Below are 576716 nucleotides of genomic sequence, written 5' to 3'. Positions count from 1 at the left end.
AATACAATATGAAATATTTCAAGTACAGAGCAGAATTCAACAGGAGATGATATCACATAATAGGATTTATAAAATCCAATCCAACAGGTGGTGCACTGCAAATGTTAATGCTGAATATGCTGCTGTCTGCGTTGGTTACTTAGATTTCAACTCATTTTAGACGGGTAGCACGGCTACTAAATAATAAATAGACAGGCAGGAATAGAAAACAACCACAAGAGAAAAGCACAATAATCCTGACAAGCTCTGCTGCGCACACCAAAGCACATGAGGGCAAGTGGATACACACTCCAGACGACATTCACTTTACTGCCATTTCTTGGTTAAGTATTCATGGATAATTGTTGAGTAGGTGTTTTTTATCCTTATTGATGTTTTTATGGAGTGGTGGCTCTGAGGCTAGGGATCTGCACTGGCAATCGGAAGGTTGCTGGTTTGAATCCCGTAAAATGCCAATAGGGACTCTGCTCTGTTGGGTCCTTGAGCAAGGCCCTTAACCTGCAATTGCTGAACGCTTAGAGTAGTGAGAAAAGCGCTATATAAATGCAAAGTATTATTATTATTATGGTAATGCCTGATTAGTTCATAATTATTTAATAAAATAAATCTTCAAATAGAATCTCTGATGTGCAATTTCTTTCCAAATTCACACTTGTCCACTCCCAAGCAAGTCTCAGGCAATGCTGAAAGCTCTTGTAACAGATGTGTGCCACCTCCGTCCTCTCCTTTCTTAGCTCTCATGGCATCCTGACTGGCAGCTGGGGGGCCTCTTAACCTCTAAGCCAGTTGTCATCCATATTTGCAGCCTTAGTGGGCTCCTAATAGTGCTTGCTACTGGTTGAAGGTACTCTTGGTGGCAGCTAAAGTGTTGGGGCGCCATGTGACCTGAGCGGCCAGGCAGAGGAAAATGCAATGTGACAGCCATGCCAGCCTCTGGCTCTGCGGAAGGGAGGGCAGCCCTGTAGAGGGGAGAGTCGGTTATGTAAGGGTCCACATGAGTGCACTGTCATGCAAGCACACACCCACCCAAATAAGATCAAAACACACACTCACACATGGACACAGTAAGGAAGGGGCTTTCATGCAGACACAGGCAGAGACACGCAGGTGCACCATGCACATTCACACACACACACACACACACACACACACACACACACACACACACAAACACGCACACACACACACACAAACACACACAAATGATATTCATATAAATGTACAGACAAACTGCAGACACACATCTTCAGAGACACTCAGACGTGCCATGCTCATTCACACACACACACTCATACACATAACCTGATACTTCAAAGTATTTAAACACAAGTAAATGAGCGCACACCCAAACACACGTGATTCTCAGGATTCCATATACTAGGAGTCCCAAAGCACAAAAGTTCCAAAAGCCCTTTGTGACTGTGTGGGTCCTGCTCACCCGTATTCCCTCTTCCAGTTTTGGGAGCCTCTTGAACCCGACACCATCAATAACGTAACCAAATGAGCTGACAGATTGGAACAAACCATACACTAAGCAACGGGATGGTGCAAAGTGCAAAAGTGCTTTTATTAAACAACCAAAAACAAGTCAAAACAGTTTATGTCCATAAAGAAAGTGCAGTGCCTCCATTATTCCATAAATAAATAATCCATAAAAACAATGAAAATTCAAAAGTGTGAACCTAGGCTAAAAACAAGTCTAAAAACCACCAGCAAAAGTCATTGGGACAAATGAGCCGAGCACAACTCTTTCCATGTCCCCCCAGCTCACCGATGGCCCGCTCAACTGGCGGAGACTTCAGCAGTCATGGTCCTCTTACTCCCGACCCCTGTCTTGGTCGCTTCCATCAGTGTCTGCCAGACCGCTCGGGGTCGGTTGTCTTCCCGTCATCCTTCACGCCCAGAAAGTTGTCCCTCGGATCCCTGGAGAGGACACCACATCGATCGCACCCACTCCTCAGCACAATCAGTCGCTGGACCTCTGACCGTGCTGCCTTTTCTCTCTCTCTCTCTCTCTCGTCCTCTTTCACTGGCCCAATGCCGCAGTCTTCTTCTGCAAGTCTCTCTTTCTCTCTCTTTTGTTTAACATGTTTTCTTTTCTTTTTATATTCCTCTCCCTCGCTCACTCACTCGCACACTGGCTTTTACAGCCTCCTGCCTTCTTCTCTCCTTAACCTCCATCATTGTTTCTTCCCTCACAATCTCCTGTGCTGGCCTGTACTTATGTGGCTCCATGGGCACAGCATCTCGATCAGGCACTGTAGGAAGCTGATGAAGCAGTTGAGAACGATCGCACCTTCACGTGCAGGAGCGTCTCGCTCCAACTACCTCATCATCTCACGACAGTTGTGCGAGCACGCCCATGGAGACTGACATGACCAAATTGATTATTTATTAAAATTTAGCCATTCGTTTGGAGTCGTGGACCCGCTATATCACACCCTTCCATAAATTTCCACTAGAGGAGGATATCAACATCAATACCAGTAATAAGGGCAAGCACCGAATCTTTATTAAATAAAAAGGTTTATCTCACAAAAGGCTCTGTGAATATATGAAGCACCGTAGAGCACATTAGCCAAAAGGAGCTACCAGTAAGGGCAATTCAGTGTGAACAAGTCCCAAAAAATAAATCCAAGGTCAAAAACAGAGCAAACAGATCGAAAATCCAGAAATTAACAAAAAGCACAAGAATTCACCAACACCAGCACACTGTAACAGTGAACTAGCAGGAACTGTGGGAGACCCTCCAGATTTGTAGGATGAAGGGCAGTCCCTGGCAGTGATTGGCAGGTCACTCCACCCCTTGGTGGACAACCCACAAAACACTTGGAACATAATGACATTTAAAAACAATGGTGGACGTTCAACCAAATAGCATATACATATAAGACAAATAACGATTGATAATTAACAAAAACAACACAACACATAGATACATATCACTGTACAAGACAAGGGCACATTTATTTACTACGTATGGATTGTGTGCTCTCCTTAATTTCTTGTGTTTGTGAATGGGACATCACAGTGGGCGGGGTCATCACGACTGAAAGCCCACCTTCAGCCTATCAGCTCCTTTAGTAACTCATTGATTGTTATCAGAGTGTGAAAGTGTTGCTGGGCGGCACGGTGGCGCAGTGGGTAGCGCTGCTGCCTCGCAGTTGGGAGATCTGTGGACCTGGGTTCGCTTCCCGGGTCCTCCCTGCGTGGAGTTTGCATGTTCTCCCCGTGTCTGCATGGGTTTCCTCCGGGTGCTCCGGTTTCCTCCCACAGTCCAAAGACATGCAGGTTAGGTGGATTGGCGATTTTAAATTGGCCCTAGTGTGTGTTTGTGTGTGTCCTGCGGTGGGTTGGCACCCTGCCCGGGATTGGTTCCTGCCTTGTGCCCTGTGTTGGCTGGGATTGGCTCCAGCAGGCCCCTGTGTTCGGATTCAGCGGGTTGGAAAATGGATGGATGGATGGAAAGTGTTGCTTTTCTTTATTAATTCTAGATTCTGGATTTCTTGGTTCTGTTGTAGGAATTACCGTTTACTGGTCTTGCTTGCTTTGGGTTGCCTTTTTCCGCAAATCCTACATGTCCTATTTGTCTTTTTGTGCTTTTTTGAATTTTTTATTTTATTTTATTTTTTATGGTTTATCACTCTTGAGGGGCATTTTTGATATTTTGGGACATTTAGGCCATTTCCTCTTTTGGGAGCCTAACTAGGCTGAAGCCTGTCTGTAGAGTTGGGTGGTCAGGCTGCCTTGGGGTGAGCCCACTTCTGGACAGGCCAGCACAGGCACAATATGACTTGCATTTTGTTTACCATGAGGCTTACTTAAGTCCTCCATTACTATTTAAACAGACACGTGTGTGTGTGTACATGTTGCTGTGTTATGTACTGTTCAATGAACAAGTTGGGAGTTGTATTTGATATAAATTGCCCAGAACCTTTAGTTAAAAGATTCAAAGTTAAATGCAATGAAATGAATTTGGCAAGAAAATAAAATAATGAAAAATTCACAAGACTGGGAAGGTTGTAGCAGAGAAGTAGAGCAGAAGAGAAGGAGACAACAGACTGACTGTTGGGTGGAATTGCAGAATGTCTTGACGTACAGAAGTGCATTTAAAGTATACAAGAGGCAACTGGCAGAAATTGTTGGCTGGCAATTCAGTAAGGTGAGATGTAACAGAATAAAATATAGGAGAGTGTGTTTCAGGAGATCGAAATGCCAGAACAGTCGTAAAATGAAAGAGAAAAGGTCATTATTTTATAAAAACCGTTAAAGACATAATTAATTGCTCCAATAGTGAAATAGATACTGTATGTTGTGCACTGAAACACGTTCACCTTTAATTGAAACCCATAAAGAGCATATTGAATTATATATACAATTCATAATGAATGATATAAAATACTTACTGAAATATATGCACTCTATAAAAAAATTATATACTGTATACTTGAAAAATACTAAACTCATTCTCTAAGTCAAAGTTATTTCCTCACAATCATGGTATATATTAATTTGCGACATGAAGTTGCATATTAAACTGAAGCATATTTTTAAAAGTTTAAAAAATACCAAGCCTGTTTTGCATTTTATCATGGAACGTATATGTACTGTGGTCCTACTAAGAAAAAAATGATACTGAGTATTGATTTGCACTTTGAGATTACACACAATCTGCACAGCAGCAAATCCATGGTGGTTTTGGGGGAGGAGAGAAAGTGAGCAAGCTATTTCTGATCTGTCCTTATCATCCCCACAATTGTAAGTGACAACACAACAACAGGCTTCATAGCCATATCTCCTTGCAGTATTGGAAATTAAGGTTAAAGCTATCATATTTAATAACATACAACCTTAATATAAGATTATAAAATGACAACAAAAGTTCAGAAGAAAAGTCTCTATAGCCAAACAGTGAAATTTGTGAGCTGGAATGTTAAAGGTCTCAATCACGAATTAAAAGAGGAAAAAAGTATTCTCTCACCTAACAGGTCTAAATATTTTTACAGGAGACTCTCTTAATCAGCAAGGATCAGTTTCAGTTGCAAATCCATGTTGTTTAAAGAAGGAAAAAAAAAAACAAACCATGGTGGTGAGATTTGGTCTTTTTCAAAGACTCTACACTTTACATCACCATTTGTCTTCCTCTGTGGCACCTTTAAGGGTCAAGGAAGCAGATTCACTTCGGAATAGTCATTGAGAAGTGCTGATATTGTTAAGATTGAATGTTGATTCCCAAGTGTGAATTGCTGTCTCTGTTCTGTAGACAACCAGTCAATAATTAGTGAAAAAAGTCACATAATTGCTTGTATTCTTACACTACTATATATGGAAGCTTATTTTGCTATTTCGCAAAGATAGCGCCTGCTGCCTCCGGATAAGAAAAGCATGTGTGTGCTTTGGTGAGAAAGTACACAGCAGGCAATCAAGTGACGAGAACTGAATAGACGTTGGAGGCAGCCATCCATCCATCCATCCATCCATCCATCCATCCATCCATCCATCCATCCATCTGTCCTCCTTATCTGCTTATCCCAGGCAGCGTCGGGTGGCAGCAGGTGCTTAGTGCCGGTAGGAGTATCACCAGGACAGGGTCCCAGTCACATCACAGGGCAAACACACATAAATAACACCACAAAAGGGCCGGTGCAGAGGTTATGTATTACAAATACATGGCACCAATGTGTATGAGCCAAAACATTATTACTACCTGACTAGTATATGCAGTTGTTCATTTGATTTATTGCCTGCCATGCCTTCCCAAATCATCTGAAGAAAATCAGTCTGTGTTACTCAGAATATTCCTTTCAGGTGGCAGAATCTAGAGGCTCTAAAGTAACTTTAAAAGAAAACTTATTAAACAATTACTTAAATAAGCAAGCTATATCACTGACAAAACCCAATAACAAGATGGAGCCTCTGATCACAAGGAGACCACATTGAGGTCTCATCTATCTTACCAAAAAGTGACCTGATTAATTAAAATATTAACTTTAGTTATTCAGCTAAACTGTTTGCTTTATTTCTGTGCCCTCACTTTTGTAAGTTATTTATTATCATTATCCCGTGGCTTACAAGCTATTTATGACTCACGATGGCTCTGAAATTGTCATTTTTCCATTTTATGCCTCTTTTATCCTGTATGACTGATTGTGACATTGTGACAAATGTCATATAAGACATCGGGTCACAATAATCCCAGAATGTGAAACTATACCGAAGCAATGAAAAGTACCCTAAGTCATGTCATCTTCTTATCTGACAAAGTAAATGCAAACATTCTACACTGAAACATATGCAACATAACATATACAGGCACTAAAAGAAAACATATCTTTTACAAACTGAAGGGTATGAACTCAACTTTGAAATACATACGCTCTATTTTATAATTAAACCCCTATACACTGTTGAAAACACATATTTTATATCAAAATCGAACTCTCTGCATTTACGCTGGTGAGCCAAAACATTATGAGCACTCCCATGTGAACAGAATGACGCCAACCACCTCAGAGAATGTTAAGATCCGGAGTATATTAGACTGTTAGGTACTTATAGTCAATGTGCTGAACGCAGAAGGTATGGGCAGGTGTAAAGACTGCAGTGACTTTGATAAGAGTCAGATTGTTATGGTCAGATGAATGGGTCAGAACATTGCCAAAATAGTAAGGTTTATGGAGTGCTCATAGTCTGCTGTGGTCAGTGGCGTAGTGTAGTGGGGGCGGCAGGGGCGGCCCACCCCGGGCGGCACTTTTAGGGGGCGGCAAAATTTCACAATAAATAATAATAATATCTTGTAAAAATCTGAACCATACCTAAATAAGGGGGCGGCGGAATTTTCCTCCGCCCCGGGCGGCTGACACCCATGCTACGCCACTGGCTGTGGTGAGTACCTACCAACAGTGGTTCAAGAAAGGGAAACCCATGAACCACTGATAGGGCATTGGGCAGCTCAGACATATGGATGGAAGAAGTCTATGAAAGCTATTCTGTCTGGTGCATAACAATAGAAGAGCTACTGTGGCTCAAATCACAGATGATTGGAAAGATGGTTACATGACTAATGAGTCATAACCCATAATCGTACCATACTGGTAATGGGGCTGGGTAACAGGAGTGGCTGTACTAACTCCTGCCCACCATGGCATGCAAGTATCAAGTTGGACTTTGACTTAATGGACGAAGATCATCTGGTCCAAGGAATTCCATTTTTTGTTGCATCATGTGGAAAGCTTGGTATGAGGGCATCGTTTACCTGAAGGGTGCACTGTAGGAAGAAGACAAGCCGATGGAGAAAGTATGATGTTTAGGGCAGTGTTCTGCTGGGGAAGCCTGGTTCTGTACATTCACATAGACGTTAAATAGATATGTACCTAAACATCATTGCAGATCTTGTTGGTGTTATGAGGTGGAATCTAATACATGGTGAAAGGGGTGTGAAGCTTCCAAAAGTCTTCAATGGACAGGCCAGGCCTGGAAATTGATGAAGAGTTTAAGGTGTTCCACTGGCTTCCAAATCTACCAGATCTCAATCCAATTGTACAATGTGTTGGAACAAGAAGTCTGGCCGCGGCAGCTTCACCTCGCAACTTATCTACTCTCTATATATAAAATCCTAAGCCTAAAAGTGCAATGATTTTGTGCAATGATTTTATGTGACATTTTAATGTCACGTTTTTTGTCACAATTTAAATCTGGCTTATTTTAAAATCTACATATATATGTTTGGTATCATTATTTTCAGAATTTATGAAACTTTAATGTGATGTTAGATTTTCAGATTCTTATTCCGTTTTTAAATTATAAACTAAAAAATATCAAGAACTCACATCTCGAGAGACAAGACTTTGTGACAAGAGATTTAACAATGCCCAGCTACGGAAATAACAGACAAAGAGTAGGACAGCTGCTGTACAGGCTTTTAAATGTTCGAAGTGCCGCACGAGATGCAGATCATATGGTATAGCAGCAATCCAGCAGCTGATCGAGCAAAGAGGAGGTAAAAAAAACTATTTATTTCCCATTGTATCACCGTTTAAGAGGGGGTTTCGGAGGAGCGACCGCGTCTCCTTGGGGTGCGTTCAGCCCCCCTCTTCACAACGTGAGTGGCAGAGAAGTGAAGTGGTTGGCACGTAGCACAGGCCGGAGGGTTGGCGAGTGAAGCGAGCAGGGGGCGAACCCCCTAGTAGGAGATAAAAGATCACAGGACCACAGGACACACTTAGAGTTCTTATTGAGTCCACAACTCGGCAGACTGGAGCTGTTTTGGTGGCACACAAAGGAGCAACAGCATAACAGGCAGGAGATGATAATGTTTTGACTCATCAGTTTACATATATGTGTATGTATTATGTATTTGAAATCTATAACCTTTGTACTGAAACATATGCATAGTATGTTGAAAAGTATAACATCTGTAATAAAAATCATATTCTGTGTGGTCAAACACTTTCACTCTGTACAGAAATGATCTCACTCTTCATTGAAATGTATAGGTTATATATTTAAATGTTTTAACTATAATTTGAAATACATACTATATACTGTCTAATAATAATAATAATTCTTTACATTTATATAGCAGTTGTCTCACTACTCAACATGCTTTACACAGTGAGTAGGGAGCCACTTTATCCACCACTAATGTGCAGTACCCACCAGGATGATGCGATGGCAGCCATTTTGCGGCAGCACACTAACAACACGTTCGCTGTTAGGTGGTGAAGGGCTGAGAGATAGTTAGCCGATTATAGACAGGGGATGATTAGGTGGCCAGAATGTCCAGGCCAATAAGGGTAATTTAACCAGAACACTGGGAAACACTCTGTTCTTTTCGAAGGATGCCCAAGAGTCTTTTATAACCACAGAGAGTTGATTTTACGTCTCATCCGAAGGACGGTGCCTTAGTGTTCCCATCCGCTGGTGCATTGGGATCCATGTTCAGACAATCGAGTAAGTGCCCCCTGCTGGCCTCACCACACCTCTTGCAGCAGTGTGCCAAGCTTTTTCTGGTTAGTCTCCCATCCAGGCACTGGCCAGGCTCATACTTAATATATGGAGTACTGTACAATATATTAAAACACATATTTATATTAAATATATATAAACTACATTGTAATGTACAGTATCCATTACATACTGAAATACATATTCAAACATAATATACTTTGAAATGCATTCATTTTATAATGAAATGCCTATGTATTTTATATTGACAAGCATTTAAAGTACATTGAAATGCATATTCTGTATACTGAAACATACGAGGGGGAGTCAAGTTAGAAAATGGGATTTATCAGAAAATGGAACAGACCTTAACAAACCTGATAACGCCATTTCTCAATGTAGTGTCCACCCTTCTCAATGCACCTGCACAATGCGCCACCTGCCTGGAAGTGCCTGGATTCCAGCAGGATAAAAGATTTTTTCTCGTCCTCGCAACCACTCGTGCACCGCTTTCTTCACGTCGTCATCTGTCTTGAATCGATGACCAACCAGATGTTTTTTTTTTTTAGTGGTTCAAAAAGGTGGAAATCACATGGTGCCAAATCTGGTGAATAAGGAGGATGTGGCAATACCTCAAACTTCAGTTTCTCCAGACAAGCCTTGGTGTTCTTAGCAGCGTGTCGGTGGGTGGGCAGGCATTGATTGGCAGCAAAAGGACTCTTTGAGACAGCAGTCCTCTCCGCTTGGATCGAATAGCAGGCTTTACATTTGGTCTTCCGCAAGTCACAGCAACTTACACTATTGACTGTAGTACCCCTTGGCATGTAGTGTCCTACAATAATAACTCGGGTGTACGAGTGGTTGTGAGGATGAGACAAAACGTTTTATTCTGCTGGAATCCAGGCACTTCCAGGCAGGTGGCATAAGTGCATTGAGAAGGGTGGAGACGACATTGAGAAATGACATGATCAGTTTTGTGAAGGTTTGTTCCATTTTCTTTTCTTTTTTTTTTTTTAATATTTTTATTTTATTAATTTTCATTGTAATCATTCCATACAAACAGATCAATTTATAACCCAACAAATTTGAAGACAAATCAAACCCCACCCCTGAGAAGGAGAGCTTAGCTAAAGGAAAATTGCTTTAAGCTTTTTAATAAGGCAACATTAGACAAAAGAAGGGGAGAAGTAAATATCTATGTAAATAAGAGATGGAGAAGGGAGTTAAATGCAATAATAGTTAATTCTCTTATTCTAAAATAATATTAATTAAATCCTGCCATGTTTTGAAAAAATTTTGTACAGATCCTCTAACTGAAAATTTGATTTTTTCCAATTTCAAATAATATAAAACATCGGTTTCCCACTGACTTATAAGAGGAGAATTAGGATTCTTCCAATTTAACAAAATAAGTCTGCGTGCCAAGAGTGTAGTGAATGCAATCACCGTTTGCTTGTCCTTCTCCAATTCAAGTCCATCTGGAAGGACACCAAACACAGCTGTTAATGGGTTAGGAGGGATTGTGACCCCAAGGCTGTCTGAGAGGCACTTAAAAATTTTTGTCCAAAATGATGTTAGTTTGGTGCAGGCCCAGAACATGTGACCCAGTGAGGCAGGAGCTTGGTTGCAGCGTTCGCAGGTTGGATCCTGCCCTGGAAACATTTTGGACAGTTTTAAGCGAGACAGATGAGCTCGATATATAATTTTTAGTTGAATAATTCTATGCTTTGCGCATATAGAACTCGAGTGAATTCTCTGCTTTGCTACCTTCCACTCCTTTTCTGATATATTGATTAAGAGATCTTCTTCCCAATGTCCTCTTGGATCTTTGAAAGGTAGGGACTCTAATAAGATTTTATATATTGCAGAAATAGTGTTTGTTTCCTCGGAATTGAGCAGTATTTTTTCCAGCATTGTGGAGGGTGCAAGGTGGGGGAAATCGGGCAATTTCTGTTTAACAAAATTTCTAATTTGAAGATAGTAAAAGAAATGTGTAGCTGGGAGGTTAAATTTTGAACGTAATTGTTCAAAAGATGTAAATATGTTGTCTATATAAAGATCTCTGAGCATTTTAATCCCAAAACTTTTCCAGGTATTAAAAACTGGATATACTTGCGAAGGTTGAAAGAGGTGGTTCTCTTGCAGAGGTGCCACTGATAAAAGATTTTCCATCTTAAAATGCTTCCTAATTTGGTTCCATATTCTGAGTGAGTAAAGCACAATTGGGTTATTAGTATATTTGCGATAACTTTCATTTATTGGACAGCAGAGCAGGGAATATAAAGAAGTACTACAGGATTTTACTTCTATTGCGGACCAAGCCTGTGTATGTTCATTTATTTGTGTCCAGGTTTTTATGGCTTGTATGTTTGCTGCCCAGTAATAAAACTGAAAATTAGGTAAAGCCATGCCACCTTCTGCCTGAGGTCTTTGTAGGGTCGCTCTTCGGATACGTGGGTGTTTTGAGTTCCAAATGAATGACGTTATTATTGAATCTAACTGTTTAAAAAACAATTTATTGATATATATTGAAATGTTTTGAAATAAAAAGAGAAGTTTGTTCCATTTTCTAATAAATCCCATTTTCTAACTTTAGCTTGACTCCCCCTCGTATAACCCTACTAGATACTGAAAGCACACACATGTCACCTTCATGCTCTTCCAAGGTACTGTATGTGTTACTATGCCAGGGCAGGCGGGGGTACTGTTGCTAACTGTCTTGTCTCTTCCCTCCGCCACTCAGAGAAGATGCCCAATGCGAGTGTTTGACATGCCCCCGATGTCCAGAGAAGGCCCCACCCTCTGACACTGTAGGTATTGCGGGAATGAGAACGGAGCTCACAAACTGAAACTCACTAAGGAGGAAGTCAATTCAGACATTACAAGTGGCTAACAAGCCTGAATTCTTCAGTTTTTGGGGTGCCATCATGCATTTATTTTGGTTTACCCCAAAATTAAACAGGGTGGTCCGTCTGGCTCTCCCAACTATCCTTTGGGGATCGCTCTGAGCTGTTTGGGCCACGACATGCATGTTGAAATGCATACATTTGTTGTCGGAATGCGTAGACTACATAGTGAAGTGGGTACTTTCTACACTGATGCCCACACGCTGTGCCCTGCAGTGCTCACACTTGAGTGTTTTGCTTTCGCTGCCCTCTTCCCTTGATTCCTGGCTATGCTTCACCCATCAACAAAAGTCACCTCTTGATTTCAGATTCATTATTATTTTCTTTTTTTTTTATTTTGCCTTATGGTGGTCATGCAATCAGTCAATCCACCCCAAACCCCCGCCCCCCCATGGCTCGCAGAAGGGCTTGTTGCCCTCCATAACTCGTAATCTTCACTTGTCTTTTTTCGAGATCTTCCAACACTACTTGGCTGCGCTCTCCCGAACTGCTCTGAGTTCTCATAATATACAGGAATTATAAATAACCACCAAAGCAGCAACGCTCAGTAATAATCTTCTAACTTCACACCACCCCGTGCACTGAGCTCGTTCACAACTGAGTCTGGGCGGCCCTTGCTATTTTGGAGACGTTTGCACAGACAGGTAAAATAAAATAAAGCTGCCAGAAATATTCAGTTTAGAAAGGCTAGATTTGGATCTCACATTCATTTACATTTGAATTCACTTTTTCGGTTATTTATTCAAATTAAAGCACACTGGGTGCCTTTGTCACATGACCTCATTTTTCTTTGTCTTCACTGAGGCTCCTATTAGGGACGTTTGAGAGACGTTTCCACAAAGTCGAGCACAAATGGCAACCTGAATGTGTTTATATCACCTAAGGACCCCCAGAGATGACAAACCCGCCGTGTCATTTAACAGCTAAAAAAAAACGAAAGCCTCCCTCTTTATGGGGAGAAGCGCTACAACTGTCTCACAGTCTTGGAAAACTGCGCTTGTCTTATCAGCACATCTGGAGATAAAGCAGATGAGAACAGAAAAATTAATTTCATATCATCATTTTATCTTACAAACAGCAGCACATTTTCATTTTGTCAGCAGTGTTCTTCTCACGGCGGTTAAAAAAGGCCCAATAAATTCAAAAAAGCTGTCAGCAGCTTGTCATTAACTTGTCTCTCTTGCTCTCATAGCCAATTCGCCTGATGGAAACATAGCTGCTTTATTAATCTTTGTTTCTTTTTCTAGCTGTTATTGAAAATGTATAACTGATTACCTAATTCCTCCTTGGAAAGAGAAATCAGATTTTTCTGGGGTCACCTATGGCTTGGGACTGAGTCTTACTGATATGTCCCCATTGCTTCATCCCCATCCTCATTGAATAAAGAGAACTTGCAGGTGAAAAAGACTTGCATTTCTGAAAGGCCACAAAGGATGATTACTTCTTAAAGGACATTAGCGCAGGTTGTGCTTCTGATCAGAAGTATCCGTGGCAGAGCGATGGGCACTGAGCAGGCTCCTGCCAATCATGGAGAATCCACTGCATCCACTGAACAGGATCATCTCCAGACAGAGGAGCAGCTTCAGTGACAGATTGCTGTCACCATCCTGCTCCACTGACAGACTGAGGAGATCGTTCCTCCCCCAAATTATGTGACTCTTCAATTCCACTCGGGGGCGTAAACGTTAACATTATATAAAGTTATTGTCTGTTATACCTGCATTTTTATCACTCTTTAATTTAATATTGTTTTTTATCAATATGCTGCTGCTGGAGTATGTGAATTTCCCCTTGGGATTAATAAAGTATCTATCTATCTATCTATCTATCTATCTATCTATCTATCTATCTATCTATCTATCTATCTATCTATCTATCTATCTATCTATCTATCTATCTATCTATTGTGACAGATTAAGGTCTCCGTGACCCCTTGAACCCTCAGACTACACGTCAGACACCAGGTAAAAGTCCAAATATGAATATTTATTATAATAATAAAGTGCACAAAGCACCCTCCTCTCCACAATACTCAAGAATAAATCAATAATAACAATACAATAATCCTCCACACTCCCAGACGCGTTGCCACCCTTCCACCCAGCTCAGCTCAGTGTCTGGGCTTTCCCACGGTCCTTTTATACACCCTGACCCGGAGGTGTTCCTGTCCAACAGTCCACAGTTCCTTTTTCCTTCCGGGTCAGGGTAAACAGTCCTTTTCTTCAACCCGGGAGCATGTCGCTCCTTCCTGTCACGTGACCGTGACGTACTCCCGGGTTAGAGGGCACATAAGAGTCCACGAGCCCCCCTACAGCGACTCCCGGTGGCCCCCAAGGTATCCAGCAGGGTTGTGTATAAAAACTACATAGTCCATGAGGCCCTGCTGGAACTCGGGGCACGTCCTAGGATGCCATAATGGAAGGATGGACTAAATAGGGGTAACACTCAACCACGGCACCTTATGATTCCCATCCTGATTGGGATGCCCAATGTTTACAGGAACCAGCAAGACAGGACGGCAGGGAGCATTGAATCCCCCACTTTAATAGGTGGCAGTGTCCCTCATATAGAATCCCAGTTTGGACACCTGCAGCATTGCATGGGAGTTGGAGTCCAGAGGTGCAGCCCTAAAGGTCCCTGGCAGACAACAGAGGGCATTGCCGGGTAAGGACCTCCCTGGCATTCTTATGATCTGGAACTGTTTCCAACTGGCCATGTCACATCACCTGAAGTGCTCCCGGGTCCAGCATAAAAGGAGCGAGGAGTCGGAGCTGACAGGCAAAACTCGACTGGAGGAGTAGCAGTGTGGAGAGAGGAAGAGATAAAAGAAGACACCTGATATAAGTATTATACAAAGGTATGTATGTAATAAAAACCTTTTGTTTTGAACCTGGGTCTGTTTTGTGTGTTCGTGTTTGGGGTCTAGGGCTCAGCTACACCCACTCGCTTTCACTGCACGTACCGTAACATGCACATTTTGTGGAGACTAAAAACTACTGTACCAGAAGAAAGACCTGTACATATATACATGAGGAAATATTGAAAGCTGCACGTAGTCATCAGCTCGAAGACTGGATTCATGAGCCACTGTGCCGGAAAATAATAATAATAATAATAATAATAAAATGAGCATAATACTCCAAACAATGCTTAGCCTCATTCCAGGATGCTATCCTGGCTCAGGGTAGAAACCAACCCTGTGGTTTGTGACACCCCGTGTGATGGGAATGTGGACACCAAACTACACATTGGGTGTCCTTGTAGTTGCGGGACCAAACTGGACAGCAGGAGATATTTAAGACACAGAGTCACAGACAAAAATATTGGGGTTTAACCCAAAGGTGCCGTTAATTTATAAGTGCAGGGACAAAACGGTGTCATGCTGGCTTTGAAACACAGTCCAATGGCAATGACGCACAAAAATCAAAAAAGAAAAAAAAATGGGGAAGGTAATTACAGCGAAATGCAAGGCCCCCAAAGTATATACACTAGGAAAGACAGTCTTTGATATACTATACAAAAAAAAGACACAAAGTGCACCAAAACCCAATCGATATAAAGAGCTCCACCAAACCTTCACTATTACCAGGAAATATCTATAATAAAGCAAAAAGAAAAATATAGAAAAATAGGCACAAACCGTTAGCAACTATTGCACTCAGAAATACTCTGCAATGTTACTACCTCACTCTGCTCGATCAAAAGGCAGAAAGAAAGACGACCTCTGGAGGTGACCTTTTATCCTGGGGAACGCTACTTTCATCTGACCCTGCTTCACGCCGCTGCCTTTCTCCAATCACAGCTGACGTGGGCGTGTTTCAATTGCGCGCTATGACACACCCCTCTATTAAATTATTCGGCAGCCTCTCGTGCTCAGAAATGGACACCCGATTCATTCACCAAACTGATTATAGTTAAGTTTTTCTTTCATTTTAACTCGCGATTCCTTCACTGAAGCAATGCCTACCTTCCATTAATCTAACACCCATTCTTCTTGTTCTGCAGCGGCGGGCGGCTATGAAGGTGCTCGCGTTTTTTGAGCGGCCAGACGTGAAGTCTGTGTATGGCCAGCCGCTGACGTCACACAGCGCGGTCCCGCCGGAGCTAAATTAAAATGCGCACGCTCGCGCTTCAAACATTTTAAGAAGTATGTGCATTTACTTCACTGATTGTCAGTCGTTCCACACTGCTCTTAAAACTGTTTTCTTTGAACTGGTAATGCCTGGCAGACGCATTACCACATTGTCCCTCGCGCGACTCTCATTCACAAACTTAACTAAACCCTATAATTAAACTTGCACGTGTTTGGGGCTGGAAAAGGAAACTGGAGTACCTGTCGAAAAAACCCATTCAGGCACACAAACTTTAAATAAGTATGAAAATCATACTGAAGATGCTGGATCCATGAGACAGAAGAGTTAACCACTGTGATACCAAAAATAATATTAGCAATAATGATGATGATGATGATGATGGTGTTGTCCAGTGGTTTGTACAACTTTACAGTGATAAGGTTGACATCTCAATGCAGATAATATCCATGTGGATTTTGCATGTACTCTCTGTGCCTGTTTGGGTCATCTGGCTGCTCCAGTTTCCTCCAAAATCTCAAAAGATATGACTTGCTGCCTGGGTAGGCTCCAGACCCCTGTGACCTCACATTGGAATAGAGTTTGTAAAAGAAAACCAGAGGGAGAAAATAATAACTCCTTTCCTACAGAACATAATTATTTATGTTTAGATAAATTCTGGTGGACACTATTTAGCCACCCCTATAGTAGAAGAACTCATCTGAGTGATGGTCTGCAGTCTTTTCCCCACAGGAGTTCAACTCATATGTTATCTGTAATTGTTATATTCAATTAGTCCGTCTATCGATTGGTTTTCAGAATTTCCAGATTCCCTTGGGTGGGTGGGGGTGCCAGAAAGTAATACATCAACATCAAGTACTGGCCCACAATAGGAGTTGGATTTTTGCAGCTGATCTTTGTTTTATGTAATAATAATCTTTAAGCTTTCATCTCAAAGTGAGCGGGCAGTGACTTGAAGGCTTTTGTGAGTATTGCACTTGGATAACTGGACCAGAATCCGCTTCAGGAGACAGGAGTTGGAACCAAGTGAGGCATCGGGCTGTCAGACAGGCTAAGTGCATGCTGGATGGATGGAGCATTAAATAAAAAGTGCCCTCTACTGGTCATAATGAGTAACGTGGTATAGGACTAGTCAAATCTTAAAGGAATACTTCACCACAAAGTAGTATTTTTTTTTATATATATATGTATGTTACCTCCAACTGTAGTTTGCAGTGATGGCTGAGAAAAAAAAATCTCATATATTTGTGTAGAATTGAGACAACAGTGTTTCTGAAATAAAAGAGATCAATGGTAACCAACACTGGACAACAGCAAACAATAGTTCAGTAAAATATGGGCATCTGGGACATTGTGAGCATACGCCTGGACAACTTGGCCTGTGGATTATGACATAAGATTTTTGTTGTTGCCTTGCATTGATCACCATTGATATATATACTAACAGAAAGCTTTTTGTCTTCATTTTGCATCAAAACATGAGATTGAAAAGTTTTCTTGGTCATCGTTGTAAACTGTATGGGGTGAAAGTGCCATAGGGGATGGATGGGCATCCCAACCAAGAAAGAGGAAGGTTCCTTACCTAGACGGGAGGCCCTAGGTCAGGAATATGAATGATGCTTTCACACAGGTTACCATTGGTGGTGGTAAACCATGTGGATAAGAGACAAGCCAGGATTCTCAAAATGATAAAGTCTGAGAAGGATCCTTTAGAGCAGGGGTGGGCAAAGTCAGTCCTGGAGGACCGCAGTGGCTGTGGGTTTTTGTTCCAACCCAGTTGTTTAATTAGAAAATAATCCTTGTCAGTAATTTCATTTCATGACTTGTTAGTGCTTTAACTCTGTGTGCTGCTACAGCAGCCCGTGTTAATATTGTTATTAAACTGTTTGGTACATTCCTACCTCCACCCCCATTTAATTAATACATTTGGTATGTCCCTACCTCCCTTTTTGCTATTGGTGCTGCTTTTGTTTTTACTTTAGTTCCCACCATATTGTATTTAGGTTAAGGAAATTATCGTCCTTTTACCTTCAAGTTATCAATGGTTTTACGTCCTAATACTTGTATTACTTCTGACAAGAAATCTACATTAAAGTATATAGATTCTCAGCCTTGACTTCTTGGTGAGTAAACTATCTGTCCAAGTTCACTACAACCAGTGGGGCGACGCACACTGCGTACAGATTGGGTCTTGGGAGAGAAGCCTTGCTAATACGGCGTTCGGGGACAGAATACTCTGCCATGTCAGCTCATTCTCATATCTTAGATTTTTTTTCCCTTTCTAAGGATATCATCCAAATGATTTGAAGTCCAAAACGGATGAGCAATTCACAGTTCTTCAATTTTTTCTCTTCACTTTCTTTCCAAGTATTTTATTAAACACAATAGTGAATGATAAATGCACACAGGTGCAAATGGAAACAAGCTAAATGGAGAAATGCTGGTTTATTTTGTCATTTGCATCTTATTGCTAATGAGAAGCAATTAAAAACTGAGAATACAACTGTTTAAGACTAAAATAAGCTCTTAGCGAGCGAGACAACTAAATTGAAGCAGAAATGTTACTTGAGCAATAAGTGCTTCATACCAAGCAATTGGGATGAAATAAAAAACATGTAGCCACTGCGCCCCTCCAGGAAAGACTTTGCCCACCCCTGACCTAGGTGAATGAATGACCATTCAGACCAAGAAAGTTTCCTTACCTAGATGTGAGGCCCCAGGTTGATGTACAACCATCCAGACCAAGAAGCGGAATGTTCCTTACCCTGAACGAGATGCCTCAGGTGGATGGACAGGCATCCCGGCCAGATGTGTTTTCAGTCCCTTTTCAGGACGGGATAAAATGGAAGGACAGGGAAGGGCCATCTCTGGGGGCTGTTCATTTCCTCAATGTGCTATGTGGCCGCTTACCTCCCATTCATACTCTTCTTGGGACATGTAGTCTCAGAGAGCGACCCTGTTGGGGTGTGTGGGAGCCACCAGAGGGAGCTCTAAGAAAGGTGCACACCTCGAAGGATGTTCTGCCTGATCCGGAAGTGTTGTCTTTGGACATTGGAAGCACTCCCGGGTCCTGAGATAAAAGGAGCCATTCGGCCACATCCAGGTGAGTCAGAGTCAGGAAGGGGTGGACAAAGGTTCTCTTGAGGATTGATTGAGGAAGAAAGTCTGCTGAAGGAGTACTGAAACCTGAAGAAGGTGTTGAATTTAATAAAATCACTCTTAGTGAAGCCTTGTGACTCTGTGACTGCACATGTGTTCTGGGTTTGAGGAGCTGCAGTGCCCTCTAGTGTCCACAGGGGTAAGTAGTATATAAAAATATAATATTTAATTATTATAAATATTAAATTCATGTATGTGCATGGCTTTGAATTCAGCAGCAGCATTATGCTAAACTGCAAATGATATACAGAGAAATTCAAAATATTTTTCAAAAAACAATACAATTTCTCAGTTTCAACTTTTGATATGTCGTCTCCATACTATTTAAATTTAGGGTTAATATGATGTGCAAGTTCTCTTATTCCATTTTTATTTATATTTTACACAGCGTCCCAACTTTTTTGGAAACGGGTGTTGTAGAGAATGAAGAATTTAATAATGTGGGAAACTTGCAAGACGGAGTCCCAAAAGTACAATAACCTGAGTTGAAAGAACAGGTGGTGAGATGATAATATTAGAATTTGAAATTTACAACCACAGTACGGCTTCAAAAATTGGTTTAGAGAGCCTGTATGTCCCACAAACTAGAACTCTGTGAGGCCCCAGGTGGGCATTTCTAATTCCTAATTCTGTTCACAGTTGGTTCACGTAAGCAAGGGGCATGTTTAGATCTGAGGACCCCTCACTCTTTCTTGTCACTGGCATGATTAAACCATTTGCACATGTTTCCCTGGTCTTTGATCGCAATGTTGGAAAGATGCCATTCACTCGAGCCTGGCACGGCTGCCATTGCTAATATAAAATAAGCAACTCGCAACTCATAGCTCTTTCCCTAGGCAGCTGCTTTCTCTGCCAGTTTTAAAAATTGGATCCTGGCTTCCTCCTTCTATTTCATCTCCCAATCCAGAGGATTATACAACAAAATAAAAATGATGGCGTTGAACTGCACATATACTCAGCTGGAGGAGTGAGTGGTCCTGAAAGAAACATCCTGAGTGCGGTGCCATGCCAGGCCAGCTGACTCTAACTGCACATCTGCCCTTGATGTCTTCTTGGATGAGTATTCTGTTCTTCTGTATGGATGAAAGTTCTATTTCTTGCTTGTAACATTGCAGGGTTATTTTATTTGTTTTGAAAGGTGCTATCAAAAGGATTGAAAAATTTGAAAATAATCTAAACTTGTTTGTCTGTGATACACAATGTGATCCTACAGCTAAGGTGGTGGCCTTTAAACCCCTCTGACTCAGGTTGGCCCTGAGCGAGTCATTTTACCTGCTCCAAGTATAAAATACAAGCTGTGTAAGCCCATGTTGTAAAAAGCCTGGGGTCCTAGAAACTATTGAAATCGTCAGAAAAAAAATTGAAATGTAGAGATGTCAGGTAATTGAAAGGAACTACTTTGGGCATCTCTCTCCTAGGAGGATTCGTTTTGCCGATGTGCTGACCTCGCTTGTGTTATTAGCGATAGGAGGAAAAGTAAAAGGGATACCGTTTGTTGACGTGCTGGCCTCGCTTGTGTATCCCCAGAGGCAGAGTCCTTACCCCGACTCCATCTATCACTTCCAGGCCCGACAGACACACCCACTTCCACGTGTAGACGTTTATATATAAGAAATGTTAAAAGCAATGTAAACAGTTGTTATCATATGTGCTCAGTTTAGATGCTCCATAGAAAGATGATGTATAAAATAAAGTTTGTTTTGTTAATTTGTTACCTTATAATTTCAAGAATCCAACAGGGAAAGGGGTTTCGGATCTCCCAGAAATCATGCAGATCTCAGGAGCTTGATGGAAATAAGCATCACTCACTCATCACAACTCATTTGGGCACGTGGAGTGGGCTCGGCACAGCAGGGAAGAAACCACCTTTGTTATAAACTTACATCTTTTAATAAGTACTAAGGCTTGTTTTCTGTTTATCATCAGTTAGACAGGGTGGCCCATGAAAAAGTGTCCCTCCTCCACTGAGACGACTCCCGTCTTGTCTGTCGCCCAATAGGTGGCTGAGGTCGTGTCACCTGCCTTGTTGAGATATATTAACACGCAAGGAGATCACTTTCAGCATCTTCTGTAAATGTGAGTACCAGATTTGTTCATTTTTCTCTTCACCACGTAGTGTAGTCGTCTTGGTGGAGGTGGGCCACTTTTTTGTAGGCCACCCTGTATAAGATCGGTGCCCACTGCAGGGCTGGTGCTTTTCTTTCACTACATATAGCGATAAACGAGACAGGGATTTTTTTGGTTTGCATACAGTTTTGTGAAGCCGGTGCTAAAACTCATTTCATGGGCGATTTCGCAATTGCCAAACACGAAACTCACTAAAGAGAGTTTTTTCAGAGTTTTTTGGGGTAGAAAACTGGGAATATTGCTCCCTGAAGACTCCCAGTTTACTAATGTTCTTTCCACAGTTGCACAATGCAGGTCATCACAGTTTTTGGGCTCTAACGTATGCCATTTACTTGTATATTTTACTACAGTTACTTCCTATCAGGATACCGCTCTAACATGCTAGGGGGGACCCAAAAATAACAAGAACTTTTTTTCTGGAGGCTGGAGGGGCGTTAGTTCCAACATTTGCCGGCTAGGTGCATGTACTAGACTGTCCTCTGCATCATTTGGCCAAGTGGCATCCTTGGTGACAGGTCTGTAATGTGTCTCAAGAGTGATTCATAGACATCAAAAAAGGTTTGGGGCCGCCACCCGTATATCATGCCCTGGCTGCAATTGGGTAACTTGGTTGTGTTGGTCACAGGTCAGAGTCCAATACAGAACTGATTTAGGATTGTCACAATGGCAGCTTTAAAGGCCGAAACCAGAAGTGATGTCATCGGGCCTGGAAATGACGTCATCATGGAGACCAGAACTGGAAGTGACGTCATCATGGGCGCCTGAACCAGAAGTGACGTCTTCAGGACCGAAAATGTCATCATCGAGGGTGCCAGAAATGAAAGTGATGTCATCATGGGGGCTGGAACCGGGTGAGATTTCCCATGAATGGTCTGCAGATAAACGAGAAAGAAAGTCAATATATCTTGCCACCCCCTGGTCTGGTGGGAACTATCATTAGATAGATAGATAGATAGATAGATAGATAGATAGATAGATAGATAGATAGATAGATAGATAGATAGATAGATAGATAGATAGATAGATAGATAGATAGATAGATAGATAGATAGATAGATAGATAGATACTTTATTAATCCCAAGGGGAAATTCACATTATTCAGGCCCATTAGTTGCCTACCATGAGCACGTGAGTGACAAAGGTCAGCATAATTATTTTCCTTTTTTTTTACTGCCTTTGTCGATTTTGTGATGGAAAACTTGATAGAATAACATGTTTGCATCAAGTTCTGTTTCCTCTTGGGGTAAACAGCAGCAGCAGCTGTCACAATGCTTCAAGAGGCTTTCAAAGAAGAAGCTTTGAGCCAGGCTAGGGTTTTTACCTTAAAGTGCTCAAGCGATTGCGTGATGCTGAGCGGAGAAAATGACTCGAATTGCGGCAATCAGGCGAGTGGCTTCTGTATCACGACAACACTCCCGCCCACACAGCATTGAGTGTGCAACAGTTTGTCATGAAAAACGGGATGATAGTGGTTTCCTCCCCTCCACCTCAAATGAACCTCGCACCCTGTGATTTTTTATTATTTCCAAGAATGAAGAGGGACCTTAAAGTAAAGCATTTTCAGGATATAGAGGAGGTCAATTATTATTATTATTATTATTAAGAAGCAAATGACGGAGACACTGAAGGCTATCACTTTGCAAGAGTTTCAGAACAGTTTTGAACAATGGAAAAAGCGGTGGGACAAGCGTATTGTGTCTTAAGGTGATTAAATTTTGGAAATGTTCAGAGAAATACACAATATTTTTTTTAAAATTCTTGTTTTTTTGGTTCCCCCTTGTATGGCTCGACATTCCAAAGGGACTAGCACTTGAGCTTGTGTAAGTTGTAGGATCTTGGCTTCCCCAGTCACGACGTAAAATCGACAGAAAATAGTGTCTTACCTTATCTGGCACCATAAGTGAGTAGGTAAGGTGTGACCCTGCTCGCAGCGCCAAGCTGTCAAACATACTGTAAATTCACAGAGCCCTTCACAGGATGGAAGAAGAAGCCTTTATCTCACATGTGTGGAGCCATGCAGTGCAGGGAAGGCAATGACAGAATGACTTCAGCTGTTGATTACACTTCTAAAATACTACGCTAATTGTAGACGTATGTGATTAGTTTTCATGTCTTTGCTTGTTAAAGATAAACAGGTCCCTAAGGCCAGAATGTGTTTGTTCCCTGCTCAAGCCAAAATTAGATCTTCTAACTTTGTACATACCAGCAGATGAGGGTTCATAAGCTGCATGCACTATGGAGCTTCTGGTTTCATTTTTGTCTGTAGGATTATGATCACCAAGATTGTTATCATAATTGGCAAAGTGGGCATCCTCTTACCAGTACAAACATAACATTTCTACACAAGACTGGTAATAAATCCATTTTTTTAACCTTGGGATCGTTATTTAAGCAGGTATTTTCAGAATTAATACATGAAAATGTTTCCAGACAGGAAATTAAATGCCAATTAAATGCCAATCTAATGGAGCCTGAGAAGTTCTGCTAGGAAGAATAGGATAAAATGTCTAAGTCCATTTGTGCAAAGCTTATAGAGACTTACCTAGACTCTATCAAATTAATGGAACAACTCTGATGTTATATTATTTAGATAATGGGCACACATGCTTTGTTTCCCAAATGAGCACCCTATTTATTATTTTTGTATTCATTTTTGTAATATTGAAGATAGATAGATAGATAGACAGACAGACAGACAGACAGACAGACAGACAGACAGACAGAAGACTCAAAGTTGTAATTGTTGCCAAAGAGGCTTCAGCAAATACTTTTATGAATGAGAGGTTTCAGTTTTTGGTTTTGAAAAAATTTTCCAATCTTTTATACACGTGTTCACTTTGTCATTATGGATTATTAAGTGTAGACTCATGGAAAAAATTACAAATGTATCCATTTAACATTAAATCTACAAAACAAAGTATGCAGAACAGGAAGAGGTCAGAATACCTTTTGAAGGCACTGAAGATAAACAAAGTAAGGAACATCATAACAGTGTGAAATATATTATTATCCATGAAAACAAAGTGAGAACAGCTTGATAAACAGGACTCAAACTAATGAATGTGAAAGAAAGAAAGAAAGAAAGAAAGAAAGAAAGAAAGAAAGAAAGAAAGAAAGAAAGAAAGAAAGAAAGAAAGAAAGAAAGAAAGAAAGAAAGAAAGAAAGAAAGAAAGAAAGAGGGTGGCGGGGCTACATAATAATAAGTATTTGTTTTTTGTCTGTGCTGAGTGCATTTTGTTTTCATCGTCCCGTTTACTGTCTGTTATATGTGCATCAGTAAATGTTGTTGCCGTAAGTGAAGAGGGGAAGGATGATGGAGGGAGACCACAACCCAAGATGGAAATCACCTGTTGGATTCACCAGTTACATCTGGGACATTTTTGCATTTATACGAGAGGAGAGAAAGGCAAGAGAGAGGCGGAGAGAGAGAGAGAGGAAGGAAAAGAATCATTTTACGCATATTTCATCTTAATTTCAAACATCGTACTAGTCCATTACTTGCTTCTTTAGGATCTGGATTATTAACACAACAGCCAGCAGCGAGAAACCCCGGGGTTTGGTCTTTTGCCAACCACTGCTGAGGACACTTACGGTGAGGTCGTTTTTTTTGTATTGTCGGGAGGAAGCAAGATTTCACACCAGCCAATTTCCAACGTTTGCCAGATTTTATTAGCTTTTGGACTCATCTATCGTTTTCATTTCAAACACTGTTTATCATTTCATCTGTGTTCATGTTTGTTCATTTAGTGTTTAGCAGCAAGGAAGGGTTCTTTGTAAATATTTGTATATTCTTGTCTTATATAATAATTAGTCACTGGTGTCATTGGCATAGTGGTGTTTTATGCACACATACATATATTATTGAATATACGTCTGTCCTCATGTATATTTATATTTATCATTTACAATATATCCATGTTTGATTTTACATATCTGTTTACTGTTTTCTGGTTATTTTGTCGTCTCAGGAAAAATAAGACAGTCTGTAAGGAGTACGGCTTGTTACTATTTCAAAGAGCCTCAGGTTATCCAAGGAATAGTCTTGGTAGTGTAGTGGCCGGTCTGGGTAAGTGGTCGGCCATTGTAAAAGAAAGAGAAAGAAATTACAGCTTATAGTACAGGCAGAAACAAATCTGCTCTGCAAGTGCTGTGGACTAATTTTCTTGTTTTCTTGAAATGAGTATCATAAGAAGCCTGTGATCAGCAGAGCCCAGCATTCATTTATTTATCTACTGTTGCGCTCCAGGGACCACCGCCTGGGTCTTTCAAGGCCTTTTTACCACCTGCTTTAGATGTTACAGCATAACCTCTGGTGAGACTCCATTTCATCTGTCTTTTAAATATGTTTCTAGTTTATCCTGCCGATTATAATAAAATTAAAATCTATCTATCTATCTATCTATCTATCTATCTATCTATCTATCTATCTATCTATCTATCTATCTATCTATCTATCTATCTATCTATCTATCTATCTATCTATCTATCTGTCTGTCTGTCTGTCTGTCTGTCTGTCTGTCTGTCTGTCTGTCTGTCTGTCTGTCTGTCTGTCAGTCTTCAATATTACAAAAATGAACACAAAAATAATAAATAGGGTGCTCATTTGGGAAACAAAGCATGTGTGCCCATTATCTAAATAATATAACATCAGAGTTGTTCCATTAATTGTCTTCACCCCTTGAACTGTCTTGTTTGCCTTAACGCATTTTTCTCGCATTTTCAAAGCCCGCCAGCCCCCCTCTGAAGTCACTTGCGCATTTAAAAATATCTGCAGCGCCTGGAGCCTGAAAAGCTTCCGAAGTGATTAGATCTTACAAAGAAGAAAAAAACAGGGTCAGGATTGCCAGCCCAGCATGGACTTTGGATAATGTCATCTCAAGGAAGTGTTTTGGACCAACTTCATGCACGTTGACAATGCAGAGACACTTGGTCAAAGCATCCACTTACATTGGTTGCTTGCCAGTCCTCTAGTTTGCTTAACTGAGGTCATATTCTGATGAGTCCATAACCTTTCCTAGCAGTACTGGGCTTAAAGTGGTAACCAAAGCAGGGATAGTAATACACTTCACCTTGGGATAACTGGAAGGTGAAACTCTGTGTGACAGGTGATCCATGGTGTTGTGCAGATTTTTAAATAAATAATTGGGTCCCAAGAGTGTGCAGGCTCAGAACAGGTGTGGGTGTGTACATGACGGCGCTGCTCCAGGGTTAGGTGCGGTGCTTGGCTGATCGCGCATTCATGTGCAAAGGTGAGTGGATCAGTCAGGTGCCTCATTCTTACCTCGGAGAGGGCATAGGGTCACATCTGCGCCCAATCAGCTGGTATAAAGGAGCCTGTATGGTAGAAGAAAAAAAAACAGAAAAAAGGATAGAAAGAGTGGAGAAGGAATGAAAAGGAGGAAATGGAGGTTAAAGCAAAAGGAGGAAAGAGAGAGTGAGAGGCAGGATTGGGAGAGCCCATGTTATAGAGGAATAGAGGCAGGTGGTGATAAGAGCCCAAGGCTGAAGAAGGGGCACTCCTATTGAGCAATACTCAGGAGTAAGAGCGGCCCGTGATGCTGTGTCTCATTTCACAAGTTTATTAACTATATGGAAATCTATGAAATTAGTATAAATTTTGGTAGGTCCATGTCAGCCATCTGGACCATTTCCACGCAAAATGAAAGACCTACCACTGTTATCTTTTTTGTTGAAAGTAGAGTAAATTATTATGCAGGCTGAGAGGGGGGTTCCCAAACTTTTTTCATATGACTGTATTATTTTCATGTGGTGATACACACATGCCCTGTCACGTGATGTGGAGCGACGACCCAATGGTGGGAAAGAAAGCCCTTCACTTCAACCCTGGTGGCAAAAGACAGCATGGAAGACCGATCAGAAGCGATCATTTTAATGACGACATGAAACAAGCCGATGCCACACCTGAAGACGCCTTGGACAGAAAGAAGTGGAGAACGATAGGCCGAAAAGTGGACTCTGTGTCAACGCGGGATAAACGCTAGGAAGAAGAATTCCCATGTGGTGATCTAAATTTCATAAATTCATTAAAAATGTCTTTATTTCATTGTTAGCTTGTAGAAGACTTAATTATTTCCAAAACATTGAGGAGCTGAAACACATCCTACGTTAAACTGTTCATAGTTTTGTCAATAGCATCTAATTTTGGCTTAGGCATTATAACACCAGGGCATTTTTTTATTTTTATTTAGCTTCTAATTTCTGATTCTTGTCTGGATTTCCTACATTTGGCCCCTGCTAAGATTATAAAGGATTGTTACCGGTTTACTGCTTGCTTGATTTGTTTGTTTTAGGTTCTTGCTTTATGTCAAATCCTGTTTTTTCTCTTTGGTTTTGGATTGTCTTTTTATGATCTATTTTTGAAATTCTTTATAGGCAAACATTTTTAAATATTCAAGGAACTTTGTTTGTTTTCGTTGGCCATTGGGTTTTATGTTTTTTTTCTTCTCTCCCTTTATACATTGTGGACGTCTGATCTTCTTTTGTACTTTAGCAGCTTTAGTCCCATTTCTGGGCCTGTGCAGGCCGGAAGCCTGCTTTTGGGGTGGGGATGAGGCCTGTTTCTGTGGCCCAGACTCGTATTATGGCTGGTCTGATTTTTGGTGTGGTCCTTTATAATGCCTGCTTTTCCTTTTGTATATCTTTGTGGAGGATACTAAAACAAGTAAAACTCCATAAATTACAGAACTATGAGAAGGAGCAGCTGTTCTCTTCTGGGCTGCTGAGGTTCTCACTTCAGTCTTGACCGTAATCCTTCCTTGAGTGTTAAATGTTAACTTTTGCAGCATTACTCACAGTTTGGTACCAGAGATAACGTTGACATTGACAACACACTGATGAAAACATACGCATGTAGAATTTGGTGTAAATGGCTACCTAACGACCAACTCAGATCAATGCCAATGCTACACCACCTCTCATGCCAATCTCATGTTTTCAAGGTCTTTCACTAAGGGCTGTAAGGCCAATTTATGACTACCACAGGCCCAAGGGTGTTGAAGCTAAAAATCCCTTTCCATGCCTTACTTCACTATTCTTATCGAAGCACCCCCACTAAACACACACGTATACTTAATATTATGAACATCACGTACTTTAATAAAAAATCAGGTACGAGGATTGAAGTAAAAAAAAAAATCCAAAACTTTAATTCATTGTAAACTTCATTTCTTTACTTTAGTATGTTTGCATACAATGCACAAAGCACCTATTGCGATAGTCATCTCTGTCTATTCATCTCTGAAGTAACTCGGCCCCCCGTGGACCGATTTAGTTGAAAAGCAGCAGGCTTATTCTTCCAGGAAATTTGTCAAGATAGTTCAATTTATGTTCAGATATCTCGAACAAACGGTGCTGAACAAAGGTTTGAAATTTCAGAATCTCCCATTGAAAAACATTGGTGAATCTGTGAGCTTAAAACGAAGCAACGGTCTGTGAAACTTCAGCTTGGAATGAGTTTACTGCTTCAGCTTCGATTTCAGGTTGCTTGAACTTGTATATGTTGTATATTTTCCTCTTTTACTCGTTCGATGGCCACTCAGATGCCCTGTGCAAGTCAGTCAGATGCCAGGAAGAGAGCGCCCGTGCAAACAGCTCACATGGCGGCACCTTCTCCAGCTGCTTTAGGTAAGTTAACTAAGAAAGTACAAAAAAAAGTCATTTCTCTGGAAATAAATGGAAGGGGAAAACAATTATGTACATTTGTATGACTGAATTGATTGAATAATATTATCTGCAGATTATTATTGCAAGGAGCTGATGTTATCAACTTGTAGCTAAATGGTGTTTGAACTAATTAATTACACAGCTGCCCTCACTGATAAAGACATACGACGGGTTTAGGAAAGGAATTGCAGTTGATCTGCGGGCTGAAGATCGGAGCTGCTGGGCAGACAACAAGGACCACACTGGCTACTAATAACAAGGACAGGGCAGGATTACATAGTGGTATAATGTACAACAGACTCAGCGTACATTACGGTTTATCCGTTTTAATAAATAGGCAGCAAACAGAAAAAAGTTTAGTGATGGCCACCCTGTATGCTTGAAATTTAGGCAGTCAAAAAAATGAAAATACATATTTACAGACTCAAGTTTACAACAGAACTGACTAACAGGATGAAACTGGTCTATAAATATGGTGGAAAAGAGGAAGAGGCAGAGTCTGGGAAACCTAAGGTCCTAATGCTAAGGTCCTTTTTGAGCAACAACCACTAGGTGAGCACCCAATTCTCCCTGTTCATGATGGACAGCCATTTAGCACTTAACTGAAATAAGGACCATGACGGAAAAGGAATGACTGTTAAAACTGACATTTGGACATTTGCACTCAAAAGGTTCTCACCTTTGCTGTAGTTCAACAAAGTCAAAAGGACAACACTGCCAGAAAATCTCTACGATTTGTTATAGCTCTTTATGTTATAATGGACGGACGGGCGTCCCAGCAGAGATCTTCCCTTACCTAGCCACGAGGCCAAGATAATGAATTGTAGAGAAGAGAAGAGCACCAGTACTGATGTCACAGCAATGGACTCTTTCCCATTTGGGAGACCACATACAAAAAAAAACATTGAGAGACTGCCTCTCACATGCAGTTCATTCCTCCACACACTGGGCGGCAGCAATCCCTAATGTAGAACCCCAGTATGGACACTCACAGGGCATCATGGGAGTTGTGATCCATTAAGAATGCCCTGTTGGACACCACGGAGGCCACCGGGTGTGGTGGGGGGCTGTCAGGAAGTGAAGGCTCAGGTTCTCCCTGACACAGAAGTGCACTGTGGAGACACGGAAGTACTTCTGGATTGAAGCCTAAAAGGAAGCACTCCATATCACCCTGGAGAAGAGATGGACAATGCTCATCTGGAAGGAGTGGAAGAGAGAAAGAGGGAAAAAAAAGGAGTGTGTTGTGAGGCAGAGCGGTGGCTCTGAGGCTAGGGATCTGCACCGCCAATTGCTAGGTTGCGGGTTCGAATCCTGTAAACGCTAGAAATGACTCTACTCTGCTGGGTCCTTGAGCAAAGCCCATCCATCCATCCATTATCCAACCCACTATATCCTAACTACAGGGTCATGGGGGTCTGCTGGAGCCAATCCCAGCCAACACAGGGCGCAAGGCAGGAAACAAACCCTGGGCAGGGCGCCAGCCCACCGCAGTGAGCAAGGCCCTTAACCTGCATTTGCTCTGTCCTGGGTATGACACTCCAGCCACCATAAAATACCTCACACTGTTCAGTGTGGTGCTGAGGTGTCACCTGCTGCACTCAGGTCCCAATCTGGGTGGCTCATGGTGTGGCGGGTGTAATCAGCGCATCCTCCCAACCTTCTCCTCCATGTGTGAAAAGAAGCCTGTTAAAGGCACACTGCTCAACAGATACTTGTTTTGAATCTGGGGTTTGGGACTTGATGGCACCCCCTAGTGATCACAATGTAAATGAGTGACATTCTGTAAGTATTCTATTTCATCATTGGGTTACTTTTGATATAACTTTATTATTTATAGCTGAATCACTAATCTGACCTTGAAAGGATAACACCGAACCTTTGAAATGCAAGGGGCTGCACAGCATCCATAGTTCAACATCATCTTAAACTTTCTTTCTTTCTTTCTTTCTTTCTTTCTTTCTTTCTTTCTTTCTTTCTTTCTTTCTTTCTTTCTTTCTTTCTTTCTTTCTTTCTTTCTTTCTTTCTTTCTTTCTTTCTTTCTTTCTAATTGTCTACATTTACACATTTTATTGCAGTCCTGTGTTATTTTGCCTGTGGCTTTATTGCCCTAAATTGTGGAGCTTCCACCTGCCAGTCTTTGGCGCACAGCAGTGGCAAACATCTCCACCGCTCCCCATCTGCAATCTCTTTTTCATGCTTTCATCTGAAGCGAATACCATGAGGCTAAATGGGGTACTAAGGAAGAATTACGTCCCAATTCTTTTCAAAACAAAGGTCGGAATGGCATATTTTATTTTTCTTTTAAATCTGCCTCCCTAAGGAGGGGGTAAATCACAGACGGTTCTAATGGACAACAGCAATTTTCTGATGCACCATTTATTGTGGGAGAAAGTCTTAAGGCCCAGCGTGTGCTTTTAACACCTTATGAAGCAATGAGAAATCAAACAGGGCTTTGGAAGTGAAACATTTGAACAGATTCCTCTCTTTTCTTTCCATTCAGTATTTTTTTCTGTTTGCAATTCCCCTCTGCCCTCCTAGATTCATTTTCAGGGTGACGGAGGCCAATGGATAAAACAGAACTGACAGCCCAGTGGGTTGCTAATATGAAATGCCTCCGTAAAGCAAAGTAGAAGGATCACATTATTGTCCCTTGCTGATTAAGGATTAAACCGAGCCGCATCGCTCTTCTTGCTCTATACACAGTAACATGATCCTTGCATGAATTTTCTGAAATTATTTACGCTATAATGGAGTCAAAGGAAGACGCGATCTAATCTGGTAGGCCTTGGGTGAGAAGCAGTAACCAACACAGGACGAGATGCCTTTCGAGGTGCTGAGTCGGGTTAGAAATGACAAACAATGAAACACATATTTTTTATTGTGTGAGAGAAAAACAGTAAAACATTTTGCTGTTACAGTGCCCTCCATAATGTTTGGGAGAAAGACAAATTTGTCTTTGATTTGCTCCTCTGCTCCACAGTTTAAAATGACAAACCAAACAATTCAGACGTTACTAAAGTGCACATTACAGACTTTCATTTTTAGGAGATTTGCATACGTTTTGGTCACATCGTGTGAAAATGACAACACTTTTTCTTCATTCCCCCATTTTAGAGCATCAAAATGTTTAGGGCATAGCGATGGCTGACATATTAAAGCTGCCATGTTCCTTGCACGCAATGACTGCTTGAAGTCTCAGATTCATTGGTGCTGAGGGCTTCTCTGGTGATGCTTTGCCAAGCCTCTAATGCAGACATCTTCAGCTCCTGCTTATTTCGGAGGGCTTGTTCCCTTATGTTTCCTTTTCAGCATATGGAAGACCTGCTCAGTTGGATTGAAATCGGGTGACTGGCTTGGCCATTCAAGAATTTTATGTCTTTTACCATTGAAAACTCCTGTGTTGCATCAGCAGTATGTTTGGTTCATTATCTAGTTGTAGGATGAAGTGCCGTCCAATGAGTTTGGAGTCATTTGCTGGAACTTGAGCAGATCAGATCATGCCAGTGCCGTCAGCAGTTCCATCATTAATGGAGAGAAGTGTGCCAGGGCCTGTGGCAGCCAACCTTTAACTCTCACACCACCATGTTTAACAGATAGTCTGCTTTGGATCTCGGGCAGTTCCTTTTCATCTCCACACTTTGCTGATCAGGTTCACCTTTGTCTCGTTTGTCCACAAGACCCTTTTTCCAGAATTCTATAGGCTCTTTCAAGTACTTTTATGCAAACCATAATCTGGCCATCCTGTTTTGAGGCTGACTAGTGGTTTGCACCTTGCAGTGTGGCCTCTGTATTTCTGTTCATGAAGTCTTCTGCTGATAGTCATCTCTGACACACATACATCGGCCTCCTGAAGACTGTTTCTGGTCTGTCAGACAGGCGTTTGGGGCTTTTTCTTTATCATAGTGAGGATTCTTCTATCATGAGCAGCAGAGGTCTACCTTGGCCTACCAGTCCCTTTGCGATTACGGAGCTCACCAACGTCTTCTTTCTTCTTCATGATGCCTCAGACTGTTGATTTAGGTCATTCTAAGGCTTAACTGATGTCTGTACTGTTTTTACTTTTGTGTTTCAGCCTCATAATTCATTATTTGACTTTCATTGGCACAGCTCTTGTCTTCACGTTGAACAATGGCAACTACAGACTCCAAAGGATAGAAGCAAGCCGAGGTATCTTATGAAGTCATGAAACACACCTGAGGAATCACAAACACCTGTGTTTATAATAATAATAATATTAGTAATAATTCTTTAAATTTATATAGTGCTTTTCTCACTACCCTAAGTGTTTTACATAGTGAGTGGGGAGCAACTTCAACCACCACCAATGTACCGCTTCCACCTAGATGATGCAACGGCAGCCATTTTGCACCAGAAAGCTCACTACACATCAGCTGTTAGGTGGTGAAGGTATGAAAGAGAGAGCCAGTTAAACACAGAGGACGATTAGGGGGCCAGAATGATTAGGCTGTGGTTGGCAGTTAACCCAGGACATCAGGATATACCCAGGTGGTGAAGGTATGAAAGAGAGAGCCAGTTAAACACAGAGGACGATTAGGGGGCCAGAATGATTAGGCTGTGGTTGGCAGTTAACCCAGGACATCAGGATATACCCTACTATTTACGAAGGATGCCCAGGGATCTTTAATGACCACGGAGAGTCAGAACTTCTGAAGGAATGCACAATTTTTACCGTACGGTGTCCCTGTCACTGCACTTTGGGCACTGGGATCTACTTTCATGTAACAGGGTAAGTGCCCACTGCTGGACTCACCAACACCAACACTAGCAGCAGCCCAAGCTATTTCTAGCTGGTGTCCCATCCAAGTACTGGCCATGCCCGAATGTGCTTAGCTTCAGGTGGATGACCCGTTCTGAAGTACAGGTGGTATGGCTGCTGGCATTAAATGCCACCTTGATATCCCAGCCAGACACAGATGTCAGTGTTGGGGTATCCCAGTACAACCCAAAGAAGGTTGTAGTAATAAAGACCCCAGTCTTTGCCATGGCATCTTAGAACCCAATAATGAGCAAATAATGAGTCCTTTATCAAAGTACTGTCACACACGTGCGCTTAGGAGGCAATCAAAAGGCCCAGAGGTGAGTGAATGGTTATCAGATGGGGGGTTATATGATGGTATTAATGCCTCTCTTTCTGACCTTACAGAAATAAAGAAGACAAATAATGAAACAAATACCCTCACAGAATGTATTTCAAAACCAACAATACTTCCGGCTCCAGTTTACCACATCCCTTCCGGTCCCCCAGTGATGACGTCACCACCGACCATCGTTGATGACGTCACTTCCTGCTTTAATCATTTCCTGTAGCCATTTTTATTAATTTGTACTATATAAAGGACGGCAGAAACAAGCACTGTCGTCGAATGTCTAATATAATTTATCATCTTGACCAGCAAAAATTATTACAAGGGGCTAATCCCCAAACCTTTATGCTTTGTTTGTGAGCTTAATTTCATCACAGTACCTAGGCTTAAAAAGATTAATCTTTAATTAATGAAGGTAATTGAATTTTAATTAATGGTAGAATAATTAAATAAAAGAACGTCAAAGAGAAATTCAAGTGAATATATCAAACAAAGCTGTAAGCAATCCCTGAAAAAACAGAAAAAAGCTTTTAATGACAAATATTTAAAGAATAACAAATTGCAAAAAGAACAAGCAAAGTACAACCTGATAGTCTAAACAGATGGTAAGAAAAAGTCCAAAGAAGTGGGGAAGAAACAGTAAAGAAGAAGAAAGGGCAAATTCCTAAACTGTAAATTAAACTCTGACAGTTAAACAAGCTCAAACTCTCTCAAACATTTAAACAAGGACTAGATTGTTTCTAGCTGGAGAGTTGGCAACATTATCAAACCAAGAAGATGAAAAGGGCAGTTACAGGAAAAGGAAGGCTTGAGCAGGCCATGAGACAATACAGACCCTCATCCACTATGTGAGGCGAATTTGAATTACCTGATATGAGGGCCACCTAAGAACAGGGCCGGCTCTACCATTTAGAAAAACTAGATGGTCATCTAAGGTGGCAAAATCTGGGGGATCCAAGGGATTTCCCGTTACTGATCTGCAGTGGAAAGAGAGAAAGGGTTAGTGCACCTCGCCACCCCCTGGTCTGGCGTGGAATTATCCTCATTCAAGCCCTGTAGCTGCCTCCCATTCACATGTGTGTGACATAGGAAAAAAAGAAAATTTGGCAGAATGAAAAAATATTTTGATGGGGGGATTTTAATTTTTGTTTTTTTTTGTATGGGTCACCTTAGGGGCTCTGTAGTGAATATAATAAACAGAATGTGTGGAACAGAATTCTTTTAAAGAGAGTTTAATGTTTGCCAACCTTTTTGAAGTTCAGAACATTCATGCCATATTCTTGGTTTTTTTTTCTGTTACTGACGGCCCTTTTCCATCTCCACTGAGATGGACCGATGGGTGAAATGCGCCTCGTTCTGTTCCTCAGTGAACCCATGAAGCATGAAATCAAAGATTTAAATCGTCAAATCCCTTGGCTTTCACCCCTTTGCTCTCAAAGCTGGAGTGTTTGTTTTCTCACTGGACTGTAAGAGAGTTTTAATTCTTGATTCTTCATTTTTAGTTACACATGCGTGTATTTATTTTACTGACGTCGCTTCACCGGTCCGTCACACCGGCTAGAAATAGCAGGTACACGGTGCTGGTACTTTGGAGGGCAAAACCTGTGAAATTCTCTTTTAGTCTTTGAGAGCCTTTTTTTTATTTAAGGAGAGAAATGCACACAGCACAGTTAAAAGTTAACCTTTCTGGAACGTTTGTCAGTTCAGATCACCTCAGCCCTAACATGGCACCATTCTCAGTAGCCCTGCTATTTGTGTTTCATTGTATCACAATTGTGTCCTCTTCACTCCATTTACATTCCAGCTACAGTGCGTTTCCTCAGTTTGCCAGGCCGGGACTCAGATTTGGTTCAACATCCTGTGAGAAAGGCAACCGTTTTAGCCAGTCGATGCAAAAGTTTACTGTCATATGTATGTAGTACAATTAATTCGTACTTAGATGTTTCTTCAGAACCAGTTGACAAAATATAAGAAAAATAAATTAGGAGATTAAAAGTATAAACAAATGTGTAAAACACAAACTATATACACACACACATATATAATACATATATATAAATATAAAACTTGATTACAAGTCATAGCTGGCTGCAAAACTGCAAACAAAAGATAGCACTGGTGTGCACAAATCAGAGTCCAAAACAGAACTGAGGGAATAGGGAAAGGTGGAGGCTTTTTAAATGGGTAGACAGGAAGTGAGGTCAAAAGGGTTGGGCTCATAAGGGTCTTCAGACATTGGCTCGAGCCCAGACGTGACATCAAAGGGGCTGGAGCCAGGCCAGGTCTTCCTCCATAGGCACAGACCTGGAAGTGACGTCAACAGGGCCAGGTGGAATCTCTCAAGAATGGTCTGCAGGGTAGGGAGAAAAAAAATCACATTCGGTTTGATTCGGAATTGCCCTTACTTAAGCCCTTTAGCTGCCTCCCATGCACACGTGTGTGACAATATATATATATATATATATATATATATATATATATATATATATATATATATATATATATATATATATATATCTATTATAAAAAAAAATCCGGGGAGGGTAAGACTAGGGAGACATGACGTGATCTTCACGTGAATATCACGGAAGACACTTAAAAGACCCGCGAGACAAAAGAGATTGGCTACAGAGCGTCTCGCGGGGACCTTAAACATGAGACTTTGTGCCAAGAGATTGACTCAGGACCGTCTCGCGAGGATGTAGAACATGAGATTTTTGCAAGACACACCCTAATTATAGCTAATATCAAATAAGACCACCAGCAGCAAAACATTCAGTCGTTTAAAGGATTTGAGCACACACAGATCCAGGGCTCTCCAGGGCAGAGTAGCACACAGCACACATTATTTATAGCAAGGAGACACTTTTCTCACTCCTAGGATCAAAGCACAACAGAACAGCCACATAGACAATGACAGTCCTTTTCACCTCCACTCCTCCTCACAAGCTTCGTTCTTCTTCTTCCCGACTCTGGCTATTGAGAAGTGATGGCTGGCCCCTTTTTATAGGACACCTGGAAGGACTTCAGGTGTCCAACGACCTTCTTCTGGCAACACTTCTGGGTGTGCTGGAAGAGCTACCAAACAGGGCCGAGTAAATGTCCTGGCACCCCCTGGCAGTGGTCACAGGCCCTAGCAGGGTTGAGCTTCCATGCTCCAAACCCGTGGCCCCACTGCAAGTCAAGGTGGCTGCCCTCTATAGGTCTGGGGGAGATAATGTTCTGAAAATACTCTCTTCCAGGGTCCTTCCATTGTAGCGGCGTCCCCGCCGTCTGCCAAAATATATATTTATATATATATTGTTACACAATAAAGAGGCAAAAACCCAGAAAAAAAGTTGGGAAAGCTTCCCCATATAATGTCCGGCATGAAGAGCAGTCAAAAAAGGCTGCTGAATTGGTCAAAATTTGAAAAAAACAACATGGCAGAGAAAATGGGGTTATTTAAGCAATGGCGGCAGGAAGGAAGTTGAGGGCAGAAAGGAAGTGATGTCATCAAGGTCGGACCGGAAGCGACGTCATCATAGATGGACCAAAAGTGGCATAATCATGGCTGGCCAGAAAGTGATGTCATCAAAGGTGGACCGGAAGTGGCATCATCATGGCGGGTTGGAAATGATGTCTTTATGAAGAGTCGGAAGAGATGGGATCAGATGGGACTGGGGTGAAAAAGAATGATTAGTCTTCTGTTGGTCTGTTAAAAGAGGAAAAAGGCATTAGTGCTCTGTTCTAATCCCTTATCTTTTATTCTTTCACACTCACTTTTACCCTTTGTCTGCCCCCCAATTGCACATGTGTGACAATATATATACAGTATATGGAGGCAAAGGTCTGTGATATGGTTTGTAGCTGGAAATCCAGAATGGGAGAAGATGAGTCACGTATCTTAAAATTAGATTTTTATTCCTAAGCATCCGGAAAGACGTTATTTTGTTGCTCCTTTATTTGCAAGTCTATTTTTTCTTGTTGTTTACAACAATATATGGGCATGGCTTGCCCAATCCTTTTTACTTGTCTTTTCTTTTTCTTACACAGGTAAAATAGCTGTCCATCCAGCTTTTTGTAATACTGCCTAATCCTGGGAAGAAGGAAGGGAGAGCCACTGAAAAGCAGGAACCACCAGTTTACAGTACATGGAGCGAGTCCATCACCAGGCACACTCACACATGTCAATCCATTATTGGGCAAAGTGGTCTCAAGATATAGTCCTACATCAATAAAACATGGGTGGAGAATAAACACAGACACGGGAAAGCATGAAAACTCGACGTCGCCACAAACTTTGACACGACAGGGGGCAAGTTTAGATCAGTAAGATGCTAACCTAATGCCACCCACTGCAGACAATAGTAAGGCTCTGGGAGAAGACTGGCATAAAAATCCAATAATAAGGAATATAGCAAGAATATGAAGCTAGGAATTGCATGTAAATGTGAATCATGAATGTATTTAAATGTGATATATCTAAACGTGTAAAGAAAAATGAAGATCCTGCTTCTACACTTTGTACACACATGAAAATGGCAATTTAATAATTAAACTTCTATTAATTCACAGAGTATTTCTGAAAATGTGTCATTTTAATGAGTGCTGGCCAAAATACTTAGAACAGTAATTAGGGATATTAAGGCTTCTGAACAAAAGCACACTGACAAAAGTAAATCAGTAGAATTAAGGAGGACATTAAAGTCAGTAAGCGCCAGCAGAGCAGGACACAAGGGGCAGACACGACTGACTAAATTAGATATTCGAGAGGACTGACTGGGAAATGAGCAGATAAGGTAAAAATGAAAAAATATAAACATATTATGGGACAAAGTAAATAAGAGATTAAAGAAAACATTTAGAATGTATAGACACAAGGCAGATGCATTGAAGAGAACTGATTTTTTATTTCATTATTTCTGTAAACGGGTGCCAAAGGGTGCAGTGATCCCATCTGCTATTTCTCGGCTGTGGTGTCCAGGATGGGTCATGGAGTTTGTGCTTTCTCTCTGCGTCAGTGTGACTTTTTCTCTGAGAATTTTGATTATTTATTGCATCCCTAAGTCTGGCGAGCTCTAAAAAGCCCATTATGTAACTGTAAACCTGAGTGACTCTGACTGGCAGCCAGATGTCCTGCACCCAACGTTATGGAGCTTTTACTTCTTGAGATCCTAGAACTGGGTTATGTGTGGGTTTGTGAAATGAATACAATTTCTCAATAAAAATAACAATGAAATTCTGAACATTTAATAAAGAGTAATAGTAATGAGTGGAAAATACTCAAGAAGCCAAGTACCTGTTGTCAAGTGATAACCATAAGAATTAACCTTGTTAAAAAATGTAATACAACGTATGGGGTCTTCAGAAAGTTTATGGACCTTCCCACTTTTTACACATTTTTGCTGTTGCAGCCTGGTGCTAAAATCATTTAAATTCATTTATTCCCTTACCAAACAATGCTCAATAGCCCAAAATGAAAACAGAATTTTAGGAATTGTTGCAAATTTATTAAAACTTGAAAAACAAAAAAACCCTGAAACTTCACACTGACACAGGTATTCGGACCCTTTGCTTATGATGCTGATATTTGGCTCAGGTGGATCCCATTCTGCTGATCATCATTGAGACATTTCTACACCTTGTTTGCAGTCCACTTGTGCTCAATTCAATGAACTGATACACGATTAGGAAAGATCTGCTTAGAGGAGCAAAAATAAGCCATGAGGTCAAAAGAATTTACATTTATTTATTTGGCCAACACCTTTATCCAAAGCAATTTAAGAAACAATTGGTTACATGTTCTTTCTTTTTCCAATTATGGAATAGGTAGGTGAAGTGACTTGCTCAGGGTCATCCAGTGTCAGGATTTGAACCCACAATCTCAGGGTTTGAAAGCCAAAGCCTTAACCACCCCACCCCATTGGAACTGCCCTCGGAGCACCGAGACTGGATTGTGTGTTTGAGGCACAAATCTGCAGAAGGACATAAAACACATTACTGCAGCATTGACGGTTTCCAGTAGTAAAGTGACCTCCATAATTCTTAAATGAAATAAGTTTTTGGAGCAACCATGACTCTTCCTAGAGCTGACTGCCTGACCAAACTGAACAATTGGGGATAGAAGGGTCCTCGGTAAGAGGGGGTGACCAAGTTTGTGATGATCACTCTGGGTGAGCTCCTGAGAACATGTCTAGTGATGGGAGAACCTTCCAAACAGGACAATCTTCACTGCAACATTCCTCTAATGTTGGATTTATAGCACAGTGGATGGAAAACACGTGACAGTTCATCTTCTTCTTCTTCTTCTTTTGGCTGCTTCCATTAGAGGTTGCCACAGTGGATCATCCTTTTCCATATCTTCCTGTCCTCTGCATCTTGTTCTGTTACACCCATCACCTGCATGTCCCCTCTCACCACATCCATAAACCTTCTCTTAGGCCTTCCTCTTCTCCTCTTGCCTGGCAGCTCTATCCTTAGCATCCTTCTCCCAATATACCCAGCATCTCTCCTCTGCACATGTCCAAACCAACGCAATCTTGCCTCTCTGACTTTGTCTCCCAACCGTCCCACCTGAGCTGCCCCTCCAATGTCCTCATTTCTAATCCTGTCCATCCTCGTCACACCCAACGCAAATCTTAACATCTTTATCTCTGCAACCTCCAGCTCTGTCTCCTGCTTTCCTGGTCAGTGCCACCGTCTCCAACCATATACAGTAACATAGGGATTATTCTGCCAGAGAAAGCAGAGATATATTAGAATAATAAATAAAAATGGATGGGAAATGAAGGGAAAAACAGTTGAAGTGGAAAGTCAAAAAAACATGAAAGAAGTCGATGGCCTAGGTTTATTGACACCAACACACATGTGTTATAATATGCTTGTTATAATATTAAGTTTAATAATTAATTGTGCTATTCCTGTATTTTTGAAGGTGGGGTTTGAGTCCTTTCCTGTCTTGTTTGGAGACCAGAAAGAGCCTGCACGTGGAGCAACCAGTATATAAGGATGGACCTACGGCCAATACACTTTGAAAGCTAACTGACGGAAGATTATGTCCTCCGTCTGGAAAATCCTTTCAGTGTGGCGACGAAAAGATGGCAGACTGTGTAGATCAAGACCCCCACATGCTTGATAGAGTCTGTCATAATCTTCCCGTCTGCAATACCGCGTTAAACCGTCAGTAAAGTAAGCTAAAGTATATCCTTTTCACGCATGTAATTATTTTGTGTATCGCCGTAATCACTATGGGAGGGATATCGCCTTGTATGTCATAGTTTCTATATTTGTTGGTTACTTAACATGCGAAGAACACATTTCCAGAGAGCTAATGCCTCTTAAGGAAACAACATGATAGTTCTAAGTATCCACAATCTTGGACAAAGTGTTATCCATGACACTGACATGATACAGACGCATTGTTAATGCCATCACTTCCAACCCCATGACAACGTTCCATAGTGCCACCTATAAGAATGAAAAATCAAAAAGGAGATCTCCTTAATATCTTTTTGATTCCTCCTAGACCAACAACGAGATCAGAAAAAAATAAAGTGAAGACGTGTTCTTATGTCTCATGTTTTCTCATATTTTTTTCTGTCGTGACTAAATACCCAATTATTCTCATGAGTTGTCTCCTCTTTCGGTTTCAGAAGAGATCTCGGCAAAGCCATAAAACGGTGTTATACTATGTGTTTTTTTTTATTTAATGTCACCGTTCTCTGTGCCCACTGTTATGGATTCATTCATACAGGCAGACCAAGTATGGTACACAGGGGCACAGCATCAGCATTTAGAATTGCAGAGCAAAGTACAGGACTAGAGAGCCACAGAAAACTGGAGGATTGAATAGGTCAGCCTAAAGACAGACTAGTGTATATTTCTGTCTATCCTGTCAGCACTGAAACCTTTCCTTGTTGGGAGAATGGGAACTGTATGGTGGGCATTGTGCTATTCCTGTATTTTTTGAAGGTGGGGCTGGAATCCTTCCTGTCCTTGTTTGGAACCAGAGAAACGCACCCTGCACATGGAACGAATGAATATAAGGATGGGACACCTATGGCCAACACTTTGAAGCTTCCGGTGGGAAGAGTATGTCTTCCGTCCTGAGGGCCGAGCAGAAGATTATGTCTTCTGTCTGGCTAAAATCCTTTCAGTGTGGCAACGAAAAATGACGGACTGCACTGATCAAGAGTCCCCACGGCTTGATATGTCTGTCATAAGCTTCCCGTTTGTAATGCCGCGTGAAACCGTCAATAAAGAGCTAGAATTATCCTAACTTGTCGTGTAAGCTTGTAACTGTCATTTTGCATGCTGGGTGGGATAAAACCTTTTATTTAAATTCAGGTTATAAAACGCCACAATTGAAAAGAACACATTTCCAGAGAGCTAATGCCTCATACGGAAACAAACGGCCTCAGACTTTCAAAGGAGTGTCTAGACATGTTTTTACAATTTGAAAGTATTTGTTTTTGTGTGCTCAGTAATATCTGGTGAAATGTATGGACAGTTGTTTGTGGTAATAAAACACTTTTACTATGATTATAAAACTGTAGTCCCTGCCTCGGAATAACACGATTAGTTGCTCTCATTTATATTGCAGTGTTCCAATTAAAGAACACTCATGCTGGCAAGAAAAGTGTGGCATAGTGGTTAAGACTTTGGACTTCAAAACCTGAGTCTGTGTGTTTGAAATCCCACTTCTGACACCATGTGACTCTGTGCAACTGCCTGTGCTCTGATCAGCAAAACAAAAGAAATGTAACCAGTCAGATCTTGGATAAAGGCGTCAGTCCAAAAATAAGTAAAAGACGAAAGTCTTGAAAGAGGCTAAAACAAGACTAGAAAGAGATCTCACAAAATAGTACATGCTTTTCAAGCTAAATTCTCACTTTTTGCCTCCTTTTATCTTAGTTGAATCTCATGTCTCCTTTTTGTCTAAATCTATTTCTACTAAGGAAATTTAAGAGGAAACATCTGTGGTAACGTTAAATGAAACATAAATGAGAATCACTTTTAAGTGTTATGAGCATCAAAGTTCGACCTTGGAGCAGCACATTTTTCCTATGGGTCACTAAAAAACAAAAGGGAGTTGGAGAAAATCTTAATCTAATGTGAAATAAACAGCAAAATATGGAAGTTTATCAAGAACATAATGCGATTTTTTTTAATCTTCTAGGAATCAAAAAACCCCCAAATAAAAATGTGTCGAACACAAAAAAAAAAATATATATAAAAGAAAAGCTACTTATAATACGGATAATTTGAGAGTGAAAACTACAAGAGGCTTCCAAGTATTTTGAACTTTTACTTCCAGATGTTTTTAAAATTATTTTTACTCATTAAAGGTTTATGATTTGCCATATCCAATGACCTCCCTTCTGGGGCTCAGTGAAGTTAAATGATGTATTTTTTCTCCATTTTACTTTAAAATAAAAAGTTTCTTGCCTTGAATGACTGGTTACTTCTAAATAAGAAAAAAAATAACCCTTTTTTTAATTAGTTGAATGTTCCAAGCATTTCAAATCCAATTCTATCCCGCTCCCAGCCAGAAATACTAATATTCCTGCTCCTCTGCACCAGAAAACCCGAGTGCACTTAATGTCTTTAAGTCCGGATAGTTTGCCTGCCCTAACAGAAAATGAGCTAATTGCTGTAAATCTGTCCATTGCTTTTCAAGTTCTGCAAAACAAGAAGTGGAAGCTACTGCAAAAATACAAAAGAAGGAAAGTCTTTTTTTTATCTTTGAGCACCTAAGGGATAGGGAATACAAATGAAGACGTTGAGTAATAATCAAGGGAGGATCAGACTTGGCACTCAGCGGTGAAGCAGGACGATGGCAGCATTAAGCTGCGGGTTTGGGGACTGGGAGACTAGAAAGGGTTGAGGGAAAGGTGAATGGGGCAAAGTATGGAGATATCCTTAAAGAGCATCTGCAGCTGATTAGCTAAAACATGACATACCTCGTCTTTATGCTGGTTTTGATATGTCTGTAGCACTAGGGTGTTGTACCGTGTTAGCCATTAAGGATGTAGTGAGAAGTCAAGCAAAATGACACCTTTTATTGGCTAACTAGAAGATTACAATATGCAAGTGTTTTGAGGCAACTCAGGCCCCTTCTTCAGGGAAAGATGTAATCAAGATGTATAACTATTAATCCTTTACTTAACAAAGACTTTTTTTCATTATATACTCGCGGATAAGTTCTCCCACGCATAAGTCGGGACTTGATTTTACAGTATAATTTCCAGTATTTTAAAATGTCGGTCATATAAGTCAAATGCGGAAAACTCACGCTATTGGTCCAAGGGATTATGACATGCTAATGCCCACCCACCTCAGAGAGTAACCACGGAGCACACGGCCTTTTTATTCTGTGTTGATGCGTCAATGCGCTGTATCAGCTTGTGCTCCTAACTTCTCTCTCCCTCTCTATTTTACTCGAATACCCCAACTATTCCGAAGCAACTTTTGCACTGATTTGTGTTTTTTGTATCTCACACCCTTATACACCTTTATCATAAGAGCATCCCTTATTTATGATGGAGCGTTCGATCAGAAGAAAATATGAAGCTGGCTTTAAATGAAAAGTCTTTGAAGTGGTGAAAGAAATTTGTAACTGCGCTGCTGCAACAAAATTTGGTAAGTCTGAGAAACTGATGGGAGATTGGAGAAGGCAAAAATATATAAAAAAAATAAATAAATAAGTGTTGCATTTTTGAACGGGAGTACAAGTCGGGGTCTGATTTTATGATCAATTTTTTGTGCTTCAAAACCCGACTTATACGTGAGTACATATGGTAGATGTTAAACCATTAGGTGGCTGGTTCAAAATCTGACAGTGATGCTGATTCAGTCACTTAACTTCCTGTACTTTGATTGTAGTACTAGGGTGTTGTACCGTGTTAGCCATTATGGATGTAGTGACAAGTCAAGCAAAATGACACCTTTAATTGGCTAACTAGAAAGATTACAATATGCAAGTGTTTTGAGGCAACTCAGGCTTCTTCTTCAGGCAAGCTTGCGTATTGTAATCTTTCTAGTTAGCCAATAAAAGGTGTCATTTTGCTTGACTTCTCACTACTGTTTTTGATTGAATTGAGTCAAACTAAACTTACAAATCCTTCCTTTTTGTTCCTATTAGCATTTTCCTAACTTTTTTTGGAATTGGGGATGTATGAGAAGCAAGATTCTCTGGACTAATGAAACCAAGATCAGTGTCATGGTCTGGAGGAAACCAGGCAATGAACCTCACTTGCACAAAACCATTCCAATGGAGAAGAATGGGACTGGGAGACTAGTCAGGGTGTAAGGGAAAGCTGAATGAGGCAAAGTACGGAGATATTATTAATGAACGTTTGTGGCTAATTAGGTAAAACATGACATACAATACAATACAATACAATACAATACAATACAATACAATACAATACAATACAATACAGTTTATTTTTGTATAGCCCAAAATCACACAGGAAGTGCCGCAATGGGCTTTAACAGGCCTGCCTCTTGACAGCCCCCAAGCCTTGACTCTCTAAGAAGACAAGGAAAAACTCCCAAAAAAACCTTGTAGGGAAAAATAGAAGAAACCTTGGGAAAGGCAATTCAAAGAGAGACCCCTTTCCAGGTAGGCTGGGCGTGCTGGGCGGACATACCTCATCATTATACTGTTTTTGATATTTCTGTATTGCTAGGGTGTTAGCCATTATGGATGTAGTGAGAAATCAAGCAAAATGACTCCTTTCTTGGCTAACTAAAAAGATTACAATATGCAAGTGTTTCGAGGCAACTCAGACCCCTTCTTCAGGCAAGATGTAATACAAAAACTGGAGTTCCCTGTGTTTATTTACACACTAGGACAGATAAAACTTAGTTTAAATAGAGACAAGAGTTTTATGGCCAGATGTGAGGACTGTTTACATCACTCGGACTGGCACAGACATCCTGACTACAGATCCACATCGTATGTAAAAAGTCATCAGAAACTTCAAAAGACTTTGTTGGACAGTTATCTTATCTAAAGATCTTGACCATACATGTTTCTCCTCTCTTGCTAAATGAATCTTAGCCTGGAGAGGTCTATTCATTTTTTACATTTAAGATGTCTCACTTAAAGGTTTTCAAATGCTGTACCTGTCCTAGTGTGTATATAAACACAGAGAATTCCAGTTTCTGTATTACATCTTGCCTGAAGAAGGGGCCTGAGTTTCCTCAAAAACTTGCACACAGTGGAACCTCGGTTTTGCAAGTAACTTGGTTTACTAGTATATTGCAAGACGAGCTAAAATTTTTAATAAATTTTGACTTGATAAACGAGCGAGGTCTTGCAATGCGAGTAGTATGTATACGCTTTGTCTGCTGAGCGTCATGTGATCACAACTGAGCTGATGGTATTCTCTCTCTCTCGCTGCGGGATTGTGGGCAATCATCTCCTATTCTCCGTCTGAGTCGGCATGCCGCACTCATATAGTCAACATCCGTACGAGTGTATACTGTTCACTACAGTATTGTGACTGTGTGTGTGTGTGCATGCACGCGCATGTGTTTTTTTGTGCGAGTCCCCGTCTTGCACCCAAAAACACAGTACTTTAGCGACACCAGCTTTATTCAGCTTGAAACAGCAACAGCGCAGTTATTTATTGTAGCGGGATCTGACACCCTCGTATACACAGACACAGCAGTCAGGCAGGGCCGTGGCCAAATAATACTGTGCCCAGCGCATTTATAATGTTCCTTGCATCACCCATCGACGGCAGGCGCTTATAGCATGTCCGTGATCTTTTCGGATTCACTTTTACGGCGAACTGCTACAGTGCTGGGAGACTGCAATTGCTTTGGGATGCTTTTCCACGTGTCGTCCCGTTGGGTGGAATCCCACAAGAGTTTAGAAACTCACTCACACCAGCCACGATTCTTTTCAAAGGTAAAGTGCAGGTTAATTTGTTTTATGTATTTTTACTTTATATTTTGTATTAATCATTTTTATATGAATAGTTTTGGGCTTGCGGAACGAATCATCTGAGTTTCCATTATTTCTTATGGGGAAATTCACTTTGATATACGAGTGCATTGGACTACGAACACGTTTCCGGAACAAATTATGCTCGCAAACCGAGGTTCCACTGTATTGTAATCTTTTAGTTAGCTAATAAAAGGTGTCATTTTGCTTGATTTCTCAGTATTGTTTTATAATTGAACTGAGTCAAACTAAACTTACAAATCCCTCCTTTTTGTTCCTATTAGCATTTTCCATACCGTCTTAACTTTTTTGGAATTGAAATTGTATGAGAAGCAAAATTAGCATCATGATCTGGAGGAAACCAGGCAATGATTATCACCTGCACAAAACCATTCCAATGGTGAAGAATGGTGGACTGGGAGACTAGACAGGGTGTAAAGGAAAGCTGAATAGAGCAAAAGACAGAGATATCCTTAATGAAAGCCTACTCCACAGCACTCTGGACCTCAGACTGGGCTGAAGGTTCAACAGGGCAGAAACCGAAGACGACACAGGAGTGGCTTAAGGACAAATAAGGGAATGTTCTTGAGTTGCCCAGGTGGAGAACCAATTTGAACTAAACCAAACATCTCTGGAGAGACCTGAACACTAGCTGTCCGCTCATGATAACCTTCCAACCTGACAGAACTTGTGAAGATCTGCCGAGACAAATGGAGAAAAAACAATTCCCAAATCCAAATGGATCCGGACAGACCCAAGACGACTCCAGGCTGTAATGGCCATTAAGGGGTTCTGACTAAATGTGATATTTCAGTTTTTTATTTTTAAGAAATGTGCAAAAATGTCTAAAGTCCCATTTTCTCTTTGTCATTCTCGAGTATTGAGTGTTGTTTGATGAGCAAAAAATAAAATGAATTTAAAAGATTTTAACACAAGGCTGCAAAATGTGAGAAAAGAGAAGGGGTCTGAATTCTTTCTGTGCCTAATTTTCTGCCACAGTTCCTTTATTGTCAGATTCCTTGGTGTCACAAACTGGACAAAAAGACACAAAAAAGTTTGGGGCAGCCACTGGTGTATTGGTTGAATAGCGGTAGTACAGGTTAGAGTCCACAACAGAACTGATTTGCTGGCACAAAGATGGCGGCTTTAAAGCAGCGCGGAGGAAGTGACATCGTCACTGTGGCCGGAAACCGGAAGTTGAATCATTGAGCCCAGGACCAGAAGTGATGCCATCATTGAGGGCGGAACCGGAATGTGATGTTATTGGGATTGGAAGTGACATCATCAGTAGGGGCAGAAACTGGAAAGTGATGTTATTGGGCCCAGGACCGGAAGTGACATCATCAGGACCAGGTGGAATTTCCCGTAACTGTTCTGCAGAGAAGTGAGAGAAAGGGTTAGTGCACTCAGCCAATCCCCTGGTCTGGCATGGAATTCCTTTCATTCAGGCCCTTTAGCTGCCTCCCAGCTTAGCTGACATTGGATTAACTGAGAAATTTCTACAAAGTTCTCAATAAATGGATGACCTACCAGACCAACGTAGGGTTGGTTTTTTTTGAGCGCTCAATGTTATTCTTTCTTTAATCCTAGTTAAAGTTCAGACCTGAAGCAAAAAATAGTCACAATAACAAAAAGCTAAATTTAGAACACAACGGCCGAGCCTCAAATACCTTGGTGTCAGCGTGATTAAAATCAAATTGTTAATTTCATTTGTTTCTTTTTTTCACTATTTCTGATGCACTTGAGGCCACGATGATGCAGACTACGGGGTTAAAAATAAACAGCCATCAAGCAACCAACTTAATTAGAGCCACTTACACACTTAATTAAATGTGTTTTGCTGGTTTGTGTGTGTGTGCAGGCAGGCACATGCGAGTCGCAGTGTTTTGGTGCCAGATCCATTCAAAGCCAATCCAGACAGTAATCCTGTGTGCCTGGACAACTCGGGTTTTTGTGTCCCAGCAAAAGCTTATTTTTGTATTTTGTGTGAATATTAAGTACAGTATCAATTATACATTAACATTTAAAAAGAAGAAAACAAAATGTACAAAGCTCCATTTCAGGAACTGTCACCATGGCAACTAATTTGGCCTAATATGTACAGGCCCTGAAGGGGCCCTGCTGGATCCTTAAACTTTTTGAATACTGCTGTTGATAAGCAATTGAGAAATGAATCGTTGGGATGCCCTTTAATACCCACAAGAGTCAACAAGAGTAATCTAATAAATTATCTTTTGAACATGTAATTGTGACTTTGAACTGGAATAAGCAGATTTGAGAATTTTATGCTATTTTATTATGTTATAATATAGGATGTCACAAATATCAACATCAAGAAGGTTTGGGGCAGCCACCCATATATTATGTCCTGGCTGCAAAAGGTAGAAAATAAATCACATATCTTTACAGATCCACAATTGAACTGATGATGTGGAGGTAAGATGGCGGCTTTAAAGGTCAGTGGAGGAAAGGATGTAATCAGGACCAGAACTAAAAGTAATGTCGTCGGGACCGAAAGTGGCGTTATCGGCAGCACCGGAAACGAAAGTAATGTCTTCGGGACTGGAAGTGAGGTCATCGATAGCGCCGGAAACCAGAAAGTGACATCAACTGAGGTGCCGGAACCGGAAGTGATGTCATCAGGACTGGAAGTGAAGACACTGATAGCGCCGGAACGGGAAAGTAATGTCATCAAAGGCGTCGGAACTGGGCAGGATTTCCCAAGAATTGTCTGCAAGGGATTAAGAGAGACAGTTAGTGCACCTCACCGCCCCCTGGTCTGGCATGGAATTACTATTATTCAGGCCCTTTATCTGTCTCCTGTCTCTGACAAGGGTGACACAGTGGTGAAATAGTTAGCACTGCTACTTCATCTCTCCAGCATTTTGGGTTAGAGTCCCACACTCAGTTGTCTTTGAGGAGTTTACACAATTTTTCCATATCTGTATGGATTTCCTCCATGTTTAGTTAACTGGTAATTCCAAATTGGTGCTCTGTGACTGTGGGCATCAGTGAACCCTCTGATAGACTTGTGCCCTTTCCTGACGTGTATCATCCATCCAGTGCCGGTGCTACGTTAATTTGCACCCTATGCCAAACTTATTGTTTGGTAGCTAACCTGTGTGGTTGGGTTGCCCCCAGCCTTATGACCTGCACCCTAGGCAAATGTCTAATTCGCCTTAATGGTGATGCTGGCCCTGCCTCCATCTCCTCACAATGTTAAAATGTATTAAGCAGGTTTCAGAATGTTAAATTCTGTCATATAAGAATGGAATAACGATTACTTTTGTATCAAAACTTCATACACATTGGATCAGTGGTCTGCTGCACAGCTCCACAGTTCTATGTAAAGATAATCCTATCTTTAGCATGTTCTTGTAGAGTTTGTAAGTTCCTCCCATGTCTGAACATTAGAATAATCTAGACGAGAACAAGCCATTCAGTCCAACAAAGCTCGCCAGTCCTATTGACTTTATTGTTCAAAAATAACATCAAGTTGAATTTTGTAGATCTCCAAAGTTCCACTGTCTACCACAATACATGGCAACTTATTCAATGTGTCTACGGTTCTCTGTGTGCCATTTTCCACTCCTTCGGAATTCACCCAGTGTGTAGTGACGTCCTAAAAATATACTGTATGTCAAGGGTTTATTTGTCTAATAACCTTCTTAAGAACTTGGGGATAACCTGATTCTGGTGATTTGTATCAGCCTATTTATTCTAAGCCTCTACAATTTCCAAATCCCCCACTACCTCCATAGTAGTCCCTGTTACAGCTGGGAGGTTATTGACTTCCTCACATGTGAAGACATCAGAAAAGTGCAAGTGTAGACCATCTGCTATTTCACTGTCAATATTTTTTAATTCTCATTTACTATTCCTGATGGACTTCATAAGCTTTAACTTTATTTGCCTCTAATGTCACAAAAAAGGTTCAAGTTAGTTTAACTGATGATGGTACATTGACCCAGAGAGTGCTGGTGTGCATGTGAGAGTGTTCTGAGAAAGAAAATAAACCCAGCTCAGGAAGCGTTAATACCTTTTGCCCAATACTGTCAGGATAGATCTTGACCCCCATGACCCTGAAATATAAGTGGGTTGATAATCATCGATGGATAAATGCACAATATTGAGCTCCAATGTGCTGGTGAAGCTGCTACCACATTCCTCACTCCTGAAGTGATACAGGTTATAATTTCTTTTATGGATTCCCAATATCATTGTGTGAGATTGGAAATGAATTGTCAAAAACAGTTACAATGACAACTAGTTTCCTCTTCCATTATTGTGGCATCCTCAGTACCACTATTTCTGGGAAGTCTTCTAATATTCGGGCAGCCTCCTGTCCAGGATTTTGTAAAAGGAATGCTGCCACCCAAAACTCCATCCTTCCTACTTCACTTTTATAGGATAGAATAGAACAGAATTGTGAGCTTTGTAGATCTTCATCTACTTTAACACCTCATCCAAGGGCAATTGTTCCTCTGTCACCTGGAGAGAAAACCATGGATCTTGTTCACACATGATAGAAAAATGGAATATGAGACTGACAAGTAGATTGGGACAGTTGCAGCTGTTCAGTGGGTGCTGACTCTAAAGACAAAATTCTGGGTTTACCAGTTGATTTACATCCCTGCCCTCACCTATGGTCAAGTGCTGTGGGTAATGAACAAAAGAATGAGATTGCAAGGTCAAGCAACAGAAATGAGGTTTCTTCTTAGGATGGATGGGCTGACACTCCATGAAGGGGTGAGAAGCTCAGTGATTTGAAGGAGTCTCAGAGTAGACTTTGGTGCTGCTCTTCCAGATTGACAGGAGCCAGTTGAAATGGTTTTGGGAGTCACTACAGGCATATCCCACTGGGCAGAGACCCTGTGGCAGACCTAGGACACGCTAGAGGGGTTATTTCTCTTGGATGGCTTGAGAGACTCTGGGAAGAGTTGGAATCTGTAGCTGGGGACAGAAAGTCTGGGCTGACCTGCTTGGCCTGCAGCCACCATGACCCTCACAAGGAAAAGAACTTTGAGCATAAATGAGCTTGTGATATGAGCTTTGTGAGTATAAATAATATACGGTTGGTAGGTACATGTAATACCAAGTAATAATAATAATTCTTGACATTTATATGGTGCTTTTCTCACTACTCAAAGCGCTCTCCTCACAGGGAGGACCCAGGATGCAAAACCCATGAGCTCTTTAGTGCGAGGCAGCAATGCTACCACTGCGTCACAAGTACACACAATAATCCAACTGCCCCTCTGGACCAATTTAAACAGATCCCACCATATTTAGCAAGTGGAGTGCCTAATGCACTGTCCCGTTTCACACAAATACAAGAATTACCTCTGTTCTCACTTCAGAACCTTCCTTCCTCTTCACAATACCCCATAGATTTTCTATGGGGTTAAGGTCAGGCAAGTTTGCTGGCCAATCAAGAACAGGGATACCATGGTCCTTAACTCTTAATTTCCGGTTGCTGCTCTGTAGCAGACCTCTCAGTGCATCTCTCCGTGTTTTGTACCTGTTTTTTTGTTCTAAAATCGTGTAAAATTGTTTTCTTTTTATTTTCTTTTTCTTTTTACTAGTCTGCAAGTAGTTATTTCTATGAAATGCTTAACAACATTTGCGAAAGTTTCTTATTTTTGATTGTTATCGCCTTTGGAATCCAACGGGACACTAACGCACTACCTGCGCAGGAAATCCCAGGTGTGTGGCCGGCGCTGTTCATTTACAGCCGGGATGCGTTGCTATCTATGAGACCAGCTACCGGTTACTCCCCGTGTACTATACCGGACGAATTAAAATCTTTGAAATCCAGAAAGCGAGGAAAAAGAGGTGGACTACGTGTATGTCTGAGACGGAGAAGTTTTAAAACACCTTTGCCAACCATCATCATGAGCAATGCACAGTCCTTGCAAAATAAACTGGATGAGCTGAGAGCATCTGCGCGATACCTCCACGAGTACCGTGAAAGCTGTCTGATGTGCTTTACGGAGATCTGGTTTAAGAATACAGACTCGGATACAGCAGTCGAAGTAGATGGATTTGTTTGCGTACGGCAAGACAGAAATCCAGCTTCTGGTAAGCAGATGGGTGGTGGAGTCTGCCTTTACATTAACAAAAGGTGGTGCAGGAATATCACTGAAAAAGAGCGCATCTGCACGCCAAATATTGAATTACTCACCGTCGGACTTCGCCCATACTATCTACCACGGGAGTTTAATCAGTTATTTGTGACAGTCGTTTACATTCCGCCGCATGCTGATGTGGGAGCTGCAGCTGAATCAATTCTTGAAACTGCTCTTAAACTAGAAACCAAATCACCTGGTTCTTTTAAGCTTGTGATAGGTGATTTTAATTTATGCAGTCTGGAGTCAGTATTACCAAATTATCATCAATATGTGAATATTAACACTAGAGGGGATAAAACTCTGGACAAGTGCTATGGAAATGTCCCTAATGCCTACATATCGCATCACAGAGCAGCCCTGGGTGCGTCTGATCACGTCGTTGTTCATCTTCTCCCGAAGTACAAACAGAAACTGAAACAAGAAAGACCAGCCATACGAACAACACAAAACTGGTGCAAGGAAAGTGTAGAGGAACTGCAGGAATGCTTCTCCAGTACAAATTGGGATCTGCTGACATCCTCACAGTCACTGAATGAGGCCACCTATACTGTCAGCGAATATATTCAATTCTGTGAGTCTATGATCATTAAGAAAAAATCTGTCAAGGTGTACCCAAACAGTAAGCCATGGATCACTAAAGAGGTTAAAGCATTACTATTGCAAAAGCAACATGCACTTCAAGAAAATAAGTTAGAAGATAAGCGAATTTTACAGCAAAGGATTAACAGGTTAATTAAACAAAATAAAAAGATGTATGGGGAAAAAATCAAGAGGTGGTTCAATGATAACAATCCAAAGCAGGTCTGGAAGGGACTAAAAACAATTACAGGACTGGGCCCTAAAATGAATGTGGATTTTCCAGCTGACAAAGACCACAAGCTTTTAGCTGATGAACTGAATAACTTTTATGCCAGATTTGAAAAAAGTGATTTCAGCACCCAAAATACAGAAATAAAGGAGATGCTTTATAAAAACACCAGGTATTCTGCTGTGATTGGGTTCAGTTTAACTGAAGTGGAAAAAGGCTTGCGGAAGGCCAAAACAAACAGTGTAGTGGGACCAGACGGCATATCAGGTCGGCTCTTAAAGTCTTGCTCTAAGCAGATCTCCCCAGTTTTTCATTTGCTTTTTAACTGGTCTCTGACCTGTGGTATTGTACCAAATCTGTGGAAACAATCAATCATCACCCCTGTATCTAAGGTTTCTAGGCCAAGCTGTTTAAATGATTACAGACCAGTGGCACTTACATCTATTCCAATGAAATGCTTTGAACACTTGGTGAAAAACATTTTAATGACAGAGACAAAGTCTTTTCAAGACAACAATCAATTTGCTTATTGTGCAAGCAGAAGTGTGGAAGATGCTCTGCTTGTTATCTTACATCAAATCTATACCTTTCTTGATCAGCCTGGTTCATATGTCAGAGCACTATTTTTGGATTTTTATTCAGCGTTCAATACTATACAGCCTCATATACTGATTGGGAAATTAAACAGTATGAATGTAAACCCATTTATCACACTATGGATTCAGAACTTTCTTTTAAATCGTTCACAGACAGTTAAAGTTCAGGACACTTTTTCAATAGCCATTCATTCAAACACAGGAAGTCCACAGGGGTGTGTCTTATCACCATTACTGTTTACTCTGTACACAAGTGACCTGAGACAGAACAATGACCACTGCTCCATTATTAAGTATGCGGATGACACCATGATCATAGGATGCATATCTGGGGAGGATGAAAGCCACTATCTAAATCAAGTGGACTGTATGGTAAAATGGTGCAATAAAAACTCTCTCACTCTGAATGTAAAAAAGACCAAAGAAATGATATTTGATTTTAAGAGACAGAAATCTGTATGTTCACCTATTGTAGTTCTGGGAGAGGAGGTAGAAATAGTGAATGAATATAAATACTTAGGAACTTACCTAGATAACAATCTTAACTGGAATACAAATACAAAAAAATTATTTTCTAAGTGCAACCAGCGCTTATTTCTCCTCCATAAACTCAAACTATTTAAAGTAGACAAGGACCTCATGTTGTCCTTCTATCGCAGTATGATCCAGTCCGTGATCACTTTCAGTTTCATTGCCTGGTTTAATAGTCTGACAAACCAAAACTCAAAAAAGCTCCAGCAGATTACAAAGTATGCAGCTAAAGTTATTGGGGCTAATGTAGATGATTTGACTAGTGTGTGTCAGAGGGCAACGTTAAAGAAACTGGAAATCATCTCAACTGATGACAGACATCCATTACATGTAGAACTAAACTTCAGTAAATCAGGAAGGATAGTTGCTTTGAAAACCAACACAAATCGCTCCAGAAACTCCTTTCTTCCTAGTGCCATACGACTTTTCAATAAGAAATGTCGGAGATAATGTTTAAGGTTTTGATATATATCCTGTTACCTTTTTTTTTTTTTTTTTGGTATAGATATGTTTTATCTAACTGCCTTACCTTAACCTTTCTTATTTCTATTTGTCTGTTTTATTTCATTCTGTCTGTTACTTGTTATTAGATGCAACTGAGAAGGCAAATTTCATGTTTTCCTGTGTAAACATGACTAAATAAAGAAACCTAACCTAACCTAACCTAACCTAACCTAACCTAACCTAACCAGGTACTGGTAGCTTTAGCACTGTGTGCAGGTGCCCGGTCCTGTTGGAAAATGAAATCTGCATCTCCATAAAGTTCGTCAGCAGCAGGAAGCATGAAGTGCTCTAAAACTTCCTGGTAGAGAGCTGCGTTGACCTTAGACCTCAGAAAACACAATGGACCAACATCAGCAGATGACATGGCACCCCAAACCATCACTGACTGTGGAAACTTTACACTGGACCTCACGCAATGTGGATTCTGTGCCTCTCCTCTCTTCCTCCAGACTCTGGGACCTTGATTTCCAAAGGAAATGCAAAATTTACATTCATCATAGAACATAACTTTGGACCACTCAGCAGCAGTCCAAAGGCGAGACGCTTCTGACGCTGTCTCTTGTTCAAGAGTGGCTTGACACAAGGAATACGACAGCTGAAACCCAAGTCTTGCATACGTCTGTGCGTGGTGGTTCTTGAAGCATTGACTCCAGCTGCAGTCCACTCTTTGTGAATCTCCCCCACATTTTTGAATGGGTTTTGTTTCACAATCCTCTCCAGGGTGTGGTTATCCCTATTGCTTGTCCACTTTTTTCTACCACATCTTGTCCTTCCCTTCGCCTCTCTATTAATGTGCTTGGACACAGAGCTCTGTGAACAGCCAGCCTCTTTAGCAATGACCTTTTGTGTCTTGTCCTCCTTGTGCAAGGTGTCAATGGTCGTCTTCTGGACAACTGTCAAGTCAGCAGTCTTCCCCATGATTGTGTAGCCTACAGAACTCGACTGAGAGACCATTTAAAGGCTTTTGCAGGTGTTTGGAGTTAATTAGCTGATTAGAGTGTGGCACCAGGTGTCTTCAATATTGAACCTTTTCACAATATTCTAATTTTCTGAGATACTGAATTTGGGACTTTCATTAGTTGTCAGTTATAATCATCAACATTAAAAGAAATAAACATTTGAAATACATCAGTCTGTGTGTAATGAATGAATCTAATATACAAGTTTCACTTTTTGAATGGAATTACTGAAATAAATCAACTTTGTCATGATATTCTAATTTTATGACCAGCATCTGTATACTTAGAGAATAGGTGTGAAATTACAAGACCATGTGACCCTTTACTGCCATCTCTACCCTGTGTCCTTCCCTTATTGTGGTATCCTTAGTACCATTCTTTCTGGGAAGCCTTGTAATATTCAGACAGGTCCTGACCAGGATTTTGTAATATGCTACAACCCTGAATTCCATACTTCCTACGTCACTATAATATAATATAATATAATATAATATAATATAATATAATATAATATAATATAATATAATATAATATATATTGTCTGTATGTGTGTGTCCAGTCTCTCCATGCAATCTGATTGGTCAGTTTGACTTTAACAGAGTAAGTGCCGGGTAACAGACATTGAGGCAGACAAGGAGTAAAGGCATAGGAGGCACGCTGAGAGTCACTGTAAGAGATGGGAAGTATTTCCAAGAATGTGAATGATACTTTCACAGAGGTTACCATTGGTGGATGTAAAAAATGTGGATAAGTTGCCAGCCAGGCCTCTCAAAATGATAAAGTCTGAGAAGGAGGTTTTAGGTCAGGGGTGGGCTAAGTCAGTCTTGGAGGGCTGCAGTGGCTGTTTTTGTTCCAACATATTTGCTTAATTAGAAAACAATTGTTGCCAATAATTTAATTTCATGGCTTGTTAGTGCTTTAACTCTGCAGTGTCAAGTCTTTATAAGGATAACATCCAAATGATTTGAAATCTAAAATGGATGAGTAATTCTCAGTCCTTCACTTTTTTCTCTTCGCTTTTCTTCCAAGTATTTAATTAATTCAAACAGTGCACGATAAATACACACAGGTGTAAATGGAAACAAGCTAAACAGAGAACTGCTGGTTTCTTTTGTCATTTGCATCTTTTTGCTAATAAGGAGCAATTAAAAACCGAGAATACAGCTGTTTAAGACTTAAATAAGCAATAAGAGTTCAAAATCTTAATGAGCGAGACAACGAAGATGATGCAGAAGTGTTACTTTAGCAATAAGTGCTTCGTATTAAGCAACTGGGTTGGAACAAAAACCCACAGCCACTGCGGCCCTCCAGAAACGACTTTGCCCACCCCTGCTTTAAAGGAATGCGATCAAGAAACAAAGTGCCGAGAAATAATGGTCGAGACACATGAAGAGACCGAAGAAAGGTGTAGGAGGAATATTGAGGGTTCACATACAGGCACAGAGGTTGAGACACATGAGGACACAAAGAAGAAGCATTGGAGGAACGCTGAGAGTACACGTAAGTAATCGCACATCAAATATTTTTTAATTTATTCTGTTACCTGTCTTTGACAGGTAGCATGGATAATATAATATAATATAATATAATATAATATAATATAATATAATATAATATAATATAATATAATATAATATAATATAATATAATATAATATAGAATGTACAAACTTTGCACATTGAGGCTATTTGTAATATAATTATGAAGACCAAGCTGCTTTTTTTTTAAAAGGTTTTACACTATCCAAGAAACACAAGATTGCACTGTTAATCAACCATTGGGTAAAACTTAATCCAGCTTTAAAAGCCAGAAAATATGCTTTTTAAATTCAGACCAGATAACAGCATTATTTGGATTCTTATTATTTTCTCCTTCTAGTCCACAATTCAATTTTATTTTCATTATTCAGGAATTCATATCAGCTGGCCCATGAATGTAATAACTAAATCAGCTCGTTTCTTGGATCCCTACATCCCTGACCCTTCTCTCCCATATTATTCCATAGGCGTCGAGGTATCAGCCTTATCACACTTGAGCAGTGAGATTAATGGCTATCAGCCAATCACAGGCACTCCACTGGTCTCAGTCATTGCACATGTCAAGATATCCACTTCATTGCATGTATTGTCAGTGACTCATTTTTTACGCTGATTAAGTTATAAATCTGTGCACTAAATCACACTGGCAGTACTGGCAGTAATACCTGCCCGGTAAGGTCAAGTGTGCTGCATGGCACAGAAATGAAACACTGTGGCCATGAAATGAGCAAAACACCCTATGTGAGGATGCAGTGTATTAGTCATTCAGTCAATCAGGGTCTCTATAGCATATTGCCATTTATTTTGATTGGCAAACTCATCAAGTGCAATGTTAAAAAAAAGAAAGAGCAATAAATAAATAAATAAATAAACAAACTGAATAAATATAAGTGATGAAGGAAGAGCTGAATGCAAAAGTTCAAGACATTTATGGGCTGCAGGAAATCATTCATCAGACTCCAGCGGCACACACAGAGTGCATTAAAAGTGAAGAAAAAAGAAAACAATATCTCAGACATCTTTTCACGGGACCTGAATGAGAAAACCAAAATCAACAGAACACTAAACTTGAACTATTTTATTTTGTTTAAATTTAATTTATTTATGAATGCATTTGATTTTATTCAATTCAATCAAGGATCTAAAATATACTGTACATTTAAAAAATACAAAAATTCAAAAGTCAAAAAATCGAAAACAAAAGGGCCACAGAACTGAAAATAACTAATGAAATTAATCACAAGCCAAAGTTTATAATCCAAAACTCAAATCCTAAATAATCAAATTGAATTTGCAAACCCCTAAATGATCAAAGACCTCAGGACTTGCGATACAAAGGGAAATCACAAAAAAAGGGCAAAGCAAACAGCGGCTAACAGGTAGCAATGAGCAAAACAGGAAGTTTTTTGAAACTCACATTAAATTTTGCTTTGCTTGTGATTAACGAAACTCACTAAAATTATTTTTTTTAGAGATTTTAGTATTTGTTTTAGAGTGGAATACCAGTAATATTCATCGCTAAAGCCTTGGTAACAGTTCTGTGTTTACTTGCACTCTTTTCCACAGATGCTTAATGCTTATAATCTGTCATGCTCCAATAAAACCAATTCTGCTCATGCCTCTCGTTATCATCACCACAGAGGTGCGCAGCACATTTTAAAATAAACTCACATTATGTGTATTTTCCACACGAAGACACACCAAAATACCCCAGCATGCACATAACAAAGACTTTCCCACAGAAAAATCTCCCTACTCAGGAAAAGTTTCTCAGCATAGAAGGGCAGGAGATCTTCAACCCCACCCACCATTATTGTTACCTAGTGTTGTGGTGTGAAATTTTGTATATAAGATAATAAACATTTTGTATGTCTTTATTTGTAACTTAGACAAGGGAATGTAAAATTAGTGTTATATCATTGATTAGAACAGCAATGTTTTGATGTTTAAGAGCCACACCCCTCTTTTCGGACCGAGACTTTGTAATTTTATGATAGGGTTGGTAGAAGTGCCTAAAACCAGTCTGGCAAGTGATTCTCTGCAGGACTCTCTCAATCAACCCCCACAGGAAAGCCAGACTACCGAGCTGATCAACATCAGCTCAATAAATGGTTTTGGGGGCAGGTGTGAAAGGTACTGTACGCCCCCACTGGTCTGAAGTATGGCTGTTTGGGATTGGTTTGAATCAGAGGCTATTCTGTAGCACGGCATTCTGTAGTGTAAGGATTTGGACAAAGAATGCATACATTTGGTTCCTTTACCCCTCCCTCTCTCATCGTCATGATGAAGGAGCATCTCACACACCATGAACTGAAAAGAAGATCACACTGAGAAGCACAACTTGGCAGCCATATTGAGATAGGCATGAGGCGTGTCCTGTAATATATTACAGTGGGAAAAGGATCTCTCACTCAATATTTCAGAAAAGGAGTGGAAAGTAGCAATGCAGAGAATCCACTTGAGCTCCATATGCGTAAAGCATAAAATTATTCAACTCAAAATTATATATCGAGCACATCTGTCTCCCTTAAAATTGTCCAAAATGTTTCCAGGGCAAGATCCAACCTGCGAACGTTGCAATCAAGTTCTAGCCTCACTGGGCCACATGTTCTGGACCTGCACCAATTTAACATCATTCTGGACCAAAATCTTTAAATGCCTATCAGACAGTCTTGGTGTCACAATCCCTCCTAATCCACTAATAGCTGTGTTTGGTGGGCTCCCAGAGGGGCTTAAAGTGGAGAAGGACAAACAAACTGTGATTGCCTTTACTTCACTATTGGCACACAGACTTATCTTGGTAAACTGGAAGAATCCTAACTCTCCTATTCTAAGTCAGTGGGTAACTGATGTTATATATTATTTGAAACTAGAAAAAATCAAATTCTCACTTAGAGGATCTGTGCAGAACTTTTTCAGAACCTGGCAGGATCTAATTAATAACATTTTAGAATAAGCTTTTAAAGCACTGGGGATTTCTCCATTTATCATTATTCACTTATTAATTTATCTATTTACTTATTTTTACTAGCATTAAGTTTTATTCTGCTGGCTTAGCTCTCTTTCTCAGGGGTGGGGGTTGATTTGTTTTCGATCTTATGTTTGTAAAAATTGATTTATTTGTATGGAATGATGTGTGGTTTTAATAAAATCAATAAAATAAAATTAAAAAGCCATAAAATGAGGACTTAACTAGAGACATTTTAAGTAACTAACAAGTCTGTGTGTCGCCTGAAACTACACATCGCCATTTATCAGGTTGTATGGTTGCCAATATTCAAATGTACTTTGCATATTGTTATTACTTTATGAATATTTTCAGTAATACATTATTCAAGTTGTAACTTAACTCCTGCTTGTCTTTTACTCTGTGTAACTACCTGAGGTTATAGATGTACTGTAGAAGGGAAGTTGGGGAGAAGTTCTAAACTACAATACCATTTAAACAGTAATAAGTCTATGGGATTTGAGGCATTCTGACAAAGGATACACATTAAAGAATACAAAAGAGGAAAGTCAAGTAAAACAGAACTCTACCAAGACAAAACACCTAGCAACTGTCCTTTCCTGTTACTTGATTTCTGCAGAAGTGGGGGAGTTTATGCACACTCCAAGTGTCGTTGAGCTTGAAGCTTCTTTTCTGTCTCTGATGCATCTTTAGGATTGTACTCGCCAATGTTGTCATCGTAATTTGGAAAAGCTTGGGAATCACGACCAAAACACATCTGACAGATGAACCAAACAGCTATGCATGACTGGAAAAGAGAGCTCTTTAATTAAACACTAAGTGGCAGGCAGACGAATGTGGAATTAGAGATAGATAGATAGATAGATAGATAGATAGATAGATAGATAGATAGATAGATAGATAGATAGATAGATAGATAGATAGATAGATAGATAGATAGATAGATAGATAGATAGATAGATAGATAGATAGATAGATAGATACTTTATTAAAGGCTTCCAGACAGGACTTAACATCTTTCTTCTTGTGTCCTTGGCATGAATTTCACTGAAAGCAAAATGGAATTTGTTTCATGAATTCTTTTGTGAAGCAAAAATTTTAGTTTCACACAAATCTTTTTGCTCATCACAACCAAGGACTAATGCCAAAGCAAAGAGGCTGTGACAATAGTAGTCTTCAAATAGGCTTCAGGTTACTGCAGCCCTGATTTCCATAGACCACAATTTGCCAGACTCTCATAACTCCTCCAAAATGTGGTGGGCATTACCACAGGACATCCCCATGTTGTTTATTCAGTCTTCTTCAGACCATCCTCCATGAATAAAAGCCTGATCATTTGGCGCATGCCAATGAGCCTCCATCTTTTAAGGGTGAGGTTACTCTGTCCTTGATAAAACTTTTTTTAAGGGTTGATTGAACCGCATTTAGTCTGGTCCCTCTCACATGGGGAAAAGAGATCTGAGCTGAAAGACAAAGCTTTTGATTTACTGATTAGCTTTGGGTAGTGACTGAAAGAACCAGATCATGGATTCAAGCAGCAGAAATGAGCTTCCTTTGCAGAGTTTCTGGGCTCATCCTTAGAGGTAGGGTGAAGAACGTAGACTTTCAGCAGGAGATCAAAGTAGAGCCGCTGCTCCTCCACATCAAGAAAAGCCAATTGAGGCAGTTCAGGCATCTGATTAGAGTTTAACCTGGATGCCTCCCTGGGAAGGTGTTTCAGGCACACTCCTGGTTGTTATATAGCATTTTATGGTTCTTTACCGGGTTGTGTGGTTCCTTATAGAATTGTTACTTGACAAAGCACCATTTCCTTCTGAGAAAGGTTCTTGGCATATGTGCTTTGACAATCTTCCTAGTATGTAGAAGACACCTGAAATATTTAATGTACGGTAGGCTATCTAGCAGGACACTAACAGGTTAAGAAAACCTGAAGTAAGCTGAACGTATGCTGCAAGGGTCCTATTAAAATCATGACCCGCTGGCATTTCACAAATCTGTTGCCGTTTATTCTTGGATATTTACTGTATGGTCCCTGTTATGATCTAAATAAATAAAGACTCTTTCTGGAACCTTCATGTCTTCTGGGAACCAAAAATGGTTCCCCTATGGCATCACTCTGAAGAACCACTCTGGTACCTTTGTTTTTCTCCAATGGAGGCAGAGCCATGACATACTGGAGAGCATCTCATGTCCACCAGAGGAGATCGCAGGGAAAAGAGACATCTGGGCATCTTTGTTCACGCTGTTGATTATACCACCCAGACTCCAATTATGGAAAAAAATGGATGGATGGATGGATGGATGGAGAAGGAGCATCAGGGTATTTTATATAGAGCTCCACACATGTCCCTGAAAAAGTCTTGTAATAAACCAAAAAGAGAATTTCCACAACGAAAAAGAGTCGGGGACCGACCCCGTCCATTGTCCAATGGACAAATGATAACGAAAAATTCAAAAATGGTAATCAAAATACGTTTACAGTACATGAAATCAAGTTTTACAAATGGTGGCTTTTTATACACAATGAAAATGGTGGATAGAAAAGAGATGGCAGGAAATGATGTCAGAACAGGCAGACGGATACGACGTCATCAAAAGGGACCGGAAGTGATGTAGTGGGGAAGTGACATCATCTTTGGGAGACCAGAAGTGTCGTCATCAGAGCTGACGTTTCGGCAGCCATCTTGGAAACCAGAAGTAAGGTAGGTGTTTTAATTTTCTTCTTTTTGTCTGAAGAAGGAGAGAGAGAGGTGTTAATACCGCAGATTAACCCTTCATCTCGCGATATTTCACTCACCTCCGGGTTTGGTGACTGCATCCTAATCACACGTATGTGACAGTGTCTATCATGAGGTGAGAACAAATTTGATGAGTAGTTACAGTACGTTAACTTTGTTCTGCATGTATGCTAGATTGCTCTGTCCACAAATGTGATTCTCCCATCTTCACCCCGGTGCTCCATTTCAGTATATCCTGGACAGACAGCACACTGAACTCATTTATTATTATTATTATTATGTCTCAAAACCCTATCCATATCCTCAATAACCTTTCCACCCTGAGGTCTCCATTTGCATACTATACTACTCCACTCCTGCCAAACGAGGTCCGGCCTCTCTCGTTCATCTCCGCCATATCACAATGACATTCCAGGAACCAAATTACAAGTCTGCCTAATCTGTCCTTCTTAAAGAAAACATGTCCTCCTCCTATTCCGCCTTCACTTTCGACCTAATTTGTATGAAAGCCAACGCAGCAAGCCTGTCTTTCACGTTATTTATGCGCGTCTGTTTTCAGACCTTCATTATAGTATAATGAGGCTCCAAGAAATGTGTCTTTGTGCTTACTTTATATTTTCCATTTCCGTGCAACAGTACTTACTCTGCTTGAAATTTTGCTTGGAAAAGTACAGCCCTTAAGTTCGTCTTGATGGATTGATTGAGGGTCTTTTTTTTGTGAGCCCGTGTTCGTAAACGCTCTGATTAGTCACCTCATTGGAAATCTGTCATGGCTACCCTGGTGCGGCGTTCCACTCGGTATTGTAAATTTTAATTGCTGTGCTGTATTTCCTTTTTGTCTGCATCCCTGCTGAAACTTAATAGTATTTCATGCAGGAAATCTCATTGTATGATAACACATCATAAAATTCTCTTTATTATTATTTTTATTATTACATGACAGATATGCACATTTCATGAAGTGTTGCTCAAATACAACTAATGCATCCTTTCAGCTTTTCACATGCCTGTTGGCTCTCTGTATTTATTAATGCTGGGTGTTATAATTCATTTGTCATTAGATTTGAATATCTAAAGGCAGTCAAATTTCCCTTCAGCTAATGTTGTCACCGCTGATGTTTTCAAACTGTCATCAAGCTTTGCTTTGTGAGTTATAAAATAAAAAAAAAATATGATATTAAAATATGGCCTGCTGCAGTTTGCTCCAATTCAAGGGGCACAGGACTGGAATGAATTTAGAGCATTTGCACTATCAGGAATGTCTAAGTTAGCCATACTGAGGGTCAAAAATTACACAGAACGCATTGAGAGTTCAGCTTTTCAAGTTCATGTAATTCTTCCTGAGGATCTGTCCTGGACAGCAAATACTCTGGCAGTGGTCAAAATGTCCCAGCAGTGACTGCATTTCCTGAGATTCCCCCGGAAAGTGGAAATGAAGGGGACGCTGCTGTTGACCTTCTACCACTCGACCATCGAAAGTGTTTTAGCACACTGTACTTCAACATGGTGTACAGCGGTTGACAGGAAAGCTCTCCAGAGGGTAATATCTACGGCAGAGAAGATCGTCGGCTGTTCTCTGCCCACCCTGGATGTTCTCTCCAGTGCCCACTGCCCTTCCATCCTGGCCAATCAGTGTTCACACTACTGCCCTCCGCATTCAAAGTAGAACCAAAAGATTTGCAGATAGTGTTTGTCCCTGAGCCATCAGAACTTTAAATTTTAAAAAATGATAGAACTGTTAGATTTTTTCCCAGTATGTATGACAATTACTTTATTGGATGATAATTTTCACCCCTTATTTATTTATGTAGGGTATTTATTTGTCATAGGATCTGAGTCTTTCATATTATTTGTCTCTCGTTGTTTGTTGTAGCTCAGGGTAGTACAATGATAATAAAGGCTTTCTGTTCTATTCTGTCATCAGAATGGCTCAATTCATTTACAAATTATTCCAGAATTTTCATTGACGTGTCAGGCAGTGTGGCATGTCACCCTCTTTTCACTTGTTCTTGTTGGGCCAGCTTCCATTCTAAGCATACGTTAGTAGATGCAATGCACTGCGCTGGGCAAATAAGCACGAGTAGACAATGGAGATGCATTTTAATGCCAGATGTAAATGTAAATTATATATGAAGAAGAAGAAGAAAAGATTTTATTGCCACTGTGTAACATACAATGAAATTTCAATGTGCACATCCCTTAAAAGTGCACCATATACATAATAAAAAAATACAACTGGAAATTTGTTAAAACAGTAAAAACACATAATGAGATAAAATTATATTAAAATAAATTATAAATTTTATTGCATTTTAAAGGAAATCAATTATGCATGTAAAATGTGCATTGCGCAGTGTGATTCCCAGCAGGTCTTCGAATCACACATGGCTGTGTTGGGGTTGATCCAACCACACATGTTCTTGAACCACACTGTCTGGGCTTCCTTTGTTCTGTAGCGACTCCCAGAGGACAGGAGGGTAAACAAATAGAAGCCACAGTAAAAAGGTTCCTTTAATCATACAGAAGATGTGGTAAATGTTTTCCAGAATGGAGAGGTGGGTACAAATGGTTTTCTGGGCTGCTTTAATAAGAGACTTCAGCTGTCCTGCTGCCATACCAGACAGTGCTGAGCACACTTTCTGTTGCACAGAAGCAGAGCAACACTAACAATGTCTTTGATATAGTGTATATGTCTTTTTGATTATGGGATGGGATACATATAACACTACTATTATTTGTGATGCACCATCTGTTAGTAAGACAAATTCAATGCATTTCATTACTACCAATGCTTGAGATGCACCATCTGTTGACAGGACAAATGCAATGCATTTTATTACTAAAAATGTTTGTGATGAACCATCTGTTAGAAAGAAAAATGCAGTGCATAGGTCTTTGTTATAGGCCATTTGTTATGGGATACATAAAAGACGTGTTAATATTTGTGATGCGCTATCTGTTGATAAGACAAATGCAATGCGTTTTATTGGAAAAAATATTTGTGACTCACCAACTATTGGAAAGAAAAATGCAGTGCATAGGTCTCTGTACTGATGGCATCACTTCCGATATCGAAAACCCACCTAAAGGCAACATCACTTCCTGTTCTGGATTCCTTGATTCCACTATTTTTACTGTTCCAGCCAGACTCATTGTGTTAGTTCAGTTCTGTTTTTGACTCCTACCTGTAAAGATGAGTTTCTTTTTCTTTTAAATACCATTTGTTCAAATACATGGGGTGGCCATCCCCAAACCTTTTTATTGTCTATTGCCTTATATTTGACCATATTTCTATATATATATATATATTGTCACGCACGAGCGCATGGGGAGCAGCTTAAGGACCAGACACGCAACGCGACAAGTTGTGCCAGGGGACAATGGCGGGGTACTAACCTCTCTCTCTCTGTTACCATAGAAAAGACAAAATGCCACCGCCATAATCCTTCCTAGACAGCTCCAAGAAACACAGCACTTCCATGTCCCTTTCTCTCCTCTGGTCCCCCTCTGATGATGTCAACCACCCATCCAACACCACGTCTTCCCAGCATTCCATGCTTTTAATTTCCGGACCATCTCCTTAAATTGTCTGTCTACCCACCCTTTCATGTCTGATGATTTCTCTGAAATATTGACCTTGTTTTGTTACAGTATACGGGGCCACAAACTCCAAACCTTTATGACTTTGTATTTGTCGTTATTACAATATATATTGTGGACTATGGCCGGCCATTCATCCCAGCCAATAACCCCACCCCGCCAAATGGAGCCCTTCCGGCAGCATGGAGGTGCCCCGAATTCCAGCAGGGCATCATGGATATTGGAGTTTTGCTTCACAGCCCTGCTGGATACCATGGGGGCCGCATGAGGAGGCTGCAGGGAGGCTCAAAGACTTGTATTTGCCCTATAACCTAGAAGTACGTCCTGGTCACAGGGACAGAGGAAATGACGTGCTTCCGGGATGAAAAGAAGAGCTTTTGAACTGACCCGGAAGTGCTAGGAAGTCACATGGACTGAGGGTTCAGCAGCAGTTCCGGGTCAAGGACTATAAAGGACTCTGGGAAATCCCAGACAAAGGAGCTGAGTTGGGAGGCAGGGTGACTAAGCGTCTGGGAGTTGAGGATTGTGATTTTGGTTATTGTTTGTTTGAGTATTGTGAAGTGGAGTGTGCTTTGTGCACTGTGTTATTATAATAAAATAATAATTTGGACTTTTATCTGGTGTCTGGCGTCTGATCTGAGGGTTCAAGGGAGCGAGAGCGCCCCCTATCTGTCATATACGTATATACACTAGGGAGTTCCCCACTGCTCGCTTTGTTCGCCAATCCCCCGGCCTGCGCTATGCACCAGCCACTTCACATCTCTGCCGCTGGCGTTGTGAAGAGGGGGGCTGAACTCACCCCGAGGAGACGCGGTCGCTCCTCCGAAACCCCCTCTTAAACGGTAATACAATGGGAAACAAATACAGTTTTTTTTTACCTTCTCTTTGCTCGATCAGCTGCTGGCTTGCTGCTGCTGCTGTGCCACGTGATCTTCATCTTGCGTGGTGTTTCAAACATTTAAAAGCCTGTACAGCATCTACTCCTTGTCTTTTATTTCCAGCCCTGGGTGTGGTTAAATCTCTTTGCACAAAATCTCGTCTTGCGGGATTTAAAAATGGAATAAGAATCTGAAAATCTAACAACATCACATTAAAGTTCTATAAATTCTGAAAAGAATGATACCAAACATATATTTAGGTTTTAAAATAAGCCGATTTAAAGTGTGACATAAAATCCTTGCACAAAATCTTTGCACTTTTAGAATTAGGATTTTATATATAGAGAGAGTAGATTTATATATATAGCGTGGTCCATATCTAATTATGCAATTTTCATTATGCTATAACTTATTACGTTTACAGTAATCCCTCACCTATCGCGGGGGGCTCTAGAACGTAAAATCCGCGAAGTAGCGACCTATATTTATTTTATTATTTATACATATTTTAAGGCTTTATAAACCCTTCCCATACTCTTATAAACCTTTCTCACTCTCTTATTAACCTTTCCCACGCTCTTATAAACACTTCCTATGCTCTTAAACACTTTCTACATTCTTAAACACCTCAGACCAACACTGCACACTGCACGCAGCGATCAGACATCAATGTGTCTGCACTCGCTTTGTGAAGGGGGGCAGATGAACTCATGCTGAGCAGAAATGGACTTTGTGCTGCTTCTGCCAAAATGCCTGCTTGTCGCTCTGCGCGTTCGGGAGGAGGAGTGTGTGTGTGTGTGTGTGTGGGTGTGTGAGAGCTGAACGCACCTTCGCTCAAACCCCCCCTCCCCGGAGGCGCAGTACGCTCCTGCCACTTCGCATTGTCAAGGGGGTGGGGAGCTGAATGAACGCTAAGGAGAAGTGGACTTTGTGCTGGCTTTGTGCTGCTTGTCGCTCTGCGTGTCAATAATTTTAAAGCCTTGTATTTTCCTGTCTCACTGTCTTGTCTTGCGTGAAGTTAAAATGTTTTATAATAGTGAGATGTTACTCATATCCTTAGCCCGACATCCACATATCATATGTGTTAACAAAGTGTGTTTTATAAGTTTACATGTGTTTGAAGCATGTGGGATGGGTATTTTAAGGCTTAAACTATAAAAATGTTTATTTATATGGTCTTTCTATATCGCAGATTTTCTCCTGTTGCTGATGGGTCTGGAACATAACTTCCGCGATAGGCGGGCAATCACTTGTATTTAAAAACCCGCGAAGTCGTGAATCCGCGAAAAGTGAACCGCGAAGTAGCGAGGGATTACTGTATTACATAGAGATTTCACTTAAAATTCTTTTTGTTGCCAATAGATGGCAGCACCTGCCCTGCATTTCAAAATGGCAGGGAGATGGTTGTCAGTCGAACAGTTGCATAATTAGATCTGGACCACCCTGTATATACACAGTATATATATATATATATTCATTGCATTCGTAGTCTGTGTCACAATCTGATTGTATGGGTGATTACCTACCAGGTAACGCTTGTTGTTGGCCAGCAAGTCGGCTAACATCTGCCACGATGCCCTCAGTTGTGAGAAGCAAATCATAGAATGGTTGAAATAGTTTACTGTCAAATAATGCAAAGAGTACGCGACACGTGTTTTGCCCTAATTCTGGGTTTATCAGGCATACACACTCACTGCACCCCCTCTCGGGGAATTGAACCTCGGACGTCAGCGCTAGAGGCGAAGCCCCTAATGCTGCGCCACCGCGTGTGGTTCATTTATTTGACACCATGTAGATCGGGGTAATTACATTCATTGATGAACCACACGCTGTGGCGCAGCATTAGGGGCTTCGCCTCTAGCGCTGACGTCCGAGGTTCAATTCCCCGAGAGGGGGTGCAGTGAGTGTGTATGCCTGATAAACCCAGAATTAGGGCAAAACACGTGTCGCGTACTCTTTGCATTATTTGACAGTAAACTATTTCAACCATATATATATATATATATATATATATATATATATATATATATATATATATATATATATATACAGTATATAATATATATAGTCACGCACATGCACATGGGGGACAGTTTCCAGGCTCAAATAGTGTTATTCGTCAGCCAGACTAGCGGTTGGCGCTCTCACCTGATCCTCTATAAAAGCAGGTCACTTATTAGGAGAAGGGTTAGAATGAAAACCCTCCAGGACCAGAGTTGGGGACCCCAGTATAAAAAACATTATTGAAAAAAATGATGCCATGATGATTTCAATAAAGTAAAGTGATAGAAAGCTTGGGTTAAAAAAATATCTGAACAACAAAATGAAAAAAAATGTTTTCTTATGAATTACAAACCTTCCATCTAGAGTTTTAATTTTTCTGTTTTTTTTTTTTTTCTTTATTCTTTTTTACTGGTACCACTGATAGAAGCAGAGTGCATTTCCTCACCCCTGGAGACATAAACAGACAAGTGAAAGCATCTTTAATAAACAGCATGGGTCCAGTCAGAGAGAAGCAGCGGCTCTGCAATCTGACAGTTGACAAAAAATGAATGTGAAAGGTCACATTGTGTTTCGTTGGCCTCCTGGATGAGGTGGCATACCAGGGAGATTCAGTGCAGGGACAAAGAGTGCAGCTTGGGTGAAAAGGAAGAAAACATTTGTCACCGTGGCTGCCTATAAGGAATATGGTGCAAAAAACATTTTCCAAGTGCACAGCTTTAATGTCGTACTTTCACAACTGGCTCAGGGGTGACATTGTCAGTTACAGCTGTGACGTGGGGTTGACTTCTTTGTCATTTATAGCTCACAGCCTGGATGGAGGGCAGTCTGCCAGTCACTTCACAGGTGACCTGCTTTATGAATCTAAAAGTGATATTTAGGTCCTGATATGTCAATCCGCTATCTCTGGATGGATCAAGGAGCAACCGTTTTCAAGTTAATGAACCAGCCATCACTCCCCAGAGTCTTAGGTTTTTGGAGGGTAGCACACCCAGAGTGATGTATTTTTTTTTTCATTCAGATATCAGAATGTTATCAGCCCCTTAGTGGATGAGTTTATTTTAGCACCTGATTGGTGAGCACGTCGAAAAACGTCGATCTAATGCCACACGGGTCTCAAGAGGGCTGGCTGTCTCCTTTCACAGGTGACATTCGGCAGCAGCACTAAATGTTCAAGTCGGCTTGGCCTCAAGCAACACTTGACCCCGTAAAAGGTTAAACAAAAAAACTAAGATGAGTGACACCCATCTACCCGAGTCCACCGGGGAAACAGCCTGCTGCCGAAAGTTTGCATTTGCAATTTCTAGTGTTTGTAATCATCCAGCCAGAATGCACAGCCCAGTGCCCCCCCTCCCCCTGGGAGATTGACCAGGGAGTAGACAGAACTAGAATGGCTCTGAGGTATCTGAAGAAAGCCACTTCACAAACAGAATCAGGCCAGTACCTCACGATGACATTTTCAAAATTCAGCTCTATGGCGAAAGCAAACATAGAATTCTGCATGTTGCCCTAAGGTGAAATAAAAGCACAATATCTTAGTTTCATCTTCTTTGAACTCTTTTAACCCCCTGACCTGAGATTTCAGAAGTCTACAGTTTGCCAGCTTGCAGCATGATCCTGTCAGTGTGGGACCCTCATTCAGTAGACAGGCTCTGCGTGACTAAAGTGGGCAGCTTTATCAGTCTGCATCTCAGCTAGAGAAAGTGGTCCCTTGCTATCCTCGTACCCGAGGTATCCGTCCTAAATGTTATCCATGGTTAGTTGCAAGGCAGGAATAACTCCATTACATGGCACACATCCACACTGGGACAAATTAGAGATGCCGGTTAACTTAATATGCCGATCTTTAGGATGTAGGAGGAAAACTGGAGAAGCAGCACATGAGAAGAACGTGCAAATTCTACACAGTGGTGTTCGGCCATTTTTTGTGTTGGCAGACTAGATTTGATTAACTTTATTATTCCCCTGGAGAAATTCAAATGCATACAACAGCAGAAACATAAAACACAAGGATACGGACTCATGGGACAGATGATACAGCCAATCAACTGATACGTAAATCTATATCTATATCTCTATACTGTATATATAAAATCCAACATCTGTCTGTCTGTATGTCTGTCTGCTTTACATGAGAGAACTACTTAACGGATTTAGATTGGGTTTTTACTATAATTTGCTTGAACATTCCAGTTGATTTTGTGACTTCTCTCATTGCGCTAAGTATCATAGTTCACTTGCGGTACCAGTTTATTTGTGTGAATCTGAGAGAGATGCTGTGGGCCAAGGGGAGTGGGGCGATGCCCTCCTCACTCACATGCCAGCTCTGGGCATGTTTCTTACCTCTGCTTAGCTAGCAAACGAGAGAACTACTTAACGGATTTAGATTGGGTTTTTACTATAATTTGCTTGAACATTCCAGTTGATTTTGCAACTTCTCTCATTGCGCTAAGTATCATAGTTCGCCTGCAGTACCAATTTATTTGTGTGAATCTGAGAGAGATGCTGCGGGCCAAGGGGAGTGGGGCAGTGCCCTCCTCACTCACGTGCCACCTCTGTGGCGTGTTTCTTACCTCTGCTTAGCTAGCAAACAAGAGAACTACTTAATGGATTTAGATCAGGTTTTTTTCTAGAATTTGCTTGAACCTTCTGGTTGATTTTGCGACTTCTCTCATCATGCTAAGAATCATAGTTCGCTTGCAGGAGCGATATATTCACGCTAATCTGAGACAGAGGCTGTGGGCTGAGGGGAGGGAGAAGCGTGACATCAGGAGTGGGGAGCTGGGCAGGGCCCTCCTCACTGTCCTGTTTCACTACTACGCAGGTGGAGCTGTGGGGGACGGCTAGTATATATATAAAATCCAACGTCTGTCTGTCTGTCTCTCTATCCGCTTTACACGAGAGAACTACCTAACGGATTTAGATCGGGTTTTTACTATAATTTGCTTGAACATCCCAGTTGATTTTGCAACTTCTCTCATTGCACTAAGTGTCATAGTTCGCCTGCAGTACCAATTTATTTGTGTGAATCTGAGAGAGATGCTGCGGGCCAAGGGGAGTGGGGCAGTGCCCTCCTCACTCACGTGCCACCTCTGTGGCGTGTTTCTTACCTCTGTTAAGCTAGCAAACGAGAGAACTACTTAATGGATTTAGATCAGGTTTTTTTTGTATTATTTTCTTGAACTTTCCAGCTGATTTTGTGACTTCTCTCATCACGTTAAGAATCATAGATCACGTGCAGGAGTGATATATTTGCGCTAATCTGAGACAGAGGCTGCGGGCCAAGAGGAGAGGGAAGAGTGACGTTAGGAGTGAGGAGCCGGGCAGGGCCCTCCTCACTGTCCTGTTTCACTACTACACGAGTGGAGCTGTGGGGGGCGGCTAGTATATATATAAAATCCAACGTCTGTCTGTCTGTCTCTCTGTCCGCTTTACACGAGAGAACTACTTAACGGATTTAGATTGGGGTTTTTACTATAATTTGCTTGAACATCCCAGTTGATTTTGCGACTTCTCTCATTGCGCTAAGTATCATAGTTCGCCTGCAGTACCAATTTATTTGTGTGAATCTGAGAGAGATGCTGCGGGCCAAAGGGAGTGGGGCAGTGCCCTCCTCACTCACGTGCCACCTCTGTGGCGTGTTTCTTACCTCTGTTTAGCTAGCAAACGAGAGAACTACTTAACGGATTTAGATCAGGTTTTTTTCTGTTATTTTCTTGAACTTTCCGGTTGATTTTGTGACTTCTCTCATCACGTTAAGAATCATAGATCACGTGCAGGAGCGATATATTTGCACTAATCTGAGACAGAGGCTGCGGGCCAAGAGGAGAGGGAAGAGTGACGTCAGGAGTGAGGAGCCGAGCAGGGCCCTCCTCACTGTCCTGTTTCACTACTACGCGGGTGGAGCTGCGGTGGATGACTAATATATATAAAAAATCCAGTGTTTGTCTGTCTGTTCATATGTCTATCCACTTTTCACGAGAGAGCTACTTAATGGATTTAGGTCTGTTTTTTTTCTATAATTTGTTTGAACATTCTGGTTGATTTTGCGACTTCCCTCATTGTAGTAAGTTAAATATGTCACTGTGCTCTGCGCAAATATATCTTATAAATTTGCCTCTTTCTACTCGCATGCACAGTTGACACAGAGCCAGATTTAGCACAGGGGTTCACCATATAAGAACTGCTAGGCAAGCCTTATAAGACAAGACAGACAGACAGAACTGGGAACCAGGCAGTCAGACTGAGGACTGTGGAAAAGTCAGCATGAAATTGTATCCTCTTTTGCCTTGTTTGGAATGGCATGATTCACCTAAGTGGGGCCTGCACATGAAGAGTATAAAGCCTTTGAACATTGCCCGGCACACCTTTCGAGCCGACAGATGGATGGAAGATAACGTCATCCAATAATGAAAATCCTTCCACTGCCTGGCGAAAATGGCAAACTCTACACATTGGGCCCCCACTCCCGAATTGGGTTCTTGCCATTGGCTTCCTTCGTTTGTTATGCAGCGTAAGTTGTCATTAAAGAAAGCTACGTTATTTCTCCTATGTGATTTCTTACCGCCATATCACTAAGGGAGGGGTATCACCTTTTTAAATTAAATCTATATAGATTTGGGTTATGTAACACGCCCCAATAACAAAAGAACTCATTCCAACAAAGGAGCTAACGCCCCCTGCTGGATACACTAATCCCACTGAGTATCATAGTTTGATTGTAGAACCGATTTATTGGTGCAAATCTGAGAGAGAGGCTGTGGGCCGAGGGAAGGGGGGCGGGACCATCCTCATTCACTCGCCAGCCTCCATTCGAGTCGCTCTACCTCTCGCCACATGTTGGAGTGTACCTTGCCTCCACTTAGCTAGCGATATCTGTTTATTCAGCAGACATTATCATCTAGAGAGGAGTAATGCTTGACTTTTTTGAGAGAGAGATCAGAGCTACGTGTGTTTTAGAGGGTAGCTGCTGATGGGCAGAGATATCATGGCCATGTGCTCTTCTCCCCACACAGGGGACACTCTCCTGTCAGAACTGAACACAATCAGATACAGTGAAGATGTTTGACGTTGGAGCGTACCTACCTTCCGCTTGGCCAGAATTAAATTTTTTTTTACAATTTTTATTGATTTTTAAAATTTGTCCTGCTTCACATGTGGGCTTCACATGTGGGTGGAGCCACGGGGGACAGCTAGTAAATAAATAAAAATAAATAAATAAGTAAATAAATGCATATGGGCGGCACGGTGGCGCAGTGGGTAGCGCTGCTGCCTCGCAGTTGGGAGATCTGGGGACCTGGGTTCGTTTCCCGGGTCCTCCCTGCGTGGAGTTTGCATGTTCTCGTCGTGTCTGTGTGGGTTTTCTCCGGGCGCTCCGGTTTCCATGCAGGTTAGGTGGATTGGCGATTCTAAATTGGCCCTAGTGTGTGCTTGGTGTGTGGGTGTGTTTGTGTGTGTCCTGTGGTGGGTTGGCACCCTGCCCAGGATTGGTTCCCTGCCTTGTGCCCTGTGTTGGCTGGGATTGGCTCCAGCAGACCCCCGTGACCCTGTGTTCGGATTCAGCGGGTTGGAAAATGGATGGATGGATGGATAAATGCATATTGTTCAGATATTTCAAATGATTTTAACAAGTACATTGGGGGAAACACTGAATTGCCCGATAGCAGTGGGCAGAAAAGACCCCAAGAGGTGCTTCTTGTGCTTAAAAGAGCTCCAAGACAGCGCCTCCTAGAGGGGATTTTCACAATGGCATCCAATTTTGCCACCATCCTATTTTCCATAACACCTTCCGATGTGTCCAGGATTCGCCCTGTGATTGAGCAGGCAGACTTTCTTGATAAGTTTCTTCAGGCATTGGGCTTTATTTTGAGCTCAAGTTATTTCCCCAGTAGAGTACCACACTGGCTACTATGGACTGGAAGAACATTTTCAGCTGCTTGCTGCACACATCATAGGAACGGAGTCTCCTTAGGAAGTCCAGTCTGCTAAGTCCCTCCTTGTTCAGCGCCACTGTGTTGTCAGACCAGGTACTTGTAGTTCTGCTCCCCTTTCCATATCGTCCCTCTTAATGGTGATGGGTTTTAGAGGCTCCTTGGCACACCTGGAAGTCCACCACCAGCTATTTTGTCTTGCTGAGGTTGAGCTACTGGTTGTTATCTCTGCACCACAAGACAACGTCCTGCACGACTTTCCTATACTCTGACTCATCGCCATTATTAACGCAGCCTATGATGGATGAGTCATCAGAACATTTCTGTAAACGAGAAGGGTTGGTATTGTGCTGGAAGTCTGCTGTGTAGAGTGGTGAACAGAAAGGGAGACAGGACAGATCCCTGAGGTGCTCCAGTACTACACACCAGCATTTGTGACACACAGTCTCTCAGATTCATAAACTTCTGTCTGTTGGTCAGGTAGTCCATGACCCAGAAGATTCTGGGGACATCAAGATTAGCCTTGAGCTTTATCCCCAGATGATGAGGGTGTTCAAAACACTGGAATATTCAAAGAACATCATCCTGAATGTGATACCAGCTTTGTCCAAGGCTCTGTGGAGCATGGAGATGAGAGCATCCTTCACACCTACATGTGTCTGATAGGCAAACTGCGGATGACCCAGATGTTCTGAGACCAGCGGTCAGGGCTGATTTAGGACCAGCCTCTCAAAGGTCTTTATGATGTATGAAGTAAGCAGTGCTAGACATCTTCAAAGTTTGAAGGGAAGTAAGCTTGATGTGTTTCTCATTTTCGGTTTCTAGAATCACCTGTTCCTTTAGATTTGCTTAACAGATACTTCTATCCAAAGCAACTTACAAAGGAGGTCAATATAATCGAGTAAACATCTGTATTGGGGCCTGTTTAGGAACAAGCGTTACAGGAAAAGGTCACATGTGAGAAGCTCAGAACAAAATACAAGCGAGGCAAGTGGTTACACAAATTGAATAGACAGAAATTCACCAAACGAGGGAGTGTCAAACGCTTCTTAAACAATGGTTTGTGGGCAGCTGGTTCCACCAGCTAGGAGCTACACATGATGAGAGTCTGGATTGACTTTGGGTGCCACACAGAGGTGACATCATCAAACACCTGTTATCAGCAGACATGGGTGGTTGAGAAGGAGCACAGGTCCTCACAAATGTCTCCCTACAGTGGAACCTCAGGTCACGACCATTATTCGTTCCAAAACTCTGGTCGCAACCCGATTTGGTTGTGACCCGAAGTAATTTCCCCCATAGGATTATATGTAAATACAATTAATCCATTCCGGACCGTATGAGCTGTATGTAAATATATATACTCTCTCTCATGCTCTCTCTCTCTCTCTTGATCGCTCTCTCTCTCTCGCTTGCTCATGCTCTCTCTTTCTCTCTCTCTCACTCTCGCTCTGTCTCTCTCTCTCGCTCTCTCTCTCGCTCGCGCTCTCGGGCTCTCTCTCTCTTGCTCGCTCACGCTCTCTCTCACTCTCTCTCTCTCGCTTTCTCTCTCTCTCGCTCGCTCGCTCTCTCTCTCTCTCGCTCGCACTCTAGGGCTCTCTCTCTCTCTTTCTCTCTCTCTCTCTCTCTCTCTCTCGTTCTCTCTCTCACTCGCAGTCTTGGTCTCTCTCTCTCTCACTTTCTCTCTCTCTCGCTCATGCTCTCTCTCTCACTCTCTCTCTTGCTTTCTCTCTCTCTCGCTCGCGCTCTCTCTCTCTTGCTTGCTCATGCTCTCTCTCTCTCTCTCTCTTGCTCGCTCGTGCTCTCTCTCTCTCTCTCTCGCTCACTCGCTTGTGCTCTCTCTCTCTCTCTCGCTTGCTGTACAGGGAATGCACAGGTAGAGAATGAACACGTGCGGAAATCATCGGCACGTACGAACCAGAAGGGAAACTGGCTTTTTCGTCACCCGAGTGTGTGGTTGTGAATAGATGCAAAAGTTTGGCGAACTTTTTGATCGTAACCCGATTTATACGTGTTGCGAGATGTTTGTGACTCGAGGTTCCACTGTATATATATATATATATATATATATATATACTACCTGTCAACCGTGGCTCTACCCACGTAGTAGTGAAACAGGACAAACTTTACACTGGTCTACAAATTATATTTTTTGTTTGCTTCTGGGAACTTCAGAGTATCTTTTTATTATGCTTTTATACTGATTTCATATATGAAATCGGAATTAAGCTAGCACGTCAGGTTTTTGAAATACACATCATTGACATTTTGACCCTTTTGAATATCAATATAATTTATCAACACGATACCTGGTGTTTGGACTGTGTCCCACCAAAATTGTTTTGATGTGTTTATTCTGAAAACAAACCAGAAGACGATACCAGAGACACGTTAAAGTATATTTATGTCAGTTTACCTTAATATAAAAGTGAGGTCAGCGTGCCCAAAAATGTTGGAGGCACTCGCTTTTACGCTTGTACTGCATATCCGTCTCTCTTTGCAAGAACCAACAGTCGTCGCCTATCGTGCTCAGAGTGAATTTTCCCCGATATCAGTTTTCCATCACCTTTATATCTTGATGAAATCTTTCCCCAAGGTCATCTCTGACATCGCTTAGATTTGGTGGAAAAAAGTTGAGATGAGAATGTAAAAACTGCGTCTTCAGTGACATTCTGGCTCCCGTAAGCTGATATACTTTCAGCATATTCTCCACAAGCTCAGTATAATTCTCTGCTCTGTGACTGTCAAGAAAATTCTGGAAAACCTGCACGAACGAGGGTGCGGATTCAGTGGGCTTCAGTTTCCGTTTGAACTCCTTGTCAAGCATCAATTCACGGATTTTAGGGCCAACAAAAATATCTTCCTTCATTTTGGCTTCACTTTTCTTGAGACCAAACTTATTTCTTAAATGCTGAAATGCATCGCCTTTACTGTCCAGTCACCCAAATTGTCCGAGACCTGGAACATCAGAACTAAAAAACAGGACGTGCTGCTGGACGAAAACGGTTTTCAGATTTGGAGTCAGCAAGTGAAATTTGTTAAAGTACAAGTGAAATAATCCCAGTAGCAAAATGCTTGTTGACCTGTGAAATCAAAGCACAAAAATAAAAAAAAAATTAATCATTTGTATTGATAAGAATTTCTTTTGATAGCTTTCATATCCAAGGGCCTATAGATATACAATATTTTTGGTTTTGCTATCAGGGGCGAGAATGTAGCTGTGATCCCTTTGCCAAAAATGTTAAAAGTTGGTAAGGTATCTCTGGCCAAGCGGAAGGTAGGTACGATCTAACGTCAAACGTTACTCTTTAACAATCTATAGATGATAATGTCTGCTGAACAAACAGGTATCGCTAGCTAAGCGGATGCAAAGTACGCTCCAACATGTGGCGAGAGGTAGAGCGACTCGAACAGAGGCTGGCGCGTGAGTGAGGAGGGCCCTGTCCGGCTCTCTAACTGCTGAGATCCAGTATCTCCCTCCCCTTGGATTCACGTGAATAAATCGCTGCCACAACCAAACTATAATACTTAGCGTGATGAGAGAAGCTGCAAAAACCACCAAAATGTTCAAGCAAATTATAGAAAAAAACAGATCTAAATCCGTTAAGTGGTTCTCTCGACATTGGATTTTATATATACTAGTAAGCCCGCGATTCACCAGCGAATCGCATATCCAAGAATGGCAATCAGTTTCTGTTCCGTCCGATATCTGGATGGATGACATATCATGGAGGGTGGGTGCGTCTGGGGACATGTCATTTAATTACATACGCATATCTGTAGTAAAGCGGTCTCGTTTTGTGGAGACGTGATTCCGTTGCCTTTGCTGACACCGACCGCTGGCAGAGTGGAGCACAGCAAGTTCAGCCCTGCGCCTTGCGTCCATATCCGGTTTACGCCGTGTAGTTTGGACGTCTGGGGATTCCGTACTGTAATACTGTAATGTGATTCACATATGCGCTGAATCCTCTCGTTTTTGTTTTCTCCATCATGGAGGGTGGGTGCGTCTGGGGAAATGTCATTTAATTACACACGCATATCTGTAGTAAAGCTGTCTCGTTTTGTGGAGACGTGATTCCGTTGCCTTCGCTGACACCGACCGCTGGCAGAGTGGAGCACAGCAAGTTCAGCCCTGCGCCTTGCGTCCATATCCGGTTTACGCCATGTAGTTTGGACGTCTGGGGATTCCGTACTGTAATACTGTAATGTGATTCACATATGCGCTGAATCCTCTCGTTTTTGTTTTCTCTATCATGGAGGGTGGGTGCGTCTGGGGACATGTCATTTAATTACATACGCACATCTGTAGTAAAGCGGTCTCGTTTTGTGGAGACGTGATTCCGTTGCCTTTGCTGACACCGACCGCTGGCAGAGTGGAGCACAGCAAGTTCAGCCCTGCGCCCTGCGTCCATATCCGGTTTACGCCGTGTGATGCGCTGCAGTGCGGCAGTGCGTGTGCGCCTCGATGTGCCCAGCGTCCAGCGCCCTGTGTCCATATCCGGTTTACAACCTTCAGTTAGTAAGATGGATAGAGTGCCTGCTCCGTGACTACTCAGTGGGCAAGCATCAAGGATTTAAAGTTAATATGTGCTGGGATGGAGCTACCAGGTAAGAGGGAAAGATGAAGGCCTAAAAGGAGGTTTATGGAAATGGTGAGAGAGGACATGTGGGTGGTGGGCATAACAGAGCAAGAGGCAAAGGACAGGAAGCTATGGATAAAGATGATCTGCTGTGGAGACCCCTAATGGAAGCAGCCATAAAAAAGAAGACGTGCAGCTACAGGGAGCCGGTGTAGTGATCTGTAAAGAGGTGTGACATGTGCCTGCCTTGACTGGTTGAACATCAGAAGAGTACATCAGGAAGGGAAGCTGTAGCTTTGGAAATAATTTGATTTAAATCCAGACTGAAAGCGCTGGGCATTTGTCATTCCTTAAGGGATTTCTGAGCATTCGTCTTGAGCCTCTTTTGTTTTGGTAATCTCCATTTGCTTTACATATCATCAGCTGATCTATACTGAAATCTCCTTCTTTGCTTTTAAAGATGATTAAGACGAAAAGCCCTTCAGTAAATAAAGATGGATTCACTGTTACCTAAATTCTGCAAGCCTTCCCCTTTGACGGGAAGGTGGCAGACATTGGAGATTTCCAATCACGTCACGAGTCCAAATCCTTGCTCACTTACATTTCAGCACATCCTGCACAAACGTTTCCTGTCCTGCCACAATAAAACTAGCAAAAGCTGGTGAGCTGCAATGTTTGGTAAATCGCAGCAGTCATTCCAGGGGTTTTTTATGTCATCTGTCAAGCCAACCTGTCATCTTTGGGAATGTTTGAGCTCAGGGTCATCAAAGTTACTCCATCATTCTTAATCGGCGTCAATCCACTGTGCTACTAACACAGTATGGACTTGTCTTTCTTTTTTTCTTTTCCTTTTGCTGTTTCTTGATGTTCAGTGACAGCTTCAGAAAAGCAGTAACAAAAAAAAAAAAAATTGACCTAAGCTCTAGACGTGACATTGAAATCCAGGATTTCTGTTCAGGGTTTGAAAAGGTTTGCCCACACAGTGCCCTAGTAAACTGTGTGAATATGTCAATAAATAGAATATTATTGCTTCTCTAGACTGTTGTTTCCCTCAGGCGACTGCCACAACTAATCTAGAGCTAGTGACATTGCTTGGCGTGGGTCCACAGTCTGCCCTTCTTTGTGCTCGGTTTGAAACAACCAGGATTGGTGGGTGGAGCCTGAGAGAGGACAACGAATAACAGAGTGGCATGGGGAAGGGGGCGGGGTGAGACAGAGAGGGAGGGGTGGAGAAAATGGTAAATGAGAAGGAGGGAGGGAGAGAGAGGGGCAGAGACAGGCAGCATCAGTGAAAGAAAGAAAGAAAGAAAGAAAGAAAGAAAGAAAGAAAGAAAGAAAGAAAGAAAGAAAGAAAGAAAGAAAGAAAGAAAGAAAGAAAGAAAGATCAGAGCATTTAGTACAGGCAGAAACAAATCTGCTCTCCAAGTGCTGTGGACTTCAGCTAATTTTCTTGTTTTCTTGAAATGAGTATCATAAGAAGCTTGTGATCAGCAGAGCGCACTGTTTAAGGGGGTACTGCAGTTTGATGGTGGTGACACATGACATTTAGTTTTTAAACAGACAACGGGTTTAGAAAGACACAACAGGAGAGGCGACCTGAGGGAAGGGCAATCAGAAAAGGAAGAGACAGAGGCTTTCCCATTCAAGTGTTACTCCATTTTCAAACCTCTAAATATTTATGATTAACTTGACAATAAACATTTTTGCACCCTGCAGTGGGTTTGCACCCTGCCCGAGGTTTATTTCCTGCCTTGCACCCTGTGCTGGCTGGGATTGGCTCCAGCAGACCCCAGTGACCCTGTAGTTAGGATATAGCAGGTTGGATAATGGATGGATAATGGATGGATGGATAATCATTTTTGTTAGGGTTTCTTTGTATTGTTCTAGACCTGAAATAATTTTTCTTAACATCAGGAAGAAATCTAGAAGGAGATGCCAATTCATCATGGGATGTCAATGCACAGATTCTGTGCCCTATTAGCCTAATTATCCATACCATGGACACTTCAGAAGAGGCCATCCACCTCAAGCTAAGCATGTTCAGGCCCAACCATAAATGTTTCAGTGGCTGCTGGAAGAGATAGATACTACAAATGTTTCTGATGCACCATCTGTTGAAATGACAAATTCAATGCATTTCATTACTACAAATGTTTGTGACATACTGTCAGTTGGAATGACAATTGCAATACATTTTATTACTACAGATGTTTGTGAGACACCATCTGCTGGAATGACAAATGAAATGCATTGTAGTACTACAAATGTTTGTGATACCCCATCTGTTAGAAAGACAAATGCAATGCGATTTATTACTACAAATGTTTGTGGCATACTGTCAGTTGGAATGACAAATGCAATACATTTTGTTACTACAGATGTTTGTGAGACACCATCTGCTGGAATGACAAATGAAATGCATTGTAGTACTACAAATGTTTGTGATGCCCCATCTGTTGGAAAGACAAACGCAATGCGATTTATTACTACAAATGTTTGTGAAGTGCCATCTGTTGGAAGGACAAATCCAATGCATTTTATTACTACAGATGTTTGTGAAATGCCATCTGTTGGAATGACAAATGCAATGCATTTTATTACTACAAATGTTTGTGAGGCACCATTTTTTTTGGAATAGCAAATGAAATGCATTTTATTACTACAAATGTATGTGAGGCCCTGCCTGCTTGAATGACAAATGCACCACAGCTTATTACTACTAATTTTTGTGAGGTACGATCTGTTAGAATAACAAATGCTATGTATTTTATTACTGCAAATGCTTGTGAGGTGCCATCTGTTGGAAGGACAGAGAAAGATCAATCAGATGGACACACAGGCACTTGTCCTTTGATTAAGGTGAATTTTTAAAATATTCTTAGTCTGTTCCTGGGACCAGTGCTAACTGGCATATACCAGGGCACAGTCAAGTACAAACCTCTATTTCCTCATACACACACAAATCAAGCCATCCTGTATAAGTATCCATTATTGTTACTGTGGTAAATAAGGTGAAAGGCTATTTCCATGCTGAAAAGGAAAGAAGGTTAAAGACACAAGGTGTACAGTATGTTCTGTACTGTGCACTATGAATGCTTAGGCAACGTTTTGTTTTATTACCCCTGTCAAGACAATTCTTTCAAATAACATTTTTAAAAAGACAAGCATGAAAAGACAAGGAATGAAAGAAAACCAGAAAGGGAAATGGTGGGGAGAGAATGTAAGGCTGTCAGAAGTGAGCAATGTACGATCTTGGGGAGCAAAATTTGTGTGCTATCATGGAACAAAAATAAAACTTTCATATCCTTTTTTAATGACAGATAAATCACTGAGGCGGAATGTCGAGGGGGTGCATACTGTATGTGCTTTTGATCACTCATAAAAAAAATAATAATCTGACTGAGTCTATGGATGTAAACAAGACAGTGACAGAGAAAAAAAATGAAGTAAAGCTGCAAGAGGTGGGCCAAGTAAAGGTGATGTGACAGGAGCACGCTCATGCTGGCATGTGTTTGTGTGAGCAAAGAGAGAGATGCCAGAAGAAAAGATTGGAGATGGGGAGGGGGGTAATGCAGTAAATAAACAATAAAGGAGGGGCACATTGATGTAACTGAAAAAAGAGGCTTCGAAGAAGTGAGAAGAGAAGAGTATAAGCAAAATGAAAAGAAGAAGAAAAGGGGAACTGAGTATAAGATTACAAAAGAATGGAACACAAAAGGGGGGAAAAGGGTATGTGGGCAGACAACAGTAACTGCTGGTGTTATCCTGCCTACTACACTATCAAACAATTTGTACTTAGACTATATCGCTAACAGCTTAACTGGCTGGTCTTGAGCCCACCAGACAGTTTCAGACATCATCACTGCCTGGATGCTAACTTCAGATTTTCTCATTTGGTCAATATCCTGCTAGGTTTCTGTTTTGACCGCATATTAAGAACCTCTTTGGAGCTCAGATAACCAGTTTCAACCAGTTCCCAAAATTACACGGGTTCTATGAAGAACTGCAGAACTTAGTAGAGTGCCATGAAGGAATTAATTTTAAGAACGTTGGAAAATAAAGCTAAATGGCATTAGGAACGACACTAAATATGTGCTAATACTTTAAAACAGAATCCTAGCTAAAACATAATGCAAGAAATAGCTTCTGTGACTGAAAAAAAACATACTGATAGATACGCTTTTTACAAAATGAAATAAAGGAATTGTGTAAAAAAAATGTAAAACAGGTACAATTCATAACAGCGATAAAAAACCCTGCTTGATGTTTCACAGTTTATTCACGACAATAAAGTCACAAGTATGAACGACCAATCAGTCCAAATTTGCATAACATTTTTTTATAATTAATGATATTCCACAGTGCTGTAACATAAGACCTGTCTTCTTATGAACTGAGTCTGTGCAAGTTAGGTGATTTGTTGAGGGGTTCTCTGTAGGACAGGATGGGATTTAAGCGTATGGAAATAACATTCTCAGACAAATTTAATCATGCTTGCGGTTGTATGGAGTATTGGGTGGAAGACACTGCACCAGGCAGGATCAACACCATCTAAAGGATAGTGTGGCACTGATCCATGTCGATACACATCTGGTCTTTATGGGTGGGACATAAAGCAGAGAAAAAAAACATAAAACTGAGTTTTGTTGCCTGTAAATGAAACATAAACCATATATATTGTAAAGAGAAATACAAAAGAGGGAGAACATAAAGGCCTGGGGACTTGCCCGTACCCCATTTAATATAAATAAAATAGCTGAGTGAAGGAAAATAAAGTCATTAGTCCAATAATTGCAGACTTTCTGTGTCTCTGTTCAGGCCTGCCGAGATGCCATCTTTTACAACTTCGCAGCTGGGAGTCTTTGGGATGAGAGAGGAAAACCTGAAAGCCTGAAGACATGAAGGGTGCGTAGACTTGTCGCAGACGTAGACAACCATAGATGATTTCTGTCCATTCAATCACCTATCCTAAACATTCTCATCCTCTTCAGGATTACAGGATCTGGCAGCAATGGGCACAAGAAAAAAAGAGAGAAACGACGTTGAGCACGGTGCTAGTCCAGCATAGCTTTAAATAGACATTTTAATTCCAATCAGTCATTAAAATTGTTGATTACAGTCCTCCAAAACTGCCAGCAGCCTCATTATGCATTAGTTGGCCTACTTCCTGGGATTTTGATGCCCTTCTTTGCAAGTTCCCAGCTGGAAGTATTTGAGAAAAGAGAGGAAAACCAGATTACCTGCAGAAACACCTACTCATCCCCTTGAGGATTATGGGAGTGGATGACTCATCTGACAACAATGGACACAAGAAAAAGGAGAGGACCGACGTTGAATGTGGTTGCCAGTCCATTGTACAGCTGCCAACAGACAACTGAACTCCTACCAGTCATTACATTGCTGATTACAATCCTCCAAGACTGCCAGTAGCCTCATTATGCATTAGTTGGCCCACTTCCTGCGACTCTGATGACCACTGATACAGCAACATCCATTGAAGGGAATCAAAGCTAACAGACCACATTTGTGATAATAGTTTATCATCCCAGGAGTGGCTTTCCTGCCAAAAATCAGAGCAAGAGCAAAACATACAGGAATCTGGAAAGTCTCCAGCTACCTGAAAAGCACCATTGAGGGATTTGAATGTCTTGCTTGTGCTGGAGGAAGTCGGTGTGCTCAGTTCTACCAGTGAGAAAGTGATGTAAAATAACGTACTTACTAAAATGAGCAGTCATATGGCTAACTTTCTGTGAAGAACGTTCACTAGACACATATTCAAAACTTGTTTTCAACCTGAAATCTGTAATCAAATGTGGAGGCGATAAGTTCATAATGGATAACACGTTTCTGCACACGAGGACTTGCTGCACATTGAAGAAAGACAAATTCAGCTTTGTATCAGGGGGGTCTACAGGATCAAGACCAACATTATCTATTTGGCAGATGCCTATATCTAAAGTGACTTGCTCAGGATCACATGATGTCAGTAGGGGGATCTGAACCCAGAACCTCAGGGTTTCAAGTCCAAAGACTTAACCAGTACACCACACGGCCCACTGGAACTGCAACCTAAGGGACAGTGACTGGTGGTCCTTTTCTAAGGATGGTTCTGAGATGGACAGAACACTCGAGTCTAAAGAGTTAAAAAGCAGAGAAATATTAAAGCAAAATGAGAAACGAGTATGTCACACTTCTTGGTGATCGACCCACTCTTTTAAAAAATTAACAGTTGTTTAATGGACAGTTTAACATCTGTGGCAGAGTGAAGGGCGCTCAGCAGGCTCCTATCAATTATGGAGAATCCACTGCATCCACTTAATAGTATCATCTCCAGACAGAAGAGCAGCTTCAGCGACAGACTGCTGTCACTGTCCTGCTCCACTGACAGATTGAGGAGATCGTTCCTCCCCCAAACTATGTGACTCTTTAATTCCATCCGGGGGGGTAAAGCGTTAACATTTAACATTATACATAGTTATTGTCTGTTTTTTCACCTGCATTATTATCATTCTTTAATTTAATATTATTTATTGTATCAGTATGCTGCTGCTGAAGAATGTGAATTTCCCATTGGGATTAATAAAGTATCTATCTATCTATCTATCTATCTATCTATCTATCTATCTATCTATCTATCTATCTATCTATCTATCTATCTATCTATCTATCTATCTATCTATCTATCTATCTATCTATCTATCTATCTATCTATCTAATGGCACTTTATGGGTCTTTACTGGGTTGTGTGGTTCTTCATAGAGCCTTTGCTTAACCAAGCAACATTTTATTCTGGGAAGGGTTCTTTGCAAATGGCGTTAGTTATTTATGCTTTGAAAAACTTCCTAATATGTTGAAAACTAAAATGTTTTGGCCCCATTCACAAGGACGTCTGAACTGGATGTTTTTCTGCCGTCTTTAGTGTCAGGTGAGCGCAGATTGAATGCCTAGCAATTTTCAACTCATTGCAGTGAATCAGATCATCCACACGGGCTTTCAGTCAGATGCGCATTTGGATGGTATCAAAAAAAAATGTTGCATGGAGTGCTTTCTTGTGGTCAATTTCTCCCAAAATCCCGATGAGTGCGAAGAAAACATCTGTGTTGCATTTACATGGCATTCATTTAACGTTCTGGAGAACTGGTTATGTCCCATGATACATATACACACACACAAGTCAAGTCAAGTTGGAGAGCGCCCACCACACAATGAAACAGCTCAGGATCTCGGTTGGCAATCTCCCAGGCCGACACGCGGTCCAGTCCCACCCTATGGAAATGACCTATCTGCCACAGCCAGGTGTTACATGGGCGTCCCCTTGACCTGGTCCAGCCACTCGGGTCCCCAACAATGAGGATCCTATGAGTTGGATCACCCTCTGGGAATCGCGCCATATGGCCGTAACTGACACTACCTGACAATGCAGGTAATGTGCCTCATTCGGGACTCCGTGAGCAACCGCTGTTCATTCGACACAAAGTCAAACCGAGGATTCTCCGGAGAGACACAGTACTGAAGGAGTCCAGTCTTTGTCCCAGGTCACTGGATAGCATCCATGACTTGCAACCATATAGCAAGACAGGAAGCACCAGGACTCTATAGACTTGGACCTTCGTCCTTTTGCATAGATAGTAGGAGCGCCACACACCCCTTTCTAGCGACCTCATGACCCCCCATGCTCTCCCAATCTGTCTACTGACTTCATAGGAAGAGTCACTATAATAATAATAATACTTTGCATTTATATAGCGCTTTTCTCACTACTCAAAGCGCTTAGCAATTGCAGGTTAAGGGCCTTGCTCAAGGGCCCAACAGAGCTTGTCACTGCCAAGGTAAGTAAAGCTCTCAACAAGGTCGACACTCTCTTCCCAGACAGACACACAGGTGATGGCTGTGCCGAAGAGGTCATTAAAGGCCTGGCTCTTGGTTTTTATCAGGATACTCGCAAGCCCAGACACTCAAGACTCCTCACTCATTCTCTTGAGAGCCCCAATCAGATCCTCCATTGACCCCGCAAAGATCAGAGCATCGTCGGTAAAGTCAAGATCAGAGAATCTCTCTTCACCAACCAATGCTCCAGAGCCGCTGGACCCCACGACCCTGCCCAACACATTATCCACAAATAATAATAAGAATGGAGAATTCAAAACAGTTTGTAGGTTTGTGCTAATGACGTAATTTTAACTACCAATTATTAATGCCAGGGGGCGAGTGCATATGCAAGTTCTGTTTATATATTTGCTTGCTTCAATGTGACAAGAACCCAAAGTCAGAGAGGACAGGTTGACAGACGAGATTAGACAGGAGTCCCCATGGACTATGATGTTTTGCTGATGACATTGTGATCTGTAGCGATAGTAGGGAGCAGGTTAAGGAGACCTTGAGAGGTGGAGATATGCTCTAGAGAGGAGAGGAATGAAGGTCAGTAAGAACAAGACAGAATACATGTGTGTGAATGACATGGAGGTCAGTGGAATGGTGAGGATGCAGAGAGTAGAGTTGATGAAGATGGATGAGTTTAAATACTTGGGATCAACAGTACAGAGTAATGGGGATTGTGGAAGAGAGATGAAAAAGAGAGTGCAGGCAGGGTGGAGTGGGGTGGAGAAGAGTGTCAGGAGTGATTTGTGACAGACGGATATCAGCAGAATGAAAGGGAAGGTCTACAGGACGGTAGTGAGACCAGCTATGTTATATGGGTTGGAGACAGTGGCACTGACCAGAAAGCTGGAGACAGAGCTGGAGGGTAGCAGAGTTAAGATGCTAAGATTTGCGAGGATGGACAGGATTAGAAATGAGGACATTAGAGGGTCAGCTCAGGGTTGGACGGCTTGGAGACAAAGTCAGAGAGGCGAGATTGTTTTGGCTTTGGACATGTGCAGAGGAGAGATGCTGAGTATATTGGGAGATGGTAGGGATGGAGCTGCCAGGCAAGAAGGAAAGAGGAAGACCTAAGAGAAGGTTTATGGATGTGGTGAGAGGGGACATACAGGTGATGGGGGTAACATAGCAAGATGATGAGGACAGGAAAAGAAGGAAAAAGATGATCCGCTGAGGCCACCCCTAACGGAAGCAGCCGAAAGAAGAAGAAGTTGTCAAGTAGCGACTCCTCGGGTCTAACACTGACTCGTATATAATATGGTGTTGTACCTGATGCAGAAGGCAATCAAAAACTTGAAACCGACCTCCGACAGGATTTGTAGAACTTAGGGCGGAAATTGTCACATATTTCTTCATAGACGTGCAGTCAGAGGGCGAACCCAGTCGAGGCGGTGATGTTTTCTCTGTCTACATTTTTAACACCAGGTGATCAATCTTCCAGTCTGTTAAAGTCAACTGATCCATATTTCATGAATACATCGAAGGATGAACCTCAAACCCCACAGGTTAAAAGCACTCTGGACTGCCCGATAACTATCCCCCATAGGTAAACACACGAAACTACAATCTGGGCTGCAGGTTAGCATTTACCAGGCAAATGAACGAAAATGCAACGTCGTATTAAAGTCAATTAATAGCCACAACAAAACGCAACTTAAGCACAAAGAGCGCATTCATTTAACAAGATCTGAACGCCGGTGTGAACAGGGCCATAATGTCTGGTAGACGACCTGGCAGGACGCTAAGTTAAGTACACCCGACCTTATCCTGTCTTACCATATGCAGGAAGAGTCCTTTTAAAACAACAAGTATTTCATAAACCTGTTACCATATGTTCATAGCGGTTTACTGTAAGGAGCAGGTTGCGGATCTAAATTAATGAAGTTTCTTTCTGGAACCTTCATGCGGATGGGTCTCTTCTCTGTAGATCCACTCTGGCACCGTAATTTTTTAACGGTGCACTTCGATTGGACTGAGCATTCCCTGAACCTTTCGAATTACTTCAGAATTAATCAGGTAAGAGTCAGCCATGGAGAGAATGAGAAAGGAATCATTATAGCCATTATTAATTCTTACAAAAGAACAAAAAGGAAAAGAAAATCTAAATAGAAGACAAACAGGATGGTGAAAAAAAGAGCGATGTGCGAGAAATAAACTTAGAATCCAAGCGAAGAAGAAGCAGACAGAAAAGACAAAAGTGGCACGGTGTGTTAATGAAAAGGGCAGATGGGAGCGAGCAACAGAGGAGGACGGGGAAAAAAACGGATATAAAGTGATGAACAGTAGGAATGGGAGACAAAGAGGGAGTGAGCGAGAAACGGAGAGAGAGAGAGAGAGTGACAGAGAGAGGCAAAAAGAGCAGGAGAGAAAGACGGAGCCGGCGATGCGGGGGGTGGAGGGGGGCTGGAGATGATGCTTCTCGGGATTGTGCGCGCAGCTCCGTTCACAGGCACAGTCACTCGCTGGAGAGGAGACGCTGTGGACAGAAGAAAAACAAAAAGAAAGAGAGACTCCAAAAGAGAGTCAGCTAGTGATGGGCGGAGTGAAGCCTCATGAAGCATCAACACGTTTGAAGCAATTGTGTCGGAAATCGTATCGAAGCTTCGAAGCATTTGACACTCACCTCTCTAGGGACACCTCTTGGCCATTTTCATTAATGTTACACAAACTTATGATCCACTTCAATGATGTCTGTTACAACTTTTATTGCTTTTATTTTTTCGCAGCTACAGACTGACAACGAAGAGAAGGGTTCGTCAGCAGCTTCTAGTGTCTGATGTCTAAATAATATAAATATAACTAACGACAACAGGCAGAATGCACTATACGATAGCAAGAGTTAAACAAAATACGACACCTCACTCATGGATTCCCGGCTCTTTCAATTAGTATGTACTTAGGACTGTATCATTATAATCGCTCCTGTTATTAGTATTATAATTAACCCTCATCTTTCTTGAGATCACATTTAATAGCCTTAAATGTTTTCTTTGGTCTGACTTAATTAAAACAGAGTAGACAGAAAATAAAGGTTTATCCCTGTACTTTGCCATGATATAGGTAAGCACATTTGAGAAAGAAAAGGTGAAATCCTTAAATCACAGATGTTATTATTCGATCAAGTATTAAAATATTTCATTTATTAATACTTTACAATATTTTTTTGGAGCTCAAAAGTAACAAGTTCGCTATGAAGAAAAGACGCTGTCAGTGGCTCAATTAACTAAGGTGGTTGCTTTTCAAATTCTGAGCGTAAGTACTAGCCCGAGTTCGATCCGAATTAAAGACTCATCATAATCTATACTAATAAAAGGCAAAGCCCTCACTGACTGACTCATCACTAATTTTCCAACTTCCCGTGTAGGTAGAAGGCTGAATTTTGGCGATAATGGTCAAACGTGTAATGGTCATAACTGGAACCTGTTTTTTGTCCATATACTCTAATGGAGGAGGCGGAGTCACGTATCGCGTCATCACGCCTCCTACGTAATCACGTGAACTAAAAACAAGGAAGAGATTTACAGCACGAGTCAAACGCGGGAACGAAGGTAAATGACGTTAATTTTTGAGTGTCTTTTAATACTGTGTAAGCATACATATTAACACGTGCAATTAAACGTGTGCATTTACGGGGTGATTTCTCAGGCTTAAAAGTTCGCCTTTTATTAAAGAGGTAAATGCAAACTGTTTTCATTCTGAAGGGCACAACCACATTAGATTTCATGCTCAAGAGTTAACTCAGCACACAGCTTGGTCATATTACAACCGGTTAATTTTCCTCAGTTTAAAAAGGTTTACTTTTCTACTTAATAAAATTTTTAAAGCAGTACTTCGCCGCTGCGAAGCGCGGGTATTTTGATATATATCAAAATATATCGCGTCATCACACCTCCCACGTAAGCACGTGAACTGACCCGCTACCGTTTGCAATGCCATATTCGCGAGATACAAGTTTAATGAGAAGACACGAGGTATACACGACAGTTTGGATCACTTTGTAATAGAGTTAGAATTGCTGTAGCGAGAAACTTTTAACTGCCGGGTCATTAAATAAACCCGTGGACATCGCAACATCACACAAGACAGCGGCTCACGTGAAGTGACTGAACGCAGCAGGAGTGATCATTTCGATGAATCAAACCTGTTCAAAAAACACATTACACAATTGATAAGGTACGAAAACAATATGAAACCGATTGTGGATTTGCGTACAGCCACTGAAACTTTGTGACGGCACAAGACTTCAGGTCACGTGTCTGCAAAAGAACGTCATTGAGGCAACTATTTTTACTGGCGGTGGCTCAGGGGAGAGAGTTTTTATTCCTCGCATCCCCGTTATACCCTCTGATCTCCCATTTCAATTCAAACGCCTCCAATTTCCACTAAGGCTGTGCTTCGCAATGACAATTAATAAGTCTCAGGGACAGACCCTACAAAAGGTTGGCATTGATTTGAGGCAAGACTGATTTTCACATAGCAAACTGTACGTTGCATGCTCAAGAGTAAGCTCAGCACACAGCTTGGTCATATTACAACCAGAGGGGCGAACTGACACAGTGATATACAAAGAGATCCTTAACAAATAATTATTGATTAATTTTCCCTCAGTTTAAAAAGGTTTACTTTTCTTCTTAATAAAAATATTAAAGCAGTACTTTGCCGCTGTGAAGCGCGGGTATTTTGATATATATCAAAATATATCGCGTCATCATGCCTCCCACGTAAGCACGTGAACTGACCCGCTGCCGTTTGCAATGCCATATTCACGAGATACAAGTTTAATGAGAAGACACTTTTAACTGCCGGGTTTTAGCTAACATTTAATAAACCCGTGGACATCGCAACATCACACAAGAGAGCGGATCACGTGAAGTGACTGAACGCAGCAGGAGTGATCACTTCGATGAATCAAACCTGTTCAAAAAACAAATAACACAATTGATAAGGTACGAACAGAATATGAAACCGATTGTGGATTTGCGTACAGCCACTGAAACTTTGTGACGGCACGAGACTTCAAGTCACGTGTCTGCAAAACAACCTCATTGAGGCAACTATTTTTACTGGCGGTGGCTCAGGGGAGAGAGTTTTTATTCCTCGCATCCCCGTTATACCCTCTGATCTTCCATTTCAATTCAAACACCTACAATTTCCACTAAGGCTCTGCTTCGCAATGACAATTAATAAGTCTCAGGGACAGACCCTACAAAAGGTTGGCATTGATTTGAGGCAAGACTGCTTTTCACATGGCCAACTGTACGTTGCATGCTCAACAGTAAGCTACCACACAGCTTGGTCATATTACAAGCAGAGGGGTGAACTGACAACGTGCTATACAAAGAGATCCTTAACAAATAATTATTGATACATTTTCCCTCGGTTTAAAAAGGTTTACTTTTCTTCTTAATAAAAATTTTAAAGCAGTACTTCGCCGCTGCGAAGCGCGGGTATTTTGATATATATATATATATATATATATATATATATATATATATATATATATATATATATATATATATATATATATATATATATGTGTAGATATATATATATATATGTATATATATATATATATATATATAAATATGTATATATATATATATATATATATATATATATATGTAGATATGTATATATATGTATATATATATATGTGTATATATATATATATGTAGATATATAAATATACTGTATATATGTATATATATGTGTCTGTGTGTGTATATATGTATGTGTGTATATATATATATGTATGTGCATATGTATATATGTATATGTGTGTGTGTATGTATGTGTATATATATGTTGACATATGTATATATATATATATATATATATGTATATATATGTGGATGTGTATGTGTGTATATATGTATCTTTGTGTATATGTAGATATGTGTATATGTAGATATGTATATATATGTATATATGTGTATGTATATATGTTTATGTGTGTGTGTGTATGTGTGTGTATATTATATATATATATGACAGCAACACTCATAACAATGACAACACAATTACATATACAGTATATATATGTAGATATGTATATATATATGTGTAAATGTATGCATGTATGTATGTCTAGATATATATATATATATATATGTAGATATGTATATATATGTGTATATATATGTAGATATGTGTATATATGTAGATATGTAAATACAGTATATATGCAGATATGTAAATATATATGTATATATATGTGTCTGTGTGTATATATATTATATATATATGCGTGCATGTATGTATGTATGTATATATATATGTATGTGTATATGTATATATGTATATGTGTGTGTATGTACTGTATGTGTGTATATATATATGTTGATATGTGTATATATATATATGTATATATATATGTGGATGTGTATCTATAATAATAAAAGGCAAAGCCCTCACTGACTGACTGACTGACTCACTGACTCACTCATCACTAATTCTCCAACTTCCCGTGTAGGTGGAAGGCTGAAATTTGGCAGGCTCATTCCTTACAGCTTACTTACAAAAGTTAGGCAGGTTTCATTTCGAAATTCAAAGCGTAATGGTCATAACTGGAACATATTTTTTGTCCATACACTGTAATGGAGGAGGCGGAGTCACGTATCGCGTCATCACGCCTCCTACGTAATCACGTGAACTAAAAACAAGGAAGAGATTTACAGCACGAGTCACACGCGGGAACGAAGGTAAATGACGTTAATTTTTGAGTGTCTTTTAATACTGTGTAAGCATACATATTAACACATGTGCAATTAAACGTGTGCATTTACGGGGTGATTTCTCAGGCTTAAAAGCTCACCTTTTATCAAACGCGGGAACAAAGGTAACTGACGTTGTTCACTGTCTTTTAATACTGTGTAACCATACATATTAACACATGTGCAATTAAACGTGTGCATTTACGGGCTGATTTCTCAGGCTTAAAAGCTCGCCTTTTACTAAAAAGGTAAATGCAAAACTATTTTCAATCAGTTTATTGAAACGCTCCCGTTAAGGATTGCAATAACATATTCGCGAGATAAAAGAACGAAGTAGGGGGAAATGGAGGAAGAGCCGCGAACAGCTAAGAGCAAAAAATTAATTAAACAATTGAGAACGGAGCGAGTTAAGCATACAAGCATGTTCATAAGGGAAAGAAAGCACGGTGTAAAACGTAAGTTTAAATTAAGTTTATAGAAACGCTCCCGCTGCGGATTGCAATAACATATTCACGAGATAAAAGTTTAATGAGAACACACGAGGTATAAACGAACCACACGCCGTGGCGCAACGTTAGGGGCAACAGTTTCAACCATTCTATGATCTGCTTCTCGCAACTGAAAGACGGCACATGGCGGATGTTAGCCGACTTGCTGACTGCAACGTTAGGGGCTTCAACTATGGCGCTGACGCCACATCTCAGTGCCAACACTTTGCAGACTGTACTTAAAAGACACGCCCCTCCTCACTGGACAGTTAAAAACACCAATCAAACTAACGATGACATCAAGTATTACCCAATCCAAAGTAGGAAAGGAGGCATCTTCATAAAATGCGTGTGGGATGATTTGCATGAGACGCTGCTTTAAAAAAAAATTATAAAAAAAAATACGGGATAAATCCCGTCCAGTATTGATTCAAAACGGGACGCGCAATTTCATTCTCAAACGCGGCACGATTCCGTATTTTAAAGGACAGGTGGCAACCCTACAGTGCCAGGTAACCACCCATACAATCACATTGTGATTCAGACTAGGAATGCAATGAATGTAATTACCCCGATCTACATACAAGGCGAAAGTCTTGCAACATTCAAAGATGATGGTTTGGGATAATTAGTACTTATTAAGTACACCATGGAACATAAAAGAGCTTATGAAGCCTTGATCCGAAAAAAGCAAGATCTCAGAGATCGTAAAAAAAAAAAAAGGAGGTAATGTCGTTTTACTCGCTGTAGATTTTAGTCAAACATTACCAGTTATTCCACGAGGGAGACCAGCAGATGAACTCAACGCGTGTTTAAAATCCATGCTTCTCCCACGGTCGGTTATATGTCGCGTGTTCTCGGGTGGGTACACCAAAAAATGTATACATTTAAGCATGTAATGGGCAAAGAAAAAATTAGGTATACCCGAAGGCACTGCAGTAGTACTCAATGTAACTTTACTTCTTAAATGTTAATGTTTTACTGTTTAATAATTTATACGCTTCTTATATATTGTTCAAATTCTTTTATCAAAATACCAGTGACAGCGCAATGCACGATAACATGGAGTGAATACACCATACGCATCTGCCCACGGCCGCCCTGGTGTGCGCAGATAGGAGTTGATTCTAAAATAAAATAAACATAAAAAGAGTAATACATTCATCACCCATAAAGCGGATAGCAGACGTGACGTATTATATGTGTACCACATTTCAAGTCAATAGGTGAAACGGTTTGCAAGCTACAGGTGATTTAAAATCCTGGACAGACCAACGAAAAGACACGGTAGCAAATTATAGAAGAACATTTTACTGTTTAATAATTTATATTTATATGAAATGTGCTTCTTATATATTACTTCATATTCTCATATGATAATGATGTTAATGTTGTTTATATTGATTTCTATGTTATTGTAAGTGCATCTATGTGTGTATATGTATGTATGTATGTATGTATGTGTGTATATATATATATATATATATATATATATATATATATATAAAAAATATATATATAAAAAATATATGTGTATATGTATATATAATATATCTCTATATGTGTGTATATGTGTGTGTATATGTGTATATGTATATATATATGACAGCAACACTCATAACAATGACAACACAATTACATTGACAATCATGTTACGTTATTTTTAAAATGTTTCCTTTACTTTTTCATAACCTCTTTAACACACTACTTCTCCGCTGCGAAGCGCGGGTATTTTGCTAGTATGTATATATATATGTAGATATGTATATATGTATATGTATATGTATATTTATGTTTATGTGTGTGTATATTATATATATATAAGACAGCAACACTCATAACAATAACAACACAATTACATTGACAATCATGTTACGTTATTTTTAAAATGTTTCCTTTTCTTTTTCATAACCTCTTTAACACACTACTTCTCCGCTGCGAAGCGCGGGTATTTTGCTAGTTAATAATAATTAAAAAAATAATCTCGAGTGAAATCTTTATAACCAATTTGAACTAAATAATTTTGAGAGATACTGTGGAAGGATCGCATAAGAGATCTGTTCGGGAATCATCCCCACTTAGAATCACCATCAAAATGCGATGACTAATTGCGTAAGACAGCTCAAGTATTTACATTAATTCATCGTCTATTGATTGCCATTTGACGTCCATGAACCCCTCCATTGAATACGGTGATAACAAACCCACTGTGGTAGATCAGGTTGAATTTGCTCTGCTGCACCAAACATTCAAAGGTGTCAATCCGGAGCTCATCAGAGAGGCTGAGAGACACGGCGCAGATCAGTCACCGGCACACAGACACACACGGGACACTCCAAGGTGAGCAGTGCATGTATCAAGTGAGCATTGCACATATCAAGGTTGGCATTACAGATCCTCTTGAGTGCTGAGGCAACAACAAAGAGCAGCGGGATAAACACATCTGGACCTGCTGCAGAAAAAGCATTTGCTTTTAACAGCAGCATCCCTCCCTCGTGAACACATCTTCAAGGTCCGGACAGGCGATCAGTAAAACGTTGTCTTAGTCACAGCACAGTGCAATAATAAAGCATTTCCTAAAACATATAGTTGTCCAGTCTGTATCATTCCTAAGCAATCTTCCAGTTATAGAGGCACAATCCCAGTTACTAACACATTTACCGTGTAGCCCCCCCACCCCCAACACTCAAAATAAGAACACATTCCACCATATTAATTTAATATTTAAAAATTTATACTGCTAAACCCGCCATCAACAACTACAATAACAGTTGAAATCGTCACTCAAATATTTTTTTTTGTTATAGACATAAAACAAGATGCCCATTTCTATTTGATATATCTTTACTAGTGTTCTCGCCTTGCTCGCTCTCGGTCCACGGTGGAATTTGCTGTTAAATGGAAAAAAAAAGAATAAAGAAAAACAGACTCTTTTGGGTCACAATTCAAAATGGGTGGATGTGGGACCCGAACCCACGCAAGCCTTATTATGGAGCGGCAACGCTACCGCTGCACCACTACTGTTTTCAGCAGGGTGGGGGTATATAATGTATGTATGTATGTATGTATGTATGTATGTATGTATGTATGTATGTATGTATGTATGTATGTATGTATGTATGTATGTATGTATGTATGTATGTAATGAAGACAAAAACAATTATATATAGATGTGTTGCATGAAAACGTTGCATGAGGCGAAGAATGGATATTTATGAGAGTATTATAGTGAGAGATGTGTTGTCACCCGTATTACTAAAGCTCTTCTTTGGAGCATTATGCATTCTACAAGTCGGCATTTGTATGATATATAATTTATAATTTTATTTTTTGCCACAAAGTATTATCAGGCACAATCATTTAACATGTTAGGATCATCCACAAACATTCATTTCAATGGGAATTCTGTCGAGTTTTTGAACTCTGTTGATGCCATATGTACTTCAAACAGGAGCTCGATGAATAATGATTCGAAGCACTAAGCAGACATGCACACTGGAATCGTCATGCTTGGTTAGAAGCACTGAGCAGACATGCGTACTGAGATTGCATCATGACGGGTATCCGAAGCCTCAGTCATGCGTAGTGCTGAGATTGCATCATGACGAGCTTCAAACGGGCTTCGAAGCCTCAGACATGCGTAGTCCTGAGCTCATGATGGGGCTTGAAGCCTCAGACATGCGTAGTACTGAGATTGGATCATGATAGGGCTTCGAAGCCTCAAGCAGACATGGTCACTGGTTACTGAATCTTTGTGAAGCCTCAGCACACTCAAAGGCATTGACCTCTATATTTTGAGACTCTCTCTGACAAACTCTCTAGTTATATTTTGTAATTCGTATTGACATTACACACTTCAGTTGATATAGTTAAACTACAATTCACGTAGTTGCTGAGAAGTAATTATTGTTCTTGTGGATTGCTGTGATTTCCTTTGTCTGATACATAGTGTCAAAGATATATTGTCATATATCAACTTTATATATTTAAAAATATTAGGTAAATCATGCAACCTTTTTATGGAACGCTTAATTTTTTTCAAAACCGCACGTCATATAGTATGCATCTATAAATATAATTTTTTCATCTTCATTAGGAAAATACAACAATGATACTCTCGTGTCAATTAAACCAATTTAACGTGGATATGTCAAACAACATATTTCCACATCCACCACAGTAAGAACAGTAGTAGTAGTTCAGTTGTGCGGAGCTCGTTAATTATCCCGATTAGGTGGCTCAATGGTATTGCAACTGTCTCTCGGTAAAAACACCAGCGGTTCGCGTCGTTGATCCTCCTCTTGTGAAAGGTTTTTTTTTTCCAGTTCTTCCATTTAATAATATTTTCAGCTTGGACGGATAGCGAGCTAATCGAGCTGTTGAGGGAAGGTTGGGACACCATAGTTAATTGAACTGACTATAGCAGACTTGTCATCTTCTTAAAATGACTTTATTGATTTGATATTGACAATTAATCATAAGGTCAAAAACCAAGGAGGATATGAGTTTGCATGGACTGTGCTGTTTCTTTTTTTCGTGACATCGCGTCAGTAGAGAGTGCGTGACGTTAACAATGCATTCTGTCCTAAATGACAGCGCACACGCTTTTTGATATTTCCTAAAGGCCAATGTGTCTCAGTTTGCTCATTAATATATTTTAACAGTGTATTTTAGTGAGAATGTTTATAAACATATTACCCATGTTCATTTCCCATGTAGATATGTAACGTTTGGTGAGAATAAATAAAAAGTAATAACACATATAATAGTTATGTTGCATTGTTTATGATGAACAAAATTCATAGTTTATCTGAAATGTTCTACTTATACAGTCGATTTATTCCACTTTTGAAGGTGTACACTGTCGGTATTCTCCATTGCATTTGTCCCCGAGTGTAAGGTGTGCCAGTGCAACTGAAGGGTGGCAGACGAGCTCACGTACTGGATGACAAGGCACATCCTCACCCTGATGCCGAGGCTCTTGTCATGAATATTCCCATCTTGTGCTTTTTCTCGTTTTTGCCAGTTTACTATTATTATTGGACACGTATATAGAGGAAATGTGCTTTTTTGAAAGTTTGGCTCCAGATGTGCTTATCCAGCTGCTCCTTCTTGTCAGTATTTTATGTTCACCTCTGGATGAATTCGCAAAGTTTCTTTACAACTTTTTGGTCTCATTAACGCAGAAATCCCGAGGCTTTCCTAAAATTGCAGAAGACACTGTTGATGGCGCTGATTCTGTTTTAAAGACAATTGTAAATTGGTTTTGCATGCACATGCTTTTACTCACATTGCTTTTTGGAAATCAATAATACAAATCAGCTACAGATCTGGGAATTACTGAATAGTAAAAATGTTTAATGAGGAGTGTCTTGCGCATATACTGGTGTAATGACCACGTCGGCTTTAGTGAAGCGTTTCTTAGCCTTTATGCTCATTAATTTGTTACAGATTCTAGGTGAACACGATTCCACACCAAGGAAAAGGGTGCCCCATGTAAATCGTTCATAATGTCTCCAAATGTTAACTTTCAGACAAGTACTACTTAACTGTTCTATGGAAAATACTTATTTTAACATACGTGAGCCCCAATTAGGATTTGATCTCGGGTTAGCGCACCTTATCGCTGTAGCAAGAACAGCTGCTTTTAGCACTTTAGCAGACCAGTGAGTGACCAAATTGACTGCTGACTGTGCAGATATCAATGCCATCATTACGCTAGCGTGACTCAAAATCACGTGATGGGCGCATTTAAAACAAGCCTCGACACAGTGTCGAAACCTGAGTATCGAGCGTCCCATCACTAGACTTAGCAACTGTAACCGCACCGACCCCTGAGGCGAGTCAGCCCACTCCGGAGCGCACTTCTTCTCACTTGAATACTGAGTGCGCCTCCTGCACGGGTGGCGTGAAGCGGACCCAGAAATCAACCAGCCAAGTCGGGCGGCTGCTGCTTGGACCGGGCGCCTTCCCGACGTCTCCTTTGAAAGCGTTCTCTTCACTTTTTGTCGTTGGCCTTTTGCAACTACCGGCGGGCAGAGAGAAGAAGCTGCGCATTTAAGTCTCTTTGATATTCTTTTTTTTTTCTCTTGAGCTTCGGCTGCGGGCTGTTAAGAGACAGCGGGGACTGAGAGCTCGTCTCGCCGATGACTATTTTGGCACTTGTTAGTTCTTTTTTTCGGTCTTTGGAGGCTTTTTATTTTTATTTGTATTTATTTATTTTTTTGAGCTGCGCATTGAAGCAAGAAAGCCAAGAGCGCGCACATGCTGCCGTGCGCTTAAACGGCGTGATTTAGAATGTTTGCGGTCTTTTGTCACAGTGGAGCAGCTCACTTGATTTGGCGTTAGCTTTTTAGCAGCCACACCCCCTATTCGTTGTTGGGGAGAAGGTAAATGAGGTCTGAGCAACTGATTTCAATTGCTTTCCATTAAAAGATGACATTTTCCTAAATCTTTTTACTCCTCAAGAGCGGATCATTTTGGTTGCAATTTACATTATATTAAAAAAAAAAAAGACTTGTAATTTCAATACATATATTTATTTATGCACATCAACTTCCATCAGTGACAGATGACTCGACCTCCAGTTTATAAAGTCCATCCAATCAGCCAGTTAACTAACAGCCGCTGAGGAAGCGCTGCCGTTCACTCGTCCACATTGTGTTCCTGAATGGCCAGAGAGATGGATTACTTTGTGACCAGCAAGATCCTGAGCTACGTCCTGTGGGTCAGCCTGTTCTCTTTATGGACGCTGGTCACTTTAGTGCAGAATTCCAAGAACGCAGAGATGGATCCTGACATACCAGTTAACCAAACACAGGTTCCAACAGAAGCAACCATACCCACCCAAGAAACTGACCTCTTGGACCCACCGATGGGTGGCCAATGCAGAGGCTACTATGATGTTGGTGGCCGGTGGGACCCCCCCTTTAAATGTAATTCAGGAGAGTATTTATACTGCTGTGGCACATGCGGCTACAGGTTCTGCTGTATGCATCGACACAATCAACTGGACCAGAAGGCCTGTTCCAACTATGACACTCCAAACTGGGCCAACACGGGCAAACCCCCAGCCCCTATAAATGAAATTCACAATGACCCAGACAGAGACCGGACGAATATGATTGTGTATGTTCTCTGCAGGGTGGTGGCAATTATGGTCCTAGTGGGGATTTTCACCAAGCTTGGGTTGGAGAAGTCTCAAGGCCCACAGACTGATATGACCTCTTCAAGGTAGGACTGTCAACTTCCTCCTCTGTTTTTGGGTGGGGCGTCCTAACTAACTGACTGTGGATTTGATCAAACGGTTTCTTGCCATGTCTCTGTTTTAGGATGGCTGGCAGTCTTTTTGTTATAAAAGTGGCAATTTCACAGCTAGAATCACTTGAGACAGCTGAATGGAAACTAGTGATGCTTTTGCGTGTTTTGTTTCCGAATTCTGGAATGCAAAGTATCTGAAATTCAAATGAGGCTGAAGGAGAGGATAGATAATATTAAAATGAAATTGATTTAAAATAGAAATAGAAACCCCTTTTGTAGCCAACTGTATATTGTCACTGCATGGTGTGACTCTATCGGACGATGAAGCTCTGTGCTTATTTCTACAGTCTCCAAGGCAATTTTGTGAAAACCTAAAATGTCACAACCTCTGCAGGGTTTAGAAGTTCTTTGTAGCGGCATGAATTTTCACCTTCTCATATTCCAAATATCTGCCCTGGTGACTCTAAACTGGCTTGGATTGACTGAGCGATGACTGGCATCCCGTTCAGAACTTCTCATTGCTTTGTGCCCCGTGCTGCCAGTTTAGGCTCTGCAACCCTTTGTTGGTGAAGACAGGATTACACAATGGGTGAATAAATGGAGAATAACTGGCAGCATCGGGCATAAGGTGGGAACCAGTCCATAACAGGGAACACTCGCTGACATCTCACCTCACACCCTCATGCCATGGCAGTTTAAAGGGTTCAGTGGGCATGTCACTGAGTGCCTAGAAAAGAACATTTAGACCCCGAGAGAAGGAAAAAGACCACCCCCTCCCTATTGTGAGTAAATAACCACTGCACCATTGTGCTGTCATGAGAAAATGAAAAGACAACTGATGGGTGGAGTGACAATTAAATACAGTAATGTCAATTGCGGAGTCAAAAATCTAAATAGAGCACTTTTGTTTTTTGTCCCCCTGATAAATGGATGTTGCATTATTAGGATAGTAGAAAAAAAACCTCAACCCTACTACAGCATATGAGTCGCTTTCATTCAAGCCAAGATAAGTTTATTGTCCTGCATGTGTACTCGGTGCAACAAAATACTGACTTGCATATGTCTTTAAAACAGTTACAAACAATCAAGTAAATAAAATAATGTGTATATAGCATGTAATATAATATTGTGTGTGTATGTAATATGTATGTATACTGGGTCTGTGTGTGAAAATATATATATAACATATATACCTTCGCCAGTCTCCTCACTCACTCACTCACTCACGTCTGTCTGAAGCCGAATGCGTAGTCGCCTTCTGCGCAGCTGCCCGAAAAACCTTACGAGATCGACATCGTGGCAGGCGGTGGATTTACGGCCGCAAAAATTCAAAGAGAAAGGCGACTTCGATTAAAGCTCTAGAGGCCTGAAAGGCGATTTCGACTACAGCTCCAGGCCTAATTACGCATTCATTCAGTACACCTATATCAGGTTTGTGGTGCTTATACTTACTACTATTCCACTCGTGCCCGTTTCATCTTGCGTTGTCGAAACGGGCTCTTTGTGTCATTTCTATATAATACATAAACTAGACAAACAGTATACATGCAGTACATACTTTTATACTGTGTGTAAAATATATATATATCCTAAATTTCTCTGGAACACCTGGAGTAACCCCCCATAATATATATACTTAGTTCTACAACATTCAACTATAATATATAGTGGTGAGCAAAAGTAGGTTTACAGTCGTTCGTATGGAAAAAGAGATGCAGGTTATGATTATTACAATAGCTTTATTAACTCAAATGAATGTCACATTGGCACCGTGCACTTAAGTACAATCTCGTAAGTGCTCAAGTTTCCAGCCTCACGTACTTACAATTATAAACCTATTTTTGGCCACCCCTCAATGTGTTGGACATGGGTTCAAAGGTTCGGGTACCAGCCTGGCAATTATCCCCTTTCAACAAAATAATGAACGCAAAATTAAAATGAACAGAAATGATAGTTTGTCATTTTTATCTCGGTTCTTCTTATATATGGCCTCCTCTTGTTGTGCATTTGAGTCCCAAAATGAACGCCCAGCTTTGGCCGGAGGACTGAATGCATAGGAAACATCCCAGAAAGGGGAGGAGCTTCACTCAGAGGTGGGGGTGTGGTCAGTGGTCAGCTGTGGCCTGCTCTTCAGAGCCGCACATGTCTTTTGTAGCAGCGTCCCCTCTGGCCCCAAGGTGGAATTGCTTACCTTGGCAGAGCCCTAAGGTTGTCCCCTAAGCATTTGTGTGCAACAAAATATATATTTTTTTTCGTGTGTGTATCCGTACAACCTTCGGGCAAGAAGCCCTGCAATGTATTGGATGATGGGAAACTTCGGCAATCCGTGAAGCACACGGCTATGAAAAACTTTTCTTCCTCCATAGTTGTATCAGGCAGAACATATTCATAATAAATAAAAAGTTACGACCGGTACACCCCACCACATCGCTGCCATCCACCCAACAAATTGTGCTATACTGTATATTGCCTTTGATTCTTGTAAGTCTACGCATCATCCTCTGAGGAAGGCTCCTGGTAGGGGCTGAAAGCTCAGGAATTAAAACTACTTTATGATACGTGATTCATATTCACCTTTTGTGGATCTCCAGCTGCTAATATGCAAACTGTATCACAGACCTTCGCTTCCATATATATAATAGGTGGTTCCTCCTTGCTCACCTAAACCACCCCCCCCCCCCCCCGGCTTGCACTACTTCACATCTCTGCCACTTGCGTTGTGAAAAGGGGGGCTGAATGCCCCCCAATGAGATGCGGTCGCTCCTTCGAAACCCCCTCTTAAACGGTGATACAATGGGAAACAAACAGTTTTGGTTTTTTTTTGTACCTCCTCTTTGCTCGATCAGCTGCTTGTGCTGTGTGATCTGCATCTCGTGTGGCACTTTGAACATTTAAAAGCCTGTACAGCAGCTGTCCTACTCTTTGTCTTTTATTTCTGGCACCGGGCGTGGTTAAATCTCTTGGCGCACAGTCTCGTCTCGTGGGATGTGAGTTCTTGAAATTTTTGAGTTTATAATTTAAAAATGGAATAAGAATCTGAAAATCTAACAACATCACATTAAAGTTCGATAAATTCTGAAAAGAATGATACCAAACGTATATATGTAGGTTTTAAGATAAGCCCAATTTAAAGTGTGACAAAAAAGTCATATGAACAGTCACATAAAATCGTTGCACTTTTAGGCTAAAGATTTTATATATAGAGAGAGAGTAGATATGTATATTAGCTGTGTAGGCCCGTTCTGTAAAAAGCCCAGGGTCCTAGAAACTGTTAAAATTGTCAGAAAAAAGTACTCTGGGCATCTCTCTCCAAGGACGTTTCATTTTGCCGACGTGCTCGCCACGCTTGTGCATTAGCAGCGGGAGGAAAAGTAAAAGGGATACCGTTTTTTCCGATGTTAGCGGCTAAGCGACTTTGTGTCGTTCCTCCTGAGGTTTCATTTTGCTGACATGCTGGCCTCGCTTGTGTTATTAGCGGCTCAGCGAGTTTCTGTTTCCTTGGAGGCGGAGTCCTCACCCCGACTCCACCTCTCACTCCCGGGACAGACAGACAGACAGACACACCCACTTCCACGCGTAGACATTTATATTCAAGATAAAAAGAGAGGGCTGCACAGTGCCTTGCAAGAAGGGGACTGGTGCTCAAGTCCTCTTCATGGTGTTTGCATGTTCTCCTCCTGTTCACATGGGTTTCTCCAGGTTTGGTGGACTGGCGATGCTAAATTTCCCCGTGTGTTTGTGTGTACACCCTGCAATTGGCCATTGCCACTTTCCTGCCTTGTACTTGATGCTGGCTGGGATAGGTTCCAGCTTCCTCATGTCCTTGGATGGATATTTATACACACTGCTTGTTATATTACAGTATTTGTTCTTCTGATTGACTGTTCATAAACCTTACGACTTGTGGGAATACACCGTCACTAAATCTGCTGGTGTGAAAGCCCCAAGTGGTGCTGTAAGCTTTGCCAGACAGGAGGGGAGTGAAAAGCAGCAGTTCAGGATGGCTGTTTTTCCTTTCTACTTCAACGGATGTCTTATGTGCCCTGAACAGAAGGCAGTTCGAGTCCCAGTAATATTCTGTGCCGTCTTCATCACTCCTCTTTGGTGCTTTGCTTTCTTGAGCTGAGTAGGTGCCATACCAGGATGAAATGCAGTGAGGATGGACTCCATTGTGCCCCTGTAAGAAGTTTTTAAGAAGAGATGAAGAAATGTGAGCTGTCTTCAGGAATCTGAGGAGGCAGAGGCGTTAGTAATCTGCCTTGGCTACAGCCAAAATGTGTTGTGCCCACTTCAGTTCATCAGTGATTGTTAATACAAGGAAGTTAAAGCTCATTGCTTTTTTCCACAGCTTCCTCTCCAATGTAGATGGCAATGTGGTTTGCTTTCTCATTCCTGAAGTCTATCAACAGCTCCTTGGTGTTGCCAGCATTAAGGATGCGATTGTTGCTGTTCCACCATTGAGTATAAGCAGGTACATCTCTTCTGTGTAAGCTGTCCCATCATTGATGGTGGATAGACCAGTGATGGTGCTGTCATCATGGACTGTAGTGATGGAGTTAGAGATGTGATTGGCTGCAGGGTCAGAGGCGAACACGGAGGACAGAAGCCTGTGGAGCGCCTGTTCATTCTTCAGTTTGCATAATCTCATTTAGTGTCAGGGCAGAAACCTAGCCGGGCAGCATGATGGGGGGAAAAACGATGATGGAGCTCAGGGCACGAGTACGCAGGCGCACTCGCTTTAGAATAGTAATCGCGGAGAAAGTTTGGGGCACACACTGGCAGACCGTGCCAACTGCACACTGAAAGCGAATAATGACATGAACCCATCATATGCGACAGTGATTAAACAAAGAATTGGTATTTTATGGTCCAAAAGCTTCACAACTCGCAATCGTAAATATCCATAAAATGTATTAATCTGCTAAACAAAAAGGTTAGAGAAACGTAAAGCAGCCATTAAATCGATTCCGTGGCCGAATTTACATTTAAAATGATTGGTACAAGAAATAATGGGTCGGGCTTTAGTGTCTTTGGCTTTATAAAGTAAGTAACCAGTGGACTCGGCGACATGAAGACGGGTGAGCGCAGGTCAGCGGTCGGAGTCTGCGCGTCCGTAATTAACGATCGCTCGGCGGGTCGCCCATGAATCTCGCGTCCTCTCCGCCTTCAGCCTGCGAGATGACAAATGTGCAAGAGGCGCAAACGGCCGCGTGGAGACAAGCCGAGAGAAACCTGCATCTGTGGCATTAACCTCTCTGTCATTTTGCAAGCAAGTAGGAGGACATGTTTGCTTTAATTAATGCTTATTAGTAACCTTTTTAAAAATCCGCAAATAGGCATCGAGAAGAAACCGAATGCTAAAAGTTCAAAAGTGGCTGCCCGGCAAATCGGAGAACGAAGTGATATTACAAATAACGTCAAGAAAGAACATTTTAGGTTAAGCTTTGAAAATAAATTGTTTTCAAAATGTGTGTATTGCACACAGCGCTCTCAATATTCACCTTTACAAACACAGGCTCCTAATTTTCTAGGTGGCAGCAGCCAGTGCAAGGCCGACATATTTTCATTTATTTTAATCCTTGACTAAGTTTAAAGAGGTCGTAACAACAGTCGACGGATCAATTCTGCAAAATTTGGCCTTGTGTAGTTTATCTCACGTATTGATCATTTATAGTTAAATTCACCAGTAAAGCGTAAAATTCTAAAGAAGCCCCAAAGCGGCTCTGTTTTTGTACACAATAAGCCCATTGGTGTATTTGTATGATGAGTTAAGGTTAAGAAAACAGATATTTATGTGGTTTTAAATGCTGCCATCTTCATTACCTCTTTATAATAATAATAATAATAATAATACAGTAAAACCTCCTCCATCGCGGGGGTTGCGTTCCAGAGCCACCCGCGAAATAAGAAAATCCGTGAAGTAGAAACCATATGTTTATATGGTTATTTTTATATTGTCATGCTTGGGTCACAGATTTGCGCAGAAACACAGGAGGTTGTAGAGAGACAGGAACGTTATTCAAACACTGCAAACAAACATTTGTCTCTTTTTTTCAAAAGTTTAAACTGTGCTCCATGACAAAGCAGAGATGACAGTTCCGTCTCACAATTAAAAGAATGCAAACATATCTTCCTCTTCAAAGGAGTGCGTGTCAGGAGCAGTGACTGTCACAGAGATAGAGAAAAGCAAACAAATCAATAGGGCTGTTTGGCTTTTAAGTATGCGAAGCACCGCGGCACAAAGCTGTTGAAGGCGGCAGCTCACACCCCCTCCGTCAGGAGCGGACAAAGAGAGAGACAGAGTTTGTATTTCAATCAAAAATCAATACGTGCCCTTCGAGCTTTTTAGTATGCGAAGCACCGTGCAGCATGTCGTTTCAGGAAGCAGCTGCACAAAAGATAGCAACGTGAAGATAATCTTTCAGCATTTTTAGAGGAGCGTCCGTATCGTCTAGGTGTGCGAACAGCCCCCCTGCTCAATCTCCCTACGTCAGGATCAGAGAAAGTCGGCGCAAGAGAGAGAGAAAAGTAAACTGGGTAGCTTCTCAGCCATCTGTCAATAGCGTCCCTTGTATGAAATCAACTGGGCAAACCAACTGAGGAAGCATGTACCAGAAATTAAAAGACCCATTGTCCTCAGAAATCCGCGAACCAGCAAAAAATCCGCGATATATATTTAAATATGCTTACATATAAAATCCGCGATGGAGTGAAGCCGCGAAGCGCGATATAACGAGGGATTACTGTAATTCATTACATTTATATAGGACTTTTCTCAGTACTAAATGAATTTGTCTGCACTCCTGAGTCTAGAATTTGTTCTTTTTGTGTGTGATTGGATTCTATAACTGCAGTTAACTTCTTGCTGGGCTGAAATTCCGCACAAGCACAACTTCTTTGTATTTTCCAGTTTACTATGGTTTCACAGTCCCCCATTAATAAACTGCACTCTTAACAATAATGGTTCATTAGATTACATCATCTTTATTAATCCCATGGGGAAAATTCAAATGCGTATAGCAGCAGAAACATAAGACAAGGATACGGACTCGCCGGACAGAAAATACAGCCAATCGATTGATAAGTAAATAAACTTAACAAGTACATCAGGTGGAAGCACTGAATTGCCTGATAGCAATGGGCAGAAAAGACCCCCAAAGGTGCTTCTTAGCACACTGTGGTGGAGTGAGCCTGTGACTAAAAACTGCTCCAAGAGAGAGCGCCCCCTGGTGGGGATGGAGGGGACTTTTCATGATGGTGTCCAATTTTGCCTTTTTTCCACAAGAACCAGGGTTCACTCTGTGATGGCGCAGGCTTTCTTGATAAGTTTGTTCAGACATTGTACTTCTTTTGAGCTCTGGAGACTGCAGTGTGGAGAACCACACTCGCTACTATGGATTGGTAGAACATTTCCAATAGCTTGTTGCACACATCAAAAGACAAGAGCCTCCTGTGCAAGTCCAGTCTGCTCTGGTCCTTCTCCAGAGCCACTGTATTGTTAGACCAGTCCAGTTTGTTTATGTTTATGTGAAACCCCCAGATACTGGTAGCTCTGCACCACTTCCACGTCCTCCCCATGGATGGCTTCTTGGCACGCTAGAAGTCCACCACCAGTTCTTTTGTCTCGCTGATGTTGAGCTGCAGGTTGTTGTTCCTGCACCACACAATGTCCTCCACGACTTTCCTGTACTCTGACTCATCTCCATTATTAATGCAGCCTATGATGGATGAATCATCTGAAAATTCCTGTAGACGTCAAGCGCTGGTGCTGTACCTGAAGTCTGTTGTGTAGAGTGGTGAACAGGAAGAGAGATTGAAGAGATCCCTGAGGTGCTCCAGTGTTACACACCACCATGTCTGACACACAGTCTTTCAGCCTCACAAACTGCCTCCAGTTGGTCAGGTAGTCCAAGATCCAGGTGACCGTGGTGGCATCAATATTCAAAGCCTTGAGCTTTATCCCCAGTTGATGAGGCAGAATGGAGTTAAATGCACTGGAAAGTCAAAGAACATCATCCTGACTGTGCTACAGACCTTGTCCAAGTAGGAGTAGACTCTATGGAGCATGGAGATGAGAGCCTCCTCCACACCTACACGTCTCTGATAGACGGTTAATGGCTCTTTTCTGGGTTGTGTGGTTCCTCATAGAGCCATTGGTTGACCAAACATCATTTAATTGGAAGGGCTCTTTGCTTTTGAAGTTGGTTCTTTAATATTGAAAATCTTCCTGGTATGTGGAAGAAAATGAAATCTTTAATGTCTGGTAAACTGCAGGTCGCTAACAGATTACGAAGACCTGGACTTCGCTTGTGTTATTGTATGTAGCAAGAGTCCATTTAAATCGTGACCCACTGCTGTTTCACACATTCGCTACCACCGATTCATGGTCATTCACTGTACGGAGCTTATTACGGATCTAATAAATAAGAGGTTCTTTCTGGAACCTTCACATGGATAGGTCTTTTGCAGACCAAAAATGGTTCCCCTATGGCATTGCTCAGCAGGACCACCCTGGCACTTTCATTTGAAGGTTCAGTGTGGATGGCTTTTGAATAATTGAATCTCCTAATAGGGCCTGTAAGCTGGGCCAAGTGACAGTTGTTTTGTGTTGTGCCATCTACTGAACCCCAGTTCACGACGAAACTCCATGAATGCTGTATGTTAAGTTGGGTTAACTGTACTATACATGTAAAATTTCATGAACATCTGCTCAGCTTTTAAAAAGAGAGGTGCCAGAGCAATCCTACAGATTGATACCATAGGAGAACCATATTTGGTTTCCATCCATATGAAGGTTCCAGAAAAGAAAAAGCCTTCATTTACTGAGATCCGTAACACGTTCGATAATAACCTTGAATAGATAACAGAATTATGAAATGCCAGTGGGCTCCTGATTTTTAAATCTATTTGGACCATATACAAAAACGCAAGAGAAGTTCTGGTATTCTTGTCCTGCTAAGTAGCCTACTGGACATTTAAATGTTTTGTCCACATATTAGGAACCTTCTTAAAGCCTAAGGATCCAACGTTAAATGTGAAGAACTCTTCCTAGAATGAAATGGTCCTTTGTCAAGGAACCACATCACCCAATAAAGTGCCATTAAAGAGCCGTTACTTTTATAATTCGTTACAACTCCCCAGTGAAATTCTTGAAACTACATGAAGCCTACTGTATATTTTAGATCACATAAACAGACAGTCAGTCAGTCATTGTCCAACCCGCTATATCCTAACACAGGGTCACGGGGGTCTACTGGGGCCAATCCCAACCAGCACAGGGCGCAAGGCAGGAACAAACCTCGGGCAGGGCGCCTGCCGACCACAGGGCACACACACACCAAGCACACACTAGGGACAATTTGGGATCGCCAATGCACCTAACCTCCATGTCCTTGGACTGTGGGAGGAAATCCATGCAGGCACAGGGAGAACATGCAAACTCCACGCAGGGAGGACCTGGGAAGTTCTACCACTGTGCAACCGTGCCGCCCTCACATAAACAATAATGCAAAATTTCAAGAAATTACACATAGTATTTTTATTTATTTTTTTATATTTATTTTACTAAAATCAAAAACACATTCCATACATGTAAGTCAAGTTTAACAAAACTGGCTTGAAACAAATCGACCCTCACCCATGAGAATTTATTTTTATGGATAATTCGAAATAACATTCCATACAGTCAAGTCAAATTTACCAAATCAAAGCAAAATTCGACCTCCCACCCAAGAGAAAGAGAGAGGAGCCAACATCCGCAGATACTCTATAAAAGGAGCAGGAAAAGATGGGTATCCTTTTCCCCGAAATGGGAGCTTATTCTAAAATGTTTTTGATTAAATCCTGCCATATTTTGAAAAAGTTTTGAACAGATCCTCTAAACGAGAATTTGATTTTTTTTTTTTTCCAATTTCAAGTGGTATAGAACACCAATTACCCACTGAATTAAGAGTGGTGGGGTGAGATTCTTCCAGTTGAACAAGAGAAGTCTATGTGTTATTAGATTGGTAAAGGAAATTACAGTTTGTTTTGTTCTTGTCTATTTTAAGCCCATCTGGGAGTCTACCAAACACAGTGTGGACCACCAGAACTCGTACAGTCTTCTTAACCCGACACAGACGGGCAGACATGAGTTTGCCACACAACACACCTACTCCCCACAGGGCAAAGTACAACACAGTCCCTTTTCCTTCTTTTTCTTCTTCTCCTCCTTCTGTTGTTTCTTAGCTGCCTCCACTCCTCTCCCAGAAAGCTTTGTCTTCCTTCCTCCCGACAATTGAATCACTCCCAGGTGTGCTGAAGATCCACTATAGGGTTCTGCAACTGCCCCTGGCGTCCCCCACGGAACCCAACAGGGCTGCGTCAAACTCCCAACGGAGTGCAATTGCAGACCGCAGTACCTATGAGGTCAATATTGTCTGCAGTTTGTCGTCCAAGAAATGCACCACAGATGCCGTGTTTGCTTTGAGGATGTTGATGGGGAAGTTTAGAGAAGGCCAGAAGGAGTTGCATTGCGTCTTTGTCGACCTGGAGAAAGCATATGACAGGGTGCCTCGAGGGGAGTTGTGGTATTGTTTGAGGAAGTCGGGAGTGGCAGAGAAGTACATAAGAGTTGTACAGGATATGTATGAGGGAAGTGTGACAGTGGTGAGGACTGCGGTAGGAGTGACGGATGCATTCAAGGTGGAGGTAGGATTACATCAGGGATCAGCTCTGAGTCCTTTCTTATTTGCAATGGTGATGGACAGGTCAACAGACGAGATTAGACAGGAGTCCCCATGTACTATGATGTTTGCTGATGACATTGTGATCTGTAGCAAGAGTAGGGAGCAGGTTAAGGAGACCTTGAGAGGTGGACATATGCTGTACAGAGGAGAGGAATGAAGGTCAGTAGAAAAGAGACAGAATACAGGTGTTAAATGAGAGGGAGGTCAGTAGAATGGTGAGGATGCAAGGAGTAGAGTTGGTGAAGGTGGATGAGTTTAAATACTTGTGATCAACAGTACAGAGTAATGGGGATTATGGAAAAGAGGTGGAAAAGAGAGTGCAGGCAGGGTGGAATGGGTGGAGAAGAATGTCAGGAGTAATTTGTGACAGACGGATATCAGTAAGAGTGAAAGGGAAGGTCTACAGGATGGTAGTGAGACCAGCTATGTTATATGGGTTGGAGACAGTGGCACTGCCCAGAAAGCAGGAGACTGAGCTGGAGGTAGCAGAGTTAAAGATGCTAAGATTTGCGAGGATGGACAGGATTAGAAATGAGGACATTAGAGGGTCAGCTCAGGTTGGACGGCTTGGAGACAAAGTCAGAGAGGCGAGATTGTTTTGGCTTGGACATGTGCAGAGGAGAGATGCTGAGTATATTGGCAGATGGTAGGGATGGAGCTGCCAGGCAAGAAGGAAAGAGGAAGACCTAAGAGAAGGTTTATGGATGTGGTGGGAGGGGACATACAGGTGATGGGGGTAACAGAGCAAGATGATGAGGACAGGAAGAGATGGAAGAAGATGATCTGCTGAGGCAACTCCTAACGGAAGCAGCCAAAAGAAGAAGTTGACAAATAGCGACTCCTCGGGTCTAATACTGACTCACATATAATACGGTGTTGTACCTGCTGCAGCAGGCAATCAAAACTCGAAACTGACTTCCGACAGGATTTGTAGAACTTAGGCGGAAATTGTCACATATTTCTTCATAGACGTGCAGTCAGAGGGCGAACCCAGTAGAGACGGTGATGTTTTCTCTGTCTACATTTTTAACACCAGGTGGTCAGTACGGTGGCTCTGAGGGGCAAAACCCAAAAACAAATTCAACAACAAACCAAATGAAAAAACAAAATAAAAAAAAAACAATGAAATTAATTAATATACAGTATGAAAACATGAAGTTAACATTAAAAAGTGAGGGCATAAACTTAGCAAATAGTGAGAGCGTGAAATTAACCAAAAGAGAGCGTGAAATGAACAAAAACGACAGCATGAAATCAACATTAAGAAGCTGCAGCATGAAATCAACAAAAACTGAAAACGAAAGTGAACTTCACAACGGAAACAGCATTTTGAAAACGGAAATGTCCACACCGGAAATGAGATTTTTCAGAACGAAATCTGTGCGTGCTTAGTTGGAAGAGAAATCTGTGCAACGGACTAATCTTCAACTGATCACATTTAAAGGTGAAATGCAGAATATGCTGTATTTTTAAACGTATATATTATACTGTATACATGCAGTGTGGCGACTGCAAGGGTCTGTAAACAGATTTCATACGAAATGACATATATATATAATATGAACATATACTGGTTGTTCTTGTTAAATATATGCCCTTCACAACTACAGTTTCCGTGACTTCCGATAATTACAAAAACGAAAACGTTTCTTTTGGGAAACTGAGCAAAAAGTTTAACATCTTCTTCACAAACTTTTAAAATAAAAATGTCAAACTTGAACTACGTAGATAACTGCGGCTATTCCCTATTGTGTCGGCTTCTTCTTACTCTTCGTGAAGTGTTATTAATAGGATATATTCTTTTCGAGTGCGAAAACGCGCATGGATTTCTTTCTCTTTATTTGGTTGTGGGTCCCATTTTGTGGGTCGAGTGTGCAAACACATGTGGTATTGCAAACACGGGAGGTATGGACGATGCGGTAGGTGGCTTTGGGTCCCCTACGAGGTCAGAGCACGAAGTGTCCGTTGTCATCCATCAACTGAAACAGAGAAGTCCTGCTATTGGGTTTGCCATTCATTTTACTGTTTTGTTACAAATGCTTTACTTCTTCCTGTAACAAACATTCTCATTCTCCAAAGGCAGACAATGTTTTGTCCCTACTGTGGTAGTCAGCTGGGCACGGGCGCGGCGCCAGCATTTTGTTCCACCTGTGGGCGATCACTTGCCTTTCTGCCGTCAGGTGACCAATCGTCCGCGGCGCTGGGAGGACCACCAACAGGTAACATGTCTCTTGCATTTAAGTATATGTAATTTTTTCGCTACAGTACTTTGTGCGCCCTAAAGTGAATAACCCTTTTGAAAATGTTTAGGACATCAGCATCCTGCAAAATTCTCCAACACTGACGGAGTTTTTTCGTTTCAAAGAAATAAAAAACAAAGAAAGATCCATTAATTTTACCACTAAAAGAAAGTCTCAGAAGGATGCAGTAAGTTGTGTACAGGTACGTCTGAATATTTTAAATATTACACGCGTGAAATATATTTTTTAAAAATCTGTTCAATTACCAATTAAAGGTATCGTTATTTACGTGTGTCTTACTCATGTATTTTTTATGAAACATATGAATGAATGTATAAATGAACATAAATGCGTTTTTTTTTTTTAATCCTTTTTGTAATTTCTCAGTTCTAATCCAGTTTATGCAAAACTACTTTCTTTTTATTTACTATGTTGTTTCATTATTTCTTTTTTCTGTATATAGATTAATGTAGGAATTATGAGGGAGTGTGGAGGAATGTTAAAAAAAGAAAGAGGCAGGACATTACCGCTTCGAATTTCTTCAAGAAGTTCCAAAAATGAACTTTTGCATGCCGCTGAAACAAAACTTTGCACATTCAACAATGATTTACCACCAGGCCCATATGTGCTTTTGTATGCTGATGGGAGTCTTGTTAATAAAACACCAGCATCTGCAAATAATTTTATACTGCAAGACTACAAAAATGATATTGGCAAACAATTTAACAGAATAACATTCTTCATCTGCCCAGAGGCTGAATAAAATAAATTAGGTAGGTTCAGAATCACTTAATATTTAAGTATTTGTGTGTATTTAATTACAAATCACAGAAGCAAAGGATTCATTTTTAAAAGTTAATTGTTCTGTAAATAGTAATAAAAATAACTTATACAGTTTGATGGGTTGATCAATTCCTACTTATGCAAAACTTGTGACAACCTGTTTAAAAATGTAAAAAATTTGCATTTTTCATAGTTTTTTTAAGGATGTATTTAAGTATGTTTATTACTTAAATGATTTATCAAAAAAGAAAATATAGTGTTTTTTTAGTGATTTATTTGAAAATATATGCATGATGAATTTGAGCATCTTGTACATTATTATTGAGTATATATACTGTGGCACCCGGACGGGGCTCATGCCTGGCCGGGATGCCCAGGAGGACTGGAGGAGGGCTTGTGCCTCCTGCAGACCACGAGGGGGCGACCGCCCTGGTTGCTTTGGGGGCCACTGGTACAGGGCTTAGAAGCTCAACCCTGTAGGGGCCCGTGGTCACCGCCAGGGGGCGTCCCTGTGCCTGATGGACCCTGGACCCCAGCACTTCTGCCACACCAGGAAGTGCGGGGGGGGGAAGAAGAGAGGGAACACCCGGAGTGCTTCCGGGGAGACAGCCGGCACTTCTGCCACACTGGGGTGTGTCGGGTGGAAGATTGCCAGTGCACACCTGGAGCACATCCGGGTAGGGATAAAAGGGGCCGCCTCCCTTCATTCAAGGCTGGAGTCGGGTGGAAGAGGACGAGGTCTGGAAGGAGAGAGAAGGAGGTGGTCTGAAGGAAAGGCGTTGTGGTATTGGCCTGGACTTTGGGGGAGTCTGTGGGTTGTGTGGCACAATAACTTTGTAAATAGTGTAAATAAACGTGTGTTGGGTGACAACACGATGTCTGTCTGTCTGTCTGTGTCCGGGGCTGTTCCCCACAATACTCAACTGTTTAGGATACAATTCTGCATTTTTAGTTGGTGGTTAACTTTTAATCATTTAACTAATATTTTTGCAGAAAATGACAGTAGTGATCTTGAAGAAGTGACTATTCATCCAAAACATAAAATAGAAGAGGACTTTCTCGATGATACCGTGGTACACAATTAATTAATTAATAGGTTTAGCTGTGGTGATTATAAATGAATAAACCTTTCATAGTGAAATGTAGTGTAAGTAGCACTTAAAGTAAAACAGTTGTCATAATGTTTCGCCCAAATGTTCTGTATAAACAACTAACTAGCAAGTGTATTGTGTAGAAACCCAGTTGCTGTTTATTTTGTAATTAATTCACTTTTATCTTCCAGCTTTTTGTCCACAGCTCCCAGAGGGAAAAAAATGAAAATCTAACCGCAAGGAGAAAAGATGTGGTAAATCTGAAATATTTATTCATGCTTATCTTATGTTTACAGTTTAATATTTTTTATCTTTGATTACTTTATACTAATAGTTGATAAACTTTACTGATACATATACTAATCTACCTTACTGCTTCATGGTGACACTAATATGTTTTTGCAGCAATCTTGTTCTAGTAAAGAGGAATTTAATAACCTTTTGCACTAAAGATAAAAAAGCTGGAATTTTTTAATTGTGTCTGTCCACACCAGGATTAGAGGGGATGGACTAGATTGGGATTAGATTGTATTTCATTTATTGCTGATTAGATCTGGTGTTCAAATAAAAGAAGAGTCTTTGTGATTAATTTGGATAATGTTTGAGAAAGGCCTGGAGTTTTCAAGAAAGATGGTTTTCATCCTGACTAGAGAGGATCTTTTAATTTATCTCAAAATATGACAGCAAAACTACCTGGCTGTGTCCTGGGTTGAACTCTGATCAGTCAGCCTTCTTATCATCACAGACCGTTGTCTATCCCACTTGTAACTATTCTGTAGCTGTTGCCTAAAATTCCTGCTATGGAGCATTTTAAAATTAGCTACTTTAGCAAAATCTAAATGAATTAATACTCAGATTATAAACAGCATAATTAGACCAAAAGTTATAAAGAGATTCTCCACTAGGAGGAACTGCATTAGTAACAATTTCAGTTAAAACAAAAAATAATAACAGTAGTTTAAAACCATGTTTGCAGTTTAAAATGCTGGTTGCTACAAATTCTCACTGACTGAATAGTTGTTTTCATCTCCTCTGTTGTTAACTGGCCACAGTTCAACAATTCATCAAGGAACAGATAGTGCTGAGCTCTGTTTATGTTAATAAGTTCCAAACCACTTTTGTGTTTTTATGTACTCATTTTATAATTAGAAAAATTGTAATTGCATTTTACCTGAAAACTTGACACAGAGCTCAGTGTCTGCATTTAGTTAAAAGTGCTGTACACAAATGAGAATTCAATTCAAATACAGTATAAGTAAATTACTGTAACTCTGTGCCTGTTGTGTTTGTTACTTTAAACTGTTTGATTTTCAGTTTCTGTTTTAATAGATGTCTTTGATTAATCCTGTATCAAATGAAAAGCAAAATATGGCAAGCACATCATCAAAGGAAGTTTCCACAAGCTGCACTAGTGTTCGTACGGGTGTACACTGCTACAGGTATTATCAACAATGCTACCTATATAATTTCCGTTGAATATGTTGCTGAACCTAATTTTCAGTTTTATTACTGGGCAGCAAACATACAAGCCATAAAAACCTGGACACAAATAAATGCACATACACAGGCTTGGTCTGCAATAGAAGTAAAATCCTGTAGTACTTCTTTATATTCCCTGCTCTGCTCTCCAATAAATGAAAGTTATCGCAAATATACTAATAACCCAATTGTGCTTTACTCACTCAGAATATGGAACCAAATTAGGAAGCATTTTAAGATGGAAAATCTTTTATCAGTGGCACCTCTGCAAGGGAACCACCTCTTTCAACCTTCGCAAGTATATCCAGTTTTTAATACCTGGAAAAGTTTTGGGATTAAAATGCTCAGAGATCTTTATATAGACAACATATTTACATCTTTTGAACAATTACGTTCAAAATTTAACCTCCCAGCTACACATTTTTTACTATCTTCAAATTAGAAATTTTGTTAAACAGAAATTGCCCGATTTCCCCCACCTTGCACCCTCCACAATGCTGGAAAAAATACTGCTCAATTCCGAGGAATCAAACACTATTTCCGTAATATATAAAATCTTATTAGAGTCCCTACCTTTCAAAGATCCAAGAGGACATTGGGAAGAAGATCTCTTAATCAATATATCAGAAAAGGAGTGGAAGGTAGCAAAGCAGAGAATTCACTCGAGTTCTATATGCGCAAAGCATAGAATTATTCAACTAAAAATTATATATCGAGCTCATCTGTCTCGCTTAAAACTGTCCAAAATGTTTCCAGGCCAGGATCCGACCTGCGAGCGCTGCAACCAAGCTCCTGCCTCACTGGGTCACATGTTCTGGGCCTGCACCAAATTAACTTCATTTTGGACAAAAATTTTTAAGTGCCTCTCAGACAGCCTTAGTATCACAATCCCTCCTAACCCACTAACAGCTGTGTTTGGTGTCCTTCCAGATGGACTTGAATTGGAGAAGGACAAGCAAACGGTGATTGCATTCACTACACTCTTGGCACGCAGACTTATTTTGTTAAATTGGAAGAATCCTAATTCTCCTCTTATAAGTCAGTGGGAAACCGATGTTTTATATTATTTGAAATTGGAAAAAATCAAATTTTCAGTTAGAGGATCTGTACAAAATTTTTTCAAAACTTGGCAGGATTTAATCAATATTATTTTAGAATAAGAGAATTAACTATTATTGCATTTAACTCCCTTCTCCATCTCTTATTTATATAGATATTTACTTCTCCCCTTCTTTTGTCTAATGTTGCCTTATTAAAAAGCTTAAAGAAATTTTCCTTTAGCTAAGCTCTCCTTCTCAGGGGTGGGGTTTGATTTGTTTTCAAATTTGTTGGGTTATAAATTGATCTGTTTGTATGGAATGATTACAATGAAAATTAATAAAATAAAAATATTAGAAAAAAAAAAAAGAATATGTTGCTGAACAAAGTGTTTTATAGTATCTCAGTTGTTATCAATTTTCCATGTATTAATAGACACAAATTAAAACTTTTTTTTTCTTTTCATTATTTAGCATGAATACCACTTAAAGTACATTTGCAAACCAAGCAATTTACAATTAGTAATGTCTTTAATGCATGCCTTAGGACACAAATCATCTTCAAATGTAACGTTCAAATAAGAGGATACTCTTACAAATGTAATATATATGTAAATAATCATATATTCATATTGATTTTAGATGAGAACAGGCCATTCAGCTCAACAAAGCTCGCAAAGTCCTATCCACTTAACTCTTCTAAAAACGCATCAAGTCGAGTTTTGAAAGTCTCTATAAAGTCCAACTGTTTACCACACTACTTGGTAGCTTATTCCAAGTGTCTGTGATTCTCTTTGTAAAGGAAAACTTCCTAATGTTTGTGTGAAATTTACCCTTAAGTTTCCAACTGTGTCCCTGTGTTCTTGATAAACTCATTTTAAAATAAAAGTCTTGATCCACTGTACTAATTCCCTTCATAATTTTAAACACTTCACTCAGGTCTCCTCTTAATCTTCTTTTGTTTAAACTGTAAAGGCTCAGCTCTTTTAATCTTTCCTCATAACTCACCCCCTGTAGCCCTAGAATCAGCCTCGTCACTCTTCTCTGGACTTTTTCTAGTGCTGCTATGTCCTTTTTTTGAATTTTATTAGTTTATGTAATAGTGTCGTACATTAGCCAGATTGTTACTTATGGGCAAAGTGATAATAAATGTATTTAAAATTTCTTACAATATAAAAATATACAATAAGATAGGAAGAACAACATAGTAAATGGATTTCATGGGGGGAATGGTCCTGCTTGTCTATAGGCAAAACTTTGAAATTCATCACTTTTACTATTGATCCTTATAGCTCAATATGTAATTGCTTTCTTATTTTTTCCAAGAACATATACAGAGGTTTATGCTCCAATTCTAGTTGAAAGTGACACTAGTAGCTCATTAGAAGATGGATTTGCTCACAATGTTGATTGGTAAGTTTCTGTGGTAACACTTTCTCTTCCCGTCTGAATAAATGTAGTTAATATGGTAATTATTATTTAATAATGATTTAATATCTGTTTCATTTATATCATGTGTTCTTTAGAACAACTCATGGTTGTCTTTTGAATTAATGTGTCTGTTTTATAGTCTGTCAGCAATGATTAAAATCTTGTTGTATACCCTACAGATAGTGACTATTGCTTTTTTGACATAATTGTTCCTCAGTAGTTGACCTATACTGGTTATTTGTAAAAAGTAAATTTTCTTTCTCCTATTTTTATTTTTACATACAGTTTTAATGACAAAATAGTTAGTGTGGAAGACATCCTGGAAAATTTAGCCACGCAGATTAAGTCTGAAAAAGTCTCACGGTTCAATATAAACAGAGCCGACATTTGGGATGGAGCTCTACATGGTTTTAAGTGTTCGTCCTTTGATCCAGCACACACCATTTTAGTGAAATTCAGTGATAATCCTGGCTACATGGAGAGTGGCATTGACACAGGAATACCCAAACGAGAATTTTTAGAACTCCTAATGCAACATCTTAAAAACAGAACAGTATTTGAAGGAAGGGAAACTGAAAAATACTTGACCTGTGACAGTGCTGGTGAGTATTATGAGCTGTCACATCCTGTAGTGGACTTACATCTTGTACGTGTATGATTTCTTGTCATTTGCCCAGTGTAGCTATTATATAATGTGCATTAACTATGGCTGAAATAAGTTAATTTAAGCAATGGATAGTTGAATGAATGTGGTGACTGGTTTGGCACTTTGTTTTTGTTTTAGCATTTGATAATGATGAATATTTCATCATATTTCATCATTTCATTATTTAGGGAGAAAAAAAAATCCAACCCTACATGGCCCTGTGTGAAAAAGTAATTGCCCCCTGAACCTAATAACTGGTTGGGCCACCCTTAGCAGCAATAACTGCAATCAAGCGTTTGCGATAACTTGCAATGAGTCTGTTACAGCGCTCTGGAGGAATTTTGGCCCACTCATCTTTGCAAAATTGTTGTAATTCAGCTTTATTTGAGGGTTTTCTAGCATGAACCGCCTTTTTAAGGTCATGCCATAGCATCTCAATTGGATTCAGGTCAGGACTTTGACTAGGCCACTCCAAAGTCTTCATTTTGTTTTTCTTCAGCCATTCAGAGGTGGATTTGCTGGTGTGTTTTGGGTCATTGTCCTGTTGCAGCACCCAAGATCGCTTCAGCTTGAGTTGACGAACAGATGGCCGGACATTCTCCTTCAGGATTTTTTGGTAGACAGTAGAATTCATGGTTCCATCTATCACAGCAAGCCTTCCAGGTCCTGAAGCAGCAAAACAACCCCAGACCATCACACTACCACCACCATATTTTACTGTTGGTATGATGTTCTTTTTCTGAAATGCTGTGTTCCTTTTACGCCAGATGTAACGGGACATTTGCCTTCCAAAAAGTTCAACTTTTGACTCATCAGTCCACAAGGTATTTTCCCAAAAGTCTTGGCAATCATTGAGATGTTTCTTAGCAAAATTGAGACGAGCCCTAATGTTCTTTTTGCTTAACAGTGGTTTGCGTCTTGGACATCTGCCATGCAGGCCGTTTTTGCCCAGTCTCTTTCTTATGGTGGAGTCGTGAACACTGACCTTTAATTGAGGCAAGCGAGGCCTGCAGTTCTTTAAACGTTGTCCTGGGGTCTTTTGTGACCTCTCGGATGAGTCGTCTCTGCGCTCTTGGGGTAATTTTGGTTGGCCGGCCACTCCTGGGAAGGTTCACCACTGTTCCATGTTTTTGCCATTTGTGGATAATGGCTCTCACTGTGGTTCGCTGGAGTCCCAAAGCTTTAGAAATGGCTTTATAACCTTTACCAGACTGATAGATCTCAATTACTTCTGTTCTCATTTGTTCCTGAATTTCTTTGGATCTTGGCATGATGTCTAGCTTTTGAGGTGCTTTTGGTCTACTTCTCTGTGTCAGGCAGCTCCTATTTAAGTGATTTCTTGATTGAAACAGGTGTGGCAGTAATCAGGCCTGGGGGTGGCTACGGAAATTGAACTCAGGTGTGATACACCACAGTTAGGTTATTTTTTAACAAGGGGGCAATTACTTTTTCGCACAGGGCCATGTAGATTTGGATTTTTTTTCTCCCATAAATAATAAAAACCATCATTTAAAAACTGCATTTTGTGTTTACTTGTGTTATATTTGACTAATGGTTAAATGTGTTTGATGATCAGAAACATTTTGTGTGACAAACTTGCAAAAGAATAAGAAATCAGGAAGGGGGCAAATAGTTTTTCACACCACTGTATATAAGTACATATTATTTGTAATGTATTTTGATTTTAATACAATAAATCAAAGTGTTATGTAATACATGAGACCCTTTTTAGTTTGAAATGCTCTGTGTATATGTAACTGATGTGTTCCTTTAGGCTACCATACTTAGATGTGTGTCTCCTTGACCGCAAGGTAGTTAATGCTGTGGGGTAATCCAGGGAATAAATAGGATCTCCTTTGCATCTTTGTTGTCATCAGTGTAATTGAAGATAGATATTGTAATAGTATTGTACTGTTTTAAATGTTTTAGAACCATGGACATATCAAATATTTGATGTCCTTTGGTAGTGGCTATTACTAAATTACTTTTATAATGCCTCCAGTTTCTACAAAGTATTTAGATTTAAAAAAACATTTGTGTACAGATAACCATACATAATATGTGTAAAAACATAAACAACTAAACAAACAAAATATGCTTCTATAAATCTGAGTGTTTAATTTAAAAAGTTGGTTTAACATCCCTTGGGTTCCTTTTTGGGCAAATGCTATACATTTGTTTGCAAACTTTTGAATCAATATTCTTTTCATATTTTAAAAATGCATTATTTTGTTTGTGACTGAATGCTACTAATGTTACATTTTATTATAACTTTGAAATGAATTAGATCAAGTCATCGTCCTCAGTGGAATGTCTTTGGAGTACAGTGGAGGTGCATGCTACAATGCTTAGGATAGCGGGATGTCTTTGTCATGTTATCAGGGAGCTTTCTGATAAAGACAAAATTGTGGAAGATTACGTGAAGTGGTATTTTTTCACCAGAAATGCTGCTTGTATTCAAAGGTATGTTGTAATAAGTGCTTTAATTATAAATACTAAAAGTTACCAAGATGAGGAAATAGCATTTACATTAAACTAGAAGTGAACAAATGACACACTAGAGGGATTATGCCTCTTGACCAGCATGGAAGTGTCTCAGAATTCCCCAGGAGGATTTGGCAAAAGATATTGAAGATTCACATTTGTCCAGCTGAGCATGTTGCCACCATGATTTTCATCAGAGTAAATGTAATGAAAGGGAAATTAAGTAGTAGTTAATAGCTAATCCAAATTTTCATGTATTGCTGAGGAATTGGGCACATACGATATACCATATCACTTTAGTCATATATAAACTAGCAGCAGCAAAGAATATAGGGTAATGGTGAATATATCCTGTCATTTTCTCACCTGGTTAATTCAGACGAGGGTTACGGAAGGGCTTAAGCCTATCCCAGCTAGAATAGGACAATAAGCAGGAACAAACTGTTGACAGGGTGCCAATCCATTGCTGGGCAATCTCACACACACATACACCAACCACATCAAACACACACTAGAGCCAATTTAGTGTCACCAGTTACCTAACCTATTTGTCTTTGGACAGTGGGAAGAAACCAGAGCACCACCCAGATGGGGAGAGCATGCAAACTCCATCCAGGGAGGACCCAGGACACAAACCTAGTTCTCCTTACTACGAGTGTACCAGCTCTTCCACTGCCCCAACATGTCACCCTTAAATGGTGACTATTTCTTAGTCATTTGTATAGTGCTGGCATTCTTTTGAAGAAATAAAAATCAGTACTACTAACATATTAATTTGCACTATAATGTATTATTTCTGAACATGGGGAAATGTAAAGAAAAAAAATAGTAAACCCTGTTTTAGCAGCAAACATAGCAAAGCTAGAGGGAAGTCCAAATGCTTGTTTTGTCATCCGTGTGTGTGTGTGTGTGTGTGTGCGCGCTAGAAAGACTTGTTGTTTACATTGCAGCAGTGTATTTACATTGTAGATCTGTATGTTCATAGCAATTACTTCTGTTGACATGTCAAAGATTTTGGAAACAATATCTCATTGTGAGTGCTCCTCAGAAATGTACAAATCAGCAAATGGCAAATGTGACACATTATAATTTCTGTGAGAAATGCCCCAAAACCAAGAAATGTTAGCGTCTGTACTCCTGCGGTTCTAGCAAACAGTGCCGCAGATCTTATTGAAACATATCCTCAGACGTTGACATCACAACAATTTTCACAACATACAGGTGTGTGTTGATGGTCATATTAGTATGTGGTCCATGTTTTTGGGCAACATTTTTATGCTTCACCGAGTTCACAATGTGACATGGATAACATTCTCAAACCTGTCTAATCCCATTCATATTAGGGAGGAGTGGGTTGATGATGGGCAGCACGGTGGCGCAGTGGTAGCGCTGCTGCCTCGCAGTTAGGAGACCTGGGTTCGCTTCCCGGGTCCTCCCTGCGTGGAGTTTGCATGTTCTCCCCGTGTCTGCGTGGGTTTCCTCCGAGTGCTCCGGTTTCCTCCCACAGTCCAAAGACATGCAGGTTAGCTGGATTGGTGATTCTAAATTGGCCCTAGTGTGTGCTTGGTGTGTGGATGTGTTTGTGTGTGTCCTGCGGTGGGTTGGCACCCTGCCCGGGATTGGTTCCAGCCTTGTGCCCTGTGTTGGCTGGGATTGGCTCCAGCAGACCCCCGTGACCCTGTGTTCGGATTCAGCGGGTTGGAAAATGGATGGATGGATGGATGGTCTATATTGTCAACTCATTCTCTCGGTAAATGCATTTTATTTATTGTTTTCTAATGACACTCACCTTGTAATATTCAGAATATGAAATAAGTGCTGTATATAAAAATAATAACCTAATCTTATTTGTATATGTTATTTGCAGGTTCAAAGAAGGACTGGCCACACTAAATGTTCTTGAAGCAATGAAACAAAATCCATCAGGATTCATGAAATACTTCTGTTTTTCTGAGAAAAAAATAACTTCTGAAATTATGCAGAATCTTTTTAAAGCTGAGTTTAGCCAGTCTGATATCAACAGAAGACAAGAGGAAGTGAGGATAGCTGCATACTGGGCAGACTACTTGTTAGATATTGAAGGTCTGAATTCAAGTATTGGAGAAAATATTTGTTTAGTATACTTCATGAAATATGTAAAATTGTGTATATAGTACATGTAGATTTTCACCTTACACAATTTATGAAAAAAACGACACTGAATGTAAACGCAGCAGGAGACACACAAGCTTCTGGCCACAGGATGAGAGTTTGTATTTTGTGTGCCCACAAGTTTAGAATACAAATTGGTGTTCACATAATTTATTTCTGATAAACACACAACTAAGATAAACCAATTTCTGCTTTAACTTTTACACTTCATAGGCCTTTTTAGCTGGCTAGCAATTTATGCATTTACTGTATTAATTAATGAATTTATGCCTGTTTAAATTAGTTGTTTATTTCACCAGCATTAAACTAAAGTTGTCACATCTCTTAACCAACAAAGAAATAAGGGTGTGGATCTATTAGGGTGGTTCCAATTTATTAATGTTTAAAGATTACTTTTACTGTGTGTTTTTAGATTGATTAGATGTTATTGTAAGATTGTTTACAAAGCTTTATATACAGTACAATATGACACCTAAACATACGTTTGGGCTGCTATGCCACGTGATCGGGAATGGGACCAGCAAGAATAATTATACAATGCAACAAAGCTGCTGACATTGGGGTTGCACAGTATAGTGTTACTGAATCTGAAGATATTAATCCAGATCTTAAGGAAAGAGAAAAGAAAAACAGTTTGGTCAAAACACATGCATATAAAAATAGTTATGATTATTTGTACAATTCATCTTTGTGTATTTAGTAATAAAATTAAATGTGATGCACATCATGCATTATGCTATGCACAAAATGTATACTACTGCTTGAAACTGCTTGAAGTAATAACATCAAATGACAACAGTGCTACAGATTCATTCTGGGTTTCATACATCAAAGTTTTAAACTTTAATAACACATTCTGATAAAATGATTACATATTTAAGGGGCACAAACATGTTCTATGAATTATCTGCCTGCTGTTTAGAGATATCATCTCAATGTGTTAAATAGTGTGGGTGATCAATATGTAACAATCAGTGTGGGCCAGTACTTTGTTCAATGATGTGGTGCTAATATGTTTAAGTTTGGACTTAATGATAAAGAGGGCAATGTGAACGAGTTACTTAATATGTGAAACAATTGATATTAACATGTTCTTATATTTTCTTAGGTAAAACATCATTTGCTGAACCATCTTTGGAAGATATCCTCATGTTCTCAGCTGGTGTTTCCTCAATCCCACCAATCGGCTTCCATCCAAAGCCAACAGTTAATTTCTTGCATAATGAGTCACCATAGCCCATTGCTCAAACATGCACCAATTCTTTAAGCATCCCCATACATAAAACGTATGATAAATTCAAGTATTATATGAATTTTGGTATTTTAAACTCACCTGGATTTGGGCAACACTAAATTCTGATAGAATTAATCATCATATTTTTACCAGCCCTGAACTTGCTCTTTCATTACATTTTTCCACAAAAATTATATTATTAGCTATGTCAGTTGTTATTTTTTGAAAGTTTTTAGCTGATTTTACATTTTAAAGTTGCTTGAGTTCATTTTGCAAACATGGACATTTTTTCTTTATTACCGAATTACCAGGATCTTCCATCAATCATTTATCACGTAATTTCATTTTGGTCAGTTGTGCACAGTTAATTTTGTTTGCAATTATGTTATTAATAATGTTAATTTTTCAGAGAAAGTTGCTAAGTTTTATGTTTATATTTTGTGTAAATAGAAATTTTACAATGTAATACTTCTAATAGCTTTTTTTATATTTCATGTTTAATGTTTTAAACCATACTTTAACAAGGTTCAAGTCAAACCATTTCAAATGTTGCTTCAAAGAGATGTACCATTTGAAGTGCTCTTGTTGTTATTAAACAAAAATTTGTAAACTTAATGTTCATTTCAAATAAAATATGATGGTTGACTTCAATTTCCAGTTCAATCATAATTATTTTGGTAATCGACTTTTGAACAGAAACAGTCTATCCTGTTTAACCTTTCCTGACACTTAATAAAGTTCAAGAAGCAAAAACATTTAATTGTTTAACTACTGTCAACCTTTAATTGTACATCAGTAAGAAAAAGAAAACACACTATTTCACTACATCTTACACTATTCAAACTGCCAAGGTACTTATAGTTCACAATCCTGTTTTAAGGATTTTATGACATTATTTAACACTATTGTAGCTGAACCTCTCCAAAACAATGTATCCATTGCAAACTTGGACAATTGTACAGCCTCTGATCTGACTTTCTGCGGAGCAGGGTAGACATGTAAAAGAGTCCCTGCTTAGAAACACGGGATTGCCTCAGGGACATTTTCTCTCTCCAGTCATTTGCTCTTTGTACAACTCTTTGTAAAACTTGTAAGGTGTGATGATTGTCATTCTATATGCCAGACTGCAGAAGGCCACAAGGAGCCATGAGAAAATATTAAATCTTTTGGGTAGCAGGGAGGATAGTATACCTAAAAGCAGAACGATACAAACACGTCACTTTAAACTACAACCCCAAATCAGAAAAAGTTGGGACAGTGTGGAAAATGTGAATAAAAAAAGAAAAAAGCAAGTTCTAAATTCTCCTCAAATTTTATTTCATTGCAGACAGTATGAACACAAAATAATTCATGTTTTTTTTTTTGTCAACATCATTTGATTTGTAAATAAATATCCATTCTTGCCATTCAGGCTTGTAACACATTTCAAAAAAAGTTGGGACAGTACAGCATTTACCACTTTGTACAGTTCCCCTGTCTTTTAACAACACTTAAAAGACGTTTAGGCATTGAAGAAATCAAGTGACTAAGTGTTGCAGGTGTTAGTTTGTCCCATTCTTCCTGCAAACAACGTTTTAGGTGCGCAACAGTATGGGGTCTTCGTTGACGCATTTTTCGTTTCAAAATGCGCCAAACATTCTCTATTTGGAGACAAATCAGGGCTGCAGGCAGGCCAGTCAAGCATCCGCACCCTCTTCTTATGGGTTCTATTCAATAAGGGCGTGCACAAAAAGACGACCTTCAAAAGGGCGACCTCAATTGAGCGCCGAATAAATGCGCGCGCAAATAAAGGAGCGCTTCAAAAGGATGACCTTCGGAGCGAATTAAATTAATTATCCTTGATTATGCTAATAGACCGCATCTCGAATATCTACGTGGCATTGCACATAATCTACAGCTTCAAGTGTAACTTGCTTTCACCTTTTTATACATTCAGTCATTGCCTTAATCTAATTTTCTGTAATTTTGAAAACAAGGAAATATAGAGAGCTTTAGAAATAGTTCGTTAGAAGTCATGCATTAATTAATTGGATGTTTTAATATTCTTGCTTTCACCTTTTTATACGTTCAATCATTGCCTTTATCTAATAAATTTTCTGTAATTTTGTTGCGTTTGCCTTTATTCGCTGCGCCCAATTGACGTCACCCTTTTGAAGCGCTCCTTTATTTACGCGCGCCTTTATTCGGCGCTCAATTGACGTCACCCTTTTGAAGCTCGCCTTTATTTACGCGCGCCTTTATTCGGCGCTCAGTTGAGGTCGCCCTTTTGAAGATCGCTTTTATTTATGTGCGGTTTTATTCGCCGCACCCAATTGAGGTCGCCCTTTTGAAGGTCGCCTTTATGTGCGCGCCCTTATTGACGGATACCTCTTCTTACGCAGCCATGCCTTTGTTATGCGAGCAGTATGTGGTTTGGCATTGTCTTACTGAAATAAGCATGGGCGTCCCTGGAAAAGACGTCATCTTGAAGGCAGCATTTGTTCCTCCAAAACTGAGATATACATCTCAGCATTGATGGTGCCATCGCAGAAGTGCAAGTTACCTTTGCCGAAGGCACTGACACAACTCCATACCATGACAGACCCTGGCTTTTGGACTTGTATCTGGTAACAGTCTGGATGGTACTTTTCCTCTTTGGTCCGCAGCACACGGCGTCCATTTCTTCCAAAAAAGATGTGAAAAACCGATTCGTCTGACCACAATACACGTTTCCACTGCACAATAGACCATCCCAGATGCCTCCGAGCCCAGAGAAGTCGACGGCACTTCTGGACACTATTTATGTAGGGCTTCCTTTTGGCACAGTACAGTTTTAGCTGGCATTTCCTAATGTAACTACGTACTGTAGTGCTTGAGAGTGACTTCCTGAAGTAGTCCTGAGCCCACGCAGTTATATCATTTATTGATGAATGATGGTTTTTAATGCAGTGCCGTCTGAGGGCTCGGAGATCGCGGCCATTCAGTTTAGGCTTGCGCCCTTGGCCTTTGCGCACGGTAATTTCTCCAGATTCCCTGATTCTTTTCACTATGTTATGCACTGTAGAGGGAGAAATGCCTAAATCTCTTCCTATCTGTCTTTGAGAAATGTTTTTCTTCATCATTTCAAAGATTTTTGCCCGCACTTGGTGGCAAACTGGCGATCCTCTGCCCATCTTTGCTCCTAAAGGAGTAGGCCTTTCCTCGATGCTGCTTTTGTACCGAATCATGATTGCAATCACCTGTTAACATCACCAGTTTCAAATCACATCATTATTTAGTTATTATACCTCATTACTACCCCTTAATTGCCCCCATCCCAACTTTTTTTGGAATGTGTCGCAAGCCTGAATGGCAAGAATGGATGTTTATTTACAAATCAAATGATGTTGACAAAAAAAATCCATGAATTATCTTGTGTTCATACTGTCTGCAATGAAATAAAATTTGAGGAGAATTTATAACGTGCTTTTTTCATTTTTTTATTCACATTTTCCACACTGTCCCAACTTTTTCTGATTTGGGGTTGTAGAAACCATTGTTATATTTGCATTCTTTCCCGATTAGTCAAAACCTCACAGGTGGCGCAGTGGTAGTGTAAGGAGACTGTGGAAGATTGTGGGTTCGCTTCCCGGTTCCTCCCTGTGTGGATAGCGCTTTGAGTACTGAGAAAAGCGCTATATAAATGTAATGAATTATTATTATTATTACCTGTTGTTGCCCCCCAGCCTTCTACTGCTTTCCACCAGCTTTTACTTAAGACCTATAGAGAAAAAAGTGAAAATGAAATTCTACAAGTTATGTTTTTATCATGTGTTTATTGTATATTGTAACTATATTGTCACTATTGGTGCATCTACTGTCGAAAGATTAAATGTTTATCACTGATGTCTTTTTACTGTTATATTTGTAGCTGGAACACAGACAGATTCATAGCAACTACATTTCATGGTTGTGAAGGTTAATTCAAATCAATTCAATTAGTGTTTCAATTTGCAAGTCCTGAGGTGGTTTCTGGTACATGCTTGATGGTGCTGGAATAACTAATTTAAATTATGCAAGATCAAAAAATGCACTCAGGAAAGTGAATACCCAAAATATAGTTATTTAAATATAAAGTGTTACTATATTAGCTAAAATAAGTGAGAAGTACTAGTACTTTGCGACATACAAGAAAAAACAAACCACATTGATACATACTACAAAATATTCAGATATTACAAATTTCTTTTAGCCTCAAAAATAATTCTACAGCAGATGTCCATGTGTGTGGAATTTGTAAATTGTACTGCTGCTTTATGAGATCTAAATATTCCTGTATGGTTTCATCTCCACAATTGCAAATTTCCTTGCATTGTGTTGCCAGTTGATGAAGCTTCTCTTCTGAAACAACGTATCCGAAGTTTCTTGATTGGAATCTAGACAATAAGTAATATGTTTAAAAGAAAAAAAAAAAACATATATTCAGAAGTCTATACAATTAATTGAGTTCTGTGTAGTCGAAACTTGAACATTCTTAAAATGAATCCTACAATTTTAAAATCTGTCTCTCTACCCGTACAAACTTAGCTCTTTACTTTTACCGATGATTAAAAACAAAGAAAACTTAGTCCTGGCAAGACATTTTTTTTATATTTTCGAATTATTCTAAATGGAATGAAAACTGTTGCTTTACATAAAGCCATTTATTCATACCTATGTGGTAGGCTAAAAATCTCATTGGGAATTCCAGAAGGACAAACTGACATCCTCGAGGGTCTAATTCTATGTTGGGTCCAGAGATCTTTAAATTCATTCAAATCCTTTTGCGTCAATTCAAGAAAAGCAAAGCGCAGCAAACATTTATGCTGATGGCTACCATTGAAATGGCCAGAATCTTTCCAATCCACCAGGACTTCCATCCAGAACTGTGACCTGAATGAAATAAAATGCAAGAGCTACTTAAATATAGCTTTGGATGCAATTTTTAATTGCGTTCTATAAATGGTTTTGTTTACTGGTGTAATTAAGCTTTCAGTGAAGGGCAATCAGTAAAATATATCACTGAAAAGGTTATGGACTGGAAAACTGCACGCAGTTACACATTTAATATAAATTAACTATCTGATGTAGGGGCAAGCTGTTTTTTAACATTATTTCTAAACATTTTGCAGTTAGTAAGTTACGACTACACTTACTATACCAAAATATATACATAAATATTCTTACCGTTGCTTTCTGAAATGTGCCCACAGGATTCTATTCTCTGTTTCATTACAGAAGTACCATAAACATGGCTAGCTGCACCAGCGAAGTGCTCATGTCCTTGAGAGCGCAACGTGCACTGCATTGCTGCTATCAAGGTGTTTTCTGTTCCGCAATCCGTCCTCAGTCTCATTGGTACAATCCCAAATTTTGCTACACAAAGCACATAATTTGTTGCAGTTACTGCTGGGTTATTATTCGTTGGTCAGCATGAAAGCCATAAAATCATTCTTGAAAAGCCATCGATGCACCCGCTTACCGCTATGCCGTAAGGCTTTAATTTATCATATCCATCTACATGCCAAACGTAGTTTGGACCCAGTGAGTGGTACACTCTTCAAACAAATCTCCTTGTCCTCCTAGCTGAAGTTGCAGACGGATTCATTTCAGACAACAAATTCATGACATCACGTCGCCTCACGCACAGTTTATATTTCTGCAGTAACACTTGATGCATCAATCTATATCCAAGAAGCTGACCCGGCCCTTGTATCTCGATCTCCATGGCCAAACGCACTTGACTTATATTGGAGTAATTCCTACGTTTTGATAATCCCAGTTCTTTCAGGTGCATTTTCAAACTTCTTAAACACATACTTATTCCATGATAAATGTTCAAAAAATCTTGAATGACCTCATATTTGTATCCTGCATAGAAGTACTGCGTAATCCAATCGGTGACCAAAAGTGTGTGTTCATTCCCACGGACTAAAATAAAAATAAATTACATTTACGGCTTATGCGTCAGTTTGTCACTTACCATATTTTGTATGATCATGTCATGCTAATTGCAGGGTAAGAGAAAACAGTAAAATGCAAGAGACATGTTACCTGTTGGTGGTCCTCCCAGCGCCACGGACGATTGGTCACCTGACGGCAGAAAGGCAAGTGATCGCCCACAGGTGGAATAAAATGCTGGCGCTGCGCCCGTGCCCAGCTGACTGCCACAGTAGGGACAAAACATTGTCTGCCTTTGGAGAATGAGAATGTTTGTTACAGGAAGAAGTAAAGCATTTGTAACAAAACAGTAAAATGAATGGCAAACCCAATAGCAGGACTTCTCTGTTTCAGTTGATGGATGACAACGGACACTTTGTGATGTGACCTCGTTGGGGACCCAAAGCCACCTACCGCATCGTCCATACCTCCCGTGTTTGCAATACCACGTGTTTGCACACTCGACCCACAACCAAATAAAGAGAAAGAAATCCATGCGCGTTTTCGCATTCGAAACTTTATGATAAGAAAATATCCTATTAATAACACTTCGCGAAGAGTAAGAAGAAGCCGACATGACAAGGAGTAGCCGCAGTTATCTAGTTCAAGTTTGACATTTTTATTTTAAAAGTTTGTGAAACATTTTCGTTTTTTTAATTACCATGAAGTCACAAAGTAGTAGTTGTGAAGGGCATTTATTTAACAAGAACAACCAGTATATGTTCGTCGTTTCGTATGAAATCTGGGCAGTTATTACAACCAACCATGAACACCCTTCGCTGAAGTGGACTTTCCCGCACTTAACACGTTGAATGCTCAGGAGATAAACGTTTACAGACCCTTGCAGTCGCCACACTGCACGTATACAGTATAATATATACGTTTAAAAATACAGCATATTCTGCATTTCACCTTTAAATGTCATCAGTTGAAGATTAGTCCGTTGCACAAATTTCGTTCTGAAAATCCCATTTCCGGTGTGGACATTTCCGTTTTCAAAATGCTGTTTCCGTTGTAAAGTTCACTTCCGTTTTCAGTTTTTGTTGATTATATGCTGCAGCTTCTTAATGTTAATTTCATGCTGTCGTTTTTGTGTATTTCACGTTCTTTCTTTTGGTTAATTTCATGCTCTCATTATTTGCTAAGTTTATTGTTAACTTCATGTTTTCATACTGTATATTAATTAATTTCATTGTGTTTTTTTTATTTTGTTTTTTCATTTGGTTTGTTGTTGAATTTGTTTGTGTTTTGCCCATCAGAGCCACCGTAGGGGGGGGTCAGTCTTCCAGTCTATTAAAGTCAACTGATCCATCCATCCATTTTCCAACCCGCTGAATCCGAACACTGGGTCACGGGGGTCTGCTGGAGCCAATTCCAGCCAACACAGGGCACAAGGCAGGAACCAATCCCGGGCAGGGTGCCAACCCACCGCAGGACACACACAAACACACCTCAAGCACACACTAGGGCCAATTTAGAATCGCCAATCCACCTAACCTGCATGTCTTTGGAATGTGGGAGGAAACCCACGCAGACACGGGGAGAACATGCAAACTCCACGTAGGGAGGACCCAGGAATCGAACCCAACTGCGAGGCAGCAGCGCTACCCACTGCGCCACCGTGCCGCCCAACTGATCCATATTTCATGAATACATCGAAGGATGAACCTTAAACCCCACAGGTTAAAAGCACTCTGGACTGCCCGATAACTATTCCCCATAGGTAAACACACGAAACTACAATCTGGGCTGCAGGTTGGCATTTACCAGGCAAATGAACGAAAATGCAACGTTGTATTAAAGTCAATTAATAGCCACAACAAAACGCAACTTAAGCATCCAGAGCGCATTCATTTAACAAGATCTGAACGCCGGTGTGAACAGGGCCATAATGTCTGGTAGGCGACCTGGCAGGACGCTAAGTTAAGTAAACCCGACCTTATCCTGTCTTACCATATGCAGCAAGAGTCCTTTTAAAATCACAAGTATTTCATAAACCTGTTACCATATGTTCATAGCGGTTTACTGTAAGGAGCAGGTTGCGGATCTAAATTAATGAAGTTTCTTTCTGGAACCTTCATGCGGATGGGTCTCTTCTCTGTAGATCCACTCTGGCACCGTATTTTTTTAACGGTGCACTTCGATTGGACTGAGCATTCCCTGAACCTTTCGAATCACTTCAGAATTAATCAGGTAAGAATCAGCCGTGGAGAGAATGAGAAAATAGCTATAATGATTCCTAAGTCTTACAAAAGAAAAAAAAAGGAAAATAAAATCTAAATAGAAGGCAAACAGGATGGTGAAAAAAGAGCGATGTGCGAGAAATAAACTTAGAATCCAAGAGAAGAAGAAGAAGCGGACAGAAAAGACAAAAGTGGCACGGTGTGTTAATGAAAAGGGCAGATGGGAGCGAGCAACAGAGGAGGACGGGGAATAAACGGATATAAAGTGATGAACAGTAGGAATGGGAGACAAAGAGGGAGTGAGCGAGAAACGGAGAGAGAGAGAGAGAGAGAGAGTGACAGAGAGAGGCAAAAAGAGGAGGAGAGAAAGACGGAGCCGGCGGGGCGATGCGGGGGGCGGAGGGGGGCTGGAGATGATGCTTCCCGGGATTGTGCGCGCAGCTCCGTTCACAGGCACAGTCACTCGCTGGAGAGGAGACGCTGTGGACAGAAGCAACAACAAAAAGAAAGAGAGACCCCAAAAGAGAGTCAGCAACTCTAACTCTAACCGCACCGACCCCGGAGCGCACTTCTTCTCACTTGAATACTGAGTGCGCCTCCTGCACGGGTGGCGTGAAGCGGACCCAGAAATCAACCAGCCAAGTCGGGGGGCTGCTACTTGGACCGGGCGACTTCCCGACGTCTCCTTTGAAAGCGTTCTCTTCACTTTTTGTTGTTGGCCTTTTGCAACTAACGGCGGGCAGAGAGAAGAAGCTGCGCATTTAAGCCTCTTTGATATTCTTTTTTTTTCTTAAGCTTCGGCTGCGAGCTGTTAAGAGACAGCGGGGACTGAGAGCTCGTCTCGCCGATGACTATTTTGGCACTTGTTAGTTCTTTTTTTTCGGTCTTTGGAGGCTTTTTATTTTTATTTGTATTTATTTATTTTTTTGAGCTGCGCATCGAAGCAAGAAAGCCAAGAGCGCGCACATGCTGCCGTGCGCTTAAACGGCGTGATTTAGAATGTTTGCGGTCTTTTGTCACAGTGGAGCAGCTCACTTGATTTGGCGTTAGCTTTTTAGCAGCCACACCCCCTATTCGTTGTTGGGGAGAAGGTAAATGAGGTCTGAGCAACTGATTTCATTTGCTTTCCATTAAAAGATGACATTTTCCTAAAACTTTTTACTCCTCAAGAGCGGATCATTTTGGTTGCAATTTACATTATATTTTTAAAAAAAGACTTTTAATTTCAACACATTTATTTATGCACATCAGCTTATAAAGTCCATCCAATCAGCCAGTTAACTAACAGCCGCTGAGGAAGCGCCGCCGTCCACTCGTCCACATTGTGTTCCTGAATGGCCAGAGAGATGGATTACTTTGTGAGCAGCAAGATCCTGAGCTACGTCCTGTGGGTCAGCCTGTTCTCTTTATGGACGCTGGTCACTTTAGTGCAGAATTCCAAGAACGCAGAGATGGATCCTGACATACCAGTTAACCAAACACAGGTTCCAACAGAAGCAACCATACCCACCCCAGAAACTGACCTCTTGGACCCACCGATGGGTAGCCGATGCAGAGGCTACTATGATGTCATGGGCCAGTGGGACCCCCCTTTTAACTGTAGTGTAGGGGTGTATTTATACTGCTGTGGCACATGCGGCTACAGGTTCTGCTGTCAGTTTCGACACGATCGACTGAACCAGAAGGCCTGCTCCAACTATGATACTCCAAACTGGGCCAACACGGGCAAACCCCCAGCCCCTATAAATGAAATTCACAATGACCCAGACAGAGACCGGACGAATATGATTGTGTATGTTATCTGCGGGGTGGTGGCAATTATGGTCCTAGTGGGGATTTTCACCAAGCTTGGGTTGGAGAAGTCTCAAGGCCCACAGACTGATATGACCTCTTCAAGGTAGGACTGTCAACTTCCTCCTCTGTTTTTGGGTGGGGCGTCCTAACTAACTGACTGTGGATTTGATCAAACGGTTTCTTGCTATGTCTCTGTTTTAGGATGGCTGGCAGTCTTTTTGTTATAAAAGTGGCAATTTCACAGCTAGAATCACTTGAGACAGCTGAATGGAAACTAGTGATGCTTTTGCGTGTTTTGTTTCCGAATTTTGGAATGCAAAGCATCTGAAATGCAAACTTGGCTAAAGGAGAGGATAGATAATATTAAAATGAAATTGATTTAAAATAGAAATAGAAACCCCTTTTGTAGCCAACTGTATATTGTCACTGCATGGTGTGACTCTATCGGACGATGAAGCTCTGTGCTTATTTCTAAAGCCTCAAAGGCAATTTTGTGAAAACCTAAAGTGTCATAACCTCTGCAGGGTTTAGAAGTTCTCTTTGTTGCTGCACGAATTTTTACCTTCTCATATTCCAAATATCAGCCCTGGTGACTCTAAACTGGCTTGGATTGACTGAGCGATGACTGGCATCCCGTTCACAACTTCTCATTGCTTTGTGCCCCGTGCTGCCAGTTTAGCCTCTGCAACCCTTTGTTGGTGAGGACAGGATTACACAATGGGTGAATAAATGGAGAATAACTGGCAGCATCAGGCGTAAGGTGGGAACCAGTCCATAACAGGGAACACTCGCTGACATCCCACCTCACACCCTCATGCCATGCCAGTTTAAAGGGTTCAGTGGGCATGTCACTGAGTGCCTAGAAAAGAACATTTAGACCCCGAGAGAAGGAAAAAGACCACCCCCTCCCTATTGTGAGTAAATAACCACTGCACCATTGTGCTGTCATGAGAAAATGAAAAGACAATTGATGGGTGGAGTGAATTAATTACATTACTGTATTAAATTAAATACAGTAATGTCAATTATGGAGTCAAAATTCCAAATAGAGCACTTTTGTTTTTGTCCCCCTGAAAAATGGATGTTGCATTATTAAGATAGTAGAAAAAAACCTCAACCCTACTACAGCATATGAGTCGCTTTTATTCAAGCCAAGATAAGTTTATTGTCCTGCATGTGTACTCGGTGCAACGAAATACTGACTTGCATATGTCTTTAAAACAGTTACAAAAAATCAATAAGTAAATTAAATAATGTGTATATAGCATGTAATATATAATATTGTGTGTGTATGTAATATGTATGTATACTAGGTGTGTGTGTGAATATACAAAAATATGTATAGTGTGTGTATATATAATATATATGCGTGTGTAAAAGTATTGGTATACTCTAAGTGCTCCAGTTTCTTCACACATTCCAAAGAAATTTAGGATAGGTATAAAATATGTATATATACATATAATATACCTACATACAGTACATAGACACAAACAGTATACATGCAGTACATACTTTATTTTTTTATACTGAGTGTGTATACAGTATATATAAAAGCATCTCCAATCCATCTATCCTAAATTTCCCTGGAACACCTGGAGTAACCCCCCATAAAATATATACTCACAGTTCTACAACATTCAACTTTAATATATAGTGGTGAGCAAAAGTAGGTTTACAGATGTTCGTATGGAAAAAGAGATGCAGGTTATGATTATTACAATAGCTTTATTAACTCAAATGAATGTCACATTGGCACCGTGCACTTAAGTACAATGTCGTAAGTGCTCAAGTTCCCAGCCTCACGTACTTACAACTATAAACCTACTTTTGGCCACCCCTCATTGTGTTGGACATGGGTTCAAAGGTTCGGGTACCAGCCTGGCAATTATCCCCTTTCAACAAAATAATGAACGCAAAATCAAAATGAACAGAAACGATAGTTTGTCATTTTTATCTCGGTTCTTCTTATATATGGCCTCATCTTGTTGTGCATTTGAGTCTCAAAATGAACGCCCAGCTTTGGCCGGAGGACTGAATGCATAGGAAACATCCCAGAAAGGGGAGGAGCTTCACTCAGAGGTGGGGGTGTGGTCAGTGGTCATCTGTGGCCTGCTAAGCATTTGTGTGCAACAAAATCCAGTATATATTTTTTTTTCTAATGTGTGTGTGTGTGTGTATATATATATATATATATATATATATATATATATATATATATATATATAAGTGGGTTCCTCCTTGCTTGCTTTGCTCGCCAACCCCCCTCGGCTTGCACTACTTCACATCTCTGCCACTCGCGTTGTGAAAAGGGGGACTGAATGCCCCCCAAGGAGATGCGGTTGCTCCTCTGAAACCCCCTCTTAAACGGTGATACAATGGGAAGCAAATAGTTTTATTTTTTTTTGTACCTCCTCTTTGCTCGATCAGCTGCTTGTGCTGTGTGATCTGCATCTCGCGTGGCACTTTGAACATTTAAAAGCCTGTACAGCAGCTGTTCTACTCTTTGTCTTTTATTTCCTCCCCCGGGCGTGGTTAAATCTCTTGGCACAAAGTCTCGTCTCACAGGATGTGAGTTCTTGAAATTTTTTAGTTTATAATTTAAAAATGGACAAAAAAGTCACATTAAAAAGTCACATAAAATTGTTGCACTTTTAGGCTAAGGATTTTATATGCAATATATAGAGAGAGAGTAGATATGTATATTAGCTGTGTAAGCCCGTGCTGTAAAAAGCCCAGGGTCCTAGAAACTGTTAAAATTGTCAGAAAAAAGTACTCTGGGCATCTCTCTCCTAGGACGTTTCATTGTGCCGTCATGGTCGCCTCGTTTGTGCATTAGCAGCGGGAGGAAAAGTAAAAGGGATACCGTTTTTTCCGATGTTAGCGGCTAAGCGACTTTGTGTCGTTCCTCTGAGGTTTCATTTTGCTGACATGCTGGCCTCGCTTGTGTTATTAGCGGCTCAGCGAGTTTGTGTTTCCTTGGAGGCGGAGCCCTCACCCTGACTCCACCTCTCACTCCCGGGACAGACAGACAGACACACCCACTTCCATTTATCCATCCATCCATTTTCCAACCCTGCTGAGTCCGAACACAGGGTCAAGGGGGTCTGCTGGAGCCAATCCCAGCCAACACAGGGCACAAGGCAGGAACCAATCCCGGGCAGGGTGCCAACCCACCGCAGGACACACACAAACACACCCACACACCAAGCACACACTAGGGCCAACTTAGAATCGCCAATCCACCTAACCTGCATGTCTTTGGACTGTGGGAGGAAACCGGAGCGCCCGGAGGAAACCCAGGCAGACACGGGGAGAACATGCAAACTCCATGCAGGGTGGACCCAGGAAGCGAACCCAGGTCCCCAGGTCTCCCAACTGCGAGGCAGCAGCACTACCCACTGCACCACTGTGCTGCCCACTTCCATTTATATTCAAGATAAAAAGAGAGGGCTGCACAGTGCCTTGCAAGAAGGGGACTGGTGCTCAAGTCCTCTGTGTGGTGTTTGCATGTTCTCCTCCTGTTCACATGGGTTTCTCCAGGTTTGGTGGACTGGCGATGCTACATTTCCCGTGTGTGTGTGTGTACACCCTGCAATTGGCCATTGCCACTTTCCTGCCTTGTACTTGGTGCTGGCTGGGATAGGCTCCAGCTTCCTCATGTCCTTGGATGGATATTTATACACACTGCTTGTTATATTACAGTATTTGTTCTTCTGATTGACTGTTCATAAACCTTATGACTTGTGGGAATACACCGTCACTAAATCTGCTGGTGTGAAAGCCCCAAGTGGTGCTGTAAGCTTTGCCAGACAGGAGGGGAGTGAAAAGCAGCAGTTCAGGATGGCTGTTTTTCCTTTCTACTTCAACAAATGTCTTATGTGCCCTAAACAGAAGGCAATTCGAGTCCCAGTAATATTCTGTGCCGTCTTCATCACTCCTCTTTGGTGCTTTGCTTTCTTGAGCCGAGCAGGTGCCATACCAGGATGAAATGCAGTGAGGATGGACTCCATTGTGCCCCTGTAGAAGTTTTTAAGAAGAGATGAAGAAATGTGAGCTGTCTTCAGGAATCTGAGGAGGCAGAGGCGTTAGTAATCTGCCTTGGCTACAGCCAAAATGTGTTGTGCCCACTTCAGTTCATCAGTGATTGTTAATACAAGGAACTTAAAGCTCATTGCTTTTTTCCACAGCTTCCTCTCCAATGTAGATGGCAATGTGGTTTGCTTTCTCATTCCTGAAGTCTATCAACAGCTCCTTGGTGTTGCCAGCATTAAGTATGCGATTGTTGCTGTTCCACCATTGAGAATAAGCAGGTACATCTCTTCTGTGTAAGCTGTCCCATCATTGATGGTGGCTAGACCAGTGATGGTGCTGTCATCATGGAGTGTAGTGATGGAGTTAGAGATGTGATTGGCTGCAGGGTCAGAGGCGAACACGGAGGACAGAAGCCTGTGGAGCGCCTGTTCATTCTTCAGTTTGCATAATCTCATTTAGTGTCAGGGCAGAAACCTAGCCGGGCAGCATGATGGGGGGAAAAACGATGATGGAGCTCAGGGCACGAGTACGCAGGCGCACTCGCTTTAGAATAGTAATCGCGGAGAAAGTTCGGGGCACACACTGGCAGACCGTGCCAACTGCACACTGAAAGCGAATAATGACATGAACCCATCACATGCGACAGTGATTAAACAAAGAATTGGTATTTTATGGTCCAAAAGCTTCACAACACGCAATCGTAAATATCCATAAAATGTATTAATCTGCTAAACAAAAAGGTTAGAGAAACGTAAAGCAGCCATTAAATCGATTCCGTGGCCGAATTTACATTTAAAATGATTGGTACAAGAAATAATGGGTCGGGCTTTAGTGTCTTTGGCTTTATAAAGTAAGTAACCAGCGGACTCGGCGACTTGAAGACGGGTGAGCGCAGGTCAGTGGTCGGAGTCTGCGCGTCCGTAATTAACGATCGCTCGGCGGGTCGCCCACGAATGTCGCGTCCTCTCCGCCTTCAGCCTGCGAGATGACAAATGTGCAAGAGGCGCAAACGGCCGCGTGGAGACAAGCCGAGAGAAACCTGCATCTGTGGCATTAACCGCTCGGTCATTTTGCAAGCAAGTAGGAGGACATGTTTGCTTTAATTAATGCTTATTAGTAACCTTTTTAAAAATCCGCAAATAGGCATCGAGAAGAAACCGAATGCTAAAAGTTCAAAAGTGGCTGCCCGGTAAATCGGAGAACGAAGTGATATTACAAATAACGTCAAGAAAGAACATTTTAGGTTAAGCTTTGAAAATAAATTATTTTCAAAATGTGTGTATTGCACACAGCGCTCTCAATATTCACCTTTACAAACACAGACTCCTAATTTTCAAGGCATGGCTGGCATTTTTATTTATTGTAATCCTTGACTGAGTTTAAAGAGGTCGTAACAACACTCGACGGATCCATTCTGCAAAATCTGGCCTTGTGTAGTTTATCTCACATATTGATAATTTATAGTTAAATTCACCAGTAAAGCATAAAATTCCAAAGAAGCCCCAAAGCGGCTCTGTTTTTGTACACAATAAGCCTGTGGGTGTATTTGTATGATGAGTTAAGGTTAAGAAAACAGATATTTATGTGGTTTTAAATGCTGTCATCTTCATTACCTCTTTATGAATTGGTCTGCTCTCCTGAGTCTAGAATTTGTTCTTTTTGTGTGTGATTGGATTCTATAACTGCAGTTAACTTCTTGCTGGGCCGAAATTCCGCACAAGCACAGCTTCTTTGTATTTTCCAGTTTACTGTGGTTTTACAGTCCCTCATTAATAAACTGCACTCTTAACAATAATGGTTCATTAGATTAGATCAACTTTATTAATCCCATGGGGAAAATTCAAATGCATATAGTAGCAGAAACATAAAAGACAAGGATATGTACTCGCCAGACAGATATTACAGCCAATCGATTGATAAGTAAATAAATAAACTTAACAAGTACATCAGGTGGAAGCAGTGAATTGCCTGATAGCAGTGGGCAGAAAAGACCCCCAAAGGCGCTTCTTAGCACATTGTGGTGGAGTGAGCCTGTGACTAAAAACTGCTCCAAGAGAGAGCGCCTCCTGGTGGGTATGGAAGGGACTTTTCATGATGGTGTCCAATTTTGCCTTTTTTTCCACAAGAATCAGGGTTCACTCTGTGATGGCGCAGGCTTTCTTGATAAGTTTGTTCAGACATTGTGCTTCTTTTGAGCTCAGGTTGCCTCCTTAGGAGACTGCAGTGTGGAGAACCACACTGGCTACTATGGACTGGTAGAACATTTTAAGCAGTTTGTTGCACACATCAAAAGACCTGAGTGTAATGTGCAAGTCCAGTCTGCTCTTGTCCTTCTTCTCCAGTGCCACTGTGTTGTCAGACCAGTCCAGTTTGATGTTTATGTGAACCCCCAGATACTGGTAGCTCTGCACCACTTTCATATCCTCACCATGGATGGCTTCTTGGCATGCTAGAAGTCCACCACCAGTTTCTTTTGTCTCGCTGATGTTGAGCTGTTGGTTGTTGTCCCTGCACCACACAATGTCCTCCACGACTTTCCTGTACTCTGACTCATCTCCATTATTAACGCAGCCTATGATGAACGAGTCATCTGAAAATTTCTGTAGACGTCAAGTGCTGGTGCTGTACCGGAAGTCTGTTGTGTAGAGTGGTGAACAGGAAGATAGATTGAACAGATCCCTGAGGTGCTCCAGTGTTACACACCACCATGTTTGACACACAGTCCTTCAACCTCACAAACTGCCTCCATTTGGTCAGGTAGTCCAAGATCCAAGTGACAGTGGTGGCATCAATATTCAAAGCCTTGAGCTTTATCCCCAGTTAATGAGGCAGAATGGAGTTAAAAGCACTGGAAAGTCAAAGAACATCATCCTGACTGGGGTACAGGCCTTGTCCAAGTAGGAGTAGACTGTGTGGAGCATGGAGATGAGAGCCTCCTCCATGCCTACACGTCTCTTTTCTGGTTTGTGTTATTCCTCATAGAGCCATTGGTTGACCAAACATCATTGAATTCTAGGAAGGGCTCTTTGCTTTTGAAGTTGGTTCTTTAAGATTGAAAATCTTCCTTGTATGTGGAAGAAAATGAAATCTTTAATGTCTGGTAGACTGCAAGCTGCTAACAGATTAAGAAGACCTGGGGCCTCATGTATAAATGGTGCGTACGCACAGAAATGTTGCGTACGAACGTTTCCACACTCAAATCGCAATGTATAAAACCTAAACTTGACGTAAAGCCACGCACATTTCCACGGTAACTCATACCTTGATGTACGCAATTTCTCCACTCAGTTTTTCAGACTGGCGGCACCCAGCGTCAAAGCAGTGCTACTGTTCCTGCGTGGTCACCCTTTCTTTCTTAGCTCCACATTCCTGACGCGGCTTTATAAATACACTGAAACTAACTGCATATTGTTTATTAGTGTAATGGATCTGATTGTAATTAACCTGCAGCAATATAATGGTCCAGGGAATAGCCATAGTATTCCAAATACCATAACTGCTTTAACGTTGTTACTCTCACTGCATCTTCTTTCAGCTGCTCCCGTTAAGGGTTGCCACAGCAGATCATCTTTTTCCATATTACTCTCACTGCACCACTCAGAGTATTTATATTACTGTATCTGAGTGGGAAATCACAGCAGCAGCTAATCGAAAAGAGAATTATCTGTACACAGCATGAAGCAGACACTGCCTGAGCCACGGCAAAATGCTTCAGAGACTTCCCAGTACGGACTTCGCGGTTTAGAAAAAGTTTCATCCCAAGAACTATAAACGCACTCATTCAGTCCATCAAGTGCTCCTTGTAGAACTGTTTGGACTTATAAGTACAATCACCTCACTGTAAACTTGCACTACAGTTATAATATTGCACAACCTGCGCCACTTTATGAAGCGCGTATTTACATATGATGACGATATCATTTTTAAGATGAAATGCAGCAAAATATGTTGATTATATTATACAGATAAAACTTTAACTTCATTTTAAATAATCTTTATTGTTAATAATTAAACATGTGAGGACACGGTGCCGCAGCGCTAGCTAGTTCACGGATAGCTCCTGCCTTGCGCTGAGTTATTGCTGGTGCTGACGCGACACTGGAAGGATAGACGGATATAATAATTAAACATGTACTACGAAGATATTTCAATGTTCCTTAAAAGTTTTGAAGAATCGGCGTTTTAAGCTTACAGATGGCTTCACGTCTATTACAGAGCTGATTGTATGGTGATTGGGTTTTTGGAGAAAGAAAAGTAAGGACAGGGATTGGAGGTTAGTACGTTTGAAAGAGACAGTACTGCTGTGATAAATTATTTCATTGAAGGTTGCGCATGGCGCTGCAAGCCTCTTGCGTGAGACATGAACAAGCACTGCGCCACCGTGTTACCATGTTTAATAACATGCTTTCATTCCTATCATCATGAAAAAGATATCACGTATACATCTCAGTAGTTTAATTAGTCAGAGAGCTGTAATATCACGAATGTAATGGAGTATGTGTCCCGTCGGAGAAAGAGAAAGCCCGTTTAAGAAGCAGATAGTGATTCACACATGTAGAGCACATAGAAGATCAAATACAGAACAAAACATTTAATGTGCCACTTTAGTTACAATGGGATTTGAGAAACTAGTAAATTAAACGATTTTAAGATGAAGCTTATGATGTTCTACTTTAATGGCAAAATAAACTACGTGATTAAAGTGGAAATTTCGAGATTAAAGTTGACATTTCGTTCTTTTTTCCCCCTGTGTGCCTATTTTTTTTGTCTGTACCCTAATAAGCTTTCATATGACACTCAGACGGTGGGCTACGACTCGCCTTTTCACGGCGACTTTGATATGTGATTTCTTTTTTATTTCGGGCACTGTGCGACTTTGTGAATTTGAGCCTTCGAGTTTCTCCGACACTCTGTCACTCGATCAACTTCCTTTTGTTGATTATACCACTGTTTAAACCAACAAATAGTACGTTTTTCCTTTGCCTCCACTTGGTATTCGCTGAAATTCTTATATTTCCCCCAGTGCTTTTCCCATTGTCTTTTCACAGAAGGCTATTTATATTGATTTGCATATTCAAAGAGGCGTAATTCTGGGAGGAGTTGAGGCGGGACAGAAGGCGCGTGCACGTGCGCTGATCGGGATTTATGTAGTGGAAGAATGTGAAAGTTTTCGTGCGCACAGATTCCTGCATCTGGATTTTTCTGTGCATACGCACATTCCCGCTTTTGTGCTTACGCCATGTTATAGTGTGAGTTCTACACACGGCGTTATACATGAGGCCCCAGGACTACACCTGTGTTATTGTATGTAGCAAGAGTCCATTTAAATTGTGACCCACTGCTGTTTCACAAATTCACTACCACCGATTCATGGTCATTCACTGTATGGAGCTTATTATGGATCTAATAAATAAGAGGTTCTTTCTGGAACCTTCACATGGATGGGTCTTTTGCAAACCAAAAATGGTTCCCTTATGGCATTGCTCAGCAGGACCACCCTGGCACTTTCATTTGAAGGTTCAGTGTGGATGGCTTTTAAATAATCGAATCTCTCATAGGGTCTGTAAGCTGGGCCAAGTGACAGTTGTTTTTTGTTGTGCCTTATACTGAACCCCAGTTCACGACGAAATTCCATGAATGCTGTATGTTAAGTTGGGTTTACTGTACTATACATGTAAAATTTCATGAACATCTGTTCAGCTTTTAAAAAGAGAGGTGCCAGAGCGGTCCTTCAGATCGATACCATAGGAGAACCATATTTGGTTCCCATCTATATGAAGGTTCCAGAAAAAAAAAGCCTTCATTTACTGAGATCCGTAACACGTTCAGTAATAACCTTGAATAGATAACAGATTTATGAAATACCAGTGGGCTCCTGATTTTTAAATCTATTTGGACCATATACAGTAATGCAAGAGAAGTTCTGGTATTCTTGTCCTGCTAAGTAGCCTACTAGACCTTTTAAATGTTTTGTCCACATATTAGGAACCTTCTTAAAGCCTAAGGAACCAACGTCAAATGTGAAGAACTCTTCCCAGAATGAAATGGTCCTTTGTCAAGGAACCACATCACCCAATAAAGTGCCATTAAAGAGCCATTACTTTTATAATTCGTTACAACTCCCCAGTGAAATTCTTGAAACTCCATGAAGCCTACTGTATATTTTAGATCACATAAACAGACAGTCAGTCAGTCATTATCCAACCCGCTATATCCTAACACAGGGTCACGGGGGTCTACTGGAGCCAATCCCAACCAGCACAGGGCGCAAGGCAGGAACAAACCCCGGGCAGGGTGCCAGCCGACCACAGGGCACACACACACCAAGCACACACTAGGGACAATTTAGGATAGCCAATGCACCTAACCTGCATGTCTTTGGACTGTGGGAGGAAACCGGAGCACCCGGAGGAAACCCACGCAGACACAGGGAGAACATGCAAACTCCACGCAGGGAGGACCCGGGAAGTTCTACCACTCTGCCACCGTGCCGCCCTCACATGAACAATAATGCAAAATTTCAAGAAATTACACATAGCCTTTTTTATTTTTATTTTTTTATATTTATTTTATTAAAATCAAAAAAACATTCCATACATGTAAGTCAAGTTTAACAAAACTGGTTTGAAACAAATCGACCCCCACCCATGAGAATTATTTATTTTTATTGATTATAATTCGAAATAGATAACATTCCATACAGTCAAGTCAAATTTACCAAATCAAAGCAAAACTCGACCCCTCCACCCAAGAGAAAGAAAGAGGAGCCAACATCCGCAGATACTCTATAAAAGGAGCAGGAAAAGATGGGTATCCATCTATTCCAAGCCTATTCTAAAGTGTTATTGATTAGATCCTGCCATATTCTGAAAATGTTTTGAACAGATCCTCTAAACGAGAATTTGATTTTTTTCCCAATTTCAAGTGGTATAGAACACCAATTACCTGCTGAATTAAGAGTGGTGGGGTGGGATGGGATTCTTCCAGTTGAGCAAGAGAAGTCTGTGTGTTATTAGATTGGTTACAGTTTGTTTTGTCCTTCTCTACTTTAAGCCCATCTGGGAGTCTACCAAACACAGTGTGGACCACCAGAGCGCTTACAGTCGCCTTAACCCGACACAGACAGGCAGACACGAGTTTGCCACACAACACACCTTTTACTTACAATTGGTGTGCATTTCATCCTACTCCGCACAGCACAGTACATAAAGCACCACACAAGACTCACAGGGCAAAGTACAACACAGTCCCTTTTCCTTCTTTTTCTTCTTCTGTTTCTTAGCCACCTGCACTCCTCTCCCAGAAAGCTTTGTCTTCCTTCCTCCCGACTCGGGCTCCCCAAATGAATCACTCCCAGGTGTACTGAAGATCCACTATAGGGTTCTGCAACTGCCCCTGGCGGCCCCCACGGAACCCAACAGGACTGCATCAAACTCCCAACAGAGTGCAATTGCAGACCGCAGTACCTATGAGGTCAATATTGTCCACAATTTGTTGTCCAAGAAAGAGCACCACAGATACCATGTTTGCTTGAGGATGTTGATGGAGAAGTTTAGAGAAGGCCAGAAAGAGTAGCATTGCGTCTTTGTGGACCTGGAGAAAGAATATGACAGGGTGCCTCGAGAGGAGCTGTGGCATTGTATGAGGAAGTCGGGAGTGGCAGAGAAGTACATAAGAGTTGTACAGGATATGTACGAGGGAAGTGTGACTGTGGTGAGGTCTGCAGTGGGAGTGACAGATGCACTCAAGGTGGAGGTGGGATTACATCAGGGATCGTCTCTGAGCCCTTTCTTATTTGCAGTGGTGATGGACAGGTTGACAGACGAGATTAGACAGGAGTCCTTGTGGACTATGATGTTTGCTGATGACATTGTGATCTGTAGCGATAGTAGGGAGCAGGTTAAGGTGACCTTGAGAGGTGGAGCTCTAGAGGGGAGAGGAATGAAGGTCGGTAGGAACAAGACAAAATACATGTGTGTAAATGAGAGGGAGGTCAGTGGAATGGTGAGGATGCAAGGAGTAGAGCTGGCGAAGGTGGATGAGTTTAAATATTTGGGATCAACAGTACAGAGTAATTGGGAATGTGGAAGAGAAGAGAAAAAGAGAGTGCAGGCAGGGTGGAATGGGTGGAGAAGAGTGTCACGAGTAATTTGTGACAGACGGGTATCAGTAAGAGTGAAAGGGAAGGTCTACAGGATGGTAGTGAGACCAGCTATGTTATATGGGTTGGAGACGGTGACACTGAGCAGAAAGCAGGAGACAGAGCTGGAGGTGGTAGAGTTAAAGATGCTAAGATTTACATTGGGTGTGACGAGGACGGATAGGATTAGAAATTAGTACATTAGGGGGTCAGCTCAAGTTGGACGGTTGGGAGATAAAATCAGAGAGGCAAGATTGTGTTGGTTTGGACATGTGCAGAGGAGAGATGCTGAGTATAATGGGAGAAGGATGCTAAGGATAGAGCTGCCAGGGAAGAGGAAAAGAGGAAGACCTAAGAGGAGGTTTATGGAGAGGACATGCAGGTGGTGGGTGTAATAGAACAAGATGCAGAGGACAGAAAGATATGGAAAAAGATGGCCCGCTGTGGCAACCCCTAATGGGAGCAGCTGAAAGAAGAAGTACCTATGAGGTCAATCATGTAATGCCCCAACATCGCGAAATGACCTCAACGTCAGTCACGTAACACCCATCACATTAGACTATGATTAACTTTAGGGTCCTGTTACACTATAGTCAAGATTAGGGTGGTTGGAGGGTTATCTTAGTCAAAGGGCATTTGTTTTGTGACTGACGTTGTGGGAATTACTTGATTTAGGTCATAGGTATTGCAAGCTGTAGCTAGACCCTTCTCCAGACTCCAGCTGTTGGCATGCCCTGTGGGAATCTGTGGTACCATGGCCACCCAAGGGGACTTCCCTCTAGCATCCCAGGGGAGGCATTGCCTCACCAACGCATTCTCCCCCGGTTCTTCCAGCCAGGTGGTGTCCCTGCTGGTTAATGGCCGAGGTCGCCTATCACACTAGCCGTTAATGGATTAGGAGTGATTGTGGCCCCAAGGCTGTCTGAGAGGCATGCCAATATTTTTATCCAAAATGTTAATTTGGTGCACATCTTGAACATGTGGCCCAGTGAGACTGGAGCTGAATTGCCAACATTCACAAGTTGAATCTTGCTCTGGACACTGTGGGAATGTCTGTGGGTCCAAAAGATGAAACACTCCCCAAAAAAAAAAACCAATAATCCAAAAGTCTAAACCAGAGAGAGCCATCCTATCTTTTATGTAAAGCCGGCACCATATTACATGACTTCTAGCTGTACGGGATGTCAAACTTGGTGACTTCAGTTGCTGATCTCGTCACTTGAGGATGTTGGATTACATGCTTACCATTCACTGGGAATGACAAATTTCACGACTTGATGGTGACCTTCCACACATTTTCAAAATGTTGTGCGTTTGCGTCTTTTTTGACAGCCTGTAATGTGCTGGGTCTGTATGAATGTTTTCCAGGTATGGTCAGTACAGAGGCAGTTTCAGACTTATTTTTTATTTTTCCATTCTGTTGTGGTCAGATGACTCTTATCTGGACAAGCAGGGTAGAAGGGTGAGGATCTTGTTTTTTTGGCTTCTCTGGTGCATTTGACACCATACAGCAGAAACTGGTGGGGAAGAACCACTGGTCAGCGAGTCCTCATGCTAACAAAGACTCTGGGCCTGGGGATAAAATGATCGAATGTATTAGAAGAGTGTTAGGAGTAATCTGTGACAGACGGGTATCAGCAAGCGTGAAAGGAAAGGTCTACAGGACGGTAGTGAGACCAGCTATGTTATATGGGTTGGAGACGGTGGCACTGACCAGAAAGCAGGAGACAGAGCTGGAGGTATCAGAGTTAAAGATGCTAAGATTTGCATTGGGTGTGACGAGGACGGACATGATTAGAAATGAGGACATTAGAGGATCAGCTCAGGGTAGACGGTTGGGAGACAAAGTCAGAAAGGTGAGATTGCGTTGGTTTGGACATGTGCCGAGGAGAGATGCTGAGTATATGGAGTGAATGTTGCTTCACCACCTTAGGCCACAGGTCCACCATGCCCTAGACCCCCTGCAGTTCGCATACCAGAAGAAGGTGGGAGCGGAGGATGCTATCATCTACATGCTACACTGATCCCTCTCCCAATTGGACAGAGGCAGTGGTGCAGTAAGAATTATGTTTCTGGACTTCTCTAGCGCCTTCAACATCGTCCAACCTTAGGGACAAGCTGACAGAGATGGGAGTAGATTCATACCTGGTGGTATGGATCGTGGACTATCTTACAGACAGACCTTAGTATGTGCGTCTCAGGAACTGCAGGTCTGACATTGTGGTCAGCAGCACAGGAGTGCCACAGGGGACTGTGCTTTCTCCGGTCCTGTTCAGCCTATATACAGTACATCAGACTTTCAATACAGCTCGGAGTCCTGCCACATGCAAAAGTTCGCTGACAACACTGCTATCATGAGCTGCAGGAGGAGGAGTGTAGGAACCTAATCAAGAACTTTGTTAAATGGTGCGACTCAAACCACCTACAACTGAACACCTGCAAAATCAAGGAGCTGGTGGTGGATTTTAGGAGAACCAGGCCCCTCATGGAGCCCGTGATCATCAGAGGTGACTGTGTGCAGAGATTGCAGACCTATAAATACCTGGGAGTGCAACTGGATGATAAACTGGACTGGACTGCCAATACTGATGCTCTGTGCAAGAGAGGATAGAGCCGACTATACTCCCTTAGAAGGCTGGCGTTTTTCAACATCTGCAATAAGATGCTGCAGATGTTCTATCAGATGGTTGTGGAGAGCACCCTCTTCTACGCGGTGGTGTGCTCGGGAAGCAGCATAAAGAAGAGGGATGCCTCACGCCTGGACAAACTGGTGAGGAAGGCAGGCTGTATTGTAGGCATGGAGCTGGACAGTTTGACATCTGTAGCAGAGCGACGGGCACTGAGCAGGCTCCTGTCAATCATGGAGAAGCCACTGAACAGGATCATCTCCAGACAGAGGAGCAGCTTCAGCGACAGACTGCTGTCACCATCCTGCTCCAATGACAGACTCATGAGATTGTTCCTCCTCCACACTGTGCAACTCTTCAATTCCACCCGGGGGGGGGGGTAAACATTAACATTATACAAAGTTATTGTCTGTTATACCTGTTATGTTATACCTGCCTCACACTCTCCACCTTGCACTTTTTAACTTGCACTGTGTTTTTATCACTCTTAATTAATATTGTTCTTATCAGTATGCTGCTGCTGGAGTATGTGAATTTCCCCTTGGGGATTAATAACATTTATTTATCCATCCATTCATCTTGGGAGAAGGATGCTAAGGATAGAGAGGAAAGCCTAAGCGAAGGTTTATGAATGTGGTGAGAGAGGACATGCTGGTGATGGGTGTAACAGTACAAGATGCAGAGGACAGAAAGATATGGAAGAAGATGATCTGCTGTGGCAACCCCTAATGGGAGCAGCCAAAAAAAGATGATTAGAAGATTAGAAGAGGGTCACACCAAAGCCATTCCACAATGTGAAACATTTTCACAAACCACAAAACTGAATGTGAAACAAATTTTAGTGGTAACTTTGTAAACCATATGCCAATTGAAAGTCTGCTGTTTCATTCATCAATAGATGCAAGTCTGTTTTTATTTGTTCACTTCACATTGGTTTAATTTGCTAGTATGCATTACTGCACATCTAAGGAGTCATCCTGACTTGTTCTGGAAATATGCCAGCACAAACCATTCCAGAATTTTCAGCCCTACACTCATGTTTTTCTCCATGTTTAATCCGAATAACTCTGCAGTGCACTGTGAAGTTCAGTTAAATATAAAAGGTTAATGTTAGACGAATGCCAGACAGATGCAGGCACAGAAGTGGAAGCTCACACAGCGTAGCCCTGTGGCACTGGTGCTTCTACAGACAAAGCTGAGCTGCAGAATTTCAGTGTGGCTGGCAACGTGAAGCAGGTTAGAAAGCACATCTGGACAAGCCAACTGGAAAAGAGGTCTGACTGAATATCCAGATAAATAATTAAAATAAGAGGTTACATGGGTGTACCCTGTGAATATGAAAAATGAGAACAATGCACTGGACAACAATTATTATCGTAAAATTCACAAGGCTTTAGATGGCCAGACGGCTTTTACAAAGGCACTAAGGCTACGCCTGCAATTTTGATTCGAATACTCAGATTTTTTTTTTTAATTTTATAATTTTTATTTGAAGGTAGCATTCCTTAGAATCGTGTCGAATTTAACAAGCCATAATTCAAACCCCGCCAAGGAGAAAGAGAGGAGAGACAACAACAAAGAAAGGAGAGTGTCCTTTTCCCTAATAGAATAAGCATTTACTGTTTAAGATTTGATTAATAACATCTTGCCATATGTTAAAGTTTTGAACAGATCCTGTAAGTGAGAATTAAATTTTTTCCCATTTCAAATCATATGGAACATCGGTTACTCACTGACTTATAAGAGATGGGCTGGGGTTCTTCCAGTTGAGGAAGAGAAGTCTACGTGCTAATATTGAGGTAAAGGCAATGACAGTTTGTTTGTCTTTCTTTACATTAAGCCCGTCTGTGAGCCCACCAAACACAGCTGTTAATGGGTTATGAGGGATTGTGACACCAAGGCTGTCTGATAGGCATTTAAAGATGTTTGACCAGAATGATGTTAATTTAGTGCAGGCACGAAACATGTGGCCCAGTGAGGCTGCTGCTAGACTGCGATGTTCACAGGTTGAATCTTGGCCTGGATACATTTTGGACAATTTTAAATGAGATAAATGTGATTGATAAGAGATTTTAAATTGAATGCTTTGAGTATATGTTGCTAGAGTGCATTCTGTGCATGGCTGCCTTTCCACTCCATTTCAGAAATGTTAAGTGAACGATCCTTTCCCCAGTGTATCCTGGGATCTTTAAAAAGAGGAGACTTTAAAATGTTTGTATATATTATTGAGATGCTGTCTGAGTCTTCAAGATTGATCAGTATTGCTTCCTGAATAGAAATAGGTGGGAGGTGAGGACAATTGGGCGCATTCCTTTTATCAAAGTTTCTGATTTGAAAGTAGAGGAAAAATTGTTTTGCTGGGAAGTTACATTTGAAGCATAACTGTTCATAAGATGCAAAGACATTATCTTTATACAGTTCTCTAAGTGTTTTAACCCCAGATGTTTTCCAAACATTAAATGCTGTGTAGGTTTGGGTTAAAAAAGGTAATTATCATGTAGAGGTGCGACAAATAAGAGCTTCTGTCTTAAAGTGCTTCCTTCATTGGTTCCATATTCTGAGTGATTGATGGACAATTTGATTACTATAGTGATGATAATTCATATTTACTGCAGCACAAAGTAGAGCATATAAAGAATTAAAGCAAGATTTTGTTTCTGTTGCAGACCAGGCTTGTGTACATTAATCAAATTTTGTCGATGTTCAGGGGCCTCATGTATAAACAGTGCATATGTACAAAAATGTTGCATACTCCCAGTTCCACGCTCAAATCGCGACGTATAAAACCTAAACTTGGCGTAAAACCACGCACATTTTCACGCCAACTAAATGTTTGGCATACGAAAGTTCTCTGCTTGGTTTTGCAAATTGGCAGCACCCAGCGTCAAAGCAGTGCTTTTGTTCCAGTGAGGTTTCCCTTTCTTTTTTAGATCCACATCCCTGACACGGCTTTATCAAATACACTGAAATTAACCGCAGATTGTTTATTAGTTTAAGGCATCTGATTGTAATTAACCTGTAACAATGTAATGGTCCACGGAATGGGCAAACTATTCCAAATACCTAAGCTGCTTTAGCGTTGTTCCTCTCAATGCACCACTCAGAGTATTTATCCCACTGTATCTGAGTATGGAATCACAGCTCTACAGCAGCTGATCGGAAAGAGAATTATCGGTATACAGCATCAAGCACACGCTGCATCAGCCATACACACTGTCTATTGAACTGCTCTCACACGGCAAACGCTTCAGAGCCTTTCCTGTATGGACCTCGCAGTTCAGAAACAGTTTCATCCCAAGAAGGATAAACGCACTCAATCAGTCCATCAAGTGCTCCTTGTAGAACTGTTTGTACTTATAAGTACAATCACCTCACTGTAAACTTGCGATACAGTTAAAATATTGCACAACATGAGCCACTTTATAAAGTGCGTAATTACATATGATTACGATATCATTTTTAAGATGAAATGCAGCAAAATATGTTTATTACATTATACAGATAAAATGTTAACATCATCTAAATAATCTATACTGTTAATAATTAAACATGTGAGGACACGGTGGAGCAGCGCTAGCTAGTTGAGGGATTGTTCCTGCCTCACGCTGTATTCTTGCTGGGGCTGGAGAGACACTGGAAGGATAGATGGAAAGAATAATTAAACATGTACTACGAAGCTATTTCAATGTTCCTTAAAAGTTTTGAAGAATCGGTGTTCTAAGCTTACAGATGGCTTAACATCTATTACAGAGCTGATTGTGTGCCGATTTGTTACTTTTAGAAAGAAAAGGAAGAACAGGAATTGGGGGTTAGTATGTTTGAAAGAGACAGTACTGCTGCAATAAATTATTTAATTGAAGGTCGCACACTGCGCAGAAAGCATCTTGTGGGAGGCAGGAACAATCTCTGGACAGGGCGCCAGCTCGTCACTATCACTGTACCACAGTGTTCCCATGTTTAATAACATGCTTTAACTCTTACCATCATGAAAATGATATCAAGTATACATCTCAGTACAGTGGAACCTCGGCTCACGAACGTCTCGGTACATGTACAAATCGGTTTATGTCCAAAATGTTCGCCAAACTTTTGCCTCGGTTCACGGCCACAGCGAACAAGCCAGGTTCCCTTTCAGTTTGTACATGTTCAGTCTCTCTCTGTGCATTTCCTGTGCAGCGAGCAAGAGAGAGAGAGCGAGAGAACGCGTCACACACAAATACACACACACACACAAACACACAGGCAGCGCGAGAGAGAGACAGACGCACGCTCACACAGGCAGCACGAGAGAGAGAGCTGCACACACACAGGAGCGCGCTAGAGAGACACACACACACAGGCGCTCCAGGCTCGCAAAAGAGAGACACACGCACGCACACACACACACACACAAAGAGGTGCGAGCGAGAGAGAGCGTGAGGGACGCATAAGGTAGAGAAGGCTTGTTTTTGTTTTCAGTTCTGTTTACAGCGATCGGTTCGTAGCCTGTATTGTTGCAATGTTACTTTTCTTGGTGGTTTATTAAATTACGGATTTTTCAAATGTTCATTTTTTCCCCTGTGCTTAAAAAAGTGTTTTTAGCGAGCGGTTCCTAGCACTATAGCGCGAACTATTGCAGTGTTAGTTTTCTCTGTTGTTCAAGGTTTTCTCAGTGTTATTCAATGTTTTTACATTTAGTTAGTGCATTCTATGGTATAATTAACTATATTTGTGCTTAAAAATTAAAAAATATATACATTTGCATACAGTTCGTACAGTCTGGAACGGATTAATTGTATTTACATACAATCCTATGGGGGAAATTGCTTCGGTTCACAACCAAATCGGTTTACGACCAGAGTTTTGGAATGAATTATGGTCATGAACCCAGGTTCCACTTTATTTTAATTATTCATAGAGCTGTAATATCATGAATGTAATGGATTCTGTGTCCTGTCGGAAGAAGAGAAAGCCCATTTAAGAATCACATAGTGGTTCACACACATAGAGCACATAGAAGAACAAATACAAAACAAAGCATATAATGTGCTACTTTACTTACGATGATATTTGAGAAACTAGTAAATTAAACAATTTTAAGATGACGTTTATGATATTCTACTTTAATGACAAAATAAACTACGTGATTAAAGTGGAAATTTTGAGATTAAAGTTGATATTTCGAGCTTTTTTCCCCACTGTGTCCCTATTTTTTTTTTCTTTTCTCTGTACTCTAATAAACTTTCATATGACACTCAGATGGTGGGCTACGACTCGCCTTTCACGGCGATCTTCTGACGACTTCTTTTTTTATTTCGGACACTATGCTACTTTGTGAACTTGAGCTTTCGAGTTTCTCCGACACTCTGTTACTTGATCAACTTCCTTTTGTTGATTATATCACTGCTTAAACCAACAAATAGTATGTTTTTCCTTGCTACACTTGGGTATTCGCTGAAATTCTTCTATTTTCCCCCGTGCTTTTGTCATTGTCTTTTCACAGAACGCTGAGCTTAAGGGCTATTTATATTGATTTGCACATTCAAAGAGGCGTAATTCTGGGAGGAGTTGGGGTGGGACAGCAGGCATGTGCATGTGCATTACTTTTCACGCTGACCGGGATTTATGGAGCGGAAGAATGTGGAAGCTGGTGTTCGCAGGGATTTATGCATCTGTATTTTTTTGTGCATACGCACATTTCCACTTTTGTCCGTATGCCATATTTTAGTGTGAATTCTACGCACAGCATTATGCATGATGCCCCTGGTCTTTATAGCTTGCATACTTTCTGCCTTTTAATAAAATCAAAAGTTAGGTAGTGCCATGCCACATTCTGCTTTAGATCTTTGTAGAGTCATCCTTTGGGTGCATGGATGTTTTAAATTCCAAATAAACAAGGTTGTAATTGAATCTAATTTGTTAAAAAAATATTTTTTAATGTATGTGGGGATTCTCTGAAAGAGAAATAGAAGCTTGGGAAGGATGTTCATCTTGACAGTATTGATTCTCCCTGCTAATGTGAGATTAAGGGTAGACCATCTGTTCACATCTTGTTTATTTTTCTCCATGCAGATAGTAAAAGTTTGTTGAAAAAGATCTTTATACTTGTAATGTTTACCCCTAGGTATTTGAAGTGATATGCTAAAATAAATTAGAAGGTGTCCAGTCTAATATTGTGTGCTAGAGAGTGAACTGGAAGACACAGATTTTTATTCTAATTAATTTTGAGTTCACCTATCTTTTGAAAATCTGCTAGTGCATTGAGTACTGCTGGTACGGAAGTTTGTAGGTCTGACATATACAGTACCAAACATATAGTGATATTCTCTGCTGAAGTTCTTCTCTGGTAATCCCCTTTATCTCTGGTTGATTTAGAAAATGAATGGCCAATGGCTCAATACTGATAGGGGCCATCCTCGTTAGGTACCATGTTCTAGTCTGAAGAAGTTTGAAATAATGTTGTTAATACTAACAGAGGTTTCTGGACTGGGATAGAGTAGTTTGATCCATGCACAAATATTTGGGCCAGACCCCAAATTTGTGTAATGTGATTAATAGGTAGTCCCATTCAACCATGCCAAATGCCTTTTCAGCATCCAAAGATAATAAAATCTGTGGTGTGTTATATTTTATCGGTGAGCAGATTACATTAAACAAATGTCAAAGATTAGAAGATAGGTATCCACCTTTAATAAATCCAGTTTGGTCTTGTGATATTACAGATGGAAGCACTTTCTCAATCCTTCTAGCTAGAGCTTTAGAGAGTATCTTAATGTCATTATTCAGAAGTGACATTGGTCTACTCTATATGAAGGGTCCCCATTTGTGGTTCTGCAGGACCACAGTGGCTGCAGGTTTTTATTCTAATCCTTTTCTTAATTAGTGACCTGTTTTTGCAGCTAATTGGCTTCTTTTGAATTAATTTTAATTGACATGCTCTTGAAGACTCTGACCCCTTAATTGTTTCTTTTTCCTTAATTAGCTGTCAAACAATAATGAGATACAAAATGAGCCAAAACAGGACCAGCAAACTGTGACCATCATACAATATCTCAAAATAAAGAAAGAAGAAGGTCTCTGGAATGTTGATCTTCTCAGGTCCACAAAACATTTTACCAGTCCTCTTAGAAAAGAGAAAATCATCAATTTTGGAAATGTCTGCTATTGCACAATGAGAGCAGCAAAAAGCCATGGAATTAAAGAACAGGTTTAATTAACGACAAGACTCTGCGCCTAATTAATCAAATGGTGGGAGTGAAATTGGTTGGAGTTTCAGGCCCTGTGTTAGTTGGTCTTCTGTTGGCTCACTCACCTCACATTTAATATCTGATTGGGTGCCATTTAAGGAATGAAATGAAGAAGTTTAGGGGAACAAATCTTAAAAAAATTAGTTAACTTCTTTTGAATTAAATTTTAATTAATTAGCAACAAAAACAGGTCACTCATTAAGAAAAGGTTTAGAATGAAAACCTGCAGCCACTGTGGTCCTCCAGGACCGGAATTGAGGACCCTGGCCTATATAATGCACGTTGTAATAATTCATTATTCTTCTTTGGAAAGCTGGTAATTAATGTTTGTCAAAAAGTTTGAGGTAGAATTTTATTGTCTCTGGCTTCTATAAATGTTGCTAATTGTAGTAAAGCTAACTTATTTTAATTATTTTTTTTATAAAATTTCCCTGGGTATCTATCAGGGCCTGCTGCTTTCACACTTTCAAGTGAGTTTATAGTGTCTAGTAATTATGAGAGAGTCAGAGGTGTGTCCAGTTCATCTGCACTAAGAATATCTAGCTGTGGTATTTGTAATGCATCAAAAATTCATTAATTTGTGTCTCATCTTTAAACTGAGTAGAATATAAGGACTTACAATACTCACTAAACATGGTCAATTATTTTTGTCTTCATCTGAGTTGGTAATTTCTGTTATTGCATTGTGAACATCCTGCTTGTAAATTTGTTGAGCTAAAATCTTATTAGGCTTCTCTCCGTGTTCATAGTAATGATGTCATGATTTAAAGATGAGCTATTCCGTTCTTTAGTTGTCAGGAGGTTAAATTCTGATTGCAGAACCTGTCTTTTCCTATAAAGTGCCTCATATGGAGACCTGGTATATTCTTGATCTATTCTGGTAATTTCATTGATTAGCTCTGACGTTTTCTTGGTTTCCAATTTATTTTTTGTGGGAAAGATGTGAAATAATCTGTCCTCTTAAAAAAGCATTCAGAGTTTCCCAGAGTGTTCCTGCAGAGACCTCTGAGGATGCGTTTGTTTCTAAAAAAATAATCAATTTGCTCAGAAATGAATTCTGTACAGTTCTCATCTGCTAATGACAGGGGGTTAAGACGCCAGCTACGAGTTCAGTGTGTAGGGCTCAGGGTTTCATGCTCCATGATCAGACTGGTGTGTTTGGAGATAACAATAGTGTCATACTAGCAAGAATTGATAGTGGGCAAAAAATTATTTTCAATTAAAAATAATCAATTCTTGAGTAGTGGCGGCACAGTGGTAGAGCTGCTGCCTTGCAGTAAGGAGACCTGAGTTCACTTCCCGGGTCCTTCCTGCGTGGAATTTGCATGTTCTCCCCGTGTCTGCGTGGGTTTCCTCCGGGTGCTCCGGTTTCCTCCCACGGTCCTAAGACATGCAGGTTAGGTGTATTGGCGATCCTAAATTGTCCCTGGTGTGTGTGCGAGTGCCCTGTGGTGGGCTGGCACCCTGCCTAGGAATTTGTTCCTGCCTTGCGCCCTGTGTTGGCTGGGATTGGCTCCAGCAGACCCCCGTGACACTGTGATAGGATATAGCGGGTTGGACAATGGATGGATGGAATTCTTGAGTAACTGTGATATACTGGTGAGAAGAAGAAATATGCTGTTGAGTTAGAATTTAAAAATCTCCATTGTTCTGGTAAGTTGTGATCCATTACGAACTGTTTATTTTTGCAGTGTTAGATGTTATCACCACTATAGTTGAAGACCTATCGATGTGTAGATTTAAAACACAAAGTCTCCAGCCATTATAATTTTATGAGTGTTCACATTAGGAATAGATGTAAATACATTTATCCTCCACATTAGGTACATAGATATTTATCAAAATTACTTTAGATAGCCATATATTTCTGAAAATGGCAGCTCAATATCAAAATGTGAATGGATGAAAACAGAGAGTTTTGAAAAGGCAGACTCTAATTGCCCTCTGATTGCATCATTCTTAGTAGATGGCTCTTCCATTTCACATTCCTTAACTAGTCACTGTTCATAGAAAGGGGCCATATTCCACTGCAGTGCACATAGAGGAGATGCTTTCAATGGTGCTTGTTATGTCGCTTACTGGTATGCATCCAAATTGATCTTTGCACAGTTCGAATGCTGGATACGTGCACCAACAAATATGCAATAAATTCCATGGCTGGTGGTGTAACCACCCCTTCAAAAGGGACACTTCCATTTCCTCGTTCCACTGATGCACAGATGCCTACCATATATGTCACATGCATTTTTGGTCATTTTAGTTTGGGAAGAGGTACATTTGTACATGATGAGAAATGCAATTCTAGGTTGGGGATCAGTTTCATTTAAAAATGTCATTTTTTTAAATAAAAACATAGTAGTGTGGATGAAGCCTCCCCAATGCCAGTGCAACACCAGCCTCTCCATGCTTTTTATTTCCCCTGCACCTCCCATCATGTGACTGCTGTGTAATTAGTGTTGCATAGTAACAGACTTGGAAGGGAGGGGCCAGAAGAAAGGAGAAGCAAGCTGTGGAGGTGGGTGGAGTCAACACTTTTAATGTAGAGCAGAGCACCTTTGGCATATCCTGGACATGTTGATCTAAGACTTGTATTAAAGTCACAGCAGAAGGCACTTTAGCGCTTCATAATTTGTCCTCTTCATGCTGTAGAATTCCAATAATCATGGCATATGTTACTCAAGCAGAGCAAGCATATCTTCTTAAGGTCAGTGGACAAAAGTCAATCGAATTTCTGCAGAAATGTTTAAGTGGAAAAAGAATATATACATTGCTGCGTTGTCACTATTGCCTTTTGTTAATGGGACTGCTATCATTCTTTTCTATGTTTTAGATAAACCAAATTGTTAAATGTTGCTTCAAATTGAATCCCAATCTTTTTTGAATTAGTCAATTAACTTTAAACCAGCACAAAGTAATGTGTGTGCTAGAATAAAATTATTCATTAATATATCACTGTGTTTTATGCATTACGTGGTTATGCAGGCATATTTAATTTTTTTTACTGTGTTTACATTGATTTACTGTATTTACATTGATTTAGCTTGCATTTATACACATAAAATTATTTAGGGTGAATTAGAAATATTACACTTTGAGTGTGAAGGAAAACCTGTTGGAAATAAGAACAATCTGAGACAAGCATTCAGCACGATAAAGCTGAAGGTGAAGCAATAAGTATTTTATATAACTTATAAGTTGCGAGAATGTTGTTGTTATAGAGAAAAAGTGAGAATTTTTGTAAAGGGATTAAACGTCCAACATCCGTGCCAAAGTATAATGTCCAGTGTACATCCAGTGTACACAAAAGAGTGGCAATTTCCAATGGACAGCGGAAATGGGAAGCTCAGAGAAAGAGAGATGTTCAGGGCTGGAATGTCCAATGAATGAAGGCAACAAGACGCACAAAGAAAGAGGGATGCAAAGGTTAGTGTGTCTGGTGAATAGAGGATCATAAATGCACAACATGATTGAAACACAGCAACTTACCTGTATATGTAAAATGCTAAGATTTGTACACCTGTCATGTTATTTCTTGCAAGCTACTGTGGCTAGAACCTTGATCTTGGTATTGATCAAAAGCTTATGAGGTGACACATTCTGGAAAATTTAAAAATCTGAGATAGTATTGAGCTCGGAAAACCGGCCTGCAATTGTAGATTTCTTATGTCAAAGTGATCAAAAAATTAAATGAGCATCAAGTGAGGGGTACAGAATACAAGAATGACTAATATTTGAACAAGATGAAAAAGTATGTAAGTAGATGCGCTGAACAGAGGCCTCACGCTAGGCAGACCATCCTGAAACTGAAAAGGCAGGCTTGTAGCCTGCACAGGCACAAAAATAGGGCAAAGGCCTTTAAGAGCTCAAAAGTGAGATATGATCACAATAATGAAGAGAGGAAAACTGTAAAAATCTCTAGTCAAAGGAGAAAACCGTGTTGCTTTTACATATTTATTAAAGAAAATACCAAAATGTTTCACAAATAGCAGGAGCAAATATGAGTTTGCCAAAATGGCTAACCTAAAAGCAAACAAATTCAAAAATGACAAACCAAAAACCATACCTTTTTAATTTGAGACCCAAAGGTCAAAACCAGAGCATTGAGCCTTGCCTGAAAAGGATGCCAAGGTTTAAAAGGATGACCAGGAGAGGCAACATAATTCAAGCAAAGAAATAAAACTACAATAGCATCCCTGTGATTCAACTAAGCCAAATCATTAATTACAGCAAAAGTACAGAGCCTGAAAGTCGGAATAGCAAACATAATCCAAGCAGAAAGATTGGTTTTCTATTTCAATATCCACAATCTTGACGTGTCTGGTGTAATGCTTTTTACATAATCGTGTTAATCAATTGTATTTTCGGAGACACACTCTTTAGCTACTGATACCAGCTGCACAAACAAAATGGTGAGGAATAATCCTCAGTGCTGAAGTTGTTGTAACATTCTAAAACTTTGGCTTAAGTCCTGATAGGGCCAGAAACCCACTTGTGTAATTAGGTGGTCCTGCCTCCATAGGCTGTACTTGCTGGAGGCAATTAACACTAAGTATAAACAAAATAGCAAATAAAATCAAAATATCCATCCATCCATTTTCCAACCCACTGAATCTGAACACAGGGTCACGGGGGTCTGCTGGAGCCAATCCCAGCCAACACAGGGCACAAGGCAGGAACCAATCCCGGGCAGGGTGCCAACCTACTGCAGAAGAGCAAAATATAATTAATAATATAAATTGTAAACTTACTTTTGGATAACAACAGAAGGACTACATAGACCAAAAAAATTTAAGTCAAAACATAACACAATCTTTATTTAATGACCATTTTAGTGTTTTGTAATTTTGCCCCTTGTTCATTCTTAGTTTACGTTTTATTGGAATATTGATAATTATCCCATAGTCTCTTTTCCCACTAGCATTTAATAAAAGCTTTCAGCTGCGGCTTGAAAAGTTCAATTTAAAGTCAGCATTTGCCTCGGCTCATTGCTGAGGCTTTAGCTTCCTTAGCCGCGCTCTTTGGCTCCAATTTCCTACTTTCCTCTGGTTCCTTTTTGTCACTTTTTTGTGTCTTTTGACCGTTTTTCCTTTGATTCACTGATTTTGGCTTGTGACTTTTTTGTGTTTTAGGGGTTTTCTCTTGATTTTGATAATTTTTGCTTTCTTTATTTTGAATTACATATTTAGTTTATTTTGTACTCTTTGAAAATGTAGTCAATTTAGTCTGGGAATTTGACTATTTTTGAATTTTGTATCTTTAGAGATTTTTTTTTTCTTCAATTTTGTTGGACTCTTTTTAACTGCATTTTATAAACTTACCTCCTTAACATTGCATTTTTACTAAAAAAAAAATGTAAAAGGCATTGCATTTTTTGCCTTGAAAAAAATGACATTTTTATTAAATCTCGTCTTTCTACTGCAAAATGTGCAAAACACTAAAAGTACAAAGTCAAAAGAGTAGAAAAAATAACTATGACACAAATAATAATAATGATGAATAATAATATGAACAGAACACTGCACATGTGTGAGTGATGTGAGAGTCACTTTTGGATTCCCAGAATCCCTTTTGGTTTCACTGACTGTTTCAAGACCAGTCTACATGTGTTTTGTGGACTTGGAAAAGGCATTCGACCGTGTCCCTCGGGGAATCCTGTGGGGGGTACTCCGAGAGTATGGGGTACCGGACCCCCTGATAAGAGCTGTTCGGTCCCTGTACGATCGGTGCCAGAGCCTAATCCGCATTGCCGGCAGTAAGTCGAACCCGTTTCCAGTGAGACTTGGAGACTCCGCCAGGGCTGCCCTTTGTCACCGATTCTGTTCATAACTTTTATGGACAGAATTTCTAGGTGCAGCCAGGGTGTTGAGGGGGTCCGGTTTGGTGGGCTCAGGATTGGGTCACTGCTTTATTGCAGATGATGTTGTCCTGTTTGCTTCATCAGGCCGTGATCTTCAGCTCTCTCTGGATCGGTTCGCAGCCGAGTGTGAAGCGGCTGGGATGAGAATCAGCACCTCAAATCCGAGACCATGGTCCTCAGCCGGAAAGGGTGGAGTGCCCTCTCAGGGGTGGTAGTGAGATCCTGCCCCAAGTGGAGGAGTTCAAGTTATCTCGGGGTCTTGTTCACGAGTGAGGGAAGAATGGGGCGTGAGATGGACAGGCGGATTGGTGCGGCATCCACAGTAATGCGGGCGCTGCATCGGTCTGTCGTGGTGGAAAAGGAGCTGAGCCGCAAGGCGAAGCTCTCAATTTACCAGTCGATCTATGTTCCTACCCTCACCTATGGTCCTGAGCTATGGATAGTGACCGAAAGAACGAGATCGCGAATACAAGCGGCTGAAATGAGTTTCCTCCGCAGGGTGTCTGGGCTTTCCCTTAAAGATAGGGTGAGAAGCTCAGTCATCCGGGAGGGGCTCAGAGTAGAGCCGCTGCTCCTCCGCATCGAGAGGAGTCAGATGAGGTGGCTCGGGCATCTGATCAGGATGCCTCCTGGACGCCTCCCTGGTGAGGTGTTCCGGGCACGTCCAACCGGGAGGAGGCCCCGGGGAAGACCCAGGACACGCTGGAGGGACTATGTATCTCGACTGGACTGGGAACGCCTTGGGATTCTCCCGGAAGAGCTAGAAGAAGTGGCCGGGGAAGGGGAAGTCTGGGCATCTCTGCTCAAGCTGCTGCCCCCGCGACTCGACCTCGGATAAGCGGGAGACAATGGATGGATGGATGGATGACTGTTTCAATTTCACTGCCTGAAGACTCGTCACTGATGAGAGGCGTTTCTTTTGAGATGCCATTATGAGGCTATGAGTAGACGCATCTACACCGTTGCCCGATAAATTCTTGGCACTTTTACAGCCCGAGTAATCCTTGGGGCTTATTCGAGACACATCTACACCGTTGCCCGAGTGACAATCGGGGTTAACACTTTTAGCACTGTTTTTACAACCCGAGTGTCGCTCCTGTCTAATGCTAAGGAGGTTCATATAGTTTTGATTTGGGTAAGTAAGTAAGTTTTGACCTTTTCCATTAAGATTGAATCACAACACAAACCCTTCAAATTCTGCCAAGGAAGGATCGGAAGAAAACTTATTAATCAAGGGACCTGAGGAGTTGAGGGCAAAAGGACAAGCAAGATTTGTAAGTGGGACATTAAATACACACTATTATCAATATAAAATTATCAAAAAGATGTACAGATGTTGTTTTTCCAGGAACACTCATTAAATAAATGCACACTATTTTGTTTGTATATCTCCCCAAACGTGCATGAATAGGAATTGTTTATCATGACCTTTATGCCCACAACCCCATACTGTCACCACTTACAGGCAAATGGTGGTGCCAACAATAATGGTGTCAAAGAAAAGAGGCTAAACAAATTCAAATTTTGAACAATACTTTCCAGAAGTGAACTAAAGTAAAATTCAGGATCTTTGGTTTATAAAGTATTATGTATACATATTCAGAAAACAGCCAAAAAGCCATTTGCAGACAAGCTGCCCCTTCATGAGCCTGTAGTACCAGAGACTCTTGTTCTGATGATGTGCTGCCTCCCCACTGCCTTAACAGTTGTTTATTTCCAGATGTTAACCAGCAGTTAATGCTTTCATATATTTTGTTTCCTAATGTTCAGGTATTTGATGCTTTTATTTCCTTTTTTGAGTGGTGTGTGTTCTTGTAAATGCAATTTTCAGGACTCCTTTGCTGTCATAAATTACACAGAGGTGAAAATAATGCTTCTCTCCATAAACACGTGTTATTCATTTTTGGACTTGATGGTGATTGTCATCAAATATCTCTTCATACACCCATTCTGAAAGTTACTTAATCCAGTTTAGATTTATGGGGTTATATACAGTATGTTCCTTAGAAAATCAAAACAATGGAACAAATTAAAGGCACCATATACTGATATGAATACATGCTGGAACAACCCACTCATCCAATTTAGGGTCACTGAAGGTCTGGAGCCTATTTCGACAGCATTGGGAGCTGGCTTGAAAAAAGAACAAAACTGGAGTTCAGTCCATTACAGGGCACAAGGTGCTACCCACAACTACTTCTTTCTGTTCATCTTTTCTCACTCTTATGTATGGTCAATGTGCCTAATCATCCCTCTCCTTAAAACTTGGTCCTGCAACTCCTCCCTAGTCAGACCATTTTCTTTCGAATCTTCCATTACTCTGTCCATCGACCCCTGCCTCAGATCTCCCTTCTCTTCCACTATATTTCCATTTCCATCACTTGTTTGCCCGCATATGCATTGCCCATTGTCCACTCACCACATGTTCATAACACTTCAACCTACTTTCCTGTACTTTCTTAGATATCTCTCCTATTTTTTGCTGTCCCTCCAACCGTCTGTCCACAGCAATGGGTCGATTTAGAGTCATCAGTTAAACCAGACATCTTTGGGTATATCGAAGGAAAGCCCAAAGTACCTAAAGGAAAAAATTCCAGGGAAATCGAGAGAGAAACTCGACAATGATGAAAAATGGGAGTATGTGTTGAAGATGAGACACTGGATCCATGAGGTAACAGCGGCACTTATCATTGTGCTACCGTGCCCCCCTTTTAACAATCTAATTAATTAAATAAGAACCCCCAGGAGGAGTCTGTTAGCATCATGTAAAAATAATAAATGGAGTACATATGTGCATTTGTAGTAATTCTGGTTTTAAGGAATATCTATCATTCCATAGCTTGGGGGGCTGGAGGGGCTTACCAAAAATAAATGAAGGCAGGAAGGAGCTTTTGATAAATAACACGGTGTGCCCACAGGAGTGCTTCTAGAAGGTTTCGGCTGATAAATGGTTCACTTATTCCATGTTATTCATATGATCACTGGCTCAGGCCTTGTGTGCTGAACATCTTTATGTGAGGCCGTGTGTTTATAGCTCATTAAATGGTGAATCTGTCCATCTAATGACGATTCGGCTCTTGGTCACTTTGAGGTGATGATAGCAATTAAATATGTTTATATGCTACAAAATGGGACCAAAAGCCTATCATTGACATAGCAGTTTAGACATAAGAATTCTGTTCCGGCCAAACAAGCTTTGTCTTATTTCAAATTAATGGGCATGGTGAGTTTTGGAAGTTTGCTCTTGAGCTCCAACTAACAAAATGTGCAAAAATCAAAGCCATACCACTCCAAAATTAGAAAAGAATGTGCCTGAAAATCTCTTGTATTTGAATTGCCTGGATCCCAGTTCTTTCCATGCTGTGAGGTTTATTATCACTCCATTGAATCAAATCTTCACTGTTCATTAGGCCCACACAAGTGGGACAGCAGGAGCCCACTGAGCCTACTGGAAGGCTTAGGAGGTTAATTATCAGTAATTTAATAAGCAATAATGGAGCTCATGAGCATTAACATCAAGAGCGTCAACTGCTGAGACGTACACACATACTGCACAAGTGTCTATGAATACCACCATTATCAAAATGAAACACACAAAATAAAGAGTTCCGTTTTTGTGCAACTATACATTTATGCAATATGGCTGGTTTAGAAGAGTGGTTAAGTTTAGGGCTAGTCCATGCAGTTATGCTTTGTAACACATCACATACTTTAATAACGATTCTTTACAAATACACATAGTACAAGTATTTATATTCGTTTAACAGTTGGGGATGCAGGCACATTAAGAAACTTTCCTCTTGCAGTGAACGAGAAGCAGGGATTAATTCTGAAGCCTTGTGGTGTAAAACCAAATGCTAAACTGCAGAAAGAGGATTCAATTAAACATACAACTTGTCGCCACTCTACCTGGAAACTTCTGTCTTCCTTACCTGAAAAATCTTGGAATATAGTCGCATCTTGTCTGTGATCTAGTGACACAGTTTTGTAGAAACAAAAGTATTGGACAGCACAAAAAAGAATGCGCACAACTAATGCAAATGTTTAAAAACCGCACTTTACGGTACATCGGCTCCTTGGAGCAGCGCATATTAAGTTCAGATCCTTCATGTTTGCCAACATAGTAGTCCACGGGTCAGAATCTCTATATAAGCTGCTCAAAAAAATGAAAGGAACACTTTGAAAACACATCAGATCTCAATGGGGAAAAAAATCCTGCTGGATATCTCTACTGATATGGACTGATATGGTAATGTGTTAGGAATGAAAGGATGCCACACTGTTTGATGGAAATGAAAATCATCAAACTACAGTGGGCTGAATTCAAAGACACCCCGAAAATCAAAGTGAAAAAATGATGCATTCATTTTGCTGAAATCTCATTGCAGCAACTCCAAATTGTACTCAGTAGTTTGTATGGCCCCCTTGTGCTTGTATGCATGTTTCTAATGAGATGACGGATGGTTTCCTGGGGGATCTCCTCCCAGATCTGGACCTGGGCATCACTGAGCTCCTGCACAGTCTGAGGTGCAACCTAACGGCATCAGATGGACCGAAACATAATGTCCCACCCAGAGGTGTTCTATTGGATTGCGGTCAGGTGAGTGAGTGTGGGGGCCAGTCAATGGTATCAATTCCTTCATCCTCCAGGAACTGCCTGCATATTCTTGCCACATGAGGACCAGGCATTGTCATGCACCAGGAGGAACCCAGGACCCACTGCACCAGCATAGGGTCTGACAATGGGTCCAAGGATTTCATCCCAATACCTAATGGCAGTCAGGGTGCCATTGTCTAGCCTGTAGAGTCTGTACGTCCCTCCATGGATATGCCTCCCCAGACTATCACTGACCCCCCACCAAACAATGTTACAGTCAGCATATCATTCTCCATGGGTTCTCCGGACCCTTTCACGTCTGTCACAAGTGCTCAGGGCGAACCTGCTCTCATCTATGAAAAGCACAGGATACCAGTGGTGGACCTGCCAATTCTGGTATTCTATAGCAAATGCCAATCGAGCTCCATAGATAGATAGATACTTTATTAATCCCAATGGGAAATTCACACGGGGCCCACTAGAGGGCGTTGGACCCTCAGGCCACCCTCATGAAGTCTGTTTGATTGCTTGGTCAGAGACATTCACACCAGTGGCCTGCTGGAGGTCATTTTGTAGGCTCTAGCAGTGCTCATTCTGTTCCTCCTTGCCCAAAGGAGCAGATACCGGTGGGTCCTGCTGATGGGTTAAGGACCTTTTACGAGGGCCCCTGTCCAATTCTCTTCAAGTAACTGTCTGTCTCCTGGAATCTCCTCCATGCACTTGCGACTGTGCTAGGAGACACAGCAAACCTTCTGGCAATGGCACATATTGATGTGCCATCCTGGAGAAGTTGGACTGCCTGTGCAACCTCTGTCGGGTCCAGGTATCGTCTCATGCTACCAGTATTGACACCGACCATAGCCAAATGTAAAATGAGTGAGAAAACTAATGAGGAGGGAAAAATGTCAGTGGCCTCCACCTGTTAAACCATTCATTCCTGTTTTGGGCGTCGTCTCATTGTTGCCCTTCTCTTGTTAATTTCATTATCACCAAAGCAGCTGAAACTGATTAACAACAATTAACAACAACTGCTACTTAACTGACCAGATCAATAGCCTACAGGTTTCATTGACTTGATGCTATACTCAGATTAAAAAGTGGTCCTTTAATTTTTTTGAGCAGTATTTATATATATGGAGACACTTGTGAGGTCATGTGCTCCTTCTCACCCACTCAGGTCTGCTGTTGAAAGGCGTCTGCTAACGCCATCTCTGTGGGGTATCAAATCTCCGTCTGGACTCTCTTTATGTGTAGCTTCTAGCTGGTGGAAACGAGCTGCCCACCTCCAGTCAAAATGCTGACTCCATCAATGTGTTTAAGAAGTATTTGAAAACTCTTGTTTGGTGAGTTTCTGTCTGACTGATATTCGCTCTTAGGAGTTTTATAACGTAGTAAGTGTAATTCACTTGTGTTTTGTTTGGAGATCTTCACTTGTGATGATCAATTTTGTAACCTTCTTCATCTTTCCTGAAGAAGGGGCCTGAGTTGCCTCGAAAGCTTGCATATTGTAATCTTTTTTAGTTAGCCAATAAACGGTGTCATTTTGCTTGGCTTTTCTCTACATTCATAATGGCTAACACGGTACAACACCCTGTAACCTTGTCCTGTAACACTCATACCTAAACAGCCCCCAGATTGATGTTTAACTCCATCATGTTGACCTCTTTTGTAAGTCACTTTGGATGAATGTGTCTGCTAAGCAAATAAAAGTAATTTAACTAACCATGCTTTAATGAGGAGAAATTAATGGCTTCCATTTGAGCACTCGCTTTACTATTACGTAGCCTAATGCCTACTTCTTACTGCCTACATTAATAACAAGCATATTGTGAGTTTAAAATTCAGCAGCAGGATAGACTTTAGTAATTCATCTTATAAGAACAATGCCATATCGTATTACAGGATCTCCTTCAGGGATGGTAGCCTTCTTCTGCCCTAGTCTTCACAACCCTTGGGGACTCCAGATTCCTCTGTTTCCACTTTTAAATCTTCATAACTAGGAGTTGATTTACATGACATGAAACTTGCAGCTTATGTGAGTCAAAGAAGATAGGCCTCCTTTCAGTGTTCTTCAGGGACAAAATGATTGTCACTTTATGCTAATTTTGTTCCTCTTTGAACATTTTTCGAACAATGTTTAATATTAAACTTGAGGACCGTATTGAATCTGCTTTATAGAAGTCATTCCAAGGATTGTTTGAGCTGACAAAACCAACCCCTTTAGCTACACTACCATCTGATAATTTATTCTCAGCTTCAGGAAGGATTCAAGCATAAATATTATTAGCATGCCAATGTAGTAAAAAGTACAAACATTTTTTCATATAATTTATTTAGTTTACCTCTACGACCGTCATGGTTTGTTCTGCCTAGTCAATCCACCGTGATCAACCCTAGTGAGTACTGTCAATGTGTCGCTAATGAGGGATCACTTGGGGCGATGCTTCCACTGTCTTGCTGTAGTGGCATCTCTCAGAAATGGCAGAGGCAAAACGTCAACGCAAGACCCTGGAATGCGGAGCCTCCAGTTCTCTGCTACCCAATTGCAGATATGGCCACTTAGTTTGTGAAATAACATTCCTGTCACAGTCTCTCACACTGGCTGCTGTTATCTTCTTTTTCTTTCAGCTGCTCCCGTTAGGGGTCACCACAGTGGATCATCTTCTTCCATATCTTCCTGTCCTCATCATCTTGTTCTGTCACACCCATCACCTGCATGTCCTCTCTCACCACATCCATAAACCTTTTCTTGGGCCTTCCTCTGTTCCTCTTGCCTGGCACCTCTATCTTTAACATCCTTTTCCCAATATACTCAGCATCTCTCCTCTGCACATGTCCAAATCAACATAATCTCGCCTCTCTGCCTTTGATTCCCAACCGTCCAACTTGAACTGACCCTTTACTGTACTCATTTCTAATCCTGTCCATCCTTGTCACACCCAATGCGAATCTTAGAGCTGGAGGTGGCAGAGTTAAAGATGCTATCTCCAGCTTTCTGGTCAGTGCCACTGTCTCCAACCCATATAACATAGCTGGTCTCACTACCGTCCTGTAGACCTTCCCTTTCACTCTTGCTGATATCCGTCTGTCACAAATTACTCCTGACACTCTTCTCCACCCATTCCACCCTGCCTGCACACTCTCTTTTTCACCTCTCTTCCACAATCTCCATTACTCTCTACTGTTGATCCCAAATATTTAAACTCATCCACCTTCACCAACTCTACTCCCTCCATCCTTACCATTCCACTGACCTTCTTCTCATTCACACACTTGTATTCTGTCTTGGTGGTCCTACTGACCTTCATTCCTCTCCTCTCTAGAGCATATCTCCACCTCTCCAGGATCTCCTCCGCCTGCTCCCTACTATCACTACAGATCACAATATCATCAGCAAACATCATAGTCCACAGGAACTCCTGTCTAATCTTGTCAGCCAACCTGTCCATCACCATTGCAAATAAGAAAGGGATCCCAGCCGACTCCTGATGTAATCCCACCTCCACGTTGAATGCATCCATCACTCCTACCGCAGACCTCACCACCGTCACACTTCCCTCGTACATATCCTGTACAACTCTTACATACTTCTTTACCACTCCCGACTTCCTCATACAGTACCACAGCTCCACTTGAGGCACCCTGTCATATGCTTTCTTCAGGTCCACAAAGACACAATGCAACTCCTTCTGGCCTTCTCTATACTTCTCCATGAACACCCTCAGAGCAAACATCACATCTGTGGTGCTCTTTCTTGGTATGAAACCATCCTGCTGCTCACTAATCATCACCTCCCTTCTTAACCTAGCTTCCACTACTCTTTCCCATAACTTTGTGCTGTGGCTCATCAATTTTATCCCCCTGTAGTTACTGCAGTCCTGCACATCCCCCTTATTCTTAAATATCGGCACCAGTACACTTCTTCTCCACTCATCAGGGATCCTCTCACTTTCCAAGATCCCATTAAACAATCTGGTTAAAAACTCCACTGCCATCTCTCCTAAACACCTCCATACTTCCACAGGTATGTCATCTGGACTAATAGCTTTACCATTTTTCATCCTCTTCATAGCTGTCCTTACTTCCTCCTTGCTAATCCATTGCTCTTCCTGATTCACAATCTCCCCATCATCTAACCTTCTGTCTCTCTCATTCTCTTCAATCATCAACCTCTCAAAGTACTCTTTCCATCTACTCAACACACTCTCCTCGCTTGTGAGTACGTTTCTATCTTTATCCTTTATCACCCTAACCTGCTGCACAACTTTCCCAGCTCGGTCCCTCTGTGTAGCCAATCGGTACAGGTCCTTTTCTCCCTCCTTAGTGTTATAACATCCCTTTAAACTCTGTAGCCTTAGTTTTATTGAATGTATCCCACTACTGCCACCATTGTGTTTAACAAGCAGGATATAATAAAGCTGTTAGCATCTTTCACAATACAGGGAAAGCCAGAAATAGTAAGAGTGTAGCAATTACAGTGGATTCAGAAAGTATTCATATCCCTTCAATTACTGCACACTTCATTGTGTTGTAGATTTTGTTTTAAAAGGATGAATTTCCATTTTATGCCAATCAGTCTACACGTAATAACCCATACCGACAAAGTGAAGGTTTGCAAATATATTAAAAATCAACTGAAGTCTCTCATTTATACAAGTATTCGGTCCTTAATTCATTACTTGGTAGAAGCCCCAGCTTTGAGTCTACTTGAGTAAGTCTCTACTGGATTTCCACATCTGAATTTGGGCAGTTTATCCCATTCTTCCTGGCAGATCTTCTAAGCGCTATTAGACTGGATGGGATCTGTAAACTGCCACCTTCTGGTCTCTCCTCAGATGTACTATAGGGTTTAAGTCTGGGCCTTGGCAGGGCCACTCATGGACACTCACAGACTTGTCCTGAAGCCACTCCAGTGTTATTTTGGCTGGCTATATGCTTACATACTAAGAGGTGAACCATTTCTCCGGCCTGAGTCTGGGGTTGAGTGTGATCTGGAGCAGGTCTTCTTTGAGGACCTCTTTGTATTTGGCTGCATTCATCCTTCCCTCAGTTCTGACCAGTCTCCCTTGCCTTGCTGCTGAAAACCAACGCCAAAGTATTAAGCTGCCACCACCATGCTTCACTGTGAAAATGATATTAGGCAGGTGGCCTTTGCCAGACAAAGTGTTTGGATTTCTGCCCAAAGAGTTCAGTTTTTGTCTCCGCAGACCAGAGGACACTCCAAGCAGGCTGTCATATGATTTTTCACACAAGTGAGGTTTCCATAAAGAAGCGGCCTTAGGCGTGTGCGGGGCCTCAGGCTGACCAACCCCACACGGGGCCGGTTACGTCAAATGCTGTTACTGGTATGTGTGGATTTTATAAACTTGTGCACAAATTTAATAAAAATAACATATATTGGATTTTCTCATTACAGTATTTAGCTAATTTTTTGCTAGATAACACGTGAACTTTATCAAAATATAACTGGAGAATATAACTCGAAAAATCTGCTCAAACGGGACACGTGGACCTCAAAAGTGGGGCCTCTATAGGCTGGGGGCCTGAGGTGGTCGCCCCACTTGCCACTCCCAAATGGCCCTCTTGCTTCCATTGAGCCACTCTACCGTAAACGCTTGTTTAATGGAGTACTGCTGAGATGGCCATGCTTCTGACAGGTTCAGCAGAGGACTTCTGAAGCCCTGTTACAGTGACAGTTGGGTTTTTGGTCCCTTTCCTGTACATGGCCCTTCTTGCCCGGCTACTTAGTTTGGGTAGATATCCAACTCTAGGCGGAACCCTGGTGGTTCCAAACTTTGTATATTTTACAGTTTTTGAGGTCACTGTGCCCCTTTACAATGATTTCACCACAATTTAAATACAGAGGTCAATAGAGAGTCCCTTGGACTTCATCACTTGGTTTTTGTCCTAACACGCAGTGTCAATTGTAGGACCTTCTGATTTGCAAGTGTGTGTCTTTCCAAGTGACGTCAATTCATTTTACCACAGGCGGACTCGAGTCAAGTTCTGAACACATGCCAAGGATAATTAAAGTAAACGGGATGCACCCGACCACCATTTGGAGAGTCACAGCAGAGGGTCTGAATACTTATTGGAATGAGAGATTTCAATTGTTGATTTTGAATACATTTGCAAAACGTTTGGAAAATGAGTTATTGAGTTTAGATTGATGGACAAAATAGCAAATGTATCCATTTAAAATCAAATCTACAACCCAATAAAGTGAGCAAGAAGTGAAGGGGTCTGAATACTTTCTGAACCCACTATAAATACGATCAAAGATGAGGTACTCAAGACAATATGAACAAATATGGAAACCCAATAAAGAACAAATGTAATGACTGCCCGAATAGAGAGTCCTGCCAGAAAGGAACAAAAGGAAACAAACAATACATTGAAAAGTAAATTAAAAGTAATCCATAAAAAGTGATTATAAATAAACAAAAAAACACAAAAGAAAATCACACAATTATGATAAACATGTTATTTAAATCACATTGCATGTTCCAAAGCTCTAATCTTCATTTTCATTTTAAAATAAAAAGACACTCTTGAAAAATGCACTAAAGAGAGACGATAAATAAGAAAACTTCCCTCAGGTCAGTATTCACAATCCCATCCTTTAATCACTGCTCATAATCCCTCTGCAGCTTTTGTTTGTCTCTTTTTACACAACTTTATGAGAGAGAAACCCTGAAAATTGTTAAAGAGCAAACAACTCCAGTTCTAAAGAAGGTAGGCGCCTCTTCTCCTAAAGACGACAGACTAGAGGCCCACATGTCCAACATCGTGACGACCTTTTGAGATTCTAGACCTGGACTACAATAAGAGAGGCCAGAGTTCACTAATTCATTCCTAGAGACACTGCTCCTGTAATTTGGATAGTGAGAACCTTTACCTGATCTACAACTCTGTGATGATCAGTGGGCTTTTCTGCTGGAAACATCACTTCAACAGAGGCCCGTGAAATCAATAAGTTAATTAGAAAGGTGAGCTCAGTTATGGGACGCACTCTTGACCCTTTTGGAGGTCGTAACAAAGAAGAGCGTTAAAACAAAACCAAGTGCCATTATGAACAATGCTGCACATCCTCTCTCTTGCACACTAGCCCTGAGGACTTTTATCCAACGTAAGTGTGTCAAGAAACACTTCTGGGCCTCGTTCATACCTACAGCAATACACTTTCATAAAGCCTCGATGTGACTGCTCCCTTATCATTAGCCAAGCCAGAAATTTTTATGGTTGTGTTTTGAGGAGAGAGAGCTCTGTCTGTCTGTCTGTCTGTCTGTCTGTCTGTCTGTCTGTCTGTCTGTCTGTCTGTCTGTCTGTCAGTCATATGGTGCCTTTCATTTCTATCTATCTATCTATCTATCTATCTATCTATCTATCTATCTATCTATCTATCTATCTATCTATCTATCTATCTATCTATCTATCTATCTATCTATCTATCTATCTATCTTGTTTGAATTAAACTGAAGATGAGGTCTCTATCTTGCAGGCTAGGAAAATTGGAAAAAACTCCTTCATCCACTCACCTTCTATCCATTTACCAAATTTATTAATCCAGATCTGGGGAAACAACCCTGGATGGGGGGGCATAAGATCATCCCAAATATGGGAGATGATCATCTGATTTCCTTGATACTGCAGGTACTAGGTCAGAGTCGGTCCTCATTCCAATACAGTTGAACTACTTGGCTTCACAGTTAGCCATTGGCATCATAAAACAGGGACTGTATGGACAGTGGCACATGTGTTGGCATCCTTTCGTAACTGTCTAAAATAAAAATAAATCTGTTATTCTTCTAGCTCAGAGGATTTTGAAAATGTTTTAGTGAATGATAAAGGAACTTTTCTCTTTCTTCTTTCCAATGGGAATTGTGCCTGGCTTTTTATTTGAACCTTGGCTTATGATGTTAGTTGCTTATTGTTTGAAATTAAATGACTGCCCAGGAATGTGTTAACTTTGCTGTAGTTCCAGGTATAGCAGAAACTGGAAGCCATGAGATTGTCAATGAGACACACAAGCACACACATTAATATAAATGTACTTTATAGCGGGCAATCCATCCAACAAGTAGTCTGTGGGATGTGGGAACATAATTAAAGTGGCAGAAGAAAAACAAAACAGACATGTGAGAATATACAAAAAAACTATGCATGTAATGTATGTAACTACATATGTAATGATCTGATTGTGATTTGAACCAAGCGTAATGTAGGTGTGAGAGAGGGGTGTGCAAACAACCAAATGTCTGTCTGTCTGTCTGTAATAAAAATAATACATTTTATTTATATAGCGCCTTCCCCATGCTCAAGGCACTTCAGAGTTTAAGAAAGAACAGCAGGGTATACAGTACATAGCATTGTACTAAACCAGATAAGTAAATAAAGAAGATTATGACAGTAAATTCATCTAAGATCTATCTATCTGTCTATCTACAGTATCTAAATTCTGCCAGCTACACTATTCCGTCTGTCTGTCTATAAATCTAATCCTGCCAACTACACGATTCTATCTATCTATCTATCTATCTATCTATCTATCTATCTATCTATCTATCTATCTATCTATCTATCTATCTATCTATCTATCTATCTATCTATCTATCTATCTATCTAAAAAAATAGCACCAACACCTATTTATGAATTTTATGGTGTCTTTTCTGTCTGTCTGTGTTGAGCCTTCAGTAAAAGGGCACCATATGAGACGGACCTGTATGATAGATCTGAAAGGCACCACATAACATATATGGCTACAAATGGAGATGTAAAAGATGAGAAGAATCTAGCTTGCGCCTTAAATAATGAAAGAAAGGCACTTTATAAGATCTATGTATATTGTGATTTTATAGTATGTCTATCTAGCTATCTAATCCTGCCAACTATACTAAAACTAGCATCTGTCTTTCAAGAGCAATACATTGTCCATCTTGTAGGCATGTAACATAGTTTAACTTGCTCTCCTGATTGAATAGACCATGCATCTTTACAAGGAAACTCAATGTTTCCATTCTTCTCCAGGTCACCCCTGTAAATGTCCACTGCAATGTGATGGTTTCTTTAAATCCCAAATGCTGCGTCCTGTGTCTGCGGAATTCAGAAAATAGATTTCTGTGTGTATTCATCACAGTTACCAAGTTTTGCTCCCTGTGTCTTCATTATTATATACGTACATTAATGTAGCATCACTTCCAACCAAGTTATTTCATGCTGCCTACATTTTAAAAAGCACAGATCGTTGTTGATATTTCAGCTGACAGTTAGCTTGGTGGTTGCTGCTCTGCAGGTTAAGAGTTTGCACATCTTCTCCGTGTCTTGTGAGAGTGTTTTCTCTTTGTTTCATCCTACATTCTAAAGACATGTCCGTCAGTTTTAATTTGCGAGTGAGCAGGTATTTACGTGGACTGACGGCTGGATCCTGCCCTGTGCCAATTGCTGGGGGAATGCAGTGCTTCTCATTGACCCTGAACTTGCCTAGCAGGTTAGAAAATGAATGGAGCTCATCTGTGTACTTGACATCTTAAAAATAGAGTCTCCTTTTAAATTCTCCAGTACTTTGTCTTAGTCAACTATTTTATTGTTGTCTTCATCCATTTTTTTGCATGCTTGTCGGTGTGTTGTGTTCAGATTAGCAAATGGCAGTGGTGTACAGAGATGTGCTTGGGAGACAGACCAAGGCAGAGAGAGTCTTAAAATAAAAAAAGGACTTTGACAGCAAGCAGTAGAAATCCCACTGACCTAGTTTCACACATCAAATACCGGACCACCTTCTCTGAAGCATACAAGTCATCTCTTTTGTATAGCACAGTGAATGTGGATGCCTGCAGATGTACCACACCACACAAGGAGAGATGTCGGCCATGATTGTCCTTTCAGGGATGTCGCTGGTTTTACTAGTCAAGTCAAAGCGAACATTATTGACATCTCAACTATATACAAGTATACAGATAGACGAAATTGCGAAGCTCAGGGTCCACAGTGTAACAACATGAAGTGCAAATAAAAAATTAAAATTGAATTAAATTAAAATTAGAATTAAATTTAAATCAAAACACAAACAAGACAAGACATTGTGCAAAGATAAGACAAAGAAGTAGCAGCAATATTGACATGTAGTAAGCAACATGAACATTGATGCAATGTATGGTGTTATGCAATCTAGATACATAAATATAGTCAATAAATATGTAATATAATAGACATAGATAATACAGAAATGATCAGTGTATGATAATAGTTGTGTAAGACGTGTAAACAATGACAGGTCAGAATGTTTCACAGCAGAAGGATATCAAAGAATAGTCAAAGTGCAGTGTGCAAAATCCTTAAAGGTCAGTATGAGATTTTCAGTTCTTCTCTCCATGCACACTCGTCTCTGTAGGAAAGTGGCTGGCATGTATAAAAGTTCTGTTTTTAGAGGTGGTTGAGGCCATGTGGAAGATACCAGGGGGCAACATGATGTTAAGGAGTCTGACAGCTTGGGGGTAAAAACTATCCTGCAGCCTGGCAGATCTGGCTTTGATGCTGCAGGATCTTCTCTTGGATGGCAGAAGTGTGAAAAGTCCATGTGAGGGGTGTAAGGGGTCCTGCACAATGCTGCAGGCCTTGTGGACACTGAGTTTGTAAAATATGTCCTGTAGTGAAGGGAGAGGCACTCCAATACTGTAATGTTCGTCTGCTGTCTTCACTATCCTTTGCCGGCGCTTGTGGTCGAATATGATGCAGTTGCCATACCAGACAGTGATGCATCTGGTCAGAACACTCTGAATGGTGCCTCTGTAGAACATGGTGAGGATGGAAGGGGGAAGACTTGCTCGCTTTAGCCGCCTCAGGAAGTGTAGTCTCTGCTGGGCTTTCTTGATTTGTGATGAGGTGTTATGTTATGAGAGTGTCTGCACTGCAAAGTGAACATCATAGCTCATCAGTTCCATATAAATAATGTCAAGTTACAGTTTGAAGTTCTCCACAACCTTGATTTTGTCACAGGAGGACACTAATCAAGTTCTGGACGCACCTCAAGGAGAATTGAATGCAAAAAGGTTTGCACCTGAGCACAAGTTGGAATGCTACAGCAAAGGATCTGAATACTTAAATGGTTGAGAGATTTCAGTTTTTAATTTGCAAACCTCTCTGAAAACATGTTTTCACTTTGTCATTATGAGTTATTAAGTTTAGATTATATCCAAGCAGTGTGTTAGTGGTTAAAGCTTTGGACTTCAAACCCTGAGGCTGTGGGTTTGGCCAGTAGTGGACGCTACTGCTACGCAAGCAGTGTACTGTTCATACTTGCGCACGTACTTTATGTAAATCTGGAAGATTCCATCAAGTGTCAGTGTGAGATATCATCATGGTGAGAACAGGTTCGGCCTCGCAGTGTTGTGAATTGCCTGAAACGCCCATTAACTTCCGAGGACACCTTGACACAATATCTCTGAAAAGAATGGGTGTTTAATGATGAAATCCATCAATCCAGGAATGTGCCAATTCCAGCAAGCATTGGGCACGAGGCAGAAACAATCCCTGGACAGGGCATCAGCTCATTGCAAGGTGAACACAAGCACACACAAACAGTACATACACTGCCGTCATTTTAGCGTCACCAAATCCCCAAACCTGCATATCTTTGGAAGGAAACCAGAGCCCACTGTGGAAACCCACCAGGAAAACACGCAAACTGCAGGCAGGGAACACCAGCGACGTGACTCCCTGCGAGGCAGCAACATTACCGCTCCGCCACCGTGCCTGTACAACATGTGTAATTATTATCAGTATTCCTTATTTTAACGAAGTTAACTACTTATCTGTCAAATGTAATATACATACTTTAATGCATTTCATTATGAAAGTAATATCAAGTATAAGTCTAAGGATTCTAATGTGCAGATAGTTTGAATATCATAAATGTAATGTGTTCTGTGTGGTGATTGCTGCTGTCAGTTCAGTTGAAGCCCCAGAAGCTCGTAGTGATTAACAACTGGGTCGGTTTTAAAATGACGTTTACGACAGTCTACTTTAATGACAAAATAAACTATGAGGTTAAAGTGGACATTTCGAAATTTAAGCCAAAATTTCCACTTGAATTAGAAAATAGACCTTTTCACTGTATCCTTAATTTTTTTCTATGTGGCTCAAATATGCTGCTGTACATTCTGATGCTGTTGTGAAGGTGCAAAAAAAAAAAAAAAAGAGCGGCACAGAAGATGGTACATGAGAACTTTAAAATGTATCATGTCATTATGATGGGGAATATGCGATGCTTCAATATAAACGCACCACAAATGCATTTGTATGTCAATATTTTGCTTCAGGACATTGAACCATTCATCAAACATCGAAGCACACACTTCGATCCTATAGGATCCCCATACCGGCTTTCTGTCACATGTAGATAGTAGACGGAGACTTGGACGTCACGTTCTGACTTTATCACACTGCATCAACCCCCAAGAGTTTTTGCTGGTACAGCAACTTGCATTCGCACCCCATTAATTTCTGAGGATGTGCTCAAAGTACACATCAGCGCATGGCAGCCATGATGCATGCGCATGCACGTTCTGACTGTGAAGTATAAACCGGCCCTTCAAATCCCACAGTGACCATAAGCAAGTCACTTCACGTGCCCGAGCTCCAGTTGGAACAACAAAAAGAAATGGAACCTATTATATCATAAATGATGTAAGTCCCCTTGGATGAAGGTGTCAACCAAAATAAGGAAATGTAATGTTTAGATTGATGGGCAAAATATATCTATTTGAAGTTAAATCTACAATACAATGAAGTGTGTGGAAAAGTGAATAGATGAAAGACATGGGCTGATATTTACTGTTTTGCGCTCTGCTTGAAATGCATTTCAGTGCAAGCAGAGGATCACTTTACTAGAACAGAAGACCTCCAATTAAGGTCCAAACGGTATGAACTCCCCTCAGAAACAAAGAAGCCAACTGTTTCACTTTTCCCCTCTTGTCTGTTGCTTCATATATGGCGGCTGACACTACAGTGTCTGTGTTTCTTCAGAGCCCAACACTTATTTTTCTCTCCCAGGTTGAGAGGTTCCCACCAGGATCAGCCTCTCATCAGACCTGACAGGATCAAGACGGAAGCTCAGGATATCCTTCTTTGAAGCCTTGGGCTGCACAAGCGATCAAGAAAGAAGAGAATCCACATCAATAAACTAAAACAGCAGGCCTATGACATGGACCACAGACGTTCAATGAAAAGTTATCCTGCTCATCTTCGTTCAGTCCGCACGCACAATCTCACGGTCACATATGTGAATCCATACTGGCTGGGCCAGCTCTCTCTCTCTCTTTCTCTCTTTTTCCAGCCTCAGGATTTCAGAAACATAATTACAGCAGCCGCGAGTGCCGCTGCTGTGCTTGGCAGATGAGTATCACACATTAGTTTCTTCTTAAGTATGTGACAAGTACATCCCAGTGCAGTAAATCCTCTCTTTATTAGGCCTTTGGACGCGTTCCCTTTAATTTGTCACAAGTACATGAATATATATCCTGTATACACTGCCTCTCTTAATCGCGCAAGAGCTTCTGACCTACATCAGCCTGCGTCTGTAAATTAAAGAAGCAGCACTTAGTTTCACACACCAATGCATCCAAAAAACTAACATGCCAAGTTATTTGAGCAGCAATATTAGCAAGAGTACGAACCGTGAACATAAGTTAGCATGTGCTTTCTGGACACCCTAATTTAGCAGAACTATGCATTTTGAAGGGCCCGCAAATGACCATATATTTGTTTCTGCTAATCAAAAATGTGGTGCGGCACAAAGGTTAACACTACTCTCTTAAACGTCTGGCATCTTTGCTTCTTCACACAAATAGAACCATTTGCACCAAAGAAGAACAGCGAGCAGTGATCCGTTTTTTATAGACCGAAGGTGTATTGGGGTCAAAATCATAAGAAGGCTTTCTTCACAATATGCCAAGAGTGTTTTCCCAGGGTGGAGTGTTTATGAATGCATTGAGAAGTTCAAAAGTTGTCAGACAAGTTTTAAGTACGAGGAAGGAGCAGGACATCCATCCACATCCACTAATAGCATCAACATTGAGCAAGTATGTAGCACGGTTGTCACAAACCGACCAGGATTCTGCCACTGGCACACCTTCTGCCTGTAAAATGTGGATCACTGCTCACTGCTTTTCTTTGGTGCAAATGAAACGTGGAGTAGCAAAACTGATTGATTGAGGTCAAAACTTGACCATTGAGACCAGAAACACTCCATGCCTCCACGTGTGCATCGGGGAAAGCTGTATAGTCAACCCAAGGAAAATTATCACAAAAGGTTGGGTCATTTTTGGCATGTATATAAAATCAAGTGTAGAATTGGGAATAGCATGTTATAAAATGCCCAAATCATGACCCAATCACACTGTAGTTCAGTTACCGGTGTGTAAGCTTGTATTTTTTTTTTCATTTAATAAAATATAAAGAATGGCACATAAGCAAGTTTAGGAAATATACCATACTATGAAAGGTTCCCATGGCGCCTTCATCTTTGGCAAACTGGGCCATACTGAGCTCCAACTAAAGAAAGCTGGCCAATCCTGAACCGGTGGGATCAACTCTAAAGGGGCTGAAATAAGCAGGATTCAGTCGGCACCTGTGCACCCTCCATGTAATCATCAGACAGTCGGCTCAATTAGGCCATGCAGCAGTTAAAGCTTCCCAGAGTCTTGTAATACCTGCATCATTTTTTGACTTTCTAGCTCGCCACGCTCTGTCACATTAACTTAGCGTTGCAGGGCCAGCTCTGCCTAATACTTGCTCATAGTTAGTAAGCGTCACTCTCAAGTGATAGCACTCGTTCACAAAGACCGCTGTCGTTAGGAATTACTTCACATGTACAGTATGAAACCCCATGCCAACTACACTGTTATGTCTGTCTGTGTATCAATCCAATCCTGCCAACTACACTATTCAGTCTGTCTGTCTATCAATCCAATCCTGCCAACTACACTGTTATGTCTGTCTATCAATCCAATCCTGCCAACTACACGATTCAGTCTGTCTGTCTATCAATCTAATCCTGTCAACTACATGATTCTATCTATCTATCTATCGATCTATCGATCTATCGATCTATCTATCGATCTATCGATCTATCTATCTATCTACAGTATCTAAATTCTGCCAACTACACTATTCAGTCTGTATGTCTGTCAGTTCAATCCTGCCAACTACACTATTCTGTCTGTATGTCTATCAATCCAATCCTGCCAGCTACACTATTATGTCTGTCTGTTTATCAATCCAATCCTGCCAACTACACTATTCTGTCTGTATGTCTATCAATCCAATCCTGCCAACTACACTATTCTGTCTGTATGTCTATCAATCCAATCCTGCCAACTACACTATTCTGTCTGTCTGTCTATCAATCTAATCCTGCCAAGTACACGATTCAGTCAGTCTGTCTGTCTGTCTATCAATCCAATCCTGCCAACTACACGATTCAGTCTGTCTATCAATCTAATCCTGTCAACTACACGATTCAGTCTGTCTGTCTATCAATCCAATCCTGCCAACTACACTATTCTGTCTGTCTGTCTATCAATCTAATCCTGTCAACTACATGATTCTATCTATCTATCTATCTATCTATCTATCTATCTATCTATCTATCTATCTATCTATCTATCTATCTATCTATCTATCTATCTATCTATCTATCTATCGAACCTGTATGTCCTTTATCTCTCTTGTTTATCCCAGTTCTATAACTCTGGAATACAATTCAGTTGAAAGCATTATTTATCAAAAGTAGGTAAATGCAAAAAAGCATCTAATGTTGAGTTAACTCCACAGAGACCACCCCAGCTTTGGCCCCTAACGCTTTTCAGAGTCCGATGCCAGCTCATCTCGAAGTGACAGCAGCTTTACCATCCCAAAGCAGAGCCTGATTCTGTCAAATACCGTGAGATCAATTTCACCACCTAATTTTGTTGTAATAATAGCAGAGCTATACGCCTTTGTGGTTTTTATTATGTTGAGCAGCTTTTATCCAGTTTGCAAAGACAAAAAATACTGCCTTCCTGACTGATCTGACAGGCAGCTTTTTCAACCTGAAGCAATCAGGTGTCAGAGGTATGCAGTTTAATGACGGTTCCTGTCAGTCCTTAATGTTTGCCGCTTTAATGTCACAAAATGCAGTTCTGTGTTGTGTCTAGCTAAAAGGCTGATCTTCAAGTAACCTTCGATGAAAGATGGCCAGTGTTACTGGATCTCATACCAGCTTTGAATGGGATTGTGTCAAAATTGTTATAAAGCTTTTATTTTGAAAATCCTGGAATCCAATCCTGCCAGATCTTTTGAGCTTTGGATCTGAACCTGTCAGGTCCTGGAGCCCATGGTGTCTGAGCCCGTCAGACTTTCTAAGTGTCACATCATTTCCAGCTGGAAGTCAAATTCTGACAACTTGGAGAAATCACTTAACCAAAATGCCTGGGCATGTTAGATGTTGTACAGACAGCATTTTAACAATTTATTTGAATTTGTAAAAGTTCTGATGGCTCAGCATTCTAATTTGCCTGCGTTTGACTGGATTGGGGAGCTCATGACAAAGTGGAGATTTCTGACACTAACATATTTGGAAAGATGTTACAGCATCATGAGCATAGCATTACAATTTTACTCATCCCCAGATCTATCAATCCAAGTTCTTGTAGTGCAGTGCTGTGAACAACAAGCACATACCACTGGGTGGCTAGAAGAAACCAAACATGGATGGGACATTGGTCCACTGTAAGATACATTCACACACGTTTCATGTTTCGGCTGCTCCCATTTTAGGGTCGCCACAGTGGATCATCTGTCTCCATCTATCTCTGTCTTTCACATCATTTTCCACCACACCGCCTGACTTCATGTCCTAACTAACCACATCCATAAACCTCTCCTTTGGCCTCTTTGCCTGCTGGTTCCATCCTCGAATGTTTTTTTCCTGATGTACCCTTCATCTCTTTTTCGCACGTGCCCATACTATCTCTCACGTGGTCTCCAAACTGTCGTACCTGTGTTGTCCCTCTAATATACTCATTCCTAATTCTGTCTACCCTCGTTACTCCGAGCAAAAATCATAGCATCTTCACCTCTGCCGCTTCTAGCTCTGCCTCCTCTCTGTTCGTCAGTGCCACCGTCTCCAAACCATTCAGCATAGCCGGTCTCACTACCGTTTTTATAGACCTTCTCTTTTAATCTTGAAGGTAATTCTTCTATCACCAATCACTCTTCTGCCATTCTTCTCCACCCAGTCCACCCTGCCTGCACTCTCTTCTTCACTTGTGTGTCGCTGTCTCCTTTGCTTTGGACTGTTGAACCCAAGTAGCTTAAATTTGGCCACCATCTTGCCTCTTTGGATTATGGCAGGAAACTGTGGTCATCAGAGCGAATAGAGGAAGATCAGGCCACTCCACAGAGATGCCACTTCAGCCTGAAATCAAACTGGCATTCAGTAAGGAATCAAGACCCCCCCATATTCATAACCCTGATTAAATTCAGAGTTTGCAGTAAGATGTTTGCGGAGTGGACGTCACAGCTTTATGTCTGTAGTGGACTAGGTTTGAGTTGCACCGTCTATGTGGAGTTTGGATAGTTCTTCAGATACTCTGACTATCCTTCTTTAACCCAAACCTGTGCCCTGTATTGTTAGCGTATGAGGGTAGGCGAGTGCCAGGGTAGCCTTTCTCTTTTCACAATTCTGCAATTGCAGGAGTAAACAAGTATGATAAATGATGGCTGAACACCAGGTGGCGCTGCACACACAAATCCCATTGTTATTCATTCTTTCGGTGCTGCCACAGAGACAAGGCAAAGGACCTTTCTGTTGCTGCATTCCCATGAAGACTTTAAAGAAGTGATGGCTGAACAAGCTGAAAGTGACAGGTCATTGCGTTAAGCAATGACCATCGAGCGTAGAGAAGTGTGAGGCATTACAATCGCTCTACTGGAGAAATGGAAAAATCGTGAAGTGCTACTATGGGACACTCCACAGACACGGTAAGCTTAATGTGGGAAAGGTGGCTCGAGATGTCACATCCCCTTCGTAGCCCGTCGTCTGGTTATGTAATGCCACTTACGACAGTCTGACAAGTGATTTAATTGATTAGCACCGCTCTACTGCTAAATTCCCCCGTAACACACACAAAGAATCATAAATACATTTTGTGCCAGCAGCATAATAATGTGAGAACAGCTGAATCCTTCAGAGTCATCTTATTATTTTTTAATGTATCAAATAGCTGGGAGGTCAAAAAAACAGCAGTGTGCCGAATATTACAAAGGAGAAAAAAGAAGAGCGCCCGGGCTTCTGCCGAGATGTGGGAAAGCATTGATAGGGAACAATAAGGCAACATTTAAGAATGTGGCTCCTGAAGCAAATGCCTCTCTGTATTATGAAGGGCGAAACGAGTAATAATCCTTTCGTTTTTCTGATAGATCAGAGACAACATCCAAAGGAAAATGATTAGATTAGGTGAAGTGCAGATGGAACACTAGCCAGCTACAGCGGGACGATTGAGTCAACATGAAGAAACTCTTTGAGTCTGACAAGCAAGACTACCTGGAGAAGGGCTTACGGAGGGTCATAGGAACTATAAGCGTTTATGCTGTCTCTGAGGTGGCTTTTTAACAAGTTAGAAGCGAGGGGAGAAGAATGGATTAGAGGACAATGGAAGGGCAATAAGTTTTACACTGTTATTCAATCAGGAGTTGATTGTGTAAGGGAAAGTTGGATTGTGATATGTGAGGTTCGTTGCTTTATCTAGGCATATACACACATACTGTACATCAAGAGTTATACCAAACTGAAACAAGAGTCTGGCTAAGGCAAGAGCAAGAATTTTAATCAAATGTCAGAAAATTCTCTTTGATTGTACTCTGTCTTTTGAATCCCATATCAGTAATTTTTTTTGCATGCCTGTGACCCTCCCTCACACTAAACAGCACCGCCACCCTTACTCTTGCATTGGTCACTTCCCGCTTGACTATTGTAATTCTTTTTATTGATTTTTAAAAAAAACAACAAAAAAAAAAACAAATAACATTCCATACAAATAACTCAAGTTTAACAAAAAAAGTTTTGAAACAAATCAACCCCAACCCCTGAAAAAGTGAGCTAGGCCAGCAGAGTAAAACTTAAAGCTAGTAAAAATAAGTAAAAATATAAATGGAGTAAAAGAGGGGAGAGAACCTGCTTCCTCAATTTAAATGCTTATTCTGTAGTACGAGGGTGTTGTACCATGTTAGCCATTATGAATGTAGTGAAAAGTCAAGCAAAATGACACCTTTTATTGGCTAACTAAAAAGATTACAATACGTATGCTAGCTTTCGAGGCAATTCAGACTACAGCGGATCAGCTTCTTCCATATCTTTCTGTCCTCTGTATCTTGTTCTGTTACACCCATCACCTGCATGTCCTCTCTCACCACATCCATATCCTGTCAAGGCTCGTGGCCACCGCCAGGGAGCGCCCGGATGGATTCGGAGCCATGGACTGCAGCACTTCTGCCACACCAGGAAGTGCTGCCGGAACAGGAACCAGGAATACCCGGAGTGCTTCTGGGTGCCCATGTAGCACTTCCGCCACACCAAGAAGTGCTGCAAGAAAGTTATCAACGAGCACCTGGAGCACATCCAGGTACAACATAAAAGGGGACGCCTCACTCCATTCGAGGAGTCGGGAGGCAGAGGACGGCAGAAAAATAGAGAAAAGGAAAAGAAAGGACTGTGAGCAATAGTGCTGGTGATTTGTGCACTGTGTGTGTGTGCTGTATTGAAGAAAGAAAATTAAATGTGTGTGTTTTGGGACTTCTGTGTGTCCTGTGTCTGTCTGTGATCCGGGCATCTCCCACCATGCGTATGTGTATGTGTACATGCATGTTTTTGTTGGTTTTATGATTTTTGTTATCTGTATGGTGTCCTTGAGTGCTTAGAAAGGCGCCTTGAAATAAAATGTATTATTGTTATTATTATTAAAGTAACAGAGTGGTATACTATGGTTGCATTGCAGAGATTAAACCATAGATTATGCAGTACTTACAAATGCACTTTTTCTGAGTAAATTGATGTAAAGAATATCAGTGATGTAGACCAGAAGTTCACCATGGTCTGGCTCCTCAGAATCAGCCTCACCACTGTCCGCCAAGCCCCAAACTCAACAGGTTCATATCCACGTAGACCCAAAAATGAAGCAAAGGCTTTTACAAAGCAATTATCAAAAACATTGACGTAAAGGAAAGATGAAGGTCATTAAAAACCTCCAACCCTAAAAAAAGAAGTTCTACTAATGTTTAATTATTTATTGAAAGGATTCAAATAGAGTTCAAAAAAGAATCCAAAGACATAACTCGAGACAATACCTTCATTACTATGAAAGATTATTTGTGCCAAAATGGACTGCAATCCAATATGTTAACTACATGCACGTTTTATCGAGTAGTAATTAAAAACACATCAACCAAATTATTGATTTCGACTACATTATACAATTTTTCTGTCAGCATGTCCATAGATTATGTGTCATAACTAAAAGCAAAATAAACGTATTGCATTTCGCTTAGCGGCTTTTCTGAGTTTATTGCATTTTGATTGAAGACCATGCATCAACCATGCCAAAACTTAATGTAATCTAATGAAAATAATTATAATTCTTTATATACTGCTTTTCTTATTACTCAAAGTGCTTTACATAATGATTGGAGAGCCACTTCAACCACCACTAATGTCAACCTTGATGATGAGACGTCAGCCATTTTTGCAGCAGTAGGCTTACCAAACATTAGCTGTTAGGTGGTGAAGTTGGGAGAGAATGAGACTATTAGAGACCAGGGATGATTAGGGGGCCAGAATGACTAGACCATGGAGGACATCGGGACACACCCTACTCTTTACGAAGGATTCCCACAGATCTTTTACGACCAGAACCTTGATTTTAATTGTCATCCGAAGGACAGCTCCATATTTAGAGGACAGTGTCCCCATCACTACACTGGGGCATTGGGATCCACATTCAGTCCTCAGAGTAAGCACCTATTACTGGCCTCACCAACACCTCTTCTAGCAGCAACCAAAGCTTTTCCTAGATGGTCTCCCATCCAACTATTGGCTAGACCCAAACATGCTTAACTTCAGGTGGATGTCCTCTTCTGAAGTGCATGTGGTATGGCTGCTATCCCATCAAATGACCAATCAGCATCAAAAGGTGGGGCAAGACGCGTCAACACTAGACTATATTCCACAAGATGTGAAGTATATGCACTCTGCAAGCTCTTTGGAGCTTCAGGTTTCATTTCTGTCTCCAATGCATCTTTAGGATTGCCATTACCAAGATTTTCATCATAATTAGCAAAGTGGCAATTGTATTACCGGGGAATAGCCTTATTTAAATCCTAAATGACAGGCAGACACATGCTGAAGTACAGCATGTAAATGTTCCCAAACAGAACAAAACATCTTTCTGTTTGTACCGATGACAGAAATTTCGCCACAAGTAAAAGGCAAATTTTTTTTTTCGTGGATTTCTTGTCAGTATTACTTTAGATTAGGAGTCCCAAATGACACTGTCCTTACCATGTAATTACCTGTTGTGAACACTAGAGGGTACTGTCGCTCCTCAACCCCAACACACAGACACAACAAGCTTGTTTATTTAATTAACTCTTCCCAGTGCTTTTCCCAGCACTACAGCCACAAGTAAATAAGCAATACAGCCCACAGAATTCTTTTTCTCTCTCTCTCACTTTCTTCCTCCTTCGCTCTGCCTAACAAGCTTTGTCCACCATCCACTTGACTCTGGCTCCCTGATTCAGTTTAAGGCGGTCCTTTTTATATTGGCCAACCTGGAAGTACTTCTGCCCTTCTGCTAATGTGGCCTTCCAAACGTGCTATATAAATAAATGTTGTTTCCATCACTTCTGGGTTTAGCAAAAACCTTGTCTCACATAAGTCCTCCACAGCACCCCTGGTGGCATCCATGGCACCCAACAGGGCTGAGATAAAGAACTCCAGGTCCCATATTGCCTTGTGGGAATCCGGGGTATCGCTGTATTTCTGGGTTAGCTGCCATCTAGCGTCTCAGCGGAAGCAGTGTCTTAAAGAAGCTGCCGAGTTGGGCTGGGAGCCGTCAATTACACTTTGTAATTACAGAGTAACTAGGTGTTTATTACCTTGCATTTACTGTGTAACACAATGTAACGCTATGGTTAAGCACTTAATTGTAATTGTTATTCCGCAATTTATATACATACGTACATATAAAAAATTGTGGAATAATAATTACAATTAAGTATTTAATTATAGCATTGCATTGCACAGTAAATACAAGGTAATGACACCTAGTTACTCTGCAGTTATACAGGTAATTAATTGCATGGTAATTACAGTGTAATTAGAGACACCTAATCTAAAGTGATACCGATTGGCCTTTACTAGCTACCATACTTTAGTGTTTTTACCCCAAAAATGAAAAGATGTTAGCATAGCTGAGCATAACTGTTCTCTCCTCTCCCTTCTGTCTTCCTCCTGCTCCATGCCTTGCTTGTTTCTGAGTCCATTTTTGTTTCTCCTCTTCCCATCCCTTTGTCCTTCTGTCCCTCTCTGTTGCTCAACAACACTGGCACCCTGCTTGTATAGACATTTCCCAACATCACTCCTGATTTCTTAACTCCTGGTAGTTTATGGCACAGCTCTGAGGGTCTTCCAATAGATATGTAGAGTGCCTGTCTGTCTCTCTGTGCTCACCTTTCCATTTTTTAGCAATTATTGGTGTGTCTTATATGTGGAGGAAGACTAAAAGAGTAAACTTTGACACATAATCAATGTTCCGTACCAACCTTACTCATCGAGCCATCACAATGTTCCATGTAAAACATAAACTGTAACTGGTCGTCATTTCCCATTGGGATTAATAAAGTATCTATCTATCTATCTATCTATCTATCTATCTATCTATCTATCTATCTATCTATCTATCTATCTATCTATCTATCTATCTATCTATCTATCTATCTATCTATCTATCTATCTATCTATCTATCTATCTATCTATCTATCTATCTATCTATCTATCTATTAGGAACATGGGAGCTCAGCAGTCAATGCTGTTATTGCTCTTTCCCTGATAATCGTTATAATCCCAATTAAGTAGCCTCAGTGCCGGGGCAATAACTTCCATTTCTCATACCTTTGCTGCACTGCGGACTTTAAGGTCATATAACAGTGGATAACTGTGTAATTCTAGCATGCTGTTTAATTTTGTTTTGGGAGATAAGAACCCTCTGCTGCTCCACATGGGGGATACAAGATGTAAATCCTATGCAGGGAATTCAGAAAGTATTCAGACCCTTTCACTTATTTCACATTTTGTTATGGTGCAGCCTTGTTCTAAAATCATTTAAATTCTTTGTTTCCCTCATCAAGCAACACCCAATACCCCAGAATGGCAAGGCAAAAATGGGACTTTAGAATTTTTTTGCAAATTTGTTAGAAATAAAAACCTGAAATATCCTATTGACACAAGTATTCAGACCCTTGACTCAGTACTTTTGTTGACGCCACTTTACCAGCTTTTTCAGCTTGGAGTGTTCTTGGGGATGACGTGACAAGCTTCACACTGTTTGGCTGCCTTGTGCTAAAATTGTCTTTATTCCTCTTTTCCTCTCCTCCGGCGACACTCAATCCACAAGAATGACAAAGTGAAAACAAGGGAATTTTTGTAAATTGATTACAAACAAAAAAATGAAACGTCACATTCAGAGCCTTCATTTCATTGTGGCTGCGATTCCAGCCTGGAGTCTTCTTGAGTTGGATGTTATAAGCTGCATACAGCTTGATTTGGGGATTTTCTGACATTCTTCTCTGCAGTAGCTTTCAGGTTCTGTCAGGTTGGATGGAGACCGTAAGTGGACAGCTGTCTTCGGATCTCCCCAGAGATGTTGTCTGGGCTCTGGCTGGGACACTCCAGGACATTCACAGAGTTGGTCCCCAAACCATTTTTATTAAACTACTAGCTGTCCCTCACGGCTCTGCCCACGTAGTAGTGGAACAGAACAAGCTTTAAAAATCAATTAAGAAAAAAAAGTAATAATCTGAATTTGATAAGAATTTATCTTGATAGCTTTCGTATCCGAGGGCCTCTTGATATACAATATTTTTGGTTTTGCTATTGGGGAGAGAATGTATCTGTGATCGCTTTGCCAAAAATGTAAAAAAACTGGCAAGGTATCTCTGGCCAAGCAGAAGGTAGGTACGCTCCATTGTCAAACATTGCCACTGTATGTGATCGCGTTCAGCTCTGACAGGAGAGCATCCCCCGCGTGGGGAGAAGGGCACATGGCCGTGATATCTCTGCAAATGAGCAGGTACCCTCTAAAACTCATGTAGCTCTGATCACTCTCTTAAAAACATCAAACAATCTCTAGATTATAATGTCTGCTGAACAAACAGGCATTGCTAGCTAAGTGGATTCAAGATATGCTCCATCATGTGGCGAGAAGTAGAGCAAATTGAACGAAGGCTGGCATGTGAGTGAGGAGGACCATGTCTGGCTCCCTAACTGCTGAGGTCCCGTCTTCCCCTTTTCTCAGCCCACAGCCTATCTCTCGGATTTGTGCAATAAATCGGTGCCGCAACCAAACTATAATACTTAGCGTGATGAGAGAAGTTGCAAAATCAACCGGAATGTTCAGGCAAATTGTAGAAAATATCTAAATCCGTTAAGTAGTTCTCTCGTGAAAAGCGGACAGACAGACAGACAGTATATATATATATATACAGTAAGAAATGTGAATGCAGTATATTAAAGATGGCTTAGTGTTAAGAATCTCGAAAGTTCCTAAACACAACCAGCCAGTAGCAAGGACAAGCTCAGGATCTTTATGCAATAAAAGATTTTGTTTTTCTTCTTAAATTGTCATGTGGCACAAAGAAGCTCTCAGAAACAGAAAAGGCAAAGGAGTTGCCTAAGCAATGAAAGGGAATTCAATAGCAAACAACGTCCTAATGCAGAATCCAGTAGGGCAAAGTCAAAAACAGAAAAATCCCAAAAGCACAAGAATAAGCGCAAGGGAACTCACCACATTACGAGCGCATTCAGAATGAACCGCAGAGGACTGTGGGTTGCCCCCCCCCCCCCCCCTTATAGGGCTGAGGGCATTCCCTTGCGTTGATGGGCAGGTTGCCCCGCCTCTTAGTGAACCACCCACAAAACACAAAAAATGTAACACAGGCACTGGGAATAAAGCAAATAATTAACAAAAGTAACATAAATAACTCAAAAATGAACAAAAGGGACTGAAACAAGGATGTGAACCTCAGCCAGAGGAGGAGTCCTAGCTGAAATACAACACTTAACAATGCTGAAGAAGGCTAGTGGGAGCAACAGTACAAGGAGAAAGAAAAAGAAAGAAAGAAAAAGAGAAAGATATGTATGAACAAACTAATCTTGGACAAAAGGAGATTGGAGAACATGGGTAATGAGACAACTCTATGATGGATAAATATGGACACATGTATATACTGTATATATTTTTTGTATCTCCACATGCATATAAATTAAGATGATCGAGCTTTTGTCTTGACTTAGTAATGCAAAACAGCCTCTGACATTAGCTAAGATAAGCCACCAAAAAATGCCCTGTGACATCAGTTTCTTCCTCACATTTCTGCGCCCTCCTTAGACTTTTACAAGCAGAGGCTTGTTAAATCTGATTAAGAAATATAAGACGTGAAGGACAGGAATCTGTTCCTTGGCTATGGTGGGGGTGGGGGAGGGGGGGTACAGTTATTTAAAATGCAATGGGGGATTAGGAGCACAAAAGCTTTCAACACTACATAACTTCATTTTCCCTCGGCGCCAGTGATAAAAGGGTCATGGAAATCCACCTGACATTTATCGTTTTCGCTTTTCATTTTGTCACAGAATAAAAACCGGTGCAAAAGACTTTCAAAGGCTGGGAGGTGTGAAGTGTTACAGCACTTGGGGAGAGCCTTTTAGCCGCTTTATGGCTTAAGTGTGCACTTACTGTGATTATTGCATTATTGAGGAACATAAGCTTAAAGGGTGACTATCAGAGGTGGCATGAAATTATAACGTCTATTTATTTTATCCTGCCTACTACACTAAAGTTAATATCTGTCATATCCTGCCTACTATACTAATATCTATCTATCTATCTATCTATCTTGTATAGAAGCTGCAGTTTTGAATGGCAAAAAGATTGAAAAGGGGCCCAAATACCACCAGCCAGACAGACCTCCATATGTCTGAACCCCAAACTAGGCCTCCTCCCTGGCAGCTTTGAATTTTTCACTGGACTTTCCTAACGTGATTAGTGTTTAGGTGACACCAGTCAATGCCTAATTGATTGTCAGGAAGACATTCTGGCAGCAGGTCAATACAGCGTTTTAATGAGTTGAAATGTGATTAATGTTTAGATGAATTTCAAGAGACGGGCTTTGGTTTCTGACCTACAGTCATATAAGCCTAATAGCTGAAGTACCTGGCATTGTCAGGGTGTGTCTGCCTAATGGCTTAATGCAGGAAAGGACATATTTATATGGTTTTTAAACATTGACCCTTTTGTCATTGCTGGTTGAAATGCTAGCGACCCATCTGTCATTGACACTACCTCTGTATCAAATTTCCACTCTCATGAGTCAAGAATTTATTTTGTGTATGACTGGATTCCATAATTGTGTTAACTCCTTGTTGGGTTGGACTCTTTGTATTTCCTGGTTTAATGTGGTTCCAAACATTGCGAAGGCCCAAGTTGGTTGCAGCTGCTGTCACCTCCTTGAACGTAGGTTCGTTTTCTCATGAATGGTGAATGAATAAACAGAAGAGCAGATTATGATTTTATTTATATAGATAAAGAGCATGGAACTCGTAAAAGATTTAACTTAATGCTGATGATTCCTCAAGGAAGTGGACTGCTTTACTTGCCTCGGTAGCATTGTGGTGGCAGATGGTGGGTCCGACCAAGACACCCTGTGTCAGATTAGGAAGGCGATGGCTGTTAGGTGCTACTTGGGGCCTATCTGGAAATCCAAAAGCATCATCCTACCAACTGAAATTCTCCTTCTGAATTTGATTGTAATTTTCTACCATTATCTATGCCAGGGAAACGTGGAAAGTGATTGCAGCCATTGTGAAACGCCTGAACGTGTTCCAGAGATGTTGCCTCTGATGGATCCTTTGTATCTCATGACGTGTCAGCATCAGAAATAAAATGAAGTATATTGTAGAACCGCCACTCGCCCTCTAGCTGATATTGTCATTTTGTTGGACCACATTCTCTGAATGCCCCCCAGAATGCCTACCAAAAGTGGCCATTATGTGGGTGTCAGTGCATGGGAAATGGAAGCAAGGGCAATTTGAGGCAAACCTGGTGGCACACCTTTCTCAAAGACCTTCATGCACTCAACTTGGCATGGAATGAAACTGAGGACACTGCAGCAGGCCACACTCAATGACGATTGCTTGACACCCAATGCGCCACCCGGCACAAGAGGAACTAACTTTAAGTACGGTAAATAAATAAGTAATGCTGATGTGAGCTGGGATGGGTAGGCATCCCTTCCACGTCTGGGCAATGCCCTTTTCTGCCCATATAGTTCAGACTGGCTATGAATATGAAGGGTAGATGGGCTGAGCTCCTGTCGACGTTTCCTTGACTATTGAGAATACCAACTTATGAAGATATGGAATATGGCTTGTTTAGATTTTCATAACTCATTTTAGTTTACTTGCTCTTTAAGTCATTCATTGTATAAATTAATTCTAAGACTATGACGTGTTCAGTATTTACAAAATGACTGGTTTAGTGTTGTCAAGTTAGACTTGCTGCAGCTGTGAATTGGACAAAGTGGGTATAAATATTAGATGGCCTCTTTTTTAAACTGATGAATAAGTAGAAGTGCACTTTATAAGAATGAACTAATATTAAATTGAATTGTAAGAGTGAATGCGTGGATGTGTGTGTAGATTGGCACCCATCCCAAATTCAATCTCATTTAGAGTTGGAAGGTTGGAAATACATATGTGACCCACTCACCCCTGATGGCAGGATAGAAAGATGGACAACAGACTCTGGGGAAATGGCTCATACAGTACAAGGCTTGTGAAGGAGCCTCCTTCAGGTGAACATCCACCAGTTAGCCTTTGTGTTTTGGACTGAGCCGAGATGGCACAGTGGTTAAGGTAGTTGCGTCCAGGTAACTGGACTTATTTCAAGTTTCCTCTGTGTAGAGCTTGCAGACTATTTGTGTTCCTCCCTCAGATGTGCCTTCTGGTAGCTTTGAAATGGTCTCCTGTGAATATTTGTGAATTGGCTTCCCATTACCTTCTATGAAGGAACGAATCCATCTGTGGTTTCTATTGCGCCATAAACTGCAGCCATCATCATGGTGAGCCTTACTAGGCACAGCATATAAAACACAAATAATGAATACACAGCACATCAATACACCTCAGACTATAAATATAATACCAGGTCATGTCAATTACAGAAATTCTCAGATGATTGTGTATTTATAGGGTTTATTAATAAGAGGGATGGAGACGGAGGAGAGGAGTCAGGTGGTGAAGTTTGAGAATTGTCTGCACCATAACAGCAGCAAAACCAAGGAACTGATTGAGGACTTTCTCTGCACCAAAGAGCCTTTACACCCGGTAACTATTCAAGGAGGGGATGAAGAGGTGCTGCAGTCCTACAAGTAGCTGGAGGTCCACATCATTGACAGGCTGGACTGATCTCGTAACAGAGAAGAAGCGTATAAGAAGGGGCAAAGCTGACTCTTTTTCTCTTATGTATCTGCACTTCTTATATGTGGGTAGTGACCTCCTTTACATCTTCCTACAACTCTGTGAAGGCCAGTTCAATTTTCTATGCTCAGCCGGAGACATCACTTCAGAAGAGGCCCACTGAATTAACAAGCTAATTTTTATGGCAGATTCAGTTATGGGAAGGCACACTAGAAACCCTGGAGGTAGTAGTGGAGGAGAGAATGAAGACACAACTGAGTGCCATTATGAACGAAGCTGCACATCCCCTCTGTGGCACAACAACACTGAGGACTTTTGGTCCATTAGTTTTTCATGCAGGAATGTGTCTAGAAATGCGATTGGAGCTCCATTGTAAAAACTGGAGTACGCCTGCAAAATGCCTCACTCTGACTGGGACTGCTATCTTTATCTTTAGCCAAGTGAGAAGTTTTCATTTCTTTTTAATTTTAATTTCCCCTTGGGGACAAATACAGTACTATCTATTTGTCAGTCTGTCCTACCAACTCTATCTATCTATCTATCTATCTATCTATCTATCTATCTATCTATCTATCTATCTATCTATCTATCTATCTATCTATCTATCTATCTATTGTGACAGATAGGGGGCGCTCTCGCTCCCTTGAACCCTTGGACACCACGCCAGACACCAGGTAAAAGTCCAATAATAATATTTATTTGGACAAATACGTGCACAAAGCACCCTCCTCTCCACAATACTCATAAACAATAATAAATCACTATAATAAACAATCCTCCACACTCCCAGACGTGTTGCCACCCTTCCACCCAGCTCAGCTCAATGTCTGTGATCTCCCATAGATCTTTTATAGTCCTTGACCCGGAAGTGTTTCACTCTCTCTGTCCATGTGACTAGGAACACTTCCGGGTCAGATGAAACTCTTCTTCTTCATCTCGGAAGTACGTCATTCCTCCTGTCGCTGTGACTAAGACGTACTTCCGGGTTATAGGGCACATAAGAGTCTCTGGGCCTCCCTGCAGCGTCCTCTGTTGGCCCCCAAGGTATCCAGCAGGGCTGTAAAGGAAAACTCCACTGTCCATGATTCCCTGCTGGTATTCGGGGCACCTCCATGCTGCAGGGAGAGCTCCACCTGGGGGTATTGGCCGGGATAAAAGGCCGGCCATGTCCCACACTATCTATCTATCTATCTATCTATCTATCTATCTATCTATCTATCTATCTATCTATCTATCTATCTATCTATCTATCTATCTATCTATCTCTTGTATTGAAGCTGCAGTTTTAAATGGCAAAAAGATTGAAAGGGGCCCAAATACCACCAACCAGACAGCCCTCTGTATGTCTGAACCCAAAACTAGGCCTCCTCCCTGGCAGCCTTGCTCCAAACTCAAAATGTAGGCTTCAGGCCTGCACAGGTCCAAAATAGGGGCCATCTTTCTTATTTCAGATCTTGTTTTTTTGTTTTTATTCTCTCTCCATCTTCTGGTACATTTTCATTTAATGTGTCCCTATTTGTTGCGCCTTCACCATCTCTCCTGCCAACTATACTAAAATTAAAATCTATATATCTAACCTGCAGTACTGACAAATATCAGGAAGAGCCCGAAAGTATACCTGATACGTTTTTTAGAGCTAGTGTAAAAGGAGCTACACAAATAATTGGCCAAAAAACTGCTGGAACGGCTCACTAGGTCACAATATTACAACTGAAAAGCAATCAAATGATGGCACAGCAGCACTTGAGAGGTGTTATATTTTAGTGAAAGAGCATATTGCTGGCATTCAGTAGTGCCACAGGAAGCCATTTGTGAATTTTAGAGGCCAATAGAGATAAAAGAAAAGGCACAAAATGCAAAACATAAAAGCATTGGATCCATTCCATCCCGACAGAAGCCTAAAATCCCTTATCCTGTAGCATGGTGCAGGCCCACGTGTTCATGGCATCACTATACTACAGAAAGTTCATTTAAAAAAAAAAAATGGCTTGGTCGCCCCTGGCTGTGTGAGGAAATCCCTATAGAGACGCACTCGAGTAGCTCTTCATTAGCGGCGTCTTTGATTTTCCTCGGGTCCGTGAAGGCAGTCACTCACTGAATTATCCAGTGCTATAACGGGCACACATTCTGCAGCTTATTCAAAGCGACAAGTGGACAGAGCGAAATTAAATCACAGTCCGCATTTGGAGACATGCCTCCCTTTTTGTTTTCCATGCATGTCTTGTAAGATTGTGAAATGATGAAATTGTGCTACAAAATAACGACTTCACATATCCACAGTGAACCAAGAAGGGGGGGGATGGCGGCTCTCTGCTGGCTGGTGAGGAGTCTTCTCAATAGGATCCATAGGTGCTTCCCCCCACTTTGATTTCATCCTTCCATGTTCTCTTTTATTTGTATTTGTTTCAAAACTATGCACTATAGAATAGTTTTATATTATGACACTCAAGCATAAGTTTCAATAAAGCAAAATCAGAAAAGCAGTTGATCCCATATGTCACAGAAACAATTACGTTTTGTAATCATACATCACATTTTAAGCCAGAACCTCCCAAAAAAACAGGGAGATAATAGTGCATAAAAAATGAAGGCCCACTGTGTTGATTAAAACATTAGAACACGGGTGTCAAACTCCGGTCCTGGAAGGCCGCAGTGGCTGCAGGTTTTCATTCTAACCATCTTCTTAATTAGTGACCAGTTTTTGCTGCTAATTAACTTCTTTTTCTTTAGTTTTAATTTACTTGACTCATGCCCCTTAGTTGTCTCTTTTTCCTTAATTAGCAGCCAAAGAATAATGAGACACGAAACGAGCCGCCACATGAGCAGCCCACCTGAAAATATAGAAAAGTGATGGCCTCAGTAAGGTTGATCTCTCAGATCACCAAAACATTTTATCAGTGTTCTTAGGAAAAAACAGAAACTCAACAGTTATGGAAATGTCTGCTGTGGCAGAATGAGAGCAGCAACAAGTCATGGAATTAAATAATGGGTTTAATTAACGGCAAGAATCGGCTTCTCATTAAAAAATTAGTTGGAGTGAAATTGGTTGGAGTTTGAAGCCCCAGTGTAGCTAGTCATCTGTTGGCTTGTTTCACATCTCATTTCTGTCAAGATAGATCCTGAGCTAAATAGTGCATGCCTAATCATCACTGGCATATTGCGAACAACGTGCTTTATACAGGCTGGCTGGGATTGCACCTCCCCATATACGATGAGAAACCAGTTCAAGAGTAGTAAGGTTCAAGCAGCTGATGGACTATAGACACCCACTCCACCATCACCACCAGGAAGTAAATCGCCGACTACCTTCTCGTCGGAGGTTCACCACAGTGGAATCACTCGATACAAAGCAGTCCACAACACATAGGCTCGAGAGGTCGTGAGCCCTCCCAATGAAGCTCTTCCTACACCTCAAGAGCCATCTACCCAATGGAACATCCCTCACTAGGAAAGACTGGGTCATGCTTAATTGAGCTACAGTTAGGTCCATAAATATTTGGACAGAGACAACTTTTTTTTAATTTTGGTTCTGTACATTACCACAATGAATTTTAAATGAAACAACTCAAATGCAGTTGAAGTGCAGACTTTCAGCTTTAATTCAGTGGGGTGAACAAAACGATTGCATAAAAATGTGAGGCAACTAAAGCATTTTTTTGTAACACAATCCGTTCATTTCAGGGGCTCAAAAGTAATTGGACAAATTAAATAACTGGAAATCAAATGTTCATTTCTAATACTTGATTGAAAACCCTTTGCTGGCAATGACAGCCTGAAGTCTTGAACTCATGGACATCACCAGATGCTGGGTTTCCTCCTTTTTAATGCTCTGCCAGGCCTTTACTGCAGCGGCTTTCAGTTGCTGTTTGTTTGTGGGCCTTTCTGTCTGAAGTTTAGTCTTCAACAAGTGAAATGCCTGCTCAATTGGGTTAAGATCAGGTGACTGACTTGGCCATTCAAGAATTTTCCACTTCTTTGCTTTAATAAACTCCTGGGTTGCTTTGGCTGTATGTTTTGGGTCATTGTCCATCTGTATCATGAAACGGCGCCCAATCAATTTGACTGCATTGAGCTGGATTTGAGCAGACAGTATGTCTCTGAACACCTCAGAATTCATTCGGCTGCTTCTGTCCTGTGTCACATCATCAATAAACACTAGTGTCCCAGTGCCACTCGCAGCCATGCACGCTCAAGCCATCACACTGCCTCCACCATGTTTTACAGATGATGTGATATGCTTTGGATAATGAGCTGTTCCACGCCTTCTCCATACTTTTTTCTTGCCATCATTCTGGTAAAGGTTGATCTTGGTTTCATCTGTCCAAAGAATGTTTTTCCAGAACTGTGTTGGCTTTTTTTAGATGTTCTTTAGCAAAGTCCAATCTAACCTTTCTATTGAGGCTTATGAGTGGCTTGCACCTTGCAGTGCACCCTCTGTATTTACTTTCATGCAGTCTTCTCTTTATGGTAGACTTGGATATCGATACGCCTACCCCCTGTTGTTCACTTGGTTGGCTGTTGTGAAGGGGTTTCTCTTCACCATGGAAATGATTCTGCGATCATCCACCACTGTTGTCTTCCGTGGACGTCCAGGTCTTTTTGCGTGGCTGAGTTCACCAGTGCTTGCTTTCTTTCTCAGGATGTACCAAACTGTAGATTTTGCCACTGGTAATATTGTAGCAATTTCTCGGATGGGTTTTTTCTTTTTTCGCAGCTTAAGGATGGCTTCTTTCACCTGCATGGAGAGCTCCTTTGACCACATGTTGTCTGTTCACAGCAAAATCTTCCACATGCAAGCACCACACCTCAAATCATCTCCAGGCCTTTTATCTGCTTAATTGATAATGACATAACGACGGACTTGCCCACACCTGCCCATGAAATAGCCTTTGAGTCAATTGTCCAATTACTTTTGAGCCCCTGAAATAAAGGGATTGTGTTAAAAAAATGCTTTAGTTGCCTCACATTTTTATGTAATCGTTTTGTTCACCCCACTGAATTAAAGCTGAAAGTCTGCACTTCAACTGCATTTGAGTTGTTTCATTTAAATTTCATTGTGGTAATGTACAGAACCAAAATTAGAAAAAAAGTAGTCTCTGTCCAAATATTTATGGACCTAAGTGTAGGTCAAAGGTGGGCAAAACAAAGGACAATCTATTTAGATGGGGCCTCATAACAAGTTCTGAATGTCCCTGTGGTGAGCCCACTCAAACAATGGACCACATTCTCCGTGAATGTTCCCAAGGCCCTACATGCACCGATGAAGATCTTAAGGATGCTAATGATGCTGCTTTTACCTGGCAGTGACGTGATAAGATACAATGATACGTTAATGCTAACATTTGTATGACATGGACTCTTTAAGTTTCCAGCCATGCCCCCATGTTCTAGTTGAAAACTTTATTGTAATGTAAAGGCTGGGATCTGCTGCATCATGGAGCACACCCAGCACTCACAAACATATTACCACATTTCCAGATCGACATAATCCAAATCAGGTTGGCAGAAATCTGTAGCCATGCCTGGCAGGATTGGCCACAAGGCTGGAAACCACCCAGGAGAGGACATTAGTCTAATTTTATTCAATTTCAATTTCAATTTATTCTTATGAAGCACTTGTATGCCTAATGTGCTGAGCAGCTGCAACCCATCCATCTTAACGGTGCCCATTTTGTTCAGCGTCGAGGGTCAGTAATCATCATTGGATGAGATGCCATTTTATGAAGAGGCACATTCACTTACACAGCCTCCGTTTTGAGTTGTTGATTGGCCTAACACTTGTCTTTGGCACATGGGAAGAAAACCACAAAACTCTCAGAGAATAGCCATGAAGACACAGAGAGAAGGAGAAATGAGTGCCCGGGTTGGCGTTTGGAGGCAGCACTGCTTTCTATTTTTTCTTTAATGCGTAGTTCCATCATTTGCCATGTTTTTAAAAAGCAGTTAATATGCTAGACATTTGAAACAGATGCGGTATGGTACAAACAAAATCATTCTTGAAAATAAGAAAAGAGTTGAGAAACCTCTTAATATGACACGATTTGTCTCAGTGTGATTACAAATCCAAAGAAGGTGGTGTGCAGTTAATCCGAGTCTCTCTGCCTTGGAAGTAAAGTTAGAAAGCATAATCAAGGAGACGGACACCTTTTGCATTAACGCGTGTTCCCAGTGTGATAAGCACCTCTGGATTTACAACCTCGGCTTTGTATGTCAGAGTACACACGCTACTCTTTAATCACTTGTTTCATATTCATGTACTTTAGAGTGAGCTCTCCAGCAGAGCGGCCTCAAGTGACACACACAGTCTGAAAAAAATGTGAAAAGAGGGAAGCTGCCAGAAGATGATGATGTGGTGTGCAAAATCTGTAAACTTTTGGTCTATATTTTAATTATATTTTTCTCAAGACTAAACAACAGATGAACTTAAATACTTGCATGGACAGTTAACATCAAAAGCAATCTGTTTTCCTGAATCACAGTACCATGTGTTTGATCCGAGCAGGAATTCAGGAGACCCCTCAAGCTGTATTGATGATTTTATCACCTGTGAAGGTAAAGAGCACCAGGACTAAATTGGTGTACAGCTTGGCAAAGGACGACATGCTATGGTTCAAGCTGTATCCGATTACTTTACAACCTGTGACCAGCAGGAGATGCCATGGGACTGGAAATATCAGCTTGAGACAGGAGATTGTTAAAACATTAGAAACTTTATTGCTTGAAAAAAGGGATGTAGCTCAAACTGACAAAAGAGTTTGAGCAAATTCATTCACCAGATTGACAGCCATCCAATCAGGTGCATGTAGCAGTCACATCTTGCGAAACCCCCCGGTAGACAGAAGGAGAAGAAGAGAACAGAGCAACGTCAGAAGAGGACGCCAGCAACGTGCGGCTGTTTCCATCTGATCGTCAGCAAAGCATCTCATGAACAACTTCGAGTGCTAGATCACAAGTCTCCTGCGACATTTTTTACTTTTCGTAAGCTTTTCCTAAAGACTATATCCACACTTTACTATCCATCTTATTTTCTATTATTCTTTGTTCTATTTGGTATTATTGTTCATGTAATAAATACCATGCTGCTTTTAGATTTCTATGCTTTGTCTTCATGTCTCGAGTGATTGAAGTAATAAGGTAGATTTCTTTGAGCACCTGGTGCAGCCAGAAGTTTGCCATACGCTCCGTGCTGCGAGGTTTATTGAGGCTGAGGGTGAGAGCTGCCACCCAATAGTAGGGAACAGCACATAAAGTAAGGCATTCTTGGTTGATAAATGGCCTCTGTTGAGCCTTTGTATGTTTGAATATATATTCCTATAGACTAAAGTAATATTTACATCTGAGATATATTTTAAACATTGTATGTTGTTTGTGCCAACAATAAGCAAGTCTCTTGGAGTGACAGGCTGTGTTACTTCTAAGGCACTTGTGTGGTTTAAAGTGCTAGAGATTAACCAGCTGTGTGTGTGTCATTCATGGGATACTGTTGAGTTTCTGTGTGTATGTGTATAGCTATGCATGTGTTTGTTAATCTTAAGGTGCGACAATAGATCAACCCAGTAACGAACCTGATGAGTACACTTACTCATAGAAAAAGGTTAAGTAGCAGGAGATAATATGATAACACAGATGATCAGAAGGGTTACAGGAACAATTTGGAAGAGGCAGTTGTGGAATGAAGAAGAATTCATCAAAAATAGCTGAGCGTTAAGATGGGTTTACTCATCAATGAATCAAAGTACTGTGGTGGGCTGGCGCTCTGCCCGGGATTTGTTCCGGCCTTGTTCCCTGTGCTGGCTGGGATTGGCTCCAGCAGATCCCCGTGACCCTGTGTTAGGATAGAGCGGGTTGGATAATGACTGACTGACTGAATAAAAGTAGACCGGGCATCCATATATCTGTAAGACTGACATGGGGATGGACTGTGATGGAGGAGGAATAATTATGTGTACTGTGCTTCACGTATCTTGTGTGTGTGTTGATTAGACACATAACAATAGTGAGAAAACAATGCATTACAAAAACATACAAGTCGTACTTCTTATAGCAATTGCTCTATTATAGGACTCGTTGAGCTGCTTGACTTGCCACATGACTGTCTAAAATCGGTAACAGTTTGAGGTCAGCAAAGACCAAAGGTGTAATAGCACAAGGTTTCATCATGTAAGACCGTTGTTATAGGAAGAACTGAGAAGAAGGGTAGGATTTGGGCCATAGTGGTCAATGCCACCATTTCAAAGGGGTCCACCCCTATTCTTCTATACCCCATTAGCCCAGAAATGCCATAGCAAAGTGTGAAAAAGATATAGTTACCAGAACAAATCAATGGTCTGGGTTATACCCCTGCAGCCATTACAGCCAGAATCCCAGTCAGAAAAACCACCCAGTTCACAGTGTAATTCAAGAAGACCTTCCACCTGAGCACCAGGCACAGCGCACGTGTAGCCTTTGATGAGAAGCAGTGCTATGCATCCAGGTCTTTATATGCTGTAATCCACTGAACAAAAAAAAATGAAGGAACACTTAAATCACGCATAAGATCTCCATGAACAAAATATTCACATGGAAATCTTCACTGAGTAATACTGTGTAATTCATTGAGAATGAACAGTCAATGGAAACCAAAATCACAAACCCATTGAGGGCTGATTCAACATCACATCAAAATTCAAAGTCAAAAATTGAAATCACAGGCTGATCCAACTTGCGAGAATTTCAACACAGCGACTTCTAATATGACTTAGTAGTGTGTGTGTGGCCCCCACATGCCTAGTATGCACTCCTGACAACATCTGGTCATGCTCCTGATGAGACTACAGATGGTATCCTGGGGGATCTCCTCCCATACCTGGTTCAAGGCATCAGTGAGCTCCTGGACAGTCTGTGGTGCTACTTGGTGGTTTCAGATACATAAATCCAGACTTTCTCAGTTGGATTCAGGTCTGGGGAACACGTGGGCCAGTCAATGGCATCAATGTCTTCATCATCCAGGAACTGCCTACACAATCTTGCCACATGAGGCTGGGGCGTTGTCTTACACCAAGATAAACCTAGGGCCCAATGACTTAATTGTTTTAGGTATCAATTTTAACATTATGAGAAGGTATATGTGAATGGTTAAAATTAAGTGGAGGATAGGGTCTCTATCTAGCTGGTGTGGGATACGGCCCTGACGCAGACACCGATGGTTCGAACACCAACACACATTTATTCATATTTTACACAGTGAAACAGCACACAACCCAGTACTCCCGTATTCTCAACCCCAAAGTCCAGGCCTCTCACAATGCCTCTCTTCAGGTCCGCCTCCACTCCTCTCCTCCTGAGCTCTGTCTTTCTTCCTCCCGACTCCAGCCATCGAATGGAGAGAGGCGGCCTCTTTTATATCCACCCAGACATGCTCCAGGTGCCTCCCAATGAGCGCCTGCCGGCACTCCCTGGTGTGGCAGAAGTGCTGAGGGCCAGGGCTCCTCAGGCATTTGGGGGCCCCCTGGTGGTGACCACAGGCCCCTATAAGGTTGAGCTTCCAAGCTCCTTTCCCGTGGTCCCCATAGCCACCAGGGCGGTCGCCCCCTCGTGGTCTGGAGGAGGTGTAATCCCTCCTCCAGTCCTTCCGGGCGTCCCTGCTGAGTACCGCCCCCAGCCGCTCGCCACACTGGTCAGGAAAGTTGGTCAAAACATCCACCATCAACCCATTTACTGAGCAGGTTAATACAAGTTCTGAGGTTCTGGTTAACCAACTCTGGATGGAGCATAAATTCATCACAAACCACACCATGCATCAGGTCCATCTGGTTTCCTTGAGATTGCAGGAATTACACCAAAGTCCTTCCTCCAAGACAGTCATTTCCATTTGAAGTTAATCATAAAGCAAGGACTGTTTGGAAAGTGGCACGCCAGTTCACATCCTTTCATAACAGTCAAACAAAAAAATTTGGACGTGAGCATCATCAGGCTTTGCGCCCTAGGAACCAAGTTACCTGAAGTATTCTCTAACATTTCAGTAATTTATTTAATGCTCTGATGCTGATCTTTACAATCATAAAATAGGTTATTAAGATAGCAATTGACGAGAAGAATTCCTAATTAATTGCAGAACTACAGGATTTGAGGGTTCCTCTAGAGTGCCTCTTTCTCTTGAACAATGCTGACCTTTATGATCATAAAATAGGCAATTACGATAGCAATTGATGAGAAAAATTAATAATTAATTGCTGACTTGGGGTATTTGAGGGTTCTTCTAGAGTGCCTCTTTCTTTTGCACAATGCTGATCTGATGCTGATCTTTATGATCATAAAATAGGCAATTACGATAGCAATTGACAAGAAGAATTAATAATTAATTGCAGAATTACAGGATTTGAGAGTTCCTCTAGAGTGCCTCTTTCTCTTGCACATTGCTGATCTTTATGATCATAAAATAGGTAATTACGATAGCAATTGACGAGATTAATTCATAATTAATTGTGGAATTACGGGATTTAAGAGTTTCTCTAGAGTGCCTCTTTCTCTTGCATGATACAGATCTGATGCTAATCTTTATGATCATAAAATAGGTAATTACAATAGCAATTGATGAGAAGAATTAATAATTAATTGCAAAATTATGGGATTTGAGGGTTCCTCTAGAGTCCCTCTTTCTCTTGCACATTGTCATCACATAATAGGCTTAAGTTTTGAGTATGGTATTCTTCCGTCCGGCCATTTTAGCTCTAGACCATTCTCAAGTGATACATGCACCAACACACAGACACACACTAATCATCAAGATATCGATGTTTTCAGTAACATGGAACCCTAAAACGCTGAGATCCGTCAAAAACTGGGGTTCGAAACTTTTGATGAATCTAAAGCTTTTGCTCCTTCCCCATTGATGATAGGTTATGCTGGGGGAGGGCGCAAAGCAAAAAAAAACTAAATGTCTACCTAGGAAATGTTGGAGGATTTTGAAAATATTTTAGCAAATTGTTTATTTTTAAATTTGCAAAAATTTCTAAAATCCCACTTTCCCTTTGTAATTCTGGGGTATTTCCATTTACTTGATAAAGGGGAAAATAATGAATTGAAATGATTTTAGTACAACACTGCAATATAATAAAATGTGAATAAAGTGAGGGGTCTGAATTCTGTCTACGTATATCAGTATATAGTAATCCCTCCTCCATCACGGGGGTTGCATTCCAGAACCCCCTGCGAAAGGTGAAAATCTGCAAAGTAGAAACCATATATATTTTAAGCCCTTATAAACTCTCCCACACTATTATAAACATTTCCCGCACAATTATACAGCATAAACCCTTTGTATTCTCTTAGATGTTAGGTAAGATTCGTTGAAATTATGTATGTAAACACAGTTTACATACAGTAAAACCTAAATATTATTTTAAAGATATCGAGCGTCTCCAATATCACATATGTTACAGCCATTACGACAGACAGGCCACCAGCAATAAATACGTACAATGCAAGAAAAATTGTATACAGTAAACACTAAACTATGTACATGTAATAAGTACTGTACGTAGATAATTAATTATGGTTACTCACCAACAATGACACGACGACTTGTCCGATAATGATGAGTTTAATTTTACTGCACAACAAAGGATAGCGTTACAGCTCTTCTAAAGGAGCCTCTTCAGGCGACTTTGTAGCACCGCCGTTGTTCTTCTTCCAGCACTCTTCAATCCAAATCCCTAAAGCAGATTCCATCCAGACTACTGCCTTACAACGTCCACTTGCAACTCATTTTGCGCCCTGGTTAAAAGACACTGCGGCCGTAGATCTTATATGCTTTTCCTCCTTTTTAAATAAAAAGAATCGTGGACTCATTTATGCTGTAATGGTGTCCTGCAGCGGTGTAGCTGTTTCCTTCCTTCAACATATCCAAAACTTTTACCTTTTCTGCAATCATTTGCATCTTCTGTTGACGCTTGGACACGGCCCCTGAAGCAGTAGCAGGAGCACGTTAATGCTGAATGAGTGAGATGAGACTTCCTGGTTAATGCAGCACTTCATCGCTGAGCCAATCAGCAGCACAATGGAACTTAACTGTGTGCTCTGATTAGGTAGCTTCTCAGCCATCTGCCAATAGCATCCCTTGTATGAAATCAACTGGGCAAACCAACTGAGGAAGCAAGTACCAGAAGTTAAAAGACCCATTGTCCGCAGAAACCCGCGAAGCAGCGAAAAATCCGCGTTATATATTTAGATATGCTTACATATAAAATCCGCGATAGAGTGAAGCTGCGAAAGTCGAACCGCGATATAGCGAGGGATTACTGAATTAGCCGTCCCCCTCGGCTTCGCCCACATAGAAGTGAAACAGGACTGTGAGGAGGGCCGTGGCTGACTCCCCACTCCTGACGTCGCACTTCCTCCTTCCCTCGGCTGGCAGCCTCTGTCTCAGATTAGAGCGAATATATCGCTCCTGCAAGTGAACTATGATTCTTAGTAACAAAATCAACCGGAATATTCAAGCAGATTCTAGAAAAAAGCCAGATCTGAACGCGTTAAGTAGTTCTCTCGTTCGCCAGCTAAGCAGATGTAAGATACGCCTCAAGGTTGGCGCATGAGTGAGGAAGGACCCACCCCCCTGCTCTCGGCCCGCCGTGTCTCTCTCAGATTTGCGGAAATAAATCACAGTAATTATAGGCAAAAGCCCGATCTAAATCCGTTATGTAGTTCTCCTGTTTGCTAGCTAAGTGGAGGTAAGGTATATCCCCTGAAGCTGGAGCGTAAGTGAGGAGGGCCCTGCCCTCCTTTCCCCTGGCCCGCTGCGTCTGTCTCAGATTTACACAAATAAATTGGTACTTCAAGCCAACTATGATACTTAACACAATGAGAGAATTCGCAAATTATAGACAAAAACCCAATCTCAATCCGTTAAGTAGTTCCCTTGTGCAAAGCAGACAGGCAGACGTTGGATTTTATATATATACTAGTCATTTAGCCCGTTACAATAACGGGCGCTAGAACAGTAGTGCATAAATATTAGTAGGAACAGTCTTTATTAAATGGCAAGGGACCTTGACCTCATTCTTTTTGTTGGTCGTATTTTTCTTTCTTTCAGCCTTTCTTTTGTTGATGTTTGCTTGCTGAGCTGACCGTTCTTCGTGGGCTGCCGCCGTGTATTGTGTGTCTTTAATTTTCTGTGACAGTAATACTGTCTTGTACGGCTCTATTCAATAAGGGCGCGCACAAAAAGGCGAGCTTCAAAAGGGCGACCTCAATTGAGCGTGGCGAATAAAGGCGTTTGTAGTTAATTTAGTTCAAATGGCTCTGGAATATGTGAAGAGCAACAATGGTGCAGATCTTTATTTACGCGCGCCTTTATTCGCTGCGCCCAATTGAGGTCGCCCTTTTGAGGCTCGCCTTTTTGTGCACGCCCTTATTGAAGGATGCCTGTGCGCGCCCTTTTTGAAGGATACCATCTTGTACGTCCGCTGGCTTGTATGTCCGTAATATACCTTTAATTTTCTCTGGCGGTAATACAGGCGTGCGCGTCGGTAATATGCCTTTAATCTCCTCTGACAGTAATACTGGCTTGTATGTGGCTGTAATATGCGTCACTGTATTGTGTAACTTTAATTTCCTCTCTCAGTAATACTGGTTTGTATTTCCATAAAACGCCTCTAACTTTCTCTGACAGTAATATCGCGCATCGCACCATGCCCCGCGCATGCGCACTTCATCAGAAGACACCCACACATGGACACCTGGACGCACATAGGGATTTTATATATATAGATATAGAGATATAGGATGTGGGAAAACACCATATAATAAATAGAGCACAAATTTAATATAAACAGTAAATCTATTTAAATTACTCCAAAATAAAAAATATATATATATTTCAACAGCAAATGGAGTGTGCTTTTCAGTTGGGATTGACTGACAAGTCAAAACTGGTCCCAAGTAAGTGAGACTGTGGGTGTACTTTGGTGGGCTTTATACTGGAATGGCACCCCATCTTGTCTCTTGAGGTGCTGGGTCACCCACCGTGACCCTAAATTGGATTAAACGACTCTGAAAATGTTGTGATTTTAATTAAAACAGCATTTATATTGTACTGAGTGTGTTACTTTGACAGTCAAATATGCCTTTTAAATTGGCACTGACAGCATAAAATAATATAAAAAAAAAAAACAAAAGCGCCACAGTCCCGGAAAGATAAAATACCCAGTAGGCAGGTGTTAGACTTCATGATGTGCCCACAGGGAAAACGAATCCTCAAGTGCTTATGCATTTAAGCCGTTTTCTTTTTAGGATTACAATTAAATGAATTGCCGGTAATGATAAAACATGTGTGATTAATGTAGGAAGCATGAACCAAATAATGACGATCAACATAATAGTAACCTAAATAAATCAAAAATAAATTCAGCAATATTAATAGCTCTGCTGATATTAACACCCTAACTCCGCTGTTATTTTTATCCCGGTCTGTGCGAGGGTGCCGTGTTGTGCATGTGTTACAGCAAAGCCGACCGGTATCGTGATCATTCATTTGAATCTGACCTGATTATTATTACAGCATCTGGAGCTCAGAGGCAGCACACTTCTCTGAGCTGAAATGGTGAGCAGGCCTGGTTGTCTTTGTTATTATTAATGTTCATTTTGGTAATTTTGTTAGAAATCAAACAATAATTATAAACTCCAGTATTAATACACCAACATGTACAACATAAGAAATGTGACAAACGAGAGGAGACCATTCAGTCCATCGTGCGCGCTTGTTTAGCTAAGAGCTAAGCTGTCTTAATGTCTCATCCAGATACTTCTTAAAGGTCCTCAGGGTTTCTGCTTCACCTCCATGTCTTGCTAGTTTGCTCCAGTGTCCCACAAATCTGTGCATACAGACGTGCTTCCTGGCTTCAGTCTTAAATGCACTTCCCTATAATCTCCACCGCTGCCCTCGAGTGGGGTCCAGCGGCTGTGGGGCATCTGTTGGTGAAGAGAGATTCACTGATCTTGACTTTGCTGATGATGCCGTGATCTTCGTGGAGTAAATGGGGCTCTCGAAGGACTGAGCGAGGAGTCTGAGTGTCTGGGCTTGCGAGTGGCCTGATAAAAACCAAAGATCCAGGCCTTTAATGACCTCTTGGGCACAACCATCATCAGTGTGTCTGTCTGCGGAGAGAGTGTCGACCTCATCAAGAGGTTTACTTACCTCGGCAGTGACTTCAGTCTTCCTATGAAGTCAGTAGACGGATTGGTAGAGCATGGGGGGGGGGGGTCATGAGGTCTCTGGAAATCTATGCAAAAGGACGAAGGTCCAAGTCTTTAGAGTCCTGGTGCTCCGTCTTTTGCTATATAATTTGTGAGAGATGGATGCTATCCAGTGATCCAAGATGAAGACTGGACTCCTTTGGTCCTGTGTCTCTTTGGAAAGTCCTTGGATACCGCTGGTTTGACTTTGTGTTGCTCATGGAGTCTCGAATGAGGTAAATTACCTGCATTGTGAGGGAGCATCAGTTACGGCACTACGGCCATGTGGCGCATTTCCCCGAGGATGATCCAACTCATAGGATCCTCATTGTTGACCAGGCCAAGGGGTCACCCACATAACACCTGGCTGTGCCAGATACAGGGTCATTTCTGGAGGGTGGGACTGGACCGCATGTCTGCCTGAGGGGTGGCCAACTGGGATCCTGGGCTGTTTCATTCTGTGGTGGATGTGGCAACACGCTGTACCAGTGCATGCTCTCTTACCTGACCTGACCTGATGTCCTCGAGTATGTGATTCACCATTTAGCTGAAAGAATGTTGCTGGATCTTCTTTATCAATGCCTGGATGAGGTCCCCAAGCAGTCTGCTCTTCTTGAGACCAAACAGGTTTAATTCCCTGAGTCTGTCACAGTAGTACATGTCCTTCAGTCCTGGGATGCACCTGGTTGATCTCCTCTGCACAGCTTCAAGTGCTGCTATGTCTTTCTTGTGGTGTGGTGACCAGAACTCTAGATGAGGTATCACAAGTGCTTTATATAGTTTGAGCATATTGTCTTTTGATTTAAATTTCTACAGTTTTTATGATATAATCTTAACTTTTAGGTTCTGTTTAAGTACTGTTGAAATGTGTCTGCTACTCATTTACTCTTAAACACGTGTTTAGGTCTTCATAACACAGACATCAGTAGATGGGTCATTCATCTCAGTGCTGTGTGGCATATTGACCTGCTGGTAAGATGACTTGTCAATATGAAGGATTCACAGGCCTTACACTAAATGTGGAATATTAAGAGAAATGTGTCCCAGTTGAGCCACCTCAGACCACCCCAAAGTGACGTTTTGTTAGTAGACCACATCGCAGAGAGGAACACTTTACTGATGAATAATTATTATTAATTATGAAGAACCAAAGAAGTGTCTGTTGAGGTCTTGTTACTTAAGAGTAAATGAGTAATAGACACATTTTTGCAGGACCTAAACTAAAGTATTACCGCCTTTTTCGCTGCTTCTGTACATTGTTTAGTCTCTGTTGGGACATCTTGTAGTTCATGATCGAGGGGGCCCAGTAGCAAGTGAGGAGGCAGGCAAGACTTTCATTACAGAAAGGGTTCAGTCTTTATTAAAGTGCAAACCATCTAAAATATAATAAAACTCTACACTCTGCGTGTGTTGAGTGTAATTCATTTGGAGCAATCGAAAATGTGAGTGTGAGACCAATGAGGATAAGGAGTAAAGGTGTGGGAGGAACCCTGAGAGTCGCCTTTAAAACACGAGAAGTATAAAAGCGGACAGGAGGCGAGCAAAGTGGCTTCTGAGAAGCAGGTTTTATGGAGACGAGTTCAACCGCTGGAGCGCCGGTTCAGATACACGTGGATACCGAGGACGAACGCTGAAGATACATGTAGGGCAAGAGAGACAATCACGATGTCTGAATTGATTGATTTGTAATTTTAAAGTGTGGATTAGAGGGGCAAATCAAGGAAAATCATTGTCTTTGTCCCAAACGGCACAGAGGGCACTGTAGATGAATTGAGGGCTGGAATGACAGATTACACCCACCGTCACCAAAGCCAGGACCACGACTGATGAAGTAAAGTCCCTCACGTCACTGGATTGGATGTCCATGCTGTTCATCTAATCCTAGTGGATGTTAGACAGGCAGGCAGGCAGGCAACCAGACAGTGTGAATGTTTTAATATTAGCCTTTAAATGGCAACCTCATGTGTAAAAAAACGAGTTCAGTTTTTTTTTATTATTTTATTGAATTTATTAAAAGCAAGTAACACTCCATACAAGCAAATCAAACTTGAAAAATTTAATTCAGTTCAACCCTCAACCAAGAGTAAAACTTTAAGAATAGAAAAGAGGGGAGAGAAACCTGTTTCCCCCGCCAATATAAACTTATTCTAAAAAGTTATTAATTAGATCCTGCCAGGTTTAAAAAAAAAAGTTTTGTACAGATCCTCTAAAAGAGAATCTGATTTTTTCCAATTTCAAATAATATATAACATCAGTTACCCACTGACTTAACAGAGGTGAGTTAGGATTCTTCCAGTTGAGCAAGACAAGCCTACGTGCTAATAGTGAAGTAAAGGCAATCACAGTTTGTTTGTCCTTCTAAACTTTAAGCCTATCTGGGAGCCCACCAAACACAGCTGTCAGTGGGTTACGAGGGATTGGGACACCGAGGCTGGCATTTCAAGATTTTTGGTCCAGAATGATGTTAATTTGCTGCACACCTAAAGTGTGGCCCCCTGAGGCTGGAGCTCGATTGCAGGTTAGATCTTACCCTGGACACATTTTGGACAATTTCAGACGAGACAGATGCACTCGAAAGAAGATTTTAAGTTGAATAATTGTATGCTTTGCGAATATGGAGCTTGAGTGTACTGTATTCTGTGCATGGCTGACTTCCACTCCTTTTCGGAGATATTAAGTGAAAGACCCTTTCCTCAATGCACCCTGGGATCTTTGAAAGGAGGAGACTTTAAAATGTTTTTATATATTATTGAGATGCTGAGTTCCGGTTTTGAGTTTACTAATTCTTATATTACTTAGAAACAGCCACCAGCAAAAAAACATTGTGAGTGCTCTCCCCTTGACTTTCTCGTCTATCACTTCATTAGCACCTGGGCATGTGGGAAGCAGCCTCAGCCAAGGCATAGTGGCACCCACTCGTGCACACGTAGCACATCCAAATCCTCCCTGATCAGCAATGTTTATCATTTTATGTTGGGATCGAGCTGTGCTACCCATCTAAGATAGATTGAAATTTAATTAATCAATGTAGACTTCAGCATTAACATCTGTAATGCACCGTCTACTGGAATGCATTTTGTAATACATATAGTAATAAAATGCAGTGCATTTGTCATTCCAACAGATGGAGCATCACAAACATTTATAGTAATAAAATGCGTTGCATGTGTCATTCTGATAGATGGCACTAATGCATTATTAAAAATCGGGAGTAGTCTCCATCCCTCCATTATCCAACCCGCTATATCCTAACTACAGGGTCACAGGGGTCTGCTGGAGCCAATCCTAGCCAACACAGGGCACATGGCAGGAAACAAACCCCGGGCAGGGTGCCAGCCCACCGCAGGGGAGTGGTCTCCTCTAGACTTTCTCGTATATTCAGATATAGGGATGGATATTTGAGGAGTAAACCGCAAGACAAAGGTTATATTTTTATATTATGCACACTTAAGAACCATCAAATCAAATTAATAATATATTGAACAATTATTATAAAAGTAAAGATGAATAAATTTGACTCTGAAGTTGCATGAATCAAATGTTAATGGAAATAGCCCAAAAGTTGATAGAAATCTACGTTTTGTACCTAATACTTGAAAGCAAAATTTGGTTGACCAAAGTGAAAGCGTACTCAAGTTATTGTGTTTTCATACACACTGACACAGACATAACTCCAAAAAATTCTAAAACATTGAGATTCATCAAAATCTCGAAATCGAATTTTTGGACAAATGCAATGCTTTCCCTACGAGAAAGTAAATTGGACTCCAGGAGGTCTAAAACGTTAAGATTCATCAAAATCTTGACATCGAATCTTCGGACGATTCCGTCCCTATACTTCGAATACGAGAAAGTAAAATACCTAAAACCCGCCTGCCCTCATTTTGTCCGTTTCTCAAAACTCCCACCTGGCTTTGGGGCTTTTCAGGTCTTTCTGCCGGCTCCTTGTGTCGGCCACTGAGTCCATTTTATTTTGATGCTTGGAACACAAATGCAGAACTATCGAGATTTAGGCATTTTATTTATTAATATATCTAAAAAGACTTAAAGACTGGGACTATAGTGCCTTGGTGGAACTGCTAAATATGTTCAAACATAAAAGGGAGCCTTTTTTTCTGGAAAGAAAAGCTCTAAGAAGTGCCTATAAAAGATGCCGTGGAGTATTAATAACTAAATAACTTGTCTGTAGTAAATCTAAATGAGAAGATGGCGAACACCAGAGTTAAATAGATTAAGTGCACATCGGTGGGGGATCGCATGACAGGCCAGCCCACCCTCATTGTTCATTTCTCAGATTCTTTAAAGGATCAGAGATGATGCGGCGTCTTGGGTTTGTCTGATCTTTCCTTGTGTTTGGTTTCTGTTTATAACATTTCATTTTTAAAGTGGCAGATTGCCTTTCTCAAAGCGGCCCCTAATGATTACTTTCTGTTTTTAAACCTTTATGTGTATACTTGCTTACTGAAAAGAAAAAAAAGAAAAAACACGCAGAAGAAAAGCTGTGAAGTTACACAACACCTACCGTCAGCCATCCCAAATTAATACGCAAAGAACCTTCTGAATCACCTCACAGGGCCAAGGAGCTCTGCGTCATCCTACCAGCTCAGCCGCTCTCCTTGTTGTGTGCCCACACATTTAGAAATGCACTTTTTTTTCCTCTGATTTTATGCTCTTGCAAATACTGATTTGCATTTTGTTAATTAACAAAGCTTTAGCTTCCCGTTGAAAGAAACCAAATTGCAGAAAACATTACATAAAGCAAAAGAGGTGAAGCCCAACAAGAGTTTATAATGTGACCTGATGCCGTTGTCTGAAACAACCCGTGATGTCACTTTACAAAGTCCTGTTGAGATCTGAAGTTGACAAGGACACATTAGAGCTTGTTCTACATGACATGGACATGAAGACACATCAGAGGAGACAAGCGGAATAAGAAAACACATTGTGTAGGAAAGGCGGTGCATAACGGATAGGCAGGAAAGGCGCTATATATTATATGGTCAAAGTAAATGTTTGACCGGTACAGGTGTAAATGGAATGTCCTACTAAATGGATATGCAATGCATTCTATAATGGGAACAAAAACCACTACATGATAGAGCAAAAGGTAAAGTATGCGGACCATTTCCCTTTCTGCACCCTTTACTGTTTTGTAGATTTAATTTTAAATGGATACATTTGCCATTTTTGCCCCTCAATCTTCACATAATAACCCATAATGACAAAGTAAATACATGTTTTCAAAAAAGGTTTGCCAATTAATTAATAATCAAAAAATGAAATCTCTCATTCATAGAAGTATTCAGATCCTTAATTCAGTGCATTGTAGAAGCCCCTTTAGCGGCAATTCCACCTTCAAGTCTTCTTGTTAACTCTCTACGATCTTTGTGCACCTGAATTTGGGCAATTTATACCATTCTTCCTAGCAGATCCTCTCCGGCTTCATTAGACGGGTAATTTGGAAAAATTCTGCCTTCAAGTCTCTCCGCACGAGCTCTCTGGGCTTTGGCTGAGCTAGTTAGAGACTTGTCCTGAAGCCACTGCACCGTGGTCTTGGCTGTATGCTTTGATTCATTGTCATGAGGAAAGTCAAACCCAGGCCCTCAGTCAGAGGTCGTGTGCTCTGGGAAGCTTCAAGGACACCCCTGTATTTGGCTGCATTCATGCTGACCAGTCTCCCTGTTCCTGCTGCTGAGGAGCAAACCCATAGTATGGCGATGTCACCAACAACCTTCACCACAGAGATGGTATTAGACATAACTGATACGTACAAGATAAAGACACTCTGTAATATACAGATAAGTAACTGCTGAGCTGAAAATGGCCACCTCTATTGTGTAATGTTTTATCTATCTATCTATCTATCTATCTATCTATCTATCTATCTATCTATCTATCTATCTATCTATCTATCTATCTATCTATCTATCTATCTATCTATCTATCTATCTATCTATCTATCTATCTATCTATCGTAAATGAACAGGCAAGACCACGAAAAAGGTTTATGGGGCCACCCTGTGTACTGTCAAAAATAACATCACTTCAAGAGAGGACCACCGAATCAACAAGCTAAATAAAAGGGCAAGCAGAGTTATAGGACACACTCCAGACCCCCTGGAGGCCGTAGTGAAGGAGAGAATTAAAACAAAACTAAGTACCATTATGAACAATACTGCACATCCTCTCTCTGACACAGCAACACTGGAGACTTTCAATCAACAAATCATTCAGCAGAAGTGGGTCAGGAAATGTGACTGGGGGGCTCCTTTATACCAACAACAATACACCCATATAGCGCCTCACTGGGACTGGGACAGCCAAATGAGAACTTTTCTTTCTTTTCATTCTCCTTTTTCTCTTTCTCTGTTTATTTACTTATTTATCTACCTATTTATGTGTTTGGATTTTTACAGAAGATCTTTAAATAAATAAAGTTCTCCCTGGGGACAAATAAACTTTCTTTCTTTCTTTCTTTCTTTCTTTCTTTCTTTCTTTCTTTCTTTCTTTCTTTCTTTCTTTCTTTCTTTCTTTCTTTGCAAAAATTAATATCTTCCTATTTTACTGCTATTACTACTACTATATATAACTAAGAAACATTTTGTATAGTAGATGCTACATGATCCATCTATTGTATAGTGTCTTTCCTATCTTTCTGTTATATAATTCCCTTATATCTATATAGAGATTAACAAGGAAAGTGATGGTTATATATTAGGAAAATAAAGTAGCAACAAGACCTATTTATGCATTTTATGGTGTCTTTTATTTCTGTCTGTCTGTGTTGCGCCTTCAGTAAAAAGGCACCATATGACATTGATGTGTACAATCGATGTGAAAGGCACCACATAATATATATGGATACAAATGAAGATGTAAAAGATGAGACGAATCTATTTATCTTGAGTCTCAAATAATGAAAGGCACTTTATGAGATCTATCTATCTATCTATCTATCTATTGTAAATGAAGAGGCGAGACCATGAAAAAGGTTTGTGAGGCCACCCTGTGTATTATCAAAAATAAGGAGGAAAAAAATAGAAACACGATGCAGAAATTGATAAATCGAAAAATACAGAGAGTAATCTCTCAGAACTGAGTCTAACATTAACTGTTGATATCTAGATGCATGACATTTATATTAGGGCTCAGACAGGAAGAGGCGGAACCGATTGGGTGGAAATGACAATCAGGCATAGTAGTTAATGGGAGGAGCTTTGGGAGGAGCTGGAAATGAGGTGGAAGGAACTGGAAGTGACATTTCAGGGAGTCTTCTTTTCTGAGGATCTGCAGATGAAGAAGAAGGGGCATTATTGTACCTCGCCAACCCCTCGCTGGACACACACTGCAAAAAATCAGTGTGAAAAAATGAGAAAAAATAAATAAAAAACAAGAAAAAGGTATTAGAATTAAGCAAAATTATCTGCCAATATAGTGAGAAAGTGTAACTTGTTAAATTTTCTAAAAATGAGATTATATATCTTACACATACAAATCTACTCAAAATAAAAATAAAAAAAACAAGATCTATTATTTCTTTTCAAGATTGTCTCGCTTGTTAAGATTTCATTTTTTGCAGTGCACACCCTTGCTGAGTTAAGCTCTTTGACTGCCTCGCAAACGCGTGAGTGTGACACTATCTATAATAAAGTGCTTTTCTATGGATTTAAATAAATACATACTGTATGTGTGTGTGTTTGTGCATATAATAAGCTGCATATCTATCTATCTATCTATCTATCTATCTATCTATCTATCTATCTATCTATCTATCTATCTATCTATCTATCTATCTATCTATCTATCTATCTATCTATCATGCAGTGTGTTTCTCATCTCTCTAACTTATAGATACATCAGAAATGTCCTGTAGATTTGTAACATGATTGATCTCACTGTTTGCTATGTACAGATAAGTCCTGCATGACAGATTGTCATAAAATGTGCTGCGTGATCTGTCTGCTGTGTAGTTCCATTCCTTTCTATGTAGTTTCTATTAAGCATTATAATACTATTTGAGAGGTAGATTTTTAAGGTACAGAGATTAACATGAAAGGACATCTATTATAGATAAGCAGGAAAGCAGCATGTAATCGACAGACAGACACAAAGATAAAAGGATGGCAGAGTTGGAGGAGCGTTGCCTCACAATGTTTAATTTGCAACTTTCCAAGCAGATTGCTTTGGGGGAATATATGGATTATTAAACAGCAAATCTGTCTTTTTTGGATGGAGGCTTTTTGTAGCATATGTCATTCTGAAGACACTGCAATGTGAATTAATAATGCTTGCGAGTAGCACAGCTATTTTGAACACAATAGGAAAACAAAGAAACATTCACACTTGCACACACAAAGACGGCTGCTGTCTGTTTCATGTCTAACACTATCAACACAAGCTACAGAGGTGCAAAATGAATTCACACTATGATGGCTGAAGATTCTCTTTGTTCCTTGTTATTTTGTATTTTCTGGACTTCAGAATCCGTTGCCTGTTTCCATGCAAGCTGCCTTCATTCAGGAATGAGATCGCCTCCAAGGGCAGGATTAGCTTCATCAGGTGTTAAGTGAGCTCGCTGCCAGATTACAGCTCAGCACGAAGAGTGAGGCTGGCGATACCAGATGAGAGGCCGTTCCAAGGCCAGATTTTAGCCTTGAGTGTAAACTAAACAGATGAGCGCGGATTAAAAAAGACGTATGAAATATTAAGCTGTCAGAGCATACCTGCTCTGCTGCTGAGCGTCGACTATATTTCATGAAAGAGAAGTCAGACGGTTGTTCCTTCTGCCTGTGAGTTTTTCGGTGCCTCCTGGACCTTCAATGGTGTGTTCGGACTTCTGTCTCTCACCCTTCTAGTTAGGATGCTCTCCTCTTGCTCTTGTACGTAATCTTTCAGGGTGATGAATTTAATTGAAATGGATAACAGGCACCAGTATAATGAGACAGCACAGGGGTTAGCACTGCCGGGTTCAAGTTTCAGCCTGGTCAGTGGCCATGTTGAGTTTGCCTGTGACTTTCTTCTGCTCAATCCAGCTACCTCTTCCATCCATAACACATACTATAGATATGGTGACCAAGTAGTATGGTAGGCAGTACAGTTTTAGCGACACTCAAAACTGGACTTGATGTCATTTTGGAGAATTTAGGTGACTAGGGTTGATGAGTTTTGTTGGCCAGATCTCGTCAAATTGTTCTTATACTGAGTGGACCGTCATGTCCAGATTGGTGCAGTACAATGTAAGAAACGTTTAAGAACCACTGTCCTAAGCCACTCATGTGTTGTCTTCACTTTTGTGTCCTTTTGGAATGTGACTGTTCAGACCATTCGGAGGTCCAGCATGCTCTGGAGCAGAATATCTCTTCACTTTACTCCATTTCAGCTGTCTAGTCATCCAGTCCCTAACACCACAACGTGATACCGCCACCAATATGCTTCACTGTTGGAATGGTATTGTGCAGCTGATGAGTGGCATCCGTTTAACTCCTAACATGACACAGAATTGGGGCCAGACAGTTCAAACTTGGCTTCATCAGACCAGAGAATCTTGTTTGAGCTCCGTCGGAAAGTCCTTTAGGTGCCATTTTGCAGGGATACTGGTGTCATCTGGCCACTCTTTAGCTCCAATTAGAGGAGTGTTGCAGTGGCAGTTCCATTTCTGGAAGTTTATTCCATCTCTATACAGGTCCTTCAGCCAGAGTGACCACTGGTTCTCCTCTTACTCCAGGGTCCTTCCCCCTAATTACTCAGTTTGTCTGGAAAGAGTCATGGGTGCTCCAAACAACTTTTGGAGGCCACTGTGCTCCTGAGAACCTTTGCAAGTTTGCACAATTTCGCAGAAACATTAGGAAGTTTTTCTTTACACAAAGAATGATAGACACTTGGAATTAGCTATCGAGTAGTGTGGTAGACAGTAAGACTTTAGGGACTTTCAAACTCGACTTGATGTTTTTTTGGAAGAATTAAGTGGATAGGACTGGCGAGCTTTGTTGGGCTGAATGGCCTGTTCTTGTCTAGAGTGTTCTAATGTTCTAATCCTGAAGGACGTTTTTTGTAGCCTTCCCCAGATCTGTGCCTCCACACAATTCTGTCTCTAATGTCTGCAGGTAATTCCGTCAACCTCACAACCCAGTTTTGCTTCTTAGATACTTTATTAATCCCAAGGGGAAATTCACATACTCCAGCAGCAGCATACTGATAAAGAACAATATTAAAGAGTGATAACAATGCAGGTATACAGACAGACAATAACTTTGTATAATGTTAACGTTTACCCCCCAAATGGTGGAATTGAAGAGTTGCATAGTTTGGGGGTGGAACGATCTCCTCAGTCTGTCAGTGGAGCAGGAAAGTGACAGCAGTCTGTCACTGAAGCTGCTCCTCTGTCTGGAGATGACACTGTTTAGTGAATGCAGTGGATTCTCCATGATTGACAGGAGCCTGCTCAGTGCCCGTCGCTCTGCCACAGATGTCAAACTGTCCAGCTCCATGCCTACAATAGAGCCTGCCTTCCTCACCAGTTTGTCCAGGCGTGAGGTGTCTCTCTTCTTTATGCTGCCTCCCCAGCACACCACCGTGTAGAAGAGGGCGCTCACCACAACCGTCTGGTAGAACATCTGCAGCATCTTATTGCAGATGTTGAAGGATGCCAGCTTTCTAAGGAAGTATAGTTGGCTCTGTCCTTTCTTACACAGAGCATCAGTATTAGCAGTCCAGTCCAATTTATCATCCAGCTGCACTCCCAGGTATTTATAGGTCTGCACCCTCTGCACACAGTCACCTCTGATGATCACGGGGTCCATGAGGGGCCTGGTTCTCCTAAAATCCACCACCAGCTCTTTGGTTTTGCTGGTGTTCAGGTGTAGGTGGTTTGAGTCGCACCATTTAACAAAGTCCTTGATTAGGTTCCTGTACTCCTCCTCCTGCCCACTCCTGATGCAGCCCACGATAGCAGTGTCGTCAGCGAACTTTTGCACGTGGCAGGATTCCGAGTTGTATTGGAAGTCCGATGTATATAGGCTGAACAGGACCGGAGAAAGTACAGTCCCCTGCGGCGCTCCTGTGTTGCTGACCACAATGTCAAACCTGCAGTTCCTGAGACGCACATACTGAGGTCTGTCTTTAAGATAGTCCACGATCCATGCCACCAGGTATGAATCTACTCCCATCTCTGTCAGCTTGACCCTAAGGAGCAGAGGTTGGATGGTGTTGAAGGCACTAGAGAAGTCCAGAAACATAATTCTTACAGCACACATTCTTGTGTGTCTTCGTGACCCTCAATCACCATCGATCTTCGTCCGGGGTGGGAGGTTCCCTTTAGACATTTGGCGTCGACTGTCATCCGTGTCTATCCCCTTTCCTTTGCCAGCTTCTCGGAAGGCATTCTGCAGTCCTTTCTAATTCAATAGGATTGTAAATACGACTCAGCAGAACCCAAGTTCAACAACAAAATGGGTCGTGACAAATAACTTACAAAACACTAGGGATCAATTCTGTGAATATCCTTAAGTATCCCAGCCAGAACTCAGACGTGAACCCATCTGAACATCTCTGGGGAGACGTGAAGGTAGCTGTCCACCGATGGTCTCTGTCCAATCTGACAGAGCTTGAGAGGATAAGCAGAAATTCCCCAAATCCTGGTGTGTGAAGCTTGTGATGTCCAACCCAAGAAGAGTCTGAATATTTGTGTCGATGTGATGTTTCATTTTGTTTGTTTATAAAATGTTACAAAAATCCCCTTGTTTTCAGTTTGTTATTCTTGTGGATAGAGTGTTTCTCGATAAGATGAATGCAAGTGATTTTAGCACAAGGTGGCCAAATAGTGAAGGCCTGGATATTTTCTGAAGGTGCTGTGTGTGCAGTGATGGACAGTTAATGTCAGAAGCTCCAAACGAAACAGACAGACCTAAAAGGCGCTATACAAAACACAGATAGGTAAGGAGTGGCTAAAGTTAGAAGCTTGTTAAATAAAACGGATAATGTTAAAGATACTGATAGGAAACTTGACATTACATGCATTTAATCGATTTTGCAGATATCAGTCCCTTTATTGCATGGAGAGGTTAATCGCACAAAATAAAACATGAGGAAGCCTACAAGAAGATATAGGAAGTGACATGACTCGTTTATAAATTTCTTATAATTTGATACTAATTGTATACTAATTTTAATAACTGGACCTCATTTCCAACTGCCTGAATTAGCCCCCGGCAAACCAAGCAAGATCATAAAACCTTAATGTAAATAAAAAGCAAAGCTGTGTTTCAGTTACACAAAAAGTAGGTCTCCCCGAGTTGGGGGGGGGGGGGATGCTTTTCGAGTCCTAGTTGGTATAAAGAACCCCAGACAGAGGTCGTGCATTAGCTCTCATTTCCATAACTCATTGTTTCATGCGCCCATTGTCAGGACCAGCATTTTTTTGTTCTCATTCCCAGTCCTGGGGCATTTCACTCGATTTGCAGTCACGTATGGTCATGAAGCCTAACCCCCCAAGTCACTGTATCCTTATTTTAAGTCTTTCACCCTATGATATGTTATTTATTGGGTTTTTGCCTTCATTGTAGGAAATGTGTTGTTAAAAAGCAGCAGGTCAGACTCATTAACAGATCTTAGTAAGTGTGACCTGGAGGTTTACTTATCATAATGGTTCGGAAACATTTTTCGATTTATTTTCTGCAGTATATTCTATCTTGATGAGATACGTGTGGGCACTTACATCATTGTAAGTGGTTTTTTTTTTTATATCTGTATACTGTCATGTGAAAAAGTGAGTACATCCCATGGAAATGGTTGACTTTTTCGCCATATTTGAGCAGGCAAACGGTAGATCTTCATACAAAAAGCACCAACAGAGAAAGGTGATGTACTTTAACAAAAACACAAGGAAAACTGTCCATTTCAATCATCCATCCATCCATCCATTTTCCAACCCGCTGAATCCGAACACAGGGTCACGGGGGTCTGCTGGAGCCAATCCCAGCCAACACAGGGCACAAGGCAGGAAACAATCCTGGGCAGGGTGCCAACCCACCGCAGGACACACACAAACACACCCACACACCAAGCACACACTAGGGCCAATTTAGAATCGCCAATCCACCTAACCTGCATGTCTTTGGACTGTGGGAGGAAACCGGAGCGCCCGGAGGAAACCCACGCAGACACGGGGAGAACATGCAAACTCCACGCAGGGAGGACCCGGGAAGCGAACCCGGGTCCCCAGGTCCCCCAACTGCGAGGCAGCAGCGCTACCCACTGCGCCACCGTGCCGCCCCATTTCAATCATTTATTCAACAAAAATATCAATAGATGTAATGGTGTACTAGGGCAAAAGTAGAGCCACCCTTAGCCTCAGAAGCTGGAATTGCCCCCTTTAGCTGAAATGATTTCCTCCTCAGCTCCACATTTTAAAAATGATTAAAGTGCCATTGCAGACTTTCAGTTAAGGAGATTTGCAGACATTTCAGTCCCACCGTATAGAATTGACAACACCTTTTCTACATGGGGGACCTCCCCATTTCAGGACACCATAATGTTTGGGACACAGCAACGACAGGTCAATTAAGGCCGTCATATCCCTGGCATGAAATGACAGCTTGAAGTCTGCGATCCATCAACATCACCAGGTTCTGAGGATCATCTGTGTCAAGCCTCTGATGCAGCCATCTTCAGCTCGTGCTTGTTCCAGGGGATTCTCCCGTTACGTTTTCTCTTCAGCATATGGAAGGCCTGCTCAGTTAGATTTAAATCGGGTGACTGGCCTGGCTATTGAAGAATTTTCCATTTTTTAGCTTTGAAAAGCTCCTGTGTTGTCACAGCAGTCTGTTTGGATCATTATCTTGTTGTAGAATGAAGTGCCGTCCAGTGAGTTTGAGACATTTACTGGAATCTGAGCAGATAAATTCTGAGCTCTGTGGAAAATTCTTATCATGTGACTGTCGTCAGTCATCAATGAAGAGAAGTGTGCCAGGACCTGTGGCAGCCATACATGCCCAAGCCATGACAAACCCACCCATCCATCATGTTTAACAGATGAGGGGGTCCCCTTTGCATCTCGGGCAGCTCTGTTTCGTCTCCATACTTTGCTCTCACCATCACTCTGGTCAGAGTAATCTTTGTCTCGTCCGTCCACAAGACCCTTTTTTGCAGAATTCAGCAGACTCTTTGAAGTCCTTTTTCACAAACTGTAATCTGCCCATCCTGTTTTTGTGGTTTGCACCCTGCAGTGTGTCCTCTGTATTTCTGTTCATGAAGTCTTCTGCAGATAGTCATCTCTGACACACACACAACGGCCCCCTCAAGACTGTTTCTGGTCTGTTGGTCAGGCGTTTGGGGCTTTTTCTTTACCACAGTGAGGATTCTTCTGTCATCAGCAGTGGAGGGTCTTCCTTGGCCTACCAGTCCCTTTGTGATTACTGAGCTCACCAGTGTGTTCTCTCTACTTGATGATATTCCAGACAGTTGATTTAGGCGATTCTAAGGTTTTAGTGATGTCTCTAGTGGTCTTATTCTTGTTTTTCAGCCACATAATTACTACTTTGACTTTTATTGGTACAGCTCTGGTCCTCATGTTGAACATTGACAACTACGGACTCCAAAGGGTAGAAGCAAGCCGAGGTATCTGATGAAGCAATGAAACCCCCTTAAGGAATCACAAACACCGGTGACATCAATTGTCCAGAACATTATGGTGCTCTGAAATGGGGGACCCTGTAGAAAAAGTGATGTCATGTCTACATGGTGTGACCAAAATATATGCAAATCCCCTTAAATGAAAGTCTGCAATGGCATTTTAATCACGGTGTCTGAATTGTTTGATTTGTAATTTTAAACTGTGGAGCAGAGGGGGAAATCAAAGACAAATGTCTTTGCCCCAAACATTATGGAAGGCACTGTACATACTGTAGATGCTAAGTACCCTGTACATGAGCATCGAGGATTTGAAATTAAAATGTGCTGATACAAGGACCTGAAAGGAGCCGTGACATGCGTCCGTCTCTGCTGGCTGAAAAACCTGATTTTTGGTGACAGATGCTGGCATTTCTTGTAGCAGAGAGCACCAGCAGTCCAGATATGACCCGACCAAAGGAGTGACCAGGAGTTGTGCTGCACACTCCATCAGATCCAATCTGGTCCTGTGGATGTTGTAAAGAGAGAATCTGCAAGACCAAGAGACAGTTACAACATGAGGGACAGCTGGTCATCCTTCACCACCTCAAGGCTGCACTCAGACTTGGCAGTAAGTGGAGGGCTCAGTGGATTATCTGATGTCCCCAGCTGCATTCTTTATATTTTATAATTCAAATGTAATGTGGATATAAAATTAAACAATAACTGCTGCTGCTGTTTTTTCGCCTCTTATCACAAGATAGACAAGGATAAATTCATTCTCCACTTCAGATAATTACCTGCAGTCCTTATATTATCTGACAGCTCCACTACATGTTTCTCTCAAATGTGTTTCTGTTTGATTGACTTGGTAGAAAGCATAAAACAAAGCAGCGGAGGATTCTGAGCAAGTCCACGGGTGACGGAGAAGTCGATCAAACACATAAGCCTGCCACTCAGTGCTAACAGCTATTTGCTTTGTTCTGAAGTAAGCACAGACGTGTTACTTCACTCAATATCAGATTCAAATGTTTCCTCTGCTCTCTCTCTTTTTTTTTTACCTACAAGACTTTTTTAATAGAAATTGAGCAACAAGAAAAGAACAAGAGAGAAAGCAAGCAGTTTTTGAACTGTTTCAAAATTAAAAAAAAAAAAAGAAAGATAAAAAAAATAAAAGGTAACCAAACCAGCCCCGTAAATGAGCTCAAGATGAGTCAAGAAAATGGGGGGAAATCTAAATAGAGGGGTGCAATGCACACGGGGTGGTGCTGCAAAGCAAGGACATCGCTGAGAGACGATTCACAATTAAGAAACAAGAGGAGACGTTTGGCTGCTGACCAGAAGAATCGCAGACTAAACGAAAAACATTTCTAGAATACAGAGGTGAAAGAGTCTAAGGATGTCCATGAGTACATGTGATAGGGTGTGGCCAGATGTAGGCGGAGCTGGATGCCATATAAGGAAGGTATAATGCAAAGGTTAGAGTTCCATTTATTCAGTTTGCTAGTAATATTCGTTATTTATTCAATTCATTAGTAATGTTTATTATTTATTCGATTTGCTAGTAATATTTATTATTTATTCAATTTTCTGGTAACATTTGTTATTTAATTCACTAGTAAAATTAATTATTTATTCAATTCACTAGTAATATCCATGATTCAATTTGCTAGTAATATTCATTATTTATGCAATTCACTAGTAATATCCATCCATCCATTTTCTAACCCGCTGAATCCGAACACAGGGTCACGGGGGTCTGCTGGAGCCAATCCCAGCCAACACAGGGCACAAGGCAGGAAACAATCCCGGGCAGGGTGCCAACCCACCGCAGGACACACACAAAACACACCCACACACCAAGCACACACTAGGGCCAATTTAGAATCGCCAATCCACCTAACCTGCATTTCTTTGGACTGTGGGAGGAAACCAGAGCACCCGGAGGAAACCCACGCAGACACGGGGAGAACATGCAAACTCCACGCAGGGAGGACCCGGGAAGCGAACCCAGGTCTCCTAACTGCGAGGCAGCAGCGCTACCACTGCACCACCGTGCCACCCATCCATTATTCAATTTGCTAGTAGTATTTATTTATTCAATTCGCTAGTAATATTCATTATCTATTCAATTCTCTAGTAATATTAATGATTCAATTTGCTTGTAATATGTTATTTTTTCAATTTTCTAGTAATATTCATTATTTATTCGATTTGCTAATAATATCCATTATTCAGTTCGCTAAAAACATTCGTTATTTATTCAATTCGCTAGTAATATCCATTGTTCAGTTTGCTAGTAATATTTGTTATTTCTTCCATTTACTAGTACAGTAGATACTCGCGTATTAGTCGAAAAATTTATGCCTTAAAATTCATTCAAAAAAACAGGGTCGACTTATCCGTGGGGCAACACAACTGTCCATAGAATTTGGGTAATGACATTGTACACTCAACGCTTCACGGTGTTAAGTCACCGGTCATCTGCCGTTTCCCATGGTCTTTGAAATAATTATAAGCCAGCAATACTATTGCTAATTAGCTAGTTTTTTTCTAATTTCATTAAATAATTCTTTAAACTGTGAAATACTTGAATTTGAGCATTAGCTTTTGCAGGTTTTGGATAACAAACATACCATTAGCTGCCATGTGCAACCAGATTTGGAATCAAAAGAACCAAGGCAACGCACGCTATCAATGCGATGCAAGCGCAGCCCGTGATTCAAAAAATTTCTCTGCCTACCTGTTTGTCTCGTCTGACAGTAGCTGAAAAGCAGCATCAGGAGAGAGCAGCCTAAAGTTGTCCAGCAGCGGGTGATCTGTCGTGTCCAACAGCAAGCCATGCTGTCTTGTGAAGTCCGGTAGCCAGTAAGGCTTCCACGGATTAATGTCTGGGTATTCCTCCCACGCGAACCTTGCCGTAGCTGCATCGGCTGCGCGAATGCGTTCAGCTGGCAGCTGATCAGCTGGCGCGGCATCGGCTGGTGTCTGATCAGCTGATGCCGGCTTCTCACTATCTTGCTCGATTCCTGATCACTGTCAATAAAATCCGATTCTGAAAAATCACAGTCTGACTCAGCGATAATGTGCAAAACATCGTCTGCTGAGTGTTTTCTTTTCTGCACTCGCTTCGCTCCCTTGTGACATATCGACGCCATCTTGCCTTTGTTTACATTTCGCAACTCACACACACGCAAGGATTAGTTGCTGAGTCAACGAGTCTAGCATTCGACCAAGCACAGAGGGAATGCCTGTGACGTGACAGTGAGTTTTGTCGCCATTAACAGCTGATTGTCGCCCTCTATCTCTGATAGCTGTCAAGTTTTACCCTCGACATATACGTGGGTCATAACAAATTTCGTAATTTTCAGCTTAAACAATACACTTGACTTAACTGCGAGATCGACTAATACGCGAGTATCTACGGTAATATTCATTATTCAGTTCACTAGTAATATTCATTATTTATGCGATTCGCTAGTAACCTCCATTATTCAATTTGCTTGTAATATTTATTATTTATTCAATTTGCTAGTAATATTCGTTATCTATTCAATTCACTAGTAATATTAAATGATTCAATTTGCTAGTAATATCTGTCATTTTTTCAATTTTCTAGTAATATCCAGTATTCAGTTCGCTAGAAACATTTGTTATTTATTCAATTCGCTAGTAATCATTATCAACTCACTAGTAATATTTCTTATTTATTCAATTCGCTAGTAATATTCTTTATTTGTTCACCTTGGTAGTGTTAATGTTGTAAATTTGTTCATCGCCATAATATAAATGTTATGATTCTAGAACACATGATATCAAAACAGACAAGGCTTTGAAAAGTATCCACAAATACAGGTTAGAATCCTCACCAGCCTGCCCAAAAATAGGTCTCACCCCAGGCAACCCTAACCCCAGGAAACCGAGAGGCTTCTGCCTACAAGGCCCCAAAGTAAGGAGAACTGAAAAAAGAATTAGTAATGTCAAGAAAGTAAAAAAAAAATCAATAAACATGCTTCACAACAGGGAGAACTATATAACTCTGGTTTGAAGAAACAAATCCCACCAGGAATCTTTATAAATGAAAATATTTATTGACAAGGAAAAAAAAGCTGCAAAAGGCAGACAAATCCCAAAACACTATCCAGAAATCAAAAACCAAGAACAGAAGCAAAGATAATAATGATAAAATGGCATGAATCTGGAGCACCCAGGGCGCATGGCAGGGGCATAGTGCCAGTCCAACTGCAGGGCACACACACCAGGACCAATTTAGCGTCGCCAGTTCACTGAGCCTGCATGTCTTTGGACTGTGGGAGGGCACTCACACAGACATGGAGAGCAACAACAAATTCCAGGCAGGAATACCCGAGATCTGAACCTGGGTCTTCTTACTGAGAGGCAGCAGCGCTGAGGCTAGGGATCTGCACTGGCAATCGGAAGGTTGCCAGTTGAAATCCCGTAAATGCCAGTAGGGACTCTGCTCTGTTGGGCCCTTGAGCAAGGCCCTTAACCTGCAATTGCTGAGCGCTTTGAGTAGTGAGAAAAGTGCTATATAAATGCAAAGAATTATTATTATAATTACCCACTGCATCACCAGGCTGCCTCCAGGAGAGTAACTATTTAGGCAAAAGAGGAATGTGAATAGAAAGATCAGACGTCCAGCTCTGTATTAGTTCATTTTCTCAACCGGCTTGATCCAATTCAGGATCACAGTGTGCAGGTCCTATAGGGTCTCGTGGGTTGAGGTGGGCCTGCCTACCCAATGAGAAATCAGAAAAATAATTTTGAGTTTTGATTTAGGTGCCTGTTTCCTCCCACAGTCCAAAGACATGCAGGTTAGGTGGATTGGTGATTCTAAATTGGCCCTAGTGTGTGCTTGGTGTGTGAGTGTGTTTGTGTGTGTCCTGCGGTGGGTTGGCACCCTGCCCGGGATTGGTTCCCTGCCTTGTGCCTTGTGTTGGCTGGGATTGGCTCCAGCAGACCCCCGTGACCCTGTGTTTGGATTCAGCGGGTTGGAAAATGGATGGATGGATTTAGGTGCCTTCATTACATATCTAAATGCCCACCTTGGGATGGCATCCTTGTAACACCATTGCACAATTTTGGGTATCGTTCAGCCATCCGCGACACTACAGGGCACATGAAATGGGGAATTGAAGATTTGCTGGTCACCCCTTTTTCACTTAATGAATTTGCACAAAGGAATGAAAATCTCGGTGGCACCTTGGCACAGTTAGCACTGCATCTTCACGTTTAAATTAAGCAAGTTATGTTAATGGATTCCATAGCAGTGTGTGTTGCTAATTAAGCCAAACTCTCTGCTCTGTTAATTAACCAAACCTGTCGGCACGAGATGCATCTAAAAGTAGACTTTAAGCTCTCTCAGTAGACCATTAAAGCTCCCTAGACTGGTGGACACATATTTATCTACATTTTTATTTTTTCTTAATTTAAGGTGACTTAAACATCCCAGGAGTGTGATCAGGTACGAATGTGTTCAGCATGCAATGGAGCCCTGCGGGCACAGTGTGCCAGTGTCAGCTAAGAGGGCTCAGCTCAAATCAGTCAAGCGTAAGTGAGGACAGAAACATTTGACTAACTGCATCCATGAATATTAAGGCAATCACTTCAAGTAATGAGGCCATTGCACCCCAAGCAGAAAAGTGTTAATGTGTATTTAATTTTACACTCTGAGAAGCCTTCCCAATTACTTGAAAAGTGACACGGAAGGAAAGCTTGGCAAGTCGGGAAAGCCAGCGCACAGCCAAAGAGTGCCGCGCTCCTGATACCTGATTAGCACATGCAGACGAAAATAGACTCGCAAGTGAAAATTAGAAAGAGGAACCGACACTGCAAAGTCTCACAATTCAGCCCGAATTAATTTTCCCTTCTATTTTCTTTTGGCTCCAATCCTGAAATAATTTTCATGTACTGTATGTGTCGTTATGCGTTTTGAATATTTACTCAGCACATGGCGATTGACAACTATGGAAATGAAAAGTTATTGAAGAAGAGAAATAACCTCTAAAAAGAGAAGAATTCCATTCATTCATATCCCACCGCCGGGTCGTGGGGGCAACAGTCATAGCAGTGAGGCCCACACGTTTATTTTTCCAGGCCACACTTGTCAGCTAATATTGTGGGATCCCAAGGCGTTGAGGCCAGCTGGGAGATGTAATCCTCCCAGTGAGCCCTGGGTCTTCCCCGGGGTCTCCTCCCTGCTGGTCGTGCCCATAAAATCTCCACAGGGAGGCATTCCTGTCAGATGCCTGGAACATCTCAGTTGGCTCTCCTCAATGCGGAGGGTCAGTGGCTCTACTCCGAGCCTCTCCTGACTTCTCTCTAAGGGAGAGCCCAGTCAGCCTGAAGAGAAAGCTCTTTTTGTCCACTCGCACCCGCAATCTCATTCTTTAAGTCATCACCCCAATGCTCATGACTGTAGGTGAGGGTGGGGATGTAAATTGACTGGTAAATCGAGAGCTTTGTCTTCTGACTCAGCTCCTTCTTCACCACTACAGACTGGCACAGTGACCATATAACTGCACTCACTGCCCCCTATCCTCACCATGTCAATCTCACCCTGCCTTTTCCCCTCACTCGTGAACAACACCCCAAAGTACTTAAACTCTTTCATTTGAGGCAGAAACTGACCACCAACTCTGAGAGGACATTCCACTTTTTTCCTACTAAGGACCATGACCTCATATTTGGAGGTGCTGATCCACACAGGGCCGGATGGGCATAGGGGCCCACAGTGTTACTGATGTCTATGTATTTTTCTGTTTAGTGTCACAAGAATGACAAAGAGACATTGGAAAGGTTTGGGGCAGCCACCCGTATAATATTTCCCGGCTGCAAAATCTGTCAAAAAGAACAGATATATACACACGACTGAGTCCAAAACAGAACTGACTTGCTGCCTTAAAATGGCGACCTTTAAATGCAAGTAGAGGAAGTGATGTCATCAGGGCCAGAACCGGCAGTGACGTCATTGGTTGCCCTGGAACTGGGCGGGACTTCCCGAGAATGGTCTGCAAGGAATTGAGAGAGAGAATCGGTGCACTTCGCCACCCTCTGGTCAGGCGTGGAATTACTTTTATTCAAGCCTTTTAGTTGTCTCCTAATCGCGCGTGTGTGACATTAGCTATCAAAACAAGGGCCACTGCACACTATGTTGCTCGAGGCCTATGATGCTATTAAGATGGCCTTACCTGCCGCCTCATACTCGGCGCATGCTGGAGATCACAGCCTGACAAAGCCAACAGGACCACGTCAGGTACAAAAAAAAAAACAGTGGAGCAATTCTAAGGCCACAAAACTGGACAAAGAAGAATTTAGCTCATGCAAAGCATTTTATGAAAGCAACTGACAGGAGGTTCATGGAAACTGTAAAGTTTGCATGAAAAGCTGCTGTCAAAGAATAGACAAAGAGCCACAAAAAGGCTTGGGGCAGCCTCCTGTATGCTTGAACCCGGCTGCAAAATGGTAAACTGATTGAGCAGTTGTGTACAGAACTGACTCGGCTGAAGCAAAGAGGGCGGTTTGAAGGGAAGGCTGAGGAAGCGACGTCATCGGGCCCAGGACTGGAAGTGATGCCATAACAGACAAGGCTTTAATTAACAGTCTGCTTCTAATGTGTGATGGACGTTGTAGCGGGGCCACATAGTTAGTGTTGTAAATGTCAGTTCTGAGTGCGTCTTGTTTCATTGTCCCGTTTGCTGTTTGTATGTGTATCAGTTAATGCCGTCCCCGAAAAGGAAAACCTGGAAAACACCTGTTCACGATTAATCAATTACTGCCATCACAGGACTATTTAAGCCAGCAGGAGGACAGGAGAGGAGAGGAGAGTAGAGAAGGAGATTTTTCACATTCACGACCACGAGCCATCTGTACCTGTTATATTCCACATTGCGCATTTCCATCCAGTTTGTTTTTCTATTCGCCGGACTTGCTTCAAGAACCTCATCACGAGAGACCCCGGGGTCGGAATTAATCATCCACCACGCACCGAGGATTCACGGTGAGGCTGCTCCATTTTGTCCGGGGAAAATCAAACGACTCATTTTTCGCTAATTCAGTCAACCGCATTCATAACCGGACTCAAGTTCACATTTATTTCCGTATATCATTCAATTTTTGTTATTCGTGTTTATATGTTACAGGGGCAAGGGAGGGTTTTTGTTATATTTATATTTGGTGCTGTCTTGTTGTTGCTGGGGTGAAGGGATATTTATATTTATATCTGTTTTCTATTTTTTGCATGTCTTGTTGTTTCATTAAATACAATTAATCAGTTTAATTTTACATCCTGCTTTTGTGTACTTAAACTTTTCCCCACAATCGACGGTGTAAATATAATTGGTTAGAAGTACAGCTTGATAGTTAGATTCAGTCTCAGTAAATTATCCAGGCCACAGGTCTTGGAGGTGTAGCTGCCGGCTGGGTAAAGGGGTCGGCCGTTACAACGTGTATGGGAAAAGTGTAACCTTAAAATAAATGGCTGCTGGCTGAGTCAGTTGGAGCATCGCTGTATGTTGTAAAGTTGACCTGATCAAAGCTTGATGCCAGGATTTGCACTGCCATCCTCTTTGTTTTGCTTATTCATTGGAAGAGAAAGCTGCTGTATTTCCATGAACCCACTGTGAGAGAAAGTGGCATGGTGCTGGGGCACCTAGCATTGCTGCCTTTTAACATTGTATTGTGGAAATTTGCCTTAATATAGCGCCCGACGTGTACAGCCATACCTGCACGTGGGCAGCCACCTCAAGCAAAGAGACTCACAAATTCGGTACAGGCAGACCAAATGGTCAAGCTACATCTGTGCCAATCACCAATGCAGGTGCCCACTTGCCATGCTGCTTTTTATTGGAGGCACCCCCCCTCAGCTGCTAACCCCATTGGGAGTATGGCAATCCCACATACCTGGTGCTGTTATCACTATACCTTGAATATATCATTGTGGGGATTTCTATTTTTGTTGTCTTGGTTAGCCTATGCCACAGTTTCGGTTAACTATATTATTTATAAGTGTTAGGCATATCTGCTTTATAGCGCCCCACATGTACCACCTTACCTGCACTTGGACAGCCGTCTCAAGCAAAGAGACCAACTGGCTCAGAAAAGGCAGACCAAACAGTTAAGCTACACCTGTGCCAATAACCAGGGCAGGTGCCCGCACGCCATGCTGCTTTTTATTGGAGCCTGAAAACATTGTCACTTTGTCACCATGGGTTATTGAGTGTAGGCTGATGGGTAAAAATGGCAATTTCATCTATTCAAAATTAAAATCTACAACACAATAAAGTGTACAGAAAGTGAAGGGGTCCGAATACTTTCTGAATACTCTGTGATTCCACGCCAAATGCAAAGTCTCTCTTTCTCTCTCTCTCTCAACATCTTATTCCTCAAATTAAATTCAAAATTCTGCAGGAGCAGACAATGCCCAGGGTATTCTTCTTCCTGCCCATTCTGGTTTATTTTTATTAGTTTTGCGTAAACAGCACTCGGTGATTGTGCAGCTTTGTCTGCATTGTCACATGGGCCTGAGGGTTTTAATTTTGTTTCAAATAGGCTGGCGACAGCACTTGGTTTGTAAACACTTGATGAATGCCAGGAGAAGATTAGGCTGCTAAAATTATCTCACTATAAATACATCCCGAGTGCGTAGAAAAAGAGTTATTTATTTATTTAAATAAGAGTCACTTGTTTGGTGGCTGGTCTGGAGGCGGGGGTGATATTCACCTTGGCTTTGAAGGGCTCTGTGATCTCCACAGTCCAAGAACAACAGCGACTCAACACAGAAGAGGCTACGTCAGATTGAAACACTCAGCTTTTTGGCCTCCATATTCTTGGATATTGTGTGTGTGTGTGTGTGTGTGTCTTCTCTTCTCACAAGCTTGCAGAGCCACTCCACGACTTTATGACTCTGCCGACCTTAACAGGCAGCTTACCTTTGTGTGCTTTATTCTTCAGTCTTCATGAGGTGCAACCTGATCATTAAAATTAGGAATAAATGGTCTGTAATAACCTGCCAGCCCTAAGAAAGCACCGACCTGCTTCTGTGTTTCCAGATCAGGATATGCAAATCTCTTATCAATCTTTGGTTTAATTAGCCATTCACCCATGGAATAACCAAGGTAGTGGGCTTCTGACATACCGATTTTAGAGTTTTTGAGTTTAGCAGTTAAACTGTTTAATACCACCAGGAGGTGTGTCTCCCAATCATTACTGAAAATAATAACCATCCAGACACATGCTGAAATGTTCAGAATGAGGGAGTAACAATTGATCCAATATATGTTGTAATCTGAGAGGCACCCCATAAAGCCCAAATGGAAGCTTTACAGATTTGAACAGACCATCCTGAGTGACGACCCTTATATACTGTACAGTAGTATCCCATATTGAGATACATGATGCTTGACCCAGCTTTTCTAACAATTTATCAACAAAAGGTATTTGGTTACCATAAGATTTTGAAATTCTATAGAACCATATAGATCTGTCTGGTTGTGGGACCAATACAATCGGGCTACACCATTCTCTCTTACTTTCCTGAATTACATCTAATTGGAGCGTTTGTGTCACTTCTTCCCATACCATTTCTCTTCAAACATAAGGAATTGTACATTGGTGCATTTCATACACAGCAGAATTTTATTTAATTCAGTTCATGAATTGCAGGCCACAGAAGAACTTTACCTCATCTGTGTTCGGCAAACTTCCAAAGAATTCCTTCACTGATTCTTGACTGATTGTCAGCTGGGTTTACGAGCGAGTCGTAGGTGAAGTGGACATTCAGCAAAACTCCTCCCTGTTCCACCCAGTGTGATGTCCAGGCCAACCCATCAGTGGGTACTATGCATGTCTGTGGTTGTGATGTCTATCTAGTCACCCAAAGCAAGCATATAACAATTACACATGGTCCATATGGACCACTGTAGCTAAAACCAGCCATCAGAGCAGTCACTCAGGCTGCCTGGGACTGAAACTTATCCAGTGCTCACAGCTTTTTGCCTTTCTTGTGTGCTGTGAATCACAACACCAGGTTGGTGTATGAAAGAGCAGAAACAACAGTCTCCATGGTTTCCACAGCTACACAAACCAGTGACTACACAGAAAAACAGAAGCATTTTTTTCCACTTCCACTTATAGAATATTACTCAGAAGAGGTTTTTTTTCCATTTCCACTAATGGAGTATTACCCAGTTTTTCAACACCTACGAGAAAATAGCAGAAGAAAAAACTTGCATTATGAGTCAGCAACATAAAAATGGCAAAAAGAGTGAGCAGGCCTCAAATTAAATAAAAGCCAATTCTCAACTTCAGACAGCCTATCTCCAAACTCAAATAGCAGGCTTTTTGGGCCTGCGCAAAGTAAAAATGGGGTTTAGGCTTTTAAAGTTCGAAATACTCAGAGTCATTGGGGGAGGAGGAAGGCTATAAACCTCTGACTTATAGAGCAAAAGGAAAGTTCCATTATATATAAAAAAAATTTTTTATTAAATAATCAGAAAGGAAGCACAAAAAGGTAAGGCAGGAGGCAAAAGAGTGAAAATAAAGCAGAAAGGGTTTGCCCAGGAAAAGGCAAACTAAAGCAAACAAGTTAATTACATAACAACAGTGCAAAAAAATAACCGTAAACCAGAAACCCAAATAGTACTTACAATTCTGAGCCACAATTTATGACACTCATTGGGACCAGAATAAAATAGACAGAGGGCGGTCCTTCATCAGTGACATCACAGTGGACCCGCCTCTTGGGGTTCCACACACATAGCACATGGGATCTGCATATACACAGAATAAGTAAACAGCACTCAGTCAACAAAAATCATGCAATTACATCAATTAAAAAATGAGAAAACCACTGTAATAACTAACATAAAATAAAAAAAGTCTGAATTCGTGTAAGTGGTCCTAATTTGGGGTTTTAATAAGAAATGTAATGATTTATTTCATAAGGTAGAGGTACATAATAAACAAAAGTTGCATCAAGTATTTAAAACATTAAAATGTTTAAAGTCTAAATATTCTTGATTGTGATAGAAATTTGTCATTTTTCACCCTCTGGTCCATAGAGCGCTAGATCACTAGTACAGCATCAAAAATCAAAAACAACATCACCTTCATATTACTGACCTTGAAGTAGTCTGAAATGATACCCCACATGCTTATGTTTGCAATTTGTCATTTTTAACCTTCTGAGAGTGGATGTTAGAAGGCTAGGACCACTGCTAAGGATCAAATATCAGAAATATCTTCTTTGCGATCAGCAACTTTGAAATATGTCATGGAGTGTAGAATGTCATTTGAGACTGTGTTACCAATTCCTTTTTTTCCAGATTATTGTGAAAAGAAGTACCATATATACTTATGTATAAGTTGGGTCTTGAAACCTGAAAAATCGATCATAAAATCAGACCCCGACTTAAACGCCCGTTCAAAAATACGACACTTATTTACATCTTTTTGCCTCCTCCAATCTCGCATCAGTTTCTTAGACACATCGAATTTTGTTGCAGCAGCGCAGTTACCGATTTCTTTCACCACTTCAATGATGTTTAATTTAAAACCAGCTTCATATTTTCTTCTGATCGATGCTCCATCGTAGATAAGGGATGCTCTTACGATAAAGGTGTATGAAGGCATAAGATACAAAACCACAAATCAGTGCAAACATTTCTTCGGAATAGGTTGGGTATTACCGTGTGGTCACGTAGGCACAATACATAGAGAAAAAAAAGGCCGTGTGCTCCGTGGTTACTCTCCCAGGTGGGTGTTAGCATATCATAATCACTTGGACCAATAGCGTGATATTTCCACATTCGACTTGTACGACTGACATTATGGTAAAAATCAGGCCCCGACTTATCCGAGGTAGAACTTAAACACAAGTATATACGGTAAGTTTGACCCCTCGTATCCCATTGGGGTCGGCTGATGTGGCCTGTACAACTTCAAGTCCTTCTGATCAGTTTTCCTGAAGATAGAGGAGTACTCTTTATCATAAGGGTGTAATCTTCTTCACAAAATGTGTTCCAAAGATGACCTAAAAATTGGGGCTTTATGGGTCCAGAGGACCAAAAATAGGGGAGGGGGACCCTAAAAATGTCAATGTTTTCCATAAGCAGCCATTAAGACGAGTCAAATGGTTTAGCATATGTGGAGTTTTCCTCGTACCGGTGAGTCAGGAGGTGCTGGACAAAAAATACCTGAAGTGATTCATAAGAAATTATTACAAATATAATATTTGAAGAACAAGAAAAGTTATTGTGTTCAGGGATCTGACTGTGGCTAAAAATAACAACACAAAAGAGGGGCTTCTCAAATACCCCTGAGTCACCAATATAGAAAGTCAATGGTGGACAGTCCATTTAGTGGCTTTTGATTATGTAGCCAGCATTTTTATATTGTAAAGAAAAAACGGCACCCATGGTATCTTAACAGAATCAATCCCGCTAAGCGCTGCCTGTTTTCTTGAGGTTTCCTGGTTGCTCAAAATGATGATGTGACTTAACACCACCACTGAGCAGCTCCTTAAACTACGGATGCCGAGAGAGGACGTGCAATATCGTTGTTTTTTAAAATTGTTTCCTCGAGATAACGGAATAATTTTATCGAGATGTCGATAAAACAAAAGATCTTGTTTTCTCAAAATTATGAAATGATTGTATCTAACGTTTAATGTTTAGCTTATTGAAGTCACGTCCTGTTTGAAATGGCAGAAGAGCAGAACTATATTGATCAGCGTGCCACATTTTTGTTCAATCAAGGGCTGACTCAGGCTGAAATAGTTTAGAAAATAATAACGTTAGTGTCCGTCAATTAAGAAGACGGTTAGCAACGCTTCAGCTGTATAGATGTTGCAATCTAAGCGAGCCTGATGCCGGGAGCAAAGGTTAAAATTCGTTTTCTCGAGATTGCGATAAAATTATTTCGTTATCTCAAGAAAACAAATTTTCATTTTCTCGACATGTCGATAAACTATTCTGTTATCTCAAGGATACAATTTAAAAAAATAACGATATTTCACGTCCTCTCTCGGCTTCCATATTAAACAACTCTTTTGAGTAGTGACATGATCTTCAAGGTGTGCTTGGAGTAATTTAGATCTAAACTGTTTATTATTGGGTGGAAATCATCTGGTGCTGTATATACAGGTACATCATTCAGTGCAGCAGCAGTGACAAGAAAGTGTGAAGTGAAAGACAGTATGGGGAATTAGAAAGATGTCTGAAGTGTAAATGGATGGGGCACAGCACTGTCCCCTCATCCCAAAAAAGACTTTAAGGAACTGATTTAGTACAGCTCACATTTGCTAATCCCATAACACAAAATAACCTCCTACCTGGCCTATAGTGAAGGGCAACACAAACAAATGGCAAGTACACAACAATCTGACTAGAATTTCCTTGGACATCCTCACACATTGGCCTCACCCCAGGCAGTCAGATCCCAAACCTGAAAAGCAGGGTTCATGGGCACAGAGGCTTTAACAGTTGAACAAAAATACTTGTAATCTTCCCAAATATACAAAAATGCCCTTCAAGGGAAGGGGTAACCAAAAACCTCTGGCATGATCAGACAGAAGCAAATGAAATATCTGCGGTGGGTTGCCACCCTGCCCGGGATTGGTTCCTGCCTCGTGCCCTGTATTGGCTGGGATTGGCTCCAGCAGTTCCCCCGTGGCCCTGTGTTCGGATTCAGCGGGTTGGACAATGGATGGATGAAAAAATTAAATATTGGAGAAATACAGTAAATAGAAAGAAGAAAAAGGCCTGAATGCGCTGCCTAAAATGGCACCTCTAAGCAAACCCAGCCAGCCTGTAATCCAACTGACTGAATGCCCAAGACCAGCAAAAACGAACGACAAAAAAAAGAGAAATCCATACAGACAGCACTTACGATAACGACCTTTACACCACCACAATCAATGAGCCTCCGAGGGACTCACTGTCCAGTCTGACATGTAAACGTGGTCCCTCAGCAGTGACGTAAGGGTGGCTCAGAGTGGTCCATCAGCAGTGACAGAATGGCAGCTCAGCAGTATTGTAATGATGACCTGCCTATTTGTAATTCCACCCATAGACAATGTGGAACACAGACCAACAAAAATAATAGGTAAATATAATTTAAATAAGCAAAACAATGACAACAAAATCACACACCAAAAATCATGTTAAAAAGTAATAATTAAAAAACAACAGAAATAAAAGTAAAGAGGAAGCTCTACTTATGCCAGGGAGTAAACCTTGGATTACCTTCTCTGGTAACATGATCCCCCTTTATAAAGAAGATGACTACTGCTTCACCGTCTCCACTTTTTCTGTAGACCCCTCTTTTCAATGCCCCCTCTTTTAGCTCCCTGAGGTTGTTAGGACCTGTCGATTGACCCCCCCCCCCCCCAACACACCCCACTTTGCTGTAAGAGCTCAAGTGGAAACACCTGGTGAAGGACCTGACGTGGTCTATCAGTTGCTTCTCCTTGACCAGGAAAACACAGCAGGGACTTCACCTTTCACGCCTTACCCTCACCACATTCTACAGGGGCACCATTGAAAGTGTCCTGACCAGTTGTGTTGCTGTCTGGTATGGAAACTGTGAAGCATCTCATCGCAGGTCCATATAGCAGATAGTGTGCACCATGGAGATCACCATCAGGACTTCTCCGGAAGTCCATAAGTCCTCCAGCATTATGGGGGATCCCTCTCACCCTTCCCATAATCTTTTTTTTTTCCCCTGCTTGTGTCTGACAGAAGGTAACTGAGTCTGTGGAACAGCATTACCAGACTGAACAGCTTCATCCTGCAGGGAGCCAGGGTCCCGAACACCTTGTTACCCCGGTCTGTCCCTGTGTGTGCCCCCTTATCATCGGCTCTACTGTCCTATTCTGCAGTCCTTGTTCACTGTGCATCTCCTATCATCACTGACTGCTGTTTGTCAATTTGTTCTACAATCACTTATGTAAAAGTACCGTCCTCCTGGATTGTTTGTATTTTCATATCTATTGTCTAAATACTGCACCATGGACCTCAAAACATTATTTTAGACTATAATTTAATGTACCAAGGTATGTGTATTGAAGGTAAGACAATAAAGCCCACTTCCTGACTTGATTTTAAATGTACAACTGACAGGTCCGGCACGGCTAACTGCATCCACAATGTTCTCAGTTTGCAGCCTCAGTGTGCACTGGCTGGTGACCGCTATTTACATTTAGGTTTTAGGATTGCGCAGGTGCTGGTACTGAAAAGTACAAAAAAAACCTCAATTTTAAAACTAAACGGTTTCCAGCATTTCAGTATTTTCAGAAGCAGAACTTCTGTAACTGTTAGTTTTCAAAGTTCTTGTGCTCAGCTCTTCATTTTTCTGCTCTCAAAAGGGAAGTGCTGTCTGTATTGACACAGAGTGTGGCGCAACACGGAGTGAGATGGTGGGGTGGGGGTTACCTGTTATTGGCTTCTGTACCATATTGGTGAGGGGTGACTTTGATACAAAAGTCAAAATGTTAGTACCTATGCGACACTATTATATTTATACTAGTTATGCTCCAGGACAGGCTAAATTCCAAGTAATCAACGTAGACCTCAGCGTTAACTTTTGCAGTGCACCATCTATTGGAAATTATTTTGTAATTAATGTAGTAATAAAATTCATCACATTTGTTATTTCAACAGATGAAGCATCACAAATATTTGCAGTAATAAAATGCATTACTACAAATGTTTCTGATGTACCATCTGTTGGAATGCATATTTCTCTGTTTTATGCCATTTGGTATGGGATTTGTAAAAGCAGTGTTAATGTTTGTTTTGCACCATCTGTTAGACCGACTAATGCATTACATTTTATTATTACAAATGGTTGGGATGCCCCATCTGTTGGAATGCATGTCTCTGTCATTTTTGCCATTTGGCATAAGATTTGTAAAAGCAGTGTTAATGTATGTGATGCACCATCTTTTGGAATTCAAAGGTCTCTGTTATGTGCCATTTAGCACAGGATTTGTAAAAGCAGTGTTAATGTTTCTGATGGGCAGCATGGTGGCGCAGTGGTAGTGCTGCTGCCTCGCAGTTAGGAGAGCCGGGTTCGCTTCCCGGGTCCTTCCTGTGTGGAGTTTGCATGTTCTCCCCGTGTCTGCGTGGGTTTTCTCCGGGCGCTCCGGTTTCCTCCCACAGTCCAAAGACATGCAGTTTAGGTGGATTGGCGATTCTACATTGGCCCTAGTGTGTGCTTGGTGTGTGGGTGTGTTTGTGTGTGTCCTGCGGTAGGTTGGCACCCTGCCCGGGATTGGTTCCTGCCTTGTGCCCTGTGTTGGCTGGGATTGGCTCCAGCAGACCCCCGTGATCCTGTGTTCGGATTCAGTGGGTTGGAAAATGGATGGATGGATGTTTCTGATGCTCCATCTGTTGGAGTGATACATGCATTGCATTTTATTATTCAAATGTTTGGGATGCCCCATCTGTTGAAATGCACATGCCTGTGTTATTTGCCATTTGGTACGGGATTTGTGAAAGCAGTGTTAATGTTTGTGATGCACCATCTGTTGGAATGCACATGTCTCTGTTATATGCCATTTGGTATAGGATTTGTAAAAGCAGTGTTAATGTTTATGATGCACCCTCTGTTGGAATGACTACTGCATTGCATGTTATATTACAAATGGTTGAGATGCCCCATCTGTTGGAATGCACAGGTTTCTGTTATATGCCATTTGGTACGGGATTTGTGAAAGCAGTGTTAATGTTTGTGATGTACCATCTGTTGGAATGCACATGTCTCTGTTATATGCCATTTGGCATAAGATTTGTAAAAGCAGTGTTAATTTTTGTGATGCTCCATCTGTTGGAACGACTAATGCATTGCATGTTATTATTACAAATGGTTGGGATGCCCCATCTGTTGGAATGCACATATATCTGTTATATGCCATTTGGTATGGGATTTGTAAAAGCAGTGTTAATGTTTGTGATGCTCCATCTGTTGGAATGATACATGCATTGCATTTTATTATTACAAATGTTTGGGATGTCTGTTCGATTGGAATGCATATGTCTCTTCTATATACCATTTGGTATGGGATTTGTTGAAGCAGTGTTAATGTTTGTGATGCGCCATCTGTTGAGATGACACATGCAATGCATTTCATTATTATAAATGTGATGCAAATGGACACACAGGCAATTGTCCTTTTATTTTTATATTATTATTTTATTTTTATTCACCTTGAGAAAAAAAAGCCCTGGAACAACCAGCCCCCAAACCTTTTTGATGGTCCTTTGTTCTCCAGCATCCTTAAATCCAGAGACCCTATTACAGAGTCTGACTTTGTGAATCACTCCCTTGAGAGTGCACGGTTTGGTGTCCGTATACCACCAGACATTGAGGTGGACAGACAGGCCAGTCCCAAAGCGTAGAAATCCTCTTGACGTTGTGTCCACAAATGTACTGTTTGGGTGGTGAGCATTTTGTGATTTCCAATGGTGGTCTTTGAAAATGAGCATAGCTGTGTGGAATCATGACGGACTACAACTTTTTTAATTTAAAATTGTTTGTGGCAGAGCGGCTTGGCTTTTAAAATGACTTTGCCTTAATTAGGTCTGCATAACATCCTTAAATCCAGAACCTAAAATGCATCCCAGAAATGAGTAGCTATTTATACAGGATTGTTCTTCACTGAATGTTTTCTGCTTAAGCTTTAGACTTTTATTGGGGTCATTAGTAACTGAATATTTTATGCTTTATGATATTCTCCAGCGTTGAATAGCTTGGGCAGTGCAGGGCGTCCCCTTTTAGCGTACAGACACCGCTATGGCCTGGGGGCTGATGGGTTGGTGTTGCAGAACTGAAAGATTTTTCAGAGCTTTCTGCATCCGCTTTCTCAGTTTATAGTTTGCTAAATTTGTATTAGCATCAAGTTTGAACCTAAAGCCAGGAGTGCCAGCTGTGTAGTCGCAAATCCTATTACAGTATAATTACAGATTCAGAAGATGTATTGTAATTGTATGTGCTTTTCTGAGGGAAATGGACATTACACTATTAATATGTTAACAAATGTACTAACGACTGTTATGTTTCAGTCAGGGTGGTCCCCCGACTGGGCTACAAATGTCCATACTTGTTACTATCCATCCATTTTCCAACCTGCTGAATCCAAACACAGGGTCACGGGGGTCTGCTGGAGCCAATCCCAGCCAATACAGGGCACAAGGCAGGGACCAGTCCTGGGCAGGGTGCCAACCCACCGCAGGACACACACAAACACACCCACACACCAAGCCCAATTTAGAATCGCCAATCCACCTAACCTGCATGTCTTTGGACTGTGGGAGGAAACCCACGCAGACACGGAGAGAACATGTAAACTCCACGCAGGGAGGACCCGGGAAGCAAACCCAGGTCCCCAGGTCTCCCAACTGCGAGGCAGCATTGCTACCCACTGCGCCACCGTGCCGCCCTACTTATGTGTCTGTCAATTATTTTGTGGGTGGTTCCTCAAGAGGCGGGGCCACCTGCCTATCACCACAAGGCACCGCCCTCATCCTTGAGATAGGATATTCCACAGTACCTTGCAGTTCATCTGAATATGCTTGTGGTGTGGCGAGTTCTTCTATTTTGTGAATATTTTCTCCTGCTTTTGTGATTCTCATCTTGGATTTCGTTTTGGTCAGGCAGTTCTTTTTGCCTTTTGTGCTCCACGCAGCCCTTCGTTATCCCAGAGCACCTTTGTACTAACAAATCAGTTATTTGTAAAGATTATACGTGGCCCTCTGTTTTATTCACCAGGGTTTTTTGATGGTGTTTCCCCCTCTAGTGAGCATTTTAGAAAATGTTCAGGACTTACACACTTTAGGAGTTTTGAGCAACATAATACTACTGGAGATGCACACTGGTGTATCTCTCGCCCTTCGAAATGCTCGTTAACTCAGATGGATTTGATAGCAGGTATTTAGCTTTCCAGAGCTGAAAAAGTACGCCGTGCTTTTCTCTCTCGTCCATGGTGCCACCGCTGCCAAACAGACACGGCACAAGACGCGGCTTCTTTATGTCCCGCTGTTCTCTCGGTCCTTTTTTATAAAAATTTCTTCCTCTCATGCTGAGATAGATCAGAGAAGTGGTCCATATAACAAGCCAGATTCAAAATTCCCAAAAGTCAAGTAGTTCTTTTGTCGATGCTAACCACCAACCAAAAATTACAATCCAAAAACATGAAGCAGAAGGTCAAAAAGCCAGTAAGTACAGAAAGAAAAGTAAGAGCACAACAGAAAGAGATCTCGGAGAAAGTGACGATTAAAATACTGTGAAGAAAACACAGAAACACAGTGTAAGGGTTGGGGAATCCGTCCCCGTATACTGTAAGTTTGAGCAAGAACTTGTTCAGTACAACGGTCAGGTTTGCAATTAACGGCTGACAAAGAATGGCGGATATGCAGAGCAATTAATGTGACTTGAAACGGAAGTAAGACTGGAGGAAGGGTGACGTGGATGATCTGTTGGTGGAGGTGACGTCATCAGGGTGAGCCAGGAACACCCTCGGATGTCGGGAGGATGTTTTCGGAACGAATCCAACTTGTCGTAGTTTTTTTGTTCCTCATCTTTCCTTGCAAAATAAGTAGAGAAGCGTTAATACGCTGCCCCAGTTCCCCGTCTTGCCATTTTTCGTGGCTCGTTGGGTCCTTTAGCTGCCCCCTAATCGCTCGCTCGTGTGTGACAATACAAGTCATAACGTCAGCTCTGATAGAGACCCTTGGGAGAATTGCCACAGCAACAGGAAGGGTTGAATGAAGAATATGGCGACACAAACGCAAAAACAAAATGGTGTTGCGGAATAAGAAAAAAGGGATATAAAAAAATAGAATTCAGAAGTGAATTTTAGAGAGAAATAAAAAAATCTGGAAAAGATATAGCTCACGTCTCTAAAAGACTCCAGGAAGGGAATAATAAATTAACAAAAATTATAAATCATGACACTCCTGTTTGTATCGGCTGCACTGCATTCTGGGTAATACTCCTAAAGGGCTCATTAGAACATTCTAGACAAGAGCAGGCCATTCAGCCCAACAAAGCTCGCCAGTCCTCTCCACTTAATTCTTCTAGAATAACATCAAGTCGAGTTTTGAAAGTCCCTCAAGTCTTACTGTCTATCGCACTACTTGGTCGCTTATTCCAAGTGTCTATTGTTCTTTGTGTAAAGAAAAACTTCCTAATGTTTGTGTGAAATTTACTCTTAAGTTTCCAACTGTGTCTACGTGTTCTTGATGAACTCATTTTAAAGTCACAGTCTCAATCCACTGCACTAATTCCCTTCATCATTTTAAACACTTCAGTCAGGTCACCTCTTAATCTTCTTTGTCTTAAACTGTAAAGGCTCAGCTCTTTTAATCTTCCCTTACAATTCATCCCCTGTAGCCCTGAATCAGCCTAGTCGCTCCTCTCTGGACCTTCTCTAGTGCTGCTGTGTCCTTTTTGTAGTCTGGAGACCAAACCTGCACACAGGACTCCAGATGAGGCCTCACCAGAGTGTTATAAAGCTTGAGCAGAACCTCCTGTGGCTTGTACTGCACACATCAAGGCGCTATATAACCTGACATTCTGTTAGCCTTCTTAATGGCTTCTGAACACTGTCGGGAAGTCGATAGCTTAGAGTCCACTATGACACCTAAATATTACTCATAAGGTGTATTCAAACTTAACATTTTACTCCCTTTGTGTAATACTTTACATTTACTGACATTAAATTTCATCTGCCACAAATCTGCCCAAGCCCCTCATATTATTATTATTATTATTATTATTATTATTATTTATTAATAATAATAATACAGGTTACACATAACTTCATACAAAATTAACTTACCTTTAAGACATGGAAGCACCGACAAAAAAAAAGACTTTTTCAAAATTCCTTCTGTATGCACATTTTGTGTTTAAATGCGTTTGCAAATCCCATCTGCCCCTTTCCGGCTCGGGGACCATTTGGAGTTTTTCTGGATGATCCACGACATTCTGGTCAACCACCAGAAACTCAATGAGAGGAGACTTAAGTTCACCGGGTGTCACAGAGAAAGACACCTTGTAGCCTGAGCATATTAAAAAATAATGTGTCATTTTTGGCAATGATGCAGGCCACCCATCAGCCTTTGCTTTATCGTTCTTGTGCTTCATTTGTTGGCCGCCCTACGAAGGGGAATTACACGGCTGAGGTGACAACCTCAGACAGGACAGTGACGCCAATGTCCTGACTTTTTATAATGAATCAGATATTGGTCTTTACAAAATGCCAAGGAGAAGATGATAAAAATTTCATATATTAGGTCAGATTTGCTATAATTTGCAGCAATTAATATCAACATCCAGCACGTCAGGTTCCTACAGTCAAGTGGCCTAAACAAGTCACCTTAATTAAATTGTGCTCTTTCTGAAGGTTAATCTGCCAGAAACAATTAAAAAAACGAGCGGCGTTTTGTGAGTAGCACACCTGCTATGGCTGCTGGTTTTGCTTTACAAAAATCTGTAAAGTCAGCCGAGCAAGAGGGACGAGTCCTCGCTGTTCTGTCGGTCGGGTGTGCGTGTTCAGCCGCCGAGGTGTAGGAGTTAGCCGTTCACCTTCAGAGGGCTCCGTGACTTCGACGGACGTTAAAGAGTTTACGCTGAATGTCACAAACTTGTTTTCGTAAATATGCTTGATGATATCTATCTGTTCATCTATCATATGGTGCCTATCTATCTATCTATCTATCTATCTATCTATCTATCTATCTATCTATCTATCTATCTATCTATCTATCTATCTATCTATCTATCTATCTATCTATCTATCTTATCTGGCCTAATACTTTAAAATGAATCTCTCTGTCTTATCCCTCCTACTATGCTAAAATGAATCTCTCTATATATATCTATCTATCTTATCCTGCCTACTATACTAAAATGAATATCTACTGTATATATGTGTTGTAACAGCAACAGCAATTAAGCAATTGTGTTGGAACAAAAACCTGCAGCCACTGCGGCCCTCCAGGAATGACTTTGCCCACCCCTGTGTTAAAGAAATGCTTTAGTTGCCTCACATTTTTATGTAATCGTTTTGTTCACCCCACTGAATTAAAGCTGAAAGTCTGCACTTCAACTGCATCCGAGTTGTTTCATTTAAAATTCATTGTGGTAATGTACAGAACCAAAATTAGAAAAAACGTTGTCTCTGTCCAAATATTTATGGACCTAACTCTATCTATCTATCTATCTATCTATCTATCTATCTATCTATTTATCTATCTATCTATCTATCTATCTATCTATCTATCTATCTATCTATCTATCTATCTATCTATCTATCTATCTATCTATCCTAATACATTAAAATGAATCTCTCTGTCTTATCCTTCCTACTATGCTAAAATGAATCTCTCTCTATATATCTATCTATCTTATCCTGCCTACTACACTAAAATGAATATCTACAGTATATATGTGTTGTAACAGTTGGGGCCGCTTGTGCTCCCTTGAACCCTCAGGTACCACGCCAAACACCAGGTAAAAGTCCAAGACTTTTTATTTTTATAATAATAATGTGCAGTAAGCACCCTCCACTCCACACTACACATTCATCCATCCATCCATTTTCAAACCTGCTGAATCCGAACACAGGGTCACGGGGGTCTGCTGGAGCAAATCCCAGCCAACACAGAGCACAAGGCAGGAACCAATCCCGGGTAGGGTGCCCAAGCACACACTAGGGCCAATTTAGAATCGCCAATCCACCTAACCTGCATGTCTTTGGACTGTGGGAGGAAACCGGAGCGCCTGGAGGAAACCCATGCAGACACGGGGAGAACATGCAAACTCCACGCAGGGAGGACCCGGGAAGCGAACCCGGGTCTCCTAACTGCGAGGCAACAGCGCTACCACTGCGCCACCGTGCTGCCCACATTCAATACTACACATTCAATAATCAATAATCAAATACAATAACCACTCCTCCTCTCCCAGACACTTAGCCACCCTTCCTCCCAGCTCAGCTCAGTGTCTGGGCTTTCCCACAGTCCTTTTATACCCCCTGACCCGGAAGTGGTTCCTGTCCAACAATCCACAAGTCCTCATTACTTCCTGGTCAGAGTAAAAGTCCTTTTCTTCAACCCGGAAGCACGTTGTTCCTTCTGGTCATGTGATCATGACACACTTCCGGGTTATAGGGCATGAAGCAGTCTGAAAGCCTTCCTACAGCGGCTCCCAGTGGTCTCCATGGTATCCAGCAGGGCTGTGTATACAAACTACAAGGTTCATAAGGCCCTGCTGGAATTCGGGGAACCTCCATGCTGTTGGGAGGGCTCCACCTGGCAGCCTGGAGGTGTGGGCCGGAATATTTAGCCGGCCATCCATCACAGTATCTGTCTCTCTGTCTAAATCTTTGCAAGTATTAAGACCACAACTTCTAGGACTGTGTTCCATAGCAGCCATCACTGCATCATGATGATGGCAACACAAAATGGCAGTGCCGCATGATAAACAAATTGGCAAATTTCCAGTAACTGAAAACAAATTCCATTAAGAAAATAAATGCAAAATTTGTATTATTCAGCACCTCAGAAAACCCAAAATGGGAACTAACAATTTAGAAAAAAAATGCTAAAAATGATACATAATTATAACAGCCTGTCCCTGATATTCCCATGAGATAGATAGATAGATAGATAGATAGATAGATAGATAGATAGATAGATAGATAGATAGATAGATAGATAGATAAAAATTAGATGCAGTAACCAAAATCCCTATCTATCTATCTATCTATCTATCTATCTATCTATCTATCTATCTATCTATCTATCTATCTATCTATCTATCTATCTATCTATCTATCTATCTATCTATCTATCTATCTATCTATCTATCATGTAGCTCATTCCCCAAGCAAGATAAGGAATTTAGCATTTCAACAGAGCTCTCTCAGCCCATCCTCCTTAAATAACCATCCATCATTTTTATGAGGCTGCCAGCCTTCTGTTAAATGCCCTGCCTTGAAGAATGGCGTATGCTAATGAGTTCCCAACCTTAGGCCTTTCTGCATTGTCATTGGCAGCACCACCCTGTCACACTGCCAATGGACTGACGGTCCATCATGGGTTGGTTCCTGCCATGTTGCCGGTTCTGAGGAGCCCCTCATGACCCTGAATTGTCCCGTATGGATTCAGACGTGGATCCCAAATACTGGAGTCTGTTTCTCCGAATCTAAGCAGCGTTCAAGTTCTTCCAGGGTGGCAATGTACCGTGTGAAGAGCCTCCACTCGTCATTTACTTTTAAGGCTTACGTCTCATTAAATACTCGGTGAGATCTGCAAGCTCAAGCACAGCCTGCACATTTATTACTCCACTGACATTTTTTGGGGGGATTATAACAACTCCATTTGTTCTGTAAAAGTAAAGAGTTTCCGATGCTGTCAGAAATTGTTGATAATCAGAGGGGGCCTCAATTTTTCACAAGTTATTCCTTCTGGCTATAATTGCTTGCGTGCTTAAACAACTCTTTTCTGGTCACCCCCTTCACTTTGGTTGCATCCCGGTGCCGTCCTAAACAGAAGGCGGACAGGCAGTCAGTCACTTCCATATCTCCTGTTGTTTGTGTCTGAATTCCTCAATTATCATCAACTACATGAGGCTCTCCTCTGTGTTTCTATGCAGGACGCTCACGGATCTCCTCAAGCAGCCTGGTGCAGGACCGGGTGACCACATCCGAGTGGACGGGACAGGGGGGAGCATACAGGTGCCCATTGGAGGAAATGGCCTCTCCACCAGGACGCTGAGAAGTGGAACAGGTAAGCAGATTGTTGACAGTCTCTGAATCCGAACTGGTAGTGGTGAAGACGCTCCCTAGAGTGTCATCTGATTTTTGATCCCCACAGCTTTATAGTTGAGGTTAAAGGAAGAAAAAAAAAAAGTATAAAGAAGGGCCGTGTTTTTACTCCATTCACCACTAAGTGGCGCTGCATGCAGTAATTGAAATGATTTAGCTTGCCAGTATTTTATACTTTACGTAAAATCCATCAATGAACTGCTTGTGAAAGCCGTCTGTTGTTGACGTTCACTTTTGCTCGACTGGTGGACAGGGCCGGATTTTCCTATAGGCTAACTAGGCTTCAGCTTAGGGCCTCAAGATCAAGAGGGGCCTACATTCAAATTGTTAGCAAAATTTTATTATCATGTAATTTACAAACTTAAAAATGGAAGGTGAAAGGGCCTCATAAGTGGAATAGCCTAGGGCCTCTTTTTATATAAATCCGGCCCTGCTGGTGGAGCTTATTGAGGATGAAACAATTCCCATATGGGACACCAGCTCATCTCGAGGACATTCACTAGCAGTGAGGGGCGACAAACTGACCGAGTACAAGAAGCTGGAGCCAAGTGTAGGCCAAGGAGCAGTGGAGCTCTCACTGTCGAATGAACACACCTGCTTAACTCTCATTCAGGGGTGTGTGTCGGGGGTCTTGGTGCTCATTACGGTGTGATTCTTGATGGTGTAGTGAAGTGGCAATAATTGCATGCAGCTTAGCGCAATATCCTTCCTTGTTGTATTATCTATCTCCTTTCATTTTTAGTACCATATTATTATCATTAATTAATAGTCTGAATATAATTATAAAATATGGTTTCCATATATTTAAATTGAATATTTGAGCTTTTTCATGTCTGCAACAGTCTATCAGATGCGTGCGGAATTCATTTTGTAACATCGCACACCATACGAAGTCCATTAAACCTGCTCACAAGGTGGTCTACGTTAGCACACAACTTTGTTCCCGTTCTCCGACTCCCAGAAGACCACCGCAACCGCACTTAGTCTTAGTCCCGGTCCACAGCTCTGAGTCGCACTGTAAAGCACTAAACCCAAAAGTTAGTCGTGTTACCGTAAATACGAACCACGACCAGACAAACGGCGCTCACAGCACACTGCAGCTGACCCCTTGGGTCCTGACTTTTTGATTCAATAGTTTACATTTTATTTATTATTTGTATTAATATAATTATTATTAATAATAGTACTAATTATGATTTATTGATTAATTAATTATAATATTATTATTATTAAAAACAAGCCGTCCCCCGCGGCTCTGCCCACATAGTAGTGAAACAGGACAAACTTTAAAAAATCAATAAACAAGCAAACAGGTATGGCTAGCTAGCTAAGCGCAGGCAAAGGTACCCACGAAAACACAGAGGTTAGGCCGACTCGAACGAAGGCTGGCGTGGGAGTGAGGATGGCTCCGCCCAGCTCCTGAGGTCCCGCCTCCCCCTCCCCTCGGCCCGCAGCCTCTCTCTCGGATGAGTGTGAATAAACTACTCCTCCAAGTGAACCTCAGCGCGACGAGAGAAGTCACAAAATCAACCGGAATGTTTAAGCAAATTATAGAAAAAAACATGTAAATCTGTTAAGCAGTTCTCTCGTGAAAGCGGACATACAGACAGACAGACACTGGATTTTATATATATAGTATATATATATACTATGGGGCTCTGGTTAACTGGATATACAATTTAAAGAGATTGTTATTTTCATGGGAATTGTTACATTTGCATTATTTTCACTTTTACTTTAAAACTTCAGTGAAAACAATATTTTTCAATTAACTTTTTGTCAATATTGCATTGAATTTTGATTCCGTGTTTGGACTTACATTGTGACAACTCAACGAATAACTGCCCGTGAGTGAAAATCGTTTCTTTCTCTCTAATAAATAAACCGACGTTTTCGAATGTTTGTCCCTGTGATTTGTTAATTGTCATAGCAAAATCTATTCTAACAGGACACTGTAAACGTTTTAATACAAATGGCATATTAAGATCTCCTTTGGTGTCTAATGTTATCTGTGGAAGATGTACTACATTACCTTTCATGTCGCCTGTTAAAATTTTACATGTCAGAATTGTTCAACCAATTTTTTAATACAACTAATCTTGTCCTACTGCATAGCCCACCACTCAGACATAAATTACGCAATAACATTACGACACATCCTTCTTTCAACAGTAATTCGGCCGGTGGAAAACCGGACGGTGTTTACGATTGTAGATATTCTACAGGATATTGTAAGTTGATGTTTTCATCTTCCGCACCATCACCACCAACTGTTTCAGCATAGTCTACTGATACGCATTTAACCAATTTGGCGTGTAACTGATCGACAATTTTCGTGTTAATTCGTTTGACTTCATTGTTTCTCAAAACCAAATTTAGATGAATGGGTGATTCTAAACTGGATCTTCGTAAGTATGTGTGTGTGTTCATAAGTAAGCCCTTTAATGGATTGGTGTCTGTCCAGGTTAAGTGCCAGAATGCACCTGATGACCATGGTCTTGTTTTTAAAAAGTTGTAAAGTAGGGCTTGACTTGAAAGAATCTCATGAGAAAAGTCTCCGTCTCGCGGGACTTCCTTCCAAAAAGTCTCTTCAAAAAGTCATATCTCGTCGCAGGATTAGTCTTGTCTCATCCCAAGATTTTTTTATTATAATAGAGAGAAATATATATATATACATAATCACATGCGTTACCTGGTAGGTAACCATTCATACAATCAGGTCGGGACTCAGACTACGAATGCTATGAATGTAATTACTCCGATCTACAGGCTGTGAAATAAACAAACTACACGCCGTGGCGCAGCGTAAAGGGACTTCGTCTCTGACGCTGACGTCCGAGGTTCAATCACTGCGAGGGGATGCAGTGGAGTGTGCATCTGATAGCCAAGACTCGGCCAACTCTCTGGCACTTTTAGTACTGGCCTTAAATTTTACTTTTACGTTGTCCCAGTTGAATGTGTGTCCTGTCGATTTAGTATGTGCATATATCAAAGATAGTGCGTCCTTTCTTCTGACGGCGTTGCGATGTTCCTGTACACGTGTTGAAATTCTTTTTGACGTTTGTCCTATGTATACCGCTGAGCAAGAATTGCATGGAATACTATAAACTGCGTTTCGTGTTTCGGCTGTCGGTTTCTTGTTTTAAGCATTAAACAGGACCATGCGCAGATTGTTCGTGGGTTTATGTGCTATTCTGATGCCCCACTTGGTCAGGGTGCGTGCCGTGCCTTCTGACACATTATGGTGATACGGGAGTGAATGCCAGATGGGGTGGGGGTTCTATATATATATATATATATATATATATATATATATATATATATATATATATATATTGTGAAAGATAGAGGCACTGTCGTCCCCTTGAACCCTCAGATCAGACGTCAGACACCAGATAAAAATCCAATTATTATTTATTTTATAATAATAATGTGCACCAAGCACTCTCCACTCCACAATACTCATATAATTAATAACCAATACAATAAACCAATCAATAATTAATCCTCCACTCCCAGACGCGTTGCCACCCTTCCACCCAGCTCAGCTCGACGTCTGGGATTTCCCATAGTCCTTTTATCGTCCTTGACCCGGAAGTGTTTCGCCCTCTCTGTCCACGTGACTAGGAACATTTCCGGGTCATATAAAAACTCTTCTTCACCCCGGAGGCAGGTCGTTTCTTCCTGCACCTCCGGGTTATAGGGCACGTAGGAGTCCGACAGCCTCCCTACAGCGACTCCTGGTGGCCCCTATGGTATCCAGCAGGGCTGTGCATATAAACTACAAAGTCCATGAGGCCCTGCTGGAATTCGGGGAACGTCCACGCTGTCGGGAGAACTCCACCTGGCGGCCTGGGAGTGAGGGCCGGAATATTTAGCCGGCCATCCACCACTATATATATATATCCATCCATCCATTTTCCAACACAGGGTCACGGGGGTCTGTTGGAGCCAATCCCAGCCAACACAGGGCACAAGGCAGGAAACAATCCTAGGCAGGGTGCCAACCCACCACAGGACACACACAAACACACCCACACACCAAGCACACACTAGGGCCAATTTAGACTCGCCAATCCACCTAACCTGCATGTCTTTGGACTGTGGGAGGAAACCGGAGCGCCCGGAGGAAACCCACGCAGACACGGGGAGAACATGCAAACTCCACGCAGGGAGGACCCGGGAATCGAACCCAGGTCCCCAGATCACCCAACTGCGAGGCAGCAGCGCTACCCACTGCGCCACCGTGCCGCCCATATATATATATATATACTGCGTTGGGTTAGCACCCTGCCCGAGATTGGTTCCAGCGGACCCCCGTGACCCTGTGTTCGGATTCAGCGGGTTGGACAATGGATGTATGTATGAGAGAGAGATTCATTTTAGCATAGTAAGCAGGAAAAGAGAGAGAAAATTTCATTTTAGTGTAGTAAACAGGATAACATAAGATAGATAGAGAGAAAGAGAGAGAAAGTGTTACATGTCAACTTCTTAATCTGCCGACAGATGGCGCTTCAGTAAATGTTCCGAGCTTCAACTGGTTGATAACATACATACAAGACCGCAAGGTTGTTACAGTCTGCTTTATATATAAAATAATAATAAAAATATTCTTCTTCTTCTTATTATTATTATTATCTTTGTGGTGAAACCATAGTGTTAGTTTTAGTAAACTACAAAGTGTCATCATAACTTCCAAGTAAACTACCAAGCGTCGCCATGAATACCACTTTACAGCTCAGTCTGCTCTAAAACCGTGACGCCGTTTATCGTCAAACAGGAACTTCTACTCCTCGCTGCATGTTAAGAGTAGGACTCTTCATAACTACTTCTCGTGTCCTATTTTGGATTCTGACAAATTCTTCTCCAAGTGTAGTTCCTAGGAGTAATTATTAGACGCTTGAGAAATTCTGGCCCTCTTTTCACGTTGTGATTGAAGAGTCTTCTTCTGTTGATCATTGTCAAAAAAGGCAAATGAATCCAACATGATTTATTGTTTAACAATAAAATATGAAAAGTTCCAATGGGGTGAATACTTTTTTTTTTATCAGCACTGTATTTCTTAATCGTCATTTCATTTGAGCACAAGCAGCTTTTCATACTCGGAGAGTTTATGTCACACGGCGCCTTGCTGATCCAGAGTGTCCAAAGAAAAGACGACAAACCAATCGAGTCTGCTCCACCTTGCCCTACTAATGGGGTCGTGATCAGTTTGTGCCCACTTTCTTACCGCTTTGGCCCTGCTAGAGTCTGTCAGTCCATTAGGTGACATAGGGGATGACCTGAGGGGCGCCGTTTATGAAGGTTAAGGGGCACTCGCTCTGGACAATGAAGGGGAACCCACCTCCCTGATCACTAAACTCTAATGATACTGATGCGGCGTTCCATTTCAAGAATTTCCAAGTTCCTACCCGAAATTTTCAACTGGAATGTTCCGTCACGTCAGATTTCCAACTCGGAAACTCAGGGCGGGCCTGTCAAGTCTGAGTTTGTTCGACTTCAGATCATGATGTCAATCCAAAATGGCGACGTACAACACAAATTTAGTGAAAGCTACAGTATTATATTGTTTATTAGCACTCCAGGTCTATCTGTATCTTGTTAAATCAGTCGTACACACAGTGCTGTCCAACTGCTATCTGTGGACGTGTTACTACAGTGTTTGGATGTAATGTGTTGTTATCATTTGCTATTTATTCCAAAGGAGCAAACACACCAAAGGTTTTCTTGGACACATTCATATTGGTTTTCTGCAGACCTCCAGAGCTCCACTTCTTTGAGGAGGTTGTCGCTTTATACATTGATTACACTATAGCTAAGATTAGGATTATTGGTAATCGGACTCAAACCAAGTAAACCTGCAATCCAATTGGTTTTTCCAGCGGAGGTACGGAAGTCTGCGGCTGGACCTACCTCCCGCGATCATCTTGGGTGTGACGTCACTCACAACTCCGACATCAGAGGTAAACGGAACGCAGCATCGCTGGGCGCCGTTCATAAAGGTAGAAGTGCGCATGCTCCTTACACTAAGGGGCGCGCGGTCCTTTAAAGTCCGAGGTATTTACAGCAAGGGGAGCGGGGCGTGCGCTCTGGACACCACACAGGTCTAATAATGCCGAATACCCGCTACGGACAAAGAGGGGCGTCGACCCTCAACCCTGAATGGGCCCTGCCACAAACATCCATAGGCCAGTGCTGTCAGACGGGTGCCAGGTCCCTATAACTCTAAATTGCATTACGTGGTGTAAAAAATGAAAACGGGTGGATAAATAAATAATGAATAAAGAGAGAACGTCATTATTTACGACATGGCGTGCTTCAAGTTAAGAACGCATTCACAACGTGAGCAGGGAATTCTGAAGCCGACAGCACGGCGAGGATTGATGGGTCCATAAAGGCTCTTGGTTTTATTTTCAGAGTAGGGGGGGGTATGGTAGCAGAGGACCCGCCTCCCCTGCGAAGATCTGAGTGATCGCAGAACCGAGCGGAGCGCATCACTAAATATCCTGCTGAGAATCGCCCCCTCAAGGGATCCCAAAGTACTTTTGTGAAGATTCGTCTTATCAGTCAGCTTCAAGGAGCCCCTGGGGTGGGTTGGGTGTATTTAGGGAAGGTGTCTGATGGGGTTGTGCGGAGGGAATTAGGTCACCTGGAACATTCTAGGAGGGCACGGGATCTGCGATTACAAGACACTTAATAATACGATTTTTTTAAAAATGGAAAGCTGCAAGTTAAAGAGCACAAAAACAAGTGTGTCAGATTTTGAGATTTGGATCGCTGGTCTACTCGCACTTTCTTTGCACTCTCTGCTCGCTGCAGCCTTTTGATGTTTGATTTCTTACCGCTTTGGCCCCAATAATCAGTAAGGAGAAGGGAATGCGTAACATAAGGTAGAGTAGCGCAACAGAAGACCCTGGCATCTGCTCGGCTGTCATGTTAGAGACCGGCATAGCCGACTGATTTAACATCATGAAATGTCAAGCATGAGAGCGCGAGGTGTGTGTGCGCGCGCGCGCGAGAGAGAGAGAGAGAGAGACACTGGACTGTGTGTGTGCGTGTGTAATTGCGCGTGCGCGCGCGGGAGAGACTGGCGTCTGTGTGATTGCCTGCCGCTCAGTGCCACTTGGAGGGAGAACGGGCCACCAAAGCGGGCACAGCCTGATCGCAAGCCTCTTAGCGGCGCAGGGTGGGGCAGACACTCTGGATTGGCACATCGTCGTGTAGGGAAATGAAATAAATAAAATGCAAATTATGAAATACGGTTTACGAATTTTTTTGTTGTTCTACAACATTGAATCACTTTGAATTCAATTTGGCTTTTTTGATGTCGAGGAACAGAAAAAGACTCTTTAAAGGAGCTCTACAAAGTGCTAATTACAAATATACAACAGAAAATAACTGATCACGTGTGTGCTCACCTCCTATAATATGACACCTTAAATCATCACTGATGCACAGCTAATTTTGTAAGTCACGGAATTGCGCACTGAAAAACAAACGTTTCAGGTCAAAAAAATAATTAGAAACAAGCATTTGGAGTTCTGTCAACTTTCGTTTAAGTTAAGTAGATTCAACACTCTTTTAAATGTAAACGCAAAACGATTTTTATTTACAAGTACTTAATAATTAGCTGAACAACCCCAAGTTTTAAACTTCTATCCATCATCCAACCCGCTATATCCTAACTAAACTTTCCGACTCAAAAAAACAAGTGGTCCCGTAGTATTTTTTCTCAATATTTAAACTATTCCATCTATTTTCTTAACCCACTTATCCAGTACAGGGTCGTGGAGAAGCTGGAGCCCAACCTAGTAATCATCGGACACAAGGCAGGAATAAAACCTACTTCGCGTGTTTGTCACGCGTCTTCCGAAATACTCAAAAGTCAAACCAAGATAAGAATGTGTCCTGCCTTTAGAATTGGACATCAGAAGTGTTTACGAAACGTCATACACGCGCGTACGCACCCACGCACGCGCAGTTAGGCGCTCACGTTCTGAATGCATGACGTCACGACTTCATGACACCCCGAGCTGCAAACTGTAACTCGTGATCAGGAGCGGACTGACTCTCAGAATCGGCCGGGGCAACATTCAGCGAGTGAGATGATGAGGTCGACCCGCTGGGCCCATTGTTCATTGTGATTTTCTTAAAATTTGTGATGAGTAGGCGCCTCGCTACTTGCTATGAGCCTGTGATAGGAACTCTACCTAAACTGCTGGCAAACTTAATCTGTACACAGTTGTTTAGACGCAACTTAAAATTTGACGACATGCTTACAAATAAAATTTAATGAAAAATAAAAAAATAGTAACACAGCTTACACGTTATTAGGGGACATGTCAATGTCATGTGCAAGTACCCTAGTAGGCTAATAGCTGCTCATTTACAATGGAATAAATGATAACCGAGGTTGGAATGAAAACTTCACATGACTGAAATGTTCCATTAACTTAACGATAAACTATAAATGTTCCGTCCTAATATGAAAAAATTCTATCCTATACTTTATAACTTTATTTAATCATACTAATAATCACAGCTGAAAACCATTAATTATCGCTCACGCCGACGACCAGAGAACAATAAAATGCATAATACATAATCTAAACTAATTAGTACCAAAGAATTTAAATACTAGATATGAGATCAAATAAATTGCAATAATGTACAGTATATGCTAACTGAAATGTAGCGGTATTGAACCAGAAATCGGCAAAAGGCAATTTTGACCAAATTTCTCGCTGCAACGTTGTGTGCTGACAACTAAAACTACTTGATGACGTAATACGGCATGTTATATAGGACTATAGAAATCGCAGTACCGGACAGATAATGTTTAGTAGTTTAGAAAATTAATTTTAATGTCAAACAGTAACCAGTACATAAAATTTAGTTCATAAAACGGCCGGCCCATGACCAGACCAGAGTCCGCGGCCCACCGGCCATTGCCCTAATGGCCAGTCCGCCCCTGCTCGTGATGACGTTTTGTACATTTCTGATACTAATGCTGTGGCTGCACCAGAAAGATGAGGATGATAATAATCAAAAAAGTAAAAAAGAAGGAATACGTAACGTAGCTGCGTTCTATCTATCTATCTATCTATCTATCTATCTATCTATCTATCTATCTATCTATCTATCTATCTATCTATCTATCTATCTATCTATCTATCTATCTATCTATCTATCTATCTATAACGTAGCTGCGTTCTTTCTATGTTCTCAAAATCAAACAGCTACTGAGTTGGCAGGGCAGGATCAACACAATGCACACTGGGGCATTGGGGACCCGCAGACAAACCACGGTGATGCGCCCCCTGCTGGCCTCACCAACACCTCTTCCAGCAGCTTCTCCCAGATGGTCTCCAGACATGTTTAGGTTCAGGTGGATTGCAGGTGGGATGGCTGCTGCGGTGGTACGCACTTTGTTTGTATTCACGTACCTTCCACGGCAAACGGCGCTTTCTAAGACCAGGACTGAGCCTGCACTGGTGTGTGCGTTCTGCGTGATGACTTGTGTGACTGTGCTGTCACGTTGTGTGTGTGCGTGCCTCTGTGGTTTGGTTTTGGACCTGAGCGTGTTATGTGTGTGTGTGTGTGTCCACCAGTGTGCGCAGTGCTGTTGTGACCTGTCAAGTCTGATACGTACACTCATGTCTGGCATTTTAATGCTTTGTATTTACAGAATTGATGTGTTTGCATCCATTCATTCATCTTCTGACCCCACTGATTCCAGTCCAGGACCAGTGGGCAGCTCTAATGTTAAGAGTTAGGCAGGAGCCCACTGGCCCACTGCTGGCATGTTTGTGTGTGTGTGTGCCCACGTCCCGTTTGTGTGTTCATTTCTCATATTTTAAGCATCTATCTCTGTGCATGCCTTCATTGCTCCTTGGATTATCTGTGATGTTTCCAACAAATAAAGTGTATGTGTGTGTATGTGTGTGCAGTTCAACCCACTACACCCCGAAAGACACAACAAGCAGGAAAGCGAAAGCCTGACAGCGGCCTGGGGGCACACAACTGTCCGCCTGCCTCTCAGTGGACTGATGACCTTGTTTCAATCATCATGGTGCCAAGAGATAAAGGACAATGATATCCTGCTTGAGAGCAGCGCCCCGGCTTTCATCTTTACGTTTATGAATTCAGGGTGGGCAGGCAGGCCGTCTTCAGATCGTCGAGAGTGAAGTGTGACGTGCAATGAAACAAATGGCTGACATCAACCTGGTGATCACTGAACATAAGTGGCTGATAAATGAAGTGTAAGAGGGAGTGTTCAGTGGAAGGAAGGTGAGCGGGCTGATCGACTTATCACACTGGAAAAGTGCTACGTGAGAGTAAGATAAGAGTGAAAGGCGCTATATGAGAGAGATTGATAGTCATGTCCTATGGCTGTCAGTACCATGCCTTGGTAGAGAGGTAGGTACAAAAGACATTGACTAAGAAGCTCTAGATGGATCGATAGAAAAGGCGCTATATAAGGTCAACAAACTAATAAATAAGAATCAAAGGCATAGAATAAGAAACTGTAGAAAAGTAGATATGAAAGGAACTCTATAAGGTGGAAAATTATATAAATAGATACGAAGTGAACGGCCCATCTCCCGGGGTCTCCTCCATGCTATTGAGACTGTGCTGGGAGACGCAGCTAATGGATGTGCCAACCTGGACTACCTGTGCAACCTGAATGGGCTGCAGGTAACCTCTCATGGCACCAGTAGTGACAAGGACACCAGCAAAACACAAAACTAGAGAAGACTCAGTAGGGAAGGATAAGGAGAGAGCAACTGTCTGTGGCCACCATTCCCTTTTTCGGGGGTGTCGTGATGTTGTCACTCCACTGCAACTGTTGTCATGTTCATTTCCACCAAAGCAGGTGACGCTGATTCACAATTGCTTCTGTTTCCTAACTGGATAGACCGATATCACTGAAGCTAAACTGACTTGGTGTTAGACTGTCATGATTAAGTGTTCCCTTCAATTTTTTGAGCAGTGTACATGAGGGGCTCTATATAAGATGGGTAGGTAGATGAGCAGGAATGGAAGTCATTCTATAAGATACTTTAGATAGATATACTGATGTGAAAGGCGGATAGATGAATAGGAATGAAAAGCATTCTACAAGATATTATAAATAGACATGAACAGAATAGATAAGTATGTATGAGAGTGATTGTATAAAATATTGTGAAGAGATATGAAAGGCACAATATAAGGCGGACAGCTATATACTGCCCTACATATACAAATATTATCTATCTATCTATCCTGCCAACTACACTATACTATCTATCTATCTATCTATCTATCTATCTATCTATCTATCTATCTATCTATCTATCTATCTATCTATCTATCTATCTATCTATCTATCTATCTATCTATCTATCTATCTTGCCAACTACACTATACTATCTATCTATCTATCTATCTATCCTGCCAACTACACTATACTATCTATCTATCTATCCTGCCAACTACACTATACTATCTATCTATCTATCTATCTATCTATCTATCTATCTATCTATCTATCTATCTATCTATCTATTGTATGAAGGACAACTGTATAAGATATTGTAGATTAAAAACCAAAGAACAAGATCCTGTAAATAGATATGAAAGGCACTATATAAGCCCGATGCATGTATCCTCTCGCCGTCATTATTAAATATTTGACAGATCGCTACCATAGATGTGTAAGGCACAGGCAGGTAAACGAGGAGATGCTACACATAGATGGATGCATTGGGAAGGCAGCATACAATTGATAGTTTGTTAAGACTGATGCATGGCTAGAATGACAGAGTTTGTGTGTGTGTCTAATGACAGACAGACAGATGGACAGGAAGGGGTGTAGTCACATATTTGCCACCCGGGATTGTTCACATCTGGAGGATAAGCCGCCTTCTCCACCAGTCCAGCCAATGGGCTGCCACACAGCACTTCACAAGGAGGTCACCCTGACCTAAAGCGCCAAGCGTGTTGTCACATCTCATCCGTCGCCCTCCTCTGCTTTTAAACGCGGCTGGGCTGCCATTTCTCTCCCTGAAGGGGAGGACACATAAGCAGGGCTGTCCCAAGCTGCTTTGAAGTGTGGCTCCCTGGGAAAAATATGAAAATACTTTTTGACAGCATCCCATTAAATATTCCAGGATCAGTGAGATTTATTTTAGTGCTGTCTGTTTTTAATCACACACTCCCCACACACACCTAAAAATGAATTAATGTTTCATTAAATAATACTCATCTTACTCCCCTTTTCAGTTACATGGTTATATGGCATGTGTTAATGTGCCTGAGAGTGATGACCAACGTCCCTGGTATGTAAGGGTGGGCAGAACTCTCCACCCCTCTGTGATCATATGAGGGGCAAAGCCGAGGCACAGGGGGCTACATGTGTCATGTCACTGTAATACTCGGACACAAAGTCAAAACGTTTACATTTCTAAACCTCAGGCACACCTGACGTCATGCCAGGCTTCATGCCCACTGCACACTGTAAATCTCACCAAGTGCTCCTTTCATCCTCATGGATCCCAGGGCATGTCATGATGAATTGTACCAGACCTCTAGTAACAAGTCATTAATGCCTGCCATCCTGGAATTAGTGACTCAGCCATTTGGAAAACTCTGAGGCTGTGCCACAAGGCTGCCAGAGTGGGGAGCTGTGGGGGCAAAAGGCCATCCTCCCAAAACCCAAAACTGCCTAAAGAAGCCGAAGGGGGGGGGGGGGGGGGGGGGGGTTAAAAAAAAAAAAATCCGAAAAACAGTCTTTGTCACCTTCACTGAATGACTGTCAAGACTTCAGAAATCATTGGAGGGAATGGTGGAGAGTAACACTGGAGATTCAGCCATGCCAAGTGACCATAAATAATGAGAGTCAGAGAGAGAAAGGAGCTTCGCACTTGAAGTGCTTTTTGGTAACTCCATGCAATCCATGATGATATGCGGGGAGGGGTTGCTAATATTAATATTTAATTTTGCACCATTTTCTGAATTGGTAAACAGAAGTATGTCGACGGCTGACTAGAACATAAGAAGTAAGTGAGGAAAGGTGACGTGTGTGTGCCATCTTCAAATCTGACAGCTTGTCATGCCTGCAGTGAACCCAACCTGCCAGTAGGTGGCACAAGACAGGAATCTGGCCTGGATACCATTCTTGTACCGGGCCAGTTTAGTGTCAGTGACGTAGCTAGGGGCGGGTGGTCCACATTTTTGGGGGCGACATTATTGGACAAAAGGCTCAGTACAATTCGTGTGTAAGCAGCAGGGTTCGGAAAAATATCACTCATAAATAAAAAAAGTGAAATTCTCTGATGTTTATCCACAAATACATCAAAAATCATTTTCAGACTGACCTTCTGTAACGGCATCCGACACGGCAGTTGAAATTTATGAGGCACTAAGAAAAATAAACATAAACATTACACCGATAATTTCTAGGAAGATAAACAACTAATTTACAATTTATAATTTCATTTTGCTCTGTGCAGAAAACATCCCCACTTATCACTGGTACACGACACTGGTTCAGGTTATCGCAGCGTAATTATATTAAACTAATAATTAGAACACGGCTTATCAATGCGTCTATACGATATTCTTGTCTAGTTGATGCTTATAAATAATCACATGTGAAAAATTATTGCTGTTTCTCTATATATGAATAAATCTATGCAAAATGTATCTTAATTTTTCTCTATGCATCATTTTAATTTTCTATTTAAATAGGTTAACATATTCAGATATGTTGGAGGGCGGCAAATTGAAGCACCGTCCCACCCTGAGCGGCACAAACTCGAGCTACGCCACTGTTTAATGTCCCCAACCAGGGGTACAAACATGAGGAAAATATGCCAACTCCACACAGTCCTTGGATTTGAACCCAGGGCACTGCACCAGTGTGGTGCCCAAAGTGTTGCAATGATCCAGTAATTGTACTCGATTAACGATGCCGAGGACAGCACGCTGACATGGTGGTTGGTGTGCTTCATACACAGAATTAACATCCTGGCTTCAAATCTCCACTCCCAGTCATCATTTGGTTGGAGTTTGTTGGATCTTATATAAAAATATGGAGAAACTCGAACACAGTGGGTAGCATTGCTGCCTGACAGATGAAAACTCAGGGTTCAAATCCTGTCCTTGTTTCTGTGTGTGGAGCTTGAACCTCGTGTTAGTGAGTGGTTTTCAATATCCAACACGAATGCATCTGCTGTTTATCACCTAGCAAATGAAGGAAACAGCAGATTAATTACGTAAAAACATAACAGCTTCCCGATCTCATATAGACAAAAGATTACATTTGGGCAACGTTATAGAGTGATAGGATCGTTATTATAGCTGCCCATTTTTAATACCGTAGGGCCGTGTGGTGCTTGCCGTGAGTTTTTTGCTCATTTATTGCTGTCCTTAGGTTGGCTGGCTTTAGACACATTACTTGGAGATCATATGACTTAGACGGACTTGCTGTTTTCATAGGCTCCCCTGTGACTGGCGCGGAAGCTGCTCATTTGAATATGGAATGCCACCTCCCACCGCAGCTGACAGTCCGATCTGCCACTGTCATTGCATGGCCCTCCCTTCAAGGGGCCAGCTGTCCCACTGACCTCTTTTGACTCGTTTCAACATCACACAAACTCTTTGACTGTGGTGTTGGAAGCTAAAGCGTAGTTGGCAGGATAGTGTTATGAGCTGAATTACTTTTCATTTTTTGTGAACTTATTTTGCTTTTTTTTGGGGGGGGGGGGGTTGATAAATGCAGAATTATTTTTTGTTGTTCAATAATTCAGTTGAAAAGTAATTAATGACATTATAAATATTTCACTTTTTTATTTGCCCCCATCTTTGATAGTGTTTACTGCCACCTTTTTGATAATGTTCAAATAGTGTTGCTAAGCAATTGACCGAATGTGCGTGGCACGTGATGTCACCGAACAATCAACATAAAGGTCACCCTGGCCATTTCCAGGCCATCCATGTTTGCTGATGAATCCCTACGTGTTAGCAGGTGCTTTTTCTATTTACGATGTCTCGTTTAAAGGAATTAGGACTTTGATTTTGAAAGATGAGTTAGCATGTGGTTTATTTGTTTTGACAAAAACTTTAGGACTGAGTTTTTGGTTTAGATGTTGGCTTGAATAACGACTATGTGTTATCTTCTGGTCACTTACTCAAGACAGTGCAAATCATTTGTAGCCTCTTATATTCCCAGTTTTAATCTTCTTCTTTTGCCTGCTCCCATTAGCGGTCACCACAGCAGATCATCTTCTTCCAGATCTTTCTGTCCTCTGCATCTTGCTCTGTTACACCCATCACTTGCATGTCCTCTCTCACCACATCCATAAACCTTCGCTTAGGCCTTCCTCTTTTCCTCTGTCCTGGCAGCTCTATCCTTAGCATCCTTCTCCCAATATACCCAGCATCTCTCCTCTGCACATGTCCAAACCAACGCAATCTCGCCTCTCTGACTTTGTCTCCCAACCATCCAACTTGAGCTGACCCTCTAATGTCCTCATTTCTAATTCTGTCCATCCTCGTCACACCCAGTACAAATCTTAACATCTTTAACTCTGCCACCTCCAGCTCTGTCTCCTGCTTACTGATCAGTGCTGCTGTCTCCAACCCATATAACATAGCTGGTCTCACTACCGTCCTGTAGACCTTCCCTTTCACTCTTGCTGATATTCGCCTGTCACTAATCACTCCTGACACTCTTCTCCACCCATTCCACCCTGCCTGCACTCTCTTCTTCACTTCTCTTCTACAGTCCCCATTACTCTGTACTGTTGATCCCCAGTATTTAAACTCGTCCACCTTCGCCAACTCTACTCCCCTCATCCTCACCACTCCACTGACCTCCCTCTCATTCACACACATGTATTCTGTCTTGGTGGTCCTATTGACCTTCATTCCTTTCCTCTCTAGAGCATATCTCCACCTCTCCAGGGTCTCCTCAACCTGCTACCTACTATTACTACAGATCACAATGTCATCAGCAAACATCATAGTCCACAGGAACTCCTGTCTAATCTCGTCTGTCAACCTGTCCATCACCATTGGAAAGGGCTCAGAGCTGATCCCTGATGTAATCCCACCTCCACATTGAATGCATCTGTCACTCCTACCACAGACCTCACCACAGTCACATGTCGCTCGTACATATCCTGTACAACTCTTGCGTACTTCTCTGCCACTCCCGACTTCTTCATACAATACCATAACTCCTTTCGAGGCCCCCTGTCATATGCTTTCTCCAGGTCCACAATGTCACAATGCAACTCCTTCTGGCCTGCTCTCAACTTCTCCATCAACACCCTCAGAGCAAACATCGCATCTGTGGTGCTCTTTCTTGGCATTAAACCATACTGCTGCTCACTAATCATCACCTCACTTCCTAACCGAGCTTCCACTACTCTTTCCCATAACTTCATGCTGTGGCTCATTAATTTTATTCCTCTGTAGTTACTGCAGTCCTGCACATCCCCCTTATTCTTAAATATTGGCACCAGTACACTTCTTCTCCACTCCTCAGTCATCATCTCAATTTCCAAGATTCCATTAAACAATCTGGTTTAAAAACTCCACTGCCATCTCTCCTAAACACCTCCATGCTTCCACAGGTGTGTCATCTGGACCAACTGCCTTTCCATTCTTCATTCTCTTCATCGCTGTCCTTACTTCCTCCTTGCTAATCCGTTGCACTTCCTGATTCACTATCTCCACATCATCCAACCTCCTCTCTCTCTCCTTCTCTTCATTCATCAGCCTCTCAAAGTACTCTTTCCATCTGCTCAACACACTCTCCTCGCTTGTGAGTACGTTTCCATCTTTATCCTTTATCACCCTAACCTGCTGCACATCTTTCCCAGCTCGGTCCCTCTGTCTAGCCCACTGGTCCTTTTCTCCCTCCTTAGTGTCCAACCTCTCATATAACTCATCATACGCCTTTTCTTTAGCCTTCGCCACCTCTCTCTTCACCTTGCGCCTTATCTCCTTGTACTCTTGTCTACTTTTTGCATCTCTCTGACTATCCCATTTCTTCTTTACCATCCTCTTCCTCTGTATATTCTCCTGTACTTCCCCATTCCAACAGCAGGTTTCCTTTTCCTCCTTCCTCTTTCCAGATGTCATGCCAAGCACCCTTCCTGCTGTCACCCTTACTACATCTGCTGTAGTTTTCCAGCTGTCTGGTAACTCTTCACTACCACCCAGTCCCTGTCTTACCTCCTCCCTAAACTCAACCTTGCAGTCTTCCTTTTTCAACTTCCACCATTTGATCCTTGGCTCTGCCCTCACTCTCTTCCTCTTCTTGATCTCCAACGTCATCCTACAGACCACCATCCTATGCTGCTTAACTACACTTTCCCCTGCCACCACTTTTCAGTCTTCAATCTCCTTCAGATTCTGCATAGGATGTAATCTATGTGTGTGCATCTTCCTCCACTCTTGTACATCACCCTATGTTCCTCCCTGTATATTCTCAATTTTATTTTTAAAAAAAAGTCTACGTTTTAGTGATCAGGAGAATTTGTGGAGATATCGATATGCGTCAGTGTTGGCTCACTGTTTATCATTACTGCCTCACAGATCCAGCATCCTGGGTTCATTTCCCATGTTCAGTAGTTGTTTGTGTCATGTTTGCACATTTTCTGTAGGTCTGCTTGCAATTTCCTTGACCACATCATTAAATACAAGCAGGTTTGACCGATTGGCGATTCAAGACTTGCCCTGCTTGAGTGTGAGTGTGCCTGGTTATCGACTGATGCCCTGTCCAGGGAAGAGTCTTGCCTTGCATCCGGTGATACATGAGATAAGATCTCAGTGACCCTGAATTAGATTAACTTAAATGTCCCAAGTAAATGGTCTATGTAAGTATCCCACTTCTGCCACCATTTGCAAAATGCCTTCCTGATATTAGTTTTATGTCAAGTTTTTAGAGCTGCTACAATTTTCAGTTTATGTATGAGCAACTACTGCAGAGTTTTTTTGAAGGTCACCTCAGGTATTTTCAGGTCGTCCAAGTTTGCAGATAAATTGTAGTGTTGATAGGTGCTTTTGCAATTTAGGATCTCCAGTGTAAATGAATTAGGGCTTTGATTTCTCCCAATGGGTCATCATGCAGGTTATTGGTTTGGACAAAAGATTTAGGATTGATTTTTTTTTTTAGTCAGTGTTACGCGTATTTGGAGATCTTGAAGGTGAGTCTGAATGGGACAACCATTCACAACTGGGGTGGTTTAAGATTTACCTGCACATCTATGGGGGAAACACAAATGGGTCACTGGAAGAAAGCCTACAGAGATACAGGGATGGCATGTCAACTCTGTCCTGGGACCTGCAACACCATTGCTATTCAATGTGCAACCATGCTGCCTATTGACAGCAACTTTAACCAGTTGTGGCATCATGGAGGGGCTGGAGTGCACCCCATTAGCCAAAATCAAATGAATAGATAGTCGGCATGCCATCCCTGTATCTCTGTAGATAGATAGATAGATAGATAGATATAGATAGATAGATACTTTATTAATCCCAATGGGAAATTCACATTCTTCAGCAGCAGCATACTGATACAATAAATAATATTAAATTAAAGAATGATAACAATGCAGGTGAAAAACAGAAAAAACAGACAATAACTATGTATAATGTTGAATGTTAACGTTTACCCCTCTGGGTGGAATTAAAGAGTCGCATAGTTTGGGGGAGAAACGATCTCCTCAATCTGTCAGTGGAGCAGGACAGTGACAGCAGTCTGTCGCTGAAGCTGCTCTTCTGTCTGGAGATGATACTATTAAGTGGATGCAGTGGATTCTCCATAATTGATAGGAGCCTGCTGAGCGCCCTTCGCTCTGCCACAGATGTTAAACTGTCCAGCTCCATGCCAACAATAGAGCCTGCCTTCCTCACCAGTTTGTCCAGACGTGAGGCGTCTTTCCTCTTAATGCTGCCTCCCCAGCACACCACTGCGTAGAAGAGGGCGCTCGCCACAACTGTCTGATAGAACATCTGCAGCATCTTATTGCAGATGTTGAAGGACGCCAGCCTTCTAAGGTAGTATAACCGGCTCTGTCCTTTCTTGCACAGCGCATCAGTATTGGCAGTCCAGTCTAATTTATCATCCAGCTGCACTCCCAGATATTTATAGGTCTGCACCATCTGCACACAGTCACCTTTGATGATCACTGGGTCTATGAGGGGTCTGGGCCTCCTAAAATCCACCACCAGCTCTTTGGTTTTGCTGGTGTTCAGGTGTAGGTGGTTTGAGTCGCACCATTTAACAAAGTCATTGATTAGGTCCCTATACTCCTTCTCCAGCCCATTCCTGATGCAGCCCACGATAGCAGTGTCATCAGCGAACTTTTGCACATGGCAGGACTCCGAGTTGTATTGGAAGTCCGATGTATATAGGCTGAACAGGACCGGAGAAAGTACAGTCCCCTGTGGCGCTCCTGTGTTGCTGACCACAATGTCAGACGTGCAGTTCTCAAGACGCACATACTGAGGTCTGTCTTTAAGATAGTCCACGATCCATGCCACTAGGTATGAATCTAATCCCATCTCTGTCAGCTTGTCCCTAAGGAGCAGAGGTTGGATTGTGTTGAAGGCGCTAGAGAAGTCTAGAAACATAATTCTTACAGCACCACTACCTCTGTCCAAGTGAGAGAGGGATCGGTGTAGCATATAGATGATGGCATCCTCTGCTCCCACCTTCTCCTGATATGCAAACTGCAGAGGGTCAAGGACGTGTTGAACCTGTGGCCTAAGGTGGTGAAGCAGCAGCCTCTCCATGGTCTTCATCACATGTGATGTCAGAGCAACAGGCCGAAAGTCATTCAGCTCACTAGGACGTGATACCTTTGGGATTGGGGTGATACAAGATGTTTTCCAAAGCCTCGGGACTTTCCCCTGTTCCAGGCTCAGGTTGAAGATGCGCTGTAGAGGGCCCCCCAGCTCCCGTGCACAGACCTTCAGCAGTCGTGGCGATACTCCATCTGGACCCGCTGCTTTGCTGGCACGAAGTCTCCTCAGCTCTCTGCTCACTTGCCCTGTTGTAATTATGGGTGGGGATGTCTTTCCTATGCTGGTATCAGCAGAAGGATGTGTGGAGAGTGCAATACTCCGAGGTGAGAGTGAGAGTGGGTTAGGGTGGTCAAACCTGTTAAAGAAGTTGTTCATTTGGTTTGCTCTCTTCACGTCTCTCTCAATGGTGGTACCCCGCTTCGAGCTGCAGCCAGTGATGATCTTCATCCCATCCCACACTTCCTTCATGCTGTCATTCTGCAACTTCTGCTCCAGCTTTCTCCTGTACTGGTCCTTCGCCGCCCTAAGCTGGACTCGGAGTTCCTTCTGCACACGCTTGAGCTCATGCTGATCACCGTTTTTAAAAGCCCTTTTCTTCTGGTTCAAAAGGCCCTTGATATCACTTGTAATCCATGGCTTGTTGTTAGCATAGCAGCGTACAGTTCTTACTGGAACTACAATGTCCATACAGAAGTTGATGTAGTCAGTAGTGCAGTCAACAACTTCCTCAATGTTCTCATTATGAGATCCCTGCAGGATATCCCAGTCTGTAGTTCCAAAAAGTTCTCTCAGAGTATTCTCAGCCTCCGGGGTCCACTTCCTGAATGATCGTGTGGTTACAGGTAGGACTCTCACTTTTGGTTTATAGTGAGGCTGAAGCAGAACCAGGTTATGATCTGCTTTCCCAAGCGCAGGCAGATGCGGATGTAAATTTAAGCCACTCCAGTTGTGGGTGGTTGTCCCATTCAGGATCAGCTCCTGCTCCTTATACGGGACTAAGTGAGTTCAAGATCTCTAAATGAGCCTTAAGGGCCGATTTATACTTCATGGTCAGAACTCGTATGTATACACATCATGGCTGCCACGCCTTCCCAGCATTCATTTGATGCGTCCTCTGAGCAGGTCCTCAGAAATTAACATGACGCGTGTGCGGGTTGCAGTACCAGCAAAAAGTTGGGGGGCGCAGTGTGATAAAAGTTGGAACGTGATGTCAGTGATGTTTACTATCAACATGTGACAGAAAGTCTCTTTGAGGATCCTCCGTGATCGATATGCACACTTCTATGTTTGATGAATGGTTCGATGTGGTGAAGCAATATGCTGACATACAAATGCATTCGTGGTGCTTTTATATTTAGGTGTTGCATATTCCCCATCATAATGACACAATACATTTTAAAAGTCTCACATACCATCTGTGCCATAATTTTGCACCTTCACAACAGCATCAGAATGTATGGCAGCGTATTTGGGCCACAGAGAAAAAAATGAAGAACACAGTGAAAAGGCCTATTTTGTGGTTTAAATTGGAAATTTCGGCTTTAATCTCAAAATATCGACTTTAACCTCATAGTTTACTTTAATATTAAAGCAGACCGTCGTAAACGTCATCTTAAAACCGACCCAGTTGTTAATCGCTATGCGCTTCTGGGGCTTCCTCCTGACCTGACCGCAGCAATCGCCACATAGAACACGTTACATTTCTGATATTCCAGCTCTCTACACATTTAGAATCCTTAGATTTATACTTGATATCACTTTCATGATGAAATGCATTAAAGTATGTATGTTACATTTTACAAAAAAGTCGTCAACCTTATTTAAATAATGAATACTGTTAATAATTACACATGTTGATGGATTTAATCATTAAACATCCCTCCTTTTCAGAGATTTTGTGGCAAGGTGTCCTCGGAATTTAATGGATGTTTCAGGCAATTCACAACACCGTGAAGCCGAACTTCTTCTCACCGTGAGGATATCTCACACTGCCACCTGGTGGAATCTTCCAGAATTGCGTAAAAGTGTAAACAGCACACCGCTTGCATAGCAGTAGTGTCCACAGGCGCAAGTGTCGCGTCGGCCTAACACCGACTTATCTAAAAAGTTTAAAGATCAGGAAACAATACGTTTTTACCGGGTGCTGCCACCATCATTTATTTTTATTACGACATGATGTTTAATATTTAAAATACCGCATTCCCACAGCTACACTTTCTAATGTTAGTTAGCAAAATTTATTGCTGCAAGCTTATTACCATTAAATTCTTTTCTGATGTAATGTTTAGTAATTAAGGAACAGCAGGTAGCAGTAAAAATATGAAAAAATATTTTCCTTCATGCCACTTCTTATCCTCTTATTCTTAAAAGCTGAAAGTGAATGTACAGAATGAGAAATTAGCTATCTTATTATTATTACAGCCATAATAGACTGTAAATCAATCTTCGATGATACTGCTATGACCCCAAGACCCTCGAGGCAGTTTTCCCGAGCCAGATGTGGCGCTGCTGTGCTAACAGGTGCGGAGGTTGTGGAGCGTGCGGTGCTGACGTGACTCGCCCCCGAGCTGCTCGGCTGATTGCCGCAGTGATTGAATGGGGGGATCTGTTTGATTTCACTGGATGTTTTAGATAACACGATGTTACCCGCTTACTCCAAGTCAGGATTGTGGGGACCGAGACCATCCTGGCATAATCCAGGCTTATGGCTTTGATGCCAGCCTTTCGCGCAACCCGGAGGGAGCAATATAAATGAATTACTGTTGTAAACCTTAATAAAGTGTAACTACTGGGAGGATTTCAGTCCTAGGTCTGGTCCCTGGATATTTAGACAGTTTGCTTGGGGTCAAGGTAAAGACAATAAAGAAAATGAAAAACAAAAATTAAAAATAAGTGTGCTTCCACTGCAGTGACAGTTCATAAAGTCAACAGCAGAAGATGCACATTGACTCTGATTAGAAATGTAATCCCATAAGGTGAACTCATGGCGGCACTCTGGCAGCACTGGTTACGTCCACAACAGCTCACCCTTGACTGGACCTCCCTGAGTCACACAGTCTGTTTGGGGGGTGGCAGGGAGGCACACAACTGTCACCAAGCAGCGACCAGCTAACAGGCAGCATCTGCTGGCCTTGTGTGTTTCTGCCCCCCGGGAACGAAGCACTCTGCTCACTTACCATCACTCTCATCCAGGCCATGCGTTTAGCTATTTATTTAATTGAGCTGTGGCTTGTGTCACTCGTCCACGTGTCCACTCTGACGTAAGGGGCCTCTCTACAGGCTTTGCGCGGGTGTCACTGCCTGAGCTCATTGTCTGGCATGTTAATGGCCTAACAGCACTGTCTGCATCTCAGCCTAGGGTGTCCCCAAATGGGACTGCCGTCAGAGTCGAAGACAGAGCTTTCCGAAGAGCTGCATCACATGTGCTTGAAGGGCGTTTGAAAACTTAACATGAATGGACTGACTGACAAATGAGCACATAAATATTATATATAATGTGGGAAAGAAACGATTGTTACAAGTGTAAGGCTGCAGAACATAAAGTGAACTGAGAAGCTGAGGAAGAAAACAATTAGGGAGCATCACGGTCTGTTTACAGGAAAAAGAAAGAAAGAAAGAAAGAAAGAAAGAAAGAAAGAAAGAAAGAAAGAAAGAAAGAAAGAAAGAAAGAAATCGGATTTGTCTTCCCAGACTGGAAATGCAAGTGTAGTTGGCAGGATAGTGTTATAAGCTGAATCCATTTTACCTTTTTTAACATCTTGGGGGGGGTTTCAACTTCTGTAGAATTAATTTTTCATTAACATTTTAAAGACATTATAATTATTTTATGTAAATTTACCCTTGGGATTAATAAAGTATCTATCTATCTATCTATCTATCTATCTATCTATCTATCTATCTATCTATCTATCTATCTATCTATCTATCTATCTATCTATCTATCTTCTATATTTGATGCCATCTTTGTTTTTATTTATCGCCACCATTTTGATCCTGTTGATGCCGTGTTTCTGAGCAATGGGCCAATAGAACATGGCATGGAATGTCATTGAACTGCGACTATAAGATCACCCGGGCATTTCTAGGTCATCAAAATCTCTACTTGTTTGCACGTACATTTTCAATTTAGGATCTCCAGTTTAAAGTTTAAAGGAATTAGGGCTTTGATTTTGTGAGTTTTGGTTTGTACTTCGGCTTGAATAGCGACTATGGGTCACCTTCTGGTCACTTACCTTTTAAAATTGCGCTCCTGCTTTGAAGCGACACAGAAAATTTCTATCATGTGTGGAAACTGGCCTGGACACAGACAGGTAGACATTGTTGCAAAGCACCACACACGTTTATTTACAGTAATATCTACAATAAAGTGAAGCACACAACCCAATACTCCCCCCAAAGTCCAGGCCTCACATGATGCCTCTCTCTCTTCAGGTCCGTCTCCACTCCTCTCCTCTGAGCTCTGTCCTTCTACTCTCCCAGCTCCAGCCATCAAATGGAAGGAGGCGGCCCCTTTTATCTTCACCCAGACGTGCTCCAGGTGCCTCCCAATGATCTTCTGCCAGCACGCCCTGGTGTGGCAGAAGTGCCAGTCGTGCACCCGGAAGCAGTCCGGGTGTCCCTGGTCTTTGTCCCCCCAGCACTTCTGGCTGTGGTGGAAGTGCTGAGGACCAGGGCTCTCCTGGCATCTGGGTGCCCCCTGGCAGTGTGGAAATCTCCAGCTGAGATGCACACAGGCACAGTGGCACACTTTTTATTATCTTATCCTTGCCCAAATCTCCAACAGCACTATTGCTCAGTCCCTTCTTTCTTCTGTCTCCATTTCTTCTCTACCTCTTCTTCTGCCGCCTTCACTCCTCCGCACAAGCTCTGTCCTCCACCTCCCAACTCCGGCTCTTTGAATGGAGTGAGGCGGCCTCTTTTATAACGCAGCCAGTGCTGCAGTCCAGGGCTCCAGAATTGTCCTGGCGCCCCCTGGCAGTGGCCATGGGCCCCAATAAGGTTGAGCTTCCAAGCTCCAATCCCATGGAGGCAGAAGTGCTGAGAACCAGGGCTCTCCTGGCATCTGGGCGCCCCCTACCAGTGACCACAGGCCCCTACAGGATTGAGCTTCTAAGCTCTGTTCCCGTGGTCCCCAAAGCCACCAGGGTGGTTGCCCCCTCGCGGTCTGGAGGTGGTGTAAGGCCTCTTCCGGTCCTTCTGGGTGTCCTGGCTGGGTACCACCCCCAGCTGCTGGCCACACATGTTATCCTCCAAGTTTTAATTGAAAAATGTCTAACTATTAACAATCTGGAGAATTTGTGGCGTGTTTAACGCTACCTCCTCACAGATCCGGGTTCATATCCTGTGTCCACTTGTTGTCTGCGTCGTGTTTCAGTTTGGTGCTACTTGCCATTTTAGCTAAGTCTTTTTCCTAAATGTGCCTTTTTGTTGTTCTTTTGTTTACATACATTCATTCTTTTTTTATAAAGATTCCTTATAAATCGATAAATATAAAAGCCAAATACCACTGACTCACTCATCACGAAATCTCCCGAACCCTGAGGACTTGGGACTTGAAATTTGGAATGTAGGTTACCCTTGGCACATAGGCACTCACTAAGAAACGGTTTGAAAAACTTCGTGGTCCAAGCACGAAATTTCTTATAGTTTTTTAGACCCGTTTGTATATCTGTCTGCTTTTCACGAGAGAACTACATAAAGGATTTAGATCGGGTTTTTTTCTATAATTTGCTTGAACATTCCGTTGATTTTGCGACTTTCTCACCGTGCTAAGTATCATAGTTCTCTTGTGGTAACGATTTATTTGAGCGAGTCCAAGAGTGTTTGCCTAGGGGCGTAACCTTAACTCCGCCTAGTTAGCGAACGAGAGAACTACGTAACAGATTTAGATCATTTTTTGTTCTATAATTTGCTTGAACATTCCAGTTGATTTTGAGACGTTCTCATTGCGCTAAGAATCATAGTTCACTTGCGGTGCCAATTTATTAGCGCCAATCCGTGAAAGACACATCGGGCCACGGGAGAGGGGGACAGGACCCTCCTCACTCACGCGTCTGCCTCGAGGTGTAACCTTAACTCCGCTTAGTTAGCGAACAAGAGAACTACGTAACGGATTTAGATCGGGTTTTTTTCTATAATTTGCTTGAACATTCCGTTGATTTTGCGACTTTCTCACCGTGCTAAGTATCATAGTTCTCTTGTGGTAACGATTTATTTGAGCGAGTCCAAGAGTGTTTGCCTAGGGACGTAACCTTAACTCCGCCTAGTTAGCGAACGAGAGAACTACGTAACAGATTTAGATCATTTTTTGTTCTATAATTTGCTTGAACATTCCAGTTGATTTTGCGACGTTCTCATTGCGCTAAGAATCATAGTTCACTTGCGGTGCCAATTTATTAGCGCCAATCCGTGAAAGACACATCGGGCCGCGGGAGAGGGGGACAGGACCCTCCTCACTCACGTGTCTGCCTCGGGGTGTAACCTTAACTCCGCTTAGTTAGCGAACAAGAGAACTATGTAACGGATTTAGATCGGGTTTTTTTCTATAATTTGCTTGAACATTCCGTTGATTTTGCGACTTTCTCACTGTGCTAAGTATCATAGTTCTCTTGTGGTAACGATTTATTTGAGCGAGTCCAAGAGTGTTTGCCTAGGGACGTAACCTTAACTCCGCCTAGTTAGCGAACGAGAGAACTACATAACAGATTTAGATAATTTTTTGTTCTATAATTTGCTTGAACATTCCAGTTGATTTTGCGACGTTCTCATTGCGCTAAGAATCATAGTTCACTTGCGGTGCCAATTTATTAGCGCCAATCCGTGAAAGACACATCGGGCCGCGGGAGAGGGGGACAGGACCCTCCTCACTCACGCGTCTGCCTCGGGGTGTAACCTTAACTCCGCTTAGTTAGTGAACAAGAGAACTACGTAATGGATTTAGATCGGGTTTTTTTTCTATAATTTGCTTGAACATTCCGTTAATTTTGCGACTTTCTCACCGTGCTAAGTATCATAGTTCTCTTGTGGTAACGATTTATTTGAGCGAGTCCAAGAGTGTTTGCCTAGGGGCGTAACCTTAACTCCGCTTAGTTAGCAAACAAGAGAACTACGTAACAGATTTAGATCATTTTTTGTTCTATAATTTGCTTGAACATTCCAGTTGATTTTGCGACTTCTCTCATTGCGTTAAGAATCATAGTTCGCTTGCAGGAGCGATATATTCGCACTAATCCGACACAGAGGCTGCGGGCCGAGGGGACTGGGAAGAGTGACGTCAGGTGTAGAGAGCTGGGCGGGACCCTCCTCACTGTCTTGTTTCACTAATACGCGGGCGAAGCCACGGGGGATGCCTAGTAGTCTATATAATAATCCCCCTTTTCCCACCATCTGAAAACTCCTTATTGAAATTGGCAACATATAAGATTTCTTCATAGATACCATTTTTGATTTATTGATGGTTTGGCTCACAGAGTCCCAAATGAGGAACATGACCTGCATTGTGAGGGAGCATCAGTTATGGCACTACGGCCATGTGGCGCATTTCCCCGAGGGTGATCCTAATTGCTGTGGACCCGAGTGGCCGGACCAGGCCAAGGGGACGCCCACATAACAGATAGAGGGTAATTTCCGGAGGGTGGGACTGGACTGCGTGTCTGCCTGGGGGGTTTCGTCGTGTGGTGGGTGCAACAATGCTCCATACCAGTGCATGCTCCCCAACTTGAACCTGAACCTGATGATTGAACTTAGTCTTTTGGTCTTGTTTATTAGATTATTTATTTTTTAATCTTATTAGAAAGAAAAATACGAAAGAGTCTGCCCTCATTTCTTTATTCTGCATCAGATGCGTACTTTCATGTCCAATAATTGTCCACAAAACAAATTCCTTGTGCCGCCTTCATTAGTGCAGCGGAGGGCCCCTTGCTGTTTGTCGCTTCAGTTTAGATAACAAACGACCTCCGCCAGTGCGGTTTAGGCTAACTTGTTATCCCAGACCACTGCAACATCACAGCTTCGCTCCACCAGGAAGACACAAAAGGTCACAGGCAGCTCATAAAGTAAATCTCATCCTGAATGTGGAAGCCATTCATTTCAGCTCCAAGTGTCTGATTGTATTTACATACAGAAAGGGAACCCTTGGCCTGCAGCCTGGTCTAATTAATCCCCCAAACAAAACGAGCACCCCTGGTAGTGGAGGGGGTGGGAGGCTGGGAGGATGAACATGAGATTCACCTCAGCAGTCACCAAATATTTATTCACAATGGCAGACAGGCTTTTTTATGAATGTCGGTCAGCAGCACGAGGTCTTTGCCAATGCAGTGAGTGTCATAGTAAGCTGAGCAGTTCACTCTGATAATGCCAAACCGGGTAGCCCCTTGCAGGATTCTGGTCAGAACTTGCGACCTTTGGACACGAAAAAGTAAGTACACCCCATGGAAACTGTTGACTTTTTCAATATACTTGAACAGGCAAACATGAGATCTTCATGCAGAGTGCCTACAGGTAAGGGTGAAGTCCTTGAATGAAAACACAAGGTGAATCGGCCTTTTCAATCATTTATTTAACAAAAACATCAATAGACGTAATGGTCTATTCAGGAAAAAGTAAGTCCACCCGTGGCCTCAGAAGCTGGAATTGCCCCCTGTGGAAATGTCCAGCTGAGACGCACACAGGCACAGTGGCACACAAGTCCAAAAACACACTTTTTATTTTATTTTCCTTGCCCAAATCCCCAACAGCACTATTGCTCAGTCCCTTCTTTCTTCTGTCTCCATTTCTTCTCTGCCTCTTCTTCTGCAGTCTTCACTCCTCCACAGAAGCTCTGTCCTCCACCTCCCAATTCCGGCTCTTTGAATGGAGTGAGGTGTCCTCTTTTATAATGCAGCCAGATGTACTCCAGGTGCCCCTTGATGATCCTCCGGAAGCACTTCTTGGTGTGGCAAAACCGTCCATGGCTCTGGAATCGTCCTGACGCCCCCTGGCGGTGGCCATGGGTCCCAATAAAGTTGAGCTTCCAAGCTCCAATCCCGTAGCCCCGTTACAAACCAGTGGGGCTGCCCTCTCGTGTCCTGGGGGAGGTATCGTCTCTCCCGGTCCTTCCATCCTCCCAGCGTCCTGGCTGGGCACACCACACCCTCTTTAACAGAAATACAGTAACTTCTTGTAGGTGTTTTCCATAACTGCCCACCAATCTCTCTTATTCACTCGGTGACACTTTTGACTGCTCCTCCATATAAAATTCCTTCAGTCGCAAGATGTCTGTGGATTTTCTTGCATGTCCTTCCAGTTTCAAATCTCACCAAAATCTCTTCAATGGGATTCAGATCATCAGGGGGTTTGACTAGGAAAGTCCGTAACCCTCCATTTCTTCTTTTTGAACTGGTGGAATTGTTAGTGTGCTTCAGATTATCATTGTGTCGGCGGACAGATGGCCTCACATTCTCCTCAAAGACATTTTGATACGATGTAGAATTCCTTGTTAAGCTGAAGCCTATAAGTTGCCCAGGGCCAGAGGCAGAAAAGCAACCCCAAACCAAATCATTCCCATCACCGCTGTGCTTCACAGCTGGTATGAAGTTCAAGTCAAGTCAAGTCAAGTCAAGTAGAGCTTTATTGTCATCCTAACAATATACTTACAGTACACAGTGGGACGAAATATCGTCCTCCAGAGTGAAAAGGTGCAGTACACAAGATATATATAACTAAAAAACATATACAGTATTAAGTAGTATTATGTAATCCAGAGAGTGTGTGGAGTAAAGAGTCCAGTGTGGAGGAGGGCAGCATGGTGTTCAGGAGCCGGAGTGCTTGGGGAAAGAAACTATTGCACAATCTCGCAGACCTGCTCCTGATGCTGCAGAGTCATCTTCCAGATGGAAGAGGAGTAAACAATTGGTGGGAGGGGTGGTGGGGGTCAGCCATGATGCTAGTGGCTTTATGAAGGCAGCGTGAGGTGTAGATCTCCTGCAGACTGGGTAGAGAGCTGCCAATGATGCACTCAGCAGTCCGCACAATCCTCTGAAGGGCTTTGCGGTTGGAGGCATGGCAGTTTCCATACCAGACTGTAATACAGCTGGTCAGGACGCTCTCTATGGTGCCTCTGTAGAAGGTGGTAAGTATGGGTTTAGGGAGGTGCACCTTCTTCAGTCGCGCAGAAAGTAAAGACGCTACTGGGCTCTTTTTGTAAGATAGTTGGTGTTTTTGGTCCAGGACAGGTCCTCTGTGATATGAACACTGAGGAACTTGGTGCTCTTCACTCTCTCTACTGTGACGCCATCAATGCTGAGTGGGAGATGGACAGCCTTTGTCTTCCTGAAGTCAACAATCAACTCTTTTGTCTTTTCAACATTAAGAGACAGATTATTGTCTTTACACCAAAGTGCCAACCGTTCCACCTCTTCTCTGTACGCCGCATCATCGTCGTTCTCAATGAGTCCCACTACTGTAGTGTCATCGGCGAACTTGATAATGTGGTTTGTGTCAGAGTTGGAGGTGCAATCATGGGTCAACAGCGTGAAGAGTAGCGGGCTCAGCACACAACCCTGGGGGGCACCTGTGCTCAGTGTGATGGTGTTAGATCTTATATTCCCAATCTGTACTGTTTGAGGTCTTTCAGTGAGAAAGTCCAGAATCCAGTTGCAGGTGGAGGTGTTGAGTCCGAGCAGATCCAGCTTACTGATCAGCTGCCTGGGAATGATAGTATTGAATGCTGAGCTGAAATCAATGAACAGCATTCTTACATGTGCATTGTGGTGATCCAGATGTGACAGGATCAGGTGGAATGCCATTGAAATTGCATCGTCAGTTGATCGATTTGATTGATATGCAAACTGTAGAGGGTCCAGTTTCGGGGGCAGCTGATTCTTTATGTGACTCAAAACTAACCGCTCAAAGCACTTCATAATGATTGGAGTGAGTGCCACTGGGCGGTAGTCATTGAGTTCCGAGGCTGTAGCTGTTTTTGGGACAGGTCTGATGGTGGTGTTTTTAAAACATTGTGGCACAACAGCTTGGCTCAGGGAGATGTTGAAGATGTCCACTAGGATATCAGTCAGCTGGTCAGCACAAGCTCTGAGCACACGTCCAGGTATGTTATCTGGTCCAGCAGCTTTGTGTGGGTTGACCCTGATGAGAGTCCTTCTCACACTAGCTGCAGACAGGGACAGAACTTGATTGTCTGACGAGGGGATGGTCTTCCATGCTGGTTTATTGTTCTGTGTCTCAAACCTGGCATAGAAGGTGTTAAGAGCGTCTGGAAGAGAGGTGTCGTTAACACACATATGCGGTGGGGCCTTATAATCCGTGATGGTTTGGATGCCCTGCCACATTCAACGAGAATCTCTTGAGCAGGCGAAGTGATCACTAATTTTCACTAAAGTTCATCTCCTGAAATGCTGTCTACAGTTTGCGCCAAACATTTCTTCTCTTACTGTGGCCTAACCTCTCTATCCTGGATTGTTCCAGAAGGCCTGGTCATTACCTAGATGTCCAATGGCCAGCTGTAGTCTTTTTGGACAGCAAAGGCCTTTCCCTGGCACACCTCACTGCACTCTCATTCTGACTGTAGATGCACATACCTTGACAACAACTTTTGCAAGAGTTACCTGCAGATCCCATAATTTAATTTTAGGGCTCTTTAGATGAGACTGCTGTGGGTATCAAATGGTTGGCTCTTGGCCTGAATTTGCTGGGCTGACAAGTTCTGGGCACAATAACAGTCATTTGAAATCTACACACTTGTAGGTGATTTTCCTTACAGTGTAATAATTGATTTCAGATAATTTGGTGATCTTTTAAAATCCTTTGCTGGACTCCTAGGCATCCAAAACCTCTGAGGGCCTTGGAGAGCTCTCTTGATCTTGGCATGATGACACCACACACGTCAACAGCAAGGAGAACACCAGACCCTCGATATCTGTGGGTTAAATAAGATGGGGGTCCACCTGCGTACTCCCTAAGGAGTTTCTAATAATTGCCACCTCATCTGGGACTCGGGATTCTAATTTGAGGGATTTGAAGTGGTGATGTATGGAAGGGTGTATTTACTTAATCCACATGACAGATCTGCATTTTAGTTAATTTAGATTATGAGAATGAATACACCATGTCAGTTTTATGTGTTATTTGTTCAAGTAGATTGCATTAAGATCTAAGTTTGCCTGTTTCGAATATATTGAAAAAGTCAATAATAACCACAGGGGGTACTTACTTTTTCACATGACTCTAGCGTACAGGGGGCTCTGGAATTCCCTGCTAAGCTTGGAGTCACCGTATGCTGTCTGAGGTCCAGTGGGTCTGATTGGTAGAGAAATGGGATAGACAGTGAGAGAAGACAAAAAGAGAGCCTGGAGAACTCAAAAGACACAGACAGAAGGAAAATGTCTGCACACGCGCACACACACACACACACACACACACACACACTCACACACAGAGGCAATTCTGTCAGGGTATCCAGTGGCCTGATTTATCAAGGTCAATCGAGCGACCTCCCAGCAGTTAGTGAGGCCCCTGTATTGACCGGCACTGGAGTGTTAATTAGGAGTACAAATAACCACTAATTGTGCTGCTGTTGCTTAGCTGTGACATCTGGGGCATTCGGATGAGGCTGCTTAAAATGGACACACGAAGACAAAGCAAACACAAAAATGAGATCAAAAGATGGGGGTGCTGCAATGGTCTCGAAAATAAACTGAAAAATGGTGTCAACAGTCCGGACAAACACCTCTCTGATGGTGGCAGCATGGGGATCATTCAGATATACACAGAGGTCCAAACTAATACCTGTGGCTGTCTCTAAGCAGCTGTGTAGAAAATGTAAAGCTTTGTAAAGGTTTCACTTCTAATGCCTTAAACCAGCTTATTAATGTGGAGATGACGCTGGCCAACTCGGAATAAGCTCTGGAATCAAAAAAAAGTATAAGTTGAAGGTGCAGTGCATTGATGAGAGCAAAACTGACTTAAACACAACAGGCGAAGGCTTATGGGGAGAGAAACGTTTAGAATTTAGAATATATATATACATATATATATATACACATACACACACACAGATATATATATACAGTATATATATAGATATATATATATATAGACATATCTTCTTATATAATACACTAATGTGGCTGTTCGTTTGTCTGTCCAGGATTTTACATCACCTGTAGCTCGCAAACCGTTTCACCGATTGACCTGAAATTTGGTACACATATACCACGTGACGTCTACTATCCGCTTTCGGGGTGATGATTTTTATTACTCTTTTTATTTTTATTTTATTGTAGAATCAACTCTCAGCAGCGTGCAGCAGGGTGGCCGTGCGACGCATGCGTACAGGCGCCGTTCTCATCCTTACCACCTTCGCCGTCACTTCTCCTACCTCTTCATATCTTAAATCATTCTTGAGGCAGATTGAAGTCTTAAGTGCCAGCTTAAGTGAAAAATTAAAGAAAACGTACTAAGTAATTGCAACACAAAAACAAATTAATCAGTTTTAACGCGAAACGATGCCGATGGAAGAAGCAGGCCGCTAGGGTGGAGAAAAGAAGAGCTGCTCAGGAAGGAACAAGCGCATCAACCTCTAAAGAAACGAATGGTAAACGTACAGAGAAAGAGGAGGAAAGCTATAAATGCTCAAGTCAAGTGTATTCACTGCATGTTATCGTGCAGTGCGCCGTTACTGGTATATACAGTATATATATATATATATATATATATATAGACATATAGATGTACTAGCCATCCCATGTGGCTTCGCCTGCATATCAGTGAAACAGGACAGTGAGGAGGTTCCCACACAGCTCTCTACTCCTGACGTCACTCTTCCCTGTCCCCCCTCCCCTCAGCATCTGTCTCGGATTAGTGCGAATATATCGCTTTTGTTAGCGAACTATGATTCTTAACGCAATCAGAGAAGTCGCAAAATCAACTGGAATGTTCAAGCAAATTATAGAAAAAAAAAAACAGATCTAAATCCGTTAAGTAGTTCTCTCGTTCACTAACTAAGTGGAGTTAAGGTTATGCCCCTGAGGCTGACGCGTGAGTGAGGAGGGCCCCGCCCCCGTCCCCGCAGCCCAGTGAGTCTTTCTCAGATTTGCGCTAATAAATCGGTACCGCAAGCGAACTATGATACTTAGCGCGATTAGAAAGTCGCAAAATCAACAGAATGTTCAAATTAAGTATAGAAAAAAAAAAACGTTAAATAGTTCTCTCGTGAAAAACGGACAGACATAAAGCAGGCAGACATACAGACAGAACACGCTTGAACCACGAAATTTTTAAAACCATTTCTTAGCGACCACCTATGGGTGATTTGAGTCACTGGTGTTTGGCTTTTATATACTGTATATATATATATATATATATATATATATATATATATATATATATATATAGATACTGTATATATATATATATATATATATATATATATATATATATATATATAGATATATATATATATATATATATATAGATATACTGTATATATAGATATTTATAGATATATACAGTATACATATATATATATACACAAATATATTCTTTTGTTTTATTCTTCCATAGCTATTCCCATTTTTATATGGCTAAACTTTCTGCTCATTAGTATTATTATTATTTAGTGCCATTTTTGGTATGACTATTTTGGCGGGACCATATCAGAATTTTTCTTTATGTCTACATCGCATCTCTCTTTTCCTTCATATGTGCTGCTCTTTTGCTCCTGACTAGGGAGACATGGATGTAGAATGTATTCATTCACTTTATTATGTGGCAGAAATTTGATTGTATTTATTTAAAGAGCTTCTGTACAAAGCCATGTTTCCCCCTTTGGACAATTAAAGCTTGTTTTTTTGTTTGCTCTATCTATCTATCTATCTATCTATCTATCTATCTATCTATCTATCTATCTATCTATCTATCTATCTATCTATCTATCCTATCCTGCTTACTATACTAAAATTAAGAGAAAAATTAACATCCTCATATTCATAAACTCCCAATGGGACTCAAAATATTATTACAGAAGACATAAAGGTTAAGAAAACCCATTGTGTGTCCGGATAAGGAGTGCCTCCTTTCAAAAGTGTAAACTGTGATGAAAGAGTAATTCTAAATGACCAATAATATTAAAAGAGACAGCATAAAATGATAACCTTCTTAAACTTAGGAAGTGGCCACCATTCTGATGCAAACTCAGTTATATGAAGCTGGACGTTCATATTGTGTCCAAGTGAGGGTTCTGCATGGATTATTATGTTGGTTTTCTTCCTCTTTATTTTCATCTATTTTTATAACATATTTGCCAATTAAATTGTTCATTCTGGGATATGAAAGTTAACCTTTTGACTATGTCTTAATGGATGCCATCACACTGCTTGAAACGATCCATCATGTCAACGTTGGTCTGCTTATCCCGTTCTGGGGCACCTTAGCTTAAGTTTTGTGAGGCAGGTGAGAATGGCAAATTCTTTTTAAGGTTTGGAATTTTTCAAATTTAGAATTAAGCTTCTTCTCCAATAATCTTCTTCTGCCTGCTTTGTGACCCTCACGGACATTTTTCACCACTGAATGTTCTAGAAACGGCACAAATCTGCTTTCTCCAATCTCAGCCCAGCAACCATGTGAACCCAAGAAAAAAAAAAAAACAAAAACCCCACCAACATTCTCTTTAACACGCTGAGCCTGATCTGCCATGAATGTCCTCTGCCTTCAGCCCAGATTAGAAGTCTCCGTGTCACACGGCGCCTCTTGCAGGCCTGCGAGCCCACTGGAGTAGAATTGAATCTAATGGCTTGGAATGCGAGAGCCGTCTGGGCTCATTGGCTAGCGAGCTGGTTGGAGTTGCCTCAGCCTAATTGTTGCGCAAGGTGAACTTTGTAGAATGAGAAGTGGGATTTGGGGGATAGGGATTTCACGCTTCATGCTTCGGAATGTTAACCTGCTCCTGCCCTCCTGTCTTCTCACTGATTCTGGGCATTATAGTTGTGCCCACCCCTCCCATATCACAGTCCATATTGCCATTGCAAGGTTTTTGCTGGCGTGCTAAACGTTAATGTTTTAATCCCATTTATATATATATGTGCCACCATACAACGATAGATGGGTTATGCCCGCAGGTGACCCTGAACTGGATTAGATGCAAGGTCCTAGAATGTATGAGGGACGTTCAAAAAGTTTCCACACTGTTTTTTAACTCTCTTTATTAAGAATTTCAAAAACAAATGACATCACTTTTCTACATCGTCCCCTTCGTTTGCGATGTAATTTTCTCAGCGTTGTACCAACTTTTTAATGCCCAATTACTGCTTCTACCGCCTTCACTGTTTCCAACAAAAATAAAAAAAGTGCGGAAACTTTTTGAATGTCCCTCATAATATGGCTAAATTTCAGTTATAACATTTTTCACAAATCTAGCTTTAAAGTAATCATTTTTTAGACTTTTAGTGTTTGTTACTGCAGCTTCTTTGTCACAGGCATGCTGTCCATGCTGAATTTACCAATACGTTCTTATTTGTCAGGTATATGTAAAGACAGCTGAAGTCGAGAATAGCGAGATTCTCCCCAGCAATTTTACATGACCATCCTATACTTTAGTTCTTTCACTTTTTTAGGTGTGTGTGCACAATGCCAGAAAACTGCCAGGTTGCATACAGAAAATGTTTGGGAGGCTGGCGCAGACCCCAATGCACTCACCAATCATTAACTTCCTTGGGGTTAACCCTGAGCGTCGCGCTAGCTCAGAATTCTATGTAAATACGGTTAAATCCGAGTCGGGCTCAGCGTGACGTGTAACGACCTGCTTTACAGTGTTAAGCCCAAATAACTCTCAGGACATCACTCTGCTGCCATCTAGTGGATGAAGAAATATCGTGCTGCAAAAGAAATCGTGAAAATTGCTATGCATTCTGCCACTTTATGGTAACTCATCAATATTCATCAGAGGGGTGGAGCCTTCAACCCAAAACACAATGGCAAATGAGAATCTGCAAAGCCAGTTTTAGAAGACACTAAAAGAGAACCGTGGCTTGAATTGAGCGAAGGTGATGATGATGTGAATCGGTGAAACTGAAACCTGCTCAGTAGATTCCAACCTGCCAAGTGTCAGCGGTTTGACTGTGTGGTGCTGGCTTCATACTAATGCTGACAATCTTACACGTCCTCATTATTCATTTACGACAGGGGTTCTTAACTGGGGTTGGGGTATGGGAACCAAATACTGGGGGTATGGGACTCGATCTCTGGGTACTGGTATTTATTTTATTTAATGTATTAATTTATACTTGGGTAGTACGTGAATGGAACGTGATAGAATCTTCGAGAACATGCGACATTTCCTTTCAAATGCTTGTATTTAATTTTACACGTGTGTATTTACTACAACTTTAATTTTAAATTTAATACGTTTTACTTTTAATATTTAAATGTATATTTACTGAACAAGCGTGTATTTACTCATTTATTGGCAATGTACATATCTCGAATACTCTAGAAGCACGTTTTGCATTGTATATAAAGGTGGCGACTGCGTGCCAACATTCATTCTGGCAACTAATATAAGGAGTGGTGATGATTATTTCGACAGTCAAGTAAAGGGGGTATGGGACCATATTGGACAATCCATTGGGGGTTTGGAGTCATCAAAAGGTTAAGAACCCCTGGTTTACGAGTAACCCTTGCCTAAAGATGTCTGTTGATTATGATTATCTGGACTTTTTACGATTTGTTGATACTCTGGTGGAGAAAATTGTTGTTCAAACAAACCGCTATGCTGAGTAGTGTCGTAAAAGTCACAGTGAAACCATTTGCTTGTGGCAGTTGGTCGCTGTAGACAACATGTGGGTGTTTTTTAAGTTTCCTGATATGCCAGGTCACAGTGGGTAAACCAGTCTGGACGTGGTACTGGTTCACAAACCAGTTGTTGCAGACATCAATTTTCATCAAAGTTTACGAGTAAGCGTAATTTGTCTTGCTCACTACAAAATACGTGCAGTTCACTAATAACGATATTTAAGATGAAGCCAATCACCCAGCGCTAAAACTGTACAAACTGCGGGATTGTATCAAACGAGCTTCAAAAATATGCAGAAGGTGTATCTTACCAATCGTGACATAAGTCTCATGGGTTACAAGAGAAGGCTATCATGGATACGGTACATCACATTCAAATAAATACGATTCAGTAATGAGTTCTACATGCTGTGCGAAGCTAGTTCTGGGTACATCTGGCACCCAATAGTTTACACCAGTAGAGGGAGCAAGTGGGGATGGCAAGTCCAGTACAGCATCGCTACATCATTTTTCCTGTTACTGGTAGACACTCTGCTTGACCAAGGTTACTGTATAACTTTGGACAGTTTCTACACTTCACCTCAACTGCTTGAAATTTTACTATAAAAGGAAAACCGATGTATATGGCACTGTATGACTGAACTGATGTGATATGCCTGGTGAGTCTGGTCGCGTGAACGAATCGTCATGGCAGCAAAAAGTTAAAATGATGGTCATCAAATGGCAGTAATAAAAGGATAAATGTCTCTGTATCTATGCTTTTGTGTAGTTGCCAAGCCTCTCGCATTCCAGCAGATAGTGAGTGCAGCACAAACATCTGTAGTAATAAAAAGCGTAGCATTTTTCATTCCAACAGATGGTGCATCACATACATTTGTAATAATGCATTTTATACTACAAATGTTTGTTATGCACCATCTGCTGGAATGACAAATGGAATACATTTTATTACTGCATGCACAGTACTATAAAGTACATTCCAACAGATGGTGCATTGCAAATGTTAATACGGAGGTCTATATTGATTGCTTAAATTTCAATCCATTTGTCATTTCAACAGATGGTACATCACAAACATTTTTACTTTCACGTATACGAAGCATAGGGAAAGTACTGTAATCATCCAAAAATTCAATTTTGATGAATAACATTTTTGGAATTATGTCTGTGTGTGTGTGTGTGTAAGCATGATAACTTGAGTACGCTTTCACTTAGGTTAACCAAATTTTGCATACAAGTATTTGGTACAAAATGTAGATTTCTATCAACTTTTGAGCTATTTCCGCTAACCAGAAGTGGCACTTTTTTTTATTCATGCAGCTGCAGAGTCCGATTTATTCAACTTCCATCCATCCATCCATCATCCAACCCACTATATCCTAACTACAGGGTCACGGGGTTCTGCTGGAGCACAGGGTGCAAGGCAGGAAACAAACCCCAGGCAGGGCGCCAGCCCACTGCAGGGCACACACACCCACACACCAAGCACACACTAGGGACAATTTAGGACCACCAATGCACCTAACCTGCATGTCTTTGGACTGTGGGAGGAAACCGGAGCACCCGGAGGAGACCCACACAGACATGGGGAGAACATGCAAACTCCATGCAGGGAGGACCCAGGAAGCGAACCCAGGTCTCCTAACTGCGAGGCAGCAGTGCTACCCACTGCACCACCGTGCCGCCCTTATTCAACTTTACTTTTATAATAATTGTTCAATATATATAATGTATTAGTGCCATCTATTGGAATGATAAATGCAATGCATTTTATTACTATAAATGTTTGTGATGCACCATCTGTTGGAATGACAAATGCACTGCATTTTATCGCTATATGTATTACAAAATACATTCCAATAGACAGTGCATTACAAATGTTAATGCTGAAGTCTAGATTGATTAATTAAATTTCAATCCATCTTAAGTGGGTAGCACAGCTCGATCCCCACATAAAATGATAAACATTGCTGATCAGGGGGATTTGGAGGCACTACATGTGCACAGGTGGGTGCCACTATGCTTTGGCTGAGTCTGCTACCCTCATGCCCAGGTGCTAATCAAGTGATGAATGAAGGTGATTACTAAAGAGATTTTTTTTTGGTGAAGTTAATCTATTTATTAATTATCACAATGACATTAAAATGTCTCAGTGCCACACCTACAGAATGTCAGCCATGCCTTGCTGCTAGGATGATATCAACCTACTGTATAGCAATATGACATGGTGGGCTCTGAGTTACTGTAGGATTGCTTCAAGTGCAGTGTTCATTTTATAACACAAAACTTTAACTAAATCTTCTTCACCAAAGACACATACTCACTTTGCACAAACAGCAGTACCAGGAAGCGCACTTCTAAGCCATGACAAGATGTTACATCTCTAATACCTGTCAGCACTGCACGGGTGCCTCAGGAAAAAAGGTGAATCAAGACATTAAATATACAGTAACACTCAGAAATGGAGTTAGTGCCCAACAGCCATATAAGAAACATTGCTCACCCTCTATGAACCTTTCTTTATAGGAGCCGCTATTCCTGAATTCCTCTCATGACACTCCTTCAACTTTCCTCTCTTTGGCCTCTCTGTCCTTCTTTTGACGACTTTTCAGTGGTTCACCCTTTGTGACATTTTGACAAGTCTCTCAACTTCTTGTTCACCCTTCCCTTTTTAGATTTAGAAAGTCGAGTTTGTACAAAGTAATGAGAAGCCACTGCAAATTGATGCCACCTGGTGGAAGCTGTCATTGCCAATGTGGTCACCTGCCCTACAAATCAAGGGCCAAGCAGAAAAGATTCTGTTTGTGATGTCTTCTTGGTATTCCTACATTACTAAGAGACTGAAGACTCTGGAAGGAGGCTGAGCCCTTCGATCACCTGTAGCACACAACAGTGACAGTTATCCTCGGGACATTCAAAGGAGGACAAGTCATCACTTGCATCCCCTTATCCTTGGACCACACATACATGTACATGTCAGTATACTGCGGCAGCTGTACTTTCTTTCTTCCCTGAATCAGAGACGTACCTTAAGGCCGTCATACTGAAGTTACTGATTACACCTACAGAATGTGGTCAACACATAAGAGAGATTAGGCCCCCTAGTGGATATGTCTGTGTAGAACCTGTAGATGCCACACAGGCTGGACTGGCATCCCGGCCAGGAAAGGGAGCAGACCTGGAAGGAAGGACCAGAAAGGGTGGACGGACAGCCCATTAAAAAGAGAAGATGTTGATGGAGGTTTTTATTCCCACACCATGCTAGATGGCAGCAGCCCCAGAGGTCAGTGCACAGTAGAAAACCAGTAGGGCATGTCGGGGGTTTGGTGGCAACTGGGCGACAGTCAACTCGGAGAAAAGACAATTTGGCAAAAGACAACTTGGCGAAAAGACAATTCGGCGAAAGACAATTTGGTAAAGAAACAACTTGGAGAAATACAACTAGGCGACATCCTTTACCAGTTAGGTAATAGTTGGGTTCAAAGAGATTTTTTAATGATATTTAAATGACAATGTGATTTAAAATGTTGAAAATAAATTTATATAATTTGACAAACGAACTTTATTTTACAGATGGAACAAACTCTATCTTACATTATCTTCTGCAACCAAAATTTATGTAAATTGTATTGATTGTAATCGTATGATAACGTTATTTAGAATACAAAAGGTGACCTGTGAGATCGGCTTAAGGGATATCTTTACTCTCAACGTGTTGGGACTCTCATAAAGCAGGTGATTCTGTGGATTTTCCGGCGTCCTACATTGTCATTTAAATATCATTAAAAAAATCTCTTTGAACCTAACTATTACCTAACTGGTAAAGGATGTTGCCGAGTTGTCTTTTCACTAAATTGTCTTTTCGCCGAGTTGTTTTATCGCAAAAATTGTCTTTCGCTGAGTTGTCTATCACCCAGTTGTCTTTTCATTGAGTTGTTTTTTCGCCGAATTGTCTTTTCGCCAGGTTGTCTTTCGCCAAGTTGTCTTTTCGCTGAGTTGTCTGTCGCCCAGTTGTCTGTTGTCCAGATGTCTTTTCATTGAGTTGTTTTTTTTCCAAATTGTCTTTTCGCCAGGTTGTCTTTCGCCGAATTGTCTTTTCACCAAGTTGTCTTTCGCCAAATTGTCTTTTCACCGAGTTGTCTGTCGCCCAGTTGTCTGTCGTCCAGATGTCTTTTCATTGAGTTGTTTTTTTCTCCAAATTGTCTTTTCGCCAGGTTGTCTTTCGCAGAATTGTCTTTTCGCCAAGTTGTCTTTCGCCAAATTGTCTTTTCGCCGAGTTGTCTGTCGCCCAGTTGTCTGTTGTCCAGATGTCTTTTCATTGAGTTGTTTTTTCTCCAAATTGTCTTTTCGCCAGGTTGTCTTTCGCCGAATTGTCTTTTCGCCAAGTTGTCCTTCGCCAAATTGTCTTTTCGCTGAGTTGTCTGTCGCCCAGTTGTCTGTTGTCCAGATGTCTTTTCATTGAGTTGTTTTTTTTCCAAATTGTCTTTTCGCCAGGTTGTCTTTCGCCGAATTGTCTTTTCGCCAAGTTGTCTTTCGCCAAATTGTCTTTTCGCCAAGTTGTCTGTTGTCCAGATGTCTTTTCATCGAGTTGTTTTTTCACCGAATTGTCATTTCGTCAGGTTGTCTTTTCGCCGAATTGTCTTTTCACCGAATTGTCTTTTCGCCAGGTTGTCTTTCGTTGAGTTGTCTGTCGCCCAGTTGTCTTTTGCCAAATTGTCTTTTCACTGAGTTGTCTGTCACCTAGTTGCCCCTGAACGCATGCTGGGATATGTCACTGGGTGCCACGAGAGGGCGCTGTAGGGAGACAAACTCCCTATTATGGACTTCCATGCGAACTGGTAGTGCTTCCATAGGGCAGTTGCCCTGCCACCAGAAGTACTCCCGGGTGTGTAATAAAAGGGACCACACTCCCTTATTCAGGCGAGTCGGAGCTGGGAGGTGGTGGAGCAACACTTGAGTGGAGGAGGGCAGTGTGGTAGGGAGACCTGTGTTTGTGCTTGTGTCACATTTGGAGATATTTAAAATAAAAACCTTTGATTATTTGAACCCGGGACTGTACAAGTGTGTTTGTGTTGGGGTTTGGGGCTCGCTGACACCCTGGGATTATCACAAACCATTCACTTTAATACTGCTTTCAGTAAAACAACATCTCCGTCTCAATTCTTTTAGAACTTGTCTTTCTGTTCCCTGTAAATCTACTCTTGTAGCTCTAGTAAGACCAGCTGGGCACACAGAATAAAAAGTAGATCTTTTTACGCAGTATCATAAAATCACCTAAATATCCACAAATACATACGAATCCATCCATTTATTTAAGTCTTTTAACTCAATACAGGATCAAAGAGCCAGAGCCTAACCCTGGAGACATGAGTCCCAAGCAGTGATGCACAAAACATTCTGCGAGGAATCGGATTTGAAGCAGAAGTCCGTTTTTCATTTTGCACCAAAAATTGCTAAATTTCTGCCATTCCAACAAGAATAAATGGTGTTTATTTCCCGTTTGGAAGCCTCTTCATGCATTAATTTCAAATGTACCTGTCTGACATTTAGAATTTTAAAACAGATCTCTGGTGGAGAAACATTTTACCATTTTAAAAAAATAAAATCTCAAAAATCCATTAACATTTTTGATGCTGTTGGCTGTTGCCCGGCATTGGTCTCAGAAGATGCTCATTTTGTCTGAAGCTTTGTTTTCTCTGATCTGCAGGAAAGCATAATACTAAAAATTATTTTCAGGCATTATTACAAACTAAGTAACATATAAAAAGGATCATTTTTGGAAGGAGTGTACCTTTAAGGGGGGGGGGCAGCACGGTGGCACAGTGGTAACAACTGCCTCGCAGTTAGGAGACCTGGGCTCACTTCCCGGGTCCTCCGTGGAGTTTGCATGTTCTCTCCGTGTCTGCGTGGGTTTCCTCCCACAGTCCAAAGACATGCAGGTTAGGTGCATTGGTGATCCTAAATTATCCCTAGTGTGTGCTTGGTGTGTGTGTGTCCTGCGATGGGCTAGCACTCTGCCCAGGGTTTGTTTCCTGCCTTGCACCCTGTGCTCCAGCAGACCCTCGTGACCCTATAGTTAGGATTTAGCGGGTTGGACAATGGATGGATGGATGGATGGATGGATGGATGGATGGACAATGACTGACTGTTCCTTTAAGGCAGTTTTCATTTACAAGAAGCAAGAGCGTATCCCAGCAGTACCAGTACAAGACAAGAACCAGACAGGGTAGGATGCTAATCCAGCACAAGGCATGGGTGCTCATTTATATGGGGTCTGTGAAGAGAAACCAGTCCATTTCAATGTGATTTTAGGGAAGAAATTGTTTCAATAAACACTAGTGGCACAGTCCTTAGCTCTACTGCCTCACAACCTCCATGACTTCAGTTCAGTTTCCAGGTTCCTCACTGTCTGTGTGGAGTTTGCTCAGGTCCTCTCCTCAGGTCTCACAAACACATACATGATGTCTAAACTGGACCAGTCTTGGTGTGCACATCTCAAGAGGGATTTGTGCTCTCCAGCTCATCCATAACTCTGTAATTCAAATACAAGATTAGAAAATGGATGGATTTTACAAAGTTATGTGAGACGATTCATGCGGTTTAATTCAGGCCGGTGAGGACCAAAGTCTTACCTGCCATAGTGTAAGCCCTTCCTGGTGTTTTGGTCACCTTGGAATCTCTTTACTTCTTGCATTCCCCAGTCTAAAACTCTTCAAGCTCAAGAGGACCCTTCCACACCTTCACAGGACAGCCCACCTGAAGAGCTTCTGCTGCCTTTCCTACTTGAAGATGTTTCCTTAGCTTCTGAGGGCTAATCTTTCCTGCCTGAGGTCCTTCTTCTCGATACCCCAATTAACTATTAAAGCACCACCTGCTTTCTAAAGTCTATTCCCATCATCTCCATTCACTCTCCTACAATGCACCTCTGTTCAAAGAACCCAGGGTCAGGTCACGTCAAGTCAGGTCAGGCTGGGGAGCATGAACTGGTACAGCACGTTGCCGCATGCACCACGCGATGAAACAGCTCGGGATCCTGATTGGCAACCCCCTAGGGTCCGGTCCTTGAGGACCACCGTGGCTGCAGGTTTTCAATCTAACCCTTTTTCTTAATGAGTGACCTGTTTTTGCTGCTAATTAAATTCTTTTGAACTAATTTTAGTTGACTTGTTCTTAAAGACTCAGACCCCTTAATCGTTTCTTTTTCCTTAATTAGCAGCCAAACAATAATGAGATACAAAATGAGTCAAAACAACTGGTGTCCATCATACAATATCTGAAAATAAACAAAGATGAAGGTCTCAAGAATGCTGATTTGCTCAAGTCCCCAAACATTTTACTAGTGTGCTCTTAGAAAAGAAAAAATCAACAGCTTCAGAATGTCTGCTATTGAACTATGAGAGCAGCAACAAGCCATGGAATTAAAGAACGGGTTTAATTAACGACAAGAATTGGCGCCTGATTGAGCAACTGGTTGGAGTTTGAGGCCCTGACTTAGTTGGTCTTCTGTTGGCTCACTCACTTCACATTTCACTTCTGTTTGGGTGCCATTTAAGGAAAGAAATGAAGCAGAGGAGCGATGAAGAAATTCAGGGAAACATTTCTTAAAAACGAAGTCAATTAAAATTAATTCAAAAGAAGTTAATTAGCAGCACAAACAGGGCACAAAAGGGTTAAAATGAAAACCTGCAGCCACAGTGGTCCTCCAGGACCGGAGTTGGCCACCCCTGCCCCAGGCAGACACGCGGTCCAGTCCCACTCTCTACAAATGACCCTCTATCTGCCGCAGCCAGGTGTTACGTGAGTGTCTCCTTGGCCTGGTCCAGTCACTCAGGTCCTCAACAATGACGACCCTGGGAGCAGGACCACCCATGGGGAATCGAGCCACATGGCCGTAGTACCGTAACTGACGCTCCCTCCCAATGCAGGTATTGTGCCTCAGTGTGCAGTTTCTTTAATCCTCTAAATGCAGAAGTGACATTTTTAAACTTGAACCTGTGGTATATTCTCACCCACCACTCAGTCCCCCTCAGATTAAGCCCCACATTCTGCTCTCTCATGGTATTTATGTTCAAACATATTGCTTAGTGCAAATTTAGCTTTTTAGAAAATGAAGTAGAAATACTGCACTGCTCCACAAGTTCAGATTTTGCTGTTCTGTTTTCTCTTTCTTAAATAAACCCTTAAAACGTTACACACGTGGCCACAAAGTGAAGGAGGCTGGAAATGTGGTCTTGTGTGAAAAAGATCAAAGTGGAGAAAGTTTAAAACCCAATCCTGGAATAATGTGTGCCAGGGATGGGGGGCACACACACACACACACACACACACTAACACTGACCCAGTTTAGACTACAGCAGCACACACATATGTGGGAGAAAAGCCATGTGGAAAATCTGCAAACTCCACACCATCAGTGGAACTGACTGAGGTCCAATCTGTCATTGTGCAGCCTCATTTCATTCTGCCTCGTAAAGTGTTTTGTGATAGTGCTTACTATGAAAGGTGCTGTTTAAAGAGGTTTTTATTTTAGGGGTAAACATCACAAGTAAACATAAAAGTCTTTATCAACAAATTCTTGCTGCCTGTATGGAAAAAATTAAGCAAGACTTGCATAGATGGTCAACCCTTCATCTCACTCTAGCTGGAAGAATTAACATTGTTAAGATGAATATCCTTCCTAAGCATCTCTTTTTATTTCAAAACATTCCAATATACATCAATAAATCATTCTTTAAGCAATTAGATTCAACAATAACCTCATTTATTTGGAACTTAAAACACTCACGTATCCAAAGTGCGACCCTACAAAGACCTAAAGGCAGAAGGTGGCATGGCTCTACCTAACTTTCAGTTTTATTACTGGGCAGCAAACATATAAGCAATAAAAACCTGGACACAAATAGATGAACAATAGGGGGCTCTGCCCCCTGCTCGCCACGCTCGCCAACTCCTGCTGTTGGGTAATTATGCTATATCTCATACATACATCACGCTATTTATAGTGTGAAGGTGTAGATGACGCACATAGGAAGCAAAGAATAAACTGCATGGCACAGTGTAAAGATTTATCGGAAAATTTGTTTATACACAACATTAGTAGTAAAGATGGTGTCTTGTCCTTGAATGAGTTTTCTTTGGCATGGATCATTTATAACCTTAACTTTAACGTCAGATGAATGTCGAACTCGTGAGAAGGTCACATAAAGTTGTCCATGTCCAAAAACGGGCTCAGAGAGGTAGATGCCAACCTTGTCCATGGTTTGTCCTTGTGATTTGTTGATGGTCATGGCAAATATAGGTTTAATGGGGAACTGTCGCCATTTAAGTGTAAAAGGTAATTCTAGGTCAGAACTTGTAAGGTCAATTCTAGGAATCAGAACAGTATTGTCAGCATGTGATCCTGTAAGTACTTTTGCTTCAATAACATTGTGTGTCATGGTGTTGATGACTAAACGTGTACCATTGCATAAACTTTGTTTAGTGTTAAGGTTTCTTAATAGCATGATTATTGTTCTGATTGTGTTGTGGTAATCCGGCTGGGTTAATAGTGTTCAAATATTCTAAGGGGAAATTAAGATGGTCATTGTTGTCATCAGAGTCAACTTTGTCAGAGCTTAGAAAGAGCCGCTCCTCTCCAGGAAGTAATGCAATGACTTGGTTATTTATGTGATCAACATTAATATTTTTTGGACATAATATAGTGCGTTGTGTTAAAAGGGGTATTTGGTCTAATGAGATTGTTTATCCAAATATCTCCGTAACTAAGTCCTCGCAGATAAAGGCTTGAGGAATTGTAATAATATCTGGGTGAAGTCCATCTGTATTGGTGAGTGTCCCATCTCCCTGTTGTAATAACCAATTGTTATATTCTGGATCTGGACATCGCATGTTTTGTACCAACTGTATCTTTTGAAAGCAATGCCAATTGTCAGCGTAACATTTTTTCTTCCGCGGTTTCAGAAGCGCGTTGTAGGCGCCGACGTTTATTGTTTTTTTTCATGCGGGTTCGTGTTTGTGGTCCCGTTACTCGAGCCGTCTAGTTTTGTACCCGTGATCGTGAATTTATGACTTGTTTGTTCTTTATCGTTAGTAATATGGATAAGTAATAAGGAGGATCGCACTCACTGTTAATATGTGGACTGTTCGTTTCTTCGTATTATTACCCATCAGGTGTCGCGCCTGTATATGTATTGTAGTCCAGTCTCTTGTTGTTTATGTATGACGTCGTTTGTCGGTGTGCGTTTTTTTAGAAGTGCGTGGAATGTGATGTATAGTCTGTACGTTGATTTCAGATGCGAGTTGTAGGCGAATGCTTCTATCGTAGTATCTGCCCTTTTCCGAAACACAAATCGCTTTCTGTAATATGTTGGGTTTGATGTGTGACCCTTTGAGGACTCCGTAGTCTGTTCCGTTTAACTGTGCTGTGGGGGTGTGAGTTCTCTCTTTCAGTACTATCTCGGGTGTGATTTGTGAAGTTTTGTGGACTCCTTAGACTGTCCCGTTTCACTGTTAGGCGGGGATACTCTGATTCAAATATGTTGTGTTGTCCGTATGTGTGGGGTTTTTGTATGATCTCGAGTGTTCGCTTTTGGTTGCTCTTTTGAGCCTCAATCTCGGGCTTGATGGGTGACCGTGTGTGGAGTCCGTAGTCTGTCCCGTTTCACTTTGGGGCGTGTGTCTGACTCCTCTTTTTTGTGTGATATGGGCGCGTTGCCTCATTTCTTATTTCTGTTAGTGAAGGTGTGCTTTGTGTCTCATTTCTTATTTATGTTAGTGTGTGAAATCCGTAGTCTGTCCCGTTTCGTGTGCTATGGGCTTTGTGTGGCGCTTGCGTCTGACTCCTTGTTTTTATTGCTAGGGGCGCGTTGCCTCATGTTTTACTTCTGTTAGTGGAGGGGGGCTTTGTGTGTCGTGGGTCTGAATCCTCGTTTTTGTGTGCGTACCGTTTTGTGTACTATGTGGCGCTTGCGTGTGACTCCTTTGTTTTTGGTGTGCTGGGGGCGCGTTGCCTCATTTCTTATTTCTGTTAGTGGAGGGGGGCTTTGTGTGTTGTGGGTCTGAATCCTCTTTTTTGTGTGCGTCCCGTTTCGTGTGCTATGGGCTTCGTGTGGCGCCTGCGTCCGACTGCTTTTTTTTGAGTGCTATGGGCACGGCGCCTCATTTCTTATTTTCCGTTGGTTGGAGGGGGGCTTTGTGTGGCGCCTGTGCACTACGTCTTTTGCGTCCATGGCCCATGTCCCTGCGTCCATATCCGGTTTACCATTCTCGTTTAGTAATATGGATACACAGGCCTGGTCCGCAATAGAAATAAAATCCTGCAGTACTTCTTTATATTCCCTGCTTTGTGCCCCAATAAATGCAAGTTATCGCCAATATAATAATAACCTAATTGTGCTTCACTCACTCAGAATATGGAACCAATGTAGAAAGCATTTTAAGATGGAGAATCTTTTATCTGTGGCACCTCTGCAAGAGAACCACCTCTTTCAACCCTCGCAAACATACGCAGTTTTTAATATCTGGAAAACATTTGGGATTAAATTACTTAAAGATCTTTATATAGACAACATCTTTGCATCCTATGAACATTTACATTCCAAATTTAACTTTCCAGCTACACATTTCTTTCACTATCTTCAAATTAGAAAATTTGTTAAACAGAACCTGCCTGATTTTCCCCACCTCCCACCTTCCTCTATGCTGGAAAAAATATGTCTCACTCTCGAGGACTCAGACAGCATTTCTGCAATATATAAAATTATTTTACAGTCCCTCCCTTTCAAAGATCCAAGAGGACAATGGGAAAAAGATCTCTTAATCAATATATCAGAAAAGGAGTGGAAGGTAGCAATGCAGAGAATTCACTCGAGCTCCATATGCACAAAACATACAATTATTCAACTCAAAATTATATATCGAGCACATCTGTCTCGCTTGAAATTGTCCAAAATGTTTCCAGGGCAAAATCCAACCTGCGAACGCTGCAATCGAGCTCCAGCCTCACTGGGCCACATGTTTTAGGCCTGCACCAAATTAACATCATTCTGGACAAAAATTTCTAAATGCTTCTTAGACAGTCTTGGTGTCACAATCCCTCCTAACCCACTAACAGCTGTGTGTGGTGGGCTAACAGAGGGGCTTAAAGTGGAGAAGGACAAACAAACTGTGATTGCCTTCACTTCACTTCACTTCAGTGACTAGGAAGGCCACTGAAGAACTCTGAACTCACTGTCATGTTCATGAAACCAGTTTGAGATGACTTTTTGCTTTGTGACATATGGTGCGTTATCATAAGTAGCCATTAGAAGATAAATTGTGGCCATGGAGGGATGCACATGGTCAAAAACAATACTCAAATAGGTCATGGCATTCAAGTGAGGACTGATTGGTACCGCCAGGCCCAAAGTGCGCCAAGAAAATATTCCCCACACCATTACAACACTACCACCAGCCTGGACTGTTAACACAAGGCAGGTTGGGTGTATGGATTCATGTTGTTGGTGCCAAATTCTGACCCGACCATTTGTGTGCCTCAGCAGAAATTGAGATTCATCAGACCAGGCTAAGTCTTCAATTGTCCACTTTTGGTGAATCTGTGCCTATTGTAGCTTCAGCTTTCCATTCTTGGCCGTCAAGAGTGGAACTCAACATGGTCTTCTGCTGTTGTAGCCCATCCTCCTCAAGGTTCAATGTATTGTCCATTCTGAGATTCTTTTCTGCTCACCATTGCTGTACAGAGTGATTATCTGAGTTACAGTAGCCTTTCTCCTCTGACTTCTCATCCTTGAGGTGTTTCCATCCACAGAACTGCCACTAATTGGCCATTTTTTTGTTTCTGGGTAAACTGGAGAAGCAGTTGTGCATGAAAATCCCAGGAGATCAGCAGTTACAGAAATACTCAAACCAACCCGTATGGCGTCGCTGAAATCACTTTGATCACATTAACGTGAACATTAATCGAAGCTCCTGACCTGCATCGGCCTGATTTTATGCATGGTACTGCTGCCACTTGATTGGTTGATTAGATATTGCATGAATAAGCAGGCGTATGGGTGTTCCTAATGATTTGCTAAGAAAGTGAGCACTTAATTACACCCGAACCAGCCAAAGCTTACCACTGTCTCCTGTGATGGAGATTAACCTCAGCATTTTGTCATCTGAATGGTTGTGGCTCCGTATATCCAAATCATTTTGTATGACTAACTTCTAGTGTATGGGCAGGGTGATCTCTTGTACGTTTCAACATGAAACTGTGCGTGTTTCTCGTTTAGATGACTAATAGGTCAGGGTGGTGTTCTCTATTCATGCACCCCATCTAAAGCAGCAGCACAGTCATGCGTCTAATGGGTTCACTTTATAGTGCCTACCCAACAGGCCGGCCCTCCTTTGAAGACAACTAAAACAGCAAATATGTCACAGTTGCATTTTAGACAGATCCAACAAAAACGTCCTCCCACAAATTTGACTGAATAAGACAAAAAAAAATAAAAAACCAAACAAATGAAATTGCAGAGGTGGCACACTGTGACTCACTCCCCTCTCTGCTGAGTAATCCATGGGGCAATGCAAAAAGAAGACCAGAAACGCATTAAAGCAAAATTATATTTTTAAAAATAAGGACTTTTTTTGGGGGGGGCTGTCAAAACAAGACAAAAAAATAAAAATACTCCCCTGAGCCACACTTGTTTCTGTTAGCTGCATCCTAACTTGAAAGCTGCAACAAATCCTGTGCGTGTAGAAAGTGGTGATGGTGTGGACTCCAGGGAGCAGCAGCCTCTGAGGCCTGTGGACATGTTAAGGGCCTGTCTGACTTGTTTAATTCATTCATCTCCGGAGCTAAACTTCTTATCCTGTAGGCAGCTGTGGACTTTGTCTTGGAGGTTCTCTCTACTGCACCTCTGTCACCCTGCGAGGCTCACAATGAGCTCGGATCAAATACGAGTTCAGCTGAAATAAAAAGCTACTCCCGTCAAAAGGAAGCTCAGGCTAGTGTGGGATGGCCAAGTGTTACCATTTAAACAGTGTATGTCGTTGGGTGTGTGGTTTATGTATTCAATGCACTTCTAATGATATTCTTTATTCATTTAGCATGGTAGTAGTGTTACTTTTTTCAGTCTGCTTGCAAATAATGTGAAAAGCACCAACCGCGATAGTCACGTCTGCCTGTCCGTCTATCCACATGAAACAACACGGCTTGCAGTGGACTGATTTTATTGAAACTTGGCCGTCTGTCACGAGAGCTCAATTTTCGCTCTCCAATATAGCATGCTGAACAATTTTTTTAAATTTCAAGGCACTGGTGGATTTGCAGACTTGTCTATCTTAAAACATTCTGTGCACTTTCAACTATGGATTAGTTTATCATTCTCAGTTTTAACTTTACAACGGTTGTTTCAAAATGTCCATCATTCCACTCCTAAGAGCAAAACAGTGAAACACTGGCAGTCATGCGCTCTAAAGCAAATACATTAGCTGTAGGACACAAGCAGGAGTGGGGATGGATGGACGAGTGTTAACATTTAAACAGTATATGCTGGTAGATGTGTGTTTTATTTATTCAATGCACTTCTAATGATATTCTTTATTCATTTAACTCTTTGAGGGCTGAATATTTTTTCCAAAAAACATAGCTTCTGAAAAGCAATGGTTTCACATAGAAATCAACATTAAACATCTGTTGCTGCATGCTGTGGCTGCCAGTTTGCCAAGAATGCGCAGCAGGCTTGCTGCCAGGCCGTCTTTGCATGGCTGGGGCAGCAGCAGCAGCGGTCGCAGTGCATTGCAATCTGGTTTCTACCTCTTATCTTTGTTAAGTGGCAGTCCTCCCTGGCGAACATTTCAGTAGGCGTGTCAGCTACATGAACCTGTACAGCACCACGACTAGCTGGGGAGCAGTCAGCAGAAGCTGGAACCTCACATTCATTTTCGATCACTTGTATCTAGGAAGGCAGGCTCTATTGTAGGCACAGAGCTGGACAGTCTGTGGCGGAGCGACGGGCACTGAGCAGGCTCCTATCAATAATGGAGAACAGTATCATCTCCAGACAGAGGAACAGCTTCAGCGACAGACTACTGTCAATGTCCTGCTCCACTGACAGACTGAGGAGATTGTTCATCCCCAACACTATGCGACTCTTCAGTTCAAGCTGGGGGGGTAAACGTTAACATTGTACACAGTTATTGACTGTTGTAACTGCCTTGCACTCTCCACCTTGCACTGCATTTTTATCACTCTTTAATTAATATTGTTATTATCAGTATGCTGCTGCTAGAGTATGTGAATTTCCCCTTGGGGATTAATAAAGTATCTATCTATCTATTCCTGCTGACTACATTAAAATCTATCTATCTATCTATCTATCTATCTATCTATCTATCTATCTATCTATCTATCTATCTATCTATCTATCTATCTAAAATCAAAGTCCAATAAGTCATAGTCTAGTTCAGAGAAAATAGTCCAGGGGTGTCCAACTCCAGGCCTGGAGTGCCGCAGTGGCTACAGGTTTTCATTCTAACCCTTTTCCTAATCAGTGACCAGTTCTCACTGCTAATTAACTTTTTCCCCATCACTTTAATCGCCCTGTTAGAAGAGCTCAGCCCTCTGAATTGATTCCTTTCTTCATTAAATGACAGCCAAGCAGAAATGAGATGTGAAACGAGCTAACAGATAACCAGCCAAACTGGAACGTCAAACTCCAACCAATTTCACTCCAATCACTTTCTTAACGAGAAGCCGATTCTTGTTGTTAATTAAACCCGTTATTTAATTTCATGGCTTGTTACTGCTCTCATTTTGCCACAGCACACATTTTGTAAACTGTTGTTTTTCTGTTCTTTCTAAGAGCACCATCTAAATGTTTTGGTGACCTGAGAGATCCATCTTACCAAGACCATCACCTCTCTTTAATTTCAGATATTGTGTGATGGGCACAGGGGAGCTGGTCATGTGGTGGCTTGTTTTGTGTCTCATTATTGTTTGGTTGCTACTTAAAGAAAAAGAAACAACTATGGGACCTGAGTCAAGTTAATTAAAAGAAGTAATCAGCAGCAAAAACTGGTCACTAAGTAAGAAGATGGTATGAATGAAAACCTGCAGCCACTGCGGCCTTCCAGGACCGGAGTTCGCCACCCCTGAAATAGGCAAAAAGTCATCCACGGAGAATTTTGCTTTACACATTTGCTTTGATCTCTCGCCAGATGTCAGCGCCATTTTTTCTGCTGTTTGCGCCTCGCTACTCACACGAGCGCAGGAAATCTCGGTCAAACCAATGAAGCTAACTTTCCTTCTAGCAACGAGAGTCCAACTAAAACATAACAGCAGGTTTGGTCACAGATTACAGTTGATTGTGACAAAATTCAACATCAGCTCTGAAAGAGTTAATATGGTAGCAATGTTATTACTAGTTCACTACTGTATAAATGTAGTGGGAGGTCTCGTTATATGCTGTAGAGGAAGGTGATTTTATTATGTTATAATTGATACTCGTTAAATTGTTAACAGCATTATAGACCATTTAGGGCGGCACGGTGGCGCAGTGGGTAGCGCTGCTGCCTCGCAGTTGGGAGACCTGGGGACCTGGGTTCGCCTCCCAGGTCCTCCCTGCGTGGAGTTTGCATGTTCTCCCCGTGTCTGTATGGGTTTCCTCCGGGCGCTCCGGTTTCCTCCCACAGTCCAAAGACATGCAGGTTAGGTGGATTGGCGATTCTAAATTGGCCCTAGTGTGTGCTTGGTGTGTGGGTGTGTTTGTGTGTGTCCTGCGGTGGGTTGGCACCCTGCCCGGGATTGGTTCCTGCCTTGTGCCCTGTGTTGGCTGGGATTGGCTTCAGCAGACCCCCGTGACCCTGTGTTCGGATTCAGCGGGTTGGAAAATGGATGGATTATAGACCATTTATTATTAGATAAGGTGTTCTTTTCTGATACTTTTCATCTCAGTAGGATGGCTTGTCTAACCACATAAAACAAGGATGGGTAGTTTTACGGAGGGGATTTTTCTACAGACAGAAGAACAGACAAGTTTAGCAAGATGAAAAGGTCACAACCTGAAATGGCCTTTTTTCTGGACTTTCCAGATGCGTACAACAAAAGCTACAAACTATTTGTTATCTTTGTGCCTTGTCACTACCCAATCTGCGGTGCCTGCCCAATTTGCGGGCGCATGCGCACAAAGACAACCCGAGGTGAGTGCAGAGCTTTACTATTATGACCCTGCCCGATCTGCATTTTTTTACTTTGCGACACGTCCCCATCCGATTTGTCTCGCGCACGCGATTTTTTTGTTTTTTTTCATTAAGCGCATGTGGTGTATGTCACTACCTGGTTCCTGTTGCCGGCCTGATCCGCACGTGCATGCGTACTGAAAGGCTACGACATCGCACACTTTACGGTGCTGCCCAATTTGTATGACGCATGCGTGAACACTTTACGGCATGTTAGGCTTTCAATACGCCTGCGCCCGCATTTTTATTTATTAGGGATTTTGCACGTCACTTTTGAACAATAACTGTGTTTGCTTCTTTTAATAAAAGCACTGAGTACTGGTTTACCTTCCCCTTGGTTCATGTGGATTCCTCATTTGCTCGGCTCATTCCTCAAAAAAGTTACTGGCGGTGGCAGGTTCCACAGGCTCCTGGTGGGACTTGGTAGCATGGGCCTGACCCACACCGTCACATAGGGACACTGCAAAACCCTTCCACGAAAAAACATATGCCAACATTGTGTTTCTGCCCGCGCCCCATTCTGAGGTTGTCTCTGTTGCATGAATCTCAGTTACAGCAGCTCACTTCTCCTGCTCCTTGAACTCAAAGCAGTTAAGTGACGCGATGTTCTTGTTTATAAATGTACAGAATGCAAGCAGTTTAACTTTTGTAAAAATGTATGAAAGATGACTCAGTGACAATTAATGAGCAGTGACTAATTGTGTACTCATCATTTTCTGCTACACTAAAAACAACCTCACGGCTGCATTATCTAAAGCATATAATGATTCAATATTTCTGTAATTCTCACTGTAAATCACCACAATAATCCACAATCTATTGGATGCAGCCAATCACTTTTGCTTGAAACTTCAGCACAGATTCTTAAACTCCATCAGGTACTTTGACACAATTTATGTTAAAGAAATTTGAAGTACAGTCAGCCACAGACCATCCTTGTATCCAATAACAACTATCAGAACCAGAATAAGTCATTTCCTTCAGGATTAATAAAGTATGTTAGAACTGTACAGATAGACAAAGGCACAAGTGACATGAAGAGCAAATATAAAAATAAGCATATAAAGTAAAATAGAATATAAATATCAAAATAAACTACAATAAATCCTCATTTACTATGCTCTACATATATATTAAATATAATACAACAGCTACTATACATCTGAGTCTCTTACCAAATCCCTAGTTTAGTAAACAGAACAGCACACTGAGCAGGAAGTCCATCCATCCATTATCCAACCCGCTATATCCTAACTACAGGGTCATGGGGGTCTGCTGGAGCCAATCCCAGCAAACACGGAGCACAAAGCAGGAAACAAACACCGGGCAGGGTGCCAGCCCACCACAGGGCACACACACACACACACACACTAGGGACAATTTTAGAATCGCCAATGCACCTAACCTGCATGTCTTTGGACTGTGGGAGGAAACCCACGCAGACACGGGGAGAACATGTAAACTCCACGCAGGGAGGAACTGGGAAGCGAACCTGAGCAGGAAGTGTTTCACATAATAAGCTCTATACAGGTATATATAAAATCCAACGTCTGTCTGTCCACTTTTTACGAGAGAACTACTAAACAGATTTAGATTGGGTTTTTTTTGTATAATTTGCTTGAACATTCCGGTTGTGGCAGCGATTTATAAGCGCGAAGTGAAGAGACACACTGCGGGCTGAGGGGAGAAGGAGGCGGGGCCTCAGGAGTGGAGAGAGGGAGGCGGGGCCTCAGGAGTGGAGAGAGGGAGGCGGGGCCTCAGGAGTGGAGAGAGGGAGGTGGGGCCTCAGGAGTAGGGAGCCGGGCAGGGCCCTCCTCACTCACGTGCCAGGCTCCATTCAAGTCGGGTGTGTATGTCTGTCCGCTTTTCTACTTAATGGATTTAAATCGGGTTTTTTTTTCTATAATTTGCTTGAACATTACGGTTGATTTTGCGACTTCTCTCATTGCGCTAAGTATCATAGTTCTCTTACGGTAACAATTTATAAGCGCGAAGCAAAGAGAGAGGCAGCAGGCTGAGGGGAGGGGGAGCCATAAAATTAATCAATTGGTGCTCAAATTATTTGACACGCTGTCTCAGACATGCACTTCAGTAAATACCATTTTAGAACACAACGATTCAGTTCATTATCCTACGGAATTTTTGAAATTCCATGAATTCTCCTGGCATGCCGCCCCACAACTTAGAATTGAAAGTAGGAGCACCGATTATCTTTTTGAGAAACCTGAGCCCACCCAAACTTCCCAGTGATACCCATCTGCAGGTCTGTCAGCTTCAGAACAACATCATAGAGGCGATAATCATCACAGGATGTGGCATTGGCAAGAGGGTTTTAACATAGACATATATAGACTCATTGTGTTCACTGTGTGGCCCAGTCGACACGATACGTCAGCACGTACGCCATATTGCGTGTGGCAAAAGTTCCATTTAAACTAATACAGGTAAACGTGGAAACCAGGTTTTCTGATGAAAAAACAATAACGTTTAAAACAGTTTACATACAACAGATTTTGGCGAATCATTTAAATGCAATTATTTATATCCATTTATACACTAATAATGACAATTATTAAATAATAATAATAATAATTATTATTAAATAATTCCTCCCATATAAGTAACATTTCTCGGGCTGCCTTCTTCCATCTCCGAAACATTTCTAGACTTTATCCTGTTCTTACGCAAAACAGTACTGAAGTATTGATTAATGCCTGTGTCACCTCACGTATAGATTACTGTAATGCTATTCTATCTGGCATCCCATAAAAACGTATCCATCGCTTACAACTTCTTCAAAATTCTGCTGCCAGGATAATAACCTGCTGTTCTAAATCCACTGAACATATTCCACCTCTTCTCTGTCAGCTTCACTGGCTCCCTGTTAACTACCGATTACAATACTAAATACCGCTCTTAACATTTAAAGCTCTCCACTACCTCACTGATCTCCAACAGACTTACACTCCTCTCGCTCACTCAGATCCTCATCTGCAGCTCTACTTTCTGTACCGCACATCAAACTCTGTTCTATGGGAGCTCGAGCGTCTCTCATAGTGCTCCTCAACTCTGGAATTCTCTTCCCTCTCATATACGTCAGCTCGATTCAATAACACATTTTAAAACTACCCTCAAAACTTATCTTTTCAAACTGGCATACCAATTGTGAATTTTGCACTGTTACTGCCAGTTATCTTTGTTGTCTTTCTTTTAACAGTGAAATGATCCACTCAATGACAAAAATAAACAATTTTATTGTATACAAATTGGCTTAATAATTTCTGAAAACATTTCACTCATTCCTCTCTCAATCTCTCTCTCTCTCACACACACACGCGCACCCACACACAATGTGGTTACTTAAATATATACAGGATAGGATCTAAAACCCATGAAACAGAACTGTCTTCCATAGCTTTTTCTGTGTGTTGCCACTCTGTAAGTTGAGAGTATTCAGTCTGGCAATATGGTGCAGCCTTAGTTTGTGGAAGACAGACACAACTAAAGACATGAGTATAAAATGATGGCTGTCAATTTCAAACTGTGTTTCCTCAACGTGCTCCTTGAGAAAAAACACATCATCTGAACCAATGTCAGCCCGAACAAACTGACTGATCAAAGGTACACTGACAGCTTGTCCTAATGTCGACTGTCGGATAACACGCTCAGCTACTTTGACCACCTTGACTGGACCCTCAGAAGGAGTCATCAAACCTCACTTTGTTTTTTAATGTGAGCAAGTGGTAGCTTTGATCATATGATGCCGGCACAGCATCCGTCACCAAACCAGCACGGCACACATCACAGGACAGTTTTCTCAAAATCCCGTCTAAGGGCTTACCTCCCACTGCTTCCTGAGGTAGACTTCTTTGGGAAACTTTCAAAGTTTAAGAAAAGTTAGTGACTAAATACGTTTAGCCAAAACATTGTTTGGAGGCTCACTTGAGCACATAAATGCATAGCTTTGCTATCTTAGCCTGGCATAGCTAAAGTTAAGATTATAAAACAGGATTTTCTGATGGCCAAATATAACCAAACAGTTGTTCAGCTTTACCTATGAAATGTAATCCCTGTGATCTGGTTTGGAGTTTGTACAAGCCCAAGCAGCACATGCGTGAGGCATCTTTATCCATTACTTCACTCCACAGCAGTGCCACTCGCAATATGGCGGTGGTGTTGACATACGATGCTGCTGGTCATGAGGCGTCTAGTAAGTCTATGTCTATGGGTTTTAATCCCTCGTATTCCTCTTATCGTGATGGACATGCCCTTTCAATTCTAGAGATTACAGTTCCCAGTGAGGCTTTGCATTGCAATGTCAATTAACAAGGCCCAGGGACAGACACTCAAGTTGGCAGAGGTTGATCTTAGCTCACCGTGCTTCTTGCACGGTCAGCTTTACATTGCTTTCTCTCGGATTAGTTCCCCCAGAAAGCTATATGTCCTCGCCCCTGACAACAAAACCAAAAATATTGTACATCAAGATGCTCTTGGATAGGAAACCTATCAATTGTTCTCAATGCAAATTACATTTTTTAAAATTTCTTATTGATTTTTAAACTTTGTCCTGTTTCAGTACTACGCAGGTGGAGATGCGGGGGACAGCTAGTATTAGATATAAGGGAAATATTGTACATTTTGAGAAAAAAAGAAAAAAAACAATGGCACTTGAATGTTTTCATCACTTAGGTTTGAATCTGCTATCTGTGAAAGCAATTTCTGCCACATGATATTGAAAATTGTTATTAACATATTTTGCATACACCACTAATGCATATAATTACATTCTAATTTTACTGTTATATTTGAATATGACTCACTGTTACAAAAATAGTAATAAAATTGCCATAACAAACGCTTTGAAGTGACTAGAAATTTTAAAAGTACTCCAACTCTCAAACCAGCTAACCAAGTCTCTGAGCGTTACTTCATGCCTGCATTTTCTTGCTTGTTTCATTACGTATCCTACCAAGGTCTGACTCTTACAAAAAAGCTCCTTCTTGAAATTTGCATTGCAGGGTACACCGTATAAACGGATTGTTTTGTTGTCAAAATGTTATCTTTCTTCTCAATCTTCTGACAGATCTGAATCATCTGAACAACGCCACGGTGGTTCCATTGGGATCTCAGCTTGGACTGGCACACCCTCACAACAACTTGAGTACCACTCTGTCACTTCCTGGACCTCATTACAACAAGTATGCTTCACTTAAAGCTGTCGGTAAGTGGGCCGCATTGCCTTCTCCATTGGCTCCTTTCTGTGTTCCTGAACTACATGAATAGATGTGGCTTACAGTAAATGTTTAGCAGTGAGATGGGATTGGAGACAAAAAGTGACATTTCTGAGAGATCAGGAAGTCAGAAAGAATTCTCTTATGAGAAATGAGGCAGAAATAACAGATTAAAGGGTGCCCAATTGAGAGGAGGTAAAACATGAAGCAGAGGCAGTAAATAACTGTGAGGTAAAGAAGGCCAGGAGCTACAGTAGGAATACAGTGTCCAGACTTGGCAGGAAAACAGATAACTAATTTGTCAAGAAAACCAGGAGATGCCAGCAAAAGGCAAAGAAAACAAAATAAAAATAAACCAAAGCGACCAAAACCCAAATTCAAGGCAAAAGTCAGTCAAACAACACACAAAAAGTCAAAAACCAGGAAAGACATGAAAAGTAATCACATGAGAAGTCAAATTAATAATAATAATACTTTGCGTTTATATAGCGCTTTTCTCACTACTCAAAGCGCTTAGCAATTGCAGGTTAAGGGCCTTGCTGAAGGGCCTAACAGAGCAGAGTCCCTATTGGCATTTTACGCGATTCGAACCGGCAACCTTCCAATTGCCAGTGCAGATCCCCAGCCTCAGAGCCACCACTCCGCCTGAAATGAAGGATTCTATCTGCAGATCAAATCAGGCCCAGAGCAAAAGGTTGACCTTTTATGCCGTTTACTGATTAAGTCAGGGTCACGAACCCGGTGACCAGACCCCTAGAAATGTGTGACGTCACCCTGACAATGGTACACAATATGGCTTCTGTTAAAGGAAAAGGCTACAACATATCATTACTCAGACTAAATCATGACATACAGTCTCAGTAGCGAAGGGAAGGGACATCGAGATTCAAAGCTTGGAAGGCTGGAAAATAAGGCAGCGTCAAAAGTAGAGCCAGGGGATGCTGGTAAATGTTACAGTATCTGCTGTAGAAACGAGAAGGGATGGCAAAGTGAAATGGAATCAATACTGGATATAGGAAACTGGCAGGATAGTGACATCACTGTTAAGAATGGGAGAACTGGCAAATGAACTTATATTAGTATTAGAAATTTGGAAGGGAGGTAGGAAAGTAAAGGGGTGCTGGGCCTGCCTCATCAGTGTTAGGACAAATGGGGAGTTTGAGATGAGGTGGCATCAGCGTTACGAAATACAGGGAACTGGGAGATGAGGTGGCATTAGTGTTACAAAAGACTGGGAACTGGGAGATGAGGTGGCATTAGTGTTAAAAAAGACTGGGAACTGGGAGATGAGGTGGCATTAGTGTTACAAAAGACTGGGAACTGGGAGATGAGGTGGCATTAATGTTACAAAAGACTGGATTAAGTGGTGAAGTGGCATTGGTGTCTGAGGGGACTAAGAGATAAGGTGGTATCACTTTTAGACAAAGAGGAAACTGGATATGAGGTTGACATTAGTGCTACACAAAATTTGAATTAAGACATAATGAGGCTGTAATGTTATGTACCACATACGAGGGGGTAGCCAAAAATAACTAGAATTACAAAAAAATGTTTTAATAATTTTTATTTACTGAAATTTTAGTCTCCTTCAAAGTACTCTCCATGTGAATGAATGCACTCGTCCCAACGGTTTTCCCACTGGTGGAAATAATTTTGGTACTGCTGAAGTACTAGGGTGTTGTACCGTGTTAGCCATTATGAATGTAGAGAAAAGCCAAGCAAAATGACACCTTTTATTGACTAACTAAAAAGATTACAATATGCAAGCTTTTGAGGCAACTCAGGCCCCTAAGAGGAACATTCTCCAATGCCTGCAACGATTTTTCTTCGACTTCCTCCACAGTACAAAAAGGCTTTCCTTTGAGTTCTTTTTTCATATATGGGAACAAGAAAAATTCTCACAGAGCAAAATCAGCCGAGTAGGGAAGGTGGTAAGAACTCCAAGGCACACAAGTCAATTCAGAAATCTCTTCAATAGTCCAACGACGATCTTCATAAATTGCACTGCAAACTTTATCAAGAATTTCATCATTCCTAATTGTGGAAGGTCGGCCAGATCTTGGTTGGTCTTCAAGTGACATTTCCCTTCATTTGAAACGCGAAAACCACACGTAGACCTTGTGTTTTACTTAAAGCTTCCTGTTTAAAAGCAGTTTTAAGCATCACTACAGTTTCAGCAGCTGTTTTCCTTAAGAGAAAACAAAATTTAACGCAGACTTGCTGTTCTTTATGATCAACCACCACAAAAATCGCAGAATGTGTTTAATAAGCCCCAAGAAAAACCGACACGGAATGGCGTATGAACAATACAGAGCAACGCCACTTGGCAGACTGCCACAGAATACTGTAAGTGTGCTACACCTAGCGGCAAAATTCACAACTAAGTGAGATTGTGCGCCAGGTACAGATTCCGGTTATTTTTGGGTACACCCTCGTATAGGAGATGACAAAGATAATGTGTTAGACAAAGACTGGTAGATGAGATAGCAGCAATGTTGGAAAAATTGAGAACAAGGAGGTGAGGTACCATCAATGTCAGACAAAAGGAGGAGAAGAGGAGATGAGGTGACCTCAGTATTAAACAAAGAGGACTGAGGGATACTGTTGCATGAGTGATGAAGCAGCAGAGTTAGACAGAGGAAAATTGAGGGCCTTCAGTGATAGATTTGAGCAGACTAGGAAATAAGATATCATTAATATTTGTTAGATACAGAGAAAATAGAGAAAGGAGGTGACCCCCGTGCTAGAAATAAGGAGAACAAGGTGATTAGGTGGCATCAGTGACATAAGAGAGACTATACTTCCACCTATTGAGGGAACTAAGAGGTTATGTAGATTTACAGATAGATGTGCAATCACACGAAAAAGTAAGTACAACCCATGAAATGCTTTTTCTTGTTTTAACATATGTGGCCATATCGAGATTTGATCTTCGAGTTTTAAGATGCCGTCTAATTAGTTTCTTTGAGACTGCGCCAGGCTGTAGTTTTACAAGTAATTATCCCACTCAGCAGGCTACCAGAAATCACCACGTAAACAAATGTGGGGTATTGAGGTTATCAGACTACTTCTGACCTGGGCAGGTCAGCATGGAACCGAGTGAAACCTCACTGATTAACAAAGTTCATTCATCTCACACAGAGGTCAGGATGGCCTCAGACGCTGATTAGCAGAGATCAGGTCATTACAGACAGTCATCAGGGTTATGTCCCAGACCTCTCTTTTAACTTTGGATTAGCACTGTAGCACTTAAGAGTTTTTTTTTACCAAGTTACCTTATAAGTCATTCTCTCACATTCTGGGCCTACTGGTTTCCTGCTCCTTGTTAGTTTCTCCCCAGCACCCAATGTTGTTGAGATACAATACAATACAATACAGTTTATTTTTTATATAGCCCAAAATCACACAAGAAGTGCCGCAATGGGCTTTAACAGGCCCTACCTCTTGACAGCCCCCCAGCCTTGACTCTCTAAGAAGACAAAGAAAAACTCCCAAAAAAACCCTTTTAGGGAAAAAATGGAAGAAACCTTAGGAAAGGCAGTTCAAAGAGAGACCCCTGTCCAGGTAGGTTGGGCATGCAGTGGGTGTCAAGAAGAAGGGGGTTAATACAATACAATACAATACACGGAACAGAACAAATCCTCAATACAGTATAAAAATTAAAATTTTAGAAGTACAGAGTAGAATTTAATAGTAGATGATATCCCATAATATGATTTGGATTTGTTTAGAGTCCTGGAGGCCTCGCAGTTAGGAGACCCGGGTTCGCTTCCCGGGTCCACCCTGCGTGGAGTTTGCATGTTCTCCCCATGTCTGCGTGGGTTTCCTCCGGGCGCTCCGGTTTCCTCCCACAGTCCAAAGACATGCAGATTAGGTAGATTGGCGATTCTAAATTGGCCCTAGTGTGTGGGTGTGTTTGTGTGTGTCCTGCAGTGGGTTGGCACCCTGCCCGGGATTGGTTCCCTGCCTTGTGCCCTGTGTTGGCTGGGATTGGCTCCAGCAGACCACCGTGACCCTGTGTTTGGATTCAGCGGGTTGGAAAATGGATGGATGGATGGATAGAGTCCTGGAGACCTCAGCCATCAAGCTGCCACCCCCTATTGGCCATTCCACAGCTGAAACAGCGCTGGGCCAGCCAATCCGATGAAAGGACACCTCTACCCCACGATTCCTGCGATCCTCCATTAGGGATGACTTTATCTTAGGCAGGCAGGTGGGCCGTGGCACCAAGTGCCACATTTGAGTACCGAGAAGAGAAACAGAATAGGTGAGGGTTAGTAACCAATTACAGTCGACCCTTGATATACGACCGGCCTGACATGTGAACAACTTAATTTACGACCAAAATTTTTGTTTTGAATTATGACCAACATCTTGCGTTACGACCTGAATGCGGTCACCTGTATCCGCTTGCGCGATTGTAAACAAACAGCCGAGAGCGTTTGTAAGCGTCAGTCGGAGCCCAGATACATGTGTTCGTGCACATAATTTCGGTCCGTGCAGTGATTTATATAGTTTATTTCGATAATTGCTAAGGAAGGAACAGAAGGTAACGAAGGTAAAGAAAGCGATCACAATCGAAACGAAAAAAGAAATTGTGCGGAAATATGAGAGTGACGTTCGTGTGACCGATCTCGCTAATATGTACAGCATGTTGAAATCCACTATCTCGACAATTTTACAAAGAAAAGATTTGTATAAGGAGGCTCCTTCCAAACAATAACCACCTTCCATTTCATTCTCCTCCTCCTCCTTCCTTCCTGCAAGCCAAAGATGTCAAATTAAATGGCGAGTACAGTATGAAATTGTTGTTTCTGGTAGGCTAGGCACTTTTTATAACTTTTTGGTTAGTACATTAGGAAAATTATTGGTGTTTTGGTAAATTATGCACATTATACAACCCTTTTTTACTATGAAAAGATTAAGTAAGTGTTGCTGTGGGAGGTTCGGAACGCATTATGGGTATTTCCATTATTTCTTATGGGAAAAACAGTCTTGACTTACAACCAACTTGAGTTACAACCAGCCCTCGCAAACGAATTGAGTTCGTAAGTCAAGGGTCCACTGTATAACTGTCATGTTAGTTATGTTTTAGTGCTAATGACTAACAACAGAGATGCAGTCTGTACAGTTAATCAGCAGCTCTAGTCAGGGTGTGCTAAACTGAAGTAGTGAGTCTTCAGCCGGGATTTAAAAGCTGAGACCGAAGGGGCATCTCTTATAGTAGCAGGCAGACCATTCCACAGTTTAGGGGCCCTGTAACTAAAAGCACGACCTCCCACTGTTATGAGCTCTGGCTTCCTTTGACCCTGAATGGAATGAACAGTTTGACATTATGGATCTTCTCTTTTCTATTAAAGGGTTAGAGAGAACTAGAAAAATTTCAAACGCCATTAGGGTCCAAACAGGATGGGATGCTAGTCAACTGCCCTACAGTGTAACAGTTTGGCCCCCACTCGATGTAACCTGCATTCCTGTGATGTATTAGGAAGACAGACTACTCATGGAAATCCATATGGGTGTAGGGAGAATGTACAAAGTCCACACAGACACCAGCTAGGCTCAAAAGAGCCTTAAGACAATGTGCCATCCACTAAGCCATCTTTTCAGCTCTTGAGATGTGAGCTGGTCACTAAATAAGATGTTTAAGAGCAGTGCATTTTGGTCTTACAATTGCTACCTTAGCTTTCATGACCACACTCAGTTCTGTTAATCAGTTTAAAAGAAACACATATACGAGGGTACATTTTATGCCATGTCTTATAACAGCGGGTAGTACAAATTACTCAGAGATTGATTAATTATCCCACTGCTTTACCCTTTCCATCTTGGTACCGTCATCCTTTAAAATTACAGAGAATTATTAGAGGATCTCAGGGTGCCTTGACAGCCGCTGATGACTTAATTACTGTTTCAGGCAGCCATGTGGATCACTGTTTGAATCTGGACGCACCTCAGAAAGCAGGGTAGGCAACTCATGAGGATTCAACATGCAATTTACACCCGGATCGGCCTCGGCAAACGCTTCAGGTCTGCATATGTGTCACTGTGTGTGGGGGTATTTGTTGCTGTTTTCTTCTGGAAAGAAAATAAATAGCCATGCCTTCAAATTACATTACGGCATGCCATTTGAGAATATGATGTCTTTAGCTGCGACACGTGCGGCTGCCACACTGCACATTCTGATGTCATTAACTGTGAAAGGCCTGCAGTCTGGTGAAGGCAACGCTCAACTACAAGCTTCTTTATCCAATCTTTGAAATTATTGTGATCAAGTGCCAAGCTGAAAAAGGTCACAGTGGGCATAAAGAGGTTGGCATGAGCTGCCTTACTGATGAATTATCTTTCTAGTGGCCAGTTTGCTTAAGAAGACACTGGTTTAGTGGCCCATCAGGGTTGCTGAAATGCCAGCTTAATTCCATCTAGCTTCCAAATGGCACGAGAGATTTTAATTACAGAAATATCAAAAGGCTACAGGAGGTTGGCAAGCAAGGTAGGGAACACTTGGGATACTGATGACAGAGATTTACAGTGTAGGAGAAACTGACTCCAGTTTGCTCCAGGATTTAAGCCTTAAGAGGAGGTAAGTTTATTTCCGAGATGTGGAGTGAGACCCTGGGCAAAGGCCATCCATGCCAAGATACTGTGTGGACAGAGGGAGTCCGGAGATGAGCGGGAGGGCAGGTTTTTGAAAGTATACTCTATAATAGAGTAGTATCCAATAATTAGCAATCAAAAAAACATCTATTAATACAAAATGACCAATACTAGCATAAAATCAGTATTTACATTATTATAAGGAGAAAAGGAACTGAAAAATCTTCACTATCTAGCTATTGATATTACTTAAAATATACAGTGTAACCTTGGTTTGCGAGTAACTTGGTTTACGAGTGTTTTGCAAGACGAGCAAAAATTTTTAATAAATTGTGACTTGATAAACGAGCGAGGTCTTGCAGTGCGAGTAGTATGTATACGCTTTGTCTGCTGAGCGTCATGGCGTGCCTCACTCATATAGTCAACATCCGTACGGGCGTATGCGGTTTACTGCAGCATTAGCATTGTGACTGTGTGCGCGCGCGTGTATGTGTGTGTATGTGCACGCGCGTGCTCGTGTGTGTGTGTGTGTATGTGCGCGCGCGAGTGTGTGCTGTGACGTGCAAGTCCCCGTCTTGCACCTTAAAACACGAAGCTGAGTCTCAGTACTTTAGCAACACCAGCTTTATTCAGCTTGAAACAGCAACAGCGTGGTTATTTATTGTAGCGGGATCTGCCACTCTCCTATACACAGACACAGCAGTCAGGCAGGGCCCTGTGCATTATAATGTTCCTCGTTCCTTGTATCACCCATCGACGGCAGGCGCTTATAGCATGTCTGCGATCTTTTCTGATTCGCTTTTACGGCGAACTGCTACAGCGCTGGGAGACTGCGATTGCTTCGAGACGCTCTTCCGCGTGTCATCCCATTGGGTGGAATTCCATAAGAGTTTAGAAACTCACTCACATCAGCCATGATTCTTTTCAAAGGTAAAGTGCAGGTTAATTTGTTTTATGTATTTTTACTTTATATTTTGTATTAATCATTTTTATATGAATAGTTTTGGGTTGTGGAACAAATCATCTGAGTTTCCATTATTTCTTATGGGGAAATTCACTTTGATATACGAGTGCTTTGGACTACAAGCATGTTTCCGGAACGAATTATACTCGCAAACCGAGGTTCCACTGTAATTGTTAAAATTATATAAATAAGTAAGAACTTGAAAACTAACTGATTTATTGTATAAGAGGAATACGAATGGTACACGATAGGCAAGAAGATTGGGGCCTGCCACGATTGTTTGTGCATATCTGGGATGGAAAGATCAGGGGCTTAAACTGCTGGACTCCAAGGATATTCAGTGACTTGGATATTTTCTCGTCTCCATCCCCTTACTTGTGCTTTTCAGTCACCTTTTTATGGAGCTGCTGGAATTGTCCTTTTGTCTTTAACGAGTCAGTTAGACCACCATTCTTGACTCATCACAGGTTGGACCTTCCAGATACAGAAGTATTTATACTACAGTCAATTGAACCCCAAGACAGGTGGTCACCATTGAACTAATTCTGTGACTCCTAAAACAGATTTGCTGTACCAGTCATAATGAACACTTATGCAATCAATTAGTTTAAAACTTTGCAAAGATCTGATTTCACTTTTTCATTGGCGCGTCTTTTTCAGTTGATCTGTATCAAAAACACCAAATTAAATCCACTGTCGTTTAATGTTGTATAATAATAAAATAGTAAAACTTCCAAGAAGGTGAATGCTTTTTATAGGCACTCTAATCATTTTGAGCTCATTTAGTTAATTCACTTCAGGTCAGCTTGATCTCGGGAAGTCTCCGTATCAGACTATTATGACAAATAAAATGAAAACATGCCGGCCTTCAGACTGCCTTACCTTGCTGTTGAATTTTAAGTTGTTCTCACTAATATTCACTTCCTGGCGCTGGGAAGCCCCGTGCTGTTTGTGAAATTGATGGACCTTTAGTGTTGCTGCCGCCTTATTTAGAAGCGGAAATGCTCTTCAAAGAAACCACATAACCTAGTTTTTAAAAGAAATGGAAGAAAATCAATACCAGGTTTGAAAGACCTCAAAACAAGGTGGCTTGGATCATTTATCACACAGCAAAGGTAAAGTCAGCGCTATCAAACTGGAACTCGCATATCATTTTTTTTCCTTTCTATTTTTACCAGTGTAACATTTCAACGATGTTTTAAAATCCTTCGCTGGGCAGCAGGCAGACTTATTCCTTCAGGGAAATGATCACATACAAACAAAGAGGGATAAGGTCACTCTGTGAATCTCGAGAATTCCAATGGATATGTTAAATGGAATTTCAATGATAGCAAGTCCCCCTAGTTAGTTCCAGGCCATACCCTAGACAGACGACATACGAAGATGCCAAGGGAGAAGGATTCTAACAGACCAGAAGGGTCTCCCTGGAGATTTAGGCCATTTGGTTACAAAGCAGACTTGAATAAGAAAAACTAGAAGCGGTGTAGTGGGTCAGCACTAATGCCCCACAGCTAAAGGAGGCTTGGTGTTGAACCTGCCAGTGTGGAGTTTGCAAATTCTCCCCATGACGATATGGGTTACTGGGTGGGCAGCCCAGTTTTTCTCCCACATCCCAATATACAGTCAAAGTAAAAAGTATGTGAACCCTTTGGAATGATCTGGTTTACTGCGTGAATTGGTCATAAAAAATGATGTGATCTTCATCTAAGTCCCAGGTCCTGATCTACACAGTGAGCTTAAGCCAATGACACACAAACAATTCTACTCTTTCATGTCTTTATTTTACAAACGCATTCAACATTCACAGTGGTAGTGGAAAAAGTAAATGAATCTTGAGATTTAATAACTGGTTGACCCTCCTTTGGCAGCAATGACCTCAACCAGGCACTTCCTGTAACTGCAGATCAGACCCGCACATCGTGTGGGGGGGATTTGAGCCCATTCTTACCTGCAGAACTGCCTTAACTCTTCCATATGCTTTGGTTGTCTTCAGTGTATGGCTCTCTTCAAGTTATTCCATAGCATCTCAATAGGATTGAGATCTGGGCTCTGACTGGGCCACTCCAAAAGGCAGAGCTTGTTCTTCTGAAGCCATTGTGCTGTGGATTTGCTGTGATGTTTGGGGTCATTGTCCTGTCGCATCACTCAGCATCTTCTGAGCTTCAGTTGATGGACAGACACCCTCACATTATCCTGGAGAATCTGTTGATAAACTTGTGAATTCATTTTCCCCTCAATGACGGCAAGCTGTCCAGGCCCTGATGCAGCAAAGCAGGCCCAAATCCTGATGTTCTCTCCACCATACTTTACTGTAGGGATGATGTTTTGATGTTGATATGTAGTGCCCTTTTTACGCCAAATGAAGTTCTGCTTGTTCCTCCCAAATAGTTCAATTTTGGTTTCATCACTCCACAAAACATTTTCCCAGTACCGTTGTGGAGTGTCCAAGTGCTCTTTCGCAAACTTTAGCCGTTCAGCAATGTTCTTTCTTGATAGCAGTGGCTTCCTTCTTGGTGTCCTGCCATGGACTCCTTTCTTGTTCCATGTTTTGCGTATAGTTGACTCATGAACAGAGATGTTAGCCAGTTCTAATGACTTCTTCAAGTCCTTTGCTGTCACTCTAGGGTTCTTCTTTACCTCATTGCTGACTTTGTGTTGTGCTCTTGGGGTCATCTTGGCCGGGCACCCACTTCTATGCAGAGTAGCCACAAAACCAAATTGTCTCCATTTATAGACAACTTGCCTATCAGTAGACTGATGAATTTCTCGGATCTTTGAGATGACTTTGTAACCCTTTCCAGCCTTATGTAGATTAACAATTCTCGATTGTAGCTCTTCAGACAGCTCTTTTGTGTGAGGCGTGATTCCCATCTGGATATGTTTCTGTCAAAATCTCAAACTCAAACTTTAGAGTGTTTGTGATCAATCAAAGTCATTCTGGGCCACCACACTTCTGAACTTGTTTCATTAAATGGACTCCAGGTGTGCTAAATTCGGACTGCAATGAGCTTTTTACAAAGTCATTAGCTTGGGGTTCACTTACTTTTTCCAACCTTCAGTTTCACATTTTGAATGATTTATTCAATATGGTCAAAATGTCTCTGAAAATCTGTGTCTCTTTAGTTATAGGAGACTGTGTTTGTTCATTATGGTGACGGACATGAAGATACGACCAGGTTTGATATAAGAATTAGACATAAATACCGAGAATACCTAGGGGTTCACATACTTTTTACCTTGACTGTATGTGTATGTTTGGGTTATTTGCTACTGTAAATTGGCTCAGTGTGGTGGCATCCCACATTCCTGTCCTACACCTGAGGCTGCTGAGACAGGCTCTCCTGTCCTTGTGACTCTGAACTGGACGGTACTGGTTTGAAACTGCACAGATGGGATATGTAAGTATAGGTGTGTTCATGAAAGTAACCTACAGTGTGCTGCCAGGCCAAGCTCCAGTGGCCCAATACCCAGACACTGAATGGTTCAGCAACTTGATGGCAAATTACAGAGAGTAGAGAATACAGGACAACCCAAAGGATGAGACTATTCCCTAAGAGTTGTGGTGTTTAGAAAGCAAGTAGAATATTAAACAAGGGCGAGATTGGTATTTAATGGGGACAGGAGAGATTCTATAGAAGTAGACAATTCCATCCCAGCGAGCTGTGTAAGCTCATGGTGTAACAAGCCCGGGCTCCTAGAAATTATTGAAATCGTCAGAAAAAAAATTGAAATGCAGAGTCGCCGGCTTTGTTTTGTGGACGTGCTTGGCCCCTCTTCTCTATCAGCAGCTAAGCGAGTTTCTCTCTCCTTGGAGGTTTTGTTTTGCCGATGTGCTCGCCTCGCTTGTGTATTCGCAACTTAGCGAGTTTGACTTTTGTCGGCAGCTACACTTTGGCGACAGAGTTGCTTTCTTTCAGCTTCATCCTGTAGCCTCGGACTTCTTTCTTCTTCCCGACTCATTAACTTGGGACCGACTTGCTGGCTCTGAGAGCTTCATGCTGTAGCCTCGCAGTTCTGGGCCACCTCGCACTTTCACAGTTACACACATAGACGTTTATATATAAGATGAGCAAAGTGATTGGAGAGAAGGGGACACCAAGCTTGTAATATTTCTAAATTAGATATGGAAACTGGAGGATTATAATTTTACAGATTATATAGATTTGAAGCATACTGAGGAGAGACAACATGCAGGCAATGAAAGTGTAATGTTTGACTAACTAGAACTGGCAACAACCAGATGGCTTCCTATCTCATTTATTCTGCTTGGTGAATCCATTTTCCTATGACATGATATGTGTGTTCTGTGATTATTGTGGAATTTGTGAGATTTATTAGGTAGGTTACAAGATCAGTCCACTTCCACTCTTTAAGATTAACACACACAGATACACATACATACACATAGAGATCATATCCAGACATAGTCCTGGGTTACCTCACAATATTCCATCCATCCAATATCCAACCTGCTATATCCTAACTACAGAGTCACGGGGGTCTGCTGGAGCCAATCCCAGCCAACACAGGGCACAAGGCAGGAAACAAACAAACCCCGGGCAGGGCGCCAGCCAACCACAGGGCACACACACCCACACACCAAGCACACATTAGGGCCAATTTAGGATCGCCAATGCACCTAACCTACATGTCTTTGGACTGTGGGAGGAAACCCACACAGACATGGGGAGATCATGCAAAGTCCACACAGGGAGGACCCGGGAAGAAAACTTGGGTCTCCTAACTGCGAGGCAGCAGCGCTACCCACTGTGCCACCATGCCGCCCTCCACATATGACCTCCTTCTCATAAGTACACATAAGAGTGATGCAAACCGCCTGTCATTCTTAGTACTCTACAGGGCCACTTTCTAATCAACAGTGCCTTACTTTGGCCGTTACTTGCTCTAAATATCGAGGAGCGGCCTCTCAGCCTTGACAACCCTGAAGGCAAGAAAATGTCAATCTTCCCAAACTAGGTGCCTTAATATTTACTTCAGTCAGTCAAGATATAATGGCAAAGAATAGAAATCTACAAGCAAAATGACATTTATTAAAATATAAAAATAAACCAATAAAAAAAAGTATAATAGAAAATATAATAGCAACGTTGGATGTATATAGTCTTAGAAAAGCTTACAGAAAACTACCGTTGTCTAGAGAGGATGTGGTCCTGGGCAGCCTTTTCATTTAGTGATTGGTGTCACACGTAGGTTACATCCTCGGATATCCAAATCAGATGGTCTTGTGTCTCGATCCCTGTGTCATTGCATTTTCTTCACTGCCTTTGGAATTCTGTAAGGAAACAACAAAAGCATATTATAAAGGAAATGCATATGATATTATTTATCTTGACTTACAGAAGGCGTTTGATAAAGTACCAGATAAGAGGTTAGCAATCAAACTAAAACAAGTGGGAATTTAAGGTGCAGTGTGTAGGTGGACACAAAGCTGTCTCAAACACAGAAAGCAAAGGGTTATGGTAGCTGGACGTTTTTCAGAGGTAGGTGATGTTAATTGTGGTGTTCCTCAGGGGTCACTGCTGGGGCTGCTGCCCTTTTTAATAAACATAAACAATCTGGTGTGGGAGATGGCCGGCTGTTCATCCCGGCCAATACCCCCAGGCCGCTAGATGGAGCCCTCCCTGTAGCATGGGAGTGCCCCGAAGACCAGCAGGGAATTATGGACAATGGAGTTTTCATTCCCAACCCTGCTGGACACCGTGGGGCCCACCAGAGGACGCTACAGGGAGGCTCAAGGACTTATACGTGCCCTATAACCTGGAAGTGCGTCATGATCACATGACCAGAAGGAACGACGTGCTTCCGGGATGAAGAAAAGGACTTTTAATCTTACCCGGAAGTGATAGCGAATCATGGACTGCAGAGTTGGAATCACTTCCGGGTCAGGGGATATAAAAGGACTGTGGGAAAGCCCAGACACTGAGCTGAGCTGGAAGGAAGGGTGGCTAAGTGTCTGGGAGAGGAGGATTGAGAATTGTATTGGTGATTATTGATTTATTGTATGTGTAGTGTGGAGTGGAGGGTGCTTAGTGCACGTTGTTATTATAAAAATAAAAAGTCTTGGACTTTTACCTGGTGTGGTACCTGAGGGTTCAAGGGAGCTCTAGCGCCCCCTACTGTTACACTGGACAGAAATACAATCAGTAGGTTGGTTACATTTGCAGATGATACCAAACTAGGTGGATGTAGGATCAGCTGAAGACACAGGTGGCAGATGAAACTGAATGTAAGTAAATCTAAAGTGTTACATGTAGGGAGTAGAAATATTAGGTTTGAATACAGTGATCCCTCGCTATATCGCGCTTCGTCTTTCACGGCTTCACTCCATCGCGGATTTTAAATGTAAGCATATGTGAATATATATCGCGGATTTTTCACTGCTTCGCGGATGTCTGCGGTCTACAGTACGTGTGCTTCCTCAGTTGATTTGCCCATCTGAATTCAAACAAGGGACGCTATTGGCGGATGGCTGAGAAGCTACCCAATCAGAGCATGCGGTTCAGTTCCTGTGTGCTGCTGATTGGCTCAGCGACGGAGTGCTGCATTAACCAGGAAGTCTAATCTCACTCATTCAGCATTAACGTGCACAAGCGCCAACAGAAGATGCAAATGACTGCAGAAAAGGTAAAAGTTTTGGTTATGTTGAAGGAAGGAAACAGCTACACCTCTGCAGGACACCATTACAGCATCAATGAGTCCACGATTCTTTTTATTTAAAAAGGAGGAAAAGCATATAAGATCTACAGCCGCAGTGTCTTTTAACCAGGGCGCAAAAGGAGTTGCAAGTGGACGTGATAAGGCAGTAGACTGGATGGAATCTGCTTTAGGGATTTGGATTGAAGAGTGCTGGAAGAAGAACAATGGCGGTGCTACACAGTCACCTGAAGAGGCTCCTTTAGAAGAGCTGTAACGCTATCCTTTGTTGTGCAGTAAAATTAAACTCATCGTTATCGGACAAGTCGTCGTGTCATTGTTGGTGAGTAACCATAATTAATTATTTACGTACAGTACTTATTACATGTACATAGTTTAGTGTCACTGTACACAATTTTTCTTGCATTGTACGTATTTATTGCTGGTGGCCTGTCTGTCGTAATGGCTGTAACATATGTGATATCGGAGACGCTTGATATCTTTAAAATAATATTTAGGTTTTACTGTATGTACTCTGTGTTTACATACATAATTTCAACGAATCTTACCTAATATCTAAGAGAATACAAAGGGTTTATGCTGTATAATTGTGCGTGAAATGTTTATAATAGTGTGGGAGAGTTTATAAGGGCTTAAAATATATAAAAATAACCATATAAACATATGGTTTCTATTTCACGGATTTTCTTATTTCGCGGGTGGCTCTGGAACGCAACCCCGGCGATGGAGGAGGGATTACTGTACACGTAGGGAGGATGAAATGAGAAAGTACAGCTTATGAGAAGAATCGAGGAGTCACAGTGGACTTGTCACTAACTACAGTATATCCAGACAGTGTACAGAACTGAGCAAGAATGCTAATCGATTGTCAGGGTATGCAGTGCCCACAGTGTGTGGAGTAGCAAGTCAAAGGAGGTTACATAACACACTGGTGAGGATTCATCTAGCGTACCACACATTTCAGGACTTTATATTATAAAAATAACATAACAGTGGCACAGGAGGTCCAGAAGAGAGCAACTAGGCGGATTCTGGACTAAGAGGTATCGACTATAAGAGTTGAATCTTTTCACTTAAAGCAAACAGAGATTAAGAAGTGACATGATTGAATTGTTTCAAATTCTGAAGGGAACTGGTAAAATAGATGCCAGCTATTACTTCAAATAAATTCTTCAACAAGAAAATGGAACACGGTTGGAAACTTAGTAAGGGCAGATTTCAAACAAATATTAGAAATATTTTCTTCATGCAAAGAACCACAGACACATGGAGTAAACGACCAAGAAGTGTGGTAGAGAGTACACATTTCTCGATTTCATGTTTTGTTTTGGACAATCTGGGTGAATAGGACGGACAAGCTTTGTTGGACTGAATGGCATATTCTTATCTCATTGGTCTGATGAGTGGACTGGTGAATGAATCATGCCATGTCCACAGCTGGTTTATGCCTTGCACCCAGTGTTGCTGGGCTAGGGTCCAGCTCCCAGCAAACCTAACTTGGATTCATTAGGTTTAGCAGTTTTTAAGAATGCTTATGGTTGCTCTCTACTTGCAACTTTCTAATTCCATTTGATAGTGAAGGGCCCATTGTAGATGCAAAATGGCTAGGTATTACCAGTTTAACAGATCTGCTACTCATGGCAGAAAAGTGAGAAGTAGCAGCAACCTTTTAGGCTGACATTTGGCAGGTACAGTACTGGTGTGCCAAATGCATTTTCGACTTTTGTTCTTCCAAACTGAGAAGTAACAAAGACTGATTTCAGGAGTTGTAGTCGTTGCACATGACGAGGTGAAGCACAACCCCTTGTTCTGCAGATGCCCATCTTCTCTAATGACCTTTCTTCTTTTCTCTCCACAGCTGAAACAGCTGCAAGCGAGTATTACAAACGCTTTCCTATGGCAGACCTCACGGCTCCAGGAACACCAACATTTCAGCCTGTCAGCCTACACACCAAGGACAAATCCCTGCAGCCCACGTCGGATATTCACACCCCGCTGACCATTGCAGTGACCTCCACTCCCACGCAGAAGACTAAAGTGAGTAAGACCAACACACACCCTCTGACATCCTGCTCTGCCTTCCAGGCCTGGGACCCAAGTAAGAACCATCCGCCTACTCACACGGGCAATCGGCGCCACGCTTATACTAACAAGCGGCAGTTCAGCATCGAGACACTGCCAGAGCTCTTCACTCAACCTCTGGGCTACGGGACCCAGTCAGCAGGACACACTAACAGGCCGTACAGCACCAACAGCAAGACAGAAGTCACAGTGTAAAAGATGCACTTTGGGGGCTCTCGTCACAAAGGGTGCCCACCAATCCCTTCTTTCTTTGCCACCCACCTACTGCAGTGGCTGACTTGCCAACTTCTCTTCTCTCAGCACTTTCAAACATGTTGCATTTTCACATAGGGACAGGCGTCTCCCTACAACGGATTCCTAAATTCTCTTCTATGGTCTATTTTATATTGGTTTGTTGTGAAGAATAAAAACTTCTTGTGCCAATGTCGACGATGCCCAAAGCCAAGAGATCATGCGAGACTGAAAGCCTGGTTTTATTTGTGCCTGGGCCAGTGCTGAGCATTCTACAAACAATAACCGCCGTACAGAGCCAAACGGGCTACCATGATCTGCCAGTGATCTATGAGTACCAGCCCTCTGTGACCCCTTGAGCAAAGGATGCCTTGACACAAGTCAGTCAGGGTCTGCATCTAGAACTGAAGGTCCTCTACGGACGCATTAAAGTGCAAAGATAGTGCAGCTTTTTTGGGAATCAAACTATGGTAATATCAGAAGTGAAATCACACAGCCACATCTGAGCCTACAACCATGCAGCTCATTTCCTTAACTTTGAAAATCGGTCCGATGTTCTGTAGGCCTCACTAGGGGTCCCTTCTGTTATATGGTGGACAGATTAATGGCGAGCACTGGGCCCACGACAACAAAAACGTGAATTATGGTCTCGCCGTGGACTTTTGAATTTATTTATGTTGACTCTGACCTGTGACTGCTAAACTGAGCCTTATCCTCTATGATTTAGCAGAGAAAGAAGGACGGAGCAAATACATGAGCAGAAATCAGTTACGACAGCTCCGCCATTCTGGGGTGTTCTAGGACCCCATGTAGCAATGCACAGCGGCAGCCGAGATCTTAAAGCCAATCCTTTACTTTGAGCTCATCTTACTTCATTATGTCCTGAGGGATCCACAAAAAACGGCAATAGTAATCAAGGCCTGGCGTCGCGATGGTGGCCAAGGTGTCAGATTTAACGCTAACCATCACATTTGGCACGGGTTTTTCTCTCAGAGCAGATGGCATTTTGAGACAGCTATCCAAATCATGAAAGTCCCACTGATATTTCAAATGCATCAGCACTGCACTTTCTTGGACATGCTACAAAATTCCAAATGATAGAGCAGGGAGAGACTGATCCCAACATGAAATAATCAACTTGACTGTCTGCAAATTGTGTGAAATAAGCATGCTGGAAAGAAAGGAACTGGAGAACATAAGAAATGTTCAATTGGAAATTCTGCAAAGGATTACGGCGTATGAAAACGCTCCAAGCAAACTGAGGACTTACGCGTGAAATACATGAATGTAGGCTTTAATCAATTAACCAACACACAAAATATGAAATATCTGGGAAAGGAGTTAATAGTAAGACGCCTGACAGCTACCAACAGTAAATGTGGAAGATCACATTTTAAAGGGTTAAGACATTTCTCAACACACCTGAACAAAATGTAGGGACTTGGAAGGATGTTAATGTGTAAATGGAAGAAACATGAGAGCATCCAAATAAACATAATTAGAAAAAGAAACAGTCATAGTTCCAAGAGTGAACAAACTAAAGGAGTACATTCTAAAATATAAATATGTCCGTTTTAAATAGGAGGATACGTTACGCTTAGACACAATCAGAGTCACAATTGATGGCTAGTCACACTCACACAAGGAAACTAGTTTACCACCATGAATGCTGGGAGAATATGCCAACTCCATACCGGTCACATCTAGACTGGAATTTAATACTGGACTGTGAAGTTGTAAGGTGGGTCCTGCGGAACACTCGCCTGCAATCTAAAACTATAAATGAAAAACTAAATGCAGAGTTCTGAGATCTTACATATGTAAAGTCTGTATAAAGTAACAAATACAAAAATGTAAATGTAAGTACTAACAGCAGGAAATTGTGATTTTAATGAGGAATATAAGGAGGAAGAATTCAGGAACAGCTGAAAATGTAAAGTGAATGTCAAAATAACTGCAATACAGACAAATAAAAATATAAGGTAATGCTGCACTGCTCATTAATGCATCCTAGTGGAACGTACAATAATACATTTCTCTCTGTGCGGGTTTTATGTTCACTCAGGTTGGTTGGCTGCCCTTCCTGAAGCTGAGGCTCTTTAGTTACCTTACCTTACAGTAACCTTATTCAATTCCAAATCATAGGACAACAATAATACATCTGAAGGTAGAAGCAAGAGTAACAAAATGTCCGCCAAACAATAATGAAATTCAAGAATGGTTAAATGTACCAAGAAATACTTCTGTGTAAGATGTAAATATATATAAACACACCAACAAATATACACTGCTTAACTCGGAGTTACAGACTGAAGCAATATGCCATACAGAAGTGATATATTTTTTTATATACAGAGTGAGTCAAAATTATGTTAACATTTACAATTTACTGTATTTACTCGTGTACCACGTGCCCCCTAATTTTTACAAAGAAAATCGTGAAAAAAATTTTCCCCGTGTACGACATGCGTTGCGATTGTATAGGAAGCATTTAGGGCATGTCTTCCGCGAAATGCACTTCTGTTTTTGTTGCATGACGAGAGAGAGAGAGAGAGAGCGATCCCAAGCAGAAGAAGTAAACATTACAGAAAAAAATTTCCTCATGTATGACGCGCACCTAATGCTAATTTTCAGGGAAAAATGTGCGCATGGTACACGTGTAAATACGGTATTCACAAAACATACTTCATATGTGAAAGATCATTTACAGGAATGCCTCAACCTGTTTGCCACCATGTTCAACACATGTACCATATGTGGCACATAAATTGTCCGCAAAAATTGTGTATAAGTAGATACATAGCAGTACCATCAGTGTTAACATCATTTTGACTCACCCTGTGTTACTTACCCCACATGACTTGTAGCGATGACCAAGAAAAATTTGTAATCTCCTGAACGGTCATCTGTGTAGATCAGCACCTGATAACAGAAAATGATATAAAAATGTCCATATTACTACTACTTCTTCCATATTTTCTTGTCCTCATCATCTTGTTCTGTCACACCCATCACCTTCATGTCCTCTCACATCCATAAACCTTCTCTTAGGCCTTCCTCTTTTCCTCTTCCCTGGCAGCTCTATCCTTAGTATCCTTTTCCCAATATACCCAGAATCTCTCCTCTGCACATGTCCAAACCAACACAATCTCACCTCTCTGACTTTGTCTCCCAACCATCCAACCTGAGCTGACCCTCTAATGTCCTCATTTCTAACCCTGTCCATCCTTGTCACACCCAGTGCAAATCTTAGCATCTTTAAAAATGTAAAAAAAGAGGTATAATCCACTTGACGAGTCATCCAGGTGTACACTCACAACATGCAAAACACGTGCACTTTTTGCTGAAATCTTTTAAAATGTAAACTTCTGGAAAATCAGAGCAGTGCACAAACGAGAAACAAATTCAAATGGCATCATGCGTTTGAAGTAAAGATCCACCTCTCCCCCTCATTCATTGGTCACGAGTTCTGTCTTCAGTTTAAAATTGATGATGGCTATTAGTTGTTCTTGGGGTTATAGTGTAATACTGGGAATCATTTACGTGTAAATAAAATTATTACTGGGGCTGAATAGTGACACCAGAGAGTTTGAGTGTGTGTGTGTGTGATTGGGTCCTGTAAAGAATCAGCACTCTATCCAGTGTGCTTCTGGGAAAGGAACTAGTCCCCTGCAACCACGGATAGGACTAAATGGGTTTTGAGAATGCTATAATGGTAATTTATATAAACGTGAACCTCCAGTTCTCAAATAAAGGTGGTTCTTATTGAGTAAGTTGAATGAACATTTCCATTGTGGCCAAACATTCTTTTGCTTTTAGTATGAAAAAATATCATCCCACAGTGAGCCCCGTTGATAAGTTTTGAACATAGTGTTCCTCAATCTAACATTGATGTACGAATGTAAAAGCAAAGTTTGCATATAGGCAGAGGTTGCGAGTATTTGATAATCACCTTGCTTCTCATTTCTATGTCATTGTCATTCTTTTATTCTGTATCATGGGGTATGTGTGGCATGTCAGTGAGTCATAGTATTCGCCAGCTGCTCGATGATAGCTTACATCTCATCGTTTTTCGTTACTCAAGCACCTCCAATGTTTGGCTTGACACTTGGAAGATGTTGCAGTTGGACATCTTTTTTTGTGTCATCATGGTGGGTAGCACTGTATTTTATCACGCTCTTGAATAGTTTGATGTAAGAAAGACATAAACCCCGATAACTGCACGGAGGTTGACGCCACCCAAATTTGTTTCTTCATCAGTACGTATCACGTAATAATAAGCTTTCACTTAAGACCAAAATCAAGGTTCTAGGCCTAGTGGTTCACGAGTGATCACATGACAGAAGGACACAATGTTTAGTACGATAGATCATTACTTCATCAAGTAAGCTGTTCGATTTTTCAATAATATCACAATAATCCTCAACATTGTTTTGGTATAGCATTATAATCATTTTAGTCACATTTTTAATTATGTGGAACATATTGCAGAAACTTCAAAACACCATGTGGCATATAAAAACAAGACTTGCCTAAAGTTCTGTGAGACACTCATGTCTTTATAAATGAATTTACCCCCCTTGGATTCTGCTATCTAATTGAAGCATCATCATTTATCTATTTATATCTGCGTAGCTTCCAATGATTGCTTACTTTGCCAGCTGGCTATCGCCTGATCTCAGATTTTTATTTATAGGTTTGCTGTAGCAGTCCATGGTGTACACGTCTACATTTTAGAACGTTGAGCTGACATGCTGAACCTCCAGCAGAAAGCTGAGCTCTGCCTCCCTCCTAGCTGCCACACAAACAGACTCTGCAGCTTCATAGTCCACAGGAATAAGGGGGGGATTTCATGTTTCACTTTTTTATACAAATAAAGTCCAATTTATTAATGTAGAAAAGAAACCGCAATACACGTCTGCTGCACAGATACCAGCTTGTCGTCTTTCTTGAGCTGTTCCACTTAATACAGCAAAAAGAAAAGCACCAGGATTGCAGTTTGATGGCGAACAACGAGGAAGAGAAAAGCCAAGGATGACCAACCACAAGTTTCCATCGGGTTATGATGACAGTCTCCCTAACCTAAACTAACCAATGAGGGTGGTGGGGCTCGGCCAAATATCATTGTGCTTAGTAACACGGAGCACAGTCATGTCTATGGTTCTGAGACCCTGACACTTTCTGGCTAACCATCCACAATGTACGGATGATCCGTTTTGTTTCCTCAAAAAGCAAATCTAAATGAATGAAAGTGAAAGTACGTACAATTCTGTTGTAGCCTCTCAACCTTTTGAAGTCTGACTAGACAGACGAGTGTGTCGAAAGTCTGGGAGGAAATGTAACGAAATACGAACGATGGACAAATAATTCATATTGACGTCTTTGTTCAGACTATGCAGCTGCCAGATGTTTTTTTTTTTGTCTAGAAATGAACAGAAAGCTTTAAGAAAAAAAAATTGTACTAATATCATGTAAAAGTTTTTTTTTTGTAGTATCGTCACGTTCAACACAGTTACGCACGATAAAATGATGACATTAGGAGGATTTGCAGATGGAGATTCTTCTTCATTGCCTGTGTCCCCTGTTGCACTTTTTCTCTCAGCTGTACAGTGCCTTTTGTGGAAATCGCATGAGTCTGTACAGTTCGCAGCTACAAACACCACTCGACAAGCTTGAACGACATGGACTTTCTGGAGTAAATCAACTGCCGTTTTGTGGGAAAACGAAAATAAAAGAATTATCTCCGCGCATTTTGTCTCGCCTACTTGGAACTCTGCAGAGTTAGTGGGCATGAAAGACGTTGAAGACAAAGACAGGACAATGCACTCTTCACCAGAGTGAAACTCCAGCAAGAGAAACAAATGCCAAGGGAGATGAGAGGGTCAATGTAACGTGCTTTTTGTTTGGTGTGTGTTCGCTTCATTTATATAAGGGCTTCTTCACTCTTTCAGTGTTTCCAGTATTTGTTGATTCAAATATTTTGTAATATAAACTGGAAGCTTTTTTGCTGAATGAACGACTTAAAAACATAAAGATTATACTTGACAATGAAAAGGTTTTCTTAGGTTCACATCATTTCTAAAAAGTCTATGTAGTTTTCCACAGGTTCTGCCTCTGCCCGTTTTGTTCTTACTGTGTTTGACTAATATCTCACTTGGCATCGGATCTGAACCAAAGCATGCATAAGGTAATCTTGATTTGGAAATCATGCTGAATATTTTCTTTGTCTCCCTTTAACAACGATCATCAATGCTTACAAAGAATCTGGCTTGAAGATCAACACGCTATTACGCAATTTGATTATTTCACAGATATTGTGTTTTCCTGAGTTAATTGAACTCTGTAGAATTCACGCACACCACTCTGCCGTTTACGTGGTTTGAGACGAATCAAACCTGCTGTAAGGGCCGAGTTCGAGCTCGGCTGACGTCACCAGGAAGTGCACTGCTGCTAACAGCAGCTCAGAGGTCCATTTCTGCTTATAAAAGCATGGCGGTTTCTATTTCTGAAAATGTTAAGGAGCTGCTGCTGAGTACCTTTACAATCCAAACGTCACCGCTTTGTAGCTGACCATTGGAAGTTACTACGGTGCAAATGTTCAGACGAGGACAGACTGTGATATGTTCGACCCACTCCATGACATCACACTTGGCATAGTCAGCAGGAGCGGAGTGGCCTCTCGGTGCTGGGCAGGGTTCATCACAAAGTGCACCAAGTACAACAGGCTGGAGGTTGTTTCTGCACACGGACGCATTGGAGTCGTTGCTATTGCTCAAATCACTAAGGTGTAGTGCCTTTATAATCCAAATGTTGCAGGTCCACGACTGTCCACCTGCAGTTACAACAATGTTAAGGTCATGGCATGTCAGAGCCACTCCACAACAAAACACGTGGTGTGCTTGGCAGGATATGCACTGTTATTGGGTGGTGTGTGGTGGCCCATCACTTAGTGAGAGCTTACCTGATGTCAAAGCAAGTGCATCGCTTGCAGGTACCACAGGGCAAATGTCTAGATTAATAATATTTTCCGAACTGTACAATTTTACAGAAGTCAGACTAGTACAGCGTTTCTCAACCTTTAAGTATTTGCGACCCGAGTTTTCATAACAGTTTTAATCGCGCCCCCCTAACGTTTTTTTGAAACCCTAATAAAATGTATTCCTATATTTTTTGCTGCCGATACACCGCTACAAGTTTAAAATTTTCCTACGAATAGCGAAATTACGCCACATACAGTGCATCCGTAAAGTACTCACAGCGCATCACTTTTTCCACATTTTGTTCTGTTACAGCCTTATTCCAAAATGGATTAAATTCATTTTTTTCCTCAGAATTCTGCACACAACACCCCATAATGACAACGTGAAAAAAGTTTACTTGCGGTTTTTGCAAATTTATTAAAAATAAAAAAACTGAGAAATCCCATGTACATAAGTATTCACAGCCTTTGCTCAATACTTTGTCGATTCCCCTTTGGCAGCAATTACAGCCTCAAGTCTTGTTGAATATGATGCCACAAGCTTGGCACAACTATCCTTGGCCAGTTTCGCCCATTCCTCTTTGCAGCACCTCTCAAGCTCCATCAGGTTGGATGGGAAGCGTCGGTGCACAGCCATTTTAAGATCTCTCCAGAGATGTTCAATCGGATTCAAGTCTGGGCTCTGGCTGGGCCACTCAAGGACATTCACAGAGTTGTCCTGAAGCCACTCCTTTGATATCTTGGCTGTGTGCTTAGGGTTGTTGTCCTGCTGAAAGATGAACCGTCGCCCCAGTCTGAGGTCAAGAGCGCTCTGGAGCAGGTTTTCATCCAGGATGTCTCTCTACATTGCTGCAGTCATCTTTCCCTTTATCCTGACTAGTCTCCCAGTCCCTGCCGCTGAAAAACATCCCCACAGCATGATGCTGCCACCACCATGCTTCACTGTAGGGATGGTGCCAGGTTTCCTCCAAACGTGACGCCTGGCACTCACACCAAAGAGTTCAATCTTTGTCTCATCAGACCAGAGAATTTTCTTTCTCATGGTCTGAGAGTCCCTCAGGTGCCTTTTGGCAAACTCCAGGAGGGCTACCATGTGCCTTTTACTAAGGAGTGGCTTCCGTCTGGCCACTCTACCATACAGGCCTGATTGGTGGATTGCTGCAGAGATGGTTGTCCTTCTGGAAGGTTCTCCTCTCTCCACAGAGGACCTCTGGAGCTCTGACAGAGTGACCATCGAGTTCTTGGTCACCTCCCTAACTAAGGCCCTTCTCCCCCGATCGCTCAGTTTAGATGGCCGGCCAGCTCTTGGAAGAGTCCTGGTGGTTTCAAACTTCTTCCACTTACAGATGATGGAGGCCACTGTGCTCATTGGGACCTTCAAAGCAGCAGAAATTTTTCTGTAACCATCCCCAGATTTGTGCCTCGAGATAATCCTGTCTTGGAGGTCTACAGACAATTCCTTTGACTTCATGCTTGGTTTGTGCTCTGACATGAACTGTCAACTGTGGGACCTTATATAGACAGGTGTGTGCCTTTCCAAATCATGTCCAGTCAACTGAATTTACCACAGGTGGACTCCAATGAAGCTGCAGAAACATCTCAAGGATGATCAGGGGAAACAGGAAGCACCTGAGCTCAATTTTGAGTTTCTTGGCAAAGGCTGTGAATACTTATGTACATGGGATTTCTCAATTTTTTTATTTTTAATAAATTTGCAAAAATCTCAAGTAAACTTTTTTCACGTTGTCATTATGGGGTGTTGTGTGTAGAATTCTGAGGAAAAAAATGAATTTAATCCATTTTGGAATAAGGCTTTAACATAACAAAATGTGGAAAAAGTGATGCGCTGTGAATACTTTCCGGATGCACTGTATGGCAACATTCGTGCCCCCTTTTTTGTTATCCTAGGGGGGCGCGCCACACAGTTTGAGAACCGCTGGACTAGTAGTTCCAAATTACTATATAAATTGACAAAAACATTGATATTGTGACACAGCAGTAAGTGGTCATTAGACTTTAAAAAGCCATTCCATTGGCAGCTCTTGATCCCCCGTGAAATGGAAAGCACGAGGGACTGATGATCACTAGTTTGCCTTAAAAAGCAAGAGTTGCGCCTGATAGTAATTTCAAAATCGAAACATTCAGTGGTTGTAAAGGGTCCTTAGAGAATCAAAATCTGCTTTACTATTAAATGTTGGCACTTGCTTAAAGCAAAAGAAACGAGTACAAACTGCTTTGAATTACTGATGTATCCATAATCAAGAGAAGGTGTCTGTTTTAAGTGTAAAATACAATATTGACAAACTGGTTGTCTTTTGAAATGTGTTGCTTTACTGCTCGCCATGTCAAACTCCTTTTCGTTACACGGGCTTGTGTGATCAAACACAACCTACAATGTGGTGCCCTTGCTGCCCTTTCAATCCCAAGATGTTGACAGTGTTTTACTCACCATGTGTAATATTTTTAAAGGATGAACCAACATCCATCCATCCATTATCCAACCCTCTATATCCTAACTACAGGGTCACGGGGGTCTGCCGGAGCCAATCCCAGCCAACACAGGGCACAAGGCAGGAAACAAACCCCCACCACAAGACACACACACACATCAAGCACAATTTAGGATCGGCAATCCACCTAACCTGCATGTCTTTGGACTGTGGGAGGAAACCCATGCAGACACGGGGAGAACATGCAAACTCCATGCAGGGAGGACCCGGGAAGCGAACCCAAGTCTCCTAACTGCGAGGCAGCAGTGCTACCACTGCACCACCGCGCCGCCCTATGAACCAACATTCAATTTGAATTACCATCAGGACATTAGAAAAGACATTTCTAAAAAAAAAAAAAAAAAAAACTCCTACACGAGCCAATTTGACTGGAGCCCCTAATAAATAATGTGTTATAAAGAATAAAGAGGACTTGCATGGCTCCACTGGAATTACACAAACGATTGTAATCCCAATTTCCTTTAGCACTGCGGAGATCCTTTGTGAGCAGCATGGTGGTGCAGTGGGTAGCGCTGCTGCCTTGCAGTTAGGAGACGTGGGTTCGCTTCCCGGGTCCCCATGGAGTTTGCATGTTCTCCCCGTGTCTGCGTGGGTTTCTTCCCACAGTCCAAAGACATGCAGGTTAGGTGCATTGGCAATTCTAAATTGTCCCATGTGTGTGTGTGTGGGCGCCCTGCTCTGGGTTTGTTTCCTGCCTTGCGCCCTGTGTTGGCTGGGATTGGCTCCAGCAGACCCCCGTGACCCTGTAGTTAGGATATAGCGGGTTGGATAATGGATGGATGGAGATCCTTTGTTGCTTGCAATGAGTTGCGAACCCAAAATAAATTACTGCTCTTTCATTAAACTGAAGAATCAAAAGATCTTCCCAATGCCATTTAAATATTCCTCATCATTTACCAAGGGGAAAAAAATCTCAAGTGATTTTTAAAAACTTTGTTTCTTTGGAGGAAACTTCAATCAGAAAAGCTCATTGTGCCCATAACCTCACTCCTTTTGTGATCAAGTGTTTTACTCCCAGTGTAAATAACACGTTTCCAAGCAAGAATGGAGCACAACGCCAATTGTTTATGTTAATAAGTAATGAATTCAAAATTATATTTGAGGTAAAGCTTCACGGCTGCAAGAATATACCGTGATATATTACTGAAAGCAATAATTATCAGGGCCATAGTGTTATAGGCCGGGGATTACCGGCAAAGCAATAAAACGTTTGAGATCACCATGAACCGTTAGTCATATTAAATTCTTGTGACCAGTTTAGGACTCCATTGACAATAAACATTGTTGGATTAGAATCTCTCTCTTCAGATTGAGCAAAAAAGTTTTTTCTTTTTTAATCACAGGAAACCATAAAATTAGTAATAGTCCGGCCAGTTTATAATTCTTAATAAGGAAATATGTTTTTGCCAATGCAGGTCATGGCATGCCAGAATTATGACAGGCTTCACCACCAACTGCACATCTTAGAGCTCACAGCACCCTACAATGATGCCACATCCTCCCTTTTCTTTGGTCAAAATGCAATACTTTTTGCTAGAAAAAAATATCTTAAAATGCATTAAAGCAGAAAGCGCCTGACATTCTATTTGTTTGTTTGTTTCTTTAAAGCTTTAGTCTTGACCCTCGTGGCCCAGAATTCCAGGTGCCACTTCCTTTTGCGCCCTACTGTGAAGTTACGCCCCAAAACTGCTGAAAAGGCAGATGTGTGTGCTTCCCTCCCACCCTATACAGTAGTTCTCTTTCATTTCTTTGCTCATTTATAAACAATGGCTTTACAAAGATGTCTTTTGGTAATGAATTCAATTCTTGTTCTTTGTATGACTTGAAAAAATAAATATCAAAGTAAGTTATCATTGCTGCTGGCCTGTTGTTTGTTGCTTTCTTTTAGCTTTGTTAGACAATATTGCTGGACAACATAAAAGATATGCTGCTGTTACGCCACTTCAGACGGGTGATGTGTTGGATATCGGTTAGACAAACAAGTAAGAATTTCACCAAACTCCATATTTTGTGGCGATGTCACTAGTTGTGGTGGTTCTACCAGTGGTGAGCCACATATTGAATACAGTGGAACCTCGGTTTGCGAGAATAATTTGTTCCGGAAATGCACTCGCAGTCCAAAGCACTCGTATATCAAAGTGACTTTCCCCATAAGAAATAATGGAAACTCAGATGATTCGTTCCACAACCCAAAACTATTCATATAAAAATGATTAATACAAAATATAAAGTAAAAATACATAAAACAAATTAACCTGCACTTTACCTTTGAAAAGAATCATGGCTGGTGTGAGTGAGTTTCTAAACTCTTGTGGGATTCCACCCAACGGAACAACAACATTTATTTCTATAGCACATTTTCATAAAAATAATGTAAGCTCAAAGTGCTTTACATGATGAAGAAAGCGAAAAAAGACAAAATAAATAAGAATTAAAATTAGAGAACACTAATTAACATGGAATAAAAGTAAAGTCCGATGGCCAGAGAGGACAGAAAAAAAAAACCTCCAGATGGCTGGAGAAAAAAAAATAAAATCTGCAGGGGTTCTGCGGCCACAAGACTGCCAGTATTATTCACACATTAAAAAATTATTGATTAAAAAAAAATGTAAAGACACACACATGTATAAAAACTATCCATAATACCTCATTAAAACCCTCAAATTCAGTATTTTTCGGTGGATAAATAAAAACACCTTTAGTGTTCAGAACTTAACATTTTAATACTGAAAAAAGGTGATATATTTAAATTCATGTGCATGGTACTCCAAGACAAAAGGCTAAGAATCACTACAACTTGGCCAATGAGTTTTAACAAGACTAGAATAAAAATCATTTAAAACACAAAAAAGTAACATGCATCTACATTTACTACACTTAAAAACGTAACTTGCAAATGAAATATATTCAAATACTCAATTGTAAAATGCCCTTGAGAGCTGTTTTAAGTACTTACTTAAACCGACACGTGGAAGAGCGTCCCAAAGCAATCGCAGTCTCCCAGCGCTGTAGCAGTTCACCATAAAAGCAAATCTGAAAAGATATGCTATAAGCGCCTGCCGTCGATGGGTAATACAAGGAACAAAAAACATAATTGCGCAGGGCACAGTACTACTTGGCCACGGCCCTGCCTGACAGCTGTGTTGGTGTATAGGAGAGCGGCAGATCCCGCTACAATAAATAATCGCGCTGTTGCTGTTTCAAGCTGAATAAAGCTGGTGTTGCTAAAGTACTGAGACTCAGCTTCGTGTTTTGGGGTGCAAGACGGGGACTCGCACGTCACAGCACACATGCGCGCGCACACATACAGAGTCACAATGCTGTAGTAAACAGTATACGCATACGGATGTTGGCTATATGAGTGAGGCACGCTGACTAAGACGGAGAATAGGAGATGATTACCCACAATCCCGCAGCGAGAGAGAAGAGCCATCAGCTCAGTTGTGATCACATGACGCTCACCAGACAAAGCATGTACATACTACTTGTACTGCAAGATGTTGCTCGTTCATCAAGTCAAAATTTATTAAAAATTTTAGCTCGTCTTGCAAAACACTCGTAAACCAAGTTACTCGCAAACCGAGGTTCCACTGTACTTGTAAAGGGTAAACACTGACGGGCTTTGTAACAGTATGGATCTGGAGCCTTTAATTGACAGGGGCAAATGCAGGACTCCAGGAAGTATCAGTCACTCAAGAGGATAAATCAACGTGGCACCTACTGAACATCTTGTCATATCTTAACAGTTGTTCTTACAAAAAAAATGACTCATATGAACTGAAGAAATCGCCTGATTTTCTATGTTCTGACACCACACGGGTGTCAGGAAGAAAGGTAAGTTCTAGAAATGTAGTCAAAAGCAAAGTATGAGTTAAGACCTGTAACAGCCGACCCACTCGTTCGGAATGGCAGCTACACCACCAAGACCCATGGGGCCTGGCAAAGTGAGGAAAATTCAGACCAGACAAGCCGTACCTCTTCCAAATAGCTTCCCCAATCGACGGTTAAATAAGCAAAAGCAAAGAGTAATAATAAGGTGTGTATACATTGAGGGTGAAAAAGAACAAACAACAAGACAATATCTATATGTCACTCCCTCCAAAGTCCCCACACAACACATACCCGGAAAGTGAACGTTGCTATGAAATAATCAAAAGGCATAAAAAAAATATACAGTACATAATACCCTGCCTTGTCCACACACTGAACATGAAACAAGACAGACACACAGAAAACTCAAAGACACGCATAAAAGTCCAAAAGATTAGACAGAGGATGATTAGTGAATGTGAACCTTGTCTAGCTGGAGAGTGTCCTACGGTTATTATACTTGAATGAAATTGTTGACTGGCTCCTCTCCCCAAACGACAAAAAACAGTCTCAGCGTATTATCCTCAGTGTGTCTGTCTAATCCAGAACCCCAGGGTTTTGCATGGCGATGGTGAAGTTGTTACTGTCCGGCGTTGAAAGCAGCAAGCGGGATTCGAATCGGTGCTCTTTCTTGGCTTTTTTGTCTTGTGAAATATCGGTATTGTAAGTGATTTTTTTTTTTTTTTTTTGTCCTCATGTTTAAATAGCAATGACCCGGATAGAATCGATGGGTTTGATAGGGAAAACTATGACTTGGGGTCACAGTTCAATGGCGTTATCCTCCCCCCTTTTTTTCCAGGGGACAAGATTTACACAGACAGACATACGGTAGACCATATAAACGGGACGACGCTATGAAACATGCGACTCAACACAGAACATATTTAAAACATCACTACAGACCAAACTTACAAATCAAACTTATATTCTGTCTTGCCAAAGAGGGAATTCAAAAATTCAAAGAACAGAAAGTAAAATCATAAATTGCAAATGGTAGCCGCAATATCCCCAAACTTGGACAGTGAAGTCTGTAAGAATAGCTTATAAGCAGTCTCACCTATGACATAATCCAAAGTGTTTTACGGGTACTCGGCCCCCAGAAACTCCTCTTCGTGTCGTAGCAACAGGACTTCAAAATTTAAAAAAAAAGGCGACGTTAAAAAAAGCACCAAAACAAAAGGGCCCAAAAACACCTACCAAGAGAAAATAACTTAAATTAGTATTCTTTGGCAGACAAGACGTAAGTTTACACTCGGGAAACATACAGACCAAAACAATTTAAAACCACAGAAGCGTAAAGGCTTGTTTTTACTTCACGCTCACAGTGCGTATGCATCATGGCTACCACGCGTTCATTTGATGTGTCCTCTGAGCAGGTCCTCAGAAATTAACGCGACGCGTGCGCGAGTTGCAGTACCAGCAAAAAGTCGGGGGGCGCAGTGTGCTAAAAGTTGGAATGTGACGTCAGAGTCTCTGTTTACTATCAACATGTGACAGAAAGCCGCTTTGCGGATCCTACGAGATCGGTGTGCGCGCTTCGATGATAGATAGATAGATAGATAGATAGATAGATAGATAGATAGATAGATAGATAGATAGATAGATAGATAGATAGATAGATAGATAGATAGATAGATAGATACTTTATTAATCCCAAGGGAAAATTCACATACTCCAGCAGCAGCATACTGATACAATAAATAATATTAAATTAAAGAATGATAATAATGCAGGTATACAGACAGACAATATCTTTCTATAATGTTAACGTTTACCCCCCCCTGGGTGGAATTGAAGAGTCACATAGTTTGGGGGAGGAACGATCTCCTCAGTCTGTCGTCAGTGGAGCAGGACGGTGACAGCAGTCTGTCACTGAAGCTGCTCCTCTGTCTGGAGATGATCCTGTTCAGTGGATTCTCCATGACTGACAGGAGTCTGCTCAGCGCCCGTCGCTCTGCCACGGATGTCAGACTGTCCAGCTCCATGCCTATAATAGAGCCTGCCTTCCTCACCAGTTTGTCCAGGTGTGATGAAGCAAAATGCCAACCCGATCATAATGACACGATACATTTTAAAAGTCTCACATACCATCTTTTGTGCCGTCTCTTTTTTTTTTTGCAACTTCACAACAGCAACAGAATGTACAGCACTGTTTGAGCCACAGAGAATTAAGGACATGGTGAAAACGTGTATTTAGTGATTAAAGTGCAAATTTCGGCTTTAATCTCGAAATGTCTACTTTAACCTCGTAGTTTATCATTAAAGCAGACCATTATAAACGTCATCCCAGTTTTTAATCGCTACGAGCTTCTTGGACCTGACAGCAGCGGCAAGCAGCAACAGATCACCACACAGAACACATTAAATGTATGATATTCCAACTCCCTGAAAATTTAGAATCTTTAGATTTATACTTGATATCACTTTCATGATGAAATGCATTAAAATATATATGTTACATTTTACAGATAAATCGTTAATTTCGTTTAAATAATGAATACTATTAATAATTACACACATGGGGGTGACGCGGTGGTGGAGTGGTAGCACTGCTGTCTCGCAGGGAGTCACGTCGCTGGTATTCCCTGCCTGGAGTTTCCATGTTTTCCTTCTGGGTTTCCACAGTGTGCTCCGGTTTCCTTCCGAAGATATGCAGATTTGGTGACACTAAAATGATGCCAGTGTGTGTATGTGAGTGCTTGTGTTCACCTTGCGATGAGGTGATGCCTCGTCCAGGGATTGTTTCTGCCTCGCGCCCAATGCTTGCAAGAATGGACACATCCCTGGATTGATGGATTGAATCATTTAACATCCTTTTCAGAGATATTGCGGTAAGGTGTCATCGGAATTTGATGGGTGTTCCAGGCAATTCACAACACAGAGAATCAGAACCTGTTGTCACCGTGATGATATCTCACACTGCCACCTGCTGGATTCATCCAGATTTACATAAAGTATGCGCGCAAGTATAAACAGTAAAACACTTGCGTAGCAGGAGCGTCCGCTGCAGCATGCGTCGCCTGAAGTATAAACCCGCCTAAGAAGGACTAGGAAGTGAATGCAACAGACAAAAGACATGGCAAACTCAAAGTCAATGACGAAATCAAAAGTGTTTTTTAGATAAGCACTATGAAATGTTTGCATCCACAAAACTGGCCAGGGACTGTGTCTGTGTGACTGGCAGTTAAGCTACTGCATCGATGATGGGATTGGGTGTGACTGCTGGGGACACACGCATAGCAATTCCCAGTTCAGTGCTAGCAGTTAAACCACAAAAGGGAGAGAACCATGAAAAACAAAATGGCGTTGTGGTAAATAATAAAAATGAAGACAGTAATTTTACTAACATGTCAAATTGACTTCAAAGAATCAAACAGTTGTTTTCTGATATGAAACGCATAAAGTAGCTTACCATTAAAACAGACACATAGGAACATTTATTACATCTGGGAAAAATGTAAAAGAGTAACAGATTCACAAGATTTGCAATGATCACTCCAGTTAATAAGTAGGTCATAAGCATTCTATACATTTCTTGTGATCCATGCACAACACAAACAAAATTGCTTACAGTTTGCTGGCGGCCTTACACTGCGTTCACACTTATCTGAGCTTTTCAGCGTTCGACTTGTGAAGTTCTTCTTTGTGTCCACATGAGTTTCTTGTTGGATTTTTAAAACAAATATGAAGTGGCTCTTGAATTTATTTTTACAGACCAAGTAATAAATTAAGATAAGCTGTTATTTTTATTTTTTTGTGAAAATTATATATGGAAAATGTATCACGTTGCTTCAAATTCAGTTCAGCTGACCAGGTTATATTTTAAATTTTAAATCAACTGGAAGAATTCTGAATTGTCCAACTTGGGGCTCCAACTTTCCTGCACATTGCTACCTCATTGATTCCTTCTAGTATCTCTACAAACTGTATACGTTTCTCTCATCATCTAATAAAAACGATCTTAGACGTTTGGTAGTGTTCATAAGACTGACATGATACACACATTTGTATGAAGTATTCATAACTTGACACATTTCAGATATTTTATCAGGTGTGCTACTGTATATAAAATGAAGTTATCACTACTAAAAAGGAAATAGAACACTCGCCAAAAGCAGTTTGCCCTCACTGTGAAGCAGTTCTCATCTGTCAATCAGTGGACTTTGAGGTGGCACCAAAATGACTAATACAATTATTTTTATGTGGTTTGTTAACACTAGAATTACCAGAGTCTACGAAAAAACTCGTAGATCCGGCGCACCTTAAATCCGTTCGCGTCTTTTGTCCTGTAAATGTGCCGATAAAGACAAGCTTCTGTTCCAAGACAGCCGCTTTCCCCAGGAAAGTAAACTGAGTCAGTGTCAGGTGCCCTTTCAATGTAATAGGAACCACAGCATAGAGAGGTGTGCGCATTGCAACAGGTACACACGTCGTAAATGTAGGAAGGACAGTCCTTGCGTGTGTGTGAACTGTTAACATTTGAATTTGATGATGGCATATAGCGCTGAACTGAACCTCTCTGTAATATTCTTTCCTCTGCATGTCCTGGAGTACAAAAGAAACAGCACTGTGCACCCAAAAGTGGACACTGGCAAGATCGGGGAAAAAAAAAACAAAAAACACGCGGTCAGTGATTACAAGTGCAAAATGTTATGCGAATGAATATGAATAATATGAATAATGTTGCATCCGTGCCACAATGTTTTCCGAAATTGTACTATACAGGTCATAAAATGAATAATTCCAAATATCATATATGTCTCTGTTTTTTTTTTTTTTTTTTGACACCATAGCCCATAAGGCGCATACTAATTCTGCGTGAGCAGGAACACTCAATAAAACTGAATAAAAAAAAAATCAAGTGACGGTGAGATACGAAGAAGGCCGATTCACCAGCGTTTGTGTGTCAGCTTTTATCCCTCCAGATCAGAGAATGTCCAGTTCCATTGCCTCAAAACACCACTCACACCTACAGTTACTCCCAGTTTCAAATAAAAGCTAACAGCGTCAGTTCCCTTTTAGGGGGTGGGCAGTGGTATGTATCATGTTCGTGACAGAGAATAAAAGTGAAAATAAAGCAGTTACTTTCACAAGTCCTAGTACTAGGGTGTTGTACCGTGTTAGCCATTATGAATGTAGAGAAAAGCCAAGCAAAATGACACCAGTGGATTTGTCACTGTCTACAGTGAACTGAAGCCATTAAGAAGGCTAACAGAATGTTAGGTTATATGGCGCCCTCATGTGTGGAGCAAAAGTCAAAGGAGGTTCAACAAGAACACGGAGACACAGTTGGAAACTTGTTGAGGGTAAATTTCATAAAGACATTAGAGAAAAGCCAAGCAGAATGACACCTTTTATTGGCTACCTAAAAAGATTACAATATGCAAGTGTTTCGAGGCAACTCAGGCCCCTTCTTCAGGCAAAATGATTATGTCTCACCTGAAGAAGGGGCCTGAGTTGCCTCGAAACACTTGCATATTGTAATCTTTTTAGTTAGCCAATAAAAGGTGTCATTTTGCTTGGCTTTTCTCTACTTTCACAAGTCCTATAAATGCACACCGTCTGTTACGGACGCAAACCAAATGTATGTGTGTACTGTATAATATTAACAATAAGAGCAGCTCACTACTCAAAACGGCAAATATAGGAGGCAGTGGGGATCAAACCGGGGACTCTTGATTACAAGTCAGCAAATCTTACCGCTACACCACGGAAGCTGTTGTATTGTCCTTGAACCTTTTGTGAAATTGTTTATTTGATCTTTGGACTTCAGACTTCACACATTATATACAGTAGCTTATGCCTACATTTTGTCATTTACTACGAAAACACGAAAAACGTTTCTGTTTTAATAATGTGTTTACACAGATTATTGTAGAAATGGAACACACATGAAATGCATGTGTTCCAAATAACGATCCATTATTTCCACTCTAAAACTCCAGCGCTTGACTCTCTCCCAGATAATCAATCAAGGCATGAGCTGGGAGAACATTGTGCACGGTCTGCGGCTGTGGGGGGGGTGGAATAGCTTGCTGCTTGTCTTAATCGGCACATTTACAGGACAAAAGACACTGCCGGAGAGGTGCGAACGGATTTAAGGTGCGCTGGATCTACAAGTTTTTTCGTAGGCTCTGGTAATTCTAGTGTTAAGGCACATCATTTCTACCACTTCGCCACCATGCCAGCCAAGGACATATTCCTGGACAAGAAATTGTGGAGAAACCCTTAAAAAAGAGACAAAACAACAGATCCAGACGGTTTCTGGATAGAATAACCCCGATTATCAGAGAGATGCTCAGATGTCTGTGATGAAGCAGCTGTTATAATTGCCATGGAGCCATTTGCAGGGCCACTTTGGAACATCAGCCTGGTACTGAGAAAAGAAACTGGAAACAAAACACAGCGGGCTCAAAGTCATGAAACAAGACACATCATCTATTATACCTCAGAAGAGAAGTGATCTGCATGACAGCAAAATTCATCAAATTCATCTTCCCATGGCCACTAATGGCACCAGCAAATCCATCCTTCCATTTGCTTGATGTGTTCAAGCAAACAATAAATAACAAATCAACAACAAAAACGTCAAGCCAGAGGAAGGGATAGAAGCAGACACTTACTAGAGGAACATGACAAGTAATGAGAACAGGGAGTTGTTTTTGCGGCCTGGTGAGATGAACAGAGGACTATAATAAAGCCATCAATCATGTGCTACCCTATCACCTCTAAGACTGGTTTAACAGAAAGGCCTGCCGCCTTTGTCAAAGGAGACCAGAGGACTACACAAGGACATCAGGAGATTAGACAGACCCAATCTCTCTGGGGATCTGTGTTCCTTAACAGATGTCATAAGCAGAGAGTAAAGAAACACATGCTCATCTAACCTCCACCATGGGAGCATACAAGTGACCAACAGTGACAATAAATGCAACAGGTCATAATTAACTGTAGTTTGAACCCAGAAGCTTTAAAATAGAGTTTATGGTGCTAAAGATTTTCCCATTAGGGAAATGTAATTTCAAGCAATAGTCAAAAGCATGTCGCCATGTGATTACTTCCATCCAATAACCCATCACTTAACCCACTTATTTGCTGGAGGCCACACTGGGAGTAAGGAAACATGGAATAAACCCTGGAGGGGGGCATCAGCCCATCGCAGGACACACTCATCATTTTGACTTAATTATTTTCCTACCAGACATTTCAGCATGAATACGGCCATGTCAAAGCAATTACTCCTACTGGCCATTCATCCATGCATTTAATGAAGCGGTTTCTTACATTAAAGGGTTGTTGTAGGTCATAATATTAAATGAATGAAAGCGCACATATCAATGTCAGTGATTAGTTAGCATTAAGTGAAATTTTAACTTCCTATTCGCTTAAAGATCTGTTATATTGATATTTACCATTTGGGGATTACTTTGTGTTGTATTGAGTCAGCAGCATGTAGGTACTGTACAATTCAATCAGCTTCTGTAAGGATAAAACAGTATTATCAGTATCAGAGGACTTGGGAAATGAACTGTCATTAAAAGTGGCACAGATTAGAACAAAACCTGAAACACAGGAGCATCTGTAAATACTATCAGCAATATAAACTGCAAAAAAAAAAAAAACAAGTACTGTACAACATTTAACTCAAAATCCACCAGACATAATGATACTTTAACATACATATAAATTACACAACCTAAGAAACTTCATTGATAAGCTAACCTAACTTAAACTGATAACATTGTCAGCTTTCTGAAAAATAAATGGTTCTGCTTTGATAAAAAAAAATGTAGTGTAATTAGCTGTGGCAGACGGCTGGCGTCCATACCCAACCGGGACGCCCCTGCACACCATATTCAGGGGAGCAGCCCTGGACACTGCAATACCTCCCCCTGGACACTAGATGGCCTCCCTCCTGGGGTGGAGCAGTGCCTCGGTTTCCCAAAGGGCTCCCTGGGAATTGGAGTTGGGTGCAACCCTGTTGGGTCCCGTAGGCACTGCCAGGGGGTGCTGTATTTGGGACTCCTGAGCCCATGCAGGCAGCATATGTGTCACACCCGGAAGTGCAGGCGGAACTCAGTGATCAAACACCTGGAGCACTTCTGGGTGAACTATAAAAGGAGCCAGCGACCACCACTCAGCGGCCAGAGTCGGGTGGAGGAAGACAAGGTAGGTAGGTAGATAGATAGATAGATAGATAGATAGATAGATAGATAGATAGACTTTATTAATCCCAAGGGGAAATTCACATACTCCAGCAGCAGCATACTGAAAAAAAAAAACAATATTACAGTGCATCCGTAAAGTATTCACAGCGCATCACTTTTTCCACATTTTGTTATGTTACAGCCTTATTCCAAAATGGATTCAATTCATTTTTTTCCTCAGAATTCTACACACAACACCCCATAATGAGAACGTGAAAACAGTTTACTTGAGGTTTTTGCAAATTTATTAAAAATAAAAAAACTGAGAAATCCCATGTCCATAAGTATTCACAGCCTTTGCTCAATATTTTGTCGATGCACCTTTGGCATCAATTACAGCCTCAAGTCTTTTTGAATATGATGCCACAAGCTTGGCACACCTATCCTTGGCCAGTTTCGCCCATTCCTCTTTGCAGCATATCTCAAGCTCCATCAGGTTGGATGGGAAGTGTCAGTGCACAGCCATTTTAAGATCTCTCCAGAGATGTTCAATCAGATTCAAGTCTGGGCTCTGGCTGGGCCACTCAAGGACATTCACAGAGTTGTCCTGAAGCCACTCCTTTGATATCTTGGCTGTGTGCTTAGGGTTGTTGTCCTGCTGAAAGATGAACCGTCACCCCAGTTTGATATCAAGAACGCTCTGGAGCAGGTTTTCATCCAGGATGTCTCTGTACATTGCTGCAGTCATCTTTCCCTTTATCCTGACTAGTCTCCCAGTTCCTGCCACTGAAAAACATCCCCACAGCATGATGCTGCCACCACCATGCTTCACTGTAGGGATGGTATTGGCCTGGTGATGAGCAGTGCCTGGTTTCCTCCAAACGTGACGTCTGGTATTCACACCAAAGAGTTCAATCTTTGTCTCATCAGACCAGAGAATTTTCTTTCTCATGGTCTGAGAGTCCTTCAGGTGCCTTTTGGCAAACTCCAAGAGGGCTGCCGTGTGCCTTTTACTAAGGAGTGGCTTCCGTCTGGCCACTCTTACAGGCCTGATTGGTGGATGGCTGCAGAGAAGGTTGTCCTTCTGGAAGGTTCTCCTCTCTCCACAGAGGACCTCTGGTGCTCTGACAGAGTGACCGTCGGGTTCTTAGTCACCTCCCTGACTAAGGCCCTTCTCCCCCGATCGCTCAGTTTAGATGGCCGGCCAGCTCTAGGAAGAGACCTGGTGGTTTCGAACTTCTTCCACTTATGGATGATGGAGGCCACTGTGCTCATTGGGACCTTCAAAGCAGCAGAAATGTTTCTGTAACCTTCCCCAGATTTGTGCCTCGAGACAATCCTGTCTCGGAGGTCTACAGACAATTCCTTTGACGTCATGCTTGGTTTGTGCTCTGACATGAACTGTCAACTGTGGGACCTTATATAGACAGGTGTGTGCCTTTCCAAATCATGTCCAATCAACTGAATTTACCACAGGTGGACTCCAATGAAGCTGCAGAAACATCTCAAGGATGATCAGGGAAAACAGGATGCACCTGAGCTTAATTTTGAGCTTCATTGCAAAGGCTGTGAATACTTATGTAAATGTGCTTTCTCAATTTTTTTATTTTTAATAAATTTGCAAAAATCTCAAGTAAACTTTTTTCACGTTGTCATTATGGGGTGTTGTGTGTAGAATTCTGAGGAAAAAAATGAATTGAATCCATTTTGGAATAAGGCTGTAACATAACAAAATGTGGAAAAAGTGATGCGCTGTGAAAACTTTCTGGATGCACTGTACATTAAAGAGTGATAACAATGCAGGTATAACAGGTTGCCTAACAGGTATAACAGACAAGGTTGCCTGGGAGGAGTGGTGGTGCCAGAGAGAGAAGAAGAGTGCTTGGTGTGTTTTATTTGGGACTGTGTATTGCCTGTGGATCACGGGGAAGACATGCGCTCACAGACGAAGAAAATAAAAAGTATTTGTTTATTTTACACATGCCTCCCGTGTCCAATCTGTGTCAGGTCAGGTGCTATACAGCGTCCATCTTACACAGTTCATTTCAGAGTTACTGTCATATGTATACAGTGCAATGAAATTTCTACCTGCATGTATGACCAGCACAGAACAGGCTGCCATAGTTGATGTCTGGCAGCCTGAATCCCATTGGTTAGATAGAACATAACATCACAGATTAATAGGTAGCGGTGTGCAAAAACAACACCAAACTTAATTACGTAACCTCAAAACTCACTTAATAGGATGTTATGGAGTTTTGGAATTTTTTTTTTTTGGCAGGGTTGAAAGAAACAAACATTGCTCTTTAAGGGATTGGCAGGACTATACACTCCTTTGAAGCCATATTTATTTTCAGAAAAGTGTCTAAGTGAAAATAAAGGGGTTGGGGGGACAGACTGTCTTTTGGAAATTCAGCATGGGTAAACACAATCCATGACGAGATGAAATGACGTACACTTAAGACAAAAGTGGTAATCCAGTGAGACAATAAGATTCTTACCCTAATTAGACCACCAGACCCATGGGGACCAATACAATCCTCATAGCCAGCCCTGTCAGTGCCAGTGGCTGCACTGAAGTCACCCATGACCAGAGGAGTGTCACCTCATGGGCACACATCAACCACCGAGCGAAGCTGCGAATAAAATGTCTCCCTCGCCGAGACATCACTCACCACGGTCGGACCATACACTGAGACACCAGACAAGGCACCCAAGGAGTGCCGTAAACGAAGTCTCAGGTGGAGCTGTGACAGAATAAAAATAAGGAAAGTGGGATATGCAACACAAAAGAAGACATTGGCTTAGTGAAAAAATGCATAATTTGTTTGGCGATTATACACCAGGTACCTAGGCTAGAGAGAAGGCCAGCATTCTCAACAGATCGCAGAATAATAGTGGATGTCCGAAAATTACCACAGGCGCCTGCCACATCAGAGGCCTTGGAGATATAAAACAGGTTGACTCAGAAGCCTGCATTGTGCAAGCCAGTTCATTTTTTTTTTTTCATGGAAGAGATAATACAGCTATCATAATAGTACATATAGGAACAAAGAAATTTCTAGAATACTAATGACATAATATCAAAGGCAGTGGTAATTTGAAAATCTCAGCCATGTAATTGTTCAGGAGTAAGTCAGACATGTGAACTAACAAAGAACAATGCAGGATATAATATAAAAAAAGGATACAGGCAGGACTCACAACACAACGGGGCACCTGCTGCTGCTACTACTACTACTTCTTTCGGGTGCTCCCGTTAGGGGTCGTCACAGCGGATCATCTTCTTCCATATCTTTCTGTTCTCTGCATCTTGTTCTGTTAATGGGGTACCTGCTACCATCTGTACAATTCACCTCCCATACACCTGCACTAAATTTGTGGTTTTCAACTATCAAATGCAAAAAACTACTGCAATTTTCTCACTTTTTTTCACTATTAAATGTACGTTTTTACTCTGTGGGATATGACATGGATCCAGTAGCGAAAAAGTCTTGGATTGTCTGCAAATTGCCAATTGTCAGTCAGTGCATCAATCAAATCCATCTATTTATATATACAGTTCCATGCAAAAGTGTGGACACCACTACTGGTCAAATTACATATTTGAAGTATTAACATCTGAAATAAAAAATTGTAAATATAACTACAAGGTGGTCCAGATGTAATTATGCAATTTTCATTACGCTATAACTTAAGTTTATTACATAGAGAATTCACAAAAAATTATTTTTGTTGCCGATAGATGGGAGCACCTGCCCTGCATTCGTTTATTGCAAGATACTTCGAACAATTCTTTTGTCTTGCATTGTTTTCCTGCATTGCATTAAAAGTTGCATAGTTAGACCTGGACCACCCTATACTAGAGCAAACAAATATTTTTTATGAAAATGTTAAGTGTACAGTAACGATTTACTTGATGAAATTAAAATATTGTTAAAGTACATCAATCTGAGCCACCCTCTCAGCTGTAAGGTCTCCTTACATCATTACTCTGGTCTGGATTAGCTCATAAGGCGTTTGTCTGGTCAATAATTGTCATTAGGAATTGTCATCTGATAAGCTTCAAAAATTCTTTGTTCAAACACTGTGCAATACTTCACAACCATGGGCTCTTCTAAGTAACTGACTGAGGATCTGTAAATTAAACTTAATTGATGCCTAAAAAACAAAGGGAAGTTATTAAACGATATCAAACCGATGCCAGCTAGCAATTTCCACCATCTCAAATGTCATTAAGAAATGGAAGTTAAGGCCATGGAGGCCAAGGCAAGATTTGGAAATTCAAGAAAACAGACAAACAGAACGCAAGGAAGGCAAAGCAAAACCCCCATTTGACTGCAAGGGACCAGCAGTTAGCTTTAACTAAGAAAGAAGTGGTAGTGCACTGCTCTACTGTGCAACGTTATTCACTCGGACATGGCCATCATAGAAAAGCCATCAAAAGGATACCTTAACTGTGATCTCATCACCAACAATAATACCTGCATAAGATAGAGACACTTTGGAACCATGTGCTGTGGATAGATGAAGTTCAAATCAAACTCGTAGGCCACAACCACAAAAGGTTTGTTTGAAGAAGAAAAGAGTCAGTATTGGAAGAAGAAAACACCTTGTGAACCTTTAGGTATGGGGTGGGTCTATTGTGTGGCACAGGAAACACTGTGTGACTTCAGAATGTGTTCCATTAAGTATCTTACAAATTCACTATGTGAATGTCGGACAAGTCAGTCAGGAGAATGACGCTGAAAAAAGGATGGGGTCTACAACGAGACGACGACACAAGAACACACATTGGAATCGTCTATGATATACCTTAAAAAAAACACAAGGACTTGCCCTCACAGTCCCGAGACTTGCACATCCCTGAAAATCTGTTGGTAGATCTTTAAGATGCTGCACATGCAAGACAGGCCAAGAATATCTCACAGCTGGAAGCAATCTGCAATGAAGAAGGGGAAAAAAATGACAAAACAAGAATTCAACAACTTGTAGTTGGCTACAAAATATGTTAGGAAGGTGCAATTTTTGGCAAGGGGTCTTACTAAGTAGGATGCTCACATATTTGCAATTTAATTTTTTTTTTACTTTTTTTTAAATTTATCAAATAAATTGTAACTATACATTAAGATTTTCATTAAAATGACATTTTTAACTTGTTTGCTGTTGAAGTTGTATTTACTAATTTTTACTTAAAATGTCAAGAAAATATGTAATTTGGCCAGGGGTGTCCTGACTTTTACATGGAACTGTATGTCAGTATATATACACTCACACACGAAGAGACACACAGTATATTGTGTATATATACACACAAATGATGCGGCATGACAAATTTGGATGTGTGACTAAGTCCTGCATGCTGCCAGTTGGCAGGCCTTCATTTCTTCGAATTAGCCTTCAATTTAAATGGAGGTGCTGCTGACACCCCTATGGAGAAAGTCTGCGTAACAATTTCTGAGTCACAATCTGGTTTTAACGCCATACTTACCAGCGCAAGTTCTTCTCAAGTTAGGCCTACTTAAATAATAACTACAAAGTGCTTAAAAAAAAAAAAGAAGAAGGTACGGTAAACAGCAACAAAAAGACAAAAATTAAACCGCTTTCCATGTTTTGTTACCTTCTTTTTATTGTGTAAGAAAATACCACGTTTTTGCTTATTTTTTATTCAAATTTACATTTAATTTGGCATTAACACTTTTTTCTTGTTTTTTTTTTATTTTGAAAACAATCCCCATATGAATACAACCCTAATAACAACAGCAAAAACAGTAACACTTAAAAGTAAATATAAAAAGAACAATAAAGATTATCTGAGTAAACCAAAGTCGAGATTGGTTGGGTGAGAGATGTAGTTCTTCACTTTTTTTTTTTTTCAAATCAATCAGCTGCCCGTTCCATTAGTTTTTTTCTTCTATTATTTTTTAAATCATTCACTTATTTTCATTGCGGAGATGCAAGAAAAGAAACAACATCTGCAGATACCGACGACTGTGTGCCCACAATCTAAAGAAGGTCTAACCTGTGACAGGCAAGCCAACAGCGCTCAGCAGGTGTCAGGGGGTATGAACTGCACATCCTCATCTGTCCACTCGGCTTTAAGCTTCAAGTGCTTTACTGTAATGATGCTTGTAATGGGATAATTCCGTATAAAAAGCTAAACAATCAGTCCAAACAGGGCAGCAGAAGGAGTATCCTGTTTTCAGTGGAATTAAGCAAAACGTGCTAAGAATACAATGGATGAAGTGTTCATTCAGGTAGGATAGAATGGAAAATTGTAGCCTGGCATATTCTGAATTACACCAGAAATGCTAAGCTTCCTTTTTTTTCCCTTTTCAAGGGCCAGGGACCTCTCGACCTCACCCCACCCCAGCCTAAATGCACTTTGGCAGGCTCTTGTATCGTATTGTGCGTCTAATATCTACAAGAGAGCGAAACAAGCACCATGTCAAAATTTTCCTCATTGTGGAAACCGGGGGGTTAGATTGGGAGTGTGGCTGTTGTTGCCATTGTCTTCAGTGAGCGGATGGCAATCAGTAACGTTTGTAATTTACATTTTGATTTTTGGACAGCCTAGTCAACAGCAAGATAACAAGGTGAAAGGTTTAAGCTGCAAGGGATATGTAGAGGCTAGATTTCACGCGCTTATTGAAGAATAGCAAAGACAGAAAGCGATATCAGCGATACCATGCCTTAAAGTGACATTTTAAATCTACACCAGAAACTGATATATGTGTACAGTTTTTTTTTCTTCTTTTTTGTACATTTTGGTACAATCTGCATTTTACAATCAATAAATGCCCCCAATATAATCAGCCACAAAAGAGAGTCTCCATTGAACCCAAAAACAAGAACAGTTGGGGCGAGTCAGTGTTACCCACTTCATCAGTTCAGTGACCTAACAGGCTCAGTAGTAATGCAACAGGATGCCTCTTGAATTCTGGGTGGCCCCATGTGCCAACTGTAAGACAGAAAATATTTCTCATGGCTGCTTTTACAGAAACATTTGGCAATAGTTTGGATTTTGTAAATAAAACTTAAACAAAACACCAATAAAAAAAATGCCTATAGAAACCTTACAATAGAAAATACAGCAAGCTTTTAATTACACCATTTTCATCTCTTTTCCTGGCAGTTTTGTTGTGATACACACTTGTAACGCACCCAAGAGAACACACCCCTCCAACACACATAGTGCTTTTAAGTAAGTGCAATTAAGTCTCCGCCGGAGGCAGAGGATGGCGTGATAGTGTATGTTGGAGTGTTTTGTCATGCCATAATGCTTGTGGCTTACACTAGCACTTCAAGCAGGGAAGGAGTTGGACATAACTCACCCTTTCAGTTCAGGAACTAACACAGGTTTGGAGCTAGTTTCATATTATGTGTTTTTATGTAAGGAGGTTCACTCACACTACCAAAATAACACATATAAAATAAGTGTACATAGTTTATCAATTATCATCACTGCATTTTCAAATGGTATTTCTTTGAGTACAGGCAGTGAACACTATATAAACAGCTAACTGGAAATGACACTGGACACAAAAATGTACAAAATGTGTGATATGAAACTTGCATGTTTTCACATGAGCTCCTGTGAGCAGAGCCACATCCACAACTCAAGTCGCTAGGTTTACCCCCACTTGGGTATGTGCTTTAACACAGGGCTCAGGCCGGCCAGCTAGTGTAATATATATTATTTATATTTAAAAAAAACAAGACAAAAAAAAAAAAAAAGTTGTGCGCTGTATTTTAAAATGCTTCAGCTGTCTAATAAAATTCAACATTTGCAGACCCAAAATTAAAATTTGTAGCTTTTGGTCTGAGATTATAAGCTATTAACAGATAAATGCGTAGAGATGTTGTAGTTTAGATATGGACTTGTAAAATGATCAACCAATAAAAAAAGACACTATTGTTATCAACAGTGGGCTTGTTTCTAATACTTTTTAATGCTTTGCTTACAATCCTCTTGCTGACATAGCTTTGATTTTGTTTCTTTACAATTGTTTATTTTTTTAAAAATTCTAATTCTAATTCTGCAGCAGCCAAAATATGTATTTATTTGTTTATCTCCTGATATACCTAGGCCAAATTATTCAGCAAACGATGAAGGACAAAGTGCAAAGCTAATGTTGGAGAGGATTACTTGCTGCCACCCTGTGTTTGCTCATATTCTATGAAGTATAAAAACTACAACAAATAAATTAATTTCTTTAAGGAAACAAAACTTCTAGAACAAAATGAGCTGTAAGATGATGATCTTATCCCTGTCTTGTGTATACCTAGTGGTGACTTAAAAAACTCAATCACATTTTACAGTTGTTTTTTTTTTTTTCCCTTGAAACCCAGCCGTCTGCTTTCTGTATAAGGAACGATCTTCCTCAAAAGGACCAGCTGGAATGGTGCCACCACAGCAGCATCGGGACTTTCAAGGACTGCCGACATTGTATACTGGGATGTCTAATAAGTAGCTAAGCTCGCAGATCATAAGCCAGCAAGTCCCTGAGCTTACATAGTGTTCTAGGAGATCAGAGTGCCACAGCTTTGATTTCTCTGCCTATTCAAAACTGGAAACGTGCACTTCCAATGGAAGACCTGCTTATAGTGCACTTTCATTGTATAATTAAAACATTTAATCTGCTTTAACTTCTAGATATAAAAAAAGTGCACCATTTAAATGCTGTATGGCAGTTTTCAGGATACTTTTGACAGCATTCTCGCCCCCTCCCTAGTGCTTTGAGGCTTTCTGTCATTTTATTATAAAGAAATATGACTTAGCGGAGAAATAATCAACGTGCCCGCACTGCAGTATGGGCAGATTGGCTTGGAGAAGTCTTCCTCTACCCCATTTCTCATATAGCAGAGAGACATGCAAATGGCTGTCTACTGGTGGCTATGCCAAAAGATGTATATTTTAAAAGAAAACAAGAAAGATAAATGTAAAGTCAATGTAATAAAGCATTATGTAAAAATATAATTATCTCTCAAGTGTTCTGCTGCTAGTTTATGGACTTGCTTAAGGTATAACAAACTGTTTCTTAAGCAACTGCTGCTCAAGACCTAACAAAAGGTACTTTTTTCTTAAAAATGATTAAAACATCATTGATAAAATTCAACTATCACAAACTAATGTAAAATCTCATCTAAAACTACATGACCAGAATGGTGACACGCAGACTACCAGCCACAAACCCCTACACCCATGTATTCCTTCCACCCCCCCTTAAAAAAAGTGGCACTTTGAAGACTGGTCTGGGAACTTGGCAAATTCATACTTTGTGATTAAAATGTTCTTTTGCGTTGTTTGATTTATTTCCATAGTAATCATGAAAAAAAAAATACACAGATGATTACGCTTCCCTTACTTTATCTTGGAATTAGACGACTTGAATTTGGCAAAGATGCTACAACCCAAAATCTGATGTTCGCTTTTCCAACAACAACAGAGTCAGAGTATTTAATGGTGACAAGTGTCCAAAAACAAAAAACAAACTACAAAGAATTGGCCAACTTGATGAAACTACGAAGTGAAAATATGAAGTAGGGGCTTCTAAAAACCCTTCATCCCACATATACGATAAATCATGCAGGTTCTCCAGAATAGTGTTTTTTTTTGTTTTTTTTTTAAATTAAAAACAATAAAAATTATGAGAAAAATATATCTACTTAAATGGTTGCTTGATTTTTATTCTAAAAATACAATGAAATAATCCTGTGGGTACAAAAAAAATTCACCGTACAGAATAGCTTTTCCCTTTCAAATGTGGGCCATCCTATCTGAGGTGCAAGAAATGGCAGGCAAGCAAAGCACTGTGTGTGGGAGCGGAGCAACAGGTAAGCCAACAATCTGCAGAAAAGTGGAGGAGGGTTTAATTATTTTATCAAGAATTTACAACCTAAAATGTAAAACATGTACTCTGTACTTTCCCCCAGACTGGGTGCTGTTGTACTAAATAGTAACCAAAGCCCAAGGTCCATTTTTTTTTTTTTTTTTTTAAACTCTGAAGAACAACTCACCTCTAGCATCAGGGGAATATCCTCCAGTAAATTACATGACTATTTACACATAACTGGTAAAATATCTGCATATTTTTTTTAAAAAAGTGAGTTTGTGAAAATAAATGTGTATGGGTCATAAACATAATAGCATATTTGTGGGGCTACATTCAACATCTGTACTTGAAGAAAACTAAATCAAACAGTTGGCCTCTTGAAATAAGTTGCCATGTTTCCCTTCCCATATTCTGATTGAAAGAGATCAGTTTGGTGAAGTTTGTTATATCAATGAGTTCCAATTGCTCTCTGAAGCCCACAAGTTGCCACAACAGGCATAGACTCGAGTGCAACTCCTTAATTAGCTTGTGGGATGATGTGTTCTTAGAGTACACCAGGTGGATCAGTCTGACAAAGATGTCCAGCTTGCAGTCCACAAAACATCTCTCAGACACCAGAAAGGGCGCATTATAAGCAAGAATCCCAGTGCAGGTGCAGATCCTGGCTGTCCAAGAAATCAGTGGAAAAAACACTAGAGGGCGTTTGTGTGCTGAGGGGGTTCATCCCAGGGCTTCCAGCCATATTAGCACCCATTGTCAAATCCAGCCAATCCATGTTGTCCAAGTTGGGGTCAGTCATGTCTAATGCCAAGCTGGTTGAGGGAAGCAAATATACTCCTGAAGGTTCACTGGCAACGGGATCACTGGTAACCAAAAACTGTAATTCAGAGGTGTCCATGGGTGAGGGTGGATGGTCAAGGATGCTAGAAGTGCCAAGAAGATCATTATTCAAATCGTCAATAAGCGAGAGGGCCTCATTGCCATCATTTGGCACGCAAAGTAAGGGTACACCAGTGGTGCGTTCCAAAAAGTCTTCAAGGTGCTCGCTACCTCCAAAACCACTTGCAATTCCACCTTCCACATTTCCTCCGGGGTCCAGGGACATTGAGTGTGGCAAAGGAGACACAGAAGGTGGTGGTACAAGATGTGGAGAGGAAGGGAGACTTTTAGCATGAGAGTCTGAAGGTGAAGCCTTGGTGTTTGGAAAGGACGTCGGCGGTGGTGTGCTGGGCTTCTGTGGCATCATACAGGATGAGAGTGTGGAATTACCATCATCTCTAAAATCTGCAGAAATTTCTGGGGTGGAAAAAAAAAAAGAATAATGTAAGCATGTTACAGGTAGAGGATCAGGATTAAGTAAGACTATGGTTTTACACAATAAAAACTTAAATATTTGGCACTAATCAACCAGTTTATACAATTTCAATAATTTATATGTTACAAAATTGAATTCTGTATGTATCAGAGCCCCAAAAGGAGGAGCTTAGACCAAAAAAGAAATAAATTAAAAATAAATTCAAATCATAACATTCGCTTGCTCTGATATTACAGTGCAAGCAGAAAAACCTCAGATGATTGCATTACCTGTCTATCAAGTTCACAGCAAATGTGTCAGGGCACGGCCCAGCTTAGGAGGTGGGGGATTGTCGGGGTAGAAAGGACAAAGTGTGCACTTAGTAAGTCTGAATATTATAATGAAAGGCATCAATAAAAATCATCCACCATATTGGTACTGTGTGAGATAATGTAGTAAAAACGTGCAAAGAAATCAGGTCCAATGTCAAGATTGCTTCTGATGTGCTAGACCAATATGATGGCTCTGCGACAGGCCAGCAGCCTGTCCAGGGTTGTCTCCTGCCTTCCAACCATTACTGCCAGAGTACAATCCAGTCTCTGGAAACACTGATCTGGACTAAGCGGGTTTAAGAATGTAATACTAATATTTTGCTACCTGTGTGTTTTTCTTCAGTATTCTAAATCAACTACTCAGTATAACTATGTTTTTCAATTTTACAATAACTGAATTTTCCAACCTATAACCAGGATCTCTTCACTCACGTGGTGCTCCCCACACAAGCTGTAAGCCCTTGAGATGTGAACAGAAATGCGGAACGGACCCACTTTACAATGTTGAGCCTAATCAGGGTTCTAGTCGTCATAGCAGGCTCGTTCTATGTAAGCCCTGCAACAGATGCATAAAACTTTGCCACTAAGTAACTTTGGTATTCCAATAAATGTTTTATCTTGTGTGCAGATATAATATATAATTCAAACTCCAAACCTTTAAGGAATTAATGTTTCAATAGTTAACTGCAAGTAGAGTAACATATTTTTTTTTTAATCCAAGGCAGCTTACTTACTTATATAATTATTCTATAAAATCATTAGTCCCCTTAAAGAAAGAATTGCATTCACACAGACATGCTGAGAGAAAATACGTCATCACTCACAGGTGCCATTTTTGAAGAATCCCTATGTAATCCAAGGATGGAAAAAATAAAATTATGTAAACTTTAATAATCTAATCATAGGTTGACCAAGATCTCGCTGGTGTCTGTGTAATTAACTCTGCACTTTAAATTGGTACACCTAATGATTAGAGGCCTCTCCTGATTTATCCCTCTACCTGACACTGCTCCATTTCTTACTAAGTAATAAAGAGACCCTCAAGGAGTTTACAGGAATTGCCCGATAAAAAATTTGCTGTCTTCCCACATGCATGTGTGTGTGTATATATATGGGATGAACGATTGCTCCCTGCGGTGGGCTGGCGCCCTGCCCGGGGTTTGTTTCCTGCCTTGCACCCTGTGTTAGCTGGGATTGGCTCCAGCAGACCCCCGTGACCCTGTAGTTAGGATATAGCGGGTTGGATGATTGATGGATGGAAGATTGCTCCTCTGCCTTTGTAAATGAGCACAATGAAGACTTAAAAACACATGCAAGAAGTGACATAGCATAACCTTTTTTGTTATTTCACAGTTCACAGAAGGACTTTTAACTTTGTAAATGTTGTCACTGTTTATAACTAGTGCCAATTTGAAACCAAATAAGACCTTACCTCCACTTTCAATCAGCACATCAAAAAGGTCATCCATATGCTGACTGGAAGGCGCATTTTCCTAGAAAAATGAAGAAGAAGAAGAAAAAAAAAAACAGAAATAGGGCTGAGTACATGTGTAGAATTATGGCGGAACTTAAAAATATAGCCTAACCTGCCAGACATATAATATTGTGGTCTATCAATAATATATTTACGGTATGTGTGGCTATTAATAAATATTTTTAATTGATTTTTTAATAAGCTATTGCAGCAAAAATCAGTAAGAAATAAAAATAGTGCAAGAAACTTAAATACATGATTATCACTACAGTACAGCTATCAGGATTATAAAATGTATAGAAAAGAATATTCTGATATTTAAATTATTGCAGATCATGAAATAGTACCCCATACATAACAGCAGTGAAGTATGACAGAAACCAATTATGATCTAAAATGCAGTTCTCTGTACAATAGTATAACAGAGCATCTGCATTAATTTGTAGACACAAGCATCGGCTTAAACATAAGGGGTCAGCTGCAGTGTGCTATGAGCTCGGGATGATCCCGTGTTTATCTGGTCTTGGTTTGTACTTATGGTAACAAGACTAACTTTGGGGTGACTCGGTGTGACCCAGAGCTGCCGACCAAGCAGTGGATCAGGATTAAGACTAGCTGCACTGACAAGGTGCTTCTGGGAGTCGAGGACAGGGAACAAAATTGCGTCTTAACTTAGACCACTTTGCAAGCAGGTTTAACGAGCTTAGTATGGTGGGTAATGTTGCAAAATAATTTTTTACACATCAGACAGTGTGTTACTGACGTGTAAAAGCACTTAATATGCCATTAAAAAAATACAGGAAACATATTTTACATTTATATTAGAACTGAAGTATACAGTGATACTGAATTATATTTAATTCATTGCCACAGATAAAGACAAGCAATACAAGAAAATATTTATATTGCGCAATATAAAAAAAATAGAAAAATATCGATCAAAATACATTTAACCATTGATCTTCAGTAAAAAGTCACAGAGTCTATGTCCCTAATTAAGAAGTCTCTCAGTTGCCAATTTGAAATGTATGGATTGAAAGATGCTGCTAGCTTCTTTAATGCAATATTCCTTCTGAGTGTAGTCCAGATCTAACATTAGACCTCTGATCGTATGTGTTATACAGGTCTTGTGCTCTACTGTGAAGTTTGTGCTGCGATGATACATTCTTTACAAATACTCTCCCATTTCTGACTGGGTATTTTATATGATTTTATAATTATTAGGAAAAGCTGTGCACATCATGAATGGCAAGTATCAACACTTTTTCATTGTCAATGAAATTGGAAAATGAGTTACGGCAACACAAGATTAAGACCCCCACAGGCTCCAGGATGTCTCACACATATATTTATACCCTATGAACATTGCACATAAAAATAAAACAAGCCAAGGGAATCTTCCTTTGAGATTTAAGTGAGCAGTCACTGGTACATTATTGATAATAATTCAGCTTAATGTAGGAGTAACTGCCTACATGCGTTGCATCAACGAGGGTAAGGTACCGCTGAAAGAGAAAAATGCTGCCATTTTCCCAGTGCTTTGTCCACTTAAAACACGAGGATTGTGTAGCTGCAATTTGTTAACCAAGACAGAGCAAGGTGTTAATTGCCGGCACACTGCTGTCAATGGGCAATCTTACAGTCAACCGAGCAAACAGTGGAGAAACATGAATCAAAAACATGGCTAGCTGCAGATTAGTTAAAGCTGGTACTGACCTTGTGCAACAGCACTTAACGCCTGAGGATTGTCTCCTCTTAGTACTGTACTACTCAGTCTGGTTTTCATCCGCTGCTAGTATGGTGCTCTCTCATGTACACTGCAACCGACCCAATATGTTTAATCACATAACATTTTTACTTTATCCTTAGTTTCATCAATGGTAATTTATGTGGTGATTTATGTATATAAATTACTTCCTTAGAAGACTGGCGTCCTTCAACATCTGCAATAAGATGCTGCAGATGTTCTATCAGATGGTTGTGGTGTGCGCCCTCTTCTACGCGGTGGTGTGCTGGGGAGGCAGCATAAAGAAGAGGGACGCCTCACGTCTGGACAAACTGGTGAGGAAGGCAGGCTCTATTGTAGGCATGGAGCTGGACAGTTTCACATCCGTGGCAGAGCGACGGGCGCTGAGCAGGCTCCTGTCAATCATGGAGAATCCACTGCATCCACTAAACAGTATCATCTCCAGACAGAGGAGCAGCTTCAGCGACAGACTGCTGTCACTTTCCTGCTCCACTGACAGACTGAGGAGATCGTTCCACCCCCCAAACTATGCAACTCTTCAATTCCACCATTTGGGGGGTAAACGTTAACATTATACAAAGTTATTGTCTGTCTGTATACCTGCATTGTTATCACTCTTTAATTTAATATTTTCTTTATCAGTATGCTGATGCTGGAGTATGTGAATTTCCCCTTGGGATTAATAAAGTATCTGTCTATCTATGTCACCTTGTTCTTATTGCCACCTCCATATTTCTTTATTCAAAGACTGATTCCTGAAGTTCCTTAAAAAATGAACAATGTTTCTGGACAAACACTTTATCCATCTATTTATTACTAACACACTAAATTCATCTTAGGGTTGTGTCTATGTGTGTTTTTTGTTAACTAGCCCCATATATAAAAATATGCATGCTTTGTGAATTGAAGACTCAGCTATTTAGTAATTTGTAAAAATCTGTATGAAAAATTGTAGGGGATTGTTGGTAAAGTAACAAAAAATAATACCAAGTGTTGTTTATGTATTGTTTTGTCTTATTTTTTTCAATAATTAATTTTTGGTATTTTTACATCTGAATTGAACGAAAACACTGCTGCTGTGTAACAAGTCAAAAACAAAGTTTAACACTACTGAACTAAAAATATGAAAAAGTATTGATATTAGAAGAACTAAAACAGTAAAGACTATATAAGGCTAAAAAGGATGTAGTTTAGAAAAGCAAAAAATGTTTCAAAAATGCCTAAAAACAAGATACAAATTAGCTCAATGACTTCAATGTAAATGAGCAACTGGCAGGGTAACTGATTTAAAGAGCTGATTTCTCAGCATATAATCATCTTTAAAGAATTGTAAAGCTTGATGTCCTATCTTTAAAGCCATAAAATGAGTTAATAATCAACCAATCAAAATCATGAGTGTCCTGAGAAACAGCTAAAGCATACTCCCTCCGAAGTGGCCCTCAGCCTTCCTGTAGGGTCTTAGATTAGATAAGGAGCGTTCCCACAGTGAATATATGATAACAACAGAAATTGTACAGTGCCAATTATACATAATATTTGTTATAATTTACAGTACATTAAAGGCTAAATTAATAGTCATGAGACAGTTAATTTGCCAATGTGTTTTCCGGCTTAAAAAATATCCTGTGCACCCAGTACATAATTACATTCTACATCTATCTCAGACAGTCAGTAACTGAGCAAACTAGAAAGTGCTGTTAATCCAATACAATCATTTATCTCAAAATCTGGGTTTACTCACCCTAGCACGTTGCTCAGTGTTGTGTTTCACTGTTTCCGTGTAATGAGGTGGCTCTTTGGCTAGACCTTCTGGTGGGGATGAAGTCCGGGGTACTGCAGGCTGTATTTGGTTGCTCTGCGCTTTGGCAGGGGACTCTGGCTGAGGCTGAGAAAGAGTGAAACTCAAATCTATTAGTCTTATGTTGTTTATACTTAAAAGTATACTTCTAAAAGTATGATTGGTTCTCATTATATATATATATACATTTATACTTTACACAGACTATGAATACATATACATAAATACATACTGTATATACACACACACACATACAGTGCAACCGGAAAGTATTCAAAGCGCATCACTTTTTCCACATTTTGTTATGTGACAGCCTTATTCCAAAATGGATTAAATTTTTTTCCTTAGAATTCTACACACAACACCCCATAATGATGACGTGAAAAAAGTTTGAGGTTTTTGCAAATTTATTAAAAATAAAAAAAAACTGAGAAATCCCATGTACCTAAGTATTCACAGCCTTTGCTCAATACTTTGTCGATGCACCTTTGGCAGCAATTACAGCCTCAAGTCTTTTTGAATATGATGCCACAAGCTTGGCACACCTATCCTAGGCCAGTTTCGCCCATTCCTCTTTGCAGCATACCTCAAGCTCCATCAGGATGAATGGGAAGCGTCGGTGCACAGCCATTTTAAGATCTCTCCAGAGATGTTCAATCGGATTCAAGTCTGGGCTCTGGCTGGGCCACTCAAGGACATTCACAGAGTTGTCCTGAAGCCACTCCTTTGATAGCTTGGCTATGTGCTTAGGGTCGTTGTCCTGCTGAAAGATGAACCGTCATCCCAGTCTGAGGTCAAGAGCGCTCTGGAGCAGGTTTTCATCCAGGATGTCTCTGTACATTGCTGCAGTCATCTTTCCCTTTATCCTGACTAGTCTCCCAGTCCCTGCCGCTGAAAAACATCCCCACAACATGATGCTGCCACCACCATGCTTCACTGTTGGGATGGTATTGGCCTGGTGATGAGCGGTGCCTGGCATTCACACCAAAGAGTTCAATCTTTGTCTCATCAGACCAGCGAATTTTCTTTCTCATGGTCTGAGAGTCATTCAGGTGTCTTTTGGCAAACTCAAGGCGGGCTGCCATGTGCCTTTTACTAAGGAGTGGCTTCCGTCTGGCCACTCTACCATACAGGCCTGATTGGTGGATTGCTGCAGAGATGGATGTCCTTCTGGAAGGTACTCCTCTCTCCACAGAGAACCTCCGGAGCTCTGAAAGAGTGACCATCGGGTTCTTGGTCACGTCCCTGACTAAGGCCCTTCTCCCCCGATCGCTCAGTTTAGATGGCTGGCCAGCTCTTGGAAGAATCCTGGTGGTTTCGAACTTCTTCCACTTACAGATGATGGAGGCCACTGTGCTCATTGGGACCTTCAAAGAAGCAGAAATTTTTCTGTAACCTTCCCCAGATTTGTACCTTGAGACAATCCAGTCTCGGAGGTCTACAGACAATTCCTTTGACTTCATGCTTGGTTTGTGCTCTGACATGAACTGTCAACAGTGGGACCTTACATAGACAGGTGTGTGCCTTTCCAAATCATGTCCAGTCAACTGAATTTATCACAGGTGGACTCCAATTAAGCTGCAGAAACATCTCAAGGATGATCAGGGGAAACAGGATGCACCTGAGCTCAATTTTGAGCTTCATGGCAAAGGCTGTGAATACTTATGTACATGTGCTTTCTCAATTTTTTTATTTTTAATAAATTTGCAAAAATCTCAAGTAAACTTTTTTCACGTTGTCATTATGGGGTGTTGTGTGTAGAATTCTGAGGAAAAAAATGAATTGAATCCATTTTGGAATAAGGCTGTAACATAACAAAATGTGGAAAAAGTGATGCGCTGTGAAAACTTTCTGGATGCACTGTATATACTTGTTGTTGGTTGAAAATGCATCATAGACATACATCATGCACTATGATCTGCACAGGAAAATAATGTGGAAGGAAATAACCAGGCAAATGAAAAGCAAAGATCAAAGGACTGCTTAGCTCTTCACACTGGTTACTGTGTCTCAACATATAGTAGGTGATTGTCAAAAATGCTTCAATAAGAGAGTTTTGGAGGGTGCCCACTATAGAATGTTTATAAACAACAAGAATAAAAGATGTTTAATCCATCTGCAAACTGTCCATACTAAGGTTCTTAATAGTAAGCTATTCCATAACAATGAGTTCAAAAATCTTTTAAAGTTCAAGTAGTCTACAGGAGCAAAAGACAAATACAATATGCTAGCATCATAAATTTAAACTCAAAACCTTAACAGAGCGTCACCAAATAATTAGACATTAAAATAAATTTTATGCAACAAATTCCAAGTATTTCAAATTGAAATATAAAATGTGCAAAGAAAAAAGTTGAAAAATCCAATGTCAGTCAGCCATTTTCTAACCCACTTAGTGATGAAAACAGGGTCGTTTGGGGGTGGCAGAGTCTATCGCAGCTACATTAGTTTGATTGGACTAAAAATGTCTTGCTGATGATCTGACTTAAATATTGAATTTCTTTACCTTTGTTGTAATCACTTTTACAAAATTTTTCGTAAGTCCAAGTTTTATATGAAGAGGAGGAAAATATTTCTTTGTGGGGTCGACAAGTGCTTAATGTGCTACACGTTTCTGCCCTAGAATGTGTACGGAACGGTCAGTTCTTTTTTTAATGTAATGAGACTCTTTAGCAAGGCTGTCCCAATCGGTGCATTTGGTGTATCCAATGTGCATTCCTAGAAGCAGTGTCACTACTTTAAGATCTCCACAGATGTTCCTACTGTAGTATAAGGGACATTCCAAAAGCATCCGCACTTTTTTTAACTCTATTTATGAAGAATTTCAAAAACAAATTACATCAGGTTTCTACACAGTCACCTTTCTTTGCGATGCAATTTTCCCAGCGTCATACCAACTTTTTAATGCCATCAGCAAAAAATGTTTTTGGTTGAGCGCATAGCCACTGATTCAATGCTGCTTTCATATCATCATCATATCAAAATCTGGTCGTGGCTGTAGCTAGATGTCTGGAGTGCTCAGCATCTGTCACACTACTACGCCCATTTTCAAACATTTCAATCCACTCATAGACGACTCTATGAGAGAGAACTTTATCCCCAAACTGATCATGAAGAGACGAATTTGTGTTCCTCGCACACCTTCTGCCCACAAAAAGCATATGACAGAAGGCTGTTCCTCTTCAGTGTAATTTATAGGTTTCACAGCCATCTTCACCACAGGGTGACAACTCTTATAATAAACTGCAAGGGCAGCCGGCTTGCCAGATAGAACTAGTCACATGACACTTTCAGATACGACCAATCTGTACTCCTCCCGCCTTCACCGTTTCCAATGGAAATATAAAAGTGCAGAAACTTTTTAAATGTCCCTCGTAGTTGTACTTGATATGTATACTTATAATATGAGAGGAAATCACAAAAAAAGTCAACTGCAATACAAAGGTACATGACAGGAAAATTTAAAGGTGATTGGCAGGCTAAAGTCCATAAGATACACCCAAAAATCTTCAGGAAGGAAAACCTTCCTTTTTTATGTATTATTCATTGTGAAAAAATAGTGAATGAGTAATTACTTAGAATGATTTATTGTAATATTTAGTTCACTCAAGGCTTGTATCTTGTAGTGTAAGGCTATTGGAAACATTCATTTTAAATTACCGCAAAGAAGCACTGATTACAGTCTTCTGAAGATATACATTAAAATAAAAGTGAATTAGCCATTATGAACAAGACATGATATTAAATGGATAACAAGAGGATTTAATAAAAAAAAGGCAAACAAACACATTCACAAAAAAATGTGAAACATTAGTAATGTATAACAAGGCACATATAGGTTAACAAGCAAATTAATTGCCTATGGCAAATGAGAAAATGTTAAATGATGATAATAAAATGACATAATAATTAAAATATCAAAATATCTAAATGTGCTTGTGGTGTCCTTATCTGTCAGCCACATGTAACCAAGGGTAAGATAACATCAGAAATGATGGAGGAAAATTGGCTTATAATTGGAAAATTAGTAATAATACATTAGAAAGAAAAAGAGTGACACACTTTAGGGAATGTACTGTAACACATCAATAAATAAATCATATTTCTCTGCTTGGCTCATATGATCTGTATGAGTTAAAACTGTTCTTGCCGATAAATGCTCAGGTTTTGTTTTCATAAATGCCGCTGGTGTGCCCTGCATTTCACAGTCTAGATGTTATTAAATTTTTAGCAAATTATTTTACATATAATTAAATTAATTTTACATACACAATATATATGAAGGGAAAAACAGCTACTATTGCAGCCTCAAAGCTGTTGGAATCTGGGTTCACTTTATGTACTAGTCACTCAAAATGTAGAATGCTTTTATATTAACTTGTGTTCACCTACCTCCTGGGTGCTGACTGCAAGGCTAGATACCGTTTCTCCTGGTCCCTGACTTCTAGCAGGTGTCTGATTCTTGCTATTTAAAAAGAATGGCTGCAAATTGGGTGGAGCTGAAAATGAGAATACAGTTGTAGGTGCAGTGGCAGAAACTAAGTGGAGGCCAGGTTTCTGTCCCTGTAAAAAGAAATAATATGAAGTTAATACTTGTGTCATTTTGAAAAATGAAACAAATGTTAGAACAGCTTCTGTAAAATTTAAACAGGTTTAAAAGTTCATTTTAGGCAGCATCTTTTCTCTGGATCCCTCCTAGTACAAAGAGTCTACCTTTCTGATTGGCTGATTGATAAGACCCGGCTGTAGCTGCTGCTTTGACTGGGAATCCACTTTTGAAAGAGGAGAAGATGACTGGCTTTGAAGCTTTGTAGGGGACGACTGTAATCTCTGAAATGTAATTGAATCAAAAAAAGAATATCAGGCACATTTGAATTTTGTGGCAAAATGCAAAGTTATCCATTGCACACGTATTTCTACTACTGTACCTGAAGAGTGATGTGGCCAGATTTCCCAGTATTGTTTGTCTGCGGAGTCAAGCTTTGCTTGCCCTCTATTGTGTGGTTTGTAACAGCAAGCAAAAAATGGTTTCCATTGGCATCTGTCAACAGTGCAGGGGGTAAGGTGCCTTTGAGGATCTCCAGAGGGAAGGAGGGAGCAGTGTTGGTTGGGGATGACTGGGTAGACAGCTGGTTGACCATGACATGGTGTACTGGTGGCACCTGAATAATACAGTAAAGAAAGCAAAACAAAAAATATACCTTTATGGGATACATTTCATAATTCAAATTTCACTTGTTTACAACATGTTTTAAAAAAAAATTACTTCCATATGTCTTTTATAGTGCACACCTATTGCCCGGGCATTATTGGCCACAGTACTCACACAGAAAAAAGTACAAACAGCTAAAAGGATGTGAATGTGTCACAAAGAATAAGTGAGATGCTAGCCGTTAGTTCTAAAAGTGACACGATGTTTTATTTTGTTGTTTCATCCACAAACCACACAGGCAATCATGTATCTCTATGAGTATTAAATTAATCAACTTAGACAGATTTATACTTTTACAAAATGTTAATTGCTGTTTCAAACATTGCTCTCTCACTAAAGGATATGACTGGTAGTTTTGAAGTATGGATAAGCACTTATTTCTTAATTTACAACAAGTCACTAAAACATAAATATATGAGAACATTCTCTGCTTCACAGTACTTGAAGTGGAACCAAATTACTGGTGGTACTCATAAGATGGGAATAGAGTGACATTCATATAAAGAGTTCCCCACTGCTGGAATACATCAACACACGATCAATGAGTATTCGGCCCCCGGGGTGGGGCTTTAGTGGGTTTAGGTTGGGATGTGGTGTGATTCCCCTTTGAAGATTAGCGCTGAGGTTCCAGTGCCCCCCAGTATGCTAAAACCAGACTGTTACGTGACTGCTTAAAGTCAATCAAAGAGCTTGTGTGGTTGAACTTTTCAAAAGAGGTTACGGGTGTTCACTGTAATTTTAAAAAAGCTGCAGTTTCAGTAAAACAAGGGGAAAAAATGAGGCAGCAAAAAAGATCGAAGAGGGGGAGTGCTCTCCAGTGAACATTTAATTGGAGATGCAGGGAAGGTGGCCGGGGGACCCCCATGAAGATTCTTTAAAAAGAGCCAGCATTAACCAGTATGTTAAGGTAAGGTGAAAGTGGAAGAGGTGCCAGTCAGTACTGTGTACCAGTGAGTACTGGTTCACTTCAAGCACTACTGCGTCACAGTAGACATGCTATGATTCTTAGTGAAATTGTGCCCTACTGACTACAACTGTACACCAGTTGAGGGAACAACTTTTTCTTTTTAAATTACTAAACAGACCCTCACTATAAAAGAAATTATCTGAAGCAAAAATGGCAGTATGCAACAATTGTGAAAGTAGCCAGAAATAGCAAACTATGGTTGTTTTTTTTACCTCTAATTAGATAGTAAGTAAACAGAGAATGTTCTTGCTCTTAAAGTGACACAACACATTATAAATTTAAATTATGCTCAATAAAACATTAAAAAGTTTTCCCAATGTAAAAGCAGTTAGATCTGTTCTAAGTTGTTTCACTCAGTTGCAGAAGAGAATGAGAACATCCAGAAAGAGGTGATCTTATTGCACTCCGATTTCAGTTAGTGCATTTATACCTCAATACCTGATATTCACATGATTACAGTAGGGCTACTTGCATCTTAAGTCCAGATTCACACTAAAAGTTTCATATTTCACTGAGTGTCTTTCAGTAAAAAGGCTAATATTTCACTTGTATTCCAAAAAACAGTTTTGTATTTGTTTTTAGTGCAGAAACACCCACCTAAAGCCGTGACACATGAAAAAAAAAACAATGGTGTTAATGTAAGTAATGACACTTTTTGGTCTACTTTTCAGCTTTTGTATGCAACTATCAAAATTTGCTCTACACATTACTTTCTTCCTGTAATATTAACTTGAAGCAGACCTGTAGCTGAAGATATAGTTTAATATTTACCTGAGTTGCAGGTGGAGGCTGAGGTACTGTTAAAGGAGGATCCTCTACCATTTTAGTCTCAGGTTCCTCTTTAATAGTGACTTGAACTATTCCGGTGGGCAAGTGTGAGGTAGACAAGACAGAACTGCCTTGGGGTTCCTTCTTGGATCCATCACAAACAGAAGGGCGTCTCCGTTCGTCTGGTTCTAGCTTGATATGGACATCCACAGTATCACTGGCCTTGTGCAGTGGTTGTGATGGACTATTGTTGATGCGTTGTTTGCCCTGCTCAAGCTGTAAACGCAAGACTTCCACTAGTTGCTGCTTTTGTTTCAGCATCCGTGTTAGCTCCTCAATTTGTTTGTCTTTTTCTTGAAGCATCTGGTCTTTGTCCACAGACTGCTCAACTATGATAGCCGGATCTTTTGGACTTCCTCCTCCATGTGAGGATTGGTATGAAAACCTGCAAGGGGTGCTGTTGTTCCCAGGGAGCTCATCCTTTATGATGAGATGCTGAACGGGAGAGTTCTGCAGCTTAAGGTGTGTAAAGGTTGTACTTACCTATGAGAAAGAATAAACAATTATGTTTATTTATTAGTTAAAATGTTAATATACAGACAAAGTTATGTTTTAAATTGTGACTGTGTCTCCAAGAACCACTGAACAAGCACTGACCTCAAGGTCTGTGTGTTTTACCGAATTGTGCAGAATACTTTTGTACCTTTTCCAATGGTGCTCTTTTTCAAAACTTATATTCTGAAAACTGGGAGTTGGAACTGGGAACAATAATCCTGCTGTATATTTGAAGACTGGAATAACTAAAAGTACAACTATTTCTAAAAATTGTCACATAAATATACTTTAAAGGGTAATTTTTTAAGAAAACGACATTTTGCAATTCCTTTGCTTTAAATGTTATCATAAAATGGCTAATAATTCAAACACATATGCCCTTCGGACTATATACTCTGAAATGTTTCCAAAAATCTTGAATTACTTTCTTAGTTGCTTCTTAAAGCACTCTGAACAGTTGTCAATAACAAATATGGTAAGCAAAAAAAGGATTGATTCATACAGTGCCTATAAGAAATATTCACATTTTATTATAATACAACACTGAAACAAAGTGGATTTAATTTGGAATTTTGACACTGATGAACAGAAAAAAAAACACTTTTATTGTTAAAGTGAAAGTATTTCTCTGCAAATTGGTCTAAATAAATTACAAATATAAAGCACAAAAAATGGATTTCGTAAGTATGCACTCCCTTTAAGTCACCATTTAGTTGTTTCTCTGCAGCTTTGACAGCCTTAAGTCAGTGTACATGGTGTTACTATCGGCTTTGCACATATGCATATTGCACTTTTACCTTATTTCACTTTGTAAAACTGCTTAAACTACATCAGGTTGCATGTGGATCGGGAGTGAATTGTCATTTTTCATGTCCAGACACAATTTCTCATTTGGACTGAGACCTGAACTTTGACTCGGTCACTCATGGACATTAAATTTGTTGTTTTTAAAGCCATTCCAGTTCAGCTTTCGCTTTTAGGCTTGGGGTTGTTGCCTTGCTGGAAAACAGGCCTTCTTCCAAGGCAAAGAATTCTTGTAGAGGTATCTTCTGTCATGCTTCATGGTGGGGATGGTTGTTCGGTTAACACAGAGTTTAATCTGACAGCCAAGAAGCTCAAACTTGGTCTCATCAGACCATAGAATCTTTTTCCAGCTGAATTCAGAGTTCTCCATGTGCTATCTGATAAATACTAGCTGAAATGTTATGTTTTTAAACAATGGCTTTCTCTTTGCCATCCTCTCATAAAAGTGTGACTGGTGAACCACTTGGGCAACAGTTATTGTAATGGAGTCTCTTTAATCTCTGTAGGTTGTATCTCCTTCAAAGTTCTCAAGGAACCCTTGGTGGCCTCCCTTACTAGTCATCTTCTTACACAATCGCTTATTTTTTGTAGAAAACCATATCAGGCTGATTTACAGCTCTACCATACTCTTTGCATTTTTTAATGATTGATTTAACTAGAATTTTTAAAGGATATTCAGTGACTTGGATATCTTCTTGTCTCAGTCTCGTGACTTGTGTTTTTCAATCACCTTTTCATGAAGTTGCTTGGATTGTTCTTGTGTGTTCATTTTGTAGGGTAGGCCAAGATACTGACTCACCAAAAAATTGCACCTTCCAGATACAGAAGTGCATTTATAGTACAATCAACTGAAACCCCTTGACTACAGATTGGTAATCTCCACTGAACTAATTCTGTGACTTCTGGTGTGTCATATTAAAATGGGGTGAATACTAATCCGATTAATTATTTATTTAATTTGGATCACTTTGCAGAGATCTGTTTTCACTTAGACATTGACAAATGTCAGAAACGCCAAATTAAATCAATTTTGATTCAATGTCGTATAACGCTAAAATGTGAAAACCTCTCAGGTGGTGAATACTTTTTATAGGCATGGTACTGGCAAAAAATGCAGTGACAGCTCAAACAAAAACACTGACTAGAGTGACACCAGTAGACTTTATAACTATGTCAGAAAATGTCATTGTCACATGCATTATCACTAAATATGCTCTCTAATTTTAGAAACAGCAATCATTAACAGAAGAAGATGACACATATTACAGAAGATCAGATTCCTCAAAATGATATCTATAGTAAATGCAAGGGACAAAAATCTCAAACAAAAGATGAATAATACATTGCTGCCATCTGGGGGAGGAAAGAAGTTAATAGAGTTTGCTGTAAACACCACTGTCTACAGGGATTATGCGGTAGTATTTACACATTTTTCTGTTGTTATTGGAGACTGTAATTTATAAATATGACATTTATGGAAAATGTCACCACTAAGAAATTCACTGCAAGATAACAGGATAAAAAAAAAAATAAAAATAAACAAAATACTCCTTCATAAGGCTGTAATGGCATATAAACATGTGGGCAATATGTTATTACTAAGAAATTCACTGGAAAAGAATAGCATTAAAAAAGAAAATAAAAACTGTTTCCTTGTAATACTGTTATACCCTATCATTATGGCATTTGGGAAAAATGTCATGACTAAAAAATTCATTAGAAGCTAATGGCATAAATAATAAAACACATCTGTTTCACAGTTTACCAAACAAATATCATAGTGGACAAAATGTTTTGTTTTAGTTTAATTTTAAAATCTAAATCCTCCTCTATGTCAGTATCATCTCTGCAAAATCTCCAGAATTCTACCCTAAATCCACAGTGGGATTCACATAAACAAAGCATTGCAAATGAAGGTGTTCACTATTTGTTATCTTAAGTCCAATAAAAATGTAATTTGGGTTGTATGTTCAGGTATATGTTGAACACTCGACTTGAAAATATTTGTAATGAAAGCTGAAGTGGTATATTTCTTTACTGCATTTATGTGTATAAACTATTTTAACTTTTTACCAGTATGCAACAATATTACTCCTTTGTACTGCACTCTGATTGATTTCAAGAAGAGACATAGGTCAATTTGCACACATCAGCCACGTTTAGGGTAACAAATAAAAAGTACCGTTAGAAAGGGGGTAACAAACTCAATTTTACTGAGGGCCAAAAATCAGACAGACCAAATTTATTAACGTTGGTCATAAATGGACAGAAATCAAATTTAACATGAGTGGAAATGGAAATGCATTTTCTACCCATAATCACTACTGGTCAAAAATTTTAGAACACCTCAATTTTCCCAGTTTTTCTTCCAATGTAATCAGTTGAAATTCAATGAATAACCTGTAATGGTAAAAACTGTCAGCGAGTCCAGTGGTGTCCTACACAATCCAAAAGCAACTGGAAACTGGAAGAAACTCAGATAGGATGGGTTCTGGTAGACCCAAAGTCACAATTCAATAAAAAGACACTTTTCAGAGGGTCACCAGCTTGAATGATGGGCCCCTTACGACACAATAGCTTTAAGCATGGCTTAACAGTGGTTGAAAAAACATGTCTCAGTGTCTACTGTGAAGAAGAGACTGTAGACTACTACAGACTGGACAAACTCCACTTGCCTTTGGATTGTGTAAGACACCGTACTCACTGACACTTTGATTTTGTTGGAAATTTCTCTAAATGAAAGGCCTACACTTCTGAGGGCAATAATGTTCTGTCTGTTTTCATTTCATTCTTGCCATTGTCAGTGGGATATTGTCCAATTAGTGCTGTAGAGGGTGTAGTAACAGAGTCTTTTCTAAGTCTGCTTTAAGGTAGAAAAAGGGGTTTTAAGTAATCAACAGAAGTTGGGACACCTGTGCAAATAGTTTGCTTCAACTTAGGCTTAATTTACTTTAATTGCTGCAGAACATCTGTAGGTTGTAACCTATTAGTTGTTCCCTAAAACGGAGGCGTTCTAAAACATTTGACTGGTAGTGTGCAACAATCAAATCAGCAGAAAAGATAAAAGAGTTGTGTATAGAGGTGGCAGCAATCACCTAAGCCATGGAAATGTGGCCTGCCCCGACACCTCTGCAGCTTTATAAAGTGAGCGGAGTAACAGAAGCATCCCCGTCATGAGACTGTCACATCTTTGGCATTGTGTGAAAGAGCTAAATGTCTTTATGGCAATGTTACATGTTACCTTGTTTTCTCTTTTTCTTGTTATGTCATTATGAGGAGTCTTAATTCTAACTATAGGTGACTGGTGTAAATGTAATCTGGCATGTTAATAATAATAATACATTTTATTTATTTGTTGGCGCCTTTCTAAACACTCAAGGACACCGAACAATAGACAAAACACAGATCATAAACAATAAGTAAAATGCAAAAGTTAAAATCAGACAGAGCAATTGTAATCAAAGAGAAAAAGCAGTCTTAAACAAATGAGTTTTAAGTTTAGATTTGAAAAGTGAAAATGATTCAATATTTCTAAGCTCAGGTGGTAGTGACTTCCAAAGCTGGGAAGCAGAGCAACTGAATGCTCTACTCCCCATAGTGGTAAGACGGTCAAGTGGATGGTGGAAGAGGATATAAGGGTACGGGAGGGAATGGCAACATGGAGGAGGTCAGACAGATATGGAGGGGCGAGGTTGTGGATAGCCTTAAAAGTTAGTAGGAGAATTTTGAATTGAATTCGGAACTGAACTGGAAGCCAATGAAGCTGCTGCAAAATGGGAGTGATATGGTGACCAGAGGGGGTTCTAGTAATGATGCGGGCAGCTGAATTCTGGACCAGTTGAAGCTTATAAAGAGATTTGCGAGAAAGACCAAAGAAAAGGGAATTGCAATAATCGAGACGAGAAGTGACAAGTCTATGAACAAGGATAGCAGTGGTGTGGGAAGTGAGGGAGTGGCAAATACGATTAATGTTACGCAAGTGGAAATATGCAGACCGGGAGATGTTATTGATGTGGGACTGAAAGGATAAAGTACTGTCAAGGATGACACCCAGACTCTTAACCTGTGGGGAAGGGGAGACAGATGAATTATCAATAAAAAATGATCAGTTTTGGATAATGCTGATTTTGTACCAATGAGGAGAACCTCAGTTTTGTCACTATTTAATTTAAGAAAATTTGAAGAAAACCAGGATTTGATTTCTGCTATGCAATCAGTAAGAGAGGAGGGTGGAAAGGAAGCAGTAGGTTTGCTAGTGAGATAGAGCTGGGGGTCGTCAGCACAACAGTGGAAGCTAATGTTATATTTACAAAAGATATTACCAAGGGGAAAGAGGTAAATAATGAAAAGGAGGGGTCCCATGACAGAGCCCACCTGAAGTAACAGCAGTGTGTTGGGATGTGAAAGTTTTAAGCTGAACAAACTGAGTGCAGCCTGAGAGGTAGGATCTGAACCAATCTAGTGGAGTGTGGGTAATGCCAATCAAAGATAATCTATTGAGAAGAGTAGTGTGACAAATAATGTCAAAGGCTGCACTTACTGTAGATCAAGGAGGATGAGAATAGTAATTAAACCAGAATCAGCTGCCATAAGGAGGTCATTAGTAATTCTTATGAGTGCCGTTTCTGTACTGTGGAGGGGACGAAAACCAGACTGGAACTGTTCATACAGATTATTTTGAGATAAATGAGAATGAAGTTGAATAGCCATTATCTTTTTCAAGAATTTTGGAAATGAAGGGTAGATTAGAAATAGGACGAAAATTACTGAAATTAGTCGGATCGGCACCAGGTTTTTTCAGTATTGGGGTTATTGTAGCAGTTTTAAAAGATGAAGGAACAGTACCAGTAGTGAAAGAAGAGTGGATTATAGCAGAGATAAGGGGGACCAGAGACGGGAGGCAAGCTTTGACCAGAACTGTAGGGAGGGGGTCCAGGTGACAGGTGGATGGCTTAGATTTACAGACAAGATCTGAGATTTCTGAGAAAGTAGGAAGCTGATAAGAGGAAAATGAGTGAATTGGTGGGTGAAATTCAAATAAAGTACTGGAGGAATCCATACAGAGAGACTGGTGAATCTTCTGGATTTTTTCATTAAAAAAGGATATAAGGGAATTGCAAAATCAGCTGAGTAAAGGTGAGAAGACCAATCATCACCATGGGCTGCAAATAACATGTTTTGAATATTTGTTAAGTGGGCTGCTTTGAAAAGGTCAAGGCCCATAGGCCTTAAGTTTGACACCACTGGGCTGCAACAAAGAACTACAGTAATCCCTCGCTATATCGCGCTTCGCCTTTCGCGGCTTCACTCCATCGCGGATTTTATATGTAAGCATATTTAAATATATATCGCGGATTTTTCGCTGCTTCGCGGGTTTCTGTGGACAATGGGTCTTTTAATTTCTGGTTCATGCTTCCTCAGTTGGTTTGCCCAGTTGATTTCATACAAGGGACGCTATTGGCAGATGGCTGAGAAGCTACCCAGCTTACTTTTCTCTTTCTTTTGCGCTGACTTTCTCTGATCCTGACGTAGGGGGATTGAGCAGGGGGGCTGTTCGCACACCTAGACGATACGGACACTCGTCTAAAAATGCTGAAAGATTATCTTCACGTTGTGATCTTTTGTGCAGCTGCTTCCTGAAACGACATGCTGCACGGAGCTTCGCATACTTAAAAGCTCGAAGGGCACATATTGATTTTTGATTGAAAAACAAACTCTGTCTCACTTTGTCTGCTCCTGACGGAGGGGGTGTGAGCTGCCGCCTTCAACAGCTTTGTGCCGCGGTGCTTCACTTACTTAAAAGAAAAACAGCCCTATTGATCTGTTTGCTTTTCTCTATCTCTCTGACATTATCTGCTCCTGACAAGCACTCCTTTGAAGAGGAAGATATGTTTGCATTCTTTTAATTGTGAGACGGAACTGTCATCTCTGTCTTGTCATGGAGCACAGTTTAAACTTTTGAAAAAGAGACAAATGTTTGTTTGCAGTGTTTGAATAAGGTTCATGTCTCTCTACAACCTCCTGTGTTTCTGCGCAAATCTGTGACCCAAGCATGACAATATAAAAATAACCATATAAACATATGGTTTCTACTTCGCGGATTTTATTTCGCGGGTGGCTCTGGAACGCAACCCCCGCGATGGAGGAGGGATTATTGTATATAAAGATACGCGTTTTGTTTACTACAATTTACACAATATATAATTTTAAGCTTATGTAAACTACTTTAGTATCAAAATGCTATTTTGGACATGGTTTTTTTTTGCCATGCTATTAAGGACATGGTTTTGAAATTTTGATGTCAGAAAAATACATATGCAGTTTGCCAATCATATTTAAACTTTTTTTGTTTTAAAGCAAAGAGTCAATGCTGTGGCTGATTTACCAACTTGTCAATAGCTTCCTTGGTTTCTAGTTGTAGGAGAGCAAATTTGTGAACATACCAATTCACTGAAACTATCTCCATTACAGCTGGCCTCATCGGCACTGAACCCAGTTGTTGACCTCTCTGAATGAGCTGGGGAGGCAGGAGGTGTTGAGCTTGTGCTGCCAAACTTCATGATCGAGGAATTGCCCCCAGCACTGCTGCCAGATGTCAGAAAGGGGAAAGTTGCCATGACAACACTGGTTTCAGCTGGCTTATGCAGCACAGTGGTAGGGGTGCTGCTGCAGCTTCCAGAGCCTCCTGGAGTTGAAACAGTAGAATTTGTAACTGCACTAGAACAGCAGCTGGTGCTAATTTGATAAGAAGTTTTGGGAATGCATCCCACATTATTCTCCTGGTACACACGTAATCGTTCAATGAGATCATTCTTGGTGCCCGAAACAGGTAAACCACGCAGTTTCAGCTCTTGCTTGAGCTCTGCAACCTGAAAAAAAAAAAAGAGAAATTTTGATGGGTGAGAATTGAGGAAGCATTGTGTGGAAGTGAATAACTTTTAAGAATTTGCAGGTAAACCACTGAGGATAAATATGCAGTTAAATTACAGTAATTGCACTTGAGAAATTATGTCAGGAAGCAGATAGATTGTTACAACAAGTATAGTAGTAATATGCCCCTCAAACCCCCTACTACTCTAAAGACAAAATAATAACAGACAAAAAAAGCCCTAAAAAGCAGCAAAAAATCAAATTAGTTGTATAAATAGGACTCATTAAACTGCAAGTCCAACTACCGAAACTTGCATTTACCTTTAGATCATCAAGGTTTGGTGGCAAAGATGCAAGTTTGGTTGTAAATACACCAGTGGCTGTGTTGGAGGCTGTGGTGCTATTCTGCCGAGTCAACCCACCGACGGTAGATGCTGATGATGTGGCGTTGTTGGATGGACTGCGGCTTGGTGGGGCTGCTGATCCTCCAGGCAGCTGCTGGTCACTAGGAGGCCTTCAATACAAGACAAGTATAAGAAAAATCATGTCTGGCAATGAGATAACTACCTATATAATGGATCAGCTCTGGCCTAGTTTGCCTACTGTGCCACTCAAGGCAATTAAAACTAAAAGCAAAAGAATGAACAGGGTGAACAGCTGGTACCAACTGCATAAAAGGTAACAAGTGTCCATTGCAAAAAATTAAAAAAGCCAATGTCCAGTGATCTTAATCATGACACTTACATGTACTATTTGGTAAAGGCAATATAAATTGCAAGAATGTAACATTTTAGTCCTCAACTAAATATGTTAATATTCTTTCACAACCTGCATGTAACAAAATATTACAAACGGACTGATTTTCTTTATCCTCTCATATTTTTTTTAGACTCTTCTAAAAGTATCACAAACATACCAAGCACTAGCATATTTTAAGCAATTATCATTTTTGCAAACCACTACCCTTGTAATCCTGTTGTTCCGAGTTACATTCTTGTTAGCTTTGTACTTTATACTTTGTAGCAACGTCTCTGTGAATAAACTGTTTGAAATAAAGTTTGGCTGACTGATTCACCATCAAGGAAGACAACTATAAAACCAAGATCAATGCCATAAAAGTGTGTTTTTAATAGGAAGATTTTGGAGAACCAAATTTATAAGAATTCTGATTTTCAGTTTTTTCTCAGAATGTATAAAAAAAAAAACTCAGGTCAATCAAAATTATACTGATATGAGCAGCTATAGATGTGGGCAAGAGTATACGTTGAAGGTGGCTGTTTTAAAGAGTTTTTTTGTCTTATGTGTGGTATTGCTCCAGTATCCTGTACTGGATAAAGTTAAGCTGGTTAATAACCACATTGACAGAGTATCTTATAAGATGCTGTGGAATAGAAAGAGCATAGGACATTGGGCCATCATCAAGATGCAACTGCAAATTAAGTGAAGTTTTGAAGAAAAAAAACCAATCATTTTCAAAGTCATTAAAATAGATGGGGAAGTTTGTTTCTTGGTGCAAAGGGAATTGTCTGCATCAACAACACCAAAACCAAGGAGCTGGATATTGAATTTCACCACACCAAACAGCCTCTGTGTTCAATCACTATTCAAGGAGTGGACATAATGGGGGTCAATATTAATGACAGGTTGGACTAGTCTCAGAACTCAGAGAAATATATAAGAAAGGGTAGAGCAGGGTCTTTTTCCTTTTTCTGGTGTTCCGTTAAGTGACCTCTATAACTCTGTGATGGCCAGTGTGATTTTCTATGATGAAGTATGCTGGGCTGGTAATATCACTTCAAGAGAGGCTCACCAAATCAACAAGCTAATGAAATGGGCAAGCTCAGTTATGGGACACATTCTGGGCCCCAGTAGGACATAGCAAAGGAGAGAATTACAAGAAAACCGAGTGCCATTATAAACAATGCTGCACATCCTCTCCCTGACACAACAACACGGAGGTCTTTCAGCCAACAATTTATTCAGCAGAAATGTGTCAAGAAACGCAATGGGGGCTCCTTTATACCAACGACAATATGTCTGCATAATGCCTCACTGTGACAGCCAAGTCAGAACTTTTTTCTTTTGAATTTTCTTGCTTTATAGTCATTCTAGTGTGTATGTATATTTTTATTTACTTACCTATCTATTTTTGTAATTAAAGAGATTTTGTAAAAAGACAATACTTTCCCCATGTGCACAAATAGAACAGAGTCTTTCTATCTAAATCTTTGCAATACTACATCAGGTCAACTACTTAGAAAATATGTAAGGTATATAGACAAAATTGGTGCTAAATGTGGCAAATTACAACTAGTGACATAAAAACAAGGCTTTACTCTTTGTATAATCCTCTTATCTGCTGCTGTCTTTGGAGCGTATTGTTGATAAACTAATAACAGAGAATAGTTTCTATTTGTTTTTAATTACTGATGGGTGTCTTTCCACCAAGCAAGTTAGTAAGTGTTTGACATGTTTATGGACTGGCTGCGTAAGTGATGGGTGTATATGCCTGGGAGGTAGTAGTGTTTGTTTAAATACATTTTACCTTAAAAAATTGCAAAATCATCTGCGCTAAAGGTACTTTAGGAAGTATTAGTCTCAATGACAGTTAATACAAGTGGTTATCTGGTCAAAATCTACCTAAACTGGGTGGTATATACTTCAGAATCTGCTTTTTGCATTTTCATTCACACCTTAGTAGTTTGTACTGCCACACTATTTTAATTTTATGCAAATACACTCGGAGGCTGAAAAAGCCTTTATATATTGGATTTAAAAAATAATTGCCCACTCTTTAAAACTGTTTGTGCTCTCCGTTAATTACAGCCTGTAAGGTACAGTCACAGCACTGGTGTATGAATGTATCCATTCAAAATGTGGTATTCACAGCACTGACATAGTTAATTGTTAATTGTATTACTAGTTTGACATACAGTATGTCAACAGTAGAGGAGAAATGAAAATTTGTTACAGAATTACATTTACCATATGTTTACATTAAACAACTGGATTAAGGTATCCTTGTAAAGGTATGTTAAATTATGCATCTGTGTGTCAGGAGGCACACTTGAGGAATTTAACGCCATTTCTTTATATACAAAGAAACCCTTTTTTATATCCTATTTATGACAGAAATTCCGGATTAACATTGTGAACAGGTATCCTTTATCTGTTCTTTCAAAAATACTATTTTTTTTGGTCAGCATGTGTTAATTGTTGGCACTAAACATTTTCAGGTTTTTTTTCTTCCTTTCTCATCAGTTCACTACTTTAGCTATGATAATCATTTTTGAAAAAAATTAAGAGCAAAACAATGTAATTTTAATGATGACACACACACACGCTCTGGCATAAAAATAGTAAAAGCCTGAACTGAAATAATTGAAAAGCTCATAAAAATCCATGCCTAAATACTAGTCAACATTAATAGGTGCAACACAGGAGCAACTTAAAAAGAAATATTATTTTGGTTTAATTTTTAGACAAATAAAAAATCTCAACTGCAACAACTCTTACAACATTATTAACGTTTAGCTACACATATTAAACAGTAAACTGGATGGCACCAAACCAATGACAGCAACATCTACTGAAAATGTGGTAATTCATGATCAAATTATATCAGAACACCAACTTGAAATTTACTTAACAACAGACTGGGAAATGCTACCTTTGATTTCTAAAAGAAGTATACCCACCTATTCCTCAGACTCCGCTGGAACCAAATTACTGACATACTTAATCACTGTAGGTGCAGCACCTATAATTAATACATTCTTACTGAAAAACACTGTTCCTGATGCTTTTAAAGTAGACAATTACAGACCTTTCAAACATGCTTATTCTTTCTGAAGTCCTTGGAAAAACAGCAGCCTTCTAACTGCCAACACACTGCCCTGGCAACACAAGTCTTTGTTGTTAACCTGCCTTGTGAGGGTAAAACTGCATTGCTGGGAATTAAGTCTGAAGTATTAACCCTCTGTCACTCCATAGGAAACACATCTGCTTAACTGTCATTCTTAACATTTTTAAATGTATGTTAATCTTACATATCAGTTGGAGCAGTGTTTCCCAACCTTGGTCCTGGGGGCACACTGTGGCTGCAGGTTTTTGTTCCAGCCAGCTTCTGTTTTTAATTGGACTCCTGGGCTAATTAAGTGATGTGTTATTTCCCAAGTTCTGTGTTTTGGGAACAATACAGAAATTACAAAACTAAGTTTGGTAAATATATATATATATATATATAAATAAATGTACCAAGCAGTTATATGGGAATACTGTATTTTTTTCTTTTTAACAATATTTTCATCTTCATTTTCATTCTACTTTTCTAGGTGTTCTAACTGTTTAATCAATCCATTCTTTACTAATTAGTGGGTCTAATGCTAAAGTAGTTGCAGCCTTTGATTATTCAGTGTTGTTTGCTAGCATGTCTGCTCTGCTCATTTTTAATTGTCATTAATAAGATACAACGAAAGGGAAAAACTGCACAGAGAAAAGGAAAAATATAATAAAATCAACAAAAGAGAGTTAAGCATTTAAATCTATAGCAAAAGCAGAAATATTTCTAAATGTCTTATAAATGTAAAAATCATGCTGCTGCGCTTTTCTGAATGTAGAGTAAAAGAAAAATAATACCAGCTAATTAAATGAGCTCAGTGTTATCAGGTGTTGTCACTGATTAGGAATCTGGTTGAAACAAAAACCTGCAGTCACAGGGGGGCCACAGGACCGAGATTGGGAAACACTGATTTGGAGAATACATAAAATCCATTAGAATTCCCACCTTATTTAATCACTTTAACCTTAAAATTCATGTAGATATTATCATTCTATTTCTGTTTTAAAGTTGTCAGCAGAGAGATTAAGGGGATTCACAAAACAACCGGAACCCAAAAAGTGTGCATATTTTTTTTTTTATTATTTACCATCATTGTTTGCTAAGGGGAGTTCCTGTTGTTCTACTTATTAATGAAACTTAGTCGCCCACAGGTTTCAAAGCTAAGGAAATGACAGCTACTACTGACTACCAAAAAAAAGGCTAAGGATTCTTTAATAAAATAAAAAGAAAACTGATCGAAAATACCAAAGTACTAATAAGTACAGTATATAAAGAAATGCACAGAGGTACTGTAGAGGAGTAGAATAGCTTATACAAACTGTAAGAGATACTTGGGCCGTCCTATGTAGTTTAGTTCATGCTTTTAATATAATTTTCATTATTTGGAGAAATCTGCTAATTAGAGTACTTTATCACTTCTGTCTGAAGTTCGATATGCTATTCCTTAGAACTCAGCAATGGAATCCAAACTGTTATTTCTTTATATGCTACCATTAGGAGCTATTGTTCAGAAAAATAATATTCATGCTCATTTGTATATGAATAGTACTTAGTTGCAGAACATATTACCCTAAATGTGTCTCTCTTATTGTAAAATGCATAGTTAATTTTGATTTCTAATACTGGACTGGATATTAATAGTCCTTAACTACAGAAAAAAACATTAATAATTGAAATATACACAAACAGTAATCAGATACTATCAACTTTAAACTTACAGAGCCCAAGTTTGAGTCATGGTAAACTGACATATAATATACAGTGGGTGTTATAGTGGACAAATGTATATCTTTTAGTACCTTTATGTGCGACAACCATCTTATTTTTAGTACTCTCTTTACTGCAGTCACACACGTGCATTGACTCTTTTTCTCCCTTTCCTGCAGACCATTCACGGGAGATTCCACCTGGCTCTCTTGACGTCACTTCCGGGTCCGAGCCTTTGGAAGAAGACCTTGCCGGCTCCAGGCCCTTTGATGTCATGTCCGGGCTCGAGCCTATGGCTGAAGACCCTTATGAGCCCGACCCCTTTGACCTCACTTCCTGTCTTCCCCTTTAAAAGCCTCCACCTTTTCCCTATTCCCTCAGTTCTGGTTTGGTCTTGGTTTTCTGCACATCAGTGCTGTGCAACATTTTTACGATTTTGCAGCCAGGATACCAATTATATGTGTGGCTGCCTCAAACCTTGCTATGACTTGCGGTCAAGTTTGTGACACTGCCTTATTAATGTTGTATTTGAAAATGAATGGGTTTCCATCTTTGAATGATACCAGAAAATTTGGATCATGCATTTTTCCATGCAGAACTACTGCAGTTTTTTTCTAACCTGCAGTCTAACTTTTTTTTTTTGTTGTTGACTTTGAATGCAACCAGAAACATTATTTTTAAACTAGGAAGTATAACAATCCAATAGTCAGCAATTTATTAGCTGCTGCTATAAAGCACAAATGAACGCTGATTACTCTGTGTGGATATGTGCATTTTAAAACAATGTGATCTTTGAATTACACAATACTTTATAAAAAGAAAATCACTGTATAAATCAAGAGGCAGATACACATACAGTAATTTGAAAAAGTAAGCCTTTAAACTCTGATTTTAAACATAACTAAACAATTACATGGCTTTCATATAAGGGTAGCCAAGATAAAGTGCCAGTTTCATCTATAAAAATGTGCCCTGGACAGAAAAAAAACGTGCAAAGTTATCTGGTCATTATGTACAATTCCATATTTGGTGTAAGTGAAACACACTTAATCATCACATGAATCTCATATCAACTATCAAAAATATTGTTGGTGGTGTGATGATTTCAGACTTTTTTGCTTAACACCAAAGTCCAAACTTCTCTTTATACCAAAACATCAATCCATCATCCAACCCGCTATATCCTAACTGCAGGGTCACGGGGGTCTGCTGGAGCCACGCAGACATGGGGAGAACATGCAAGCTCCACGCACGGAGGACCCGGGAAGTGAACACGGGTCTTCTAACTGCGAGGCAGCAGCGCTACCACTGCACCACCCTATACCAGAACATTTTAGAGGAAAATGTAAAGCTATCTGTCCAACAGCTAAAACGTGGCCAAATATGGATAATGCAGTAGCATAATGATACCAAGCACACCAGCAAATCTTCAAGTGGTTCGTGGAAAAATAAAATGGAAAATAAATAAATTGGAAATGATCAAGGCAAAGTCTGCATATGATCTCCAACATCAATGTGAATGTGAAATTGTTCTGCAAGGAAGTAAAAAATATTTCCAATATGATACATAAAAGACTGATTTAAGTCATACAGAAAATGATTACAACAGCTTATTTCTGGTCAACTTTATGCTACTGAATCAAGTGATGAACGTATTTACTCTCAGATGTCTTCAATGTTTAGGAAATGGCAAAGTAAAATCTGTTGTGTGTTTTGATTAACTACATTCAGAGTTATATAATGTTTTTAGGGTTAGGGGAGTCTTAAGTTATGTGAGGAGATGTATACAACATGACTGAGCAACATACAGGCTCAGACATTGAACCCTAATTACAGAAAGATTATTTGTGGGGCTGGTTTATCCCCTCCACATGCTTTGTTACCTTTAGAAAAAGCAATCTTAGTTTGCATTTGGATGAATTACTATTTTACCTTAAAAGCATATAGGCACTAATAATGATAGTGCAAGTCCAAAATGGTTGTTTGCACTTTTGTTATTGTCTACACAAATTAATGCTTATTAAATGACTACCTAAGATTTCATTTTCAGCAGAGCAGATTATGGTTTCCACTGCCTGAATACAAAATTTGAGAAATACTTAAATTTTGGTATTTTTTTCCTTTTAAAAGCAATCTTTTGTTGCTTACATTAGAAAAGTGTTTAACATAGATTCTTCAAAAATAACACTTGACACACATGCAGTGCAATTAAGGATTTCTAACAAAAAAAAATTACAGTTTCAACTACATCATTGTAGTCGGTTCTCTTACAGCTAAAAATCTGACTTCTCATTTCTTGTGTTTTTAGTAAATGCTTAAGGAGCTGACACACAAGAAGCATCTGTTTTCCAAGATGTGCATACCCGATAGTCATACAAGCATATTACTTCCAGAAATAAATACCATTGATAGCAATTATAACTGTAATTAGAACATTTGGACTCCACAAGGAAGATTCCACCAGAAGTTGCTTATGGCTAGTAAAGATGCATGCTTTTAACTTCCCTCTGACTTGCATATAATACTGTAAACTTTCTGATTTCAAACATTTGATTCTGTACATTGACTCACTTTGGTGGTGCCGGTAGAATTGTCTGATAGTTGTAATGCTGCTGCTGCTGGTTAAGGATTTGCAACTGAAGAAAAAGCTGCTGCTGATGCAAGATTTTGGCATAAGATGAGTCCATGGCAGGAAGCTGTTCTTTGTCTTGTTTTTGGTCTGGGGGGATATACTGGTGGTATTTCAACTTCTTTACTTTGGGCTTAGACTCCTTAGCTTTCTTGGTACGCTGAGATGCCTTATCGTTGATTCCCTTTGATTGGCTCTGCTGTGAGATGGATGAAAAAAACATTACTGGTTAACTAAAGTCCACAGACTTCAAGGTGCAGTCATGCTCTTCTTCTCAGATTGTCACTCAGCAGAAGAATGCATTCATTTATGATTAAGGACTTAAAAGTGTTGAATAATAAAACTACTCTAGAGCTACTTAAACAAAATTAATTACATCCCTGCTGTTTTGATTTCTTTTTTCAAACAGCTGCTGTTTCAGAATCCCTGTGTAAAACGCTACCACATTTCAGCTACTGCAAAATAGTAAAAATAACACTTCTTTATTTGAAAGAATGCAGCAAACTACAAAACACTAACAACCTGAAACAGATATTCTATCAGCTAATTTAAAATCAATATGAACGTTTGGAGGCAGATATTACAAAAAGAAGAGTTCCTGTCTTTAGATACAACATGGCAGGTTGGTTCTGTCTGCAAAAGAAGAAGCAATGTAGTTCAGCTATTAAACTATTATACACAAAGCACACATAAAATCTACCACATTTTTTTTTAAATGAGAGTAACCTAGCATATCCCATTTCATTTTTGATGAGTAGGTTGGGAAAAAGTCATGAAAACTGAACACAAACATTTACGCAGTATAAAAACCATGAATAGAAGGTGCATGCCTCTTCTCATAATGATCACAGGCCCATGTACTGAAAAAAGAGAGTTATTTGTCAGCAGAGTCTCTTGAAATACAATAAACTATCAATGGGCATTCTTTTAATTAAATAAGTAATAAAATGTTGTTGAGATTTACGTATTTTTGTATTCTTTTGGTGTGAAAATACTAAAGCCTATGTAAAACTGTTTTGTATATGTCGGCAAGCTTTGCTAAATGTGAAAGCAGCCTAAAATAGCCAAGTTTATTTTCACTTACAACATTGACGGCATTCATTTGCAACCTTGCAAAAACCCTAACAGTTCTGCTTCAGCTTTATTTGCCCCATCAAAAGTACTTTACAGTTCTTACTTGCATTTACCATGTCCGAAAAAAAAAAAGCAGTATCTAAAGGGAATAAAATCAGCATTGGAAATAGCAATACATAAAACCCAATCCAACACAAAATGCAGAACAACACATTAAGAAAACACAAAGCACTAGTGAGAAAATAACAGTACTATTCAGCATGAAAAAATATTTACTTTTGAATCAATCGCCTACATGCATTTGCTATTTGGGAAGGACAAAACCTTAAAAAAGCATGCTCTTTAAAATATCCCAATGAAACATGAAAATTATTCCTGTTTTGGCAAAGTACAATAGCATTAATATTCATTCATATTTTAATTATAAATCTATGATTCTCCAAATTAATTGGCAGACTTGATTTTTCAAGGCATATTTCACCTGTAAATTAGGTTTTTGTAGTAAGGTTTTGCAATGTACAGAATTTGAAAAACTACTGACTGAAAATAAAATTTACAGCGGTAATAAGTTGAACTTAATATGTTTGCTTAAAGAAAATGTGCCTTTGCAGATACCACTTTTAAAACATTTTAAGCTCTCCTAATGAAGATAGTTTACGCAGACAGGAAATCACCTGAATATCTGCAAGTCAATTCAGAATCAAATTAGACTTGTCATTGCAAAGTAGTAAGAAGTTTTCAAATGTACAATAACACCTATCATCTTACCATTTTTGCACTGAAGTATGTTCATACTAACAGTATATCTATTCCATGAATGATAGACTAAAGAATTAACAAGGCATGGAGATGCTAAGCTTTATCCCAAAATATAGCTATAGAAACATTTTGGGGATTTACATTAACAAACATTTACTCCTGCCTAGGTACATTTTGACTGATGATTTCTCCGGAATGCGTCCATATAATACTCTGCATTTAATTTGCTTGTGATTTAAAAATCACTGGACACAGTTCTGGCAGATGAAGTTTAATCTCAACCAGTGTTTAGAGGTACAACTCAAAGTGCTGCTCTGCTCAAATATTCCTACCCATAACATATTTTGGTTATAGAAACTATTTGTTTATATATAAATAACAGAAATAAATGCAACTCATTCCCATTTAAAAAATGATTTATTTTTAAGTGGTAAATATTAGAATAGGTACATTTTTTACAATTTGTATGCGTTTTATTTAAAATTAATGTGATGACAAATGCTTTCTTAACAAGGAGTTCAACTATGGTTTCTCTTCTCTTTGTGAAAACAAATACTATAATTAAAGAAATGGAATCTATGTAACATTACACTACCATTCCAAAAAATATTTAATGTACACTAGCCTAAGCAGTCATTAAAGGCTTCATTTTTCCAAATGCAGAACTTCTTCAGAATATTTAAGTAAGAAAGCTTTGCCAAAAATAGATATTCCATCCTTAAGTTTCTACAGAAACTACTGTACAAATCTCCTTGAGCATCCTTTGGTTTAGGCAAATTGTTTAAATAAATAAATAGTGAATAACAATATATTATTTTATAAGTTGTGGTGAAATTCTAATTTAAATATTAGGATACTTCTGTATTGACCATCTAGAAATCTTACATATCATAATAAGCTCCCTTTCATTTCCTCTAACAGCCAGAACATTTCCATTTTTTATACTTTTAAGTTTCTATTAACCACAAAGTAACATTTATGAATATCACTTAAAATATTTTTTTTATAATTACTGTACACAACCTTGGGATTTTACTTTAACCTTTATTGTAAGGCAACATAGGTCCAGTACTAACACAGTAGAACTAGTTTCTTTGAGGTGTATTCATTACTTCTTATAGAGTTGTTAAGCTCAGACAAACTTTAGTGATTAGAGAGCATAAATTGTATTCTAGCATTGCCTTCAGTTTTGTTTAATCTCATTTTCAGCTCAGTAAACTGACTTCTTCACATGGTGTGCCCTTCTTTAAGATTTAGCCCAGCGTCAGCATTGTTGACATAATCATAATGCATATGACATTTACTTAGGTCTTCATAACTTTCAAAAAAACAAACAACCTTTACAAATGTGCAGTGCAATTGATTCATCTTACTCTGTGAATGTCACTGCTCTCAAGATACAACATGCACATGTCAATCAGTTTGTCAGCTCAATTAAGCAGATCAGAACACTTTGGGAGTCCAGTGTGAATGCTGGCTCAGCACTGAAAGTATTGTGTTTTCACATGAACTGGTTTAGTTGTTGTCAGTTGCTGGTTTGGGCTTTCTAGCAATGAATCCATTTCACTAGTGACACTCTTCAGACAAAATAAGGCCCACAGATACATTGCTGAACTGAAAATGTCAAATTAAGTGTAAATACATGCATAGACTTCTTCTCTCGGCTGCTCCCGTTAGGGGTTGCCACAGCAGATCTTCTTGTTCCATATCTTCCTGTCCTTGTCATCTTGCTCTGTCACACCCATCACCCGTATGTCCTCTCTCACCACATCCATAAACCCTCTCTCAGGTTTTCCTCTTCCCTGGCGGCTCTATCCTTAACATCCTTTTCCCAATATATTCAGCATCTCTCCTCTGCACATGTACAAACCAACTCAATCTCGCCTCTCTAAATTTGGCTCGCAACCATCCAACCTGAGCTGACCCTCTAATGTACTCATTTCTAATCCTGTCCATCCTCGTCACACCCAATGCATATCTTAGCATTTTTAACTCTGCCACCTCCAGCTCTGTCTCCTGCTTTCTGGTCAGTGCCACCATCTCCAACCCATATAACACGAATTGACTAAGATTAATAAAAACAGTGAGGAAAATAGTGGGTTTAAAGTATTTTTTTTTTTTTTAATTTCACACAGACACTACTTCTCAGGAAGAACAGTATTTGTAGGAAACCAAAGTTTCAATCTTGATCAAACTTCTCATTTCAAATAATTTACTATTATGATTCCAATTACTACATTTATATTAACATACAGTACATTTCCTTCTCTCACAAGTCTTATTAACGCAAACTTAAAAAAGTGGATCTAGCCAAAATGGCTAAATTCTATTGACAACCTCCAGAAAGTTGTTAAATCTTCAAAGTTCTTTGGCAATAAGTGTATTCAACCCTAAAAATAGAGACTGGTTTTATATTCTTAAGGCTAGATTCGAAACTAATCAAGAACTTTGTAGTCTGCTGTCAAGTGAAAAAATAATAAATGAAATTTAACTTTCTAATAGTAGAACAGCATCCTCTGAATTTTGCAAAAAAATATATTAAAGAAGATATTATATTTCCCATGTTCTTGCTCACTGCATACAATATTATGCAAATTGTTAAAATTTGGTGAAATACATTAAAATATAAGAAATCAAAATGGGCTGCAGTTTCATCACTGTCATCGTTTTTCTCTGTAAGTAAGCCCAATGTAATATGTCTGAGACTTGACTACCAAGATGCAAAGAAATTTGTGTGAATTGTGTTTGGAGTTGCACTTAATTACATTTATGACATGTCAATCAGTATTGTGCCATTACATTCAAGTTCTCCAAGGGTTTAAGTTAACTTTTTTCTTGCAAATATATGTACGAGTAATTGTGTGCATTCTGATCGAGTTAATTCCTGCCTTGTCCTCAATGCTGTTATGACAAGCCCCAGATCCTCGCCACCCTAAGATTAGATTCAGCAGGTACAGTAAATGGATGAAAAATGAATGTCCTAAAGAAGAAATGTATTAACATAAACAAAAGAGTAGGAAAAAGTATATAAAATTTTAACAAACAATTTCTAATCATCTATGCAGGGAAAACCAACTAACAATGCAAATGCTTGTGAACTTTAGATCATCACCTGCCAGATTCTAAAGGCAATTTCTCATTAATCACAGTAAGAAATTTGGTTGAAGTACTTGAGCAAAATGGTTTGGCCCTGTGATTTCATGACACAATGATGGGTGTAAAAATAAGATAATAAACTGATTTAAAAATGATATAGCTTAACTTACTTTAACAAGTGTTGGTGGAGGTTTGGGTGAAGAAGTTGGAGCCACCCCATTGGTCAGTTTCAGTGTAGGAATATTTTCTAATGTGGGTGCCACTTGCAGCTGAGTAATGAGCTAAAGTGAAAAAAGAAAACTGTAGTAAACATAACAAGCTATTGCAGCTTCTAGAGAATCAAGCACTTTAACTGATGAAATATAGAGGCAGCACAGCAATTTATAAATAAAGCATTAGTAAAACCAAAGTGGAACTGCTTTTTTCCTTTCAGGCCACATAGTGAAAAGCACTAAATGACAATAATTTATAAACATTATATCACAAACACCTTAAAAAAAAGACATATCAATCCAAATATATTTACCACAAGTATAAATATGAATAAGGAAATAACTGATTTGAACAAAGGGTGTGTCTCAATGGACAGGAAAATTTTACATGAATACATACAATTCTAGTGATGTGGGGTATTATTATTTTTAATTTTTGGGCAAAGAAAAGTCTTCTCATAATAAGGAATTTCTTTTAGTAGTTTTGTTTCAGTACAGATGCAGGAGGTAAGTCTCACCTGAGAAGGGGATATACTATTGCTTAGAAAGGACTGCTCCCCCAGTCTGACATCAGAAGGTGAAGGGATGGAGCTCTGGGAGCTCACGGATTCTTGGCTGGCGGGTTGTTCGGGTGACAAGGCATCACTGCTGTCTTCATCAAATGAGGAGCTCTCTGTCACAGAATTTGAAAATTCTACTTGCCCATCTGTGGAGACAAGAACAGCTTAATTGATGACATGTCAAGCAAGGTTATTATAGTTAATAAAAACTAAAATCAAAACTGAAACTATTATTAAAAAAACATCTTTGAAAACTGAAATAAAATAATTAACAAAACCGAAATGAAAAACTAAAACTAAATGAAACTATTAAAGTAGCTGGAAAGACTAACTTAAATAAAATAATAATTTACTAAAATATTTTTAGTTTATTCTTGCCGTTAGTCTTTAACCCTTGTAAGTTTTAACTGTAAAACAAAGTCATCCACCACGAGCCGCCTGCACATATTCATCCAGTGAAGGATGGCTGGTGACAGAGGGCAGGTGTTCACACAGCATTTGCAGTGACAGAGCAAGCTGAATGCGGGTGTGTAAAACATGTGAAATAGAAAGCTATTTATATGCCACCTTTCTTTGCGCTTGTTGTATATCAATATGTAATTCAAACGGCTGAAATCGAAATGTGTTGTTCAACAAAAACTTTACCATATGGATAGAAAAATCACGAGTGAGTAACATTTCAGTTTATTTCTCAGGTGACTGCTTTTTGTTGACAGCAGTTCACCTGCCACTTCGCACAGGAGAAATCATTTTTACTTTCTCGTATTCGAAGTACAGAGAAAGTATAGTAATCGTGAAAATTTGACCTCGATATTTTGATGAATCTCGACGTTATAGACCTCCAAGTCCAAAAATACCGTTTTTTGGAATTATCTGTGTGTATGTAAACATGATAACTCAAAAATGCAACAAGATAGATGGATGAAATTCATCATGTGGCTGTTACACCAAAATTGTAGATCTGTATTAACTTTTGGGTCAAATCCATCACCCGGAAGTGGTAATTTACCTGAACACATACTGTTTTTTTTTTTTTTTTTTAATTCATGCAGCAGCAGAGTCTGATTTATACAACTTTACTTTTATAATAATTGTGCAATATATTAATTTGATTTGATTTCTTATTGATGGTTCTTTAATGTACATAAGATAAAAATATAATCATTGTCTTGCAGTTTACTCCTCAAATATCCATCCCACTATCTGAGTATATGAGAAAGTCGAGGGGAGACCACTCTCGATTTTTGAAAGTAAAACGCCACTGATCGAGAGACTGACAAGGTCATCATACAAGATCAGCATATTGTTACTGATCAATCACTTTTGCTTTAAAAACATCATTTAATAATGAGGTGATACAAACAAAGGTAGGAAGGTGAAGAGAGTCTGCCAACTAAGTGATGAAAAACTAAACATACTAATGGGTTTTTGTATTTATTCTATATTTATTAATTTATCTTTTTTAGTTCATATTCACAACTCAAAATACCTGATGTTGTAAAAGTAATCCACTACCAGAATTATATTTTAAAAAATTTGTCTTTCTTTTTTCAATGTTTCTCTCTCTCAATGTAGTTGAAATATCATATTCTTTTTGTTCCTAACATAAGCCATATCATACATATTGCATACAAGGGATTTTTCCTGCCTTGCATCCAAACCTGCTCCAGGCTCCAGGTTTCCTGCAATCCTACTCTGGATAAACAGGTTTAGATAATGTACATTTTTAATCACAGATGCTGTCTCCGTCATTTTGTGCCTGTCCATACTCTTATTACCTACTCTTGCCCAGAACATAGTAGATTCTGTTTTCTGATTTTTTATATCTTTTCAGGCCTGCAGGTGGCAAAATTCTGTCTATAAATTGTATGTGCCTGAGATAGAATCAGAGATCAGTACGGCTGGTAGAAAATAACAAAGCTCTGCATATTGTCGCTGGAGCAGGGAATGTTGTGTGCTGTAGACATTTAGAATAAAAAACCCTCAAACCTTAAAATTCACCTAAATTTCATTACAAATTGGCCCACATTGTGCAATAAAAGAAAAACATAAAAAGTGCCAACAGTCAGCACAGATTTGTTCTGCACAAATGACATAGAAAATATTTTAAAAATTATAAAATTGTGTGAAATTTTTCATATTCAGTACCTGGTTTTGATTATGCTTGTTTTTAACAGACAAAAACAAAACCAGATAGTGCAAGCTTACTATACTACTTTGTTTACTAACATTAAACTCCTATTATATCCATATCCATTAAGTGTACAATTCTGTCTGATTGTGACACAAAACTAAGCTGCATAGGAGCTCCATGCCATAATTACTAAAACTAAAACTGAAACTAATAGATATAAAAATAAAATAGAAATTTCTTTGTGAAATAAAAACTAAAGTAAAACTAAAAATACACGATGAAAGATAATTAAAGCTAAACTGAATTTCCAAGTAAGGTCAGAAAAACTATAGAAATAAAAACTAATATAAAAAGGAAAAACTATAATAACCTTGATGTCAAGGACAAAATTCAATTTCAGGATCACATGATTACCATTTCTAACTGGGCACATGGATGTCTTGCGCGCTTCTGAAATGCTTGCAACTATCACCGAATGTGTAAGAAAGAAAGCCACCAAGAGTCTCAATAACTTTCTGACTTGTTCTATTTAGGTCGGTCCTCTCAACAATAAACTTTTACCAATGCAGTGCTATTTGAAAGCCACTGACTTTTTTTGCCTCAGCTAACAAGAAAGAACAAGAATTAATTTTTCTTTTTATCAACATAGTATTGTGACACAAAGTATAGTCTGTTAATAATAATAATGATAATACATTTTATTTATATATCACCTTTCTCATGCTCAAGGCACTTACAGCTTCATGGTTTTCTTTTTCACAATATGTCTGCTATTGGACACTTCAGTAATAAAAAATATGAATTTAAGAAGAATTCTGGCAACCTGAATTGTACTTCACCACAAAAATATTGGCACATGTTCTTAAGAAATGTCTAGAGTGAATCTTTATTATATATGGCCCAGAACTATAGCAACAGTACCACTTTTACCATTGTATGAGTAGTATGTATACGCTTTGTCTGTTAAGCATCATGGCATGCCTCACTCATATAGTCAACATCCGTACGAGCGTATGCTGTTTACTGCAGCATTAGCATTGTGACTGTGTGTGTGCGCGCGTGTATGTGTGTGTGTATGTGTGTGTGCTCGCTCGCTTGAGTGTGTGTATGTGCACGCGTGCGCTCGTGTGTGTGTGTGTGTGTGTGTGTGTGTATGTGCTCATGCGCGCGTATGCTGTGACGTGCGAGTCCCCGTCTTGCACACTAAAACACGAAGCTGAGTCTCAGTACTTTAGCAACACCAGCTTTATTCAGCTTGAAACAGCAACAGCGCGGTTATTTATTGTAGCGGGATCTGCCGCTCTCCTATACACAGCCACAGCAGTCAGGCAGGGCCCTGCACATTTATAATGTTCCTTGTATCACCCATCGATGGCAGGCGCTTATAGCATGTCTGCGATCTTTTCGGATTCGCTTTTACGGCGAACTGCTACAGCGCTGGGAGACTGCGATTGCTTTGGGACACTCTTCCGCGTGTCGTCCCATTGGGTGCAATCCCACAAGAGTTTAGAAACTCACTCACACCAGCCATGATTCTTTTCAAAGGTAAAGTGCAGGTTAATTTGTTTTATGTATTTTTACTTTATATTTTGTATTAATCATTTTTATATGAATAGTTTTGGGTTGTGGAACAAATCATCTGAGTTTCCATTATTTCTTAAGGGGAAATTCACTTTGATATACGAGTGCTTTGGACTATGAGCATGTTTTCGGAACGAATTATGCTCGCAAACCGAGGTTCCACTGTACTCCCTAAATAGCACATTTTAATATATTTCAATCATACACTGAACCCAGAGCTGTCAAGGTAGGCTCAGGCTTCCCTACAACCCTGAATTGCACTAAGTAGGTTTGAGAATGTAATACTATGTTAAACTGAGGGTATTTACAATAAATTCCTACCTTAAGTCATTCACATAATAGTGAATAACATTTAACAGTAGCTTCTTATGACTATTAAATTAAAATGATAAAAAGGTCGGTCTTACCATGAGCACGTTTCTAAAAATTGAAATGAAAGTAAGGGATTTGCAGGGGGATGTTTTAAGATGATGCATAGTACCTTATCTTGCTGTGCAAATACAAGTTTCAGGAGAACAGAAAATGCATTTTATTCACTGAGATAATGTTACAGTTTTTTCAGCTATCTAAATTGCAAAAAAGTCTAAAGCTCCTTAAAATTACTACTTCATTCAGGAAGCTCTGATTTTGCTGTCAATGTGTAAGTTTAAATTAGAAACAAAGGATGCAGATTTCTTAACCTATAAACGTGAAACATGCTCTTACTTTAAAATAATTTAGCGATTTGGGGTTCCCTGTTAACATTTAAAACACCTTCCTTTTAAAGGTATTTCTCCTAAAAATAACCTAAAATATTGCAAAACATTGTACAACCCAAAAATAATAATAAAACAATCAAGTTTCTCAAGTTTGTTTCTTGTTTCATGGAAAGGGTCCACATACACAGAAGAGATGGAAAACTACTGAAGCTCTACTCACCTATGATAGCCTCTTTTAAACTGGAGTCAACCGGTAAAATATTTTTTTCAATGAGCTCCATTGGCCCAGGCCTTTGAGAAATCTTCTCATTCAGGTCATCAGCCAATCGAGCTCTTTTCAACTTGAGCTGCTTGGCCTGCAATGATGGTTCAGCAGATGTTTCTGAAAATTAAATAACAGTAATTGCACATAGCTTAGAAACAGAAAATTAATACAATTTTAAGTGGTTAAAGTTTTGAAGAAACATGTAGTAGAAGCTAATTAATTTGAATGTTACTTCAAATTCAAAGACTGATTAAAAGAATATCATCAGGAAAAGACCAAAGCTGCTCTTTTTACTGTCTTTATTAGCGTCTCATTAAAAAGTGAAATTAACTGTTTTCCATCAGAAGCTTTGAAGTTTTAAGCAACTAGACTAAAATGAACTGTGACTAACAAAATCTTTATCAGGACAGCTTTAACATTAGTTTCAAGTGGTAAATTGATGAACTAAACATCAGGTCATTCTGTAAAATTTCAGTAGAGTCAATCAGGACAGGAGGGTCCCATCCTCATTTTATGTCAAATAGGGGAATGCTCAGCATAGAGCCAGTGCTTTTCAAAACATGCCAACTTCGTGGCAGTCATCTCACTAGCTATAAAAAACGTTTGATCCTTCAAATTAGCATTTTATTGTAAAAAGGTTGTGTCAGTTACCAGCACCTTTCAAAACACAGTCATTGTCTAATGATCACAAGAAATGCAACACATTACTAGGGATACATTATGAAATCAGAGATTAATCAGGCAAACATGGAAGGCAGCGCTTCAAGATTTCTGTGAAATACAGATAATTCTCTGTAACTTTAGGTTTATCATACATTTTCCAAAAACATAAATTACAAAACAGGAGCTTCAACACAGCTTATTTCTGGCACTGTTCATGTTTAATACATAGACAGAACAGCAGGAAGCATTATTGACTACTAACTTACCTTCAAGAATGTGCATTCTGACCAGCTCTGACCTCTCAGGTCGAGTCCTGATCTTTCTTTTCAAGTAATCTTCAGTCTATCAAGGCAGAGGATCAATTAATAAAGGTAAAACAATGACACAATGGCACATATATAGAGACCTCATAAACTGGATAATTATTATAAATTAAATGTCTAACCTATCTGGTATCACAGCAGTCAGATATGCTAAGCATATTAAATGAGCATGATATTTATAATTAGCATTTCACAATTCAGGCAAATTAAAACAGACACGAAGATAAAAATAATTGAAAATACAAAAAAAATCTAAATTGTCAGAGACCATATAACTATGGAGTGTTGAATAAAATAACATTCAATACTAAGCATTTGGAGATAGTGAATTAGGAAGTGCAACGGATTAGCAAGGAGGAAGTAAGGACAGCTATGAAGAGGATGAAAAATGGAAAGGCTGTTGGTCCAGATGACATACCTGTGGAAGCATGGAGGTGTTTAGGAGAGATGGCAGTGGAGTTTTTAACAAGATTGTTTAACGGAATCTTGGAAAAGTGACAGGATGCCTGAGGAGTGGAGAAAAAGTGTAGTGGTGCCGATATTTAAGAATAAGGGGGATGTGCAGGACTGCAATAATTACAGGGGAATAAAATTGATGAGCCACAGCATGAAGTTATGGGAAAGAGTAGTGGAAGCTCGGTTAAGAAGTGAGGTGATGATTAGTGAGCAGCAGTATGGTTTCATGCAAAGAAAGAGCACCACAGATGCAATGTTTGCTCTGAGGATGTTGATGGAGAAGTTTAGAGAAGGCCAGAAGGTGTTGCATTGCGTCTTTGTGGATATGGAGAAAGCATATGACAGGGTGCCTCGAGAGGAGCTGTGGTATTGTATGAGGAAGTCGGGAGTGGCAGAGAAGTATGTAAGAGTTGTACAGGATATGTACGAGTGAAGTGTGACAGTGGTGAGGTCTGCAGTAGGAGTGACGGATGCATTCAAGGCGGAGGTGGGATTACATCAGGGATCGGCTCTGAGCCCTTTCTTATTTGCAGTAGTGATGGACAGGTTGACAGACGAGACTAGACAGGAGTCCCCGTGGACTGTGATGTTTGCTGATGACATTGTGTTCTGTAGCAATAGTAGGGAGCAGGCTGAGGAGACCCTGGAGAGGTGGAGATATGCTCTAGAGAGGACAGGAATGAAGGTCAGTAGAAACATGACAGAATACATGTGTTTAAATGAGAGGGAGGTCAGTGGAATGGTGAGGATACAGGGAGTAGAGTTGGCAAAGGTGGATGAATTTAAATACTTGGGATCAACAGTACAGAGTAATGGGGACTGTGGAAGAGAGGTGAAAAAGAGAGTGCAGGCAGGGTGGAATGGGTGGAGAAGAATGTCAGGAGTAATTTGTGACAGATGGGTATCAGTAAGAGTGAAAGAGAAGATCTACAGGACAGTAGTGAGACCAGCTATGTTATATGGGTTGGAGACGGTGGCACTGACCAGAAAGCAGGAGACAGAGCTGGAGGTGGCAGAGTTAAAGATGCAAAGATTTGTATTGGTTGTGACGAGGATGGACAGGATTAGAAATGAGGACATTAGAGGGTCAGCTCAAGTTGGACGGTTGGGAGACAAACTCAAAGAGGCGATATTGTGTTGGTTTGGACATGTGCAGAGGAGAGATGTTGGGTATATTTGGAGAAGGATGCTAAGGATAGAGCTGCCAGGGAAGAGGAAAAGAGTAAGGCCTAAGTGAAGATTTATGGATGTGGTGAGAGGAGACATACAGGTGATGGGAGTAACAGAACAAGATAGATAGATAGATAGATAGATAGATATGCAGAGGACAGAAAGATATGGAAAATGATAATCCACTGTGGCAACCCCTAATGGGAGCAGCTGGAAGAAGAAGAAGACGACTAAGCATGGTGGTCATACCAAGGTGCCCTTAACAAGAGCACATGGTTGCTTTCAAAAGCAGAATGTTGCTGCAGTGTATAACCAAACAGCTCACAGAAATGTGCACTGCAGCTGGAATTCTGGAGTTCTTCATACAAAGGTAGGCATTTACTTTCATCAAAGAGCCACACAATACTCACTGGTTGTTAATGTATGTATCCACTGCAGAAGTTTAATATAAACCTAACTTTACATAAGCTTTTGGAGATGGGAGTGCTGGGAATTACGCAGTTTTAAAAATTATAAAACTACTTTTGTAACTGTAAACAGAATATAACCTTTTCTCTGCAGTAGTCACGAAAGCAAGGGATGTATAATGTCTTCTGCATTTTCCTTGATGTCGCAATAACTGTCTGTTTGGCTAGGCTCTGTGAATTCCATCTACTTACATCATCAGCTCCCCTTGCTTGCATTCACCCTGACATTTCTGAGAGGAACACATACAGTATGTGGAAAAACTGAACAACCTCTAAACTAATTATGAGGACAAAAAAAAAAGAGAGAGAGAGAGAGAGAGAGAGAGAAAGAATCAAACCAAACAAAGTTCCTGCTTACCCGGGCTCGTTCTAAACTTCTTCTTTGTTCATGAAAGGCAGCAGGACTTTTCAGAGCTGATGAAGATTATAGGGGAAAAAGAGGAATCCCAGTCAAATCAATACTCTTGAAAACACACCTTACACCCAGTATTAATAATGCAGACATGATTCAGGAAAATACTTACAAGAGCTGGCGAACAATACATACACTAGAATTTTGGAAAAAGAGAATCTGAAATCTGGGTAGGGTTGTTGTGTTTTCTCAATTCTGCTTACCTTCTACATATTTCAAAATTGGCAAACAATTGGCAACAAAAATTAAGAATTAATGGTGGTCATCACCATTATATATAGTATTATAGTATTTACCAAAGTCACAGTAATCTGCTAGTTGTAGTGCACAATACAATAAACAAACAATGCACCTCAGGGAAATAAATACAGTTTGACCAGAATACCTCTCAAGTTACAGGTAGTTCTTCCAACATCTAAATAGAACTATAAAAATGTAGTAACACAGCAAGAGATTTATTATTAACATGAAACCTGGACATTTTTTCCTCACATAGGCAAGAAAAGTACAAAGGGTGACTAGAAAAGTATGAGAAATAAATGCCAATGGTATCCACATGGCTTTTGGTTATTTCTCAAGAATAGGAAAATTTGCCAGAAAAGTTAGATCTGGACTTGCTGTTCAAGTACAGCGAACCACCTGGGATTTCTTTTTAAGCCTGAATCAACCACGCCTCACAAAGCATTTCCTGGCCCTCTGCGTCAGCTAACAGCACAGAAAGCACAAGTCTGACAATTCAAAAAACTTTCACTCTGAACCTCCAGGGCTCTTAGAAATGAACTAACTAGAACTGTTTTCATGAAGTGTTCTATATCATGATAACTGACCCAATCAAATACATTTAGAGAAGAATGAAAATAGGAAGAGAGCTACTAAAGAAATGACAGTTTGCAATCACAAATGCCATGGTGGTACTTTATGGAAGGACACATAGCTAGCCTGATAAATAATAAAGATAAACACGAAAAAGACGAAAGTCATGAGTATGAAGAGAAACAGCAAAATGGACATCAGCTGAACATTGTTGTAGAGAGAAGACTAAAGAAATGTAATATTTAGATTTGCTTTCTTCAGAGATGGTAATGTGAAACAAGGAGATTAAGGTAAGTATAGCACTAGATGAGCATGGTCCAGGCAAGGGTTGAAAAAGCCTTGAGTGACCAAAGTCCTTAAGAAGATCATCATGAAAACAACAGTTTGTGGCATGGCACTTAAACTACAATTCACAGACATTAACATTAAGGAAGGAAGAAACACTGAAGCAGGCTGAAGGTATTTGAAAGACAGACATAGAAAAAACATGGTAACATTAGCATGCAAGATAAATGAATAACTAAAATTTACAATAAATAATCCTTTAGAACACTGATGTACGACACTAACAAAAACATTGGTTGAAACAAATTAAAAGAAAAAAAACTTACTGAGACAAACATTTGTGGGCAACTTAAATAAATCATATGGGCAAAGGAAATCTGAAAGGGGCAAATATTTTTTGATTTTTTTTATTGTTATCACATAAGAAGAAATAGGATTAGAAAAATAGTGAAGAGCAATTAAGATTGAGAAAAGTAGAAAGATTCTATTACCTTCAACAAGAATATGAAGGAGGATGATTACTATGAATGCAGACACACGCTAATTAAAAACAAAGACAACTGTTTTTTAAGTATCATAATTGAAGACGGCAGACATTTGTTCCATGAATCCTGATAAATTAGCAGCATAATCTTAAATGTCCCACCTGACTTCACTTTAAACTCATCTTAAAACTTTAAATCTACTTTTGTGCATGTCATAAAAATGTTTTTTGGTCATTAAAAAAGCATCATCAGAGTCTAGTTACCTTACACTATAGGGAACACGTTAATCTGTAAGCCTTCATTACTTTGTGGTTGAAATATTAAGTTTAAACTTAATGGTTTTTCGATGTACAATATTAAGTCATAAAACAATGATATAGTTTAGAATTCTTTCCCCCTAGTAGCTTTAACTTCAATGCCTGTCAGTTTAAGAAATGCATTCAAAAATTCAGTTACTTACTTAGTTTATCTGTTCACATTTCATTTTATTCTTTTGGGTTCATAAATGCAATGTAATACCATTTTTAAATTCTTAATATCTCCAAATTTCCTACATAACAGTCACATGCATTTTGGAATCCACTTCATAAGCCTGTACATGATATTACTTTAGACTTCGTGTTTAAAGATGGAATGATAAATCATGTCTTCTCTAGCGCTTAAAAATTTTCAAATAAGCTCTAACCTTTTAATGGGATGTTTCATTAACTTATTTTCTTGAAGATGCCTGCTGAATCTTACTAAACTCTATATTTATATTAACGTATATGCAATGCTTTTTCTTATAAACAACCTTGACATAGCCACTCTACAAAACAATTTGATCACGTCCTGCAGGACAGAATAAAAGCCATGTCGCATAACAAAACGTTTCCAGCAATTTTCAGTCATACACTTAATGTACGTAATCTTACAGAGTCGTGAAAATCAGGGGTTGGGTAGTAATGCGCAATCTTAATCAGCAGTCATGTAGTCTGACATGCCTAGCAATTTGGTACAGCTAGTCAGCAACTCGCCCGATTTTGTATTAACTCGTAAGAATAGACCCTGTGTGCATGAAAGTTGAAAACTAATGAGCACCCACGTAAAAAAGTACAGGGCATATGATGCAGTGATGAGGAATAAAGAAGTTACATGTTTCAGACCTCGCAACCGAAGGGAGGCTCATCTGTCTGAAGTCTTGTGTTTTATGCCCGATGTAAGAATGTTGAAAATAAAAAACAAAAAAGGCAGAGATTGAGGCTGAGCTTGTCATACTTGTAAACACTTAATGGAGCACCAGCTCTGTTGGGCAGTATAGTATTATTGGCTGTCAGAAAAAGAGGCAAGCACACAATTCTTTGAAGGTTTTAAACTGTGCTGGAAAGCAGTTAACTAGTCGGGTATTTTGAAATCCCTAGAGGTTTCTAGTCACCTATATTGACACAGTCAGATGACAAGATCAACAACTGCAGTCGTCAAGTTTGACATAGAGTTATTCATTGCAGTTAAAGACCAGGTATGTAGTGAAACCTGGTGGCATGGGTGCTTAGAATTTGCAAAGCAGCAACCAAACTGGTATGTCCTGACTGCAAAGTTAACTTAGATACCTCAGCTTACAGAACTGTTTTTCAGGTGGTTTATCCTCACAGTAAACAGAACAAGATTTTTCATGACTTGGAATTACCATCTATACACACCCTCACAAAAGCTGGACTACAATTCAATACATGCATAAAAATTTAAATCAAACAAACATCTGAAACCGTCTTAACAAATTTTTTTTTTGTTTATAGCAATGCATGACAGAGATGATATTAGTTCACTTAATGAAGTTGTGCCAGAGATGACTGTGTAATCCTAATCTTCATGACACCACCCAAAACAAAAAAGAATGACAGACAAACACAGGCGGGTCACCTAAGCTAAAAGAAACAGATGACGTTCCCAGGAGGCCAAACACGACACCTCCTGAGAGAAGGCCAAATCTGCCCTTAGCTGCCAAAAGTGAAGACAGCTCAAATTTCATGCCAACCTTTTCAGAGGAAGGTACTTCCTAGACATCAACATGTATGCTAGCAGTTGAGGGGCATAGAACTGGACTGGGGGAATGTGAGGGTTTGACATGTGGCCAGCTGACGATACATTCAGAAAGCAGGTGTGCTACTATAATAGTGCTGCTTTGCTTTACGAGGTAAGGATGTTGAAAGGAATATGACAGAGACAAGCTTTCCTTTTGTCTATTTGCCTCCCCACCACTTCCTTAAGTCATTTTAATGATACCATGTGTTGTGGATGTTCAGAAAGAGATCAGCTTGTGTAGGTGAGCAGCTGTTTCACTGATATAAATCACCAGTTAAGCAGGGTCATGATAATTTACAACAAACAAAAATGCTTATATTTAGGGATGGATTAGGGAATAGTTAATGTCCAAAAACATTTGTTCTATGTACAAAAGGAAACATTTGTGGTCCAAATCCATTTAGCAACTTCATTAGCTGCATTAGATACAGTAATTCTTAGAAAAAGAATGCCAGACTAACATCAATTCTACAATTACATTGCAGGTTAACAGAAATGACAGACCAGGAGGGCTGAGTGAGACAAAACCTACCTTGTCCAGTTTCACAAATGAATCCCTTTGGCAGAACAAAGCTTTTAGGGAATAATTATTCTTTATTTTCCTTCTTCCCTAAAAGAAGCTTCCTCAAAAGCTCATCTACTTCTGTAAAAATCACATAGTTTTAGGCTGCTTAAAAAATGCGTTTTTCACTTTTTGTGTGGGCACCATGTTCTGCAGCTCCATGATAAAGACTTCCTTGATCCTCTAACCTGTTTTTCATATCATCTTTTTTTTTTTTGTTACTTTTAGTTTGACAAATCTTAGCTGATCTGCATCACCCAATAGCTGTCTTACAATCCAGCCATGGAACCAACGTAGGACATATTTTCAAGCAGATATACTCTTATTGGCTGCTTCTGTTCATGATGATTATTTACTTCACCCTTCTTTATTCTAAACAGCATTCAATATATTGGTGTCGATGGGTATCATGACATTATCTCTCTGAACCTTTTTATTTTTCTGGCTGTTATACTCTATATGAAGAACAAATATAAATGGTCCTCTCTAAGTCAGGTAGAGGTTGAGGGCCAAGTTTCAGATTGTCCTTGGGAAAATATCATATTTCCTAGCTTCCATTTTTTTTTTGGAATCTGGTTTTTTTTATGATGTTTTTTATTAAATAAAACATAGTTAACAAAATATTCTTGTGTTTTCTCACAAGATAAGACTATTGCAGGCCAAATAGTGAAGAAGCTCTACATTTCTGACAAAACCTTACTGCTGTAATGAAAATGTCCACTGTCAAACATGCATTCCTTAAATTCTATCTACTCCAACACTCCCATTTCAGACAGTTACCTTGTTAACAATGAAAGGGACAGCCCTGAGCTGGAAAAGAATGAACCCAGAAAGGTACCAACTCATTAGGCAGTTGGCTAAATGTGTAGTTTTTGTTCTTCCAGTCTTTACTCATCTGATTCCAACCTTTTCAACATTTTATTTCTGTCATTACATGCATTAGTTAACGCTTCACATGATAACAGAAAGGGGGGCTGGAAAATGAACTGAACTACAGAAAAGTGATGCTTATTATATATTAGAAAATGAAATAAACATAATACAACATGTAGTCATAAAACTCTGGGGGATTTCGGATGCAATGTAATACGTTGGTTGGTTATGTTTCAATTGTATGACATGACTGTCTAGGCTAGTTTAGTATTACAATTTAGATTTGAGCTATTGTTATATTTCATATAACTAACTGGCACTGATGGAATGATAAGTCTCCTATAAATATGTTTAGAAAACTTTGAAAAGCTGGGAATTGACACTGAAAAATAGAAGTAACAAAAATGATGAAAAAACTAACATTCATAGACTCTACAGACTGAGTGACCATTACTAAACTATGGTGGACCAGTTAGAGTGTAGCAATATACAGATCAACATAATATGACATCAGTTTGTGAATTTAATGCAGTTTCCATGTAAGTCAACAAGAAAAATATATACATACAGTACATTCTAATTTAAACTTGGTTATCAGGAGCTTAAAAAAGGTAAACCATAATGTAGCTGTAAATTACTGAAATACTGCAAACCCACATATAATTCACAGCCAACTTGATGAAACAAGACAAGCTTCTGTTTAACACCATATTCTCCAATGCTCTTTCCTCTACATTAACCACTCAGTGTATTATATATTCAGCTATCACTGCTCAAAAATAAAAGCTGCAATCAAGATGGCAGTACAGTTAGCAGTAAGCTTAGTGTCAAAAACATTATCACTCTGCTTCCTCTTTCTCAACAGAGAACTGAAAGCAGCATCCCCTCCTTTTCACACCAAATGAACAGGAGCTATAGTGATTCTTCATATTTCCCTTTCCAAATGTGTGCAAAAGTCTGTTCAAGAGATTTAGTGTGGATCTGCTCCTTAATAATGGCACAACCAGGCTGAACCACAATGGAGATGTGGAAGCCCTATATCCAATTCCTCTAATGGTCCACACACCTTCTGATAGAAGACTGATCATTTTACCACCCTTACACTGACTGCAGAAATTTTTACCAATTTTATTTATTTTTTTTTTTTTTAAAAAAAGGTCAGTGGTGGTAATGACGAAGACCCTGAGATCTTGCTTTTGCATCTTATTTCAGCAGGGTCCTGGTGAGAACCTCTCACACTGAAATAATCCGATGCTCCTAATCTATTATGCCAGGGATTTAATTATGGATCATTCTGTGTATGTTTCATTATTTCAAAGTAGCACATATTAATTTAGTGAAAATCCATACAGTTAGATAGGTGAGTAAATGTGTCGGAAAAAAATTAGCATCTATGAAGGGTTTTACAGTGCATCTCAAACACTTAGAAATGAATGAGTAGAATCTTTAAAGAAAACTTTGGCAATGAAAAATCCTCTGTACTCAACGACATCAGAGGTTTAAAGAATTAACACAAAGCCAAATGAGTGCAAGCTACACAGGAACTTGAGCATTTCTGCTTCTCCTTCTCACTTCATGTCCAGCGCTTAACAGATTGACCTTTGTGGCGGTCCAGGACCTGTACACGCTGCTCAACTTCAGCATCTCTAAAGAATGCATTCTTGTAGTTCCTGTTTAACTGTGAAGAGTGAGATATTTAAAGGTTGCGCATAACAGACGGATGAAAAAATAAATCTGGTTGAATTTTATGTTAACTTTGCAGTTAAAAGAAATTACAGCTGGTGAAATCTTTTAGACTTTCACACCAATACATAAAAAAATGTATGGGTGTCACTGTATAAATTTTACATGAGATGATACTCTTCTCAACCAAACTAACTGAGCAAGACATTCCTAAAATTATAATTACAAATACCCTTCACGATTCTATCTGCATAAGCAGTGTGAGAATTGTTATTAGTGTTGTCAGTTTAAGTGGCAGGGCTTTGTGTCCCTACCGCATTTGCAGATTTCTAAATTGGAACACTAATGTTAACCTATGCTAACAATTCAAGTGCTAATATTTAACCATACTGTGGTATCAAGATGACCTTTCATTTAAAACGCATTTCTTATTCAACTACTATTACTTTGTGACTTGCTGCAACTCTGCAAGGTAGTGTGGACCTAAATAATGCATTACCTTTTTAGCATTGCTTATGTTTGCCCTTCACTCATGAGAGGAAAGAAAACAAAATCAGTTGTAAATGCTTATCTGTTGTGGTTATAATAATCTACAACAAAAACATTTATCTCTATAGTACATATTCTTTCAAAGAATGTAGCTCAAAATGCTTGACAATATGTCAAAGAATGACTTGCAAGGAAATAAAAACAAATTAGAAATAGATATGAATATAGATGAATAAATGAGATACCAAAAATAGTCAATAATAATAAATAAATACACACTTACATAACACATATACATATACAAGCAATAAGTGTTCTTATAGATTCCTTTTTATGTCCAATGATATGAACAGATAGCCAGGGAGGTCAGTGAAAATCAAATAAAATGAAAAACTCCAGGGACAAGATGATGAAGAGGGGAAAAAAAAAAACAATCTGCAGGAGTTCCAAAGCCAAAAGACCATCCAGCACCCAACGGGCATTCAACCTTACAAAAATATGATTAAGTAGCTCCTAACATTTTTTTAGAAGATTTAATTCAGTTAATCTTGTCAACAATTGCAGCATCCACTTTTATCCTAACATCAAATAATAAAAATCATAGTTGATCTACAGGACTGGTAATAGGTATCATCAGGCTTATACAAAAGCATGCTGCATTAATAGATTAAAAGAAGCTCATGAGGAAAGCTTAAAGCCTCTTTTAGTACCTTTCCACAAATTATTTAAAATATTTCACACCATCAACAAACAGAATGTAGCAATATAAATTTCCAGATATGAATACATGAAGGAAAAAAGGATGAAAAAAGTGACTATGGGGTCTTTTCATTTATGCCTTACTGCAGCCATTACTGAAAAAAATAGCTACTCCAAAATGTAACACTGGCCTAACAGCAGATAGAAAAAAAAATGCTATAGCCAATGTAATATATATAGTATTAGTGTTAGCAAATTATTTAAATATTAATAACTTTTTAATTTGTGAATATAATTAAAATATTTTCAATTAAAATGGATTTATAGGTACAGAATGACTGAAGGAAAAAGCTATATAATTCTGATACCAGGAAAGAAGCAAGAACTGATATTGAACAGACACTCTGACACATACTCAAACTTGCATAAAGCCCATTTAAAGTCACCGTTCAGTCTTCAGATATGAATGTGTAAAGTTTGCATTTGTAACCTTCAGCACCTTTTTAATTATAATAAATGAAAACTTTACAAAGACAAGAAACTGAGCTGTTGACCAATTTTGAAAATGTATTACATTTTACGGGCGGTACGGTGGCACAGTGGTAGCGCTGCTGCCTCGCAGTTAGGAGACCTGGGTTCACTTCCCGGGTCCTCCCTGCGTGGAGTTTGCATGTTCTCCCCATATCTGTGTGGGTTTCCTCCCACAGTCCAAAGACATGCAGGTTAGGTGCATTGTCTAAATTGTCCCTAGTGTGTGCTTGGGGTGTGTGTGTGCCCTGCGGTGGGCTGGCACCTTGCCTGGGGTTTGTTTCCTGCCTTGCGCCCTATGTTGGCTGGGATTGGCTCCAGCAGACTCCTGTGACCCTGTAGTTAGGATGTAGCAGGTTGAATAATAGATGGATGGATTACATTTTACAATCATTTAGGCTGTTTTATCATACAAAGCTCCTTCTAGAAACCAAAAATAATTACCATGTGGACAAAGTAATAACGTTCATGCTATTATAGACAAACACATGATTTCAAACTCTGAAAACAGGAGAGTTCACACCATTCAGTCAGTTTTGAGTGTAATTTTTGTACTGTAATGTTTTGCTGATAAACAGAAACAGACACTGCTGGGGTGTGAATGCATTTTTACCACAGAAATAACAGCGGCCTTCTATAATGGGACTCTGTAAAACATCTGACCGTACATTAAAACCATTCACTCCCTTGGAAGTTTTCGCATCTCATTTTTATATAATATTTAAAGAAAGTGGTTTTCATTTGGCTTTTTTGACACAGATCAACAGAGAAAGAGTCAAAGTGAAAACAGACTTCTGCAAACTGATCTAAATTAATTACAAAAATTAAACACAAAAAAATTGATCAGATAAGCATTCACACCATTCAGGTCAGTATTTAGGAAATACACCTTTGGCAGCCATGACAGGCTTGAGTCTGTACTGTACATACAGGTCTCTCTTTCCCGGTCTCTATCAGCTTTGCACATCTGGACACTTCCATTTTCCCTATTCTTCTTTGCAAAAATGCTCCAGCTCTGACAGGCTGCATGTTGATCGTGAGTGAGCGGTATTTTCAAGTCTAGCCATAAATTCTCAATTGCATTGAGATCTGGATTCTGATGTGGCCATTTCAAAACATCAACATTGCTGTTTGTAAGCCATTTCTGTGTAGTTTTAGCTTTACGCTTGAGTTTGTTGTGTTGCCTTGATAGAAAACAGGTCTTTTCCCAAGGCACAGGTTTCTTGCAGACTGTATCAGGCTTCCTTCCAGGATTTCCCTGTATTTCAATACATTCATTTTACCCTGATAGGTCTTCCAGAGCTACTACCATGCTTCATGGTGGGGAATGACATGTCATTGATAATGTGCAATGTTTGGATTAAAACCAAACAAGATGTTTAATTCAATACAAAAACACTCAATTTTGCTCTCATCAGAACATAGAACCTTCCTTTAGCTTATTTTACGGTTTCCTTCTGGCACACTCAATTTGAGATGTCATGTACATTTTTTTTCTCTTTGCCAAATTCTCATAAAGCTGCGACTAACGAAGTACCCAAGCAACAGTTGCTGTCTGCAAAGTCTATTCATTCTCAGTCAATGTAGCTTGTAATACCTTCAGAATATCCAAAGGTCTCTTGATAGTCTTTTTCCTGCATGATCACTGTTTTTATGGATGGACTGCTCTAGGCAGAATTACGGCTGTGCTATACTCTTTTGATTTCTTAATAACTGACATAACTGGACTCCAAGGGAAATTATGACTTGGACACTTCCTTTGTCTCTATACCCTGACTTGTGTTTTTTCATCACATTTTTGCAGAGTTATTTGGAGTGTTCATTTGTCTTTAGGTGTAGGTTAGACCATAATACTGTCACTAGAAGCTGGACCTTCCAGATGCAGAATGCATTTATACTATAATTAGCTGAAACCTAAGTTCACTTGACTTCAGACAGGTGATCTACATTTAACTACATCCTTTTCTTCTAAAATGAGCTGACTGCACCAGTGATGCTCCAAGTACAATTTAAGTGTGTCATATTTAAGGAGGTGAATACTTATCCATTATTTTGTGCTTAGGTCTGTATCTTTGCAGTGATTTGTTTTCACTTTGACAATAGAGTGTTTCGTTCTGTTCATCAGTGTCAATAAACCCAAAGGAAATGTATTGTGATTCACTGTTGCATAAAACAAATATATGAAAACTTATAAGGTGGTGAATACTTTGAATATTCGTTGAATATTCTTACAATCAGACATTCTTAGAAAACATTCAAAGAAGATGTGCCAATTTACTACAAACTGTGTAGACATCCAATTACTAGTTCACAGAAAAACCAGACTAAGCAGCATTGTCCATTATGTTACAGAACCAGATGGGCACATGTCAGACTTGGTTTAAGCACAAATAAATAAAGGAGATAAAAAACAAAGAATAGGTTCCCTGTGCATAGAGATTTTACTATCAGCTGTTGAGTGCAGATACTGTATATGTTTGCAAAGTTACTAAAAGAATTATCCATGTTTATGTAACTGGAATTTGCTTTATCTTGTTTACTCATTATCAAAGTAAATAAAAAATAAATCACCATAAATTTTGAAATGGAGAAGTTTAATTGAATAAAGAAAAAAAACTAACGAGGACTGAACAGTATAGTAATGTGAACAGTTATTTCAATGCTATTTTGCAACCAAATTAGTAAAGTTGCACTTACAGTATAACTTATCCCATCTTACAGCTTAAACAAGCCTGAAAGTTTTACATGCACAATGTTCATGGACAGTATGATGCATTGAAACTGGACTTTAAACCACAAGGCTGACATTTATACTGTGATCTTAACACATCAAGCGTCACTGATAGGATTCTGTATTTACTCTAAACAGCACAGTATTTTGCTGCTATCGTCTTTGCATTGGTTTAAAGGCTTCAACACCTCTGAAGACTGATATGATATGTGGAAAATAGCATTCAACTATCCTGTAGTCTAAATGGCAACAAATTAAATGCCTAAATACAACATAGATAGTTTGAATTCAAATTTTATATAAACATCTACAAGTAATTTATCAGAAAAAAAAATTCTTCAAAATAAACAGGAAAAACAACCACATGTTTCCTGAATTACTTCTCCTTTTAGCCATAATACGAATAAATGGTACAATCGCAGCAGTGACAGATGACAGCAATGTTATCTTGGAGCAAATAGTAATTTTACATTGTAGTGTTCTCACCCTTACAGTGCCTTCTAAAAGTTATGAGACTGTTCACCATTTCTCGGATTTCACTGAATAACACATCCTATGCTGAAATGTTGCTCTCTGCATAATTTTTTTATTTCAAAACAGTGGAATGCAATGCTATTTTTTAATGTCATATTTTTTTCATTTTATAAATAAAAAATCTTGAGATGGAAAAAAAAATTAAATAAAACTAACTTCCTGTGTTGTGGAAAATCAAAGTTTACATTGGTGAAATACAATTGTCACAACTACCTTACAATTCATCTTCTTCAGTGAATAATCCTTTAAGTTAAAAACTCAAAGTTGTTAGAGCTGAAAAAGGTGGCTCTATAAAATATTCAAGTGTGCTGATTGAATACTTATGCAAACAGCACATTTTCCTTGTTTCTAATTAAGATTGTTGTCTAACATAAAACATCATTATGTAAAAACAGATATTAATGCTTAGAAATACAAAATATCACAGAGATCATAACTGCATCTTAGGATTTGCTTATCAGCTCAATTAGAAAACCAGTCAAGGGTCTGATTACTTCTGTATGGCATTGTATACACAGCATGGTGGTGCAGGGGCAGGGCTGCTGTCTCACAGATCCAGTGTCCTGGGTTAGAAATGTGAACCTGGTCATTTTCTGTATGGAGTCGTCGGAATGTTGTGACTGAGTGGGTTTTCTTGCATTTGTTCTAACTTTCCTCCCCACCATCAAAGTGGGTGTGTGTGTGAGAGTGGGCTCTGTTCAAGGCTAGAAAAAAGTGTTTGACAATGTTATGTTTTATATATACTGTGTGTGTGTCATATTATATATATATATATATATATATATATATATATATATATATATATATATAAACATATGCACATATATACATATACACACACACACACACACATATCTATCAGCTTCTTCTTTCAAGTGAGAGGACTTGGCAGATGTTTGCATTGCCTGGCAGGTAACCATCCAAATAATCAGATTGCGATTCAGAACTAAGAATGTAATATTGTACTCCAGTCTTCACCCTGTCAAATAAGCGAACCAGCCGCCATGGCATAGTGTCGGAGGCATCGCCTCAAGGGCTGATGTCAGAGGCTCAATCTTTAGAAGGGGATGCAAAAGTATATATGCCTGACGAGCCCCAATAGGGGCAAAACGTGTATCAAGTACTCCTTGTATTATTTGGCAGATACTTATATATATATATATATATATATATATAAAACATTTATACATAAAACATTATAACAATCTAGATGAGAACAGGCCATTAAGCCCAGCAAAGCACCGAAGACTTATCCACTTAATTTTTCTAAAAAAAACAAAAAAACATCAAGCCTAGTTTTAGAAGTCACTAAAATCTTACTGTCTACAACACTACTTGGTAGATTATTCCATGTGTCCATGTTTCTCTGTGTAAACAAAAAATTCCTAATGTTTGTATGAAATTTACTCTTAACTACCTACCAACTATGTCCCTTTGTTCTTGTTGCGCTCATTTTAAAGTCATAGTCTCAATCCACTGTACTAATTCCTTTCATAATTGTAAACACTTCAATCGAGTCACCTCTTAATCTTCTTTTGCTGAAACTGAAAAGGCTCCACTCTTTTAATCTTTCTTCATAATTCATCCCCTGTAGCCCTGGAATCAGCTTAATTACTCTTCTCTGGTCTTTTTCTTGCTCTGCTATGTCCTTTTTGTATCCCAGAGACCAAAACTGCACACAGGACTCCAGATGAGGCCTCACCAGTGTGATATAAAGCTAGAACATAACCTGGACTTGAACTTTACACATCATGCTATATAACCTAATATTCTGTTAGCCTTCTTAATGGCTTCTGAACCCTGTCTAGAAGTTGATAGCATAGAGTCCATGATGACTCCTAAATCCTTCTCAAAGGTTCGATTTTTAGATCTCCCATTGTATATTCACAACCTAACATTTTTACTTTCTATGTGTAATACTTTACATTTACTGACATTAAGACTCACCTGCCACAAATCTGCCCAAGTCATTTACACCACAACATCTCTTTCAGTTTTATATTTGTTTAACACCACAATATGTAGCACAATTTACAAGCAATTTAAGCATAAACCAAAAAAAGCAAGCCAAAAAAGGGTTATTCAATTAAGTTATAGTTCACAAAACAAAGTGGCATTTTATCTGAATCTCCTTAAATCAGCAAATATCACTTTGTTGTGGACACAAGTGGCTTCTTGGTATTTTTTAAGTTCACATTTAAAATCATTTTTAAAAGATTTGGCAGGGTGTTAGGGTATCTTATCTTACAATGTAATCAGATAAGCGGCAGACATCAACACTAGTCTAGTGAGGGAATCAAGTTTTTCTCATACAAGAAAATGAGTAAAGGATGACTTGGTTTGTTTTTAACAAGCAAATGCATCTATTGCTCTCACTGATGTCTTACAGGGAAAAAATGTCCAGAGTGGGCAACAGTGAATGTGTAGATTTCGTCTCCCACGAAATAAACATGGCTCAAATGCACTGCAAGTGATCAAATGTAGAAATTTATATTATATATATAAGTCATATGAAAAAGTTTGGGAAGCCCTCTTAATTCTTTGGATTTTTGTTTATTGTTGGCTGAGCTCTCAAAATAGCAACTTCCTTTTAATATATGACATGCCTTATGGAAACAGTTGTATTTCAGCAGTGACATTGAGTTTATTGGATTAACAGAAAATATGCAATATGCATCATAACAAAATTAGACAGGTGGATAAATTTGGCCACCCCAACAGAGATATTCATCAATACTTAGTTGAGCCTCCTTTTACAAATCTAACAGCCTCTAGACGCCTCCTGTAGCCTTTGATGAATGCCTGGATTCTGGATGGAGGTATTTCTGACCATTCTTCCATACAAAATCTCTCCAGTTCAGTTAAATGTGATGTCTGCCGAGCATGTACAGCCTGCTTCAAATCATCCCATAGATTATCGATGATATTCAAGTCAGGGGACTCTGATGGCCATTCCAGAACATTGTACTTTTCCCTCTGCATGAATGCCTTTGTAGATTTCGAACTGTGTTTTGGATCATTGTCTTGTTGGAATATCCAACCCCTGCGTAACTTCAACTTTTTGACTGATGCTTGAACATTATCCTGACAAATTTGTTGATACTGGGTTGAATTCATCTGACCCTCGAATTTAACAAGGGCCCCAGTACCTGAACTAGCCACACAGCATGATGGAACCTCCACCAAATTTGACAGTAGGTAGCAGGTGTTTTTCTTGGAACGCGGTGTTCCTTCTTCCGCCATGCAAAGCGCTTTTTGTTATGACCAAATAACTCAATTTTTGTCTCATCAGTTCAAAGCACTTTGTTCCAAAATGAATCTGGCTTGTCTTAAATGAGCATTTGCATACAACAAGCGACTCTGTTTGTGGCGTGAGTGCAGAAAGGGCTTCTTTCTCATCACCCTGCCATACAGATGTTCTTTGAGCAAATTGAACTGAATTGTAGAACTATGTACAGATACACCATCTGCAGCAAGATGTTCTTGCAGGTCTTTGGAGGTGATCTGTGGGTTGTCTGTAACCATTCTCACAATCCTGCGCATATGCCGCTCCTGTATTTGTCTTGGCCTGCCAGACCTGCTGGGTTTAACAGCAACTGTGCCTGTGGCCTTCCATTTCCTGATTACATTCCTTACACTTGAAACTGACAGTTTAAACCTCTGAGATAGCTTTTTGTAGCCTTCCCCTAAACCATGAGACTCAACAATCTTTGTTTTCAAATCTTTTGAGAGTTGCTTTGAGGATCCCATGCTGTCACTCTTCAGAGGAGAGTCAAAGGGAAGCACAACTTGCAATTGACCACCTTAAATACCTTTATATCTCATGATTGGACACACCTGTACATGAAGTCCAAGGCTTAACAAGCTAATCCAACCAATTTGGTGTTGCAAGTAATCAGCATTGAGCAGTGACATGCATTCAAATCAGTAAAATTACAAGAAGACCCACATTTTTGCACAGCCAGTTTTTCACATTTGATTTAATTTCATACAACTAAATACTGCTTCACTAAAAATCTTTGTTCGGAAAACACCCCAGTACTCAGATGTTCTTAGGAAATGAAAGACATTCCACTGTTATCTTTTTGTTGAAAGTAGAATAAATTATTAAGCAGGCTGAGAGGGGTTCCCAAACTTTTTAATATGACTGTATATTATATATACACACACACAACATTTATTTGGCTCTACATTATATATAGTATAGTAAAGGTTCAGATGTAATGGTTACAATTGAAGATGAAAGCAGAATAAAGTATAATAAAATAGAATGTGCAGTAACAGAATGGTGCCCTGAGCTGCTGGGTAAGTCCTAACACCTTCCCAGCACACAGAATTGAATTAAGTAGGTTCTGTTATGTTTATGTTATCCTTTTCTGCAATGACACAAACAATTGTACATAAAATGCATAAACATACTGAAAAATAAATAAATAAATACATTCTACATTCAAGCTTTCATTGAAAATCAGACTGATGTACTATAAGTGATAAAGGCTTAGAAGCTGAAATACTATGTTTAATATCTTCCTCATATTTTCTCAAGCAGAATTAACATTTATCAATAACCTGGTATAAGAAATAACACATAAGTGAAAGAATGAGAAACCATCAAAATAGAAAAATGTAGGTTTCTCTGTGGTCATGGTAAGAAAGAAGAGGTAGAGAATCTGATGCAGTTCATATAGTCATTTTTAAATATGAATCAGTGCTTAACTTTTGATCATTAAAGTAAATACTTTTTTGTGACTGATATTTAATTTCTATTTGTTGATAGCCTGTGACATTGTAAAGCTTTTAAGAAAGGAAATAATTTAGCAACTTAAAAAAAAAATAATGAAAAAAAAAAAAACACAACAAAAAACAAACGTTTCTTAAAATTGTTATATACCATACTATGTGTCATGTTCCTTTCATAATTTGCATCACCTGTATCAATTTATTTGTGTGAGAAAAAAATTACATTGATTGACAGAGGCCATGCGATTACAATGTCAATCAACTATCTACATTCATGTGCCATTATTTTTTTCTCCCTACTTCTAATGACTACCAAAAATGATACAATTTTTTAGAAAAGAGCTTGTCATGTTGCATTTGTCACAGCGATTGCAAATGCAAAATTTAACTTCTATATTCATTTCTATATTCATTTTCAAACATGACTAATCTAATTCAGTGTCAATGGGGGTTTGAACCTAGCAAGGCAACATAAAATGCAAGGCATGAGCCAATTCTGTACAGAGCTCGTGTGAGTACACACTGACACCTAATAAACTGAAATTGGCACTTACCTAATGTGCTCAATAATTTGTGGTGCAAGCATAAGGAGATTGAGCAAACTCCATACTGCCAACTTTGTGGTGCAGAATTCAAACACTAGACGTTATATGCATTAGGAAACAGCACTACCCACTGTACCTTTGTGCCAACCTAAGTGCAAAAATGCTGTAAAATGTATTAATTTTATTAAGATTTAAAAAAAAAAGAAAGCTATAGAGCTACAGTTAGACTGTGGGGCAGACACCTGAAGTGTGCCAAAGACTTGGATGATAAAATGAACAAAGAAGTGGCACAGTTAAACAGATCCTAGAACAGAATTATACTTTGAAACCCAAGTTCCAAAACAATAACAAAAGATGACACCATAAACAAGAGCAGGGCTACAATTGAGGGGGAAAGGGCAAAGTACAATTAAGAGTCAGTGAAAACCTCAAGTAGTTGCACTATCTAGAGTTTTCTTCTTAAACTGACTTTCAAATGAAGAAGGTGAGGTTTTGCTTAAGAGCTCTTTCTTGTTCCAGGGAACAAACAAAGTCTGTTGTGGGCTTGGCCACCAGAAATATGAATCAGCTCAAAAAGTGTGGTTGAAACATGGGGATATGCAAAGCAAACACAGTCCATGTTAAATAAGATTTTTTACAAGGTTTTTTTGGGAGTTTTTCCTTGTCTTCTTAGACAGTCAAGGCTGGGGGGCTGTCAAGAAGCAGGGCCTGTTAAAGCCCATTGCAGCACTTCCTGTGTGATTTTGGGCTATACAAAAATAAACTGTATTGTATTGTATTGTAAATATTGTTTGTTTACAGTTGCTCAATTTCTCATTCATGACTGCAAGAGAAATTGTTCAAGCATAACTAAACACATGCTGCCTTGCATTATTTTAGATTGACACACACATTGTTTCAGGCAAAAATTGATTTTTTTTTTTTTTTGTGATCTGGCAAATATGACTTTGCTCCTTTTCACTGATAAATGTGGAAACCATTGTGAAACAAAAAAACTGCTTGTACTTAATGTAAAAAGGGCATAGTTTAACTGTGTGTGCTAAATAGATGTATCTGAGCACTATTAAAATCAAGGTGGTATGGGGGTGCAGTGGAAGTGCTGCTGCCTCACAGTAAGGAGACCAGTGGAGTTTGCATGTTCTCCCCGTTTCTATGTGGGTTTCCAAAGACTTGCAGATTAGGTGAACTTAAATTGCTCCTAGGGCTGTGTGTTCACCTTGTGATAAACTGGCACCATGTCCATGGTTTGTTCCCTGCCTTGCACCCTGTGCTAGCTGGCATAGGCACCAGCAGGACTCTGTGACCATGTTCAGGACAAAGCAGATTAGAAAATGACTGATAACTATTAAAATCATTACAGTTTATTATATGATGACCATACAGCAACGGATTAAGTACATATCAAAAGAAGTATTCTTTGATTTCTGTACTTTTATTTTGTTTATGTTTAGTGTGGCAACTAAGCAATGATGTGCAGTCTGGACTTGCTCAAAAGCAGACATCTGCACAGTTGCTGACAGACAGACAGCTGGAATTTATCTGTATGCTATTTCTCTTTATTTATTACTGACAGAATGGGTTACTGATGTTCCTTATATTACAGTGTCTTGAAAAAACTAAATTCGGCACCCAGAACTATTTTCACATTTTTTTGTCTCAGAAAATACACTTACAGTATATTAAACCTTTCCATGCAAAATAAAAATCAAAGAGTTTGGTAAAAGAGAAAGCTCAAAACATTGAGATTTAAAAGTGTTCACACCCTATACAGATAAAAGGCTACATTTGTAGAAGTGCAGTGTATACCTTATCAGTTCACAGTTTGTTGATGATCTCCACCTGTATAAGAACTAGGTGACTGACCTGTCATTGATTAACTTACACAGATAAATCTGCCCCCTAGCTGTGAATCTGAAGAGTAAAACAAACCAAAACGAAGACAAAAGAGCACTGAAAACAAGTCACAGATGTTAATTATAGAGAACCATACATCTGGGGAGGGACACAAGACCAGGTCTAAGGCACTCAACATACTTTAGAGTTCAGTGCAGTTCATCATACAGAAGAGGAAAAACATAAACCTATAGCCAGACTGACAAGAACAAGAATGGCACTTGAAACTACTGTGGTGCCAATTGTGTGGCATAAATATAACAACACACATCAGCGAGGTAACACCATCCCTAGGGTAAAATGTGGTGCTGGAAGCATCATGTTGTGGGGATGCTTTAGGCAGCAGGGACTGGCAATAAGGTCAGTTTTGAGATGAAGATGAATGCTGAACATTACAGACAGATCCTAGAGCAAAACCTGCTCCACTTTGCCAGAGCAACAAGAGGGTGGCCTAGTATGAAGTGTTTGAGTGGCTGGGTCAGGGTTTTGACCTCAACCAGGTTGAACATCTGTGGTGAGATAGAAGAACTGATGTTCACTATGGCTTCCCAACTAAACCTGGCTGGTATAGGTTAAGCAATTTTGCAAGGCGGAATGGTCAAATATTACTTCATCATGTTGTGCAAAAGTAACAGACTTATTCAAAAGGACTACTTACTATAGTTGGCGTCAGGGGGTGCTTCAACCGAGTATTAAATGGCGTGGATGAATACCTAACAATGGTTTACATTTCATTTTTGTTAATTTTATTTCTAATTGTTTTGGGGGCAACACTATGAAAAAGAATGTCTTATATTATGACAGTCATTTATGTGAAAAAATGTTGGGGACTGTCTGAATATTTTTTCAAGGCACTATGTTATAAATATTTATAGATATACAACTACCTTATGTCTATAGGCCTATATCTTTTGCCATACCACTTTAACTTCCCTTCAAAAATAATAATAATAATAATACATTTTATTTATATAGTACCTTTCCTATGCTCAAGTAATGCTCCAGACATCCACTAACTCCTACCATATACATTTCAACAGCTTAAAAAATATATAACCAAAATAAAATCAACAAGAACGTATAACACTTGTCACAGGGAAAAATACAAAATATGCCAAAACATGGTAATGAATATTAGTCAAGAGGTCTGTCAAGATGACACAAAACCAATATTACGGTGCTTCAGTGCTGTCTTATAATGCTTCTCACCATTTTATAAGTGTGAGTTTGTGCATTTTTAAATGTATTTACAAGTATGTCAAATTGCACTGAGCGGCAGGGGGAAATAAAAATAAACTCTGCTTGCATGAGTAAAGTATTTTATTACAGACAGTATAAAGAAGCTCTAGACAGAAAGAAGCATCCACTTAAAACAAGTCAAATTCACACCACGAATTTCTTAGTTAAACTGGCTCTGCATTTAATTTAATGAAACACCGCTTTTCTAAACCAGAAGGTCAAAAAAAAAAATCAAACCAGGAAACCCCAACAGGAGGGGGAAAAAAATAACAATTAAGGAACAGCTGCCAAAAGCCCTGCTTCTGATCAACTGTTATAACAAAAGGAAGGAGACCCAGTGCAGCCAACAAGAATGAATTATATATTATTTCCTGCCTGATACTAATGAGGGTGGCTGAAACTAACGGTACATTAAGAGATGAGCACTGTAACAGACTTATTGTTTGGAGAACCATTGTTACCTTTTGGCTCCAACTCAGCAATGTGAAACAAACAAAAACTAAAAACTTTTAAGCTGCTATAAAAATTAAAGAATAAAACTTACGTGGCATTATTCCTTGGCTGACAAGCTCTTCTCTTGTTCGCCTTTGCTGAAGTTTGAGCTGAAGCACTGCATGTGGAGGGGAAAGACAGAAAATCAATGAAGATGAGCGTACAAGCATTAAAAGTATCTAATAAAATAAATGCAGGCTTATTAAGAAAGCAGTAATTTTTTTTTTAAAGAAGCCTAGAAAATGTCATCTCTGTTCTCTCCGGAGTAGCAGAGAGAAAGAGAGCACACAAGAGTAAGTGCAAAAAGTTCCTGTTTTAGATTTTACTTGTCAGCTCATGGCTGTCAAGGCCTTTGCTCAAGAAACCCACAAACTTTTCAGCTTCCGTATTAAGTTTAAAAAAAAAAAAAAAACTAGCTACTAAACAGGAAGTTACTAAGAATCAAGCCAATTCCCTAATGTAATTCAAATGATAAGAGAGCAACGAGTAGCTACACTACCAATGAACAGTTTTAAAACACCTCAGTTTGAAATGCAATTAATGACCTAAATAAATGTCAAAAGGTAAGCAGTAAACAGCCAGAGGTTTAAATTTAACATTTAGGTTAGCAAAAACTGGAAAAAAAGGAAATTTCATAGTATTATAAATGGGTCTTAGTCAGGGAACAACTAATAGGTTACAACCTACTGATGTTCTGCTGCAGTTAAAGTAAATGAAGCCTTGAAAGTTGAAGCAAACAATTTGCACAGATGTCCCAACTTCTGTTGATTACTTAAAAACCCTCTAAATGCCTTAAAGCAGAGTTGGAATATACTGTGTAACTACACCCTCTGAAGTACACAATATTACACTGTGGAAAGTTGTAAATTCTTGTGATAATGGCAAGAAAATGACAATTAACAAATTAAAACAAACAGATCATTACTACCCTTAGAAATGTAGGCCTTTCATTTACAGAAACTGCAAAAAAAAAAAAAAAAAATCAAATGTCAGTGAGCCCAGTGGTGTCCCGAACAATCCAAAGGCAATTGGAAACTGGAAGAAACTCTGATGGGAAGAGATCTGGCAGAGCCAAAGTCACAACCCAATCAGAAGACGAGTTTCTGAGGGGTCACCAGCTTGTGTAAGAAGCACCTCACAGCACAACTTCAAGCACAGCTTAACAGTGCATATCGAAAAAAAAAAAGCAAGTTTCAGTTTTCACTGTGAAGAGGAGACTTTGTGATGCAGGTTTGATAGGGCGAGTGACAGGAAGAAAGCCATTCCTTACAAGACAAAATATGGCCTTGAAATATTGGCTGTGGACAACTGCAGACTGGAAAAAAGTCCTATGGACCAATGAATCAAAAGCTGAAATCTTCAGTTTATCACACAGGGTGTTTGTACGCCAACAACTTGGTGAAAGGATGGTTCCTCAGTTTGTGACACCAACTGTCAAACATGGAGGAGGAAGTGTGCTGGTCTGGGGTTCTTTTTGCTGGAGGCAGAGTTGGTGGCTTGCACAGAGTGACTGCTATTCTGAATCAAAAGGGTTATCACAGCATTTTGCAGCACCACACAATACCATCTGGTCTGTGTCTAAAAAGTCAGGAATTTCATCTTACAGCAAAACAATGATGCAAAACATACCTCCAGGCTAGGTCAGAACTACGTCAAAAGAAAAGAATAAGAAGGTACACTTCAAAATATGGAATGGTCAGCATTATCTCCAGACTTAAACCTAGCTGACTTAGCTTGGGATGAACTGGACAGAAGGAGGAAAGGAAAGCAACCTACAAGTACAATACATTTGTGGGAATGTCTGCAACTGTGTTTTGGGAAAATCTTTCTGACCGATATTTGACTTCCCATATAGAAAGAATGCCATGTATGTGACCGGTAGTGCATATGGCACAGCTGATAAGTAACTTTGAACAACAAGCAATACTCAGCCATTATTCTTAAATATTTGCTTCCTGTGCCTAACAATACCATAAGTCTCCTAAAACTGCAGACTAATGACATTAGAAGCACGCTGTTTTAGCATGTGGAGGTAGGTGTTCCATTTAGCAGATGCCTCAACTCTCAACCGCCACGTCAATGAAATAATCTCAGGTATTATCACATTGGTCCCTGACATAACAGCCCTCCATCCACATCAGGTAATATAATCTTATGGTCCTTAACACAAAGTCTGCAGTATTTTGCTACTGTGGATAACAAGACACCGTGTGGAGAGCACTACACAAGATATTTATATAATTCTCAGAAGGGAAGATTACATTAAAAAAAAAAAAAACATCTGTTCCCGGCTGTTGACCAATTTTTGGCTGAATTTGAAACACTGAACACTTGCAACAGTGACAATCGTTTGGCCGCAGATGATTAAATGAAAATTAAATGAAACTCCATTAATAAGCTGCTATACGGATAAATATCACTTTTTTTTTATTTCCCTCTATAGTGAAATCTAATTAGCATTGGGTCAACGGATTGGTTGTTTGGTAAAATAGCTATATTTGCTTCAGAAAAAGCCTGGATTTGCTATTTATTCTGAAGCTCTTACACAAGCACTATTTCACAAGACTATAACCATCACTTTGCCATGGGTTGCACCACCGATATGTAGTAGTGAGTTTGCATAGTGAGGATTACTTTAAAAAACAAATAAAGTGAGGATTACCCCATACAGGTTCCCAATTACAACCACATGATTGAAACAAACACAAAAAAAAAGAAATCCTCAGATACGTTTCAGGCATCTTTCTGTACTTATACAGTATTTCAATAACAAACCGACGCCTGGCCGCATTTTTCTTTTAATTTAGATACTGTATCACCACAGGACAATTAGTGATTGATGGTCAATACACACTTCATTTTTTTTACTCCAGACACAGACAACTGTCTCCAGACAGAATTTTTTAAGATGAAATAAAGCACAGCATGCAGACTCACAGAACTGGTACAGTAAAATTCCTCTGATTCATTATTACTATTCATACCAACATTGTGGTGCTCTGCAAAGTTATTGAAGATAGAATTCAGCTTTCTTGGAAAATTAACTTTAACCCAATAATTTAAACTTTTCATGTCACTCTAAAGTAAGAAGCACTAGTATTAAACAGTAAGACTCTGTTCTAAGACCAGCGAATTAAAAAACATTTCTCCTCTTTCCTCACATTCAGTTATTAAGAGTATAAGCTAATTCCTGTCACAGACATTGCTTCGCAAAACTATGGAATCTTGTCAGAGAATACAGAATCTTTTTGGTCATATCATTCAACAGAAGAAGCAGCAAGCACACAATATTGGAAAACTGGTAATGGTGTGACTCCCACAGAACATTCTAGACTCCTGAGAGTATGTCATGGAGAATAAGACATAACTCCACACCTATTGTAGCTACTGAAAATGACAAGAGGACCTTAATTTCAGAGTTGCTAAGCAAATACATTACTTGAAAACAGAAGTGAAACAAAAACAAAGTTGTGTCAATTAATCGTCGTTTTCCTATTTAAAAAAATCACAATTTGAATTAGTCATCCCTCTCTAAAAACTTTAGATATATACAATTGATAAGTCACCAATTCTATTCTCACTGTAGCTTTTCAAATATTAATCTGAGTGTTTCAGCTTTCCTCTTGCATCCCAGAGATGTGGTTAGGTTAAATAACGAAATAAACTTCTGAATAATGATTAGTGCATGAATGTGTCCTGGATATAAATATGAAGATATGATATTTTACATTAACATACTGCATATATATTAACAAAAAGCAAAACCAGAAATACAGACTTTGTATATGTAAACTATTAATCAAAGACAATGTGCAAGGTTACAGGATGGAAGTAAACATGTTGAGATTAAACCTGTTTGGAAAATACCCTGTCATGAATCAATTAAACAGAATCACTCTGAAGAACTCCATCAATGGGCACTACTGGATAACAGATGACATAAAGATGTTAATATAGCAAGAGGAAGAAAAAAGAAAGATGATCCTCAGGCGGACTGATTTCTACTGATTGAGGAATATCTGAAAAATGAATGAACAGCCCTCTTTACTCACTTGATCTTACTATACAGGCTTTCATTTCATACAGAAAACAATAACTGCAGTGAATGGTTGCCCTTTTAAACTTGCCAGAAATGTAAACAATGCTACAATGAGTACATTTAAGGACAATCACTAGCAAAAGCTCTTTTGTTGATGGTTTTTAAAAGCTTAGATAAAAAAATAAACTTATGTTGAAACTGAGTATTACTTTATTTTATACCATATCTTATGGATTGAGCTGTTTCAGTAATACATGGAAATACAGATACACAGACTCACACATATATATACTGTATATTATTATATATATATATATATATATATATATATATATATATATATATATACACACACACACACCCCTACATATACATACACACACATCTACATATATAAACTATACATATATATATATATATATATATTATATATATATATATATATATATATATATATATATATATATTATATATATATATATATATATATATATATATATACATATATCGTATATACTTGAGGATAAGTCAGGACTTGATTTTACACTATAATTTCTGGTATTTTATAATGTCGGTCATATAAGTCGAATGTGGAAAACTCACGCTATTGGTCCAAGAGATGATATGCTAACGTCCACCTGTGAGAGTAACCACGGAGCACATGCCCTATTTTCCTATGTGGGTGCGGCAATGCACTGTATCAGCGCGTGCTCCTAACAAGTGGATATTATTGGAATATCCAAACTATTCCGAAGCAACGTTTGCACCGATTTGTGTTTTTTGTATCTTACACCCTCATACACCTTTATCATATGAGCATCCCTAATCTACGATGGAGCGTTAGATCAGAACAAAATATGAAGCTGGTTTTAAATTAAACGTCGTTGAAGTAGCGAAAGAATTTGGTAACTGCGCTGCTGCAACAAAATTCGATGCGTCTGAGAAACTGGTGCGAGATTGGAGGAGGCAAGATGTGTGTAAAAAAAAATAAATAAATAAAAAAAATATTAAGTGTTGCGTTTTTGAATGGCTGTACAAGTCGGGGTCTGATTTTATGATCGATTTTTCCGAGTTTCAAGACCCAACTTATATATATATATATATAAACTACACAGTATATGCTCACGTATTATATATATATTATATATACTGTACACATATATATAGTATATAGATATATATAGCATACAGATATAGCAGGTAACTAAAACTAGTTAAGAGATGTGTTACTGGAAACACTGTATCACTCCTTTATTATTTTTGCTAGTAAAACCACACACAACAGCCCTATGTAAAGGAGCCTCTACACAACAATGGTGTTACGCTTTGTAATTCAGTTGAGAGTGAGTGAGAGACAAAAAGTGTGCTTTAGCAGAGGTTAGGACTGTACTATGAAACAAACATACTTCCAGTTCTGTTTAAATGCATACATGCAACTCATATTTTATCTTATTAACCTCTACTGGCACATGTGAAGAAACTTAATGAGTCAAGAGTTAAACTATTGTATAATGTAAGCAGGGGGTCAAATGCGGTGGACACACTGAATCAAAGAGAGAAGTTTAAATAAAGCGAGTTATCAGGCACACATACACATGTTTACCATTTTCAAAGAACTCTGAGCACCCATTATCTTTTTTTAAACTATTAATGAATCTTAAACCTGCCTGCAGGTTTATGTAAACTGCAGTCTCCATAACACATGAACGTGCTGTATGTATTCTAATTACATACATTTCACAGATTGTGGAAGCTGGATTCAAAACTTTGCCTGGTTTGCATGTTTTCTCCAGTGTCAATATGGGTTTTACTCTGATTTTCTGCTTTTCCCTCCACCTCTTAAACTACATAAATTGGACGGGTTGTACGTAAGCATGCTGGGATAGGCTCTGGCTCTCTACAATCATGAGCTAGATTGGACATTTAATATACTATATGTTCCTATATTATATACTTGTTCATGAAGACACTTTTACAAAAATATTGAACACATCCCCAAAAAAATGTTCCCAAACAAGAATGAAGAAATACTCTTTCTGGCATTCCTTCCAGGTAATTTGGCTCTGTGTTGGGACTATTGTGTCTGCGGGATGTGATTTACCAACTGATTTAAAACAGACTGATAAAAACTGAAAGAGACTGTCTGTGATGCAAGTTAAAGGAGACACCTTTAAGTTACCAGCAGGCAACTTGCCGTAACTCAAAAAGCCACTCTACCAAGAGACGATTTTGAATTATCATGCATCTCAGAAAAAAACAAAAGAACAACACCCCACCCTACTTCCTTAAGACTGGGATAAACATCTCTGGCACAGCTCATTCTTTTATCCACAGATGGGATCTCCAGAATGGGAGCAGTTTTGCTCCGCATACTTGGGGTCACATCCAGCATACTGCAGTTAGCCTCCAGTTAACACACAGGAAATCCAGTAAACCAGGACTGCACACAATTCTCAAGTCTTTAGAAATCAAATTATCTTCTTTACTTTTTCTTTTTTTCATTTCCGTATTCAGGACCTCCAGACTAAATCTGGAAGCCACAGTGAGCAAGGAACCGCCAGCACTAACCCACTGAAAAGGGTTCGCAAATTCTCAAACAGTCTCTGCAACTAGCGTACTGTAAAGCAGCTGACTCTCAAATTAAGGTGAGACAGAGTTTCTTGTGAAGGTAGCCCAAGTTACCAGTAAAATCTCCAGGAGGGCCTTGGTGTAACCATTCAACAGACAAGCCTGCTTAGCTACTGCTGACAAAAAAAAAAAAAAGACAACATGACAAGACAGGTGGTGTTCACTTAAATCAGACAAAAGATTCCACGCTGACAACATCTGAAATAAAAATATATACATATAAAAAAGAGAAACGCATGTAGAAAAGAGAAATGACTTCAAGACAGAAAAGCCAGACAACATCGAGCGTAGGGAACCAAGGAGGCGTTTCTACTCCCCTCCCCTCCCCACCCACCCCCACAAACAGCTTCCAATTTGATACCAACAAGTCATCCTTTACAGTATCTATATTCAAACAGCTGACATCAGAGTGCCAAGGGATATCTCCACTCAGCTGGGCTGTCCAGGATTTGAACTCACATAAGAGAGCACAAGAAGGAAACAGATTACACCCCAATTCCTGATGCAATTCATCACAACTAAAATGTTCTTTGTGACAGGTCCTCATCACCAGGCTGCAGAAAAATTGCGATCCAGTATTTTGAATACAAGGCCCCAATCTATTTTAAAATGCAGCAGAGTTGCATGCTTTAAGGGGTATGGGTTAAGAAGTAGGTTGCAAAGCTCTATTTGCGGACTTTGTAATAACCCCACTTTTAAACAAAACACATATGGAACAAACATTTTTTTTTTTCTGTACCTCCATGTTATTATTTTTAATCTCTTTCACAACGCACCATTTTAAAATTAGTACGCACAGTTGCCTGGAAAGCTCAAATTGGCTATGCCAGGCAGGTTTAGGGTTACGAGACATGCAAAGTCAACTATTTTTATCAGGGTGCTGGGATAAGAAGTTCAGAGAAGTAGAAGTGTATGCACAAACAGCAACTGATCTGTTTGCAATAGTCCATGAGCACAGCTGAGGGGAGTAGGGGAAGGAGAAGCCTGACACAGAGCAACTAAACAAGATGCAGGCCTCTGCACTCAGGAAAGGAATTAACCCTTTCCTTGTATGAGTGACACATTTATCAAGAAGACCACAAACACACATCTCTCTCTCCTTAATGTACGTTTATTTGGCTGTTAATAATTTACTTAGCATATGGGAGGAAAATGTAAATTTCTGAGAAATACAATAAAGTATGTTACCTGTCAGCTAAAGGGGAAGTGTATTTCTTCATGACAGCAAGACTAAGGAGAAGTTGTTCAACTTTGTATTTGTTATGTCTATCCTATTTACCCAAGAGATGATTAAGTCATTTCCATAAAGTTCTGCAGTCTAGAAAGGTCAGTATTTTAATCTCTGTTCACATACAGTATTATTACAGCTTACATTAAAACAAATTTATATGATTACCATACAAATACACAAATTCTATACCAAAGATGGGTTCAGTATATCTAGATATAGCAGAGCGAAGTATTGGCTAATGATTCCAACTTGCAACATCAGAGCTTTACAGCAGCTACAGTACAATGTCTCTGTACTCTCTAGAGGTAAGACAGATATCCTTCAAATGTCTAAACACATACAAATCGGATATATGAACATTGGCAAAAATGCTGAGCTGCATTATTAGCTGGGCTAGCATTTCTTCCACATAAACATCCAGCCTTGTTTCTGATCCTGCTGGTATATGACAATGGATGAAAGCATGTTCTGGAGACACAAGAGGAGCTAGGCTGGGGTTTAGGTGGGTGGAAATTATGTTTCGTTTGGAAACATACATTATTGTGCAAAAGTCTTAGACCAATGAAGAAAATTGATCTTAAAGCTAGCTGTACGAGTTGTAAACTCTTATTTGCTAATGAAGACACTATGTAAAACAAGATCAAATACAAACATTATTACAAGAAAATGTTCAAAGTTTCTTTTGTTTCCAAACAACTTATTGAAATCTTGTGGGACAGCAGGAAAAATGCATTTTTGGTTCCCAAACACCTCCTCAGGACACCCCAGTCATTCCCTGCATTTATCTAAATTTCTCCATTGACTTAGTAAAGTTTATCTGATCTAATCTAATCTAGTCTAATCTAACCTAAACTAATTTTACCAGCAGCAAACAGGATTCAAATTAATGATATATTGATTAACTGAACAAGGTGTGCTGGTAGTGCAATTTAAAAAAAAAAATTGGTATACTAGGTAGTTACCTGAAATACTGGGGTATCTCAAGAAGGAGTTTGAAAATGGCCAGGCAAACACATGTTGACCGACATAAAATCATAGTTTTATATCAACAAGGTTATACAGTCAGTGAGCACAACACACCCACCAGGATTTTTGAGATGTGGTATCCAACCTCTTATAAGCAAACTGGAAGCAACAGGGCAAGCTGAAAATAAAAAATGCAATTGAAGACTCAAAAATCCGTTCTATCTGATGAACAGTATTTAAAAGTTATTTCCTTAAAAGACAGAAGAAAACTCCAGAATCTGGTACCAAAGTACACACATCAACAGTTTGAAGAAGTCATCTTGTAGGGCATGTTGCAGCTAAGAAACCATTCTTACAGAAAGACAAGCGTACGTTATTGCAGTACACAAAAGACTATATTGCTAAAACATGTCTGTCATGGTGTGGGAGTAAACTGCAAAACCAAATAAAACCTACTTGGGAGTCTGCAGATGAAAGACTAACAGTTTAGATTAATAACTTCAGAGCCATAGCCACAACATTACTGAAGCTGTGTGGGATCAGAAGAAAATTCAGGCTCGTTCGAGGAAAAGCACACAGAGATAGCCAAACCCGTATAAATGTATGGTGAAAAATTGCCCAGAACCTGGGCAAAGATGAAAGTTTGCACGGGCAGAAATGGAAATATCTGCACGATCGATATGTAAAGACAAAGAAGAAACTTCAGGGGAAAAGCCGGGAGATTCTGCAACCATGCAGTATTGCACACTGAGCACTTGTACTATAAACAGAAAAAGGTGTGCATGCTCCGTGTGCAACTGTGTCTGCAGCTCTCTGTGCCCGAGTGTAAACGGCCTTAACAGTGAGCACACAAAAAGGGGCATTCCAGTTACTTTTTATCGGATCAAAGTTTGTTTTTATTCTAATGTTACAAATGAGAAACTATACACTGCCAAGATAACTAGTTTTACAAATCAACATACTTGGGAGGTGTATAATGTTTGTACAGTACCGAATATCCCAAGAGCTAATCATCCACTTTCTTTTTAGGGCCATATCCAGTATAGGATTGCTAAGAGACGACAGACTACTTCAGCAGCACAAGGATACAAAAGTAAGAATACCACAGGTGTGATTCACAGACTCATAACCAGGACAATTTAGTCACCTAATGGCAGGTGTTCAGATCTGATAGTATAAGGCCTAATAGAGTCAATTCAATCTATAAGTGCATCATTTTGTACCCTATATATAAACCTAAGTCTAACCCTATATATAACTGGTTGAAGTGTCAAGAATTAAGTAAGATCTTTTTACACAGCAGTGAACTATATTATATCTTGCAACTGTGAAATAGATGGGCTGTTAAAGAAGACTTTTTAAAAAAAATTAGGAGATGATGTGCTCAAAACTGATTATCATCAAAATATTGTCAAGTAAACATGAAGGTATAAACAGGAAACCAACAGTAATGTTAGAACACTGTTTTTGTACACAAAAGTGAATATTCATAGAGATAAAAACATCAGTGATGTCTAGTTGATAAGTGTAGTGTAAGTGTATTTAAGGAAACTAAAGCTGTCAAAGTAGTCAAAAATTACGTTACAAATAGTCAAATTAAAAATAAGTGAATATTCAAATATATTCAAATTTAGGTTAGTGATTCTGGTCATTACATGCAGGGCTGTGGAGTTGGTATCGGAGTTTGAGACAATTTTGGGTACCTGGAGTCGGGTTGGGCAAAAATGTACCAACTCCAACTCCTAATAAATTTAAATTGTAATGAAAAAAAATACAACAAGTTCAAATGTCTCATTTCACAAACAATAGTCATAACTAAGTACTTCTCTGATGTAAGAATAAAGCCCAGTGCATAGTTGTGTTATTACTGCTGTGAAGTTCAGCTGAGCTATTATACAACCTGACATTCAACATATTGTAATCTGGATTATGGTACATTACAAAAAGTGTTTGCATTTTATTTCAGATATAATGTGTTTAACAACTTCATTTGAGTGTAAACAAGTGTAATGATGTAGGTGGAGGTGTGTGCTATGCCTGATGTGTGTTCAGGGGTTCTTGTCTTTTGTTTAAACTTGCCAATACAGTAGAGAGTCCGCTTCCTAGCCAGTAGTTCTGTGATTAAATGACGTGTATATTGCCTTCCTTCAATCAACATGGAAAATACATTAGCATATTAAATATAGAGGAGTTGGAGTCAGGGAGTCGGAATCAGAAGTACTGGAAACTAAGGATTCGGAGTTGGAGTTGAAGGATTTATCTACAGGCTCCACAGCCCTGGTTACACGTATGTCTGTATGTGCTTTATTTATACAATGACCAGAGTAAGAACACTAACAACAAGAACAACAAATAAATAAATTCTTAGCGGTACCCAGGTAACTGTTATTTAAAAATAAAAGCCACCAAAATCCGGAGCATGCGCACCTTATAAAAGGGAAGCATCAGCACTGTCACATAGTGTGACTGGTGTGCAAGCCTTGAAAACACTATCCCTCAACTCTTCTTACAGATGGTGCCCTGCTTCCAGTTTCTCACAGCTGTTCTTGCAGCAGCAAGATACATCATATTACATTTGTAGCACAGGACACGACCAGGAAACATACAACATTGTCACAAGCACATACAGAAAGTTAAATTAAAAAAAAAGTAAAAGTACAAATAATGATGTAGAGAAACACAGTGTGTGTGGCTTACAAGGGGATTTGAGCTCCTCCTCTTGGCTGCAGAACAGTGTGATAGAAAAAAAAAGCTAGTGTGAAGGGGTCTGTCTGTAAGTTTTACAAAAAAAAGATACAGAAACATTAAAAATTACCAAAAAAGGACGATTGTAGAAGTGTAGTGCAAAAACAGATCAGTAAAATAATGCAGCTTTCATTCCATGTCTTGAGTAACTCAAGGCCAATATTACCACAAGTAAAACAAACAACCATGCTTCTACAATCAAATACGAGTTTTGGCCTTTAAACAAGACCTTTTCAAAATATTTGAATCATATAATCATATTGCAACGTTTCATCTGACAACTATAAAGGGAACATAAGCCAAACACATTGTTGACGGTTAACATGAAACCTCCTCGGGAAACATGCAAACACCAGCATGACATGGAATCTCTACAAAGTTGGCACACCAACCAGGATTCAATACGGCATTCAAGAACCTTGCAATATCAATACTACATGATATACCACTTATTCAATTAACCTGATATTTAACTTATAGAAACAAACTTAAACCACTGAACTAAAAAAATAATACATTACATTAATAATACATGTTGATGTATATAAACAATTCACTCAAGTGATGTTGCCTATATAAGCAATACATTTGTTAACACCCTGTACACAATATTTGGAATCAATGATTTGCTTCTGACATTCTGTCTTTTAATTATCATTTCCAGACTCTCACACTTTAAATACCACTGATTCAAAGATCTTCTTACACTGCACAGGTGGTGAAAACAGAAAGGTTAAAGAGTAGCTTGACCTTAGAACCAAAAAAAGAATGGAGAAAAAAAAGCTTATCTGCACAATTTAAACACTCACGCAACCCATCCATTTGTAAAACGTAATCGGTGTGAGCTGTAAAAAGAATCCAGGACATGACAAACCCTTTACTTACTAGAAAGAACAAAGTGCTAAAAGGTAAGATGTTAAAAACAAAGTAGCACATTATGCTGAACTCAATAATGTTACATTAAGATCATTGACAGCTCTGCTCTATGTATAGTCAATGTATTCATCTGATCTCATTTTCAAACACTAGCAACCACTTACCACTTCTACATAAAAATGGGTACACCTGAACACTAAAGACACTTCTGAAGAAAACAACAGGAAAACATTCTCCCTGGAATCACACCAGCAGAAGTACTCTCTCTGGCATTTAAGACTCAACACTAAAATGACCTTTGTTTTATACCATAATAATGCACCACAGAGCAAATTTTGTTGCCACTTGCTGCCCAAAGAGCTAAAGTATGCATGTCTACATATTTTATCCAATAACGTTCCTATGAGGAAAAAACATATCAGAAAAGAAAGAGGTTGGGAGAAATCAGAAGAGACAGTCCTCATCATTCATTCTATATAAATAAAAAACATCTAAATAAACATTCACGTAATGCCTTGCATTTATACTTAATGGAAGATGTCAAAGATTTGAAAAAAGCAGTCTGCACCCTAAATTATTTAGCAGCTACATAAAGTAAAGGGGGCAGTTTCCAGGATAAAAAAGATAGAGTGAAAGGCAATAACATGCAGTGAAGGATAAACGTGTAGCGGTAAGACACAGTCGGCTCAGACAGTCACCTACTGTATGCTGAGCAGGTTACAAGGCACAAAAGGGCTGTGAGGCAGTTAAGAGTGAAGGACAGGCTTACTGCATTACTGTGTACATTACTGATTTGTACTGAAAGTGAGGGTCCTTCATTTTGGACTGACTGGATGACTTGAGATACAGTGTAATTGGTAACAGCTCTTGCTGCTTTGATTCAGACACATAAACAACTTGCTATAAGTAGATAAATCAGAGAAGATAGAATAAGTGCAGAAACTGGACTTCTGAATTCGGTTGGTTAAGAAATTCACACTCTTTTGTATAGAAAAGACAATTTTTTTAGGCATTTTATTCAAGTATACAAAAATCGCTGTGATTCCCATCTAAGTGGAGTTGAAATGAAAGTAATCAATGCAGACCTCATTGTTAATGTTTGCATTGCACCATCTATTATAACATATTTTGTAATGCATGTAGTAATAAAATGCATTACATTTGTCATTTCAACAGATGGCACATCTCAAACATTTGTAGTAATAAAATGCATTAGCATTTTTGGAATGATAAGTACAGTGCATATGTCTCATTTATGTACTATTTGGTATGGGATTTGTAAAAGCAGTGTTATTTTTGAGGAGTACAATCTGTTGGAATGACAAATGTGATGCATTTCATTACTGTAAATGCTTGTGATGCACCATCTGTTGGAATGGCAGACACACAGCAACCAGATGGACAACGAGATAATATAAACATACACTTACCCTTTAATTAAGGTGGATACTTGAAATTAAAGAGATTTAATTTTTTAGACAATACATTTGAGAACAACACTGGACATTAAATGGGATCTGCATTTAAAATGGAAAACAGAAAGCACGGGAATAACTTTCTCAGTCATACCGATGAAATGGATGTACTGTGTCTTTTAGGAAGATAAAAAACTTGAGGCTTACATGGATACGGCTGGGCCCTTTCTCTCCATATATGCAACATAAACAGAACTGTTGCTCTTCCACCATTTTTTAAAATCCCTTTCTTTCTGAAGTTACATTTTTCAGAACATGTTTTTAAGTGGAACATAATGTCTAGGCATCCTGTAGGCTACCCAAATGACAGGCTGCCGTCTCCCTGTCAAAAAAAAATGTTATCACAAGAAATGGGCTATCAAAGTAAAGCCATATTTTCATTTCTAACAATGTCAGGTATTTTAAATACTCCAAATATAATCTATTAATGTATTAAGAACCCAATCAAGGTTACAGTTCTGTACAATGCTGAACTTGTAATAAAAATCAGTCTAAGTGTAATTTAAACAGCGGTTTGTGGGAGTTTGGACTAAATTCCCCTGTCAAACTAATGAAGATGATTTCATATTATTGTTTTACACATTACCTGAATATTGTTTGGGTTGGCCATTTGAGCAATTCGACAACCACACAACGTACATGGACTGAACAGCTCCCACTCATGTTTTATCTTGGCTTCTTACATAACTTCAATATTTCAGTTAACCACAAATGGAAGTAAAAAATTAAACCTGGTGATGCCTATATTTAGACTGCTCTGTAGGTATTTTACACTTTTGAAACCAGAGAGCAGATAGTGCAAGTGACTTTTAAATTAGTTGTGCCAGAATGCAGAAATTAAAATATCAAAAAACCAGTGACAGAGTATGCAGTAAGAACAGTTCTGTTCTTTTACTTCTCAGTACAGTCTTGCAAAGTCTGCTGGCTCCTTGAGAAGAAAGGGAAGTCAGACTTTGGCAGGACATCACAACATAACTCTTTATTATCTATCATATCAAACTTTTGTCTCAAAACAAGATTACTGTCATAAAAAAAGGAATTAAGTTGGACAATGCTTCATACATTGCTTTTTACTGACATATACTGTTATACAGCAGAAACAAGAATTGCGGATCGCTTTGTAATATGCTTACTGTATGTCTTGGACAAATTGTCTCAAGGTAATGAAATAAAAAGAAGGCAACAAAACAAACTGTCTTATCTGCCCAAGCTCAAAAAGGGTACAGGACAACAATAAATATGTGAACCACTGAATCTGATATTGTGGGAAACGTATCTCTTTCGAGGATCAGTGTACCACATGATCTCTGCACATTAACTACTCTGCTTCATAGAAAGACACAATTTTAGCTGCTCGTCACCGGTCCCTACTGCAATAAAAGACATGTTACTTATAAAGCACATACTTAATTTTGTGCATTTTGATAGTATAGCAGGATGCAAGATGGTTGGGTCACTGCTTATATGGAGTTTTTTTTTTTTTTTTTTTTAATTGTCCAGTATATGCACACATTTTTTCCTGGATACTCAGCTTTTCCTCTCACATACCCAAGGCATGTGCATTTGTTCAACTGACAGTGCTAAGTAGCTATCAATAAATAAGTGAGGGTGTGTGCATGTGGGTTCCTGCTTTGCACACAAGGCTGACAGGAAGGTCTCTGCTTCTCTACAAACTTAAACTGGGAAACATCTTGAAACAGAAGACTGTTAAGGAAGTTAATTGAACTACTGTCATTTAAGATGCAAAAATGTAAAGTTTCCTGTTTGGAGTTTGCATTTTCTGCTTAGAGTTTCTAAGAAAATCCAAAGCCTTCTTTTCTGGGTAGCAGTAATGCATATGCAAATTTAGGTGTGGTTTGCTATAAAGAGGCCTTACATCATATACTGGATGATACGCCGGCTGCACACTCGTCTTCTATTAACCCCAAAGTGCTAACCAGTTTAAGATGTTCCAGAACTAACAGTTCCCTATGTTTCATTTAATACATTTTTGGTGACTGGGATGAAGCACCATTTCCTTTTAATCTCAGGAAAACATGTGGAGATCATCCTGTTACCTGGCAAACGATGCAGCAAAAGTAATCAGGAGGGGTTTCTGAAGTGATCAGAAGAAATAAATATGGTTTTTATAAGGAGGAATATGTTAGAGGGCACTGGTCACAAAAATTTTTACCAGACAACAGCATAAAGCAGTGTTTAACATTCCTGCCACACAAGATGGTGGAATCAAATTAGAGTTTGGTCATTTTCTGTGAGGAGTTTTCCTGTTCTCCTCTCATTTTATGTACTATATGTACATATTTTGTTACTCTGGGGTTTTCCTCATACTTCCATGTTAGATTTATTGGAGATAACAAACTGGCCCAGTGTAAGTGTGTGAACGTATGTCCCATGAGAGACTGTTGTAGCTATCAAGGGTTAGTTTCTGCTGGCTTCTAATGACCCTAACTTGGATGGATGAATTTTCATTATATGTTATCGTGTATGCAAATGCTTTAAAGGGGAATATAATTTGTTATTCTGTATATGTGCTATGAGTAATCAGTTGAAAATATCACAAGAGTAAATAAAAGTAGAAATATTTGGCATTCAAATTTTACTTTCTGTTCACTTTCCAACCTGATTATACATTTGAGGATCAAGAGAGCTGCAGCCTGTGTTAGCAGAAGAGGGGGGACGGCAGAACACACCCCGGACACACACTCATACATAGAGTGACACTTGAAATTTAAACTTAATAATTAGCTAAACAAGTAGCAATAAAAGCTGAAAATGGAGGACTTCCTTAAATGTATTTTTTTCTGCCATACCTTATCAACAAACAATGTAATTAACTAGTAACAGTTGATGCACTTGCTGCTTCCTCATCAGCTCTTCTTTTCACCACCCTAGCGGCCCGCTTCTTCTCTTCATTCGTCAGAATGTTTTTGCGTTAAAACTGATTAAGTCAGTGTTTGTTTTGAAATTACGTTTTCCTTAATTTTCACTTAAGATGGCACTTAAGTCTTAAATCATTTTTGAGGCAGATTGAAGATATGAAAAGGTAGGGAAAGTGATGGCGAAGGTGGTAATGATGAGAACGGCGCCCATACGCATGCGCCGCACAGCCGCCCTGCTGGCCGCTGCCGAGAGTTGATTCTGTAATAAAATAAAATAAAAATAAAAAGAGGAATAGCCTTGGAGGTCAATCATCACTCCGAAAGTGGATAGTAGACGTCACGTAGTATATGTGTACCAAATTTCAGGTCAATAGATCAAACGGTTTGCGAGCTACAGGTGATTTAAGATCCTGGACAGACAAACAAATAGACATGGTAGTGTATCTCTCTATTATAATAAAAAAATCCTCGGACAAGACACGAGTTTCTCAGAAAGACACCTTCAAGTTCCACGTGACGAGACTTTGTACCAAGAGATTTAACCACACCCGGGGCCACAAATAAAAGACAGAGTAGATGACAAAGTAGAACATCATAAAGAATTCAAAAATGGCACGATACACACGCAGAGCAGGTTAGAGATAATGAAAGTACTAAAATTTCAAAGTCTCAAAAAATGACAGTAAAGATCGCATTAGCGCAAACAAATGGAAATTATTACTCGGTGAAATAACAGAACAGCGAAAAGAGATCAAATATATTGTTCGAATTTAAACTTTAAGTCGGAGACTTGTACACTGTCTAATTCGTGTTGCCATCAGGGAAAAGTAATGTTTCTTCCCAATGAAGAGGCGTATCCACGAGAATTAAAAGATTTGTTTGGTGAAAGTGAAATCCATATACGGGAGCAGCAGAGACGCGAAGTGGCTGACGCGTAGTGTAGGCCGGGGGGGTTGGCAAGTGAAGTGGGCAGGGGGCGAAGCCCCTAGTTATATATAAAGATAAGCTGTTTTGGATTAAAGAAGCTGTACTCTGGGATGAGAAAGCCATTCTGCTGTGTGGGTTACAAAGACAAACTTGCAGTTCTGCTGATCCTCAGTTTTTAATGACAATGAACCATAAGAGTTTTTAAAAGCATACATTTGACATGCAAGTCACAATATTCCTTCCCAGAGGCAGTGGGCACAATGCAGGGAAATGCTGGATATGGGTCCAATCCATCACAGGGCAAAGTCCTGTGCCAATGTCGATTTAGAGTTGCACATTAATGTAAAATGTGAGAGGAAGGCCTATGAAGAAGAAGGGAGGAAGCTCTTAGACCTATAGAACGTGGGACTGTAACAACTTTTTGCCTAGAGACCTGGTTCTTCCCAAAAAAATGACTCACTGCTCCCTAGAGCAAAGAAGAGTGAGGTTATACAGCAGATAAACAAACAACAGTGAACTCAGCATGAACCCATGTTTTAAAACACAGTTTTAAACTCAGGAACCTGGAACAGCACACTGGAGAATGTGGGAAGAAGAAAAATATTTGATCACACATGACCCTTTTGATCATTTCATACACTCAATAGATTTCTACGCAGGAATAAACTCTATCTTGGGAAAAGTGCGTTAGCAGCAAAAAAATATATTTTATAAACAATATTTTCCATTTTGGTTCCACACTTAAAATCAAAAAGATTAAAACATATGTTAACATTTTCTTAATCTAATGACTGTTTACATCTTGCCAGAACAAAAGTTTGTGTATTGTAATCTTTTTAGTTAGCCAATAAAAGGTGTCATTTTGCTTGACTTAATCTAATGAAAAAATGGAATGATACATTAGCCGCCAGAACAAGGACACCAAAATCAGGCACAAAGACCAAATGACCAAATGCATGTGGTGTCAAATTATGACCAGATTCACCACTGGGAAGGCAGGAGCAGGTCAAACAAAGGCAAACAGTTCAAAGTTCAGATCACGACTCTGCCACCCTCACCCTTCATTGTGTAGTATATATAGGCTGGGTTCTGGATAAACACCATGACTACAACAGGAGAGCAAAAGTCACCCTGGCATGCTTTCATTTTTAATAGAGAAATGTAAAAAACTCCACATGGGTCACACAACAAAAACTTCATGTTAGAATTCAGAAGGATTTTGAAATAACTGATTATTATTAAGCTGTTGCATGTGTCTGGATGGCCATGTCACAAGTTTGTGTTACTATTGAGAATGAAGAAATACTATATTAAGCTGACTAAAAGACTTAAGTTTACGAGAAATTACCATCAGTAATTTCCAAAATGGAAAAGGTTTTTATTGTGAAAGGTCCTCTGTGCATTTAATGTTAATTGGTGCACAGGTGTCAGCATTTATGATTTACTGCTTTGCTTTAGCCTGCGGCTTAGTAACTCTATAGACCGTTGTGAAAAGTTTTTCTATTTTGGTGTTGATTTTTTAAAACCATATTTTCTTTGGTTGCATGCTAATGCAAGTTGAAGGATGAAGAGCAGTGAGGGATGACACTTTTCTTTAACTGTGAACTGTGGACAATGATATAAAAGTCAATGTGCTCAACACTGCTAACACACAGCAAGAATGGCCACGGTTACACAAAACTGATTAATTTAAACAAAAATGGTTGCATCAATTAATTAGCAGCTTTGCAGCCTAACAGAGTTTTCTGAGTATTTTTCACCAACATTAATATAAACCACATTGCTAATTTATTTAAATACATTGCTCTTTGCCCAAAATAAAGTATGACTGTATCAAACAATATTCTCACTTTTTATTCATTGTTTACAGTGCTTAGATAAGGTAGGTTATATACATATGTATATACTGTATATATCGGTAGTGGTCTCCCCTAGACTTTCTCGTATACTCAGATATGGGTATGGATATTTGAGGAGTAAACCACAAGACAATGATTATATTTTTATATTATGTACATTAAAGAACCATCAACAACAAATCAAATTAATAATATATTGAACAATTATTATAAAAATAAAGTTGACTAAATTGGACTCTGCAGCTGCATGAATAAAAGGTAAAGTACCACTTCCAGTTAGCAGAAATTGCCCAAAAGTTGATAGAAATCTACGCTTTACCCAATTCTTGAATGCAAAATCTGGTTGACCTAAGTGAAAGCGTACTCAAGTTATTGTGCTTACACACACACAAACACACAGACAGACATAACTCCAAAAATGGTATTTTTGGACTCAGGGACGTCTAAAACGTTGAGATTCATCAAAATCTTGATATGGAATTTTTAGAGGATTCCAATACTTTCCCTATACTTCATATACGACAAAGCCAGGTAGGTCTAAAACGTTGAGATTCATCAAAATCTCGATATCGAACCATTGGATGATTACAATACTTTCCCTATATTTCGTATATGAGAAAGTAAAAAAAAAAAAAAAAACTAGATAAATGTATGTGTGGAAATAATTCAATGTTGAAGCTTTCCATGGGATGTAACAGAATTATGGCTGTCAAAAGATTACAATATTTATTGTGATCAATCACTAAATGTCACCCAATTACTTTCAGTTAATCTTCTGTTTTACCAAGGTAGTTCATTAATGTCCGGTATCCCCTGTGAATGCCACTGCTGTATGACTTTTTAGCTGATGAACCTGCAAAAACTTGTGCCTTTCAAATAACTCCTTTATACATGAACCAATTGTCCCATGTGAAGTGATTGCATAAGAGTTGTCAGACCTCACTGAATGATGTCTCTTAACCCTCCATCTTCAATTAGTTTTAGAGGTCTGCAGTCTGATGTGATCCAGTTTGCAATAAACAGAAGTATTTTAAACTTTATATTTTGTTTCAGTCATTGACATATGTTGTACATTAATGAACTGCAGTCTTCCACCAATTTTGCTGCCTACTGTTAAAACCAAAACATTCATGATACTGCTGTTAAAAACTCTTAAGTAATAAGCCAAGGTTGCTGTACTTCTGTGATATTTAAATTTGTCCACAACAACTTTACAAGTATTGACAATTATTTCTTTGGAACCATCAAAGGAAACCATCTTAAATTGTGTCTTTCTCTGCCATTGTTGACAGAATAACTTAGATCAGGGGTTCCACAACATACTATACTATCAAGTCAGGGCCATCACTAATACAAAAATAAATGCTGAGAAGTGAAGCATGATTTTGGATCTTGGTTACTGCTAACTGTAGTCATGCTGATTTATTGTGTATAACAGTAGACCTGTTAATCAAAGCAAATACATAACTACAGAAAATTATTGAGAAATATGTGATTAAAAATCACATGATATCTATGGGTGAGGGGTTTGATACCTTTTTTTTTCAGTGTACTGCCTCAAAGAATTGAATTATTTTTAAGTATCCCCATTTTCTTTCAGCCTTAACTTATTAAATATTGAATTCTTATTAAGCAAAACTAAAAGTATGATTTCCTAACTCCCACACAATATTTAGGGATTTTAACAAGGGATTACACAGAGTTGTTTGTGTGGTTATATATTGAGTTTTTTTTTTACAAACATCAATTTTTTTTATTTTTAATTAGCTACATTTTAAAGTAATTACAGTAGCACAATATGATAAGGAATAAAATTAGAAAGCCTAAAAACTCTATATTTTTAATTTATAAACATTGCAGTATTACATATGAATCCAGATCAAAAGAAGCAGAGAAGTACCCCAAGTTACATATGACTTTAGGATAAAAATGAAAGAAAATAAGTCAGAGTCAATTGTAAAGTTTGAGTGTCTTTATGTGTTATTGGTTCATTATTGTCAATATATTATGTATTTAAAGATGCCCATCTGCACAGCACTGTTACATAGTCCTGTTATGTAAGCAATTTGTGAATTTCCTGTTTATTTGAACAAGTCTAGCAGATCTCCTATAACCATTTTTTTTTAACAAGGTGTTTTCCGACACTCAGCTGCAGCACTCTGGATGTTTTTGTTTATTGCATAACTCTCTATAATCTCTAGAGACTGAAGTGCATGGAAATCCTAGGAGAGAAGCTATTCATGAGATGCTGAAAACCACATCTGGGAGAAATGATAATAACATGGACAAAGTAGCTAAGGTACTGTATTTTGTCCATTCTAAAAGGCACTTGAACAAATACTGGAACCCTTGTCCATGTTGGCAAAAAATAAATTTTAAGCTGCACCTACATGGTTTGTTATTTTGAGAGAGCATGCTATTCACAGTTTTGAAATAATATACTCTAATATTGTGACCATTAAGTAAAACACACAGGTAAAACACTGCGCAGCATGAAAAGAAACACAATGAAGAACTTAAAAACTCAGTGTAGTATACTAAAATGCATACATATACCCGATGACCTTTCCTTCACTTTAAATTGGGTTCTTAATGTCCCTACACTTTGGTAATTAAGGTGAGTTGCAAGAATATGCTATACACTAAGATGGCAAAAGAGAAGCAAAAACACCATTTTGCATATGCACTAAAAAGTCTAAGCTACGTGTACATTCCCTTAACATGCTGCTTTCTCAAAAAATATTTAGTAAATTTAAGTTCGAGTTTACTGACTCCTGTGCAGATTACAGAAAAATTCTTATTTGTATGTTTTTCATTTGACGTCACCATGATCAGCAAATGTTACACTGCATTAGACATAAAATGTGTTCCATCAGTTATCAAGTTGCCCTGTGTTACAACTGATAAAAACTAGTGCTTAATAAAGTACTGTCACACACGAGCGCTTAGGAGGCAGCCAACAAGTCCTGAGGTGAGTGAATTATCATGAGATGAAGGGTTGATATCGAGCATTAATGCCTCTCTCCTTCTTTCACCAGACATACAGTAGAAAAGTAACGAATTAGCTCACTTATCTCCCATCATTTACAGATTTCCAAAATGGCGTTCTGACCAAGACTTCACTTCTGCTTCCAACTCCCGAAGATGACGTCCCATCCCGATCACATCACTTCCGGCCATGTTCTGATGACGTCACTTCTGTTTTCCCATTATGACGTCACTTCCAGCCATACTTTCTTCTGGTCGCCATTTTGTATATAAACCACAACCTTACTGCTGCATTTTGTCAAATGCTTCTTGTTTTTGATAAACTTCAACACATTTTTTTCACTAGTCCTCTGAACATTATACTGGGCAATTCCCCAGCTCTTCTTGACTTGTTGAGTCGATTCTTTTGGTACCACAGTACATATTCATCCACCCATCCATTTATTTAACCTGCTTATCCATGGCAATGTTACAGGGTAGATGGAGCCTATCCCAACAATCATCAGGTGCAAGGTGGGAACAATCCCTGGACAGGATACCAGTCCATCACGGGGCCAACTCACACATCCACACCAAGGTCAATTTAGCAATATCTATTCACCTAACCTGTATGTCTTTGACTAAACTTCCAATGCTTGGTTTGAAAAAGTTCTTTTGGATGTTAGCTCCTACTAACCACTGACAAATTTAATTTATTTACATATTGTATGTTTCAGTTTATTTGGACAAAGGTGACTGAGAAGTAAGTGCGAGCAAACATCTCTCATTGCGCTGCATAATTTAAGAGTTTTATCAACTTAATTTGTGGGGTAAAGTTTACAGCAGCAGAGACAAGCAATGACATCACATATTCTACCCACTTTGACACCAATCTGAGTAATCATGTACAATTTTTATAAGTAGTTTCCTGTGCATACTTTCTGCAAGCCCACTGTATGCAAGAGGCAGAATGAGACTAACAGAGTGAAGTGAGCACTTCATTGCTGTCCAATTTCAAACTACTTGTGGTGTTAAATAAATGTTAGTTGGACCAACAAGAACTGTAAGGACACCAGAAAATATTGAAAGGGTGAGATAAGCTGTACAGTGGAGCCCTTGGCATTTACAACAACATGAATCGGTTAGCATTAAATATTTCAGACCAGTAAATAAAACAAGGTAACTTTCTTCTTTCTTCTCTAACTCAGTCTAATTATCATGTTACGTTTTCAAAATTTTGTCAAATCCTCGTGCCACACTCAGTTATTTGCATTTCAAAATTGAATAAAATGCCCCAGCTGGACGATCCAACAAATGCTCTGGGCAAAGACATCAATGAAGCTGGCAAAATACAGCAAAATTCCATCAATGGACATACCATCAGAAAGGACACATATAAAGGTCCTCAGAGATGACCTTTAATTAAAATTGACGTGACACCAAAAGCTACCAAAAGATGAAAGAGATTTTAAAAGATTAAGTAACAGCTACAACATCTAGTGAGATACCTTTTGCTTCTATGCATCATAAATCTTGAATGCATTAGTCTGTCAGCAACTTTAGTTGACAAAACAAAATGCGAAGGGTGGTTTGTATCCCATGAGGAGGTTGGCTGCTTCTTTTTGTTGTCGGTGCTGGTTTCACGCATCTTTCAATGCTGTATGGAGTCCAGTAATAGCATAGCTTATATGATCTGACAGGCTACAGAGATCCTGTAAAGATGCACTGTGTGCAAGCACTTCTAACATGGTATAGATTTATGTCCTAATATTGGCATAACAACAGAGAATTTTAAAAATGTAATTACACTTCTGAATGATAAAAAGATAACAAAATTGAGCATCTCATCCACTCCCCATGTTCTATTAGCTCTGGAAGAATGTTACATATAATGATATGTAGATGAATGGCATATCAAACATATCTCAAACACCAAAACTGAGCTGTGCATACCACAAACATAGATAGGAAAAACTGCTAATTAACTTTAAACTTTTAAATATTTAAAATTCCTTTAATGAGGCTCTCTTTCAGCTTTTTATTTCCTGACTGCGTACCACAATGCAATCAAGACATTCTTGAGTCAAGCAAAACAAAGATTTGTGTGGTTATCCTAATACACATGTTTCAAATTAAAGGCTTTCATTCACAGAAGAAGTTTGGAATTCTCTTTTTTCAACCCAGGTACTAACTCAAGTAGGCAAAACGTTTTAATAAAGAAAGAAAAAAAAAAAAGATAAGAGTTCAAAAGAAAAGGATCATTTAGAATGTATTGACGACAAGCTTCAAAGGTAAATAGAGACTGAATTTAAAAATGGAACACTCAACGATTGTTTTCGACTCATTTCGAGACGTCCACTCCTTCTTTTGGAGTCAGCAGTTTTCCGTTTGCTTGCATGGAAAGAAATACATGGAATAAATTTCTGTTACAACATGGATTGTAGTGCTAATGTGAAATATGTTTACATTTTTGGTTTATAAAATAATCCCAATTAAAAGTATTTTAACAGCAAAATGCAACTCCTTCAAACATTTAAATTAGAAAATACTAAATAAAATGTGCAGTATGACTATAGGCTTAAACCTGCCCATGAGAGTTTGACTTTAATATAGCAACTTTTACACTGGGTATTTGATGTTTCTTTCTGCATGTTCAAAACAGATGTAGAAAAGAAACAGGATAAGAGTTTAGGCTGTTTTGACAGGCTAGCTAAATGTCAAGTCTGATGATGCTCCTTCCAAAAATTACTGCTTTATATCTACTGCTGGTACAGCTGGAATTGTGGCTCACATACGTCAGAAATTTTCCAACACATTACCAAAACATATATTAACAAATGAGCAAGCACTTACATAAACACCAGGATAGTATTAACAAAAAATATTAGAGAGCTGTGTCTTTGTTTCTGTTCCAGTATTCAGAAGAAACTAAAGTAGAGAGTTTTTGTAAGAATAAAGCTAAATCGCACTTTAGATATTTTTTTTTCTTTGCCTTACATCTGCATATTTCCTGGAAAGGCCATCAGGCTAAACAGAAATGCATTAATGTCTGTCGGGAAAGGATCATCCTGTTGTAGACTTGCAGCGTTTATCAGTATTGGGCAGAGCAGGGAAACAATCCATCTGTTCACAGTTATGTCAATCAATGCCACTAAACTAAGAGGCCAGACAAAATATGTGTGTGGGGGGGGGGGGAGGGTGGTGGTGGTGGTGGGGGGGGGGGGGGTTGGGGCGGGGGACGAGATGACAAACAAACAAAATAAAAAAGTGGGGTTAAAAAAATTTAGGACAAAATGTTCATTTTTTAAAATGCAGTATCTGAGTCTAAAATAGTAGACGGTTCATTTATGTTATGAAATGATTGTACTGAATTACACACTGCTAAAGAATGTCTCCAAAGTTTATAGCCAATAAAAGAAAAGACATAAATTTTGATTTCAGCTGGCATAAAGCAGGAATCTGCCATGTTTGGAAAGCCAGGTCATTGTAGGTTGTACAAAAAACAGCCATACACTCATATAGTTCAGATGCTATCAGTTGCTTAACTGATACTGGAAGAAGGCTATGAAAATATTTTCAATAGTTAAAGTTGAAAAGGACAGGACCTGTCCTCAAGGAGTTAAAAGTGGGAATGTCACTCTGATGAACTAAGCATGTAATGCCCCAAAGATCCCATAGATCACTTAGTTTAATGTTATGCAACATCAAAGCTGATCTGAAAACATAAACAAAACAAAAAATAACAACAGAGTTATACTCTGGAAAGTACAGATAGTTTTAGTATGAATCTATTTATTTTTTGATGTGAACATAATGTGAAACTTTCTCTCTAGCATCCCAAGAGAGCGTTTCCTTATTTCCATTATGGCTGCACTTTACTATCTCCTACAGAGCAGCTCATGCCTGTTGATCTTTCAGGAAATCATTCACACATAGCAAACTTTCTACACTATGATGGCTCCTGAATTACCACATGGGCAAAAGCAGGACCTTTCCCCACCAGTATGCTTGTCTCTTTTTTTATCCTCCCAGAAGTTTCTGGACTACTTTGCTGCCCCTGTGCTCTGCCACAATGGTGATGCTCATTCTCCAGAAAACCTTCTGCCAGGTCTTCACAACATCAAAATTTCAATTATTAATTTCATATTTAAAACGGCACCCTGGATTACATATTCATGTATAATAATTCAGTGCAGCTGTAATCAAAACAGAATGGAGTTGGGCAAAATCCCTGCCATCTGCAAATAGAACTTCAGAGAAGTGAAAAGGGTGAATATCACATGTAAAGACACTAAGGCTCTTTGCCAGCTATAGAAACACTTCAAGTGAACCGAAAGTGTACTTCTAGGGTAGTGCACAGCCAGTATCTATCCCAAAAAAGCTGTAGACAACGAAGGAACCAACACCAGATGACACACCAGTGCACCTGAGAGCACAGGCATACTGGAAATCATTAACTAATGTGACGGCAACCGTCTGAAATGATGGTGTACAGAAGAAGACAACATTAACACATTTGTTTGCTCTTGAAACTATGTGCTTACCTTTAGCCAGTTGGAATCATTATGAAACACCACCAGTCACCAAAGCTCTACACGCCTACACTACTCTGATTCACAGTAGGCCTATTATAGAAATAATTCTTCAGTAAATTAAAGCATTAAATAAAGACTACATTTTCTTACTGCCATGATAACAACAGATTTTGAAGGTGAAAATAAACTTAATTTATGAACCTAGTAGCCAGTTATTTGACAGAATCCATTATCCAATCTCTTTTGACTGAGTAGTAAAATGTATTTATTTTTTTGATGTACTTCATTAATCCCCAAGGAGAAACTGTCTTTTCCCATGACTTTACAGAGACAGAGCACAGGGACAGCCATTATACGGTGCCCCTGGAGCGATTTTCAGTTTAATGGTCTTGCTCAAGGGCCCAACAGAGCAGCATCCCTTCTGGCAGTAAAAAGGATTTCAACCGGCAACCTTCCAGATGCCAGTGCAGGTACTCAGAGCCATCACTCCGCCTACAAGCATCCAAAGTCATTTTTTCAGGTGTAAAGAAACTGGTGGAAAAATACAATAATAAAAAGAAAACCAAAAGGTCCCACTGGTGATGATTTGCTTTTAGCTATTAGTGATGGTCCTTTAACCTCAAAAATGTTAAAATTCCCAAATGAGTGATACAGGAGTAAGAAAAAAACGTTGGAAGATGGTCTGTACAATATATGGCACATACACTAAGTCACTTAAGTTCTGTAACATGATTCAGCGCTTCAGACAAAAATTCAACTCAAGGAGCCAGTGGCGCCTAAAAGAAGAAAATAAGGAACAAATAAGCTTTGATTTAGGTGCCAAATAAAGAAATGTGCAAAATTTTACTCTATCAATCTCTTAACTTTCTAACCTCCATGTATGTGTGTCTAATTCTTTTCCTGTGCAGTGTATATTTTCCTTGTGCTTTTATGTCTGTCTTGAAGACTTTGCTAACTGAATGTCATTATAACTTTCAAATTATGTACAGTCATTAAGAACAGTGTATTTTACTCAAGCTCCGAGTCAGTGTTACTGACTGAATATTTCACCTTTGTTTTACGAGTCTAAAGTCAGGTACATATTCACAGCATACTTTTTCAAACAATTTTACAGCTGTGATCAGTACAAACATGATCAGTGACAAAATATTTGTTGGCGCTGCTTTGGGCTTTCTGCGTCAAACTCTCTAAACCGATACAGATGCAGCACACCGTATCTCACACTGGCTCATTCGCCTTGTGATCATCTTCTCTGATACACCATATAGATCTGCAATCTGTTGTACTTTTAAACGGCATAAAAGAAAGTGTTCTATTGACTTAACTGGAATATCCAAGGATGGGCATCCAGGGCAAGTAACTTCATCACCTGAACTGGCATGTAGCCTCGTCTGTTGCACCACTTTTTCGATGTTTTCAAAAATAGTTTCAGCGATATTATAGTCTAAAAGGGTCGCCAACAATGCAATTTCTTCTGATAAATCTTCAACTTTCTCTCTGAAATACTTGATAACTTCGACAGAATTAATTTCATGGAGAGCAGTAAGCATTTTTCTAATTAATTCTTGTGGTATTTCATTAAGTTCTATCTCCTGCACAGACATATTGAATTAGGTATAAGCAGTCTACAGCAGACAATTCACCAATCAAAACACAGAATGTACTGCAGCCCACCCTATAAACTTTGACAAGTGAAAAGTGACAGTTTTATTTCAAGCCATATTTCATGATGCTTTTGGAGGAATATTACGGACACAATTAAATAAATAAGCAACAAAAAACATATTTCATGGCACATTTATTTATGCTTACATTTCCTGAAACATTTATATATTTATACTCAAATTTCACTGTCCTTTTATTTATTTGTGCATTCATTTATTTTATTTTGTCCGAAATATTCCTCCACAGAACGCAAGGAGATCTGTGACAATAACACCTTAGTGCTCCTGTATCAAATTAGAAGGGACACTGAATTCCATGGGGCACATATATCTTCATAACAGGGGACCTACATGATGGGCAGATGAATTTCAAATGTCTGCATGGCTTCCTTGCATTTTGATGACCTGCTGTATCATATTCAGCCCTTCGTTCATCATTCTGGAACAAGCGTAACCAGCCTCTGCTGGAATATATGGCCGTCACGTCAGCCAGGCTGGGTACATATAAATATTTTCACATGTGTGTGTCCACGCCTGGTCATTTTCACTGTGTGACCCTCACACCTAGTGCGGACGCATGAAGTGTATAAACCAGCCTTAAGTGAAATGTAGCTCATGGGTATCCAAGGGGTATCCATGGGGAACCTGTACCAGCCCGTACCAGCGGCACATCTGCTCAATTATTACAAATAAAAAATGTTATTTTGCATCTGATATAATTAGTTTAAAGTTTCAATGATTTCATTTGCCATGGATGAACTAAGTAGAAATGATAATCAGCAAAGCTTATTTTTGGTCAAACTTGCAACCATTTTAATCGCAGTCTACAGTGTTGTAATTCTGTAGGATATTAGGAGGAAGACTAACTAAATATATATTTAAAATTCTAACCTTTTTGCAATAACTGCACAATCACTCCAAGCTTAAATACATAATAAATACATTAAAATAATACAACTATGCTAATTTCTGTCTATAAAGTCCAAGCAGAAACCCATCCTTCACCATTACCATTCCAATGCTTCAGTTACTCTAAACAATACAAATAATTTACAAATTTAAATCCCTCATTTAATAAAAGGACTAAATTTAAATAATCAAAACTTTCATAATACAAATCTAACTTTTAAAGAAGTATATAAACTCAGACTTTCAAACTGCAATGCATGCATATGCTCTATAGTAAACTGTAATATATTAGTATCTGTACTGCGTAACATTTAATTAAAGAGGAAGTTCATTTTTCCTTATGAATTCATTTGAAAGCTTTCAAACTCAGTTTTCTACTACTTAAAATACAACAAACTCCGTTTAATGCAGATTTATTTATCCTGCCTTGCAGCTCAAAGGAAACTACTCAATGTTAAATTACCTCATACAATGTGCTCCTTCCCATAGCTACAGTAATCTGAGCAATTAACGTTTTTCATAAATTATTTCAGTAGTTGAAATTTGTCATTATTTACATTTTGAAATAAAGGAACAAAACATCAAACAATATCTTGTATGGTATGGTAATCTGCAAGGTAAGAAACTGTCACTTTGTCCTCGTTCCACCTTATGCAACTATGAAAGAAAGCAGCAAAGCAGTTTAAGATGATAGGCTTACAATGTCAAAATCAAGTCTTTAAAAAAAAAAAAAAAAAAGGAAACAACTAACACGAAAAGGAAATGCAATGTTATCACTGCTATACACTGGCATGGTATTGCATGGTAAATTTATGATTTGTTTGGGACCCCTAAACATACTGGCTTGCATGAAAGACAATGTTTTGAGATCTGCATAAGCAATGTACTTCATTTTATCATTGTGTGAGCTACAATTCTTCCAATTTACAAATAATTGTAGATTATGAGTGTTTAACATGTGAAATGCAGTTCTATGAATGGAGCTTGTTAAATTTCAATACACGCTTACCACATAGAAAAACACAGAATACCATAGGGTCTCACAGAGCCTATATCGAGAATGCAGAAATAGGTCCATAAACACAGCGTAACATTCTCACTCACACCTGACGATCCCAACTCAGGGTCACGGGGAAAAGCAGGAAATGATTCTGGATTGGGCCGGTTGCTGGGGAACAGTTCATCAGTGGGCAAAACAATTATTATTAACACTTTGGGACAACCTATAGAAACTATAGGGCACAAGAACCTGTATAGCCTATACTTGCCTTTAATATAATATGATTGATGATGAGTAACAAAGCTCTGGGACCAGATGGCATCCCAGGCCGTGCCCTCAGGGTGTGTGCTGACCAGCTAGCAGGTGTGTTCACCAACATCGTCAATCTCTCCCTGAGGCAGTCAGTGGTCCCCACTTCCTTCAAGGCATCCACCATCATTCCTGTCTGAATGACTATCGCCCGGTTGCACTGACATCGGTCATTATGAAGTGCTTCGAGCAACTGGTCTAAGGTTATATCTGCTCCTCCCTCCACGACATGCTGGATCCTCTCCAATTTGCTTACAGAGCAAACAGATCTACAGAGGATGCCATTGCGCTAACAATAAACACTGCCCTCACCCACCTGGAAAGAGGAAATACATATGTAAGAATGCTGTTCATAGATTACAGCTCGGCATTCAACACCATCATCCCCTCAAAACTCGTCTTGAAGCTTGACGGCCTTGGGTTGGGGACAACCATCTGCAGATGGATTTTCTCTTTCCTCACAAACAGGCCTTAGGTGGTGAGAGTCAGCAAACACATGTCCTCATCACTCATTTTAAACACAGTAGCGCCGCAGGGCTGTGTGCTTAGCCCCCTCTTGTATTCCTTGTTCACCCACGACTGTATTGCAAAACACGGCACAAACACCATCATCAAGTTTGTAGACGACACAACCATCATAGGCCTTATCACTGACAACGATGAGACGGCCTATAGAGAGGAGGTGCTGGCATTGAGTAATTGGTGCCTGGATAACAACTTGTCTCTTAACGTCAGCAAAACCAAGAAGATGATCGTGGACTACCGGAAACAGCAAGGCAAAGAACACCAGGCCATCTACTTCAGCGGCGTAGAAGTTGAAAGGGTTAACAGCTTCAAGTTCCTCGGAGTAAACATCACCGAGGATCTCTCGTGGACCCTTCACATAGACACTGTGGTTAAGAAAGCTCGCCAGCGGCTCTACTTCCTGAGGAGGCTGAGGAAGTTTGGCATGAATGCCAACATCACCTCAAACTTTTACAGGAGTGTGGTCGAGAGTCTCCTGACGGGCTGCATTACCGTCTGGTATGGGAGCTGCTCTGCCAGCAGCCGGAAATCACTACAGAGAGTGGTGAAGGCAGCAGAGCACATCACAGGCAACAGTCTTCCTGCCATTGAAGACATTTACCTCCATCGGTGCTTGCGTAAGACAAGCAGCATCATAAAGGACCACAGCCATCCAGCACGCCAGCTGTTCTCCTTGTTACCGTCTGGCAGACGATACAGGAGTCTGGCTGCTCGGACTACAAGACTTAAGAACAGTTTTTACCACCAGGCCATTCGACTCCTCAACAGCAACACCTGAACACTTACATACACTTAAATTACACCTACATTGCATTACATCTACATTGCAATACTCACACACAAACTGTACCTGCACACACTCTGAATACTGACTGGAACATGCATCTGCACTTTATGGAATATGCATCTGTACTCATAAAACATTGTGCAATAACTGTCATTTGTACTTGCTGCTCATTCAACTCTTACTGCTCTATAACTTCTTTTAAAACGTACATATTTTATTTTATATGGCTTGTCTATTTTTAACTTGTAATTTTTTTAAATTATTATTATTTTTTTTAGGTTTATTAGATATAGGCTGAGTGACTTGTTTTTCTCGTCATACACATTTCATTGTATGTTGACCCTGTGTTAGCCTATATATGACAAATAAACCTAAACCTAAAACTGGAGGAAAGACACTGTGAAAGACAACATGCAAAATGAAAACAAACAACAGAAAGATGAGAAAGTCGACAAATCAAGGACCGTCTACTTCAGGACTGTCTGTTATCTTGGCCAAAGCCATGCATCAGTGTTTATTTTGTGCCTGCAAATTTATAAACCAGCTAAGCTTGGATTTTAATTGTCATAAAACACAACAGTCATTGCTCCATCTCAGTTTATGACTAGAGGTTAAAAGAAGCAGGTTCACATCTACACAGCTTATTTCTCCAAAAATGTATTTCTCATATCACAGAGCAGGCAAACAAACGTTTCAGATTGCCATGAAAAAAAGTACACTGGGCAGATTTAAAAAAAATGGCATGACTTTAAGTCCTCTAATACAGAGTTTTCCATTTATATTTCTGACGGTGGCTGCAGAGGCATGCTAGGTTTTTCCTTGATATCATCCTGCAACCTGCTGCCCATTTCTCTCATCGTCATTACAATACAGCTATGGATAGAATAATTCTATATAACCAATGCTCAGAAAGGTAAATGCAGACTTGAGCATTCAAGCCCAACCCATTTCCACTGTTATGTGGCCTCTTCCTCTTCAGTTTCACAATGTCCTGTCTCTGACTTGGGGAAGAGCTCCACAGTTTGACCAGAGATAAAAACAAACATGCATACCCTGTTCTTTACCAGCTTAGCTCAACTCGCCATTCACCCTCACTGTTTTAAACGTCCACTAAACTGTCAACTGTTTGATTTTCTAACCCCTTTCTGTTTCTGAAACAGTTAAGTATGACTGGAACAGTCTGTCCACTTTATCACAACAATGATAGTACACATTAAGAAAGGAACATTCCTAAGGCAATGGTAATATGACTTGGGAAATAAACTGTAGCATTTCAACCTGAGGATATGTATTGTTTGTTGGCTGTACTATGACATGGAATAAATATCCGAGAAGACAGCATTAGGCAAAATATAAAAACACAAAAATAATTCACAATGAAAAATTACGATTAGAAAAAAAGTTTGAAACAGAAATAAAATTCCAAGGTGGCAAATATTTTGGGATAATTCAAGTTTGGCGAACTCTTAACACCTTATATGAGTAAATGAATTTCAATAGCCTCCTAATTAGGAGAGTTCTCCTTACTACTGAAATATGATTGCATAATCTTGCAAAACAATTTAACAGTGCACAAAAGTACTGAAAATGTGAAGATAGAGAAGAAACCCTTGAAACAGCATACAAAAGTAAAGAACGAACTACTCCAGTCCTGACTTGCTAGTACACTTAAAGAGTGCAGGCAAAGCTCCTATTACATAATAGTCTAAATAGGCGCCTTGCAGGCAAAAAACTCGCCAGTGCGCACATGCATACTGTTGCAGTGTTTCCAAACAGTTAACTTGTCCCAGGCTGACATTAAACAAGACAAAAGCAAAACTGGGCGTTGCTCCGAAGGATTCCATTCCAGTGGGGACTGTAAGGTGGCCATGAAATGACACCCTGAGTAAATGGCATTTATACTCATTCTCATTTAAAAATGTATTAACCACATAACTTGATAAAAAGCTGTGCACGCCCACAAAAAAATGTTCATGAAATAAAAATATTTAATCTAAAGGTGTGTGTTTATACAAGATGTATATCATCACTTTACATACCAGTTCTAAATAAGATGACAGTGAAATTCTTGATCAAAGGAAAAGATTTTTCTGAAATGCCTCAGAATTTAGAACAACAATACTCAAGATAGAGAAAAGGCAAACTTTCAGAAATTCAAAGGGGCTTTTTTTTTTTCAGTACCCGGTTGTTGAGATTCTTTAAAATATCCTTGAAAAATTATGCATGATCCGGGACTGGTAACCAATCCATTGTACGACACACTCACACACACCCACCATTACTCGTTTGTATTAGGTTAATTTCAATTTACCAGTTAAACTGACACACCCTTTCAGATGATAGCAAATCTCAGTGCACCCACTGAATAGTCATACAGAAGAAGGGAAAATGTGTGAACTTAATGCAGTTCAAAATCAGACCCAAGCCTCCAGAAACCCTGTACCTAATATTTGACATGCACACATACCAATTTATACATTAAAGATATCAATACATCCACATACAGTATAACCTTAAAACAGAAACATTACATAAACAATACAGAACTCTTAATACTTAAGCACATAAAAGTGGTAAGAGAGAAAAACAGCAAGCCACACTTGCTTCTAAAAATCAGAGATTTCTATAATCTTGAGAAAGGTGTGAAAGTGATCTAACAAGATAGGTCATTTTCTAAAATTACACTCATTAGCCCATTTTTTCTGTGCTTTTAACTTTTGCAAAAGCAGAATGTAAATGTATCAAACTTACCTGCATGGATGGCCATATCTATGCAGTGACAATTCCACACAGTGACATCAAAAACTAATACATTATTAAAAATGAAAGAGACTCCAGCTAAACACAGGTGAAACTGCTTGCCAGCTACACGCCTTTCTTAAAGCTAGACCAAAACTCCATACGGAAGTGCAGAGTCCCCAGTAAATAACAATCTTCACATGGGAAGGCCTTCTGTTCTGCCTTATCACAGCTGGCTCATGAAGGAGCAGTCCCTGTCTCGCTCGCCCACTCACTGACTCTCTCTCACTCTCACTCCCTCTCTCTAACTCACTCCCTCCCTCTCTCTCTCTCTCTCTCTCTCTCCTTAACTGCATCAGCCTCTGGGGCGTCACTCTCTGATCTGCCGTCAAATATTGCTGCCAGCTGTAAGAAAGAGCTACAGAGGGTCAAGCTGCTCTCCACTACAGCCGAGACAGATATGCTGATGACCTCTTACCCCTACTTTATCCCACCTCTCCTCCTCATTCACCATTCTTCTAGTAGCCTTCCTCTTTTTGTTTAATGTTATTTAATAAATCTTTCACTTACACAATCCAATTCCAGATGTACTTTATAAACATTTCCACTCTCCCCACCCCCCCCCCATCCCTGCTTAGCCTTGTTTACACTCACCCCCCACCACCACTCCCAGCAATGCCTGGCCGTGTCCATTCTGCTCTCTGCCTCTGTTCTGTGAAGTAGCACTTTTGACTTCTCCAAGTCCTGCATCATTTTTCATTGCATGTCTTAAACTGTAACTGCAGTTTGTCTGTTTTTCAGACAGTGCTTTGAAATTACATACGTGTTTATCAGCTGTTACGCACAGTCTGCAACCACGACCCTGGGCCGCAATACACTCATTTCAGTAAATAAACTATAACATTTATTCCCCCTTCCAGTTGAAGTTGTGACAATATGTGCTGTTTTATTCTAGTCGATATATTTTATTAGTACCCTAGAGCTGAAGTAATCAGTCTGATTACAGTTTGTTTAAGTGTGTAAATAAGTGTGCTTGCATATGCTTTAATAACCTAGTTATTCACAAAAACCCAGTTTCAAAAATTAGATTTAAACCCTTATTCCAGTTCAAGAGACTGACATATCGATTTCTGAGAAGCTTGGTTACAACATGTAGATTTCTCTGAACATAGCCCAATTATCTGGCTTTGTAAATCCTTAACCATGTTACACTTAAGGATTTCATATTCTGCATACATACACTGCACTCTGTTAGCCTGGACACATATTCCCTTCACACACACATCCAGTAGCCACGGGTAGAAAGCATTGGAAACGTCTACAAATATAAATTTCCAGAGGCAAACGCTCAGACGATCACATTACTTTCTCTGGTCCTGTTCAGCCTATATACATCGGACTTCCAATACAACTCGGAGTCCTGCCATGTGCAAAAGTTCGCTGACGACACTGCTATCGTGGGCTGCATCAGGAGTGGGCAGGAGGAGGAGTATAGGGACCTAATCAAGGACTTTGTTAAATGGTGCAACTCAAACCACCTACACCTGAACACCAGCAAAACCAAGGAGCTGGTGGTGGATTTTAGGAGGCCCAGGCCCCTCACGGACCCCGTGATCATCAGAGGTGACTGTGTGCAGAGGATGCAGACCTATAAATACCTGGGAGTGCTGGATGATAAATTGGACTGGACTGCCAATACTGATGCTCTGTGTAAGAAAGGACAGAGCCGACTATACTTCCTTAGAAGGCTGGCGTCCTTCAACATCTGCAATAAGATGCTGCAGATGTTCTATCAGACGGTTGTGGCGAGTGCCCTCTTCTATGCGGTGGTGTGCTGGGGAGGCAGCATAAAGAAGAGAGACGCCTCACACCTGGACAAACTGGTGAGGAAGTCAGGATCTATTGTAGGCACGGAGCTGGACAGTTTGACATCCGTGGCAGAGAGACGGGCGCTGAGCAGGTTCCTGTCAATCATGGAGAATACATTGCATCCACTAAACAGTATCATCTCCAGACAGAGGAGCAGCTTCAGCGACAGACTGCTGTCACTTTCCTGCTCCACTGACAGACTGAGGAGATCGTTCCTCCCCCACACTATGCAACTCTTCAATTCCACCCAGAGGGGTAAACGTTAACATTATTCAAAGTTTTTGACTGTCTGTATACCTGCATTGTTATCAGTCTTTAATGTAATATTTTCTTTATCAGTATGCTGCTGCTGAAGTATGTGAATTTCCCCTTGGGATTAATAAAGTATCTATTATTCCTTCTTCTTGTTGAAATAATCTGTCTCAAATTTTCAAAAAATTGCTAAATATAGGTTGATGAACTAAACGTACAGTGCTAAGTTCAGCAGCACAATCTCAAGAGCAGTGTTGGGAGCAACTAAATAAAAATAACACGCATTACGTAGTATGGTTACTTTTTAAAATTAACCTAACTAAATATTTATTTTAATGAAGCAGAAATGCCCGCATTACTATCATCCCAGAAGCACTGGGTGTAAGGCAAAATGCAAATGTACTGGTACACCGATGCCTTGCATGGCTCAATCGCACAGCCGCGCGGAACTGAGTGTGTTGTGTGCAGTCTGGTAGGAGAAACATATTCATAAAATCTCCGTTTAGTTTTTAACCAGCTCTTTGCAGAAGTTATGTTGAAACAGTAATCAGGTGGCACAGCGGCTGTTGTTCATACTGCAATTATTTGGAGGCTCAAGTCAGGGATGTAGAAAGGGAATGGATGATATTTACTTAACAGCACACGGAGGACTAAACATATTTATAAAACACAAGAAAATTATCATTTTTGACTGTGTTTCTGGTCAGTTTCATGAAGGTTCATATATGGGGTTAGGATTAATAACAAATGTTAGCTAGCTAATGAAATGTGCAGTTATTCATGTAAAAGTAACCTACTGTTTGTAATACACTACATTTTATAATAAGCAACTATACATATAAGATAGTTATTTTTATTGTAGGTAATGAGTGTTTTGCCCAGGAGAAACTCCATAAGTGGACTTGTGTATGTAAACGAAGTTTCTGCCTTAACCATGTTACTCACCAAATCCCAGTTTTGTGTGTGCCTGAAAATGCACTCTGTGAAAATAAAAACAGCTGAATAATGAAACACACTTAATTAACCTACCCTGCCCCCATTTCAGTGTGAAAAAATAAAAGAGAAACGAGTTAGAGAAGTAGAAAGCTCAAAAGAAGTGGACTACGCCATATTTTAAAGTACAATAAAACAATTAGTTAAACAAGTTTACGGCCAGAGAAAAGTGATGAAAGGAGGAAGGTTACTGATAAAGCATTTATTTTGACTTGGTACAGTTACTCTTTAAACACTCTCAACATAAAACAGCTAACAACCTCATTTCTTTATTTTTAACACCTCAGAAAAGACTTGCAAAATATTTCATCTTCACAGGATCTGAAAAAGTTGCAGTCTTCTGTGTCATTTAGCTAAGGAGGCCTAAAAAATCATCTACAGTCAATACATAACCTGAAGATGGAGTTGGGTGTCAAAATTTCTATCAGTACTGGGCTTATGGTTACTTATCAACCTAACAAACACTTTTTTTTTTTTTTTGGATAAAGTGTCAGTGATGCAGTGGGAATCAACATTTCATATATTAAATACAGCTCCAGACCTCATTGAAGCCGCATGTATCAAGATATCAGTACGTCTCTGTGCAATTTCACATATTGGTGAGTCAACAGTGAGATGCGGGATAAACACTATTGATATTTATAGGCATCTGCCAACTTTGAAAAGGCATAATATTGCAAAATGCGATTCTAACACAAAGTAGCAAAGGGTAAAATGACTCACAACTAGGCTGTTTACCCCAGTGCAGCACTGCTGAAGTTAAAACATTTCAAAGAATGAAGACTGTTGTTCAAGTAAAAAGTGCTTTTCCCAAAGACAGAAATGCCCAATTTACTTCATAAATAAGGAATTCTTATAACTCATATATAAGCATAGTATTATAAAATTTAACACACAATCAAACTTTAGAGGACACTAATGTACAATCAAATTATTATCATATTTACGTCAGTTGGTTGAAGTTATGATTCCCCGGTTTCCTGTGCTCTTACAGCTTAAATAGACTGTATTTTTCTGTAAAGTCTATGCATATACTTTACCACTGCTTTATAACAACCTGGAAAAGGCGGTTCTGAAAAAATCAGCAAGTTCAAAAGTCACCTCATGAAATGTGTCCTTATTTTATGACAGACTTATAACTTGAAGAGATGAAACAGTTAAGACTTATATAAAATACCACTGAAACGATACAGTGGTTTAATGGCACCACTTCAAATAATCATAAGATGGAACGAGCTACTGTATATTCTCAGATTTAACTAGATTTAAACAAATGGTCCAATCACTATATACATAAATGCTGTCACCATTTGACAATATGAGTTATGATACAATGAAGTACATCTTCTGTTGGCACACTAGAGTGTCAGTATACGGTCTGACATTTTTCCACTGTCTTGACACACAAAATATTGGAGCTTCTTATACCTTTCCTGTTATAGAACCCTAAAAATATACATGTCAGAAAAATCCCAACAGTATGGGTCTCAAAAGAGAAAAAAGTCAGTCACACTAAAAACTTGACTTCTAAAATTTTATCAAGGTGTAGGAACGATGCTTCTTTACACGTAAGGCAGGACATTCGGCCAGACACAGCATGTCAAGTGGCATCCAACATGTGCAGAATAAAATCAGAGATTTGGAGTTGCAGCTTCTCTTTCCATATATGTTCTGTTAAGATGTTTATTTTTAAGCAAAATGTATGTGTCTGTGTTAAGAAACATATTTTAAGTTAAAAATTACAGAATTGTCCTTTATTATTGCTTTTATAACATTAACTACTAACATCTTGTTTCTCAATTTGGTTAGGTGAAAATGATTCTTTCAAAATTTGAAATGTAGGTTACCCTTGGTCCATAGGTGCTCACTAAGAAACGGTTTTAAAAATTTTGTAGTCCAAGTGCTTTCTGTCTGTATGTCTGTCCACATTTCACGACAGAATTACTTAACAGATTTAGATCTGGTTGTTTTCTATAATTTGCTTGAACTTTCCGGCTGATTTTGCGACTTCTCTCATTGCGCTAAGTATCATAGTTCGCTTGCTGTACTGATGTATTTATGCAAATCCAACAGAGTGGCTGTGGACCAAGAGCAGGGGGGCAGGGCCTTCCTCATTCACTTGCCAGCCTCTGTTCAAGTTAGTCTACGTCTCGCCACGTGTTAGAGTGCACCTTGCCTCTGCTTAGCTAGCGATACCTGTTTCTTCAACAGACATTATCATCTACTGGTTGTTAAGGAGTAACGTCTGACGTTTTTGAGAGAGAGATCAGAGCTACATGTGTTTTAGAGGGTAGCTGCTGATTGCCAGAGATATCACGGCCATGTCCTTTTCTCTCCACATGGAGAACACTTTCCCGTCAGAGCTGAACAGGATCAGATATAGTGCCAACGTCTATTGATTTTGAAGTTTGTTCCGTTTCATTACTATGTTGGCGAAGCCACGGGGAACAGCTAGTTTAGCAATAGTAGTTCTTTGAACGTTCCTTTCCACTCTTATGTCACCTCTATCCACTATAATCTCAATAGCTTATACAGCAGAAACATTTTTTGAATTCTGGGTTCCTATCTCCACTATGAAACTGAATTTCTTTTCAACCAAGGGTAGATTGAGAAAATAGGTATTGAATTAGCAAAATCCCAGAATTATTTATCCTGTTAGCAAAAGCCTTAAAAAATGAATAAAAAAAAATGAAATTAGACCTTCTCCCGTGAATGCCTTGTCCATAAGCCTTTACAGCAACTGGCATGTGACTTCAGAATACATGTTCATATGTACCGTGGCGGGATGATAATGCAAAAAATTAATATCTCTATTTTTAAGCATTTTCCCAATATACAAGATGGATATCTTCCAATAATTATGTATCTTCTCACAAATGGTGTATGCACCATTTATGTAATATAACCTAATGGGCAAAGCTTGTGCAAATTTTTTTGCAATAATAAATACAGTAGCCTAATGGTTCTAAGGCCATACATACATATTTGTTTTTAGATAGATAGATAGATAGATAGATAGATAGATAGATAGATAGATAGATAGATAGATACTTTATTAATCCCAGGGGGAAATTCACATACTCCAGCAGCAAAAAATATTAAATTAAAGAGTAATAAAAAATGCAGGTAAAAAAACAGACAATAACTTGAATAATGTTCAATGTTTACCCCCTCTGGTGGAATTTTATATCTTGGGGGCACTAGAGGGTCAAAGAAGTCATATACATTTGTGCATTGTTACTCATAAGTAACAAATATCAATAAAAAGTGCAACTCCACCTATTCTAAAATGTGTTTACACCTAATTTAATTTAATAATATTCTTTCTCTAATTAGCTTTCTTTATAAAATAGTGTATACATTTCATCAATACAAACTTAGATAAACAGGAATTCTCTCTCTGTGTGACACACACAGGCACACTCACTTCCAAAATACACTCTGCTTGCAAGCCTGAATTTTTAGTTTTGGGAGAGCTTCAGAGGGCAAAAAAGTTTTTATCTTGCTAAGCTGTGTTTGCAGCTGATGGTCTAAAGCAGCTGCAGTGGTAACATGTTGTCTCTGCAGTGCTGACAAGAACCAAGTCTTTGGCTATATGATACAAAACAGCAGCAGTTATTTCTTTAAACTATATAAAAAAAAAAAAAAACACGTCAGCTTAGCTTGCAGATGAGATGAACAGTAGTGTTTACAGCATTCAGAGAACAGATAGATCCATGTACTTTGATGCATTATGTGCAGCATGCAGGTTACCGTTGGGGTGATAAAATAAATTAGTTCTGATGCCTGATTTGGTAGCAATTATTTTCACTAAGTTTATTAAATACCTCACAATGTTCTTCATCTGAATTCTGAAAGCAAAGTCATCACCATATGAATGCATGTGAACTTCTTTTAGCTCTATCTTTTTTCTACCAAGGTAGCTTTACACATGTTCTTCACATTCCTACTCGGTCACCTTACTGGGTTTTTAGTAGAAAACAAAAAGCAAAAGCAGAACACAATACTATAAAAGTAACATGATTTTAAATAGCCTATAAAATTATACTGAATTTATTGCCAGAATTCAATGCATCACCAAACCCTAATATACGCCACTCTATGCCATATCCACATATGCCAATATCATTGTACCATTCATGGAAATTGAAATAATTATGATAATTAGTCATTTTAATTGTTCATCATATTATTTACATACAAACACTTAGAAATATGACCATCCTCTTTAATAAAATCCCTGTGTGCGTCCAGGTGTCCGTGTGTGTGTGTCTTCTGGTGAAGTGCGCATGCGCGGGGCACGGTGCGACGCGCGATATTACTGTTAGAAAAAGTTACAGGCGTTTTACGGAAAAACAAACCAGTATTACTGAGAGAGGAAATTAAAGGTACACAATACAGTGACGCATATTACAGCCACATACAAGCCAGTATTACTGTCAGAGGAAATTAAAGGCATATTACCGACGCACGCGCCTGTATTACCGCCAGAGAATATTAAAGGTATATTACAGACGTACAAGCCAGCGGACGTACAAGACAGTATTACTGTCACAGAAAATTAAAGACACACAATACACGGCGGCAGCCAACGAAGAATGGTCAGCTCAGCAAGTAAACATCAACAAAAGAAAGGTTGAAAGAAAGAAAAATACGACCAACAAAAAGAATCAGGTCAAAGTCCCTTGCCATTTAATATAGATTGTTCCTACTAATGTTTGTGCACTACTGTTGTAGCGCCTGTTATTGTAACGGGCTAAATGTCTAGTTCAAAAAATAAGAGCTGTTTTGAAGTATATGTTAACCTCTATTGTTGTATTGTGTTGTGGTTTATCAATGTTTTGCTTACAAAAAAAAAAAAGTAAAATGTGAGTATTTTACGCTTCTGTGGTATTTCAGACGGGGTTTCATTGCATGTTTCACTAAAACTTTAAAGGAAATCTATGAAAAATGAAGACTTGGTGTATAACTCCAACAGTTCCATCTTAAATGTAGTGTCACGCCTGCGTGCCAGATGGTCACCTTCCATGCTCACCTAAAGTAACTAGTACCACCCCAGGATGAAAGGGGGAATTGTCTCCTTCTTACCTCACAGTCTTGAGGAACCACACCCTGAAGGTACCGTACCGTAAGAAGCCCTGCCCCTTCTGGTCCACATAATATAAAGGTACAGTGACAACAGAGGATGGCATCACATTTTGATTCTGACCCAGCTTCTGTGTTGATTGAAGCCTGAAACCTATATCACAAATGTCCAGTAAGAGGACTATTTTCTGTTTAAAACTGCACATTAAAGTGCTTAATTTTTAACAGCATTTTTTGTTCTAATTAAACAGGGTTTTATTGCCTAGTTGGCACCCTAAGCTTCTTATCTCGTCCTGCACCATCGTTTTGCCCTGCTACAGTAGTACCAAAGCAATATGGCTTAATCCAGAGCAGTCATTTTGTTAAGTGTCGCTTAACATTGTTCAAAAAGAGCCTGATCGAATTGTTTTCTTTTCACAATATTGAGAATGGGTTAGCACATAATTAGGTAAAAAAGAGTGTGTCATACTGTTTGAATTTTTTAGGCAAATCAAACAGGATGATTCATGCTTCTCTTATATCAATATTACATGTAAATCCCTAAAGTGTAAACATTTATTTTTCAATAATTTGGCAGATGACGTTAGTGGTACACACTTCATATCTAAAAATTTGAGGAATTCTTGATTAAATTATAAAGATTTCAAAGACTAATGTAACAATTTAACACTTCAGTTCAAATACACCCTCACAAAAAAATCTCTTGGTCTTATTCACTGGACAAAAAAACTTTATTCACCTTTTTCTATCAATTTTATGCAATGCCTGGTAGAGGGTGACTATGATTTCATTACCGTCAGCTGTCATTTAAAAGTACATTTAAACAGTTTACTTTCTAATATGTATGCATTTACTTTCATTTACATTAACAACTACATTCTGAACAACAATGCAAATATGAATTCTATTCAAGTTTACAACTACATATCCCCCCAATTTCATCTTGTGCAGATTTTTACATGATAATATAAATAAAGGCTGAAATGCACTTATCCCGGGAGGCTCTCATTTCTGATATCTTCAAAAATAAAACACATGACCACTGTTGTTTGTGTGAACACATTTGTACATTTATCACACTCACGCTCCATCATTTTCCATTTGATGATTAACCTCTTATGAGGAACTTTAGTCTAAAGCCTTTTCACAGTCAAGGTAGAATTAACATAAGCACTTCTGGTATCAAATGTCTTTGTTGCTTCCTCATAAAATTCCATTACATTAGTTCACCATGTCCTGCGGTGGGTTGGCACCCTGCCCGGGATTAGTTCCTGCCTTGTGCCCTGTGTTGGCTGGGATTGGCTCCAGCAGACCTCTGTGACCCTGTGTTCGGATTCAGCGGGTTGGATAATGGATGGATGGATGGATGGATAGTTCACCATGAAACCCCCTGTCCAGGCCTGTGAGAGAAAGTTGTTTTTGCTTCAGAGATGTAAATGAGACACGTTTATTCAGGTTGAGCAGATGATGACTTCTTAACATGAATGCCAATTAAGCACTATGATTATGGGTGGGGAGTCTGACTTTCAGTGTCCTGCTCCCAGTCTTGCAGTCAAAATGAGAACTCCTCACATTCTTCCATTATCATAGTTGTTGGGGCTACAGTATGTTTGACTACTGCATGGTTTTAAGTAGGATCGTGTCCACTTTGTGATGTTTACTTATCAAAACTTCTTTGAAAAGTGACATGAAACACTATTTTTAAAACTATAGCAGTAATATAACCCCAATAAAAGTTACACATTTACATTCCGAGTCTCAGACAGGAGCCAGGTACACGATTTCCTTAAAGTTTACTAGCAGCTGTGAATGTGATCAGCTAAATAATACACATAAATTTTAGTTTGTAAATCAATTCTGTAATTAAAATAAAAGCAAAAATGTATAAAAGTTTAAAATACACGCATGCTCTTAAATCAATTGACTAAACATATAGACAGCCAGTTTTCTTGTATTTTTTTTTCTAGCTTTATGCCATGAGAAATTCAAAGTATTGCTGAGTAAAGAAGCATTATAAATTCTAAAGCAATAGCATCACAAACACACTTAGAGCCTACGCTTCTATGTAAGAGTTTTCACACCTAAAAGACTAGTCCAGCATTTTCATATTGGTCTGCTTTTGGTTTTCACTTGCTAAAGAAGCCCTGTTTGATCTCAAGAAGATTTAAATATATTATATGACTTGAGTGTTCTTATTACACATAGCATGCTACTGACCTCTACAGCTTATGTGGTATTTCCCTCTCTTTGCTATTTTAATACAAATCATGTCCTTTTGGACATGCTCTCAGTTTAAGGATGAATTAAGTACTAAATGCCACTTTATCTGCTTAAGACTTTTTTATTTTCAAAGAATTTGTCTAAATTCAAATGAATTATTTTATATATTTTTCATTAATTTACATTACTTTCAAGTAGAAGTCTATGTGAGAATGATTATGTTATGCGCATGACCACTCTAACAAAGAAGACTCACTGAAACCTCTTTTCTGGTTCAGCTCCCTTTCCTGGCAGAGCACAACATCATCATCATAAGTTTAATGGCAATTTTCTGGGTTTATCTGGCGTAGCCATTTATTCTATAAATCTTTATCCCCCCACTCTCAAGAATCTTTGGCATCCCATGGGTTGAGACCCATTCTTCTCACACTCAACATTACCTTACTTGGCTTTTCTCCTGGCTTCATCTCTTTCTAACTTAACTGATCTTCCTTTCTAATTATCCTATGCCTGAACCAATTTAGACCATTTCTCCTCAGCACAAAGCATATCACCTTCACACCAAGTATTTTTCTTAACTTGGCATTTGTCTCCTCCTCAGTCTGTGACGCTCCAAATACTCAACTGAACAATCTCATGTCTGCTCTTTCCAGCTTTGCTTTATGTCCCACTTTCACCAGGCGTATCTCACTTCCAAGGAACACACTACTCCTCATACAGCTTTCCTACACCTTACCTTTCATCACCAGAGACACTAAATCTCAGAAAAGGAGAAGCTTCCAAAATGTTTTCCATGCACCTCTAACTCTGGGAATCTTTGCTACACCAGGACTTCTTTCTGTACTCAACATGATATAAGTAGCAGAACTTCCATACTTTCTTCAAAATTATTCCACTGCTGTATCTAAATTTACACTTGCAACATAAGCATCCTACACCCCTCTCATACACTATTAACAAATCAGTATCACATTTGCCTTCTGCACGACAACACATTTTCTATGCACCCAATTCTCACAAACCATGCACTAGACCCCCTACTACTCTACCATCCTCTTATGTTTTCAATGCCTTTTGCCCCTAAACCTTCAACACTCACCTTGGTCTTTCCTGCAATTACCTTCAGGTGTTCTGCTTCCAAACTAGCTTTCCATTTCAATTTCATCTCCTTCAAAATTAGATTAATCATCAATCTTTCACACACTTCTCTGGTTACCACTTCCATCATTAATACAAAAAAAAAAAAACAACAAACTCAGATGAGATCCCTGATGCAAACTACTTTAAAATTTCCCCCCACTCCATCTGCTGTTCTGACCACCATGTACGCTTCCTCATACATTGATATCACTCCAGTCCCTTTGTCCAACTGCAGGCTTCTTCTGCAGCTTTCAACCAGACACTGCACACTGTGTTATTAATTCAGTTTGTTTATTATTCCTCAGCACACCACCAGAGTAGCTTGCATATTATATTAAAGGCTTTGCTTCACGACAAACCTAAATAAATATTACTCTTATGTGTAAGAAGAGCTGAGAAGGCAGCCAGTGTCTACATGAAGAAAAACTGCTTATAAGGGACCCTTGTTTGTTTATTTCTTTTGAGAATATATATATATAGAAAGAGAGAGAGAGAGAGAGAGACGTGTTGTTCTAAGAGATGGAAAATGAACTTGGTGTGCTAAGTCATGTTCCTGTTACAATACCTGGGAGGACAATGGTGGCAAAATGAAGTATAAATCAATTCTATCTTACAATATGGTTTTTTTTTTTTTTTTTTAAATATTTCACAAAACAAGAGGATATTCTGCAAAAAAGGCAATACAATATGCATAAAAAGAACACTTTCCAACTGTTTTTGTAGACTGATTTTGATAGAAATAGCTTCAAATAATGAAGAAATGTATATGAAATAAAAGGTAAAGAGGAAGTGATGATAAAAAAGGGCATAATGTATTCATTTGGTAAATGGCAACACTAAATGGATAATTCCATTGATACCTTTATGTTTCAATATTGTTTAGCTATGTATAACATGCTCCTTTGCACATAATGGATTTATTCGACATAGTGGTCCAGGATCTGAAGGTCAAAACGGCATGTGCAGCCTAAGTCATGCATATGATACGTCTTTGGCAAAAAATAAATGTAAATGTATATACTGTAATTTGACGTGGTAGTTTTTATTATCTGCAATGTCAGACTTAAAACTTACACTGAAATTTTTATTCACAGCAGGGATACTCACAGGAAGGTCTCCTTGTGTGTGTGTGAGAGTAAACAGAAGGAGAAGAAAAGGAGGGGTGGAAGTGGCATCCACATAAATACGGTTCATGCTAAACCCAGCCAGATTAGGGGAAAAAAAAAAACTTGCAATTCTATTAAGTGATATGTTTTTTGTGGATAATTTGAAGTTAATAAGCATGAGGGGGGCTCTGTTATTTCTTGCTCTTCACTTAAAATAATTCAGTTACTCAAGTGTTACTACACCATATGAATGTTTTCAATCAATATTTGTAATGAAGATGGGTGTAGAGCAACCCCAATTTTCACAAATGTCTGCTTGATGTTTCTTCACACTCGTACAAATTTCTGCACAGTTTGCCCAGCAAGCCAGTGTACTTAATCTTCTGCAAATACCCAACTCCAAACCAATGTACCGTATCAATAAATCACATCATTTATGTTATCGGATTAAGTAATATGAGGGGTTCATCAAATAGAATTAACCCACAAATATCACAATTTGTTATAATGCACATTCTTCTGCAAATTGATAGAAAATTGAAAAGTTCTACTAGGTAAAATAAAAAAAAATAGAAGCAACAATACTTAGAACATTTTGGCGCATGAAACATACAATAATAAAATTTCCAAAGAAATCTGCAGAGATTATGTACCAATCTGGTGCTATCATATAAAAATATAAACACAACAATCTTTCAAACCACAGTATAATTTAAAAGAACACCATATAACCGCCAGTCATTTTTCATACCATATATCCTTAATGAACACTTGTATTTTGTTATGGGTCTCTCTTTTTTAACAAAATATGTTAACAAAAATGATTTATCATAATTTAACACAAATTGAGACAAATACCTGTTTAAGATTCAGAGGTGCTCTTCTATTAAAAAGTCTGTCTGTAGTCCTGCAGTTAACTTACATTACCTCTAGTTGACAGAATTTGTTTTGTCACTGTTTAAGCTAGGGCAGGCTGATTAAATGATTTTATAAAAATGGAAGGATGGACGTCTGTAATGAAACTTGTTGGTGAAACATTTAAAACATATGTTTAAACCTATGTGGAAACCAGACAGCTGGGTAAACAATGATGCTATACATATGACTCCTCAAATTACCTCTCCCCAGCCCCCAGCATTCATATCCTCCACAATGAATTTAAAAGATAAATATCAACATGAAATGACATATTGTTACGTTGTATGGCTTGTTCATAGCTAACTGGTCACTCCAGTTATTTCCATGAACTAAAGAGTGTGGAAACTCAACTTTAGTTTTAGTAAGGTTATGGTTTTGGAGCGAAAACAAAGTTGCTGATTCAATGCCTGCAGTGATTTACCACGTAAAGGGATGAGATTGGTGAGATAGTAGGGAGGTTAAGTTTCAGCTCACAAGCAGGGCAAGAATAAGTAAAAGCAGATGATGGTATAATAAAGATGTCTTATTAAACAATTGGTCTGAATATACAGCATATGTGTTACATTGTATTATTTGTGAAGGAGATTAAAAATAGTTTTTCCCTAAAATTTCAGGCACTTGTTTGTAACTGTGTGTGAAGTAAGCGTATTCATGTCATTTCTATAGGTGCTATGTCTCATATAATGTGTTTAATGAATATTTTTATTTTCTTATTTATTAGCTTAGCCTAGTTTATTGTCACATGTGCAGAGTATGGTGAAATTGTTACCATAAAGAATTTATCAAAAACAAACGAAGAATGAATCATGCCATTAAGCATATGCATTAAGTATTGTTATTTTTTCCACTGCTCTTCATTAAAAACTTCTCTGAATAGTTGCACACATACCATTTTTGCGGTCTCTCAATGGCAGCAGGTTTGGGCCAGGCTGCAGCGACAGTTCTTGTAGCTCATTGGTGACAGCCTCACTCTGTGGACTTGGGGCACAGCCCGGCGCCCCTGGAATAACCATGGTTACCACAGCCTCTTCGGAGCTCTCGCCGTCTGTTCCTTTGGTTGGCATAAGGCAAATCGGACCACCTATCACAGATGATTGAAGAGCTTTAAAATAAAACAAACATACATGGAAAGTAAAGATCAGTTAACAGTAAACGGAAGTTGATCTGCAAACAGTCACACCCTTCTCTACCTGCCAGACTTTGGCAGAAAACCATTTGCTTTATTCCTCCCCGTAAAACTGTTCTTCAGTACCAATTCAATGAGTTGTGTTTTTCTACACTTTGGACCTTATGCCGGAAGGTTTTAAAAAAAAGGGGAAAAAAAAAAAAAGTAATTGCACAGCTAGATTCAAGTTATTAAAATCATCTATCAGACAGGCCTGCCTGTTTTTACTTTCCATTTATTCTGAAATCGGGATGCTAGTGGCCACTTAAAAAGATTTGAAAATTAACTCAAGCACAGGAATAGATTTCTTTTTTTTTCCTTCTCACTATTTCCTCCATCCTCCAATATTGATAAAATTAAAATCAATTAACTGAGGAATTACTACCTTGATAACTATCAGTGAAAGGCTTGAAAGTCCAATCTTAATATTCAGATCTGAGCTGAAGGTTAATTTGTTCTTTGCAGCATTTTGAAATAGTGTTGTTTATATTGTGACATTTTTTTAAAATTCTGTTTTCCAATGCATTGTTTGCTAAGTTTAACTAGGTCCATGAATATCTATTAAATACATATAATATATCTGTGGCCAGCTGAATTTCAATTGATATTGCTAATATTATGAAAGATCTTTTATGAAGCGAAGGAAAGATCAGTTTAATCAATTTTAGCTATTGTTCTTAATGCAAAATGAGAGTTTAACCTATGCCATGATATTTACATCACTGAAAGGAACCCTATGGTAAAAAGAACAGAGACAACATAGGTAAAGGAAGCTGGCATAAATTTAAAATACAACACTAGTCTACAAAACCTGTATGATGTAAGTGAAACTTTCATTCAGTACTGGCCTGGTCACTTGTACTTTACAAGAAAATCCCTCAGACAGGAGCCAATATGCTAATCTTCTTTCAGATTAATGGAAATTCTTATACCATGAGACTTTGTCTCTGCTCTCACAATTTCATTTCCTATAGCCTCAACAAAAATATGTAACAAAACTGAAAATACAAACAATTAGGATGCAGCACAGACAGGTAGAGAATGCAGCCCTCTGGGTCTTACCAGGGTTGTGTGAGATAGGCAACACAAGATCAGACTTGCTAAAATACTTTGCAATAGTGGGAACAATTTCTCATATGCAAAGACCATCCCCTATACCTTAGAAACGCTTTCTTGTTCTATGCCACCTATAGAAGGATATATATATATATATATATATATATATATATATATATATATATATATTCACGGCATCGAGAGGGAGTGCAGTAGAGTGTGTACGCCTGATGAGCCCAGAATTAGGGCGAAACACGTGTCGCGTACTCTTTGCATTATTTGACAGTAAACTATTTCAACCATATATTATATATATACAGTGGTGTGAAAAACTATTTGCCCCCTTCCTGATTTCTTATTCTTTTGCATGTTTGTCACACAAAATGTTTCTGATCATCAAACACATTTAACCATTAGTCAAATATAACACAAGTAAACACAAAATGCAGTTTTTAAATGATGGTTTTTATTATTTAGGGAGAAAAAAAATCCAAACCTACATGGCCCTGTGTGAAAAAGTAATTGCCCCCTTGTTAAAAAATAACCTAACTGTGGTGTATCACACCTGAGTTCAATTTCCGTAGCCACCCCCAGGCCTGATTACTGCCACACCTGTTTCAATCAAGAAATCACTTAAATAGGAGCTGCCTGACACAGAGAAGTAGACCAAAAGCACCTCAAAAGCTAGACATCATGCCAAGATCCAAAGAAATTCAGGAACAAATGAGAACAGAAGTAATTGAGATCTATCAGTCTGGTAAAGGTTATAAAGCCATTTCTAAAGCTTTGGGACTCCAGCGAACCACAGTGAGAGCCATTATCCACAAATGGCAAAAACATGGAACAGTGGTGAACCTTCCCAGGAGTGGCCGGCCGACCAAAATTACCCCAAGAGCGCAGAGACGACTCATCCGAGAGGTCACAAAAGACCCCAGGACACCGTCTAAAGAACTGCAGGCCTCACTTGCCTCAATTAAGGTCAGTGTTCACGACTCCACCATAAGAAAGAGACTGGGCAAAAACGGCCTGAATGGCAGATTTCCAAGACGCAAACCACTGTTAAGCAAAAAGAACATTAGGGCTCGTCTCAATTTTGATAAGAAACATCTCAATGATTGCCAAGACTTTTGGGAAAATACCTTGTGGACTGATGAGTCAAAAGTTGAACTTTTTGGAAGGCAAATGTCCCGTTACATCTGGCGTAAAAGGAACACAGCATTTCAGAAAAAGAACATCATACCAACAGTAAAATATGGTGGTGGTAGTGTGATGGTCTGGGGTTGTTTTGCTGCTTCAGGACCTGGAAGGCTTGCTGTGATAGATGGAACCATGAATTCTACTGTCTACCAAAAAATCCTGAAGGAGAATGTCTGGCCATCTGTTCGTCAACTCAAGCTGAAGCGATCTTGGGTGCTGCAACAGGACAATGACCCAAAACACACCAGCAAATCCACCTCTGAATGGCTGAAGAAAAACAAAATGAAGACTTTGGAGTGGCCTAGTCAAAGTCCTGACCTGAATCCAATTGAGATGCTATGGCATGACCTTAAAAAGGCGGTTCATGCTAGAAAACCCTCAAATAAAGCTGAATTACAACAATTTTGCAAAGATGAGTGGGCCAAAATTCCTCCAGAGCGCTGTAAAAGAGTCATTGCAAGTTATCGCAAACGCTTGATTGCAGTTATTGCTGCTAAGGGTGGCCCAACCAGTTATTAGGTTCAGGGGGCAATTACTTTTTCACACAGGGCCATGTAGGTTTGGATTTTTTTTTTCTCCCTAAATAATGAAAACCACCATTTACAAACTGCATTTTGTGTTTACTTGTGTTATATTTGACTAATGGTTAAATGTGTTTGATGATCAGAAACATTTTGTGTGACAAACATGCAAAAGAATAAGAAATCAGGAAGGGGGCAAATAGTTTTTCACACCACTGTATATATATATATATATATATATATATATATATATATAGACAAAACTATTATTTTCAGTTAATGCTCAGGAAGCATCTCCAAATGAGACCTCCAAAAGTGAGATTTTTACAAGGAATTAAGCTGAAAATCTTTTTGTTTTTGGTTAAGACCATTCATGAAATACTCTTCATAAACTTAAACATACATATCTACTGACATCCAAATAGTGAAACGGGACTTGCAGCCTGCAAGTAAACTAAGACATGACTTTCTTGTTGTAGGGAGTGTTTAACATGACGTGGCTTGAGAAAAATACTGCAAAGTTCAAATTAGATAGATAGATAGATAGCATAGATAGATACTACCCATTGTGCCGGCCCTGACACAGACAGGCGGACACGTTCAACTCACCCACAACACGTTTATTATACATTATTTACAAAGTCAAAAGTGCAACACAAAGCCCCCGAAACTCCCCAGAGTCCTGGCCAACACAATGCCTGATCTCTTCAGGCCGCCTCCTTGTCTCTCCTCCTGAGCACCATCCTTCTCCAGGCCCCTTTTATATACACCTGGATGTGCTCCAGGTGCTTCCCGGCAATCTCCCACCGGCACTCCCCAGTGTGGCGGAAGTGCGGCTGCGTACCCGGAAGCACTCCGGGTGTCCCCACTCGTCTTCCCCCCAGCACTTCCTGGTGTGGCGGAAGTGCTGGGGTCCAGGGTTCTCCAGGCATGGGGGCGCCCCCTGGCGGTGACCACGGGCCCCTACAGGGTTGAGCTTGCCAGCTCTGTACCCGTGGTCCCCAAAGGAACCAGGACGGTCGCCCCCTCAAGGTCTGGAGGAGGCACAAGCCCTCCTCCAGTCTTCCTGGGTGTCCTGGCTGGGTGCCACACCATCTTTATGAAGGCAAAAACTACAATGCGGCATAATGAAGGAGATGTGCCTTGATAAAGGAAAGTGTCAAAGAAAATGTCACAGAGTCATTAAGCAAGTGATGCATGATTACTGAAGCAATTGTGTTGCCTTCATGGACAAATGCCAACATGACACAGAAAATATATTGTGATATTTTTGGACATATCAACAATAACAATTGTATTTTATTCAAAGAAGAGCACACTGAAGGGTTTATCTGCCATCATCAAAAGACACTCTTCTTCCTTCATCGTTTTCCTCTGCATCTTGCTTTGTTACACCAATCATCTGCATATCCAAAGACACTAAAGCATCTATATTTAGGAACTTAAAAAGAAAAAAAAGAAGTTCCTAAGTAGTAAACTGTGCATTCCATTGTGATATGTCAAATTTACATCTAAACTAATCAAAGGCAATGCTATTCAGCCTGATAATCTGAAGTCATAATGACTTCCAGTCAACAGAAAACATTAACCGACTTTGGTAGAGTTTCTGAAGAAAAGTAATACAACATTACTCATAAAATAACCAATGGTATATGTAAAAGTGTTTTATACTAAAGTAGTAATAGTAAGCTGTGGCATTAGTGCTACAGACATACATTTAAACCTAGCATGTGTAAGATATCAATCATTAAAGGAAACTTATGTCATTAATTAAGAAATTTAAGGAACCTGACAAATACTGAGGGTATATGCAAGTCAAGAGATATCAAATATGTTTTCATTTATTTTATTACCTGTTGACAGGTAACATAGATATTTAATAAAAAAAAATTGCCACAGCAAGAACAAAAAGTAATTCACTTCTGACGTTTACATTAGGATATTTAAAAAAAAAAAAAAAAAATCACAACAACTAAGATACTGATGTGTCATTGTGTTTTGTGAGTTTCATTTTACACACCAAACTGTATTTTAGCAACACAGTATGCTGTATTGTAAATGAGAACACGCTAACTTTGGCCATAAACAGATGAATCTTTCAAGGCAACTAAAAGGAGCTTAAGAAGGGTTAATAAAAAGATTTTACAAACAAATGAAGTGTTGGCCATCAAAAAATGAATTCAAAGTTCAGCAATTGGCAGTTGTGTTGATTTAACCAACAGATGTAGCGCTGGTCAGCAGAAAATATATTCTATGTATATTGTTAGTCAGCAGAAAATATATTCCACATATTGTAATGTCTAACACAAATTATATTCTTATTTGTGCAGTTATTTTTTTGGAATTAAGGACTGTTAGTGAAGGTATAAAATGACTTTAACCAAGTATGGGAAGAAAACTTGACATAGTGAGAAATGGAAAACAAGTTCCCTGTTGCCCGTGTCCAGAAAGATACCTTCGATTCCTCTAATGTGAACAAAAATGATTGCCAGAGACTCCACTGTCATGATTTTCCAAAGGCTTCCTTCAGCTGTTTAAACTTGGGGTATACGCTGACACTTAAAAAACACAAGCTAAATTTATTCTTTCTTTAGTGTTATATTTTCCTGTCTTAGTATTCCCACCTGGCACTAAGGCTGCATGAACAAAAAATAACTTTATTATCTCTCTCTTTCTATATATATATATACTGTATCTATCTATCTTTCTCTCTATTTTATATATATATATATATATATATATATATATATATATATATATATATATATATATATATATATATATATATATATATATATATATATATACATACATATACATACACACACACAAACACGCATCAGTAAGGATATTATCACAAAATTTACAATTATTTGACAGACAACTACATAATCAGTACTCAGCACAAAAGTTCACATTGGTTGATCAGTCACTGATAGAGACTGGCAAATTTTTACACTTACAATTTACTTATAGAAAAACTGTCTGAACATATCAGAATTATGCATGTGTTCCACAATAACAAGTATCTGAAATTAAGTTGCACATAATACACTATCAACTAAATTTATATATACACACATACACACACTGCTTGTGACCTCACTCAGGACTAACCTCAACATCAGACATTCCATGCCCAGTAAATTACGGTTAAAGGCATCCACAGGCACACAATGTATGCAGGGCATTGGCAGACAAACCCATCTCAGTGTAAAGCAAACTGTACAAAGAGTTATCTAAAAACCATCTACTCGAGGTGAAATTCTTCTTTATCAGTGTACTAACTGTAGGACACCTAATATGCACTTGTCAGCAGGTCATACAATGGATGGATGAATGGATGGATTTTTAATTTTTTTATCATTTTGAAAAGACAGCACAAACCTAAGTGATGGTATTATGAGATTTACAATTTAAATAAAGTCTATGTTAGGCTACCAAAAATTTTTAAAAACTTTTTTGGGGGCTTTCCTGATCTTCTTTCAGTTCTTCTTATTCCAATGCCACAGACTCTACCTACCTAGTCTATATAAGCACACCCTTTACATTTCCACATCAACCCAGAAGACAGTGTAAAATAAAATATATATGCATTGTGGTGGGCAGACAGCGGGGATGCCCCTGTGATGGAAGGACAGGAGGAGAGGACATATTCAGGGCAATACCACCCTCAGAAAATGAGAAGGCAACCCCCCTGAGAAGCCCCACCCTACTGGAGCCCGTGTCCACTGCCAGGGGGGTCACCAGGACAGTTTCAGAGCCCTGGACTGCAGCACTTCCGTCACAACTAGAAGTGCTGCCGGAAGAGGATCTGAGAGCACCTGGAGCACTACTGGGTGCACTATAAAAGAGGCTGCCTCACTCTGTTTGAGGAGCCAGATTCAGGAGGTGGTTTACAAAGCTTGCTGGGAGAGGGTGGAGGCGGCAGAGAAAACAAAAGAGAGAAAGAAAGAAAGAAGAAGCAGAGAAAGAGAGAGAGAGAGAGAGAGAAGGGACTGAGCTCTATTGCTGTGGGTAATTGTGCACTGTGCTCTGAAGTGGGGAATAGAGCTGCCCCACGAGGAAATAAACTGTGTGTTATTTTTGCACTTGTGTCTCTGTGCCTGTATGTATCCATAGCATGTATGTACAATGTGTTTCTCTTTCATTATTGCTCAGTTATTGCAGAAACATGTAGTAGAGAATAACATTTACACAACACTGTGGCTCAGCTCTTTATTTGTGTAAATGCTACTTTACAAATGGTAGGGCAGGAAAACAGGATTAGTTTACACAAGAAGTTGCATTTAAAAACACTTTATCTGTCAAAACAACAGAAGAAGGATATCTGTCTAAACAGAAAGCATTCAGAGATTAATTCTGTAATGGTAAAAATCACTATACATTTATGACAGGTCTCAGAAGTTTATTACAACTATACTTCTACTTAGCTCTGCAAAAATGGCTAAATGTTAAGTTATTATTAGCCTGCACAGTACTAGTGAAATGTATTCCAAGATCTGTGTGAACATTATGAGCAGCCAAGGAAGCTCAAACCAAATGCTTCATGAGTGCATTTGCTGAATTATCTGAGTTATAGGTTTGTTTTCATCATTACGAGGGTAAGAAACCACCTGATTTATGAACAGTGTTAAGTGCTAAGAGCACTGTAAGACAGCTCTGACCCCTATTTATTGATTTAAGTCTAAAAACCATTACTAGGCAGGTTATTTTCATCCTAGTTAAGGCCATGTCAAGTAAGACGCCTTTTCCAGCAATTTTCAATTGTAGCCTTCATTTAAATGTTAGTGAGCCAAATGATACCCTCTCACAAAGGCCAGTTGCATAATGCGGCATTCCCAGTGATTCTCCCTAACGGTAGGGTTTAGCCACAATTTGTGAATGACAGCTGACAATCAATGAATGATCATCCAGAAGTACAATGTATATAATGCAGCAAAGAGCAATTAAGAGACGAGGGTGTTTTGGACCTCACAGACACACAATTGAATTGTCTGTCTGATGTCTCTTGTTATACACACCACAACAGAACAATAAAGAAAAAAAGGGCCAAAATTGCTGTTGAATTTGCTGTACCGGTTAACCCTTCATACAGTACTAGCTTCATCAGGCAGAATACTATTGGCTGTTCCAAAAAGGGGTGAGCCACAGTGTGCTTGAAAGTCAGAACGCATAAATATGATAAAACGCACAAAATGCTAAATTTGATTTTCATTCGTATAATTGAAATGATCCGGTGATGAGATGTGCCAACGGAGGTCATCAAGTCTGACATGTCCCACATCTAAAAGTTGCATAACATGATACCAGTTTTATATAAACAGGGTAAAAATGTTTTTCATAACACCTATTTTAAGAGAAAATTCATAGTGATTTAGCTGCTGTTACTACTTTTAAAAGGTGCAATGAATCCAGATAAGGAATTGAAAAGAAACGTGTACCATGGGCATAGGTAGCATGATAAAGCAAGTTACCCAACAGCTTCTTTTCCTAAGTGTAGCTGAGGCTTGCATATGTGATGTTTTTTTTTTTTTATTTTTTTTTTTTATTTTTAAGTATTCACAACTCTGGAATTATCTGTATGTACCATATATACTTACATTTAAGTTCTCCTGCGGATAAGTCACGGTTTGATTTTACCCTATAATTTCCGGTATTTTTATAATGTCGGTCGTATAAGTCGAATGTGGAAAACTCACGCTATTGGTCCAAGGGATTATGATATGCTAATGGCCACCTGAGAGAGTAACCACGGAGCACACGGCCTTATTTTATTTCTATGTATTGTGCCTACGTGATCACATAGTAATACCCAAACTATTCCAAAGCGATGTTTGCACTGTTTTGTGTTTTTTGTATCTCACACCCTCATAAACCTTTATCGTAAGAGCATCCCTTATCTACGATGGAGTTTTCGATCAGAAGAAAATATAAAGCTGGTTTTAAATTAAAAGTTGTTGAAGTAGTGAAAGAAATTGGTAACTGCGCTGCTGCAACAAAATTTGATGAATCTGAGAAAATGGTGCGAGATTGGAGGAAGTGGGAAGATGTTAAAAAAAAAAATTTAAGTGTTGTATTTTTGAACGGGCATATAAGTCGGGGTCTGATTTTATGATTGATTTTTCAGGTTTCAAGACCTGACTTATATGCAAATATATACAGTATATGGAAACAGAGCAAAGATAGTGTTAGCCATGGTGTTACCTTCAAATCTAAACTGAATGATGTGATGTGGAAAAAGCAGCATGAATGTGTAGGCAGTCAGCACATCAGGTAGACAAATCTCTCTTCTGTTTTCAAGGTCCATATTCCGTGTATCTGGGTTGTACTTCTGGATCAGCGTTCATGTGTTCTCAGCTCTCACATACACAGAGTCCACAACAAAGACTTGAGACAAAATTCAACCTGTTTATTATTTTTTTTTAATGTGTGTTGCAGTCTAGTTGGACTGAGTTGCTGGGTATGTCACACTATACAACTTACCCTGTGATTTGCTTAGATTATGTAAAAGAAGTCTATGACTGAAAATTGATAGAAAACTTGAGTAATGTGACGTGGTCTTTCGTGGCCAGAACATTACTATAATATTTCTATGCTACTGACTTTTATCTAACTAAGCCCCCTGCGGGCTTCGCTTGTCAACCCCCGTTTTTGTTTTTCCAGATACATACTTTTAAGATTTCCTTTTCTTTGAATTGTTGCTATTTCATTAGTTTTACTTTTATTTCTGAACTTCTGTAAAACCAATATTTGGAATATTTCGAGTTCCAATGTGCTGAATCTTTTTAATGAGGCCAGTGAGACATGTGTTTAATGACTTTGTACCATAATTCAGGATAGGTTTCTCTGTTTGGAATTTCAGCACAGACAAAAAGATCCACATCATCAGCAGTTAATAATTTTTTTTGCAAAGTAACCAATAAATGCATGAGAGGTAAACCCCGTTTTTGAAATTCTCTTGACTTAAACGTCAAAGCCTTACAATATATACATACTTCTGACATATCACCTATGTCCATATATTCGATCTCTATTCGCCTTTTCGTTATTCCGGGCTGATAATTACTTTCCTTATTTTCTGAATTTGCACCTAGATAATTCTTTATCTTTTTTGTCTCTCCAACGCTTTTGAGTCTATTTTTTCCATGCTGCTTTCTTCTTCGCTTAGTCATCTACGTTTCATCTATAACGTATTGTCCTTATACGCTTTACATGCGCTGAGAGCCCTGGATCTGTGTGTGCTCAAAGCCAAAACATGACGGAGTGTGTTGCTGCCCGTGCTCTTACTTGGTTGTAAGTAGGGCGTGTCTTGCAAGAATCTCATGTTCTATGTCATCGCGAGACGGTCCTGGGTCAATCTCTTGGCACAAAGTCTCATGTTTAAGGTCCCCGCAAGACACTCCATGGCCAATCTCTTTAGTCTCACGGGTCTTTTAAGTGTCTTCCATGATCTTAATGTGAAGATCACGTCTCAACGCCCTACTTTTTCTCTGCAGGATTTTTTTTTATAACAGAGAAATGTTATCAAGTAGCTTAAATGTGAAACCTATGAAAATTATTTCTGGACAGGTGAAAAGTATTGAAAGGCATCAGTCTTTCATTTCTGGCTGTTGTTAATCCATCACTATATTTTCTGTTCTAACAAATGTTGTCTACCATGAAAAGGCACATTGTATTTGCATTGTATCAATGAATATTCACATTAATATTCAGCAATTAACTCTAACAAAAACAGAAAATGCCACTTCAAGCGATTTAACAACACACACAAATTAATACATTCTGGGGTGCTTGGTGTTTGTGTGTGTCCTGCGGTGGGTTGGCACCCTGCCCGGGATTGGTTCCTGCCTTGTGCCCTGTGTTGGCTGGGATTGGTTCCACCAGACCCCCGTGACCCTGTGTTCAGATTCAGCGGGTTGGAAAATGGATGGATGTATGAATTAAAGATAATGGGAAAAAAATACAAGTAGACTGAAATTTAATGCTGGTCTCTTAAAAGTAGGATTTGGGAAGTGCGGCCCTAAGGGGATACATTCCTGTGCTGATCTTCACAAGTGCAGGATGAGGCTTGCCTCTTTATTGGCAGGGAGGTAGGAGGAGGACAAATGTGGGCCAAAGCAGACAAAGAGGTCTGAACAGGCAGGCAGCTTACTGCTGGAATCCTCCTAGGTATGGCCCTTTAATATTTCACCATGTTGACAGCTTTACAAATTAAAAGCAAATGAATGGAAAGAGAGTACTCAAAAAGTACAAACACTTAATGGGTTTTAGAAAGGAAGCAAGATTAAATGGGAATTGGACGCATTTAGTGGAACAACTTGTTTACTTTTAAATTTATCTTAAAATAACAAATTCCATTGTTATACTGGTATTTCCTAGTTATAAAGATGGGAACAGATGAGCCTGTCAAATTAAGAAGTGAAATAAAAACTGTAGGCTCCAGTACCCCACCACACCCCACTCCTCTGTAGTCCTGAATTAGGTGAAGCAGGTTTGAGAATGTTACATTAAAAGAGAAAGACAATACAGGTAATAGAAAAGCGTGTTTCTAATAAACAAAAAAATTACCAAGGAGAAGCTGGAGCCTAATCCTGCCGCTGTATTACAGGCAAGGAACAAATTAATTCAACTGATTGTAATACCAGTTGACCACAGGACATGCTTGCATATGCCTTTATAATCTCTCATCCCGAGCCATTTACTTTGAAATGCGCATCTCTAGAAAAATGAAACAAGAACATTGATCCATTTACAGGAACTACTAATTGATTTAACAAATAAATAAAAAGAGAAGTGTTAAATTGGCCTTTCACTTGAAAAGGCAAAGAAAAGAAGGTGTGTTTACTGGAATAGCTTGACATCTAATCACAGAAAAAGCAAAGTCTGAAAGCTTTTGCATATTCACTTAAGACAATAACAAACTTCACATCGGTGTATCAACTAAATAAAGTTAAAACAGAAAATGAAAATAGCCCAAAAATGACTTTTTATATCAGTGGTTTTATAACTGTTGTATACACATAACCCTAAACTCTGTTGATCGTATGGCACGTTCACATAAAAACCCACAGTTTAGAGTCAACACGTAACAAAAGCAAGCACATCTTCAGAGCACACAAAAAAAATCCCATGCACAAGCAGCAAGAGCAGGCATATTAAACAGTGACTGATAGTGGGCTGAGATTGAAACCCAGTTGTGTGGGGCTATAAGGCTACAGCCACTTCAACGCACAAAAAGAAAACCCATATACAGTAGGTGTGTGAGTTTTGTTAAATTATGTCCAAAATACACAGAAAGGTTTTATCCATTTTCTTTACTATTTTGCATATTGCATATGTATTGCTCATTCACATGGCCACATTCTCTAGCTCACATGCATAGGTTGAGTATCCCTAAACCAAAATGCCTTGGACCAGAAGTATTTCACATTTTGCGATTTTGTAATATTGCATATACACAAATGTGATCAAGTAAGGAAATGCAGCCAAACCAGTTAAATGATAACTCATGCAGATAACAATATCACCGGGCCATTACTATAATGTGTGTCAAAGTGACAAAGATATTAAACCTCAAAAGAGATTAACATGTTGTACAGACTCTATTGTAGTTCCCTTTTAAGAGGGCCAATGTTGCGTATTTGTACTGAACAACCATTTTGTTTTTTTGGTCAGTTTTTATAGAATACCTGTTGTCACTTCTCAGGGAACTGACCAATAGATCAGCCATGCTTCAGCTCCATCAATCTTGCTGTGCTAGGAGCCATTAACTGACTGAGGAGGCACTAACTTTTACTTTTCGCATGGTTTGGGTGTATATATATATATATATATATATATATGAATGAAACATAAAAAAAAAAAAAAAAAATCGGCAAAATGAAAAGGCAATTTGCGGTAGTATCCAGTTTTTCTAACATAATCAGGACAACTTACTGCACTCATATTGTAATATTGTAATTATTGTAATTATTGCGAGAATGAAGCTGCTTTTGTTAACCGTAAACAGTGGCATTCCATTAAAGTACAAGTTATCTGCAATGTCAATATTTGACACACCTTCAGATACGTACATTTCCAAAATGACTGTGATTGCTAAAGGTAAATTGCGCAGAAATGTGCATATCCCATGGTCAATAAACTACATTTTGCCTACATTATTTTTTCACGCTCAAATCCAAGTAAATGTTTCTAAAAGAGTTCCCTGCCCTGCTGTGAAATTCTTTTTTATCGCAGGTGCCGTGCAGCACTTTTGAACTATTGCACAAGTGTTATCGTTTTGATACAAACCCCATCCCACACAGAATTCTATCCCACGTAACCTCACATGGGGAGTGTACCCCAGGTAGTGAGAGTGTATCCTAGCTTTATGACATCCCCCAAACCCAGGTCACGATTGTGTGTCGTAGCTTTGTGATGCTCAGTGCTTCACAGAGGACAAGATCCCTGCCCAAAGCAGTTCAGAATGAAAAAATATGTTTGGAATCAGCACATATGTTCCTCAAATACACTCAGAAGTGAAGCAAAGGCAACATACAGTAGGTGGTGTCAACGCTCAAAAGGTTTCAGTATTTGAAGCACTTCGGATTAGTGTTACTTAACCCACATATATAGGTTTTCTTTTCTATTTTCTTAATTTTATTTTTAATTGCTTGCTTTTTTCATTTAGAAAACTGTAATTATAGAATGATAAAAAGGTGTTATACAAAATAAACACTAACCCAAGAAAGGGTGCCAGTTCCATCATAGATAACTTGTTAATATGAATATTTAAAATTTGCCCTGGTGTATTACATCATATAACTACACAACCTGACCACTGCAAATGAGAAATGAGTAAGACAGGTAACAAGGACTGATAGAATCTCGAAAATAAGACTAGAGCTTAATAAATTATTCCTGAGCAAGTGACAAAGGAAAAAAATATTTTTCAAGTACAGTGGAACCTCGGTTTGCGAGCATAATTCGTTCCGGAATCGTGCTCGCAGTCCAAAGCACTAGTACAGTATATCAAAGTGAATTTCCCCATAAGAAATCATGGAAACTAACGATTTGTTCCACAACCCAAAACTATTCATATTCATAATTCATGTTGTTGTTTCAAGCTGAATAAAGCTGGTGTTGCTAAAGTACTGAGACTCAGCTTCATGTTTTGGGGTGCAAGACGGGGAGTCGCATGTCACGTCACGTCACACACACACACACAGTCACAATGCTGTAGTAAACAGTATATGCTCGTATGGATGTTGACAATATGAGTGTGGCATGCCGACTCAGACAGAGAATAAGAGACGGTTGCCCACAATCCCGCAGCGAGAGAGAGAGAGAGAGAGAACCACCATCAGCTCAGTTGTGATCACATGACGCTCAGCAGACAAAGCATATATATACTACTCGTATTGCAAGACCTCGCTCATTTATCAAGTCAAAATTTATTAAAAATTTTAGCTCGTCTTGCAAAACAGTCGTAAACCAAGTTACTCGCAAAACCAAGGTTCCACTGTAAATATTTCTTTAGCTTGCACCAAATTAGATAACATGTTGACTGGGCTGCTGCTTTTATCATTAACATGAAAATATTATTTGTGAATGTGGATATGAACAAGGACTATAAAAATAAAAGAATTATACAACATTTAATCATAGTGGAATTAATTTGGCTTTTTGACAATAATCAACAGAAAACATCTCTTTAATGTTAATGAGAAATATTGACCTGAAACAGTTTCATTTGCAATGCTTTGTTTTTAACTGTGTCTTAACTTTATTACTGTCAGTCTTGGGTATTAATAGTAGTGTGCAGGGTTAGTGCTGCGGGCGCTAGGGGGTCGTTGTTGCCCCTTTAAACCCAACAGACAGACACTCAGGACACAGGTTAAAAACACCAAGAAGATCTTTAATTATTTTCTTCTACAAAACAGTGCTCCCTAGGCCCAACAGCCACAATAAAACAATCAGGTACTGTATATACAATAATTGGAATTCTCATTTATATATCTCCTCCACACCTCCCAGCAAGCTTTGTCCACTTCCACCTGACTCTGGCTCTCTTGTTGGGTCATCAGCAGTCCTTGACCCGGAAGTGCTTCTGCACTCATGTCCACGTGACTTGCTAGCACTTCTGGGTCAGACGGAGAATTAAAGTTTTTTAATCAGCCCGGAAGTACTTCGGGGCTTCCATCCTCATGACTTTCTAGTACTTCCGGGCTATAAGGCAAGCATGACTTCCCAGTTCCTTTCACAGCCCCCTGCCGGCACCCACAGCACCCAATAGGGCTGAGAAACTGAACTTCAAGTGACTGGATGCCCTGTGGAAATCTGGAGCACCACTACACTGCAGGGGAGCTGCCATCTTGCGTTTTGGAGGAGGCAGTGTCCACAAGTAGCTTCCTTCCCCAATCCTTCCATCTCAGGGGAGTCCCGGCTGGGTTAAGCAGCCAGCTGTCTCTTACAGTGCTTATATTCTTTGCGATATATTAGTATTTAAACTATATTCTGTTTATTTGAAATGTTTTGTTCTTTATATAATTGCAATTTTCCAAATTCATATTCTTTTTGTTTAAAGATTACATCTGGTAAAGCCATAAGCCACATTTCCTTTAGGCCTGTAGAGAATGAGCTCATATAGTAAGAGTCTAATTACATGTCTTCTACAACAGAAACATAATAAAATAAATAAATCAAAAAAATATTACTGAGAATATTGTTTAAAACTTGCTTGCTTGTAATATATTACACTGTTACTAAAAATATCTGAAAATTAAAGACTGCTTTATATACAGCATATTTATTTTTAGTACCTATACAGAAATAAGGCTTTTACAAGGCAACCCCTTGTTTAAGAAAATATCCTTTTTTTTCTTTAAATGGAGCAACTCTGGTAGAAAATCTGGACCCCAGGGCTATGAAGTTGTACAAAAAACAACTCCGACTCCATCTCTTCAATTAAAGGTACCACTGACTTTACCTTCTTTATTTGTAATTTGACTAATAAATTTACTATGTTGATTAAAAGAACACAAAATACAAGGCATTTCATCAATGCCAATGTGAATGATTCAGCTACGTTTTAACACTCTAAACTGTTAAAAGTTTAGGCCTTTCATATTATTGTGCCTTTTTGATATTATTTATTAATAAAGTTACAAACATTGCATAGCATTAAACTTTATCTTAAAGTTTTCAAAACTCAAAAAAGAGGCTTTTGTTTTTATTAAAAAGCTAGAAGAAAAATGTACTTTAATCAAATCAGTATATGTGAAATTGGAAATTTTAACACATCATATTTTAATTTATATCCAGTTAGAGTCAGTACATTTTACCAACTCCGACTCTGGTAACGCGATAATTGCTTCCAACTCTGACTCCACAGTCCTGCAACCACCTACAGCCCAAAAGCAGTGACGCATATCAACCTTTAATCTATTCTTCTCTTATTGCAAGTACTGCACATGGCAATAACCTGAAGTGCCTGAAGGGAATTCCCCAGTCAGACTCTCTTTACAAGCACTTGGAAACAGACACTTTGACCCTTCCCCTCACAACCTTTTTCTAACTTGAAACATAAAAACAAACCTAGGAAGGAAATGATCCAGAGACAAAATGTTGGGTAAGCCGTCTGGGTAGGAATTGCTATTGAGCAACAAAACACCAAAGGGAAGGTACCAGTGAACCCACAGTTTTCTCGAAGTCACAAACTTGTGTAGTAAAAAGAAAAAAATTCTCACCTGCTTGGTTAGTAGCAGAAAAGTTTCACTTCATTTCTGTCCTTGGAATAAACTGCAATGAGAAAGAGGCAATGATTTCACATTTTTGTTGGGTTTATAATGAGAGATAAGAGATGGGTCCAGCTGCCAAGGACAACATTTCTGCTTGTCTTGCTTCATGCTGATCTGACAAGCAGAGACCAGACCCATAAAGACAAGAGAAAAGAAATAACAGTAAATGAGCAGCGCTTCATCTTTCTGGCACAGTGAACCGCTGATATGATGTATTTTGAAGCATGGACCTAACATCTGGACAGCTACAGCTTCAATATTGCTGCACAGTATGCCTTGACCTTACAAACATTTTTGCAAGGAAATTACGTCAGTAACTGATGATCAACTCAGATAATAGCCACACATCAAATACAGAATTGAGTGCCTAGCATGAACTGTGAACCACATGTCAATTAATATAAGATCACAGACAAACAGAGATAACAGTACAAAATTACCATAAAACAGGAAGAAATACATTTAATAAAGAAACGAGTAAAGATAATATTGTCACTCTTGTGCTTGCCAAGTACTTATTCTTAATAATTTCGCCCACTGTTTACTTCTTTCACTATGTTAGTTCCAAGGACCAAACCTTTCAATAGGCAACTAAATAAAACACTCAGTCTAAATATAAACAGCAATTAGCCACAATAAAGTGTGCAACCACTTTGTTCCATTATTACGTTATTAATTCTGAGCAGGATTACGAAGTGTCTAGTATACTTTAGTATAAAACCATGTCTAAGTTTCTAAAGGCAGAAGTAATATTTTCACAAAAGTGCACAACAGGTGGGGAGTACCTTTGTAAAAGCAACCTGAATTTAGAGCACTTGTATACCACCTTCTGCAGTGAAAAAGAGTCTAACCGTAAAGTCCACCAAAGGAAACACGCTATACAAGTGTTAAGCAGAAGTGGAAAGATGTGACAAATAATGAAAGGGCCCTTTATTTTTCTACTAGAAAAAGTGTTATAGAAATATTATCACATATGCACATATAAATGCGCAGTCACATTGCTAGGTAAACAAACAACATTTCACAAGCACTTACTTGAGTGTTTGCTTATTCACAGAAACAATGTATATTCATATTTAAACAACACCTACTGTATACATTATGAATTTTGGTCTGCTCACCACAAAAGCAACTTTTAATTTCAATATCACTTACCGTTTTATTGAAATTACTTAGTTTAAATATTTCTTTTTATATTACAAGTATACATATAAACTAAAACTACAAGTGTAACATCTGTGGTAGACTAACAGTAGTGGCGCTTCTACCAGCAAGGCAGCTCAAATATACCAAGTACTGTGAATGGGACAGCCATGCTAAAGAGTCTCAGTGGCCGCTCAGTAAGCATTTGAATCCTGGGCAGACCACTTGTCAACCCGACAAAGACATTTTTGCCTCCTTATATACAATTTTGACGAAGAACAAAGTTCCACACGATCACCACCAACTGTTTCAGCACAGTCTATTGATACGCCTTTAACCAATTTACCGTGTAACCAATCGTCATTTTTGGCATTAATTCGTTTCTCGGTGCTTGGTTTGCCCATGTACTCATTTTTTCTGTTGATAACCCTTTGTGATGAAATTCTTCAATAAGATTTGGACATAATACATCTTCTTTAATTGGGAAGTTAAAGTAAGGAAAACGTTAAAATTTATAAGAGCTGAACGTGCAGGAACCGTGTCTGTCAAAAGCATTCACACGAATGAGAGGTGAGAGGGCTGTGAGCGTGGTTGAATATGGCTGAGAGGAGGGCGTGACTTGAAAAAATCTCATGGCCAAAGTCTTGTCTCGTGGGACTTGAAAAAGTCTCTTGCAAAAAGTCTTGTCTCGTCCCAGGATTGTTTTTATATAATAAGAGAGATAACATTCCATACAAATAAGCAAGTTTTACAAGACTTGGTTCAAAACAAATCAATCCCAACCCATTAGAAAGAGAGCTGAGCCAGCAGAGTAAAACTTTAAGCTAGTAAAAATAAGTAAATAGATAAATTAATAAATAATTTAAAATAGAGTTAAAAAAAAAAGGAAAAAAAGAGGGAAGATAATCTGCTTCCTCAATTTAAATGCTTATTCTAAAATGTTATTGATTAGTTACTGCCCGGTTTTGAAAAAGTTTTGTACAGATCCTCTAAGTGAGAATTTGATTTTTTTTCCAATTTCAAATAGTATATAACATCACTTATCCACTAAAATAGGTGAGTTAGGGTTCTTCTAGTTGAGCAAGACAAGTCTATGTGCCAATAGTGTAGTAAAGGCAATTACAGTGTGTCTGTCCATCTCCAATTTAAGCAACACTTGGGTGTTAATAAGAAATCTAGGAGAACTGGAGAGACACCATTGAAAACGTCTGGATAGGACTGTGCTAGACATTAACCTTTACTTTCAATTTAAATGCAGAGATACTTAATTAGTTTAAATATTGACACAACCGCTTACAGACCCAAACATTTCATATGATAACCCTGACAAAGAAATTAACTTTTTTTAAAACTGTTTAACCCAATTCAATCTTCCTGGGGGATTGAGACTATCCTGGCGGCACTGGGCACAAACTACGAGTCAGCTCTGGATGGGGCGATAGTTCATCACACAGTTCACTCACATCTACACCATGCAGAAATAGAAAAACTGAAAACTCCATGCAACTTTTTTTTTTTAAATAAATAATTTCAATTGAAACATTAATTTTTTAAATATTCCTGGTAGATTAAAAAATTTTCATTTCAGTGTAAGAAGCTTTATAGCTCTCGAGCGATGACAAAACATTGGACTAATAAAATAATAAAACTACCTGAGCTAATCAGTGACTTCAACTGTAAAACTTTAATACTTTTCCCACGTGTAAAGCACCCAACTTTATAAAAATATATAAAACAAGGTTACAAGATCTATGTACACATTCAGGTATGATCTTTTTTTTAAGTCAGAGCATTTTTAATTTTTGTTTATCTTATATAAATAAATACCATACAATAACATCTCTTAAGATAATAATTCAGTAACTGAGGTCACATTGAATGTTTCTGTATGTTTAAACAGATTATTTACAGATTTTGACAATGCTTTCTTAAATAGGTGCCTTTGAAATTTCAAAAATATGCAAAACATGCTTTATTCAAGATGTCTCAATAAATATTTAGCTTTCCCAACAAACTTCCTTGAAAAATACACAACTTCAAAGAAGTCATTCCACTGGGGACCACGCTGCTTCATGAAAATAGACAGACAAGTAGACACATGGATGACAATAAGTAGTTTGTATTTTATGCGAATGTACCTAGAAATGCAATAAAAACCAGCTTCGCTTTTATATTTCAAGATCCAATGTCAGCTTGTCACTTCCCAACAACAGAAGACAATTTGCATTGTTTCAAAGAACTGCTGTCTAAAAACCAATAACAGCATATTTAAAGGAAAAATATATACTGTACATACACAGCACACAAATAACTTCCTATAAATAAAGAATAAGAGGAGGTACAGCAGTATGAAAGCAAATGACAAGCACATTTTATTTTTATGTACTGTAGACATGAGGAGTGAAGCAGAATTGAGGGAGGAGACAATGAAATAGAAAGGTAGTTTTGAATCGAAAGGCCTTAAAGTTAATGAAGGTAATGATGGTTGGAGGTGCTGGGGAAAGAGGGATCTTTAACTGGTAATCATCCATCTTCAAAAAAAAATTCAAGTTGACTAACAGGTTTTAAGGTAACAGAGTTCATTCAAAGTGGATGAGAAGAAACTGGTTACCTACAAATGATCTTCGATAACATTCAACCAAAATCTTCACACGTAAGTAATCAGAAATAAAGCAGCAATGCCAGTAATTCCTGTTTTGTGTAAATATCGTATTGCACGGACTGCAGGGTATGGCATGGGCTAGGTTTTCATCATGGTCATATTGCTTTTGTGATTTGAATTTCTTAACGTCTTTGTTACAGTTATTATAAATGACACAATAAAAATGGAAACTGATCACAAAAAAAAAAAAAAAAACTTTCTTCAAGTACAAGAAAAGAATGCTTTTAAATCAATTTCAATTGTAAAGGAAGTGAACAAATGCATTCCTGGAATGGTGTACTTGAACTGCTTCTGAAGTGCCAGTAAATATTTTCAGTCTTCTGCATTCAAGTGATCTTTCTATACATTAAATGCCACGTCTCGGCTGCCAGTATTGATGTTTGAAGCCCTTGCATGTGACCAAGTTTCTACCACTGAGCCATTAATCTAATGTTCTGTACTAATGTTACACATCTTTGCATTACGAGAAATGCACATTAAAGATGCCAAGGAAACAGACAAGGGGTCTGGTAAAGCGCTCCTAGCTCACAGGACCTCTCAGAAAGATCTGCAACAGAAGATGCTGTGAAAGACTGCCAAAAATCACGAGACCCTCATAGGGCATTAAACACTGTAAGGACACACAGCAGGACGTGCATTTGTGCAGATTTAAGATGGGTGTGACTGTAGATGACATAATACAAAAACATGACGGCACACCAAAACTTCCCCACTCATACCGATACTTTAGTTCCGAATTTTCCATGCTGGGTGTTGCAATGCAAATTATGGGGCATCTTCAAGGTAATGCTCTAATTTATTTTAAATTTCCAGTTTATTTTAATGCAGAACAAACAAATTATCAGTAGAGCTAAGCTATCAAATTAGTCAAAAATCAAGACTCAAATACTTAAGACTAAAAATATGTATATATTTGAAAATATTTAAACCTTGCTTAAATATTCTGGGTGCTGCATATACAGAATGTTTGTACCTTGTGTGTTTTTTTGGTGTTTCTTCATCAATAAAATTAGTATTTTTTCCTCACAGTGAAACTGTAAAGCATGACAAACCAGTGACTTGGGCACAGGTACTTAAAATAAACAGGAATAAACAGTAACCCAGTAACGAACGAATGTGACACCTTAAAAACACAGCTTGAAAATGCGATTCTCTCTGTGCCTAAAGTGATATAATTAAAAAGAGTGGAATGGGGAACAGCTTACATACATTAAAAAAAACAACAACATACCAAACCTCTTGTAATTGCTCAAATGTGTCAAAAACAATCAAAAAAATGAGCAATTTATAACCGATTAGAATGCTTGTATGAAATGCCAGAGGAGTGCAGCAAGCAGGAGTTGGTTTTCAGGGAATACCATATGGGACTAAACCAGTGGTCTCAAACTCTAGTCCTGGAGGGCTGCAGTGGCTGCAGGTTTTCATTCTAACCCTTTTCTTAATTGGTGACCAGTTTTTGCTGCTAATTAACTTATTTTCCTTTCATTTTAATTAACTTGCTTTTTTAAGATTTGCTCCACTGAATTTCTTCATCGTTCCTCTGATTTGTTTAATTTCTTTCCTTAAATGGAACCCAAACAGAAATGAAATGTGAAGCGAGTGAGCCAACAGAAGACCAACTAAGTCAGGACCTCAAACTCCCACCAATTTCACTCCAACCAGTTGCTTAATTAGGTGCTGATCCTTGTTGTTAATTAAACCCATTCTTTAATTCTATGCCTTGTTGCTGCTCTCATTGTGTAATAGCATACATTTCCAAAATTGTTGATTTTCTCTTTTCTAAGAGCACTGGTAAAATGTTTTGAGGACCTGAGCAGATCAACTTTCCTGAGACATTCCCCGTTCTTTATTTTCAGATATTGTATGACGGACTCAGGCCTTCTGGTCGTGTTTTGGCTCATTTTGTATCTCATTATTGTTTGGCTGCTAATTAAGGAAAACAAAACAATCAAGGAGTCTGAGGCTTCAAGAGCAAGTTAATTAAAATGAATTTCAAAGAAGTTAATTAGCAGCAAAAATGAGTCTAGTTAAGAAAAGGGTTAGAATGAAAACCTGCAGCCACTGCAACCCTCCAGGATTGGAGTTTGAGACCACTGGACTAAACAAACCTCTTCATAGTTACATCAAAAATGTAAGACAGGTGTGATTAACATTTATTTCTCACTAGCAGTGTTGCCCGGAAGGAAAATAGTCTTTTGTTTTTTTTTTAACTGTTTGCGAAAAATAAATTAAAAAAACACAACTTCAAAAATAAATTAATAAACAATGAAGACTCGCTAATATGCTTGTCTTGCGGCCTTGTATGTATGTTGTCATCCAGTTGATGCTCAGGAACCAGCCAACTCTATTTAATTTCAAAAGCGACAGGGGCACAGTGGTGCTCAAACAGAAAGAATGCTGGCAGCCACCTCCAGTTCGCCCTCTGGTGGTCATTGCGAGTGTCAACTGGATGATAACATGTTTACAAGACCCCAAGATAACCCCCTACCCTACCCAGTAGGGGGTGGGTTAGGGTTGATTTCACCCTACAGTATTTTTAGTCGACCAATGAGAAACATGTGTACCAAGTGTCATGAAAAATCGCTCCAGCCGTTCGGAAGTGATGCTGAAACATACATACATAAACACACACACACATACATTGACTTAATGAAACAGGACAAACTTTAAAAATCAATAGACGTTGGCACTGTATCTGATCGTGTTCAGCTCTGACAGGAGAGCGTTCCCCACGTGGGGAGAAAAGCACATGCCCATGATGTCTCTGGCAATCAGCAGCTACACCCTAAAACACATGGAGCTCTGATCTCTCTCTCTCTCAAAAATGTTCAACGTTACTCCTTAACTATCTGTAGATGATAATGTCTGTTGAACAAACAGGTATCGCTAGCTAAGCGGAGGCAAAGTGGACTCCAACATGCGGTGAGACGTAGACTAACTCGAACAGTGGTTGGCGAGGGAATGAGAAAGGCCCTGCTCCTCTGCTCTCAACCCATAGCCACTCTGGATTTTCATAAATACATCGGTACCACAAGCGAACTATGGTACTTAGCACGATGAGAGAAGTGTTGGATGAAATACAAGCATGTGAGCATCACTGATGCTGGCATGGCTCTTTAAAACTGTACCTTTCAAGCTGTTATAATAAACGTCAAAAATATGATACTTCATTAAAACATTAAAGTGCACAAAGCTTACAAATGGTTGATGAAGAAATGAGACTTATGTTTCATATCTGACCTAACATTAAAGAAATTTGTAAAGGTCACCAGTCATAAGTGACACACTAACTATAGAAAATGCCTTTATTTTCTCTGCTACCCTTATAAAATCTAGCTAGGTATGTAAATGCATAGATTATCATGCTGAAGTGTCAAACAGAAACTTGAAAGACTTTAGGGGTTGCCATGGAAAAGGCTTGGAAAACAAAGCCATTAGAAGTAACAAGGATCCAGTCCTTCTTGGTTTAACATGTTCATCGACTGTGAAGCACAAGATTGATCCATTGACCACATTATTCCAGTTTTTAGGGTGAGTGATTATGGCTTTCCCAAAAAATCTAGTAGGCTACAGAATTTTTACAAGCTCGCTAGCGGTCTGATCAATCGGGGCTAATCAGGTAACATAGCAATTGCATTTCTACCTACAGCAGTACAGTAGTAAGTGTGGCTATTTTCAGCTTGGCCACACTGTTCACAAGTTAGTCCATGTTCAAGGGTGTGAGAAAAAGCATCTCCTTCCAGGAAAACTGTGAATTTGAACAAGTCCAATGAATTTGTCCATTAAACTTCCCTTCATGGGAAACCTGCATGCTGAGCAATATGGTATGAACATCGACTTTGAGGAAATTAACATTGCCCTTGTTTTCTTCAGTTATCACTTGTTACATGTGTGCACATATGGGGCAGCGGAAGGGCTCTAGTGGCTGTAATTCCACCACCACACCAGGGGATGGCGCTGTGCATTACTATCGTTCTTTCTTTCTCCCTCTGCAGATGATTGATGGATAGAACACTTCTGACGTCACGTCTGGTGTCCGTCCACCTGGTACTGCCACTTCCCACCGGGAAAGCCAGAAACTACGCTATCTTTGGCAGTTCTGCTTGAACTAGCGTTTGCAGAAACAATTTCACAATAATTGTGTGTTTTTTTTTTGCTTTTGCTGCATCCAATTATATGGGGTGGCCATTTTGGCACCCTGACTCTTTATTGTTGTCCTCTCTTTCTTTTACCCACCCCATACTTGCAATTTTTTTTAAATTTGGAAACCAATGCAGTAAAAATGCACCCAATTCACTGTGTAAAAACACAAACTTCTAACTCAGCTATTCCAGTTTCCCAAGCTGCAATGCCAACTAGTAACACAAACTATGAAAATCTGTTCACCCCCACCTCTCTTTGTTAATGCAGGTCTAAACGCAAACAGGTCGAGAAAGCATGATCTAATGAGGGAACCAGCATGCAAAAACACAACAGTGTTTGCTCTGTGACACATTCCGTGACACTTCTGTCCTTCTCAGCCTGAAGCCCCTTTTTGAAGTACCGCAAATGACTCATAAGGCAAAGCTTTGAGGTTTATCAAATTCTTGCCAAAAAACAAACTGTTTAAAAATGAATGTATGTTCCTACTCCGTCTCAACTTTCAGCTACAAAGGGCGGATGAAAGAGGATCTACTCCATCCCAAAAAATAGAAATTCATATCTAATATGTTTTTGCATCAACATTCCTTTGATCAGGCAACATAAAAAGAGATTACCAATACACAAAATATACATATATTACGTCAAATGATAATAAGATACACAGAGACCACAAAGTAAGAACAAAATCTCTACCTACCATTTGTGGTATTGCTGGAGACAAAATTTAGAAGATCTAGAAGAGTTTCCTTGTTGGTAAACCTTTTCAGAGACGGCAAAGAAAGCATAAAGCAAGCTGACCCCTTTTTGCCAATCTATATACCAATCATTTGCTGCTGGTTACAAACTCAAATAAAACAAGGGCTGTGTTAATTAAAGACAATCTATGGGGAATCCGAGATTCAGCCTACAAAAACAGGACAGCAATTAGAGCGGTTTTGACAGAAACTCTGAAACTGGCACACAAGAGAACAGCTTCGGCCTCCCCAGGGCTTCTGATGACAACCTCTCCTGGAAAAACGGCAGTAGTGTGTCTCTCCCTCCAGTTTGCATCTGGGCGTCGCTTTCTACTAGATGCTAGGTCATCTGCATGCACTTGACACACTATTGTAGGTGTTGCTGGGTAGGGCTCAGCCTACGCAAGATGGTCTCTTTTAGATTCAGAGACACAGCATGGATTTTGTTCGCCTCTGCTATGCTGATTTCTCTTCTGCACAGTAAGCACTCCTACTAAACTCGGCTTGTGTAGGAGGCTGTGCATTTCTAATGATCAAGATACCAATTACACAGTGTCTGGCGTTTAAAAACTCATCCAACAAGGAAGAGTAGAGGTTCTCTGGAGCCATGACCAAATCACTTGGATAAAAAAAAGGTGAAAATAACTCTTTATTGAGATTTAAAAAAATTATATCCGTACATTGTAATTTGTACAGACAACAAAAAGGTATTCCTTAGCACTAAAATATGATGCTTTACTTTGACTCTTTCAGAAGTTAGATTTTTATCCATCCACTCATCAATTCATTTTCTAAATAAATCATTTCAAACTGGGCCTCAGTGGGCTGGACGCTAACCAAGAAGCACTGGGGCAAGATGGGAGCCAACACTGGTGAAGGTGCCAGTTCATCACACTATGGCAAATGTGATTTCAGTCTACCACTTCTACTGATGTAGAATGCAATAATCAATTAAGGCACAACTCCAACAGATTTCATCGGTGATCAATCAACAGAGCTATGACAACTGTACCAACGAGACATAAATAAAAATCACACCTCTAAGAAACAAAAGATGTTTACAAAAACCTCGCATATTAGCCTGCTAGGTTATTGAAAAGCTTACCGTCAGTTCGGTTACCCTGGTGAGCCACAATGACTTACAAGAAGCCAGAGCTTAATGTGGCAGCAGTCCAAGGAATCAGCACTATAAGGGAGACCACAACAAATAAATCAATCAGAAAGCCCTGTTACTAATTACAGGCATTACATTCTCAGACTCGCTCAATTCAATTCAGGGTTGCACGGGGGGAGCTTATCCTATAGCAGCACAAGTGAGCACAAGGATGAGAAAAAACATGGAGATTCCATCACAGAGAACACACCAACACTCATACTAGAGTTGCCAGTTAATCTCGTACATTTATATTTTGGTGAAATGTAAAGAAAACCAGAATACCCAGAGAGAAGTACAGAGTGTCATGAAAAGAATGAGCAAAATTCTCATAGACAAGGACCAAAAACAAAAACTCTAAATCAGGGCACTGGATCTGTGAGGCAGAACTGCTGGCAATTGTGCCATTCTGTTACATATTGTATTTCCATCCATCCATTATCCAACCCACTATATCCCAACTACAGGGTCACGGGGGTCTGCTGGAGCCAATCCCAACCAACACAGGGCGCAAGGCAAGAAACAAATCCCGGGCAGGGCGCCAGCCCACCGCAGCATATTGTATTTTTCTTTATCTATTTCTGGTTTCCACTGATAGTCTAAATCTTAAATTTGGTTTACTGACAAAAATACTTCACTCTGGTGACTTTTTTTTCACGTGGTTAAAACACATTTGTGCCACTGCTTCTTAAAGGAATATCCCATTCATTTTTTATGTTATTACCCCAATGTGGTTTTTCATGATAACCAAGAATAAATTTTTATCTTTTTTTTTTTATATGTAGAACTACACAAAGAGCCCGTTTCGACAATGTAAGATGAAATGGGCACGAGTTTGTGTCAGCAGTGTATGAAGAACAAATGATAAGTAACGAAGAAGTTGTTTTGTAATGATTGTAGTCTGCTTTACTCATTACTGTACAGGCTTGTTAATTTAGTTCATTTTCCAGGCCTATAGTACAATGATTGGCCCTGAACTCAAAATAAAACTGCTCCATATTATTCTTCCAATGCGCAATATAGACCATAAGTCAACAAGTGCAATTTGTATATTTATTATTATTTGGTTTGTTATTATATTCTATCTTTCTGTCTTTTTGTCTTTTTAACTCTTATTCCTCACATTGAGTCGATTGCACCTTCAATTTCGTTGTTCCTTTGTAAAAGTGACAATGACAATAAAGATCTATCTATCTATCTATCTATCTAATGTTCCAGTACAATATGGAATAGTAATAAGTATAAGCACCACAAACCTGATATAGGTGTATTGAATGAATGCGTAATGGAATCAGAATGCATAATTACGCCTTGAGCTGTAGTCGAAATCGCCTTTCAGGCCTCTAGAGCTTTAATCGAAGTCGCCTTTCTCTTTGAATTTTTGCGGCCATAAATCCGCCGCCTGCAGCGATGTTGGGGTTGGATGTCGGTCTCGTAAGGTTTTTCGGGCAGCTGCGCAGAAGGCGACTGCACATTCGGCTTCGGACGTGCGCAAAAGGCGACTGCGCATTCAGCTTCGGACGGACGTGAGTGATTGAGTAGGCAGGCGAATTATGTATTAAGATGGCTCTAACAAAGCTTTTGATAGAATGGGAATCTATGGACACAAACTCTTCACAATAGCTCTTCATGGAAAAAAATCTCAAGTTACTTGTGTGCATAATCCATGTCAACTCAACCAGTCATACAACCATAATGTGCAAAATAAATGCAAAATTTTGCTAACATATTATTAAATAAATACTTGTAAAAAAATCAGAGTGGTATACGAACAAAAAGAGCTGAAGACAGGACTCATGACCAATAACTAAAGGGGACAGGTGGATCTTCGATTCAAAAGCTTCACCCTGTGTAAATGTGCTGATTTTCTTGAAGTTCTTATTTAACAGTATTTTGCAAGTTGTGAGCATAAGACTGGAAGACTTGACTTGTGGATAACTGTTTGTGACATGAGTTAACTTGAGATTTTTCTCCTTTTTTTCAGTGGATATTTTTCAATATTCTTTGCTGTTGTCCAGAGTTAGTCTCCATAGGCACCCATTCTATTAGAATCTTTGTTAGTTCTGACAGGTGAATTGTGTGACACAAGTAACATTATTTTTTTTATTATTTTTATGGATATTTTTTATTTTTAAAAAGTATGATAATTCCTTTCTACCAGTTATTTTGATTTTGTATAACCAATGCCATCAAGATTACAATTCACTAGTTCACAGTCAGATGCTGGAGTCATTATGGCACACATTCCATTCTGTTTTTCTTTGCCAATTCTGTGTGAAAGTTATCTAATGTCACTGCTAAGTTATGTCATTTTAAATTTCTTTATAGAAAATAATTTGCCCTCCCAGCTAATGACAGGCAATTTGGAGAGAGGAAAAAAAACAAAATACCAGAACCTGTTTGACCTGCACACAACTCCCTGTCATCTCGACTTTAATAAGCTCCTCTTTGCTTCAACTTTACATAAATACAAAATATTCTTTAAATGTGTGCATGACTTTCCAGAAAGGTTCCTCATGTGCAACTCTCCAATGTGCTCTTAACACTTGTGAACTATAAATCTAAAAAGAATACTCTCGGGTCACCATATTTTGCTCTAATGCCCAGGGTTATTTTTTATTTACTACTTAAGTGTCTTGCAAAAATGCACATTTGTATACATTTACACAGTGGAGGGCAAATGTGATAATAATCCTATACGGTAATACTGAGGGGATCAGTCACAATATACACCACTCCACAAAAACAAATGCAAGCAGAGAGATCGTCTGATGGAAAAAAAAATGCTATCTTCCATAACCTATTGGGAAAGGGATGAGCTATATTATCTCAAATGGCACAAAATGAAATTCTCTTATAACATTCTGCTCAAAATTTATTTAGAACCTGGCTAGAACTCATTAATGTAATTTTAACTCTTTGGAAGGCTGAATATTTTTTCCAAAAAAACAGTTTCCTGAAAAGCACACAAAGCAGTGGTTTCACACTGAAATCAACATAAAACATATGTTGCTGTGTGCTGTGGCCGCCAGTTCACCTGGAGTGAGCAGCAGGCTGGCTGCCAGGCCGTCTTCATATGGTAGGGGGTGGTAGCGGCAGTCGTGGTCACACTGCATTTCAATCAGGTTTCTACCTCTTCTCATTGTAAATGGTGGTCTTCCCAGGTGAACGTTGCTGTAGGCACATCAGCTACACAAACCTGTTCAGCACCACGATCTGCTGGGGACCGATCAGCCGATTCTGGGATCTCACATTCATTTTCGACTAGTCGGATCAAAATTGGAGTCCGACAAGTCAGAGTCCAATTCAGCGATAATATGCAAATCGTTCTCCAAGAAGTTTTATGCTTTATACATTCACTTCGATATCTTGCCAGATGTCAATGCCATTTTTGCAGTAGTTTGCTCCTCGCTACTCACATGAGCACAGGGAATCCAACCAAAATCAGTGAAGCTAACTTTCCTTCCAGCAAAGAAAATCCAACTAAAACAGAACAGCGGGTTTTGTCACTGATTACAGTCAATTACCACCGTCAACCCCTCCTGTTGACAAAAGTCGACGTCCGCCTTGAAAGCGTTAAAATAAATATGCCAGGCCTGTATATAAATGTTTTATTTGCAGTTTTATCCTCCATAAAAAAAAAAAAAATATTTTGATGGGGCTGGGCCTCTAGTTATCCTACTCTCTTCATTGTGCATGGGCTGCGTGCCGGGTCTCAATGAGTTTCTTTGAAAAATATCAGTACACTTGCTGCATTTCTTGCAATTGATTCTGTGTGTTTTGTTATTAGATAGATAGATAGATAGATAGATAGATAGATAGATAGATAGATAGATAGATAGATAGATAGATAGATAGATAGATAGATAGATAGATAGATAGATAGATAGATACTTTATTAATCCCAAGGGGAAATTCAATGTTTGTTTGTTTCCTCAATAAATAGAGGAAAAAACTGCAATGGAAGCAGTGCATCATTAACCAAACTTTCACTGCAAGATTGAATTATGGAGTAGGTTAGCCACCAAATCCAATTCAGGATCACAGGGAGATGGAGCTTATTTATGCCTGCAGCACTGGGCCAACTGAGCATCACAAATTAACCTGACCTGCTCGTCTTTGAGAATATCAGAGACCATCCCCACAGACACTGGTAGAAAGTGCAAATGGACAATATTCAGGTTCAAGAGTTAATTGCGGGAAGCTGGATCTGAAAGGCAGTGGTGCTACGCACTGCACTTCTTACTGTGCAAGAAAGATTACATAAAATCGAAATGAAAATATGATTATACCCTCGAAGCTTCGTAAGATCTATAAAAATGCCACTCTGTTAAAATGACACAAATTCTGCATCTCGTAGTTTTGTGAGTCACATTGTACTAATGTGCTTTTTACATGCTGCAAGGCACCTCATCAAAATACTACATAATTTTTGACTGTCATCAAACATTCATTAGTATCCGAGTTGCTGCTGTTCATTTTTAGAAGTCATGTTTATGAGAAAAATTGAGTACACCCCATGAGAACTGTTGACTTTTTCAGCATATTTGAACAATCAAACAATAGATCTCCATGCAAACAGTGCCTACAAATAGAGGTGATATACTTAAACAAATAACACTTAAAATTGACATGGTGTGTTCATTCTCATAATCTAAATCAATACACATGCAGATTTGTGATGTGTAAAAAGTAAGTACATCCCTAAATTTATCTCCACTTCAAATCCATAAAATTAGAATCAGGTGCTCCACATTATAAACTCTTGAGGGAGTATGTAGGGGGACCCCGTCTTATTCAAACCACAGATCGTGAGGGTCTGGTGTTATCTTTGCTATTGACGTATGTAGTGTCATGCCAAGATCAAAAAAAAATTCTCTAAGGCACTCAGAAAGGAGCTGTTGGGTGTCTAAGAGTCTGGCAAAGGGTTTAAAAAGAGCACCCAATTATTTGAAAACCGATCATTCCATTGTCCGAAATATAATCTATGAGTACAAGTGGCATAGATTTCAAATTACTGCTAATTTGTCCAGGACTGGCCGGACCATCAATTGCTGCCCAAGAGTTGACTGTCTGATACTAAAAGAATTCTCCAAGAATGCCAATATTTAATTGTGGGATCTGCAGGTAACACTTGCGACAGTTGGTGTCAAAGTGCATGCTTCTACAATTATATAGAAACTGCACAAATCTGACCTGCATGTGAGGTATGCCAGGAAAAATCCTTAATTATGCAAAATGAACAGTGCAAGACACTGAACATCTAGGCAAAGACCAGACCTTCTTGGAATAACATGCTCTGGACAGATGAGTTAAAGATAGCGCTGTTTGGCCACAGTAACAGTAGACATGTCTGGCACAAACTGAAGACGGCATTTCAGGAGAAGAATCTCATATCAACTGTGAAGCACGGTTGTGGGAACATAATGGTTTGGTGTTGCTTTAGTGCCTCAGGGTCTAGGCAACTTAAAGTCATTGAGATTATTGTGAATACTGCATCATATCAATGTGTGCTTAAGTAGAATCTGAGACCATCTGTTCAAAAATTGAGACTGAACTGGAATTACTGAACAGAAGTATGCTACCAAATCTAACAAGGAATAATGCAAAAAGAAGAAATGGAGGGTTATGGACTGGCCTAGTCAAAGCTCTGATTTGAGTCCTACTGAAATGTTGTGAGGAGATTTGAAATAGGAAGTCCATGCAAGAAAACCAGCAAACATCATGCAAAATTCCTTCAGTTGCATGAAGGAGTGGTCAAAAATGTCATCAAGTTGATGTCAGGAGACTGGTGGGCAGTTATGTCATTTCTGATAAAGGAGGCGATTCCTGCTTTTAAAGCCTAGGGGGTACTTACTTTTCCCCGGCAGACCAATTCATCTTTTGATCTTCACCTTAAATACATGATTGAAGACACATTTGTCCTTGGGTTTTCATTCAAGTAGTTATCTGTTGGCACAGTTTGCATGAAGATCTGTTTGCCTTTTCAAATGTGTTGAAAAGCCATGAAATGCATTTACTTTTTCACATTACTGTATATACATTTCAGATTGGCACACAGATCTATAGACCTATTCTGTGATTTATTACTCCCTAGGCAGTCATACTGGAATTTGATTGTTTGTTAAACTGTAAGGTGGCGTATTGACTCAAAATTAAACTGACATTTATGATTTTGGGTATTGTGCCCTATTGCTTTGTGTCCTACCTTACAAAGACAGGCTCAAACCCCTACAAACACAAATTACATTAAACTGAATGAACTGGAAAGAGATCGCTGAGGTAGACATTTAAGAAAGATCGTTTAACGGACTAAAGATTTGCTAAACGAAGCTGTCATTACCGTTAAAAAGCACGACAAGAAGAGAGAGACAGAACGGCCTTCTCCTCAAGAAAGGATGCCGAGGACAGGTGATGTCATGCAGCCAGCTGCGGACACGGTGATGCGCCGGAAGCTTTCGTTCTCGACTCGTATCCTCGTTTACACACCTGCAAACTTTTCAAACAGATGTGTGCTGCGCCTCCGCCCAAGACCGTCGGCTCTTTCTCTGTCCCCGGTTTACAGCTGGCGGTTACACATCTGTCTGACTCATCTGTCCCGCTGCATGCCTCTTTCTCCTTCGGGTGTACCTCTTTCATTCAATGATGCGCCGGTCAGCGGGCATGTGTTTACATCTGAGGCCTCGCCGCCTGAGTATCGCTCCGTTATCTGTCTGTCTGTCTGGCGCAATAGTTGCCCAACCAATTGCCTCCCACACCCGGGTTTGTGCCGTTTGCCGTTATTTGATGTAACGAGGATGGCGGCCTGTTGCGCTGTCCCCTTGCACTCAAAGGCCGGACATTCTCACAGTTTGTTTTGGCCGAGAAACGCTTCCTGCAAATTCATACTCACCTGCTTTTTTTTGTCGCTGCTTCGCACGCCCCGTTCTCGGAGACGACTCTTCCGCGTCTTCAAATAGGGTTATCTTAGACGTTGCCTATTTGTTCCAAATCTATGCACGTTACTGTTTTCTGTTGTTAAAATTATTATTTCCCCCTTCTTTTTCTTTTTTCTTTTTTTTGTCAGGATTTCAACCGCCCCCCTCCCGTCTACCTCACTAGCCGCCGCCGTCAAAACCAGCTTCCGATTCCCCAAACCACACCCCTTTTCCACCCACAACAAGACCTCTCGCCCAATCGCACGCGTCTTCTGTTCCTGATTGACGTACAGTGGACCAATTCCGTGACACCTAGACTACATGTCCTCGTGCTCCAAGTTTTTTTCTTGAACTTTTTTTTTTTCTATTAAAAATGGCTTGCCAATCGGAGAAGCGGTTAGACCGCTCTGTCCAATGGATTTCTTGTTAGTTAAACTTTAGCCAATGGAGCGAGAGAGGAGGGCGCTAAGGGCATTAACTTTTCGCGGAAATTATTTCTTTGATCAACCGTGGCTGCGATTTAGATAAAACAGAATTATTTCAATCTTCTAAGGCCATGTTTTGTTTGTCGTTTTGATTTTAACAGTGTCCTTAATCCTTTGATCATTTTTTGTGCGTAGATTCTCTGATTATATATGAATATACATATGACTATACATATACTAGAAAGAAAAGGAAAACAAAGCATTTTTGTGCAACTAAATATATAGGACTTCTTTCAACGCAGAGACCATTTTAATATTAAATGTTACTGTACTAAACAGAGGTATTCCATTCACATTGATATTAGCTACACAAGATCAACTGGATTTGTTAAAGACAGACAACGTCAATGTCAGAGGTCTCCAGCTCTGTCTGTGGAGAGCTACTGCGGTTGCAGGTTTTCATTCTAACCCCTTTCTTAATTAGTGACCAATATATGTTGCTAATTAGCTTCTTTCGCCTTCATTTTAATGGGCTTGATTTTAAGATTCAGTCCTCTGAATTGCTTCAATATTTCCATGTTGTCACAGTAAGCGCTCAAGGAACAGAGTTGGAGACCTCTGATTTATGCAATCCTCCACGTATATTCAACAGAGAAACCAAAGATTTATAAATTGATGCCCCCACAGAGAACGAGGGCGAGAATTTACTTTACTACTGGCCGGGATGCAATAAGACAAGATGTGCTTTGGAAACAGGTAGGAAACGGCAGATGTCTTGTTATCCCTAATAATGTCCTTCTATCTTCTTTGAATTGTGGATTTTACTTGAGATTGAAAAATCAAAAATAAAATGAATGTATCGGCTCCAACTGCCATGTCTTGAGGATATTCAAACTAGTAACTCTTCTAGCATCTTTGGGGGCTTCCATTGTGGTTTGCTCCATTAGTACTATTTTGGTCTGTAATAATCTGTTTAGTTTTTAAAAGATCTCGCAGCTTTTTTTTTCCAGAAATTGTCCATTTCCCATTCTTATGTGTATAATCTTGGACTTGTTTCTTGTAGAACTTTTGTATTCCACATTAGCATCTCCAAATCTCACAATGGCATTTGTTAATAGAGGCTGCACATATTTTGTTGCTTTGTCATGATTGTCTTTTTGTTTTAATTTGAACTGTTCCATGTTTTGAATCGCCTCTCTGTTTGTCTTTTTCTCTGTAATATATGGAGTGGTGTCGCGTAGCTTTCTGCCCATTAACAGTTCAGCTGCAGATTTGCCACATTCAAGAGCAGAAGTCCCATAGCTCAGTAGGACCAAACAAGGGTCTGAATTACTATCATTGAATTTGTCAATAAGCTGTTTTAAAATTTGAACTGCTTTCTCTCTTGACCACCTCTTCTTAATAGTGGTAATGGTGTAATACAATCACTACAAACCGCAAAATTCAAATTACGCCCTTTCTTCAGTCCCGATACCAGGACTCCTACACCAGGCAACATCAGTTAGTGGTGGAAGGCAACTTCAATTAAACATTCCCATTGCCAAAAGCTATAACCCAACATTATACACAACTGTATGAAACCCAACATGAAAGAAATAAAAATTAACAGTCTAATTGTAGGTGCAGCACCACAGAGCATCCTGGGTCATAAGTGCTATCCGTCGTTACATCATTGTGAACTACATACAGCATAATATGATGGAAATCACAATGTTCTGCAAACTGCTGAAAGTCTTTGCCGCTAAAGCATGAACCGGTGCCACTAACTACAATGTCTGGAATTGCATGTCTAGCGATGATGGATTTATTGTGATTTATGACACAGTTAGCTTAAGGGTTTCATAGAAGTGACATTTTTGGTTAGTTTGAAGAACAGCACATAATCTGCACTGTTAAGTTAAAGCAGATCTGTGCCAACCTAATGCCAGAGTTCTGATGGCAGTTCATAAATTAGCACTGGCTCTTTCTGATGATCTTAAGGCGTGTTGCACCTTTTTCTACCAATGCCTTTAAATCTTTTATTTATACCAAGCCAGTACATCAGATCCCTAACTAACTCTTCCTTTACATTTTTCTAATCCGAGATACCCTTCATTAATTTTGTTCAGGACCTCTTGCTACATGGAATTGAGGAATAAGAATTCTGTTTTCTCTAAGCAATAAACAGTTATCTCTCCATTATAATAAAAAAATCTTTGGAAGAGAGATGAGATGTGACTTTCTCTGAGAGACACTTTCACGTTTCACGTTAAAGAGATTTAACCACGCCCAAGGCCGGAAATAAAAGACAAAGAGTAGATGACAAAGTAGAACGTCGATAAAAAGAATTCAAAAACGTTGGTGCAATACACATGCAGAGCAAGTTAGAGATAATGGAAGTACTAAAATTTGAAAGTCTCAAAAAACTGATAGTAAAGATCGCATTAGCGCAAACAAACGGAAATTATTACTCGGTGAAATAACGGAACAGTGAAAAGAGATCGAATATATTGTTTGGATTTAAACTTTAAGTTGGAGACTTGTAGATCGTCTAATTCGTGTTGCCATCAGGGAAAAGTAGTGTTTCTTCCCTATGAAGAGGCGTATCAGCGAGAATTAAAACATTTGTTGTTTGGTGAAAGTGAAATCCCACGAGAGAAAATTTCAAGCCCCGTGAGACAAGACTTTATGCAAAGAGATTTGGAAAAGTCTCTCCCACATCTAAAACATTTACAACTACGCACATGGTTCAATCATTTCTCATTTGTGTAAATGTTATTGTCAGACACAGTTCATGTAGAGAGAAGAAAACGATATTCACTCACAGGCACTTATAAGTTGCATTGTCACGATGTAATTCCAAACACAGAATCAAAATTCTATGCGATATTGATGAAAAGGTAAAAGCAAAAAGAGATTGAATATATGGACATAGGTGATATGACAGAAGTATGTACATTACATTACATTGTGAATTTCCCCTTGGGATTAATAAAGTATCTATCTATCTATCTATCTATCTATCTATCTATCTATCTATCTATCTATCTATCTATCTATCTATCTATCTATCTATCTGATATTGTTCGCCTTTAAACTTTAAGTTGGAGACTTGTAGATCGTCTAAATCGTGTTGCCATCCCAATGAAGAGGTATATCTATGAGAATTAAAAGTTCTGTTGTTTGGTGAAAGTTAAATCCACATACGTGAGCGGCAGAGACGCGAAGTTGCTGGCGCATAGCGCAGGTAGAGGGGTTGGCGAGCAAAGCCCCCTAGTATTTTACACAAGTATAATTTACATAACTCAGTTTAACACTCCAAAGCAACAGAGAGAGGTGAAGAGGACAGTGCAGACGATGTGGACTGGGTGGAGAAAAGTGGTGGGAGTGTTTTGTGATAGAAGAGTACCTGCAAGAGTGAAAGGGATGGTCTATAAAGTTGTAGTGAGACCAGCCATGTTGAATGGTTTGGAGACAGTGGCATGGATTAACAGACAGGAGGCAGAGCTGGATGTGGCAGAGTTGAAAGATGCTACGATTTTTGGTTGGAGTACTGCAGGTAGCCAGGATTAGGAAAAACTATATTAGAGGGGCAACACATGGTGACCAAGTAAGAGATGGTTTGGGCACATGCAGAGGAGATATGAGGGGTACATCAGGAAAGGACCATTGAGGATGGAACCACCAAGCAAAAGGAGAAGAGGAAGGCCAAAGAGGGGGTTTATTGATGTGGTGAGGGAGGACATGAAGGCAGTTAGTGTGGTAGAAAATGATGTGAAAGACAGGGATAGATGGAGACGGATGACCTGATATGGCGACTCCTAAATGAGAGCAGTCAAAAGAAGAAGAACTTATGATCTTACTTGGTAAAATATAGTTCAGGCCATCCATTTTGAAAATGTGCAATGACCTTTTAACTTTCTCATATGCACAGTATAGAGAAAGTATAGGAATCGTGAATTTGAGAATTTGATGAACCTTGACTTTATAGACCTACCCGAGTCCGAAAATACCAGTTTTGAAATTATGTCTGTCTGTGTGTCTGTGAGTAAACACGATAACTCAAAAACGCTTTGACCTCGGTCGATGAGATTTTGTATACCTGCTTTATATCAAAAATAAGGAATCCTATCAACTTTTGGGTCACTTCCGGTGACTAGAAGTGGTACTTTACCTGAACACATTTCAGATTTTTTCAGGTAAACTATGGCTATAAATAAAGATATGCGATTCAAATTTTGTGTGGATATTAGAAATGACAAAAATCAACGGATTGTTGTTTGATTCTAATAAAATGTTAAAAAAATAAAATAAATGATGAAAAATAAGTAGATATGAAATTTGAGAAATTGTGCAATGGTAAGTGGTACTTTAACTGAATACTTTCACAAATTTTCAAGTAAACTACTGTATGGTTATAATTACAGATAGATGATTCAAATTTCGTGCAGATATTTATAATGATAAAAAGCAAACAGATATGAAATTTGAGAAAAATTACTCAACTGGAAGTAGTATTTTATTTAAACAACCAAACAATTTAATTTAAAGTTTGTATAGATATTTACAATGACGAGAAAAAAATAGATATGAAATTTGAGAAAAACGGAGCAACCAGAAGTGGTACGTTAATTAAATACCTACCTGATTTTTTTTGTATCATGGAAATATAAATGTGTACACGATATTAAAAACTGTATTCAATATAACGCATATTCTTTCAATAACCATTGTTAATTTTATTTTAATTTATACATCATCAGTTTAACAATAATGTGTAAACTGAACATGCCATGTAAATATAAAGATGTAATGGGAACAATAAGCGGCTACGTCCCCATTGTGTTCCTGGTAATACATTTAATTTTATTATTATTTTTTTTTTTATTTATGCCATTATTATCATAATTAAATGTAGCTAAATGCAGTTCTACCTATAGCAATTTATGGCAACAAATATTATATAATACTAACACTTTTTCTGTATTTTTAGGTGACTATAACTCTTTTTACTTTGCACGTCACCTCGGTAATACATATGTAATCATGAAAAATTCCACCATGGTTTACAACCTCCCTAAGTGTGAAAATATCATTTTAATATAAAGTTTTATTATAAATAAAGATAAATGATTGTGTATTGATATTAATTATGATGAGAAACAAAGACATATGATATTTGAGAAATATTATGCAACTGGAAGTGGTTTCTGATTACCTTTTCCTCTATCTCAGTATACGAGAAAGTCGAGGGGAGCGCACTCCCAATTTTTTTTTTTAAATATTGGATCTTTAACTGTCTCCTCGGCTACCTGGTTTGCATTACAATCCGACACTGGAAGTGGTGCAGTGATCACACTTACAGGCGCATTTACTTCTTCTTTAGTGAAATTCGAATGATGTGGTGAAAAATAAATGGCTGCCTGAGATAGTGTATCTGATAACAGTATGTACTTTCCAGGTGTATACTTTAAGGAAAAATTGTACCTTTGGAGTTTCATCATTAAGCACTGGATCTTAGGAGACATCTCATTAAGGTTCTTCTTGATGACTGCTACAAGTGGCTTGTGGTGCTTTGTGAACGTGAGTAAGCCACAGTTATAGCTGAGGAAATTTTCACAATCAAAGACCAATCCGAGACATTCAGTAACAATCTGTACGTGATGACATTCAGATTGTGTCAAAGTTCTTAATGCATATGCCATTAGCTTCCAGTTTTCACCATCAGCTTGAAGAAGTACAGCACCAATGCCATCATTAGACATATCTGTGAATATATATATATTTTTTGATTCATCAGAATATACCAGGACAGACTTCACATTTAGAGGGGTTTTCAGTTTTCCCCACTCTTTTTCATGTTTGCCCAACCACTAACATACACTTGTATGTTGCAATTGCTCTCACATAACCTGACATCCTTCACGATAAATTTAGTATACACTTGCCCATTAAATGAATAATTTCCAGCTTGCGCAATAAACCCTTTTGGTCAGATGGTTTGGGTATGTCTAAGATGGCTTTCACTTTGGACATGTCTGTTTCGGGTTAAACAGTCACCAGGAAAAGGGATCTCTTTTACTCCAGATTGACACATCCTGTTCCACTGAATGCTTTGTGAAACTTTAATCTTTCATTGTGCTCTTGTGATGTATCACCTACACTGACACAAACAACTTCAACAACGTCTTCTATGGGTTCTATAGCAGGATGAAAAATTTCAGAAGCTGATATGATGCCGAAGAGTAACCTTAAAAAGCAGCATCTGCCAAAAGATGTGTTGAGTTTACAGTATTTTGCACTCTCTTCTTGTAATTTTTAAGGAAATCTAATTTGCTGAAGTATGTTGCACCAGCAATCTCATCTGTAATTTTTTTTTTTGGTATCAGATATTGCTCTCTTCTTATATTTACATTCAGGTCCTTTGAATCTACACATATTCTCAGCTCACCTTTTTTACTTTCTCGTATATGAAGTACCGGGAAAATATCATAATCGTCCAAAAATTCAACCTCGAGATTTTTATGAATCTCGATGTTTTGGACCTCCCTTAATCCAAAAATACAATTTTTGGAATTATGTCTCTGTGTGTGTATGTGTGTGTGTAAACACAATAACCGGAGTACACTTTCACTTAGGTCAAACAAATTTAGCATACAACTATTAAGTACAAAACATAGATTTTTATCAACTCTTGGCTATTTTCATTAACTGGAAGTGGTATTTTACCTTTTATTCATGCAGCTGCAGAGTCCAACTTATTCAACATTACTTTTATAATAATTGTTCAATATATTATTAATTTGATTTGTTGTTGATGGTTCTATAATGTACATAATATCTTCTTATATAATACGCTACTGTGGCTGTCTGTTTGTCTGTCCAGGATTTTAAATCACCTGTAGCTCACAAACTGTTTGACCTATTGACCTATTGAATTTGGTACACACATACTATGTGACATCTACTTATCCTTCTGATTCTGATTCTCTCCACTTCCAGGGTGATGACTGACCTCCAAGGTTATTCCTCTTTTTATTTTTATTTTATTTTATTGTAGAATCAACTCCCAGCAGCGGCCAGCAGGGCGGTATTGCGGCGCATGTGTATGGGCGCCGATCTCATCCCTTACCACCTTCGCCGTCACTTCCCCTACCCCTTCATATCTTAAATCATTCTTGAGGCAGATTGAAGACTTAAGTACCAGTTTAAGTGAAAATTTAAAGAAAACGTCCTAAGTATTTGCAACACAAACACTGACATAATCAGTTTTAACATGAAAAGATGCTGATGAAAGAAGAGAAGCAGCGGGCCGCTAGGGTGAAGAAAAGAAGAGCTGCTCAGGAAGCAGCAAGCACATCAACCTCTAAACAAATGAATGCTAAACGTACAGAGAAAGAGGATGAAAACTAGGAATGATCAAGTCAAGTGTATTCACGGCACGGCATCGTGCAGTCTGCCGTTACTGGTAAAAATATAATCATTGTCTTGCAGTTTACTCATCAAATATCCATCCCCATATCTGAGTATACGAGAAAATCTAGGGGAGACTACTCTCGATTTTTCCTTTTAACAACTGTCACTGAGTTCATCGAGTTAGTGGGATTTTCGACCTATTTAATCACTTTGAGTTCTGTCACCCTGTTAAACTCTCTCACGAGTTGACCTCATAATGCTGGAACTCTTCTAGGAGCATGAATTACTGCTTGAGCATCCAATGAATCTTATAGGTAAATGGTAACATAACAAATCCAGAGAATACGTCATGGAATTTATTTTGCTAGTGAATCAGGAAATTCACAAACTGTAGCACTTGCTAAACTGGGCCACTGATCCAATATGCTCTTTTAACAAGTTGTAAGTTCTCACAGGCCTCATCACCATAGTAGGGAGTCAACCTCCAAAATCTGAGATTATATACCTTACCTTTCTCCTTTTCTCTCCACTCTGTACACCTCAGACTATAAATATAACACCAAGTCATGAAACTTGCAGAACTTCTTGGATGATTCTGTACTTATGGGGTGTATTTATAAAGGGGATGAGACCGAGAAGAGGAGTGTGGTAGAGAACTTTCCTTCTTGGTGCAAAGAGTATTGTCTGCATCTTAACATTGGCACAACCAAGGAACTGCTTATCAACCTTTGCCACACCAGATAGCCTGTATGTCCGGTCACTTTACAAAGAGTGGATGTAGAGGTGGTCCACACTGTCATTAGACAGGTCAAACTGGTCACAGAACACAAAAGAACTATGTAAAAAAGGGCAGAGCTGGTTCTTTTTCCTTAGGAGACTGTGTTCCTTTAATGTCGGAAGTGACATCCTTCATGTCTTCTAGAACTCAATGACAGCCAGTGCAATTTTACAAGCTTTGGTGTGTTGGGCCGGTAACATCACTACAAGAGAAGACCACTGAATCAACAAGCTAATTAAAAGGGCAGGCTCAGTTATGGGATGCACTCTGGACCCCCTGGAGGTCGTAGCAAAGGAGCGAATTAAAACAAAACTGAGTGCCGTTATGAAGAATGCTGCACAACCCCTCTGTGACACACCAACACTGAGGACTAATGAAGTACTCAGCAGAAGTGTGTAGCAGTGCTACTATTAGTTAGAACTGCATCTCCCAGCAGTCCCTGCAGGGGCTGTTGGGGTCAAAGGTGGTCACAGGAGTTTAAAAGGAGGGCAGGTGGCCAAGGGGAAAAAAAAAAGTGTTTTTTGTTGTTGTATTTTGTGTTCCGTTTACCTGTCAGACTGCCTTCTGTTGATTACGCCGTAATTAGTTTTGTGTCCTGGATTGTATTCGTTGTTGGGGTCTGGATTGTCTGTCTACCTGTGTGTTGAGGACTGATTGTGGATTCATTGGCTTCCCCACAAGAAAAGGAGCGCTCCTGAACCATCCATCCATCTTCACCCATACAGTGGCTACGGGTACGACTGTTTGTCATTCCCTTTCAGCGTGCAGATCTCTGGACTCAGTATCGTCATCTTTCATTTCATCCAGTGTTGTTTCCATGGACTTTGCTGTGTGGAGTTGTTTGTGTTTATATGTTTAATGTAATGTCACCGTAGGGGTACAGGGGTGGTATTATTGTTTTCATTTATATTATTTAATTTCATTATATTCTTAATTGTCATTAGTTCCCAGTGTGCTTTATTTTGTCTCTGGTTTTGAGTGTATGCGGGTCGGGCCAAGGCTGGGCGCGTCCCTGGGATCTTCTCTACAAAAATAAATAAATCACCGTCATATTGACGGTGTGAATGTTAGCGGCACCGGACCGCTACAAGTGTGTCAAAAACGAGACCTGAGGCTCCTTTATACCAACAGCCAGACGTCTGCCCGATACCTCACTGGGACTAGCAAGTCAGAGGTTTTGCTTCTTTTTAATTTTCTTCTTCATTCAAACCATAGTGTGTATGTGTATAAATATTTACTTATTTATTATTATTTTTTAATTTATTTATTTTATTTAATTATTTACTTATCTATCTATTTAAATACAGGTGCTGGTCATAAAATTAGATTATCATGACAAAGTTGATTTATTTCAGTAATTCCATTCAAAAAGTGAAACTTGTATATTAGATTCATTCATTGCACACAGACTGATGTATTTCAGATGTTTATTTCTTTTAATGTTGATGATTATAACTGACAACTAATGAAAGTCCCAAATTCAGTATCTCGGAAAATTAGAATATCAATTAAGACCAATGCAAAAAAAGGATTTTTAGAAATGTTGGCCAACTGAAAGGTATGAACATGAAAAGTATGAGCATGTACAGCACTCAGTATTTAGTTGGGGCTCCTTTGGCCTGGATTACTGCAGCAATGCGGCGTGGCATGGAGTCGATCAGTCTGTGGCACTGCTCAGGTGTTATGAGAGCCCATGTTGCTCTGATAGTGGCCTTCAGCTCTTCTGAATTGTTGGGTCTGGCGTATTGCATCTTCCTCTTCACAATACCCCATAGATTTTCTATGGGGTTAAGGTCAGGCGAGTTTGCTGGCCAATCAAGAACAGGGATACCATGGTCCTTAAAACAGGTACTGGTAGCTTTGGCACTGTGTGCAGGTGCCAGGTCCTGTTGGAAAATGAAATCTGCATCTCCATAAAGTTCGTCAGCAGCAGGAAGCATGAAGTGATCTAAAACTTCCTGGTAGACGGCTGCGTTGACCTTGGACCTCAGAAAACACAATGGACCAACACCAGCAGATGACATGGCACCCCAAACCATCACTGACTGTGGAAACTTTACACTGGACCTCAAGCAACGTGGATTCTGTGCCTCTCCTCTCTTCCTCCAGACTCTGGGACCTTGATTTCCAAAGGAAATGCAAAATTTTATTTCATCAGAGAACATAACTTTGGACCACTCAGCAGCAGTCCAAAGGCGAGACGCTTCTGACGCTGTCTCTTGTTCAAGAGTGGCTGACACAAGGAATGCGACAGCTGAAACCCATGTCTTGCATACGTCTGTGTGTGGTGGTTCTTGAAGCACTGACTCCAGCTGCAGTCCACTCTTTGTGAATCTCCCCCACATTTTTGAATGGGTTTTGTTTCACAATCCTCTCCAGGGTGCGGTTATCCCTGTTGCTTGTACACTTTTTTCTACCACATCTTGTCCTTCCCTTCGCCTCTCTATTAATGTGCTTGGACACAGAGCTCTGTGAACAGCCAGCCTCTTTAGCAATGACCTTTTGTGTCTTGTCCTCCTTGTACGAGGTGTCAATGGTCGTCTTTTGGACAACTGTCAAGTCAGCAGTCTTCCCCATGATTGTGTAGCCTACAGAACTCGACTGAGAGATCATTTAAAGGCTTTTGCAGGTGTTTTGAGTTAATTAGCTGATTAGAGTGTGGCACCAGGTGTCTTCAATATTGAACCTTTTCACAATATTCTAATTTTCCGAGATACTGAATTTGGGACTTTCATTAGTTGTCAGTTATAATCATCAACATTAAAAGAAATAAACATTTGAAATACATCAGTCTGTGTGTAATGAATGAATCTAATATACAAGTTTCACTTTTTGAATGGAATTACTGAAATAAATCAACTTTGTCATGATATTCTAATTTTATGACCAGCACCTGTACTTATTTATTTAAAGAGCTTCTGTTAAAAAACAATTTTCCCCGTGAGGACAAATAAACTTCTATCTACCCGTGATTATAACTGTTTTAGCTGGCATACCCCTAATGCTTCAGTATTCTACAGATGATATGACCTCAGTGGCTTTTCTTTCATTGCTTTATGTCTCTTACACTCATCGAGTTAATCACTGCTCCAGCATCCAGTTTAGCAGGAATCAGTGTACTATGTTACTATCCATTTGCACAGTTCACAATTTTGCACTGTTGCAGAGGCATTCTCTTCTCGTTGCATACTGTCATGTAAAACCATGCCTACAAATAATGTTTCGTTTAAATCAACATCTTCAATGCAACGCATATTGTGCTGCTACATTTGAGCTTTATTAGAAAAAGAAAAATACTTTGGCAAAATATTTTTTTTCCCTTTGCATTTTGTGCGCTGTTTACATACACTGGACCTTGTCGTGTTCCTGCGTTGTTTGGCACAGCGTTTGGATAGAAAGGTGCAGTCTTCAGCTTGATCTGGAGCATTTGTAAACGCTTTTCTTTTGGATTTTGCGGATATTGCATTTAACCCTTAACTACTCGCACCATTTCTCATCTCATAAATCAGGGGTGTCGAACTCTGGGCCTGGAGGGCCACAGTGGCTGCAGCTTTTCATTCTAACCCTTTTCCTAATCAGCTGGCAGTTTTCACTGATAATTAACTCCTTTTCCCTTCATTTTAATATCCCTGTTTTTAAGGATTCAGTCCTCTGAGTTGATTTGTTTCTTCATTAAATGTCAGCCAAACAGAAATGAGATGTGAAACAAGCCAACAGATGAAACTGGGATTTCAAACTCTAACCAATCTCCTAATGAGAAGCCAATTATTCTTGTTGTTAATTAAACCTGTTATTTAATTCCATGGCTTGTTGCTGCTCACATTCTGCTACAGCAGACATTTCCAAAACTGTCGATTTTCCTGTTTTTACTAAAAACACCGTCAAAATGTTTTGGTGACTTAAGAGATCAGCCTTACCGAGACCTTCACCTTTCTTTATTTCTCCCCCAGACACCCTGTTGGGGGTCCCGCTCCGGAGGTGCACCCCTATGAAAAGGAAGTTTTTCTACTTTTTTAATTGAGAGACGCAACTGTCCCCTCCGACTACACATGGAGCTCGATTCACTCCTGAAAGAGACTTCTGTTTGAAGTGTCTGAGTAACGTTTCTGTCTCTAAAATCTCCTGTGTATCTGTGCAACTCTGTGACCCAAGTCTGATAGCATATGTGGATTTCACTTTCACCAAACAACAAATCTTTTAATTCTTGCAGAAAAGGCCTCTTCATTGGGAGGAAACACTACTTTTCCCTGATGGCAACACAAATTAGACAATCTACAAGTTTCTGACTTAAAGTTTAAATCCAAACAATATATTCAATCTCTTTTTGCTGTTCCGTTATTTCACCGAGTAATAATTTCTGTTTGTTTGCGCTAATGCAATCTTTTCTATCAGTTTTTTGAGACTTTCGACTTAAAAGTTTAAATCCGAACAATATCTACATACAGTACTTCTGTCATATCACCTATGTCCATATATTCGATCTCTTTTCGCTTTTACCTTTTTGTCAATATCGCATTGAGTTTTGATTCTGTGTTTAGAATTCCACCGTGACAACACAAGGTATAACTGCTCGTGAGTGAATATCGTTTCTTTCTCTCTACACGAACTGTCTGACAATATGCATTCACACAAATGAGAAATGACTGAACCGTGTGCGTGGCTGTAAATGTTTTAGATGTGGGCAGGACTTTTAAAATTTCTTTGCATAAAGTGTTGTCTCACAGGACTTGAAATTTTCTCTCTTGGGATTTCACTTTCACCAAACAACAAATCTTTTAATTCTCATGGATACGACTCTTCATTGGGAAGAAACACTACTTTTCCCTGATGGCAACATGAATTAGACGATCTACAAGTCTCCGACTTAAAGTTTAAATCGGAAAAATATATTTGATCTGTTTTCGCTGTTCCATTATTTCACCGAGCAATTATTTCCATTTGTTTGCGCTAATGCAATCTTTACTATCAGTTTTTTGAGACGTTCAAATTTATGTACTTCCATCATGTCTAACCTGCTCTGCATGTGTATTGTGCCAACATATTTGAATTCTTTACGAAGTTCTACTTTGTCATCTACTCTTTGTCTTTTATTTCCGGCTCTGGGTGTGGTTAAATCTCTTGGCATAAAGTGTCGTCTCGCGGGACGTGAAAGTGTCTCTCTGAGAAAGTCACGTCACGTCTCTCTTCCCAAGATTTTTTTATTATAATTGACAGATATTGTGTCATGTCATGTGACAGCTTGTTTTGTGTCTCATTATTGTTTAAGGAAAAAGAGACAACTAAGGGGCCTGAGTCAAGTTAATTAAAACTAAGGCAAAAAAAGTTAATTAGCAACAAAAACTGGTCACTAACGAAGAAAACGGTTAGAATGAAACCTGCACGTCACCCGTGTCATAAATACTCGACTGTGTATTTTATGCACCAGTGTTAAAATGGCTATTTATATGCAGGATGTGAGGTTGTAATATAAAACATTGCAATAATTTTAAATTGTACATGTTTTAATGTTATTGAATACCATATTGCTGACTAGTATGAGACAGTCTAAGACTGACTGTAAATAAACCTGATCCACTTCTTCAGTGCTCATTCCTCACTGGTCACACTTTCCTCTACTGCAGGATTTTCATTTCAATGGCTGAACGTTCTTTGCAGAGAAAGTCATTGCAAGATGAACATCTCATCGTTGTCATTGGCATACATACGTAAGGCGGTGTACCAAATGCACCATATGGAACTTGCGACTGTGCGTCCACTCATAAAAGGCGCACAGCAGGGAAACCGTGAATCAAGCTGAAGATACGTGGCGGATGCTGTCGGTAGGTTCGAGTAAGAGGGGATTGAAGAAAAATAACTGAGATTGAAGTAATAAATACACCAGCGCGAGTACTTGGCGTCTGCAAAACTTACAGGACGTTTTCACAAGTTCACTCGTCCGCCTAATGTTAACAGCATTTTCTACACTGAGCCCGGTTTCACTAAGCAGTCGTTCTCGGATTTCTTTATTATATATTATAGATATTATATACAGTATATATCACATATGACAAAAACTATTTGATCTCTTAACATTGCCGGCATTAAACCAGAAAAGCGCATTTAACATCACATCAATCAAAATAAAGGAGTTTTAGCTGAACTCACGAACGGAACGCATACCTCTCCTAAGTCACGTTTTTCTTTGGTATACAATTTTAATCAAATTTCTTTCTCACGTGGTCGAATTTCTCTTTGTCCTCTTGATACATTTGTTGAAAATTGTCTTCGGCAGACACACCGGCTACTGTAGGCATTAACGCCATTTTCTACGAATCCAGTTTATGTTTTCAGTCGCGCAGCGTGCAATTAAACTTGAATCGCTCTTTGAATGTCGCCTCTGTTAATTTTAATCTTTAAGTCGAGTTTCCAGAATCCATATCATTTCACTGACCTCTCACTACACCACTTCTTGTACCATGTAATGTTCTTTTTTAATATTCTCTAAAGAATCACAGACCGCACGTTAATTGCCGCCACTTCTTTACTTCCGTTTCTTAATTCTCAATATAAATTCGTACTTTTGAACGGATATGTTTTATTGACACCAGTTGACTATTTTTTAAAAATTTTATTGTAATTATTCCATACAAATAAATCAAATTTTACAAAAAATAGGATTGAAAACAAATCAACCCCCACCCCTAGAATTATTTGAATTATTTCTAATGTCACCACAGCATTTTTCTCTACTTTATACTCCGATCTCAGTTTTTACTAACATCCCTCAACGGTCAGAGCTTTCATATCAGATCGGATCATTTTGTTTCCATATTGATGGCTCTTCGATCAAATATCGTGCTGACTGTTCTCACGGAAACGCGCCAGCCGCTCTCAGAATCTATGAAGGCCACTGAACGTTTCGTACAGCCCGGCCCTGCTGGTCATTGTCAATGTTTTCTATTTTTAAGAGTTGGTGCTGATGCCCAGATCAGTACCAGCTGTTCTTTCTTTAGATGTGTTTCTCGTTGACTCTGCTAAAACAAAAATCTGGACCGTTGTAAACTTTCTCGCCTCGCAATCAAGTGGCACATCAGTGGTAACAGAACATCCAGTTATCCGTACACACAGGAAAATACCTCTGATGGAGTCAAATGGGTTTATTTATTCACCGTAACACGGAGACATGAATTAATGCCAGAACATTCTCAAACCTGCTTAATTTAATTCAGAGTCGTGGGGGGACTGGAGCCTAACCCGGCGGCACTGGACGCAAGACAGGAAACAGACGTAGACATGGCGCCGCTCCATCTGTTACCTTTAATTAGTCAAACATGCTGAACCCTCCGCTGCTAACCTTCAGGATGCCTCAGTCCCTTTGAGTGATTCGTCCATTGTAAATCTTCGGAATGTAGGATGAGTGACATTTAACATTATATCTTCGTGACTGTAACTGACTCATTAAAATGTAATTTATAACAGATGAATGAGGAAAAAAAACAATCTCATCTTAAATCTAAGAATTCGAAAGAGTCAATACGGGCCGATGAAGGAATGAGCGTCTCTCCGAGGTAAGCACTTTGGGTTTATGTGCCTGTATGATGTCATCTCGAGAAGATAGATAAACGCACTTTTTTTTAAAAAAAAAAGCCCTTGATGGAGTCAAGTGGCGTTGTTTATTCGTTCATTCACTGCTTTAATAGAACTGCTCTCAAATTCATTTATTTTACTTCGGGTCACCGGGGAAAGGAGGCTAACCCGGCAAGTTCAGCGCAAGGCAGGATACAATACTTGATGAACAAGGCGTTACACTCACACGTACGGGGCAGTTAATCTAAAAGAACTAAGAGATGGACGGAAAATGGGAGTGCCGAGAAAGGCGCTATATACTGAATAAAAAGTATTATCATTAGATATATAGCATGCACTTTGAGCGCTGGAATTATGAGGTATAAATAAAATGTATTATTAGATAGACATCAAACACTGTGCGCTAGAAAGACGCTACATCCAATGTATTATTATTATTTAGTTATAAAGCACTTTGAACTTTTGAAAGGCGCTGTATAAATAAAATGTATTAAGATACAACCCCAAATCAGAAAGAATAAGAGAATAATTTCCTCACGCATTTGTTTACAAACTGGAGATCCTCTGCCCATCTCTGCTCCTCATAGACTGACTCCGCCTTTCGTGTCTACTGCTTTTATAACAAAATCATCATTACAATCAGTTTAAAATCACATTATTATTTAATTATTTCACCTCATTACTGGCCCTAATTTGCCCCCGACCTAAGTTTTTTTTTGGAATGTGTTGCAGGCCTCAAATACAGGAATTATTGTATATTAACAAATGAAATTAAGTTGACGATACAATACACGAAATATCTTCGGTCCATATGCAAAGAAATCAAAGACAAAGTAAATTTAAGAATCACTGCTTTTTTTTTTTTTTTAAATTTGCACTTCCATACCAACCCAACGTTTTCTGATTTGGGGGTGTAGATAGATAGATAGATAGATAGATAGATAGATAGATAGATAGATCAAGTGCTTTGCGCGGTACATAAATAAAATGTATTACTACTAGGATAGATATCGATTGCTTTGAGCGCAAGAAAGGTGCTACTGCGCATAAATCGTCTTGTTACTACACTGTTAGAAAGATATCAAGCGAGTTTAGTATGTGAAAGGCGTTATATAATAAAATTTATTTTTATTATTAATATTATTCGAAGGATCGATCGATAGACAGCTAGACTGATATCAAGTGCTTTGAGCATGGGAAAGACACTATAAATAAAATGTATTATTGTTTTGATAGATAGATAGATAGATAGATAGATGCCTCTTTTGCCATTTGCAGACTTGTCGATAAATTATACTTCCCCCCTTTTTGACGGTGGTGCAGTAGTGGCGGCTGATGCCTTACAGATCGATCGGCGACTCGGATACTGTCTGCGCAGATTTTTCATGCCGTATTTTCCAATATGACATAAGCGCACTTCAGTCTAATTAGCAACTATAAGTTGCCTTGGTACGAATCAATGCGCCATGACTCCACATTGCGCTCAATGCTGATGTTAACACCACCGCACCAAACTGGCTCCCCGCCACCTTGAACCGCAAAAGCCGGTTAGGAAATGGATGGATGAACTTTTTCACACTTTGCCCATTCCACTAAGCAGACATCAAGTCACCAGGTACTCGCGTGTCTCTAAATATGTGAACTCATTTGTGACCTTGTGGCCGTATATAGCCTGCCATCCGGCATCAATGCTTTCTTTCACATTTCTTTTCACATTCACTTTTACTTCTCTCCCTGCCCACTTCACACCTCCTGCAATTAGTCGCTCCCGCCGTGAGAATTGTTAGCTGAACTGAAAACCAAATCTAGCAACTGAAATGAGCAAACACAAACTAGCAAAGAATACATAAAATGCAACTGCTGCTGGTGTTGCCCAGTTTTTGAAGAACCGAAGAAGGGAGCAGCAGAGCGCAGAGCTGACAGGAGGTACGGTTCCACTTTCCTGTACCATTCACAGAACCCCCCCCCCCCCCCCCCCCCCACTGTGTTGGAAGCCTCAGAAGTGGGTAGGAGGCATCATACAAGGTTCATGCTGAATATGCGTTCAGACACCACTGCGTGACGTTTGTATCCTTTTCGGACACAAGTCCAAAAGCAGTTGACGTCACCCCTGCGGTTTTTAAAACTAGACCCACAGAGAAGTCTCTTAGGTGGAGAAGTACAAGGGATTAGTCAGTCTATAGCAGATGAGAAAACTGACCTTTCGGATTTAACGAATTTGAGTTACATAAAAGTTGCAAATGTGAAAAGGAATGGAAATCAGAACGTGTTGATCATATAAAATCAGACTACAAAATTTAATCTTAAAGACATCAACAGCAGATCTGCTTAAAAGGGGTGCTAAACAAAAGAGAAGACAGGCATCATGATGTAAAGCACTAAAAATGTTAGCGTCTAATCAATAGCAGAAAGAGGAGGACAAGAAAATTATAGGCTTCTAATAGCCCACGGGGTCATGTTACAAGGCATGCTGAGCATGCCAGGACTATTTCGCACGTTTTGTCCAATTTCTTCTATTTACTTAATAGCCTTGTAACAAATGATCTTATCTGTCACCTCTCCCGACCTCTAGCCATGTCTCAAGACGAGCCTTCGTCACCACCTAGTGGTCACGCTCTGTAAGAGGAGCAGCACCAATGAATCTAGCAGGACAACAGACTGGCAATGCAAGATATTTATTTATTTTTATTTTTTGTTCTTTATTTCGCCTCATACAATTTCTTGTATTAGGAATTTGGTAGTTTTCGCATACCCCTTGGGGTCAGAGCACAGGGTCAGCCATTGTACAGCACCCCTGGAGCAATTACAGGTTAAGGGCCTTGCTCAAGGGCCCAGCAGAGTAGGATCTCTTTTGGCAGTGATGGGGATTTGAACCGGCAACCTTCGGGATACCAGCACAGATCCTTAGCCTCAGAGCCACAACTCCGCCCTATTTGCTATACAGTACAGTAGCATATTTCTCAAACATGCACTGTCTGATTTTGGGGTGGTTGGTGGGGTTCGGAGCGCTGAGAATATCCTGGCAGCGGTGTGGCGTAGACCAGGGAATAAAGCTGTACTGGGTGCCCAGTTCGTCTAAGGATCTTTCTAGAATATACCAGAACAGTATGTTGAAATCTATACATAGGAAGGCACTGATGCAACAGTGAATATACAAAACTCTTTAATGAATTTGTATTGTTAATTTTGCAACCTTATATGATGTGCAGTAATGCCAAATCATTTGTGTTGTCTCAAACAGCACACTCAGGTTCAAGGTAAAGCTTTTTTAATTTGTCTCATGCAAAATGTTGGACCCCATGGCTAAAGTAAAAAAAAAAGAAAATAGAACTAAAAAAAATAGCATTTTAATGAAAATGTTAATGTTCAGTTACAATTTATTTAATGAACTGAAAAAATGTAAACAAAATAAAAGATAATTGAGGCACTGACAAAGGTTTGGGCACTCAAAGGTCACAAATGTCATTAGGTGTTAGTCTGGTTAAGAATTGTCAGCTGATGAACCAAATACATTCTATGACTCTTCAAACAGTGTTCTAAGCACCTGAATAAGGATGTGAAAATTAAACTAATTGATGCCTAAAAGCAGGGAAAGGTAAGAAAAAAAGTTATCAGAGAGCTTCCAGCTGACAAACTGTAATTAAGAAACAGCAGTTAAGGGGAACCGTTGAAGTGAAAACCAAAAAAAACTGCAAAACAGTGGGAAGGCACAGCCAGAAGCCATGCCGCCTGCACTTCAGAATAGGTAATCTGCCTGAAGTTAAGCATGTTTGGGCACAACCAGTACTTGCTGCTGGAAAAGGTGTTTAGCGAGGCCGGCAGGAGACATTTACCTAATAGTTTGTATGTGGATCCCGATGCCCAAGTTACAGGGACAGGGCTGTAAAAAATGGTGCCACTGTTGAGACCTAAAACCAACTGGGCATAAAAGATGCAAAAAGAGTAGGTTGTTTCCTTGTGTCCTGGCTAAATTACCCACCATAGTCTCATCCATTCTGGCCCCTAATCACCCCCCATGTCTAACTGGCTATCTATCTTCCACCCCTTCACCACCTTACAGATAATGTGCGGTGAGTGTACTGGCACAAGAATGATTGCTGTTGGACCACCCAGGTAGATACCACACATTTGGTGGTGGTTCAAGTGGCCCCCCACTATCTATATAAAGTGTTTTAAACAGGTTAGAAAAGCACAACATAAATGTAATTATTACTTTTACAAAGCAAAACCTCCATATGACTGCAAGGTACCTGCAGGAAGGTTTAACTTGGAAAGAAGTGATGATGCACAGACGTGGCTTTCACGGAAGAGCCATCAGAAAGAAACTTTACTTGCAATATCATTGCAGAAAATAACATGTGCATGAGACAAAGACACTTTGGAACCAACTGTTGTGGACAGGTGGAGTTCAAAATCAAACTCTTTGGCCACAACCAGAAAAAAATTGTTTGGACAAAAAAGCAGCGGCATTTGAAGAAAAGAACACCATGCCAACTGCCAAGTAGCAGAGTGGATCTACTATGGTGTGTAGTGTGGGGTTGTGTGGCAGGCAGCTAGTGGTATGAGGAGATATTGTGCAAGTACAGGGAAGAATGGAATCCATTAAATATGAAGAAATCATTAAGAAGAATGTCAGACAAATAAGTCAGGACACTGAAGCTGAAAAGAGGATGATGGCCTGTACAACAAAACAATGATCCAAATCGGAGATTATGAAGTTTAAGTAGCTGAAGAAACAGAAGGTAAAGGTTTAGGAATTGGCCTGGCAGTGCTCAAACTTGAACATCATTGAAAATCCTCACAGGTGGCGCAGTGGTAGTGCTGCTGCTTTGAAGTAAGGAGATTGTGGGTTTGCTTCCCTGGTCTTCCCTGTGAAGAGAGCACTTTGAGTAGTGAGAAAAGCACTATATAAATGTAAAGAATTATTATTATTATTAAAATCTGCTGGTAGACCTTAAAACGTGCCGCACACGCAAGACAGCCCAAGAACATATCATAGCTGAAAGCAATCTGCAAGGAAGAATGAAGAAATAAACAGGAACTAAGCACTGACTTAGTATGCCCAAACTTGCAAATGCTACATATACATTTTTGTTTTACTTTTTTCAGTTCACCAAATAAATCAGAACTGTAAATTAACACTGTCATAAAAATAACATTATTTTATTAAATACATCTTTGATAGCAAATTAACTATTTTTTATTTCAAATTCAACAAAATGCAGATTAAGTGAACTGGTATCGTAAAATTGTCCCTAGTGTGTGTGTGTGTGTTCACCCTGCAAAACACAGGTGCCCCGTCCAGGTATTGCTCCTGTCTTGCACCCAATGAATGCTGGGACGGCCTCCAGCTTCTCCACGACTCTGCCCTGGGTAAGCAGATTTAAGAAAACGGATGGATAGATGTCAAAAAAATATGTAATTTGGACAGGGATGTACATAATAAGCAAAAAGAAAATTAATTAACATTAATACACATCTTTAAGTGGTGAGAAATACTAATTTTCTAAAATAAGTTAAAAATATACACACTTAAAATACACACTTTTGCATGGAACTGTACATTTAAAAAAAAAATCAAACTGGCATCAAGTGTTTTAAAGATAAATTAGAACAAACAAACAAATAAATACATAATAAAAAACATTTACTGGATGAGTCTTACTGAATTCCTTAATGTAAATCCTTAAGTCACAGTTAAGTAAGCAAACAAATAAAAACATACTCACCAACAGTAATGAATTAATGCTTTTTATTATTCTTTTAAACAAAAGTAAGTGATTGGTTCTTTACGTAAAGTTTCCTTTCTATGACCAGGAGCCGAATCACTGACTGACTGACTAAGGAGTTCAGGGTTCCCCAGCAAATGCTACTAACACGTGTTTCATACTTCATTTACCTGCTTCTCAATTCCCCATCCTATTTTGAACTATAGAACTTTGTACCTATGTATTAACTCATACTCATTGTATATAAGCTTGAGAAGCTTTGACAAAATGCTTCAACATATAATTGTTTTAATTGTTGCATATAAGTATCAGTTTTCTATTAATTTCAAGGGATTTTTTTTCTGAACTCATTGTTATTCTTTGCTGACTTGAAGAACTGGCTTTTAATGTGCGCACTATGAAGTAAGTAACATAACTCTAGAACTTTTTTTTTTCCTACCAAGTGCACACAAGAATCACTTTAGATAGTCAGTGTTCTGACATACGTTTCTTTCCATTTGTTTTCTGTCTCCTTCCTTTCTTGTAGTCACTTGTGACTGTGCTGTCTAGGTTTAATCCCCATTACTCTGAAAGTTGTAGCAGCTATCTTCTCATAGAGGAGGAACATAAGTGCAGCTGACAGTACTGTCTGTAGCAATTTGGCTTCCAGGCCCTTAAACAATCCCAGAATGCCCTCACTCCTAAAAACAGAGATACAAATTCAGCATTCTGCAGCACACAAAGAACTGTACTTAAGTATACATAATATGAAAAAACAAAATGAATTAACAGTAATACACATCTTTAAGTGGTGAGAAGTACTCATTTTCTAAAATAAGTTACAAATACACACACAATACACACGTGAAGAAATAACATGAGAAGTCTAACTGCAAAGTACTATGTATGCAATCCGAAAGAGCCACTGGACAGCAAAATCTCTACAATACTGGTTCAACAGCATCCATTGCAAAATACAGTTCTTCTTTAAACAGGTCTATTCTCCCTCACTGTTTAAAGATCTCATTTAGTTTCAAATCAATCTGACTCTAGCTTTACTTGTCTTACCTGAACCTCTGCTTCCATAGGAAGAGAATACTTTTCACACTTCCAATAATTTTGCTTTCTCTCTGTTCCCTGTGCCGTCCAAACTATTGAGAAAATAAGAACAACACATAATTATGTAAAAGTGCAAATGTACATTGATGGAATCAGGCTTTACAGAATAAAAAGGGAACAGGAACTACATAAATACATTTATTGAAGCTTTTATAAAAGCAACAAAGTACCTAACCAAGACTTAAAAGCTTCTATTTTTTGGCTGATTTGCAGGAGCCACATTCAAAAGATGAAATGCTGTTTATACATTCCATTAACTTCCTTCATGTTTCTTAAAACATAAGCTTCAGTTTGACAGCTTTTTTCCCCAAATATGAAACTGTTAAGGCACAGATACATAAATCCCTCACTGTAAAACAAAACTGAAATTCACAAACGTTGATTTTATAATATCCATAAAGACGTTGCCAGTTATTTGGATGGTGTGACAAACTGTCCATCAGGCATGCCACACAAAATGTCATAATGTTAAAAAAAAAAAAACGATTTGTCGTTCGCCAAAAGTTCTGTCAGAATAGGTTAAGGCAAGGTTAATATAATGTTGATATATTTTATCTGAGTATGTACAAGTTACCATAAATCAAATAGCACATGATTGTCACACATTATGCCATCCATCATTCTATTTACTGAATAATAAACATACCCTGAAATTAAACAACCTTCAATGATTCAGGCCCTGCTTTAACCTCTCTCTCTAGATATGTTTTCTCCCAAACAGCCCCGTGGTCAAAGAAATATGTGTCACAAATCAAATAACTACAAACTCATTTACTAGTACAAATTGCTCAAGTGATATTCTGGTTTCTTCCAGATGGCCCAAAAATGTTCTTTTCAAATAATTAATTATAAACTATATCTAAATGAAAACATGCATTTAAAATGAAATGAGGCCAAAGAATTACAAAAAAGAACTTACCTGTGTACAGAAATGTGTGTAATGTACCTGCTTACTAGTAATCAATAGGGTTTAATTTTCCAGTGTCACAATTTAATAATTCTTATAATTAATAAGTTTAGTGAAATTCAGCATCAATGTTAAAAGTCATTATCCAAAATTGCTTTTTATCAGTGTATTTGTCCACAAGCCTCCAATACATACAATATTATCTGTCTATGATAAGGCAAATGCACTCAAGTACAGTACACTGTAGATCTAACCCCATAGCTGGCAACAGAATAGTTACCAAATTAGCAATGGAAACCTCACATTCAGAAACAGTATGCTGCTGAAAGAATCGGTTCATGAAGCCATACTTACCCTAAGAATGGACTGCACCGTCTGTAAAGGGTACGTCACTACAGTAGCAATGGCTTTGGCTGCAGCTCCAATTAGAAAAACGTCTAATGAGGAAAACTAGTACGAAGAACAAATACATGTCACTGCAATGGAATCACAAATCTAGCAACTGCATAGCACTGAATCTTAAATTAGTTCTTTATTATTAACGACAAGCATGTAAATTCATGTAACTGGTAATATATACATGTAGCCTCATTGATTTTTTACAAAAATATCCTTAATCAAGGGTAAAATTGAAGATATCAGATTCACTCTTAATATTGCACTAATACAATGATTTTTCCAAAATGGGTGAGGACAGTGGCATAAAAGTTAGTGCTGCTGCATCATAGATCCAGCATTCTGAGTTGAAGTACCATGGCTGGTCATTTTTTGTGTCGAGTTTGTACATTTTCCCGAGCATCTTATACATGAGGGGGAGTCAAGCTAAAGTTAGAAAATGGGATTTATCAGAAAATTGAACGAACCTTCACAAAACCGATCATGTCATTTCTCAATGTAGTATCCACCCTTCTCAATGCACTTGTGCCACCTGCCTGGAACTGCCCGAATTCCAGCAGAATAAAAGGTTTTGTCTTGTCCTCGCCACCACTCGTGCACCCAAGTTATTATTGTAGGACACTACAAGCCGAGGGGTAATACAGTCACTAGTGCACGTTACTGTGACTTGCTGAAGACCAATGTGAAGCTTGCTATTTGATCCAAGCGGAGAGGACTGCTGTCTCAGGGACTCCTTTTGCTGCAAGACAATGTCCACCCACACACTGCCAAGAACACCAAGGCTTGTCTGGAGAAAATGAAGTTTGAGGTATTGTCACGTCCTCCTTATTTGCCAGATTTGGCACCATGTGATTTCCACCGTTTTGGACCACTAAAAAAACTTCTGGGTGGTTGTCGACTCAAGACAGATGACGACATGAAGAAAGTGGTGTACGAGTTGTTGTGAGAACAAGACAAAACCTTTTTATTCTGCTGGAATCCAGGCACTTCCAGGCAGATGGCGCAAGTGCACTGAGAAGGGTGGAGACTACATTGAGAAATTACATGATCAGTTTTGTTAAGATTTGTTCAATTTTCTAACTTTAGCTTGACTCTCCATCATATATTTCAAAAGATGTGAAAGTTAGATTAATATAATATTCTAAACTGAACAAGTGTGAGTGGGCACATGTGAAGATTGTGTGATGGACCATCTTCTACTTTACATTCAGTGACACTAAAATGAGTTAAGCAAGTTTAAAAATGAATATATGTATTTATCTATATGTGTATTTATTATCAAATTTCTCAGTTTCCGAGAAAGAAAAACAAAAGTAATCAGGCAAATATTAAATAATTCAAATTCCAATAAATGTACTATATAAAATACTAGCAACATCTCATGAATGTTCCATATGATGCAGAAAAATATTCCTAACTATGTTCTCTGCCTCCCTTCAACTTGAAAAAAATACCAGAGTATAGTAAGATATACAGACACATGCTTATTTCATCAACTAAAACTGTGTTTCTGCTTTTCACATATTAGACATTTCCATATGAGACACAAAAATATACCTAACTATGTTATCTGCCACAAACCCTACCCCCCAACCCCTGACAAATCCATTAGTCACTTAGAAACTAAAACTGGATTGTTAATCTTCTGGAATGTATGAGAAACAAACAGCAGAGGCCAGTATTTCTCTTTAAATCAGATTCAATACAATCACATTCTTCAGTTCATATCAGTTTTATTTATATTTAATTGGAGCACTTTCACATAACAATATATCAAGACACATACTAGTTTTTCTGTTTATTTTTTCATTTTTCCTCACCTCTCCATCAGGTCCACGGCGTAGTTGTCGTTTTAAGCCTTCATAAAACATAAACTGAATGGAAGGGTTAAGCACAAGCAATAGGGAGGGGAATGTGCCATTCCACAGTGCAGAAATCCCCTCATTGTACAGAATTTGCTTAAAGGCATCTGAAATAACAAAAGACACGGAAAAACATTTCTTTCACAGAAGGGTGAGTGGCAATAACAATTGTGGTACTTAAGCAACCTTGCTGGTGCATACATGCACGCATAAATTATACTGCATTATACTGCTGCACCATAACATTTGGGCTTGATCAACAGCAAACAAGGGTCGTCTGCAAGAATTCAAAGATTTGTTGTTTGATAAAAGTGAAATCCACAATATGAAAATTAATATATAAAAATGAACAAACAGTGGACTGTAACAAACAAAGAGATCAAATTTTGTGAAGACACAAAAAGTAAAAACATCAGAGAAAAATTGGTATTTCTTTTCTGATGATTTTGTGACCCTACACTCACTTTAGTTGTTTATCTATCTATCTATCTATCTATCTATCTATCTATCTATCTATCTATCTATCTATCTATCTATCTATCTATCTATCTATCTATCTATCTATCTATCTATCTATCTACTTAAGTAGTAGGCATATAATGGACTAATGTTGCTACTCTCTTGCGCACACTGTGGTAGGGATAGGTTCTGGCTCCCTTTAACCCTAGGCTAAGTTACTATGTTAAAATGGCAGGAAACACATACAGAAATGCATGCTATATGTACATTGGACCATTTTCCTCAATAAATAAAAGAAGTATAATATTTTTGAGTCAGTTGTTTAATTGAATTCTCTTTTTCTAGTTTTAGGACTTGCATAAAAATCTGATTATGTTTTAGGTCATATTTAAGCAGAAATAAAGAAAATGATAAGGGTTCACAAACTTTCTAGCAACAATGTTCAGTATAAGGTCAACTAAATGATGAAACAGTGCGCTGGAAAAAATGTCTTCAGTAAAGCACTGCGGGGTACCAATAAAACAAGGCATACTTCAGATTTATCGGATTATATTTTTTGCTGTCTCACAGTAGAGCATATACAGTACAGTAGTTTGAAACATTATAATAACATTAGATTAAATCACTTTTTGTGAGAAGCGGTTATGTTTACATCTGTCACTTTCCTCCAGTTACTCCAATTTTCTGCCACATCCCCAAGATATGTATGCTACATCAATTAACAACTCTAAAATGGCCTGATAAAACTAAGTGCGTGTAAAAGTGTGACGTATAATCTTGTCCAATGTTGATTCTTTTTTGTCCACAGTGTTGCTTTGAAAGGCTCCAGGTTCTTGTGATCCCACAGATGCAGAAAATGAACAAGTTGGATAAATATCTTCTGAATTAGTAAATTATCACCAAATAAATCATAAAGTGGATGTTATGTGGTTAACTTTTCAAAGCACTTAAACCATTTAATTTGCTATATCTTTCCCTGTTATTTAAATGCATAAAAAACATATTTATATACTGACTAAATGACTTTTGCTCTAAACAATAATAACAGTTTGCCGAGAAAAGAAACAGTCATCCAATCCTGCCCTTACCCATATGAAACCCACCTTACCCAAAATGCCTTTGTAATGAGTTGATTTGATGTCACGGTTTCTAAATTTTGCTCCTTGTAATTTGAGCCGGGTATTAACTACCCACAGTGGTGTGGTAATAAGCACATTAACAACCCCTGTGAAAAGAAAAATACATATGAAGTTATAAATTATTAAAAATAAAAAATTTTGCAATAATAAAACAAAAAGATGACAGCACTAATAGGTATAACTATCTTCTTTTTAACACTCTTAGGTTTCTGGATTTCTTTGATTTGTTTTAGAATGATAAGTTGGACAGTGTCTTAGAGCTAAGTCTGCATATGAAAAAAAAAATTACAGTTACATAAAGACAGAACTGTATAAGGTTACGTTTAACCTTGTCTGAAAAATGAAACACAGAAGTTATGCAATGCTGAGACTATGCGGAAACAGTGAAACTGAGCCTGCAAATTAACACTTAAATTGTGTCATTTGTCAGCCTATGTATATAACTACTTAATATTGTCAAGACAAACGTCATGTATTTAAAACACTGAAAGTCATTATTAACAGACAGTGGTTAAGATTTCACTATTATTTGTGGTCTCTAACACTGTTAAACATTTTTATCTTTTAAACACCAATATCAGTTATTACTAGAGCTGAAATAACCACCATAAAAAGGGGCAAAACAAGCCAACATTTTAAAGTGCTTAGTGGAAAAAACAGACTATGATGTAAACTAAAGGCTTAAACCAAATTTGTACTACTAACAGTACAGTGTAAAAGGCAGCAAATTCAATGTATACCACTGCATTGAAAAATTTGCCATCATTCTATGCAATACTTTTTCATATGAACAAAATGTTATCTGTAATGCGATAATCTCACAATTATAAAAGAAAATCTTGCAACGAGACGTGATCTTCTGAAGAGAGACAGAGAGATATTTCAGAGAGGCAGATACACTTTCACTTCCCACAACATGGTCAAGTCACGTCATACTGACATTCATTGGAAGCATGTTCCCGTGAGACGGTGACCTAGGCAAGGAAAGTAATAATCAGCCCGGAACAAGTGGAACTGAAAACCTTGCAGGTCCAAACGGGGTCAGAAATAAAAGACAAAGAGTAAAAGACAATAGAACTTCATAAAGACGTTCAAAAACGTTGCCGTGATACACATGCAGAACAGGTTACAGATTATGAAAGCAGTGGAGTTCGAAAGGCTCAAAAAAAAAACCTTGGCGCGATACACACGTAGAGCAAGTTCAAAAATATGACAGTACTAAAATTCGAAAGTGTCAAAAAAAAAAAAAAAAGAGTACAAATCGCATTCACGCAAACAAACGGAAATTATTACTCGGTGAAATAAAGGAACAGCAAAAAAAGATTGAATATATGGACATAGGTGATATGTCGAAAGTATGTAGATATTGTAAGGCTTTAAAGTTTAATTCGGAGACTTGTAGATCATCTAATTTGTGTTGACATCAGGGAAAAGTACTGCTGCTTCCCAATGAAGAGACGTTTCTGCAAGAATTCAAAGATTTGTTGTTTGATTAAAGTGAAATCCACAAACACTACAGGCAAAATATACGTGTCTACAATAATCTTTTCGTGTTAGCATTCAATGCATAAAATGTTGATTTACACAATAATGGACCATACACTATGAGAATCTGTGTTCCCACAACAATTACAGCCAGGACAAGTTTAATTTCGAAAAAAACACAATTTGGTCAGGTGTATTTTTAAGATCACGAAGAAGCGACGCAACATACAATCGAAAGAGTTTCTACAATCCGACGTAATAGAAATTATACACACAATAATGGATACACATCCATACGTCCAAAAGTATTGCACTTTACACGAAATTTATCAGCAAAACACGGACAAAGAAATTTTCTTGGATTTCTATATGAATCCAAAAGATCACAGTCGCATTTATAATAAACCCACATGTGACGAATTGTCGGAGATATTAAAGACAAGAGTAGATATTCGTGTATATCCAAAGGCAAAGCAAATATATTGCCATACGCCAACCCTTTACTCTTTCCTTTGCTTTTCCCAGATGGCGAAACAGGATCGTCGTACAATATGAAACAAATGCATTCAGAAAAATGAATAACACCCACACAATATTTCGGGTCAAAAGTAGCAATACGTTCCCATGTATTTAATCCACTTCTATCATCTCAACATCTATCGCAATATTACATTATTAATGCGTATGTAAAAGTTGCAGCTATTCATCTCTTCTTTATTAAATCGAATCAAGCTAAACTTAGAACAGAACATGCAAGGTCTCATTGATCACGTTCAAAATTAAAATATCAGTAGTTCAGACAAATTCAAAATAGGTAAAGCAGTAATATTATTATCATCATATCAAGGTAGTCCAAGAGCATTGCAACAGTTATATCATGATGCAATGGCAATATCCAGAACTATCAGTTGGCCAGATTTATTTCTTACAATGACGTGCAATCCACAATGGCCAGAAATCCGCAACTTCTTAAGAACAATGCCTCCGGCTACATCAGCTCTGGATATTCCCACTTCCGTAAGTAGATTGTTTTATCAGAAGCTCTCATTTTTATGGGAATGAACTCAAAGCGGTGTTCAGGCAAAAAGGAGATCTCCGTATGTCCTTCGTATAAAAACATTTACAGTTTCCCGTGAGAATAGCTTTTGCAATGACAATTAACAAATCACAAGGACAAACATTTGAAAAAGTCGGTTTATTTATAAGAGACAAAGAAACGATATTCACTCATGGCCAGTTATACGTTGCATTATCACACTGTAAGACCAAACAAGGAATAAAAATTCAATGCGATCTTGAAGAAAAGTTCATTCCAAATATTGTTTTTACTGAAGTTTTAAAATGAAAAGTGAACATAATGCATATGTAACAATTCCCATGAAAAAAAAACAAACTTTAAATTGTATTTCCACAGGACCAAACCCGGGGATTGGCGAGCGAAGCGAGCAGGGGGAGGAGCCCCCTAGTTAATTAAAAAGACAACCGTGCTTTTGTCGCACCATATACATACAGTGCATCCGGAAAGTATTCACAGCGCATCACTTTTTCCACATTTTGTTATGTTACAGCCTTATTCCAAAATGGATTAAATTCATTTTTTTTCCTCAGAATTCTACACACAACACCCCATAATAGCAACGTGAAAAAAGTTTACTTGAGGTTTTTGCAAATTTATTAAAAATAAAAAAAACTGAGAAATCCCATGTACATAAGTATTCACAGCCTTTGCTCAATACTTTGTTGATGCCCCTTTGGCAGCAATTACAGCCTCAAGTCTTTTTGAATATGATGCCACAAGCTTGGCACACCTATCCTTGGCCAGTTTCACCCATTCCTCTTTGCAGCACCTCTCAAGCTCCATCAGGTTGGATGGGAAGCATCAGTGCACAGCCATTTTAAGATCTCTCCAGAGATGTTCAATCGGATTCAAGTCTGACCTCTGGCTGGGCCACTCAAGGACATTCACAGAGTTGTCCTAAAGCCACTCCTTTGATATCCTGGCTGTGTGCTTAGGGTTGTTGCCCTGCTGAAAGATGAACCGTCACCCTAGTCTGAGGTCAAGAGCACTCTGGAGCAGGTTTTCATCCAGGATGTCTCTGTACATTGCTGCAGTCATCTTTCCCTTTATCCTGACTAGTCTCCCAGTTCCTGCCGCTGAAAAACATCCCCACAGCATGATGCTGCCACCACTATGCCTCACTGTAGGGATGGTGCCTGGTTTCCTCCAAACGTGACGCCTGGCATTCACACCAAAGAGTTCAATCTTTGTCTCATCAGACCAGAGAATTTTCTTTCTCATGGTCTGAGAGTCCTTCAGGTGCCTTTTGGCAAACTCCAGGCAGGCTGCCATGTGCCTTTTACTAAGGAGTGGCTTCCGTCTGGCCACTCTACCATTAGGGCCTGATTGGTGGATTGCTGCAGAGATGGTTGTCCTTCTGGAAGGTTCTCCTCTCTCCACAGAGGACCTCTGGAGCTCTGACAGAGTGACCATCGGGTTCTTGTTCACCTCCCTGACTAAGGCCCTTCTCCCCTGATCGCTCAGTTTAGATGACCGGCCAGCTCTAGGAAGAGTCCTGGTGGTTTTGAACTTCTTCCACTTACGGATGATGGAGGCCACTGTGCTCATTGGGACCTTCAAAGCAGCAGAAATTTTTCTGTAACCTTCCCCAGATTTGTGCCTCGAGACAATCCTGTCTCGGAGGTCTACAGACAATTCCTTTGACTTCATGCTTGGTTTGTGCTCTGACATGAACTGTCATCTGTGGGACCTTATATAGACAGGTGTGTGCCTTTCCAAATCATGTCCAGTCAACTGAATTTACCAAAGGTGGACTCCAATGAAGCTGCAGAAACATCTCAAGGATGATCAGGGGAAACAGGATGCACCTGAGCTCAATTTGGAGCTTCATGGCAAAGGCTGTGAATACTTCTGTACATGTGCTTTCTCAATTTTTTTATTTTTAATTAATCTGCAAAAACCTTAAGTAAACTTTTTTCACGTTGTCATTATGGGGTGTTGTGTGTAGAATTCTAAGGAAAAAAATGAATTTAATCCATTTTGGAATACGGCTGTAACATAACAAAATGTGGAAAAAGTGATGCGCTGTGAATACTTTCCGGATGCACTGTATCTATGCAATAAAATAACACATATTAAATACTGCATAATGAGCAACTAGCCATTATCTCTATGTATTAATTCTTCATCACTTTGTTGTAAAAATGTAGATCACATTATTAGGATTTGGTAGTAAGATTCACCTTGTCATTATAGGTTATTCTGCAGCTTGGTAAGAATAAAAACATTTGTTTTTATACTTATGTCTTGTAATACCACAACTTTTCTGTTGTATGGAGCAGTGTACATGTTTATACTATATCTACAAAGAAAGCAAGAAATTCTAGGCTACTTCTAAAATGAGTGATTATGTGTTAAATTATACAAATACTGTACTTCAGTATCTTATCATTTTGAACAACCAAATATTGTGTCAGCTCATTAACAGGTATATACCAATTTAAAGGAAAAATCTACCAAAAAATTACATTTTTTTAATATGTTACTTAAACTTTGTGCTTTGTACTGATAACTAAGAAAACTTTTTAATCTAAACATTTTAATCTATCTGATCGATAACAGAGGGAAAAAAATAATAATAAAAACCAATGGTAACCAATGCTGCACAATTGCAAACAATATGAAAAGCATCCATGGGGAAAAAATGTCATGTTACTTATGTTGCATAATCCACGTGCATTTTACATGGGATTGTGCTGCTGAATTGCATATTTGACTCTCTCTCATTTATTATATCATAAACTCTGTTCTCTATAAAAACAATAAAATAAATTCTTTTTCACAGTCATGACTATGAAACACACAGGCTAAGTAACTGTATGGAGGATGTTTTAATCTTATTTACTGACAGATTTCAAGTAAACAGCCAAGGTCTGAAAAACTTGTTTAGTTGGACAGGAGTGAAGCATATTCTGGGAAAGCAGAAAGGCTACGTAGGGCTTTAGAATGTTCTGTATCAGAAGTCTGTTTTCGGTTTAGAGTAGCTTTTCAATCCTATGGGAATTGACCTTAAACTTGTGAAAACCTGTAAAAGTGATAGTTGCTTTGCTAACAGATAGTAGGCCAGGCATGTTTGCTTAGTTTGTCTGAGAAGGGGTGACAGACAGTAGCTGTTTTTTGTTAAAACTTTTTTTTTTTAAAAGGTTGTCAGTTCAGTTAACAGTTTAGGTTTTAGTTTAGTTTGTTGGTGCTTTGTTGCAAAAATTTAGATTTTAGTTGCTGCCTTTCTGATACTTTCAGTGAAACCACAGACCACAAAATGGAGCTGCTATCTGCTTAGCTGCTGTATATTTTCCAATGAGCTCGTCCTCTAGCACGAAATCTTGCTTTTAATTTTTTGATTAAGGCTACATGATCAATAATTAAAGAACTGGGCCATCTGAGACTGAATGACGACTGCATAATTACTCCATTAAGCCAACCAGGCTGTATAATTCTTTGTACTACTTATATTTGCTGCTATTGGTTGTTATGCAAATAAATATAATTTTTAAGTTAAGCTTAAACTAAATCATTTCATTTACATGCACACAAAACTGGGATAAGGTGAATAACCTGGTTAAGGCAGAAATCTCGTTTCTTAGAAATCCCTGAGTAGATAATGTATATGGCCCAATAATGTGATGGCACAAAATTTATTTTTGTTGATGCCTCCAACATTTTCTACTTGTGGCAAACACATGTGCTGACTACAAAATTCTTAACTTCAGCCCAGCTAAGGATTTACATGGCCACACATCCTGGCTACTAATAGAGAAATCTGTGTATTAACCTAGATTCTCAAAGACCAATATTCTTGTTTCTCTAACCACAACAAGGGTATGAGCAGCATTTTTGAAATTGAGTTTCTCTGAATAACCAGATTATTAAAGCGCATGTTTCTGATTATTGATTGATAGTGTCGCTGAGTGTTGATTGATCTCTTCTTTTCTAGCTACCGTCCCGTAAGGGCAAAGAGAACTCATTGTGTAACCTTCTACTACTGGTAAACTGGGCTGAAATAATGGAATGAAAATTAAAGACAGCCACAGTCAGCCAGCAGCTTGCCCATTAGAGATCCCCCTGAATAAGGTTGAATAAGGGCAGTGAGACAGGTAGGAGGTTAAAGGTTACAGTTACACAGCTGGTTTTGACATTTCTCCATCCATCCATCCATTTTCCAACCCGCTGAATCCAAACAGGGTCACGGGGGTCTGCTGGAGCCAATCCCAGCCAACACAGGGCACAAGGCAGGGAACCAATCCCGGGCAGGGTGCCAACCCACCGCAGGACACACACAAACACACCCACACACCAAGCACACACTAGGGCCAATTTAGAATCGCCAATCCACCTAACCTGCATGTCTTTGGACTGTGGGAGGAAACCGGAGCGCCCGGAGGAAACCCACGCAGACACGGGGAGAACATGCAAACTCCACGCAGGGAGGACCCGGGAATCGAACCCAGGTCCCCAGGTCTCCCAACTGCGAGGCAGCAGCGCTACCCACTGTGCCACCGTGCCGCCCTTTGACATTTCTTCCTATCCTTAATAAGAAAAGAATCTAAGTGGTTAGATTTGTACCTTTCGTGTTAGATGCATATCACAGGTGATCTGGGAAACATTAACATATAAAAATATATATAATTTTTGGATTGAGTATTAATTTAAACTACATAAAATTAACTTAAATATTGGCTTAATCACTCAATACCATTGAACCTTTATACAGTGAAGATGTTACATTGTTCAGGTTTGAATATGAACTGTCTTGCTAAGCTTTGTACCTAAAGAAATACAATTAACTTTAAAAACACAGTATTCAAGGGGATCTTATGACTATATGTGTGTGGGGTAGACTGAAGTCCTGACCTGACACCAATGTTATATCCTTGTTCAATAACATTTATATAATATTTATATCAGAAAAAAAAAAATCCTCCACCTCACCATAATTAGTTGTCTTACATGCATGTAAAAATCACGCTCCAATGGTCTGAGAAATATTTTGCAGAATAATAATAGAAGCAGTCAAGTAATTCTAACTTCAAAATGTCATCAACTGGAAGTGTCCTTTAATTTAAGAAAACTATGGAAAATTCTTGAAAATAATCCACATTGTCAGTCAAAATGGAAATAAAAAGGTATGTTTGGATGTATGGTGATAAACAAGTTGAGTTGGTGGGTGGTTTGTACAGAGTTTGCCATTATATTTAAAAGTGCTCCCTTAGATCTACTAATTTTCACTGTAAAACAACGCAGCCTAATTGAATTAAACAATGCATTTAAATGAATGCAAGGACATTTCTCAAAGTACTGTTAGTTAAATGTTAATAACATATTTCCTCATCTGCAGTAAAAGCAAAGTGTTCAAAATGTGCACTTTTTCCCTTGGTTCTATTGGCTTTCATGTATAATGCCAAAACAAATCACCAACAAAAATGTGTCACTACAAGAGATAAAAGATCATTTAACATATTAACCTGCAAAGATACCCATGAGTAGATCCTTGCTTGGTGTTGAGTGTCGACCTTTCACCCAGCTTGCCTTCACGCTGTTGAAGGTGTAGAAGTAAACAAAGTTGGAGCAGCACAAACTGCAGATGACAGGGAACCAGCCCCGATATGGTGCAAGTCTGGAATGCAGAAATTTGGACAAATGGTACATACTAAGCAAGGCAAAAATGATTAAGCCTCAATATAATTTGTACTGCATTCAGTCAAATAACTTCCACTTTGGCGTCACCATGTCTAACTATGACAAATTCTTAACATCTTGTAAGCCTCAGTCTTCGTAAAAGCCAATTTATCTTTACTAAAAGCATTTCATTCATTCAAACTTTGTACAAGTCGTATTAAAAAGACATTATCAGCCATAATGAATGCATCTAATTTTACACTATTATATCCTAGTCTTTTAAGTGTACAATGAAGTAAATGAAAGTTTTATGAACACGAATAGTCACATACCAGTGCTTCACTTCTGTGACCCACCCAACCATAACTTTCTCCACCCACCAACTCACTGCCAAATTAAATCTTAAAAACACTTCAAGAAGCATTAAGTTACTATGACATACACTAAAGTAAACTACACAAAATATTAAGTATGGTGAACGCATGCATCTATAATCAAAAGTATTAACTAGTCAAGTAAAAAAATAGTGCTTGGTTCAAAGTGTCATTTGTATATGACACAACGTTAAGAACTGGTGCACTTACAGGCCTTCCTCCCGCACTATTTCTGCCAAAACAGCAGGAGTTGAGTTAGCTTTCCTCTTCTCATCAACTAGGAAAAAGTATAAGTAAAATTACAATAGACGAACTTCTATATAATTAAAATTAAATAAGATTTTTAAAACATTAGAGTAATCATTTACTGTTGTTCTGGCACTGGAGGCAGAGTAACTGTACCTTATATAAAAGAAACATGACAATATGCTCATATTGCTTTAAAATAAAATGTGCTTGATTATTCTAAGATGTTTTGTATGACGAGTACCAACTGCAAGAATGTGCTATCAGACCGAAAATAAAACAATAACAGGAAAGTACTGCCCAGTTTGAAAGAAAACTGCTATTGACTTTATGAAGGATACAGCCTGTTTATATGAAAAATGTTAATAGATAGATAGATAGATAGATAGATAGATAGATAGATAGATAGATAGATAGATAGATAGATAGATAGATAGATAGATAGATAGATAGATAGATAGATAGATTCAAGATTCTATGTTCAGACGATGAAAAAGGTAATTCATATACTTATAAGTAACTGGCCACTGGGCCTCAGAGCATTAACAGACATTATCTCAGACATTTTATGAGTACAAACATCCAGAATAGCAGAAATATTGTGTAATACATTTATTTTGTAATAAATCTATGACCAGCTGTTACTATGCCTAAGAAAAATAGAATACTGTTCCACAGCAATATGAAATTACATTAATATAAAAATATTAGTGATGTTGGTATAATATTTGAAATTAGATACCCATTCTGCTTTTTAACAGTTAAGCTTTCTTTCTTTCTTGCTATTGTTAACAGATCAGACATAACCATCCATATACCAAAAGTTGTGACAAATGCAAAACTTCTAGTTTTGTGCAAACTTTTACATCTGTTCGAAAAACCAAACCAGGTAAGAAACTCTCATGCACCAAAACTACTCTTGATTAAACTTGTTGAGTTTGTCCAAACCACTGAAAGACAATAGGACTCAATGTATAGCAATGCAGAAGACTAAATGAAATAACTAGAATAAAAGTAAGCAATATAAATGTATAAGAATATTTTGAATTTAACAAAAAATATATATATACTGTATACATGAATGTATCTGTAGTTAGCAAGCTCATATTCAAAAACTATAAAGTGAATGGAACCATGTCTTAATATTTAAATAACAAGTTACTAAGATATGTAAAATACAAGAAACAAAACAAATACAGTATACCTAGAATCTGAAGTGGCAAAAAATATGAGGATGTCTAAACACCTACAAAGTAAGGGAGAAAACTTATGAAAAAAAAGACAAACGTATGAAGAATGCATTACTATTGTACAGGTGGCTGCAGTCCAAACATATAGGGAACCACTGTTCAAAAAAATCAATTTTTTACCATAGGTAACTCATTGCATTACCAGGTTACAAAGAGCTGGAGGCTATCTTGACAACAAGTGTCCAACTGAGGAATCAACTCTAAGTTATTATGAGTTGCTTGAGGAAAAAATAATTTCTGTGAATACTTTTAACTTTCTATAGAAATTCCAACAGTATGTTGTAGATATCTCATTAATGCAATGTTGTTTGTCACCAGAGTCCTCAACAAAAGATTTCAGCACTGGTCTGCTGCAATGAACACTGTGCTCTGTACATGTGGCAATAATGACAAAATAAACCTTATATAATTGGAAAACAACTAGCAGTGGCACTCAAAGGTTAAGAGCATGGTATTCTCTTATTTCCCCATTTACATGGGATTAGACTACCATGAATTGGTGTAAGAAAATGCTGACGTCCATCTAGGACTTATCATTAAGGGTACTGTGCAACAGTCAAAATCAGTGATAATGGAAAGGCAAGTATTCCATGCTGCTCTGAAAAAGATGGACTAATTTAGGGAAAACCCTGAGGAAGATGGCTTCTTAAAATGTAGGTAGGTGGATAGCAGCTTAGATTAAAGACCTGTTGAACTGTTCCCCAAATGTAAACATTTACAAACTGCAGCTGCAATAAAGATACACTTAAATTACTTGTTGAGTAGTTTTGTTTTTATCTTAAGTGTATAATATTTTACATTACTTTATACACCAAGTAAGAGACGAATGATAAACGGTCATAAGAAGCTTGTATGTATCTAAGAGTATGTGTTGAATGTTGTTAACAGTCAGGAAGTAAACTATTATTTGCTATCCATGAAGACAATCAAATATACTTTAACTATGTAGTCACCTCTGTAACCTTCTTAATCCAGTACAGGTGAATGGCAAGCCAGAGCAAAAATGGGTACAAAGCAGTAAACAATGGGTGGTACACCAGTCCATTACAGCATCAATTAAAGCACAAACTTAAAATGATACCACAGCACTTAATCATCCTGTTACAATTCATTTTAAACTTACCTCTTCACACTGCCACAAAAGCTAATTCTGGTTAACTTTCACTACTCACTTCCATCTAATACCTGGGTGCTACAGAATACTTTAGACACTGAATAGTTGTATACAAGACACCCTGATTTCCAAAGTAGTAAGAATACACGTTTCCACAAGGTTATGCAACATCAGTAAAACATGTGCAAGCTTTCCTCTCCAGTGAAATGCATTATGAAAAGCCACTCAATGGCTGCAGGTTATAAGAGGTAAACTTGTTATATGCAAGAACAGGAGTGTTGTACCGTGTTAGCCATTATGGATGTACTGTGAGAAGTCAAGCAATGATTACATCTTGCCTGAAGAAGGAGCCTGAGTTGCCTGGAAAGCCTGCATACTGTAATCTTTTTATTTAGCCAATAAAAGGTGTCATTTTGCTTGACTTCTCACTATATCCAAGGAACACAAAGACAACTTTGTTGAAAAGAATGATCCTATGTATACCTTGCAATCGAAGTCTTGCCGAGTCCAGTGGATAAAATACTGTCATAGATGTAACACTGCCCTACATAAACAAATAAACAGAAAAAAAATAAATGGCAATCATGTTGCAATGAAAAATTTTACATGATAAAATTATCCAGGAGAAAAACATTACTCAACTACATAACAATTATGTGTCATGAGTTACATAAGAACATTTTTCACTTTGCTTGCCATTGACCCGAACGGCTCACGTTACGTTCCATTATATCATAAACTGTTTTCTCTTATTATGCATGAAAACATGAGATTAAATCTTTTTCTCAGCCAACACTGAACACTTCATTGGATTAATAATGCAAATATAAATCTTACATTAGTGAACATTATAAGGCTAACAGACCAGATTTTAAAAGCATATTCTTACAAAATCAGATTGAAAGAGTTTGTTGATATTAAAATATCCTGAATTATGTTGAATTCACTAATTTAACAGCGCAGATGTATTAATGATCAAATTTTTATGTTTAGTAATCAGTATTTTTCAAATACTGGAGAGATTATGTCAGAGAATCAATTTGTAATGTGCACATGGTAAGATAAATTGAGAAATCCACGTTGATTTCATCCTTTATAAAGCCTAAGCTAAAATCCCCTCAAGATTGTAAAATTTCCCCCAATTGTTGTTAAACTTGGGGGGGGTGGGGTGATCCCCATGTCCATTAAAATTCAAGCCCTCCATTGTATTATGATATTGATAAATACCAATACTAGTTTATTTAAATGATAGTTGGGTAACTTCTTGATTGGTATACCAGTATTTTAAAGCCACTGTTATTATGGTGGCAGTGTGGCATAGATTTTGGCAGGCAATGTGGTATAATGGTTAAGGCTTTAGACTTAAAACACTGAAGCTGTGGGGTTCAAATCTCGCTACCGATACTGTGTGACCACAAATAAGTCAATACACCCCTCTGTACTTCAAAAACAAAAGAAATGTAACCAGTTATATCTCAAATGTTTTAAGTCATATTGGACATAGATTTACTTAACTTGGCAGTGACATTCATGTCTCTGGTGACTCTTCCTATGAAGTCAGTAGACGGATTGGAAGAGCATTGGGGGTCATGAGATCACTGGAAAGGGGTGTGTGACGCTCCTGATATCTATGCAAAAGTACGAAGGTCGAAGTCTAGTGCTTCCTGTCTTGCTATATGGTTGCGAGACATGGACGCTATCCAGTAACCTGGGATGAAGACTGGACTCCTTTGGTCCTGTGTACCACTGGATTGACTTTGTGCCGAATAAGCAGTTGCTCATGGAGTCCCAAATGAGGCACATTACCTGCATTGTGTGGGAGCGTCAGTTACAGCACTACAGCCATGTGGCATGATTCCCCCGAGGATGATCCAGCTCGTAAGATCCTCATTGTTGGGGACCCGAGTGGCTGGACCAGGCCAAGGGGATGCCCATGTAACTCCTGGCTGTGGCAGATAGCTCATTTCCGGAGGGTGGGATTGGACTGCGTATCTACCTGGAGGGTTGCCAACCAGGATCCCAAGCTGTTTCGTCATGTGATGGGTGTGGAAACGCGCTGTACCAGTGCATGCTCCCCAACCTGACCTGGACATAGATGTCTGCCAAATATGTAAATGTATCACATCCCGCATCGATTATTGTAATTCCCTACTGGCAGGTGCCCCTTCTAATCTTATAGCATAGCTCCAGCTTATTCAAAACTCAGCTGCAAGAGTCCTTACTCGAACCAGCAGCAGCGAGCACATCACATCCATCCTGCTCCGCCTTCACTGGCTCTTTGTATCTTACACAATCGAATATAAAATTCTACTAATAACTTACAAAGCCTTAAATAACCTCGCACCAAACTACACCAGTGACCTTCTCCATCACTATGTGCCTGCCCACCCACTAAGGTCCTCTGATTCTGGCAATCTTGTTGTGCCCCTCACTAATCTACACTCCATGGGTGACAAGGCCTTCAGCTGTATAGCACCCAGACTCTGGAATGACCTACCGAAATTAATCAGGTCAGCTGACTCCATGAATTCTTTTAAAAAACAACTCAAAACTCATCTGTTCAGGAAGGCTTTTAGCTCTGCTTGACTTTATTACCCTTCTCTCAGTTTACCTCTATGTCAAGATGCCAATGTAACCTGTGTGTGTGTGCGAGATCATCAATTATGTGGTCTTTTTTTTTCTTCTCTGAATTCACTGTCGTAATCTTCTTTATTTATCTGGTTTGTACAATTATATATACTGTATACCCTGCCATTCTTTCTTATATTCTGTAAGTGCCATGAGCATGGGAAAGGCGCTATATAAATAAAATGTATTTTTATTATTAGTATTTATATATTTTATAATCTATTACTGAAAAAGGCACAATATTATTCACTTCAATAATGGAGGTGCTGTTAATAAAAAGCAGTTAAATGGGATTTCTGTTTTTGCAGTGGTATTGAACGATATCAAGTATTGTGAAGTTTTATTGATAGTGAATACCAAAATTCTGGTATCGTGACATGCATATCTCTGATATAAATGTGTGACAGCCATTAGTTGTCGTCTCTCCAGAAGTGTAAAAATATTCCAAATAACTCCAGGAGACAATTCAAAATCAAACACACAAATGCCCTTTAAATACTGGAAAATATTTCAGCTATCGATGTTCCAAATATTTTATTTTATTTGGATTCAAAGCATGCAGTGCAACGGTAAAAGAGTATAGGAACCAACCCTGAAGGTGACATTAGCCTGTCATACAGCATACACAAATAGACTCAGTCATACTGGGTCAGTTTTTGGTTACCAATTAACTAAAACTTCATACTGTTAAAACTGCAGGGGAACATAAACAAAACCAATGCAAACATGGAGAGAACTTGCAAACCCCACATCGCCAATGCATTAAGGTGGAATTTCCGCTCACGAGAACTGGCACTGTGAGAAGAGAAGTGAAACAACTACATTTTTTTATTCAATAGCCTTGTGTTACGTGCTTATGTGCATTATTTATTCAGACAATTCAGAAGCACTGCAATATCTTGAGAGATAAGACAGTCAGGAGCAGACTGTCAAAGAATATAAGAACTTTAACAGAGCAAGTGTGAAACGGCAAAATCCTGCTCTCTGAACCCCAAAGGTCATGCCGAAGACTATTTTCCCTCAGGGACGTATATATAATGAATAAATAAACTGAAGTTCAGCAGGCGAAGCTGCATGATTGCATGACACAGTCAGGAAATAATTTACAAAGCGGATAAACCGCTTTGGCAAAATGGTTGTAGGCGTAATTTAGACAGTAAAGGCGGACCGTGTTATTGAAGCACACAAGCTGTCACAGCTGCACGTACAGTTTTCCATACGAAACTAACTTAGCATGATACCAAACTGTAAGGAATTGGGGTTCAACTAGCACACTCACCAGGGCACCCGCTGTAGCGTGCACCAGGCTCTCGTACGAGAGCACATCTGAAATCCTAAATTCCGACTGATCGTCCATCTCTGCTTCCGCCTGACGTGATGCTGTTGGGCGGGACTGTTGTGGCGCATGCGTGCAGTTGAGTGACTGTCACGCGGACTCTGCATTTCCTATCTCCTTACGGCACGCTGTTTCTCAGTTCAGAATCTGATTCATTCGCGCTCACGAGTTATGATTGCATTTTCATTTTATAATTTAAATTTTAAATTACTTTTTTTTTTTTTTTTGCAGAAAATACCTCCCATACACGAATCGGTTCATATGATTCACTGAATAGAGTCGTTCAAAATGAACGAATCGTTCGCGACTCGCCCACCACTACCGATGTGTCAGTGAATGCAGGGAAAAGTGAAATTATGTACAGGTACAGTATGTGGATCATTTAGGTAAAAGCACTGTTAACGGAAACGGTGTGAAACAATGTGTCAGGTATCGTGGCTTTGGCACATGCAAAACCAACTCCCAGAGAATATCTAAAAGCACTGATCGAAAATTAGACCAAATAAAAAAATATATCTTTGGCAGCAGAGAGTTCTTACAATTTATGGGAGGCTTTCACTGATAAAGGCGGAGGTTCACATCACGTCTAGAGTACTCACGTCGATAAAACTATGTTATTCCATCGATTCCTTGTTGTTTTGGAATGAGCAGCACTGAATATATTAATAGAAATACATTACTAAAATGTTACAATGATGGTGGTCTTAATGCCTTGGATTTTGAGGCAATTAATCAGGCGTTCAAATTAAACTGGATTTAAGAAGTTTCCATCTAGCGCGGCCCCTCCATGGTACTAGATACCAAATTTGTGTTTTAAGCTTATGTAAACCTCTAAACCAGTGATTCTTAACCTTTTTTGTGTCATGGACCCCTTTAAGAATCTGATGAAAGCTATAGACCCCCTAGCCCAGAAATATTCACATAAACACAACTGCATGCAATGAATATAATGTACTTTATTTATCGAAATTTGATTGTCTCATTCATATATGACATACACAAAGTATTATTAAACTTTAAACAATCTAAAAAAATACTCATTTTTATGCAAAAAGTAATGGCCGCTCATTATAATTATGAAATACAATCCTCTTGTGCAAATTAAAACAGATCTACTACTATTACATTTTCTACTACCATTACTACTATACTGTATCTACTCTCTCGTTATCTACTTTATTTCAATGAGAAGATTGTTTTTGTTAGCCTTAAATAAGAATATGAAAATGTGTTGTGGTCTTTGACAAGGTGACGCGAATATCATCTTTGACAGCCAATCTATGTCGACTTTTCATTTTGATAGAAACAAGTGCTGAAAACCCTGATTCACAAAGGTATGTAGTAGCAAAGGGAATCAGAGCACTCATAGCTTGCTTTACCAGACGAGGGTAGGCTTGTGTCAATGCACACCGGAATTCTCCAAGACTCTTCAAGTTCAATTCATTTTGTAACATTCCCTTTGTCCTCGGGTCAATGAGGTCATCTTTGGCAAGGTCTTCATCACTGATATAGTCTATATCAGCTAGGAAAGGATTACGAATCCATGTTTCAACTTTAAGGTCACCTGAGCCAAAGTACCTGTCTGTATAGAAAATATAAATGTTAAATTTTATCCGACCCTCACAAACCCCCTGAAATCCATCCATGGACCTCCTAGGGGTCCACGGACCTCAGGTTAAGAACCCCTGCTCTAAACAAACAAGGTCTTGATTCATGACCCCACATCTTCAAATTTTAGAACAACGAGAATATATTGTCAGGCAACAAATCTTTATTTATTAAAGAGTGGGCTGATCAGAACATTCTTTATGTTTCTGACTTTCTTAATGAGTAGGGAGAAATGTAGACTTTTCATGATTTTGTAGTTTTAACTGTGGTGTTTCTTTAAAAGATGAAAAAGAGCATTCCTACTAGATTAAAAGTGTTTAAAACACATTTGAGTTATGGCACCTGGCACTCCACTACGTTTAATCAGTGGCATCAATATTATGCACCAAAGTGTAACAAATGTTTCATCTTGGATCATAGCAAGTCAAGAGGTTATGCTAAATGGAAAGTTTTAAACCTCAAATTAAACCTGAGTAAGATGTGGATTGTCTCACATATATTTCTTGCCCCCAACAAAATAAAGAAAATATATTTTAAAATACTTTACTTTTATTATCCCTGTAATAGTTGGCTAGGCATCCTCTTTAATAAAATCCCTGTGTGCGTCCATGTGTCAGTGTGTGTGTGTCTTCTGGTGTAACAAATCTTTCATTTTGGATCATAGCAAGTCAAGAGGTTATGCTAAATGGAAAGTTTTAAACCCCAAATTAAACCTGAGTAAGATGTGGATTGTCTTACATATATTTCTTGCCTCCAACAAAATAAAGAAAAATTTATTTTAAAATACTTTACTTTTACTATCCCTGCAATAGATAGCTAGGCATCCTCTTTAATAAAATCCCTGTGTGCGTCCATGTGTCCGTGTGTGTGTCTTCTGGTGAAGTGTGCATGCGCGGGGCACGGTGCGATGCTTCAAAGGCCACCTGACGCGTCACACAAGACAGAGAGGGCAGGGCCTATAAAATATCGCGCGGCCGATCCAATCGGATTTCGGTAAATGAGGTAAGACCTAAAACATAATGCACGAAAAATCCAATCGGGTACTGAGACGCGGAGACCAGCTTCCCCAAAGAGGTGGGATTAGTGTTTGTTGTTCACTCTGAGGATATCAGATTTGTGATTAACAAACTTGGCCCGGTAAAGTGTAAAGTGTTTTCCTAAATATAAGAATTTTCATAATATTACAATAGGTTGACTTTTAAAAGTAGATTTATTTTCGCGCACATAAAATCCGTTGCTGGGGAGACGCCATACATACAATAATCAGCTGCACGCCAGCACAGATTAAAATACTTGCTGGAGAGACGTATTACTGTGAGAGAATATTAAAGGCACACAACACAGTGACGCATATTACAGCCACATACAAGCCAGTATTACTGTAACAGAAAATAGACGGTCCTTTGCCATTTAATATAGACTGTTCCTACTAATGTTTATGCACTACTGTTCTAGCGCCCGTTATTGTAACAGGCTTAATGTCTAGTATTTTATAATGATGCATTTCCTTTGTCTTCATTTTGCAAAAAAGAAGGTGAAACCAGTAATCATTTATTTTACAGCTGCACCCACTCAACTGTATTTTAGTCAGGGGTTGCTGCTCTGCTGTGTCTGTGTTTCTATAAACTTGTACAGATTTCAGAAAGTATGATTTTTATTTTGGATCCTCAAAGGAGTGAGATTGATTTTGATAACAGCTTTAAATAACTTTGTCTCTTGGGGAAATAATGCCCTGCATGCAGGCCCTCCAACCTACAAGGAAAAACCTGGGGGGCTGGTGGCAGAACTGGCACTCCAGCCACCATAAAACACCTCACACTGTTCCATTCCATCTGAAGTAATGTGGTGCTGAGGTGTCACCCATTGTATGGCTGCACTCCAGCCCTAATCAGGGATCCTGAGGTGCTTTGGCGTGTGGTGGGTGCGGCAATGTGCTGTATCAGTGCCCGCTCCTAACCTCTCTCTCTCTTTTTGGGGAAATAATCATATTCACAAAGCCAGAGCCATTAACTCAAAATCTAACTGTAGATTTTTGTGTTATGATGTAGAATCCTTCTTTATCTACTCTCTATAGGCTGGTCTAGATCTAACTATGCAACTTTTAATGCAATGCAATGCAATAATTGCATAATTAGATCTGGATCACCCTGTATTTATAAAATCCTAAGCCTAAAAGTGCAACGATTTTGTGCAATGATTTTATGTGACGTTTTTATGTTCCATTTTTTGTCACGCTTTAAATCGGGCTTATTTTAAACCCTACATACTGTATATATGTTTGGTATCATTCTTTTCCTGCGGTGGGCTGGTGCCCTGCCCGGGAGTTTGTTTCCTGCCTTGCGCCCTGTGTTGGCTGGGATTGGCTCCAGTTAGGATATAGCGGGTTGGATAATGAATGGATGGATGGATCATTCTTTTCAGAATTTATTGAACTTTAATGTGATGTTGTTAGATTTTCAGATTCTTTTTCTGTTTTTAAATTATAAACTAAAAAATATCAAGAACTCACATCCCGCAAGACAAGACATTCTACCAAGAGATTTCACCACTTCTGGGGCCGGAAATAAAAGAGAAAGAGTAGGACAGCTTTTGTACAGGCTTTTAAATGTTTGAAGCGCCGCACGAAATGCAGATCACGCGGCACGACAGCAGCAGCAAACCAGCAGCTGATCGAGCAAAGAGGAGGTAAAAAAAAACCTGTTTGTTTTCCATTGTATCACCATTTAAGAGGGGGTTTCGGTGGAGCGACAACGTCTCCTTGGGGTGCGTTCAGCACCCCTCTTCACAGCACAAGCGGCAGAGATGCGAAGTGGCTGGTGTGTAGCACAGGCCGGGGGGCTTGGTGATCGAAGCGAGCAGGGGGTGAACCCACTAATAGCTATGAAAAAACATCAAGGCTAATAAAGAGCAAAGCTGCTAAACTATATTCTTTACGTAAAGTCATTGTAATAAGTTACTTATTTGAATTTTTAATAGTGTGTTTTTATTGCATAAATAATGTCTATGTATCTGCAGTCTAAGTTCAATTGTCGTTTTCTATATTTGGTTGTTAATTTTCATTATTGTATCTGTATTTTTGTACTTCTATTATTGTGAATAAAAAATACAGCACCTCCTGTGCACATGAGTTTAACACACAGTCATTGTTTTTGTTCATTGCCTTTTAATCTCTTTAATGTTTATTTTGTTTCATATTTTAATAGGCACAGATTCAGTGTTTTGAGAGTGGACTTGAATTTTCCTTTTGGGTATTTCGACTCGTCCTGCGGTGGGTTGGCACCCTGCCCAGGATTGGTTCCTGCCTTGTGCCCTGTGTTGGCTGGGATTGGTTCCAGCAGACCCCCGTGACCCTGTGTTCGGATTCAGCGGGTTGGGAAATGGATGGATGGATGGTATTTCGACTCCTCTGCATTTAAAACACTAAAATATATTGTGAGTTGGGGACTGTGAAGTTGCCCAGTATGAGGCATCATTGGCAGGTCTGACAGTGTGATCTGAACTGGGCTCAAGTTCCTTCCAGATCTGTTTCAAGCTGCAGGAATTGACTCCATCTGCAGCAAGCCTAAAATGTTACGTTTGTTATGTTATTTTTTCCATTAGGTACTCGAACTTTCCCCTAACACCCTAAGGACATGATAATTAGATTAATTGTTAACTGTGAAATGACGCACTAGGGGAGATTTTGGGGAGTGGAGTGTCTCCAACAATGGGCTGGTACTGTCTCCTGGGTTCCCCTTATGAAAACTTCAAAACACCTGAAAAATATGTTGACATATTTTTCAATATAATGTAAATATATGTAACTCAGATATATAAGACTATATCTGATATATGGTAACACACATACCTTCAAACAAAGACTGGAGTGAAGGATGTAATTATCTATCTCCCCGACAAAGCTTATTCTCACCTGGACAAAGTTGGGTGCACTATGCGGATTCTGTTTTCTGATTTCTCTAGTGCCTTCAGTAGCATCCAACCATCCCTGTTAAGGGGTAAACTCAGAGATATGTAGGTGGATGAGCCAATGGAGTCCTGGATAATGGACTTTCTGTCAGGCAGGCTGCAGTTTGCGAGACTCAAGTATTGTGTGTCAGATATGAATGTGAGCAACACTAGAGCACCTCAAGGAACAGACCTGTCTCCTTTTCTCTTCACCTAGAACACCTCAAACTATAAATATAACAGCAAGTCATGTCACTTGCAGACATATTTAGATAATTCTGCACTTGTGGGGTGTAATTTGATAAGGGGATCAGACAGAGGAGAGGAGTCAGGTGAAGAACTTAATTTCTTGGCGCAAAGAGAATTGTCTGCATTTTAATATCAGCAAAACCAAAGAACTGCGTATTAATTTTTGCAGCACTAAAGAGTCGCTATGTCCGGTTACCGTTCAAGGAGTGGATGTAGTGGTGGTCCACTCCTACAAGTACTTGGGGGTCCACGTTAATGACAGGTTGGACTGGTCTCTGAACACGGAGGAACTACAGAATATGAGAAAGGGCAGAGTAGGTTCTTTTTCCTTAGGAGACTGTGGGTAGTGACATCTTTCACATCTTCTACAATTCTGTGATGGCCAGTGCAGTTTTCTGTGCTATAGTGTGCTGGGCTGGTAACATCAATTCAAGAGAGGCCCACTGAATCATCAAGCTAATTAAATGGGCAAGCTCAGTTATAAAATGTACTTTGGACCCCTTAGAGGTCATAGAAAAGGAAAGAATTAAAACAAAACGGATTGTCGTTATGAAGAATGTCACACATCCTCTTTCTGGCACACCAACACTGAGGATTTCAGCCACCAAATTATTCAGCAGAAGTGTGTCAAGCAACATGACTGGGGGACCTTTATACCAACAGCAATGTGCCTGCATAATGCCTCACTGTGACTTTGCTGCTAAGCCTAAGTTTGCTTTCTTTATAATTTTCTTCTCTGTTCAGACAAAAGTGTGTATGCATATTTATTTATTTATTTATTTTCTTACTTACTTATTACAAATACACTTATTTATGTATTATTTATTTACAGAGTTCCTGTAAAAAGCCATATTTCCCCCTGGGGACAAATAAAACTCTATCTATCAATCTCCTTTAAAAGATTTTAACAAACATATTTCCTAATAAGACATGTGCCCAGCCCCACAGCAGATCGTTCATGGCTTATCTTTTGACCTGGAAAAAGAAACACAGTGTTTCCACTAAATCTGATTAATTTTGAACTCTCTGTAACTCACTCTACGCTGTTCAAGTAGGTGTGTCAGTATACTGTATGTAGGGTGCAATGTATTCTATGCTGAAACATGGAGTATTAAAAGTTAAAATGCTGGCAAATTGTAGAATGTACATTTCTTCAATATTAGTTTCTGGAGATAAATAAATATACTGTCAAGCCAACAATTTAAATTATATATGTGTCTGGTATATCAGAGAACCTGTTCATAGAGTTTCTACCTGTGGAAAGTCCTAGATTTTCATGTAGCATATTCAAATACAAAGCAACAATCGGCAATTGGTGTGAATAGCAAGAATGTTAAAGAACTAAAAAGCTCTTTAAATACAAATTACTGGAAATCACCTGCTTTTATTTACCATTTACAGACCAATTACTGATGAAAGAACATTGCAGGTTACAACCTTATTACTTGTACTCAGTGAATAATGGGTTTACAGTCTGTGCTGTCACCATGCATTTTGGTGTAGAATAGATCTTTATGTAAGATTAATATATTTTAAAATATACTTCAATATAGTATATGAAAGTGACAAATATGTGATAAATATATTGAAATACCTACAGTATATATTCTAAAAATATGTATATTATAACTAGAATTTATAGTACATTTTCAAAATGTATTTTAATATATTTTCTAAACTGTATCTATTTCTTAGATATTAAAAATATATTAAGATTTATATGTTTATGTTTTGTAAAATATATTGTAATATACAGAAATGACAATAATTTACATATTTTACATATATTTAATTTTTCTAGGGGTCACACCAGCCTTGTACTTGAGGCCATCAGGGTAAGGTTTTCCCTCATGAAGCAACACTCAATACCCCAGAATGACAAAGTCAATATGAGATTTTAGAAATTATTGCTAAGTTATTAAAAATAAGAAACTAAAATATCACATTGACACAAGTATTGAGACCCTTACTCAGTGTTTTGTTAAAGCCCCTTTGGCAGTGATTACAGACTGGAGTCTTCTGAAGTGCAACATGACAAAATTCACACACCTGAATTTGGGGATTTTCTGCCATTCTTCCCTGCAGAACCTCTGAAGATTTGTCAGGTTGGACGGAGACCGTCAGTGGACAGCTGTTTTCAGGTCTCTCGAGAGATGCTTGAGATGTTCAAGTCTGGGCTCTGGCTGGGCAACTCAAGGACATCCACAGAGTTGTCCTTAAGCCACTCATGTGTTGTCCTTACTTTGTGCTAAGGGTTATTGTCCTGTTGGAGCATTAACCTTTGGCACAGTTTGAGCTCCAGAGTGCACTGGAGTAGGATTTCATTTAGGATATCCTTTTATTTTTTTCCGCTCAACTTTCCTACAACTGTGTCTAGTCTTCCAGTCCCTGCCACTGAAAAACAACCTGACAGTAGGATGCTGCCACCACCATGCTTCACCATTGGAATTGTATTACACAGGCGATGAGCAGTGTCTGTTATCCTCCAGACATGGTTCTAATCATGGTGTCATCAGGCCAGAGAATTTTGTTTCTTGCATCTATCTATCTATCTATCTATCTATCTATCTATCTATCTATCTATCTATCTATCTATCTATCTATCTATCTATCTATCTATCTATCTATCTATCTATCTATCTATCTATCTATCTATCTATCTATCTATCTATCTATCTATGGTTTTGAGCAGTTTAATTTTAATCTGAAAGGAGAATGTAATGTTATCCACTACGTGGGAGTAATGCACCATAATGCAAAAAAAAAAAAAAAAAAAAAAAAAAAAGAAGAAGAAGAAAGTGAAACTCTAAAGACTTAAAAAAATAACACATAATCTCCACTACCCCAAAAACCAAGTCTTACATCTCTGCAGACCAGAGCCTCCACCCTAATGCTCCAAGTAGGAGAATAGTGGTTAAGGCTTTGGACTTCAGTCTCTGAGGTGGTGGGTTCAGATCCCACCACTGACACTATGTGTATCATGAGAAAGTCACTTGACTTAGCTGTGCTCTAATTGGAAAACCAAAAGAAATGTAACCAATTGTATCATAAATATTGTAAGACACCTTGGATAATCCATCCATCCATCCATTATCCAACCCGCTATATCCTAACTACAGGGTGACGGGGGTCTGCTGGAGCCAATCCCAGCCAACACAGGGCGCAAGGCAGGAAACAAACCCCGGACAGGGCGCCAGCCCACCGCAGGGCGCACACACACACACATCAAGCACACACTAGGGACAATTAGAATCACCAATGCACCTAATCTGCATGTCTTTGGACTGTGGGAGGAAACCCACGCAGACACGGGGAGAACATGCAAACTCCACGCAGGGAGGACCCAAGAAGCGAACCCAGGTCTCCTTACTGCGAGGCAGCAGCGCTACCCACTGCGCCACCGTGCCGCCCACCTTGGATAATGTGTCAGCCAAATAAGTAAATGTAAAATTGAGTTACTTGCAGTACTTGGCATTTTCTGAATCAGATAACCCTCCCACACCCTAAACCTAACTAAAGTGTAACTGCATGGGTGGAGCTCAGAAGGTCTGCTGCTAGACTCTTTTGGCACCCATTGGAGTCAACTTGGACCACCCATTGGAGTCAATTCCACCTACTTGAAGCTCGGGGTGGAGGCTTTTGGCTGCTGACATATATATTTGCAAACCAAGGGCTGGAAAATTTCAGATAGGTTACCAAAGTTTTAGACAAGAATGGCTTCTCATCAGCAGGTAAGCCATATGTTCTAAATGTATCGTGGTAACGGTAACGTTTCGTCAGTTTGTTGTCTTTCTATTCTCTCTTCTCACTTCTCCTAATGCTAGCTATAGTTCTAAAATGTATTAATATAATGTATGCTGTGATGATCACAAGGCTATGAATGAAAGAGACCTGAAAGATATTTTTTTTAAAAGAGGCACAAAACAAATTAGGGTTCAACCCACCAACGGACGCGTTTTCTTGACAGTTTTTCAAAAGCCAAACGCCGCTTAGAAGGGTGGGCGACACATGGGGCTTGAGGAACTGGGTGGTGCCTCGAAACTATTTGGGAAGGAGCAACGATTTTTAGAGAAGTCGCATAAATTAATGGGAACTCTGCCAGAGTCTCTACTGCACACGCGGCCAAATTAACATCGAAAATACGTATAAAAAGGCAGCTGAAAATGCAGAAAGTAGTTGGTATTGATCGTACTTGTTAGAAACACATTTAATTGAGGGGCGGGGGTTAATTTTTTCAATTGAACTCGCATACAAAAATGTAATCAGTCCTTCCATCCATGCATCCATTCATTTTTTTTTTCTAACCGGCTCACTCAACAAGCGTCTGATGCATGGCAGGGTCAACACCCCCAGACAGAGGTCCAGTGCGTAACAGGGTGGGCCAAGGACGCTGGAAGAAGGGTGCCGAGAGTGCTACTTGTTTTATTTTTTTGTTTTTCCCAGAGCTGTTCCTGCCTCTACACTGGCCGATCGTGCCCTTTTTTTAACATTAACCTCTTTGATTATACAATGTGCTATACAACTTAAAGGCATGATGATTGTTAACCTCTTTACTGTTATCGCCGATATTACTCGTCCGCCGCTAGTCGCACGCGCTCTCGAGCGTACTCGTCTCCGGTGAACTGCGCGGCTTTTTGACTCCGCATTTACTGCAGCAGGGCGAACGGACGGAATACGGGCTGTCAGAACGTGAAGCTCGTGAAGAAGAAAAAGATGTGCAATGTTAAAAACATATTTTTTTAAAAACGGCCAGTGACTGCATTATACAGTGGGTTCCAGTTGTGAAACATGGGAAAATGATGACTTTATTCAAATGGTCAAACTTTGACACCAAATCTGAATGAGCGTTGAAATATTACACATGCTTTGCCCAGTCCTTAGCTAAAAATAATAATGGCTAGCCCATTTCATGACTAAACATGTATTTTTTGATGATTAAAGTTGTAAGGTAAGCTTATGTATTTTTTAAAACAAAATAAACATGCAGCGCTTAGGGCACCAAAACAAAGGGGACACCCATTCTCCCCCAATTCACTACCACAACTCGACTTTAACGGGGTATTTTTAAATTTTCCTTAACCTGCCAAATTCGACTTTACTCTGCACTACTAATATTAAAAGGTGTCAAAATTTAAAAAGCTTGGTTTAAAGGTCTCATCAGATATCACATTTGTCCTTGTCACATGGCGTAAGAGTTTCACTTTCGTTGGCTGGCTTGTTCTGGCAAGCATTTTAACTCACCAGCCTATATGTGTAACAAACCCATCACCTTTAATCTCTTTATTTTATTTCTTTTACCGATTTGTCATATAACAACAACAACAACATTTATTTATATAGCACATTTTCATACAAAAAAGTAGCTCAAGTCTTTACATAATGAAGAAAAGAAAAATAAAAGACAAAATAAAGAAATTAAAATAAGACAACATTAGTTAACATAGAAAGGAGTAAGGTCCGATGGCCAGGGGGGACAGAAAAAACAAACAAAAAAAAAAAACTCCAGACGGCTGGAGAAAAAAATAAAATCTGCAGGGGTTCCAGGTCACGAGACCGCCCAGTCCCCTCTGGGCATTCTACCTAACATAAATGAAATAGTCCTCTTTGTAGTTAGGGTTCTCACGGAGTCACTTGATGATGATGGTCATACAGACTTCTGGCTTTTAATCCATCACTGTTGGAACATCATGGTGCTTTGAGTAGATGGTACCCACCAAAAGGACACCGGGAAAGGAAACAGAAGAGAGAGTAGGGGTTAGTACAGATTTTAGAGCCACCATGAATAGTTATTATAATGAATTGGATATACAGAGTATCAGGATTTAAATTACAGTGAAGTTATGAGAAGGCCATGTTAAAATAATGTGTTTTCAGTAGTTTTTTTAAAGTGCTCCACTGTATTAGCCTGGCGAATTCCTACTGGCAGGCTATTCCAGATTTTAGGTGCATAACAGCAGAAGGCCGCCTCACCACTTCTTTTAAGTTTTGCTCTTGGAATTCTAAGGAGACACTCAGTTGAGGATCTGAGGTTACGATTTGGAATATAAAACGTCAGACATTCCGATATATAAGCCGGGGCGAGATTATTTAAAGCTTTATAAACCATAAGCAGAATTTTAAAGTCAATCCTGAATGACACAGGTAACCAATGTAGTGACATCAAACTTGGAGAGATGTGTTCGGATTTTCTTTTCCTGGTTAGGATTCTAGCAGCTGCATTCTGTACTCGTTGCAAATGATTTATGTCGTTTTGGGGTATTCCTGAGAGGAGTGCGTTACAGTAATCTAGTCGACTGAAAACAAACGCATGAACTAATTTCTCAGCATCTTTCAATGATATAAGCAAGGTAAATTTTAATCTCTTATTTCACTTTCAGCATTTATTAAGTCTTAATATCTTGTCAGTTAAGCAATAGAAGCTCTATGGGGGGCACCCATTGTTGTTTAGGGCATGCAGTTGGGTTTAATTCGGCCATGACCCTAGTAAGCATCAGGTTCCGTATTGTAAAGAACTTGTTGATGTGGCTGATAGTTTGATCGGTTAATATGCAGTTACGCTGTTCCTTTCTGGAGGAGCTTCGTTACAAGATTAGTTACTTGAATCTGAAGCTGAAAAAGGCGTACGAAAAAGCGATTTGACTGAACCTCAGCATTTACAGATTTTGGGGACTATGCGATTGTCAACTGTAAGGTCGTTGGATTGATTCTTTTAAATTACTTTGGATTAAGTTGAAGATCAGACACCCGGGTCAGCGGAGTGTCTTAAGTGAAGCTGAACTTTAAAGGACGGACATCAAAGTTCCTCAGAACCTTCCTTGAACAAGAGAAATCTGGTTTTAATTGCCTTGTGTGTGTGTGTGTGCGCGTGCGTGCGTGCGTGTGTGCGTGTGTGTGTGTGGGTGTGAAACAGAGTGAAGTGCAGTGTTTTATATTCGGGAGCGGCTGATTAAAAGGTGGAGTGGTTTTAAACAAGTCAGGGTTGTCTAGGGGGACTATTGTTCTGTGCTGTGAAATTTACATTCAATATTTTGTATTGAAGATTGTGGAAGTGATTTGGTTGTAGTAGTTTAGTGTGTGTTCATTAAGTTTGTAATGATTTGTGCGTGTGCTCTTTTTAGAGAGACCTCTATTGGTATAAGACACGCCAGTTTTTATTAATAAAAGCGATATTTGAAAGGGATGTATTGCATTTGATTATTAAGGTGCATGAATTGTCAGACTCAGACCGTACCCAACGGGTGAAAAAACAAAGGTAGTGGCAACAAACGCTATTGTGACATCTACTCCTGTTGGACAATTCATATATACTTTTTTCTATGACTTTGTGTGTGTACTGGAATGTTAGCGGTCGAAGTTAGTAGGGACTTGTGTCTTAATCTGCAGTCAGTCCAATGTATGGGTTGAGATGGCCTGGCACTGAGCGACACACGCTGAAAGTAAAAGGCTGCTCAGCAAGGTCTGACGTCATGACGAGCTACTGGCTTTCACTGCTTTCATTGTATACAGGGGCGTGGCCAATTTGGATTGGTGGATTGGTCTTTTATTCCAAAATAAACAGAGTGGACTTTTTTAAAGGAGACCCGGGTTCGCTTCCTAGCTTCCCGGGTCCTCCCTGCGTGGAGTTTGCATGTACTCCCCGTGTCTGCGTGGGTTTCCTCCGGGTGCTCCAGTTTCCTCCCACAGTCCAAAGACATGCAGATTAGGTGCATTGGTGGTCCTAAATTGTCCTTGGTGTGTGGGTGTGCCCTGCGGTGGGCTGGCGCCCTGCCCAGAATTTGTTCCTGCCTTACGCCCTGTGTTGGCTGGGACTTTTTAAAATTAGCCTACTATTTTATTAATTTTCAATTTATGTTATATATTTACAGTATTTCTTGTAAAAAAAAATATATGTATATATATATATATATATATATATATATATATATATATATATATATATATATAATTAAAAGATCGACCTATTTAAACCGTGAAGTGACATTTATTTTGTATTATATTCAGTGCATAGCTTTGTTTCTTATTCGGATTCTTAAAACATTACCAAATTAGTGTTAATTTCAAAGCAAAATGCAGCCAATGTTTTTGTTTATTACTGAAATACATAAATAAATCTTGTAAAATATCTGTAAAGCAGAACACAATATTTGATAATACTAAATACTATTAGTTAACGCTAAATGCTAATGCATCAGTGTTTCATTCAGTTTCGGTGATGTACTTTTAATTTTACTTTTGCAGGTTTTATTTAAAAATTATCTTATTTTTAAAGACTGTTTATATTTCATAGTGGGACTTCTCCGGAAGGTACATTTCAAAATAGCTAAATATTTATTTCAAAAAGTCCCTTTAAATCTGGTTTTGTCGTCAATCAATCAATGAATCCGTCTTTTGGAAAGTTAACAACCTATTTATAAATATCATTGCACTTTTCTGTGTAATTATTTCATAATTACCTTGAAATTTGGCACAAATTGTGTTCCCTGCAGTGGGCTGGCACCCTGCCCAGGGTTTGTTTCCATCCTTGTGCCCTGTGTTGGCTGAGATTGGCTCCAGCAGACCCCTGTGACTATGTAATTAGGATACAGCGGGTTGGGTAATGACTGACTGACTGACAAATTGTGTTCCATACACTTCTGACAATTGAGATTGCCAGCTTAATTTAATACATAATAATTTGATTTAGAATAAATTAGATAAAGTTTATTAATCCCAGGGGGAAATTCAAATACATACAGCAGTAGAAACATAAAGAACAAGAATACAGACTCACAGGACAGATAATACAGCCAATTAATTAATATTAATAATAATAATACATTTTATTTATATAGCGCTTTTCACATGCTCAAGGCACTCCAATTAATTAACTAATTAATTGATAAGTAAGTAAATAAACAAACATATATTATGCAGATATTTCAAAATTAATTTAATAAGTACATTGGGGGAAGCACTGGATTGCCTGATAGTAGTGGGCAGAAAAGACCCCCAGATACCTTTTTTTGTGACCAAAAGTGCTCCAAGAGATCACCTCCTAGAGGAGAGTTTTCATGATGGCATCCAATTTTGTCACCATCCTCTTTTCCACAACAGTTTCCAGGATGTCCAGGGTTCGCCATGTGATGAAGCAGGCTTTCCCCCAACAATGCAGTGTTTTGTTTTTTTTTAAGTCTCAAACAAATTTAAGCTTTTTTTCTTGCGGTCACAGGTAAAGTAAATATGCTAATTGCCAAGAAATAGAAAACACTGTTGTTCCATAGTAATGCTGCTCCCTTGCAGTAAGGAGTTTGCACCCTGAGTGCTCCCTGCTAATATGAAGCCCACAGAGTCCTTAAAATACTCAAAATGGCCACAAGAAGGGGTATAACAAGCAAATGCCAGCTAGCCACACAAAGGGCAACAAAGAATATTTACAAATATAAAGATTTATTACTTTAAAAAGGCTCAGTTTAATAAGAAGCTCCAAAGAGCACAAAAACACTGAAAAGAATGCCTTCAGAATTGACAATCCAAAGCTTCCATCCATTTTCCAACCCGCTGAATCCGAACACAGGGTCACGGGGGTCTGCTGGAGCCAATCCCAGCCAACACAGGGCAGGGAACCAATCCCGGGCAGGGTGCCAACCCACCGCAGGACACACACAAACACACCCACACACCAAGCACACACTAGGGCCAATTTAGAATCGCCAATCCACCTAACCGGCATGTCTTTGGACTGTGGGAGGAAACCGGAGCGCCCGGAGGAAACCCACGCAGACACGGGGAGAACATGCAAACTCCACGCAGGGAGGACCCGGGAAGCGAACCCAGGTCCCCCAACTGCGAGGCAGCAGCGCTACCCACTGCGCCACCGTGCCGCCCCAATCCAAAGCATTCTCAGTCCAAATGTGAATTCCCAAGGGTGATGTCAAAAACAAGAGGCAATGAGTCACAAAAGGCCAGAAAATCGGAATGCTAAAAAAGCGATAGACACTGGAAAACTCACCACCACCACCACCAGCACAATCAACGATCTGTAAGAGACTGCGGGTTTTTTTTTTTTTTTTCTCAGCCTTCATAGGACGGAGGGCAGTCTCTTGACAATGATGGGCAGGTGGCCCCGCCTCTTGGGGGACACGCCCATAAAACACAAGGAACATACGAGGGACGTTCAAAAACTTTTATATTTTCGTTGGAAACATTATTTATTATCAAATGTTTATTTCTTTTAATGTTGATGATTATAACTGACAACTAATGAAAGTCCCAAATTCAGTATCTCGGAAAATTAGAATATTATGAAAAGGTTCAATATTGAAGACACCTGGTGCCACACTCTAATCAGCTAATTAACTCAAAATACCTGCAAAAGCCTTTAAATGGTCTCTCAGTCGAGTTCTGTAGGCTACACAATCATGGGGAAGACTGCTGACTTGACAGTTGTCCAAAAGACGACCATTGACACCTTGCACAAGGAGGGCAAGACACAAAAGGTCATTGCTAAAGAGGCTGGCTGTTCACAGAGCTCTGTGTCCAAGCACATTAATAAAGAGGCGAAGGGAAGGACAAGATGTGGTAGAAAAAAGTGGACAAGCAATAGGGATAACCGCACCCTGGAGAGGATTGTGAAACAAAACCCATTCAAAAATGTGGGGGAGATTCACAAAGAGTGGACTGCAGCTGGAGTCAGTGCTTCAAGAACCACCACACACAGACGTATGCAAGACATGGGTTTCAGCTGTCGCATTCCTTGTGTCAGCCACTCTTGAACAAGAGACAGCGTCAGAAGCGTCTCGCCTTTGGACTGCTGCTGAGTGGTCCAAAGTTATGTTCTCTGATGAAATAAAATTTTGCATTTTCTTTGGAAATCAAGGGCCCAGAGTCTGGAGGAAGAGAGGAGAGGCACAGAATCCACGTTGCGTGAGGTCCAGTGTAAAGTTTCCACAGTCAGTGATGGTTTGGGGTGCCATGTCATCTGCTGGTGTTGGTCCATTGTGTTTTCTGAGGTCCAAGGTCAACGCAGCCGTCTACCAGGAAGTTTTAGAGCACTTCATGCTTCCTGCTGCTGACGAACTTTATGGAGATGCAGATTTCATTTTCCAACAGGACCTGGCACCTGCACACAGTGCCAAAGCTACCAGTACCTGGTTTAAGGACCATGGTATCCCTGTTCTTGATTGGCCAGCAAACTCGCCTGACCTTAACCCCATAGAAAATCTATGGGGTATTGTGAAGAGGAAGATGCAATACGCCAGACCCAACAATTCAGAAGAGCTGAAGGCCACTATCAGAGCAACATGGGCTCTCATAACACCTGAGCAGTGCCACAGACTGATCGACTCCATGCCACGCCGCATTGCTGCAGTAATCCAGGCCAAAGGAGCCCCAACTAAATATTGAGTGCTGTACATGCTCATACTTTTCATGTTCATACCTTTCAGTTGGCCAACATTTCTAAAAATCCTTTTTTTTGCATTGGTCTTAATTGATATTCTAATTTTCCGAGATACTGAATTTGGGACTTTCATTAGTTGTCAGTTATAATCATCAACATTAAAAGAAATAAACATTTGAAATACATCAGTCTGTGTGTAATGAATGAATCTAATATACAAGTTTCACTTTTTGAATGGAATTACTGAAATAAATCAACTTTGTCATGATATTCTAATTTTAAGACCAGCACCTGTAATGGCTGTGTGTTTGTACCGCTTTCCTCCCACAGTCTTAAGACATGCAGGTTCCGTGAATTAGTATTACTAAAGTGGCCCCTAATGTATCTCCGTGTGTGTATGTGTGTTTTCACCCTGTAATGAACGGGCGCCCTGTCCAGGTATTGTTCCTGCCTGCTTGGATAGACTCCAGCTTCTGCGTGACCCTCCCTGGATAATCAGGATAAGACAATTGATGGATGGATGGCTTGGCAGATATTATAACCTGTCCTGCCCAAAGCAATCAATTCTCTCTGTCATATTGCCTATCCTTAAAACAGATAAATATTCTGTACAGTTTCAGTTACAGATTAGTTGATTGTTTCTGATTTATCTTGAGGAGTTATTTCAACTTGTATATACAAGGGATGTTCAAAAAGTTTCCGCACTTTTGTGTTTTCGTTGGAAGCGGTGAAGGAGGGAGGAGTAGTGATTGGTCATTAAAAAGTTGGTACGATGCTGGGAAAATTGCATTGCAAGCAAAGGTGACTATGTAGAAAAGTCATGTCAGTTGTTTTTGAAATACTTAATAAACGGAGTTTTAAAAAAGTGCAGAAACTTTCTGAACATCCCTCGTATTTTATCCATGTATTTTCCTCTTTTACATATCTGATAAGCAGATCATCAGTAGTCAGTACAAGCGATTAAAATGATGGGGTGCTCGTGCCTGACTCTACAAACAAATTCCCATCACATGTCACACCATACCACTGTGAGAAGATATCTAAAAAACAAAAATATGATATCCGTCTCTTTGATGAAGCAAGAAAATAACGGAAAACACTCCAACTTTCAAATCAGTTAACTAAGTCCCAGAACGCCTCTGAAAGTTACGCTGTGTGTAGTTTCGAACTTGTTAAAAAAGCAAAGTGCTTATTTGACCACAATTACATTAAGGAGACAAACTTAAAAATGTAACGTTTACTGTCATTTAAAAATCATTAACAGTATTTGTGAACTTTTTCAGAAATTTCGAAGTTTTAAATTTGTTAATGTAAGTGATACTTATTTCATATTGTAAGTTTCTATTGAAAACAATCTTTACATATAATACGCTACTGTGGCTGTTCGTTTGTCTGTCCAGGATTTTAAATCACCTTTAGCTCACAAACAGTTTGACCGATTGACCTGAAATTTGGTACACATATACTACGTGACGTCTACTATCCGCTTTCAGGGTGATGATTGACCTCCAAGGTTATTCCTCTTTTTATTTTTATTTTATTGTAGAATCAACTCTCAGCAGCAGCCATGGTGGTTCTGATCCCTGCCACCTTTGCCGTCACTTCCCCTACCTCTTCATATCTTAAATCATTCTTGAGGCAGATTGAAGAGTTAAGTGCCAGCTTAAGTGAAAAATTAAAGAAAACATACTAAGTAATTTGCAACACAAACACTGACTTAATCGGTTTTAATGCAAAAAGATGCCGATGGAAGAAGAGAAGAAGCGGGCCGCTAGGGTGGAGAGAAGAGCTGCTCATGAAGCATGAAGCAGAAAGCGTATCAACCTCTGAGCAAATGAATGGTAAACGTACAGAGAAAGAGGAGGAAAACTAGAAATGCTCCAGTCAAGTGTATTCACTGCACGTTATCGTGTAGTACACTGTTACTGGTTTACAATATTTGGTATTGGATGTGATGCAATTATATAGTAGTACAGTTGTGACCCCACTAATGCAACTATTTTTAATGATTTGTCTGTGCTCCCCCAAGCCTAAGTGGCAAACTCGGCCCGTGTTTACTGCGTTGTATGGTTCCTTGTTGATATATTGCTTGGCAGAGAACGGTTTCATTTTGTGAAGAGCTACTTGCACATTAAATTGTCTCTTTGGGATTTGAGAAGATTCCTAATACAGTATGTGGATTAAACAGAAATCTTAAATGTATAAGTTAATAGGCTACTGATTGGGATATTAACAGACTGGAAAGACCTGAACTTAGTATGTGTTATTGTATGCAGGAAGAGTCCTCTTAAAATCAGGAACTCTTTGGTATTTTATTACCTGTTATTATCTCTTTATGGAGACTATTACATATCTAAAGAAATTAAAGTTCTTACTGGATCCTTCATGTGGACGGATCTTTTGGAAATCAAAAATTGTTCCCTTTTGTCATCACTCTGAGGAACCACTCTGGCACCTTTATTTTTATGAGTGTGGAGTGTACCGCTGTCTATTTTAGTCGTGTCTAAAGTATCGAAATATGAATAAGTAGCATCTTAACATTTTAGAATTTGAAACACAAGTATTGAACATGGTTTCAATTCTACAGCCTGCATTATGAATGCACTTCTGGTTCACCATGGCTAGAGTTGCAGCCCCAATTTTTACCCACTCATAGCTGTTAATATGGCAACTTCAAGGGCTTCAGAACATTCAGCAGAACACTTGATTTACAAAGAGGGGAGCTGGAGTGGCATGTCGAATTACAAATGGTAACAGAAAACCATAACATGTGCATATGCAACAGTTTGGGAAAACCTGAACTTAGTCTGTGTTATTGTATGCAGGAAGAGTCCTCTTAAAATCAGGAACTCTTTGATATTTTACATACCTGTTATCATCTCTTTATGGAGATTATTGCATGCCTAAAAAAATAAAAGTTCTTACTGGATCCTTCATGTGGATGGATCTTTTGGAAAGCAAAAATTGTTCCCTTTTGGCATCGCACTGAGGAACCACTCTGGCACCTTTATTTTTATGAGTGTGGAGTACACCTCTGTCTATTGTAGTCCTGTCTAATGTATCGAAATATGAATAAGTGGCGATTTTACCATTTTAGAATTAGTGTAATACTTAGGTTTAATGGTTTCAATTCTACAGCCTGCAATACGAATGCATTTCTGATTTACCATGGCTAGAGTTGCAGCCCCGATTTCTACCAACTCATTGGTGTTAATATGGTAACTTTTGGGGCTTCAGAGCATTCAGCAGAACACTTGATTTACAAAGAGAGGTACTGGAGTGGCATGTCGAATTACAAATGGTAACAGAAAACCATAACATGCACATACGCACGATTTGCTAGCACACAATGCCAACTAAAAAGGCTTATATGGAGCCCTATGCTTGGGGGTTTGGAGTCCTCCTTGGTGGCCGGTGTGCCCGCCCCTTAATTTACCTATATGGTGCCTCTCAGATGACTGCACCCTAGGTGGCCACCTGTCACTTAACAAGTTAAATGGTTCTGTTCCAAGAACCATCAAACAAGTGAATACAAAAAATTTCAAGAGACATCTTATTGCTAAATTATGGAAACCTTAAGTATAAATCTGTATAGTGTTGCGTTTGTAATAGGGATGTGACATTAATTTCTTCAATGGGTTAAAAAAGTGTCTTTTCGTCAGTTAAATGAGTTTAGGCAGGAATCAGAAATTATTTTTACCCGTGGGTCCAGTTTATTTTCTGCTGCTGATTCAACAGTGTTTAGCAGAGGGGCTCATTCACACCTTCAATTTTTATTGTCACTGCAAAGTGTGCTACCATAGCTTATTACTTTCTTTTACTTTATTACATGCAATTTTAAAATAATATTTCATTACATTTAATATTTTGGAAGAAATTAAATTTGGAAATATATTAAAAAAAGAAAAGATGTCCTTAACTAGGACCTCTTTAAGTCAGGAACCAGGCAGGAGGCAGTCTGTTCCATGCATCTTTTATTACTCATCCACAAATGCTGAAGGAGTGAGCACCCTGTACAACAATCCACTAACGGGCAGTGCCCTGGGCAGAGGCTGGCAACAAGTGGTCAAAGAAGAAGGTCTATCTTTATAAACAGCTGAATTTACATAATCGTGCTGAATTAATGCATACACATCACCTGACATTTACTCTGATTGGTTCGTTGGTTCATACACCCATCATCTTGATTGTTTCATTAGCTTATATGCCATATCTAAATAAAAGCCTCATTTCACTAGAGTCTTGGTCCTTACAATACTTCCCAATATTTCTTATTCTTTAAGCCATGAGTTTTTTTTATTTTTTTGTTGTCATTATTCTTTTAAAATAACATTGTCTGCTGCTGCTGAATTTCCAGGTAGAAGGCACTACCAAAGATATGGATGTTATAGGTGAGTATTTTACTCAGATTTTAATAAGTACTGTAATTTTGTCTAGTGTGTAAATCATAGACTATAACTTACAAAGCTGCCAGTTTGTTCTACAGCAATGATTATTTTTAACTTCACCTATCTTCTGATATATGGAAAGCACCCTAAATCATAGTTATAAGGGGCAGGTTTATAAGTTTATAGGGCCAGTGAAATTTTAATCAAGTGCCACATGTAGCCGCTCTCCATTTAGTAGCAGAAGTAGACACCTTTATTGCCTGCCTAGCTGCTTTTCCAGCATTACTTTAGATTAGGTGTCCCTAATACGCTGTACTTGCCATGTAATTACCTGTATAATTGCAGAGTAACTAGGTGTACTTACTGTGTAATACAATGTAACGCTATAATTAAAGTACTCAATTGTAATTGTTTTTCCACAATGTTTATAAGTATGTATGTTTATAATTTGTGGAATAAGGATTTGTTCCTGCCTTGTGCCCTGTGTTGGCTGGGATTGGCTCCAGCAGACCCACGTGACCCTGTCTTAGGATATAGCGGGTCGGATAATGAGTGACATGACTGACAATTACAATTGAGTGCTTAACCACAGTAAATAAAACATAATATCACATACTTACTCTGTAATTATTCAGGTACATGGTAAGGACAGTGTAATTAGGGACACCTAATCTAAATTGACACTGTTTTTCTTTGCTGCTTATTAAATGAGAGCACAAAATGTCATTTAATTTCCATGGCTGAATCCTTGGGATGTTGGTAACTGAAAAAGGTTCATGATTGGTAATCTTAGGATATCATATATACTGTAAGAGCCTTTTGCTAATTATCCATCCATCCATTTTCCAACCCGTTGAATCCGAACACAGGGTCACGGGGAACATGCAAACTCCACGCAGGGAGGACCTGGGAAGCAAACCCGGGTCTCCTAACTGTGAGGCAGCAGCACTACCACTGTGCTACCGTGCTGCCCTTTTGCTAATTATTTAAGTCATATTAAATGTTTGACTATGTATTAGTGCACAGTCTATAGGAGGTTCTTATAACAATTGGTACATTCTAACTGTTTCTTGTCTCTCTCACTATAGGTTAGTCTCAGTTAGTGACCTGCCTTGCCAAGGGTAGACATGGAGGGCACACGGTTTTAAACCGTGCCTTAACGTGCCCAATAGTATGAAAGTTAATGTGCTCTATGGAACGTGCAGTGCTATACGTTTAAAGAGTACTGAAGGGGAAGTAAAGCATCTTTAAGTACAGAAACAACTGAAGTGTCCTCACAGTTGGCGCAGTGGTAGTGTAAGGAGACTGTGGAAGATTGTGGGTTTGCTTCCCGGTTCCTCCCTGTGTGGATAGCGCTTTGAGTACTGAGAAAAGTGCTATATAAATGTAATGAATTATTATTATTAAGTTTGACAAGAAAGGCTAAGTTTAGAGAAGAGACATTTTCCTTTTGTTTGCGTTTAATTCTACGGGTGTAACATCCTTTTTCTTTATT

At 39.9% G+C, this 576716-nt stretch overlaps 3 protein-coding genes and 2 long non-coding RNA genes across 12 annotated transcripts; 3 read left to right on the top strand and 2 right to left on the bottom strand.

Annotated features, from left to right (window-relative positions):
- The first annotated feature begins 101599 nt into the window (after window positions 1–101599).
- LOC114663006 (protein shisa-9-like) lies at window positions 101600–334207 on the top strand. Of its 3 annotated transcripts, XM_051934456.1 has the most exons (5): window positions 101600–102619; window positions 137967–138379; window positions 255035–255168; window positions 315100–315237; window positions 331342–334207. In XM_051934456.1, exons 1-5 carry the CDS (start codon window positions 102470–102472, stop codon window positions 331758–331760), a joined length of 1254 nt encoding a protein of 417 aa, XP_051790416.1. In that variant the 5' UTR covers window positions 101600–102469; the 3' UTR covers window positions 331761–334207. The 3 variants fall into 3 exon arrangements, with proteins under 3 accessions (XP_051790416.1, XP_051790415.1, XP_028672601.1); XM_051934455.1 differs by lacking the exon at window positions 137967–138379 and having other exon boundaries at window positions 101600–103032; XM_028816768.2 differs by lacking the exon at window positions 101600–102619 and having other exon boundaries at window positions 137401–138379.
- Window positions 334208–340701: 6494 nt separating this feature from the next.
- LOC127529759 (uncharacterized) lies at window positions 340702–343140 on the top strand. The gene is made up of 2 exons (XR_007936358.1): window positions 340702–341782; window positions 342093–343140. It is a non-coding gene; the product is annotated as an uncharacterized LOC127529759 (long non-coding RNA).
- A 17576-nt stretch (window positions 343141–360716) lies between these two features.
- Window positions 360717–361021, top strand: LOC127529757 (uncharacterized). Its single transcript, XR_007936356.1, has 2 exons — window positions 360717–360860; window positions 360894–361021. It is a non-coding gene; the product is annotated as an uncharacterized LOC127529757 (long non-coding RNA).
- Window positions 361022–363406: 2385 nt separating this feature from the next.
- Window positions 363407–510990, bottom strand: LOC114662950 (myocardin-related transcription factor A-like). 6 transcript variants are annotated; one of them, XM_028816694.2, is made up of 19 exons: window positions 510749–510990; window positions 493971–494022; window positions 477191–477403; window positions 427711–427776; window positions 406953–407008; window positions 404445–404520; window positions 403471–403632; window positions 398796–398983; window positions 398236–398346; window positions 393079–393335; window positions 385281–385473; window positions 384533–384958; window positions 376734–377273; window positions 374712–374945; window positions 374497–374613; window positions 374176–374346; window positions 369727–369870; window positions 366197–366257; window positions 363407–364434 (listed from the first exon to the last, which is right to left on the bottom strand). In XM_028816694.2, exons 3-19 carry the CDS (start codon window positions 477363–477365, stop codon window positions 363767–363769), a joined length of 3645 nt encoding a protein of 1214 aa, XP_028672527.1. In that variant the 5' UTR covers window positions 477366–477403; window positions 493971–494022; window positions 510749–510990; the 3' UTR covers window positions 363407–363766. The 6 variants fall into 6 exon arrangements, with proteins under 6 accessions (XP_028672527.1, XP_028672528.1, XP_051790380.1 ...); XM_028816695.2 differs by having other exon boundaries at window positions 477191–477382; XM_051934420.1 differs by having other exon boundaries at window positions 493971–494026; window positions 510754–510990.
- Window positions 510991–532515: 21525 nt separating this feature from the next.
- On the bottom strand, window positions 532516–553751 carry slc25a17 (solute carrier family 25 member 17). The gene is made up of 9 exons (XM_028816786.2): window positions 553598–553751; window positions 550174–550234; window positions 547291–547357; window positions 546553–546704; window positions 538497–538613; window positions 536888–537036; window positions 535026–535121; window positions 533714–533796; window positions 532516–533346 (listed from the first exon to the last, which is right to left on the bottom strand). The coding sequence occupies exons 1-9, from the start codon at window positions 553673–553675 to the stop codon at window positions 533193–533195; spliced, it is 957 nt and encodes a 318-aa protein (XP_028672619.1). The 5' UTR covers window positions 553676–553751; the 3' UTR covers window positions 532516–533192.
- Between the last annotated feature and the right edge of the window lie 22965 nt (window positions 553752–576716).

The sequence above is a fragment of the Erpetoichthys calabaricus genome, chromosome 12 (assembly GCF_900747795.2).
Source record: "Erpetoichthys calabaricus chromosome 12, fErpCal1.3, whole genome shotgun sequence".
NCBI classification, from domain to species: Eukaryota; Metazoa; Chordata; class Cladistia; order Polypteriformes; family Polypteridae; genus Erpetoichthys; species Erpetoichthys calabaricus.
Note: the sequence above shows the minus strand (reverse complement) of the source record. Positions and strands in the feature narration are given on the sequence as shown.

What these genes read in the sequence shown, in the direction of transcription:
- LOC114663006 (XM_051934456.1), top strand. Translation starts at nt 102,470, where the DNA reads ATGGCCAGAGAGATGGATTACTTTGTGACCAGCAAGATCCTGAGCTAC. An exon ending in ACTGATATGACCTCTTCAAG is followed by an intron (nt 138,380 to 255,034) that starts GTAGGACTGTCA and finishes GTTTCTATGCAG; the next exon opens with GACGCTCACGGATCTCCTCA. An exon ending in GACGCTGAGAAGTGGAACAG is followed by an intron (nt 255,169 to 315,099) that starts GTAAGCAGATTG and finishes ATCTTCTGACAG; the next exon opens with ATCTGAATCATCTGAACAAC.
- slc25a17 (XM_028816786.2), bottom strand. Translation starts at nt 553,675, where the DNA reads ATGGACGATCAGTCGGAATTTAGGATTTCAGATGTGCTCTCGTACGAG. An exon ending in ACGCTACAGCGGGTGCCCTG is followed by an intron (nt 550,235 to 553,597) that starts GTGAGTGTGCTA and finishes TTGTTTATGTAG; the next exon opens with GGCAGTGTTACATCTATGAC. An exon ending in GGCAAGACTTCGATTGCAAG is followed by an intron (nt 547,358 to 550,173) that starts GTATACATAGGA and finishes ACTTTTTCCTAG; the next exon opens with TTGATGAGAAGAGGAAAGCT.
- LOC114662950 (XM_028816694.2), bottom strand. Translation starts at nt 477,365, where the DNA reads ATGCCAACCAAAGGAACAGACGGCGAGAGCTCCGAAGAGGCTGTGGTA. An exon ending in CAGAATGCACATTCTTGAAG is followed by an intron (nt 403,633 to 404,444) that starts GTAAGTTAGTAG and finishes TTTAATTTTCAG; the next exon opens with AAACATCTGCTGAACCATCA. An exon ending in GAGATAGTTTCAGTGAATTG is followed by an intron (nt 377,274 to 384,532) that starts GTATGTTCACAA and finishes TCTTTCTCATAG; the next exon opens with GTAAGTACAACCTTTACACA.